A 576716-nucleotide genomic window follows, 5' to 3' on the forward strand; every position below is an offset into this window, starting at 1 on the left:
ACTTGTGGTGGTGTTACAATTTGATGATAGAACTTTTTTAATAATTGTACTTTATTTTATTTTATTTTCACTTTTAAAATTAATTTATTTTTTATTTCTGATACATAACCACATGCAAACACAAGCATTCTTATCATATGCTCATTTCATTCTTGTTATATAATCAATAACCCACACTATCATCACATAGTTGCATATTCATCATCAAGATCATTTCTTAGAACATTTGCATCAATTCAGAAAAAGAAATAAAAAGACAGCAGAAAAAGAAAAAAATTGTACTTTATTTTAACAGTGGCTTCATTTGTTACAAATGAAGAAAGATCATTAAAATAGCATTATTAACTAATGTCCATAGTTTACACTAGGTGTATTTTCCCCCATTTACATCCTATTATTACTACCTTTTATTAGTGTTGTACATTTGTTATAATTCATGAAAAAACATTCTTAAATTTGTTCAATTAACTACAGTCCTTTGTCTACAGTAGGGTTCACCGTGTTTTACGGTCCTATGCCTTATCCCTCAACTTTTATTCTAGTAACATATGCATCCTGGAGTTTCCCCTTTTAACCACATTCACCTGTACAGCCCAGTGTGGTTGATTACACTCACGATAATGGGCTGCCCTTACCACCATCCATTCCAAACCTTTACCATCATGCTGTATAGAAAATCTGTTACAAGTTAAGCATCAACTCCTCATTTCCTAACCCCAATCTATCACTTGGTGACCTGTTTTCTAGACTTTAACTCCATAAGTTTGCCTATGATAATTAGTTCATAACAGTGAAATCATGCAATATTTGTCCTGTGGTGCCTGGCTTATTTTACTCAGCATAATATCCTCAAGGTTCAACCATGTTGTCACATGCTTCAGGATTTTGTTCCTTTTTATGACTAAATACTGTTCCATTGTATGCCTATACCACATTTTGTTTATCCATTCATTGGCTGATTGGCTCTTGGGTTGCTTCCATCTTTTTACAGGTGTGAATAATGCCACCATGTTTGAGTCCCTGCTTTCAGTTCTTCTGGATATATCCATAGTAGTGGGATTGCCAGAATCATATGGTAATTCTGTACTTAGCTTCTTGAGGAATGGCCAAACTGTCTCCCACAGCAGCTGCACAATTCTACATCCCCACAGCAATGAATGAGTGTTCCTATTTCTAGAGAGGGAGGTCTGTTTGACGTCTCCTTCTATTAAAGAGTTCTGAGCCCTCAAAGAATTCGAAAACTGCTTGTGGTGGTGAAACGAAATGGGAATAAAAAATGTTGACTGTTGGGTACATACTCAGAAATTATTATTCCTTTCACCTCATCTTTATTTATGTCAGTGGTTTCAGCTGTAGGTCAGCTGAGGGTAGGAACAGTGAGCATATGCTCTAGAATATCTAAGATAGACTTGATTTCACATGTTCTACTCAGTGGAACCCCCAAATACTCTCAAATTTGTTAGAATTTCTGCACCAAAACTCCACTGACCATAAGGCCTCATGTTCAGAAAGGTTCTTAATTATAGCTTTGTTGCAATGGGATTAGAACAGGGAGCTGTTCTTAGTTTGTTCTAAGTTTATAGCTAATCAGTGGTGACATCCAGGTCAGGGTCTTCTGTTGGAATTGCTTGCATGACAGACACCATGGCTTATGTTCTCAGTTTTCCAGAAAAAGGGGGGAAAGTCTCTCAACAGCATCCAGGGTAATTTTTTTTTTTTTATTGCAAGCCTGAACAGCTTTGCCTCATACAATGAATTTTATTCCAGAATTGGCAGTGACTGTCATATGTTGGCAAATGTCTTATTTGCAGGAAATGATCTACAGCTCATACATTTTGCCAAAACTTGAATACAACTAAAATATCCTAAAGTGAACTTCAAAGTCATTCTGGAACAGCAAAGCTCCCTGGTGAGATGAGACTTGCTTTTTCTTTTTTTTTTTTTTTAAGTTCAACTTAAAAAAATGGTTTTACTTCTTTTCCTTTTCCATTTTCTTGATAACATTTTCAGCAGTTCAGCTGAAGAGTTCTTCCGCTGTTGGTTCCAGTGGAGGAATGTAGCAGTTTTAACAATTTAAAGAGCTGGGATCTGGGTCTTGAGCTTTCCTCCTGCACTCTGCATCCCCGTCCAAGGCAGCTTCTCTGAGCCGCTGACTCCCGGCTGCAGAATGACATCTGCTGGGGATGCGCCACAGCACAGCTGACATGCATTTGAAAAGTGAAGTGCTGGAGTCATTTAGGCAGCCGGGCAATTTCCTCCACCAGAGATGAACACTTGGATTAAGAGAGAGTGCTTTGTTCCCATGGAAGTTAGCGTGACCCTGAAGTTGAGGCTAACCACTCCCAAGCAGGGTCAGAAGCTTTAAAAAAATATGCTGTTAAGAGTTTAATGAAGTGAGGGCTATTTCCAAAGGAGAGTCCAAGAAAGCCCTTCAATCTGCAATTAGCACTTATTGTTTGCTTTCTTAAACAAAAACTTCGCCCAGTCACAACCATTGGTCTTTATTTTTTTTATATCTCCTTATTAGAGATGTTGAAGCATTCTTATTAAAATATTCAATGTTTATCTTTATTCTTTGCTTTTCCTGCCCCAGCCATACCAAACCACTTAAACTTCTCTGAACAAGTTTATGCCTTTTTATTGTTAGCTTTTAAACAAGCAGTTTTCTCTTTCAGGGAAATTCCATTCTTTTGCTTGCCTTTCTTTGCATGGCTAATTCCTACTCTTCCTTCAAGTCTTGTGCTAGTTGTCCTGACAACCAAAGCTGGGTGGGGTGTCACTCCATTTGAAAGGATGTATGTCCCCTAGAAAAGCCATGTTTTAATCCTTATCCCATTTTGTAATGGCAACCATTTCTTCTAATCCCTATTCAGTACTGTATGTTGGAACTGTAAGTAGATCATCTCCCTGGAGATGTGACTTACAGAGTCACATCTTAAAGTGATCTTGAGTGATCAAGAGTGGTTGTTAAAATGGATTAGGTGGAGACACGTCCATTCGGGTGAGTCTTGATTAGTTTACTGGACTCCTATAAAGAAGGAAACATTTTGGAGAAAGAGAGATTCAGAGAGAGCAGAGAAGAACGACATAGCCATGAGAAGCAGAGTCCACAAGCCAGTGACCTTTGGAGATGAAGAAGAAAAATGCCTCCCAGGGAGCTTCATGAAGCAGGAAGCCAGGAGAGAAAGCTAGCAGACGATGCTGTGTTCACCATGTGCCTTTCCAGATGAGAGAGAAACCCTCACCGTGTTCACCTGTGCCTTTCCAGATGAAAGAGAAACCCTGAACTCCATTGGCCTTCCTGAACTAAGGGATTTCTCCCTGGATGTCTTAGATTGGACATTTCTATAGACTTGCTTTAATTGGGACATTTTCTTGGTCTTAGAACCGTAAACTAGCAACTTGTTAAATTCCCCTTTTTCAAGGCCATTCTATTTCTGGCATATTGCATTCAGGCAGCTAGCAAACCCTCTAGCACTTGCCACACATCAGCTTGTCTGACCACCTGCTTCCACCACTGCACCATAAGCTGTTCTGTCCAGTGATTGGCACATACTAGGTACTTAATTAATGCTGATTGGATGAACAAAGCAGTGAAGAAATGAGAAATTAAAGAATGAACAGATAAGTTAATCATTTTCCAATTAGAAGAATAGTGGCTTTGAAATGTTCTTATACATGAAGATCACTTGGGGGCTACTTGATAAAAATACACCTTCTCAGTTTCTAACTGCAAGGATTTTGCACAAAACCTAATGGTGTATGTGGTAAGCTACAAATGATTTATTACTGCTGGAGTGTAGAACGTGAGAAAGAAAGTGGGGAGAGACGAGGCTGGAGGAATGGGCAGGAAGCGAGATTACGAGGAACATGAAAATTTGTGGTACAGTTTATAGGGAGCCAGCAAAGCTTTTTTCTATGGTTGGTCAGATTTTTGATGCAGATTGCTATGTAGAAATTAGATTCGGCACTGAGTCTCAACCTTGGCTGTGCATGGAATTATCAGCAGAACTTTAACAAATAATGATGCCTGAGTCCACCTCTGTAGATTCAGATTTAAGTGGTCTGGGTTGGGACTTGGGCTTTGGTATATTGTCAAGGCTTCCCAGATGATTCTAATATAAAACCAAGATTGAGAGCTACCAGATTAGGAGAGAAAAATTGTCTCTACAATTTGGCAATCAATAATGAACTCTTATTACATCTCTTAAATTATAGCTAAATATTGGGGAAATGCAAATTAAAGCCATAATGAGATATCACCACATACCTATCAGAGTGGCTAAAATAAAAAATAATGGTAGCATCAAAGTCTGGAAAGAGTGCAGAGAAATTTCGTTTCTTATCCATAGCTGGTAGGAATGTATGGCAGTGTCTTATAACACTAACCATGCAACAACCATATGATCCAGCAGTTGTACTTCTAGGCATTTACCCCAGAGAAATGAAAACTTATATTGACAAAAATCTTGTTTGCAAATATTCATGACAGCTTGCTTTGTAAGAGCCTAAAATGGGAAACAGGTCAAATCTCCTTTAATGGTTGAATGGTTAAGCAGACTCTGGCATGTCCATGCTATGGACAACTATTAAGATTTAACAAATGATTGACACATGCAACCACTTGAATGGCTCCCAAGGGCATTATGTTTAGTGAAAAAAAAAAACAAAACCAATCTCAAAAGGTTACATAACCATGTGATTCTACTACAGGACATTCTGGAAATGACAAAACTTTAGAGATGGAAGACATATTAGTGGTTGGCAGGAAACAGGGATGCAGGTAGGTATGGCAATAAAAGTGTAGCACGAGGGAGTTTCTTTGTGGTGATGGAACATTCTGTGTGTTGATTGTGGTAGTGGTTACATGACTCTATACAGGGCTTAACTGGCATAGCGCTACACACACACACACACACATACACAAATGTCAAGTTCCTCATTTTAATATTGTACTACATACTCTATACAGATACCGTGGAAGCTGGATGAAGGGGTCATGGGACATTCTGTGCTATTTTGCAACTTTCTGTGCAAAGTTATTTCGAATTTCAAAAATTGTATTGGGTATTGTAAGTCATTAATTGTATTATTTAACATTTTGTTCATTTTCCCTTTATTCCTTAGGTGAGTAGGCATTTAAGTATGGTGATGATGTCTCATAATTATCCTAACTCAAGTCAATTAGTTTGATTCAGTTATTTAAACTCAATTCTTTTCAATAAATATTTGAGGTTCTGATAGACACAAAATGAATGAACTCAGTCTACACACCTTTTATTTTATATTGTCCATCTAGCCCAGCACAGTGACCTAAACACAAGACCTCAAAAATTAACATCATTAGACCAGTCAACTGCCTTATTATTTTTTATGGTGATGTGTGATAAGGACCTTTAGTGCCTTACATGCTGCATTTTCTTTTCGTTGTTGTCTTTCTCTGAAAAGATTAAACACGTAAATATGGAAAACACATTTTCCCAATTAACTTCTCTTATCTAGACTTAAACCACAGAAGTATTGATGAAAATAGTCCTAACATCTGTTTATTTATTCCAGGTTTTTAAGGGGCTAGCATGTTTTAATATATTGTTTTCCATTAAAAGGTATAATATGTGTTTCTTTCTTTCCTTGAAAGTGGGCTAACACAGTTTAGGCTACCAAATGACATTCTTGGCTTTTTTTGTTGTTGTTTTTTGCTTTTTAATTATCACCAAGCTTAAATTTGTGGGGAGGAAGGCAATTTCCTTAATGCTTTCTACTTGGCTCAACATTCCCAGATAGCAATTACAAGGCAAATATCATTTTGGTAAATGAGGAATTCTTGTTTTCATGTACTGATTGACTCTATTACACAGTAAGGTTAATTGGGCTTCTCTGGATAATGATGAACAGCTGCAATTGATTGCACTTCCCCCATATCATTTTGACAAAGCAGCACCCAATCAAAACCTCACTGGATGGGAGCACTGTATACCCTGGTTGCAATTGTATCTAGGATAGCATCACAGGAAGCTGAAGGGAAATGTCCAAGTTAGCAGCAGTGGCAACTCCATACCCCTGCAGCTCTAGAATTTGATTCTAAGAGGCCCAACGTATTGAATTCAACTAGATAGTTCTCTATCCTTCATGAATAAGTGGTGCTACTCGCAACAAAAAGGCAAAAACATTTGTGTCCCTCCTGTAAGAATAACATTGCTGATATAGTAACAAAGTGAGAAAGACTGCCTCTGACTGCTTTGAAGTTCTTAAGTGCTTTGCCTGTCTTATAATGTCTTTATTAACAATGGCTAATATGCTTGAGCACTCGCTATGGGACAAGCCCCGTACTGTTTCCCTCTATCATTTTAGATAATCCTCTCCATAACTCTAGGGTAGAACTATCATGCATATTATGGAGATGCCCAGAGCTCTTCCCAGCGGAGCTTGTCCAGAGTAACAGAGCTGGTAGGTGGAAGTCCAGGTAAGTCTTTCCCCCAAGCACTTACCGTTATCCCAATGGATGGGTCGACAGCGAATGCTGTAGAGGGAACTTGATGGAAGGTTGTCTGGTAGAATGATAATTAGGTCAGCAGATATTTTCCAGTTCAGTGACTAATTGGCCAAGTCTTCATGCATTGAGGATGACTGGCTTTCTACTGCGCTGTATTGTGACATTGCTGTGTTTCTCTAGGGAGCTGAAGTCTTGAGATAAAACAACTTGTTTGGTGATAAGCGAAGAGTCTGCCACTAGTGCTTTAGATGGAAGATGGGTGTGTGCCATGGTGCCCTTCTTTCAAGCTGCTTCTCCTCCGAAGGCCCCCCTTCCCCATCCCCACCTCTTCGGCTGCTTAGCCACAGCTTAGGTTAGGCCATGATCTGCATTTGGGGTTTTAAGAGGGCTTTTCTCAGACCGTCTGTTTTCCTAATAGTCCTTTCACCTCTCTCACCCTCCCTAATACACAAGAGGAAGGAAATGCAGCAAGAGTTTAATAAGGCAGGTTTGTAGTCAGGCAGATGCAAGTTTAAATCCCCGTTCAGGCATTTGCTGACACTGAGACACATTTTGGTATATTTCGGTCCCTCAACCTCAATTTCCTCATCTGAAAAATGTAAATAATGATAACACCACTTTAGCCCATCATAGTGAGAATTAAGTGAGATAATTCGTGTGAAGTCCCATTCCAGGCACAAAGAAAGTACTCAAAGGTTAGTCATAAATAACGGTCAACAACAATGGTAATTCATTTCTAATCCATTTTACCTGCTCTCCCCATACTTTGGAATTCCCTTTTTCTTCATTAATCTCAGTTTCCTTACCCTCGATATACTATTTGGCACTTGTGATATCTTTCAAAACTTACATTGCTCTGTATTCTAGTTGTCAAGTGCCATAATCACCTCTACTTTATTTATTTTTTCTCTGATATGTTATTTTAGCACCTGTGTAAACTTGTGCAGCTGTGCTCAGCTATGTATAAATGTTTGCTCATGTACTTTGATTACAATTACATGATTCTGTGTCTAGCCAATTGCTCTATTAAATTATAAGCTCCTTGGGGCCAAGGACCATGCTATTTTCTTCTGCCATGGGTTCACATGGCCTTCCAAACACGGATTTCAGGAAGGCTGAACTGTAAGCAGACAGTACTGCTCTAACAAGGTATTAATGACCAGTTTTCGAACATTGTGTTCTCAAGTAGGGCATTATTTCTTAAAGCACTTAAAATAGCCAGCATTCTATCCAGATGTTCACCTTGGGAGCCTTCAGATGGCAACTCGGAACATTTTCAAAATTAAAAGAATAATCTACAATATGAAAACAATTTCTTGCTACTAACCCATCAATGACTACAAATTCAGTAATTGTTACTTTCAAGAAAACGTTGGACCATATTTAGTTTCATCAGTTAAGTGATTGGAATGTCAGATTAAGAAAATACCAAATTGTGCATGAGTGATAGTAATAACCGCTCTTCTAGAGCGCATCAAAAGCACCAGGCAACTTGCTAGGAGCCTGGTTTACCTAATCTCATTCGATTTTACCAGTATTCCAATGAGGTATTTGTTATTTTGTTGACAAGGAAACCGAAGCTAAGAAAGGTTTACCTGCTGTCCAGGACACAGCTAAAAAGTGCTGGAGCCAGGCAGGCCAAATTCCCCATATTAATCACCAGGCTCTCCTACCTCCCATAAAAGAGAAGGGCGTTTAATAGATAATTCCTATACTCCTCTTTTTCCTCTATAATGCTCCCCCAACCTCCCAAAAAAGCAAAGGATATTCTATCAATACATTCTCTAGCAACTTGTTTAGTGTCGGTAAAGTATGGTAACTGATGGGGTTTGGGATGGTTTGCAAGAAAAATTAAAAAGAAAACGAAAAATCTCCTCTGGGTTGCTTGCCCTTATCTGCTCCTGCTCTCCCAAGGCCTGGCCTGGCGTTCACCACTATGGCAAAGTTCTTTAGGGAGTGTTGTGGCCAGCAGAGAGAAGCCTCAGGGACAATGCCCCACGGCCTCTCAAGAGGACAGGCAGGAAATAGCTTTTGCTTGCCTTCTCCCTACCCGGATCCTCTTCGTTTTCTCCCTTCAGCTATATATATTTTTTGCAATAAATAAAACACTAGCTTCACCCAAGAGTTCGGTAACTTGAGCCCTGTCTGAGAAAGTTGGCTCCAAACACAAACACCACATGCAGCTGCTTGGGGCCTCTGTTACTTGGCAGCCTCACAAATCCCGTCTGCTCCTCCGGATCTCAGGACCCAGCAATTACAGAGCTGGCCTCTGGGCCTGCACGTCAAGCATGTTTTAATAATAAAAACATCGAGTTGGTCTCTTCCAACTTGGAGCTTTCTGTGGGTCTCTCAGCCTTGAGTTGTCAGGGATCCAAGGACCCCTCAGTGGAGTTAGGACTATGCTGTAGATAATTTGTAGAAGAATTCTGTGTTTGTTCTGTTTTACAGAGACACTGAGAGACCTTCCATGTCACAGAAACATGGTGTATTCTATAACGTGATGATGGAAGTAGGGGACATACGCAATGATGCTGATGTTGTCTAAGCTTCAGGCTCCCCAGATGCTCGGGTTTTGGCAAGGGCCCTATTGCAGTCATCATTCATAATTTTGTATTCTGTTTCTTAAATCTGGCCTCCCAAATTGCATATTCTCAAAGCCAGATCTGCCTGCCCCTGGTTGAATAACTTTTTGAGCAGTAGTGCAATCTATACCATGTCTGACTATCCTGTGCCTATTTATAAGAAATTCAAACCTTTGCACATTAAATTTGTGAAAGCAAATAATATGAAAAGCTAACATTTTTTGAGACTTTTCCTGTATCAGGCACAGTTTTAAGCATTTTTTTAACTAACTCATTTAATCTTCACAACAGCTGTAAGCAGTAAGGTCTGTTCTTAGCTCCATTTCTAGTATGACTGCCCCAGTGCTCCACTAGTAAATGACAAAGGCTGAGCTGTTAACTCAGGCAGTGGGACCACAGAGCCACTGTACTACAGACTATGTACCATGTCTGTGTGAACTGGAAATTTCTGTTTTATTCCAGCTCCTTAGAGATGTATGCTCTTTGTCGTCAATAGGTCAATGAACTTCTTTTTGCCTTCATCTGCTCACCAGAAGTTTTGACCTCTCTGCTTCCCAGAGATAAGAATGGATTAACACATACTTAGGACAGGGGCTTAGAATAAAATAATCCTCAAAATGTATTTCCATCAGAGATTGTGAATGATTTGACATTTGGCAACAGAACTGGGTTTGGTCGGGATTCAAGGCTTCTGAGCCATGGGCCAGCATTTCCCACCTTCACCATGGGAACCTTATAATATTTTCTACACAGTGGCATTGTCCTATGTATGGAGTGGAATTTCCACCTGTATTCAGTGAAAGTTTGATTTAAAGCAGTGGTTTTATCTTTGTGTTTTTAAAAACTTTTCTTTATATTTTACCTATAAATAATTGTAAGTTTATTCACATCAAAAGACATTTCACATTGTACTACAAAAGGGGGCAGTAAACTTCTGTGACTCAGATTATTTTTTTAAACCCATTCAATAAATAAACGATCCATATTTCAGCTCAGTGTTGTTTATGCCTTCAGTACATTCTTCCATAAAATGTAGCATAAACAAATAGAAGTTGAAGTCGTTTGTTCAGACGGGTCTAAAACATTTCGTCCCGCATGAGGAATGCAATGTAGATTTTTCTTTTGATCCTTAAATGTTTCTCCCAGTAGTTATGGTGGCTGAGTGTATTCCATCCATATTCAAGGCCATTGCATATCTCAAGCCTCAGGAAACACATTATTACTCTTGAACTGTGACAGCATTAGAGGTTGACTAACTTCAAAAACAATTTTGTAGGTGAAAAGAGCAATGTTGTGTTATGATTTTTTCCCAAACACTCAAATACTTTTGGGTTTTTTAACTGCAACTTTAACTGCTTAACAGCTCCTCCAAGAATCTAGTGTTTTAAGTAAATGACCGTCTTTATTGTTTCCTCTTGCTTTCCTCATATGTGCAAGACCTACAACATTTTCTGTCGGTTCTGCTGTCATCCTGCCCTCACTGAGAATTTCCACTTTCTACACATTTCTCAGAAATTCCTCACTAAACCTTTGGGCTATATAGGTAATTTAAAGGGCAAGAGACCCAGTTGGGCAGCCTTCATTCTCATCTCCAACCATTTTGTCTGTCAGTGTCACTGGCCTAATAAGGAAAGAAAGAAAGGAAATAATACCTTTCTTCCAACTGAAATTCTCAAGATACCGTACTATGTTTCTGCTTATTTTCACCTTATATTCTTGGAAGGAGAGTTGACATGTGAGCCTCAGTGTTCTGACCTCTTTCAGTCCTTGGAAACCTCCTTACCTTTTGGGACTGCAGTCCTGACATTGTTGATTACACCATTCTCTGAGCTTTCTTCTCCTTTTAGTTTCTAGATGTTATTCACCCCAATCTTCTTTCCAGTGCTAGGACCACTTTTTTTTTTTTAATCTCCTATGTCTGCTTTACTGGTTCTTCTCCCCCTACCCATGCCTTAAATATTATCTAATATCCAACTGTATTTTGTTGTTCTGAGCTTTACAAATCACCCTGAATGATCTTACCCAATCACTTACTGTGAACTTTGGCATTTTTCTCCACATATTATGCCTCTGCCTTGACCCTCTTATTGAACACCAGGCTTGAACTTCTAACTGGTCATCAAATAGCATAGCTGGAAAACCTGAAGCACCTCTAAAAATAAAGCTATTATGTTCTCCTTATAACCTCTCCTTGATCTCAGGTTCCATACAGACATTGTATGGAATTGGTAAATGTCATTACTGTGGACAGATCTATTCAATCTTAAAATACCAGAGGTTTTTACAACTCCTTCTATGCCGAGAATCTTCTTGACCAAAAGGGGGAAGAGTGAAATGAGACTAAGTTTCAATGGCCGAGAGATTCCAAACAGAGTCGAGAGGTTATCCTGGATGTTATTCTTACACATCAAATAGATATCACCTTGTTATTCAAGATGTAACAGAGAGGCTGGAGGGAACTGTCTGAAAATGTAGAGCTGTGTTCCAGTAGCCATGTTTCTTGAAGATGATTGTATAATGATACAGTTTTCACAATGTGACTGTGTGATTGTGAAAACCTTGTGTCTGATGCTCCTTTTATCTACCTTGTCAACAGACGAGTAGAACATATGGAATAAAAATAAATAATAAGGGGAACAAGTGTTAAAATAAATTTAGTTTGAAATACTAGTGATCAATGAAAGGGAGGGGTAAGGGGTATGGTATGTATAATTTTTTTTCTGTTTTCATTTTATATCTTTTTCTGAATTGATGCAAATGTTCCAAGAAATGATCATGATGATGAATATGCAACTATGTGATGATATTGTGAATTACTGATTATATATGTAGAATGGAATGATCAAAATAAGAGTGTTTGCATTTGTTTGGAATTTAAAAAAATAAAATTAAAAGATAAATAAAACTCCCTCTATCATATTTCAATATCTGATCTTTCACCAAATTCTTGCCAATTTTGTCTTGAAATGCTGCTTGAATCCATCCATGCTCACCCATTCCACTGTAACTACTACTTTGTGTATTACTTTTTCTTTTTTTCCCTTTTGTGTCTGGTTTATTTCACTCATATCAGTGTCTTCAAGGTTCATTCATATTGTAGCATGTATCAGAGCATCAATCCTTTTCATGGTTGAACAATATTCTATCATATATATATATCGATATATATATATCGATATATATATATATATATATATCATATTTTGTTTATTGATTCACCCGCCATTGGACACTGAGTTGCTTCTATCTTTTGGCTATTGTGAATATTGCTGCAGTGAACATTGTTGTACACATATCTGTTCAGTCCTAGCTTTTCATTCTTTGGTACATTCTTGTTTTCACTTTGGCTTAGAAATGTTTCAAATACACAGAAAGATAGAATAGTCCAAAAACATCTACATTACGTTTGCCAAAATTTCATTCTGCCACTTGTTTCATTCATTTTTTTAATTGTGAAAAATAACATTTGTACAAAAAAGTAATAAATTTCAAAGCACACTGCAATAATCAGATCTGAAATCAGAACAGATTTCAGGTCTGGTATGGTTATGGGTTATAGCTCCATAATTTTAAGTTTTTCATTCTAGCTGCTCCAAGACACCGGAGACTAAAAGAAATATCCATATAATGATTCAGCAGTCCTACTCATTTGTTAAATCCTATCTTCTCTGTGATAACTCCACCTTCTCCTTTGATCTTTCTCCCAATATTTGAGGATATTTAGGCTATGCCTATTTTAACTTTTTTCACATTGGAAAGGACTCTCAATATTGTGGTATAGGGGGATGGAACTAGTTGATATTCTTGAAAGGCTGGCCTCTCTGGGTTTCAGGGCTTATCTGGCCTAGGAACTCATTTGGAGGTTGTAAGTTTCTTGAAAGTAATCGTAGTACATGGAACCTATGTAGAATCTCAGCTAGAGCCCTAGGTCTTCTTTAGGGTTGGCAGGAATGGTTTTGGTGGGAGTTTGGCAAACATGTGTGTCGGTTTGAATCTGCAGCAGACCCCAGAAAAATCATGTCCTTTAATCCTCATTCAATATTGCTGGCTGGGAGCTTTTTGACTGTTCCCATGGAGATGTGACCCATCCAATTGTGGGTGGCAACTTTTGATTAGATGATTTCCATGGAGTTGTGACACCACCCATTCCAGGTAGGCTTTGATTAGTTTACTGGAATCCATTAAAAGGGGAAGCATTTTGGAGAGAGTCTCTTTTTAGAGCCATGGGAGAGCTATGAGGTGGAGAGCCCATGCAGCCAGAGACCTTTGAAGATGAAGAAGGAAAACGCCCCTGGGGGAGCTTCATGAAACAAGGAGCCTGGAGAGAAAGCAAGCAAACATCTCCGTGTTTGTCATGTGCCTTTCCAGTTGAGAGAAAAATCCCTGAATTTCATTGGCCTTTCTTCTTGGTGCCTTAATTAGAACATTTTTTATAGATTTGCTTTAATTGTACAATTTCATGACCTTAAGGCTGTAAACTTGCAATGTAACTAATTTCCCTTTTTAAAAGCCATTCCATTTCTGGTATATTGCATTCCAGCAGCTTGCAAACTACAGCACCATAATAAATAGCAATGTCTACCTGAAGTTTACATAACAGAAGCCTCCAGAGTAGCTTCTTGACTCTATCTGAACTCTCTCAACCACTGCTACCTTATTTGTTATAACTCTCTACCCCCTCTTGGTTGGGAAGGCATTGCTGATCCCACAGTGCCAGGGCCAGGCTCATCCTTGGAAGTCATATCCTGCTTCGTAGGGAGAATTTCATCCCTGGATGTCATGTCCCATTCTTGATTTTCAGGCTTGCCTTTATGAAACTTTTTTTTTTATAGTGGAGAAGCTAAGGCTACCCATAAGAAGGCCTAAGAGTTGCTTCCAGGAACACTTTTTTGTTGCTAAGAAGCGGCCCCTCTCTCTCTAAGCACAACTCTGCAAGAAAAACCATTACCCTCTCCCCTACATGAGACGTGACATTCAGGGGTGAAAATTTCCCTGACAATGAGTGTCGTGACTCCTGGAGTTGATTCTGGCCCTGGCCCTGGCCCTGTGGGATTGACAATGACTTCCTGAGCAAAAGGGAGGAAAGTGTAATAAAATAAGGCATCAGTGCCTAAGAGCGATAAAACAGAGTCAAGAGGCTATTCTGGAGGCCACTCTTATGCAAGCTTCAGTTAGATGGTGCTGATTGCCAGGGTTTGCTAACCCCCAACTGTATTAGTCAGGGTTCTCTAGAGAAACAGAATCAGCCAGAGAGATCTATAATACAAGATTTATAAAGGTGTCTCAACAACTGTGGGAATGGAAGAGTTAAAAATCTGCAGTACCGGCCAGTATTGCTTCTGATTTGCTATTTTGCCAGGTAGGGACAGTTGTTGTGATTTCCACTTGGCCTTACCTACCATAATAGCCCTCACTTCATGAGTCAGAGAACCAATGTGGGGATTTCTGCCAGTTACTGAGTATGTTGATTCCAATTATGCATTCTAGAACTGGGAAAATGACCACAGAATGGGTCTGGGGACCCAATGGACCCACTGAGAGACAGACCTGAGCTAAAACTCCACTGATCACCTGACCTCCATTAGCCCCTATTCTGACTGGTGGACCAGCGTGACATTTTGGGTCCCCTGGAATTAGTCTTACTTGTGAGCCAATGCCTAATAATCCCCAAAATGTTTGATCATTTCCTTTTCCCCAGTGCACAGTCACATTGGTGAAAAGCTGTCTCCCCATCACCATCATTAACAAGCTATATATCTCCATGTTTCAGGATCCCATTCTTTTCCAATAAGAGCCCTCACTTTAACAGCAGACACCCTGCAAGTTTGAGATCTTAGTTTACGTTGTAAATCTTCTACTTGCACAAAAAGTCTCTGTGTCTGCAACCACAGGAAATAAGATTTTCTTTCAGGGCACACATGGAAACTTTGACATCATTCATATGATGCTTAAGTTGCAAATTGGAAGCCTTCAGCTCATCCCTTTCCTCATCACTGTATCTAGTGTATCTAATAAGAACCAGCCAACATCATTATACCTCTTAATTCCATACATCCCCCTATCCTTCAGTGTGGCCACTGCTTCTCAACCTGAATAAGTCAGGACTGGCATCGCCTATAGATCCCTATAGATTAGGAGAAGGATCAAAGGAGAAGGAGGAGTTGTAACAGAGAAAAGAGGATTTAACAAATGAGTATGACTGCTAAATCACTATATTGATATTTCTTCTAGTCTCCAGTATTTGGAGCAGCTAGAAGGAAAAATGTGAAAAAGTGGAATGGCCACCCCTAACAAACTCTGAAATCTGTACTAGTTGAAGTGTACTTTGAAAATCATTACTTTTTCTTTCTTTTGTTTGTATATATGTTATATTTCACAATAAGAAAGCATTTAAGAGCAAATAAAAAACCCTAAGTACAAAACAGAACTACACATAAACACTGTACACTAGCTGGTAAATGTAAAAATCCATAGGGCATGCTGTGAAGCTGGTGGCTCCAATGAAGGGTTTGGAGAAACTCCACAGGAGAGGCTTGTTGGTGGAAGAAACAATGAAAAAGTCTCTCTTCTTCCTTAAAAGCCTTCAACTGATTGGATTATCTCATTGTGGGAGGCATGCCTTAGTTGATTGCAAATGTAATCAGCCACAGATGCAAATGTCTTTCTCACAGGGTGTGGGTTAGCAATCCTGCAACTACTTTACATGTATATTAGAGTTAAGAAAATATATAAATTGTCGATGATGAGGCCAGGTTTCTCACTGTCAGAGAAAGAAGTTATAAATAAGCAAGTGGAGAAGGCTAGCATAAGTCCTCTGGTGCTGGATTAGAGCTGAAGACATCAATGTAAACTTGTGTTTAGCTGGGGTGGGGGGAGAGAGAGAGATACAGAATAATTATAGATACGTATGTATATGTGGGTTTATACACATACAGATATTTCCTTACTGTGTCAGCTGAGAGAGCTTAGAAGCAGTGACATCCCAGTAGCCAAGAATAATTCTCTAGTAAAAAGAATCAAGGCACTTTGAAGAAACAGCCGATTCTAGGGCTGGGTCAGGAAAACACAAGATGAGCCTGGAGCGTTTTATACTGCTAGGAAGTAAGAGAATGCTGAAAGAAAGAAGGAAAGACAAAGGAAAAAAAGAAGGTAGGAAGGAAGAAAGAAAGAAAAAGAAAGGGGCATGTCAAAAGCACACAGGAGCCAACCTGATAGAGCTTGAAATGCCAAAGCTGGAATAATTGGAGCAATAAAATAAATAATGGTAGTGCTGGATTATAATCCAAAGATTAAATAACTGTTCCTTATTATGTTATTTATGTAATATAAATAATGATTGAATCAATAAATGTGGGAGAAGAGACAAATATTCTATAACAAGGAATTCCAAATAATATATGTAGATACTCCCCTGCCCCCACTCTTAATGCTCCTCCCCTTTAGTGTGGGTTATACTTGCGAGTCTATTCTAATGATTTGCAGTTAGAAGGGAAGAGCTGTCCCTTTGCAGAGAAGAAACCTGGCTGACGCCACCTTAACCAAGCGATCAAGGTTAAAGTCGCCAGCGATAAATCATTTTGACATCATGTCCCCCTGGTACGATGCCATGAGAACCACTTCACCTCCGGTATTCATCCCCAACATTCACAATCCTAGTCTAGTCATGAGAAAACATCAGACAAACCGAAATTTGTGGGTGTTCTACAAAATTCCTGATTACTGCTCTTCCAAAGGTCGAAGCCATGAAAACAGGAAAGACAAAGAAAAGGTCACAGATTGGAGGAGACTAAAGACACAGGTTGACTAAATGCAGTGTGATGTCCCAGGACAGAAAAGGACATTAGAGAAAAAAACTGTGAAATCCAAACGAAGTCTGTGTTTTAGTTAGTGGCAATGTACCTGTGTTAATTTCCTACTTTTGACGAATCTTCCAGGATAGGAAAATTGCATAAAGGGTACATGGGACCTCTCTGTGCTAACCTAGCAACTTTTCTGTCAATCAAATTTATTCCAAAAATAGACACTAAAAGAAGCAAATCCAAAACTACTGCTTCCTTCTGCTTGTGCAGTCCTTCTCAACCTATGTTGAAAAACTCATGTGGAAGTTTTTGGAAATACATTTTCCTGGGTCTCGTCTACAAGGTTCTGATTCAATAGGACTATGAGCAGTCCAGGAAACTGTTATTGTAAAGTGCCACAGGAGACTTTAATACAATCCAGGTGTTACAAACCATCTGTCCACAGGATAAACAGAGCTAGCATATGACAAATTCCCCAGATGGCCTTTTAAATGTTTTATGGTAGATAATTGCTCTGAGACCATAGCTGGTTAGAATTGTCTTTTAAATGATAATTAAAAATATATTAATTAATAAGACATAAATGATTCTCTGAGTATGAGGAATATAATTATATCAAGTATCTTTTCACATGAAAAATTGAAAAACTTAGTGTTCCAGTTTGCTAGCTGCCGGAATGCAATATACCAGAAATGGCATGGTTTTTAAAAAAGGGGATTTAATAAGTTGCTAGTTTATAGCTCTAAGGCCAAGAAAATGTCCCAATTAAAACAAGCCTATAGAAATGTCCAATCAAAGGCATCCATCCAGGGAAAGATACTTTGGTTCAAGAAGGCGAATGAAGTTCAGGGTTTCTCTCTCAAGTGAGAAGGCACATGGCGAACAGAGTCAGGGCTCCTCTCTCAGTTGGAAAAGCACATGGAGAACACAGCGTCATCTGCTAGTTTTCTCTCCTGGCTTCTGGTTTCATGAAGCTCCCCGGGAGGCGTTTTCCTTCTTCATCTCCAAAGGTCACTGGCTCGTGGACTCTCTGCTTCATGGTGCTGCAGCATTCTCTGCTCTCTCCGAATCTCCTTCATTCTCCAAAATGTTTCTTCTTTTATAGGACTTCAGAAACTTGTCAAGACCCATCCAAATGGGTGGAGACATATCATCACCTAATCCGGTTTAACAACCACTCTTGATTAAATCACATCTCCAGGGAGATGATCTGATTACAGTTTCAAACATACAGTATTGAATAGGGATTATTCTGCCTTTACGAAATGGGATTTAGATTAAAACATGGCTTTTCTAGGGAACATACGTCCTTTCAAACCAGCACACTTAGGTATTTTATTTCTGAAGTCAGTATATTATAAGTTTGCCATTTGACTACTATAAACTCAAAGCTTATTAAGTAGTGATGGGCCAGGGAATTATTTCCACATCTTCATATTTTGCATTCCATTTGCTCTGGGTAAAAATTCACACTTATTATATTTCCAGCAGGATTTTCATATGGCCATCCTGTTCTTGCAAACTTCTTTTGAAACGGAAACACTACAGTTATTTCAACAAGCAGGGGGAAAAAATAAACAGCTTGGTAAGATGGTGGGGAGAGTCTTAAAAGGTCTACTGGTAGCAAAAGATTGAAATCAGAGAGGTCCCGTAGCATAAATTCCAAATGTGTTCATACATCTCTGTGAGCATATGTGTGCCTGAAACTTCTGGCTGAGATCCATTCCTAGAGATTCATGAGGAAGCATCTGGGGCCCCTCATGCTTTCTGAAATTGAAAGAAAATGTATATATGTACATTTTTCTAGTGATTCTCAATTAGGACAGTGAGCCAAAAGTATGAAGAAACACTGACCATGGGGAGTTTTCTGAGAAGCAAAATTATACTTGTAAATCAAACAACTCAAAAACAGATGCACTGTGATCTCAATCAATTAAGACCTGTTGCTAATAGAGAACTCACAAAACAGGCTTGGGAAATGTCTTGGAATGCAATGAGTATTCCCTGAAACCAGTCTCAGTTTCCTGGTCATTAAGACATATACTACACAATGGGTTGGCTTAAACAGCAGGGATTCACTGTCTCACAGTCTCAGAGGCTGGAAGGCTTGCTTTCTCCCAGGGTCAGTAGCATTCGGGCAGACTGGCAATCTTTGGGTTCCCTTCTATGGTCAGGTCCTCTCTTTTCTCTTACTGGTCCCTACTGACTTCTGGCCTTCAGCTCATCCCCTGGGTTTCTCTTAACATGGCCTCCAGTAAGACCCATCCCTGATTCAGTTGGTCACACCGTAACTAGAAATAACCTCTTCACAAGGTCCTATTTACAATGGGGCCACACCCACAGCAATGGATTAAGATTAAGAACATATATATATATATTTTTGGAGCATCCTGCCTTTCCAAATAAATTTGATTAATGTTTGTTTTATTTCTGAAAAGATGGCTGTTGGGATTTTAATTTGCATTATATTGAATCTATAAATCAATTTGGCTAGAATTCACATTATAACTAAAATTAGTCTTCCAATCCTTGAACATGGTATGCCCTGTTCAAGGATTAACATAAGGATTAATCTTATTAAAATAAGATTAAGAACATATATTCTTAATGGAGTATATAACTCAATCTCCCACAATGACCCAGACTGAAGTTTCGGTCTCAATACAGTTCATTCACTCATCATACATATGCAAAGCCCTTACATCTGCCAGGCACAGTTCCAGTTTTTGGGAAGCATTGGTGAACAAATCAGACAAACTTCTATCTCTCCTGGAGCTCACATTCAAATAGAAAAGACAGAGGGAAAAATGATCACAATAAATTCATTATATAGTATGTTAGAGAGTGATAAAAATGCTATGGAGAAGAGAAAAATACAGCAAGTAAGAGGGGGTGAAACTGCCAGTTGGATGGGGTGGGCAGTTGCATACTAAATAGGGTGAAAAGGTGAGATTTGAGCAAAAATGAGAAGGAAGTGAGGGAGTTAGCCGAGCGGATCCTGGGGAAGAGCCTTCCAGGCACAGGACGCAGGTTGAGCAATGGTCATATCTGAGCAGCAGTGAGGGGGGTCTGTGGCAGAAGCCCAGTGAGCAGTGAGGGGGGAGGAGAGGAGGAACGAGGCAGGAAGAGTCAGTGAGGTGGCTAGGCTCCGGCCACTGTAAAGACCACGTGCAACCGGGAGCCATGGCAGGGTTTTGCTGTTGTTACAAATCCACAAGTATAAACTTTAATATATCTGTGTTAGAAATTGGCAAAAATCAAAGTCAACACTAGCTATATAAAGACAGAGGGGATCTGAAAATCAAGACTAGCATATTAACCTGCCCTGAAAGTGGAGAATACATTTGCTTTTCAAACAAACAAGAAACAGTCAAGAACATCGTCTAGGTAGTAGGCCACAAATAAAATCTCAATAAGTTCAAGAAAGAAGGAACAATATAGCGCATTATCTCATAACGGTGCAACAAAAGAAGACATTAACCAGAAAATAATTGTTTTTAAACAGTATGTGCAAGTATACTGATCAAAGGGTTAAATGGTGGGGTGGGGGTAAGCCCTGTATCTTAATAGAAATGTATTAGTCCTAGATCTGTAAGGGCTCAAGTTTGCTCTCTGTAATGTTTATTGAGATCTACCTCCATGCCAGGCATTGCGCTAAGAGCTTTACTAGCTTTGCTCATTTAAATAAGTGGAATTAAATAACTTCCTCCAGGACCATGACATCCTGAGCCTTGATCCTTCTAGGGCTAAAGTGCTACTTCTGAGTCCGTGAATCATTCTGTCCATCAAAGATATAACTACAAGACAGAAAGGTTCCTAATATAATACCTAGCACATACCTGGCATGCTTAATAAAGGGTCATTTTCTTTAAAAAAGGGTCATTTTCATTAAAAAAAGAAAAGTAATGCAAGTACTCTTTTAAACAACTCTTAGTTGAACAAAAATATCAAAACCAATGTTACAAACGGTGGAAAAATTAATGACAAGAAATATGCTGCTTAGCAAAACCTATGTGATACAGTCAATATTGTATCCAGAAGTGGTAAAAAAGAATATTTGTAGCTTAAAAGCATTTGTTAAAAGTAAGGAAGTTTGGAGATACTTAAAATTTTAACTCTAGAAGCAAGAAGAAAGTGATAAGTTCAGACAAATTGAAAGGAATGAATTAATAAACACAAAGGCATATATTAATTGAATAAAAAACAAAAATAAGAGCATAACAATAAAAACAAAAGTAGATTTCTTTTGAAAAGCTGATAAAATACCCAAATCTTGGCAGTTTAATTAGAGAAAGAGAAGATAGAAATACAACATTAAGAATAAAAATGGGATTATAACTATGGATTTAGAAGTTTTTTTTTTAATTATAGGAATGCAAATACTATGCGTACATTTACTCAGAGTTTTAAAGAAATCTAATTGAAATAGATGATGTTCTTTGAAAATGTAAATTATCCAAAATGTGTCAAGAACAGGTAGAAAAACCTATTAGGTAGATCCTGTGGCAATTTGTACTGTGCCAATTTGTTTAAACTGGAGCTGCATTTCCCAGATTCTTCATTCCTATTTTGTTCGAGGTCAGAGTTTGCCAAAGAGGAATTTGGGAGATTTGAAAGGTAGATGTGAAGTTGCAGCCATTTCTCCCTAAAGCTCACTAGGGCTAGATCCAGTAAGACACAGACACAGACATGCTGGAGGCTTCCAGCTTGTCCTTACCCTCTCCTACCTGGGGTTCAGTTCCACTGCCTGGAAGATGGCCCTGTGACCATAGCACCCAGAGGACCTATACCAGGCACAGTAGTAAAAGTCTTCCACGCACTTCTCCACCAGCATCCTGCATGGTTCCACTCCAGCAGCTGGATATGTCTGGCTTCCCACATTCCCTTGTAAACTCCAAATTGTCCACTTATGTCAATGCTTCAGGAGAACAAGATAGTATCTCTTCTCTAATCCTCCAACTACGCTGGTGGAACCTTACTTCCCTAGCTCCTTTGCAACTGTGTAAAGTCTGATTCCTATAATAAATTCCATAAGAATCACAGTGGTTACTTCTCTGACTAAATCCTGACTGATGCAGTTATTGGCAAGCAAGTATAGTACCTAGGAAACAGAGTCCAGGGATGGGAATCTGGTATAGGTTGACTGATTAGAACAGATTTAATGGCATTTATTACTCTGTAGTGGCAAAACAGTTGTTTAAGTTATCATCTGTAGACATTGGCTTTGGGTGAGCAAGCAACTGCTGCCTTAGAGCATTTTCGTGAAAATTAGCAGCATGAGACAGCTGGCAGTTTGCTTCTGTGTATGCTGGAGATGGTATGGGAAAAAAATTATGATTTTGGGGCTTTAAATTCCCAGGTCATGGACTGGGTAAGGAACCAGAAAATGTCTATGGCCGCCCTTACAGAAACTTTTTATCTCCTCTAGCAGCAAGGTCAAGATCACTGAACACCAAACCCAATTTATTTAAATTCCAAGGTAAATTGAATTCGAAACCTCTCAGGATCTCTTAAATTGAAGTTAAGACATTGGTTGGGAATGAGTTGAGATGGTGACATACAGGTGAATTCCAATGAAGCTAAAGAACTTGAACCACTAATTTCCACTTCCTTTAACAGTAGAAGCAGTCTTTTCTCTCCTGACTGAGGAACCTAGTCTCCCCTTGCCTGAAAAACCTGCAGTAGGTTCCCCTTTGGCAACTGCCTAGCAGAGGATCTAGACCACTGCAGGGTTTTGAATAAAGGAATGACATAAAACAGCTTAGGTCTCAAGTGAATTACTTTGGTGTTGTATGGGAAAAGACACTAGGGGGCAATGGTAGATGTTAAGAGACTATGTAGAAGGCTCTAACAGTAATCCAGATGAGACAGAACTATGACAGGGACATCTTGGGAGCAGTGGGGGTGGGGAAAAGTGGTTAGAGTCTTGATATATTCTGAAAGTAAAGCCAGCATGATCTCCTGATAGGTTGCATGTGGAGTGTGGGAGAAAGAGAGATGTCAAGGATGACTCCAAGGTTTTTTTATGAGTTGTCTCCAACCGAGATGGAAAAGGGGGAAATCATGAGTCCCATTTTGGAACTAAGTTTGAGAGGTTAGGCATCCACATGGAGATATAGAGTAGGTAGTTGGGTAAATGAGTCTAGAATTTGGGGGAGAGATCAGTATTGGAGATGTAAATTTGGGAGTCATCCACATATAAATGATGAGTAAGGCCTCAAGACTTGATGAGATCACTAAGGGAGTGTGGATAGACAGTGAAGAGGTGAAGGACTGAACCTAGGGGCTGTCTAACATTAAGTCATCAGGGAAAAGTAGAAGGCCCAATCAAGGAGTCATCAGGAAGTAAGAAGGAAAACCAAGAGTGCACTGTCCTGGAACCCACATAAAGAAACTGTATAAAGAAGAGTGAGTGATCAACAATGTCACCTACTGAACTGATAGATCAAATAAGATGATCAGTGAGAATTTACCATCGGATTTAGTCTCATGGACATAATTGGTGATTTTGTCAAGAGCAGTGTCAGTGGAGTGACAAGCAAAAGAGCATTTAAGACAGAGTAGGAGGGAAGGAACTAAAGACAGCCAGTTGACTAGCTGCAAAAGGGAGAGAAGAAATGGGGCAGTATTTGGTAGTAGAAGTAGGGACAAAAAAAGTTTTTTTCTTTTGTCTTGTTTTAAGATGGAACAAATAATGGCTTGTTTGAATCCCGATAGAAATGATCGAGCAGACAGCAAGAAAAATGTAATGACATAGAAGATATAAAGGAAAATTGGTGGATGGATATCTTGCTTAGACAAGAGGGATGGAATCTAGTACAGGAGTGGAAAAGCTGACTTATACAGGAGAATGGAAATTTCATCTAGGGAAGATATGAGAAAGCAAAGAATGTTGTTAGATACTTTGGTAGAAGCCTGCTGAAATACTCTTCTAATTGCTTCTATTTTCTCAGTGAAGTGAAAATTCAGTCCATCAGCTGAGAGTAAGATAGCTCTGAAATCCTGTGAAGATATAAATATTCTACTAAACAGAATTTATTTGCTAGAGTTTCACTAGAATAGACACAATGGAGGAAAGACCTCCATTTGAGAACTAACATAAGAGGAATGTGCTAAGTTATGGTACAAATAACAGCTAGCCTGTGCTGCTCATGCCTATCTGTTTGAAATAGAGGTCAAAAGGAACTTGGTCTACGTGGAAGCAAATTTGAAGGCTTCAGTCCCTTGGAGAGCGTAACCCATAGCAACTGCACAAACTGCTCCCATATGACTCATCAGAAAAAAAGCTTGCACTTTTTCCTAAGTGGAAATCCAGTGGAAATGATGCAGACAGATTCATCTTGATCCCTGAGGTCTGACTCCACCCAAGTTTTAAATTTCTTTCCTCTTTTGCACCCTGTGAGTTTCCTGAAGCAAATATTCATGTTTCTTTCCATTTAGCTGTCAGGTCCATTTAGGTATGCAAAGTCACTCAGTTCTCACTGCTTTTAAAATTTTTATGATTTTTCCCTGGCAGTCTCCTGAGATTCTTCACAATAGCGTGCCTTCATGCGTGCCTTGTCTGGAGGGGGCAGCACCAGCACAGGGGGGATTTCTGAGAGACTGAAGCAGCACTTTACAAATGGAGACACACATTAGAAAGTGACTGCACTCATTCATTTAAGCATTCATTTATCTGTTTATAAATTTGGAATTTACAAAGTGTTTCTTACTTATAAAGGCATTTTTGAGAAAGGAGGGGAATATTAAAAAATAGTAAAGAAAAAAAATAGCCACGGATCTGAAATTTTTTTCTCTGTCTTGGTTAACCTACAGAAAAAATTAAATTTAGTTTGTCTCCATATTGTGCTTATTTGCGTGTGTGCATTCATGGGTGTGTATAAATTTGGGCAGGTCTCATGCTCTTTCTCTCACTCTTGTGTAATAGACAGTTTTAGATCCTCTTAAGTCACAAACACAGATCTGAGCTCTATAAATGCTTTGTCCAAGGTATTAATCAACACTCCAATCTCCATTCAAGGTTGAGTTTCTTCTCATCCTCTTCCCTCATTGAGGACCTACAGATCCGGGTTAGGCTTCTGCTCTTTCCTTCCATCCACCTTCTCCCCGCAGGCTGCCTGATATCCTGCTGGATATAAGGGAAGGGCTGGGGGAAGATGTGCTGGAGCACTGGTTCAGGAGAGCTAATTGTTAAATATCAGGAATAGTACCAGCTGGTTGTTGGTAGCTTGAAATCAATCATGGTGGGAATAGTTAGACTACAGAAATTGTCGAATGCTTCATTCAAATCAGGGCTTTTTCTCACTTTCTGTAGAGTCAGTTTACCAGTAAACCACAAAGTTAGGGAATAGGAAATTCTTACTGGCCTTTGGTGATTTGGAGCTCTGGGTTTAGCAGACAGTTAATCTAACTCCTCCCCTGACTTGTGAGTTTTTTGAGGTGAGCTCTTGTGAGTTCTTTGGAACTTCCATCATCAGGTGTCTCAGGTTCTGCATGTTATCCTTTGGCTGACCATCAGTCAGCTTCTGGTTATAGATGGCCAGCCCCACACAGGCTCCTGTTTTAAGGATCCCCTTGTGCTCTGGACAGGATCCTTCTAAAATGACCCCAGAGCAACATTTCTACTGTACTAGTACCTAGTGCTGCATAACAAAGGACCACAAACTTGGTGGCTTAAACATCACTCATTTATTATCTTAGTTTCTGTGGGTCAGAAGTATGGGCATAGTTTAGTTTCTTCATTCAGAGTTTCACAACTCTGCAATCACGATGTCAGGTGGGCTTCATTATTTCTAGAACTCAGGGTCTTCTTCCAAACTCATGAAGTTATAGGCAGATTCATTTCCACATAGTATAGGACTGAGGTCCCCATTTCTTTGCCCATCAGCTCCTAAAGGCCACTCACATATCCTTGCCACATGGCCTTCTTATCGTCCCTCTGACAACATGGAAATTATTCTTTCAAAAAAAGAAGAGACTCAACACAGTCTGCCAGAATGAAGTCTTATTAATATAATGCAATCAGTGGACTGGCTAACTCATCACCTTTGCCACATAATGCAACCTAACCAAGGGCCTGACATCCCACCACTTTGTCACACAATGTAACTTAATCAAGTGAGGATAAATGATCACTTTGCCATATTCCATTGCCTAGAAGCAAGCAGAGGTTTTGGCCCCACCCGCTGGGAAGGGATTATACAAGGATCTGACTTACTGATGATCACCTTAGAGTGTGTCCACCCACCTACCATCAAGTCTATAGCTAGTCTCTGAGTTTCACAAACCTTTAATTCCCTGTTAGAGATGAGCATAGCATAGTTTCTTATCAATACAGCTTCAGTTTTCTCTCTGCTTTGCCACAAAGCAGTCATTTGGCCTCTCTCTCTCTCCTTCCAGATTTTCTGGACAGGAGTTAGAAATGCCTCTATGTGTTCTCACTGCAGGGACTCTATGAGCCTTTTTGATGGTCACTTTGAAGCCCATTGTCTTTTGACTTGAGGGGAAGGAAGTTGAAATCACACTGCATCCTTTCCCTTTGTGTGGGAAAAGGGCTGGTTATCACAGCAGCAATTTCTCCAAAGAATTACCTGCAAGTTTTCTTTCCTCTCTGTATTCTGACCTCTGTGTAAATTTGATCTTGTTAATGGGCTTGAGTCAGATAAAACCTTCAATGTCAGTAATTGGAAGCCACTAGATTACTATGTAAAAAATTCATAAACTAATAGCAGAATGCATATATTATTTTTAAATGTGGAGGTAAATGTTAGAAGAAAGAGTTGAAGGAATTGGTAATGGGTGCCACCGGAGAGTAAGACTAGGTGTGGGCAAGGGAGAGGCAGGTCACTGTTATTTTTTTATGCCTTTTTTTTGTCATGGGCAGATTCCAGGAATTGAATCTGGGTTTCCAGCATGGCAGGCGCAAATTCTACCACTGAGTCACCATTGCCCACCTTGCTATTTTTATTTATAATCCTTTTAGCACTTTAATTTTTTAGAACACCTATCCATATATGATGGTTAGGTTCTGGTGTCATCTTAGCCAAGTAATGGTGCCCAGCTTGTCTGGTCAGACAAGTGCTGGCCTAATCATTACTGCAGGCATATTTTGTGGCTGGTTGATAAACCAGGGAGCTGGTTTATTAAATCATGAGTCAATTGATTGCATCTGTGACTGATTAGATCTATGATCAACTAAGGGTGTGTCTTCCATAAATGAGAGAATCCAATCAGCTAAAGACTTTTCAAGGAGAAAAGAGAATTTTCACTGCTTCTTCAGCCAGGGAGCCTGTCCTGTGGAGTTCATTGAGACCATTCATCAGAGTTGCCAGCTTCACAATCTCCTTTATGGATTTTGGACTCTTGTGTTCCCATGATTGCATGAGACACTTTTATAAATCTTATTTTTATAGATATCTCCTCTTGGTTCTGTTTCCCCAGAGAATCCTGACTAATACACCATATAATTTGGATTCTAAAAAAAAGAGATAAGCTCAAAGAGCTCATTATTAGCATTTGGTCTTTGCCCTTTCATACACTATTGGAGGATGTACTGGTTTGAAAGGAAGTATGCCCCTTAAGAAAAGCCATGTTTTAATATAAATCCCATTTCATAAAGGTAGAATAATCTATTCAATACTGTGTGTTTGAAACTGTGATGATATTATCTCCCTGGATGATGTAATTTAGTCAAGAGTCGTTGTTAAACTGGGTTAGGGGATGATATGTCTCCACCCATTTGCGTGGGTCTTGGTTAGTTTCTGAAGTCCTATAAAGGAGGAAACATTTTGGAGAATGAGAGATTCAGAGAGATTCAGAGAGATTCAGAGAGAGCAGCACTACAAAGCAGAGAGTCCACCAGTCAGCGACCTTTGGAGATGAAGAAGGAAGACGCCTCCCGGGGAGCTTCATGAAATAGGAAGCCAGGAGAGAAAGCTAGCAGATGATGCCGTGTTCGCCATGTGCCTTTCCGGCTGAGAGAGAAACCCTGAACTTTGTTGGCCTTCTTGAACCAAGGTATCTTTCTCTGGATGCCTTAAATTGGACATTTCTATAGGCTTGTTTTGATTGGGACATTTTCTTGGTCTTAGAACTGTAAACTAGAAACTCATTAAATTTCCCTTGTTAAAAGCTGCTCCATTTCTGGTATATTGCATTCCAGCGGCTAGCAAACTAGAACAGAGGACTATACATAGACATTTTTGTTCTTCAGTTTATGCATCTATTCAGTGTTCACATCAACACTTTAAAAATTAAGAAGTGAAAATTCTTGGTAAAACATTTTGAGAGTCTCCAAGGAAATATACTTAAAAATGTTAATTGTGATGAACTGATATGCAATCATCAAACCTTGTGATAGTTACAATTTAGGTTCAGCTGACTGACAAAGTATTTATTGAATACAAGCTATATCGATGCCTTATATTTAATGTGTGTGACCTGGCTTAATGCTTTTATTTAATTAGTGCATTTATAGGCTTACTGAAAAATCATATAGAAAATCCAGAGTTCTCTCATAACCACCACCCCCTTAACACACATAGTTTTCTCTATTATTAACATTTGGCATTAGTGTGGTAGTTTTGTCACAATTGATGAAACAATTTTAATATAATTATGCTATTAACTTTAGTTTATAATAGGGTTCACACTTTGTGTTCTACAGTTCTGTTTGTGGATAGGTGTGGTGACTTACATACAACCTAAAATTTCCCTTTTCATCTCTTTTCAAATATACAGTGCCATTATGTCAATTACAGTCACAAAATTTTGCCTCTATCTCTGTCATCCATTGCCAAAACTTTTCCATCACCCCAAACAGAAACTCCATACCAATTAAACACTAACTTCCATACCGCTCTCCACCATGTCTCTGGTAACCTGTACTCTATTTTCCAACTTTGTGAATTTGTCTAAGCTTCTTGTTTTGTATAAGTGATATTGTGCAGTTTTGTGTTCTTTTGGGTCTGGCTTATTTACTCAATATAGTATCTTCAAGTTTCGTCCATGTTATAGTATCCATCAGAACTTCATTCCTTTTTATGGCCAAATAATTCCATTGTATGTATATACCACATTTAATTTATTCATTCATTTATTGATGGACATTTGGGTTGCTTCTATCTTTTGGCAATTTTTAATAATGCCACTATGAACATCAGGGTGAAAATATCTATTCGACTCCCTGCTCTTAATCCTTTTGGGTATATATCTAGAAGTAGGATTGCCAGATTATGTGAAAATATTATACTTAACTTTCTGAGAATTGCCAAACCATTTTTTACAGAGTCTGTACCATTTTACATTACTACCAGCAATGTTCAGGTGTTCCTGTTTCTCCACACCTATTCCAGCACTTGCTCATCTCTCTTTTTTTCAATGGTAGCCATACTAATGGGTGTGAGATTGTATCTCATTGTAGTTTTGACTTAGTATCTTTTCATATATTTATTGTCCATTTGCATATCTCCTTTGGAGAAATGTCTATTCTCATTTTTTATTCATTTTTTAATTGGATTGTTTGTTTATTTATTGTTGAGTTGCAGAAGTTCTTTATATATTCTAGATATTAAACCCTTCTGAGATATACGGATTGCAAATATTTTCTCCCATTCTGCAGGTTATCTTGTTAGTCTCTTGATAAAGTCCTTTGATGTACAACAGTTTTTAATTTTGAGTAAGTGCCATTTATTTTTCTTTTGTTGCTTGTGCTTTTGGTTTAAAGTCTAAGAAACCACTGCCTAACACAGGGTCCTGGAGCTGTTTCCCTACGTTTTTTTTCTAGGAATTTTATAGTATTCGTTCTTATATTTAGTCCTTTGATCTATTTTGTGCTACATGATGTGAGGTAAGGGTTCACCTTCATTGGCTTTGCTTATGGCTATCCAATTCTATCATCACCATATGTGGAAGATACTATTCTTTTCCTTCTGAATGGATTTTATAGCTTTATCAAAGATCAGCCGGCAAAAGGTGTGAGGGTTTATTTCTGAAATCTCAATTTGATGCAGTTGGTCTATATGTCTGGCCCTGTGCCAGTACCACATTGTTCTGATGACTGTAGTTTTGTATTAAGTTTTAAAATGAGTCCTCTAAATACTAGTAGTCAATGAGAGGGAGGGTTAAGGGGTATGGTATGTATGAATTTTTTTTTTTTCTTTTTATCTCTTTTTCTGAGGTGATGCAAATGTGATCATGGTGATGAATATACTACTATGTGATGATATTGTGAGCCATTGATTGTATACCATACATGGAACTTTTTTATGTTAAGAATGTTCGTGTTTGTATGTTGTTTTGATTTGATAATAAAAATAAATAAATGCAAAATGAGTCCTCTAACTTTGTTCTTCCTTTTCAAGATGATTTTGGTTATTCAGGGTCATTTACTCTTCCATATGAATCAGATGATTGGTTTTTCCATATCTATGAAGTTTTTTGGAATTTTGATTGACATTGCATTGAATCTGTAAATTGCTTTGAATATAACTGACATCCGTACTGGTTTGCTAAATGCTGTTAGAATGCAATATACCAGAAATGGAATGGCTTTTATAAAAGGAATTTATTGAATTATAAACTTACAGTTCTAAGGCCATAAAAACTACAAACTAAGGCATCCAGAGAAAGTTACCTTGACTTAAGGAAGGCCAATGTCTGTCACATGGAATGGCACATAGCTAGCATTTGCTGGTCCTTGCTCTCAATTCCATTGCTTCCAGTGTCTGATGCCAGTGGTTTCTTCTCTAAGTGTCTGTCAGCCTTCATTTAGCTCCTTGGGGACACAACTCTGGGATCCGGCTTTAATATCTCATGAAAAGACACATGGTGACATCTGCTGGGCTCTGCATCTCCAAAAGTCTGTATCGAGGCATCTGAGCTCTCTGTTGGCACTCTAAGGATCTCTGAATGTTTGTATGTCTGTTGGCTCTGAAGTAACTGTTCTCCAAGCGTTTGCATCTGAGGTTTCTCCAAAATGTTTCCCCTTTAAAGGACTCCAATAAACCCACCTGGAATGGGCAGAGTCATATCTCCCTGTAATCAAAAAGTCACATCCAAAATTGAGTGTGTCACCTCTCCATGGAAGTAATACAGCAAAAACTTCATGCCACAATTGAGTGGGTCAACCTCCATGGAAACAGTCTAATCAAAAGTTCTACCCTGAACAATAGAGATCTGTCCCCACAAGATTGTATAAGGAAAAGGATATGGCTTTTCTGGGGTGCATAACAGCTTCAAACTGGCACAACATCTTAACAAAATTTTGTCTTCCAATTTATGAACCTGGAATGTCCTTCTATTTATTTAGGTCTTCTTTAATTTCTTTCAGCAATGTTTTAGAATTTTCCATGTAGAAGGCCTTTACATTCTTGGTTAAATTTATTCCTAGATATTTGATTCCCCTGCTCTTGTAAATGTATTTTTTTCTTGATTTCCTTTCTTGATTGTTCATTACTAGTGTATAGAAACATGACTGATTTTGGCATATTGAGCTTGCACCCTGCCACTTTGCTGAACTTGTTTATTAACTCAAGTATCTTTGTTCGGGATTTTCCAGGATTCTCTGTGTGTAAGACCACGTTATCTGCAAATAGGGAGTTTTACTTCTTCTTTTCCTATTTGGATGACTTTTACTTGGTTTTCCTGCCTAATTGCTCTGGCAAGAACTTTCAGTATGATTTTGAATAACGGTGGTGATAATGGTCATTTTTGCCTTATTCCTGATTTTAAGGGGAAAGCTTTCAGTCTTTCTACACTGAATGTGATGTTAGCTATGAATTTTTCATACATGCCCTATATCATGTTATTTTTAGTTTTCTTGCTTTTATTAGGAAGGAGTGCTGAATTTTGTCAAATGCCTTTTCTGCATCAATTGAGATGATCGTGTGGATTTTTCCTTTGTTCTATTAATGGGATGTGATACATTAATTGATTTTCTTATGTTGAATCACTCTTGCATACCTGGGATAAGTCCCTATTGATCATGATGTATATATATATTTTTAATGTGCATCTGGTTTAATGTTAAGTTTCTAACTCCATGTTTGACATTCCTAGAAGTCAATGTTCATCTTACAGGAAAAATTTTGTTTAACTGCACACTAATATCCCTTGGTATATTAACATTCCAGATTAATATCTTATGCATATTAATAAGTAGACTTATTGTGCATAAAAAATGCAGAATAGTAAACCAAAGCAAATGTCAAAAAACTGAAAACAGAATTCATTGCAGCAATCATGAGAATCAGGCCAAAATTACAAGCAGGGGTAGTCTTTGTAATTAGCAGCTAGAATTGTCAACCAAATTCCAGGCTTGATGGGGCTAATGTCCAAGGAATAGTCTTTTGAGCTGTGCTTTTCAACATTTGAAAGGCAAATTGGAAAGCAACGGCAGCTCTACCTATTAAACTTAATTACTTATCTATTGCAAAGTGACCCAGGCCATTTGAGGAATGCACAACTCATTTTTGGTAGATAATAGGAGCAGCCAATAACTTTGAGGTGGATGAGGTTAGGTACTTTCTTAGTACCTCACCTTCAGGTCATGATTAAAGAAATTCTCAGATAAAATTCTGAGTCACATACAGACATTTGTTAACATTTATTACCGAGCAGGGCCAGGCTGGTTCATACCACCTGCTCTTTAAGCCTGAGGAGGTCCTAGCTCTCCTGTCTTTAGAAAATTCAACCATATGTTCCATGCAAGGTCTATCCGCGGCAAAGACACTGATTTCCCAGGTGCAGAATTCTATTACTCTGGGAGTTAACATTAGGGTAAACTTTTGACCTCCAAACTGGGTATGGGACCACTCCAGGAGGTACAGGTCACAGGCCTTTTTAAATTCCTGTTCCAGGGTAGAGAGTGTCTTGAAACTATTTTTTTTTTAGCTCATCAACATAACACGAGTGCATTTAATCTTATCAGAGGGAGCTAATTTTCAATATTCTTTATGCTTATTTCATAAGCCTCTGGTGCAGCTGAAGTAAGCTCCTCTGGATATGGTCTTCCCAATTAACTACTAACTAGCTAGCTAACCACTCCTCAGATTGGGCTTTTGCTTAGGACAATAATAGACAATACCTGAAGTTTTGCTTTAACACACAGTCTATGCTGAAGAATCTTAAGGCAAAACACAGATATTATAATATATAATATATATTATATATTATATAAGATATATATAATATATAATACACATAAGTTGGATTGTATACAGTTGCATTTTCTAATAAATACCCATTTTCCTGGAGCAGAGAAACACGGATTTGAAAACAAAACATTTGAGGGGAATGATATTACATTACTCTCTCACACTGGAGCTTCGTGTTTCAGCTGGGGACTAAGGAGGAACATAAGTTTTGTTGCTTTACTTCATTATTTTTTCATTTCTGAAATAAACCTGGCAAAATAGACTGCAGGCTTCCCATCATCACTGAGCTGCCTCAGACAGTAGGAAGCTCTTCATCGTTCCTCAGCAGCATTAGCAGAAAATTGATGTTTTATACGTGACTTTAGTTTGAGCGTAATGGCATCTCCTGTGCGGAGGCATTCTTCCCTCCTCTCCATCTTCCTCTCTATTCATTGCCATTTTTCCTTCCCTCTGTTTCTTGTACCTTATTATTTTTTTGACCTCTTCTAATAAGAAGATGGATTTGTTTAGTGTATGCTAAACAGGTCTGAACTCCTTCTGTAAAGGAAGCTGGATTTCTGTATTCTGGATCATCATAAAGATTTTATTATTAACAGAAATTTCTATTGTTTCTACCACATCTTCTAAATATTCTAAATCTGCAGGTTACCCTTTGGTCAACAGCATCTTGTTTGGAGAGCTTTACCCTCCTGCCAAGTGCCCTGGAGTTTTTTCATGGGGCTTTTGTTTCCTTTCACCAAGTGTCATGGATCATTAGCTCCTGTGAGCAGGCACTTAAACACTCAGGCTGAGGTTGCCTTTGGACAATTTCTATCCTTTCATTCATCCATTAAATATTTACTGATCACTTCTGGTGAAGGAGAAAAGGATACACACATAAACGAGGAAAGTGTATCATCTGACCACATGAGGTGCTCACTAATGGCTCTTTAATGAAATGCTTGAGCGTTTCTCTGGGGCGCCATCCCCTGCAAAACTGAGCATCTGGAGAATAGCCTGTTAATTCCTTTTTAAAAAGTCATGCTAAGACTGTAAAGCTAGGAGCTAAAATTAACCTTAGTCCTTCCTCCTTCACTCTTTCTCTCTCCCTCCCATGCTCCCTCCATCCCTCCCCTTGCCTCCTTTCTCTCACATGTACTCTCTCTTTCTTTCATCTGGTTTTGTGACTGGACTAACAGCTCAGTCAAGTGAAGCATGCAAAGATTTCCAGCTGGTGCCAACTCAAGATGACTTACATCCAGAGAGGGAAAGCATCTGGAAAGCACTTGGACCTCGGCAGCGTGGATTAGTGCAGGATCCAGGATGGACGAGGCAGCTAGTATAGGGCCAAGCCGCCATTATCTCTCCATTCTGCCTTTAGAAAAAAATAAAAAAGGGAAATGTGCCTTTGACTCACAGAGAAGTTCCACTGTGTAATGAAGAATAAAGCCTGTGTAGTGCTGGGCACAGAGCAGGTGCTTTGTAAATACTTATTCGCTGAGGTCGCATTTGACTTGAATCACCTCTAAAGCACCTTTGATCCAGAGATATTTATGGACTTCCTGGGCACAGCTCTGCACCAACTTTCTCCAAGTAGTGTCTCCACACAGGCAGGCTTTCTAATAACCGGTGAAATAAAAGTCTGCTTAAATATTCAGTAACTTGAAGATTTAAGTATATGCTCAGCGCCCTACCTCTTACCCATGTCTGCCAATGATCTGTCTTGGTTTGTTCTTTGGGAGAAGAACCAAGTGCTTTAGCTAATGATGGAATATTCTCCCTTTGCTTGGATAGATCTGGCCTAACTTAAAAATAGATGTTTAGTTTAGATGATCTATAGCATGACCTTTCAGAAGGCACAGGAAGCTGGCTTCAGTGTAGCTCTCCGTGGCTGTAGGTTGGAATGTCTTGATGTAGTTGACACAGTGTTCCCAAGGAAAGCCCCTCCCTTTTAGTATTTGCCCCAGAATTCAGGAAGTGAAAATCTGTGGGGAAATAAATACATTAGATAATGGGGAGTGGATTTGACTTTCACTCTTAGACCAACACAACACTTTGGGGGCTTGTAGCTGATGTGAGTTAGGCTCAGCCTTTGGCACTCTTGATTTAATCATGCCAGTTTGTAAAAGGCAGACGGGAGTGTTCACTGGGATAGACTGATGGCCGTACTTACGAGTTGTGGCTGTTCTTTTCATTTTCTGGAGTCCTCTACCACCTATCTACATCCATCTTATATTAGTTTCAAAGCTCTCTGTAAATCAGCTTATCAAGAACCAGTAGGAAGATCACGGTTTTGGCATTTAATACCCACCTCTTGTTTCTTATGTAAATTGGGAAAACCTCTTCTCTTCTCTGAGAACTAATTTCTTAATCTTTTAACAGCTTGCTATCAGAGGCCGAGTGGGATTGCCTTTGGTGTTTCAGAATTATCAGGAAAGCCCCAAACTGAGGATGTGCCCCCGATTCTAAGTCTTGAGCCCAGTAGCTTCCGGAGCCTGCTATCTCCTTGTAGGGCTTGCTGAGAAGCATTATCCCTGCAGAACTTGCATTGTCCCTCCACTGTCCGCCACCCTCTGCTGATATAAGAAAATTGAGAAGAGAAACCTAAGACCAATCAACCGTAGCTTGCTAGTTCCAGTTCAGCTTTGTGTGTCCCAGCCCCTCTGGCCTGGCATTAGCCATGTAAGGATAATACTGTGATACAGCCAACATGGAGCCATTTGTACTGCTAGCTTTCTTGTTGGTTGTTTAAGCCTGTCTCTCTAAATCCTAACCGTTCTACCACCCTTTGGAGCTCCCTCCCACTTTCTGGTTTGGATGCTGCATGATTCATGAATAGTTCAATAAAGCTGTGAGATTCTAAAAAAATTTTTAAAAAAAGGAGACCTGAGAAGAGGAGGCTCTTGGGGTAGTGTTCATTTCCTCTTTCTCTCCTCTGCAGAAGGCAAGAGAGGGAAGTTCAAGAGAATCATTTGTAAATTTGGGGGTGGCTGAAGAAGGGGAGACTGACACTTGATTCTCTCGTTGAATGCGTGCAGAGTTAGCCCAGTCTCTGGGCTGCTGGATGAGGGAAAAACACAATTGGGATTAGTTAATGATGGCGATGGTGTGTGTGTGTGTATTCACAAGTACACATGTGCATGTACTTCCAAGTTGTGGAGGAGACTGTCAGGTGAAGAGGTTACCAGGACTTCTTACCCCCACCCCCACCCCATCAATTCACGCCCTTTACAAGACCTGCTGAAATGGCTCCCACATGTATTACTGCAGGCCTAGGAATCAGCCAGGGGGATTACATGGGATTGGAGGCAACTGTCTCTAGAGGAATTCCCCCAGTGAGGGAGAAAGGAAAATATGACACAGTAAGGACAGCTAGGGTCAGCCAGAAGGTGTAGCCAAATTTCATAACTGCCTGTAGGAGCTGCTTGTGGGGAGCATGTTGGAGAAGGCACAGCGTGTTGGAACCATAGACAAGGAGTGTGAGCAGTGAAGGAGCAGGCAGTGACCCCGCTGTGTCCTGCTGCAACACTAGAGGAGATAGCTCAGGGAAAAGGAAGGAAGGAGAAGGTGTTTGATAAAGATTCTGTCCCGATCCAAGTCTCCAGACCTTGGTTCAACCTGCTCTGAGTAAAGGGAGAAGAACTTTTGAATTAGATAAAACACTACATCTTTCTAAAAACGCAAGTGACTGAACAGCTAAGATGTTGGTAGGGGGCTTGTTCAGCATAGTCAGGGACAGTTACTAAAAGAAAATAAAATGGTTTCACATTCATGCCTCAATAAGTTGAGACTCTTCAGTAACCCCCTACTAAATGGAGCCCATGACCATTTCTAATGGTCACTGGCAGAGTCACATAGAACGTAGGTGTGTGCCTTCTAGCCATGTTTTTCCTGCATGGGGTGCAGTGTGCTGTCCTTCTCTAAACACTTGTCTCTTGCATAATCCAATACTGTTCATAGCATCTCCAATATTTGATCCTCCCTTCCCCCATACCAAATTTTGACCAGCCCCTTGGGATTTGCGTCAAAATTTACCTCTTTCAAGAAGTTTCCCTTAACAACCCCAGCTCCTCATTTCTGCCCTATCTTTATCACATTGGCCTCCATGTCCTGACATTTTCTGGAATCTATCATCTCCTTTCATTCCAATAGCCTACACCCAAGTTCAGGACCTCATTTAATGTCACCTCCACAGGGTGCCGCATGTTCAAGGACAACTGGTTGAGCTCCTGCTGGACTTGGCAAGCCATGTACACCACCACAGGGCAGCACGTGCCTAGAGAAAGAAGCACCTGTTATTTCACCAGGTGTGTACCTGTGGGCCCATGTCTGCTTAGGGGGATTATCTTTTCCTAACTTGCCCGAAGGTGACCTTGCACCTCTTAATTATGCACCCTCCTCCCCCAGCTGTAGTCCCTTGTGACTTCAAATTATTCTATACATAATTGACAGATCAACTTTTATTTTAACTCTGGCAAATCTCTTTTTGCACACAAAAGCTCACATCAAGGGTATTGTCAGTGTTATGTATTTATTGGGCAGTATAGGAAGGTTGAGAACAGACACTTAACTCAGCCTAGGAATGGAAAGAAATGAAAGCTTCCTAGCACAATGCTTCTCAAATTTCCTGTGCACAGAAATCACTAGGGTATCTTATTAAATACAGATTCAATTCAATAGGTCTGGGTGGAGCCTGAGTTTCTATAGTTCTCACAAGTGCCCAGGTGATGCCAATGTGTTAAACCACATTTTGAATAGCAAGCAAATGTCATTTAATCCTCATAAAGATCCCTATAAAGTTGGTATTATTTTTAATTCACTTTATGGATGAGGAAATTGATGACCAACCTAATTAAATAATTTGCTCAAGGTTATGCATCTTGTAAGTAGTGGAGCAGGAACTCAAAATTCAGATCTGTCTGATTTAAAACCTCTTTGTAACCACTCTAGAATATTCCCTCTGGAAGGGTTGGAGGAAAGATAATGCATTTAAGAAATACTCAAGAAATAAAACCTGTGAACTTGGCACTGGGTTGGCCTCAGTCTTAAGTTGGTGGGGAGCTCACCTGCCTGGGAGGATGGAGCCACAGAAAATGGGGCTGAGAAAACATAAGACTTAAGGCAAATCGGGAGGGTGTGAAGTAGCTGGCTGGAGTAGGCAGTGTGCTGGGAAATAAGTAAGAGGAATAGAAGGGCTGTCTGCAGAGGGGAAGGCCCAGTCCAAAGTTGGCTGGATTGGATTTGCCAAAGTACTAAATCAGTGATTGTCAAACTAGTCTGCACATTAGAATCCCCTAGAGGTCTTTCAATAATTTTGAAGCTCAGGCTATATTCTCTACCTGTGAAATAGATGCAGGTTTGGACACGGTATTTTTTGAAGTTACCCAGGTAAGTCCAAAGTAAAGATAATTTTTGGAACCACTGCCTTTAATTAGATATAAAGAACTCAAGGAGTATTAAATAATGGTATAATCGTAGGAGTTGGCAAACTTTTTCTGTTTATAGCCTGATGTAAATATTTAGGTTTTGTGGGCCAAGAGGCAAAATTGAGGATATTATGTAAGTACTTATATGACAAGAGAGAAAACAAAATTCAACACATTGTTTATTTACAAAATTCAAGTTTAATGGACCCAGAATTTGATTTTTTTCATATATATGTTAATGTTATAAAGTATTCTTCTTTTAATTTTTTCCTCCATCCACTTAAAAATGTAAAAATCATTCTTAGCTTGTGGGCTGTACCAAAACAGGCTTTCGGCCAAATTTTTGCTGACTCCGATGTAATTAAGTGACTTATCTTGATGACTCGAAAGAAGCCATCAGAGATATGCATCTAAATAAAAATTTAAAAGGTCGGTATTCTGAATGACTGCCCTACTCCACCAGCTTTAAATCTAGTCTTTGAAAGTCATTTTACCTTCTAAGAACATTGTGCAAATTGAATCACAATATTTTGAGTCAAAGCTTACTGAGTTTTACCTATATTTTTTCTAAAGAATCCAAAATGGCTGGCTGTAAAATGGATAACCTATATAAAGTATGCTCCATAGAGGAATGGAATCTGTAAATGATTCTAAACACTTAACTTTTAAATTTTCTTTTAAAATAAATAAAGATCCGGATTCTTTTAAAACATCTTGGAGTTTAGCCAGATGTCAGTTTTCCCAGGCCCCCAATTGTTAGAGGTTCCTGGTTGCAGAGTGCAGTCCTTTTGTGTTTCTATTTTGTACCTTTGGAACACAGGGATCACACATCAAAAGTTGCAATTTTATGGAAATATTATCTGTGTGTCATGCAGTGGATAGTTTTAAATACTTTAGAGAAGTTATAAAAATTATTCTAGCATTTTATACCTAGACTACCCCAAATTATAGCATTAATTCAAATAGTTTCTCATTAGCAAAAAAGCAAACTGGAAAAAATAAATATTTGAAGAAAGGAGACTGAGAGCCTGAAGGCTTAAATAATTTGTAACTTATTTCCCCCCCCCCCCCCACACTTATGTATGGAATTTTTAAATTGTTACCAGAAGTTACCAAAAAGTAAAAAGCCCCATCCTTTGGAGTTTCTTTGCCTGGAGGATTTGCCAGGAATTGAAGGGAGCCCTCTGCTGTTCGTTTTATTTATTACAATAAAATTTGATTATATTGTTAATGTACCCTTCCCTGAACCTACCAGGTTTTTGATGTTTCTGTTATGATTGTACATTTCACATAACAAAGAAAACATAAATTCTGCAATGCCAGCTGGCATGGTTAATAATCCGTCAATTCTGCCCTTTGTGAACTATCCTGGAGCACTGGAACATCTGGCAGTTTCCAATTTCCATGTGAGAGTGGGGTTTTGACCTCTATTTCACTTTCAAATGGGTCTCTTTAGTGGAATAACTGCTCTCTCGATTGACTTTACCTTTCACACCCTCTACAGTGAATATGAGGCTTTAAACCTAATGCTTTAGGAGGTAATGGTGCAGTTTTCTCAGGAAACGCCTCTCCTCTGCTCCTTAATCACCCCTGTTAGATTCTCCTCTCCTTTAACTGTGAACGCTCCTTGAATTGTACTCCTTGGACCTTGAGTTTTCGTTTAATTTCGGTATTTGCTGTATCTGAGGGCTCATCTATTTTTCACAATCCTAATTATCGCGTCTAAACCAATAACCTCTTAAGTTGTGTCATCTCCAACTGTGACCTCTGACCCACACTACCTGACGGTTCAGGGTCGCAGAGGGGGAGCCAACAAGCATTTTTCAGGTACTTGCTACATGCAGGCGCAGTGGTGGGTATGGGTTTCATCTGTGCCTCTCCTCCATCTTTACCCAAGCAGTAGATGTTCGCAGGGTTGCCTCCTTCTTAATGATGAATTGAACTCTCTCTCTTTACTGATATTCCCTCACTGGCCCTGGAGTGTTTCCACCTCTAAGAAGTTTCCTCCAGCATCTCTGAAGGTGAACTTAGCCTTGTGCTTTTCCATCCCCACTACCATCACAGGGCTTTATTCACTTTGCATCTGGATGGCTGCGTTAGCCTTTTAACTATTTTTTTTTCCAGCTTCCAGCATCTTTTCCTTCCATCTACTCTGCTTGTCTCCACTCTTCTTAAAGAACATGCCTTTCACCATTAACTTACCCCTTGAAAATAAGGGCAATGCTTCTCCATCATGCCAAGGCTTGGTTTCACTATTATTATTATTTTTTAATGCATGGGCAGGCACCGGGAATCAAACCTGGGTCTCCAGCATGGCAGGTGAAAACGCTGCCTGCTGAGCCACTGTGGCCCACCCTGGTTTTGCATTTTTTTAGCCTGAGATTCTAGGTCCTTCAATTCTGACTCTACCTCTCCAGCCCAATATCCTGCTCTTGACAATGCTTATTGCCATCAGGCCAACTTCCTCGTGACCTCTGCCACTACTTTCTTCCTCACATCCCCACCTAAATGCTTTTTCACTCTGTTTCTGTCTGAAAGGTCTTCTTTCTCTCTACTTGCCAAAATCTAACTTCCATTGAAATACTAACTTCCCCAGCACCTCTCCTCTAATAGTTTAGGTGGTGTTAATGGGCCCTTTCTCAGCTTCCCATCATGCTTCATTCCTAGCACCAGCCATTGTACAATTGCATTGTATTTAATTTGACACTGGTCTGTGTTCTCTTCTGTACTCCCAACTGTTCTTTTTATGAATATCTTGTCTTACACACAAGACTATGTGCTTCTGAGGAAAAGAACCTAGCACAATATTTCATACTGGGGTCCTGTGCTGACCTTAGTCAATTACTCCACTTTTTCTCTTTTGTAGAGGGAGTTAATGATATCTCTCTATTTATCGCATTTTGATGCTTGAAGCTAAAATGAAATAACGTGGAAAATACTTCAAAAGCTTTCAAACTCATTGATTACCATTATTGTGATGATGCACGATCTCCATTTTTTTTTTTTTCTGAGATATCACCTGATCTGGGTCATGGAATTCCTTTTTGAGGATGGACTGAATTACCAAAGATTGTCACTGCCACAATGAGGAAAGATAATGGTCTCTCTGAAGGCATATCATATCTGGCAGCGTGAAAGACTGAAGTTAATATCCTCAGCTCAGCTCTTTATTCCTTTTACCCATAGACTTTGATCATGTCTATTTCCAATCAGGGCGGGTCACGGTGGCTCAGCAGGCAGACTTCTTGCCTGCTATGCCAGAGACCCGGGTTCAATTCCCGGTGCTTGCACATGCAAAAAAAAAAAAAAAAAAACAACACAAAAACCCCGCATTATTTCCATTCATAGAGTCTCTTGAAATATTAGTCTGTACTTATTGTTATACTCTAGAAATCTGGGGTCAAAGCTCACAAGTCCACAGAAATAGCTCCCAGAAAGTGATAGAAGACATACTAATAGTTTAGTCCAATGTCTACTCTTCAATCTTCATCCTCCTGAATCTCTCTGTAGCATTAGATGCTTTTTAGTAAGAATTATCTAAATAACATTTGAAAGGAGAGGTTTTTCAATGAAAGGGATCATAAAGAAAAGACAGATATCACTGTATTATAATGGAGGACATCTGTACTTCAGCAAAGTTCATAAACAAAACTAAAAGGCAAAAAAAAGCCCTCAGAAAGTATTCGTTATATATTTGACAAGCATATTAATATTCCTAATATTTAAAACTCTAAATAACCTGCAAAAAGATAAACATCATAATAGAAAAATGGACAAGTGTCACCAATATACAAATCACCAAAGATTAAGTACAAATAATTCACATATAAAATAATGTTCAACTTCTCTAGTAATCAAAGAAAGTCTATGGTCAGTTTTTGTTCCTACTTTTTACTGTTTGAAATGTTTTGTAAGCATATTAAACTTCTTTCAAACAAGTTCCGTGAGGAGTTCTGATTAACCTGCTAGCAGTTCTTTGTGTTGAACCCAAAGTGGTGGGCTGTCCTCAATATGTTTGCTTGAGGGTATCAGTTGGGTTAAAGTTTCTATTTTCCAGGAATGTAATGGAATCTGTGCACCCTGACACCAATCCTGAAGATAACATCATCTTGCAAGGGCATGTTTCCATTGTTATGCAGTAATAATGTTTATCCTGCCATTTCTTATGCAATAAGGAACATAATCTGGGAAAGAGTGGCAATGCCAGTTCTTGTTGAAAGAATAGATGATGGATTGTTTTGGGAAAGAGAAAAACAAAATAGAATGCATTTCCATCTAAACATTGCTTCATTTCAGTATCATAGGTTCATATCCTTAGTTCAAGGACGCATTTCTCCCCAGGGATGCCATCGAGTCATATGCCATGTTGCCAAGGACATTTTTATTACCCCAAACCATCTCTTTTTTCCCACTGTGTTAAAATATGCCCTTTGATCCATGGATCTAAAATAGTCTCCCTTCTTTAGAGCTAATCCTTTCGAAAAGAACTAGAATGAAAAAGATCCTTACAACAGGGCACCATTTATAGAGTCTGATTCGCCAGACACTTTACACGCACAATCCACTTACCTTGGTGACATATCTGAAAGAGAGGATATGTATTGTTTGCACACTTTTCAGAGGAGAAACTGTGCTTCAGATAAAATAAACTACTTACTTAAGTTCATACTACCTTAATTCAAACTCAGGTTTTGTTAACTTCTGAACCCACGTTTTTCTTCCTTACTATTCTATGCCTCATTTTATTATGTATTTTTCTTTCCAACGCTGTAATTTCCATACCACGGGAAAATCAGCACAAGGCTGACCATGTTCCCTCAGTGACATGGGTTCTATTTTATGTAATGTGTCTCTGGAGGCTATAGATGTGCGCAGCATTTCTGACAGTTTCCATTGACCCCGTAGGATGACCATCCTGCTGCCTCTGGAAGTTCTTATCAATCCTGAGAAAGTTAAAGTTCCATCCTGAGATGGAGAACAAATTTCAGAGCATCTGTTGGACCTCGGAGGCCAGAGTAAAATTATAATAATTGATGACCACAATAAGATGACCTGCCAAATGGGAAATTTATATATATGCAGGGTTCTCAGAGGACTTCACGGCGAAGTCCTGGGGAAGACTCCTGAATGGTCATCCACGCAATTTATTTTGAATGCTCTGGCTTGACTCTCTCTTGGAGAGTCTTTAGTGTAGAAATTCTAGTGCCATTTGATTTAGCAACATTTGGAAACTTTCGATTTATGATTAAGAGATCAGTGTCCTCACCAACCCATGAGTTATCTAGTAAGGACCAGGTGGGATACAAAGAAAAATGAATTTCTTCCTTTCCCAGAACTCATAGTTATGGCAGGGGTGGTCCCTCTGTGAGGTTCAGTTTTTGGCTTTGTTACCTGGTAGCTGAGTGACCTGGGTCAGTCACTTGCCCTCAGTTCTCTTATCTGGTATAAAAATGATAATAATACACATAGCATTGGCTTGTGCAAGATATTTGAAATAAAATACATTCAAATATTTTTAAACAGATACAAAGCCAAATAACCCAGTTATGAATGGGCAAATGATCTGAATAGGCATTTCTTCAAAGAAGATAAGCAAATGGCCAATAAGCACATAATAAGATGCTGAACATCATTAGTCATCAGGAATATGCAAATTAAAACCTGAGACACCATTCACACCCACTAGGCAGGCTATAATCAAAAAGTCAGATAATGAATGTTGTAGAGAAATTAGAACCCTCGTAAACTGCTGGTGGGAATGTAAATGGTACAGCTGCTACGGCAAATAGTCTGGCAGTTTCTCAAAAGGTTAAATATAGAGTTACCTTATGACCAAGCAATTTTACTCTGTAGGTATATACCCAAGAGGAATGAAAACATATGTCTGCACACAAAAAAGTTCATGTGAATTGTCCAAAATGGGTAAGCCATGGAGACAGAAAGTAGATTGGTGATTGTTTAAGGCTCAGGGAGGGTTGGTGGGTGGGAGGATGGAGAGTGACTGAAAATGGGTATGGAGTATCCTTTTGGGGTGATGAAAACACTCTAAAACTGATTTTGGTGATGATTGTACAGCTCTGTGAATATAGAAACCACTGAATTCCATGATTTAAATGGGGGAATTGTATATTGATATGCAAGGTATATTTCAATAAAGCTGTTATTTTAAAAACTGAAGTCATCATAAAAATGTGTTCTATGATTTTAATTTATGTCCTTCACCACAACCATTATATCACACTTACATTCCTCAGCTTCAAGCTCTAAGCAAGAAATAAAAGCATCCTATAAATTTCTTGTGAACGCTCTCTCATAACAAAGTATTTTCTTAGAAAAGGCAGTTTATGGAGGAATCTCATGAGCTTAGTTTTTGTGATTTGCAACAAATCGCAGGAACTTATGCACAGAGCTACACCTGGCTGCGAGGACACTGCAACATCTTCTCACCTGGAGCATGTCCTGGCACTGGACCAAACTGGGTTACCTGCTGACACGTGATTACTCCAAACGTGTTCTCATTTGATGGAATTTATTCAATCAGTAGTGAATCAGTAGTAAATGACATCAAGGTGAATCTCTCCCAAGTCTCAATTTCTCCAAAATAATTTATGATTCCAGGGGGAATAAAAATAAATCTGCTTTATGCCCAGCTTTTTTTTTTTTTCTCTTAAGCTCTTAACTTTTAAACAAACAAACAAAACTAAAACAAACAAAAAAAGAACTCTCCTAAAAAACAAACCCAAACGATTCTGGCCCATAGCAATTTGTTCACCGGATTGTAATATCTATTTTTAATCTTCCCTCAGTACACTGCATAGTTTTCAAGGATAAGGGGTTGTATTTTGTTCAATTTTGTATGCGGGCATAGTCATGGCTCAGTGAGTACTTGTTAAATGATGAGTATTTAACAAATAGCAGAATCTGACATTTACCTGATAAACTGGGCCACAAAGAAGGCCCTCTGACTTGAGTCATCATTATTCAGGGTCTTGGCAGATCAAACACTGAGGTTCTCCAAATTCACAAGTTACCTTTGAGGGCACATGGCGCACCAATTTGTACTCAATTTGAATTTCATGGGCTTTGACAAAGGCAGGTCTGTGTGAGCAAATCTCTCAGCGAATGAGTGGGTCTAATTGGCCACTTGTCGACCACATTTAACTTCGGAGTGCAAGTATCACTTAGTCTCTCATGGAGGAAGGAGAGGAAAAATAATGACTTGTAATTATATTCTGGAACTTGGAGATGCTGGAAGGCCTCCAGGGGCACCATTTGAGAAATAACGACCTAACTATCAAAAGTGATTTAGGAAAAAAAAAAAAAGATTAATGAAAGACAAATATAAAGCAGGGCCTGTGACAGGATTAAGTGGATTAGGCCCAAACCACTGAGCCACACTGCTATGCGACAGTGGCAGACCCCGCCCCCTTAGCCAACCTGTAGTGTGTGTTGTGGGGCCTCATTGGAAGACAGGACAGCCAGGTCACCCTCAGTACTTCTTCTCACGCCTCCAGCTGCAGCATATACCCTAGGGCCGCACGGATCTCGCCATCTCCTGTCCCCCACCACCGCCCCAGAGGGTGTGGGGGAACCTTGGTCCCAATAAGAGAGTTGAAAAGGGCTAAGTCTCAAAGACTCACCCATCTGGAAGACCAAAGGAAAATTCGTGGCCTATCTGTAAGATGTCACAGTTTACAGTCCAGCGACTCCGGCCTCTCTCCTGGGTTTTCACACCTCAGACAACAGGACAATGTAGGACTTTATTTTTAATCTCCTCCTTCAGAAAGAGTAAAACTCTACCTTTCATTCTTTATTATCTGCCTAGCTGATTACAGGCAAGTCCCCTTTCTACATTTGCAGAGCTGACCCTGACTGAGGCCTAGAAGCTTCTCCTTTCTAAAGCATATGCCCTCATTTACACAGGGAAGCCATATTGTTTTCTGCTAACTTATCCTGTATCATATTGTACATGTTGAACTAGTAACATTAGCATTTTGGTGGATTGAGGAGTTTGATTTCTTATATTGTAAGAGTATGTCCCAGGGAGCCTACTTCTTTTATAATTCCTTTATTCAAACATCTTCTGCTTGGATGGGAAAGCCCAAGGAACTGGAGAGAAATAAGGAAATGCTGGATGGAAAAGAAGGAGAGGGTGCCTCATGCTTGGATTTAAGGACAACTAAATTCAATCAGCTGAAGTGTGCATTAGCTAATCAAGAGCTTAAGCTGAGGGTTCTGCAGGATTGAAGCCCAAAGCAAGGCTGGGGTGGAGACCTTGTCTTCTTTCTTCACTGCTCAATGAACACTTTTTGTCTGTACCAATAGCAATACCAGTAGAATACCAATGTGCATGGAATCAGGTGTTTCTGCCTTTGAGGTGTTCACAACGTATTGAAGAAGATAGACAAAAATGAACAACTACTCCGGGTGCTATGAGAAAGGCAAGCTGTGAGCCTGGAGCCCAGCTGTTGGCATCACATGGGGTAGGAGACACCTCACACTCCAGATCCAAGAGCTGAGAGAAAAGCAGACAAATTCAGGGAGGCTTTGAGGGCACATGGCGTGTACCAATTTGTACTCAATTTGAATTTCATGGTGGTTAAAAGCAAATGAGCTACGGTGTGACGGTGGCTCAGTGGCCGAGTTCTCGCCTGCCATGCCATAGACCCAGTTAGCATCCCAGTGCCTGCCCGTGCAAAAAAAAAAAAGAAAGAAAGAAAAGAAATAAATGCAAATGAGATACCTTTAACATAAACCTTGGCAGTTGTTCTCGAGGTGGACAGTCTCAAAGGTAAAGAATGTGAATTTTTCCCTGATGATTCAGAGGCAGCTCTGAGCCCAGCCCAGGGTCTTTTGAACTGGGAAGCAATCACTGTTTATTCTTCCATTGTCACAGAAATTTAAGCAAAGCATTTTAGTAACAACAGTAACAGTAACAGCCACTCTTTTTCTTTTTTTTTTTTTTCATTTTTTAAAACTTTTTCAATTGTATGATATAACATAGATACAAAGCAAAGAAAGAAAAAAGCAGTAGACTTCAAAGCACTCTTCAACAGGTAGTTACAGGCAGCTCCCAGAGTTGTCATGGGAAATCATCTTAGATTTTCCCTTCTAGCTGCTCCAGAACATTGGAGGCTAGAAGGAATATGTATATTTTTTATCATCGCTTTTTCTTCTTTTTGGTGAAAAATAACATAGATACAAGAAAGCAATAAATTTCAATGCACAGTGCAACAATTAGTTGTAGAAGAGATTTCAGAATTTGGCATGGGTTACAATTCCACAATTTTAGGTTTTTACTTCTAGCTGCTCTAAGCTACTGAAGACCAAAAGAATTTTCAATATAATAATTCAGTACTCATCCTTCTCGTATAATTCCACCATCACCTTTGATCTTTCTCCCACTCTTTAGGGGTATTTGGGCTGTGCCCATTCTAACTTTTTCATGTTAGAAGGGGCTGTCGATAATATGAGGTAGAGAGATGGAACTAGCTGATGCTCTGGAGAGGCTGGCGCCTCTAGGTTTCAGGATTTATCTGGTCCAGGGACCCATCTTGAGGTTGTAGGTTTCTGGAAAGTTACTCTAGTGCATGAAACCTTTGTAGAATTTTATATATTGCTCTAGGTGTTTTTTAGGAATGGCTGGAATGATTTTCGTTGGAAATAATAGCCATTCTTTTTAATACTCTTTACATTTCAAATTCTGTGTAAGTACTCTGCATATAATTTTCGCAAAAACCCCTGTAAAATAGCATTATTGAACCTATTTTGCAGGAAAGAAAATAGAGATGCTGAGAGGTTGACTTAATAATTCAATTATACAGGTTGTAAGTTTTGGAGTAAGGGTTTTAGTCCAGCCCGTACTACCACTTTATAAATTCCTGCTTTTAGTTATATTAAAATTTTCAAGAATTACTATTTATTACAATACAAAACCCAGTCCGATTTATGAGAGTGACTGCAAATATTTCCTGAACGAAGTCTCTAAGTGGCTTTTAACTGCTTTACTCTGCCTATTTAAGAATGTTTAAGATTAAGATTCATATCAACAAATTTAAAGAAAGAAACCCCCAAATATGTAAAGTTCTGACTTGAGAGATAGCAGGGTACAAGAGCAGAATTAGATTCTAATCCTGAATTCTGCTACAAAATGCATTACTTTCTTGGACTGCAATTTCCTACTCTGGGTATTAAAAAAATGTGGTTTAATTAATCTTTCACCTCTTTTCCTGTTCTAAGGTTCTTTTATTTTGGCAAGGAAGAGTATTGTTTCTGTCACTGATTTCTAAACTAACCACATTTTTGACTGAAATATAGATGATGGAGTGGGGGATGAGGGGAGGGGGAGGGGAGGGGGGAGAGGGGAGAGAGAGAGAGGGAGGGGAGAGGGAGGGGGGAGGGGAGGCATTCTTTCTGAGGACCATACCATAAATATTTATTTATTTATTACCATAAATATTTATTTTGAATTTAGAACATACCTATCCATACATTTTCTCCATGTGATATACAGAGGTTAGTACACATTTCTTGGTTTCTGATGTTATCTTATAAGGATCTGATTTAAAATTTCATTTTCTCACATGCCAGGAGCAAATGCTTGTAGGTCAAGATCCAACACTGCAAAACCCTTGAATTCTGTAGGAAATATTCTGGGCATATGATTTAACTTTGGCCAGACATGGTCTGGAACTGGGGCTCTGGAAGAAATGTAGCAGGCAGAAATGAACCTCACCAACAACTGGTAGGAGGACTTCCTTTTATCTCTGGTCTGAAGGGTGTAGTTGAGAATCTTATCTTCCTTCTTGGCTATTTTCCTTCCTGGTTATCTTCCTTTTTGGTTATCTCATTCTTTCACTGCCTCTGGCCAGCAAACCTGGCTCCACCTTCCCCCTCCACTCCCGCATTCAGGAGAAAATCACTCTGGAGGAAAAGCCACTCTAACTGGCAAACCAGGCCCTCTGCAAACCATTGATCTCCAGCCTCAGCTGGTCCCTCAGAAGTTCCTGTCAAGGCTTCTACCCGTTCATTGCCATTGCCCTCTCCAATTCCCTCAAAGACATTCCACACTCTCACCACACTTCCCTCACTCCCTTTCCTCTGTCTCAGCAGACACCGTTGCTGCTCCTTCACCGAGGACATTTGGGCCCAGATAAGCCCTCCCTCAGCTACCAGTACCTACCTGCTCCCCTTGTGCCTGCACCCACACTGGTCGCCATGACCTGTCTTCCAGGCTCAGAGGATAGCTTGCTCCTTTCTTCAGACCAAATCCTTTGGAGCACTAACCTAAACCACTGACCTAGGCCCCTCATTCCTGCAGTCGTGGTCTCTCTCCTGAGTCTCCAATCTCCCTTTCCATAGGCTCCTGAAATTGTTAACTTGCTTTGATGCTTCTTCCGCCTGCCAAATTTGTTGCATGAATAATCTTATTTAATCCTCATGATAGCTCTATGATATTATTCCATAAATAAGGAAACCCTTAAAAAGGTAGTAATTCATCCATAGTCGTATACATGGTATGTGGCAAAACGAGTCTTCCAATCTAGGTCTTATTCCTAAATTTCATGTTTTACTGCCTCTCTAACGCCTTCTCCGGTCCGGTTGCATTCCCCTTCTCCCGCCCCCCCCCCCCACCCCAGTAGGTTAAGTCCCCCTTTCTCTGAGCTCCTACAATACTCACCCAGTGCACTAAATTACTTTTCTTTTTTTTAATCACAAATGAAATCTCACTTAAAATCTGCTGCTACTGCAGACAGATAATTTTCTACATCAAAACACACACATTCCATTTGGAGTGCTGAAACAAGCTTCCATGTACTCAACTCCCACTTAACATTGCTTGCAGTCCATCATCCTTGTTATTTTTATATAAAGATGTGTTAAAAGAAAATGAGTCACCAATAATGATCAATAATCCATAATGTGAATTTATCGAAAGGAACTGTTCGAAAAAGGAGATCTCAAACTGAAATAAGAGTTTCAAATGGTTAGTTAGATACAATGGCTTATAAAGGCAAATAGAACCTTATCTCCTCTACCTCCCAGCAATGCAACTTTGCTAGGAAACCATTTTGCTTTTCTCGGCTTCAGTTTCCTTATTTGCTAAATAAATGGGTAGGGTTAAAAAAAATGCTTTATCTCTTTCCAGTTTAATGTTACTCTTTTTGCTACTGGGAGAGAGGAAAAGGCATAATACTTTGCCACAACCAAATCCACTCACCCCTACCCACACCCCAGAAATTTTAGCTTGCTTTCAGTCATATGACTATGTTATTAGAAAAAAGTTAAAAAAAAAATCTTTAATTTTTTGGATGAGCTCACTGAGTTGGCATCTGTGTTCAATGGCATTGTATCTGCCTGCAAGCATTTTAGGACTACTTTGCACATAAACTGTGGAAATGAATGTCATCTGTCTCTTGGAATCTTGGACAGTCTGATGAACCACCTCCACTGAGAAATTAACATATATTAAACTTTGGCACTAAAAATACAGATCAACAGTACCTGCCATGGATGCTATTCAAGACTTCTGAGAAGGGATTTTTCTGATTTGGCCTGCAAAACAATGCTTAGCCTAAGGCAGTGTTTGAGGTATTTGCATATAAATAGGAAGGCAGAGAAATTGTGTTCTTTTAGTAATTGACTTTCCTATTTTTAATGAACAGTTACAATCCATGGACAAACAAAAATCGATGTCTTAAAAAAGGATTCCTTTCTATCAGGAGAAAAAAATTCTAAAATCATCTATGCTAGTTTATCTTAAATGGTATCCAAATGATTGGCTAAGTACTTAAACTATTATGGATTTTTCATTTCAAAAAGAAACTTTAATCATTATGAGTTAATTTTTATGAAGAAAAGCAATCCAAAATGAAATAGTCTCTGATTTTCAGTTTTACAATAGCTGCACACCATCATGCATTAGGCTTTATCACTTGTTATGGTTCTAGCAACTATTTGAAAAATGAAAGAAAGGTTCATTTCTGAATTTGTCACGATAGAGCCAATTAGAATTTTTAGCAATCAAGGTATAGCTTAGTAGGATTTTAGAGCATCTAACACTATTTTTAAATAACTGCTATCTAGCTTTATTGACTGTCAGAGATTTTTTTTAATGAAGGTGATATAACCAAAAAAAAGATTCCCAAGAGAATTTGTATGTATGGGGCCACTCACACAATCTTTGCTAAACTTGTCCTTAAAATTAAAGCAAGTCATTATTAGATTTAAAAAATAGGTAAGTGCTACCCTTCTGATAAATTAATACAATTTTCAGAGATTGGCTGATACATACGGATATTATAATATGTACCTGAACCAAATTAGGTTGATTTCAAATTTATGTTGGAGGCCATCATAGCATAATGCACATCACCACCAAAATGTTCATAAAAATTGCAATGTATGACTAGCAGAAAAATCTTAGAGTTTTGGCTTGACATTTTTTTCTATTTCCTGTATGATTATTCTTGAAAATCAAAAACCTACGCCAACATTTCAGATTTCTGATGCATACTTTATCCCCAAATCCCAACTTAACTATTTTTACATAAAACCTATTTAAATGAGACGTTTACAGATTTCTGAAGATAAGTTAATCTTTTGGAACATTAAGAGATTATTTAGGAAATTATTTTGCTCACTAAATAGTGAGTATTTTGGGTTCTGTAAATTCTTTGATCTGAATATCAACAATTTAATGTATCAGTGTGAAATGAAAGAATCAAAATCACAAATGACAACTTTACTATTAATGTGATACCAATAAAGGATATGTAAATTTATCAGTCTGTATGTAATATATATATAAATGTATAAATACACATATAATACTGCCTTCATATATAATCAGCTATCATGATCCAATTATTTATTTGTTATCTACATAAAGACAATATTATATACAAGAACTGCTGATAGAGCACTGAATTGTCTACCAATCATTTCTGGGACTTGCTTGAGACCAACTGCTCTAGCTCAAAACTTTTTATGAAGGCTAACATTTATGGAATGCATACAATTCACAAATCACTGACCTCAACACAACAAGTCAATGAGGTAAGTACTATTATTAACCCCATCTTGTAGAAGAAGAAATCGAAGTAGAGAGAGGTTAAATAATTTGTCCAAGGCCGCACAACTAGTAAGTGGTGAGCCAGCATTTAAACCAAAGTCATCTGGCTCCAGAGACCGCGCTCTTGGCCCTAAGTGAACTGCTTTTTTATCTCTCTGAATCCTGGTAACAAACTCATGGAGTAGGTGCCCTTTAGGTGGGCCCTTAGGAAATTGATGATATTCACCAATTTTGATCTACAAAAACCAGCAATTTAATATGGTTTGAACTTATATTATTCCCATTTTAATAGGTAGAAACAGAGGTTTAATTTGTCAAATAAAGTATAAAGTCAAGTTACGTGTAATGGAGCCAGGATTTAAATCCAGGGGCATCTGTTCCATGTTTTAGGTGCTGTGCACATTTTAGGCTTGTTAGGGTAACAAATTGCCCTGTTTTAGCACTCAAAGTCCCTTGTCATGGGAAAATCCCTCTGTCCCAGGCATAGTGGGACAACTGGTTATCCTAGGTTTGGCCAAATACACTATATGGCTTTACCAAAATTTTCTCCTTGCTTCAAACAAAAACACGTCTGTGCTTTCAATTCATGTGCTCTTATATGGAACTAGTCAATGAGGGCAATTTCACGTTGCGAGCAGCCAAGCCAGGTTTATTCACATGCTTTATTTCATGGTTTTTTTTCTTTTCTTACAATCCGAAGCTGAATGTTGGAAGTAAACATTCTCAGCTCAGAAATGGATTCCTTTGGTTCTACTTGTGGAACGTCAGATGTCTGACTAGAATCCATGTCTGTATCAGGAGCACTTTCATCTTTAAGGTCTGATTGGTACTTGGGTACGAGGCTTACAATTACAAACTGTGAGCATCTTTGCACCTGGTACTGTAGGACCATATCAATAGGAGGGTAGACCCAACTATTTGCTCTTTATGGGAAGATTTTTCACATTTTAATACATTCCCCTTTCAGGGCACTGACCCACCGAAAGGTGGACCTTTTACTCCCCCTGTGGGAGGAGATGGAAAACTACATCAATTTCTATGAAATCTCACATCAGAGAGACAAAATGAAAACTGGCAGCAAGTGGCAGAGTCGTAAGTGACTTCTCCCTTGGTCATCTCTGCTTCGTGGAGAAATTTAAGGTGGGTGAATGGTTCATTTCAGGCTCTGGTCCAGCTAATTGGACCTGGGGAAAATCATTCTCACACCCATGGCTTGATGCATACACACATTCCAAACTCTCTTTCCTGCCCTGGAGCCTCCCAAATGAAATCCTTATAATCTAAAGCAGTGGATCCTTTCATTGCTGTCTCTGGGCTACAAGAATCAAAGAGCAAATGGATGTTTTCCTCTGAGAACTGGCACTGAACAGAAGGAAGGAAATGACTACTCCAATTCAAGCATGTTTTAATCTCTGGAGAAGTGGGTCCTGGGGAGGGGCAAAATTGGCTGAGGATTCAGTGGGAGAGTCATAAATTTTGTCTCTTATCCCAGCAACTAAGATTCTTCCTTTAGAGTGCTGCCCACTCCTTTTACTCTTTTAAAAGGTTTTGGATAATGAACAACCACTTTCTAAATTCTCAAGTTCAAAAATCTCAGCAGAGGAAGAAATGGAAGTTTTAAAGTAAATCTCTAAAGGCTGGGTGAATCATTTAAAAACATGCCAGAAATTTCAAGATGCACACACACCTCATGAATAGACCATTCTAATCTAACCTAAAGTCTCTGGTACCAGAACAAATCAACAATGTTTTACCTCTTCTCTTTGATAGTTTCTAATACCTAAAACACCTAAATCATATATATTTTTAATTTTTTATAAGCATTCAAAGATACAGCTGAACAGTAAACACAAATGTATGTCACTTTAAAAATTTCTGGCCAAGATTGATCTTAACCTAATCATGAGATGCAACCAGACAAATCCATGGTGGGAACATTCTACAAGTCAACTGGCTTAGAATGATCTAAATGTCAATGTCCTGGAATCTAAAACAAAAACAGCAGCAGCAGCAGCAGCAGCAGCAGCAGCAGCAGCAGCAGCAGCAAAAAAGAGTGGTGATGGGATGTTCTATAATAAAGGAAACTTGAAAGGCATAACAAGCAAAGAGAATGGAGATCCTCGTAGTTTGGTTCTTGGACAATGATATTTATGTGTTCTGATGGAGAATGCCACTGTTCTTAGGAGTCAAATGCTAAAGTGTTTAGAGATGCTTTAGATATATTTAGATGCTAAATATATTACATCCTAAATAAACATATTTTTAGATATATTTAAAAGTATTTGGAAGTGTTTTGATGTCAGCAGCTTATTTAAAATTTATTTGCAGAGAGATAGAACAAAGGAAGCAAAATGTTAAGTAAACAAACAAACTCTGGCCTAAAGACTGATTTGCAGCTCAGGTTGGAAAAATACCATTGCTTGTTGTTTATGTCCAGGCAAGTTCACAAGTTCGCCGACTGGCTTCAAAGTGTAAATCCAATGTGTCCTAAAGATCTGCTTTCATTCGAGTTTTAGCTAATAGGAGGAGTTTTACTCTCTGAAGAAATGTGCCAGTGCAGAAGGATTTCTTTTTACAGAGATCCATCACAGAAATATTCCAAATTTGCTTCTCTCAATTAATTCTTCAATCAATCTCCACACCCACTTCATTATATTTTAAATTTAATTTGCAAATAAAATGGAATTTGCATTTTCTTGAGTAACTTTGTCCCACCCATTCCCTCCCATTTCCATCTCTAGAATCTCAATTATGTTATGATATGCACCACAATAATTGCATCGTAAAATGTCATGAACCATGATAATAGGGAGGCTATTCATAAAAAATTCCCTCACTGTCAATGCACACTGAGAGCTTCATTCATAAGTTTGAAAGAAAAATTCCATGATTATGTGAACTAGCAGGGAATTTTTGTGTTTTAATAGGTCAAATAGCCCAGGGCACTGAGCATGTTCACATGAGATTTTTAGGCGTCTTTGGGGCTCTTTTTAAAATATCAAAAGTACTTTAATAGAAATTCACAGTTTTTTAAAGAAGCCTCAATCATAAATTCAACCGTTCTATTCTTTTGTTCTGTCATCATTTTTGAGCATCTGGCAGTCAGCACATGGGTCAATAAAGACCAAATTTCAGCAGTTCTTAGGCAAGATGAATAACTTCAAAGTTTTGCCGCAGTTCTTTGAAAGATGTGCCTCCCTGTCCACTACTCATTCTTTCAATTGTACTTGATGTATCAATATTTTTTTCCCCGAAGCATTCTATAATGCAAGTCACTTCCATTTAAACTTTAATTATGCTATTGGGAGCTGTGCTGCGCAATGTGGGGGAGAGAAGGAAGAGTTAACGTGCTCTCCTGCTTTGTTAGGAGAATGTGCTCCAGCAGGGAAGAGAAGATATATTACTCTCATGTTTGTCAGAGTATGGTGGATTCCATGGGCATTATAATCAAAGGGTTATCCTGGCTTCCGTGCCCATAACTCTGGCAGAAGTAGACTCCTTCTTCACTATTCAAATGTTTCCCCCCCCTCACTGAGGATAGGGCAACCACATATAACACTGTGGTCTGTTGGGTTACCAACTTAGACTGTGAGTTTCATGAACCAAGGACAATGATTTATTTCATTTGCACTTTTAGCGCTTAACAAGGTGTGTGATATATAGCAGGGCCTTGCAAATTGTTGCATAAAATGAATGGATGGATGAATGATAAATGGTCCTCATGAAAGCTGACCATGTTCTACCATGTCAGACTGATGCTAACTTCAGGGCTTGGAGGGTCTTGGTTTTGGTTTCTTACTGATGTTGCTTTGTGAACCCAGGGATAAGATCAGTATGGTGAAGATGATGAAAGGGAATTCAATATTTATTTGTCTCTCATTTTTGTCTTTTACTGCTACTTTTCCTTTGTGATAAATTGAAAAAAAACAATACCAGGGCAAATCCGCACTCCCACCATCATGATCTTAGCCCTTGTAATTTCACTCAGTACCTGCTCAACTTCTGGCCCAGTTTCATAGTTTTCTACCAAATCCCCCAAAGGCAAGCCTTAACTAAGGCCATTCATTAATAAATGGGGATGATTTGAGCAGTGGGCAACTATATGCCAGAATAGTAGGTGCTTTATATACCTTTAATTATCACAGCAGCAGAAGTTTTATTTTATTATCCTTAGTTTACAGGTAAGGAAAGTGAATCTCAGCAGATTGGATAACTGTCCTGGTTCACACAGTTAGGAAGAAACACCTGGGGGAAAAACAAAACCCAGAGCTGTCTCACTCTCTGAACAAAATACCTACATGAAGTTAAGAAATTAATAAATCCTAATACTGATCTAATCAAGGAATTTAGTGTTAGAATGTGCTTGACGTGTGGTCATGTAGCTTTCATGTAAACCTAGGGAGTAAGTGAAGTCTGACGTCAGTACTGCCAGCCTTTCCTTTCAACAATACTCAGTACAGGATTAGAGTCACCTCAATAAGTCTTCTCTTAATTCGTCTCATTATATCAGCTCTGTATACTTGAGTGTCTGTTCTAGTTTGCTAGCTGCCAGAATGCAACATACCAGAAATGGAATGGCTTATAACAAGGGGAATTTAATAAGTTGATAGTTTACAGTTCTTAGGCCGAGAAAATGTCCCAATGAAAACAAGTCTATAGAAATGTCCAATTTAAGGCATCTGGGGAAAGATACCTTGGTTCAAAAGGGCCGACAACATTCAACATTTCTCTCTCAGTTGGAAGGGCGCATGGCGAACATGGCGGCATCTGCTGGCTTTCTCGTGGCTCTACCAAAAAGGGACTCTCTCCAAAATGTTTCCTCTTTTAAGGGATTCCAGCAAGCAACTCCACCTTCAGTGGGTGGAGACACACCTCCATGGAAATCATCTAATCAAAAGTTACCACCCACAATTGGGTGGGTCACATCTCCAGGGAAACAATTAAAATGCTCCCACCCAGCTATATTGAATGAGGATCAAAGGACATGGCTTTTCTGGGGTCCACCACAGATTCAGACAGGGACAGTGTCCTTTAGTTTTGTTACTTCTCTCATGGAGAATGGCAGTTGTAGCTTCTCCGTAAGTGTTAATAAAATGCTATGACTATGCTATGAGAATCACAGTGGGGCAGAACTTCTCATTGCATGTGAAATGTATGGTAATATAACTTTTGTAAGATTGTCTGCAAAGTCACCTGTGTGTTAATTGTGCTGTATAGAATTATTCACTTATTCAAGATATATTTATTGACATCTTCAGTGGGTCAAGCATTATGCTAGATGCAGGATGGGATACATAATTTGCAGAGCCCTGTGCAAAAAAAAATGTGTGGCTCCATGTTAAAAAACTTGCTAAGAATTTCAAGATGGTAACAGCAGAGCATTGCTGGAACTCTTGTAATTATGGGTCCTTTGTGACCCCACAGGTCACATGTCCATGAAGCCAGCCCTGGCCAGGTTTTTGACATATAAAGGGGAGCAGCAACTGTTCTTGCCCTCATGAAACTCATGATCTGCAAGGACAGACAGACTATAAACCAACAGTCACATCAAACAATTTGATTATTTGATAATAATAAAAAACAATGGTAATAATTAAAGGACAAGAATGATTTTTATGAGACAGTTTATCAAAGGCATGAGACCTTGACTAGGGCTGAGGGAAAGATTCTCAGAAGAAATAATGTTTAAAAGATGGAGAGACGTAAACCATGCAATGAAGGGAGTGGGGTGCCTTCCCAGCCAAAAGAGCCTCCCATCAGCTCATGCTCAGGCATGGGGAGGAGGACCATCATGGGACTGAAAGCAGGACTGTATTTTCAGAATAAAATTGGAGAGTGGTGGAAGATAAAATTTAAAAAGTAGACCGTGCCTAGACACTGGTAATACATGGCTTTGTAGGTCTGGGTAAGGAATTTGGTCTTTGTCTTAGGGACTATGGGAATGCAGTGAAGAGTTTTAATGAAGGGGCAGGGAGTGGCAGGTTTGAGTAACCAAAACACTGGAAGGGGAATAGAGTGGATGCCAGCTAACCAGTTAGGAGGCTGTATTAGTTTGCTAGCTGCCAGAATGTGATGTACCAGAATTGGAACGGCATTTTAAAAGGAAAATTTAATAAGTTACAAGTTTATAACTCTAAGCCTATAAAAATGTCCAAACTAAGGCATCCAGGTAAAGATACCTTAACTCAAGGAAGGTCAATGGGTCAGGAATACCTCTGTCAGCTGGGCAGTCACGTGGATGGCATCTACTGGTCCCTTGCTCCTGGCCTCCATTACTTTCAGCCTCTGTTCCTGTGGGGGTTCCTTACTTTACTTCTCCAGGGCTGGCTTTCATCTCTTGGCTTCCCTTGGCTCTCTCCAGGTTCTGGCTTGCTTAACATCTCATGACAATGCCTGCTGGGCTCCAAGCATCTCCAAATATCCATGCCTCTGCTCTCCAAGTCTCAGTATCTATGTCAGCTTTGCTCTGAAGTTTCTGTGGGCTCTGTCATTAAAGGGTTCCAGTAAACTAATCAAGACCCACCACTTGGAGTGGGTAGAGTCACACCTCCATCTAATTAAAGGTCACACCCACAGTTGGGTGCATCACATCTCTGTGGAGGTAATTTAATCAAAAGCTTCTGCCCTACAGTATTGAATTAGGATTAAAAGAAACCACTGCCCACCCCCCAAAGTTGAATCAAGTCAAAACATGGCTTTTCTGGGGTACATGATTCTTTCAATCAGCACAGAGCCTGTAGGGGTAGTTGGGACCAGAGATAGTGCTGGTTGAGTATGGGATGGTGGCTGAAGTGGTGGAGAGACATGTATGGTCAGGAGAGGTGAGAATTTAGATAAGGACATCCAGAGAGAAAGAAGAGGGAGAAGGCCTGGGAGTTCCTGGCTGAACTTATATAAGCATGACTCAGGCAGAGGATGTTGACAACTAGGGGCACCAGATGGCATTTTGTTTGGCCGTGCTCTTTCTAGGTGGAAAGATGAGACAAATGCATTTTTGGAGCATAAGAAGTGATGATGGAAAAATGCCTCTGCTACTAACCCATCTCACTTTGGAGGAGAGAGAAATCGGTGGTTTTGTTCAATCCCTTGTGTAGTGAAAACTGTGGGTGGTCAAAGAGGTTTGAAGGCTCCTGTAACTCTATAGGGGCTGGGCTGTTATGAAATTCCGCATCAGGCTCTCATGGGGGAAATGAAAGCCTAGAACAGCTGAGTTGTTACCTCAGGGACAACTGTGCCTTTGCAACTGTTGGTTTTTCTTGAACAGAGAGCTCAGATATCCTCTGAAAGAGCCACAGAGATCTGGAGACTTAAAGGCAAGCCTTTCTTGCGAAAGTTCTTTAAAGAAAAACTGGCTTCCAAAAACCAAAACAAAATAATACCATCTTTTCTCTTGGTATAATCAATTAAAATGTCGTAATGGAGTTTTTGGACTGAGAAACAGGGTAAGATCCAACACTGCACAAAATACCACAACAGAAGGAACAGCTTTGGGACTCTCCCCCACCCCCACCCCATTTTCCTCCCCTCCCCACATCCTCCCCCATTGTGCTGCTCAGCATCCTGTTTCTCTTCAGATGCTTCTGTTTTACTTACCTGCTCAAGTCGTACTTACCTGCTCAAGGTATCATCTGAAGTTGCTACTCTCCCTAGAGTAATTTTCACAAAACCACACCTATCATACTAGGAGAAAATGTATTTGGGATTGTGGCGTTTCAAGCTGGGTGTGAGCCAGTCAATTCTTCACCAAGCCGGTCTCACCAGGAGGCACTGGTATTAGATACTAATTGTGTGTCAGCCATTTGCTAGGCACCTACCTATTTAATTGAAACCTATCCAGAACTCAGTCATTAATGGCATTAGAGATTAGGCATAGTCTTTGGAATTAAATCAATAAGAAAATCTTATTTGAGTTTCAAAATATCTCCTCCCACCGACTTATCAAATTTGCTAACGAAGGGAGCTGACGAGCCTATGTGCGGTGGTTCAATGCATCTCCTTTCCTTTGGCCTTATTGCAGGGAAATGGCTGCAAGTCAGGTACCAAGATTAAAACCGGAAGGAATGGACCAAGGGCAGTCTGTTCATCTTGGAACCACCGCCTGATACACTAGCGGAGCAAACAGAAAAGCTTACATGAATATTTTCTTTCCTTTCACATGGGCGTAATTTATTCATCTCAGAGTTGTCTACTTTGGGATTTGATCAAAAAAACCAGAATGGCTTTTTGTCTGTTCTCTGTGATGCCAAGAGAAGTGCTTACAAATTTTATAAACTGATTTCCCCTCTGTGGGAAAACTTCCTGTCTAATTTTACTCCATGGTTCCTAAACTCATCATTCTATGGATCTCAATGAATTGAACTGTATAAGCGCATGCCTCTCATTTGCATTCTTTCGAACAGTCATAAAACCTCCCACAAGCCAAAGGAAATTGAGGCTCATGGGTTGGTTGCAGCAAGTTCTAGGATCATCAATGATGAAGTCCCGGGCTCCAGTTCCCCTGGAGGCACAGTAGATGGCAGTGTGCTACACAGATTCCGCCGGCCTCTGCCTGCCAGGTGGCCACTGCTTGGGATCGGATTGACTGTCCAGGTCCGGATGCCGTTTTCCTCCCAGCCCAGCCAGAGGAAGAGGTGGTCCTCCTGGGAAATAGTATCTCTACCACAAACTTGGGTCTCCTGAATCAGCAAACTGCAATAGTTTGATCTACTTTGATAGCAGAGTATCATCTAAGCCTGGAAAATCTGTATTTCAAAATCCTTCTTCAGTGCATGGTGTAATCGTTCAGTTATAAGATGTGCTGACCTTTTTTATGCTTCATATTTTATTAATCTCTAAATCAAGATCACCGTAAAAAACCTACAGGTGAAAATTCTGGACATTGCACAAGCACCTACTAAGCAAAGAAGGACTTTGGGGTTTGGCTTTTCAGCATCATGGCCAGACTAACTGGAGCATCAGTGTATACTCCCAAAGACCACATTTAAGTAGGAGACTGTATTCTTTGGTTATTCTGAAGCAATTTTATAGAACTCTCTATTTTTGCATAAAACATCATGCAAAAACTTAGGAAACATTCAATAGCCCTAAAAGATACATAAGTTAAATATTTTTATTATAGAAGACACAGGCTGAAGATTTTAAAGCTGTGATGACTTCCTTACAAAGCAAACAAATCAGTTCTAATAAGATGGCCATTATTAAACACTAGCAAAGTAAACCTTTGCCAGCCCTAGGAACAGGTATTTTTAAACGGAGAATTTCATTAAAATAGAAATTCCTAGAGGAAAGGAGCGATATCTTACGTAAATTATGTATAGCCCTAATTTCATAGAGATTTAATAATTTAAATAGACCCACAATCACACTTTCGGAAACCTTCCTGCCTGTCTGGATTTGTATCCTTGCATTTGGGGCTTTGCTTTGAGCTCGGGTTTGCAGCGTGTGTGGTCTGTTCGGCCTTTCTCACTTGGACGAGTATGCTACATCATATTTATTTTCCCTGACCTCTTTGTCTATTTAGATTTCATACCTTTGTCCAATTCTGTAATCCCCTGGAAGTCTGATTCTTGGCCTTTCCTGGCCTGACTCATTTCGTCAGCACTCGAGTCCCAGTTATGCAAAACCACCAGACCCCCTCAGAGTTGCCTCCTTTGGACTGGGGGTGTTTAAGCTCACACATTGTGTTGTTGGCTTCAGGGGTCTCTTTCCTCGGTATCTGCAACACAATCTCTTTTAAGGATCGTTTTTCCCCCTTTCTGTAAATATTGCTGCTTCTCAGAGTCCAGAGAAAAGCCCTCCTTTCTCACTCTACTCAGCTTTCATAGGCAACTCAGCCACCTCCCGGGTCCCCAGTTACGATTTACATGCTGCTCATGTCCACATGCATGTCTGTAGCCCAGATGTCTCTCCGGAGCTTCAGAACTGGAGACGCCTCACTTCTCAGAGCCTCACTGACACCCTAAAAGACCCTACGGCCAAAATTTCACCCATTTCCCCACTTGCTTGTTCTTCTGCTTTAATGACTGATACCAGCAGACATATCTGTGTCAAGGTCAGGAATCTCATACTCATTCTTCCTCCAAACAATAACCAAGTCCTGTTGGCTTTGGCTCCTAAATACTTTGGAAAACCATTATTTATTTTTCACCATTTCTGTTGTTGTCACCCTATATCTGACCACCATCATCTCTTACTTGGATTTCTACAGCACTTTCTAACTGATCTCCTTGTCTTCAGCTTTGCTTCTTTTTGGTGCATCTCCCATGCTGTAGTATGATGCTAGTCCTCAAATGCTCATTTGATAATGTTTTTTTTCCTGCTTAAAACTGTTCTACAGCTCACTGGTATCCTTGGGGAAAAGCCAAGACGCATTCGTGGCTGAGGGGTCATTGCACATCCTGGGCCTTCCTCTATGCTTCCTCACTAACTCCCCAGGATTCTTTCTTCTCACCCACTGGTCTTGTGCTGAGAGGCCACTTTCTCTGGAACCCCCACCCTGACCCTCTCAAACTTACACAAATACCCTCTCATGCTCCTGTAGGACCTTATGCTTTTCCTACCATAGCATTTCTAGAATATATTGCATTTTCCTGTTTTCAGATTCCATAAAGGCTGGGACTATGTCTAACTCGCTCATCTATTTTATCTCTATTACTTAGGTCATTGCCTTCCATATGGTAATGCATAGATTGCCTGGGTATAGGAACGCATTATTTGTGGAAGGAATACATGAATGAATAATAAATCCATTGCAAATTCTCATTCTAGGACACTTGCTGGACACTTCCTGTGGCATAGCCAAGGTGATAGGTAACTGTTCTTTGTTATCTATATGCAGATGTGGTTAAAAAGATACACGTGTAACCAGCAGTCCATTACATACCGCAGGCTGACTTGTCAGCTCCATGGCATTATTTACCTTGTCATGCATTTTTCTTACCTACCCTTAATTTTATGATAAAGGGAATGGGTTGTGTCATTCCTTTTTTGGGGCATAGTGGAGGTCCCCTCAGTAGTTAACAGGGAACCTCAAAGATAGAGGACACATACTAGATAGCTTTGTATATGGCTGGGAGGTTTTGCTGGCTCTTCTGGCAACTTCTGAAGGAGGACAGCTATTTTTGTTGTTGTTGTTTTTGTTTTGCATGGGCAGGCACTGGGAATCAAACCCAGGTCTCTGGCATAGCAGGTGCGAACTCTTCCTGCTGAGCCACCGTGGCCCACCCGAGGATAACTATTTTTATCAGCTGATTTTGACCTACCACATGACAACTGGCAGCATGCTGCTAAGATGGTGCATTTAGATGATAGTTAATTGAAATATTTGACTGCAAAAGGCATCCTCTGTTGAGTTCAGAGGACTGTGCTGACTCTGATAATTAGTTCATTATTGTTTTTTTGTTTTGCATTGAACTGTGCTAACAGATTCACTAAAAGAATTTTTAAAAAACTGAAAAACTAATGTCTTGGTGGACAAGTATTGACAAAGATATTTAGAAGTATAGCAGATACAGTGAACCTCTCTTGTACCTTTAGTTGGGAGATAAACTATTGATAAAATAAAAAACAAATGGTAGAAAATAAAGATCATTTCCAGAGCCCTGGATGCTTGACAAGTTACTGAGATTGTCGTGATGGCATGGGTTCATAGTTCTAGAAGCTAAAAAGATTAGATTATTACCTGTTTTAATTGGATTAAATTGGATGTATAAAATAGAAAAATTCTAAAATGTAGTTTTGATGGTTTGAAGTTGCATGGATATGAGAAAAGTATGTCTTAAAGTTAATTGGTTCCTGTGGGCGTGGACCTATTCTAAGTAGGGTCTTTTGATTAGGTTACTTCAGTCAAGGCATGGCCCATAGTGGGTCTTGAGTCTCTTATTGGACCCCTTTATAAACAGATGACTTTATATATAGAGAGAAAGCCATGGAAGCAAGAAGCTGAAATCAACGAAACCTGAACGAGAAGGGAAAGACCGCAGATGTCACCGTATGCCTTACCATATAACAGAGCAGTCCAGGATCTCCAGCAATTGATCTTTGGGAAGAAAGATCACCTGATAATGCACATTTTTCTCAGCCTCAAAACTTTAAGTTTGTAGCTAATAAATTCCCATTTATAAAGCCAATGCATTTCATGGTATCTGCTTGAGCTGCCTAGCAAACTACAACAATACTGGTTTAAAAGACAAGCAAGGTAGGCAATGCAGAGATGAAATTGTGGTTAGAGGGTGTCATTCTTCTAGTTTCCAGTCTTTCAATTCTACTTTTCTAATGTCTGGCTTTTAAAGTCAGCATCATTTCATAGTCCAAATGGCTGCTGGTGCACCAGCCATTAAGTCTGACTTGTAGGCCAGTAGAAGGAGCAAAATCAGAAGTGAAAAAAAGAGACTCTCTTGCTGAATCATCTCTTCAAGCAGCCTTACCAGAAGTCCCACACTACAATTCTAATTATATGTTATTTGCTAAATTTTAGGTACTTGGACACAATTATTGCAATTGAGGCCAAGAAATATAGGCTCTTATTCTGGATGGCCAAGTGCCTACTTAAAATTTGGATTCCTATTACTGGGAAGATAAAGGGATTGAGTATTGTAGTAGGTGATTGGTAATCTCTGCCACAGTCCTTCATCTACCCTCTCAGAAAAAATGTGGGAGGAAAGGAAAGAATTTCTTGAAGTGACAAGAGTCTAAAACATAAAGGCATCATAATTACAATATTTGTCAGCATCAGTAAACAGTGGGAAATTGTTTTGTGAAGCAAACATTTTCTATTGTGTCAACTGTATTTCTCGGGGTACACCATTCCAGAGGGTCACAACCAAGTTGATTTCCACATGGGAGTCACTGATAGACCCCTGCCTCCCCAATTCTGCCTGTCCTGTTTGCAGAGCACCAGGGAATATTTCTTCAGAGAGACTATGACAAGCTTCATTTTCATTGCCACGAGGATAATCTGTGTTTAAAAGTATAGAAATGCATCAGGCCTTGATGAGGTCCCAAATTCTTGGTTCTTTGCAGCTCCTCTAGTGACAATGCACTCAGAGAATAAAATAGGCCTCTTGCTCTTTCAGTTCATAACAGCCCCTCTTTCCCTAACAACTTGCTCCTGGTACTTTCAAGGGTTGAGTTAGAAGATGTTGTAAAGCAACTCAAATTGGCCTTTCTTCCATGATATCTGACCAGCATTTGCAGCCCGAGCAGACCTACCCCTAGTTTATTCCTCAGGTGGATCCTGCACAGGATGTAAAGGGAGATTCTCTTCCTTTCTTCTGTGGACTTGTCCAAGGCAGAAGAACAACGAGATCCACATGGCCTGACCCATCACTGCAGACCAATCGTCGTCCTTGGACTTGGTCTTGTGCATGACCTCTCACCCCAGACTGACCCTTCCTGACTTTGACTTTCCTAGGACTTCTGACTGGTTCTGTCCCCCACTGGATCCAGGGACCCTGGGATTTACTCTCTATCTCCAGGCTTTTGCAGGTGTGAGTGGCAGGAGCAAGTTTCAGTTTCTGGGGAGGAAGCGCACATGGCTGAGCGTCTGTTAAGCTTGTGAAGAGAACTTAAGATAACCAAGGCACAGAGGGGATCTCCTGCAGGCCAAAAAGAAAATGAATGCACCCCAAAACAATTCCTGAATTATCGATTATTGCAACACATTTTTAATGAGTACCTACTCTTTCCAGGGACTGAGGATACAATGCTAAGCAAGACAGCCAGTGTGCCTGATTCTAGTGCTGTGGTGAGGAGTGTGAGCTCTGGAATTAAGCTGATCGAGTTTGAATACTGGTTCCTCAATTTTCCAATTCTGTGACCTCCTGAGTTGCTAGATCTCTTGGGCCTTAAATCCATCATCTGAGAGGCTAATATGATAGCAGTACCTATTTCATAGATCTATGAAGATTCAATTATATAAATCGTGACATACTTAGAAAACTGCTGGCACACAACAAGTGCTCAGTAAATATTATTCATTAATGTGTGTAGCCACAGATTAATCAAATGACCACATTAATGAATGTATAATCACCATTGTGTCAGCTCACATGGAGGAAGAGAGTGGACTGCAACTTTACCGTGAGAGGATATAATTAAGGTTTCTGACTTAATTGGAGCAGCAGAGAAGTTCCCCTGAGTACTTGACACCAGAGCTGCTCCTGAAAGATGAGCAGATGGCAGAGAGAACCAGCTCATTCTGAACCAGGAGGCAGCATGGAGAAGGAAGGAGAGCAAGCTTTGTGTCTGATTTCAGAGGAGGAGGCTGGAGAGGGAAGCAGGGGCCAGGAGGACATGTCAGGTGTTTCCGTGTTTAACTGAAGAGCCTGAGCAGCCACTGAAGAGGACAAAACAGTGGAGGGGGGTTTACCATGGTGGGAGCTCCCCTTGCCTACCTGAGCTTTGCTGTTTGGGACATCAGGAGGCTAATGAGCGTACCCGGAACCGCGGGCAGCTTCCCTTCACCCAGTGCCCAAAGTTGGGGTAGGGCTCCAGCGGTTTTAAAAGACTTGCAGTCTGCATTCAGCAATCCATTGAATGTCAGATAATGGGGTGGAAAGGAAATTTATTTTGACTCAGACTTCCTCATCAGCACAAAAATAATTTGACAGCCCTAAGTCCCTAGAGTAGAAGACATATGGATAATCTGAAAGCACTTTTATTTGGCTCAGAAACCACAGCAATCAGTGTGCCCGTGGGGTGGGTCACGCATGTGACCTGGCTCCTGCACCCTCATGTGTCCTGGCTCCCGCACCCTCGTGAGACCTGGCGCCCGCATCCTCTTGTGACCTGGCTCCCACATCCTTGTGTGACCTGGCTCTTGCACCCTCATGTGACCTGGCTCCTGCACCCTCGTGTGACCTGACTCCCGCACCCTCGTGAGACCTGGCGCCCGCATCCTCTTGTGACCTGGCTCCCGCATCCTTGTGTGACCTGGTTCTTGCACCCTCATGCCACCTGGCTCCTGCACCCTCGTGTGACCTGGCTCCCACACCCTCGTGTGTCCTGGCTCCCGCACCCTTGCCCCGCGCTCAGTTATATGGTGCCCCTTTGACCTCGGCTTGGGGTCTGGAACTCCCAGGGTGGAAGAAGGGTGACCCACTTGGGGTGACTGGGCGGGGTTTAAATTCATTGAAACTTATTGGAGATTCAGATTGCAGCTTATTTTCACAGATAATTTGTTTCAGAAAAGGAAATCTTTTGCCAGTTCTTTCTTTGGGGTGCATGGTCCTGGAAATGATGCGAGTTCCTATATTTGAACAAACCTTGTGTATAAAATATGACATTTATTCAATGTTTTCTTCCCCCAATATTTTTGACAAAATCCAATTCCAAGGAATAGGACCGAAGGAGGGAGATTCATTACAAGGGATTATACTATTGCACGGGTTACAGGTTATCAGGTACATAACTATGGAGACTAATTGTCCATGAGTTTTATGCAGAGTCGGCCCTCTAAAATAAGTGTATTAAAAGTGGAACATTCTACACCTTCTGAATTCCAATAATATTATTTTCATGGAACTCACCAGGTCTTCCTAACACAGCTCCTTTTGAAGTGGAGTGACTGGGAGCTCCATTAGCCAGCTTTGATGGTGATAATTCCAAGAAGGGCCCTTTGTTTTCTCCCCAGCTACACAGAAGAGTCTGCCTTAATGTATAAATAACAGGGCAGCAGAGAGGCGGAGAGGACGCTGGGTGAAGAGGAGAGGTTGCCAGTCAGCACCGGAGATGGAAGCTAATTGTGGAAAGCTGCCCCACTACAGCTGCTGCCTTTTAAAAAATGCAAACTGTGTTTTGAGCAAACACATCATCCTCTTGTAGCGCTCTTAGATGTCTGACGGGGTGGATTATCAACTCCCCCCCACCCCCATCTTATCTAACTAGCATGTGTGAAAGGCCATTCCCTTTTTAGCCAGGAAGCTATGGAAACACGCATAATCCCTTAAGATTTAATCTTAACTTGTGAAAGCACGAATGAGAATTAAAAATTATCCTAAAAATTAAATAAAAATTATCATGTATATATTGTCATTTGATATTAAGATATTCCAGATGAATGACTTCAGATATTTCCAGTTCTTAAAAAAAAAGATGTTTCTCCCTGAACTCAGCTTTACCATAGTAATAGAGAATCTGGGAATCAAATTGAGGTTTTCTGGGGAAGAAACATTTCTCCTGGCAGACAAAAGCTCAGCAGCAGTGAGTCAGCATATGTTCAAGCCACTATCAGAGCTAGGTGAAAAATATAAAATCAATGAGAAAATGATGCTTTTTTTAAAAAAAATCATTTTCAAACATCTGTTGAGGGCCTCTGAGGTTCTAGACAGGTCTTAATAGAGAGCAACCTGATTTGGCATCAACACTGTAGTTAAATCAATGGAAAAAAGTGAAAAGAATTTATCCATGTTGGGAAAAGGAAGGGCAGTGCTCCGTATTTTCTCCCATCTTATGAGTTGGATATGAGATGGTAGAGGCCCTACGAAAAGCTGGCCAGGGCTGTCACTAAGGGCCTTTTGGTGCCAAAGAGCTAAGATTTGCTGTTTCCATTGGAATCTGGCATTTGTTACAGAGCAGTGCTGCTCAGAAGCAATGGGCCCTCAAATCATTCTAGGTTCCTCTTTTTCCCAACTTTTATTTATGGGAAGCCAAATTTTCTTCACATATTGTAACCAAGACAACATATTGCAACAAATTCAGCAGAAGCACATATGAGAATCCAGTTGTCCTGTCTGAAGCCATGAATTAGAGGTTTACAAACATGTGAAACGCTAGAACTCTTCTCACTAGCTGGTTTTGGTTTTGGAAAATAAAGTGATTTTTCATTAAAAACTATGTTTTTATGTTATACCTAATAACTATTATTTAAGTGATTTATTAGATAAATATTTCAATATTTTATTTTAATTTCTAATATGGAGAGGGATCATTCATATAAGAAAGAAGCTTTAGGGTCCTCATTTTTTTGGGGGGGGTGCATGGTCTGGAATTGAACTCTCGTCTCCTACATGAAAGGCGGACATTCTAACCACTGAACCACCGGTGCACCCCAGGGTCCTCATTTTTAAGAGTGCAAAGGGTCCTGAGACTAAAATAAAAATGCTTGAAATCTGCTGCTGCAAGGATTTAACTCTGGAAATGGAGACAGCCACCAGGTAAAAACACAGGAAAAGGCGGGCCGCGGTGGCTCAGCGGGCAAAGTGCTTGCCTGCTATGCCGGAGGACCTCGGTTCGATTCCCGGCCCCAGCCCATGTAACAAAAACGGAGAAACAGAATACAATAAAACAAGAAAATGTTTAAAAATGTTTCCCTTTCTTCCTTCCTTCCTTCCTTCTATCCTTCCTTCCTTCTCTCTGTCTTTCCTTAAAAAAAAAAAAAAACACAGGAAAAGCTCTGTGATTAGAACAGGAGCTCTGGTCCTAGCCTGTTGAAGACGTTTTTCAAGAAAAGAGTATTTCTCGGGGGAGGGGCGTGGGGGAGGGGAAGGGTTTATTCTACTTCAGCAATAGGAGATCTTTGACTTCCCAACAGCAGCTGGGAGAGGGGAGCGGGGAGGGGGGAGGCGAAAATGGTGAAAGGGGGAGGGGGAGGGGGAGGGGGGGAGCCCTTTTTAAAAATTTAGTTCTTGGGCTGCGTGACGGTGGCTCAGTGGCAGAGTCCTCGCCTGCCATGCCGGAGACCCGGGTTCGATTTCCGCAGTCTGACCATGCAAAAAAAAAAGAAAAAAAAAGAAATCAGCCTTTTATTCAAGGGTATTCAACTTAATAGTTACATTTGTGCCCAGACTCACTGCTGTAATAGTAACCTTGCAGCTCCCAGTTTCTTTTTTCTCTTTTTAACCCCAGTCCTCTTATAGCCGAGTCAATACATAACGTGGTGGCCGTGGTCGTCGTCGTCGTCGTCGATCACGAATGTGGCCAATGAGGCTGTTTACAGATCATCCACCACCTTCCCCGCGCTCGTGCTCCTGAGACACAGAACAAAATCGGTATCTGTGGTCTCCGTGGACCCCAGGCCTCCGGGTGCGAGTTCCCCAAGAGGACGATCCAAGGGTCCCCTTCCCCTGAGCACGTCCCCCTCTCACCATGCCTCTCCTTCTGATCCAGGGTCCCTGGGAGCTCGCCCACCCCCACCGCGGACCCTGAAACCCGCCCGACCCTGCCAGGCAGGCCCGAGGGTGCGTCCATCCGCCTTCGCCGGGCCCTCCCTCCACCTCGCTGCACCCCAGGGGCCGGCAGACAGCTTTCCCATCTATCAATAATCATAAACTGACATTCCTATTTCTTTAGGATTCAGCTGTAGAGATGTCCACATTCCTAGGAGCATTTATAGACCTTCATCTGGTATCTCTTCAATAGTACAAATGGTGCTAAATTAGTATGTAGACCCCCTTTTCTGATAACTGTTTTAGTCCTCCTTGCTTATTACTTCTAATGCAGATACTATAAAATTTAGTGTTCAAACTGGGGCACTTTTGAGTATAAAAGCAGGGGATTAGTGTTTACACCAGGACCACAGGTGAACTAGTCAACATTTTTTTATGCTGTCCAGTAATTACCTCAAAGAGTAGAATCGCTGAGTCAAAGGATTTGGAGGGCTTGAGATTCTGTTTACTCCTGATTACATCTGAGATATCACACCGGTGATTCCATCAGCTAAGATTTGATTAGGTTTCAACAGTGCATTTCTGTATTTGCATGGTAAAACATTTTGCTCTTTAGAGTTGAGTTCTAAGATTAGAGAAGCTCATTCACGTGAGTTCTAAGATTAGAGAAATTTAGCTTAACTCAAAGGGAAAAACTATGTTATGAAAATTTACATCAGAGATATCACACCGGTGATTCCATCAGTTAAGATTTGATTAGGTTTTAACAGTGTGTTTCCGTAATTGCACGGTAAAACATTTTGTTCTTTATGGTTGAGTTCTATGATTAGAGAAGCTCATTCACATGAGTTCTAAGATTAGAGAAGTTTAGCTTAAACTCAAAGGGAAAAAACTATGTTATGAAAATTTGAGCTTGCTTTAATATTACCATCATGCTGTAAGAGTCGGGTTGATTGTATTTACGTGATCAGATTTTGCTGCTTGTTTGAATAGATTTAGTTAACACAATGCCTCGGGTGGAGTTTGTGGCCTCGCTTGGGGGTGGAATCTGCATCCCAGGCCCTTATAAAGGCCAGTGTACCAGCCTCAAGTTCATTGCTGAGAGGAGCAGAGACCTGGAGGGGTAGAGGTAGAGACTTCGGACCTTCAGGAACTCAACTCAAAGTCTCCAGCTCAAGGTAAGCGGGCCCTTCAGTCTTGAATATTTCCACTCTCTCATTTCTCTCTCTGTGGTGACAGCTTCTTTTTGCAAATGCCTTCACTTTTGAATTTAAGGTAGAGCATTATCTCTGCTGTCACCCAACCAGACCTCATTAGACTGAAATGTTGAGGAACGGGAAAGCTTCCAAAGACTCCAAGTTCCATGTGGGCAGATATATTGACTATTATACACACGTTTGCATCTCCAGAGTTTATTTGGAGTCTGCAGCTTGGGAGGCTCTTAATTTTTTATTGGATGGAGATGGCTGAATGTGTTCCAGGATGCAGGATACCCAATTTTTTTGGTCTGGTTGCAGCAGTATCTTTCCGTAATAATGTTGGGGTTCTGTGTCTCATTTGATCACTGTGTCTCTCGTCACAGTATATGTGATTTGTGAATTCTTAGTACAGAGAAGGTCTGCTAGTTATTACTCAGAGACCTTAGTTCCCTCCACCTTGTGGGCACTGACCAGCCTTAGATGGCTGTCTTTGGTTCATGGGTGCAGCCTGATGTAGTCAGACATGCTCAGCAGGCCAGGGGTGGCGCACCCAAAGTAAGGCATCCTTTTGAGGAAGGTCCAGAAGGAGGCTGTCAGGGTACCAGAGCTTCCCAAACTTTGAGAGCAGTTGGGGAAAGCACAGGCATCTTCCTTGTCATGAACACCTTTTTTTGGGCTTCTATTCAGATAGGATTATTTCGGAGTAGCTGAATCTGGTAACTGATACATTTTTTGGGTCACACTCGCTCAAGCCTTGATTTTTTTTTTCTTTAAGTGTTTTAAGGCATTTAAACTGAATGACATTTGTCTTTAAAATTCAGTCTACAATGGACATCTCATTTTGCAGGGGATTTTGCTAGTTTGACTCACATATTGTAATTTTCTCTGAAATTCTGTGGGTTCCTTAAAGTCACTTTATGTGAAAATTGGAGCAGGATTGACTTTATTCTTCTGATTGAATTTAGACATGGAAATTGTGTGATCCCTGAGCGGTAGGCAACATATAAAAGAAGGGGCGTAGGCTGTGTTCCCGACTCCTGCTAAAGACGCAGCTCAGCTCAGTGTCCACAGAGAGAAGCGGCGGTCAGCACAGGCGAGACCTCCCTGGGCAGTCTCCAGACAAGGTAAGCTACGCTGTCTGAAAAAGATAGTTTCCACTGTCCTATTTCTCTTGTGACCACTTTCACCTCTGCAAGAACTGGCATTGCCTGCTCCGTGTGTCAGGGAACTTAATGATTCCCCTTTAATGCAACAATTGGAGTTTTCATATTAATTTAGGTCTTTTGACATATGTACAAATATTTTTAAATGCTATCAATTTAGAAGTCCAGGAAGTTTTAATATGTCAATTTTCATTTTTTTAAAACTTAACATTACTTATTAAGAACGCTTCTAGGTTTTGTGTAGTTTTTATATTTAAAACTTGCTTAATATTGTATCAGATTGATATATTTTTATTTACTTAATCATATTCCTATTTTGTGCATAGATATTTCCTCATTTATGTTTTGACCAGGGATAATTTTGAGAGGAACAAATTTCTTCATTTATAAAACATTTTTCTGTTGAATTATTATACTGAGTCAAGATTATGCACAAATGTAATATGTTAATACTGTTAAGAGTAGGTGACAGCAATGATTACATTATAGCTTTGTTCATACCTCTCAAGTTTTAATGAGTCTTTGAAGAATGTTGTACTTCATTTCATCTGGAAGACATTTTGTCTATGCAATTGGCTTTTGCAATAAGGAAATCTGCCATTTTTCATAGGATTTTGATACATTTCTCTCAGATGGTGACTTTACTATGAATCTCTGATGGTTTGGTTTCACTTTCATGCATAAGCTGCAGAAAGATCTAATTATTTAATTTTTGTATTGGATTTAGATGTGTTCTGATTATTGAAGAGCAGAAGGCTCCCAATCACTTCCAGAAGCTAATAAAAGGGCAGATTTTCAGCTCGGTTCTGTCTACTGCTGAAGAGTGACCTTCAGAAGCAATGGCTAAAAGTTTGCGAGAGGAAGCAACATGCCCTGTTTGTCTGGAGCTTTTCTCCAATCCAATTTCTCTCTCCTGTGCGCACACTTTCTGTTTTAATTGCATTCAAAATTGGATCCTAGAAAACAACGAGTCCAAGTTGATCTGCCCCCTGTGCCGAGAAGTAAATAATAAATCTCCTTTGGAAGAGTGGCAGATTCGAGCCTTGACTCTTCTCATCAAACAACATGGTCCCCTACTGGAGCAAAACCTGCATGTAAGTGATGAGATTCTGCAGTTCCGAGTGGATATGACCCTGGATGCCGCCACCGCCAACCCCTTCCTTGTCCTCTCTGATGACCTGAAGAGCGTTCAGTGTGGGAACATCTGTCACAACCCAATGGAAGATCTTGAGCGATTCACCCAAATAGCCTGTGTCCTGGGCACCCCCCGCTTCTCCTTTGGCCGCCATTATTGGGAGGTAGAAGTGGGGAGGGGGAAGGAGTGGACTTTAGGTGTCTGTAAGGAATCTGTGAACAGAAAGGAGAAGAGCCATTTATCCTCTGAGCTTGGCTTCTGGGTCATCAGCCTGAAGGAAAATGTTCTCAGACCTAGCTCCTTCCCACAGACTGCAATTTCGGCAAGCCCTGACCTTGACCGCGTGGGAATTTTCCTAGATGTCGAGATGGAAGAAGTCAAGTTTTTTGATGTTAGAAATGATGTCCTCATCTATACAAATAGTCAGCTCTCCTCTTTGGAGGCTTTGCGTCCATTCTTCTGTCCTGAGCTGCCTGGGGAATGTGACAGCGGTGCCCCCTTGAGCCTCTGTCCATGAGAGCACCAGAGGATGTAAAGTTTTCATAATGGCAAAATATTCTGAAGACTGAGTCCCTGGCCTGTCCACTAAATGTAGTTTGGAGTACAAAACTCCAGCACATTCTGTGATACATAAGGACAGCAAGCTCAGGCTGCAGATTCCTGTGGAGCTTTTTTTTTTTTTTTTTTTTTTTTAACATGGACAAGCACTGGGAACCAAACACAGATTTGCGGCATGGCAGGTGAGAACTCTGCCACTGAGCCACTGTGGTCCATCCTTTTTTTTTTTTTTAAGAATTATCAGCCATTTTAACTACTTAACTTGCATCCAGCAAAAACAATTTTCGAGGTTGGGATTTTTTGCAAATTGCTTTTGAATTTGTTACTTTTTAATAGAGAGAATGTTACATTTTCTTGCGCTTAAGTCAATAAAATGTTTACTTTTACCCACGCTTAATTTATTCTGTTTCCTGGCATTCAACCTGATGTACATTTCCCCTCCCTCACAAGCCTGGCTCCTGCCCCCAACACATCCCTAATGTCCCAGATTGCAATTTCCCATACCTATTTGTCTTTTTTTTTTTAAGATTTTAAATTCTTTATTCTTTGATGCAGTGCATAATTCATTTATTTTTTTCATCATATAGTTATGCAATTATCACAATTGACTTCTTGTTCCTTTTTGTGAAAAAATAACACATATACAAAAAAAGCAATAAAATTTCAATGCACAGTGCAATAATTAGTTGTAGAACAGATTTCAGAGTTTGGTATGGGTTACAATTCCACAATTTTAGGCTTTTCCTTCTAGCTGCTTTAAGATACTGGAGATTAAAAGAAATAGCAATATAATGATTCAGTAATCATACTCATTTGTTAAACCCTACCCTCTCTGTATAACTCCACCATCATCTTTGATCGAACCCACTCTTTAGGGGTATTTTGGCTATGTCCATTCTAACTTTTTCATGTTGGAAGGTGCTGTTGATAATATGGGACAGAGGGATGAAACTTGTTGATGTTCTGGAGAGGCTGGCTCCTCTGGGTTTCAGGACTTATCTGGTCCAGGAACCCATCTGGAGGTTGTAGGTTTCTGAAAAGCCACCTCAGCAGGTCTTTGTAATGTTAAATATTGAGAAATGTCTGCAATATTAGTTCCTTTCAACCTGAAATGGCTACTTAATTTTTGATCTTGAACTCAAGTAAAATATATTTTACATTGCCATCCAATACATAATGTGTGCATATGAAGCAAAGTTTCCCAAAACAGTACTTATGCTTATGAGGAGTAAAGTACTATAATTTTTCTTTTATTACATTTTATTAGAAAAAAATACTGTCTCACACACTAATTTGATTTCATAACTCACCAGTAGGTTGTTTACCAACAGGTTGAGAAGTGCAGTTTGAAAAACTGGAAAAGACCCGAACCTTCCACATTCCTTTTCAGATTTTTGAATTCTAAAGAGAGAGACATTGCCAATTTCCCTGCATATTTAAACTTTTCTCCCAAGTTCTCTTTGCTTCAAAGGACTTCTATTCCATAGAAATTTAAATCCCAAGTTTCCTTTCTCCTGACTGAGGGACCCGAGATTTCTTTCCTTATACACTAGGGGGAAATGCCAATGGCCAATGATTGGCCTGTTCCTTTCCGTGCCCAAGGAGACGGTGATGGGACAGGAGCCCCGGCCTCTGCTCACCAGTTGGTATTTATCCTCAGCAAAATAATTCCCACAAACAACCAAATCCATAACTTCTCCATTGCTGCCAACCTACTCCAAGCCACTCTCATGGCCACCTGGACAAGTGCCTCAGCCTCCTAACTCCACCCTTCTCCACTCCCACCTTCCCACAGTCCGTTGTTCACCCAGCAACCAGAATGATTCTTTTAAATCCCCAGATCCATCAGTCAGGGCCTTCCTGTCTCAATCTTGCAAAGACTGAACAGGACAAGAAGAGTAAGTGCTCTCAGGCAGCATGTCCTACACTGTCCCCCACTCTCCACATCGCTCCTCTCCAGACACACCAAGTTTCTTTCTGTCTTTCTGGGACCCCAATCTGATTCCTGTCACTTTTAGTTATATGACTACGGGCAAGTTATCTAACTTCTATACTCCAGTTTCCTAATCAGTAAAGAAGGATTAATAGGATTACTAACAAGCCTTACTTTTTAAGATTGTCATGAGGACTAAATGAGATCATTCACGTTGACTTTTTTTAGCTCTAGCTCAGAGAATGTGCCAAATATTTGCTTTCACTTATAATATCATCATGTATTATTATTAGATAATTATTATTGCTTTTTGGTTAAGTGTGAGGTTGGCTATTAATTTAACATACTCTTTATCATATCAGAAATATCTCTTCTCATCCTAGTTTTTAAAATGCTTTACACATATTTATGAGGAGACATTGCATTTGGGCCAGTTTTTTGGTAACAAAATGGTTGCTTGGGGTTACTTATGGACTGATGGAAGAAAACATCATTGTATTCCCACCCTCTATCCATCCATGCTAGTTACATCCTTTTCTATCTTCCTTCCTCCCCTCCGAGTTATAGTGGATGAGTACAGAGACGTATAATTGGTGGTACACGTGGACTTAGTTTGGGGGACAGAACTCTGGACGCCTCAAAAAATAATAGTAGAGTGGGAATAAATTACCATTCGTTATTACAGCACCCTCTATTTCCCCTCATTCACTCTCCTCAGATTTCAGCTTTCCAGCCTTTCCATCCTCTTTGCTCTTATGGGATGTCCTGACAAAACTCTCCTCCATAAACACTGTGCTGTCATCATATTCCATCTACCTCTGCCAAAATATTCCTCTTATGAATACTTTCTTTATATACATTCCTTCTACCATGGAACTCCAGAATCTCTTCAGATTTTGGAAGGCATATCTACTAGCTCCCCATTACTCCTGCAAGGCGTTCAGTCTGAGTGCCTTTCTCTGACCACAGAGTCCAACATGACCTACAGCCACAGCAATGCTCCTCAAACATGGCTGAGCATTGGAATAACCTGGGAATTTAAAAAAACTCCCCAAACCAGTCAAATCAGAATCTCATAATTTTCAGAATTTTCTAGGTGATTCCACTGTGTAGCCAGGAGTGAAAATCATTCAACCAGACCAGAGAACCTCAAACTGTATCATCAGAATCCCCTGGAGGGATAAGAATCTCCTAGATGAATTCTGTAGGTCTGGGGTGGAACCCAAGAATTTGCATTTGTAACAAGTTCCAAGTGCCGCTGGTGGGAACTACTCTTAGAGAACCCCTGAACTAGAGGACACAATGTACCCCCAGTGCTGAAGTTTAGATTTATAGGAGAAGAATTATTATAAAAATTAGAAGCTTCAAACTGAATGTTCAAAAATAAGAACAACTTTCTCTTGAAAGATCCTTTGAAATAACTGAAAAATTGAAGAGAAAAGGGAGGGAGGCATGAGGGAAGTAAGTGGCTTTAGCTGGGCTTAGATAACGTGTCAACAAAACTCTTGATTAGCTCATTCTTGCCTACTAAACCCACCCCCATAACAGATCACAAGATTCCATTATCCATTCTGATACCCTAATAATACCCCAAAGTGTATATAAAACATTTGTTCACTATAATGACCCATGTCTGCCTTCTCCTTAATGTTGGGGTTTAGAATTTTCTGCAAGAAAAAAGCCTTGCTAGGTCAGCTTTTTCAAAGGAAACAATAAGGGAAAAAACGATGAAATCTTCTTCTTCTTGTACATTGTACAACCTTATAAATGTTGGCTAAGAGTTTGGTCGAATGCAGCTTCCCCCCCACCCCCCGTAGGTACTAGTTTCCTTTGTGGCTCTAAAATGTGTATATTGGAAGGAAAAAGCTGGTGCCACCATGTGTGGCCAGGTCACAGCCTTCAGTGTGGTGGCTCCTAAGAACCTTTCTTAAGGGAGAGCAACTTCCCCCTCCTGCCTACATTTGATCTCTTGCCCCTTCCTGCTGCCTGGGATGCAGACCCCACTTTCCTGAACCATGAGGAGGAGGGCTTGGCAGAGCATGCCTACATTCCAGAATCCTGGAACCATTGATTTCTCTATCAAGTTCTCTAACCTTAAAACAGGCAGGCACTTTTTTCCAACTTTCTTTTAGGTGAACCAATCAACCAAGGCTTTCCTCACCTCCCACCTCCAGCCCTTGTGTCCCCTTAAAGCCTGCATGGGGCACCTGGGCATACCACCACAGCTGCTAACAGGTAGCTTGCTTTAAGGGCACTCACGACCTGAAAGTCCCATCTTGTAGATTTCTATCTGCCTAAGATATTTTTCATATTCTAATATTTGTTACTTAAGCAATATCTCACTCTTCATTAGGAGCTGCAGTAGCATTGCCTAAAGATTAATTCCATTTTTTTGGTAATTGTTTCTTTGGTAACTGGGGAGCAATTTCTGGGCTTAGTGGCCAGATCTACTCTTTCAAAGATTTTAACAGAGAAAGTTTTATATAAAGAATTATTAATTTTAACAGGGTATTGTAGTAATGGGGGAATGGCCAGTCAAAGGTAAAGAGAAATCGAAAGCATGTGAGAATAGGAGCCACAGGTAGCAGTCACTATCCCCATGGCTAGTGGACCTACAGAAGGGACCGTATCCCAGTTCCCTGGAGATCTAGGCCTCACTGGGGGCAGGGCATGCTTGGAGCTCACTGGATGACTGAGATGCTCATCAAGGTGCTTTGCCAGCAAGACTCACTAGAATCTTCCACCTGAAGTGCCAAGGAAAAGAGTTCTCCAAGGATGTGTCATGCCTAAGAAGTCATTGCAAGACCTTCCAAGAGGATGATGGGGAGGTGCTGTGTGCCGCTGACAGCCAGGTCTTGCTGGCTAGCATGCTTTTCTTTAAAAAAATTAATTTATAAACTTCAAAAAAAAAATAACAACGAACAAGCACAAACATTCTTAACTTATGATCATTCCATTCTACATATATAATCAATAACTCACAATATCATCACATAGTTGCATATTCATCATCACGATCATTTCTTAGAACATTTGCATCAATTCAGAAAAAGAAATAAAAAGACAAAAGAAAAAAATTCATATATACTATACCCCTTACCCCTCCCTTTCATTAATCACTAGCATTTCAATCTAAATTTATTTTAACATTTGTTCCCGCTATTATTTATTTTTATTCCATATGTTTTACGCATCTGTTGACAAGGCAGATAAAAGGAACATCAGCCACAAGGTTTTCACAATCACACAGTCACATTATGAAAGCTTTATCATTATACAATCATCTTCAAGAAACATGGCTTACTGGAACACAACTCTACATTTTCAGGCAGTTCCCTCCAGCCTTTCTGGCTAGCATGCTTTGTAAGAGGAGGGTGCTGGAGAGAGGAGCACACTAGAACCTGGAAGAAAAAAATTTCCCTCATCTTCCAGCATCACTCCAGGCTCTACTGCTGACATAGGGTAGTACCAAATCAACTGGCAGAGGAGAAATGTTTATAAGATCCGTCTTCATTATCACAGAGCAGGCAATGAAAGGTGCGTTTGGAACAGAGAAACGATGTATGGATAACTGACATACATATTGTTTATCTTTTGTCTTCTTCTACTCTCTGAGTATCTTATAACTCTTATTGAATTTATTTCAGTTATTATATATGTACCTGTGTGACTATGTGTGTCTATGTCTATGTTTGTGTGTATATATGCATATGCGTATATATGAATTTTTAAGATTTCCTTCTTGTTTTGTGCTATTATAATCTTCTTTCTCCTTTTTTTTTTTTACAGCTACAATATTTAAGATTATATTATCAAACAGTTTCTCTTCTAAAGTTTTATTTTGTCCCCTGCCTTATTTTCTTCAGGTGTTTTCCTTTCCTGTTTGTTCATTTGTTTAAGATTTCCTCTCTCATTTTGGAAGCTTTACTGAAATGTCAGTTGATATTTCACTGCCTGCTGTTCTTCTGGGAATACGAAATTGATTTGAAGTTTCATGTTCACAGGAAGGGCTTGTCACCAGACTTTACCATCAGAGCGAAGGGGTAGGGAGTCACTAAATTCATTTAATGAGCACGATAACAATATCCTAAGGTCTGTGTTTTTGAGTCATCCAATTTTCCTCCATTCTTCTGCCTTTGGTCTCTGCACCACTGCTGTGTGGCTGATGAGAACTCAGGAGTAGAGTGACGCTCTGCTTCTTTGTGCATAGATGTTCAGTCAATCCCCCAATTTTCATAATCCTCTGTTATATCTGTGGCCCTATATTTTGGCTTCTAAGACAAATGGCTTGTGTTTCCCTCAGCAGGTACTTACTTTATAGGTTGCTTCTCTTTGTTAAATTTTTAATTTCTAAAACTTGTTGAAGTCTCTCATGTATTATCCTTTCCTCTTCCATTCTCTTGGTTCTTGTGGGTTTATGATTTTCTTATTCCTTTACTCTCACTAGAGAGATGCATTAGGAACAGGAAAGATCAATATACGCTCTTATTGTATTTCACTTTCTAATTTATCATTCGTGCTTGAAGTCATTTATTAAAGCAAACATTTTTCTTAGAAATCATATGGTCACAAACAATACGCATTTTAAAAACTCATGTTGGAGAAATATGTAAGAGAGGGAGAAAGAAAGAAATTGGATGAGCAAATGAGGAAAAATGAAACACTAAATCAATGATTATCACATCTGCAGAAACTAAGGTGTGGTGGAAAAGCCTGAATTTTTTGCCAGATCTGAATTCTGAGTTTGTGCTTCCTTGCCATGAGGCACTGCCAGCCCGCTCTGAAATCTGATCCTTATCTGCATAGTGGGGGATGGAAGAACAATTTTAGAACTAGAAATACGAAGGATTCTTTCAAGACTTCTAGGCAGGCCAAATCTACTCTTCATTGAAATTTTGGGCTTTCAGTCTGGGAAGATCAGCCAAGGTCAGGCCTTCTCCCTCAGGGGTGAAACCATCTTCTTTTTAAGAAACTGCATCTGGGAACATAGGTTTTGTAAATGCAAATATATACAAATTTTCCCTAGTGCAAAAAGTAAAGAGATCCATTCCCTACTCTCCCACCTTCCCTTTTTTAAAAGAGCATCCTTTAGAAATTCTGTAATTGTAATATTTTTTCCTATCCCTTTAAAAATTGTGCACATCTTTTTAAAAGCTAACTATGCCTTTGCCAGTTTAGCAACCTAGGAATATCTTTCCCAGGGATCTGAATGCCCTCTCTTTGCAAATGCAAACACCAAAGAACTAGCACCTTTACCTCTCCATCTCCATGGGAGTTTAACTTAGATGTCTGGCTCTATATTGTAACTATATTCCTGTTGTAGAGTTCTGAGAAGTTTTCTTCCTTTAGATAGAGGCAGTTAACAAGACTACCGCAATTGCCAGGGGAATTTAAGCTGAACTATATGTGAAAATGCTGCCAAGTCCTTTTACTTGAGGACTACTTATCATTTATCTTGAAAACAAATATGTAATGGGTTGTATCTGCGTGGCTATATAAAAGGGTGAGCTTTCTTTCTTTGCAATCTCCTTAGCAGATTACCTATGATGCCTCATATTCTGGTTGGATGCTTGTTCAATAATAAAATTGTTTTTCCTTTTCTTCTACATTTGTGGAGACTTTTTCTGGGTTGGGAGAAGATTTTGTGTTTAGTTCTCTATTTCCCCAACACTTTCCAAATCCATCCTCACCTCAAGTTCTTAAAATCATCAACCCAAAGTGCGTGAGACCCACTCTCCATAGCATGAAGGTTGCAGTTGGTTTTGATAAAGTCTCAAGTAGAGTGGGTTTCCCTATCATTAGCAATCATGATGTAAGTTGATATTTAGCCCCATTTAATATTCTTTCAGGAATTTGGTACTGGTCTTAGATAATGCTAAAGGATCAAGAGGGATCCTCTTAGTTCTAGTGTAGGGTTTTCCCAAGTTCATATTGCAAATAGATTCATTGTTTAACCTTATCTCAGACAGGTTCCCAAAATTTAACGGTGGCAGTGTGTCCCGGATCACAGGGACTTTACCTATTGTTTTGATTCAGTTCCACCTTAATCAGAGGCTGGCAGCCTCCCTCAGGCTGTCCCCCTGTTCAGGGAGGCTTATAAAAGACTGCTGAGTAGTTAAGGGTTCCCAGGTGATGGGGTAGTATGACTGTGTTTGGAACCCTCTGAGTCACTCTCTTTTTGTCCCAGGTCCTCCTGGCCTTGTCCCCACAACTGCCCTCTCAATTATTTTTTAGTTCCTACTCTGTCTTCTCTCTGTTTTCCAGATCTAAGCTTCTCTAGTTTCTTCAAGAAAAACTTCCCTAGTTTCTTCAAGAAAATTCAAGCCAGCTTCTTCTGGCATATAGGTCAGTAGCCTCTTAATCTTTGTGTGTTGGTGTGGCCTGGGGAAGGGAAAACACTCAGGGTAAGAATGCCCTGTTTCTCTCTGTCCCTCCCTCTCTCCCCCTTTTCTCTTTCTGAGGATGGATGAGATGATGAACTAGAGACCACTGATCTTCACAAACTATGGCAGTTTAAAAAATGAAGTGACTTATGCCTTTTGTTTGGATTATTACCTAACTCCCGTATTCCCTCCTGCTGGCACAGTTTTGCTTTAAAACCATCATGGAATAGAAGTGGGAGAAAGGAAAAGATGGGATCTTCATACTTAGTAAGTCAGGATGAAACCAGGAGACTAATGCGGACAAATTCAGAGCTCAGAAAGTGGCATTTTTATCACATGTCTCAGTACTCTGCTTGAGGGGAATATGAATATGTTTGATCAACTCTAGAATTTCCGAGTGATGTGACCCCAATGCTGCACTGCCAACTCCCTCCTTCTTCTCTCCAATGGCCTAAGGAGGGTCCGGTGTGGCAAGAGCTGTCATTTCTAATCTCTTGATGACCCCAAGAGATTCAACCACATATTCTGTGCCTGGTCACCCCCACCCTGGCCACCCTGGGAGAGAGGAGGAGCTTGGGGGACTGTGCTGGGTGTCCTTTTACAGAAAGGAACAGCACGGCTAGTCTGTTAAGAATGCCAGCTCCTCTCCATAGGTCAGAATTCCTGCCAGCCCTTAGTTCACCGTGTGGGGAATTTTTGTAGATGTGGAGGTGGAGGAAATGAAGTATTTGGAGGCTAGTGGTGGTCCCCTCATTCTATAGTCAGCTCTTCTGCCTGGGGCTTGTGAACTGTTCTGTCTCATGAACCAGGAGAAGGCAACATTGGGACCCCATGGAGCATCTGCCTTTCTCTTACTAGAGTATTCTAAACATATTGCTTTAAGCATAGCAGATTCAATAATATTATTAAGACAATGAAGTAGGCATTGTTTATCATCTAGCCAAAAGCCTGAATAGTGAATATTCAGATTTTGTATAAACCTCAAGCTTTCTAATGGATCATGATCCCAGAAAGAATCCAGCCCAAAGCCATTGCTCTCTGCCACCTCCAGACAGCCGCCTTTCCTCCTGGGGTACTGCAGAAAACTCAAGGTCCTCCTAGAAAACCAAAGTTCTTATTTTTTATGCAGAGCAAATTAAGCCTTTTTTGTCTATACTTTCTGGGGAGGGAGAAGCTTCTGTAGTCAGCTATGGCTTTAAATAATACCCCTCCCTCCCTCCTGTAGCACAATATTCTAAGGGCTTAAGTTTTTGTTTTTCTTTTCTTTCCTCCATCATAAGCTGAGGCAGACTGCTTTGATCAAGGCATTTTGTGTTGGCTGAAAGGGACTTCAGTGGACGTTTGGTGGGAGGGGTTGTAAGTGCGGTCATGGAGGAGAGGTCAGGAAATGAACTGATGATCGTGGGTGGGGAGTGGGTGTTCTATGGGAGAATGAGGGTGGGCCTGGAAGAAGGTCAGGGCTTGGGGGGAAACGGGACTTGAGGCACAAAGGCGAAGGCGGTAACTTATTGGCTTACACTGATTAACTAAATGATCTTCTTTTATAGATCCATAAGAAAAACTGGACAACAGACCCTGAAAAGGCAAAGGACAAAATTTAACAACAACTCCTTATTTTTCAAAAGGAACTTAGAAAACAAGGACTAGAAGGATATTTTGGAAACATAATGAAGACCATGTTAGACCAATAGTTAAAATAGTGTTTAATACCGTGAGTCAGTGACTATATACTTCAGATGGTTTGTATGGTGTGTGAATATATCTCAATGAAACTTCATTAAAAACAGTACTTAAGAGAAAAGACAAATAATTATAACAGATATTGAAACATATTAATCAATATTGTGTGCTAGACACAATCCACTGTACAACATGAATTGTTTCATCTAGGTCTCATAAAAGTCATATGAGATATATATTCTAATAATCCCATGTTAGAATAATTAAGAAATTGAAGCAAATGGAGGTTAAATAAGTTTCCTATTAAGATATAGCTAAGAAAAAAAGGACAAAATAAGATTCTGGGTCCAAATAGTTGGGTTTAGAGATCATATTCTCAATTGATAGATGTGGGATACCCCTCCACCCAGTCCTTGGCCAACATTTCTATTTGACAATGAAACTCCCTCTTTCTAAATCCAGACACAGAGCTCCAAGGGCCACTAACATTTAATCAAATGTAGCACTCAGGATACAAGCTTTTTGCCCCTGGATGCTATAGCATCAGGATCAAAAATAGGATGCTTGCTGCTATCATTGCTATTTAATATTGCTATCCAAATAGTGCCAAAGAAATGAACTGTAAGCAGTGCTATGTGGGATCTGGCTTGCATTGGCTCATGATAGTCCATTGTGGGCATCTCTGCACAACTCCATCTTCAGTGACATCAAGTTGGTAGCTTCAAATTGGCCATGGTTGAAATATTTACACTGGGAGACTGGCAAAAATGCTACAATTCAAGTCTTCCTTCTTTCCTTCTTTCTTTCTTTCTTTTTATCTTTCCTTCCTTCTTTCTCTCTCTTTCTTTCTTTCTTCCCTCCCTTCCTTCCAGAACACTACTGATGTATAACATAGCAATAAAGTTAACTCATGAGAAGAGATAAAATTATTATTACTTTAGAAAATGTATTTCACACTTTGAAAACTTTAGTGAGGTGGGGGGAATGTCTCAGAATTAAAAAGACTTTTGTAAAATCCATGGCAGACTGGTGACCCAGCCCTTCAGATGGACCTTGGCTACTTTGGTGTTGGCTGCATCTGTAAGTTTTAAACCTTGAGGATTTTGGCACCAAGGATTTCCATCATGCGGAGAAGTCTGATCAGCAGCAAGGGAGAAAAATGAAGTCAACATTAATGAGAGTCAGAGGTGGCAGACAGATGGTTTCAAGTCCCAGAGGCCCTGAGGCCCAGCTGCCTCCTGGCATTGCTTGCTCCTTGGTTCTGCCACAACACTCTGCAGGGTCCTCCTTCCTATCATCTCCACTTCTCATTAAAGCATTCGATTTGGGGTTTCTTTCATCTCAGCCAGATTAACTCATAAAATCATTGACTTATTTTTACTGAATCAATAAAGGAAAAACATTGGCCTTTCTCCTGCCTCTGTATCATCTTGACTGTCATGTTTTGACATGCAAGTTGTGCATGAGGGGACTTTATCTCTCCAGATCTATAAGCCTTTGCTCATCACGCCCTTGGTATAAAGTATGTATTTTGCCACTTTTCTGGAACAGAGCATCTAAATGCCACATAAAAAGAGTCACTGGTTAGTGCATGGTAGGTGCAATCAGCTAGGTTGGGGAACAACACTCAGGTGTTATAAAAATCCTAATCTCCGCAGTGATGATAGATGATTGGCCGATGTTCATTCTTCTTGTAATCAGTGTTGTGTTAAAAGTTATGAGGTTCCTTCTTTCTGGTCCTTATTTTGTTATTGGTAATTATTCATCCCTGTCCTCATCTCCCATGTGCACAGGAGGAAGTCCAAAAGGATTTCCACCCCCAGACCTTGTTTCATGATAATGTATCTTCAGGTGTCTACAACGGCATCTGGCTCAGGTTCATGGGTCAAGAGCATATGTTACCTTCTCATGGAATTACAAGAAAGAAGAACCAAAATGTTGAATGTCTAAGAATTCTGAGAATGGAGAGTAGGACATATATGTTTTATACAGATTTTTTGGAATTTAGAAAAGTATTTGGGCTGTTTTTTGAATAATTCAACTATTAATTGTAAGAAGCATCTTACTCTAGAACTTTGAAAGAACAACTGCCACACACACACAAGTGACAAAACATTGCTACAATTTTAAATGACTCTTGACATTCATAGATGGATGGGGTTTTTATTTTGCCTCTTTTTTTTTTTTAAAAGAGTTTTATTCCCACACCGTACATTCCATCCTCACTGTACAATCAATGGATCATAGTTATGCATTCGCCAACACAAACTATATCAGAAAATTCCCATTTCTTCCAAAAAGAAAGAAAAAAAATCCCATACCTCTGACAATGTTACTGTTTACTATAGATCTTAGTTTGCATTAATTGTATTTTTTCCCATAAACCACTCCATTGTTAACACCTTGTAATAGTGACATACGTTTGTTCTAAGTTCTTGTATAAACTTTCTTATAGTCATACAATTAGCCACCATCATTGTTCACTTTAGTAATACTGTTTTTATCCTCTGGCTTTCCCTCTGGTGACATAAATGACCCTAATCTTTCTCTTACAGCCATACTAGCACTCACTTTTGTTAATCACACTTACAATATTGTGCTACCATCACACAGAACAATTGTTCTATCCATTTCCCAACCTTTGTAATCCACCTTATTAAACATTCCGTACTCCTTAAGCATCAATAGCCTAATGTCTGCCCTCTATCTCCTGATAACCTATGCTCCCGAATTTAACTCTCAGCTTGTCACAGTTAGTTCATCTTAGTAAAACCATACAGCACTTGTCCTTTAGTTTCTGCCTTATTTTGCTTAACAAAACATCCTCGAAATTCAGTCATGTTTTTGTATGCATCCAACTTCATTCTTTTCAACCCAACAATATTGTATTTTTACACCTCAGTTCGCCCTCTGCTCATCAGTTCATGGACCCTTGGGCCACCTCCATCCTTTGGCAATCATGAATAATGCCACCATAAATATAGGTGTGAAAACGTTTGTTTGTATCCCAGCTTTCTGTATATATCTAGTAACCTGATTGCCGGATCTTACAGCAATTCTGTACTTAGTTTCCTGAGAAACTGCCATGCTGCCCTCCACTTAGGCTGTTTTTGTTTTTTTTACTCCTTGTTGACACTTACATTAAAGATCCCGAAGTAAGGGAATTTCTCTTCAATGCAACTGAAGCAATGTCTTGTGTAAAGAAGGCAGACTGGGCCTTGATTTAGGCTGTTTTCGACAATAAAAAAAGTCTAACAGAGGAAGCCTCAGACCAGAAAACACAGAAAAATGTGCAATGGCATTTTTTTTCTCACAGAACTTCAGAGATGCTCCAAGCTTGGAGAAAGCCAGTTCTGAGGAGAGTGGTATAAAGTTCATAAATTAGAGTACTTAATTAAAAGGGTTTTCATATGTTGACTATAATACAAAGTCATTTCTATCACCTAGGGTAAAACTCAATAATTTCTCTTTAAATAAAGTATGGGGGTGGGGCTCCTACAATGGACCTGGAACTGGAGAGGAGCAAAGTAAATCTTGTGGTTATTCTTGATGACCACAGCAGATGTGTGAGCAGGGAAAATTAAGCAATGGTCATTTTTTTTCACAGGAGAGAAATATGCTAAAGCAAACACCTCTTCATTTGACTTATTTTTATATGCAGCCTGCCTGTTGCCCCACTTTATCCATTTACATAGAGCCTATAGCTATTTTCTCTAATCAAAGAAGACTTTTAGATTAACATATCTACCAAAGGCAGATGAAATTCATGTCCTATACCTATAATTATCAATTTAGTCTTTCATTCGTAATATAAGCAAACAACTAAGGGTTACTAGACATCTTGGAAAAGGAGAACAAAGTTTACCAAACAAAAAACTTGACCCATCAATGAATAGAGGTAATTCAAAAGCTAAGAATAACACAAAAAAGTAACACTGCCTCATAGACTATAAAGGATCAAACATATACATAATGGGGTACGCAGTGAACCCAATGAACCTATTAGCCAAGTTAAATGATTGTCAATATGTGGTCTCTAGCTTATTTTGAAGAAAACCCCAGACATCATATCATTTCATCCACAAATATTTCAGTGTATATATCTCTAAAAGAGAAGAACCCATTAGAAAATAACTACGATACCGTATGACACCTAATAAAAATTCCTCCACAACATCAAATATCTAATATTCACAATTTTGATCATCTTATGTATTATTTTTTTTTCAGTTTGGATGATTGAATTGAGATCCAAAGGTGTCCCAAACATTGGTATTGGTTGACAGATCTTTAGAGTTGCCTTTTAAGCTTTACGTTCCTCTTCTATCTTTTTCTTCCAATAGTTTTGTTGAAGAAACTAGGTTGAATAAATCTCAGTGACAGTATTTTACTGAGTACAATCTTGTGGTCCAAAAGTTTTAAAAAAGGTTATAAGGTTATCTCAGCATCTCTGGTGTTTATCAGCTTGCTGCCTTCTCCTCATCAAGCTTTGCCATTCGTAGGGCATGCTGGGGAAGAAAACTCCTTCTCAGGGGCTTTCTTTGTGCAGATTGGGTTGGCACCCTCATGCTATGGTGGAGTTCGGAAGTTCATTATTGTAGCTTCCAGTCTCTATTGTAAAGGCAAGAGAAAAAGTTGTTCGAATGTTTAATCCCAGTATTCACAGCAGCAAAATCTGTAATGTATCTTGGACTTAAATTAAATGCATCACACCTTTATGAATAAAGCACATTAAAGAAAACCTGAAAATTTAGAGCTAAACCATGTTCATGGATAGAAAATATTAATAGTTTAAATATTTAAAGCAATTGAGTTAAAATCCTACAATTAATTTTTTTGCACATGCATCTCCACAAACTAATCCCCAAATTTATATGGAAGAATGAAAGTTTATAAATACTAAGCTAATTTAGAAAATGAGATGCAGTAAGGTGGCACAAATCTTATTTGGTTTAAGACATTATTTAAAGCAATAGAAATAAAACAATAAACACATAAATAAACTTCGCATTTGATCTTTGGATAAAGGATAAAATAAAAAAATAAATAGTGTTGGGAACATTAAATCACTAAGGATAGAAAAATCAAGTGATTACAGATAGATTAAAACAATTACATGTGATAGGTAAAGCTCTAAAGTTAACAGAAATGTAGGAGACTTTGTTACTTGGAATTTAGAAAAAATTAAAAATGAATTATTCAAGGCATAAACTATAAAGGGAAAAATAATGTATTTATGACATCAAAATTAATGGTTATTTGTTCTTGCTGTAGTGGATTCTGGGAAGGTGTGTATTTAGCTTTCCAATCGGTGCTTAATAATGGGCAAGAAAGAAAGACACCATAGACAAAATTTAGGGATAGGTGGTAGTCTTGGAAAAGAGCTATACATTTAGTACCAATTAAGAATTAATAACTAGAATAACAAAGTAAATCCCTGAAAATAAGTAAAAAAAAGGAAACACAATTGAAAAATAAGCAAGTGTTATGGTTAGAAGATATTCTAATATACAAAGAGATTTAATTATATCTTAATAAAAACACAAATTAAAATTCTGAGATACTGTTTCTAAAGTGCAAAAATATAGAAAGTTGGATATCAGTGCGGTGGGGATGTGGGGAGGCAGGAAAACTCTCATGCTGCTGGTAGGGGAATGAACTAGAAAGCAATAAAGCAGTGCTTAGTGGAATTAAGTCATTACTATATAGATCTCAGACACTGGAGAAATTCTCACACATGCACCAGGAGGTATTTATGAGGGTGTTTATCACAGCAGTATTTTTTTGGGGCGAAGAACTGGGGAATGATTACGTTAGTACAGACTACACAGCCATCAGAGAAAATAAACAATGAAGACATTTAGCTAATTGGATAGATCTCTAAAACATACTTTTTGAAGTCCAACACTATTTATGTAAATTAAACATAAACAACTATCATGTCCTTATTTCGAAAAAACACAAAAGAAATACACTGAGGGTGGATTGAAAGTAAAAATATTAAATTCTTACGTTTGGGAGCCTATAGAAGTGGAGAGAAATTAGACTGTATAGGATGAAAGGAATAAAAATCAGTAACATAAAAACGAAGCACAAAAGGCGGGTCTTATACAGACAAGTGAAATTATGTGTCATGAGCTGACAGCATGATCAGTCCCATTCTGCACATCTGACATCACCACAATAAACAAACTTGCAAATAAACCAGATGCCTTTGAGGACTAGGAAGCTCCGGCAGAGTTCTATCTGACGTGGGGGGAAACAGGAAGTGGGGCAGATGTGTGCTGGTGGGGAGGGGTCCAGGCAGCTTTAACCATTTCTACTGCTGCCTGGTCTCGGCAAGCATTTGTATTAAGACCCCTGCTCTACAGGGTTCTAGAACTTCGTTCCAGATGAGAGTCTCAGGAACAGCTGACCTGGTAGGTCCTATGCAATCCAATCCTAAGCACAACACTAGTCAGTTTATCCTAAACGTTATTGCTGTGCCCGTGGATTTTCTTGGTTGAGAACCCCAAAGGAAAAGCAGTTCAGAAGATTTTACAGGCGCTGAAGTCAACATTCAACCTAGGCCAGATTCCTCACAATATCTAGATAGATGGAGAAAAATAATTTAAGATGAAGTCCATAAGGAAACTTTATGTGTAATATCTTCTCCTATCATTAATAACTCAGTGAAGAAACTATGAAGAGCACAGCTGAAGCTAACCTCTTTTCACCTTTGACTTCTCCACTTTTTTCAGAATACTCAGACATGAAAACTAAGGTTTTCAATTTACCCCACTGAAAAATGTGCCAATGAAATCAGACTCCCGTAGACTTGTCAGAAAATAGCTGTTTTTCCAGTTATGACCTTTCTTGATTAAAATGCCAAGAATGTTTTATTTTAGTATAGGTAATTACTGGAGACTGCCTTCAAAAATTAAGACTCCTTGCTACAAAGTAATAGAAATAACTCAAACAAGCTTAATTTATGGGAAGAAGGTGTTTGCTCAGCCTATGGGTGAAATAACATATGTAACCAATGCCATTGCCACTGATACGTAATGGATAAAAAGATAAGGGAAAATCAAAGAATATCTGGGACCCCTTCTCCAAATCGATCACCTGTGCAGAACATATACTTCATGCTGTAGGGACGGACTAGTAAGATCAATGCAACTAATGGACTTTATTTTATTGAATCCCTTTTTTGTTAACTGAGACTGAGAGCAAAGGGACATTTTGGCAGAGTGGGCTAATTGAATTTTGTTTTGTACTTGATAATATAGGTGAAATTATCCAGAAATTGATCTCTTATGGGCTATGTGTAGATATTGACATATTATGGCTTTCTGCCATTTTATGGGACTCATTTCTAGAATTGTAACCCACTTTACTACAATTTAGGGAGTACCTACTCTGGAGATCAACATGCCATGTAGTAAAAACCCATTGTTATAAAAATCTTGCAGCAAAACCCCTAGAATGAGCTGAGACTCATCAGCATCAGGGGATTGAGCAAACCTTCTCGACCAAAAGTGGGAAGAGAGAAATGAGACAAAATAAAGTGTCAGTGGCTGAGAGATTCCAAGCAGAGTTGAGAGATTATCCTGGAGGTTATTCTTACGCATTAAGTAGATATCACCTTGTTAGTCAAGATGTAATGGAGGGGCTGGAGGGAACTGCCTGGAAATGTGGAGCTGTGTTCCAGTAGTCAGTTTTCTTGAAGATGATTATATAATGATAGAGTTTTCACAATGTGACTGTGTGATTGTGAAAACCTTGTGTCTGATGCTCCTTTTATCTACCTTATCAACAGACGAGTAAAACCTATGGAATAAAAATGAATAATAGGGGGAACAAATGTTAAAATAAATTTAGAGTGAAATGCCGGTGACTGGTGAGGGGAACGGGTGGGGATATGGTATGTATGAATTTTTTTCTGTTTTCTTTTTCTGAAATGATGCAAATGTTCCAAGAAATGATCATGATGATGAATATGCAACTATATGATGATATTGTGAATTACTGATCACATATGTAGAAAAGAACTATAAAAAATTGTGAATGTTTGTGTTTGTGTTTTTTGTTATTTAAAAAAAAAGATTAATAAAAAAATCTTGCAGCATATCAATTCTCTAAACTACTGATTTTGGATGTCTCCTCCTGTGTTACTGAAATCACTTATACCTCATCATTATTAGGCAATTTATTGCAGTGGCGATATGAAGAATATAAAATGCAGGCAAGGATCCAGATTTCAGAATTTTGCAGTATCTTCTTTCCAGAATGAACACATTTTTCGTTAAGGGTAGCTGTTGCTGAGTTTGGAACAGGTAAAGCAAAATAGCCTGGGATATCTTAGTTAATAGTGAGCAAGTGATGCTTTCAGAGATTTTTGGGGTCGACTTGATAGGTTTAAAAGAGGCCAGCCCATAAAGGTGAACAAGCAATGACAATGCAACCAATTAATGCCATAAAGTGAAACAGTTTGAGTTTGTACAGGAGCTTATAAAAATACACACACATATTTTTTAACAGGTTACATGGAGTATGTTCACAGACTATGGCAAGGCATTGGTATTACATGCATAAACTTTTAGTTGACGAACAGCTAATACATAGATTGAACAAGATTGTGAGCCTTATACTAAAATTAATATTGTGAAAAGACCAATTGTGTTTTCTTAGTAATTAATATCAATGGTTTCAGTTGTTGGGCCCTGGAGTTTGGCCGTCCCCAGCTCTCTTTACCAAAGATCACCAAGTCACTGGCAAGCTGATCTCCTGACATTAAAGCCTCGGTCAGGGTGGACATAGGGTCTGGATCCCAAAACACAACAGTTAATAGCCTACCCTACTGCATATGGAGAAAGAACCATGTTATGATACATAGGAGCAGAGAGACTGATGGACTAGGGCCAACGTAAAAAGGGCTGAATTTCTGGGATCAAACTGGGCTATTGTGGTTGTCCTATCTGTCCTATTTGGGTACCGCTCTGAGATTCATTTCTAGTCTTCCAATTTTTCCCCAAGAATCTTGCCAGCGTGGGGATTGTGTGTGTGTGTGTGTGTGTGTGTGTGTGTGTGTGTGTGTGTGTGTGCAGGCAGCACAGATAAATCATGGTGCGTACAGAGCCAGCCACTCAACCCTGAGGTTGAGGGTTCCCAGGTTAAGAAATCAGCATGCTCTTGACCTAATGGTAGGAAGTTACTGTTCTTTCTTTTTTTTTATTTTGGTTCACTAGACCCATTAAATATGACTTTTCTAAAAATCTCTGATATTGAGTACTTAATTTAGGTGGAACATTTGGGAAAGGAGGGCTGGAAGGGACTGCCTTGGAAGTCATCCTTTCCAACGAACTGGAAAGAAATCGCACACCCTGGTGGACGTTTGAAGAAGTGCAAAGACTTCGATGTGTAGAGCAGGTGGGAATTAGGGCAGTTTATGGGTGGCAACGTGTGACCCACCTGGCTCCCTTTAATCCGAGGCATCCAGGTAAGTGTTTTTGTGGTTAAGCCAAGAGTCTGGAAGACTAACCGCAGGACTGGAATACGGCAGGAGCTGATAGAGGGGTGTACGCAGGCAGCACGTGGTGGAGTTCTGGCTGCTTCATCTACTGCCCTCTGTAGGATGTTAGAGGAAAACGGAGGGGCTGAGGGAGAGTATCTACTTTCAGAACAGGGTTGGAGGGTTACGGCACTGAAATATAAGAAGACGAGAACTGTCATTGTGAACTTCCAGAGAGCATTTTAATTCTCATTAGACTCAAGTCACCTGGCACGTAGAGCGTTGGTGAGGTTCCGGAAAGCAAGCAGGAATTTTGCTGTTGAATGCTGTGATTCTGTCTCCACTGACCTCAATCTCAATTAAATTCCAGAAGACTGTGAAATGAGAGAACGTTTCTATGAAATGAGGTGGGAAATGCAATCGATAAAAGTGACAGTGACCTGTCACTGTAGTAAAAGTGACCTTAAAAGCCAGCATTAGCAGACATTGGTTCCTTTTTATTTATTAAATTTTTAATAGTGAATATCCTTTTGAAAATGTACCTGTGTCACATTTCCCTTTTCTCAGCTGGAAGGGTTGATATATATGGATTAATGGAAATGAATTGGGAGAAAAAAATCAGGGTTCCAGGGATTTCGGAACGAATATCGATTGTTAGAAATGATACTTATAACATAATAATTTAATTACTTTATTTGGAATTTTTTTTTGATTTATATTTTGAGATTAGGGAAGGCCATTTTTCTTTGGGTTTACTTAATATTTCTGATGGGTCTGCAAGCAATTTTGTTATTTTTGAAATCATGGAATGCATGATTACTTGTTCCAAGCCTCCAAACCAAGATTAATGTGAGTTGGGCTAATCAGGAAAAATTTCGGCTCTGTCTTATAATTTATTTAGCTTGTTCTTAAAGCAAGATGTAAGAGTAAAAAGAATTTTGTGCTTTAAGATTACCTTATTATATACCCATACTATTATAAGTAGATTATAATTCAAAACTATACCGAGTTTTTTGATAAATCAGATGTAATAATTTTTAAAGGAACTTTTGTGTTAGAATCATTTTCCACGACCTCACCCCATTTGTACTTGCAGTGTGCAGTAGAGAGAGGGACAATGAAAAGGCGGTGAGGTCAGAAATGGAGGTGATTGGAGCTTCTTTTTAATCAAGTTAGATAGAAGCTCAGCAACAGCCCCAGAGACATCGAGAAGTGGAACACCTTGTTAGACTGTGTTGAAAACTGGCCCAAATCCTCTCTTTAGGTTACGGGGAGAAATACATGGAGAGTTGCAAATGGGATTTGAAAAATTTTCCTGTTGAAATTAAGATGACAAGTTGGATCATGTATTTTGCTTTTGTTTGGACATTTCCATACTGATTGCTTGCTTTTCAGTTCAATGGGATGTTTTTGGATGAATTTGAACATTACTGTGAAATTTTATATACTTGCTGGCAAGCCGCACTTCCCCAGCTACAGAAAACTAAGGGAAGCAGGCCTGGAGGTTGGGCCCAGTGAGTCTTGGCCCTACGTGCAGAAGTTTGGTTCAGTAGTTCTAAGAAGGGGATGGGGCTGTAGCACTTTAAGCAAGAACCCTCAGTGTCTCTGAAGCAAGTTGTTTAGGGATTATCATTTGGAGAAATACCAGTGGAGCCTAGGCAAATAATGTGAATATTTGCAGCCATTTATAACTGAATTTACTGAGAAAAATTAAGGGCTGTTTATAATTGTGGTGTGTGTGTTGGAAATGTTGGGAGGTGAACCAAAGACAACTTGGCTGTAATTTCACTGGTATTAAGAAAATCTGATAACTGGGGCCCAGGGTGGAATTCCTCAAACCTGCTCTGCATTCTCACCAGGGCCTCCATCCTTGCTCTTTTCCTTGCATGGCTGAGTCCCTCTCATCATTCAGACTCGGCTGTCACCTCACCTCCTCAGGTACTCCCTGACAAGAAGAGACTTCCCTCCCGGCAGTCATTCCCCTTCCCCTGCATTTTCCAAAAATGTATTTATTTGTTTGCTTTTTTGAGTCTCCTCTCCTCCAAAATGTAATCTACAGGAGGGCAGGGGTTTTGCCTATTTTATTCGTAGCTGTATTCCCAGCTCCTAGGACTTGGTAATCAATAAATATTTGTTGAATAAATGAACCTTCTTTCTTTGACTTTGTCTTCTCAGGTATCAGCCAGTCAAAATTTTACTGGTGTGTGACCTGTTTTCCTGGGAAAGATGCCCCAGTGTGAAAGAATACACTGATTCCTGAAAGTGCCCACCTTGCACTGAGGGCGGGATTGCAATGTTAGGCCCATTTGTCCTGATGATTGAAAAACTTGATTTGATACCCCCTGCTATTCTTGATGGCTATCGTTGTTCCTTGGAAAAATAGAGATTGGTAATGGAAACGAGGAATCAGTATATTTCTCACAGTCTCTCAAAACTTAATAGTTAGGTTAACTATTAGTGAATGACTGTGGAATGCCTTGAAATACTGTGTGTGTGTGTGTGTGTGTGTGTGTGTGTGTGCTTATTTGCTATTAGTCTGACTCAAGCTCTCCGAGTGTCTCCCCAAAGTGGGAAGATGGATGGGATTTGGCTGCATATTAGTCATTGTTTAATCAGGAAAACAGAGCCCGCATCCAATAGTTCAATAAAAGGGATTCAGTATGGGGAACTAGTTACAAAGGTGGTGAACAAACTGAAATGGTAAAAAAGGGAAAAAGAGGCAAACCCGTTATAAGACACAGCAGGAATTTCCTAAGAGGCCCAGGATGGAATAACAAGGGTAGAAGGTGTAGCCTGAAGAAACTGGGACTATGGAGGAGGCACGGAGGGGACACGGAGGAAGTAGCTGACCAGAGGAAGTTAGAAGCCCTGGAGGAGATGCAGCCACGGTGGGATGCCCCCAAAGCAGAGAGGGAAGTGAGGCGACGCCCTGGTTTCTCTTTTCCTCCACCCTCCCACTGACTGAACCCAACTGGAAGGCAGTTGGCAGGTACCTGAGAAATGCGATTTGCAGGGGTCACCCTGACCCCTACACAGCAGGGTGGGAGAAGGGCTGGAATGGGGCTGAGAGCACATAGACAAGGGAGGGGGCAAAAGCAATGAAGGGAAATTCATCTTGCAGAATCTTTGTGGATCAAGTTTGAGGCTGGATATTAATTATTGTATCAGTTTGGAGAGAGCAAGATTCTAAGAGTCTGCCACAGTGCTGTCTGTGTCTTATCAGCATTAATCCAGAGACTGGAGGATGTACGTATTGGAATGGTGATTGGAAGCAGTTAAATAATCATTTAAATAAATTTTGAAATGCCTTGTTTCTTGATGATGATTATATAATGATATAGCTTTCACAATGTGACTGTGTGATTGTGAAACCTTGTGTTTGATGCTCCTTTTATCTACCTTATCAACAGACGAGTAGAACATATGGAATAAAAATAAATAGTAGGGGGAACAAATGCTAAAATAAATTTAGTTTGAACTGCTAGTGATCAATGAAAGGGAGGGGTAAGGGGTATGGTATGTATAATCTTTTTTTTTTCTGTTTTCAATTTATTTCTTTTTCTGTTGTCTTTTTATTTCTTTTTCTGAATTGATGCAAATTTTCTAAGAAATGATCATGATGATGAATAGGCAACTATGTGATGATATTGTGATTATATATGTAGAACGGAATGATCATATATTAAGAATGTTTTTGTTCATTTGTTGTTGGTTTTTTTTTACTTTTTTACATGGGCAGGCACCGGGAATCGAACCCGGGTCCTCAGGCATGGCAGGCAAGCATTCTTACCTGCTGAGCCACCATGGCCCACCCTTTGTTGTTTTTTTAAATGAATAAAAAATTGAAAAAAAAATTTGAAATGTCTGTATGAGGCTGTTTGATTGAGGCATCTCAGATTTGTTATTATTACTATCATTATTATTTCTATTGACTATTGACTGCCTCCACTGTATCTATCAACCCTAATGTTCCTGTTGGGTCTCTGGTTCCTTTAATGACACTTCAGGATATTTCTATGTTTTTTTCAAATGCTTTCAGTTGTTAAGACAGTTGGATTTCAAATATTAAGATAGCCTTGTGCATTCCCTCTCCCATTCTCTGATCCTCTTTCTCTCAGTGCAGAATGGACTTGTAGTCCTAGCAGCCTGGAGTTGGGGGCACTGGGGTATCTGCTTTCTCCATTTCATCCTTACTCTTGCATTCCTAGAATTGAGAGGAAAAGGGGTGAGAGAGAGGAAAACTGTCTACAAGTCCATGGTCTTCTTTCTCTGTTGCACATCGCTGAATCCAGATGGTCTCCTTGGCATGGCAGGCACTGAAATGCCAGCTGTCCAGGGTGGTGGGGTGTATGCTAAGTTGTTTGGAGGGGTTTCCCCTTCAGAGAGGCCCTGGTGAGGGAACAGCTTTTGAGGCTTCTATTTCCTCATCACTCAGACCCTATAACAAGTCAGCCAGATCAGCTTCTTGCTGCTAGGGTCCCCTGATCCAAAGGCGGCTGCTCTTTTGTAGGCAGAATGGCTGAATCCCTACCACCTCCTATACCAGACAAAGGCAGTGGGTTCTCTGCCTGATGTGCTCAAATGGCCAATTCCTAAGATATTGGGTTTCAAAGATAGGAAGAATTCATTGCTAGGAGTGAAACAAGAGAGCAGTTGGCCTATTGGACTAAAATTCTGTCTCTCCAAACTGCAGTCATTATGATAGCTTTATAATATCAAAAGATGGGCAGGTTTTAGGATGATGGTTCAAAATGATATAATTCGAGGTGATGTAATTATTGAGCATGCACAGATTGGTTACATGCTTAGTCACAGAATGCATATATGAAAATGGCAGCCTTATGAAGAGAGACATGATTATAATGAGGTATAGGTCACTCAGGGGTTAAAGTCTAAGCTACTGGGCACCTTAGGCAGGCTCATTTTGGCTAGATCTAGTCTCGGTTATCAAGATGACTTTGGAATTGGAGGAGGTTAGTTCTGGTCTCACCCAAGACCCTTCATTAATAAACATTAGGGGCTGTCTTTAGCGATCACAAGACTCTAAATTTAAAATAAAAATGGATAAAATGGGTACAAATGAAAGGCTTTTACAATCACAAGGCACAAGGTAAAGCCTGTACAATCGTTATCTGAGATCAAGGCAGCTGCGTTGCAGTCAGAGATTTCAGGTGTTTCCCTCTGTCTACTCTAATATACCAGAAAGTAAAAGGAGGAATAGCTGCATAATGACTCACTCATCATAATCATCCCTTAAATTCTAACTTCTTGGTTACAGAAGGGTGCACTTTTATCTGTGGCGAACCCACAGATGCTTACTCAGCAAATGGAGGCGAGCAGGCCAAACCTGTCCTCTCTCTGTCCTGGGGTCTCTGCTCTGAACTGTACCTTATGTCCCTCACATCAGGCCTTGGGAAGCCGGCACTAAGTGAGGTCAGCAGTTCAGCATTTTTCTCAGGAGAGGCAATTGTCAGTCCTCCACCTAATGATTTGTAGGAACGTGGGGGACTAATTGAATGGCCCCATCTCCCCACAGGGGGAAGAGGCAGGAAGGGGTTGCTATTTCACAGATTCTGCATATTCATTTCTTATTCCATCCAGTCAAACTTTCCTCTCCTGTCTAGCCCTGGGGTGGGGGTGGAGGTGCAGCATTTTAGTGCAGGTTCTGATAACATGGTCCCTTGCAGAAAACCCTGTAGTTTGAAGATAGGTCTCAGAGCAGATGATTGTCCGCGTTTAGTATGTGAGCACTTTGGTTTCCATCTGTGCGCTCTGGTAGAGAATTCCAGGAAAACAGGAAAGTTCACCTAGCATTTCAAGACCAATCAGGTAATGCTAAAAAAAAAGTAATACTTTTCAGCTATTAAAATAATATTTTTAAAAATAATTATTTAATTCATTAATTAACTTATTGATTTAACAACTATTTGTTGAGAACTTACTATTTCCAGGAATTCTATCAGTCTTTAAGGATAAAACTAAACAATGCCTGGTATCTGCTTTGAGAAGCTTCCACTCTAGTGAATAAATATTTTACTCAATGCCAGATGCTTTGCCAATTTAATTTACATTCTCACAGCTACACTGAAAGGTAGGTGTCATCATCACCAATTCATCAGTGAGGAAACGGGATGAAATGAATAGATGAAATGATATAGTTTAGATTACTTGAACTGGTCTGCTCGGGCTTAAAGAGCGGTGGTTAGCCTGTGGTCCTGGGTCCACCCATGTACTTCATTTCCTCAGACTCTCTGCTTTCCTCAGAGCCAAACGTCTTTCTTGCCTTTCAGAAAGTTCCAGAAATCTTAATGATAATCAAGGTTTGTGACTTAGTTTCATTACTTTTGGGAAAGTGTATGGAACCGAGATAATCAAAGGAATGAACACTTCAACAGAAAATGAATAATGGCTAAATTGTTGTGGACAGGGAAAAGCAAATTCATAGCTAGGAATTCTGGATGTGAAAAATCTAAGGCCAGGGTTAAATTTTCTCAAATCTGAAAATACTATGAACTTTAAAAATGTATTTGCTTTCTGAGTTGGAGACCCGGGTTCGATTCCCAGAGCCTGCCCATGCCAAAAAAAGAAAAAAAAGTGTATTTGATTTTATAAACTCATGCCCTAAAATGACTTTATGCTCTCAATTGCAAATGAAGTCAATTGGAGGTTGAGAACTGATGAAGCAGAATGTAAAAACAAAACAAAACAGGTTAAGCCTCCAATATGTTAGCGTTCTAACTCTGAAGATAAAAGGAAGGCAGATAAAAATAGTTAAATATTTGATTCACTTGAATTAGCCATATGAAAATGAGTATGATGGCCCTCTTGTGGCTTTTGCTGAGACCCACACAAAGACAACTCCCCATCCAAACACATACACACAAACACACGTATCTTCATGTTTTAAAAAAGATAGTGAGTGTTATATAATTTGACTTTGCAAAGTGTTAAAATATTCTGCTAAGAATATAGACCCTTTCCAGGTGGCAGTTTTTTTTTGTATTTTAATGTTTAATTTGAAATCTACAGAGAGAAAGCCACAGGAAGCAAGACCTGAAGTTCAATGGATTCCAGAAGAAAAGGGAGAGGCCACCATGTGCATTGCCATGTGACAGAGGAGCCAAGGACCAAGGATTGCCGGCAGCCAGCCCCAGAGGGCCAGTCTTCGATATGAAGCTAGCATCAGAAGTCAGGAATCTTGGCTCCAGGATGAAGTTTGCATCATGTGAGCCCTGATCAACACAGTGAGACAAGCTGGTTAAAGTAGGAAAAAGAGCATAGTCCTCAATGGCTGATCAACCCCTTAACTCATCCTAAATGTCCAACAGAAGACATACAGCAATAAGTGAGAGGGAGCATTTGACAAGCATCTCTTATGTTCCAGGCATTTGCTAAGCATATTAGATTATTTCACTAGATATTCATAATGACCCTGTGAAGCTAAAACGGCCCTAGTGACAGCTCCCACTGTAGTCATGGTCTTAAATCCATGGACATTGTTGTCACTGCTGCCATAACCACAACCCATGGAGCCCACATGCATGGTGCTGCCTGAGTATGAGTGATTGCTGTGCCCGAGCACTGGCCCAGATGGCACAGAGAGTCTCGACCACCAGGGAGAAGGGTGATATGTCCTGTGAATGGCAGCCAGATTTCTTCCTGTTCAGCTCAATGCTGGCATAAGGGGCCATGGATGGGGCTGTACAGCCATGGAGGCAGGGTTAGAGGCTCTTCATGGTGTAAGAACATGCATACCCTCTCACCAAGGTTGATTCAGTTTCTGCCACTGTTGAATGGCCAAGCTGCCAGCAACAGAGAGTACTGTCGAGCCCTTAAGATGGCATGTCTCTTGGGGAGTCCCCATGAGAGGTTGAATATATCAGGTACCCCGTCTACTTTGAAGGGGACAGCTATTCATACTTATTAGCATTGACACCTACTCTGAAAATGAGTTTTCTTTCTCTGCTTGAAGCTCTTCTGTCAGCACCAATGTGGAGGGCTTATAGAAGGTCAAACACGTCAACCTGGCTCCCACAATATATTACCTCACACCAAAGGACTCAGTTTAGAAATATATATATGATCTTTTTATTGATATATATTATATATTCACATACCATGTAATCATCCAGCCTGTCCAATCGATGGTCCACAATATCATCATATAGTTTTGCATTTGTCATCGCAATCTACTTTTTTTCTTTTTTGTGAAAAATAACATGTATACAAAAAAGCAATAAATTTCAAAGCACATCACAACAATTAGTTGTGAACAGATTTCAGAATTTGGTATGGGTTACAATTCCACAATTTTAGGTTTTTACTTCTAGCTGCTCTAAAATACTGGAGACTAAAAGAAATATCAATATAATGATTCAGCAGTCATACTCATTAGTTAAACCCTATCTTCTCTGTATGACTCCACCATCACCTTTAATACTTTCTCCCACTCTTTAGGGGTATTTTTGCTATGTCCACTCTAACTTTCTCAGGTTGGAAGGGGCTGTGAATAATATGGGATAGGTGGATGAAACTAGTTGATGTTCTGGAGAGGCTCGCCCCTATGCATGGAGGTTGTAGGTTTCTGGAAAGTTACCCTAATGCAAGGAATCTTTGTAGAATCTCATATAATGCCCTAAGTTTTCTTCAGGATTGGCAGGAATGGTTTTGGTTAGGGGTTTGCAAACTATGATAGGTAGCAATGTTTAAGTGAAGCTCATATAAGAGTGATTTCCAGAGTAGCCTCTCAAGTCAATTTGAACTCTCTCAGTCACTGATACCTTATTTGTTATTGGTGAGGATGGCATTGTTGATCCCATGGTGCCAAGACCAGGCTCATCCCTGGGAGTCATCTTCTATGTCACCAGGAGACATTCACCCCGGCTGTAATGTTCCATGTAGCGGGGAGGGCAATGATTTCACTTGCATAATTGGACCTAGAGAAAGAGGGGCCACATCTGAGCAACAAAAGCAGTCAAAGGACTCATTTTTTGGCAATGAGTTGACAGTGGACTTGCTGGTCCTATCATCTACCACATTACCCAGAAGTGGTCAACCTAATAGGATGGTGGAATGGCCTACTGAAGGCTTGGCCAAGATGATAATTCTGAGAAAATACCCTGTGGGGTTGGTAACGATTCTCCAAGATGTGGTGAATATGCTGAATCAATTACTGATATGCTATTCAGTGTTCCCATATAGCTGGAATATCCAGATCTAGGAAACAAGGGATAGAAGTAGCATTGACCCTTTCTATTTTCACCCCCAGTGACTGTGGAATTTGTCCTTCTTGTTCCTGCAGGTTAAAGTTTTGCCTGCTTAAAAGTCTGAGTTTCCAAGAAGAAAATGCTTTCACCAATACATTGGAAGTTGTGAGTATCACTGGTCACATTGGACTGCTCATGCCAGTGGACTGGCTGGCAAAAAAAAGTTACTATACTGGGTTGGGTAACAGACACTGATTACATGAGAAGCTAGTTTTACTGCTATACAATAGATGCAAGAAAGTATATGTTTGGAACCCAAGGGGTTCACTGGGGGCATACCTTATATTTTTGTGCTCAAGAATAATTGTAAATGGATAATTGTAGTAATCAAAGCCTGTTAAATGCAAGGCAACTAAAGTCTCAGATCCCTCAAGGGTGGAAGTCACCCCCAACTATGCAACCCAGCCCAATTGATGTGCCAACCAAGGATGAGGGAAATCTACAATGGATGAGATGATAAATAGCAATTATGACCCAAGATCCTGCTGCAGTAGTGAAGTAGTCTGGTTTGTCACCCCTTAGTAGGTTTTTTCAGGATTCTGCAATTGGTCGTCACATGGAAGGTTTGGATCTGTCTCTTCCCTCTCATGGAAGAATGATGGGCTTCTTCATGAAAGATCCAGATACCATAAAAAGGTAAAAGGGAGGGCTGAATCAGGACCAGTTTTTCCACTATCTTTGATCAGCTCAATCAACCTCATTTTCTGGCTCATACCATTCCCATGGCCATAAATATCTGGCCACCATCACCTTTGCCAAAGAACAGGGAACCCCCATGTATGGTGCCAATAGACAATGAGAGACCTTCATGCCAACAAACTGGCTTGACGGAGTCTAGGGAGCTTCAGCATAAAATCTCTAGTACATTTCTGGATAGACTGAATGATATGACCTGGAAGTGCAGGGATGTTGACATTCCCCATGGAGCAAATGTTGACCAATGGAAAGACTAATCATGGGTATTTATACTAATCTTGGCTGTTTGATATATGGTGCAGAATCCCCAGTAGCTAGACAGGGGGCTTAGAGGCAGAATAGAAAGAAAGTAAAAAATTGTTATTAATCTCATCCTTGAGATAACTATCATACTTATTTTCATGTAATTACTTCGAATTTTCCTTGCACATATATAAATATATCATTATAATATTGAGATTCTACTCTATGGAGATTTTTTTATATTACTCTTTTAAAAATGTACATTATATTGAATTTTCTCTCATTGTTAAATACTTTTGAAAACAAATTTTCAATGAAGTGAAAATCATCAATCATAAAAAATTGCAATCTAACATGCATACAGAAAAGCACTTAAATTATAAGTGTAAAGTTTGGTGAATTCTTTTCAAAATGAACATACCCATGTAAACTAACACCCCAATCAAGAAACAATCAAGAACTCGATATACATGAAATGAGTATTTACTCTTTTGTATCTGGCTTCTTTCACTTGAAATTACATTTGTGAAATTTGTCTATTAGTTGTGAATAGCTGTGGTTGCTTCCGAAGAGTATCATTGAAGAGTTAAACTGAATAGGGTTCTATTATGTGACTATACCACTACTTATTTTTCATTCCATTCTTGATGGACACTTGGGCCATTCCCAGTTTTAGGCTATTGTGTGTACACACATCTTTTGGATGTATACTTAAAAGTGGAATTGTGGAGTCATAGGGTAGACATGTGTTCAACCTTAATCTATACTGTCAGATAGTTTTCCAAAGTGTGTGTCCTCATTTATACTTCCATGATCAGTGTATGAGAATTTGGGTACTTCACGTCCTTGCCAACACTGAATATTTCTTCTTTTTGAAGGTAGGTAGTAGTACTGCATTGTGCTTTTAATTTGCATTATCATGATGCAATAATCAAGTTCACTTTTTCATATGTGTTAGCTTCTTTTGTGAAGTGCCTGTTTTAGTCATTTTCTCCAATCACCTTGTCTTTTTTTGTATTGATTTATATTTCTTTATGTATTTTGAATACAAGTGGATACAAGTTCTTTATTGGATGTATGTATCAAATATATCATCTCCCATTATGTGGGTTGCATCTTTACTTAATAGTGTCTTAAAAGTGTTATTTTGATGAACAAAAGTTCTCAATTTTAATATAGTTCAATTTATGTACATATATATTTTATTGTTAGTTTTCTTTGAAAATCATGAAGGTATCTTCTTATGTTTTCTTTTAAATATTTTATTATCTTGAGGTTTTTTTTTTTTTTTTTTTTTTTTTAATGGCAGGCTCTGGGAAATGAACCCGGGTCTCCAGCACAGCAGGCAAGAACTCTGCCATTGAGCCACTGGTGCACCACCCGCCCTATTTTAAGTTTTATATTTATATTTAAGGTCAATCTAGAACTTATTTTTTATGGTTTGAGGTAGGTACATTTTGTTTTCCATTTAACCATACCCGGTAGAATGACTTATAAAATGATTCAATGCTGTTTAACCTGAATAATGGTGCTATGGTTATATGGAATATATTATATCAAATTATTCTGCAAGTAATTTTGAGTAGTTAAATTTAATAATAAAGAGTCTTTATATTATATCATCTAAGCATTTCTTTATAATTGGCTTTCATATGATCAAATCCTATCAAAGAAACTGAGCCTTGGGTGATAATGGCATTTGAACTAGTACCTCACACCCACTACTAACATTCTTATTAATTTATTTGGGTCAATATACTTACGTGCTGAAGGTTTCTCAATTTAATAAATTAATAAATGCCCACCATATTCTGTATCATTCAATAGGAATATACAGAAACTAGACAAGGCAGTTTGAAAAAAATACTATGTATATTGGGGGAAAAAACCTCCAGGAAATCCAGGTTCAGCATATTACGTGTGTTTTAATTTAAAACTAGGCAGAAGGGACATAGCCACAAGCATTGAATGGAAAGCATCTTCAGGAACACACGGTTTTGAAAAATTCTTATTCGGCAATGAAACTTTGCATTTCTGCTGGCACCCTACCTGTTGCCAGTGTTCATCTGGAATGATAAAACCTGCAGGCCTAGCACTCAGATTATGGTCCTTTACATGAGCTTTCACTAAAAGCAGAAAGGGTTCCCTGGAGTAAAGTTATTCAGTATTGAGTCTTGAGTCAAGGAAAGCAGGACAGTCTTGTCTGTCTCATGGTGGAGAGCCAACGATGATGTTTTTGGAGACATCTAGGGTGGTGTTGAGATGAGGCCGGCCCCAGAACAGGGTGTTGCTCAACTGTAAAAATCTTGAACTATAGTTATAAGTCAACAACCAAGTTGCTTCACTATTGGACTCAGAAGGCAGTCTGTTCTTTAGAGAGGCTTCTGCAGAGAGGGACTCTAGTAAGGCAGATTTTGCCGAGTGGGAAGTTACTCTGCAATTCAAGTTTTCCTTTATGTAAGGCTGACCATAGGCTTTATCTCTATTTTCCTAGTAAGAATTAGGCATCACATTTGGATTATTTCTTTGATTATTTAAGAACAGGTGACTGAGTCAGGGTCTCTAAATGAAGAATGATGGGAAAGGGTTCCTCAAGAGATTTAACAGGCCTATTAGCATACTTTTTGCCCAGCAGAAACTATGAACTTTTGATTTCAGAGATGCAAATTGTTGAGATACTTTTAATCCTCAGCCTTCTTTGAGTTCTTTGGTTAGAGATTATTTTGAACATTTAAAGATTATTAATACAACTATAATGAAATTCCCCTCATGTCTGCATTGGAAAGGTACAAAGTATAGATTAGGAAGAACAAGTCAACATTGGAAGCTTCCAAAATAATATTTTATTTTAAATAAGAGTAAAGTAAGGGTCAAAATAAATTTATTTGGGTTTGACTATTGAGTATATTTTGGTTTACAATTTTCTGCCTTGAGTTAGTAAAGATAATTTTGTATTGCTCAATATGACTGAGCCATAATATTTTAAATTCTAGTGCTAAAGTAGACTTTAATCTGTATTTCTCTCAGTAAGATAAAGCTCTTAGAACAATGGATAAGCCAAGGAAAAGTTCTAAGACATTTAGAGCATGGAATACTGAATAGAGAAGGCTGAGTTGTAAGGGATGGGGAGAGGGGAGCTGAGTACTCTCCTGAGTCCTGGCCACAAGGTGCTCTTAAGAGAAATGGTGCTCTTAACCTCGTATAATTTGTGGAGTTCAGTCCAAAAGGAATATATAAGGCCCCTGTTCAAAAAGCAGGGAAAAGTGCTATTAAAGGTACTAAAATATAACATTTTCTTCTTTATCCCATGCTTTCTTGATTTCTTTTAAAATCATGGTGTTTTTAAAATTTCTTTATTTAATGTCATTGTCAGTTAAAGAGAATTTTTAAATTGTTAGCATGAACTTTGCTATTTATCTTAACATTGTACATTGTCAATTTTACATGCAAATAAAAGGCCATAAACTTGGGCACGGAATCACTGAAATTATATGATTCATATTTTATAGCTCACACATGCATCTGTATTTGGACTCTTTGGGTTGTAACTGGCCATAATATCCATGGAGGAACTGAACAACCAAGCTTCAGAGAAGTAGCTGGTCCCTAGAAGAAGCTGGGTCTAGGGATCTGGATGCCACTCATCTCTGATGATTGGCATGTCACCACCATCAATTCTAATTTACTCCACAGGGAGTTAGATATGGGGCATTAATAGTTCATAGGTTTTTCCATACTATATCTTTCATCAGTATAAAAGCCTGACCTATTTTCTTCATCCAAAATGATCCAGGGAAAAGCTTTACTTGTGCTATCATGAATCAGGTTTATTCCTGGGCCAATCACCTGGTGAGAAGGGGTGGGGTCAGGTAAGAAAATATCATGTCATAAGGTAACCATCCAGATGGGAAAAAGAGAGGGTGCTGGCAAGACAATGCCATAGCTCTTCATCAATTCAAATTGACATCAGCTTTGGAGCATTTTTCTCTTTTAGTTCCCAAAACATGTAATGTTATGCTTCTTACACACATCAACTTCAAGTCCAGCTGTCAGAGGCAAAGAGAACATATTTCCCATGATCATTTCAAACCTTTCACTCTTTTTCAATCTGAAATAACCACCTTATAGCAACAAGGCCTATAGTTCACTTTCTTTAAAGAACAGAAATCTGGCAGCACTTATGGACTTTGACAATTTTCAGAAGGAAAACTCTCCTATACTGTTGGCCACCAAAATCATAAGCAAGAGACTAAAGAATATTGGAATGAAAGAAACTTTTAACATAATAGACTCACATAAATATTTTGGATATTGGTGGTAGTGAAAGGTCTAACCTGAAGTTGGAGTCACTTTGAAGCATGACAGATGGATGTCAATGTCAAATAGGGCACTGGAGGGATTTTTGACAATCTGATTGGTACATATAGACAAAACAATTTAATAAAGTTACCTGAATTGAAAGGGAAGAGTGTCATCATTTTGGTTCAGTGTGTACAGTTTATCAGAACTAGTCACTGATGCTTTTGAAAGGACTTGACACAAAGTTGAATTTGAATTCCTTTGGTTGATTTGATGGCACTCAATGACTTTTATATTCTGATTATTTAAAAATACAAGTATTACAATTTATACTTGAGGGCTTGTCTTAATTAAAATCTCAAGACCTGTTTATACTGTTGCTGCAGTCTGAATATGAGACTGAATTATTTACTTTATGTATCTATACAGATACATGGACCTGATTTATTGCTGGTAATGATATTCAATGCACACATTAGCAGTCTGAGTATTCAAAATTTAAAACATATCTTAATAGTCATTAAAGTATCCTGAGAACTAATACCTGATTTTATAATGTAAGAAAACATACTTCGGGTTGATAAATGCAGATTTCAAAAACATGAATGTTGAATAGTCAGAAGTATCCCCTGCTATTACAATTTTTTTGCTTCAAGATTTCAGAAACTTTCTGACCCCAAATATAGAGTGTCTGATGATTTCAGATAAAGTGTGATAGATTACTGCAGATTTAGCTACATTATTCTAAAATATCTCTTTTGAGATATTCTCTTTAATATGAAACATTAGCATGCCCTTTTAAAAGACTGTATGCATGTTTATGTAGATTGGATTGTATACTTGTCTAATATAAATGGAGATGATAGAGTCATTAAGATCTTATTCATTTCAACTCACATTCAAATCACTGAAATAAAAAACATCCAGGGACTAGATAGAAGGTGAGTGTGAGAATAGAGACGCATGAAGATGAACCTTTCCCCTTACCTGCTGCAGTGCCTAAGAAATGGAAGGAGAGATTAAAAGAGGTGCAGTGAGCCAAGCATACTGCACTTTGCCTTCACAAGTGAACTGTGAACTGTGTTAAAGCTAAGATATATAACATAAAATCACAATACACCAGACTGTAGAGGGAGCATTCTGGAGGCACTGGCTTGCAAGCCAAAAATAACTTGAGTTTCTATAGTAAATAATTATTTATAACTATTTTCAGAGTCTCTATGCATCCCTGATAGTGAAGGTGCAGGAGAAACTAGACCAAATGAGCTGTGTGTAGACTAGCCTAGGCTTAGCACCTACACAAAAATGTACCATTGCACTGTGGCACAAGTGCAGCACGTCCTTGACTATTTGACAGAAAGAAGGCGGTTTTCAGATTTAAGTTTTAGAAGGAGCAAATCTCATCAGATATTTAACATCAATGGGTGTAGAAGACATGATGTCTTAGGATATTTCCTGTGCCTAACCTTGTGGCTGACAGAGAGGATGACTGGGGATATGGAAGATTGGAAATGATAGTGAACCTTAACTGTGTGTTTGTACTTGGAACAGCTTTGAAGGAGCCCAAGGAATCCCTTCTTAAGGAGCTAAACATCCAAATGCCAGTGAAATATATGAGTTGAATATCAGGGTGGCTAAGCACTCATCTGAAGATTTCTGCCCTCACTGTGGCCTATTCCTACTAAAATTCAGGGGATTGCAACAATATTAGAGTACAGTAAGTAATAGAAGTGGATTGTAAATAACTGTTCAAATTTCCAAGCTTCTCTCTAACTTAACCCAAAGTTTTCAATTTTGGGAAAGGATCCGTGCTGCAGGACTGATGCTCTGGGCAGCCCCAGACACTGAAGGGGGCAAAGGTCCACCATTCAGGAGACTTAATGTCTACTCAGTGAGTTAGCCGTAAGACTTTGCCTGGTGTAACACATCTCCAGCTGGGAAGGTGAGCAGCTGTGAGGCAATTGCAGAGTGTTCCTGGTTGATTCAGAGCTTTTACCAGAGGGCAAGATGGATGACTTGGGTCTAATGCTCCACTCCATCCCATCATGCACTCAGGAATATTCAGCATGCTTCCTCTTTGACTATCTTCAGTTCACTGTGACTTCACTGATGGTGCCTTGGGTCTTTGCCTGGATAGGAATGGGAGGTCTATATCCCACCTCTCTCAAGTAAACTGAGGATTATTATTGGGCCACCTCATTAATAAGACTGATTTAACTCACTCCTTCCCTCACTATCTCCTCTTTACTCCCTGCACCCAACTCAAAGAAAGCAAAGAAAGAAAGAAACAAAGCAAGAGACTTGCATACTTCCACATGAATGCATAGAGAAAGGTATTTTAATAAAATATTCTGCCCTCCACACAGAAGACTAGAACTGCCAAAATCTATTGTTAGGTTCTGTAAAGAATATTACCCATGAAACCAATGAAACTAGAAGCAGAAAACAATCAGTAATTTACGTAAAATGAGATGCTGAGCAAACTTTTCGGACTGAAATAAATTAGGATGATCTTTATTGCATCATTCATTGTCCAAACTCTGATCCAGAAACTCAGTTCTATGTAAAAGCTGGGTGTCCTCTCTGTATTTGGGAGCAATTTGCACCAACATTTGGGCTTAGTTGACTATGAAAATAAAAAGTAGCATGATGGGAACGTGATAACACAATTAAGCAACATAATCCTATAAACATGCTACAAACCTGATCAATCCTCTGCAACCTCAGCCCTTGAAATCCTATTCACGCATGCTCCCCGCCATCATTTCCATTCTTGCATCAACCTTTTCTCAATCCCTACACTCACCAACCCCCCCACCCAAATGTAAGATTACTGGTCTTTTGCGATTGCTATTATTTCACTGTCGATGGGAAGGTGGAAGCCATTCAAAACATAGAGTAAGTGTACATTTAGGATATGTGCTTATAAGAACATCAGGCTATCTTGAACAGAATGGAGATTTATCATGGGGTTATATGTGTGATGGTAAGGCAAGGAGCAAGACCAGCTTGGTCATAAAAGGAAATGGAAGCCATGCTTCAGCCACGACTGACAGACTTCACTAGTAGGAAGAGACATTCAGGATTCAAGGCAGGTCTGAGGAAAAAGATATTTCATGGGCCCCTTTTGTAGTTCTTTAATACTCTCTGATTTTCTTACATTTGCTTAATTACTATCCTCTCTATACTATTTAGCTTTACTCTATGGTCTATTTGCTGCTTTCTTAAAGTTTCTGCTTGATTATAATTTGGCTCCTTTATGGTTCCTTTATAGTTTCTCTGCTTATGTTTGCTTTTGGTGTTTTTAAATCTTCTCCTGCTACTAATTACAGCTCTTTCTGCATTTTGCCTTAAAGTTCCTGTCCACTTTTTTCTTTGCTGGGGACAGCTATTCAAAATGGTCCAGCATTTGACATAGTATCAAGCGATCCTACAATATTATTCCAAACAAAATGAGGCTGCCCCTACCCCTGGGCAGAACTGTTTATCTTTGTACCCAGAAGTTTGGAAAAGCACCAAAATCTGCATGTGTTGTGGGCCCAAGTGGAATCCAAAGGGTTAATGCTGTAAGACCTAAAGTTCTTATGAGGTTATCTAAAACAGACCAAAAAAAAGACGTGTTGTGTTTGGTTCCATGTGTGATAAACATGTCTGTAACAGGATCAAGAGTGCTTTCCTGACTGAGTAGTAGAAAATCAATGGGAAAGTGTTGAAGGCAAAAGTAGAGTCAAAAAACTAAATTAGAGAAAATTAGGCTTTTTTGAATAATAAAAATCAAGAGGCTTGTTTTATTATTTTTTTCAAACATATCATACCCCTTCACCCCCCCTTCACTGATCACCAGCATTTCAATCTACTAAATTTATTTTAACAATTGTTCCCCCTATAATTTATTTTTAATCCATATGTTTTGCTTGTCCATCGATAAGGTAGACAAAAGGAGCATCAGACACAAGGCCCTCACAACTACACAGTCACACTGAGACAGCCATATCATCATACAATTATCTTCAAGAAACATGGCCACCAGAGCACAGCTCCACATTTTCTGGTAGTTCCCTCCAGCCTCTCCATTACAACTTCACTGACAAGGTGGTATCTATTTAATGTGTAAGAGAAACCTCCAGGATAACCTCTCAACTCTGTTTGGAATCTCTCAGCCACTGACACTTTATTTTGTCTCATTTCTCTCTTCCCCCTTTTGGTCAAGAAGATTTTCTCAATCCCTTGATGCTGAGTTTCAGGTCATTCTAGGATTTTTGTCCCATGTTGCCAGGAAGGTCCACACCCCTGGGAGTCATCTCCCATGTAGAGAGCGGGAGGGCAGTGAGTTTTCTTACTGTGTTATCCAAGAGAGAGAGGCCACATCTGAGCAACAGAAGAGGTTCTCTTGGGGATGACTCTTAGGCCTAATTTTAAGTAGGCTTAGCCTATCCTTTGCAGGATTAAGTTTCATTATGAACAAACCCCAAGATTGGCTCGACCTATTACTTAGGCTGTCCCCATTGCCTGTGAGAATATCAAGAATTTTCTACTTGGGGAAGTTGAATTTTCCCCCTTTCTCACCATTCCCCCTAGGGGACTCTGCAAATACTTCCCTATTCACTGTTCAAATCACTCTGGGATTTATCTGGGCATCACTCTGGACAAACCTACAAAATCTCATGTCTTACCCAAGGTCCAAGTACTGTAGTGTTCAATTAAGCTGTCCACATAAGTTATATTAGGAAATGTAGTAGTCAAAGTATAAATTTTGTACCAAATAAACATTTTTTGCTTGTCTCACATATACGTTAAAGTTTTAAAATATGAATTACCATCTATTTTCAACACCCTGCATTATTGATATTCCTTTGCTCTTCCTCATGCAGAAACATTTTTAAATTCGCACATTTAGTCACTATCATTATCCTGCCACACTAAAATTCCCAAGGTGAATTAAATAATCACCTTTAATTCCTGTTTGGCAGAGCTTGTGAATAGATCAGTCTATAGTGAGGTGCTGTGCTAGTTTGAAACTGTTATGCACCCCAGAAAAGCAATGTTCTTCTAATCCAGTATTGTGGGGCAGACCTACTGCTGGGTGGGACCTTTTCATTAGGTGGTTTCCATGGAGATGTGACCCACCCAACTGTGGGTGGGGCCTTTTGGTTAGGTTGTTTCATTGGAGATATGATGCTGCCTATTCAGCTTGGTCTTAACTCACTCACTGGAGTCCTTTAAGACCAGGGATATTTTGAAGAGAGCACAGATGTTTGGAGATGAGAAAGAGAAAGTCTCAGGAGATGCCAAAAGTTGCTGAGAGAGCCGTTTGAATCTAGAAGCCAGGAGAGAAGGACAGCAGATGTCATCATGTGCCTTCCCATGTGGCAGAGGAACCTGAATGCCAGCTGCCTTTCCTCCGAGAAGTATCTTCTTGTTGGTGCTTTTACTTGGACATTTTCAGGGCCTTAGAATTGTAACTTGTAACTTAATAAATTTCCTTTATCAATTTCTGGTATATTGCATTCTGTTGTCTTTAGAAAACTGAAATAGGTGCCAATTCTGGTCCAAACAGCTGTAGGTGAGCACAGGATTACTGAGACAGAGAACAGGTTCAGGGACAGGTGAGGACTCCCCACAGGCTGCTGTCTCAGGGCTGATGCATGATGATTTCCTTTCTAAAAGGATGAGTGGCATCAGGGGTGCAGTTACTGATCTACATGAGAGGAAGTCATATTTTAATTAGAAGTTTTTATAAGTCAAATTCCCTTATATGCTGGTTTGAAAGTGTTGTGCATTCCAGAAAAGCCATGTCCTTTTATCCTGATTCAATATTGTAGGGTAGAAACCTTTGATTAGATTGTTTCCTTGGAGATTGACCCATCCAATTGTGTGTGTGGGGGTGGTCTTTTGATTAGATTACACCATGGAGATGTGACACACCTGATTGTGGGTATGGCCTTCTGATTAGATGGAGATGTGACTCCACCCATTCAAGGTGGGTCTTGATTAGCTTACAAGAATCCTTTAAAAAGAGAAACATTTTGGAAAAACCTCAGATGCAGACACGTGGATATCAGTTGCTTCAGAGCTGACAGGTGCAGACATTTGGAGATGTTGGAGTGCTGACAGAGAGAGCAGATACCTAGACAGGGACATATGAAGTCCAGCAGACGTCACCATGTGCCTTCCCATGAGATGCTAAGCAAGTCTGAACCCAGAGTTGTGTCCCAGAAGAGCTAATTGAAGGCCCACAGATGCTTAGAGAGAGGACACCACTGGCATCAGAAGCTGGAAGCCATGGAACTGGTAACAAGGACCAGAAGATGCCAGCCACGTGCCTTCCCATGTGACAGACATCAACTTTTCTTGAGTCAAGGTATCTTTCTGTGGATGCCTTAGTTTGGACATTTTTATGGCCTTAGAATGATAAACTTGTAGCTTTATTAATTTCCTTTTTAAAAGCCATTCCATTTCTGGTATATTATATTCTGGCAGCATTGAACAAACCAATACACCTTACAACAAAAATCTTCATATGAATTATCTCAGACAAGAAAGATTGCAATGATTTGATTGAATAATTGATTTAATAAAATTTGATTTGGTTTGCTGTAGATTTGAGTTCTTTTCCCCCTCCCCATCCCTTCTTCCTTTCATTCCTCCTTCCCTCTGTTCCTTCCTTCTTGTCTCCGGAGTCTTCCTTAGAATTTACTTCATAGTATATTTTCTATAGATTTCGAATTGCTTGGTCATGGTGCATAATAGTGAGGCTTTTCTTCATCCTTAAAATCATTCATTGCAACTATGAACTTGCAAAATAGAACCACCTGATTTCTATTATCAATTTCCTAAACAAGGCTCCCACAGTTTGTTGATTGCCAGCTGTTAAATGATGGTTTTCTGGAGGGTCCTGTTCAATTATAAGGTCTCCACGCTGTGTCTAGAAGGCTTCTTCTCTATTTGCCATTGCTTTAGTATAAAAAAACATTCAAACAACATATTTTAAGACTTGTTTTAAAGAAAAAAAGGAAAATGTTTTTAAACTGTGAAATTATAAAATTTTTGGTTACATATACAACTGTCTGTTTATTTAGCTATATATCACTTACAAACCCTACATGTGTTTTATTTTTTTGCATTTTTTTTTTGAATCAGTCAGACCTAGGTTGATATCACAAATCTTCTGATTAGTAAATCTATGACTCAGACAAAGTACTAGGCTAGCCTGTTCCATATCTTCATTTGTAAAATCAGGAGTATAATATTCTCTCATAGAGTTGTTTTAAATACCAAATCAGGTTGAATTACATGTTAAATATGAAAACCATCACGTCATCTTCTCTTTCATTGCAAGTACTTAAGAAATATGAGGCCTCCTTCTTCCTTCCACTGTAACACAACTGTTTTTATTTTTGAATGCACTTGGCACGGGCTGTCCTTTCCACACTAGGGTGAGTATATAACATAGTATTTTGAGAGTGAAAGTGGGCACTGTAAATTTTTAGTCCAGGAGAATGTGTGTCAAATAGGATTCACTCCAGGAAACTGGGAGTGTGGTTATCCTGTCCATGGCCAGGTTCCTTTGGGTTTGGGGCCCTGGCAATGATGTAGGGATTGTGAAATGACAGGCCCATGTTTCTAAGGCTTTAAATTTTCTGGCAACACAGTTTCTTGCCTCTTCTTGAACCTCCTCTTGTTCTCATCTTCTGGTTTTCACAGTCCCTCACTATGATATTCCCTGGCATATACTCAACCCCCTTTGCACACCACCTTGACAAATCCCATCTCTAAGAACTCAGGGATTTGGATGAAGCTGGAGGAAAATACAAAACATGCTGACCCTTAGCACACATCTCATTTGGGTCTTCTGTTTTGCCCAACAACAGTTCCCTTCCATTTTGTTCTCCCACTCTCTGAGGGACTATTTCATACACTTTTTCTGTCCTCTAACATTACCTCCCCATTATTCCACATTATGGGACGAGCTTGCTTCTTAGTTCACTAAGAAAATGAAAGCAATCAGAAAAGGCTCCACATTTTCTCACCACCAAACCTATAAACCTACTTGGACCCAAACCCATATACTCTAGTACAACCAGTGCTGCACACAGCTCCAGGGGACATGCTTAGAATTGTATTCTATATGAATAATATCTTCTAGAACACATCTCAAAAGAAAGTCTTTTAGTGTCTACATTTTCACCTCAAATTTTTTCTTTAATCAATTCTTATCAGCTTTTTGTACCTCTTTTCTGCTCTTGTGGAGCCCACTTGTGACTTTCATCTTACAAATGTATCCTACTCTCCATCTTTATCTTACTAGACCTTGGAACTTTGAATATAGCTGATCACTTTATCCTTCTTAAAACATTTCTTCACTTGACTTCTGGCACACCTTTCTTTCTTACTTAAGTGACTGAGTTTCCTTTCCTCAAGACTTCTTGATTCAAAGAGTCAGGCTGCCTACATTCAAATCCCAGTTTTTTCACTTCCTAGTTATGCAAGTTTCTTAGCCTGTTTTTGCTTCACTTACCTCATTTGTCAAATAAAGAGAAAGTTTTTATGTCATAGGATTTTTAGATAAATTAATTTAGGTCAAGTCCTTAGAAAAGCGTCAATGAATTATAGGATTAAATATTGTTCTGTTCATTTTTATTACATGTTAGAGCATCCCAGAGTTTTATACTTGACATTTTTCTCTTTTCCAATTACACTATCTACTTACATGCAGCCCTCTAGTCGTTTGACTATAAATCTCATCATATTGAAGCTTCCCAAATTTCTATTACTGTAACCTCCCCTCTGAGGTTCAGAGTAATATATCTAATTGTTTATTTAGAATCTCCACTTGGACATCTAACATCTATTGAAATCTTAACATGTCCAAAGCAGAATAATTGCTTTGTGTACGCCACTCTTCTCCACCCTCCCCCAAACTGCTCCTTCCCCAGCTTCTCCCACCTTGGTTAATAGCATTATTGTTCACCTGATTGCTTAGATAAAAAACCCAGGAGTTACCCTTGGTTTTCCTTTCATACCAAACATCCACACTACCAGAGGACCTACTGGTTCTAATTTGAATACAGATCCTGAGCTTTATCAACTCCCACCAGCTCCACTACTTCTGCTTTGTCCAAGTCACCACCATCTCTTTCTCTTCTACAGTTAATTCTCCAGCCATCACATCTCATCATTCTCCTGCTGCAAATTGTCTATTGGTTTCCAATTGCTCTAAGAATAAAAGTCCCAAATCTAACATCATACAAGGGCTCAGTTGAGTTCCAGCCTCTTCTATGATGTCGCTTTCTCCCTCACTTCCTTTCACCCAAGGCACAGTACATTAAATGTTACTTAAACCCCAAAGTTCTTCCTTCCTACAGGATTCTACACTTTTCTTTTTTCCAGGAACACTCATTTTCTACATTTTCTTATATCAGGCTTTTCTCAGTATCTAAGTTCCTTTCAAATGTCATTCTTCAAAGATGCCTCCCCCAACCACCTTATATAAACTTGCCTCCATGCTCCTATTAAACTTCTTTATTTTAGCTCATAATATACCACTATTTATTTATTTGCTTAAATATTTAGTGTCTAACTCCCCACTAGACTATAAACTACCTGATACCAGGGATTTTATCTTTTGTATTTATCACACTTTTCCCAATGATTATCATATACCTGGCACATGGCAGGTATTCAGTGAATATTTCTTGCATGGATGGATGAATGAATGAATGAAGACATTCCCTCTTTTATGGTGCTCTCAATGGAGTCTATAGGGTAAAGGCCTGGGCAGACAAAATTCATCAAAGTTTAAAGGGGTAAAAGATTCACCTCATTCATTTTAACAAAAAGAACTATTATTGTCTCACTGTTATTTTATTTATTGAAAAAAAATTTTTTAGGTTATTCTTTTTTTAGCATTTTAATTGATATATATTCACTTACTTGTAATCATCCAAAGTATACAATCAATGGTTCACAGTATCATCATACAGCAATGCATTTATCATGACAATCGATTTTTTTTTCCTTTTTGTGAAAAATAACATATATACAAGAAAGCAATAAATTTCAAAGCATACCACAACAATTAGTTGTAGAACAGATTTCAGAGTTTGGTACGGGTTACAATTCCACAATTTTAGGTTTTTACTACTAGTTGCTCTAAGACACTGGAGACTAAAAGAAATATCAATATAATGATTCAGCAATCATACTCATTTGTTAAAACTCCACCATCACCTGTGATCTTTCTCCCACTCTTTGGGGGTATTTGGACTGTGCCCATTCTAACTTTTTCACTTGAGTGGGGGCAGGTTTGGTTTTGCAAGGGGCTGGCCACATCATGGGGGAAGGGGTTCTGCCTAACAGGAACCTTGTGGAATTTCATATAAGGTCCTAGGTGCTTTTTGGGTTAACAGGAATAGTTTTGGTTTGGCAGTTGGCAATGTCTAACTGAAGCTTGCATAAGAGTGACATCCAGAGTAGCCTCTCTACTCTATTTGAACTCTCTCAGCCACTGATACTTATTTGTTACATTTTTTCCCCCCGGTTTGGTCAATATGGCATTGTCAGTCCCACAGTGCCAGGGCCAGCCTCGTCCGTGGGAGTCATCTCCCATTCCACCAGGCAGACTTGCACCTCTGGGTGTCATGTAGAGTGAAGGACAATGATTTCATTTGCAGATATTGAAAGAATTTTGATTCTTTTGTTTTTCTGTTCATTTCCTTTGCTTAAATAATTTTTAGTGCTGCTTCACAGACCACTGCAGTAAGCTACTCTTGAATGAGGCATCATTATTTTAAAGAAGTTTAGTACAGTCTGTAGCTTTTTCAGAAGAAAAGGGTGACCCACACATGTAAATAATGTGAGGCTGTTTTTAACTTATAAGGTACTAGCAAATATAAGTGTTAAGGGCTGTGATTCTAGCTTCCATTTTCTTGTGTCATGTTCTGTATTATGACTTCATCAAAAGGCATGTTCATTTTTTCCCTTTTCTTTTTTTTTTTTTTCCTTTTCTTCTTCATGCTAACTGATTCCTGTTTTTCTAGTGCTGCTTCATGGTCAATGAACATCAGAAGAGCACTCTGATCTGTCATCATTGAAAAAGCACTACATTTCCAAATTGGATAAAAATATTGCCCAACATAGTATGAACAAGTTAGAATTTGTCAATAATTTGTTTTGTTTTGTTTCTAACCAATGAACTAGATAAAAGAAAACTCAAGAGCAATAGGCTTTGGAGTTGGCAATCTTGGGTCCAACTCTTAGCTTTGGTATTTATGTCTGTAACATTGAACAAGTTATTTCACTTACATGAGCCTCAGTTTCTCCCTGTCAAATGGCTAACATAGGGCATGGGCTTGTTATTGCAAACATGAGCAATTATGCATGTAAAGCCCCTGGACGACTAAGTGGTAGGAATGCACCAGATAAATGAAGTTGTGTTAACTATAAAAATTCTTGAAGGCTTAATTTTACAACCATATTCTCCACACAAGGACAGACAATTCTAGCCATTAATATTTTCTTTTGTAAACTAACACTCCTTACATTTTTAAACTAAGGCATAATTTGTTTGGCTGCATTTCCCTTATTACCTCTGAAATCGCCTAGACCCTTAAAAGTTTAAAACAAAAAAGAGAAAAAAAATTATATTTCTACAGTTTGAAGATGTGCTTTTGTGATATAAGAGCCAGTTACTATTGATCTAGGCAGATGAGAGAGAAGGAACAAATGCATGAGATAAGACTGAGCATGTAAGTTGGCGTAGCTAGAGCTCAAGCTGCCTTGGGAATGTGGCCACAAGGTATGTGAGGGACAGATCTCATTGGGCTTTTCAGCCATGCCAAAGAGTTTGGACTTGCATCTGAAAACTATGGCCAAGAATGAAAAAATTTTACAATGGATAACAGAAGGATAATACTGATTTTTAAATTACTACAACAACAAAGTGGAGATTTGAGATAGAGAAATCAGTTGGCCACATTATTTTTTTCCATTATTTTGGATGATATTTAATTGGGTACAGTATTTAACGCTGACAATTATTTCCACACAGCACTTTGAAGATAGTATTACACTGAGATTTTATATTTTTGCTAATAATATCTTTCCTTTTGTTGGTGATCTCTTGCTTTTTTTATTGTGAAAAATAACACATACAAAAAAAGCAATAAATTTCAAAGCACACTGCAACAATTAGTTGGAGAACAGATTTCGGAGTTTGGTATGGTTCACAATTCCACAAGTTTCGATTTTTACTTCTAGCTGTTCTAAGACATTGGAGACTAAAAGAAATAACAATATGATAATTCAGCAATCATATTCATTTGTTAAACCCTATCGTTATATAACTCCACATTCTTCTTTGATCTTTCTCCCACTCGTTAGGGTTATTTGGGCTATGCCCATTCTAACTTTATCATGTTGGAAGGGGCTTTTGATAACATGAAATAGGGGAATGGAATTGCTTGATGTTCTGGAGAGGCAGGTTTACATTTCAGGACTTATCTGGCCTAGGGACCCATCTGGAGGTTGTAGTGCATGGAACCTTTGTAGAATCTCAGATAAAGCCCTAGGTGTTCTTTAGGGTTGGCAGGAATGGTTTTGGTTGGGGTTTGGCAAATCATGATAGGAAGTGCCTCCAGAGTAGTCTCTTGACTCTATTTGAACTCTCTCAGCCACTTATTACACTCCTTTCCCCTCCTTTTGGTCAAGATGGCATTGTCAATCCCATGGTGCCAAGGCCAGGCTCATCTCTGGGACAGTTGACCCTTTTTGAGACAGAGGAACCTTTCTGTAGGAGATGTTGTGGTATGCTATCCAGATTGCCCCTTCAAGACACATTCCCCCAGCTTCCTGGAGAGCTGTCTCTGAAAGCTCAATGTTGCATCCAACTCAGGAATTATCTTGGCTTGAAAGATTCAGCTCTCGTTTTGGAGAGCCCATTTCCAATGGCTAATTCTTTCATTATAGCCAGCTCCCTTGACTCAATCTGGAACACTCCAAAGGGCAGCCCAGCTTCAGAGTTTCCATGGATCAGATGTGGGCTTTGTTGTATCTACATCACAGATCAACTTCTGCTTCTTTCCAACCCTGTTTCCCTCACTTCCTTACAGATATTGTTCTCAGTGCATTCCCTAATGATCTTTCTGTACAGAAACCTCTATTTCAGTGTCTGTTTCCAGAGAACCCAACCTAAGAGAAGCTATTGCAAAAGTTCAAGTAAGAAATGATGAGGGCTTAAAACAAGAGAATGGCATATGAGGATAGAAAGGAAATGATAAATTCCAGAAATACTCAAGAGGTAGAGTCAATAGAACTTGGCACTGACAGATTGCATGTAAATGGGTGAGGGGGTAGGCAGTGTGAAGTTGGTGAGCAGTGAAGGAGAGGATGGAATCTAAAATAACTTCCTAGCTTATGGTTTAAACAACTGGATGGTCCTCCTCCTTTTGGTGTATGAGACTCCTGAGCCCCTTTCTCAGCTGTACTTCCCATATCTGCTGAATGTTAGGGCTGGGAGTGGGACTGTCTCTCGGTCTATGGGGCCAAATCTTGAGAAATAGAAAGACTGTATCCATGGCCAAAGCAAGAGTGAAACCAAGCAGAAAGCGCACCTAAAGCATCAAACCAAAAACTGGTTACAGAAAGAAAACCTAAGACATATGATTAGAGAAGATTCCTTGTGGGGAAGGAGCTGTTGAAGGTTTGTGCTCTTTGAATAATTTAATATTGGTGAGTTTAATTGAAGTAGAAAACCCAGGAGCAGGAGCAGGTTTGCAGGAGAGGATGGAGAGTTTATTATTCAAAATGGCAACTTTTGTAAACTACAAAGACTTACATAATACAAGATGCTTTTAATGCTCTTATTCTAGGGAATTTGGTCTCATATTTTTTTTGTAATCAGCTTCACACTGAAAGCAAATGTCCAAAAAGCAAGAGACAAAAAGAAAGGAAGTTTATATAAACATAAATACTATCTATATAAATTATGTGGCTCTGATTTCACAATTAATATAAAATACCAAAGAAAAAATAAGATAACTTTGAGGTATGTTTTTAAAAAGAAAAATAGAAAAGAAAAGAAAAAGTGAGAAGCAAGGTATATTGTAGACATTTAAAAACTTTTCATAAATGGCACACAGTATTTTGTCAAATTAATCAAAAGAAAAGGGGGATATAAATGTTTAACTTTCATCTGATGATTCCTTGAGACCATTGGAGAAATTACAAAGTTACAGAATCATTTAATACTGCACCAAATATATACCAAGATCACATCAATGGTGATTACAACTAGATGCTTAGTGGGTTCATAAAAGCACATAAAATGCAATTGAAAATGAAACAGGAAGTCACCATTGCTTTGAAACATTCAACCAGACTTTGCAAGAGAAAAGTAAATGGAACTGAAATGTATTTAATAGGCTGTTGGTGACAGTTCATTTTAATTCTTTGGTGAGAGAGATTTTTTCTTGTTAGGAATATTGTTGTGAATACCGTAACTAAAGACAAAAATGATTATCTGAGAGGCAGAAAATAAATATATTAAATATTAGCAGTGGCTATCACTGGGTAGCAGGATTCTGAGAGTGATTTTTAGTTTTCTTTCTACTTCTCTAAATTTTCCAAACATTCTACAATGATATATATATTACTTTAATGATCAGAAAAGTATCAATAAGCAAAATTAAAGAAGAGACCACATTTTATTTTACATTGAGAAAGTTGGGGAACTAGTCAATCTTCTAATTTTTTAGGGTATAGGAAAGAGCTAAACCCTTATAAAAAATCAGACACAGTGTTTGTAACCTGGGGATGCACAACATTTTTGTCTTAAAGTGGGCTCCTTTCGGACATATGCTGGGGGTGGGGGTGGGGAGCAGAGCAACCAGGGAAATATGCTTCTCTGTCCTTGGGCTAAGGGGTCACTTCTGTCACTGCAACTTGTGTGTCCCTCTGTTGTGACTCTGCCTTGTAATCTGTACAGTGGGAGAGGAACAGGAACTGATGCCCATCCAAGCCCATCTTTCCTGCAGCTTACAGAGCGACTGTTCCGTTCTTTCCCTGAGTTTCTCCTGCCTTCTGAGGAACTAGTTTCGCAGAGACCAAACACATGCATCTCATTGAGCTCTAGCACAGTCTCTCCTGCAGTAGTCAGAGGTTTCAACAGAGCATAGAGGGGTATAGGTTTAACCTTAGACAAAGTTACTGATTCTCTTGGAAGAGAGTATGGGACTCTGGATCTCTGAATGGATTTTGTTCCATAAAGTCACCGACTCCTCCCATGCCTATTTCTATCCTCTACTTGACCTCACGGGAGGAGATGGATTCACCTCTCCAGTTTGGTCTTGTGAATTGAAGATGGAAGCACTTCAGGCTTTGACCAGATAATAAAAGATGCTTCTGTACTTATTAATAGCTGATTTTAGAGGCAAAAGGATGAGTAAATGTAATATCGTGGACTTCATGATCAACACAAGCAGGGGTTGTAGGTGATTCATTAGTTAGCTAAAAAGAAAGCACATCTCACCAAAGAAATAGGGCTTTTTTTTTTTTTTTTCTCCAAACATCTGTCTGGTCTTAAATGAGGCCAGGGTGTTTCTTCTACTGGCATGTCATAATCTCTTCCTTGTGAAACTGTACCCCTAGAATGGTGGTGCTAGGAACGAGAGGCTTCCTTAAGCTTGGCTTGCTTTGTTGAGGTCTCAGCATTTGCTGTGAGTGGCCGTGTTTACCCATTTAGCATGGGTAACCCCTGTTGTAGCTGAGTTCTTTCTGAAACCCCAGGGAGTGGGCTCTTTCCATTCATTTAGCACTGTGTGAATTTTCCATGACTGCTGTAACAAATTACCACATATCTAGTGGCTTATAACAAGACAACTTTCTTATCTTATGGTTCTGTAGTTTGGAGGTTCAGCATGCGCCTGACTGCACTGAAATCAGCGTGCCTTCTGGAGGCTGCAGCAGAGAATCCATTTGCTCGCCTCTTCTAGCGTCTAGAAATCTTCATTCCCTGGTTTGGAGACCCCATCTTCAAAGCCAGCAATGGTGATTTGTGTCTTTCTCACATTGTTTTTCTTTGACAGAGATTCTCCTGCCTCCCTCTTTAAGCATCCTTTAATGGTACTGCCACCCAGATACCACAATAATAGTCTCTCTAACCTAAAGCCAGCTGGTTCGCAGCCTTATCCAGCTGAGGGATGGAGAACTTTGGAGCTAAGGAAATACCTCATAAATAATATTCTAGGAAAGACAAGAAGCCCATCTACCAGTTTTGATCTTTTTCATAAATACTTACAATAGTTGTTAAATAGCTGATACGTTCTGACTATAAAACTGATGGGAAGAAGGAATGAACAAAGCATTCTCATCAAAAAGAGCTTATCATCATACATTCAAAATTGATCTTCACTTTATAAGTGGAACATTGGGTAGAATGCTGAGGCACAAGCTATCTGAAATTAGATACGTGGTGTATGTTGTCTAAGGACACTTAGGTCATCTCTGAAAGATATTTTATGAATTACTTTAAAGGAAGGAATCCTGTTTTCATATATTTGTAAGGGTAGACAAATATTGAAATGCATAATAAATTGGGATCTTTCCAGCTGACACAAGTTCCAAGCTACTGAACAACAGCTCCTTGTATTTAAAGATGACATGATCAAGTCACAATCAGCACAAAAGATTCTAAGCTAATAACAACCCTGCCCCCTCCTCCTGATGTTTTATGGGAACTAAAGGTCATTAAGTCAATCAGACAACATTGCTGAGGATGGTCCATGAGCTAGCTGCTGTGATTAATTCAGCAGTGCAAACAAAAACCAGTCTTTTAAAAGGAGGCATGCCAAAATAATTCTGTGCCATGTATTGAATGACATGTATGTGTGGATATACTCTCTCCTGGTTAAAGTTAATAGTTACCCCAGGCATGCCCCCCAAAACCAAATTGGGATATTCATGAATTTCTTACTTTGGGTTATTGGGGTCAACAAAAGGTGACATGGAGGTGATGTTGTAAAGATGATAGCCTGTAGCCTAATATCTGCGGAAGAAGGGAAATGAGTCAGATTTCAAATTCTAACCAACGTGTGCCTTAATATCTCTTAGATTTGACATGTAAATGTGCATGCTAATTTGCTTAACTAATTCACACACTGTGAAAAGAAGCCAAATGCATAGAAATACTCTATTAAACACTGATACTTAAAACCCCCAATTGCCTCATTTCTAAAAGTACCTGCTGACATTCATTTCAAGTGTGATTATTATTATTCAATTGAAAACCCTCTTAAGTTTTTATGGCTTGATTTATGATGGAAAATGATTTATCAGCCTTCTCTATGGGTTGCCCAGATGTTGCTTTCCAGACTATAATTTTTATGAGCCTATTTCATAGGGCAAAGAGCTGGGAGTCAGAGTGACTAGTTATAGCCTCAAGTCTGGAGAGGTGATACTTATTTATAAAGGGGTAGGAAAGCAATGAAGAGACTGTTTGAATTTTTGCATTTTTAATAATTGCGTGAGATTTAAATATAGGTAAATACAGGCCCAGGTCACCTATGAAATGGCAATACAGCCTTAAGATTTTTTCACCTCTCCTTACTCTAAAAATACAAAAACCCCTAAACTCCATGGAGGTGTAGGCAGCATCTTGTGACCAAACCTCAACTGAAGGCCCCATGGTGTCTTCTTATTGCCTGCCTCTTTCCTAGAAGTCTGCTTGTACCCTGACACTTTGGGGTTCCAGGGAAAGAGAGGAGCATTAGGATGCTAGAGAGAAGTTCTTCATTTAAAAAACATAAATAAAGCAGGCTCCGACATCCTGTTTGAATCAAGTCATTTGTTCATTCATCCGACTTGAATAGGTCGCTCACAGGGCACTGTTGGCCGGCAGCGATGCCTGGGACACAGCCCCTGTCCTCCAAAAAGTACCTTTACATGGAGCAAGGAAGAAAGTGGCCAGGACCATAATGTAGGTGAAAACAAAACAAAACAAAACATAGCAGGACACACTAAATAGAGGGGCAAGCAGGGCTGGTGAAAGACCCTTTAGATGACTGGACAGCTGGATAGAGTAGAAGTTAAAAACATGGAATTTGTCTCAGGTAGACCTACCTAGGTTTTAATTCTGTTTCTGCAGCTCCCCATGGCTGGGACCTGTGCAGGTCACTTAGCCTCCCTAAGCCTTAATTTCTAGCCATAATGACAAAGGCTCCATAGAGTTCTCATGGGGATCAATAATGCTATTGTAAAGGATTTCAAAGCCTGGAACATAACAAGTGGTTACCAAGAGGCAGCTATTATTTTATTATTGTTATTGTTACATAAGAGTGTTCAGAGGCCTGGAATACCTCTTGTGTCGCACAGAGAAGGTGACTCACGGAGGCTTCCCCCACTGGTGCGTGCTGGATCCAGCCCCCACCCCAGCTGGTGAGAGCCCATTGTGAAATTGTCTGGAACTTTGGAAGCCAATTGTTAAACACAGCCATCCTTGAAATCGGCATGGTGGGAGTATCTGCACCAGGAAACCCGGCAAACACAGCAAATCACAGCTTCCCTGACATCCACTTGATTTACCAGCACATCTTTGCAAGCTAATTTCAATCCTAGTGAACCTATGGGACTCTTGGGGCCTGACCACACAATTCACGTTTTTAAGTCCTATCCTGAGGGAACACAACCAGGGTCGAAGGTGATGCCATAAGGGGAGGAAAGAACGTGGGAGAATAAACTCTCTCAATTTAAACATTTTCTTCTGAGGCTTTGAAAGCACAGTTTCACTGGCATATTTATTGGTATGTTATGGAGTTGAAAATCACAGCCCCAGAACGGCCCAAATGTTTGTTCTTTGAGAGCAGCTGTTTTTAATGTAATTGAAAGAGATGGAACACACATGTAGTAATAATATTTAGAAACACTCCCTCTTTGCTAGCCAGGTCTCTTGAAGTGAATAATAGTGGTCAGGAGCCCCAAGCAGCACCCTGGTCCCATCTCCTTCCTGACTGTTCTCTGAACCATAACAGAAGACTCCTCAGTGGTTGTCAGATGTTTCTAATCCAGCCTAGTCCTCATACTGGAGAAGGCATTTCTTAGACCCAACCAGATCATTTTTGCTCGAATTCCTTCTTTCTCATCCATCATTAGAGTTGAGGAATAGCTTGTCAATATTATACTTGTTCATTCCAGCCCTGAAGTTCGTGAGGCTGTATTTAAGCTCCCTCGAGTCCAGGATACTTTTAGTCTTTTAAAACATCCCTTGCTCTCCACATCTACCTCTAGACAGCCCATGCCCATTTCTGAAAGAACTGCACATGTTTCTAGGTTAGGAGTTAGGCAGTGTATGTATAGCTCCTTTGTTTAATTGGCCTGCTCAGTTTGCAGCTGACAGCTATTGAAGTTCCACACCTTAGGGACCAATGATGTGTAGAGTCATCAAAGGTCTGTTGTCTCCCTGGGTGAACCTGGCTGGCCCTTGAAAATTTAGAGCTATTAATGGTTTTCTTAGAAGCTACAGAACTGAACTTACTTGGCACAGAGGACTTTTTGGGAGAGGACAGTTAACATTTCAGGGATTGGGTTTTCTACCAGCTGAGAGCTGAGTGGGAACGGGATTGGCGTGAAGGTGGAAAATCTCAAAGGCAGTTTTTCTAAACCTACAGGGCCCAGAACAACTTCCTGCTCTGCATAACAAAATAGACAGAACATGAGTTTTAGTGCTAGGGAGACTGGGCTAATCCTGACCCTGGATTTGCCCTGACTCTGACAAAGTACTTAATACCACCTAATGTTCAGTTTCCTTATTTATAAATGTAGATCATATTTTTTATTTCATAGGATCGTATGAGGAATAATGTAATAATATAGAGAATACACATGGATGACAGGAGCATTATCATCCAAACCAAGACGCTTTTGATAGAGACGGAGCTATTAATAACTATGCCAGGAAAGGAGTTGTAAATTGGGGCTGTCCTAGGCAAACTAGGATGTCCATTTCGGTAAGAATAATTTCCTTAAATGCTGAGTCTGTAATACATTTAACTGACTTCAGGTTTAGAATAGGAACTGAATAAATATTTTGCAATATTAACAGAGGTTTTTTTTTTTTTTTTATCCCATCCCCCCCCAATTTCCTTTTATCTCATAACTCTTCCTTGGTACACGGTATTTTTAGGAAAATCATGAACAGTGTATATTGGAGAAAAATGACAGAGTGTCATTTGAGAAAGGGCCCTGTGCCTTCCGAACCACAGTCTGTTTGGAAGTGTGGTTGAGGGCAGCAAATTATAAAACTCCTAGTGGGTTTAGGGAACTCAAGAGCAGAGAGTCCCAGCAAAGCCAGGTAACTAAAGAAGGCAGGAAGAGCCAAGGGGACTCCGGTTCCTAGGTCTGCACTTTACAGGTGGTTTTTGAGCACCTGAGACATGGCCGGTCCACACTGACATGTGCTGCAAATTTATCATACACACTGGATTTGGAAGACTCAGTACAAAAAAAGTAAAGTATCTCATTAATGTAATTTTGAAATGACAGCATTTTGGATATTTCAGATTAAATAAAATACGTTATTAAATTAATTTCAGGGGAATGCAAGGGGAGTTCAGTGGCAGACTTCTCACCTGCCATATGGGAGACATGGGTTTGATTTCCCACCCATGCACTTCCCAAACAAATGAAGCAAACAAGCAAAAATTAAACAAAATGATGCATCCTTAAGGGGATACTCACATGGAAAAAGAATGAAATGTGACCCCGCCATACAGCATACAAAAAAAATTAATTTCAACTATTTCTTTTTACCATTTTAATATGTATACTGGGATATTTAAAATTAGGTCTGTGCCATGCAGTAATAGGTCGCCAACTTCTGTTTCTACTGGACAGCACTGGTGTCCTAGATCAATGGGATGAGACAGGAGTCATCCACTCACACACACCGGCCTTGCCTAGGAGCAGCAGAATCTTTCTGTGTTCCCAAGAGTAGCTCACAAGAGGCCCCACGAGCCAGCAGACAATGAGAGAAGAGAGGCTGTACTCATTCTTTCCCTTACAGCCCATCGGCTAGAACTTAGTCACATGGCGATGTCTAGTTACATGGGAGGCTGGGAAAATATAGTCCTTACCTGGGCTAAGGGTAAGACTCCTGTATCTGGATAAGACTCAGGAAGTTCTAGGTCCTGGGTGGTGCTGACTGGGGGGCAATTGGCCGTCTCAGCCACATTCACCACCAACACAGACCATTGCTGCTGTAGAGGCATACAATGCGGTACATCATCTCGCAAGTGAAATAGTGTCTTTAAATTAGCTATCTTTTCAGAATGTCCTAATAAATATTCGTTTCATACTGATCCTTACCTATTTACATAGTTTTCCTTAAATGTAACTACTAAACGTGGTCACCTCCCATAAAACTTCCAAAATTCAAAGTTAAAAAAGCCATTTTTGTCTTTGTTCTCTGGCGTTCTATACTCTATTTACATGATCGTTTCTTCAAACGTATGTCTGTGTGACTTTAATCAGCTATTAATAACTTGTCTCTTTCTCTCTCTTTCGTCTCAGATTCTGCTCCTTCTTATACTTCCCCTTGTCTCAGATTGTGCTGCCCATCCCCCTGCCTCCTGTTTAATTACTCATATTGATCTCTTGAATAGTGACTTTGTACCCTCCTCCTTAGCATAATGACCCAATGTATTATCCTCTTCCTTTTTCCTTCTAAGGATCCAAGGTAGAATCTTCAGCTTTTGAACAGCAAACGCTTTTTAGTTTTGTTAACAGGAACATTTTCCTTCTCCATTTTTAGAAGCACCGGTCTACCCTTACCTACTTCTTAATTTCTTTCCATCTCTCCCTTTCTGAAAGACTTCAAATCCATTATCTTTATTCAGCATTCTCCTGACGTTCTGTGGTTTCCGTTTAGTGCTTTGGTTCCTTTTGTATTATTGCAGGGATGTGCTACGTATTTCTGATAAGATTGTGGAGCCTAAAACTAACACGTTAAAATCGCTGACGACCTCTGCTTTACTTCAGACTGGAGTATTTGACCAACTTACAGGATTGTAAGCAGGTCCCATTTCACACTGCCACAGCTGGTCCTTGAGGTATGCTCACCAGTGGAACCAGCTGGCTGTCGTTACTGTTACACTGTCCAGTAGACACTACTGGGACCACACTATTCATTGGTAGCTATGTCCTATTTCCTGACCGTTTCCAGTACTTGCATCTTGGGTTTCATCCTATTTTAAGAGTTCTATTCCACATGAATCTCATTGAAGCCTCTTTCAAGTCACTACTGGTACGAGATGGGAAATAAAAACCAAGTAGGAGGAATACCAGAGAGACTAACTTCCTTCCTCAGAAATTCAGTCTGTTAACAAATGCTTAAAATGTTTAATATCAGAAACATTGTAAACCTTTCCTTCTCAATGTACAACCAACTCTTATCTTGTTTCTTACTATCTGTGAATCTTAGCATCCTCATCTGTAAAATAAGTTTGACTGCATTTTGTGTTACAGCCTGAGATAGAGTTCATGATGAAGCCATCTGTTAGGTCACTTGTTGAACTAAATTGAACTAAGGTTAACAAATAAGGTTTTATCTGATGATAAATAGAGTCAGCACTAGTGTTTTAGTTTGCTAGCTGCTGGAATGCAATATATCAGAAACAGAATGGCTTTTAAAAAGGGGAATTTAATAAATTGCTAGTTTATAGTTTTAAGGCTGAGAAAGTGTCCCAATTAAAACAAATCTATAGAAATGTCCAATCTAAGGCATCCAGGTAAAGATACCTTGGTTCAAGAAGACTGACGAAGTTTAGGGTTTCTCTCTCAAGTGGAAAGGCACATGGTGAACACAGTCAGGGTTCCTTCTCATCTGAAAGGGCACATGGCAAACACAGTGTCATCTGCTAGCTTCTTCTCCTGGCTTCCTGTTTCATGAAGCTCCCTGGGAGGTGCTTTCCTTCTTCAACTCCAAAGCGCTCACTGACGGACACTCTGCTTCATGGTGCTGCAGCATTCTCTGCTCTCTCTGAATCTCTCATTCTCCAAAATGTTTCCTCTTTTATAGGACTCCAGTGAACCAATCAAGGCCCACCCAAATGGGTGGAGACATGTTGTCACCTAATCCAGTTTAACAACCACTCTTGATTAAATCACATCATCAGGGAGATGATATGATTAGTTTCAAACATACAGTATTGAATAGGGATTATTTTGCCTTTATGAAATGGGATTTAGATTAAACATGGCTTTTCTAGGGGGACATACATCCTTTCAAACCAGCACATTCCACCTCTGGACCCTAAAAAAGACATGTTTTCCCCATATACAAAATACATACATTCCATAACAATATCAGAGAAACTTAAGCCATTTAAGTAGAATATACATGAAATAAAAAGTTAGAAATGTGCAAATTCCAATCAAAGTTAGTTATAGGCATGGCCTGTACTAAGGCAAAATTATCCTCTGGCTTCAGACTTTGAAAACTCTTGTTATTTGCTGCTAATATATAAAGGAGGAACAGTCATAGGATACATATACACATTTTCATAGGGAGGAAGGAACCCAGGGGTCACCGGACCCACACAGGTTTGAAAACCCACAGGGCAAAGTCCATTAGATTTCAAAGTCTGAGAGTCATTTATCCTCAGGGCATCTGAAAGCAGCAGTCCCACCCTTCCAAGGGCCTACATAAAGGCCTGCCTCTCTCCAAATGCAGCCTTAGGGGGCTGTTCTAGTTTGCTAGCTACCAGAATGCAACACACCAGAGACGGATTGGCTTTTAATAAAGGGGAATTTATTTTGTTAGTTCTTCAGAGGAAAGGCAGCGAACTTTCCACGATCTTTCTTAAGTGGGAAGGCACAGGATGGTCTCTGCTGGCCTTCTTTCCAGGCCCCTGGGTTCCAACAACTTTCCCCAGGGTGACTTCTTTCTGCATCTCCAAAGGCCTGGGCTGAACTGTGAGTGCTGAGATGAGAAATGCTGAGCTGCTTAGGCTGTGCTATGTTGTGCTCTCTCATTTAAGCACCAACCAATTAAGTCAAACATCACTCATTGCAGCAGGCAGCCTCCTCACCAACTGCAGATGTAATTAGCAACAGATGAGGTTCACGTACCATTGGCTCAAGTCCGCAGCAACAAAACCAGGTACGTTCACCTGGCCAAGTTGACAACTGAATCTAGCTACCACAGGGGCATTCTAGTTTGCTAGCTGCTGGAATGCAACACATCAGAGATGGATTGGCTTTTAATAAAAGGGGATTTATTTCATTAGTTCTTCAGAGGAAAGGCAGCTAACTTTCAGTTGAGGTTCTTTCTTATGTGGGAAGGCACAGGGTGATCTCTGCTGGCCTTCTCTCCAGGCCTCTGGGTTCTAACAACTTTTCCTAGGGTGATTTCTTTCTGCATCTCCAATGGCCTGGGCTGAGCTGTGAGTGCTGAGATGAGATATCCTGAGTTGCTTGGGCTGTGCTATGTTGAGCTCTCTCATTTAAGCACTAGCCAATTAAATCAAGCATCATACATTGCAGCAGGCACACCTCCTAGCTGACTGCAGATGTAATGAGCAACAGATGAGGTTCACACGTCATTGGCTCATTTCCACAGCAACAGAACTAGGCACCTTCATCTGGCCAAGTTGACACCTGAACCTAACTACCACAGCTAGATAAGAAAGGCACATTTCAGAATATCAGTTCCAATATATCAATCTCTGTTTGACCTTTTGAGGCAGATCCCCAAGTCAGTTGTAAATTTAGTAAATAAAATGCAACTTCTGTTAGGGGAAGTGCTTTCTTAAGAAATGTGCCATTAGAAACCGAATAGAATCAAGTACAGCCAATGCCATAATGTTTTATATCATCTGATACCCGTGACCTTGATTTGAGACAAGAGTTATGTCAACTAAGTACAATGAAAACTCCTTCATTGAAAAGTATTTCCAACCTAGAGGGTTTAAAAACTTGGGAGGGAGAGAACAGAAATGACATATAAAAGGTAAGGAAAGAAGAGACCTCTGAGCATCTTTAAAAGCTGAGGTATATTCCAGGGTATGGAAAGAGGTTCCAGATTCTATTTCAGAATTAACATTTATCAATGTGCAGAAATCATGACAAACAGAAAAAGTATAAGACATATATCATTCTAAAAGGGAAAACATGCCAGGGCTTGATGTTGATCCCTAGGAAATTTACAGAATGATTTACCAAATATGTGGTTTGTGATGACTTAGAATACTTTCCATGACTTCTGGATCAAGAGAGCTAACTGCACATGCATTTATTTCTCCCACTCACCCAAATCATACTTAAATGACCAAAAAAAAAAAAAAAGTTTCTGAGAGTGCTGGAGAAACAGAGATTAGGAAATACCAAGCAAAAAATGTTACAGAGAAGGATAGTATAGTGGTAAGAATTACCTTCCTCAGTGAAATTTTTAGAGAAATTTAAACTTGAAGTCAGCAAGGGTGGGGACAAGAGGTAGGCTGCAGGACAACCAGTAGGGTAATTACTTGAAGGATTCTAAAACAGCTGTGCCAGTTGCTGGGCATTGAATCAGATCCCCATAAAGACATGTTCAAATCCTAGCCCTTGGTCTTATGGGTGTGTCCTAGTCTGCCGAAGCTGCCAGAATGCAACACACCAGAGATGGATTGCCTTTTAAGAAAAGTGGATTTAGTTAAAAATATATAACATAGTTCTTCAGAGGAAAGGCAGCGAACTTTCATCTGAGGTTCTCCCTTACACAGGAAGGCACAGGGCGAGCTCTACTGGCCTTCTCTCCAGGCTTCTGAGTTCCAACAACTTCCCCTGGGGTGATACCTTCTGCATCTCCAAAGGCCTGGGCTGAGCTGTGAGTGCTGAGATGAGATATGCTGAGCTGCTGAGGCTGTGCTGCATTGACCTCTCTCATTTAGGCATCCAGCCAATTATATCAACATGATTCATTGCGGCAGGCACTCCCTCTAGCCAACTGCAGATATAATCAGCAACAGATGAGGTTCACATGTCTTTGGCTCATGTTCACAGCAACAGAACTAGCACCTTCACCTGGCCAAGTTGACACCTGAACCTAACTACTGCAGGGTATGAATACACTTGCATTTAGGACTCTAAAGATGTTATTTTTAGTTAAGATGTGCACTCATTTGTGAATAAGATTTATAAATATCCTGTTCAGATGAGGCTAAATTGGATTAGGGTGAATTTTAATTGAAATGACTGGAATCCTTGTAAGCAAAGAAAATTAGAATGCGGTTAGTCAGTAGAATCTAGGAGTCAGTGGAAATCAGAGCAGAAGACACAAAAAGAGAGAGAGACTGATCCCATGAGATGGGGGATTGCTAGGACACCACAGACTCCACAAGAAAGCAAGCCCTCCTGATGCCTTGATATTGGACTTCTAGCCCCAAAACCCTGAAACAATAAATTTCTGTTGTTTAACCAACCAGTGTGTGGTATTTGTCATAGAAGCCCTGACAAACTAAGATATTAGTTATTTGCTCTGTGTATACAAAAGGACTGACTCTGATGTTTCCTCCCTGATGAAGCAAGAGAGATTAACCCCCTAAGAAAGTGGGTGTATGTTTGGTGTGTGTGTGTGTGTGTGTGTGTGTGTGTGTGTGTGTGTGTGTGTGTAGGTGGATGTCTTAACATAAGCATTGGAGTCACTCAGAAGAGGGGATAGCATATCCGCTATAGATAGGTAGGAGAAAAAAGAACAAAAGGAAAGCAGCTTATATGGCACTGAAATATCCTGAAGTGCCCCATCCATCCCTGGAATAAATTCTTCCTTATGTTCTCCCTATAAGTCTTGATGGAAGCCCTGCTTTTGGTGCATTTCTGCTCATTTATCTGCGTACCTACAGAGTTAGGCCTGTTATTGAGGGAGAGGCCACAATACCATTGCAAATAAACTTCAAAACCCATGAAGAGACCTGGAGGTGGGACAAGATGGTGGTGTAGGGAGGTGTGGAGTTCAGCTTGTCCCCTAGGGAAGTAAGTAAATGGCCAGAAGCTGTTTGGAACAACTGTTTGGGGGACTTCTGTGACCAGACACACATTGTACATCATTCTAGAACAGGTGAAAGGGCCAAGATCACAGCACAGAACTATAAGTAAAGTCTCCCAGACTATAAGTAAAGTTCCCCAAACTGTGGGGGTGCACCTCCCCCACTGGTACTGTTTTGGGGCCACTTCCCTGTGGGAAAAAGAAGCAGTCTCTACTAGAAGTATGGCAAGGAGAGCTCAATCAAGCTCCAGTTGCGGGTTTAATTAACAAATTTGGGCTACTAAATATAAGTTCTGAGCACTGCTAAACCCAGAGCAGACAGAAAGGGAAGACAGAGGTCTTTCCCAGCAGAGAGGAGGTGGGCTGATGGAAAAATCAAAAAACAAAAAACACAGAGGCTTTTGGAGTTGGCTGATTGCAGAACACTGTAAAAGGGCTGTGTCCCAAGAAAAGGGGCACATAGAGCTGGGTACAAACTCTGGCTCTTGATTGGTCAACCCAGGGGACTGGGGACAGACTCTGAAAAGGATTTTTTCTCTTTCTTTCTTTCTTTCTTTCTTTCTTTCTTTCTTTCTTTCTTTCTTTCTTTCTTTTTTTTTTTTTTAACTTTTAAAGTAAGTTAAAGAAATCCCTAGATATTTTCAATTGTCAGTACAACCCCAGGGAAGGGCAGAGTTAAGGGACATCTGAGAGACAAAATAACTTCTTAGGTGAAGGAGATAATTCCCTAAAGGTATATCTTCCCCAAGTATTGGGGGAGCAGAGCCAGAACAAGTGGCGCCTATCATTCAAGAATTCAGACCTCAGGGGTTGGAAAACAGAAACAGCTTAAGCCTGCATTCACCCACCATCTCATCAATGTTCCTGGCAGGGACAGGGTCCACTAAGAATTAAAGGCACCACATCACTTTATGCCTGTGGGGAGCTACTAGCTGACAAGCACCATCTGCTGAGCAGGATAGGAAAAGCACAGAATAAAGAGGTTTCACAGAAAAGACTGGCACCCTGCTGGGTTTCATCATCAGCAAAACTTGATACTGACTACATCCTCTTCCTAAGACCTGACCTGTCTTGTCTTGGAAAATCTGATTGAGATCAAGCATATCTGGGGAGACTATGCTCCTCAAAAAGCTTTTATATAGGCATGACAAGCAATGACCAGGAAGACAAGAGCTGAAAATTTTGATCAGTTAAACAGAGGCTATGCTAGATATTTAGAATTAGTTAAACTGAATGTCATAGCACATATAAAGAACAAAACTAGCCAGCAAGAAAACCCTAAGTAAAAGAGAGAAAATGGCCTCCAGAATAAACTAATCAAGGAAACAAGATGCCTAGACACCAGCAAAAAATATCAGTCATACTAGAAATCATGAAGATATGGCCCAAAGAAATGAACTAACACTCAGATGAGATACAGGAATTGCAACAACTAATTAAAGGTGTTCAAACAAATCTTTGAAATCAAAGTCAAAGTTTTGAAGGAAAATATGGCAAAAGAGATGAAGAACATCAAAAAGACATTGGGTGACCATATAGAGGAACTCGAAAGCTTGAAAAAACAAATGACAGAACTTATGGAAATGAAAGGACAATAGGAAAGGTGAAAAACACAATGGAGATGGGTAACAGCAAATTTGAAGAAGCAAAAGAAAAGACTAGTGAATTAAAAGACAGGACATCTGAAATCCTGCACACAAAAGAATGGAGAGGGAAAAGAATGGAAAAATATGAGCAGAGTCTCAGAAATTGAACAACAACATGAATGCATGAATATATGTGTTATGGGTCACCCAGAAGGAGAATAGAAGGGAAAAGGGGAAGAAAGAATGATGGAAGAATTAATCACTGAAAATTTCTCCACTCTTATAAAAGACACAAAGTTATAGATCCATGAAGCACAGCATACCCCAAACAGAATAGATACAAATAGAACTATCCTAAAACGCTTATTAATATGAATGTCAAATGTCAAAAATGAGAGAATTCTGAAAGCAGCAAGAGAAAAATGATTCATTACATTCAAGAGAAGGTTGATAAGACTATGTGTAGATTGCTCACTAGAAACCATGGAGGCAAGAAGGCAGTGGTATGATATATGTAACATACTAAAATAAAAAAAACCCTGCCAACCAATAATTCTATATCCTCGAAAACTGTCTTTCAAAATGAGAGAGAGCTTCAGATAAACAGACAGAGAAAGTTTGTGAACAAGAGACCTGCTGTACAAGAAATACTAAAGGGAATGCTACAGGCAGATAGGAAAGATTTGGAGAAGAGATTTGGAGAAGAGTATGAGTCTGTTTGAAAGAGGACATCTAGGGGCATGTATGACACTGGAAGGAACGAGAGAGGATAAAAACTGGGACTGTATAACTTAGCAAAACTTAGAGTGGACAATGATGGTGGTTAAATATACGAATATAAGAACATTTTTACATGAGGGAGAACAAATGAATGTCACAATTGCAAGGTGTTGAAAATGGGATGGTATATGGAAAAATACAATAAATGAAAACTAGGGTCTATAGTTAATATAGTAACATTGTAACATTCTTCCATTAATTGTTAACAAAGGCAATATATCAAAGACAAATGTCAATAAGAGGGGATATAAGGGGGGGGATATGGGATTCTTGTTGTTGTTTCTCCTTTTTATTTTAAAATTTTTTTCCTCTTCTTCCTTTGCAGAAGAAATGGAAATATTCTCATAGATTTTGGTGGTGAATGCATAAATGATTATACTGGGCCATTTTTTATTTGTTTAGGATGAATTGTATGGTGTGTGAATAAATCTGTTTCAGAAATAAACAGAAAAATACAAGTGCTGGAGAAGATGTAGAGACAGACATACTAATTCACTGTTTGTAGAGAAGTAGAATGGTGTAGCCCTTCTGGAGGGCAGTGTGGTGTTTCCACAGAAGGCTGAGTATAGGGTTGCTATATGATTCTGCAACCCTGTTATTGGGTGTGTAGTTGGAAGAACTGAGAGCAGGAACAAGAATGGTCACTTGCACACTGGTGTTCGTGATGGTATTATTCATGGTTTGCAATGGAAGGTGATAGCCTAAGGGTACACCGACTGATAAACCGAAGGGCAAACTGTGGTGTACACATACAAGGGAATACTGAGTGGCTGCAGGAAGGAATGAAGTCATGTGGCATGCAACTAGGTGAATGAACCTTGAGGACATTTTGTTGAGTGAAATAAGACAGAAACAAAAGGACAAATATTGTAAGGCCTCATTAACATGGATGAACTATAATTAACAAACACTGAGAATTGAATTTGAGAGCATAGGTGACCAGGGGATAGAACATGGGCAGAGATTGGGCACTCAACAATTAAGGACTACAGAATGTTCAATAAAGCTTATTGTAAAGGTTCCTAGAGTGTAAGCTCTTACAGCAGTCACATCTATTCCTGAATTTTAACTGTTATTTCTAAATTCTGAGATGCTGAGCTCTTTGTGTACAATCCCTGGAATTCTGGGTATCTGTGTTACACCTGAGACTCATAGTTAGAATTCTGTGGTTCTGAAAGTCAACATTATTCCATACAGCAACTGTTAAAGAAGCTGCAAAAGAGACCAGACTTCAATTACAGATATGAATCAAATGGACTTGGTTAGGACTAAGGTAAAGCAGAATACAGGACAAAGAATAATATTGACCATATTTTAAAACTTCAACTTCTATTTGAGACCAAAAGAAGAGATATTTATTTGGCACAAAATTTATATTTTCCATAGCCCACTATCTAATTTAACCTGTGTGATCAGTTTATTTAAACAACATAATGACATGGAACCTAGAATAGGGAATAATACCTGTAATTCTGTACAGGTTAATGTAATACCCCACTGCATCCCAGAGTATTTTGGAAAAAAATAAAAAAAGTATTTGTAATGTCGCCTTGAGGGACTGGGGAGAATGTAGAAATATTAAACTTCCCTACTTGGGAAATTCCTGATATTCTCTCAAGCATTAAGGACTCCCAATTTAATATTCCATGTTCTTGATCTTGGGGCTTGTCTTTATGAAACTTATTCCTGCAAAGAAGTAGATAAGCATATTTATAATTATTCCTATGCATTGCCTCCAAAAAACCTCTTTTGTTATCAGATATGGCTTCTCTGTCCAAGCCAATTCTGTAAATGAACTCATTACACTCCATTCTATGTGGGGTAAGACTCCCAGGGGTGTAAATCTCCCTGGCAACATGCGACGTGACTTCCAGGGATGAGCCTGGACCTGGTCTCTGGTATCAAGAAATTGAAAAAGTCTTCTTGACTAAAAGAGGGAAAAGAAATAGAACAAAATAAAGTTTCGGTGGCCAGAGATTTCAAATAGAGTTGAGAGGTCATTCTAGAGGTTATTCTTATGCATTATATAGATAGTCCTTTTTTGTTTCTAGTGTATTAGAATAGCTAGAAGGAAAAACTTGGAACTGCTGAACTGTAAACCAGTAGCCTTGAGTATTGATGATGACTGTACAACTATAGAGCTTTTATGGTGTGACCGTGTGATTGTGAAAACCTTTACACAACACCATGTCTGATGTACAAATCATATGTGGCAAACTTTGGTCCACAGGTTGAATGTGGTCTACAAATGTACTTTGTGTGCATGAGGTTTAAACATTTTCAAATTTGAATGACCTTAGACATGACATATACTCTCCAGTTCACCACAGTCCTCACTGTTACTTTCCTCCAAAAAAGTTTCACTCATTTGTGAAATTTTGCATTTTTATCTTTGCAGTAGAGTGATCTCATTTATGAATATGGTTGCAAATTCTAAATAAAATGTTATTATAGACCATACAAGTCCAAACTGAAAGACTAATAAATTACATTAACAAGGTATACATAGAAATGGACCTGACATATAATTAATATTCAAGAATGTTTGTTGAATGAATGAAGTTACTTCTCTAAGATTGTACAAATAATTGGTGGGAGAATGAGGCCTAAAACTCAATTCTTATTCACTGTTCTTATGATGGTCTCTATGTTAGAGGCAAAAATATCTTACTGGTAGATTTTCTGTGCCATGAAACTGCCCAGTAAACTTTTGAACTTAATATTGTCAATAATTGAGGCCCAGTTAGTTTTACACGAAAGTTATAATCCAGGCAAATTTAGTTGTTATTTTTAGTAAGTTCAAATGTGGGGCAGAGCTACACAGTGGTAGAATATTCAGTAAGAGATTAATAAAAAATTAGCAATTAAATAATTAAATACAATAAAAAAGAAAAAAGATGGGACAATTATTAATTTTTAAAAAGTTAAATATTTTACCTTTAAAAAGGTATGAGATTGCTAAGATTGTTTTATTAAAACAAAGTCTCAGCTGTATCACCAACATTGCTTGCTCATGGTGTATTCAAAGGCAAGAAGCTAAAATTCTTCATGTATAAAACGGAGATAACACTAGTTCTTACCTATGGCAGAAGCAGCTGGCTGCCTAACCAATGTCCATCCTCCTATTCATTCTTTTTAAAAGAACTGTAAATTTGATGACCCTGGCAATGTGTCCAGCTATATAAACATTTCCCAGGAACATTACAGAAGGGTATGTCAGATGTAAGTGGAAGTTGTAGAACAGGGCTTTGCAGGTATATACTTAGCTGGCTTGTGCCTTTTTGCTTTTGCTCCCTTCCCTTCCTCCTATTCTAGTCTAGAAGGTGGCTGCAATGGTTGGTGCTGCAAGTCATCTGGTGTGCATGAGGCTGTGGACCACATGTGCAGCTGGAAAGAGTTGGGTTCACTATGGCATTGTGGAGCTTCTATACTAGCCTGAAGCGACTTCTTGTTCCATGAAAGAAGCACACGTTTATGTAGTTAAGTCGACATTATTTAGGTTTTCTGTTAAATGCAATAAAATACAATTTCTCATTTATACACTATTTAATAGAGTTATGAATTGAATTGGATAATACTTGCAAAGTGCTTAGTAGCATTCTTAGTGCTCAAAAATGCTTGTTGTTAAGCAAACTCACCACCCTCCCCCTGTCTACATGGGACATGACTCCCAGGGGTGCGGACCTTCCTGGCAATGTTGGACAGAGGTCCTAGGGTGAGCTGAGACTCAGCATCCAGGGATTGAGAAAAAACCCTAGAATGAGCTGAGACCCAGCCCCAGGGGATTGAGAAAACCTTCTCGACCAAAAGGGGGAAGAGTGAAATGAGACAAAGTGTCAATGACTGAGAGATTCCAAACAGAGTCGAGAGGTTATCCTGGAGGTTATTCTTACACCTTAAGTAGATATCACCTTGTTTTCAAAATGTAATGGAAAGGCTGGAGGGAACTGTCTGAAAATGTAGAGCTGTGTTCCAGTAGCCATGTTTCTCAATGATGATTGAATAGTGATGTAGCTTTCACAGTATGGCTGTGTGATTGTGAAAGCCTTGTGTCTGATGCTCCTTTTATCTACCTTGTCAACAGAAGAGTAGAACATATGGAATAAAAATGAACAATAAGGGGAACAAATGTTAAAATAAATTTAGTTTGAAATGCTAGTGATCAATGAAAGGGAGGGGTAAAGGGTATGATATGTATAAATTTTTCTTCTGTTTTTGTTTTATTTCTTTTTCTGAATAGATGCAAATGTTCCAAGAAATGATTATGAAGATGAATATGCAACTACATGATGATATTGTGAATTACTGATTATATATGTAGAATGGAATGATGAAAATAGGAATGTTTGAATTTTCTTTGTGTTTTTTGGCATTTAAAAAAAAAGATTAAAAAAATGCTTGTTGTTATTTAGATACTCTTATAGCAATATAGTACATAGGAATATTGTTTCCCAATGACCTAGAAAGAGAATGAATGGTTTCCTCTTTTTCAAAATTTCCTTTTCAAATATTCTTTTTCAACTCAGAAAATACATTCAAATTCAGAGTTCTTCAAATACGTCATCTATTTGGGCATAATTCCTTACAATGATTATCATAATCAGTCCCATTTTTGAAATGAAAATAGTAGATAGGTTTCTTTAACTAATATAACCAAGATGTGTGGTGAATAATCACTGTTCTACAGGTTAGACAATTTTTAAAGGTATACAAGTGATTTTCTATCAAGTATGCTAGATGAATTCTAAATATGTAAAAGTATTTTGTGTACGTGTGGCCTCAGCAAATCAAAAAAGTACAAATGGGTGGCTGCATTTGCAAAATCTGAGTGAACTGGTCGAACAAATAATATGACATAGAAAGGAGCAATTTTGTAGATTTCTTTTGTTATTAAATGCTAAATCAGTGTACATATGCTTAACTGGATTTGAAATAAAACGTGTCTAGCATGTTTAGATTCCCAAGCCAGAATATTCTTTTTAAAAACTGATTTTTTTATCATAAGGAATAGCTGCAGTTTCCCTTTCAACTCATGATCTGTAGCAAGATGTTATCAATGTCCGGATACCATAGATCTACTAGAGTGACTTTTCTTTTTTAATGCTCCTGTTCAGAGACGGCCTGGGAATACACACACACACACACACTGGGGTGTTGTGTGACTAGAGAACAAAATGCCTACCTGGTAGCAAAGTAGGATTCATCTTGTGTCTCCGACACTTATTTTTCAAATCTTTGTAACACAGGGATATCACAACAATTTTTAATCCTTGGAATCTGACAATCTATTTCATAGAATAAAGCACACTCACTTTTGAGTATAATGAAAATTTGTGATTGAACCAAATAATTGTAAGATGAACAAACACTTACTGAATGCTAAGGGAGTGCCTAGCTATCTGAGCAAGAGAAAGCGATGCTGATTTTTATTACTAAATATGAAGATCCTGCATAAAGCTTAGTGCTTAAGATACAAACTTGGGCTTGGGCTGCCTGGTTTATCTTTTTACTCTTTGCAATAATCCTATGAGGTGGGTTTGGTGATTTCCATTTTTATGGGCTAGGCTAACTGTATGAGTCAGGGTGTTAACACTCAGAAGATAGTACCATCAAATTAGGATAGTCGAGAATGGTTTTAAAAAGGAGCTCTTCACCAAGGTGTCTTCAGGGTAAGAACCCATAGAGGATAGTGTGTTCTCCCAGGGCTAGTCATGGCAGAGTTGTTACCACAGCCAGGCTCAAAGGACAAGGTGGGGAATTAAGAATGTCCACTGGACCTCAGAGGGGTAAAATTGGTAGGACAGAATGCCTTGAGAGATGTTGTGACCTTTTATCGAGACACAAGGGAAGACACAGGTGATGCTGCAAGGAGAATGTGAAGAAATAAATACCTCAATTTCTCTTCCCTCCTTATAATCTCCTGCCAGTCTCCTTATAGCTGAACCTGAAGGAAAGCCAGGGGGCAAGGGACATCTGATGATACAATCCTTGAAGGTCATCCTCTTCTAACAGAGTAGACAAGGGTGGAGAGTGCACCTGAGGGGACAAATAGAAGGTATCCAGCACAGGAACTGATGTTCAGAGGGATTAGTTTTTTTGTTAGAAGTCACATGGCTGGGAAGCTGCAAAACCTGACATGGAACCCAGGTGTGACCCTCAGAACGTCTTATTCTTTCCACTAAAACAAGTTATGGTTCATATCATTTTAGAGACTAGGAGTATAATTATCTTTACAGAGGCATCTCTAAATATATTTTTCAATAGAAACTGATTTAGAGATTTAATATATCTATATGGACACATCAATTTATTTAATAAAAATATGACAAGAAGAAAATAATATAAAAGACCCATGGTTTGTACTGCTTATATAGACACATAACTTTTATACACATACAGGGAGCAGATGAATTTTCTGTAGACATAGTAGAATAGTTTCAGGTAATTGAAAAGTAGAGCAATAACTTCATTCTTTCGATAGTTTATTTGGTTTTCCTTTACTGGCTCACAAGTCACTAGAATCATTAAAATCCAGACAGGGTTGGAAACCATCTTCTCCAGAAGAATTTCATCATAATTAGATTGCTAATGTACTAACGAATAATAGGAAATGGTCTTAAATTGTCCAAGAGAAAAGCCTATTTTTTTTAAAAATAATTAAATTGCAAATTAGAAGATTCTTTTCTCTTTGTGTAAACATCATTCATTGTCACTGATAACTGTGCAATAAAACTGAACTGAAATGCTGGCCATAAGTAGGAATGGTTGAAAAACGAATCCTAGTTTTATAAGCTTCCATTAGACCTAAAGGACTTTTCCTTAAATCAGCATCGTTCCAATCTGGAAACATCAGAATATAATCATGGTTATGTGCTTCTAGGACATCGTGGGTTTTTAATTAATAGTATGACTGAGGGTATAGAGAAAATGTTTGTTTGGGTCATTCCTTAACTGAATCATTTGACCTCTAAAGGTTAAACTTACATTTTTTTTTTGGCAGGGAGGAGGTACAAGTTCCCAAATATTATAATCATAATTGATTCTTTTCAGTGAGTTGGCTAATACAATGATAGGATTTAAAAATAATAATTGCTCCAAATGTGAAAGCCAATTATTTAGGATGAAATTTCCATCAGGCTAACGTTAAATTCTGTATGTTAATCACTAGAATGACCCAGAGTCAGTAAAGGATGAGAACAACTTTTGAAAATGGCTGTGTTAAGCTAACACCAGGGAACTGCTGATATCTCTGCACACTTTTCTATTTTTTTCAGGGAATTCAGCTAATGTTGACCAGAGCTGTGGTTCAAGGTCAAATTTCAATTTATGCATCCATTTGATAGACTTTGAGTAGGGATTCAGAAAGAATCTCATCTATAATGTTTCATATTTTTATCTTGGTAGCATTTTTGGTTGGATGAAAAGAGAAAAAATGTGCTTGTTTCTCTGAGTAAGAGAAACTGATGCCTACTTTTATTGCCAAGTTTTAAGACCCTGCATAAAACATAGAGTTTAAGATAAAAACTTGAGCCTGGACTTGCCTGGGCTCAAATCCCAGGTCGACCACTAGTGATGGAATGTGAACTGATGATGATGTTAGGCATCTACTCCCAGGATTGTATGATGAGTGAGCCGATCAGTGTAAGGGAATCCCTTAGAACAACACCTGTGATATAGCAAGCGGTAGGTATTGATGGTGTCCCTCATGAAGACATGCTCAAGTCTTGAACTGTATTTCTATGGGTATGAACCCATTTGTAAACAGGACCTTTGAAGATGTTATATTAGTTAAAGTGTGGACTCATTTATGAGTAGGATCTTTGAGGATCCTAAGTAGATGAGGCCAAATTGAATCAGAGTGAGCTGTAATCCAATTGACTGGAGTCCTTTTAAAGAGAGGGAATTCACAGACACAGAATGAGCAGAAGCAGGGGCCCTGTGATGAAGGGAGAGATAAAAGCGAAGGGTCCCCAAGGATTATGGCAGCCAGTAACAGAACTCCACAATCTCTGGGAGAAAGCATGGCCCCCTCGAATTTGGACTTCAAGCCTCCAAAACCATGAGAAAATAAATTCCTAGCATTTACGCCAACCCACTGTGTGGTATTTGTCATAGCAATCCTGGCAAACTGTGACTGTAAGCCTTTAATAACTTTCCTAATTATATGTTTTGTGGATAAAGGCACTCCACTGCCCACACTTGGGTATGAATCATATTTACCTTTTCCCATGCTGAAACTTTAAATAATTGTTTATATCCTATTTAGAGTGAGAATTTTTAAAAAGCTCATATACAGAATCATTACAAGGAAATTATGGTGATTTTAAAGCTTCATACTGATAATGTTTTCAGAATTAGGGAATATGGAAACTGGAAGAATTTTTAAAGATAATGTAGAGGGAATAAGATAAAAGAATGCAGGTTTTATTCTGAGCCTGGTACATCAGTGGTGTATCTTTGGGGAAATCACTTGCTATTTCAGGTCTCAGCATACTTACCTGTGAAATGGGTAGTATACTTGACAAAACGGCTGTTTTCATACTTAATTGCGCTCTTGGCATTGAAGACCATTTACATTCACATTATGCATCTCCAGTTACCTGGAAATTTTTCATTCCTTTCCTGGACTAAAAGATATCTAGAGAGCAGCCAAGTTCATATTAAATTCCCCTCTTTGGATCATCTGAATTGACTAGAAAAGGGGCCGAGGGCAGGGGGCCTGGAGAATCCCATTCCCGGGACCCGAGAGGCGCTGGATTCTTTAGCTGGGCCGCAGTGTCTGTCCGGGGTGGAACCGCTCTGCTAGCCTCTTTGGCCCGTCATTTCTCAGGCCAGCAGCCCAGTGCTCACTCTGCTGCGGGAACCCCACGCCGGGCACACGGGTCAGCCCAGCTCCAATGCCAAACACCTGGACGCCTATGGCCAGCGACCACATCGTGGGGTCTGGGCCTGGCCTCGGCCTTCACCGCCACACAAACCCATCATGCGGAGAGATGAATTTTAGTGGCGCAAGACCAAGGAAAACAAACCTGACTGAGAAGGTAAAAACCTATTAGTGGAGACAATGGGAAGCCACCATTAGCCCTAAAGTTAGAAATGAGCCTCATTAGAGAAGCAAGAGGTGTTGGAAGCAGCATGCCACTGCAGGACCCTCTGCAGGGGTGACGTGGTCACCATAAAAGCATTGCCAGTGCCCAGCTGAACAAAGAAAACCACCCATTTTGCTTCCACGTGGACACCCGGCTTTTGAGACCCAGCCTGTTACTAGGCCGAGGAGTGGGCAGCGCTGTGCTGGGAGCTTCGGGGGCATCTGGAGGCTGTGGGAGGCCTGTGCGGATTTAACTTGATGAAGACATACACAGTGAAAGGGAGGGAGTGCCAAGGCAATTTGTTGGTCCCAGTAAGCGTTAAAACTGGGACATCTGCCTTCAGGGGTTGCGATGCGCATTTTCCTTGTGGGGCCATATGATGATTTTCTAGTTTGTGCCTCTGTTAGCTCATCCCTGAGCTCCTCATCACAGCTCTTTTCTGCCCTTCTCTCTTTCCAGGGTTTCTTGGCACCCCACTTTTAACAGGGAGAAACAGCAGGAACAGGAGAGGGCAATCCATTAAGTGTCTTTGTGCTACCGGGATTCAATCACAAGTTCACTTCAGTTCCACAGGCCTTTTTGCAGGTGGCCCCTCAGCTGGGCTTGGTGCTGCTCATGCAGAGATAAACAGACCTTCATCTCCACAGGACCAAATCCAAGCACCTCCCTCACAGTTTGGGGTTGGCCAACCCGCTTGTCCTAGCCTCTCTGCCTCTCACATAAAGATGCCAGTGCTTCTTTCCTGGCCAACGGCTGAAAGCTTAAAACACTTGCATAATTCTTTTCCCTTCACACCGAGCTTACCCCGAGGCTCCATGTAATTATTTTTTAGTAGTTCTGATGATAGATAGAGAGGAAGAAAATGACTCTGCTCTGCTTTCTGTAGCATGGGTAATAGACTTGATAAAAATCTACAACTGCTAGTGATATTTCTGTCAGAAAGAAATTAGACTGCTTTCCACGAGGACATGATTCTCCTGGATTAGAGATAGGATAAGCCAAAATTTTGAGTCTAAGATACAGAACAATTACTGAAAGAAGTACAAGAGAAATGGAATTTAAAATATACTTATATAGGGAAAGAAATAAATGTGTATGATGCGCCTATCAAGTTTTAGGTACAGGGGTTGGCATTGGTGTTCTCTGCATGCAGTTGTGGGTCAGGATGTAGTAGTGGCTAAAATATAATTCTGGATCAGTCGGACATAACTGCTGCCCTGAGCCTGTTGAGTCTAAACCCCCATTTAGTCTCTTAAGCACTATACCCCCAACTTCCCGTGATCCTTGGACAGAAGGCCACTGCCTGGCTCAGCGTGTGCTCTCTGTCCCCGTCCCAGCACCGAAGTTAGCATCCCTTGTGACTGATCCATGCCTGGGCAATACTGGATGGTCCTTATTTTGAATATCAACCTGATCATCTCATTGGATATATGGAGGAAGCAAACCTTAGAGTATTATAGTGATTTGCTGAGGGGACGGTGGTGATATTTAGTGGCAGAATTGACTTTTAAGCCTACATCTGACCCCAAATCTTTCTCACCAAGCCACATTGTGTCTCAGGGGCATGGTACCGGGCCTCAGGAATTCAGGGCAGATCGGAGAGCCCTGACTTCACCTCGGTGGGATCCACTAAGTGGCATGTTAGCCATTGACTCTGAGCATTTAACCGGAGCTTCTTTATTTTGCTTTTCCCACTGGGAAAGTAAGAACAGAGAGAGAGAAATGCAGCAACAGGACCGAGGACAAGCAGGCAGTGCTTTTAAACAGGGATTGACATAGAAGTGAAGGCACGTGAACAAGGTTTGCATAATAGCAAAAATCTGGAAATGATTGTAATGCCCATCCACAGAGAGCAGTTAAATCCATTTAAACACCCCCATGCAGTGAAATATTATGCAGCTCTTTAAAAAGGTTGGGCAGATCTGTATGTGCTGATATGGAAGTGCGCCTAAGAAAAATTCAAGTAAAGAACATTTTCCCATTTGGAAGACAGAAAACGCAGGTGAGAGAAAAGGAGCAGCAGCTGAGCCATAGGGACGAGCATGTTGTGAGAAGGGAGAAGCCTGTAGGGGGCTTTCAGCAGAGGAACAATTTCCCTGAGGGCACCATGTATGTCTGAAAGCTCAAAACCTTGGCAAGATGATGTCTCCCAATTCAAATGATGGCACAAATGCAGGGCTGCTGACAGATGCTAGTCACCCTCCAGCATAATCAGACACCAGTACATACATATTGGAATGCTAAAATGAAAAAAATGTGGAGGGGCCGAAACTCCCGTACACTCCTGGTGGGAATGTAAAAAGGATACAATCTCTTTGGTAAACAGCTTGCCAGTCTCTTGAAAATCTAAACAGATACCCATCATATGATTCAGTCATTCCGCTTCTAGATATTTACTCAAGAGAAATGGAAACATACGCTCTTACCAAGGCTTATACATAAGTGTTTGTAGCAGCTTTATTTCAAATAGTCACAAACTGGAAAAACTCTAAATGTCCAGAAATAGGTGAATGGATAAGCAAATTGTGATATATCTGTATGATATATCACTCAACAGTAAAAACGAGTCAACTCTTAATACACATAGCATGAGTGAATCGCAGAATAATCATGCTGTGTGAAAGAAGCCAGACAAAAATAGATGACTTGCTGTATGATACCATTTCTATACAAAATTCTAGAGACTACAAACTAATCTATACTGACAGAAAGTAGAGCAGTGGCCTCATGGGGAGGGAGAGGGATAGACTAAGGAGAAAGGGAGGGATTAGAGAGAGATGTGGAAAAATGTTGTGGCGTGATGCATATGTTTCTTATGCTGATTTTGGTGATGGTTTTATTACTGCATGTATATGTGAAAATTTATCAAATTGTGTATTTTAAATATGTGCAGTTTATTGCATGCAAGTATATATGAATAGATCTGTTTGAAAAGTAAAAAGAAAAAGAGCAGAATTTATGAAGTCTCTTGATCCTTTTTTTGCCTTGTAAGGGTTCACTATATACTTTTGTGTAAAGTTATAAATGCAAAGTCGGGGCAAAAGCTGGGGGTAGGGAGGGTAGAGATGATTTCCAAAGTCCTTTAAAGATCCACATTTGTAAACATTAATGAAACAGAACTAGAAACAGAATAGACTCTAAATGGATATTAAAAAACTCATTGTTTTATTAAAATCATGTCTCTGCTCTTACTGCTATCCCCTTGGGTAAATGCCCGAGAGTGTTCTGCTTGTTATTGGATAATGAAAAGCACAAACTCTGAGTTTGTATTTGAGGAAGAATGTGTTTGGTGGTTAGTGGTGAGGTTGGCAATTGGATCTCTGTGGAACATTTTAAAGGTTATTTATGATTTGATTCTTCTAATTTTCATAAATAGGGAAAACAAGAGTTTCTGCAGCCCACTTTCCTCTTCATAGGATTAAATTTTATTGAACTCACCTCTTTTTTTGTGGCATTCTTTAATGTCTTACCACCAACTGAGCCAGATGGTGTCTTAAAGCTTTGGTTGAGATAATTGGGTCATTTGTTTTTCTTTAACATAATATTTAGGAGCTTTTCTCAAAGAAGAGCCCTTCAACACGTTAGCCTGCCAAAAAACACCATCAGCAGAAAACAGTGCTCTGCTTTTAATTTTATGTTTCCAACAAAATTTAGAAAGAAGAAGATCTGTTTCTTTTCTGTGTCAGAAGTGCTTGAATTTATTTCTACCTGTCATTGTAGGAATGAGACCTGAAGCAGATGCTGATGTCAGTTGTGATGATTTCACCCATCACATGTTGACTACAGGCTTGGAAGATACCAGAAGCCGTTAGTGACCCCAGCAGCGGGACCCTGTGCTCACTCCCTGGTTCCAGTCCCCTTTGTTACTGTGTCTGGGCATTTCCTTAATGGGGGCGCATACAGAAACATGACGCAGAATTCAGGGTCATGGGGCCAGACTTGTTTGTACAAGATGCAGGGTTGATAGATCCTAGAGTTAAGCCTTGTGCTTTTATCCTAGGAGATTCTATCCCCACTAATGTAAAACATGATATAGTTCTCATTAAAATGGAGTCTCAGAGGGTAGCCAGTAGCTATCAGTCTAAGTCAGTGTTACAGTTGTAACCGAGCGCAGTGGCTGGTTAATGCTCTAGGTTAAGGAGCTCAGCCCTCATTGGGGGGAAATGCTTGCATCCCAGCCCACACCTTGGAGCAGTATAGAGTTTCCTCAGTGACCTTGTAACCAGTGCAAATAGGAAAGTGTCTTTGGATGGAATTTCCAAGGAAGAAGAAATTCTTTGATGTGCAAAAACAACTTTTATAAAGAATACTTTGACAAAGAGCTCTTTGTCACAGTTCTATTTTCTCAAAAATAATTGTGTTCCTGCTTCCCTAAGAGACTTTCTGGCACATTAACTGGGCAAGCAGCTTAACACTAAGGCTTCCACAGGTTCTGGCTCAGAGGCTGCCATCGATGCCATCTGAGGGGCTATCAGGATGGAGGGGTGAGTAGACAGCGGGCATAGTGCAACTTCAGGAGGGAAGGAAGCAAATAAGAGCGAAAGAAGAAAGTGCCTATCTGGCTTCTGGGGAGAACTATAAGAAGGCAAGGATCCTTGTCCCTCCTTGGGGTTGGACCCAGTGCCATTGTAACTAAAGATAGTTTCTCCCCAAAGAGTTTTGTACCATATGTCAAGTGCTAGAAAGTAACTTAGACTGATGTTTTACAACTTACAAAGTCCATAGTTAAATGCATTTACTTTATTGTAAATGCATTTAACTTTATTGAACTAGGCTGAGATAGATGCTATTGTCCTGGTTTGCACAAGAGGAACCTGTGAGGTTGTTGAGCTTGCTCAGGGGCATGTGGCTGGAGAGTGGAAGGGCATAAACTTCTTGGATACCAATCCCAGGTATTCTGCTGGTTGTTTGGTTTACCATTATATCATCCTGGAGAAACAGATTTACTTTTAGAATATATTATAGCAACCTGATACCAAGTAATGTTGCTTATGCTAAGAAGAGGTTTAGCAAGATGGTGACGTGAATAGGCTCCGGAATCAAAATGCTAGAGGTCAAATCCAAGTTCTGTCACTCACAGCTGTGTGACCTTGGGCAATAGCCTTAACCTGTCTGTTTATAGTGTTATCTCATAGAGTTGTTGTGCACGTTAATGAGTTAATATGCATAAAACCTTTTGAACACTGCCTGGCATCTTTTAAAGGGTACATATTAGTTCTCACCACAGCAGCAGACCATTGTTAGCCTAATTGATGCTCATTATCATTGTAACAGAAAGCATTTATTACATTTCTTCTAGCTCTGTGGGAATAAAAATTAGTTTTGAATGATTTGCTTTTAATGTTGATTTGAATCCTGCCAGGAATATATTAGGCATTGTAGAGCTGCATTACTCTAGTAAATTCTTGTTTCCATTCCCAGTCAATTCCTTAAGGATCAGAAAATGCTTAATTTTTGAGGTATCTTATTTATACTTCCCTCCAACCCTGTACCTAGAGGTTATTTAACTCCTTTTGAGTTCCATATCATTTGGGGTATCTGGAAGTAGGGGCAAACACTCAAGTCCAGGAATACACATATGTATCTTCCTTACTAGTATTTTTCTTTTGCCTTTCCCAGGGTTCAATCCTTGAACGTCTTCCTTAACCTTACCACATCGATTTCCTTCAAGTTTTCATTCAGTCACATGGCTTATACTAACACTAGGCTAATAATTCCCAAATTTATTTCCAGGCTGGACTTCTCTTCTGAACTCCAGACTTGCATGTCCAAATGCCTACTCCACATCAGCTCTTGGAAGTCTGATAGGCGTCTCAAAAGCAACCTAAACAAAGCTGTTCCTGATTGTATTTCAGATGGCAGTGGCTCCTTCCTTCCCATTGTTTAGTCCCCAAATCTTGGAGTTGCCTGTGACTCCTTCCTCTTACCTCCCACATCTAATTTGTTAAGAAATCCTGTTTGCATCTATCTTCAAAATACATTCAGAATATGACTACTTTTAACTTTCCCCACTACCACTGCCTTGGTCTGAGCCACCATCATTCTCACGTAGATTATTGAAGGACCATCTTCATAGGACACAGTTCTTCCCTTACTTGCCTATTGTATATTTTCAACCCAGCAGTCAGAAGGATGCCTTTAAAAGAGAGTCAGATCATGTCACTCTTCTACTCAAAACCCTGCAGTGGCTTAGAGATTCTGTATGATTTCACCCTTTTCCATTTCCCTGGCCTTCCTTCCTGTTTTCCTTCTCCACATTTACTCATCTGCAGCCACACAGGCCTTTCTACAGGTTTTCAAGTGGACCTGGTATCCTCTGGCTTTCCTGCCTTTGCTGTCATATCTCTGCTACCTGAAACACTTTTGGCTTGGATATCTGTTTGTTGAAGCCCTTCTGTAAGCAAAGGTGATTAGATCTCATATTCCCAGAGAGACCTAGCCTGGTCACTCCATTTAATACTGCACCAGGGCTCCTCTTTGCCACTGTGGGTTCCTGATTTTCCTCACCTTGCTCCATTTTTCTTTTTCACATAGCATTGTCCCTTCCTTAAACAAAAACCTTAGAGGCCAGGGTGGGCAAGAATGCTTGCCTGCCATGGACCCAGTTTCGATTCCCGGTGCCTGCCCATGCGAAAAAAAAAAGACCTTGGAGGCCAGATTTGTTTCAGAATTTAGCCTTTTTCAGATTTTAGTAAAGAATATAATGCGTATATCATATGTTGGAGATTGAATCATGTCCCCCACAAAAGACATGCTCAAGTCTTCTCCTCATTCCCATAGATGTGAATCGATTTGTAAATAGGACCTCTGAACATGCTAGTATTTGTTTGTATGAACTCACTTATGAGTAAGATATCAGAAGATCTTATTTAGATGAGGCCAGATTGAATCAGGGTAGATTTAGTCCATATAATTAGAGTCCTTATAAGGCAAAAATATTTGGATACAGTCAGTAGAAACCAAAGAATGGTGCCAGAAGATGCCAAAGAATGAAGCAAATAGCTACGTGACAGAGGAAGAGATTCAGGCCAATGAACCCCAAGGGTTGCTGCCAACTAACACTAGAAACTATAGACTCTAGGAAAAACCTTGGCCTGTTGAGACCTTGACTGTGGACTTTTGATCTCCAAAACTATTGTTGTTTAAACCAGCCCATTGTGTGGTACTTGTCATAGCAGTCTTGGCCAACTAAGACACCATATACATTACATCTCATCTCTAGCAAAGTCCTATAAACAAACACACTAATATTTCTGAAATGAAACACAGAAATATGTATATTAACTGGAATAAAGACTATACATAGTCTAATGTTAGTTCAGTTCAGATTAGTTTTTTAAATATTAATAATTTCCATTTATTGAGTCTTATACACGAGGCATTGGGTTAGGAGTTTTACATCCATTATTCCTTTCAGATTTCAAAGAAAATCTATAATATGATCAATTATTTTTACCGAAGAGAAATTGAAGCCAAGAGAGGAATTCTCAGATTCCACAGTTTCCAAAGACTGCACTCCTAGCCAGTAATCTATAGGTGATTGGTCATTAAGAAGTAAAAGTAATAGGAATCTGGGCTCTGGGAGTTCAGCTATAGGGCAGATCTTAACTACTTTCTTGATAATCAGCTTTGGGCATTCACTTAAAATACTAGGACAAAGAGGCAGCATCCAGATGCTAACATGCCCAAGAGGGGAGGATTGGTCAAGGAAGAAGGACATGTACTATTTATTCACGTTTTAGCCAAATCTGGCTAAAATACACTGATCAAAGCCGAGGAATAGAAGATTCATTGAAAAGGTCAAGAAAAGAAACATTAGTTAAGGAGGAAGTAGTGATTAATGAAATGGTCACTCAGAGATGTAATTACAAGTTCCGTTTTAAGAATAGTTGGATTTGATTAAAATACATACTCACGATTAACCATTTGCTCTTTTAACGAAGTTTAAATAACTAACTAGGAATCAGAGGGAAGCTAACCATGCTAAAATTGGGAAGGATTGGCTATGAAACACTAACAATGACTATGCAGCATACAAATATAGAAAAGACAAACTAATAGTGGGGGATAACGAAATGTTGGTGGCTAGAACTAGACATTTTGGAAGTTTAAGGTCCATCTGTTCAGTTCAATATGTGTATGGTATTTTATGACCCAAAGGAGCTACATATTTATTTTAATAATAATGGTATTAGTATTTAAAGAGTAAAATATCTTACATATCATGCATGTAATGTGCATATAATAATTCAGTCACAACTAGCAGTATAAACTTGGAGAAAATAACAAGTTAAAGAATTGTGTTTTCCCTTCAATATCACTTTCTACCTATTTCTCATGGTAATTTCTCACAGAACTACCTATTGCTTAGTGAGTCAAATAATCTCTCCTAAAATTCAAGACCAATCCCTAAAGTTAAATATCAGGTTTATCAAGACTTACAAAGTGAAAAGAAGCACATCAATTGTGAGGAAACTATCAGTTCAAAAATTCTTATTTCATGGCAGGCAGTTTCCTGACGTTATCTCATTTTGTCACAGCTCAATATAATAACTGACATTCGAGAATAAACTTGGAATATGTCATTGGTAACAGAGACCAACAGGACTTAGAAACAGGGTAAGATAATGGGTAATTGGAGCTGAAGGGATACAGACTGTGCAACAGGACTAGATACAAAAACTCAAAAATGGACAGCACAATAATACCTAATTGTAAAGTAATCATGTTAAAACACTGAATGAAGCTGCATCTGAGCTACAGGTTTTTTTTTTGTTTGTTTGTGTTTTTTTTTTTACTATTATTATTATTTTTATTTTTTCTCTATATTAACATTCTATATCTTTTTCTGTTGTTTTGCTAGTTCTTTTTCTAAATTGATGCAAATGTACTAAGAAATGATGATCATGCATCTATGTGATGATGTTAAGAATTACTGATTGTATATGTAGAATGGAATGATTTCTAAATGTTGTGTTAATTTCTTTTTTTCTTTAATTAATAAAAAAAAAATAAGATTAGTCTCATTTGCAAAGGTGGAAACTTATAGTCAGCAAAATGATGTAATTTTCCCAGTAGACATTAGTACAAAAATTTAACCCAGGTCCCAGACCATAAGTCCAAACCTCTTAACAGTATTTCACACCAGTGAGTAGAGGGGAAGATGGTTTCTGGGTGCTTTTGGGTCTACTCTTGGCAGCGAAACACTTCTCCCACTGGATGATGGTTATACAGAAGGCAGTTTCTGGTTAATTTTATCCAGGTGGCTATTTCTGAGATCTCTCACTTCACATAAACTTGGGGTAAATGCATTTCAGGGATTGGCTGGGGATATGGCATCTGAATGGTAAACCATTTTATGGTATAATCCATCCGGAGGTTTACACTGTCTTTAAAAGAACATTTAGAGCAATATCTAATTATTTAACTTATTGATTAACTCTAATGAAATGATATGTCTGTTGAGCAGGCACTGGTCTCCTCTTGTCTTTTTTTGCCATATAAATCAGAATAGCTAAGTAAAGATCTGAAAATGAGCAAAGAAGTTATTGAATTTTCTACCACATTGCATAATTTATATGCAAAACATGAACATGTAGAAATGTCTGCCAGTGCACTTACATGCTCCCTGTAATTTATTATTTTTTTATATACCTTCATTTATAAAAAGACAATAACTAAAATCACTGCGTTTTAAAGGTAGAGATTTGAAATCCTTCATCCAATCCCTTCATTTTTTTATTTGAGAAGTTGTGGGGTTACAGAAAATCATGCAAAAAATATAGGATTCCCATGTATCATTCTATTATTAACAACTTGCATTTGTTAAAGTTGATGAAAGCACATTTTTATAATTGCACTATTAACTGTAGTTTAACATAAGGTTCACACTGTTTGTGTTGTGAGGTTCTATGGAATTAAAAAAAATTTATTACAGTACCATATATACAACCTAAAATTCCTCCATAACCACATCCAATTCTATAATTTACTACTTTCAATTACATTCACCATGTTGTGCTATCATTAGCACCATCCATTACCAAAACTTTCTATCATCCCAAATGGAAACTGCATATTTAAGCCTTAATTCTCTTTTCCTTTCCCCTACTCCATACCTGGTACCTATATTCTAGATTCCTTTACTTTATGAGTTTGCTTATTCTAATTATTTCATATTAGTGAGATCATATAATACTCATCCTCTTATGTTTGGCTTATTTCACTTAACATGATCTCTTCAAAGTTCATCCATGTTGTTGCATGTATCAAAACATCAGTCCTTCAATGGCTGGATGACATTCCATTGTGTATATGTACCACTTTTTGTTTATCCATTCATCAGTTGGTGGCCAGTTGAGTTGCTTCCATGTTTTTGCACTTGTGAATATGCAACTATGAACATTTGTGTGCAAATATCTGTTTGAGTCCCTGCTTTCAATTCTTTGGAGTATATACCTAGAAGTGTTATTTCCAGGTCATATGGTAATTTTATACTTAACTTTCTGAGTAACTGTCAAACTGTCTTCTACAGTGGCTGCATCATTTTACATTCCCACCAGCAATGAAAGATTCTTTATATTTCTCTGTATTCTCTTCAACACCTGTTTGTTTTTTTTTTTTACTAGAAGCCATTCTAATGGGTTTGAAATGGAATCTCTTTGTGCTTTTGACTTGCATTTCCCTAATACCTAATGATATTGAGCATCTATTCATGTGCTTTTTGGCCATTTATATATTTTTGGAGAAATGTCTATTCCAGTCTTTTGCCCATTTAAAAAATTGGGTTGTCTGTCTTTTTGTTGGATTGAAGGATGTCTTTATATATTCTAGATATTAAACCCTTATTGGCTATGTTGTTTCCAAATATTTTCTCCCATTGAGTATGTTGTCATTTTATCTTCATGAAAAATGCCTTTGAGAGGCACAAAAGTTTTAAATTTTGATGAGGTTCCATTTATCCATTTTTTTCTTTTGCTGCTTGTGCTTTGGGTGTAAATTGTAAGAAAATATGGCCTAATACAAGTTCCTGAAGATGCTTTTCTACTTTTTCTTCTAGGAGATTTATAGATCTGGCCTTTATATTTAGGCCCTTGATCCATTTTGAACTGATTTTTGTATATGGGGTGTGGTAAGCAGGCCACCTTCATTCATTTGAAATTGAGATCCAGTTTTCCCAGCACCATTCATTGAAGAGACTGTTCTTTCCCAATTGAATGGTCTTTGCTCCTTGTCAAAAATTGTTGGTCATCAATGTAATTGTTGATTTCTGAACTCTCAATTCTGTTCCAGTGGTCTATATGTCTGTCCTTGTGCCAGTACCATACTGTTTTGATTACTGTGCTATGTAAAAAGTTTTAAGATAGGGAAGTGTGGTGAGTTCTCCAACTTTGTTCTTTTTTGAGATGGCTTTTGCTAAATGGTACTCCTTACTCTTCCACATAAATTTGATGATTGGCTTTTCCATTTCTGCAAAGAAGGTTGTTGGAATTTTGATTGTGATTTTGTTGAATCTGTAAATCACTTTTGGTAAATTGATATCTTGACAATATTTAGTCTTCCAATTCACAGACACTGAATATCCTTCTATTTACTTTGGTCTTCTTTATTTTAGCTGTTGTTTTGTAGATTTCTGTATGAAAATCTTTTGCATTCTTAGTTAGATTTATTCCTAGATATTGGATTCTTTTAGTTGCTATTGCAAATGAAAATTTTCTTGATTTCCTCTTCCAATTGTTCATTAGTAGTGTATAGGAAAACTACCGATTTGGGGAAAACAAAACAATGCATCTTGCCACATTGTTTAATTCATTTATTAACTCTAGGAGATTTGTTGTGGGTTTTGCAGGATTTTATATTTATAGGATCATGCCTATCTGAAGATCAGGAAAGTTTTAGTTCTTCCTTTAGAATTTTGATGCATTTTATCACTTTTACTTGCCTAACAGCTCTGGCAGTTTTTACTGGAGCTTCTAGTAATGTTGAATAACCAGGTGACATTGGGCATCCTTGTCTTGATTGTAGAGGGAAGGCTTTCAGTCTTTCACAATTAAGTATAATGTTAACTGTGGGTTTTTCACATATGCCCTTCATTAAGTTGAGAAAATTTCCTTCTATTCCTAGTGTACTAAGTGTTTTTATCAAGAAGGAGTGTTGGATTTTATCAGATGCCTTTTCTGGTTCAATTGAGTGGTCATGTGCTTTTTCCCCCTTCATTCTTTTAAGGTGCTACATTACATTAATTTATTTTCTTATGTTGAGTCACCCTTGCACACCTGGGGTAAATCCCATTTGATCATGGTGCATAATTTAATGTGCTATAAATTTGATAACTAGTATTTTGTTAAGGACTTTTCCATCTATATGTATAAGAGATATTGGCCTGAATTTTCTGTTCTTGTAGTATATTTATCTGGCTTTGGTACGAGGGTGATGCTGGCTTCATAGAAGCAAATTAGGGAGTATGCCCGTCTCTTCAATTTTTTGGAAGAGTTTGAACAGAATTGGTGTTAATTCTTCTAGGAAGAAATTCACCAATGAATGTATCTGGTACTGGGCTTTTCTTTGTTGGGAGGTTTTGTTTTTTTATAATACAAAACATATGATGTACGGTTTATTCATATATAAAAACATTTTGCTTACAGAACTTTAATAATGTCATCTATAGTGTGATATGACTTTTTCATATAACATGTTATTGCAGGTATTTTAACAATTTAAATGTGTTTTGAAATTGAAATTTTAAAATGGCAGAATGTCATTATAAGGATATATCATAACTTTTATAATTATTTCGCTATTTTTGGACATCTGGGATAGTTTTCAATTTTTTTGCCTGTATAAATAACAAGGTGAAACAAGGACAGCCACTCTTACCATTTGCTGAATGTCTTGAACAATACCACAAGATATTTAAAAAATGAGAACATAATTGGAAAGAAAGAACCAAAACTTTCTTTCCTTTTTTACAGATGCTAATTAACTAAATAGAAAATCCAAGAGAAAGTATAAACAATGTAGTAGAACTAATTAGAGAGTTAAAGTTGCTGAATCCAAGATAAACATTTAAAAAACCAGAGGAATACTTCTACATTAGCAGCAATCAATTAGAAAATTAGAGTGTATAATTTCAATTTATTTTAAAAAAATTTTGTAACCTCTTAATTTTAATAAAATTACAACCATGCAAAAAAGCTTCAAGAAAGTACCCTTTATCTAGATTTAAGAATTTTTAAATTTTACCCTACTTGCTTTACCGTTCTCTCTTTATATATACATACAGTGAAAAATAACATTGCAAAAAAGCAATAAACTTCAAAGCATACTGCAACAACACGTAGAACAGATTTCAGAGTTTGGTATAGATTACAATTCTACAATTTTATGTTTTCTGACTGTTCTAAGACACTGGAGACTAAAAGAAACATCAATATGATTCAGCAATCATGCTCATTTGTTAAACCCTATCTTCTCTGTATAACTCCACCTTCTCCTTTGATCTTTCTTCCATTCTTTAGGGGTATGTAGGCTATGCCCATTCTAACTTTTTCGTGTTGGAAAGAGCTGTCAATAATATGGAATAGGGGGATGGAACTAGATGCTTTGGAGAGGCTTGCCCCTCTGTGTTTCCAGACTTTTCTGGTCCAGGGACCCATCTGGAGGTTGTAGGCTTCTGGAAAGTGATCATAGTGCATGGAGCCTTTGTAGAATTTCAGGTAGAGCCCTCGGTGTTCTTTAGGATTGGAAGGAATGGTTTTGGTTGGGGTTTGGCAGACTAAGATAGGTAGCAATGTCTAGCTGAAGCTTCCTTAAGAGTAGCCTCCAGAGTAGCTGCTCAAATTGATTTGAACTGTCTCAGCCACTGTTACCTTATTTGTTACATTTCTTTTCCCCATTTTGGTCAGGATGGCATTGTTAATCCCATGGTGCATCCTTGGGAGTTATATCCCACGTTGCCAGGGAGACCTTTAGTTGGGAGTTGTTGTTTTTTTTTGTCTGTTGGGAGGTTTTTGATTACTGATTAAATCTCTTTTTTAGCAGTTGGTTTGTTGAGATCTATTTCTTCTTGAGTCAGTGACGTAGTTTGTGTTTCTATGAATTTGTCCATTTCATCTAATTTTTGTTGGCATACAGTTGTTTATAATATCAGTGGATGATAGTAATACACTTTTCATTTCTGATTTTAGTTATTTGTGTTCTCTTTCTTTTTTTTCCTTGCTAATCTAGCTAAGGATTTGCCAATTTTCATTGATCTTTTCCAAGAAACCAACTTTTAGCTTTGTTGATTCTATTGGTTTTCTTTTCTCTATTTCATTTATCTCTGCTCTAATTGTTTTTATTTCCTTTCTTCTGCTGATTTTGGATTTAGTTTGCTCTTCTTTTTCTAGTTCTTCCCATTTTGAGTTTAGGTCTCTAATTTGAAATCTTTCTTCTTCTTTTTTTTACTTGGGCGGGCACTGGGAATCAAACCTGGGTCTCCAGCATGGCAGGCAGAGAATTCTGCTCTTCTTTTTTAATGTAAGCATTTAGAGCACTTCACAGCAAATGAAGTGCGGGAACGGGCACATGCTCATGGAATTCTCTGGTCTTACCATGTTCCCCATCATCCAGAAGCAGCTGTATTGATAGAATGGTGGAATGGCCTTATCAACCTGATCCTATTCTATTGTTTTGTCTTTGATTTCACCGATTCTTTCTTCTGCCAGCTGTGATAAGCTCTTGAAACCCTCCTGGGAATTTTTCATTTCAGTCATTGTGGTCATCAACTCCAGTAGTTCTGTGTCTTTCTTGAGATTCTCATAATGTGTACTCATTGTTTTCTTGATATCCTTTCTTTCTTTCTCTATCTTTTAGTTCATCTTCTTGAGCATTTTGAAGTTCATTAAAAAAAATTCTTTGTCTGGTATGTCCATAATCTGTCTTTTTTATTGATGTTTTCTGGATTTTTATCCTTTTCCATTGGATGGACCATTATTTCCTGTGTTTATTTTTTGTATTTTAATCTTTTATTTTTTACACACTGTACATTATAATATTTTAAAATGTTATCTCTGGGATTTATTCCCTGAGATGCCTGTTTCTTGAGTTTGTAACCAGCTGGTGATATGAGAGATTTTCTTGAGTGTCAGGAGCTAACAATACCTAACAAATCTAAGCTTTGCATTAGTTTGGGTTCTCTGTTGGGTTTCAACCCTCTTATCAGGAAGGCCAGCCCAACGTGAATGCAAAGTACAGGGTGCTGCCTATTTTCACTCAGCCTGTGTCTTGTTCTGGGCTGGTGCTTGCTAGTGGCTTTAGGAGTTTCCCTGCTTACAGGAGTTTGAATGTTCCCACCATTCCCCAGGAAACAGACCTTCTCCCTCTCTCAGGTGCTCCACCACCATACTTTAAGCTGATAACCCATCCACTTTAATTCTCTTTCTTTCTTTCTTTCTTTCTTTCTTTCTTTCTTTCTTTCTTTCTTTCTTTCTTTCTTTCTTTCTTTCTTTCTTTCTTTCTTTCTTTCTTTCTTTTTCTTTCTTTCTTTCTTTCTCTTTTTCTTTCTTTCTCTCTCTCTCTCTCTCTCTCTCTCTCTCTCTCTCTCTCTCTCTCTCTCTCTCTCTCTCTCTTTCCTTCCTTCCTTCTTTCTTTCTTTCTTTTTTAATTTTTAAACAGTTTTATTTGCACATCATAGAATCCAACCTAAGTAGATAGACATGCCTTCACCACCATAACCTATTTAAGGACATTTCATTTTCTTCCCCAAAGAATCCATAGCCCTCACGTATGCCCCCTGTCTGTTGACATTTAGTTTTGGCATAATGCTTTAGTACCATTCAGTGGAAGCATATTACAAAGTTACTGATGACTATAGACCCTAGCTTGTATTGTTTGTACTTTTTCCTGTATACCATCCATAATTATTTCTTACAAAGCTTTTGCCTGGAGGACAAGTTGGGGGGTATAGAAGGGGGGACACACTGGAGAGGAATTTCCCAAGTCATTCTTTCCCAGCAAGCACAACGTCAAGAACCTGCCAAGGGAATGCTAGCTAGCTCCAAATTGCCCTGGAGAGGGAATGAAGGAGGGGCCAGAAAGGATCTTCCACTGCTTCCCAAAGCTGTGTTTTCAGGACTTGGCCCTCGCCTAGCAAATGCAGCCCTTCAACTCTCCTCCACAGCTCTGAGGCAGTGTACCATTTTTAAACCTCCTGTGCTGCCTTTGTTGGGGTGGGTTGGAATAATGGTTGCCCTCAGAGCTGGGCTCTAAGTCATCTTAAGTAGCATCAAAATCAGTGATTAATGATTAGCCCATGCTCACCTCCTAAACCTTGGGCAAGTGGATTTTTATATTCCTTTCTGGCACCAGGCTACACCAGAGGCCAGACCCCACTGATGTCTACCACAACAGTAGGGGAGGGGTGACTGCAACCACTGCCCAGAGAAATCAGTATACTGGTACTTACTGTAATTACCAGCTTCTTCCTTCCACTCTGCCCTTCCACATGACAAAAGCTCAATATATGCTGCTTGAATTAATGAATTCTCCCAGAGAACTCTTCTTTTCCTTTTTTCTAGATTTAACAAGCCAACCATTGCTTGTTAAGCATGCATGCTTTTAAATCTGGACAATTTCTTCCTTTGATCCTTCAGTTCTGTCTTGTTCTCTTCCTATTACAATACTCCAGATATTCACACTTTAGGTATAGTCTCAGAAGATACAATATGCAGATGGTAATGCTGTTTTCATACTAACTCCTACAGAATTTTTTTCTGCTCACAAAGCATTTGGGTTCAACATGCATGTATTATGTTTCTTTTATTAATTGTTCTAGTTGCTAGCTGCCGAATGCGACATACCAGAGATGGCTTGGCTTTTAATAAAAGGGGATTTATTTAGTGAAAAACGTATAGTTCTTCAGAGGAAAGGCAGCTAACTTTCAACTGAGGTTCTTTCTTACATGGGAAGGCACACAGTCATCTCTGCTGGCCTTCTCTCCAGGCCTCTGGGTTCCAACAACTTTCCCTGGGTGATTTCTTTCTGCATCTCCAAAGGCCTGGGCTGAGCTGCAAGTGCTGAGATGAGGTATGCTGAGCTGCTTGGGCCGTGCTACATTGAATTCTCTCATTTTTCAGCTTCCAGCTAGTTACATAAAAAATCATTCATTGCAGCAGGCACACCTCCTAGCTGACTGCAGATGTAATCAGTGACAGATGAGGTTCACATGCCATTGGCTCATGTCCACAGGAATAGAACTAGGCATCTTCACCTTGCCAAGTTGACACCTGAACCTAACTACCATATTAATGCTTCTTTTTCCAGGTAAATTATCATCTCTCCAATAAATTTCAGGCTCCTGGAAGATGTGGACTATGTGCCCATCACCACTAGTAGGGCTTTTAGTTAAGCTCTCATTTTTCAGGGTAGGCTTGCCATTTTTGCATGGGGCATTGTACTAGATGCTGAGAATATAATGATCCATTAGAGTCACTCTTTGTCCTGAAGAAGTTTACTTACTGGCTAATGAGGATACAAAGAAAAGAAAACTGGCCATTGTAATTGAGTTGATTGGTGCTGTGTAGGGAAAGTAGTACAGGTTAAGTGCACTTAGCCCAGTTTTGAAGGATCAAGATCCTTTTCAAGGCATTGGCAGCTAAGATGAGGCAGAAGAGAATAGGGATCACTGAAAAGAGGAGGAGCAAGGCAGAGGAATGTTGAAGGCACCTGCAAAAGTGTGTAAGTGAGAGATGCAGGGAGTGTGTGATTATGTAATGCACATTAGGTGAAACAATGACATTTTGGTATGGTTGATGTACAGGCTGCAAGAGAGGTAGGTAGCACATTGAAAGGCAAAATCTCAGAGGTAGGTAGAAGCCAGATCATAAAGGTCTTCCACAGCATCACTCTAAGGAGTTTAGGCTTATTGGGAGGAATGGGGATTTCTTCAAGGATTTGAGCAGTGGTCTATGATGTGACCAGATTTGCATTTTTGAAAGATGATTCTACCGGCAGTGAGAAGACTGGACTGCAGAGGGCAAAGCTGGAAATAGAGAGGCCAGCCCTTTAATTTTTCCAGTATTTGTGGCAATGCTTTCTTTCTTTCTTTCTTTTTTACATCAGCAGGCATCAGGAATCGAACCCGGGTCCTCTGGCATGGCAGGCAAGCATTCTTGCCTGCTGAGCCACCGTGACCTGCCAGGCAATGCTTTCTTGAGGAGTTTGTTAAATGGAGAAGCTTGATGTTTAGCTCCCATAGGATGGAAAATAAAACTTAATAATTACACTGATGGTATATGTACTGAAGGATATGGTAACACATTTATTGATTAATAGGTATTGGCTTTTACTTTATGATCTTTGGAAAATGAATTTCCCTTAAATAAAAGAAAACTGCATCCATGAAATATCTGAGTGGCAGGTATATGGGTTCTGCAAGGCAGGATGTGACACAGGCTGAGATATCCCTCTGAGAGAAGAGAAAGGGCCTGCAAAGGACAGGGAAAGGACAGGTCAGACATGCCATGGGAAGACTGACAATGGCAAATGTGGCCATTGTGACAATGGCATTGTGAACTCTGGGAGAATGAAGAGCGCAGGGCAGCCTACACGCTTCCCTAATGAAAGCTACCTTCACAGGCCCTTAAACAAATGAATCTATTAAACAGATGCCTTCAATATGTCATTTGCAGAGAAAACTTCTGGGCCCAAATCCCCCTCTGAGAGGTTTGATAATGAGGAAGTCTGGTGAGGGGGATAATTTTTCAGACTAATTTATTCTAGTCCAAGGAGGTCTCTGAATAACATGAGACCCTGGAGACGAGGAGGCGGTCTTCCTGGTGAGTGTCAGTCATTCCGCAGCTCAGGGATGGGGGCCTCTGCTTGTTTATTTGTTTTTTGGTTGTGTTACATGAACAAGGCACACACTGTCCGAGTTCTTTGACTCTCTTAATAGTAGCCCATTCTTTGTTCATTGTGAAAATGAGAAAATGTGAGCACACGTGTGGGAAGGCTGAGTTTCAAACTAGATTGACCCAGGAAAACTGGATCTAAGAGTTCAAGCTATCACTAAAGCAGGAAATGGATCAGCCTGCTGCTGCTTTGCTGCTGGGACATGAATTTGTGGGACTTGCAGGGAAAAGGCCATCAAAATGGGACTTCTCAGGCAGTGGCTTGTACCGTGTGCTCTCTGCAAGGAGCTCACAGCCCAAACCCAAACCACGGAGCCCGATGGGAGAAACTTTCATTCTGCCTTTATAAAATAAAAAAGAACAATCATCCAAATGACACCCCCATGGAATGTAGCTATAACTAAATGAGAACATTATCACATTTTTGATGGAAATGGTCCTATTTCAAGAGAAAGTGTTAAAATTCCTATGTCTGGTGTAATGGGTGTCAGGCTGCATAAATCTGTAAGGTTTATTTTCCCTTGTCATGGTAAATCATTGTGTTTTTCAAACGACTACAAAGAAAAACAGAAAAAAGGAAGAAAGGAAATAAGAAAGAAAGGGAAAAAGAAAGGAAGTCTGCATATAGAACTTAGTCTGCTGAAGAGGGGCAACTGCTTATTTTGTTGGCACAAGTCTGAAGCCCTGGCTCCTACTGGGCGTAGCTTTCAGGCCCAGGACGAGCCACAGCAAATCTCATCAGCCCTCAGCCCCCTTTCTTTGGAGGGTTGCTGTTGGTGGTGCAGGGTCCGGTAACTGAACCATGGTCTCCTGCATTAAGGCGAGCGTTCTACCGCTCATCCACCTGTGCCCCCCTCCTCAGCCTCTTCTAACAGCTCCAGTTTTCTTCCTGCATCTTGTGCTCTCAATATTAGCATTTTAGTATTAAAAAAAATAAATGTCCCACAAACCCACAAAAGGCATTGCTAAAGTATTTTGCAACTTTGGAAATTAATAGAAAACCTAAACTAAAATGCTCCCTAATCATCAAGGGTAAGAAACACTATGACAATGATTATGAAGGAAAGCTTCACTGTGGCAGAAAGATGTAGTTGATTGTGCTACTCATTCGGGGTGCAATAGTTAAAAAAAATTCCATTTCCTATCACAGTTTCTTACTTGGTCAAATTTTTGGAGAAGATGATATCTTTGACTTTTGTCAGATCTAAATTTCTATACCTTAAATGGACACATATTTAAATCCAGACAGTAAATATTTAATTGTCAGGTTTGGGGGATCCCAGGATGAAGAGAATACGGTCTCTACATTATACTATGCACTGTTCTCACTTTTGTGCAAAATGAGTAGCATTTTGCCCATTTTTTTCTGAACCATTAATGCAAAGGTCATTCAGTGAAGTACAGTAGATGTGAATTAATCTGGTCCACTGCTGATTTGTTCATGGGTATGAATTTATAAGTGTTCATGTAGCATTGCTCTTATGGAGTGGAGGGGGATTTTTTAAGTAACTTAGGAGGCTTTAGTTTGTGGAGGCTTGTTTGTACATGCTTATAGAAACAGGTACACATTCACTCTCTAAAATTTGGTGCTAGCTCTTTCAATGCTGAACTGTTTTCTTAACCATTCCTTCTACCCACATGCATATCATTCATAGAATCACTGACTTCAACCCCGGATGATCAAGTGCCTGGCCAGATAATTTCAGTAAGAGGAACTTTTTGGGTTTTCCTCCTAGTGCCCAAGAAACACTTTCTCATTCTACATCTGACAGCGTTAGTACACGGTGCTATCGTCAGTACATCTGAGCAAGTTCACGGTCTGGATCTGTCAGCCATGGCTGTCACTGGGTAATATGACTCTAAATTTAACTCCCCTTGGTGGCACATTGCAGTGACCATGCCACAAATAAATTCATGATCCCACATCAATGTATTTTACTTCACCCTTCCATTTTTAGGATTTTCTGACTTTTATGAGATGACACAGGACATTTTCTCTGAAAATCCATTTCTGGGCAGTTGCTTAATAGTCCATGTTACTTTTCTTCAAAAAATCCACTTCAGATGATACACTAGACCTTTTTGGGACTTTCAACATTCCTTCGCCAGATGTTCAACAGCAAATATTTTCTCAGCTGGGAAAAAGAAGAAAAAAGCAGTGAAACTTGTCAGCAGTGGTGGGAATTATCAGTATCAATGAACAGTTATTTTTTTGCTTTTGGCAGAAATATTTGAAATATGACTCTCAGTCCTTTTCCTAATATACTTAATAAATTCCAGCTCTGGAGTAGCAAATGAAAACTGATACTGGAGACTACAGAGCGTGCAAAAATATGGAACACATTCAGAAGTTATTACTATTCATTCTATTTCTAATCATACATTCACTCAACCTCTATGTGACAAATGAACCTTCAGAGTATGTTTGCGTTGACATTTATGAGTTTCAAGAATAAATGACCTGATATTTTGGAGGGATGTTCCCCAGAGGGCTTAAAGGTAACTGAAATATCTTTGGCCCAGATTGTTTCTTAAGTAGCTTTGAAGCCAGAGAATTTAATTGAATTTGAAAACCCATTTAGGAATAAAAAATCTGAAGGCACTTTGGGCATTGCATTCTGGGCCTAAGCCAAATATTAAAAAAAAATATTTTACTTCAAATGAAATTCCCATTTATTTGGCTGGTTAATTAAATATGACATTTTTTTCCTGAATTTCCCTGAGAAGGAAAGCCCTCTTTGAATATATGGCATTAGAAGAATACTAAATAAATTGGAAGACAAGAAGCCTTTAGTTTAGGGCAACTTTGAGAAGTAACAGCTTTTTATTAAGGAAAGAAACACACTATTTCTTTTGATTGGGTCCTTTCCTTCTTTGTCTTGAAGCAATTGAGGTCCTTTTTTTTTTGGTCTCTCTCAGCCTATAGCATCACTTATTCTTCAGTTAAAATGATTTGGAAAGAAATTACACTTCATTCCTGTTGCTTTTTCCTAAGTCCTCAGACCCAAAAGCGTTCTCGAGATTTAGCAAAGCCATGTCCTTTTAAGTCAGAATACTTTTAGATTCAGACTTGGGTTGTTTTTCTTTTTCTTTTTTTTTCTTTCAATTATTGACTAGGGATCTCTCCACATTTGGCTTATCATATATATGGACAAGGCTCCTTCCTAATGGCATGATAAATTATCTTGTAACTTAAAAAACCTAAACTTTTAGCCTCTAACCTAAATAGAGCAATCAAAACTAGCATACCAGAGCACTACTGATCATTATTCGTTTTTCCTCAAATAAATCTTTCATTTGGAATTTTGGCATTTTAACTTTGAGTATGCGGCTTTGGAGTATATACTTATGGGTTTCTTGCAAGGTTGAAGGTTAAAATTTAAATCTTTGAAATTTTTTGGCTTAGTTAAAGAACAGTCCTAGCCTATAAAATGATGATATGGCCATGAACTTCTTTTTGGCATATGATCAAATCCTTCAAGCTATCTTAAGTTTAATGAACATGAATTTTTCTAATATGAAGATTGGAAACAAATACTCTTTACCACTTGCTTTACTAGGATGATGAGGCCCAGTTCCAAGGTGTGGGCAGATGCGTTCCAGAAAGCTTCCCTGCTTGGGCAACTCGTTCTGCAGTGAAAGCCAAGAGTAGGCAACTACCTCTGTGCAGTTCCAACACAGTGAAAAAAATATGTTTTCATTCTTATTTTATATTTATTCCCCAAGCCACATGAAATTTACAGGATCTCAGTTAGGTAAGGTAGAAAAATCAGAAGAATTATTCACTTGAAAGAGACTTGCAAAATATTTGGGAATTTTCCATTATTATATTGTCCCTTCTTTAAATAATACTGGTGTCTGGGTGTGCCATGGTGACTCAGCAGGCAGAGTTCTCACCTGCCATGCTGGAGACCCAGGTTCAAGTTCCAGTGCCTGCCCATGCAAAAAATAAAAAGGTAAAAAAGAAATTGGAGAAAAATAATACTGGTGTGTACAAGTTGATTGAGAGGAAAATTTTCAGCCAAAATGGAGGTACCTGAAATTAATGAAGTTGGATCCAAGCATAAATACTTTATAACACTTCAATGTAATAGTTGGGATGGAAGGGTAGCAAAACCATTCATATACAAATAATGGAACATTCGCTTGGTGTTCACAACATTAGAATTAGAATACTAATGCCTTATTGGACAACTCCTTTCTACTTCTCAAACCTTTTTCCAAACATCTTTCAATTTCAGAATTGCCCCAAATGCAAGAAACCAGACATATGGCATGTTCTGATAGAAAATTTCTTTGTATTTCTAGTGTTATTGGAAACCAGTTCACTTAAAAAAAAATAGAAAAGAAATGTTCTAAGGGAAACTGTTAAAGATTTACATTCAAATATTGGACCAAGTAAATTAACTTTAAATAAACATTTTGAATAAAACTTATTTTGCTGAACAGTAATTATGAACATTCTTAGCCACTCATGGTGATTAGAACTGATAATATTAATATATCAGTTATATAGAACAGATATAGATGCAGTATATATATGTTAGCATATAATATAACATATGTGAAATAAAATGGCACTACATTCCAATTATTAAATCTCAGGTTGACACTTTCTCTTGACATTGCCTGGTCCCAAACTGGCTACTTCGCTGTTTAGAAAACTGCCCAACTACTAGCATCACTGGGGTGGAACAGGTATCTCCTTACTCCTTACTTCCTTCATGAGAGTTTCTGATTCAATACGGTTGCTGTGGGTCCCAAGAAATAATGTATCAAAAAAGATCTGAGTGGTTCTAAAGATAAATCATGTTTCAGATCTCTTCAATTAGGCTGTCTGTTAGCCTGGTTCCTCAGCAACTTTATAAACAGAATGAATAAAATGAATACTCTGCTTGTATACCAAATATTAGCATGAGTTGCTTTCAGACTAGTCTCTAGGATTTGCAATTACATTTGTAGGTGTATCTAATGAATTAATGTTGATGAATGAGGAACCCAAAACAGTTATAGTTCCACTAAATGGAAAATCTAATCCTGGAACTGTTGGGAACAGGCTTCAATTTTGAAGTACCTGGAAATTTCTTCTTAGAGACATCAATCTCAGACATACAAATTAAAAGTTGTGCCTTGATTAGTGACAGGCAAAGATATATAAGAATGTAGCCTGTTAAAGAGGGAAGGAATTGGGGGGCACAAGGGTAGTTAATGGTCTTGGATGATTTTAGACACACAAAGGTAGAACTCTCACCTGCCATGCAAGAGACCTGGGTTCAATTCCCGGTCCATGCGCTTCCCAAAAAACAAACAAACAAACAAAAATTCAACAAATGCTGCAATAACAGGATACTCACATGGAAAAATAATGAAATGTGACCCCACCATACAGTATACAAAAAAAAAAAGAGGCAAGGAATGAAGACATCCTGGAGGATATAAGTTATCAAATGTTAGAACTTTAATTTTTGATGATCTTTTAATTTCTTATAAAATTTCTCTTTTCTAATTACAAAAGTAAATTTTGGAAATAGAAAAAAATGAAAAAAAAGAGAAAATACTAAAAAGAAAATACAACCACCATACCTAAAGTTGATCCACAAAGTTGATATTTTGTGACATTTCTGTTTTAAAATGTGTTTATTTATTTCTATTTAGAAATGTATACAGATATTTAGAAAAATTTATGCCCAGCAATTGTGTGAATCTCACTAACTGACACCATGGTTGTCAAAATGTTGTTTTAGATGGAATAATGACTCAATTAAATTAAATGATAAAGACTTCTATGTTGCTTATCATTGGCACGGTTCTAATTGTTTTACACACGTTAAGTTTTTTTTTCCTTAGAATGAGGCAGGTAATACATAATTTCCTATTTTACTGAAAAGGTAATGGAGGTACAGAGAGTCTGAGGGATTTCTGGGGCCGGATTTTAGCCCTGGCTGAAGAGTTGGTGTTCTCAAGTCACAGAGCATCTGCTGGGAGATGAAGGATAGGATGCAGATATGGAATTGAGGTTCCTTGAAACTCCCCTTTGTTCCTGCATTTATGGTTTAACAAAAACATCCAAGTAATGGAAAATTAACTAGAAAATCTTTAATTTCATTAGATGCACAATGTGGTGCTGTTCTAAGAACAGCTTAGAACAATTGATCTTGATGTTTCTACCAGGCTGTTATTCTGTGAACGCGAGAGAAGAGACAAAAGAAAATTTCAAAAATAACTACAAACTTTTCTGAGGCAAATTTCACTTTTCTTTGTCTTGGTAAAATGGTTCCACTTCCCCTTCCCTCAACCCCAATCAGAAAATCCACTCGAAACAACCCCTATAAAATCTAGCAAGGCAAATGTCTAAATTCATGCAAGTAACCCAAGTAAATATCTTGCTTTTTCTTTAAAGAACAGTTTAACAACTGGGTACCTGGTTCTGATAAACAGTAAGCTTTAATTTAGGCTGTGAATTAAGACAAGAGGATCTCAGCTCGTACAACAGGGCTTGTATTTTAGGAGTCGCCTAAGCCTTTGTACTCAGTAGTGTTTAGCTAACACAAAGCTCCCTCCCTGGGAAATCAGCAATCTTAACTTAAGCTCAAGCTTCTACTGAAGGATGTATAAATAACCAGAGTCAGAGGAGTAGAGTCATAATGAAGAATGTTTATTGCTATTCTTATGCCTTCATCATTCAGTGACACAAGGAAGCATCTCTGTTTTTTGGGATCACGTTATCAGTATAGATTATTTTCTCCAGATATCTCAACCCTATTTCTAATCAATCACATGAACACTGTTAAATGATTTACAAGCTCCCCTGCTTTGATTCCTCCTTGACATCTCTCTATTGATTGCATTTCCATTTTATAACAACACACTTCCCATAGATCAAAGAAAGCATCGTCTCAAGGAGGTCAAATTCCCTTTTATTTCATATTCAATTTACTGAAACTGGGTAGAAAATCACTGTGTCTGAAGCATCACTGCAGCACTTGCTAATATGGCATGGGTGATGGAAACCTCTAGGCTGACGTCTGGTCTTGGATTATTTTAGACACACAAAGGAAATCTACTTGTTCTGAGGCTGCTGTGGAGGCAGCTGGCCTGCAGTGTTAAATAACCCCATAAAGATCATCCTTGCCTGACTTCTGAATTAAAAAAGAAAGAAAGAAAGAAAAAGGCATCTGTTTGGCATATGTTGTTTCTTTTGAACCTCAAACTTTCTGCTGCTAGGAATGTCAGTTTCTCAGGTGATATTGTTAAGACCATGTAGCGATTGTGGAGCAAGTTGCTTACCGGTGCATGTGGGCACACAGGCTCAGGGACCTCAGGGACTTCCAGCAAATGACTACTCTATGCAGCACAAAGGGTCCAAAAGAGCAGGGAAAGAGCTCCCATCATGGCCGGCCTCCTGGGGAGGGCAAACTGCTCGCGAGAGCCAGGGGCAGTGGTTGGCAAGCTCCATATGCCTATTGGAGCGCAGAGAAAATCTTTGCTGAGGGCAGGGTATTTATAAAACTCAGAGGGAGGGGCTCTACCAATGAGAGTTCCTGCCCAGAGAAGCAGTTGGGGCTGCTTGCTCCTGGTTTCTGGGTTGAAGGTATGGCCAGGCCTTCTCTTTAAGCCTAACCATCTCCCTGGGGCTGCAGAATGGAAACAAGACCAAAACATCTGCACACAAAAAAGGAATGGGGGTGGGGGGTAGGAGTGATCTGGGGTTGGTAGATTGCCCCTAGGTGTGTCCCTGACTTTTCTAGCACAGATAATGTGGGAAAATAAAATAATAACAATTAGACTCTTAAGATACAGAATCTAGGGTTTTTTTTTTTGGGGGGGGGGCGGTGGAAACCCATTACATATCAAGATGTCTAGCCTAATAAGCCTTGAACTGACTCAAGTTTAGCAGTCTCTTCTGCGTCCACAATACATAGTTTTCCCTATTCCTAATGCCTTTCCCTGTTCCTCAGACATGGCTGATACTCAATAAATAGTTTTTGAAAGACATCTTCTTCATTAAAATTTGTCAGGTAATTTAGAAAAGCTTTGGTGCTCTCTTAGGTCTCTTTCCTTTTTCATTCCTCATGGGAAATTCCTAACAAACTGTAGTTTATATTGTATTTGGAAAAAAATGCTTTTATTTACATTTACATATTTTCTTATGAAATATTTTTAACATTAGAAAACAATATGATGAACATCCATGTACTCATATGCAAGTTAAAAAAAAGCATTTTGCAATGCTTTAGGTATATTTTTAAAAGAAGCAAAAACATTACAGATGCAGTTGAAGCCCTCAACCCTCAGGCATCTGTTTTCAATCTCTCCTCCCTTCCTCAGAGGGTACTTCTGAGCAAAGTTTGGTGTATATCATCCTTATGCATAAATCATAACAAATCATCTTTTTACTATATGCTTAGTATGCATATTACTGTATATATCTTACTACACACATATTTTTAAGGATAAAAATCACACTGTGCATCTAATTTGCAAATTATCTCTTTTCACTCAATGCTGTATTTTTAAGATTTATTCGTGCCTACTTATCTGGTTAAAGAGCAATGCTTCTCCAACTCTGTGGTGAAGACTTTTTCTTTTCTTATTGGTTTTCAATCTATCTTGACCAGATATGTCTTATTAAAATACAATAATAGTAAAATATTAGATAAATGAATAAACCAAAGAGATATAAAGCATGAGCCCATTGAATATAGTTACATTAACAAACATAATATGACTCTGTCAAATTGCTATAAGTGTTTCTAAATGTTTGCTCTCAATTTCTGAACTCATCCTGACCCACATTGGTAACCAATATTTTGCCAACTGGCACTAGTCCACAGAGCACACTTTGGTTAACATGGGTCTGAATCGTTTACTCTTTACACTATAATTATTTTATTGTTTGAAACAGTACACTTTATTATCCGTCAGTCTTTTGGTAAGTGTTTGCTTCCAGATCTTTGCTATCAGACACAGCGCTGCTATGAAAATCCTGATTGGTACATTTGTCATTGTACACGAGGGAATGCACCAGAATGCAATTGTTTGGCCACAGTATATGCTCAATTCTTCCTCAGTGGTCTTCACACATTTGGGAGAACTAAATAACACTCCATACATCTTAAACTGATATTTACAGTCTTTTTCCACAAGTTCAAGTAGTGGTCAAAGATATGAATTCTGGTATCTTGTAAAACCTGATATTAAAATAAAGGTCATAGCAATAGTCTTTAAAATGTATTAAATGGATTGCGAACATCAGCAATTATCCATTATTGTCTGAAAAGCAGTACAATCAGGCTCTTCTTCAACCACTGGAAAGTTATGTTGTTATTTTTACTTTGTAACTTTATATTTCCATTCCATTTTCCCCAAGGACTCTTATGCTAATGAAATATATTCTTAAGCTTAGAATGCTTTTTCATTCTATCATAGTTTTCCACTACATGTATATACCACACTTGTTTATCCATTCACCAGTTGATGGACATATAGATTTTTCTCAATTTTTTTTGGCTTTATGAATAATACTGCTATAGCATTCACATATGAGTCTATGAGAACATATGTTTTCATTTCTACTGGGTAGATACGTAGGAATGGAATTGTTGGTTGTATGGTAACTATATGATGAAGTTTCTAAGAAATTTCCAAAGTGTTTATTAAAGTAATGGTAACATTTTGCATCTCTACTAGTAGAGCATGAGTTCCAGTTATTCCACATCCTTGTGAGCACTTGGCTTTACCAGCCTTTTCAGGTACAGCTGCTCTAGTGGCACACAGAAATATTTCATTGTTGCTTTACTTTTGCATCTGCCTAATGACTATGATGGTGAGAATATTTCATTTACCTATTAGACATTCATATACCTTTTTTGGTAAAATTTCTATCCAAATCTTTTACTTGTATTTTAATTGTGTTGATACCCAAATTAGTGATTTGAAAGAATTTCTATATCGGATTCATAATTTGAAAATGTTTTATCCCAGTTTGTGACTTGTCTTCATTTTCTTGAGAACAGCAAAAGATTTTTATTTGAAGGAAGTCCAGTATATCAAATTAAAAAAAAATGATTAAGCAGTTGCTCTCATACGAAAGAAATATTTGCCTGTCCCAAGGTGATATAGATTTAGCTTATGTTTTCTTATGGGAGTTTTATAGTTTTAGCTCTTAGATTTATGTCTATTACACATGTTGACTTAATTTTTGTAATGGTGAGAGGTAAGACTCTAAGTTCATTTTTTCTTTTTGCATATGGATATCTAATTGTTGCAGCACCATTTGTTGAAAAGATGCATTTCCCCATTGAATCGTTTTGTTACTCTTGTTAAAAATCAACTGACCATTACAGATAAGCAAGGCAGAAGGCCAGAATGAACCCTGTGTTATTCAATTAGAAATGGAGACATGAGTATAAACTCATGGTTAGCTTAATATAGTTACTGATGGATGATAAATACTTAGTACATATTTTACTATTTCATTTTACTGTATATACCTTACCATATATTTACTTTTACTTTACATATACTTTGTTACATATATAGCTATAAAATTGAAAATTATTCGCAACACACTATCTAATTTTCAAATTTTCTCTTTTCTATCAATATTTTTGAGATTTATTCCTGCCTACTCACCTAACAGGGATAGATACTGATGGAGCTCACTCTCCTTAGCCATCTGGTTCATTGGTTCTCTCCAGCAAAGTAGCTGGTTTATGGTTTAGCCTATTGGTCTCATAGAGGTACTAGCTTTCTCTTAAATGATTACCACCTGAATCACCATGGTTTCTGAGAGCAGAGCATGGTTTCTTAGATTGAAACGTTCTCTTGTTCTGTTTCAAATAAAGTCAGTTTCTCTGGGGAGAACACTGGTGCGATATGTCCTTATGGACTGGGTGATGGTTAGTCTTATATAGCAATGTGGCTACGCTGTATTACCCAGTTAATTAATCAAACACTAATTTAGGTGTTACTATGAAAGTGTTCTGTAAATGTGGTTAAATTTTGCTAGTTTACTTTATGTAAAGGAGATTGCCCCCAAAATATGGGTGGGCCTCGTACAATCAATGGAAGATCTTAATGTAAGAGCCAAAACTGAGATTTCCCAAAGATGAAGAAAAGATTTTGCCTCAAGGCTATAACATCAACTCTAGTCTGAGTATCTAGCCTGCTGGCCTACCGTACATACAAACTTTGAGCTTGCAAGCCCCTACAATCTTGAGTTCATTCCTTAAAGTCTCTCTGCACACACACATACACACATTTACATGCCTGCTTATCTATCTAATCTGTCTATCTATCTGTCTGTCTGTCTTATCTATCTATGTATCTATCTATGTATCTATCTATGTATCTATGTATCTATCTACCTATCTATCTATCTACCTACCTATCTATCTATCTATCTATCTATCTATCTATCTACCTACCTACCTATCCATCCATCCTTCTTTCTTTCTATCTATCTATCTATCTATCTATCTATCTATCTATCTATCTATCTATCTATCTATCTATCTATCTATCTATCATCTATCTATCTATCTTTATCATCTATTTATCTATTTAGGTTCCGTTTCTGCAGAGAACTCTGGCAGGTACAGACTGCCTCTCCTCTGGGAAAATCTCAGCCCACTCACTGCTTTGGATGCTAGGCAGGAGTGGTAATCTCTGGTATTCTCAGCTTGCCTCTGTGGCATAAAATCTCCTCCTGGCAGCGAACTGGGCCGAGGGTAATCAGAGCCCCTGTAATTTCAGCCTGCAAGGCCTGGGCCTGTGAGTGGAAGATAGGCGGAGGAAATAAGCCTGTGACCTCTCAGCTTCCATCCATTAAGAATTTTTTTTTCTACTTATCAGTATAATAAATTTATTTGACCTTGATAAAAGTGTTAGAAATTTACACCTAAAAACTTTTCCTCACGTGAAACACTTAAATAAAATAGGACCAACTTAAGGTGTTTCATATTAGTCACATTCAAACAATTCAATGGAGAAACCTATTTCCTAACCTAGGATCTTGGTTTCATGGGTTAAGGTGACAATCAGTATGCTTTGGATTTATGCTTTTAATTTTAATTACCAGTCTATAAATTTTATTTCTTATCGTGAAATCTGTATTCTGTTCAAATTCCTTGACACTTTTAGGAAAAATACTTCCTCTTAACATAGCTAATTTTAGGACAGATGATTGTGGGAGGATGGAGGAGTAGGGTCTCCAGAGATAAGTCCCCAAACCTAAACAACCATTGAACAGGCAGGAGCTGTCTGAATCAATTGTTTTTAAACTCCAGGGTCCAGGGGCGCATTATGTGGCAACCAGGGAAGATTGAGAGAAAGAGGCTGATAAATTAGCCCATTAAGAATTTAACCTTGCAAATCCTAGTTGTGGGGATGTAATACTGGAAGGCTGCTATTTCTAGTGAGATACATATGACTTGGGTGGGAGCTGAGGTGAGGGAGAGCCCATCTTTTTCAACACATTTGTCCAAAATGGAGAGTCTGTCATGTTGAGCTGAGGACACAGGGAGACGGGGAAGAGAACAGGGCATGACTCAAGTGTCACAGATTCTTTCTGTTTTTCTCAAGTTAGATTTTCTTGACTAAATGTTTCTTCATTTGCTATATGCCCTAAGGAAAATTTATCATTTCCAGAGACTTTAAATTAAAAAAATATTTTTCACTTATTATACTTGTTTTGCTGCAGAGTGGGTCTGTAGAACTCTTCATGCTACCATTTCAGAAATGGAACTGGGACTCTCCTCTCTCTCTTTCTAAACTCTATAATAGAGTTCTTTTCTTAATGGTTGCCCTAGAGATACATTACACATCTTAACTATCACAATCTAGGTCAAGTTAATACTGAATTATAATAAAATCTCTTTGCTCCTGACTTCATGCTATCATTGCTAAATGCATTATAACTACACATATTATAAACATGACCATACAGTGCTGAATTTTATTGCAATTTTATACAGTCTAGTGACTTGGTCATTTTTAGGGACTTCTTTCAAGCTCAGGTTAGTAGAGCATCAGGTTTTCCTGATTCATTCATTTTCTAATGTGTTTGCCTTTTTTGCCGACAACCCTGACATCCATAAGTTGTCACCCTTTACTTCAGCATGTCCACCCCTCTGGTCACAAAGCTACTTGCTTTCATGGCCAGCCCCACCCTCACAAAGTTACCAGGCCAACCGAGTTCACTGGATGTGGAGGCAGCAGGACCAGGCGCGAAGGGTCCAGTGTCCCTCTGCTTTTACACAGCACAGTAGTAATTTTTCATGCATAAGTTCTTCTCAATTTGTGGTTTGCCACTGGTTCACGGTTTACAGCCCTGGAATGTTTGCTTTTGACAATTTCGTCCAGTTTTAGAAATTTTTTGGAGGGGCGGGGGTGGGTATTCTCAAATATTTTCAGGCTACTACAACTAGAAATTCAGACTTTCTATTTTACAAAAAGAATGCTCCCCCTTGTAAAAAATTTAAATACGGCATAGAGGAACACGGAATAAAAAATCAATTCCTCTGTATTTCAACACCCAGCTACAATCACTGTTCACCTCAATGTGAATATACTTTGGGACCTTCTCAATGTATTTTATCATACAATTTTTAATTGAGGTCACGTACTACAGAATATTTTACAGCCTGCCTTTTTCTATTTAACAATATAGTGCATAAATCTTTTGAGTTAATATGACTAGATTTACATCATCCATTTTAATGCCTGAACAGGATTGCATTGCATGAGATTGTTGTTCTAAAATTTATCATCCAGTCCCTTATTTAGAAATGTTACAATGGATCCCCCCTCCTTTTTTTTTTTTTTCATTTATAAAAAACAATGTAATAAATGTTCATCTTAACAAATTTGTCTAGATATCTCTTCAGGATAAATTTCTATAGGAAATATTACCAGTTTTCAGGGTATGATCATTTTGACTTTGGGAATATTTTGTCAAATCGCCTTTAATTTGTACCTCCTCCACGGAGGCAAATGTGTATCCATTTCCCCTTATTTTTATAAGCACTGGGCATTGTTCATTTCTTTTATGTTTCCCAGGCTAATAATTGGCACTGATAATTTATTCCTATTTTTGTTTGCATTTATTTGACCACTACTGCTGTTAAACATGTTTTCTGATATTTATTGAATGTTTACATGTCTTTTCTTATGTCAATTTCCCATTTCTGTTCTTTGTCCATTTTTTTTTCTCTTTAGGTTTTTCTTATTTGTTAGCACCCTTTGTCATTTGTCACATTAATCTGATCTGTTATTTCTATTATAAATTCCTTTCCCTTTTTAAAATGTCTTCAAATTTACTGTGTGCTTTTCTTTTTCGGCCTATTTTTCATTTACTTTTATGGCAGAGGACAGTCTACGGAATGAGGATGTTGGGGTTCCAGTCCTGGTTTGTTCACTAATAAGCTGTTTGACTATAGACAATAAGCAACTTTATATTTCAGCTTCCTCAGATGTGGATTGCGAATAATAATAGCACCTATCTCATAGAAATTGTGTGAAGGTTAAATGTTATAATATATGTAAAACATTTATGGATTGCTTATACGTTCTTGATGAATATTAGCTATTGTTATTTCTATGTGATAAAATCTATGTTTTTTTTTGTTTCTGATTTTCACAGCCCCTCTTACCCTAAGATTTTGTGATAGCTAAATGGGCTTGGTAGCGATAAGATTTTAAAAATATTTGCTCATACCTTATTCTACAACTTCTATGGTTTTAATATTTATATTTAATATTTATACAATTATATATTATATATTATGATTATATAATTATGTCTTCAATCTATTTGGATTTCCAATTGGTGTGCGAGATGTGTATGAAATGCTTATTTTTTCTCCAAGTAGCTAACTCATCGGTTTATAACTCATTTAGTTAAATAACTGCCAAATAATTTGCTACATTAGTACATTTTTCTCTTGGTAATCTGAAATGCCTGCTTTAGTTATTAGGTTGAAATGCCTTCTATAGTTGGGATTAACTCTGGATTCTATTTTATACAAATTCTGTCTGTCTACTCTTACATCAGGATCATACTATTTAATTATTGAAGCAGTTAACACATTGTTCTAATGCTGTGTGATCTTGTTTCCTCACATGTAAAATTATGAAAATAATAATACTTCTCAGAGGTTTGTCTGAAAAGAAATACTTGTTAATATTTGGAAAAATTGCATAACATACAAATTTCTCAATAAATATTAACAATTGTTATAGTCAATACTCTGAAAAATTAGTTTTATATCTAGACTGTGGTTTGATTGTTACACTAAAAGCCTCTGGTGAATCATATCTCCCTGTATCCAGGCCCCTTTGCAATGAAATTGCTGCATCTCCTATCAAGAGTTAGAGCCTTGGGCAGGCCACGGTGGCTCAGCAGGCAAGAATGGTTGCCTGCTATGCCACAGGACCCGGGTTCGCTTCCTGCCCATGTAAAAAAAAAATGTAAAATAAATAAATAAATAAATAAATAAATAAAAATAAAAAAAGTTAGAGCCTATTTTCTCACTTCTTGAATTTGGGTGGCCCTTGTAGCTGCTCTGACCCTTGCAATGGTGGAAGTGTCCTTATGGGATTTACAAGCCTGGGCATGGAGAGCCAGCCCTCACCCTACAGGAAGTTGGGACAGCTTGCTGTATGGGATAAAGGAGACAGCCTGGGTTACTGTTCCAGATAACCATAAAACAAATGAATAAAGCCATTTTTGACTATCTTTCCTCAGAAGAGTTCTCAGGGGATTGGAATTTAAAGTAGTTTCCAAAACAGAGACAGCCAGCAAATCTAACAAAGAAAAAAAAATCTAAGAAACAAGTAAAATTAGCAATAATAAAGTTGTTTGGCAATAGCTACAGAAGAGATGGTCAAATATTTCAAAAGCAGGGATATGGTATTTTAAGCTTTTGTTTTGGCTATAAAAGAAAATAAGTTGGCTGGAATTAAATCCCCCAAATTGAAAATTTCACATTTTTCCATTTTGCATAGTTCTCATGTATAGATAAGTATTATTTAAAATAATAGTGAATATATGATTGTTCTTGATGATGATTTTTCATATTCCTTAATATTTTTCTAGATGGCAATCATGAGAAAGCTATAGTTAATTGTTTTTATAAAGAATGGAAAATACTATCCCATACTCTTCTAAACAGGGATAAGATGGTAATGTTTTTCCTGTCTCACAAAGCAAAATCTTTAGGAGACCAGGTGTGCTGGTTTGAAAGGATGCATGTACCCTAGAAAAGCCATGTTTTAATCAAAATCCCATTTCATAAAGGTAGAATAATCCCTATTCAATACTGTATGCTTGAAACTGTAATCAGATCATCTCCCTGGAGATGTGATTTAATCAAGAGTGTTAAACTGGATTAGGTGATGACATGTCTCCACCCATTTGGGTGGGTCTTGATAACTTTCTGGAGTCCTATAAAAGAAGAAACATTTTGGAGAATGAAGGAGATTCAGAGAGAGCAGAGAATGCTGCAGCACCATGAAGCAGAGAGTCCATCAGCCAGCACTTTGGAGATGAAGGAGGAAAATGCCTCCCAGGGAGCTTCATGAAACAGGAAGCTAGAAGAGAAAGCTAGCAGATGATGCTGTGCTTGCCATGTGCCCTTCCAGATGAGAGAGAAACCCTGACTGTTTTCACCATGCGCCTTCTCACTTGAGAGAGAAACCCTGAACTTCATCTGCCTTCTTGAACCAAAGTATCTTTACCTGGATGCCTAGATTGGACATTTCTGTAGACTTGCTTTAACTGGGACATTTTCTTGGCCTTAGAACTGTAAACTAGCAACTTATTAAACTTCCCTTTTTAAAAGCCATTCTGATTCTGGTATATTGCATTCCAGCAGCTAGCAAACTAGAATACCAGGATGCAACTTGATGAACTGGTTTGATTTTCTGCCACAAATATCTACCCTGCAGCGAATAGCATGCCATTCTACCTTTTATCTCTACTTGTTCAACTTACCAAGAGAGCTTGCCAGTAAAGATAGCCTGGTTCTCATTCTAGTCTCTCAGACTGATGGGTCTTCCTTCCCACTCTTCCAGCATCCCTCATGAGCCACACCGAAAACCAAACAAAAGTGCTCAGTGGGCATCACATATATGATATGACTCTTAGTGCTCAAGCCTTGGGTGTATGTGAGTGCGTATATGAATGTACCTATAGCATATGTTTATTTATATATAGTCCAGCAAACAGCAACTGAGAAGAGTTTTTATGATAACTTCAATGTGTACAGCAGTTACATTTTGTAAGGTATTTAAGATCTACCATCTCTCTCTTTTTTTTTTTTTCATGTGGGCAGGCACCGGGAAGTGAACCTGGGTCTCTGGCATGGCAGGCAAGAACTCTGCCATGGAGCCACCATCACACCACCCATATCTACCATCTCATTTTTTAAAATAAATTTATTTTATTTATTAAACATATCAACATACAAACACAAACATTCTAACCATATGATCATTCCTTTCTACGTATATAATCTAATTCACAATATCATCACATAGTTGTATATTCATCATCATGATCATTTCTTAGAACATTTGCATCAATTCAGAAAATGAAATAAAAAGACAACAGAAAAAATTCATACATACTATACCCCTTACCCCTCCCTTTCATAGATCACTAGCATTTCAATCTACTAAATTTATTTTAACATTTGTTCCCCTATTATTTATTTATTTTTAATCCATATGTTTTACTCATCTGTTGATAAGGTGGATAAAAGGAGCATCAGACACAAGGTTTTCACAATCACACAGTCACATTGCAAAAGCTGTATCTTTCTACAATCATATTTAAGAAATATGGCTACTGGACCACAGCTCTACATTTTCAGGCAGTTCCCTCTAGTTTCTCCATTAAACCTTAATTAAAAAGGTAGTATCAATATTATGCGTAAGAATAACCTCCAGGATAACCACTCGACTCTGTTTGGAATCTCTCAGCCACTGACACTTATTTTTGTCTCATTTCACTCTTCTCACTTTTGGTTGAGAAGGTTTTCTCAATCCCTTGCTGTTGAGTCCCAGTTCATTCTAGGATTTCTGTCCCATGTTGCCAGAAAGGTCCTGATTCATGGGAGTCATGTCCCACGTAGAGAGGAAGGGCAGTGGGCTTGCTTGTGTTGGTTGATAGAGAGAGGCCACATCTGAGCAACTAAAGAGGTTCTTTTGGGGTTGACTCTTAGGCCTAATTTTTTTTTCTTTTTTTCGCATGGGCAGGCACCGGGAATCGAACCCAGGTCTCCGGCATGGCAGGCAAGAACTCTGCTTGCTGAGCCCTTGTGGCTCGCCCATTAGGCCTAATTTTAAATAAGCTTAGCTTATCCTTGTGGGGTTAAGTTTCATATGAACAAACCCCAAGACTGGGGGTTCGCCTATTGCTTTGGCTGTCCCCACTACTTGTGAGAATATCAAGAATTCTCCACTTGGGGAAGTTGAATTTTTCCCCTTTCTCCCCATTCCCCCAAGGGGACTTTTAGATACTTCTTAATTCACTGTTCAAATCACTCTGGGATTTGTTGGGGCATCACTCTGGACAAACCTACAAAATCTCATGCCCTACTCAAGATTCCATGTACTATGGTGTTCAGTTAAGCTGTCCACATAAGTTATATTAAGAAATGCACTAGTCAAAAATCTACCATCTAATTTTAAACCCACATTTATTTGGAGTAAGAAAAGCAGGAAGTAAATGTCCTACATTATAGAGAAGCAGCCATTTATTTGGAGTAAGAAAAGCAGGAAGTAAATGTCCTACATTATAGAGAAACAGCTGTGAATAAGACGTTAAGTGGCATTTCTGAGGTTTCTGAGCAAAGGAACACAGATGGGACACAAATTCCAGACTAATGCTCTTTAGCCAATGCCATGCTAGCCTTGAATGGACATAAAAAATATTTTCATGATGCCTAAAGAATGCGACTGAAGAATGATATTCCTCTGTGTGTGTGTGCATGTTACATTTTCTTGAGATACATGTCCAGTATAAACTGTGTAGCATTTTACAGGAATATATAATAATTAAATGTCATTAGAATATAGCATTTGTCTTATAATTCTGGATACATTTATCTTATAATTCTGTAAAAAAATGGGGTTCTAGAATGCTATGGGTGTATATAATTCCAAAAGAGTTCTGGAATAGCATGCTGCACTCTACCCTGTGGCTCACACAAACACCTTACATAGTGTAGCAGAACGTCATTGATCAATTAATAATTTAAGCCAGCCCTTTGTGGCTTACACCAAATACTTCTGTAATTCAATCTAAAGTAAAAATGCCAGAATTCATATTGTCCTTGTACATCACACGTTGTTTATAAATGGGTGTTCCTATCCTCTTAGCCAGCCACTACTGACCAGAGGGTTCCAGGTGACTAAAGAGACAGTAGAAAAGTGCACTTAAAAGTATAACTAAAAAATAAGTGATTATATAAGCAAGAGTGATTTTCCCTTCAATAAGTGCATCAGAAAGAAGACACCTATTTAATTTTAACCATCATTTTTGTGAGACAGTTTTATGGCAGAGAAAGCCATCTCCTCCAAAGGAGGGATTATGAATGACATATAACGAAACATCATTCTGCCATCCTTGACCAGGGCAGGATGGCACAGTGGTCAATAAATAGAGCTTGGATCAGGAAACCTGGGTTTAAATAAGGACTCTCCCACTCTTCACCACTGAGACCCGACAATTGCTTAACTTCTTTAAGTCTTTGCTCTTTCTTTTCAAAATTGAAGACACTAGTATTGACTTCATCATGTGAGAATTAAATAAGAAAGTGCATGTATAGCACTGAGCCTGGCACATGATAAGCATTCAGTAAGTGGTTGTTATTCAAACAAGAGATGGCATTTGACAACAATTTCATAAACATGATTTCCTACTAATTCAAGAGCTCATAGTTATTTTTAAAACATTCCTGAGACTTTTGCTCTTTGCTATAAAAGCTAATACAAACACTAATAATGGGAATATTTCCAAAGAGCCTGTCTGTTATAACATGTTACCACAGAGGCTTTGCAGAGCCTTCTAAACTTACATTTCTTACCTTTTTCCAAGTTCAAGCTTCTGTATGTCCCACCAAATACCCTCAAATCCTCATTATTTCACTCTGAGAATAGCTGTATACCCTACTCTTCTGCTCAGTGTCTTGGGTCCCTGAACTTGCAAACTTGGTTTTCTAGATCCCCTTTGTCAATTGGTTTCGGTATAGATGTGGCCAGAGGGGACAGCTGGGAATTCGAAAGGCTGAAGGAGAACAGCCAGGGTACTTCTTGCTTACTCTCTTGTCTTCTCTGTTTCTAGCAGAAGCGAGTCTCCTCCATGATTTCAGTTCTCTTTCCACATTTTCTCTCTGGGGTTCCAATTCCTGTTAGGCAGGTCACTCTCATGATTTCGGTTCTCAACTGGACCTGGCTCCCATGGTTACTCCTCTGTGGTTCCAGCAGCTGCTGGATGCTCCAGATTTTGGCCCTTAGTAGCTTCACCTCCTTTTTTCTATAGCATTAGGTGTAGTTTTAGATGATGAGAATCTCTGGATGTCCTGATCATTTCCTGATTATCTTTTTAGCTCATTCCATTCCTTTGTAACTAATTCCCTATGTTAATTTCCTCTATAGAACTACTTGTTCTTGTTCTTCTTCTGAGTAGACCCTGACTTATCCAATTATGATTTCACAGCTGTTTTATGGGCAATGGATCTAGTAAAGATATTTGATTTTTAGTGAGTTCTGGATTTCAGCGGACATTTTACAAAGCCAAATATTGAACTATAAAATAATCTTTCCTTTTTTTTCTTCAAGAAAGTTAGAAAATATTCTTCTTTGCTCTGGACTTTGATTAATTTCATCAGTGAGTAGCTATATGTAGTAGAAATTCCATGCCCAATCCTTATAGGTGAAAAAAAATGGAAGAAAGGACAAGACATGACCTCATTCCCAAAGGATGGAGAAAAGATACTTTATTTTCCTAGCTTCTTTCTTTTTTATTTTTTTATTAATTAAAAAAAGAATTAACAAAACAATTAGAAATCATTCCAATCTACATGTACAATCAGTAATTCTTAATAACATCACATAGTTGCATATTCATCATTTCTTAGTACATTTGCATCGATTTAGAAAAAGAAATAAAAAGACAACAAAATAAGAATTAAAACAATAATAGAAAAAGAAAAAAAAACAAAAAAAACAAAAACAAAAAACCTATACCTCACATGCAGCTTCATTCAGTGTTTTAACATAATTGCATTACAATTGGGTAGTATTGTGCTGTCCATTTCTGAGTTTTTATATCCAGTCCCGTTGTACAGTCTGTATCCCTTCATCTCCAATTATCCCTTCTCTTTTTTTTTTTTTTTAATTAACGGAAAAAAAGAAATTAACCCAACATTTAGAGATCATACCATTCTACACATGCAATCATTAATTCTTAACATCATCACATAGATGCATGATCATCATTTCTTAGTACATTTGCATTGGTTTAGAATAACTAGCAACATAACCGAAAAAGATATAGAATGTTAATATAGAGAAAAAAATAAAAGTAATAATAGTAAAATCAAAACAAAACAAAACAAAACAAAACAAAAACCTATAGCTCAGATGCAGCTTCATTCAGTGTTTTAACATGATTACTTTACAATTAGGTATTATTGTGCTGTCCATTTTTGAGTTTTTGTATCTAGTCCTGTTGCACAGTCTGTATCCCTTCAGCTTCAATTACCCATTGTCTTACCCTGTTTCTAACTCCTGCTGAACTCTGTTACCAATGACATATTTCAAGTTTATTCTCGAATGTCCGTTCACATCAGTGGGACCATACAGTATTTGTCCTTTAGTTTTTGGCTGGATTCACTCAGCATAATATTCTCTAGGTCCATCCATGTTATTACATGGTTCATAAGTTTATCTTGTCTTAAAGCTGCATAATATTCCATCGTATGTATATACCACAGTTTGTTTAGCCACTCTTCTGTTGATGGACATTTTGGCTGTTTCCATCTCCTTGCAATTGTAAATAATGCTGCTATAAACATTGGTGTGCAAATGTCCGTTTGCGTCTTTGCCCTTAAGTCCTTTGAGTAGATACCTAGCAATGGTATTGCTGGGTCGTATGGCAATTCTATATTCAGCTTTTTGAGGAACCGCCAAACTGCCTTCCACAGTGGTTGCACCCTTTGACATTCCCACCAACAGTGGATAAGTGTGCCTCTTTCTCCGCATCCTCTCCAGCACTTGTCATTTTCTGTTTTGTTGATAATGGCCATTCTGGTGGGTGTGAGATGATATCTCATTGTGGTTTTGATTTGCATTTCTCTAATGGCCAGGGACATTGAGCATCTCTTCATGTGCCTCTTGGCCATCCGTATTTCCTCTTCTGAGAGGTGTCTGTTCAAGTCTTTTTCCCATTTTGTAATTGGGTTGGCTGTCTTTTTGTTGTTGAGTTGAACAATCTCTTTATAAATTCTGGATACTAGACCTTTATCTGATATGTCATTTCCAAATATTGTCTCCCATTGTGAAGGCTGTCTTTCTACTTTCTTGATGAAGTTCTTTGATGCACAAAAGTGTTTAATTTTGAGGAGTTCCCATTTATTTATTTCCTTCTTCAGTGCTCTTGCTTTAGGTTTAAGGTCCATAAAACCGCCTCCAGTTGTAAGATCCATAAGATATCTCCCAACATTTTCCTCTAACTGTTTTATGGTCTTAGACCTAATGTTTAGATCTTTGATCCATTTTGAGTTAACTTTTGTATAGGGTGTGAGAGATGGGTCTTCTTTCATTCTTTTGCATATGGATATCCAGTTCTCTAGGCACCATTTATTGAAGAGACTGCTCTGTCCCAGGTGAGTTGGCTTGACTGCCTTATCAAAGATCAAATGTCCATAGATGAGAGGGTCTATATCTGAGCACTCTGTTCGATTCCATTGGTCGATATATCTATCTTTATGCCAATACCATGCTGTTTTGACCACTGTGGCTTCATAATATGCCTTAAAGTCAGGCAGCGCGAGACCTCCAGCTTCGTTTTTTTCCCTCAAGATGTTTTTAGCAATTCGGGGCACCCTGCCCTTGAGATAAATTTGCTTATTGGTTTTTCTAATTCTGAAAAATAAGTTGTTGGGATTTTGATTGGTATTGCATTGAATCTGTAAATCAATTTAGGTAGGATTGACATCTTAACTATATTTAGTCTTCCAATCCATGAACACGGTATGCCCTTCCATCTATTTAGGTCTTCTGTGATTTCTTTTAGCAGTTTTTTGTAGTTTTCTTTATATAGGTTTTTTGTCTCTTTAGTTAAATTTATTCCTAGGTATTTTATTCTTTTAGTTGCAATTGTAAATGGGATTCGTTTCTTGATTTCCCCCTCAGCTTGTTCATTACTAGTGTATAGAAATGCTACAGATTTTTGAATGTTGATCTTGTAACCTGCTACTTTGCTGTACTCATTTATTAGCTCTAGTAGTTTTGTTGTGGATTTTTCCGGGTTTTCGACGTATAGTATCATATCGTCTGCAAACAGTGATAGTTTTACTTCTTCCTTTCCAATTTTGATGCCTTGTATTTCTTTTTCTTGTCTAATTGCTAGGGCTAGAACCTCCAACACAATGTTGAATAATAGTGGTGATAGTGGACATCCTTGTCTTGTTCCTGATCTTAGGGGGAAAGTTTTCAATTTTTCCCCATTGAGGATGATATTAGCTGTGGGTTTTTCATATATTCCCTCTATCATTTTAAAGAAGTTCCCTTGTATTCCTATCTTTTGAAGTGTTTTCAACAGGAAAGGATGTTGAATCTTGTCGAATGCCTTCTCTGCATCAATTGAGATGATCATGTGATTTTTCTGCTTTGATTTGTTGATATGGTGTATTACATTAATTGATTTTCTTATGTTGAACCATCCATGCATACCTGGGATGAATCCTACTTGGTCATGATGTATAATTCTTTTAATGTGCTGTTGGATACGATTTGCTAGAATTTTATTGAGGATTTTTGCATCTGTATTCATTAGAGAGATTGGTCTGTAGTTTTCTTTTTTTGTAATATCTTTGCCTGGTTTTGGTATGAGGGTGATGTTGGCTTCATAGAATGAATTAGGTAGTTTTCCCTCCACTTTGATTTTTTTGAAGAGTTTGAAGAGAATTGGTACTAATTCTTTCTGGAACGTTTGGTAGAATTCACATGTGAAGCCATCTGGTCCTGGACTTTTCTTTTTAGGAAGCTTTTGAATGACTAATTCAATTTCTTTACTTGTGATTGGTTTGTTGAGGTCATCTATGTCTTCTTGAGTCAAAGTTGGTTGTTCATGTCTTTCCAGGAACCCGTCCATTTCCTCTAAATTGTTGTATTTATTAGCGTAAAGTTGTTCATAGTATCCTGTTATTACCTCCTTTATTTCTGTGAGGTCAGTAGTTATGTCTCCTCTTCCATTTCTGATCTTATTTATTTGCATCCTCTCTCTTCTTCTTTTTGTCAATCTTGCTAAGGGCCCATCAATCTTATTGATTTTCTCATAGAACCAACTTCTGGCCTTATTGATTTTCTCTATTGTTTTCATCTTTTCAATTTCATTTATTTGTGCTCTAATCTTTGTTATTTCTTTCCTTTTGCTTGCTTTGGGGTTAGCTTGCTGTTCTTTCTCCAGTTCTTCCAAATGGATAGTTAATTCCTGAATTTTTGCCTTTTCTTCTTTTCTGATATAGGCATTTAGAGCAATAAATTTCCCTCTTAGCACTGCCTTTGCTGCGTCCCATAAGTTTTGATATGTTGTGTTTTCATTTTCATTCGCCTCGAGGTATTTGCTAATTTCTCTTGCAATTTCTTCTTTGACCCAGTCGTTGTTTAGGAGTGTGTTGTTGAGCCTCCACGTATTTGTGAGTTTTCTGGCACTCTGCCTATTATTGATTTCCAACATCATTCCTTTATGGTCCGAGAAAGTGTTGTGTAAGATTTCAATCTTTTTAAATTTGTTAAGACTTGCTTTGTGACCCAGCATATGGTCTATCTTTGAGAATGATCCATGAGCACTTGAGAAAAAGGTGTATCCTGTTGTTGTGGGATGTAATGTCCTATAAATGTCTATTAAGTCTAGTTCATTTATAGTAATATTCAGATTCTCTATTTCTTTGTTGATCCTCTGTCTAGATGTTCTGCCCTTGATGAGAGTGGTGAGTTGAAGTCTCCAACTATTATGGTATATGAGTCTATTTCCCTTTTCAGTGTTTGCAGTATATTCCTCACGTATTTTGGGGCATTCTGATTCGGTGCGTAAATATTTATGATTGTTATGTCTTCTTGTTTAATTGTTCCTTTTATTAGTATATAGTGTCCTTCTTTGTCTCTTTTAACTGTTTTACATTTGAAGTCTAATTTGTTGGATATTAGTATAGCCACTCCTGCTCTTTTCTGGTTGTTATTTGCATGAAATATCTTTTCCCAACCTTTCACTTTCAACCTATGTTTATCTTTAGGTCTAAGATGTGTTTCCTGTAGACAGCATATAGAAGGATCCTGTTTTTTAATCCATTCTGCCAATCTATGTCTTTTGATTGGGGAATTCAGTCCATTGACATTTAGTGTTATTACTGTTTGGATAATATTTTCCTCTACCATTTTGCCTTTTGTATTATATATATCATATCTGATTTTCCTTCTTTCTACACTCTTTTCCATATCTCTCTCTTCTGTCTTTTTGTATCTGACTCTAGTGCTCCCTTTAGTATTTCTTGCAGAGCTGGTCTCTTGGTCACAAATTCTTTCAGTGACTTTTTGTCTGAGAATGTTTTAATTTCTCCCTCATTTTTGAAGGATAATTTTGCTGGATATAGGAGTCTTGGTTGGCAGTTTTTCTCTTTTAGTATTTTGAATATATCATCCCACTGTCTTCTAGCTTCCATGGTTTCTGCTGAGAAATCTACACAAAGTCTTATTGGGTTTCCCTTGTATGTAATGGATTGTTTTTCTCTTGCTGCTTTCAAGATCTTCTCTTTCTCTTTGACCTCTGACATTCTAACTAGTAAGTGTCTTGGAGAACGCCTAATGGGTCTAATCTCTTTGGGGTGCGCTGCACTTCTTGGATCTGTAATTTTAGGTCTTTCATAAGAGTTGGGAAATTTTCAGTGATAATTTCTTCCATTAGTTTTTCTCCTCCTTTTCCCTTCTCTTCTCCTTCTGGGACACCCACAACACGTATATTTGTGCGGTTCATATTGTCCTTGAGTTCCCTGATACCCTGTTCAAATTTTTCCATTCTTTTCCCTATAGTTTCTGTTTCTTTTTGGAATTCAGATGTTCCATCCTCCAAATCACTAATTCTATCTTCTGTCTCTTTAAATCTATCATTGTAGCTATCCATTATTTTTTCTATGTTTGCTACTTTATCCTTCACTTCCATAAGTTCTGCGATTTGTTTTTTCAGTTTTTCTATTTCTTCTTTATGTTCAGCCCATGTCCTCTTCATGTCCTCCCTCAATTTATCGATTTCGTTTTTGAAGAGGTTTTCCATTTCTGTTCGTATATTCAGCATTAGTTGTCTCAGCTCTTGTGTCTCATTTGAGCTATTGGTTTGTTCCTTTGACTGAGCCATATTCTCAATCTTTTGAGCGTGGACAGTTATCTTCTGCTGCTGGCGTCTGGGCATTTATTCAGATTTCTCTTGGTGTTGGACCCAGCAAGGTTGTAATATTTTTCTGTGAAATCTCTGGGTTCTGCTTTTCTTATCCTGCCCAGTAGGTGGCGCTCGTGGCACACCTTTGTCTGCGGGTCCCACCAGTAAAAGGTGCTGTGGGACCTTAAACTTTGGAAAACTCTCGCCGTCCTGGGGGTTCGCTAGCCGAAGCGGCTTGAGCCGGCCCGGGGTCCGAACGCAGGGAGGGTTGCTGGTCGCCGCAGCCAGGGAAAGAGCCCGGCCGAATTTCCTAGTCGGCCCTGGGCAACAAGCGTGGCGGGAGGGCGCCAGCGGCAGTGGCCCGCCCGAGAGAGTGCACGTTCCCCGGGAGTCATGGGGTCACCGTTCTCCGCGGCCTGGGGTTTTCCGATCCAATTCTCTCAGTTGATCCGGGGGCTGTGCGTGGTGTGGGCACCAGTCGCCTTGGTTTCAGGGGACCACCTCTTCAATTCTCCCAGCCGGCCCGGGAAGGGGGAAGGGAGTAACTCCGGCCGCTTGCCACCCCGCCCGGTAAGGCCCGCGCGCCTCAGCGATCTCACCCGAGCTGCTTCTCTCAGCCAGCCAGCCGTTCCAGGATGGGGTACGCTGTCTTTTTTATCTCTGTTGTGGCTTTGGGCGCTTTCTGTATCGTTTCTACTCCCCTAGTAGGTGTCCTGGAGAAGAAACTAAGATCCGCGCGTCTTACTAAGCCGCCATCTTCCAGGAAGTCGCTCCCTAGCTTCTTTCTTATTATTAGTGTCTTAACTCCTGATATTTAGGGTTTTGCAGCATGAATAGTTAATTAGTTTCAAATATGTCCTAAATGAGAGAGTTAGACTAAACCCCATATTATATATTAAAGTAGTTTATTTTTCCTCTGCTTTTCTTTCATTTCCAAGTAATTTTTTTTAAAAAAGGAACAAAACTGATGAAATACTAATAAAAATAAATTGATAGCTAATAGTAGCAAGTAAATCTTTTATTAATCATAGATAATTTCATAAAACAATCCTGACATTTCCAACTTGCTGATTAAATCAATGCAAAGCAATCAAATTTAGGGCTTGGACTAACTTCTACTTTGTAGGCCATGAGTATTTCAGGGAGAAATAGATGCTCAGAGGAAAAAAGTAGAAGGTTGAATTCTAAAGTTTAGGCAAATTGTATTAATCTAACATCTCAAATGAAACATAACCAGATTATCTTAGGCAATTATTTTTGTCTGGATGGGCTGCATTCAATAGAAAAGAGAGCATGGAATGGTTAGTGTGCTCTGGGACATATGTCTTTGCTTAACTGCCTAAATTTGTTCTTTTCTGTTTCCCATGATCATTGGGAAAATATCAGTCCCTCAGGGTTACAGAACTTATCTAAAGTTGGTGGAATATTTGTTCCGATGGGTTTATAAGGCCACTATATGAATACAAAGAAATGAATTTATGACGTTGACCATTTCAGCCAAATGTGCACTGAAGTAAGGCTACAAGTTGTCTGAGTCAGTGCAGTAGGTCTCAGCAGAATACTGACCTTGAAAATATACTACAATTCACTGATAGTACTGAAGATCTAGTTTCAAAAATTCCAGTTGTTCAAGAAGGAAACATACACTAATGAGAACTTTTCTTAAAGGTGCCTTTTAAACTAATATTACTCACATAACTGAGTCAGTTAGGAAAAAACGTAGTGGTTCAGTGAAATACAAAGAGTTTCTAAAAGAGTAAAGCAAGGTCTAGGACTTAACCAGTTTTGGGCTTCATCAGCTTTGGATTTCATTATAAAAATAGAATATAGTAATGGGAAAATATGTTTAAAGTTTAATGCAATTGTAATAGAAATTAGGGAACATCATATGAGATGGAGCAAACTAATAGAATACTTATTTCTTGTGTTTTTAGCTTGTATGAACATTTTTTACTGGTTTAAATTTGATCCATGCATCTCAATTAACCCTTCTCCACAGGCAGAACTTGCAACATTGCAATTGAATATACTACTGTCTTTGTTCTTGATTCTTTTGTATCTTGAAACTTTTGTTAAGATGATGATGATGATGATGATAAACAAATCCAAGTCTTAATTTTCTAATCACTAAGACTATGGGGAGGATTGAATGTGACAATTTATTTCAAGGCCCTAGTAGGAAGACAATCTAGCATATATTAGGCATTATAAAGAAATATTATTATGAATAGCAAAGCCCTATGATATAATATTTATGTTTTGTGCATACATATTATGACTGTAGCTATATAATGGCATATATAATTTATTAATTATATTATATTAATTATATATAATAAATAAGTAATGAAAGTAATGAAAGCCCCTGAAACTTAAGCCAAAAAGGGAACTTGCTGATTTATGCAACAGAAAAGCCCAGGGCGTCTCTAATTCCAAGTACAGCTGCATGTAGATTCTCATGTGGTTATAAGGAGTACATCTGATTCCTTTGTACTGCTTTGCTCTCCGTGGGTTTCATTCTCAGGTAGGCATTTTCTTTCTGGATGGTAAGATTGTCACCAACATCTTTTGATTTACCACTGAGTGAAGAACCTGAAAGAAAATAGCTCATTTTCCCAATAATTTTTTTTACAGTCTCTGCTTTATTGAATTGGCTTTTGCCATGTGCCCATCGCTGAAACAATGACAAAGTCAAGAGGATGGAATATGCTGATGGTTCAAGACTAGATACTTTCACTCCTGGACCCTGGAGAGGGACAGAAGACAGACAATTTCCTATAAGTTCAATAGGGCTCAATACCAGACAGACAAGATCATGGCAAGCAAAAAACAGGAGCTGGCCACTGCACCTAAATATTTGTAGCATGTGGATCTACCTTAATACTGTGGCAAAGATTGGGAGACTCAGAGTCAGTGAAAGCAGGCCAGCAGGTCCCTTAATTGAAGGCTGAATAACTGGTTTATTTTTCATCACGTTTTTGTCTTTCGGTAAAACAGAAATACAAAACATACTATTTTTCTGATAAAGTTTATACTCCAATTCAGGAGATAATACATAAAATAAGAATGCATTGTCAAAAGACAAAATGGGATAGCATAGAAGCTGCAGTTTGGAGTGAGGCAGAATTGAGTTAAAATGCTGCTTCTAACGTTTTCTAGCAGATTGAATTTGGGAAAATTAATCTCTGAGTCTCTGTTTACTGTCAGCGACATGGGACTTACAAACCCTGCCTCACTAGCTTATGGTAAGGCTCAAATGAAGGCTTTAAAAAGCACTTAGAAACTCTAAGGTCATACCTAAGTTTTTTCTTAATCTTTTTAAATTTTGATTTCCAAAGGTCCAATTTGCTGACCTATTAGAGGCACCATGTAAAAGTATTCCTTTAAAAAGTTATTAGCCCAATAATTAAGTACAAAGTTTTAAAAGTTAAATAGTTCTACATGACTTTTAATGAAGAACAATATTTTTTTGCTCCACTTCTTTTCCACCCCAATTTTTGCTCCCCAGTGGCTAATTGCGCTAGTTTTGTATTGCTGTGTAATAACTGTACTACAAATTTAGCAGCTTAAAACAACATATACTTTTTATTTCACAATGCCGGTGAGTAGAAGTCCAGGTTTGGCTTAGTTGAGTCCTGTATTTAGAGTCTCCCAAGGCTACATCAAGGTGTTGGCCAGGGCTGGGTTCTCATTTGCAGACTCGACCGGGGAAGAATTCACTTGTAAACTCACATGGCTGTTAGCATCATTGAGTTCCTTAGGGATTGTCGGAGGAATACTTCAGTTTCATGGTAGCTGTGAGCTGGAGACTGCCCCCTATTCCTTGCCATGTGGGCCTTCCCAGTGTGACCATTTGCTTCCTGAGAGCCAACAAGGGACAGCTGGTCATTACAATTTAGGTAACATCATCACGTACACGTTATCACATGCAGCCTGTCCCCTTTGCCACAGCCCATTGGCTGGAAGCATGTCGCAGGTCTTGCCCCTACTGTGGGGTGTGGGTTACGCAAGTGAGTGAACACCAGGAAGCAGGACTCATGGGGACCACCTTAGAGTCCACCTACCACCTAAATACTCTTGAGGCTTTTAGTGTTTTCTTCTGTTACTTATTTCCACCGGGACAAATAATATTTTCATCTTGCTATTTCTTTATTTTTTCCATTTTATATATTATCTCAACACACGCACACATAAATGCACGGACTTGCTCCCCCCTTCCTCACCTGATCCAAAGCATAATTTTTGGTTAAGTTTGTAATCAGTGTTTACATTATTAGAACAATATAAATAATCATTGAAGAATGACCATAAATCACTCAAATTTCTTTTCATGTTAAAATACCCTCCTCTGGCAATGTATTCGTCTTGGTTCTTGTTACCAGCTGCATGCTATGATCCTGGGGTCACTCTTCATCATTGCCCTAGAATTCCCTTGCCTCACTCTTGTTTCAAATCCCAATTTTTGCACGTCTTCCTCTTTCTCAGTGGACATCCTCGCTTAGGTGAAGGGTCTCCTCTCGTAACCTCCTGAATTAGAGTGCATGGACTGTAAGATGCTGCATGTCTAAAAATGTCTAATCTATACTCATAAATATTTACTATTTTAGCTAGGTATAGTATTCTAGTTTGAAATTGTTTTCCTACAGGATTCTGAAGCTATGACCCCATTTTTTCCAGTTTTGCTGTTGAAATGTCGGATTATATTATGAATACAGAGCCTTACATGGACTTTAAATTTTTATTTTGTTCTATTGTTTATCTCTCCCTGAAGCTTTAAAGAAACATTTCCTTATATTCAGTATTGTGACATTTCATAATTTTGTAATTACAACATGCTAGGCAATTTGTGGGCACATTCCATCTAGAAAATTGCACTCTTCTGTTCTGCAAAACAATTTTCTGTTATTTCTTTGGATCTGCATCTGTCTACTTTTCCATTTTCTTTTTCTGAAATTTATTGAATATTGGACCTTAGGGAAGTTGACTCCACAGTATTTTTTCTCCTTTCTTATTGATGTGGGACGCTGATCTCTATTGGGTTTTTTAATCAGTCATAAAACCCAACATTCTTTGCAGAAAGAGGTGGGCATATGAGTAAAGTCTGAAAACTGGAAGTAATTGTGGTTATTGGGTGGGAATTTTTTCCTTTGAGAAAGAAAGAGAATCAGCCAGCAAACATCTTTTGTCTGTTCTTTCCCCATCTTCCTTCCTGGAATGGGAAAAATAATGGTGGAAGCTACAGAGACTGTACTGTAACTGTAAAGTGGCCTGGAGGATGGAAGCCATGTGCTAAAGTTGATGGACTGAACGATCTAAAGACACTGGGACATGGATTCATTAAAAACTCACAACACCATCATGGAGGTCTATATCTAGATTTCTTTTATATGTGGCAAGAATAAATATCTTGTTCAAGTCACTGTTTGTTGGTACTTTACTCTCAGTCTAATAAAATTCTAACAGAAAAAAACCCTCCATACTGATTCTCTGATGTCCTTGTTTTTTCTATTTTCAATTTCCTGGGAGATTTACTTAATTTTGATGACTGAGCCTTCTACTCACTTTTTATATATTTTTTATTTATGAGTTTTTTCTTCTGAATTTTTAAAGATGGATTTTTTAATCTATCTTTATTTTTTTAATCAATTTTTAAGATTGTTTAGTGGATGAAATATTTTTGCTTATCATTCTGAGAATATTATAGAATTTTTTTTTTTTTTGCATGGGAAGGCACTAGGAAGCAAACCCAGGTCTCTGGCATGGCAGGCAAGAACTCTGCCTGCTGAGCCACTGTGGCCCACCCTAGAATTTATTTTTAATGACTTTTTTTATGTGTTGTTGTAATTTCCCCAAGTTCCTTTCTTTTCTGTTTCTATATTGTAGAAGTTTTTTTTTCACTAAAACTGATTGGGAGCTATGTGCAGGCATGGCTTTCAAAATGGTGGTCTTCACTTTAGAAAGATCTGGTTGGTTGTTTCACGGGGAACCCCTCAATGTCAGATTTTTGTTATCGTGTAACACTTGAACTTCCCAGTCCCTTTTAATTAGGTGGGGCATGTGACTACTTATAGCCAACGAAATGGAAATGGAAATGACCCTTCTAGGCAATAGCAAAGAGAAGGAAGTCCTGTTTGACTCCTCATTCTCCATCTTCCACAGTCACAAAGAGGCCTCATGTTGGAATGGCAAAGTCTCAAATGCAAGGTACCTTTGATTACTCAACTACTGCACAGGAGAATTATTTCCACCTGGTTGCAAAAAGATTAAGGATGATTGAGAAAAAAAAACCAAAACTTGCTTTGGGTTTGCCTATTAGCACAGCACAACTTGGTCTTCCCTGATTAATACAAGGAGAGAAGATTTACCCTAGAAAAAGACTGGAGTTTTTATTACTACTTTAAACTGCACATACAAATTACTGAACCAGAGCTGTTTTATGGGTTGGAGTGCCTGGAAGAATTTTGTTAGTTATAGAGCTTCTTTGGGATGACATCCAAGGGCAGGGAAAGAGCTAGCCACACAGAGAAAATATGCTGTAGCATTTGGGGAAAACAGAATACTTTGGTTAATTTTTTCTTTTTAATAGTGAACATACTGTAAGCGCCCTCAATCCCTCCCATAGCACAGGAGTTTGGCATGACTACAAGGCTATGTTCCTTGGGATGGACCCTTTCTACCATGACCTTACTCTTCCTGAACCACTCTGAAAGTTTTGTTCACACACTGGGTCCTGATGCTACTCGGTCTTCCTTTGGCACCCTCACATAAAACAACAGCAACAACAAAAAACAAAAACAAAAACAAAAACAAAACCCTCTAAATCTGGATACAGGACTCACATGGCACTGATGTAAGCAGTTCATTTACATCAGGGGTCATCAAACTATAGCCCATGGACCAATTCTAGCCCCTCATTTATATGTTTTTTCTTTATTTAGTTTATTTTTTCTTCATCTTTTAATTAGAGAAGTTGTAGATTTACAGAAAAACCATGCCTTAAGTACAGAGTTCCCTATACCTCCCTCTCATGTGCAGCTATTAACATTTGGCATTAGTGTGATACCTTTGGTACAACTGAGGAAATAATATTTTAATTATACTGTCAATTGTATTCCATAGTTTACATTAGGGTTCACTCTTTGAGTTTTACAGTTCTAAGCCTTTTAAAAATTTTATTCTGGTAACATATGCAACATAAAATGTCTTGTTTTAACCACTTTCAAACATAATTCAGTGGTGTTAATTACTTAATTAATTACAATGGGATTTTATTTAGTTAATTGCAATGTTGTGCTACCATCATACAATCCATTACCAAAGTTTTCCATCACCACCGTTATAGTTTGTTAATGCTGCCAGGATGCAATACATTAGAAATGGACTGGCTATTATAAAGGGGGTTTATTTAGTTACAGATTTATAGTTTTTTGGAAGAGAGGCAGCTGGCTTTTCTCTGGCTTTTTCTGTCGCATGGGAAGACACACGGCAACATCTGCTGGGCTTCACTCCTGGCTTCCAGGTTCAAACGGCTTTTCCCAGCATGCTTCCTGTCTACATCTCCATACATCTGGGTCTGAGCTGGTTCTGAATGCTGGGGTGAGGTGTGCTGGTCTGCTGAGTTTTGAGCTGTTTCCTCTCTTCCAACTTCACCTTTTAAACCTCACTCATTGTGGGAGGCACTCCACTTAGACCACCGCTGATGTAATCGGTCATAGATGATCTTCACATGCTGGTGATTTAAATCCACAGCAACAGAATAGCTGGATACTATCATCTGGCCAAGCTTATGTTTTAACCTAACTACTATAACCACCAAAAGAAACTCTGTATCAATTAGGCATTAGCTTCCCATTGTCTAACCCCATCAAGCCCTTGGTAACCTGTATTCTAGTTTCTGACTCTAAGGATTTACATATTCTAATTATTTCACGTAAGTGAGATCATACAATATTTGTCCTTTTGTGTCTGGCTTGTATCACTCAACATGATGTCTTCAGGGTTCATCTGCATTATAACATGCAACCAAACTTCATTCCTTCTTACAACTGAATAATATCCCATTGCATGCATATACCACATTTTGTTTATCCATTCATCTGCTGATGAATACTTGGACTGCTTTTATCTTTTGGCAATTGTCCTCAACTATTTCTGTAAATAAAGTTTTACTGGATCACAGTCATGTCAAACTGTTTTTTTTATTGGCTGTGGCTGCTTTCCTTCTATAAAGGCAGTGTTGTTACACAGACTACATGGACCACAAAGCTGAAAATATTTCCTATCTGGCACTTTAACAGGAAAAATCAGCAAACTTAGATGACTGAGGTTATTACTGAAATGAAAGCCACAAATACACAGAATTCTGCCAGAACTCTCTTGATACCAGATAATGTATTTGTGGATCCCAGATTTAGAAGTCCTCACCTATTTTTTAAAGAACTGCACTCAGTGTAGTTAAGCTTGGGATGCTCAGAGGTGACCAAGCTATGGACTACCCATTAAAGTTTCAATTTTCCAGATATCTACTGTCCATCTCCCGTGACACCTGTCAGACTGCTGCTGAGCAGTAAACCACACTCATCTACTTACTGGTAAATGAATAACACTGTCATGTAAGCTTCATGGAGTGGTGCTGAGACAATGACACTGAACTAGGAAATACCAAGGAACATGGGAGGCCTTTAGGAGAGCTACCAGGCATATGCTAACCAGTTATCTGACAGCGCATACATTGGGACCACCGGTAGCAAATGAAGGGGATCACTTTACCAGGCTTTGCTAGTTGGCACTTCAAAATTAACCACCCCGGGGGGTAGGTGCCAGCTGAGCCAGAGTTGCTGCAATGTTAGAAAGAGCTCATCAGTGGGAATTGCCTTAAGAAAGCCAGGAACTTGTGAAGGTCTCCGGCTCATCCCTTGCTGTGGATCATTTGCTGTCCTCCTCACTAAGGGGAAATCATCACGATTTGACACTATATTGCAATGTACTTAGTTGTGCATGTAATCTGAGCTGTATTTTTGGAGATAGTTATCATGCAGCTAGGATGAATGAAATGAAAATGCTACAGGAGCTAAACCTCTTACAAAAGACTATCAGGGCAGTATTTGGGCAACATGTGAACTATCCAAAAGACCCATAAGCAAAGTCTACAAATTATTTTCTTGTACATTGCTACAATCGAAGCTTCCAACATGCTTTTTGAGGTGGGTAGGCAACATTTTATTGGTTTTTTGGTGTGTAAATGAGTCATGGGACTATCTTAAGATAAATAATCAGTGAAACCAAGATTCAGAAAAAAACAAAACAAAAAACCTTGGAATTCCAAATCAAAATTGTTTTCTTCTGTTCCACATTGTATCTTTAAAAGCAAAACTACAATTTGAGAAATAAAGAGGACTTTTTCTTAAGTTTTGTTCCAAAGTCTCTGAGAAGTATAGTTGTGGGTCAGCAGGGAGAAACTACATGTGTGAAGATGCTTGTGAAACTCAACAGCTTACATGCGAACTGACTTTGAAGGAGAATTTCAGGGCAAATACATGAGATAGGCTTGCAGAAAAATCCTTTAGAATTCCCCTTTAACATTTAGCCTAACACACATTTGCAAAGAGGTTTATGCTTAACTTTTGGTAATAATATGATGAGAGTTTGGTCTGTATTTTCCAAATCTCCTCTCAACTGAAATATATATTAGTCTCTGAAAAGCTTGCTTTAAACCTTCCATTTTAGATCAAAGGGATGTTGGCATTATTTGCTGGCAAAAAGTGAAGTAACTTTTTTAAGTATCAAAACTGTTTAAAGTGTTTTGAAAGAATTAGACTATTCATCTGTTTCCCCTTTAGAACCAGTGTATAATATGTGCCAGCTATTGTACTGTGCCTTGGATGAAATGTTAAGATGCAATCTCAGTTGAAATAAATTGAAGTCCTTCATTAGATGCTGAACAGCAGCATGAAGGAAATTAGTTCCCTTTAATCTTCCACATAAGGGAGCAATCTATTTATAAGTAAGTAAAGAATTTTGCATATTGATTGTATTTTTTTGATGATTAAACTTACTCATTTAAAAGCTAAATGCCATTCTCTAAAAGGAAGGCATGTAGTAAATATAGATTTCCATAATTTCCTCTAAAGGTATCACTCCAGCATGCCGAACATGCTAACAACACAACTCATATCTTCTGTTTTCATGCTAATGGAACTATTCTACTGCATTGGTTTTATGCTTCCAAAAATGCATAAATAATTCCTAGCATTCAAATGAAATAGCAAGGAAACCACTTTCTTCCATGTCTAACATGTCTATTCAACTTGCTCTTGGGGCTGTGAAAGGGTGACCAAATCTCCTCCATTGCCTGGGACTTTTCAGCTTAGAGTGCTGAAATTTCACATCCTAGGAAATCCCTCAGTACTGGGAAAACTGATATGGTTGATGATTTGGGGATGCTGATCTTGGCACATATTTTTACTCATTTTTTAATATTTATATAATATCAAAGTTTCAGAAAAGTTGAAAGTATATACTCCTTTATATATGTGTATGCTCATTTCTCTCAATATTAGTGTATGTATATATGTATACAGGTCTGTATATACATACATATACAGATATGTATATACATATATATGCACATACACACACCTTTAACCCAAATTTGTAATGGAAATGATTCACTATCATTTGAGAATAAGTGGGAGGCACCATGCCCCCTTACCTCAAAAAATTAAGTACTTATTTCTTAAGAAAAAGAACAGTTTCTTTTATAATCAAAGCATGTTTAGTATATTTATTAAAATAAGGAAATCTAGTGTTTATAAAACACTATATTTAAACTTTGCTCAGCCTCCCAATAGATAGCATCCTTTATAGTTTTTTTTATTTTTCTCCCTGGACTAGAATCCAAATCAGGATCATATAGTGTATTTGGTTGTCATGCCTTTCTTATATTCTTCAATTTGGAACTGCTTCAATTTGGAACAGCAACCTTTTTCTGTTTCTTCTCCTTGATATTTTTAAAGTATATATGCCTATTATTGTAAAGAATGTCCCTTAATTTAGGCTTGTTTAGTTTCCTCATGATTAGATTCAGGTTATGACTTATTTGGGCAGGAATAGCCCTCAAGTGATATTGTGTCCTTCTCAGTGCATCATGTAGGTGACACATCACATTGGTTTGTCTCAATATTGGTGATGTGGAAAAATTTAGAGTTTCACACTCTAGTTTTAATATCTACAGAAAATTTTCTGACTCCCTCATTCCTTCTGTATTAATTAGCTGTCATTCTTCTAAGAAAGAGCTTGCTAGATGTGTTTTAATTTATAAGGAGACACTCAAGTCAATATGAAACTTCTTTTAGAGTTCTTCCTATGACCTAACTCTATTGTTTGATCCACCAGAGTCCCATAGAGTAACATTCCCTGTGAAGGCATTCCCCTATAAAGGAGGGAAGAAATTTACGTCCTACCTTATTGCAAAAATAAGAAGAATAAATGTGCTATCAGAGAATACCTTTGAAGATTTCAGAGAACAGACAACATATACATTCCATAGAGCACTCTTTCGTAACCTATTCCCATCAATTGATTGTTGCACACTTGCAGCATGTTTTACCCAGCACTGCTTCATATAATATTGCCTTTTATCTACAAAAGCATGGAGAACGCAGTTTGCCCCATCCCTGCACCCAAACTGTTCTTACCAGTGTTTTAAGTGCTAACCATGCTAACACATAGCTAGTAACATACATATTATAAATAAGTGTATGGATATATATATATGATAACAACATATATGTTAACTTTACATATATATGATTTCCTTTGTTGTGCCATAAATCATCAGAAGAGTTGTTTACATAGATTAGTCACTTTGAAAACAATCAGTGGTCATTTTGTGAACAAAAGAGTAGTGTTCATGACCTGATTCACTTCCCAAAGCTTCTTTTAGTGGATTGTTCTGATGTCTATAGGCATACATACTTCAGGAAGCGGCAGAGGAATTGTACTATTGCTAAATGACTCGTGTTGGAAAGTCTTAAACTCAGCCCTTAAACTTGTCCTGGTTCCCTCATCTTTAGGGTTAGATGAAAAGGAACACCCTCTTAGGCCAAGGCATTTCTCTGAGTTTGAGCTTTTGCAGGTAGTTAGGAAAAGTACAGGCAGTTGTGAAATTGGTAACTTCAGTACCAGCACTGAGAACAAGTAATTACACTTAACAATTATATCCGGGCATTTGAACAGCTTGCTTGGCTTGCCTGTGGCTTTGTATCAGGACTAACATACATCCTGGAGCTGTAGGAGACTTCAGTAACAGGCATTAGAATAGTAACTCCTCAATATCATAAAAGGGAACCACTATTTTCATGTATTTAAAATGATTGAAGAGTAGATTTTCAAGGGACTTGAGACATTTAAATAATCCGTCTATCCCTTCTCTATATTAAGATTGAAAACAGAATTCATTTCTTCATCAGTAAAATAAAGACCAATGAATGCGTTGTTGAACTGAAGAGCTCTATGTTTTCTTTCAGATCAGAAATAACAAATATGTAATTGTCAAATGTTTACGTATGTGCTTTTATGCTTAGTACTTTAGGTTTAGAACAAATTAAAGACAGTCTCATTTTTTGTGCCAGAGGCCCATTTTTATAACAGCAATCTGTAATATAATCATCAATAAATATTAAATACTTACAACCTATTTCTTAGGACTTGGAATGTAGTTTTATTTTCTAATAGTTTATAATTGTTGTATCTTCACCTTAAAGATATACTGTTGGTCATGTCTATGATTCATTTGAGACTGACTTCTTGGTTATGAGTGAAAACCCCCCAAAGTACGTTGTTCCTATGGGAAAATGCCATCTGCTTTTTTTGTGATTCACTTTATGATGCAAATTCCAAGCTGCACTGTGGTGAGAATCTGGGATTGCTTACATGTAAACACACTGAGGTTCACCCACATATGGAATTCCCATGGAAGATCCGATGGGAAAGGAGAGAGAAAACATACTTTAAAGCAGTAGTCTCCAATGTTGAGAGGAAAAAAACAGAAGAAAAGGGGAAGTGGTAAAGAAAAGAACAAAAGGCATATGAAAGCAAAGGAGAGCAGGAAGAGAAAGAATGCAGAGAAATGCAGCCAGGGATGAGTGAGAGAAAGAAGCACTTTCAGGGAAACAGCTTACATAGCATCAGGAACGTAGCTCACTCTGCTTTTTGAAAATGAGTGACCCGTGAACTTTTCTACTTTTAAAATGACCTCTATATTGCTCATAATCATTTCCTTTTACTCATACTATTTTGTCCCATAGTACCATGTACATATTTGTTTAGGCAGATGCTATAGGGGAGAAAGAGATGAAGAAATTGGGAAGGGAACAAACGCTGTGTGCTGGGCGTGGTGGAGTACACCAAAATGATAAATGTATTAGATATGTATTAATATCATACATAAGAAGAAGAAATTTTTTAAAAAGCATGAAAAACTTCTAGCTGGTTGATAAGGAATGCATCATGCAGCTCACTGAGCTTTATGGGGCTTGTTTTAGTTTCCTTGGCTGCTCAAGCAAATACCATAAAATGGGGCCGGTTATACAATGGCAATTTATTTGCTCAAGGTTTGAAGCTGGAAAAAAGTTCAAATCAAGGCTTCGTCAAAGCAATGCTTTCTTCCTGAAGACTGTGGCATTCCGGGGCTGCGGGGGGAATCACTGGTCTTTAGTTTGTCACAAGGTAAGGCACCTGGTGGCGCCCCCTGGTCTCTCCCTTCCTTTCTGGGCTCTGTTGCTGTTGAGTTTCTGGCTTCTTCCTCTGACTTTCTCTCCTGGTGTCTAATCCTTCAGCAATAGTTTTAAGGCTGTTCCAATTGATGTTGGCCACATCTCAATTGAAGTAACATCATTAAAGGTTCCTCCATACAATGGATTCACACTCACAGGAATGGATTAGGCTTCAGAACATGTTTTTCCGGGGTACATATAATTTCAAACTATCACAGGGCTTTATTGATTTTTTATTTTTGCTCTAATCCCAACAATTTATTGATATGTTTGAGAAAAATGGTCTGTCACTAGAATGAAGTCGATCTATATGTGGAAAGTTACTATTGATTACTTTCAAACAGCAAGCCTGTCAACAAATACCCAATAAAGTATTCTCTCTCAAATATGCCAAAATGGACTGACCACCACATAAAGTCCTTTATTTTTGCTTAACCTGTTTTGCATTCTCAACTGAGGACCAACTTACTTCCATTTTCTTTTCCCCCTCCCTTCAGGAAAATCCCCAATCCCTCCCTTTTTGTTTTAGTTTGTAATTTATTCCCTTTACAATGTCACTAACATTCCACAGAATGAGAATCTCATGAAAAAACTAGCATATGAAATACGGTGTGCTGACATATTGTTACAAGGCCTGTTTGAAGGATTTGCACAGAAAGTTTGGTCAATGCCCTAGTACTCAGAATATTCCTATTCTCGGACTATAAATGTTCTATCTGAGCATGTGATTCTGACATCTAAACCTGAGAGCAGGTTCCTCATTGCTTCTTGATCACTGCCATTATGGCACTGGCTGTGTTTTATTCCCAGACCTGGGCTTCCTTCCTTAGGATGTAGGAAGCAAAGGTAATATAAAACCAACTCTTCCATTATGCCTTGCAAAGGGGCCCAGCCCAGCAGGGGAATTTAAAGTCACAGATAGCCCCATAGAAAATCACAAAAACCAGTTGTGAAAACTTCCTCCCTCAACCTACTGTGCTGGGGCCTATAGACTAGACACCTGTTGTCTTCAATTTGGGGTCTGTTTTGAGCTTGAAAGTTGTCTGCATGTTTTTTTTTTGGCATGGGCAGGCTCCGGGAATCAAACCCAGGTCTCCAGCATGGCAGGTGAGAATTCTGCCACTGAGCGACTGTTGCACCACCCCGTCTGTGCTTTATATTCTCCTGGGGAAAGTCCCAGCACCAAAAGGGAGCCGTAACACATTTGTAAGGTCTGCTAGCTCCTAACCACTAGTGGGTGGGGAGCATTGAGGAGTGGTTGAAGCCAAGGGTAGAGGTCAATAAAGGCTGTTTTGATCTTTTCCATTCCCAACAACCGTGGACCATCCATGGAAAGGTTACCTTTATATTGTGATATACAGTTTTACACATTCTATGACTCATATTTTTAAATTCCTTAGAGAATGATAAGCAATATAATCCCAGCACTTTAGAGTTTACTATGTATGCTTTCACATATATTGTTTGATCTTCACAAGAACCCTATGGATTCTCTATTATTGCCTTTTGGGAAACAGGAACTAAGACTGAGGAACTGTTATATCCTGAAGGCTGTACAGCACATAAACAAACCGTTATTGTCACCTACTCTATACCAGGCATGATGCTGGTTGGTAAGGATAGAGACAAGATGGGACCTGAGGCTTTAGAATTCCAGTTCTTAGGTCCTCTCCTTGCCCCCTGGGTCTTGCTTCTGGATGACAAGCAAGACAGCTGGTAGAAATCTCCTTCCATCTTCCGCTGCATTTCTTTCTTCCTGGGCCAATTTTTCCCTCATCTTCCCTATAAAAATGTGTTTGTAGTCAAGGCTACTTTTATTTCTTCCTGTGCCATTTCACCTACTAGAATGCAAACTCCCTGAGAACAAGAACTAGCTTGGTTTTCTGGTGCTTGTTTTTTTTTTTTTAAACTTTATTTTACAGCACTTACGGCATAATTTGCTCACAGAAATTGTACAAGATAAAATCTCCGTGTTATGTAAAATTCCACAAACGTAACCCTTGGCCTGGGAGTAATCATTAAGGGAATAATGACATTTTTGAGAGGAGGGGATGAAAATTAGCTCAAGCTTCTCTTTTTTTGCACAAACTTAATTATTTAAAATGGATTGACATTCATTTCCGAAGCATAAATGAGGTGGAAGTAACAGATGTACCCAACCGTTGGTCATAATATGTGGAGTGTATATAACATTAATCATAAAAACACAGTTAAATTATTTTGAATGTTTATGCTTGTGGTTGACCTTGTAAATACACATTGTATACGTGTGTGTATATAAGGGGAAAGAATGTAACACTAATTAAATCCAGAAACAAAAACATGGGAGCTAAGGGCAAGGAGGAAACAGTATGTATTTTTTCATCTAAAGGGATCTTAATAAGTCTCCCAATGCTTATGAGATAATTCCATTTTCTCACTGAACTGATGAGCGCACGCTTCTTTTTTCTTTCCAAATAGCACAGCTGAAAAGCATTGCAAATGGAAATGTCCTGTTCATTTAGCGATCCATACACCCTGTATGATAGTTTTTGTTTCTAAACTGCCATTTTAATATTATCCCTTTGGGAAACTAAAACATGCTGTTGTAAACATGGTCCATAAATTTTCATATGTTCTCATTCAGTTGCACAAAGTTTTGGATTTATATGTAATTAGTGTACCCAAAGGGGACCCATCACAAGTTCAGGTGCTTCCTATCCACAGCTCTGCATCCAGCCTGTTACATACTGACAGCCAGGATGGCCATTCCAGGACTCTTACCAACAGAATTGGGGATTTAAGAAACCTAAAAAAAGTTGTGTTTTGTGTGTGTGTGTCGGGATGAATGGCCAGGAAAAGAGAGGAAAAAAGAATAAAGAATAAAAAATCCAAGTAGTACAAAATATTTAGCAATGATATCATTGATTTAAAGTAGAATATAATAGTAATATCAAATATTATATGTAGCTTCATGTATCTGCATTATAGTTATTTTTACATACCTGGAATTTCATATATTTGTAATATATATAACATGCATTTTTTTATATATACTGAATTCTGGTTAGTGGTGTTCTAGGGGGAGAAGTACAATTGGGGAAAGATGAATTTGGTTTTAATATTTTATTTCCTGAAGCAAAGAAAAAAGATTAGAACCACATGTGACAGCTAATAACACTTAAAAAGTATGAGTGGTGATTCCATGCTGTTTGCTCTATTATTTTCTTTCTATTTCAATATTTAATTTTTTCCAAATTAACAGGAAAAGTGAATTTATATACTTTTACATATTTTATATATTGAAAAACTGGCAGTAATAAAAATTTAGAGATTCAAGGCATACATTACAAAAGGGAGTAACTGAGCTCATTTTTAAGAGTTCTCCTAACACTTTAGTAATTTAAGGAGTAACAATATTTTCTTTAAAAATGTTCACTGCATTACTTACTCTTTGAGGCCTACTGGTTACACTCATACTTTATTTAACCATGTGTTAGCAAAGACTTTTCAGTATTCACTTTAGTGTTCAATGCTGAGACATGAACCCAACAGCGTTGTGTTCGATTTTTTTTCTCTTGAGAAAACTGATAATGCACTTCTATTTTCATATTTCATTTCACACATTATCTGTGCAATCGTGGAATCTGAAATGAATTTAGGCAGAAAAAGTGATCCTCTTTCAAATCTTTGTTTTGGGAAGGCAGGTTTGGGTTAATTCTGTCTCTTGGTCAAGCCTTGCTTTCTGGTTAAGGCTGGTGTCTGACCTTTGGGTAGACTGCACCAGGTGGGAGAGTTTGTAGTCTCATTTCTCCTTCTTTTGTGTCTTGGGTTAGATGATTAATTCCCCAAACTTAAAAAAAGTTTTTTTTTTTTTACATTTTAAACAATTTGTTCATTAAAAAACATATTTATTGCTAAAAAATGAAAATAAATGCTGGACAAACCCCAAACTGAAACTCCTCCCTTATTTCCAACTTCCTACTTCCTTCCTCGTGGTCACTGCCCATTAAAAGTTTGGCATGTGTCCTTCCTGTCCTCTTCTTTTACACATTGAACATGAAAATGCACAGACACAAATATGCAGGTTATTTTGTGGCCTATTCTGGTGGTTTGGAGCTATGTACCCCAGAAAATATGTTCTTAAACTTAACCCATTCCTGTGGGTATGAGCCTTTTCAGTGGGACCTTTCTGATGAGGTTACATCAGTTAATGTGCAGCCCAGCTGAGTCAGGACAAATCTTAATCCCATTACTGTTTCCAGAGAAGGCCCCAGAGAGAGGGAGAAAGCCAAAGGGAGTGTCAAGAAGAGGGAAGTCGACAGAAGGGGACGCCAGGAGAGGCTGCCACGTGCCTTGCCTGTGACAGAAAAGTCCAGGATCAAGGAATAACTGGCAGCCAGCCCCAGAATGTCGCAGTCTTCTGGGAAGAAGCATTGTCTTGATGACACCTTAATTTCAGACTTCCCCTAGTCTCAAAACCATGAGAAAATAAATCTCACTGTTTCATCAGACCCACTGTGTGGTATTTGCTTTAGCAGCCAAGAAACGAAAACACCTTTTAACCAAAATATCATAAAATCATACATATTGGTCTGCATTTTTAACTTAATATAGTATTTCATAGATCACCTACTATGCCTGTAGACATAATTATTGATCTAATTCTCTTTTAAAGCTATGATGGGTCTATATTAAGTTGTATTTGTTTTCCTCTTGATGGATATAAGTTGTTTACAAATTTTCATCATTACAAATTATGCTGCATTTGATATATATGTTCATGCACTTTGCCAATCTGTATAAAGAAATCTGAGGTCAGATTTCCAGAAGTGAAGTTGCTAAACAAAATTAAATACAAAACTATTTCACAGATATCGCCATATATCTCTACAAAAACACTGTACTAATTTATAGCCTTCCCCTCCCCCCCACCAAGCAGGATGTGAGGTTGCTTTGTTTCCTCACATCCTCTACAATTGTTTATATTATCTACTGTTAATTTGTATTTTCCCAATCTAAAAATGCTATTTCATTTTATCTTTTCTTTCTTTTTCTTTATCTCTTTGTTCACTTTCTTTCTCTCTTTCCCTCATTCCCTCCTTTCTTTCCTTTCTTCCAACTTTCTTTTCTTTTTCTTATTTATTTATTTTTGCTTATTATGGGGGTAATTGTTTTACTTTGTTGATATCAATTTAAATATTTAGCATTCTCCAAAATATGTTTTTCCACAAAACTTTTCCATTTCTGCTTAACTGCTAAGTCTTTCGCATCATCTGGAACTCAATTTTTCTATTAGTTTTATTCCATAAAGGTCTTCTTTGACTTATCATCTAATAGTAATAATTGCAATTACTATATTGCAATTCACCTAAGCACAACAACTCATGTTTAAAGGGAGGAGGGTGTGGTAGATTGAGTTGCCCCAGAACAAAACATTTCTTAATCTTAATCCTATTCCTGTAGGTGTAAATCCATTGTAAATACAACCTTTCGAAGAGTTATTTTTAGTTAAGGTGTGATATACTGAGTCAGAATGGGTCTATAGTAGTTAGGTTTGGGTGTTAATTTGGCCAGGTGATGGTGCCCGGTTGTTCTGTTGCTGTAGGCTTAAATCATCAGCATGTGAAATTCATATATGGCTGATTACATCTCAGTTGGCTAAGGGGCGTGCCTTCTGCAATGAGTGAGGTTTAATTTAATTATCTGGAGGCTTAAAAGAGAGAGGACACAAGAGCACTCAGCAGGCCAGCACATCTCAACTCAGACCCAGGCATTTGGAGATGCAGAAAGGAAATGCTCCTGGGAAAGTTGTTTGAACCCAGAAGCCAGGAGAGAGGACCAGTAGGAAGGCATTGAAAATTGCCAGATAAAAGGTAAAATTACCTCAGAGGGAGAACCATGGAAGCTAAGGTCTGAAGCCAAGAAACCTTGGGCCATGAGAATGGATTCCCCTGTGCCCGGGGAGAGGGTGAATTTGCCCCAGAGGCAGAGGGTGGGCTTTGTACCTGGATGCTCAGGAAGAGTTTTGATGCCCTAGGCCTTAGAGAGGGTGGAACACAGGGACTGGGGGAAGCCTGGCTGCCACCCTATTCTCCTGAAGGGGTTGAGCATGTGCCCTAGAGAAGGCAGAGAATCCAGGCATCACCCAGATGCTTGAGGAGGGTGGGGCCGAACAAAGGTGGTCTCCCAATGTTCCCCAATGTTGCATCCCTCATTCCAGTGTTTACAGAGAACAGGGCCACTGAATAGACCCTTCTAAAGGGTGGGACTGCCATTCTCTAAGACCCTGAGGATGAATGACTCTCAGACCTTGAAATCTGAAGGAGTTTGCTCTGCAGATTTGTAAACTGTTTAGGTCTGGTGACCCTTATTTTCCGTTCAATTTATCCCTATGGCAATGGGATGTTTTATCCTATGACTGTTCCTTCTTTGTATATTGGAAGCAGATAATTTGCTCTAAGTTCACAGGTTCATAGCCAGAGGAGAATTTTGCCTTAAGACAGACCGTGCTTATAACTGATTTGCTGGGATTGGGCACTGTTTTTGAGTTGGTATTGTATTTGTTTTATTTCTGAAATGGTTTAAGGCTTTTGTGATATTGTTTAAGGTTTTTGTGATATTTGCCTTTGAAATAATATTGTGAATTCTCCAAGGTAAAATGTCTTATTTTCTGACAAGACATACTGAAATCATAGCATGAACAAATATTATCAATTTGTAAGGTAAAAATTGATGTCCTTTCTTGAATATATTTTGCATATGGAACTAGTGCATTGTATTCAGGACAGATGAGTATTGTTAGGTGAAAAAAATGTTTGTTATTGTTTTCTACTTAGAGATTAAGTACGGTTTAAGGTATTGTGTATAGTTGCCAGTTGACAAGGAGTGGACAGTGGTAGTTAGGTTCAGGTGTCATTTTGGCCAGGTGATGGTACCCAGTAGTTCTTAAGTAGGACTTAAATCAACATGTGAAATTGATTTATGGCTGATTACATCTGCAACTGACTAAGGGGAGTGCTTTCCTCAATGAGTGATGCTTAATTTAATTAGCTGGGGGCTTAAAAGTGAGAGGTCAGATGAGAGCTCAGCAGCCCAGGGCACCTAAGCTCAGACCCCGACATTTGATAATGTAGAAAGGAATGCCCCTGAGAAAGCCTTTTGGACCCAGAAGCCTGGAATAAAAGCTAGTCCGTCTCTGTGATGATTTACATTCTGGCAGCATTAGCAAATTAAAACAGCATCTTAACCCTATTGTAGGTGGCCTTATAAAGGGAGACCACAGAATGAACCAGAAGGTGGAAGTTAGCAGGAACCAGGAAGAGAAAGGAGAGGACATCCCTAAGTGATAGGAAAGTCAAAGCACCCCAAGGATTGCCAGGAAGGCAGCACCAAAACGCCTTCAGGGAGAAAGCAAGCATTCAAGGTTCCGAAGTCAAGAGAAAATAAATTCTCCTTGTTTAAGCCAAATGCCATTGTATGGTATTTGTCACAGCAACCAGGACCTAAGATAGGGCTACAGAGGAAGATGCAGAGCTTTAACTGAGGAGAAAGGATGTCTAGTTGGCTGTCTAACATCCATGCCCCACTTCTGACTAACAAATAGGACACTGTCTTCCTGTAGGACAAGAAAGTGTCCAGCTACAAACTTCATATCTCTAGCCTATCTGCAGCTGGTGGCTGACATGTAACCTGGTTTTAGACAATACAATTAAATGGGATTAATTATATGCCCAGTGTTGCCTCATGAAGAGAATGTTCAGTTGCAAATCAATAGAAATTAAGTGCCTTGCCTTGGCCTTTGAATAATCTTTGCTCGTCACGAATGAAGGTGTAACTCTGAGAATGGCTCTTATTGCTGCATGGTGAGGTCACGTGAATGTTCACAGGATGGAAACTTGACTTTCTTGAGGCTCTTCATTTCTACTGCTGAAAAATTTTTACTGCTACACATGTCAGATTTTAATGATTACATCCATCATCGTATATTATTATTTTTTTTTTTTACAGGATTAGGCCTCTTATCAACTACAATTATCTTTATGTTCCAATTAAGATTTTTCAGCTTATAAGAAAAGCGAAATGGATTTTCTTTACTGTTCACGGTATTGTAGTTTCTCCTTTTTCATGTAAACTGTTTTGACTTCTCAAGAGTTTGTTTCTCACTCTCTGTCTCTCTAGGGTCTTTCCTGAAATTTTGTTTATCATTTCTTTGTCTATACTTGGAAAATCCCTCATGTTATCACAAATGACATTTTTTAAGTAGGTGAAGATTTTCTTTGCTTCTTTCCATTTGAGTCCCATCTCTCCTTTTCCCCTTTGGCTTCTTGCCCCTTCTAAGCAAAAAGTCTTATTCTTCTTTGACTTTCAACATTGAACCATTGGGTAACTACATTTTCAGTAGGCTATCCTTCAAAGCAGCATATTTTTCAGAACCTAAAGGAATGATGCTACTTAAAAAAGGTAAAATGATGAACAAGAAGGTCAAATTTTTGTTCACTGGCACTACTCATAAATGGTTTAAATAATATCTTAAATGGGTTACATCTGTCTTCTTTCAGCAAAACAAAAATAAACCTACAAAAACTTTCTTTCAAGAAAGTACATCAATTTTTACCTTACAAATTGATAATATGTGTTCATGCTATGATTTCAGTATGTCTTGTCAGAAAAGAAGACATTTTACCTTGGAGAATTCACAGTATTATTTCAAAGGCAAAAGTTCTAGTGTTAATAGCATTACATCTAACACATGAACAATCTTTAATACTTTGTTGCTTGAGTTCCTTTATTTTGTGACCAATATATGAACATTTATACATGTTTTTAATTGCTCTGGTCTAAACGAACTTTTTTTTTTCTATCCAAAGTTGTTGTTCCCTAAAATCTCTTTGAAAATCTATTAGAAAATAGGGGATTTGTCAGTTAAAAAACTACTCTACATCAATCTAAAAAGTATTACATCAAATTCAACAAGCCTCTTGGCAGCTCACTTTGCCTAAGATAAATGGCCATAGACTTTTTTCCTTACAGATACTACTAATTGCTGTTCTTCAACAATTCAAACAAATATTTTTAATGGAAAGGACAACTTTTTTTTTCCTTACAATTTATGTCTGTATTAACATATATCACAGCAAAATGGAAAGAGTTAAATTTGTTAGTGAAAAAAGTCTTGATGGTTTTAAGTGCTTATACAAGAATGAAAATCTGAAAACATGAGAAAAGCTGAAAGCGAATTAACTTAGTTTTGAGGTTATACTGATGATAAATAATACATGGTTGCATGCCACTTACTTTCTCGCTCTGCAGAATTGCCACTTTCTGTGGTGGTAGTCCTATGGTGACCCCATGTGGGACAAGTCCTTATATGACAATGTTCCCCAAAAGATGCAGTACTGGATTATTTACAAGTAGAAATCATTCTTACTTGTAATTGTAGTTTACTAAACAAATTGATTACCCTTGCATTTCCCAGTGTGTGCTTTATTGAACATCAGAACTAAAAGTGACTTCAGGCCTATAAGGGTCCTGGGGTCAAAAAAATGTGGGAAATAGTCCATACCATGTCTTCTCTTGAAATTTCATAATGAATCTTAGTACAATTAAAAAAAATTGATATCTATCTGGGGTATAGAAATTTAACTTATTTCACCGCTTCCTCAAACAGTGGACTCTTTGAGGTTGTTATAGAAGTAGTGTTACATAGCCTATAATTTAGGAAGCAATGGATAAACCAGTCTTATGAATATGAGTGGATTTGGAAGTTGTTTTTGCAGTTAGCTTTCTTAACTTGCACCTCTTCCCTCATGTAACATTTTTGTAAGTTTCCTTCAATGTGGGGAAATTACTTCTAGTAAAAATATAATTTAAAACAGATACTTGAATATCAGTACTTAACAAGCATCCATGTTAAAAAATGAATCTAAGGGAAGAATCAACAATATTAGCAAAGACACAAACAAACTTTGTTAGTACATTTTAAAATTCATAAAATCTGGAAATATCAAACTTTTGTGTCAATAAATATCAGAGTACAAGAAAAAATACAAATAATATTTGGGGAAAAAAATACAAACATTATATGGTGAAGATTATAGCCCAGGAAACATTTCTAGGAAGAATGCACTGCCTATATCTCGAATTTACTAAGTCAATAACATATTATTGTGATGAAAAGGCATTACCAGGAAAGAAACAAACAGAAAATTTATTCAAAATTAAAGAATTTTATAATTCTGATTGCCATGTCTTAAAAGATAAAGATCTACTGCCTGTATTTTAGAACTTCACCTACTCTTTGAGACCAAAAGAAGAAAGGTTTATTTTTGTCCAGAACCTAAATTTTCAATTGCACATAATCTAACTCAACCTGTCTGGAACTATCATTTAAACAAACAAGCACAGACTAAGAATGAGAGCCTTTAATCTTGTATAATTTAATGTAATGCCTGGATCCATCTCAGAGTATATTAAGCAAATAATAAAGTGTTGGCAGAGTCCCTTGAGAGATGGGAGGAAAAATATGGAACTATTAAACTTTATCACTGGGGAAAGCCCGGGTACTGTGTACAACATTACCGACACCCAAATCAATAGGCCAAGCCCTAGATCTTGAGGCTTGCTCTTGTGAAGCTTATGTATGTAGGGGAGACACTTAGCCTACCTATAGGTAAGCCTAAGAGTCACCTCCAGAGGACATCTTCTGTTGCTCAGATGTGGCCTCCCTCTCTCTAAGCCCAATCCTGCAAGTGAAACCATTGCCTCCCCCCTCCCACGTGGGACATGACATTCAGGGATGAGCCTGGCCCTGGTACCGTGGGATCAACAATTCTATCCTGACCAAAAGGGGGAAAAGAAGTGTAACATAAGGTATTAGTGGCTGTCAAGAGGCTACCCTGGAGGCCACTCTTATGCCAGCTTCAGTTAAACATTGCTATGTCATAACTTGCCAATCCCCAACCTAAAACTATTCCTGCCAATCCTAAAGAACACCTAGGGCATCATATAAGAGTCTACAAATGTTCCATGTGCTAGGGTAACTTTCCAGAAACTTACAACTTCCGGATGGGTCCCTGGACCAGATAAGTCCTGAACTGTGGAGGGTCAGCCCTTCTAGAACACCAACTAGTTCCATTCCCCTATCCCATATTCCCATATTATCGACAACCCCTTCCAACATGAAAAAATTAGAATGGCCATAGCCCAAATATCCTAAAGAGTGACAGAAAGTGCAAATGTGATGGTGGAGTTATACAGAGAAGATTGGGTTTAATAAATGAGTATGAGGGCTGAATCAATGTATTGATATTTCTTTTAGTCTTGAGCAGCTAGAAGTAAAAATGTAAAATTATGGAATTGTAACCCATATCAAACTCTGAATCCTAACTGTTGCAATGTACTTTGTAATGTATTGCTTTTTTTGTATATATGTTATTTTTCACAAAAAAGAGAAAAGGAGTATAATAGAGAAGATAGGATTGAACAAATGAATATGACTGCAGAATCAATATATTGATATTCTTTTTGGTCTCCAGTGTTTTGGAGCAGCTAGAAGAAAAAATGAAAAATCATGGAACTGTAACCAATACCAAACTTTAAAATCTGTTGTATAACTACTTGTTAAGATGTACCTGGAAATTTATTGCTTTTTTTGTATATATGTTATGTTTTCACAATAAAAAACCTTTAAAAAAAGATAAAGAATAATTTGAAGTATAACAGTAGCTTGATAACATGGGTAAAGGTGTTCCACATCAGTACAAAAAGTGGAAAAATCAGGCTTAATGCAAAGAATTAAGAGGAAATATAAGAGGGAGTAAAGACCTACCTAAACTCTAGTTTCATGAGGAATAATGTGCAGGCTCCTTCTCTCATCCAATACAAAACACCTCGAATAAATGGGCTTTCTTTGAATCTTGAAAGATGAAATATTACCATTATCGGACTTCCGGAGAAGATGGCGGCTTAGTAAGACGCGCGGATCTTAGTTTCTTCTCCAGGACAGCTACTAGGGGAGTAGAAACGATACAGAACAGCTCCCAAAGCCACAACAGAGAAAAAAAAGACAGCGTACCCCATCCTGGAACGGCTGGCTGGCTGAGAGAAGCCGCTCGGGTGAGATCACCGAGGCGCGCGGGCTTCACCGGGCGGGGTGGCAAGCGGCCGGAGTCACTCCCTTCCCCCTTCCTGGGCCGGCTGGGAGAATTGGAGAGGCGGTCCCCTGAAACCGTGGCGGCTGGCGCCCACACCACGCGCGGCCCCCCGGACCAACTGAGAGAATTGGACCGGAAATTCCCAGGCCGCGGAGAATGGTGACGGGTGGGGGAGGCCCCTTCCAAACCCGTGACTCCCCGGGAACGTGCACTCTCCTGGGCGGGCCGCTGCTGCTGGCGCCCTCCCACCACGCTTGTCGCCCCGGGCTGACTAGGAAATTCGGATGGGTGCTTTCCCGGGCTGCGGTGGCCAGCAACCCTCCCCGCGTTCGGACCCCGGTCCAGCTCGCACTCTTCCAAGCCGCTTCGGCTAGCGAACCTCCCGGACGGCGAGAGTTTTCCAAAGATAAAGGTCCCACAGCACCTTTTACTGGTGGAACCCGCAGACAAACGTGTGCCACGAGCGCCACCTACCGGGCAGGATAAGAAAAACAGAACCCAGAGATTTCACAGAAAAATCTTCCAAACTTTTGGATCCAATACCCAGGGAAATCTGTCTAAATGCGCAGACGCCAACAGAAGATAACAGATCATGCTCAAATAATTGAAAATATGGCCCAGTCAAAGGAACAAACCAATAGTTCAAATGAGATACAGGAGCTGAGACAACTAATGCTGAATATACGAACAGAAATGGAAAACCTCTTCAAAAACGAAATCGATAAATTGAGGGAGGATATGAAGAAGACATGGGCTGAACATAAAGAAGAAATAGAAAAAACAAATCACAGAACTTATGGAAGTGAAGGACAAAGTAGAAAAGATAGAAAAAACAATGGATACCTACAATGATAGATTCAAAGAGACAGAAGATAGAATTAGTGATTTGGAGGATGGAACATCTGAATTCCAAAAACAAACAGAAACTATCGGGAAAAGAATGGAAAAATTTGAACAGGGTATCAGGGAACTCAAGGACAATATGAACCGCACAAATATACGTGTTGTGGGTGTCCCAGAAGGAGAAGAGAAGGGAAAAGGAGGAGAAAAACTAATGGAAGAAATTATCACTGAAAATTTCCCAACTCTTATGAAAGACCTAAAATTACAGATCCAAGAAGTGCAGCGCACCCCAAAGAGATTAGACCCAAATAGGCATTCTCCAAGACACTTACTAGTTAGAATGCCAGAGGTCAAAGAGAAAGAGAGGATCTTGAAAGCAGCAAGAGAAAAACAATCCATCACATACAAGGGAAACCCAATAAGACTATGTGTAGATTTCTCAGCAGAAACCATGGAGGCTAGAAGACAGTGGGATGATATATTTAAATTACTGAAAGAGAAAAACTGCCAACCAAGACTCCTATATCCAGCAAAATTGTCCTTCAAAAATGAGGGAGAAATTAAAACATTCTCAGACAAAAAGTCACTGAGAGAATTTGTGACCAAGAGACCAGCTCTGTAAGAAATACTAAAGGGAGCACTAGAGTCAGAACCGAAAAGACAGAAGAGAGAGGTATGGAGAAGAGTGTAGAAAGAAGGAAAGTCAGATATGATATATATAATACAAAAGGCAAAATGGTAGAGGAAAATATTATCCAAACAGTAATAACACTAAATGTTAATGGACTGAATTCCCCAATCAAAAGACATAGAATGGCAGAACGGATTAAAAAACAGGATCCTTCTATATGCTGTCTACAGGAAACACATCTTAGGCCCAAAGATAAACATAGGTTGAAAGTGAAAGGTTGGGAAAAGATATTTCATGCAAATAACAACCAGAAAAGAGCAGGAGTGGCTATACTAATATCCAACAAGTTAGACTTCAAATGTAAAACAGTTAAAAGAGACAAAGAAGGACACTATATACTAATAAAAGGAACAATTAAACAAGAAGACATAACAATCATAAATATTTATGCACCGAACCAGAATGCCCCAAAATACGTGAGGAATACACTGCAACACTGAAAAGGGAAATAGACACAAATACCATAATAGTTGGAGACTTCAATTCCCCACTCTCATCAATGGACAGAACATCTAGACAGAGGATCAATAAAGAAATAGAGAATCTGAATATTACTATAAAGGAGCTAGACTTAACAGACATTTATAGGACATTAAATCCCACAACAGCAGGATACACCTTTTTCTCAAGTGCTCATGGATCATTCTCAAAGATAGACCATATGCTGGGTCACAAAGCAAGTCTTAACAAATTTAAAAAGATTGAAATCATACACAACACTTTCTCGGATCATAAAGGAATGAAGTTGGAAATCAATAATAGGCGGAATGCCAGAAAATTCACAAATACATGGAGGCTCAACAACACACTCTCAAACAACGAGTGGGTCAAAGAAGAAATTGCAAGAGAAATTAGTAAATACCTCGAGGCAAATGAAAATGAAAACACAACATATCAAAACTTATGGGATGCAGCAAAGGCAGTGCTAAGAGGGAAATTTATTGCCCTAAATGCCTATATCAGAAAAGAAGAAAAGGCAAAAATGAAGGAATTAACTGTTCACTTGGAAGAACTGGAGAAAGAACAGCAAACTAATCCTAAAGCAAGCAAAAGGAAAGAAATAACAAAGATCAGAGCAGAAATAAATGAAATTGAAAACATGAAAACAATAGAGAAAATCAATAAGGCCAGAAGTTGGTTCTATGAGAAAATCAATAAGATTGATGGGCCCTTATCAAGATTGACAAAAAGAAGAAGAGAGAGGATGCAAATAAATAAGATCAGAAATGGAAGAGGAGACATAACTACTGACCTCACAGAAGTAAAGGAGGTAATAACAGGATACTATGAACAACTTTGCGCTAATAAATACAACAATTTAGATGAAATGGACGGGTTCCTGGAAAGACATGAACAACCAACTTTGACTCAAGAAGACATAGATGACCTCAACAAACCAATCACAAGTAAAGAAATTGAATTAGTCATTCAAAATCTTCCTAAGAAGAAAAGTCCAGGACCAGATGGCTTCACATGTGAATTCTACCAAACGTTCCAGAAAGAATTAGTACCAATTCTCCTCAAACTCTTCAAAAAAATCGAAGTGGAGGGAAAGCTACCTAATTCATTCTATGAAGCGAACATCACCCTTATACCAAAACCAGGCAAAGATATTACAAAAAAAGAAAACTACAGACCAATCTCTCTAATGACTATAGATGCAAAAATCCTCAATAAAATTCTAGCAAATCGTATCCAACAACACATTAAAAGAATTATACATCATGACCAAGTAGGATTCATCCCAGGTATGCAAGGATGGTTCAACATAAGAAAATCAATTAATGTAATACACCATATCAACAAATCAAAGCAGAAAAATCACATGATCATCTCAATTGATGCAGAGAAGGCATTTGACAAGATTCAACAAATCTTGTCAACAGGAATCTCCTTTCCTGTTGAAAACATTTCAAAGGATAGGAATACAAGGGAACTTCCTTAAAATGATAGAGGGAATATATGAAAAACCCACAGCTAATATCATCCTCAATGGGGAAAAATTGAAAACTTTCCCCCTAAGATCAGGAACAAGACAAGGATGTCCATTATCACCACTATTATTCAACATCGTGTTGGAGGTTCTAGCCAGAGCAATTAGACAAGAAAAAGAAATACAAGTCATCAAAATTGGAAATGCAGAAGTAAAACTATCACTGTTTGCAGATGATATACTATACGTCGAAAACCCAGAAAAATCCACAACAAAACTACTAGACCTAATAAATGAGTACAGCAAAGTAGCAGGTTACAAGATCAACATTCAAAAATCTGTAGCGTTTCTATACACTAGCAATGAACAAGCTGAGGGGGAAATCAAGAAACGAATTCCATTTACAATTGCAACTAAAAGAATAAAATACTTAGGAATAAATTTAACTAAAGAGACAAAAGACCTATACAAAGAAAACTACAAAAAACTGTTAAAAGAAATCACAGAAGACCTAAATAGATGGAAGGGCATACCGTGTTCATGGATTGGAAGACTAAATATAGTAAAGATGTCAATCCTACCTAAATTGATTTACAGATTCAATGCAATACCAATCAAAATCCCAACAACTTATTTTTCAGAAATAGAGAAACCAATAAGCAAATTTATCTGGAAGGGCAGGGTGCCCCGAATTGCTAAAAACATCTTGAGGAAAAAAAACGAAGCTGGAGGTCTCGCGCTGCCGGACTTTAAGGCATATTATGAAGCCACAGTGGTCAAAACAGCATGGTATTGGCATAAAGATAGATATATCAACCAATGGAATCGAATAGAGTGCTCAGATATAGACCCTTTCATCTATGGACATTTGATCTTTGATAAGGCAGTCAAGCCAACTCACCTGGGACAGAACAGTCTCTTCAATAAATGGTGCCTAGAGAACTGGATATCCATATGCAAAAGAATGAAAGAAGACCCATCTCTCACACCCTATACAAAAGTTAACTCAAAATGGATCAAAGATCTAAACATTAGGTCTAAGACCATAAAACAGTTAGAGGAAAATGTTGGGAGATATCTTATGGATCTTACAACTGGAGGCATGTGGAGAGCCGCCTCCCGGGTCGGGCCTAGTGGACACGCCGCAGCCTGCTCTAGAGTTCCCCCCGCCCATCGAGTGAGCCAAGATGGCGCCCGCATCCTGTTTCCGCGTATGACGCATGCGCCCACCAACCCTATCTTCCAATCACCTCTGTATACGTGGCACTAACCTATTGGGTTTGGGCACAGTATATAAGAGGTTACCCGGACAGGGTGGGTGGAGACGACCCACAGGGAGCCGTACCTGACGGCCGCATAGAGGTTGTTCCCCCGCGGGGTATCTTGTCCCGCGTGGAACCTGTAACAGAGAATGCAAGCTTAACTCCAGTAAAGGTCTGTGCTCACAACCGTTGCGTGCCTCGAACCCGTGTTTGTCACTTAAGTTGGTTTGCCTGCGTCTGTCTCTTTCTCCCCTCCTGTTCCCTTCGCCGGCCGGGGATCAGAAGCCGAACGAGACGGCGCCGGACAAGTGGTGGCCCGTACGGGGACCCTCCTCTCTCGACACCTCTTCTGCAAGGAGAGCCGTACTGTCTCTTCTTGAACTGAGAAGGACGTGCATCCTGAGCTCGCAGCGGACTTCCCGCGCCTGATCACCGCGAGAAGGTGAGTACTTCTTATTACGTGAGAGTTAAGGCCCGCGGGCTTTCAGGTAGCCCCGGGGACTCGGAAGAGCTCTCCGAGTGATTAAAGTACAGTGCCGACTGCAAGCATGGGGCAGTCAGAAAGTTCACCTTTATTACCTCCCTTAAAAACCCTTTTGAAGCAGCGGGGTATCTCGGTTAAGGAGAGTTCCCTCCTGCGGTTCCTTGACGATATTGCTGCTTTTGCCCCTTGGTTCGCCCATTCCGGTAGCCTCAGTTTGCCTTCTTGGATAAAACTCGGTAATGACATAGATAAGGCACGCCGGACAGGCCTATGCATGGACCCGATCCTAGTCCCTATCTGGGAGATCGTCCGTGCTTGTCCGGAGGCAGAAACTGCTACAGGCCTCGGTCCGTCCCCTGCCCTGCTACAGGCACGGCACGCGCTTCAAGAAACTCAGTCAGCTTCGTCCGCGGACGGCTCCTGTAGGGGCAAGCCGCTAGAGTCAAGCGCTAGTTCAGATAACTCTGATTCAGAGTCAGATGGTGATGAGACCGAGGGTGCAGACGCGCCCCCGCTGATCGATTGGGAGAGGCTCCCTGTCTCACCCACGCGGCCTTCCGCCCCGCCAGCGCCTGCTGCTGCGCCCCCAGGGACGCAACAGTTTCCGGTGGACGGTTTTGGTGATTCCACCAAAGGCCCTCACCGAGGGCTCCCTCCAGTGGCCGCTTCGAGTAGTTACGTTGGTCCTCCTTTGCGAGACCCGGAACCCCCAGCAGGCTGGTCGGGGGAGAGGCAGTTACAGCTGTGCCCCCCGCCCGTGTACACGGGCCCTCAGAGTCTTTCGTCGTCAGGTAACAGAGGGAGACATTTCTGGAGGTGGACCCCTTTTTCAACTTTTTCACCTTTTGGCATGCTGGGTGGTTGCCAACCACTTAAGCCAGAACCAGCCTCAGAAATGTACCCAGTTATTATCAATCTCAGGAGCATATTATATGGAAGGGGATACTCCCAAAACAGTATTATTCCAATCGAAAAGACCTCAGTGGGTAGAATTACAAGTCATTATTACAGTCCTGAGAGAATTTGCCGGCCCCCTGAATATTGTTTCTGATTCCTTGTACGTCGTAAATTCTGTAAAAGTTTTAGAGACAGTAGGCATTATAAAGTACTCCTCCTCAGTAAGACCATTTTTTCTCAAACTTCAAGAGACAATACTTGCTAGACAACACCCCTTTTACATAACTCATATTAGGGCCCATACAGGCCTGCCTGGCCCCATGGCACAGGGAAATCACATAGTAGATGTGGCCACTCGACAGCCGCACATCTTCCCTGTGCTGACACCATATCAGCAAGCCCAAGAGTTCCATGCCAGATTTCACGTCAATGCAAACACCCTAGCTAAGCGGTTTAGCATACCGCGTGCAGCTGCCAGAGATATAGTCCGAACCTGCAGAGATTGTGCAGAACAGAGGGCGGTCCCTTCGGTTGGAGTTAACCCTAAGGGCCTCATCCCGGGAGACATTTGGCAAATGGATGTCACCCATCACTCAGAGTATGGTAAAGTTAAATACCTGCATGTGTCAGTGGATACTTGTTCTCAAGTTTTATTTGCCTCTGCCGAATCAGGAGAAAGAGTCCACCAAGTAATTGCACACTGCCTTGCCGCTTGGGCAGCTTGGGGTAAGCCGAAAATATTAAAAACAGACAACGGTCCCGCTTACACCAGCAAAGCCTTCCAAAGATTTTGTGAAAATATGGAAGTGCAATTAAAACATGGTATCCCCTACAACCCTCAAGGGCAAGGAATCATTGAAAGAGCACACAGGTCTCTTAAAGACTTGCTCAAAAAACAGAAAGGGGGAATAGGCCACGGCCTGTCCCCGAAGGCTCAACTGTCTGTAGCCTTATTTACATATAATTTTTTAAATGAAAATTCACTAGGAATGACACCTGCTCTTCAGCACACTACTCCGAGTCCTCCACATAGAGGTCTAGTCCGTTGGAAGGATGTCCTGTCAGGACAATGGCAAGGCCCTGACCCAGTGCTCAGCTGGGCCAGAGGCTCTGTTTGTGTTTTTCCCCAGGAACCAGGACGTCAACCTGTGTGGGTTCCGGAAAGACTGGTGAGAACCGTGACGTCGCCCGAGGACGCCAAGGAACTGTTGCCCAGAAAATTGATAAGCCTCCAACCAGAGCCACCAGATCCGGTCTCCAACTCTGCTGATGATGGCGACGAACGACAAGATGACAACAGGAGCGCTAGTCACCCTTCTATCGTATAGAAAGGGGACCAGCTTTAAAACCTCCCTACCTTTACTAACCTCTCCCAACAGGTGGATTCAGACCTTCGAGTGCTTGGGGATATCAAGTTGACCCCCGTTGACTTCGACCTTTCCAAACTGGGCGAGACTGTACAAAGTCTGTGGAACCGAGTCACCTCATGGTTCTCTTGGCCCAATTTGACTACTTGGATCCTCGTGGCAGTGGGACTATTAGTGGGCGTAGTCACTGTTAAATGTTTGTTAGAACGCTTGTTCCAGACACAGCAGCAATTACGTGTCACTACCATGTTGGCTATGTCACTCGCCCCTGATGCTCCTGGCAACGACCGTCCCGCTACCCAGTCCTTCCCCTCACCGTATGACCCGTCCCGGCCACTCAGGGCGGGGCGCTCGAAAACAGGATCTGCTGCAAAGCCCATGGCCGTGTCCCGGGTGTAAAAGGCGGCACCAGAAGTCATAATTTTTGTCTAAAGGATGATCTCTACGGCGGAGTCACGGTCCTGGCCAGACTAGACTCCGGCCATTGCACAGAGACACCTAATGACGCTCTCGGCTCTGGTTGCCGCTCTCCTGCCCCCCTACATAACCCAGTTGCGAGGCGAAGCACTGCAGGGAGAGTCACGTTGCTTCCAGTTCACGGGCTCTCCGGTCTCTATATGAGGAGGCATTCTGGTTGGTGCCTAGCAAGCCTAGTCCAGACTCCCCAAAGCACCAAAACATGTAGTGGGCCTGAGTGGCCCACGGGAGCTCACTCATCAATGGAGACACTGGGTCAAAATAAAAAAGGGGGAGATGTGGAGAGCCGCCTCCCGGGTCGGGCCTAGTGGACACGCCGCAGCCTGCTCTAGAGTTCCCCCCGCCCATCGAGTGAGCCAAGATGGCGCCCGCATCCTGTTTCCGCGTATGACGCACGCGCCCACCAACCCTATCTTCCAATCACCTCTGTATACGTGGCACTAACCTATTGGGTTTGGGCACAGTATATAAGAGGTTACCCGGACAGGGTGGGTGGAGACGACCCACAGGGAGCCGTACCTGACGGCCGCATAGAGGTTGTTCCCCCGCGGGGTATCTTGTCCCGCGTGGAACCTGTAACAGAGAATGCAAGCTTAACTCCAGTAAAGGTCTGTGCTCACAACCGTTGCGTGCCTCGAACCCGTGTTTGTCACTTAAGTTGGTTTGCCTGCGTCTGTCTCTTTCTCCCCTCCTGTTCCCTTCGCCGGCCGGGGATCAGAAGCCGAACGAGACGGCTGTGGACAGAGGCGGTTTTATGGACCTTAAACCTAAAGCAAGAACACTGAAGAAGGAAATAAATAAATGGGAGCTCCTCAAAATTAAACACTTTTGTGCATCAAAGAACTTCATCAAGAAAGTAGAAAGACAGCCTTCACAATGGGAGACAATATTTGGAAATGATATATCAGATAAAGGTCTAGTATCCAGAATTTATAAAGAGATTGTTCATCTCAACAACAAAAAGACAGCCAACCCAATTACAAAATGGGAAAAAGACTTGAACAGACACCTATCAGAAGAGGAAATACAAATGGCCAAAAGGCACATGAAGAGATGCTCAATGTCCCTGGCCATTAGAGAAATGGAAATCAAAACCACAATGAGATATCATCTCACACCCACCAGAATGGCCATTATCAACAAAACAGAAAATGACAAGTGCTGGAGAGGATGCGGAGAAAGAGGCACACTTATCCACTGTTGGTGGGAATGTCAAATGGTGCAACCACTGTGGAAGGCAGTTTGGCGGTTCCTCAAAAAGCTGAATATAGAATTGCCATATGACCCAGCAATACCATTGCTGGGTATCTACTCAGAGGACTTAAGGGCAAAGACACAAACGGACATTTGCACACCAATGTTTATAGCAGTGTTATTTACAATTGCAAAGAGATGGAAACAGCTGAAATCTCCATCAACAGACGAGTGGCTAAACAAACTGTGGTATATACATACGATGGAATACTATGCAGCTTTAAGGCAGGATAAACTTATGAAGCATGTAATAACATGGATGGACCTACAGAACATTATGCTGAGTGAATCTAGCCAAAAACTAAAGGACAAATACTGTATGGTCCCACTGATGTGAACAGACATTCAAGAATAAATTTGGAATATGTCATTGGTAACCGAGTCCAGCAGGAGGTAGAAACAGGGTAAGATAATGGGCAATTGGAGTTGAAGGGATACAGACTGTGCAACAGGACTAGATACAAAAACTCAAAAATGGACAGCACAATAATACCTAATTGTAAAGTAATCATGTTAAAACACTGAATGAAGCTGCATCTGAGCTATAGGTTTTTGTTTTGTTTTGTTTTGATTTTACTATTATTACTTTTATTTTTTTCTCTATATTAACATTCTATATCTTTTTCGGTTATGTTGCTAGTTCTTCTAAACCGATGTAAATGTACTAAGAAATGATGATCATGCATCTATGTGAGGATGTTAAGAATTACTGATTGCATATGTAGAATGGTATGATTTCTAAATGTTGGGTTAATTTCTTTTTTTCCGTTAATTAAAAAAAAAAAAAGAAGGGGTAATTGGAGCTGAAGGGATACAGACTGTACAACGGGACTGGATATAAAAACTCAGAAATGGACAGCACAATACTACCCAATTGTAATGCAATTATGTTAAAAAAACTGAATGAAGCTGCATGTGAGGTATAGGTTTTTTGGTTTTTTTTTTCTTTTTTTCTTTCTATTATTGTTTTAATTCTTATTCTGTTGTCTTTTTATTTCTTTTTCTAAATTGATGCAAATGTACTAAGAAATGATGAATATGCAACTATGTGATGTTATTAAGAATTACTGATTGTACATGTAGAATGGAATGATTTCTAATTGTTTTGTTAATTCTTTTTTTAATTAAAAAAAAAAACTTTTCTCTGACTTGAAGATAAAACTGAACCAACAACAACAACAAAAAAATATTACCATTATCAAAAGAGATATTTTACATAAAAATCACTACAGGCTAAAAAGGTAAATGAGCTCAAGAAAGGTTTTAAAATATCCCGGGCTAAACAATTTTTTTTTTTTTAACATTGTAAGCCATCTCAAGCTATTGGAAATAATGTTTAAATAAGTAAGAATCCTGATTTTCTGAGGCAATACAATAAAGTATTTAAGAGTATAGTATTTGGATTATAACTGTCTGGTTTGTCATCACAACTTCTCCAGTCGTGTGATGTTTTAAAGTTACTTAACTTCTAAATCTCATTTTTTTTTCCCACCCATAAAATGGAGAGATAACAGAACCTGTCTCAGTAGGTTGTGATAAAGATCTTAGCATGGTGCAAGTAAATAAAAATGCCAGCTATTATTATTGTATTATAAAAAAGTACATACTTGGTAACAGTTCACTGAACTTTTGAGAACCAAGAATCCCCCAACTCTTCTCAGAGCTGTTCTAAAAGGCCAAATATTGAGTATGGAGGGAACTGATGAGATCCACCATATTTTTAACTTATGTAATATTCGTGGTAAAACTTTGAAATTAAATGACTATTTAGAAGTTTATCATATGTCCAAATTTACTATCAATTGTTACTGATGATATTCTTTGGATATAATTTTATCAACCCAAGTATTTGTTATAAAAAGCGTCCCTTAATATTTAAATTTCTTCTTTATTACTTATTTGCAAATGTTTACCTCTCTCTGGACTGAAAGAGAATATGTGACTGTGTCCTAGTGATCAAATTCTTTCATTTAAAATTTTTTTTGTCATGATGGTAAAAGAAAAAAGTTGCTTTTCTTTAGCTGTTGAGCTTTTCTAAGTGTATTTACTCTAAGTAACGATCTTTAATTACTTTTGAAATTATGGCTTATTTGATGGAATTTAACACTGCTCAAAACATCTTTCCTACTGGGATCATGCATAGTCTCTGAACTGGGTACAATATGCTATTAAAATACAGTAACATCTGCAGTCCATTAATTTCTAAAGCAGAAAGAAAGCCCATTAATTTCTAAAGCAGAAAGTTGGGCTTCCAAAAAGGGTTCAGCCAGATTTATACTTGGGAATTCTGGTTTTTGTTTTCCATCTAAATGGACTAAGGCAACCCATCTTTCCTGCCTTGGTTTTTTACTTAGTGTTTAATGAAAGAACATAAACAATTAGCATAGTATTTGACTTGATGTTCCATTTTATTCTGAGCACATTAACTTTCTGCAGAGATAATAAAAATAATAATGGTGAAATGTATTTCATTATAATTTTATTGGCATTAGTATGCTGTTAATGGACTGCTAAACGATATGAATATACTTTGTGATGATAGCACATTTATGTGGACCTCTTTGAAGACTAAGTCTAAGGGTGCCTGAAAGGGGGGAAACAGATTTCAAATAGTACAAGAGAGTTTTTAATTATGTCTGAACGTATGAGAGCTATCGTTATCATTGTTCTTGTTTCTTGTTCCTCAGATTCTCTGCCTGAAGTTTAGAATGCTCCTCTAGTATAAAGGAAGTCTAGAGATCATTTTCTGAACCTTTATGCTTCAGAGCAAGCAAGTGAGGCATCCCAAAATCAGAGAGGGAATAATGCAGCCACCAGTGAAAAGCATGCTTTTCTCATGTGGGTTTTGGAGACACTGTATCATTTCTCAAAGTTTAGTTTGTGTTTCTCAATCAATTAGCAATGGTGATTCCAATTTTCCAAAATAAAAGTCCATCGAAATCTCTATTAGAAAATTGCGATTATAGAAGACATTCATCCTTACCTATGTTTTCCAGGCGTCCTTGTTGTGAGGTTGGATCTTGAGACTGGTTTCTGGATGCTGAGATATAATGAAAGCCATTTCATTGGCCATTCAGTCTCCCCTCTTCCTCTTCCAGGGCATCCTTGGAGGTCAAGTGCTCTGGATGGCAAAGCTATAAGATATGATACCGTTTTATCCACATCAGGCAGGGCCACCAGGAGTAATAAACAGTTTCTGGTGTGAAACTTCTGAGATTTAGGTCTGTTGCAGCACCTATAATAAATTATCTTACCATTATTATGAAATGGCTTATGCCCACCACATATAACCCTAGTTAGATACCATTGTTCCTATGAGAGAGAAGGAATTACTTTAAGGGGATTAACCACGAATCTTTGGCACTTCCTAAACTAAATATTATGTCTGTTACTCAGTTTAATTATAACAGTAATATTCATCTTTATATTAAAATATATTTATTTTGGAAAATAGCTTATTGAACTCCCAACTAAACAGACCAGTGACAAAAATAGCACACCTATTTTTGTGAGGGAGATGATTCTAGGAGTAGGCTCAGGAAGCCCCAAAGAAGGATGACTGTAAGTGGATAGAGAACATATTGCGGGCATGCCACTGTCACTTTGGGACCTGCCCAGAACAAACTGCCAGATTCATATTGAACGTTTTTTTCCTCCTTCCTTAACACAAATATGGTTGAAAACACAATGATGGGAAGGGTGGAGAGTTGAGGTAATCTGTGGCATTTTCTCTACCACTTATGCACATCTTAAATGGGTTTTAAACATCCTAAAATGTCTACATGTGTTCATTTCCTGTGGTGGATTTACAGTGTGTGACAGGAAATCCATTTTTCCCCCTGTAGATGCTAAATTCATTACCTTGCCACAGAATTCAGACTCATTCTTTATACTTAACTTGCTGCCATAGCAACCTGTGTCAGGAACTTTTTTCTTTCTATTTTTCCTTCTACTGGAAGCAGGATAGTCACATGTAGCAGAAAGAACTGTACTCCATTAAAAAATAAAACAAAACTATAATAAAACAACACAAAACACACAAAAACTTTCTTTAAAGTTACCTAATAGCTAACACTGCTATGCCAAAGGTCTCTTCATACAACTGTCTCTGTAGACTACTTACTCCATAAAACTATAATCACATTGCACATCACAGTATTCAAAACTAGCCAATATGGCATTCCTTAAGATCTTGTTAGGGGAGGATTTTCACTTTCCTTTTTGAAACTTATTCACAGCAATGAGAGTCATTTGAAATAATGGATGTAACAAATTTTTTCTCTACCCAACAAAGTGTTCTGAAGAGCAGTGATTATTTTTATTTTTTTAAATACCAAAAAACACATAACAAATGCAAACATTACTATTTTGATCATTCTGTTCTACATATATAATCAGTTATTCACAATATCATCACATAGTTGCATATTCACATCATCATGATCATTTCTTGGAACATTTGCATCTATTCAGAAAAAGAAAATTAAAACAGAAAAAAAATTCATACATACAGTACCCCTTACCCCTCCCTTTCATTGATCACTAGCATTTCAAACTAGCAGTGATTGTTTTGAAGGCAAGTGCTGGACAGGTACTAAACTTAAATGGCTCAAATGCTGTCATGGCTATGAATTATGTTACATTAAAATTCCCCATGGGCTGGAGGGGAAAAGGGAAGAACATCACAAACTCATCATGACAACAAATTGTGATGAAACACATTTTTACATTTCCCCTAATACCACTGTGACCAGGTAATTAAAGCACGTCCTTGGTGATGAATATACTCACCCACATCCTAAGGGCAGGGTGGGATATATTTAGGGTGAGTCATTGCTGGGTTGGTTAATAATAGCAACAATCATCTGAGAATTGTACATACTAAGGGTTCTAACCATCAAGCCCATATGGCTTAATTTACTTCTATTATTTAACCTTTATTTTAAATGTAGTGTCCAGAAACAACTATGAGGTGGGAAAGTGTTAATTAAGTTACACAGCTCCAAGCAAATACATCACAGAGACTGAAAAAGGGATGATATTTTATAATTTTTTTCCAGTCTTCCTCATGTCTACTCTTATCTTCTTCACAACAGAGAGATTTTCCATCTAGTGATTCTCTCATTTCCTTTCATGGTCTTGGGTCTGAAATAAATTCAGATCTATACAGTAAGGATTCCTATCACATATTTCCATTTCTTCAAATTATTTGTATTAAGCATTATTCTGCTTACTCAGGACATTAGGGTTGAAACATCTTAGTAATGTATTGTGGTTAAGAAAGACACACATTTCAGATAAATGTTATTTAAAATTAAAGCATTCATTTGAAGCTTTGTACTGGAATTAGGTGGAGCTATCCAGTGCATAGCTAGTCACTGCACTGAATAGGGGATATTTCATTGAAAGTACATGATGGACATTTTGATCAATATGACTGAAACAGACAACGCAGATATAAAACCTGAAAGGTTTAGGAGGCGAAAGGGTAAGAAAGAAGGATGGTAGGCTGGGAAATTTAAAGCGGGCGGGTTTATTTCTGCACTCCTGGGCTGAGCTCACCAAACCCAAGATGGACGGAGGTGAGTCAGCGCCGGCTTCCTAGTGGGCAGCGTTTAAGGACGGAGGTCAGGTGACAACCGGAAGGGGCGGTTCATCAGTTCCGGAAGTCATGTCAGGAGGGGTGACACGGCCTGCGCAGCTCCAGTTGCAGTGCCTTCCTCTGTTCCCCGACCTAACAAAACTTAAAAAAGGTATGAGGAGAGTAAACTTGGAATCAAGAAAGTTCTTGAAAAGCTTTAGATCAGGCAGAAATTGTAAAAGATACAGAAATGAATAAACTATGGCATTATTTCTCGGGCAGCCATTTTAATACACAAGAATTTCAATAGGAAAGATTTATACAGTGTGTCACAAATTGTAAGTGCTAACAAACTATTAGGTGCTAATTAAATGGAAAGGCTTCACAGGGGAGGGGGATGCGATAGGCTTAACTAAAGGAAGGGTTTGGGGTGAAGGCGAGAGATTCTGAGAAAAGAATGCAAAAACGGTAACAGTTATCAAAAAGAGATATTGGCAGGATTGATTTGGTAGGGCAGAGTTTTTGTGAAAATGGCAGTTTAAGAAATTGATCCAAGAAGGTTCTGAATGCATAGCCTTCTGGGGAAACCTGAATGGATGAATCATTTGAGGCACTGTATCAGGGCAAGGGCCCCGCAATGGTAAGGAAAGCAAGATTAGCTACTTTAAAGAAGAAAAAAATATGATGAGACTGAGTGATTAATTGAATATAAGACACAGAAATGAAAATTAATTTCCAAGTCAATATTTTTTTATTACCTGTAGTTGATACTTATTTCTGTTTTTCTTTGAAAAGCACTGTTTTCCTCCATTCTTCTGGAAATAGCTCCCGTCTCCCCTTGCGGCTCTTCTCCTTGATACCAACCACATGGTTATGGTGGTTGCTCTAATCTCCTCAACGCCTCCTCCTGTTGGAAAGGTGGTCACATGACCTGGGCTTGTCCAATCAGGTTTCCTCACCTGCTAGCTACGGTTTGGTTTAAGGGATGGCCACATGACCCAAGATGGACCAATCAGAGTCCTTACCAAATATATATATTTTAATAGAGCTTATGAGAAGTTCTTTTCTCTAGGTTTTTGGAATTGTAAGGGTGGAATCGCAGAGCTGCTGATGGCCATGTCCCCTGTTAATGATGAAGCCTAGGGAGAATGAAGCTGACGAGCAGAGAGCTGTCAAGTGAGGCGCACCCAAAAAGACAGAGAAGAGAGAGAAAGAGGCTGATTAAGTGCTCCTACCATTTGGGCCCTCGATTCAGTCCCCAAAGTCCTTAAAACTATCTTGAATTCCATATTTCTTCCTCAATTCCAGGAGTCAGGCTTGTATCTACCCAATGAATAATATTGTTTTCCTAAGCTAGTTTGAGTCAGGTTTCTGTAATTTGTAACCGGAATTCTCATTCTCTTAACTTTCCCGTTAGGTTGCAAGATCATTATTAGAAAAACTGATTTTTAAAAAATTGTTAATCAGAAGTGATGCACCTGCAGATATGTCAATCTAACCTGAAAACTGTGAAGAGTTTACATTTGGGGTGAAAGCAAAGAGCCAGACTTTAACACTTGTATTTTAAAAAAATGCCTTGGTGTGGTGATAGCACAGAAGGTGATTGCCAGGAGAAATACATCAGAAATTATTAAATATTTCATAAGATTTGACAGAGCTACAACTAAAAAGACTGTGTTTTTGTTTGTGATTACTTCTATTGAATTGTGTTTATGGCAATTAAGTAGTTATATATTGTAGTCTATTGCAAGAATATTGAAACTGTATGATGTTAATGTACAACTTTGCAGTAATAAGAAATAGCAATATAAAATAATATTTCAATTGAGTGGTAGAAAAACCTTTAAGATTTGGTTTTGATAAGTGAAAATACAATAGGAAAAGATTTAAGAAATTTTGGTAATAAATGTACGAATAATACAATACAATCCCAAAATATCATCTCTTGGCTACTTGGGGTCATTTTATCAAAATTTTTAATCATTTTGTCCTACTTTTCTCTTTTGAAAGTTTTTTATGGGCCCTAACTTAACATCTGTTCCAGTCAACTTTGCATTTTCTAAGCACATATGCTGAAAGTAGTGTCCAAGCGTGCTATTCGTTGGCCAGAAAGTATTTCATAGATTGCTTACAGATTTTATTAATTTATGTTATTGCCCATATTTGGATGATCAAAGAAGAACAATGCTATATACAATGTTGGAAATCAAAACAGAAGATGACAAATCATTGCTTTATTTTCAGCTTTCAGGTTTTCTAAAATTCCATCCCCACCAACATAAAAAGTCTTTCTCAAGTCTTGTCTTCTTAGTCTGAGGAGCTTGGCATAGTCAAGTCTCTCTTTATTCAAAAATATTATAATTTGTAATGTCAGTCGTAACTTAAATTTTTCCTAGGGATATGGCAAGGATCTAAGAGGAAATGTCTATTAGGTAGCAGATCTCAAAATGTGATCTTGGAATCTCTGGGGGTCACTGAAACCATTTCACAGGGCCTGTAGGGCCAAAGCTACTTCTAATAATAATATGAAAATGTGATTTGCCTGGGTTTATTATGGCTATATTTTAAGTGAATTGGTAAATAGATATTTAAAAATTTTTCAGTTTCTATTTGAAATATGGTAAAAATTGATAGTACAATCCACTTAAGAAAAGCTCTTTGGAGTTCTCAATAATTTTTAAGAGAGAAATGGGGTTCTGAGACCAATAAATGTGGGAGCTGTCAGTGTTTTGTAAAATATTAGTGCAGCCCAACCCATCACTGGTGAAAAAACTGAGTTAAGCACTTTGATCAATGAATTATAAACTGAGAGTAATCATAGCCATGAAAATGAACCATGTGAGGAAGTTCTCACTCCCCAGCATTCACCCATATTAAATACACCCATTTTCCATTGCATGAGTTATATAACATTTAACAGTGGCTCTTCCTTCTTCCCTTTTCCTTTCCCGTTACAGTCAGTGTTTAGAATGGCCATTGAAAAAAGAGCTCGTTTGACAATTGTGTATACAGGTAACCACAACTGCCCTACATTTTGCTTTGATCATCTGGGCTAATAACCTGATCTTGGCAAATAACTATTTGTAAGTTTATATTACGAACATGGAGGCACTGCATATTATACCTATATCACCTTAGATTTGGCATTTATGGCTTCTGATCACATTCATAACAGATTACTCAGGAGAATGAAATATTTCTCCAATTCATTAGAAACCTTTTCCTGAGAAGGAAGTTCTGGAGCGGTCCTAGAGGGAGCCATGATTTCCGTCACTGCAATGTTGCTATCCACAGTGTCTCCTTGGAAGGCCAGGGCTGTGTCCTGTCACATCCAGGGTTGATTTGTATCCATGTTGCATCTTTGTGTGATGCTAGAAGGACTTCCCACTGATGAGAGTCCAGTTTTCCCAGTCTCAGAATTATTTTGGATACTCAAATTGACAGTTGACAGAATAATGGGGTCAAAGTGTCGTGAAAGCCAAAGAAAAGGCTGAAGAACTGTTTCATATTGAAGGAGACTCAGGAGAATGACAACTGAAGGTAGTGGGTGGTCTGCGACTGGGTTCTGAACCAGAGAAAATTATATTCATGTGATGGTTGGCAGAATTTGACTAAGGCTTTAGATTAGATAATACTAATATTAATTTCGTGAATTTGATCATTGTACTCTGGGTGAAAGCATAAGATGTTATATATACTATTTTTGTAGCTTTTTTATGGTCCGAAATTAGTTTGAAATCAAAACTAAATAAATATATATATTTTGGATAAAAACATTGCAACTGTGGAGGCATTTACTATGAACCTATACCTCATTATGGGGTGGTGGTTGAAATTGCAGGTTGTGGCATCAGAATTCCTCGGTTTGAATCCCAGCTCTATTACCTGTATAACTTTCAAATTAGTTAATCTCTAGGGCTTCAGTTTCCTCATCGGTAAAATGGAGAAAACAATGCTTCTTATCTTTTGTAGAGTATGAAGGAAATCCTAAATGAATTTATGTAAGTATTTAGAAAAGTACCTGACTCAATAAATGTTTGTTAGAAACATGAAATTTATTTGTGCACTGACAATTATTAGGCAGGGAATATCAGAATGAAATGCAATATCATTGATTTTCTAGGTAAGAAGCTATGTATACAGCTCTCTAATTACCGGCTGTGTAGGAACTTAGACACAGTACTGGTCAAGGAACAAGCAGATAGATGTCATGATGGAATTTCTGACATTGCTTCAAGGAAATACAGGGATCGAGGGGTTAGGAGGTCAGGGGAGACTGTTAATGAGACCTTTCTAGAGTAATTGAACTTTTGACAAAGCAATTCACTAATAGTTTGAGACAGAGATCATTTCTGAGAAATAATGTGATGTGCAAGAAATGAATTCCCATTCAGTACATAGGTACAAGAAAAGTTTGAGTTTTATTTCTTAAACATTTTATTTTTTTAACTTGTGCATATGTATTGAACCATCCCAGTGCAACACACAGAGGAGAGAATGTGGTGAAGATTAGCCTTAGAAACCTTAACATTCCGACACACCAAGGCCTGAAGGAATGGGGGAAGAGTTCCAAATAATGTCAGCCATTAACTGTGAGATGATATGCTGTGGGAAACCTGGACCTGGGCTCATAAAATCCAGTTGGTTTGGCACAGGGTAGCTCAGTACATACAAATTACACTCTTGTGGTTTTGCTATTAAGACCAGCTGTGGCGCTCTGGACTCACCAAATTTTATATCCTCCAGTTTTTCTCATTCTAGAGACTCAGCACTTCCCAAAACTTTGAAACCAAACATTAGACCATGAAATTGGCATAATGGACGTTTACATTTAACTAAGTAGTTTGATAATTAAGATCACTGAAACTGAATAGGGAGTTTCATGGGTTACAAGGCTCACGCCTTTTCTTTCAGGCTATAATCCTTACCAGTCCTGTAAAGGTAGCTGACACTAATTATGGCTGTGACATCCTGGGTCCAACCAGCAAGAAGGAATCACTAAGTATTTTAAATGAAGCAAGAAATCCAGCAGGTCACAAAGAGGAGATGGTATTAGCAGAACCCAGAAATAAGGGCTGAGTATTGTGATCAAGGTCTCAGTACCATTAAGATAGGGGCTGTCTGGCAGGGAGCTCGAATCATGCAGATACTGCCTGAGGCCAAGAAAGAGATGAAGTACTGCACTCCTCCTCTCCTACCATTAGTCTCCCACCAGTACTTCTGACTGAGCACACATGCCAGAAAGCCAGGTGGCAAGGGAGCCTGGAAAATGTAGTTTGCAGAGGCAAGGATGGATCAGCGAGCCCACAGGCAGCGAACACCCAAATGCCTCTTCTCATGCCTGATACGACAAAGGCAAATAGAATTCAGGATACAAAAGCACTGTCCAGGAAGAGGCTGCCCCACCCAGGTGCCGAAGCTTTCATTTTCATTTCAGTTCTTTGAAGTGGTCATTATCATCTTAGGATAGATGAGGAAATTGAGTCTTGGAAAGGTTCAGGTCTGTGATTGAGGCTGCAGAGCCAGAAAGGAACGCAGGTCTCCTGGCTGTACACATCTTTGTGTTCCTCTTCTTTGTATCTTTTCAACACTTAAAAGCTCATTTTATGTTATTGTGCAGGAACTGTATAGTCTTGAAAATGCTGCACTTAAAAAAGATAAAATAATTCATCAAGTTTGCTTTTAAAGCTGAGAAAAATAGGAACATTTACTTAAAGTCACATATTTTTCACTAGAATGGGAACTATAACTGGAAGTTTCCTTAAGACTTTAATTAATTACTTTAAGTAATTGCATCAATATTTAATCCAAATGTCATCTTTCCTCTTGCTCTCCATGTTGAACTTTCCCAAAGTCCATTTGATGCAAGCATTAATGACTGATTCAGAGTTTCTGAAGAAGAAAAAAGGGTTGCAGTGCACATCATATAACCAACAATCTAAAAAATAATCCATTAGATATTTCTATTCTTTGCCCATAGCTTCTCTTCTTGCATTCTTAAGAACTCATTGTTGTCTTTTCCTTAGAACACTCGGTCCCACTGGTTCCTCTTTTCTCTACTAAAGCAATTCCACCCTACCCTCAAACTTGCATACTGCACTCATCTCAGCAATAAGCAAAATGAAAGAAAAAATTATAAAGCACTCCTCTCCAAATGAAAAGAACTGCTCTCCTTAAAAAGCAGTGTAATGACAGCTACAGTTTTGACATACTGTGGGGACCTGCCTCATTCATGAAATCGTTGATGAACATCTCTTCTAAAGAGATATTTAACTATCATGCTAAAAATAATTTTTGTCCCAGCTGCCAAGAGATAAGAACATTTTTACCATATCATTACATCCAGCAAAATGGCAGTATTGACAATGCACTAGCAAAGTGGTTCAGACCTGCACATCCTGTCCAGCAGCCACAGACACATGGGGTAAGTGAATGCTCAGAAAGTGTTACTCCAAATTCAGATGTGCTGTAAGTGCAAAATAGTCACTGAACAAAATAGTCTTAGATTTCTAACACTTAGGAGAAAAAAATAATTGAAATTTGTACTGAATATTTTAAAATTCCTTATATGTTGAAATGATACTATTTTGGATATGTTTAAGTAAGATACATGCTTAAATTGATTTTACCTGTTTATTTTGATTTTTTAATGTGACTGTTAGAAGAGTTAAAATTACATATGTGACTCCTACTTGTAGTTTGCTTCATATTCTTTTGGGCAGCATGGGTTTAGATCTTGGGCTCTAAAGTTAAAAGAGTTTGGGGCTTGCATCCTAGAGCAACCACTTAATTAACTGTGTGCCTTTGAAATTATTCAGCTTTTTTCAAATCTTTGACCTTTACATTAATATTGAAAATTAATATCTATCTCATAAATGTATTAAGAGATTATGTAAGGTAATGCATGTAAAATACTCAAAACATTCCTTAGCATATACTAGGTGACTGATAAAGGTTAGCTGTTATGTTAGCTAATAGAGAACCAAACAGGGAAATGGAACAGAAGATAACACCCAACGTTTTTATTATGAAGTAAATGCTTATGTTGCAAGTTATTTCTATGGTTTGGCATAAACAAAGGTGAATATTTAACTTGACTTATTAAGGTCTACTATAGCTCATTTTAGGTTTCTGTTAATGCTTTGTAATGAATTTTAACTTTCCCTCTTTTTCCAAACACTTCCTTTTCCATAGCAACTACTATATTTTCAAGGAATTAGAGCTGTTCTTTAAAAATCCATGGGTTAGCTGTATTTTTCCTGTTATTTTTCTTCTTGTTGATCACTAACACTTCTCCAAGATCCCTGATAATGAATTTCTTCCAAACATAAAAGAATTTAAAAATTTTGTCCTCAGTAACTTGCGCGATTCTGTACTGTGCTTCGTGAAACTATGTCACACCTGTACCTGCCCTATTAACTAATAGAAAGCAGGATAGGCACAGGATGTAAACGGATTGATACATCATTTTAAAATTCATTCACTCAGGGCAGACACCATAAAAAACTTGCTACATAAAAGCATCAGGGTGTCTGTCAATAGAATCTTTAACTCATTATACTGCCATCTTGGCTTGTTCCTTCGTTACAATTAATTTTTGATAAGTTGTTTTATAGTTCTTAGTTGATATCACATATGAATATTTATTGGCCCAAAATCCACTGCAAGTTAAAAAAAAAACATTAGCTTTCTGATTCTTTTTTTATTTTAATTAGAGAAGTTGTAGGTGTACATAAAAATCATGCAGAAAATATAAAGTACCCATACATCTTCCTACTGTTAATACCATGCATTCGTGTGGTACATTGTTACAATTGATGAGAAAATATTATTATAATTGTATATTAACTGGAATCTATGGTTTCATTTTTTGTGTTGTACAGTCCTGTGGTTTTTACAGAAATTTTACTTGAGTAACATATATACAACCTAAAATTTCTCCTTTTAACCACATTCAATAAAATATTTTAGTGCAAATTATGTTCAAACGTACTGCAAATTTTTGAGCTTAGATATTATGTCTTCTCTTTCTGTCAGTGTACATGTCTAGTAAAATGGTTTGTTGGTACTCTTATTTTTATATCATTTTAAAAACACAGCTGGAAACAAGCAAATAACCAAATGAAAAGCACAGAGTAGACACTCATGTGTTAGTATAACTGAATGTTTCTCAAAATTTCCATACTGTGGCCCATGAATTCTCTTTACTCCCATACCATTATTAATTCATCAATGCTCTTTCAGTAGGGAATTACCACTATCATATCATTTTGATGATGAAGAACAACGATACTCATACTTAATTGATACTTTCAAAGAACTTAAGCCAGGGAAATGGAAACCACTTAATTTGCATTTGTTTTTATGAGAGGCAATGGAAACCAGAATGTGAGTAAACTATGCACTATTTATAATTGATACCTCCCAATTAAAAATCTGGCATTATTTTCCCACACAGTTGACACTTTTTATCCACAAAATCATTTTGGGGCAGCTGTCTCTGTGGGAGAAGTGTCCTTAATTCTGCAGAGACATGAGAGTTAAAGGGTCCCTGAAGAGAGCTTTACATTTTATGCAAAAGTTACTGCTTCCAGCATTAGGTGAAAGTCATGCTAAAAAAGAGAGAACTAACCTAGCTGGATTTATTAATAAATGGAAAGTAATTATTTTATTCTATTAAGCCAGAGAAAATTTTAATTTTACATTGTTAAACTTTGCACAGATGAACCGTGTTGGATTTATTATTTCACACACATGCGAATCGTTTCATTGAACAAACAGGTGCCAGAGTTAATTCAAGAAGACAGTCCCTATTCTGATACAGAACCATTCTGAAACAAGAACAGTAGTGGGGTAGGTAGTAAAGGGGATGGGGAAGGAATAATTAAAGGGATCTACAAGTATTGAATTTTTTATCTTCAGTGTGGCTCACATCCTGTCAAGTTAGGCATTTTGTTATTGTATTGGCAATCTATATTTGCATACAGAATTATCCCCAAACTTGGTAAAAACAAGATCTAAAAGCAATAAATACATATTACCCCTCAGTGTTGGAGAGAATTTGGGGAGCAGCTTGGTTGGGTGGTTCGGGCTCCAGCTCTCACACATATATTGTTCCTTAAAAACGAGTCATCAAGTACAATTCATATTCAAGAACAGACAATTGGGCTCCATCTTTTAAAGAAAGGAGTGTCCAATAATTTGTAGACATTTTAATATTACCCCTGTTATTGAAAAAATATTTGTGTTCTGTTTTGTGCATGCCTCAAGGTTTTCAGTAAGGTTTAAATACAAAAAGTGATATGAGAATTTGAATTTTCAAATTCTAAATGGTTATAGGAATATAGAACTATATTACTATTGTTACTTTATTATCAAAGTAATATAGTGACAGAAAATGGCAAGTGCTGGGGTTTCATAGTGCTGGGAAATTTGGAAAGCAAGGAGGTGTACTGATGGAGCCGAGGGAGGACTAATTTCACCTTCCTGATTACTAGTGAGAAGAAAGTGAAAATTGCTGATGGGGAGGGGAAGCATTATTTTTAGACAGATTCTTAAAGGCCTAAACTGAAATGGAACAGAAGTCTGAAGGGCTGAAAAGATCCATCAACAAAAGCTATCATGCCAACACACACACACACATGCGCACGCACACACACACACACGCACACACACCATGAAAGTGCAAAGAAATAGGCAGCATCAGAGTGTCTGGCCCATGCCTTTCTAGGCCAACAATTCTCAAAGCATCATTCCTGAACCTGCCACATTAGCATCGCCTTGAAACTTGTTAGAAATGAAAATCCTTGGTCTTTACCTGAAATTTCTACTGAAATCAGAAACTCTGAGCTGAGGCCTGGCAATCTGTATTTTAACAAGTCTTAAAGTTTGAGAAAAGCTGCTCTAGGGAATGGGAACAATAGATCATTTAAAAAAGGATATAATATGATTAGAAAGATAACCTAGCAACATTGCAGAAGATTGCAGTAGGGAAAGACTAGTTAGGGAGAGACTACCTTAGTCCAGGCAGAGATGTTGGGAAGAGGAGCTCTGGGGATGAAGAATAGAAAATGAATTTAAAAACTGATGAGGATGAGGATGGTGATGCAGCAGTGGTAACTGGTTGGATTGATGTAGCACTACTTGGTAACTAGTCGGATAGCTGCAGCACTACTTGGTAACTAGTGAGAGAGAGCATCCATGCATAACTCGGAGCTGGAGTGACTAGAAGGAATATGATATTTTCTGAGATGAGAAAGACAAAAAAGAGAAAGTTTAGGGTGGGGTGGGAAGAAGATGAGTGCACTTTTACCTGTTGAGTCTTGTTTCTGAGGGCTCTCCTGCTGGAAATGGCTGAAGGCTTATGGTAAACCAGTTGCTCAAGAAAGATTCTAGTGCCTGAGACACAGATTTCAGAGAACTTGACTTGTGGGGAAACCATGTTCGAGGATGAGGTACTTCAGGGTTTGTATTACGTCAGTGAGACAGAGAAAAGAACAATGAAAACCAATTAAGTGGCGGCTGATGGAAAAGCTGCTGGGAAGATTGAGACGGAGTCTCAGAGAAAGATACTTGAAAGCCGTCATAGGAGAGACGTTTCCTGGTGTCACATGGGGATGAGCGGTCAAGTAGAACGAGGGCCAACAGGCAATACTGACCGGTACTTCTGTCATTATCTTTTTCAGCAGAAATGTATGTGTGTGTGGGGGGGAGCACTGACTGCAGTGGTTGTAGAATAAATGGAAGATGAGGAAGTTAAATTGAGTATAGACCACCCTTTTGGTAGAGTTTTTTGTTTTTTTTTGATTAAGGTTGAAGCATGTGAGTGAGTGTGTTGGTTGGTTATGGAAATAATTGGTTAGCTATGTAAAGATACATAAAATACTAAAACCCTTAGTCTGTGTATGGGCTGGGGGATGAGTGAAAGATTATACCTGTATGTTTAAGCCTAAACCAGAGTGGTTGAGGAATCTTGGAGGGGATGTGATGAAGAGCTCAGGTGAAGGAGATTAGCCTTGAAGAGGCAAAGGGACACTTGTTGTTCCATCCCGTCACCTCTTTCCTCTGCAGGAAGGAGTTAGACCATTAATGTTGAGGTCCGAGGGGACGGATGGGATGTTAGGAGAGTGATACGAGTTTGGCTTTTCTGCTGAGGGAATGGAAAGTGGATTTGGGCAGGAGTGTACGCAGTTCCTTTAATTTGTAATGGAGCTTCGAGGACCGAGCTGAGGGCGAAAAAGATACAATTTGACAAGCCTCCATGAGCATGGCTCTGCGCCTTGCTTAGTACTGTTCACAGCTGTGCAGAAATAGAGAGGCCAGTGCTTCCGCCGTTCCAGGGTTCCGGAACGGACTGGCAGGTGAGGCACACTAAATTAGAGAGCAAGGACACCAAGCGCTGTCATAACAGAATATGCAGAATTAGGTCAGATGGAATTGATGGACCCTGAGAAAAAGGTGGCAACAAAGGATAGACGTTTCCATGCGGTATAAATTCAGATTTAACAAGGGAAAAATATTGGAAGTAGTGAAGGTTAAATCAGATGATTTTTAAGAGCATTTTAAGATCAGAGAAGTTTAATATTTTAAGACTGCCCTAATCACATGTAGTAACCCTGGATTGAGATGTGCTGGAAGTATAAAATGAGTACCATATTTCAAAGATTTAGCATAAAAAGAATGTAAACTATCTCAATATTTTAAATATTAATCACATAAAAATGATATTTTGAACATATATTTGCTTATATGATGTTTAAATATTATTAAATATATGCAATTAAGTATTCAGTTATATTAATGGATGTTATATTCTTACATTATTAAATATATTATTAAAATTAATTTTGCCTGTTTCTTTTTACTTTTTTAACATGGCCACTAGAACAATTAAAATTACATATGTGGCTTTGCATTATATTTCTCTCAGATGGTACTGTTCTAACGGTTGTATACTTTGAAGCTCAAGACAGTTTTTTATTTTTTATTTTTTATTTTTTTTACTTTTTTTTTTATTAATTAAAAAAAGAATTAACAAAACAATTAGAAATCATTCCAATCTACATGTACAATCAGTAATTCTTAATAACATCACATAGTTGCATATTCATCATTTCTTAGTACATTTGCACCGATTTAGAAAAAGAAATAAAAAGACAACAGAATAAGAATTAAAACAATAATAGAAAGAAAAAAAACAAAAAAAACAAAAACAAAAAACCTATACCTCACATGCAGCTTCATTCAGTGTTTTAACATAATTGCATTACAATTGGGTAGTATTGTGCTGTCCATTTCTGAGTTTTTATATCCAGTCCCGTTGTACAGTCTGTATCCCTTCATCTCCAATTATCCCTTCTCTTTTTTTTTTTTTTTTTTAATTAACGGAAAAAAAGAAATTAACCCAACATTTAGAGATCATACCATTCTACACATGCAATCATTAATTCTTAACATCATCACATAGATGCATGATCATCATTTCTTAGTACATTTGCATTGGTTTAGAAGAACTAGCAACATAACCGAAAAAGATATAGAATGTTAATATAGAGAAAAAAATAAAAGTAATAATAGTAAAATCAAAACAAAACAACACAAAACAAAACAAAAACCTATAGCTCAGATGCAGCTTCATTCAGTGTTTTAACATGATTACTTTACAATTAGGTATTATTGTGCTGTCCATTTTTGAGTTTTTGTATCTAGTCCTGTTGCACAGTCTGTATCCCTTCAGCTTCAATTACCCATTGTCTTACCCTGTTTCTAACTCCTACTGAACTCTGTTACCAATGACATATTTCAAGTTTATTCTCGAATGTCCGTTCACATCAGTGGGACCATACAGTATTTGTCCTTTAGTTTTTGGCTGGATTCACTCAGCATAATATTCTCTAGGTCCATCCATGTTATTACATGGTTCATAAGTTTATCTTGTCTTAAGGCTGCATAATATTCCATCGTATGTATATACCACAGTTTGTTTAGCCACTCTTCTGTTGATGGAGATTTTGGCTGTTTCCATCTCTTTGCAATTGTAAATAATGCTGCTATAAACATTGGTGTGCAAATGTCCGTTTGTGTCTTTGCCCTTAAGTCCTTTGAGTAGATACCTAGCAATGGTATTGCTGGGTCGTATGGCAATTCTATATTCAGCTTTTTGAGGAACCGCCAAACTGCCTTCCACAGTGGTTGCACCCTTTGACATTCCCACCAACAGTGGATAAGTGTGCCTCTTTCTCCGCATCCTCTCCAGCACTTGTCATTTTCTGTTTTGTTGATAATGGCCATTCTGGTGGGTGTGAGATGATATCTCATTGTGGTTTTGGTTTGCATTTCTCTAATGGCCAGGGACATTGAGCATCTCTTCATGTGCCTCTTGGCCATCCGTATTTCCTTTTCTGAGAGGTGTCTGTTCAAGTCTTTTTCCCATTTTGTAATTGGGTTGGCTGTCTTTTTGTTGTTGAGATGAACAATCTCTTTATAAATTCTGGATACTAGACCTTTATCTGATATATCATTTCCAAATATTGTCTCCCATTGTGAAGGCTGTCTTTCTACTTTCTTGATGAAGTTCTTTGATGCACAAAAGTGTTTAATTTTGAGGAGTTCCCATTTATTTATTTCCTTCTTCAGTGCTCTTGCTTTAGGTTTAAGGTCCATAAAACCGCCTCCAGTTGTAAGATCCATAAGATATCTCCCAACATTTTCCTCTAACTGTTTTATGGTCTTAGACCTAATGTTTAGATCTTTGATCCATTTTGAGTTAACTTTTGTATAGGGTGTGAGAGATGGGTCTTCTTTCATTCTTTTGCATATGGATATCCAGTTCTCTAGGCACCATTTATTGAAGAGACTGCTCTGTCCCAGGTGAGTTGGCTTGACTGCCTTATCAAAGATCAAATGTCCATAGATGAGAGGGTCTATATCTGAGCACTCTATTCGATTCCATTGGTCGATATATCTATCTTTATGCCAATACCATGCTGTTTTGACCACTGTGGCTTCATAATATGCCTTAAAGTCAGGCAGCGCGAGACCTCCAGCTTCGTTTTTTTTTCCTCAAGATGTTTTTAGCAATTCGGGGCACCCTGCCCTTCCAGATAAATTTGCTTATTGGTTTTTCTATTTCCGAAAAATAAGTTGTTGGGATTTTGATTGGTATTGCATTGAATCTGTAAATCAATTTAGGTAGGATTGACATCTTAACTATATTTAGTCTTCCAATCCATGAACACGGTATGCCCTTCCATCTATTTAGGTCTTCTGTGATTTCTTTTAACAGTTTTTTGTAGTTTTCTTTGTATAGGTTTTTTGTCTCTTTAGTTAAATTTATTCCTAGGTATTTCATTCTTTTAGTTGCAATTGTAAATGGGATTCGTTTCTTGATTTCCCCCTCAGCTTGTTCATTACTAGTGTATAGAAATGCTACCGATTTTTGAATGTTGATCTTGTAACCTGCTACTTTGCTGTACTCATTTATTAGCTCTAGTAGTTTTGTTGTGGATTTTTCCGGGTTTTCGACGTATAGTATCATATCGTCTGCAAACAGTGATAGTTTTACTTCTTCCTTTCCAATTTTGATGCCTTGTATTTCTTTTTCTTGTCTAATTGCTCTGGCTAGAACCTCCAACACAATGTTGAATAATAGTGGTGATAGTGGACATCCTTGTCTTGTTCCTGATCTTAGGGGGAAAGTTTTCAATTTTTCCCCATTGAGGATGATATTAGCTGTGGGTTTTTCATATATTCCCTCTATCATTTTAAGGAAGTTCCCTTGTATTCCTATCTTTTGAAGTGTTTTCAACAGGAAAGGATGTTGAATCTTGTCGAATGCCTTCTCTGCATCAATTGAGATGATCATGTGATTTTTCTGCTTTGATTTGTTGATATGGTGTATTACATTAATTGATTTTCTTATGTTGAACCATCCTTGCATACCTGGGATGAATCCTACTTGGTCATGATGTATAATTCTTTTAATGTGCTGTTGGATACGATTTGCTAGAATTTTATTGAGGATTTTTGCATCTGTATTCATTAGAGAGATTGGTCTGTAGTTTTCTTTTTTTGTAATATCTTTGCCTGGTTTTGGTATGAGGGTGATGTTGGCTTCATAGAATGAATTAGGTAGTTTTCCCTCCACTTCGATTTTTTTGAAGAGTTTGAAGAGAATTGGTACTAATTCTTTCTGGAACGTTTGGTAGAATTCACATGTGAAGCCATCTGGTCCTGGACTTTTCTTTTTAGGAAGCTTTTGAATGACTAATTCAATTTCTTTACTTGTGATTGGTTTGTTGAGGTCATCTATGTCTTCTTGAGTCAAAGTTGGTTGTTCATGTCTTTCCAGGAACCCGTCCATTTCCTCTAAATTGTTGTATTTATTAGCGTAAAGTTGTTCATAGTATCCTGTTATTACCTCCTTTATTTCTGTGAGGTCAGTAGTTATGTCTCCTCTTCCATTTCTGATCTTATTTATTTGCATCCTCTCTCTTCTTCTTTTTGTCAATCTTGCTAAGGGCCCATCAATCTTATTGATTTTCTCATAGAACCAACTTCTGGCCTTATTGATATTCTCTATTGTTTTCATGTTTTCAATTTCATTTATTTGTGCTCTAATCTTTGTTATTTCTTTCCTTTTGCTTGCTTTGGGGTTAGCTTGCTGTTCTTTCTCCAGTTCTTCCAAATGGATAGTTAATTCCTGAATTTTTGCCTTTTCTTCTTTTCTGATATAGGCATTTAGAGCAATAAATTTCCCTCTTAGCACTGCCTTTGCTGCGTCCCATAAATTTTGATATGTTGTGTTTTCATTTTCATTCGCCTCGAGGTATTTGCTAATTTCCCTTGCAATTTCTTCTTTGACCCACTCATTGTTTAGGAGTGTGTTGTTGAGCCTCCACGTATTTGTGAATTTTCTGGCACTCTGCCTATTATTGATTTCCAACATCATTCCTTTATGGTCCGAGAAAGTGTTGTGTAAGATTTCAATCTTTTTAAATTTGTTAAGACTTGCTTTGTGACCCAGCATATGGTCTATCTTTGAGAATGATCCATGAGCACTTGAGAAAAAGGTGTATCCTGCTGTTGTGGGATGTAATGTCCTATAAATGTCTATTAAGTCTAGTTCATTTATAGTAATATTCAGATTCTCTATTTCTTTGTTGATCCTCTGTCTAGATGTTCTGTCCCTTGATGAGAGTGGTGAGTTGAAGTCTCCAACTATTATGGTATATGAGTCTATTTCCCTTTTCAATGTTTGCAGTATATTCCTCACGTATTTTGGGGCATTCTGATTCGGTGCGTAAATATTTATGATTGTTATGTCTTCTTGTTTAATTGTTCCTTTTATTAGTATATAGTGTCCTTCTTTGTCTCTTTTAACTGTTTTACATTTGAAGTCTAATTTGTTGGATATTAGTATAGCCACTCCTGCTCTTTTCTGGTTGTTATTTGCATGAAATATCTTTTCCCAACCTTTCACTTTCAACCTATGTTTATCTTTAGGTCTAAGATGTGTTTCCTGTAGACAGCATATAGAAGGATCCTGTTTTTTAATCCATTCTGCCAATCTATGTCTTTTGATTGGGGAATTCAGTCCATTGACATTTAGTGTTATTACTGTTTGGATAATATTTTCCTCTACCATTTTGCCTTTTGTATTATATATATCATATCTGATTTTCCTTCTTTCTACACTCTTTTCCATATCTCTCTCTTCTGTCTTTTTGTATCTGACTCTAGTGCTCCCTTTAGTATTTCTTGCAGAGCTGGTCTCTTGGTCACAAATTCTTTCAGTGACTTTTTGTCTGAGAATGTTTTAATTTCTCCCTCATTTTTGAAGGATAATTTTGCTGGATATAGGAGTCTTGGTTGGCAGTTTTTCTCTTTTAGTAATTTAAATATATCATCCCACTGTCTTCTAGCTTCCATGGTTTCTGCTGAGAAATCTACACAAAATCTTATTGGGTTTCCCTTGTATGTAATGGATTGTTTTTCTCTTGCTGCTTTCAAGATCTTCTCTTTCTCTTTGACCTCTGACATTCTAACTAGTAAGTGTCTTGGAGAACGCCTATTTGGGTCTAATCTCTTTGGGGTGCGCTGCACTTCTTGGATCTGTAATTTTAGGTCTTTCATAAGAGTTGGGAAATTTTCAGTGATAATTTCTTCCATTAGTTTTTCTCCTCCTTTTCCCTTCTCTTCTCCTTCTGGGACACCCACAACACGTATATTTGTGCGGTTCATATTGTCCTTGAGTTCCCTGATACCCTGTTCAAATTTTTCCATTCTTTTCCAGATAGTTTCTGTTTCTTTTTGGAATTCAGATGTTCCATCCTCCAAATCACTAATTCTATCTTCTGTCTCTTTAAATCTATCATTGTAGCTATCCATTATTTTTTCTATGTTTGCTACTTTATCCTTCACTTCCATAAGTTCTGCGATTTGTTTTTTCAGTTTTTCTATTTCTTCTTTATGTTCAGCCCATGTCCTCTTCATGTCCTCCCTCAATTTATCGATTTCATTTTTGAAGAGGTTTTCCATTTCTGTTCGTATATTCAGCATTAGTTGTCTCAGCTCTTGTGTCTCATTTGAGCTATTGGTTTGTTCCTTTGACTGAGCCATATTCTCAATCTTTTGAGCGTGGACAGTTATCTTCTGCTGCTGGCGTCTGGGCATTTATTCAGATTTCTCTTGGTGTTGGACCCAGCAAGGTTGTAATATTTTTCTGTGAAATCTCTGGGTTCTGTTTTTCTTATCCTGCCCTCGTGGCACACGTTTGTCTGCAGGTCCCACCAGTAAAAGGTGCTGTGGGACCTTAAACTTTGGAAAACTCTCGCCGTCCTGGGGGTTCGCTAGCTGAAACGGCTTGAGCCGGCCCGGGGTCCGAACGCAGGGAGGGTTGCTGGTCGCCGCAGCCAGGGAAAGAGCCCGTCCGAATTTCCTAGTCGGCCCTGGGCAACAAGCGTGGCGGGAGGGCGCCAGCGGCAGCGGCCCGCCCGAGAGAGTGCACGTTCCCCGGGAGTCACGGGTTTGGAAGGGGCCTCCCCCACCCGTCACCGTTCTCCGCGGCCTGGGGGTTTCCGATCCAATTCTCTCAGTTGGTCCGGGGGCTGCGCGTGGTGTGGGCGCCAGTCGCCTTGGTTTCAGGGGACCGCCTCTCCGATTCTCCCAGCCGGCCCGGGAAGGGGGAAGGGAGTGACTCCGGCCGCTTGCCACCCGGCCCGGTAAGGCCCGCGCGCCTCGGCGATCTCACCCGAGCTGCTTCTCTCAGCCAGCCAGCCGTTCCAGGATGGGGTACGCTGTCTTTTTTATCTCTGTTGTGGCTTTGGGCGCTTTCTGTATCGTTTCTACTCCCCTAGTAGGTGTCCTGGAGAAGAAACTAAGATCCGCGCGTCTTACTAAGCCGCCATCTTCCAGGAAGTCCCCAAGACAGTTTTTTAAAATGTGGACTCTTGCAGATCACTTAACAGATATTTGCGGTATACATATACAAATATTTTGAAATAAACAGAAAATTATCACAGTATACAAAAAAACAGTATTTTAATATGAGCTTTTAATAACGGTCATTGTCTATCATGAGTGTGGTGAATTATCCCAACTTTGCTCCAAAATTTCAGTTGTGGAATCATACTTGATAGTTGTCTATTCTTATTCTTTATTTGTAGTAAATTAGTCTTTACTTATAGTCATTGGTTGGCCATGGAAAGAATTACTTGGTGCTGGATATTCAGATTAAATACATGACTGGAAATACAGAGAGATTTCTCACTGAAACTACTTCCAATGCACAAGCATTTCCCACTCGTGGCAGAAATTGAGAGATCAATGCAAATAAATTTCTAATTTATTCTTTAGTTGCATTAATCTCTGCAAATTATATTTTCCTTTCCTCAGCTTTGGAACTTGGTTTAAAATAAGCTTGATAGTGTAGTATCAATTTCTCCATTCAATGGAGAATCATGAAGGGTGAGGGAAGCGTGAAATTGCTGCACCTAACCACAACTCAGGCCTTGTAAGAAATCATGTTAATTTTTCTAATGATTCCCAACATGAAAATGTGTTGTTTTGATGTTTTAGTGATAAATGCAGGTTGTTCAAGGTACAGTGTTTGAGAAAGCCACTTGAAGTAGTTAGGTGAAGTATCAGTGTTATTAGGAAGTATTTATATCTTATCCCCTATTTCCAAAATGGATGCACATTTCCCTTCAATAGCAAGTGACTTTCTTATAATCACTGCTCTACTGATTGGTCCCTAAAGTATTAAAAGTCACATACCCAGTGATTCTATATAATTATGTTCACAAAGTTTATTGTTTCTTTTAATACCAAATCTACACCAGATACAGTATTCACTTCCAAAGCTGTCTGTAAATAAAGATGTGTATTGGTTGATATTAAGGTGCAATTAGTTTTATTTGTGGGTCAACATATTCTGCTGATGAACACATAGTTGGAAATTAGGTCAGCAGTGATGTAAATGAACTTTGCCAGAGTGTAACTGATTTGCAAAATAATCAGTATGTACCAAAAATCACATCCCTGTCAGTGTAGACTTCCATGATCAACAGAAGAGTCACCCAGCCCTTTTGCCTCAAATACCCAACCCACACATACTAGGAACTAATTCATACTCCACACATCCCTGACTTTTGCAGAACTCTAAAGCAAAATATCTGTTAGCACACAAACCTAACAGCAATTGTTATTCTAAATCGTATGTCATTCCTACTAAGCAAAATTCACTTATTTTGTGTGTGAGTAATTTTGCTTTCTCCCCACAGTGTACACACACATATTTTAAATGAACTTTGAGTGTTTTATAAACCTCTCAGCAAAAGTATGTCTTCTGCCTATTTATGTTACAAGGCAGGTGATTCTGATTGCTGTCTCTGTTGTTACTTGCCTGCCTTTGATAAGCAAACTCATCAGTTTTATACTGGAAAGCATTTGATTCTTATTCTGGAAATACTCACTTTGTTTACCAAAGAAGTCACTTGGCTTTTTTTTTTGACCATTACAAAAGCTTTTATGGTTTTGCATTATTATTTGATATACATTCAATACACAGTTCACTGAGGCTAATCAATCACTGTTTCAATAAATTTCCGTTTTCAGATACTGATTAGGATATTGCCCATTCACACTTCCTCCTCATCTGTGGATAAGTAATGATCACACTTGCAGGTGCATTTGCCCTGTGTGCAGAGGGTCACATCATATGTCACCTTGGTCACATGACTTTACTGGTCATAGTGATTCAGTGATTATTTTTGCCACTTTTATGTTTCAATAAGTAGCTTTTGGGTAATCCATTTTTTAAATTGGAAATATAAAATGATAACAACTGAAAACAAAAACAGAGAAATGAAGAGAGTATTTTAGTGAAGATGACTTCAAGCTGACCATTTCAGTTTTGTTGTGTGTTAAGTGTGCTTACTTTAAGTATGTGCTGATTGTTAAAAACATAGCAGAATTTCTGACACTTTTCATTCTTCAATTTTCAAGTCGCATTTCTTTTGAAGGGCCTTTCTCCACCAGCATCTTTACTCTGTGCCTCTCAACCCTCAAACCTAATTATACTTCTATCACAATATTGTGTGTTATTTTTTCATGCACAGCATGCTCTGAAATCAATTTATTGATTTATTGATTATTCCTCTAAAAAAGAAATCTCCAAGAGAATAGGGATGTTGATCAGCTATTTTGGGGGAAACACACACACACACACACACACACAGCCTTTTCAGAAGATGCAAAGCCCCAGGTTTATTCACCTTCATTGCTAAGAAAGCTTTTATTTCAGGGAGCTCCCAGCTGAACATAAGAGCAGCAACTCTTATAAAGAGAGGCAGGAACAGATAATGATTATATGAACACCTGGATCTTTTGATCCCAGACAACTTGGCAAGGTTAAAGAACCAGTTCTTGAAACATATGGAAGCCAAGTTCATGGACTCACTGTCACCCAAACAACTTTTGCTGTAGTGATGAGGTCATACGATAGATTTCATACCATTATCTTTTCCAGGGGTGACTAGTTCTCTGACTTCAACATTATCTGGTCACTGCTACATTTCCACTGCTTACAGTTGTGACTGATGCAGAGGAGGAGCTCAAGAAATATTTGTTGAATAAATGATTATTTCATTTGACTCCTTGACATTTCCTTCTTTCTTTTTTTTGTATTTTGACTCTCACCTCCCTCTCCTGCAAGATTATGAGCCACATGAGAGCAGAATCTTGTCTGTCTTATTCACTGATGTGTCCTCTGAGTCCAGGAGAGTGGCATTGAATTGATGTGTAATGAATATTTATGGACTAAAAGAATGATATTTGTGAGATGAATGTAAACAAAAGTTGTTTCATTGCCTTTTGTTTTAAAATGCCATGTCTGCTAGCATCACTGGAGACCTTCAAAGGTCTCTAGGTTACACTGTGAGAAACTTGTTAGGGTATGGCCATGAAAGCAGGGTTGCTGAAATATAGGGAAAGATTATTGGATTGGAGGTCATGGATATACTAAGATGCCTGCTTTCGGTGGACATTGGCATGCTCCAAGTTATTGACAGAGGAGAGGGACAATATGAGTCAAGTGTAAGACTCTTCAGCGAATGTGAGGAGTTACGTGGAAATGGATAAACGAGATGGCAGAAATGAGGATGGAAAGAGTCAGCGTAGTCAGATAGAGAGTGTCTGAGTTAGCTGAGCCTGCTATGACAGTATCACACACAGGTTGGTTTAAACAAGAGGAAGGTGTTGTCTCAGTTTTGGAAGCTAGAAGTCCAAAATCAAGGTATCGAAAGGCTATGCTTTCTCCAAAGCTGTAGTGTTCTGGTGAGAGCTTCTTGAGAGTCAATCTGTCTGCCACATGGCATTCCATCTCTTCTCTCCTCCTCTGACTTCTACATCTGGGCCCAGCTTTCCTTTGCTTGTGAGATCTCTGCTCACACTGGATTAAAGCCCACAGTGATTGAATTTGGCTCATCTTATTGGATCTTTGAAGATCCTATTTATAAGTGTATACCTACAGGACTGGAGGTTAGGACTCGGACATATCTCTGTGGTAGACGTGGTGCATCCACAACAGAGATCACATTTTAGGATTTCAAATTCCCAAGCCACTTCAAAACCTAGGTAAGTTATTGCTTTCTGGGGGGTTATATGGAGATAAAAACCACTTCTTCATGTAATTGATGTTAGAATTGTGAGAAATGAAACAATTCCCTTAGACATTACCTGCCATATTATTATTTATTCATAATAAATGGGCATATAAACAAAAGTACCTTCCACCTTTTTGATTAAGAGTGAAAACAATATGTTGAAAGTATTGGTGGGGATTTAGGAGAGTTAGGACCCTTGAAATAGAAGGAGAAGGAAAAGGAACAGCTTCTATTTCAGATAAAGGAGAAGAATATGAAGTAGTGGAGGCATTATTCTGTAGAGCGACTGAGTTTATCCTAAAATATACTGGCAATGTAATGGAGATTCCACTGGTTCACTGGAATTGATTTTCAAAAGGAGGCAGAGGGAAGATGAGGAAGGGAGGTGGTGAGAAGATCTAAGTGAACCCTTGTCAGTCTAGAAGGGCTTATATCTTGGGCAGAGACTGAATTACAGCACATGGAAGGAAGGATTTAGTAGAAATGTTGGCTGGACTTAGGAACTTTAGGATTCCATTAGAATGTAGGAACACAAGTATTTTTACTCCAATAGAGTTTGAATCCCAGTTATTTGTGAAGAATTAAGTTATATAATGGTTAATTAACCTTGAATTTCAGGGTCTGGCCTCCACTGGCTTCCAAAGAGTAGGACTGAGGGAGAGCTAAAGCATTATTCCCCAGACATGTGGCTTTTTTTTTTTTTGGCATGGGCAGGCATTGGGAATCGAACCCGGGTCTCTGGCATGGCAGGTGAGAACTCTCCCTGCTGAGCCACCGTGGCCCACCCAAACCCAGCTTTTTACATGGTGTACGTTTGGAAATATACTTAGCCTCATGGGGATACTCTTTTCTTATTTGTCAAATGGGGATGATTGCTACTTTTTATAGGTATTGATGAGTATTAGGATAACATGCACTTGCTATCTATTATAGATGGTGAATGAACTCAGTTAATTTCATTTCTGTGTATTGATAAATTGTCACAATTTAAAAAAATGGTTTTTCTCATACTTTTAACAGTCAAAACTATTTATTGATCATCTACTATAAGCAAGCTATGTGCTGGGAGCTGGGAAGACTATGTGGAAAATGTCAATATAGCCACTGATCTCATAGAGTTTATGGACTTTGATATTATGGTCCAGGCTTTTGATTATAAAAACCCAATCATGTAAGTTGAACTCCTGAGTAAACACACTTACATTTCATCAGGCCACTTCTAACCAATGCTAATTTGCAATATAATCTGACCTTTAATTAAAGGGGTTTTCTTGGTGGCAATATGTTTACTTCAAGGGCATTGAGGAGGAGAGTTTACACTCCATCTGTCATCTTTTCTTGGGGGCATTATTATTTTAACCTTTACATTGAATCATTTATAATGGGATGAACATATTAATATTGCAATTTTAATCAGATGGATAACGTTAGCTTCTATACAACCCTCCTCCTAAGGTATAGTTTACTTGCCTTGTGACACTTGAACCTGTTGTTTAGGCTTGCGAATCAGAGGTTCGCAGTCTGAAGGCTGAGACCTCCACGTTTGTCTGCATTGAAATCAAATTAAAGGGATTTTTAAAATATAAAATAGATTCTGAGGAAAATGCATGCAAAGTTATAGTCTAGTCACCTCATGTAAATATATTCTTTGTGAAGGCAGAAGACAATGTACGCACCAAGATGAATTTAGTATCTCTATATGCTCCAACTGGAAATTTGTACGACAGACATATATTCCCAGGAAATGTGATCTTTAATCACTGAAGCAGCTCATTTCATTTCAAGAGGATCTCAGATCCCTCAGAATATACACTCTGCTATGGATCACGTCACAGCTTTACACAAAACACTTATTCAGCATAAACTGGCCTTTCAGAAGCTGCGCCTGCCCTGCCCCAGCCCCCCACTTCCACTTTTCATGCTCCCTTTCTCCCTTGGGAAGAAGCAGGCTTGTTCCATTTGTGCTCAGCACCAGCGTTGCCATGGAAACTCGCCTCCTTTTCTGCCCCCTCCCTTTACCAAGTACAGCTTTTGGTCTCAGTGCCAAGACCTCCTCTGTACAACCTCAATATTCTTGCAATGTTTAGGCAAATCTGTTGAAAAATGTTGTTTACATTTTTTTCGCAGAGCTATAGCTCATGTTTTGTGCAATCCATTTCCCATGGATCCACCCATCTTCTGAAAGAGATCCCTTTTCCTCTGTTCACCATAGCTTTAAAAACCATCGTATTATTTGGTCTGGTTTTTAATAGGGCATATAAGGTAGCTCAAGATCAGACAGATTCCACCTCCTTGTAGTTGGTTTCATTAGGTCTGAAGTTTAATAATTCATGTACATGATTTCTGTATTTGTGGGGGATGAATTCTGTTTTCAAAAATTTTTGTAGCATTAATGCCTGATAAAATCCTGAGCAGTTTTATGTAAATCAGCTCTCATATCCTAAAAGTAGATTCAAGTATATCTGTGGACCATAGGTTATTCTAACCATTATTATTCAGATGTTTAAAATATACTGTCATTCCCCGTTATTTAAACATATATACAGATCCTTTAGGTAGTCTATTTTATGTAGACGTGTAAACTATTGTTCTTGGTTTAATTGGTCATTCTAATACACATTTATGTGGGCACAAAAAGTTATACTGGTAAAATAACTTTTTGTCCCTCCCCCATCTTTAAAATGTCAATTTACCTTAATAATTTCTCAAACATCAAAACATAGGCTCAGCAAAGCATTCATTTATATACGATTTTCATCATAAATAAATGACATAAGTGATTTAGCCTTCCCACCATACTGACACTGCCATTTTCTCATGATAAATATTTATATTTAAACATTTATATTTAAAAAAACTTAAGATTTATCATCTGACTCTGGAAAAAATCCCTCTGATAAACAGAAGAGGGAGCAATATTTCCTCCTAGCGGTGTTGTTTTTTGCTTCATTCCTATTTCATCTTCTTTTCTAAGCATGAACCTCCTCTGTCATGATCTGTGCTATGGATTTTCTTTTCTGATGGGGGGAGGGGTGTCCAGTGGTGCTGGGAGTGAGACCACCCATTTAGACCAAGGAAAGAAAGGTTAAATTCTTTCTGGCTTGCTACTTTCTCTTAGGATATAGTTAAATATTAGAAATCTTTGTCTTCTACTGTATATTTTTACTTATAACAATCCTTAAAAAAAAAATCGACTGCACCACTTTACAAAGAAGCTGGTGCATTGTGCCGTCGGCGGGAGTGAATGTGGGCATCGTCCGCGTCTGCCCCTGTGAGAGCGTGTCTCCCCGTTGTTCTCACTCTGAGCCGAGCAGGAGCCCTGCACATCTGAATAACAGAGTCTTTACTGCCTGGTGCAATCCTGGACTGTTACAGTGCAGAGGCCTGCCATGCTGTCACCGGCACAAATTGATTTAACCATCAATTGCTGTGGTCATTAAAGCTGCTAAAAGTCCTTGCCAAGCTGATGAATTGCAACTGAATGTGAAATGCGTCTCTAAGTCCGTTTCCCACCATCTCATATCAAAGGCTATTGTATCACTGCAATGTAAAGGGTCGGAGGTTCAGGCTGGGGTTCAACAATGGGCTCTGTCCAAGGATAGAGCTCCATTCACTCTAGCACTCCCAATTACAGTTTGCTCTCCATACCTTATTGTATAAAATTTGCATCCAGCTAATACATTGAATTATTGGCATACTTTGGTGTCAAAGGAGTCATTGAATGATTTGTCTTTAAAATACATGGAATTCTAAGCATCTGGTGGCTACTGGGCTGTGACAATGAAATGATTCCCTGCTTTTTCACTGCTTGCGAAAGGACTAATTTTCTCTCAGCTCGGATTTAACACTTCTAAACACTATGTGCGACTTCTTTCACATTCACAGGCAGGAACCCATTTCTGGATTTTATTGAGGAGAACTGTAGGGGAGAAATGATACTGTTCCTGCCTAACAATGACATAATTAAAAATTTGAAATGATTCACCATAATCTTCTTGAATCAAAATAACTGGGAAGAACTGAAACCGCACTTTAATGATTTTTTTTAACCGAAGAAAAGCTATGAGTTAAAAAACAGTGATTCACAATTAAAATTGCACTTTGCTATAGATTTCAATACCCAAAACAACTTTGGCCAAGTCTTGTAGGAAAAAAAAATAGGCTTGTTTTAGGTTCTCGTGGTTAATCCAAAGAGCTATGAATCAATTAAACAAGAAATACTTATATTGTTTATTTAATGATATGTATTAAACAAGAAGTACTTATGTTGTTTATTTAATATGTATTTATTTTATTTAATTAATGATAACTACTCTAAGTACAGGGAAATGAAAGATAACGGAAAATTAAATTTTCTAAGCTCTGGTACTGTGATAAGAAGAGGGAATTTCAAGAGATGATTTTGAGTTTTGTACCAACATTAACACACCTCTACTCTGGTGATAGCATTTTTCTTTTTCCTATCAGATAATCAGCTGCTCTGTACCTTTATTTTAACTCAAGTTAAATGTAAGTCTCATAATTTTATTTAGACAAGCACTTGCATAAGTAATTTGCAGAATTCCACATGAGAATGTTGCATTAACTTTAAACAAATATTTAGATCAATATTTAAGGGCTAAGGAATGAATCCTTATCTTTAATTCTATTTTTATTCATCTGTTCTTTTTCCTTTCCTTTTCCCAAAGTTCACAGTCATGCTACTTCAGCCTCTAACAGTTTTTAGGATGTGTAGAGGAAGCTCTCTAGGAGAAATACGACATTGGAGATCAGAGGAGAGTCGCAGGTTTCTCCTGCAACCCCGCACTCTCTGGATCTTTTCTTTCCTGAGCTCATCAATAGGGCTGAGAAGAACTGATGTGGAAAAAGAAAATAAATTTGGCTTCAGGTTGTAATGGGGGTTACATGAATACAAAGTATAGAAGAAAGTAAGCAGAGCCAACAGCTACCACAATGCCATAGAGAAGGGGAGGAAGGAGGGAAGTTTTACTCAAAAATGCAGGATGTGGGTCAGGGGTTCAGGCCATTTAGATGTATTAATAATGAGCTGGCAGACGGTTTCAGGTTTGTGTTTCCCAAGACTCTATTTACCATAGAGTGTGTCTCCAGTCTCCAGTAAGTGCTGGAAAACTATCAGTAAGAACTGTTACATTTTGCCTGAGGATCTAAATGACCCTTGAAGGTCATTGGATTCTTGGTTTTAAAAGATCTATTGTTCAAAAAGGAGGGGAAAAGCACAAATTCCCTTGGTTAAAAAAAAAAAAAAGGAGAAAAATCTGACTCCTAATTGCTTAAGCATTGTAAACCAAATGGAATGTCTACATTTTATGACCCAAAGAACTATGGTATATTTTAAATGGAATTTGATATGGAATCAATGCATTTTATAATCTTTACTCACAGAACAGCATTAGAAATACTATACTCATTTGCAAGATGAAATGTAAGGTAATTCAATATCCCAAATTCTCTTAAAGATAATTTGCCTCTAGCGATCTATTCTGGAACGACAGTTTAGAATTGTTTTTAACATTACTGTGGTAGACAAATCTCTACATTTACTATAATTACTGTATTAATTTATATCCCAATTTAGTGAAAAGTTTTTAAACTAGGTTGATATGAGAAAGAGTCCTATTTTAGTGCCATGACTTAGGTTGTCTTGTACCCATAGAAGTATAAACACGTGTTCTTACTGAAAATGTACTTACAGGGATAGCACGGGACAAGGACTTTGCAAAGCCTCTAATTAGCATACATTTTTCACAACTTCAATTTAATAATAATATTTTAGTTGTATACATTTTAAGACAGTTTAAGAGGACTTAAATGAGAATTTTTCCCTTTCCATTGGACTCAGGAAAGCAACAAGCCTATCTGCTTTGTTTGTGTACACTCAAATGCAATGCATGTAGTGGGGCCTTGATAAATATGTGCTAATGGATGCTGCCTCATCACACATCTGTGGGACTGAGATTTCTGCTTATGTTAAAGCTGGGGAAATTGAGAGTCAGAATTTTGCTCAATTTCCTAAGATCAAATGATTGAGAAAATGCAGATTAGAATTTTGGTCTTCTGTGTGGCAAGCCCATCCATTATACTGTGCTGCTTCTATAATAATTTAAGGTTGGAAGCATGATAGAGATCATTTCTAGTCTTTCTGGGAAAATAAAAGGTGAACTATTTTCTTAACAAATTAGTGGTCATTATTTCTTAGCACTTTAGGCACATTTTCACATAGAACTCATAATTTATGTTGGGTATAATCTTATTTAAAATATTACATATCATATATTCCTTTGTACATGAGTTATATATTGCATAATATCTTTGTTTTAAATTTTATTTGAAGATTTAAAGATTATTTATTTATCTTTTCCAACCAAAAATTTCAATTTTTGAAGTTCATAGATTTTGTGAATACTCTACTTACTGCTTCCTTTAAGAGGACACTTATATAAACATTTATTAGTTAATAAATTATTTTTGATGCCTAATGTTCTGATGAGGTGGGTATGGAAGGGATAGACAGGAATTTTGCTGCTTCTATTTAAATAGCATGAAAATGTCCAGCATTTTGGATATTATGTTCCAAACAAGACTTTAAAAATAGATCACGCAGGGCCACAGTGCTCAGTGGCAGAGGTCTCACCTGCCATGCTAGAGACCCGGGTTCAATCCCCAGTGCCTATCCATGCAAACAAAAAAAGAGAGACCATGCATTTGCTAGGCTCTTTCACTTTGAAGACTCATGTCTTTCTGCACATCATGGAATTTTTCTTCTATTATTTCTTTTGTTAATTTCCTTCACTGTTTTTTTTTTTCCCCCCTCTATTTTCCATATTTGGAAAACTAAGAGTCGCATGTTGGGTATTCTGAATTGGCTCTCATGGCTTTCATTTTTTAAAAAATTTCTGCATCAGTTCTCTATTGCTTTTATTTTTTTATCTCACGTTTTCATTCTTATTGCCTTTTTGGTCTCCATTCTGGAAGACTGTCTTGACTTTGTTCCCCAGCTTCTAGAAGAGGAATTATTATTATTTTTTGTTTTGTTTTCTTTTTCTTAAAAAAAGAATTGGGTCCCTAAATAGTAACATTAACTACTTTAATTTTTCCCAGATAACACATCTAGGCATTAACCTCCTAAGAATAAATGCATATGTATTTTTGCCTAGGGTAAATTCTCAAGAAACTCTGCTTTTAGTGTGAAGACTGGTGAAAGATATCTAGTTAAAATACCTTAGATTAACTCTTGGTTTAAGCCCTTACTTCTCAATCCATCCACCATCCCAGCTAACACTGCGTCTGGAGAATCACTAGATTCCTGCTGGAAAGACCTCCATTCTCAGCTGTTGTCACTCAATATGTTTTAAAGGTTGCAGCTTTCTCTGCCTTGCTCATTTATCAAATTTTCCACAGCTTTCTACCTCAATTAAAAACATTTTTTTCAGTCTGGAGGTGGCCTTTCTCCTACTTTCCTCAATTTTAGGATTTATGCCTTTAAATATATACATTAAAAAATTACTCTCATTTCAGGAAGAGTTCTTCATCTGGTATCTGGAATTAGGCTATTTATTCTAGGTTTTAAAGCATTGTTTATTGAATGATTGAGGGGAATTGGCTACATTTTAATTTTACTTCAAAGTCTTTTATTATTACAGAAGGTTTATAAGTACATTGCAGAAAATTCTAAAGTACAGACAAGCACAAGTTTAAAAAAATGACATCCCAGAAATCATCACTGTGCCTGTCCCTCCAAATCTGCTTTCCTAACTACCTACACAGACACACACAGGTATTTTTTTTTTTAACAAAAATGAGACTATACATGCTGTTTTGTAACCTCCTTTTTTCAATGAACATCATCTTCCTGTTTTATTAAAGTTTCACCGCATCTCATACCCAGATCTTATCCAAATTCCACAGCTGATGAACAAAATATTCTTTACTTTGCATCTGGTCACAATGTTCCTTGCATCTTTTTAAATTAAGCACAGTTTCTCTTTCATAACACATCTTTATTGTAGAAACCTGACCAGTTTCCCTGAAGTGTTCCACCTATGGGTATGTCTCGTAGTGTCTCCATGTCCTTCCTTTCCTCTCTCCATTACAGTCCCTCTCTCCTTTCCTTTCTGCCATTCTTCCTTCCTCCCACTTTCTTAACTATATTCCCCTAATCCCTCTAGATCCTGAAAATAGGAATTAGATTCTCAAAGCTTGATGGGTTCAATTTAAATGTTTTTTTTATTAGTATCCATTGTAGGTGATTTTGTGGGTTTCTGGTTGCATCATATCCAAGGGCACATAGTATCTAGTTGATCTTCAGTACTAACTATACTAATGGACCTATTCTTCCATTACCAGGGATGCTTTTCCCTGAGTGACCAGGAAGTGATACGTCATGTCTCATTGATTTTCATTTAATGATCTTAAAACCACTTGATGATACTTATCTGGATCAATAATTTCATTATGGTTTGGAAAATGATGGTTTTAGAAGTCTATAATTCCTTCTATATATACTTATGTATTCTGTAATCTTCTATACTTTGTATTCCTCATCAAGTGGGATTCTGGTTACCTTGAAAGGTTGGACAAGTGCTAAATTCCTTTCTTTTAATACTGTAAAATCATGGCTTTCAATAGTTAGGCCATCTATCCAGTGCTAAACAGAGAAATGAGACTTTGGTGAGAAGGTGAGGATTTTTTACAGGTGCACATGTAAGAGACTGGAAGAAAAATTTGTTTTTAACTTTTTTTATTGTATAGTATAATAAATATACAAAGCAAAGAAATAGAAAAGCAATAGTTTTCAAAGCACTCTTCAACAAATGGTTACAAGACAGATCCCTGAGTTTGTCATGGGCTATCATACGATCCTCTCATATTTTTCCTTCTAGCTGCTGCAGATTATAGGAGGCTACAGGGCTTAAATACTTTTTTATCATCACAATTGACTTTTTTTTCCTTCTTTTTTGTGAACGGTAATATATATGCAAAAAAAGCTATAAATTTCACAGCACAGCACCACAATTAGTTTTAGAACATATTTCAGACTTTGACATGGGTTACAATTTCACAACTTTTGGTTTACTTCTAGTTGTTCTAAAATACTGGGGATTAAAAGAGATATCAATTTAATGATTCGGCATTCATATTCATTTGTTAAGTCCTATCTTCTATATATAATTCCACCATCACCTTAGATCTCTCCATACCTCTCTTTGGAGTTGTTTGTGGCTATGGCAATTCTACATTTTTGATATTGGAAGGGTCTGTCACTAATATGGTAGGGAGATGGAACTATCTGATGTTCTGGAGAGGTTGCGCCAGGTTTCAGGACTTATCTGGACCAGGGACCCATCTGGAGGTTGTAGGTTTCTGGGAAGTTATTGTAGTGCCTGGAACCCTTGTGGAATCTTATATATTACCCTAGATGTTCTTTAGGATTGGCTGGAATGGTCCTGGTTAGGGGTTGCAGGTTATGATAGGTAGCAAGGTCTACCTGAAGCTTGTCTAAGAGGAACCTCCAGAGTAGCCTCTTGACTCTATTTGAACTCTCTCTGCCACTGATACTTTATGTATTATCTGCAAGAAAATTTCGAAGACCAGTTTGCAGTAAGAAAAGGGAGATTGGGTCTGATAGCCCACGGAGTCAAAGAAATGGCAAAGGCCCAGAGAAAAACTGAAAATAGGAAGGTGCCTGCTTCATCCTTGTTTTGTTAGCACATTGTTTTTCCAGCTACGGGGATTTATCAGCTGTGTCCCTAACCACAGTGCAGGTTCTGGCAGCTCCTATGTATAGACCTGATCCTCCTTTCTTTTTCAGACTATTATGGCTTCTTGAGATCTTTTGTTCTTCAAGGATGCAAGGCGCTGAGTTCCTGGGTTGCATGGTTTTTCTGGCACCATTCCATTCTGCTTAGGATGTTACTGCATTCCTGCAAGTAAAACTGAGAACGTCTGATTAGTGTAACTAGGAACAGAGAGTAAACTTTTGAGATTAGATCAACAGCAAGCTATTCCATCTTGAATTTGAATCAAAGCTGCCTGTGCTTTGAATCAAAGCTGCTTGAGTGACGAGATTACAATTAATATCTTCTAACCATGAAAGGCTTTACCAGCTAAAGGAGTACACTGAGCATCTGTCATAGTTTTCATTTTTAATTACCAACTTTCAAAATAAGTTGATTAACTAGCTACTACTAACAGTTACAAATGTGATTTTTCTATCTTTCTCTTTTTTGGTATTGACATCAGCCTATGGATTTTCTTATATTCACAGTATTTATATCTGTAAAATTGTTAAATCACTGTATTTTGCTGGTTCCTTTACCTTCTCACTCTCCTAAAGTTCTGCTATGGTTCTTCTGCCTTCAGACCTCTGGTGCCTCAGTCCCACCTCGTTCTCAGATGATGGCCTTCTTATTTCATTGAGAAAGGAAGCACCATGGAGCTAGTGGGAGCCCTTTCATACTGGTTCCTGGATCTTTTGACATCACCCCATTTCATTCAATAGCTCCTTGCACTCCTGAATAAGATATCCTAGGCTCACCTTGTACCTTCTCTGTCTGAGATACTGAGTTGACAGTTTTCAAGGAATTAGAGACCACAGTCTGCATGCTAGGTTTGAATACTTTAAATATTAATTGAACATTGAATACTAAACTGCATTCATTAAGACATGCTGAATTTGAAAGGAAAAACTAATCAAAAGAAAGCTGGGGTAGCAATACAAATTTCAGACAAAGCAAATTCAGAAGAAAGAAAATGATTGGGAATAAAGAGGGGTATTACATAATGCAAAAGGTGTCAGTTATCCACAAGGACATAACCATCCTTCATTTGTGTGCACCTAGCAACAGAGCGGCAAATCACCTAAAGCAAATACTGATAGAAATGCAAGGAGAAATGGCAAAGCCCCCACCTAAGGTGCCGATGTCAACACACCTGTCAGTAGCTGGCAAGTCAGCAGGCACACACACACAAAAGGAATGACGTACTGATATATGCTACAATGTGGATGAACCTTGAGAATATTATGCTAAGAACAAGAAGCCAGTAACAAAAGGCCACATATTATATGATTCCATTTATAACAGCTTTCCAGAACAGGCAAATCCATAGAGACGGGCAGGTGGGAAAGGGATGGGAGGAAAGTAGGAGCGACTGTTAATGGGGATAGGGAGTCTTTGCGGTGTGATAAAAATGTTCTAAAATTAGGTAATGATGGTGGTTTCGCAATTCTGTGAATATTGTAAAAATGATTGAATCCTACACTTTAGATGGGTGAATTGTATGGTATGTAAACTATAAGTTGATAAAACAGTCATATAAAAATAAAGGTTCACATTTTTTTTTTTTTGAGAAAAGATAAGGTGAAGTTTTTTTCAGCCTCTCTCAGCAATTCAGAATTGAAACTATGAAGATCACGTATTTGCACCTTATTTTAGTACTGGGATATCCTTTTGGTTAGTTTGTCCTGATGCTTAAAGAATCAAAAGTTTTCCCACTTTCTCATTTATTAGATTTAGACATTTTATTTTTCTTGCCACTTCACCTAAATCTAACAGCCACCTTGCTTTTTTTTTTTTTTGTATTAGTTTGGGTTCGGTTTGATTAATTCCCCCTAAGTAAAATATATGTCTTTATTGTTTTAAAAATATTAAGGTGGGATGACAAAATCTGTTCCAGTTACTTAGTTCTTGGTTGCTTCCAAGCAAAGTATGCTGCTAAGTGATCCTGGGGTAGTGTAGTGACTGAATAAATTACATGTGGCCTCCTCACACCTTTCTTATGAGGACCCCAGTGGATAGAGAGCAGTGAAAGTAAATCTACCAGGGTTAGGCCAGAAGAGGAGAGAGAGGCACCCATACTCCCCAGTACTAGGACGTTTCTTTCAAACTTGTACTCATTTAAAAAATTAATATAGCTGTTATATTTTGATAATGAATCAATGGATCATTAATCCATGGACATGTATTGCAAGGCACTTTCGTTTTAGGCACTAGGCAAAGGCAGTGTAAAAAACTACCCCAAATTGCACCCTTCATGAAGCTCAAATTCTAGAGGGGAAAGTCATGTAATAAACAATAAATAAGTAATGGAACAAGAACTGTGTAAAGCTAAAAGCTTAGTGTTAGCGGGTCAGGAGTGCGAAGCAGAGGAAGGCATGGAAGGGAGAAAGGCATTTCCATGAGGAAGATGAAGAAAGCAGGCCTCACTGAGAAGATGGCATTTAGTGGGATGAAGGAGGTGAGGGACCAAGGTCTTCTCTTTGTCTTTGTCTTTTTCTCTGAGTAGGCTCCTCTAGTGTCTTGAGTAGAAGAGACTAGTATCTTATTTAGGTTTTAAAAGCATCACTCTGGTTGCCAAAAAAGAACTAGACAGTAAGAGGAAAGGGAAGAATTATCTTAACCAGTTAGGTGGCTGTTGCATTAATTGTAAGATGATGGTGGTTTAGGTTGCAGTGGAACATTGGAACTTGGAGGCAGTGCTTATTGTCTGAATATTTTGAAGCTTGAGTTGGCATGATTTGCTGATGGATTGGGATGTATAATAGGAGAGAATGAGAGAAATTAAGATTTTCAATTTGAACAACTGGAAAAATTCAGATGCTAGTTACTGTAATAAGGCAAACAAAAGGAGGATCAGAAATGCTGGGGGGAAATAGGGGCCTAGTTTTAGAAAGCTTGTTACCCAAGAGGTGACATTGAGGAGCCATTTACCTTCATTTAGAATATGAGCCTAGCTGAAAATCAATAGTCCTAAAATTGAGCCCAGTGGCACATCACCTCCTTTGTAAGTGGAGGAGAGCAGAAAATTTAGGTCCAAAGACAGGTTGGTGGGTAGATGTGGTGGTGGGAACTAGGGAAAGCTCTTTTCTGAACTTTCTGTTTTCTCAGTGAAATAGGAAAATCACCATTATCTGAGAAAGAGGATGGGGGTGGAAGTGTGGGAGGTTTCAGGAGAGAGGAGATGTAGAGAAGAGCCCTTTACAGGGATGAGAAGGTGAAGGGCCTGGAATAGCACAGCCATGAATTCAATGTGGGGCCATTCAGTGGGACTCTCTCTTTTACCACAGCAATGTTCAGCTGTGTGCATGACAGCACCAAGTACTTGGAGATTTCACGTCAACCAGGATCGGACTTGTGACAGATGAGAATAGTGAAGGGAGGGAAGGACAGGGAGTTGGGAGAATGCAAAGGAGTGGCTGTAATGGAAAAACAGATAATTGAAGCTGGGTTAAAGATGAATGATATTTCAAAGTAGTAATGGTGCAAAAATAGTTGCATCATTGGATTTCAGGTTCCAGTGGGGTTGGGAAATTGTGGAAATACTCTGGATAGAAAGACGGTCATATTCCATGAGTGTTGTTTGCAACTGAATTATGTAGGTTACCTCTTGGGTAATGAGCTTAAACTCAAGCCATCACTACCTATTGGTAGTGAAATGGTCCAAAACAGAATGATAGAAGTTTGTGGCTGGTATATGTGAAGGGTAAGATCTCTGGAGAGGATATGGTCAAGAAACTGAGAGGATAGGTTATGAGATACTGGCATGTTCAAGAAACAGCAGGGAGATTTGGGAATCAAAGGGAAAGAGAAAAAGTGAGCCAAGAGTGAATACTTCAGTCATGAAATAGTGATTTGGAGCTCTGAGGATGAGTGGTGACTGCTCCAGTCTAATGATATAGAATTCAGAATTAGGGAATTTTAGATGGGAGGGAATGGGATTTTTGGTCTGAAAGCTGCAATGAGGTACAAGAGTTGTGGGAGTGAAAAGAGCCACCTCCTAATAAATTGCAGGAGAAGAAGTGCCATGATTTCAGTTAGAGCAAGAACAAACATGAAGAAGTTGATGATAAAAGAAATGTTGCAGATAACTCATCAGAAGTTCCATAAGGCATAATGATCAAGTTTCAGAAGTTGGGTAAAAGTGAGGGATGCAGTTGGATATAAGAATGAAAGCTTTGGGACTAAAGAATGATCTGCAAGTATCAGACTTCCTGGAAAACTGTTAAAAACAGAGATGTAGGGCACAATGAGATTAATCTTCAAAGGGCCAAGGCAGATGGTGATGTTGAGACTGTGAGTGCTGGGTGGACAGCGCTGGGGTGGGGCTTGTTAGGAGCACGTAGGATGCTGAGGTCTTTCTTTCATTCCTACCAATAATAGTGTGAAGGCACAGGAAACATCATTTTGATGGAGCATGAGTTGTTCAGGGCCTTCCTCTTTACTTCTTTTACTGAATGGGGGAATTAGAACAGTAGTTTGGCTTATAGTTGGCAGAGTGCTACAGCTTCTCCTCCATTCCTGTGCAAAGTAGAAAATTAGTAAAAAAATATAATACTTATAAAATATGTAGTAAGAATGACCATTACATGAAAATTTACTATAATAATATGTACTATTTTCTTTCCTGTGGCTTTAAGTGCTGCTAGGGTTATAAATACCCTTTGTTTGAAGCATGGCCTCAGTAGTGAAGCATGACAGGGCCACTTCACACACACAATTTAATTTAATGTACACAAAAACACCACGGGGAGGTTCTTTTCCTACATTACAGAAATTCATAAAGGACTGGAATTCGTAAGTTTTTTCTTAACTCATTTGGCAGCAAAATCTCACCTGACATGAACTCATTTGGTGGCAAGCAGTATATAATCTTTATTTGTTTGACTTACTGTGAATGGTCATACTCGTGAAACATTAACGTGTTTGATTACCTGGAAATGCTTGAGAGTCCGGCTGGGTGTTGCATAATATATGGTATGTGTTCCCTATTAATTTTCTAAAGATCTGAGAAACTCTTAATTTTAGTACATATTTGCCCCCAAGGATGTTGGATAAGGGAATGCAATCTTGTATTCACATCCTACGGGAGAGAAAACTAATGTTTAGAGACTTAAATAATTTGACCAAGTCTACGGTAGTAAGTCGGAGATTGAGTTTGCCTGCATGAGTCTATTCCATTGACTGTGGGATCAGCCTTAACAAGTTACTTCAGTGGTTATGGACCTGTTCACACAGCTGGTTAACAGTCTGCACACCCAGGTACCTCAATGCAGAGGACACAGAAAATCCCATGAGAATTTGTATAATCTTATCTTGGATAAACTTGAAGAATCTGGGTTCACATTAATAGAAAGTGTGCCTGTCTGTCTGTCTTAAGTAGAGAGATGGGTCACTCAGAAGGAACAAACTTTTTCATGTGAAGCAGGTAGCTCAGAAGCAAAACCTTCCCTTTGAAATGAGGTTGATCCATTTAGTCAGCACCTGCCTTTACAAAAATTACCCAGCTGGATGGTTGTATGCACAAAAAATATAAAGTCTCCATCAAAAAGGAATTTATTTCCTAAAATCCACTCGTTCTACACCACAACCACTGCTGGTGATAGCGACTATTGACAGAATGCTTGCAATTTTCCAAGCTCTGTGGTGAGCGCTCTATATACATTACCTGATTCAGTGCTTAAAACAACCTTTTGAGATTGCAGTATTTATTATCCTCCTTTTATGGGAGAAGAAATCAAAGATTACAGAGGCTTAGCAAATTGTTCAAGATCACACAGCTAGTAAAATGGGAAAATGGGAAAGTTAGGCTTCCAACCTCTGCTGCCAGAACTGGAAGTAGCTGTTTAAAACAATAAGTGCATTGTCTTTCTAAAGTAAATAATGATAGCAATAATAATAACTATTAATTTTGCAAGCCTCTATGGGTCATATACTTTATATGCATTATCTTGTTTTATCCTGACAGTAATTCTGAAAGGTTACAACTACAGTTTCCATGTTTTAGCTGGTAGCACTAAGATTCAGAGAGTTAAGTCCTTTGCCTGTGGCTCTACAGTGAGTTCTTACTCCTTCCTCTTAGTAAGTAAAGGTGTTGAAATCTGAGAAGAAAGGGGTTTCTGTTTATCATCCTGTTTACCTTTCCATCTACCATGTTAGCAATTGGGGTGTATTTTTCAAAATAAGGTCAGTGTAAGAAGCAATGAGAATGATGACTTCTTACCCCTTTAGCCTTCGGGCTTATCATTATACAGGGTTTTCTTACCTCCTCATCTCTTTCTTCCCTTCTTTCCTTTTCTCTCCCTGAAGGACACTTTTTTTGGTGAAAGAGGGAAAAAAGATGGTAGCTGCTGCCTTGAGTCATGATTCTGTTGGAAGCCTTTGATAACAGCAAGAGCAGGTGTGCTTTGTAGGGAAGTTTATCTCTGAAGAAACCAAGGGGCCTAAAGCCACCTCTAGGGAGATGGAAAACTCAATAGATCTGCTCCTCTACCCCCGCTTCCTTGAGGCTTGAAGAAAGGTAGATGTAAGCTGAGGGGACAGTGAGAGGGCAAGAGTGAGGAGACTTGGGAGAGAATGATTCCCAAATGCCTATCTGAAATGTGTCTTCTAAAGACTGAGAGCCGACTCAACAGGCAAAATAGATAGATGTTTGCCACACCCCCTAGGTTGTGATACACATGAAAATCTGATGCTAAGACTTCCTTCCTGGTCCTGGGGTATAGTTTCCTGACCTTCCTGACATGGGCACAACTGAGAGGTTACACTTGCGCCATTAGTGTGAAAATGAGGGGATCCCTGTAGCCCATTTCACTGTATTGACACCAAGAGCAGGGGTTCAATAAGAATGCAGGTAAATGTAGAGGAAGTTTTTTGTCTTTGGAAATATTTGAACATGAATGGCGGAAGGCTTGGATGGATGGAGATGGTTAAAGTGACTAAGGTGAGTGGTTTGTTAGCTTGCAAAGGGGTCAGTCACCATAGAAGAAGGCCAAATTTAATTTGTGCGTGCTTAAGTGAAAATTGAATCGTAAGGGATTTGAGTGGAGAAAATAACATTAGATGATGATTTGAGAACCGAATCACTAAGCATTACTTCTTAGGAAAGAATCACAAGGCCACTCAGGAGTAATAGGAACTTTCTCAGGTTTCATTATAGCACAGGGTTAGCAACATTATAGCAACAAACAGTATTTTGTGGGGTGTCTCAGAAAACTGCCTTCCCATTTCCTAGCCTCTTCCTATTTAGCTTCTTGGCTGCTGAGGGATGGTGGAAGCACTGCATCCTCCCTTCCCACTGGTGATGTGTTTTGATGTTGCTGTCATGTTTGGGTCCTGACTATTGTCAAAGACAGGCAGCCTGTAACAAGGGCAGGAACTTGTGGCAGCTCTCTGCTCTTCATCCCATACAGGGTGCCTCTTCCCTCCCACTTTCCTTTCCCTTCTTCCTTCAGTCCTCAAGGAAAGAAATCCAATGAACTCTAACCCACTGTCCATTGCCTACCAGAAACAGATTTTTCTGCTAATTTTTAACAGTCCACACTCTGTCGGTGATCATTGAGCTTCGAGACCTCATCTTGTATTCCTGTTTAGGACTTCTTGGTCCTCTGTCCTTAGGGAAATGGTTAGGAGAAAAAACTCTTTATGAAGTTTGGAGTTTTGCATGGTTTCATGTACTGGGACTGCTCTGGACTGACACTGAAATTCTATGCATGGCTAGGAAGTTTGGAGCTCTGTCTCTTAAAAAAAGCTAATCAAGCTGGGTGTACTGTAGCCATATCAATTTTGAAGATGGCGAGAACCATGCCCACTTGCATTAGCTTCACCTTGGGCTTTTGTTGATAAGAAAAAGGAATTGAAAAAATTGTACTCATTGAAAATCCATCACAAACATAAATTGATGGAATATTGATCTCTAATGTCTTTTTTAAAAGCAGTTAATTGTAAGAAATATTCTGATATCCTTCTTAAGTTAACTCTGATGATATCTCCAATAAAAATATTTTATAGGATGTTGTGGGATTCTTTTTTTTTTTTTTTTTTTTTTTGGAGGAAGGGAAGGAAAGACAGAGAGAAGGAAGGAAGGATAGAAGGAAGGAAAGGAAACATCTTTAAACATTTTCTTGTTTTATTGTATTTTGTTTGTTTGTTTGTTTTTTTTTTTTTACATGGGCTGGGGCCGGGAATCGAACCGAGGTCCTCCGGCATGGCAGGCAAGCACTTTGCCCGCTGAGCCACCGCGGCCCGCCCTGGGATTCTTATTTTAGGTATGATTAAACCTGGGGAGGTGAGTCTCTGGAGGGTCTTTAATTGGAGTATATTCTAACCCTTTCTGTACAAATTATGGGCTAACCACTTAGTTTGCTTATGTAGGGGAAGATACCAAATCAAAATTTCAGCAGCTTTTCTAAGCTATATTGGGGTATAAGAGTTTTTGCTGTTTTGGAGAAAGATTTTAGTCTGAAGCCCTACTGAATTCCCAGGAGCAGGGGTTTAGGGATGAGGCTCCACAGGACCGTCCTTAGGAGTCTGAGATGATCTGAGTTGAGTGGGTGACCTGCTAGGGGAGTGCAGCTGGAGGGCAAAGGCTTGTGGAAAGGAGCCTTCTCTCTTGTAGGCTTGTTAACAGGACTCAAGCCCATTAGCAGACTTTTTACCCATTGGTGAAAAATGTAAATGAAAGAGAAGAAATGAAACATTGAAAAAAAAGTATAGAATCTAACCCGGAAAATGCAGCAAAGCATTATTTTTATTTTATTTAGCAGTACTCCAGGAGTCTGGTTCACTGTGGGTGCCTTAAAATTTAGAAACAGTTAGCAGAAGCTGTAGGCTCGCCTGTGCTCACAAACCTAGAACTCCTAGCAAGAAAATCTTTCTATAGGGACACTGAGATCCTTTAGGGAACCCCTGGTTAGGGGATCATAGTCAACTGAGATGCTTCCCTAATACTTATTTCTGAGGTTGAGGCAGGTATATTATCTCTGAAGGAAAGGGACCAAGTACAGTCAAGAAAAAGCAGAGTTAGCTAATCCATCAGCCAAGTGAGCCTGGTGGGAAACCCCAGTGCACACGTGAGGTAAGGAGCACATCTCTTCGTTTAAAAGGCAGCTTGAGACTAACCAAGGATGACTAATGCTAGGGTAGAAAGGATTATGTACATATTGTTAGAAGGTACAGGATTGTTGTCTGCAAAAGCGATTAGCTTTTGTTACTAGCCAAACAAAACAAGACAGAACAAAAATGTCAGCTGTTAATCAAGAGAGTGGGAATTAGATGAGAAGGGAGAGAAATGGTATATAATTGAGTTCACAATTACTTGATTTATTTAAACCAATTTATATCTCCCTTGGCTTAAAGGTTTTTTTACTGTACTTAAAAATGGAAATGTAATTATTATCAAAATTAATATACACTCCTTTTAAAAATTCAGGTTATATGGAAAATATGTAAAGAAGACAATACAAATCTTTAACCTTATTCTTAGAAATAAAGTTTATTGACAAAATATTTATATAAAATGTGAGTTTAAACAGGAACATATTTTAAATGCCCCTTTGTAGGTTTTTTTTAAAATTGATATATATCCTGGATTTCTTATAGATCAACAGATGTAGATAGATATGCATCATCATATTTAATGGTTGCCTTTTATTTCATCATATGTCTGTATCATAATGCTTTTTGACTAATGCTGTTCTTAAATTGATTAATCTCTGTAATTCCAATCAATCTTATTTTTGGCTTCTACCCTCTACCCATAGATACTTGTGTTGTTATTCAAACTTGCTGTTGTCTTAGTCCAATGTAAATATTTATCATAGTTCATTTCTGAAAAATGGAAATAGAGTTATTTCTAGCTACATTGCTTGAAAGATGATTTCTTCCTGATTTAAACAGGTATGAAGACAATAGCTGATTGCTTAGCTATTTTTATTAGCAACCTCTCTAAATGAGAAAGCTCGATACAAGGTGAGGAGTTTCACTTAAAGAGAATAAAACAATGGACTTACATAAATTCTTGAAAGAATGCATGAATAGGAAAAGAAATGTTTTGGGAAAGCTTATAAAACCACTCAAACATAGGGAAAACAAGGTTTAAAGTAATCAATGACTTCTTACATTTAAGGATTGGTTAAGAAAGAAAAAAGAAGCAATCAACAGGCATTTCCCTAAAGGGCTCTATTTGTGGAGTCTGTTGGAATATAGTATTTAGAATTATTGGTTAATATTTTATTTTAGTTATATTAATAAATAAATATATTTTTGATTTGTGTAAAGGTATTATATAAAAGAGAGAATAAGTATGGAGGAAAAAATAAATTCACAGCATTTTACTCTCCAGTGTTAATGTGTGTAGGGAACTCGATGATTAGATCGCATCAGTTCTTACACCAAAGATTCACCTCGGGGTAATGCCTAATCTTATACCAAATACCTAAGAGAAAAGAAACAGTCTTCTGTCGTAGCCAACTCGAACCATTCAGTGACAATAAATTTTGTTGAGGTCTTATCTTGAATGTCTTATTTCAGCATCCATGAACATAAACAAAAGACAGGGAAGCTTTCTTTTAATTTAAAGAATGTTTTCCCTAGAATCACAGTGGGGACATTTTAAATTAGCAGTAAGTATCACACAGATATGACACTAGAAAGTCTCTTGCAGCATAAGGTTGCCACATATTAACCTTCAGTGAGTTATTAAAATTTGCCTGAATTGTTAAGAAACAACAGTTCTTGAATGGTGCTTTCTATCTAGTTAAGTTCGGTGTTATCACAACCAAGGAAAGGTTTTTATGTTATAAATAAATAATAGCCTTACTCAGGAAAACATCAAATGATCTTCCTAAACCTTTTCATTCCTCATTCATCAAGGAGAAAGGCAGAAGGCAAAATGATCCCATTGCATCTTAGTTCTAATGCATGACGCAATTGCTTTGGGATGTACAGAAATGTAAGAGCTATGGAGAACGAACTTGTCCACAGGGGGATTTTATCCAATGATGCAGAATATCCAAGGAGCCAAACATATTGCCAGGATGCCGAATGTCTCTGTTCTCTTTAGGTGGAAAATATCAGTAGGTATTGCTGTAGATTGAGAGATTTTCTATAGTGGATTTTTGCTGCCTGCTGATCATTTATCTATTCCCTCTTCCCCCTTCATTACAATATTTTGGTTTTCATTCAGGAGTTTAATCCTTGCCATACAGCACAGAAATTTCAATTTCAATTTTCTATCCCTTTACTAAATTTGTGGACAGATCTAATTGGCTAACGGGCAATCACACATTACTTTTCTCAGTGAGTAATTCAGCGAGTGAAATGGTGTTTCACTACCGCACGCTTCTCAAGTTTGTACCTGTGCTTACTTTATATTAGAGGTTTCTAGGCCTGCTTAATTTAAGTCCCTGATTCATGACCAAGCCTGAAGGCTCCTGTTTGGCTGGTGGAGATGGATGGAATACTCTAACAAGCCTGAGCAGGTCGGAGATTGATCTCTTCAGCTACCCAATGTCTACAGAAATTATGGAGGATGGGAAGACAATCAGACAAACAAAACTCCAGTTTGCAGTTCCTCTGGGAAGTTTCTATAGATTTACTCCACTTAGTAAACACACACCATTGCCTAAGTTTGGTTCCCTGGCAAGTCCTACAATTCTGAAGTGTTCCTTCAGAATTGTAATCCCAATAGTACTGTCATCTCTATGATGTTTCTCTGGATTTCTAATATTATTCTAATAGTCATTATGGCTGGGGCTTACCTGGCCCCCACACTTTTGTAACATCATCCCAACAATTTGTTAGTCATGTAAAAATGAACTCTTGCACAGTCTTATAACTTAATCTTCTTACTGGAGTTCTTTATAAGAGTTCTTTATAAGAAATTCAGAGAAAGACAGAGAAAGATATAGAAGCTGAGCAAGAAAGCCACAGAAACAGACAGGAAACCACGGAAGCCAGAAGCTGGAAGCAATGAAACTAAGAAAATAAGGGAGGGGCCAGCAGATGCTGCCATGTGCCTTGCCATCTGACAGAGGAGTGTAGGGTCGCTGGCAGCCTGTCTTCGTGAAGAAGGTATTACCTTGATGAGGCCTTGATTTTGACATTTGCATGGCCTTAGAACTGTAATCCTGTAAGCGGATAAATTCCCATTGTTAAAAGCCAGCCCATTCTGGAATATTGCATTTTGGCAGCTTGGAATATAGAATTCTTGGGGAGAATTTTTTTGACCAGAATTCTCCAACTTTCTATAAGTTTCTGTTTCTTCTATGCTATACACAGTTTCAGAGCATCACATTTTATCCCTGAGCATTTTCCATGGAATGTATGAAAACCGCTCACTCAAAAAGCCTCTAATTCACTTCCTCCACTAGGAGTGGTAACTAAAGGAGCCTCTAGGAGGTTTTGTTAAGCTGCATTCTGTGGAAAAACAAGAACGAAATTATGGTATACACCAAAGCAATGGGAAAAAGCAACATAAGATCTTAATAGTTTTGGAGAGTATATTTGCACAACCAAGGAACAAATTGTGAATACCTGCATTTAGGTTAGGTTTTTCCAGATTTATGGAAAAAAAAAACCATATAAAATGCCCAGTTAAATTAAGATTATCAATGAATATTTTTAATATAAATATATCCTATGAAATATTTGGGACGTATTTATACTAAAATTATTTGTTGTTTATCTAAAATTCAGATTTAAATGAACATCCTGTATTTTATTTGGTTACTCTCAATTTTAGGTAAGTTACCTTAATTCCATCCTGAAAGATTTATTTCAATATTTATGTAGGGTTTATATTCTTTGAAGGCTCTAATGTTAATGTTAGGATTCAACAAGACTACGGACTCTCTTTGTCATTGGTTCTCAAATTGTAGTCCCTGGGAACTTACTAGAAATGCAACTTCTCAGGCAACACCTGGACTTAGCAAATCAGAATCTCTGATTCAGCAATTTTTGTGTCAGTAAACCCTCCAGGTAATTCTGAGGGATGCTCAAATTTGTAAAACCACTGATCTGTCTCAATCCAGGTTGCCTTTCTACAAATCTTCAAGTCTAAAAGAAGTCAATTTAAAATAAAATAGAATGAGCGTGAAATTCTAGCAACTTGGACAAACGGGTTGTGCTGATAAATGATTTAACAGGATCAACTTCAAATTATTAAAAAATCGATCTTTTTATAGCTCTTATCATAAAATTGGCACCTTGTCTCTGACTGGAGCTGCTATGTTATAACCATCTTTCTCATTCTACGAAAGTATGAATATTATTTGCATTCTTTGGGGATGCTGTGAAATCACCCAGATCATGGACTTGCGAACCATAGAAATCAATATTTTCCTCTACCACATGCCTTGAATGAGTTGATGATAGCCTTTAGGTCCAGGACTCTAAGTACTTGAATTCCAAAGAGAAACAGCACCCCAACCCCTTATTATCATGGTTTCTTTTTCACATGGAAAACATAATGAAATTGAACATGATAGTTAAATAAAATGCTAATAGAGTGAGGGGAGTTTTTCATAAAAGTTTATCAAATGATATAACAAGATACTGGTTTTGTTTTGTGTACAAGACAAGTACTCTGTGAAGCTCAATGACTTATTATGTATTGTGTTTGGGCATGCGGTATGAGGGGAGAGTGTAATTGGGGTCAATTTTTAATTGCATTTAAAAAAAAAACTGATCTCCTTTTGTGGAGACATACCAGGGCCTGGAATAATGTGTTATGAATGAGACTAAAAGTCAGATTCCTTTTGGGAGGTATTAAGGTTTTGAGAAAGGCTATTAGAATTTGTTCTATACAGTTTAGATGGTAAGAGTAGGCAAATTTTAAAATTAGTATCTCCATTTAAAAAAATGAACAGCATAATGTATTTACTACATACTCCAAAAGTAAATTGTAAGGATAAATGATATATTTGCAGTAAGATGTCAACTGCTCTTTCAGTTGCCAGTGTACTTTTAGAAGCCTTGTGATAGAAAAGGATCAGTTCTTGGATAAAATATGAATATGGGCTGTTCAATCCTGGATGTTTGGTAAACCTGATGTGGTTTTAGACTCATGTGGTGTGCAAGACTTCTAAGAGTTTCAGAATTCTAAAGCAGAAGTAGTAGGCTCACTGAGGGGACAAGAATGAACTGAAGAGAGACTGGTTTGGGAATGGTGTCAGCATTTGGAATTTTCATTGTCAATCTGAACTTCATGAAATTGCTTTCAACTAATTCATCATCCTTACTCACTCTCCCCCTGTATGCTATAAACCAAGAACAAAGGCATCTTTTGATTTGCACTTCTGCAAATGTACAAGCCATTCTTAGGAAGTGCAATGGCCAGGTGGACTCCTCCTACCAAAATGCAGGTTTGTCTCTAAATTCTTGGTATTGCTTTAAATATATATTTGAGGTCATTAGAGTTTACTTTTTGCCTGCATGTGGACTCTTCTATCCATAATTACTCTCACATTACAAAATAGAGTCCAGATCTAAGTGAGTGTTACAGCCCTTCTCTCTACCTGGAATCCCAGACAGGGAAAGGCTTACAGCTTTCAGATGAGCAGTGATGTTATGCCATATAAATAGAGATTGGGCTCTTCAATATTGAATTAAAGAACTCCTTTCTCCATCTATGCAGTCAGAGGTTTTCCCAAAGTTACATTCTTGGAACTACAAATAGGTAATGTGGTTATGGTTTAAAAATAATTAAATTAAAATCAAAACAGAGTTAATGCAGTTTCCTTAATTAATTCCTAAGGCTATATATTTTGGAGCGATTTTTCTAACTAGAAGTAAAATGATTACTAATGCACAGGTTTAGTACCAAGAGAAGAAAGTGTACACCTGTGTTGTTGTATCTTGATGTTCTGGAATTTAGGAGTCAGATTACTTAAAGACAAAAATCAGTTAAATCCAAATTGGATTAAAAAGTACTTATTATTGTAACAAAGGGATTTAATGAGAAAGCCATACCGTGATTGTAATGTTGGCTTGTTATTTATTTATTTAGTTTCACCAATTCTTTCACCAATCTAATATATTTTTCATATTGGGAAGATAAAAGTGCTAATCTTTGTCATCTATGGAGCTTTGCTCATCTTTCAAACAAAGCCTAAAGGAATAAGTAACTTTTATTGGAGCCCAACATGTGCGTGTAATTTGGGAACACTTTATCTAATGTAAAAGTTTTATGTAACATCACTATTAGTCTGAAAACGGGAGTAGATGCTGATTTCTGGACTTAAGTATCATCATGATTAGGCTCTTTATAAATGCTATTTTCTCTGGATTTGCTGAAATTAAACTAACACTTTGTATATTCCATTGTTTTAGAATTCCTTCCTTGTATTAGAACATATGTTGTGATTTACATATATTAAAAGAAGTATCCAGTGGTTTTATGGTGTGTTTCCAATACAGATGTCTAGGCCTGATTTTGTAATGAGGTGAACATCTGGTATACATCTACGCCCCCTCCTTGGACAGAGAGAGGGATGCCTGGCCACAGGTTCTTATAAAGTCTGGCAGTACCTTAAGGAATGTGGGACAAAACCTTGCATTCATTATATGAATTGATGTCTCTGGTTTTCAATTTTCCTGTGAATTTAGGATTCTTATGCAGTAAATCCATATTCATCTTTCAAAATTAAGAGAAGATTCTTGGGACTCCTCCAGGCCACATTTCCATAGAGGCTTCAATAGCTCTCTATATTGGGCATATTCATTTTATATATCAGGTTCCCCAGTACTGACTGGGCTGTAAATTCAATGAAATGTTAAAGAATATTCTTTATCTTGCCATTCGTTTTTTGGGGGACTACTGCCTGCCTCTGAATATTACTGAAAATAGTTTAACTCCATGCAAACATTTCTTAAAAAGGCTCCAAGCTCTGAATATAAAAAAGCACACTTTACTTTTGATTTATATCCATTCAGTTAATTTAATCAAACACAAAGTTTAGTCACTAATTATCTTAGAAGATGTTCATTTAATTACCTGTCACAGAATATGCTTGAGCTATTTAAAGTAAAATGAAGAATTTATTGTTAGGATCTGAAACTATTTCTTAGATTTATATTTTGTAAATGCAAGATTTTGTCATACGTTTGTTAAGGTACTGCCAGAAGTACTATCAAGACTCAGGGATGGAAGGAACTAGAAACCATAGAGTTGTGAGCATCTATAGCATTCACTGTACCTGGATTTCTCTGTTAAGCTAGCTCATTCTCTAGTCTGCCTCATGTGGAATTCCTCTCTGTGCTTTTTCATGTGGATATGGCCAGACACATCCAGCTGTGTGTCTTCACAGGTCAGTAAAACCTCTATAAGTTCACAATTATAAGAAAAATGTATTAATATACATAATTTAAATTAGAAACTTTAAAATCAACTTTATCGTTGATTTTTATTGTAAGTTATACTGAAGAGGTTTTTAAGCTTAAAGAAGGGGAAATTTGTGATGAAAATGTCTAAACTAGTGGTGAATGCGATCAAATCGGACATAAGCCTTCAGAGAGATGGGAGGGCTAAAGGAATAAACTGGTCTGAATTTTCTTTATTGTTGTAAAACATGAATCTGCAAGTAAAAAATTTGATAAGCATGATAAAAATGTTCTGAAATGGGAATGTTTCTTAGCTGGAAATAGAGTGAATATTTTCCATTTTGTTTGGAAACATTCTCAAATTCTAGTAAATTCAAACTCAAGTGTAATTTTGAAGCACACAATAATTATGAGGGAAAATTGATAGACTTTTTCTCAACAAGAAGAACAAAAATCTCAAATTTCCTGATCAATTATGTATGGTATGACCAGTATGAAAATACAAAGCCTATAATAATCTCATTTAAAGTGTCATAAAAAAGCAAAGATAAGTGGGACTGGCTCTGATTAGACTGTAAAGCCAAGGAAAAATGGAAAAAAAAAAAACCCCAACTCTGCTCTGTCATAGGTTTTATGGGGGTAGAAGCACTGTTGATTATACCAAGCTAGCATAAAGTTAAGTTAAAACTGCTGCTTGATCTGCATTTGCAAAAAATATGTTGGTGAGATATTTATCAAAACTTTTAGAAAAATAAATGCTGGGAAAGATCTGGTAAACTTATCAGTTAATGTGGACTGTGGTAGCTTTACAATCATGGCCAAACATAAAAAGTATTTATGAACTTTTATGCCACAAAGTCGCTGTAAACTACTGAATCCGCTTATATTGTGTACTTAGCTAAATATATTTTTTCTTAAATTCAAGCTGCAAAAAGAGCATCCATTGAGAGATGCACTTTTACTGAACTTGGCAGTTCATGCAACTGAAGAAAAGGGTTTAAACCCAATGACAAATTGATGACAAACTACAAAGTAGGATGTAGGTTGTGAGTCACTTAAGTCTTCTGGTGAGACAGAGTTTCTATGGATTTACATGGATATATGTGAAACAAATTCTACGTGCTATTGCATACAAAAGGGAGCTCACCCCTTTGGGATATTTGCGAGATTAGTTAGTGAGGATATTGAACTCATTAGTTTAATGTAGGCTTATGCATTCTAAACTTTTTCTTCAAAGTAAAATAACTATGGTTAGTATTTTCTCAGAAAGTCCTCTCTCATCTATCCAAGTGGTCTAAGGGCTTCAGATTTTTCTGGGGGAAGATTTATGTAAGATCACATGATATCAATGTCTTGCTTTGCAAATTATAACACTTGCTCATTTGAACAATCAAGCTATATTTTCATAAGATGAGATTATATTAATATTCATCATGGAAGATGTGATAGCAATGAGCACATAATTGTTCAGCGGAATTGTACTTTGATCAAGATGAGCAAGAAGTCAGTGGAATGATATGTTTAAAGTGCTGAAAGGAAAAAAAAATGCCAACCAAGTAGTCTAGTAAAACTGTCCTTCAAAAGTGAAGGAGATTTGAAGATGGCGGCTTAGTAAGGTACGTGCATCTTAGTTCCTCCTCCAAAGCAACTACTAGGTGAACTGAAACAGTGCAGAACAGCTCCCGGGGCTACGGCAGGGAATGGACACACAGTGTACCCCAGTCTGGACTGGCTAGTCTGACTGCGAGACTCGGCTGCGGTGAGATCCCCGAACGGCGCGCGATTTCCTGAGCAGCGGCAGCTGCGGCGGCCGGAGCTACTCCCTCCCTCCTTCCCGGGCCGGCTGAGAGCTACTCCCTCCCTCCTTCCCGGGCCGGCTGAGAGTCTCGGAGAGGCAAGTTTCCCAAGCTGAGGCGGCCGGCGCCCCTCTTTTGCGGGCGGCTTCGAGTCTCGGCTTTGAGTCCGCGGCTATGAGTCTCGTATCAGAGGGCTATCCAAACCGCGGTGGCCCTTCCCCGCGGGCGGCTTCCTGGCCCGGTGGGGAATTCTCCAGGCCGCGGCGGCTGGTGACCGACACCCCTCCCCTGCGGGCAACTACCTGGTCCGGTGGCGAATTCCCCGGGCCCGCTGCAGCCGGCGACCAGCCACAGGGTCCCCTCAAGCCGCGGCAGCTAATGCCCCCACCACGCGCGGCCCCCTGAACCAACGGAGAGAATTGGATCAGAAATCCCCAGGCCACGGAGATCGGTGACTGGGGGGATCCATTCCAAACACGTGAGACAAACGTGTGCCAGGAGCGCCACCTACTGGACAGGATAAGAAAAACAGAACCCAGAGATTTCACAGAAAAATCTTACAACCTTGTTGGTTCCGACACCCAGGGAAATCTGACTAAATGCCCAGACGCCAGCAGCAGAAGATAACGGTCCACGCTCAGAAGATTGAGAATATGGCCCAGTCAAAGGAACAAACCAATAGTTCAAATGAGATGCAAGAGCTGAGACAACTAATGCTGAATATACGAACAGAAATGGAAAACCTCTTCAAAAATGAAATCGATAAATTGAGGGAGGACATGAAGAGGACATGGGATGAACATAAAGAAGAAATAGAAAAACTGAAAAAACAAATCACAGAACTTATGGAAGTGAAGGATAAAGTAGAAAAGATGGAAAAAACAATGGATATCTACAATGATAGATTTAAAGAGACAGAAGATAGAATTAGTGATTTGGAGGATGGAACATCTGAATTCCAAAAAGGAACAGAAACTATTGGGAAAAGAATGGAAAAATTTGAACAGGGTATCAGGGAACTCAAGGACAATATGAACCGCACAAATATACGTGTTGTGGGTGTCCCAGAAGGAGAAGAGAAGGGAAAAGGAGGAGAAAAACTAATGGAAGAAATTATCAATGAAAATTTCCCAACTCTTATGAAAGACCTAAAATTACAGATCCAAGAAGTGCAGTGCACCCCAAAGAGATTAGACCCAAATAGGCATTCTCCAAAATACTTACTAGTTAGAATGTCAGAGGTCAAAGAGAAAGAGAGGATCTTGAAAGCAGCAAGAGAAAAACAATCCATCACATACAAGGGAAACCCAATAAGACTATGTGTAGATTTCTCAGCAGAAACCATCGAAGCTAGAAGACAGTGGGATGATATATTTAAATTACTAAAAGAGAAAAACTGCCAACCAAGACTTCTATATCCAGCAAAATTGTCCTTCAAAAATGAGGGAGAAATTAAAACATTCTCAGACAAAAAGTCACTGAGAGAATTTGTGACCAAGAGACCAGCTCTGCAAGAAATACTAAAGGGAGCACTAGAGTCAGATACAAAAAGACAGAAGAGAGAGGTATGGAGAAGAGTGTAGAAAGAAGGAAAGTCAGATATGATATATATAATACAAAAGGCAAAATGTTAGAGGAAAATATTATCCAAACAGTAATAACACTAAATGTCAATGGACTGAATTCCCCAATCAAATGACATAGATTGGCAGAGTGGATTAAAAAACAGGATCCTTCTATATGCTGTCTACAGGAAACACATCTTAGACCCAAAGATAAACATAGGTTGAAAGTGAAAGGTTGGGAAAAGATATTTCATGCAAATAACAACCAGACAAGAGCAGGAGTGGCTATACTAATATCCAACAAATTAGACTTCAAATGTAAAACAGTTAAAAGAGACAAAGAAGGACACTGTATACTAATAAAAGGAACAATTAAAGAAGAAGACATAACAATCATAAATATTTATGCACCGAATCAGAATGCCCCAAAATACGTGAGGAATATACTGCAAACACTGAAAAGGGAAATAGACTCATATACCATAATAGTTGGAGACTTCAATTCACCACTCTCATCAATAGACAGAACATCTAGACAGAGGATCAATAAAGAAATAGAGAATCTGAATATTACAATAAATGAGCTAGACTTAACAGACAATTATAGGACATTACATCCCACAACAACAGGATTCACCTTTTTCTCAAGTGCTCATGGATCATTCTCAAAGATAACCATATGCTGGGTCACAAAGCAAGTCTTAACAAATTTAAAAAGGTTGAAATCATACACAACACTTTCTCGGATCATAAAGGAATGAAGTTGGAAATCAATAATAGGCAGAATGCCAGAAAATTCACAAATACATGGCGGCTCAACAACACACTCCTAAACAATGAGTGGGTCAAAGAAGAAATTGCTAGAGAAATTACCAAATACCTCGAGGCGAATGAAAATGAAAACACAACATATCAAAACTTATGGGATGCAGCAAAGGCAGTGGTAAGAGGGAAATTTATTGCCCTAAATGCCTATATCAGAAAAGAAGAAAAGGCAAAAATGCAGGAATTAACTGTCCACTTGTAAGAACTGGAGAAGGAACAGCAAACTAACCCCAAAGCAAGCAAAAGGAAAGAAATAACAAAGATTAGAGCAGAAATAAATGAAATTGAAAACATGAAAACAATAGAGAAAATCAATAAGGCCAGAAGTTGGTTCTATGAGAAAATCAATAAGATTGATGGGCCCTTAGCAAGATTGACAAAAAGAAGAAGAGAGAGGATGCAAATAAATAAGATCAGAAATGGAAGAGGAGACATAACCACTGACCTCACAGAAATAAAGGAGGTAATAACAGGATACTATGAACAACTTTATGCTAATAAATACAACAATTTAGAGGAAATGGACGGGCTCCTGGAAAGACATGAACACCCAACTTTGACTCAAGAAGACATAGATGATCTCAACAAACCAATCACAAGTAAAGAAATTGAATCAGTCATTCAAAAGCTTCCTAAAAAGAAAGGTCCAGGACCAGACGGCTTCACATCTGAATTCTATCAAACATTCCAGAAAGAATTAGTACCAACTCTCCTCAAACTCTTCAAAAAAATTGAAGTGGAGGGAAAACTACCTAATTCATTCTATGAAGCCAACATCACCCTCATACCAAAACCAGGCAAAGATATTACAAAAAAAGAAAACTACAGGCCAATCTCTCTAATGAATATAGATGCAAAAATCCTCAATAAAATTCTAGCAATTCGTATCCAACAACACATTAAAAGAATTATACATCATGACCAAGTAGGATTCATCCCAGGTATGCAAGGATGGTTCAACATAAGAAAATCAATTAATGTAATACACCATATCAACAAATCAAAGCAGAAAAATCACATGATCACCTCAATTGATGCAGAGAAGGCATTTGACAAGATTCAACATCCTTTCCTGATGAAAACACTTCAAAGGATAGGAATACAAGGGAACTTTCTTAAAATGATAGAGGGAATATATGAAAAACCCACAGCTAATATCATCCTCAATGGGGAAAAATTGAAAACTTTCCCCCTAAGATCAGGAACAAGACAAAGATGTCTACTATCACCACTATTATTCAACATCGTGTTGGAGGTTCTAGCCAGAGCAATTAGACAAGAAAAAGAAATACAAGGCATCAAAATTGGAAAGGAAGAAGTAAAACTATCACTGTTTGCAGACGATATGATACTATACGTCGAAAACCCAGAAAAATCCACAACAAAACTACTAGAGCTAATAAATGAGTACAGCAAAGTAGCAGGTTACAAGATCAACATTCAAAAATCTGTAGCATTTCTATACACTAGCAATGAACAAGCGGAGGGGGAAATCAAGAAACGAATCCCATTTACAATTGCAACTAAAAGAATAAAATACCTAGGAATAAATTTAACTAAAGAGACTAAAAGCCTATATAAAGAAAACTACAAAAAACTGCTAAAAGAAATCACAGAAGACTTAAATAGATGTGTTCATGGATTGGAAGACTAAATATAGTTAAGATGTCAATCCTACCTAAATTGATTTACAGATTCAATGCAATACCAATCAAAATCCCAACAACTTATTTTTCAGAAATAGAAAAACCAATAAGGAAATTTATCTGGAAGGGCAGGGTTGCCCCGAATTGCTAAAAACATCTTGAGGAAAAAAAACTAAGCTGGAGGTCTCACACTGCCTGACTTTAAGGCATATTATGAAGCCACAGTGGTCAAAACAGCATGGTATTGGCATAAAGATAGATATATCGACCAATGGAATTGAATAGAGTGCTCAGATATAGACCCTCTCATCTATGGACATTTGATCTTTGATAAGGCAGTCAAGCCAACTCACCTGGGACAGAACAGTCTCTTCAATAAATGGTGCCTAGAGAACTGGATATCCATATGCAAAAGAATGAAAGAGTACCCTATACATCCTATACAAAAGTTAACTCAAAATGGATCAAAGATCTAAACATTAGGTCTAAGACCATAAAACAGTTAGAGGAAAATGTAGGGAGATATCTTATGAATCTTACAACTGGAGGCGGTTTTATGGACCTTAAACCTAAAGCAAGAGCACTGAAGAAGGAAATAAATAAATGGGAACTCCTCAAAATTAAACACTTTTGTGCATCAAAGAACTTCATCAAGAAAGTAGAAAGACAGCCTACACAATGGGAATCAATATTTGGAAACGACATATCAGATAAAGGTCTAGTATCCAGAATTTATAATGAGATGGTTCAACTCAACAACAAAAAGACAGCCAACCCAATTACAAAATGGGAAAAAGACTTGAATAGACACCTCTCAGAGGAGGAATTACAAATGGCCAAAAGGCACATGAAGAGATGCTCAATGTCCCTGGCCATTAGAGAAATGCAAATCAAAACCACAATGAGATATCATCTCACACCCACCAGAATGGCCATTATCAACAAAACAGAAAATGACAAGTGCTGGAGAGGATGCGGTGAAAGAGGCACACTTATCCACTGTTGGTGTGAATGTCAAATGGTGCAACCACTGTGGAAGGCAGTTTGGCGGTTCCTCAAAAAGCTGAATATAGAATTGCCATACGACCCAGCAATACCATTGCTGGGAATCTACTCAAAGGAATTAAGGGCAAAAACTCAAACGGACATTTGCCCACCAATGTTTATAGCAGCATTATTTACAATTGCAAAGAGATGGAAACAGCCAAAACATCCATCAACAGACGAGTGGCTAAACAAACTGTGGTATATACATACGATGGAATATTATGCAGCTTTAAGGCAGGATAAACTTATGAAGCATGTAATAACATGGATGGACCTTGAGAACATTATGCTGAGTGAGTCTAGCCAAAAACTAAAAGACAAATACTGTATGGTCCCAATGATGTGAATCTACACTCGAGAATAAACTTGGAATATGTCATTGGTAACAGAGTTCAGCAGGAGTTAGAAACAGGGTAAGATAATGGGTAATTGGTGCTGATGGTATACAGACTGTGCAACAGGAGTAGATACAAAAACTCAAAAATGGACAGCACAATAATACCTAATTGTAAAGTAATCATATTAAAACATTGAATGAAGCTGCATTCGAGCTATAGGTTTTTGTTTTGTTTTGTTTTGTTCTTACTGTTATTACTTTTATTTTTTTTCTCTATATTAACATTCTGTATCTTTTTCGGTTGTATTGCTAGTTCTTCTAAACCGATGCAAATGTACTAAGAAACGATGATCATGCATCTATGTGATGATGTTAAGAATTACTGATTACATATGTAGAATGGTATGATTTCTAAAAAAAAAAATGGACAGCACAATACTACCTAATTGTAATGTAATTATGTTAAAACACTGAATGAAGCTGCACCTGAGCTATAGTTTTTTTAAAATTTTTTTTCTTATATATTTTTGTATTTTTTATTTTTATTTTTTCTCTATATTGTCATTTTATTTCTTTTTCTGTTGTCTTGCTATTTCTTTTTCTAAATCGATGCATATGTACTAAGAAATGATGATCATACATCTATGTGATATTAAGAATCACTGATTGCATATGTAGAAGGGAATGATTTCTAAATGTTGTGTTAGTTAATTTTTTTTAATTAATAAAAATGAAGGAGATTTGAAAATTAAAAAAAAAAGATGAAAGGAGATTTGGAAATGGATGGTGATGATGGTAACACATTATTGTGAATGTAATTAAAAGTACTGAATTATGTTAAAAAAAGAGCTGGTTTCATAACTTGGTTATGAAGTTATCTAAAGAATGCACAAAGCATATTTTGAACATGATTATGAGGTGTTAAGAAACTCGTGATAAAGAAACTTCCTAACCTAATCATTTTCCCTAACAAGACCACATCCATTATGGATAAGAAGTAGTGGGTTTTTTTCCCCTATTGCTTTTATGTTCAACCAAAACATTACACATTCAGAAGAATAGATTCAGAAGATTGTTTCAGTTTGTTGAACAACAGTCACATCATTTTGGATAGGAATTATTTTTCAGTATCTAATCCCATTGGAAAACGCAGTTGAATACCTTCTACTCTTTTAGAGTGCACCCGTGAGATGAAAATTTTCAATCATTCATAACCACAAAACTCAAAGATGTAATTGCCTTATTGTTGTAAAACTTTCTTTTCATGAGCTTAAACTGAGTTATAGCAAGCTGAATATCCTTTCTTTGCAGATTAAGCTTAAATTTTTAGTTCTCATTGAGAAACTCTTAATTCTGCATTTAAGAAATAATTAGATCAGGACAATGCAACCGTGGCTCAGTGGTAGAATTCTCACCTGCCATGCTGGACAGCCAGATTCGATTCCCGGAGCCTGCCCATGCCAAAAATAAATAAATAAATAAATAATAGTAATAATTAGATCAGTATTACATGCATTTTAAATTTGATTCTATAATTTAAATGAATTACTATTTGATAACATTATTTTATTTTTAGTTATCTTCTACATATAATGACAATTATTTTTCAGTTACATAGAGATGGCGTTTCTATTCTAAAATAAATATATTGAAAGTAATTTCATTTAAAGGAAAGTATAAGCAAATTACACTCAAATGCCAATATAGAAAGAGTTGGGGAGGTTGAGATATAAATTACTGAAACTAAGCAAACACTGATGTAGCTTCATAATTCATGAATGTTTCCTAATTACTGGGTTCATCTGGTATAGCAGTTTAGAAGAAGGGACTGAAACTTTGGAATTAGGCAAACAGAGATTCAAATCCCAGAAAAATCACAAACAAGCAGTGTTTATCATGGCACCTTACCTGGTTATAAGTAGTCTCAGTTTCTCTGCTTGTAAAGTTAGTGTAATGATAATTGTATTTAGAGAGTGGTTGTGAGAATTAGAATGAACATTTATTAACGTACTTGTTCTAATAAATGCTCGCTGTTATTCAGGCAATTAAGAATCTTTTATTTGAAAAGTATATTTTAAAAGTCAACTTTAATATATTTGACATCTGTATATGAACTTTTTAACATAAGAATTATAAAAATAAAAGATTGGCCACAAAACCTCTTAGGATTTTAGAAACGCTGTAGAATGAGATAGATGGTTAGAATAAGGAGTCTAAAATAAAAATGCCAGAATACTTAAAAGTGAATGCAATATAATCGTTTTCCTCCATAAAACTTGAACTGTGATGTAATCCTTTGGTGAGCTGTGAAATCAATTGTAGATCAGCTTGCATCTTGGATTCAACTGGGAAATGGAAGCCAAGAGCTTTGACATTCAATCCCAGTTTTGAAACTGAAGGCTGACTCTCAATGCTGAAGTGAGTTCAATAATGCTCTTTGTTCCGATGTTTGGAGTAGGTACTAATTCACAGGATGGATGCGATGCTTCAAAGAGTCCCTTCTCTTCTTTTCTAGTACTAACCATGCCTCCCATTTTCAGATATTGTATAAATGGAGAAAACTCAACAGTCATTTTAGAATTTTTGTAGCAGCAGCAATAATGCCTTTAACCTAGAATCTATGAAACTCAGAGAAACACATATTTATTCTGTATGTATATTTAACATGAAATAGTTAAGTTTTATAAACCTATTAAAAGTTTTATAAACCCTTATAAAAGGGGTCCAGGTGGCTATTCCTATGCTGAGGCTTTTATAATTCTAAAAATTACTGAAATCCCCTTCTCCATGAAGTGGGCCTGATATTGCCAATGACAGGAACCATGCCAGGTTGAATGTTATTCATTCAACAAATATTTATTTGTGCTGAACACTTGGATGGCATAGTTCCTGCATTCAAGCTGCTTAGGATATACTGCTGAGAGCTAATTAGACCAATAACCATAGGAGGGGTGGTCCGTGTGGGCAGCCTCTGCTCTGCTCTGTCTTCATCTTGTTTCTGGACCAGCCATTTGTCCTGGGGCTTGTGAGGCACCAAGGCTTCTTGCAGATCTTACCTATGACTAGCCTTCCTCACTAGAAGCAAAACAGGGGGCATCACCCATCTCAGAACATGCTTATCTCATCTCATGAGGCCTTGATTAGTAGAAATCTGACATAAAGGGGCTGTGACAGTTAATTTTATGTATCAACTTGGATGGCTTATTATATCCAGTTGTTTGATCAAGCAAGCACTGAGCTGATTATTAAATATGTGATAGAATTTCATAGATGGTTTGCATCTATAGTCAGTTGATTACATCTGTGGCTAATTGCATCTGCAATCAACAAGGAAGACTGCCCTCAGCAATATGGGGAGTCTCTTCATCCAGTTAGTCAGAGGTCTTATAAGCCAGAACCGAGGATTCTGAAGTCAGAAAGAAGACTTTCTGTCTCTATTTCAGTTAGCTAGCTTCTCCTGGGGAATTCAACTTCGTTGAGTTACCAGTTTGTGGCTTGCCTTACAGAATTCAGACTTGCCAATTCCAAAAGTCACATGAGCCAACTCCTATAATACATTTCTTTAACTATCTATTACATGTTTGTGTGTGTGTGTGTGTGTGTGTGTGTGTGTGCGCGCGCGCGCGCGCATGCGCTCGCGCTCGTGCGTATACATTGTATTGATTCTGGTCCTTTGGTGAACCACTACCACTACAGATTTTGGTATCAGGAGTAGGATACTGCTATAACAAATACTTAAAAATGTGTTTGGAATTGGGTAATTGGCAGAAGCTGTAAGAATTTTGAAGTACATAGTAGAAAAACCCAGATAACTTAAAGGGACTTGGTAGAGATATGGATATTAAAGGTATTTTTGGTGATGGCTCAGAAATAATGAGAGCCACAGAGAAAGTTTCTAATGTCTTGGAGAATATATAATTTTCCCTGAAAAATGCTGGTAGAAATATGCACCTTAAAGGTACTTCTGGTGAGGCCTTAGAAGGAAATGATGAATGTGTTGTTGGAAACTGAAAGAAAGGTGATTCTCTCTGTAAAGTAGTAGAGAACTTGGCAAAAGCGTGTTCTGATGTCAGATGGAAGGAAGAAATTGAATATTTTCAAATAATGAACTTGAATACTTCACTGAGATTTCCAAGCAAAATGTGGAAGGCAAATTGTGGTTTTTCCTTGCTGCCTACAGTAAAATGTGAGAAAAAAAGATAAACTGAGGACTGAGTTTATGAGCACAGAGAAACCAGCAATTTATGATTTGGAAAATTCTCAGCTTATCCAGATAGCATGTTTTGAGATTAGTATAAGAAGTGACTCTATAAGGGCACTCCCTGAGCTTCTGGGAATTCAGTCCCAAAAAAGCTTCATGGAGAAGTTTGGCCAAATGACCCTTTACTAAAAAGATTAGGGTACATGAATTCAGTCAGCCATCTCAGAGGAAGTCAGGAATGGAAATGCATTTTTCTAGGAAGAATCTGTGGAATATCTTTTTGTCTGATGGTTCAGACTCCCTTGAATTACAGGCAAAACTGATGAAGATTTTTGTGAATTTTGTGTGTGAAGATGCACTGCCAGCCTAGACTGAAAGAGTGAAAAATCTGAATGGGAATCATGAAAACCTTCTATACCAAGTCAGGCAGTGCATAATGAGTTGAATAGTGATCTCTGAAAAGATATTCAATTCCTAAACCCCAGTACCCATGAATGTGGACTTATTTGGAAATAGGGTCTTTGAAGATGTGATTAAGGATCTTGAGGTGAGATCATCCTGGCTTTAGGGTGCATCTTAAATCAAATGCCTGGTGTCCTTATAAAAGTAAGGAGAGGGAGATTTGAGACACAGAGGTAAGTACATGTGAAGATGGAGGCAGGAATTAGAGGGATGGAGTCTACCAGCCAAGGGGTAGCAAGAATTGCCCAAAGCCATGAGAATCAAGGGAGAGATGTGAAAAGGCTCTCCCTCAGAGCCTGCAGAATGAACCAACCCTACCTACCTTGATTTCAGCTTCTGGCCTCTAGAACTGTGAGAGAATACATTTTTATTGTTTAAAGCCACCAAGTTCATGATAATTTCTTATGGCAGCCCTAAGAAGTTATATGTGATGTGAACTTTATCTTCAAAGATTTAGAAAACCATTAAAGAATTGAAGGAAAGACTTGGCCCATAATCAGGTTTGGATTTTAGAAAGCTCAATTGGCTATGGTTGTGAGAATGGATTGGATTTTTGTGATGCAAACCCAGACACCAATGACAGTGGGGAGGCAGTGGCAGTAATCCAAGTGAGAAATGGCTAGTATGTGACTTAAGATGCTGAAAGTAGGGATAGAGAAAGAAGGACAGGCAGGGAAGACACTAAAACGTAAGTGTGTTTTGGTTTTTGGGTCTGTGGGACTTAGGAGGTGTAAGTGAGGGGAAGGCATCTGGAATGGCCTGAGTTGGGCAGAGGGTAGATAAGGATTTATGCAAGACAGAGGAGAAGAAGCAGCTTGAGGGAGGAGATGATGAATTTAGTCAATAATTTTATTTTAATAGTATTTGATACCCAATTCGTTTTTTAGTACCAGATTCATGAGTGAGAAGGAAGAGTCCATAAGGATTTTGCTATTAGAATTCACTGATTCTGTGGAGCAATTTAATTATAACATAGACTCATTCTGTGAACAGATTCTTGCCTTTTACCTATTCAGCCAAAAATATTACTGCAGGAATATTATTTCTTTTAAACTAAAAATTATTCTCTGGAGAATTCAGAAAACTCTTATAATTCTACTGATCAGTGACAATACAGAAAAGATAAAAGCATCTTTCTCTGACCTTTATGTTTTCAAATAACCTTATGCAATAAGGTTTTAGGTGTGATAACATGGGAAGAGTTTCTTTTGGTCCAATTTAATTTAGCAAAATAAAAACAATCAGGAAAGTTCACATATTCTTTAGATTTGAATGTTTTTTTTTTTACTCAGTGTTTGAACAAGAAGATAAGTCTTAATACATTTTAGTAGGTTTCTTATGTCCCCCCCCACATAGTGGGGATAAAAAAAAAGGTTTTTGCTTTTGCATTTATTTTCATTTTCACATGCTACAATTCCTTATGAACATATTTTTAAAAGGGAATGTGAGGGAATAGTAGAGTTAATCCTGAGTAAAAATATGATAAGGTTTGTGGATATTTTTAATCATTCATTCAACAAATATTTCTGAAGTGCCTATCAAGGCTGCTGGCACTGTCCTAAGTGCTGGGAATATAGCAATGAATAAAACCAAATTCTGGCCCTCAGAAATTCACATTCTTGGAGATGATAAGCAAGTAAAAATATTATATGCCAGATAATGACAGCTCTAGGAGAAAATAAGGTAGAAAGGTGGAATTAGACAAGGAAAGCCAAAGGTTGGACGGGTGGGGGGTGGGCTCTCAGAACAATGTAAAGAGAATCTTTTGTTTCTAAGGAGATATTTATTGAAGTTTGGAATTACTTAAGTTTTATGCTTGAACCAGGGTGCATCTGGACATCTGCAACACCTCAAAGAAAATAATGAACCATGAGACCCAGTCAGTAAGAAGCCACTCTGAACTTCTCCGTAGTCCCACATTGTACTAGCGTTGCATTTTGGACTAGCTTCAGGCCAGACTCACAGCTTGGCCCAGGTGCCACACTCTGGAATGGACTTTGATTCTTTGGTATCAAAAAATTTTTTACTGGATCATCTTGAACTTGAGATAAAACCATGTGGTCCGTCTTTCATTATCTAACCTGATTTTGCTCCCAACTTCTACCTGCAATTCTCTTTGAAAAGGAAGAGCTAATAGAGTTAGTGAAAACATCAGCTGAGAAATGAATTCAAAACAAATTTAAAGCTGTAAATTCCACATTGCAATGTGATGGCACAGCATCAACTTTAACTGGAAGATATCTAGTAACACTTTTATAATATTCTCTTGACACATTTTTTGCTCTTAGGATTAATTCAAACTAAATTCATTTCCATGAATTTCCCTCCTCTCCATTTTTACTGCCACTTTCAGAGTCTAGGACCTCATTAGTGTTTGGTTAGACAATTGTAGCTGTTTTCTAAAGGGTTTTAGGGACTCCTCTTCCCCAAGGCACTAAGCCAGATTCATCTTATATATTTTCCATCATGTTAAGTAAGTGCTCAAAAAATCTTTATTGGCTTGCTGCCTGTCAAAAAAAAATCCATATACCCCCCCAAAACCTTATATTTTAGTTTAATACAAAGACAGTGTGGCATGGTGGAAAGCAGATAGCCTGTGAGGTTAGATATCCCAGGATTATATTACGGGCTGTACTATTTATTAGTCATATGATTTGGGACAAATTACTCAGCCTTTCCAAGCCTTAATTTCTTCTTCTATGAAAATAGTGTTAATAATAATTCCATTCATAATTTTTGGAAGGATTGCTAGTAATAGCTGCTGCTGCTGAATGTTTACAAAATTTACAATGGGCTCATTTTAGTACTTTTTAGTACTACGTACATTTAGTACTTAGTACATTTTAGTACTAAGCTATGTTGCTAAGTATGTTACCTATACTATTTAATTGAATTCAATATCAACTTTACTTGTACTCGTAAAGTAGATGCATAATAACTAGTCTTTTCTTCTTCAAGTTACAGCCTGGCAAGGTTTTAACTCTTTAGGATTATTTCCTACTCTTAAATGGAGCTTAGAATCCTTTAAATTTGCCTTATTTGTCATTCTTAAAATATCCCTTGCGTTTTTCCTCCTCTACATCTTTGCCATGTCATTCCACTTCCCTGGAAAGCTGTTTCCATATTCATCTGTGAATATCTTAAAACAACCTTCTACACTCAGGCTGATCTGCAGGGACTACATTAATGGACTCTCTTGTCTTCAGGCTTTTGGCCAACAGAGACGCAAGCAAATAATCAGAAAAAGGGAGAAGCATGAAGTCAAGGTATTTGTTCTCCCATCTTCTTCCCTCTGGAGTGTCCCTTGTTTAGCTTCATCCTGGGTTGAAGTTCTCAACTCCTTGTAAGATGATCCTTTTCACACTACTCCCTCTTCTAAGTTCTAGTAATTGTGTCTTTATAGGCCGAGGTGAGGAATAACAGTCCTGAGAGTCCCTGTCCTTTGTAACAATCCCTTTATTTAAAAATTCTCCAATTATCCTAATTTAGGTATACTGACTTTTCCTGCTTGGACCATGACTGATGCACGCAGTCAAAATAGCTCTAATAAACCCACCAGGAAATGATGGCCAGCCTTATTTAAATCTACTAACCCTCCTTTCGACATCAAATATTTATTGAGCATTTTGGGTAGATCATTCTTGCAGCTTTATGATCAAATCAGTAACCAGCACTCTGCCAATTTTGCCATCATAATATTTCTTAAAGTCATTCTTCTCTGTCCATGCCACTGCTGGCCTAGTGCAGAATATTCCCATTTGCTTGCTGCAGTAAATTGCTTCCTAATCAGCCTTTGGGGCTTGGGTCCATCTCCTTTAAGATCATCCCTTCTGAGTCTGAATCAATGGCCAACCTAATGCCTTCTCCAGTGGCAGGTTTCTGTTTTAACCTCACACACTTTGCCAAGGCTGTCACTTGCACAGCTCCAGCAGCGTGATTCAGAGGTTAAATGTGAATGGTGCCATCTGGAGCTATGCAAATCTCTAACATTGAACTCTAACATTGAACAGGAAGGTCTGGGGTAGGAAAGGAAGAGGAAAAAGGTATCTTGATTCTCCCCTGCTGCTTCCTAACTATTTCTCCTCCTTTAAGGATTCTACCATCTTCTAATACTGTTTATTAACAACTGATAATTGGTTCATCCTCTGATCTCTCAGTCACTACTCCAATACCCATCAACGACCTTGGAGGTTTTCACATCTGTGTGCATCACATTTTCTCAACTAGTGCTCCTCAGCACACTGGTGTTCCCAAAGTTACTTACAAGTCTGCCAACATATTGACCTTGTCAACCCTCTGGCCACTGGAGCAGGCCTGGTGTGAGAAGCATGCCTCGGCAGTTGTCTCTGACCATGAGCACTGTTTCCTCGGCAGGCTGTACAAATACTGTCATCTTCTATTTTGTCATGACATGGAAAAGGTTTAGAAGCATAGAACAGATGACTTTTACAATACCATAACCTCAAAATTTCTTAACTCCTGTTAACTCCATTGACTTTTACTTGTTTTTACTTCTACTAATTATGTCCAGGCTTGATCCTGGAACTTTTTATCATCCATGAGTGCTCTAAGAAATTCTAAATTCAAATATACTACTTTCTCGATAATCTCCATCTTTTCAACAATCATACTCTCATTCTTGTTCCTTGCCCTTTAACTTCATAAACATCTCCAGACCTGTGATTTGCAATAGGGTAGCCATTGGTTACCTGTAGCAATTAAAATGTAAATTAATTCATTTAAATATATTTAAAAAGTTAAGCCAAAGTAGATTGCTTTCCTCATGACCTCTCTTTTATCCTCCCACCAGCCTCCATATTACAATTTTTCATTCATAATCAATATATTACTTCTATTAACCAGCAAATTTAATTCACTTTACTGCTTAGCATAGCTTAATAAATAAATTTTCCACCGATGGGGGAAAATATTTTGAAACAAGAGCGGGGGTTAATATGCATGCAGTGTGTGGCACATCTGAGTGCTGTGTATTATTATTGTTGTTGTTGTGTCTCCTTATCTGTATCTGCCAGGTGTTGAAACCTCCAGCCCTGGGTCAGTGTCATTTTCTCTATTGAAAACTTCTGAGAAAACGACATAAGCCTGCAGAATGGTGTCCCTATCATCATGGCCTCGACATCAGCTGGATCCCCAATCCTGCCCACCAACATTTTCATGGATCCATTTTCAACTTCTTCCATTCCCCTTCATGTCTATTTCAAATTTCCACCATTTTCCTCCTAGTTACCATAATTTGCCCTGAAGCTGACTTGCCCACATAACAAACATAACCCAGAAAATTGAGCAAATTTAGCAAAGTCCTTTCTCATCCTTGATGCTTTCTGTCCAGGCTCCATTGATTATGCGTCTAGTCTTCTGTTGAAAGCCAGCATCTCCATCTGTGTTCTTGATACTATCTATGTGTGCTGTCTCTGTAGCTGATCATTTATCCCCCATTTTCTCCTTTGTTGTCAACCTTTCTTTTATTCTATTGCTTCCTAAGAATTCACTAATCTTGTTCTAAACATGCAGTTTGTTTATACACCCATTATAATACTTAACATGTTTTAGAGTTTGGTATTTACATATAATTTTTACATTTTCTTTTAATAAGTGTTCTTGAAGGATTGTTGAACCATGTCTCATTCATCCTTGTATCCCATGTTGCATAACAGAGTAGTGTACAGATTTGCCAAGTGTTTCATGCATAATGGCTGGATGAAAATACACTAAGCCCGAGAGGTCTCCAGTAGACAGCAGTGCATTCTCAGGGTCAAGCTACTTCCTGCTAGCCCTCTCTCTGCCCTTATATTCTGTACTTGAGGCTGACATTGTGAATGGCTGTAGTTTGACTTGTTATTGATAAAACATTTGATGCTTAGGTAGTAGTTTCTACTAGACAGATATCATTCTAAATACTTTAATTTGATTTATAAATTTAAACTTTAGAATAACTCTATGAAATAGGTATTGTTATTATCCCTAGCTTATACTTGAGGAAACGGGACACAGAGGAATTATTTAATAAATACAAGTACCATGCCATTTTTAGTATGAATATGGAGAGAAATAAAATATGGAGAGATGTAGAAATAAATATAATCTGGTTCTAGCCAGTAAAAGATTTAAGCCACAGGGCCCTGCCTGTTTTTTTTTTTTTTTTTTCAACCTCATAGTAATTGGTGAAGTTCATAAATAAGTAGCCCAAAGGAATCAAAACAGTAGCAGATATCATCACTTAGCAGGTGTGTGTATCAGAATACACATGAAATACCCCTCCCCCTCATGCTTGTCAGCTCCTGATGAAGCTTAAGCATTTAACTTTCATGTTGCTTTACTCATCCTGCTGTTGCCACAGCAACTGGAGAAAACTGTTCATTGTTCTCGCAGGTACATTACAAAGGCAGGTTTTTTTTTTTTTGGACAAAAGACAATAAATCACATTTATTTTTTTAAAAAACAGGTGGCCAACATGGAAAGCTACCATTTATGGGTTTGTAAAACTCAAGGAATAGTTCTCAATTTTTTTCTTAGCAAATTTCTGTGCATTTTAAACATAAATCATTTCCTATATAATATTAGAAGCTGAAAATCAGAATTTTATTAATCTAGAATTAAACCAAATACAGACCCTCCCCAAATGAACTTTCTTATGATGTTTCTATAGTTATGTGTTGGAAAGAGTAGAACCTTCTCTGAAAGTTTGTTTTTACATCCCATATTCAAAGTTTAGAAAAAGCATATATATTTCTTCTGCCATTTTGGCACATAGCCATTTGAAAATATATTTTCTAGTGTATTAGCAGGTTCTAGATTTGAGACAGATAGCTGAAAAGCAGTTGTTTTAATTAGGATGCTTTTGTTTGCAAGTGACATAAACACATCTCAAACTTGCTTAGGTAAAAGGGAAATGAAGGCATACTGGGTAAGTCATGGATCCCAAGTTTAAAATGTGGCAGAATAAATAGAGCAAATCTAACAAGGATCTCAAACATGCCTGATGCTCTCTATTCCTCATCTCCTTTATCTCTGTCCTTTGGCTTCATTCCTCCTTCTCCTTGTAGACTGGCTGTAACCATGTAGTGGAAACATGGAGAGTGACAGTACTGGAATTGTATCTCTTATGGGATAAGCCAGGAGTAAGACGCTGGGCTAATTCTTTTTCTCCAATCTAAGACAAACAAACAAAAGCAAACTCAGGGGAAGGAACCAGCTTGGGTCAGATGCCCATCTATAGAGCAATTGATACTGTCTGAGAAGCATGACCACAAGTAACTTACTTGATTTATTGATGGCAGAGTTGACCATTTATACCTTTTGAAACTCATCCTTCATTTGACCCCTTGAACACCATTCTCCCTCCAATCTCTCTTTTATCTTTTTGGCTGCTTCTGGGCATTTTTCACACTTGTTTCTACATATCTTTCTGACTTTTTAACACAGGAGTGCCTCCGGGCTCAGTGCTACACTCACTTCCATCATGGTTTTAAGTACTACTGTATGCTAATTTTCCAAATAGTTTTTCTTTACCCTAGATCTCTTCCTTCCCTATACTTCTCAGAATTTGCTATCTTCAGTTGCATATCTAATAAATATCTCTAACACAGCTAATAACTGAATTCTCAACCACTCTTCCCTTCCATACTTACCTCTCATACTTCACTCTTTCCACAGTATTTTCTATCTTACTTAAACTAAGGCCATTACATTCTTCCAATTCTTCAGGTAAAAAATCTTGGTTTTTCTTTTCCTCTCACGCTCCTTATCCACTCCAGAAGCAAATCCTTTGTCCTAATCTTCAATATATCAGAATCTAACTGCCTTTTCTCTTCTACACTGATACCACTCTAAAGCAAGAGAAATAAAACATATTTAAAAAAAATTTTAGGGAAGACAAAGGAGTCAAGTTACACAGGAATAACTATTGGACTGACTTAAGACCATTTACACCCACAGGGCAGTACAGACAATGGAATGATACCTCTAAGACTGAATTAAAAATCATTTTCCATCTGGAATCCTAAATTAGCCATTTTATCATTAAAGTGTGACAGCAGAGTATGGCTATTATTTAATTAAGAAACAATATGCCAAATGCACTTTGGTAGGAAATTTCTTGAAAGGTACACCTCAAAAAAATAATTGTGTCAAACAAGAAAAAGAATGATTCCGAAACAATTTCTACACTGGAGAGCAGTAAAAGGAAAGAATTGCCATTATACCAGCAGTTGGGATTGGAGGAGAAGGATGGACCCTGAGGCAGAAAGGTCTCTGAGAAAAAAAAAAAAAAGGGTCTCTGTAGAATAAACAGTAGGGTGGAGAGCTTGGGGATATAAAAAAGCAGGCATAGAATTTTTTACCCACTCCACTTTCGAGTATTAAATAATTAGGGACAGACACTAAGCAATAAGGGAAAGAGATCTTGAAGGGGCTGTAATTAGAACTTTAAGTGCTAGTTTACATGGTCGTACAAGACCATTAGCAAAACTGACTTAATGTTGAATTTAACCTATCAGTTTCTGAGAAATGGTTATCAGTTTCATGCCACAATGGATTGCACAAGCGTATTTATGGACTCCTTCCCTGAGGAAATTACAAATCCAATAAAGAATTGTGATACCAATGAGATACTGTTCTTCTGCCACAGTAATTTAGAGAAGAGAGACCCCTTGTCGAGCAGGGTTTTGCGTTTGGACCCCATGTGCAAGGCTGCACTTTCAGAGCTTGTTGGAATTTGCTGTGCCAGGCCAGTCCTGATGAAATAGGCATCCCTCTCTTGGCCATCCCATCCCTCATTTAACACAGGAGAGGCACTGAATAAAGGTTTGATGCATGTCTTGGAAGTAGCAGCTTTCATGTTAATAGGTCTCATTTTCCTTTAAATGCCAGGTTAATCAACTCTAGCTACGACTACTGCATTTCCTCTGCCAGGGTTTCGTCAAACTAGTCTCTGGGGAAGACCGATGTTTTAGGGTCTGAGTCCTCCACTTCGGCTTTTAGGCCATCAGTTTGATGCTCTGAGGAGCTAAGGTCTTCTGACACGTCAGACTCTGCCTTGTCCTAGCCCAGTGCCTCTCTAGTTCTAAGTTTTAGGGAAATTTTGTATCCCTGTTGTCCCTGTTCTTTTGTTTTCAATATAGATGGGGTCACCTTTAACGTGCATCATCACATTACTTGCTCTTTCTATGTTTTCTTGTCCCCATCCAGTTCTCCAGACGTAACAAACCTCTGTCTGTAGGATCATTTCAGTTAGCTGTTTGTTCCTCCTTCTTTTTTCCCATTTCTTTAGCTTTATTTTCCTGGTCCTTTTCTGCCTCTGCCTTGTTTTTAATTATCCATCCATCCAGCCATCCATCCATCCATCCAGCCAGCAATTATTGAACATCTGTAACATGTTAGGCACTGTACCAGTGCTGGGGATAAAAGGTGAATAAAAAACAGTCCCTGTTCTCACTATCTCATAATCTGATGGGTGTGGGGTGCTGCTGTTCAAGCAAAAGTTAGAATAGTTGCTGCAAGGGCTGCAACTGAGGTATGCTAAAAATGTTTTGGGAATGCAGATGCCTTAATACAGGGCTAGGGGAAACAACTTCTGCCTAAAATGGCCGGGTAAAGCTTTATAGAGGAAGTACAAAGTGAGCTGGGTTTTGAAGGAGAGTAAGTTTATAAGGCACAGGAATTAGGAGAAGTAGAGTATATATTCCAGGAGAAGGGAATCAAAAGATATAAATTTACAGTATGAGCTAAATTAACATTTGTGAGCTTCTAAATACATAGTTACTTGTAGATACATTTCTTTCTTCTCTTCCTAGGGGTCACTATCAACAGCTCCATTGGTACATGGTGGAATAGTAAAAACAATTCTTCCAAATGATGTTTATACTGCCCCTGAGTGGCTTACATCAACCTCAATTCAACTCCCCAATCTGTGCCCTCTTCTTCTAGGATTTCTCAGGGGTACCCTATCATTCGCAGAGACAGGCAGCAGTGAGATTTACTAACAAACTCCATCCACTGCAAATGTTCAGCAGTTCATTTGGAATGGTAAAGATATTAGGGAGATTTTTAAGTGAGATGCTCAAACAATAGCCTTTGAGGGCAACTTTCCAAACGCTTTAGAGGAAGTCATTTGGAAACTTCTTTCCTGCTTTCAGAAACATGAGAATTGGATTTCTCTTTTGCAGCCAATTCTCTTCAGCCACACACACACACAAATGAAGGTTCCCCAACACTTATTCTCCTGGGAACACTATCTACTGTGAGCAGTGCCAACAGCTGAAAGCCTGCCGTCGCACTGGGAGAACACAGTTCTCTCCCAGGGTCTGCCCAGATGCTCATTAAAATCCAGAGTACCCTGCAAGGATGTGTTGTTTAGCCCAACATCATGGCTTTCAGAAAGAAAAGATTTTCAACTTGGTGTGGGAAGATGGACAAAGTCAAACACCATGGCAACGACTAGGTCAGGTCAGCTCTTTAAGCAGAAGCTGCGGGCAAATGAGTGGACACTGACTATGTATAACTGTTTTAAGGCATTACCCTTTACGGTGCTTCTGGCCTGTGTATCCTCTGCAACTCCCAAACCTCAACAGCATTTGTTTTTCCTCCTTGCACTTCCTCCATCTTCGTGCCTTGATGACCCACTCCCTCCCTCTTCCCTTTCCCTTCCCCTTCCTATCTCTGAAACCTACTGGCATTCTTCTCCTATCAGTGTGGCCTCTCTAGAATATCTCACAGACCTATCCTACATGTTCACTCGTTTCATAACCATGTGATCCATAAACTTACGCATTTCCGTGTTTACACCGTGCATGGGAAAAATCCAGTTGCATAATGTTCTTGTCAAACAACACTTCTTAGCATGGTAATAGTCTCTTCGGAAGGCCTGTAGAAGTCAGGGGGCGATGGGGAGAAAAGAGGGTACTAAAAATAGGCCCCATTTTTAAGGAGCTTAAAAACCATTTGTCTGTCACGAAGAATGCTTTTATTAAGCTTCGCTGTGTGAGGAAAATGTTTATTTCTCCTAAGAATTGGTATGTTTTCTTTTGTCAGATATTGAAAATTATAGTATTTACAGTCTTTCTCTTGTTTGCTCTTGCTGCCAGAATGCTTAGCACCAAATGTTACACCCAAAGACAGTAATTACATGAGTCCTAATTGCTTCCTTTTCTTTGTACAGCCTTGACTTTATATGCTTATTACATATGGATGGGTATTATTGTTAAGCTTAAACTCTCCTTAAGCTTATTTTTTGGAGTGACATAAGATTTAAATAACTAGGCAAAGATTTTTAGGTCTGATTTGGGTAAAGATATAAAAGACAAACTTATTAGATTTGTGTATGAGAGGAGGTTAGAAAAGAACATTGCTGTGTTTTCTCTGATGCTTTATAGATGATTTATTCCCGCAGAAATCTGGGAAACTGTCCTGTGAGAAAAGCAGGCAACCTGGGATGAAGAGCGGGTTACATTATAGGTGATGGGCCTTGTAGAGAGGTCAGTGGGTAAGTAAGTTTGTGGAGGGGGTGGGGATCTGCATGAAGTGAAGCATAGAGCTCTGTGGGGTCTGGAGTGAATTCTTTTTTTTTCATAAATATTTTTATTGACAAATATTCACGCACATACAGTCCATAGATAGTGTACAATCAGTGGTTCACAATATCATCACATAGTTGTATATTCATTACCGTGATCATTTTTAGAACATTTGCATCACTCCAGAAAAAGAAGTAAAAAGAAAGAAGAAAAAACTCATACATCCCTTACCCTTACCTCTCCTTCTCATTGACTACTACTATTTCAATCTACCCAATTTATTTTACCCCTTATCCTCCTTATTATTTATTTATTTTGTATCCAGATTTTTTTACTCATCTGTCCATACCCTGGATAAAAGGAGCAACAGACACAAGGTTTTCACAACCACACAGCCACATTGCAAAAGCTATTTGGTTATACAATCATCCTCAACAATCATAGCTACAGGAACACAGCTCTACAGTTTCAGCCACTCCAATCAGGAGTGAATTCTTAAGGGATAGAGGAGGGGATTTTTAGTAGTGGCCATGAGTGTATTACTTTGAAGAAAGGCAGATATTTCATAAAATGACTTTAAAAAAGTATTCTTGTATAATGAACATTTTCCTTCAAAGCTTTTGGGTTCATACAGCTGTTTATTTGAATTTGCCAGTACATTCATATGGGAAGAATGCTACTTGGCTTTGTGACATTCACAGGTGTAGACTCAATGTAGAGCTGCTTAAGAGGCTAACAGGACAAGTTAAGGCCAATGCTAACAAGAAAAACAACTCATTGTTTGGAACTCGGGTTCAAAAGCCGACTGTACAATTATGGGTTGTGAAAGAAATACAAAGGAACTGGAGGTTTTCATGAACAGGTTGTTTCCACAAGTCAAAAGTGTGATGTGGTTTCCAAAGAACAGGGGCTCTGAGTCAGCATGCTCAGAGGCCCCCATGGAGGACAAAAGATCATGCCTGGCATATTTGCCATGATACAATAGTTATCTAGTGTGTATCTACTATGGGTTCTCAATCTATTTTAAAGTAGTGAGCAGATGAGTCAATGAACAAATGGCAGTGACAGCAAGAGGGAGGAGAGAGAGCTAAGACACAGGAACTACATGGCTTCCAGGAATCATTTCTGGAAATGATTTTTCCAGAAATGTTTAATGGATTGAAAGGTCGAATAGTTGTGATTGCCCAACTGCATGTGAGTCCTGGTGGTGGCAGAGAACTCAATGGCACTGGAGTTGCTAGTACTTTGGCCACATTTTGAAAAATGCATCACATGGACCTTGCCCCTGTTTTTACCACTTGCACATTACCTTTATGTGTAACAGTAAATCAGCAATGCAATTGTGTCTGATTCCGGCAATGATTAAACTGTACAATAAAAACCTGGGATTTACATTCTAATGTGGGAGAAAAAGGATCAGAAAATAAGCATGTAAATAAATGAGAAAATAAAAGCACATAACCAAGAAAATACAAGTTAGTACTACTCAATGGAATTTCAGTGGAATCAGATGACAACCTTATCTTCACATGAATAAAATTTTAAGAGTTATTAAAGTGACACTGCAATAAAACTTTCTTTTGAGGATGGCTCGCTGGCAGAATTCTGGTTAAGTGTGGATTCTGATAATCTTGAACCAGCATCAAAACCCTGAAGTTATTAATGCCATTTTATAAAGCATGCTAATGTGAACAGGCATTCAATCTCTATTAGGATAATTGAAGTGAAAACACAAAAATAGATTAAATATAGAAGCAGACCTGAGGCTTCATTTCTCTATATTAATTCCAACTTCTGCTATTAGCAAAACAGCATTATCTGTCACATCGAATTCGTGTTTTAATTGTATTGGATTTTTAGATAGTTTATATTTAATTTGTAAATTTGATTTTCATTTCATAATAAAAGAGCTCTAAGCATGAGATGCTTATCTTTTCCTATATTTAGTAAAGAACATAATTTGTATCAAAATTGAGGTTGCTGATTTTTTTTCTTTAATGAGTATTAATAAAAACATTGGTAACATTCAGTATTGTTAGGAGTGTGGGAAAGCACTTTCATATATTCATGAAAGAAGGAATTGCTATAATGTTTTGGGAAAGTAATTTTGCAGGATCTATTGAAAAACTTATGTCATTCTGTCCATTTTGGAGAACTTTTTCTTCAGAAATGAAAGTATCTATATGTGTAGATTTATGTATAAAGATAGTCATTGCAGCATTTCTGGAAATGTCAGGAAAAAAACTGGATGCAGCTAGAATTTCCATCAAAGTACGCTCTATCCAAATCATAGACTGTCATGAAACTTTTAAAGATAATGTGCTGGGCTATGATTCCAGTGTACATGGAGATCAGAAGTCTGAAATGAGTCTTTCTGAGCTAGCATTAAGGTGTTGGCAGTGCTGCATTCCTCTTGGAGGCACTAGGGAAAATCTTTCCCTTGCCTTTTCCAGCTTCTGGAAGCTGCCGGCATTCCTTGGCTTGTTGTAGCATCACAGTGACCTCGTGATTTGTTGTTAGAAATCCTTCTCTGACTCTGATCCTCCTGACTCCCTCTTACAATTGCACTGGAACCACCCAATTAATCTGAGATAATCTCATCTCAAAATTCTTAATCTGATCACATCTCAAGACCCCTAAAGTGGACTTCCGGAGAAGACGGTGGCATAGTAAGACACTCGGGTCTTAGTTCCTCCTCCAGAACAGCTACTAGGGAAGTGGAAACGGTACAGAACAGCTCCCGGAGCCACGACAGAGACCAAGAAGACAGCATACCCCATTCTGGAATGGCTGACTGGCTGGGAGAACCCGCTGCGGTGAGATCACCGAGGGGTGCGCACTTCCCCGGGGCGGCAGGTGGCCAGAGTCCCTCCCTCCCTCCTTCCCGGGCCAGCTGGGAGAATTGGACAGACGATCCCCACAAGCTGCGGCGGCTGGCATCCCCCCGCAACGCGCGGCCCCCCGGACCAGCTGGGAGAATTGGATCGGAGATCCCCCAAGCCGCGGAGACCGGCGACAGGGGTCCCTTCCAAACACGTGGCTTCCCGGTCCGGCTGGGAACAGTAGATAGGCACTCCCCCAAGCCGTGGCGGCTGGCGCCCCCCCCACCATGCTTGGCGCCCCGGGCCGGTTGGGAAATTTGGACAGGCGCTCCCACAAGCCGTGGCAGCTGGCGCCTCCCCGCCACGCTTGGCGCCCCGGGCCGGCTGGGAAATTTGGACAGGCACTCCCCCAAGCCGCGGAGGCTGGTGACCCTCCCCACGCGCGGATTCCCAGGCCGGCTGGGAGATTCGGATTGGCACTCCCCCAAGCTGCTTTGGCTGGCGACCCTCCCCCACAATGAGAGTTTTCCAAAGTTAAAGGAGCCACAGCATCTTTTACTGGTGGAACCCACAGACAGACGAGCACCATGAGCGCCACCTACTGGGCAGGATAAGAAAAACAGAGCCCAGAGATTTCACAGAAATATCTTTCAACCTGCTGGGTCCTACACCCAGGGAAATATGATTAAATGCCCAGACGCCAGCAGAAAATAACGTATCACACTCGGAAAATTGAAGATATGGCCCAGTCAAAGGAACAAACCAATAGTTGAAATGAGATACAGGAGCTGAGACAACTAATGCTGAATATACGAACAGAAATGGAAAACCTCTTCAAAAACCAAATCAATAAATTGAGGGAGGACATGAAGAAGACATGGGCTGAACAAAAAGAAGAAATAGAAAAACTGAAAAAACAAATCACAGAACTTATGGGAGTGAAGGACAAAGTAGAAAAGATGGAAAAAACAATGGATACCTACAATGATAGATTTAAAGAGACAGAAGATAGAATTAGTGAATTGGAGGATGGAACATCTGAATTCCAAAAAGAAACAGAAACTAAAGGGAAAAGAATGGAAAAATTTGAGCAGGGGATCAGGGAACTGAATGACAATATGAAGCGCACAAATATACGTGTTGTGGGTGTCCAAGAAGGAGAAGAGAAGGGAAAAGGAGGAGAAAAACTAATGGAAGAAATTATCACTGAAAATTTCCCAACTCTTATGAAAGACCTCAAATTACAGATCCAAGAAGTACAGCGCACCCGAAAGAGAATAGACCCAAACAGGCGTTCTCCAGTACACTTACTAGTTAGAATGTCAGAGGTCAAAGAGAAAGAGAGGATCTTGAAAGCAGCAAGAGAAAAACAACCCATCACATACAAGGGAAATCCAATAAGACTGTGTAGATTTCTCAGCAGAAACCATGGAAGCTAGAGGACAGTGGGATGATATATTTAAATTACTAAAAGAGAAAAACTGCCAACCAAGACTTCTATATCCAGCAAAATTGTCCTTCAAAAATGAGGGAGAAATTAAAACATTCTCAGACAAAAAGTTACTGAGAGAATTTGTGACCAAGAGACCAGCTCTGCAAGAAATACTAAAGGGAGCACTAGAGTCAGATACGAAAAGACAGAAGAGAGAGGTATGGAGAAGAGTGTAGAAAGAAGGAAAATCAGATATGATATATATAATACAAAAGGCAAAATGGTAGAGGAAAATATTATCCAAACAGTAATAACACTAAATGTTAATGGACTGAATTCCCCAATTAAAAGACATAGATTGGCAGAATGGATTAAAAAACAGTATCCTTCTATATGCTGTCTACAGGAAACACATCTTAGACCCAAAGATAAACATAGATTGAAAGTGAAAGGTTGGGAAAAGATATTTCATGCAAACAACAACCAGAAAAGAGCAGGAGTAGCTATACTAATATCCAACAAATTAGACTTCAAATGTAAAACAGTTAAAAGAGACAAAGAAGGATACTATCTTCTAATAAAAGGAACAATTAAACAAGAAGACATAACAATCATAAATATTTATGCACCGAATCAGAATGCCCCAAAATACGTGAGGAATACACTGCAATCACTGAAAAGGGAAATAGACACATATACCATAATAGTTGGAGACTTCAATTCACCACTCTCATCAATTGACAGAACATCTAGACGGAGGATCAATAAAGAAAGAGAGAATTTGAATATTACAATAAATGAGCTAGACTTAACAGACATTTATAGGACATTACATCCCACAACAACAGGATACACCTTTTTCTCAAGTGTTCATGGATCATTCTCAAAGATAGACCATATGCTGGGTCACAAAGCAAGTCTCAACAAATTTAAAAAGATTGAAATCATACACAACACTTTCTCGGATCATAAAGGAATGAAGTTGGAAATCAATAATAGGCAGAGTGCCAGAAAATTCACAAATACGTGGAGGCTCAACAACATACTCTTAAACGAGTGGGTCAAGGAAGAAATTGCAAGAGAAATTAGTAAATATCTTGAAGCGAATGAAAACAAAAACACAACATATCAAAACCTATGGGACGCAGCAAAGGCAGTGCTAAGAGGGAAATTTATTGCCCTAAATGCCTATATCAGAAAAGAAGAAAAGGCAAAAATTCAGGAATTAACTGTCCACTTGGAAGAACTGGAGAAAGAACAGCAAACTAACCCCAAAGCAAGCAAAAGGAAAGAAATAACAAAGATTAGAGCAGAAATAAATGAAATTGAAAACATGAAAACAATAGAGAAAATCAATGAGACCTGAAGTTGGTTCTATGAGAAAATCAATAAGATTGATGGGCCCTTAGCAAGATTGACAAAAAGAAGAAGAGAGAGGATGCAAATAAATAAGATCAGAAATGGAAGAGGAGACATAACTACTGACCTCACAGAAATAAAGGAGGTAATAACAGGATACTATGAACAACTTTACGCTAATAAGTACAACAATTTAGATGAAATGGACGGGTTCCTGGAAACACATGAAGAACCAACATTGACTCAAGAAGAAATAGATGACCTCAACAAACCAATCACAAGTAAAGAAATTGAATCAGTCATTCAAAAGCTTCCTAAAGAGAAAAGTCCAGGACCAGACGGCTTCACATGTGAATTCTACCAAACATCCCAGAAAGAATTAGTACCAACTCTGCTCAAACTCTTCAAAAAAATTGAAGTGGAGGGAAAGCTACCTAATTCATTCTATGAAGCCAACATCACCCTCATACCAAAACTAGGCAAAGATATTACAAAAAAAGAAAACTACAGACCAATCTCTCTAATGAATATAGATGCAAAAATCCTCAACAAAATTCTAGCAAATCGAATCCAACAACGCATTAAAATAATTATACATCATGACCAAGTAGGATTCATCCCAGGTATGCAAGGATGGTTCAACATAAGAAAATCAATTAATGTAATACACCATATCAACAAATCAAAGCAGAAAAATCACATGATCATCTCAATTGATGCAGAGAACTCATTTGGCAAGATTCAACATCCTTTCCTATTGAAAACACATCTAAGGATAGGAATACAAGGGAACTTCCTTAAAATGATAGAGGGAATATATGAAAAACCCACAGCTAATATCATCCTCAATGGGGAAAAATTGAAAACTTTCCCCCTAAGATCAGGAACAAGACAAGGATGTCCATTATCACCACTATTATTCAACATCGTGTTGGAGGTTCTGGCCAGAGCAATTAGACAAGAAAAAGAAATACAAGGCATCAAAATTGGAAAGGAAGAAGTAAAACTATCACTGTTTGCAGACGATATGATATTATATGTCGAAAACCCAGAAAAATCCCCAACAAAACTACTAGAGCTAATAAATGAGTACAGCAAAGTAGCAGGTTACAAGATCAACATTCAAAAATCTGTAGCGTTTCTATACAGTAGCAATGAATAAGCTGAGGGGGAAATCAAGAAACGAATTCCATTTACAATTGCGGCTAAAAGAATAAAATACCTAGGAATAAATTTAACTAAAGAGACTAAAAACCTATACAAAGAAAACTACAAAAACTGTTAAAAGAAATCACAGAAGACCTAAATCGATGGAAGGGCATACCGTGTTCATGGATTGGAAGACTAAGATGCTAAGATGTCAATCCTACCTAAATTGATTTACAGATTCAATGCAATACCAATCAAAATCCCAACAACTTATTTTTCAGAAATAGAGAAACCAATAAGCAAATTTATCTGGAAGGGCAGGGTGCCCCGAATTGCTAAAAGTATCTTGAGGAAAAAAAACGAAGCTGGAGGTCTCACGCTGCCAGACTTTAAGGCATATTATGAAGCCACAGTGGTCAAAACAGCATGGTATTGGCATAAAGATAGATATATCAACCAATGGAATCGAATAGAGTGCTCAGATATAGACCCTCTCATCTATGGACATTTGATCTTTGATAAAGCCGTCAAGCCAACTCACCTGGGACAGGACAGTCTCTTCAATAAATGGTGCCTAGAGAACTGGATATCCATATGCAAAAGAATGAAAGAGGACCCGTATCTCACACCTTATACAAAAGTTAACTCAAAATGGATCAAAGATCTAAACATTAGGTCTAAGATCATAAAACAGTTAGAGGAAAATGTAGGGAGATATCTTATGAAACTTACAATTGGAGGCGGTTTTATGGACCTTAAACCTAAAGCAAGAGCACTGAAGAAAGAAATAAATCAATGGGGGCTCCTCAAAATTAAACACTTTTGTGCATCAAAGAACTTCATCAAGAAAGTAGAAAGACAGCCTACACAATGGGAGATAATATTTGGAAACGACATATCAGATAAAGGTCTAGTATCCAGAATTTATAAAGAGATTGTTCAACTCAACAACAGAAAGACAGCCAACCCAATTACAAAATGGGAAAAAGACTTGAACAGACACCTCTCAGAAGAGGAATTACAAATGGCCAAAAGGCACATGAAGAGATGCTCAATGTCCCTGGCCATTAGAGAAATGCAAATCAAAACCACAATGAGATATCATCTCACACCCACCAGAATGGCCATTATCAACAAAACAGAAAATGACAAGTGCTGGAGAGGATGCGGAGAAAGAGGCACACTTATCCACTGTTGGTGGGAATGTCAAATGGTGCAACCACTGTGGAAGGCAGTTTGGCGGTTCCTCAAAAAGCTGAATATAGAATTGCCATATGACCCAGCAATACCATTGCTAGGTATCTACTCAGAGGACTTAAGGGCAAAGACACAAAGGGACATTTGCACACCAATGTTTATAGCAGCATTATTTACAATTGCAAAGAGATGGAAACAGCCAAAATGTCCATCAACAGAAGAGTGGCTAAACAAACTGTGGTATATACATACGATGGAATATTATGCAGTTTTAAGACAGAATAAACTTATGAAGCATGTAATAACATGGATGGACCTAGAGAACATTATGCTGAGTGTGACTAGCCAAAAACTAAAGGAGAAATACTGTATGGTCCCACTGATGTGAACCGACATTCGAGAATAAACTTGGAATATGTCACTGGTAACAGAGACCAGCAGAAGTTAGAAACAGGGTAAGATAATAGGTAATTGGAGCTGAAGGGATACAGACTGTGCAACAGGACTAGATGCAAAAACTCAAAAATGGACAGCACAATAATACCTAATTGTAATGTAATTATGTTAAAACACTGAATGAAGCTGCATCTGAGCTATAGTTTTTTTTTGTTTATTTGTTTGTCTTTTGTTTTTTTCTTTTTCCTTTTCTTTTTTTATTATTATTATTTTTATTTTTTCTCTATATTAGCATTCTATATCTTTTTCTGTTGTTTTGCTAGTTCTTTTCCTAAATCGATGCAAATGTACTAAGAAATGATGATCATACATCTATGTGATGATGTTAAGAATTACTGATTGCATATGTAGAATGGAATGATTTCTAAAAAAAAAAGACCCCTAAAGTGGTATACAACATGTTCTAGGGATTAGGAAATAGAAAACTCTAGGAAGGGGAGGGGTGCTTTGATTTTTTCTATCATACCAATAAATTTCAATATATCCATAACATCAGAAACTATTTTGTAACTATGATACAATTAAAGAAAGCAACACCAAAAACAAAATATCCTCTACCTCCTGCAGAAAATTCGAACTTTTGAGCCAAAGAAGTAATAACAAAAGTTATAGTGTCTAAAAAATAGCATCAAAGAAAGCATTGTATATTGTAATTGGTAGGATGTAAAGTCATGCTCAAGGAAAATGCATCTTTAAATACTTACATCAGCAGTAAAAAAGAATGAAAAAAATGTATTAAGCATACAACATAAAACAAAAAAAATAACTAAAAAACAAGAAAAAGAAAAGTGTTTTAGTTTGTAAAACTGCTGGAATACAATATAGCAGAAATGGAATGGCTTTTAGAAAGGGGAATTTATTAAATTGCAAGTTTACAATTCTAAGGCCATGTAAATGTCCTGTGTCACCTTGTGGGAGGGTTATCATCTTACCCGGTTGACTTTATTTGACCAATGGAATGTGAACAGACTGACGGAGACCACTTCTGAGCAGGGACTTTAAGATCCACCGCTTAAAGTTCTTCAATTGCCCTTTTCCCTCTGCTGTAATCCTAGCATGACCCAGGAAGAGCTGCTCCTTTAGTCTTAGTCCCACTCCACAGCGGACATGAACACAAGCAAGAAATTAAATTCTGCTATAGAAACTCACTAAGATGACGGATTTATTTGCTATTGTAGCATAATTTAATTTAAACCTCCATTCTCCAAGCATACTTCAGAGACAACCAGAGGTACTTGAAGAATTATCAGGGACTTGCAAGGTCAAAAGGATTTTCATACGATTACTAAGCCATTATTTGCTTTTCACTTTCATTCTCTCAGGAGGGTGCAACGGAGTTTTCCAGAGTTTACTTGATATGTGATGACCCAGTAGTTCCTAAGACTAATGGGAGATGTGCTTGTGTGTTCTTCTGTTTTAAAAATCTTTGAGGTTTAATTTTCAATATGGTAAATGCTGATAGATATAACTCATATGAATATTTTTTACAGTAAAACATTATTGGATTTTATTTAAAAAATAACACTTAGCCAGAATTTTCTAACAATTTTTATTGCTAATATCTGTGAATATAAGAGTTCTATTTTCTTTCAGTCAACTGACCTTTAGTAAATTTAGCTCTATTTTGGAAACTTCTGATAAAAACTCGTCTTTAAAATTTTTTTTGCAGATATTTCAAATATATTTACAAGTAAAGAGAATAATATAACAAAGGGGATTGTACCAACAACTCAGTTCTAATAAATATCTTCCACATTTGCTGCAGCTCTTTTTATAATAGACTTTACTTTTTAGAAAAGTTTTTGATTTTTAGAAAAGTCAAGGAGGTAGGACAGAATTCCCACACACCCCATACCCAGTTTCTCCTATTTCAAACATCTTCCATTATTAATATGGTACATTGTAACAAATCCACATTAAAACATTTTTATTCACTAAAATCAATACTTTAATCAGATTTCCTTAGTTTTACCTAATGCCCTTATGTTTCAGAATCCTGTCCAGGAAACTGCACTGCATTTAGTTGTCATGTCTCCTTGTGCTCCTCTTGGCTGTGACAGTTTCTCAGACTTTCCTGGTTTTTATAGCCTTGATAGTTTTGAGGAGAACTGGGCAAGTATCTTGTAGGCTGCTGCTCAACTGGATGTGTTGGATTTTTTTAATGTTTAGACTGGAGTTATGGATCTGGGGGAAGGAAGACCCCAGAAGCAAAGTGCCTTTCTCATGCTGTTGGGTTAAGAGAACATACTATCAACATGGATTATTGCCACTGATGTTCACCTTGACCATTTTTGATGTGATATTTGTCAAGTATCTCCCCTGTGAAGTTATTTTTTTCCTTACTGTCTTCTTTGGAAGGCAACAACTACGTGGATCCCGTACCTAAGGGGTGGGGAGTTATGATTCACATCCTTTAAGGGGAGTAGTTACATTAATTATTTGGAAATCTTTTACGTGGCAGATTTACCTATTCTTTCCTAATTATTTATTTAATGAATCATTTATTCATATCAGTATGGATTCACGGATATTTATTTTGTACACTGGATTATAATCCAAGTCTACATGCTAATTTTTTGCTTAAATAGTCCTAGCTTTGGCCATTGTGAGCGCTTTCAGTTGGCTCCTTTGTCCCTTTAATGAGGATTGGTTTTTGTTTTTCAGAACCCACTTTCTGGCACTGCAAGGTATTCCGATCTCATCTTTTGTTTCCTGTCCCAGTCATAGAATTAGCCATTTCTCCAATGAGCAATGGTTCCTTTTGTTGGAGAATGACATTAGAGACCAAGATCTGGGCACCAGATGTTCAATAATTTTTAAGAGTTTAAAAGAGCCACATGACAAAAGTTTTGAATTGCTAGTATATGCTGACTGACACAACACTGTTTAAGAATTATGGAAATTTATCCCCCACAAGGGTGGAAATAGTATACTCAGAAGAGTACAGACAGTCTTGAAACTGAGTCAAAACTTTATATAATAAGGACAGTGTGACCTTGTATAATTTACCTTGACAAATGACCTTTAACTTTGTTAATTCAGCAACCCATAGGAAAATCTGTTGCTAAATATCAATCAGCAAATATATATATATGTATATATATATATAATACTTCTACCTTAATAACATTTTATGATCTAGAGTGATTATTTACTTGGGCACTGTAAGTATTTTACATACTTAGAGCAACACTATGAGATTTATAGTATTCTTATCTGCATTTTAGAGATAAGGAAACCAAGGCTTACTTGGGTAAACACATGCAAAATCCCTGTGTGGCAGGAGCATATCAGGTTCTGATTAACATTATTTCTCTTGCCTTCTCCCTAATATTTGAACAAACAATTATTAAAGAGTAAACACTTGTCCTATTTTATAGTCCAGGAGGTTTTTCACCATGTCACACTTAGATCAGGATGTCCCAGAGTCAAGCCTGCTGGTTTGGCTTTTGTGATGACTCTTCTGGCTAGAAGCCATTCTCTTCCTGCAAAAAGAGAAAAGTGGTCAACACAAACACTCTTCCAGAGCTGGTACAACAAAGGTATAAGTAACAGCAACAACAGCTATCAAAATAACGATAGTATTTGACAGCTCTTGAGATTTTTACTCTGTGCCTGGCACTATGCTAAGTATTTGATATTCACCATCTTAATTCTTTGCCATAGCAATTAATGACTCTGTTCTTGGTGAGAAAGTTGATGCTCAGGCTGATTAATTTTATTTCCCAAAGTGATGCAAATTGTAAGGGGAAGAGCCAGTGTTTGATGCCAAGAGTGTGTGATTCCAAGCCATTTATCTTAACCATTATACAAGGAAAAACAGCAGTTTCTAGTAAGTGGGGACTACCGTGGGATTTTTCAGAGCTCAGTAACAGCAAACAGCTCTCTTTTAGTTCTAGAAGGGCAAAAATATGAGCAGTTCAAAATAGGAGTATGGTTGTTACGGGTTCTAGAAAGATGGGTTATGGAGGCTTTATGCTCAAAATTTGAACACTGAACAACTGTAGACAGACCTGCTGAGAATTTTCAGCAATAGGCACAGAAGTTCTGACAGTAGAAAGCAGAGATCAAACTGGTTGAGGAAAGGGGACCAGTGTACAAGATAGAGGCAGAATAAAGGAAGATGATTTGGGAAGGACCAGGGCAAAGATAGGCCCCTTAATCATTCGTAGCAAAGCGCATCATCATATTCAAAATGAGGAGAAATTGGATATTAACATTTGGATCATTATCTCTTTTATTTGTAGTTTGGCTTTATGCGTTGTGGTATATTGCATTTTTCGAAAAAGACTCCAACAATTTTCAACCCCAGATGCTCTTCCAGAACTTTGCCATTCCTCTCATACCAGGTTGGGCTTAGGATTAATAGAGGACTTCAGAAATGATGCAATGTGACTTCCAAGGTAGGTTATGAAGGCAATACAAATTCCACTGGCCCCTCTCTCTCTTGAGACATGTGCCTTGGAAATTCTGAGCTGTCTGTAAAAGCTCTGGCTATATTGAAGCCTTCATGCTGAAGAGATCACATAGAGACATCACATAATGTTAGAGAGATGTTCCCATGGGACCCAGCTGTTTTAGCCTCAGGCTGTTAAAGTCTATCCAGCCTGGGTCCCAGAATTTTTGAGTATATGAGTGAGAAGTCTTCAGTTGATTTCAGCATCAGTCACCCATGCAAGATATTCTAAGTTTAAACTGCCTAGTTGAGGCCAGTCAAACCCCAGTATGATGAGACATAGATAATAATAATTATAGGCAATTCTAGCTGAGGGAGAGATGATTTAAGTTTCAATAATTTGAAGTTTTGATTATTAAATAAGATTAGATATTTTACAGTTTCTGAGTTAAACTGCATTTCAACACATATACAACCAATAATTTTTGAGCACCTATTATGTGACAGACACTACTATAGGTTCTGGGGGTAAAATTGTGGACAAAACAGAGAAAATGCTGCCCTATGGAATCTGCATTTTAATGGAGAGATGCAGACCAATACATAAATGAAGTCTAACTTATGGCATATCAGATGGTGATATGTGCTGTGGGAAATATACAGCAGGGAAGGGGGTAGGTGTGCCAGTTTGGGGTGAATAGGTGATCAATGAAAGCTCACCTGAGAAGATGACACCACTAATTCTTTCTGTTGATTTTATAAAGAAAAAATAGCTTCTGTTATTTGTAATAATTTTATTAGTTATGGTACTTAATATTAATTATTTTTCAGGCAACCTTTGTGATCTCATTCTCTTAACACACATTCTCTTAAGGTTTACTTCTGGCTATGTCACAGTCTAGTATGGGTAGTGATTCAGGTAAACAAGGTATTTTCATCCAGTGACTGACTCCTCCATCCCCAGAAGCCTTTTGAGCTCTCCACTGATTCCTACTCATCCAGCTAGCAGATGAGGTGAGAGGTGAGGGAGCACATGTGGATAAAGCACAGTCTTGCTTTATTGCCTTGGCCCAGAGGAGATATTCATCACTCCTGTCCACATCCATTGAGCAAGAATGAATCATCTGGCCTTGCTTATATGCAAGAGGGTTTAGCAATGAGACCAGGAAAGAAAAGAAGTAATGGCTTTTGGTGAACACTGTGAATTGTGGGTCCTAAGTTAGCTTCTTAGATTGAGTGGAAGCCAAGAGACAAAAGCCATACTGAGTTACTAGCTTGGGAAAGCTAGGCAGGCAACTTGCCTTAAGCAGTGGGCCCACATAGTCCTGTTTCTGATTATGTCTGCAACATCAAGGTGAGCCTTAAACCATATGACTGGAGGCCTTATCAAGAGAAGGAATTAGGATATAGTAAATCAGAGTAAGTCATAAGAAGAAGCCAGAAGTAAGAAGAAACCAGAGAGGAGAGAGAGAGAGAGAGATTGTCATATGACAGAGGACTGTCATTGTCAGAACTCTGCCTATGGGAGAAAGCATGGTTTTGCTGACATCTTGATTTTGGACTTCTAGATTTTCAAAACAATAAATGCTCGTTGCCTCATTATGTGGCACTTGTTGCAGCAGCTATGGCAAACTAAGACAGTATCCTTTTACTTTTTGTTGTACCGTCTGAATGAGGTAGACTCTATTTGAGAGAATAATTTTAGTTCATACAGCTATTAAAAACTGTCCAAAATATACTGATGTTGGCCATCAGTGCTTGATGTGGATGAAAGGACAGATGAGTGTCTTCCAATAAAGTCAAAATTACAATCTCTCAGTTCATATTTAGTAAAGCTAAGTTTGTTTTAGTAGACTAGGGAAAACTTAATGCTCCAATCCTAATGAAGATGAGACTTCAACTTTTGGTATAGGTAATTGCAATTTTTAGCAAAGTAAGATGGAAAACAAAAAACAAAGACTTTTGCTAAAGCAGAAATGTTAAGAGTGAGTTACCTCCAGTTTTGCCACTCTAGTCATCAGAATCTTCAGTTCAATTGCCATGTAAATATTTATCCAATTATGATTTTCCTAATAATACTTAATAGTGTTTTTTAAAATTTGAAATTTATGAAGGAAAGTTTATTTGAGATTAAAGTAACCACACTCTGGATGTTTTTACTTGTCCATATAATATATAAAATTATAAATATATATATATATAAATTTTATACATATATAAAATATATAAAAAATTATAATCAAGATTCTATGTTTCCTGGTACCTGCCCATGTGAAAAAAAATTAAAGAAAAGATACTATGGGATTCTGATTTTAACATTCAATCTTATCCTCATTGGGGTATGTTGGGAGGAAAACATTAGTTTGATGAGGAGTAGCTTTCTCTAATCATTAGCTGTCCTAGTTCTACTGGTACTTTTGTGCATTATATTTCCTTTTCTTCAGAAAGATTCATTGGGCAAACTAACTCATGCTATGGAATGAGAAACATATAAATCTGTGTTTAAGGATTTTGATAATCTCAGTTGCTTGTTCCTGGCCCATTTTCTCTCGAAGGAGACAAGTTTTCTCTGACACCTGCTGTGTAGAGTGGTGATGGAAATTTCTGGAAGAGTAATTCCAGATAACTGGCCTATTGGACAAAAATATAGATGCCAGCATCTGCCCTCTGTTAAACTTAATCTGGCTGCTGACAGTTAAGGAATGATGGTTTTTTTGCGGGGGTGTGCATGGTCTGGGAATCGAACCCAGGTCTCCCACATGGAAGGCAGGCATTCTAACCACTGAACTACAAGGAATGGTGGTGTTAGTGATTCACTTCTCATATAATGTCAGCAATGTGGTAGAACTTGGATTTCTGAGTTTCTGCCATTGTTCCCATAGTCATTAAAATCTTTTAATGCAATTTTATTGCGATATAGTCACATACCATATACTCATCTAAAGTATATAATCAATGACTCACAGTGTCATATAGTTGTGTATTCCTCCTTATCATCAATTTTTAACATTACTCCAAAAGCAATAAGAATAAGAATAAAAATAGAAATAAAAGTAAAAAAGCACCCAAAATATCCATCTCCCCATCCCCCCATTTATTTATTTTTGTCTTTATTTTCTGATTCATCTGTCCATACACTGGATAGAGTGTCAGCCACAAGGTTTTCACAATCACACAGACACACCATAAAAGGTATATAGTTATACAGTCCTCTTTAAGCATTAAGGCTACTGGATTACAGTTTAACAGTTTCAAGCATTCCCCTCTAGTTACTCCAATACATCAAAACCTGAAAAGCGAGATCTATATAATGCATCATGGTTCAATTCTACTTGAAATCTCTCAGCCACTGAAATTTTATTTTGTTTCCTCCTCTTGGTCAAGAAGCCTTTCTTAATCCCACAAAATCAGGGCCAAGCTCATCCCCAGAAATCAGATCCCACATTGCCAAACTGGGAATCATGTTTCACATGGTGGGGGGTGGGTGCAGTGAATTTACCTGCAGAGTTGGCTTAGAGAAAGTGACCACATCTGAGCAACAAAAGAGGTTCTCTGGGGGGTGATTCTTAGGCATAAGTATAAGTAGGCTTAGCTTCTCCTTTGCAGGAATGAGTTTCATAAGGACAAGTCCTAAAACTGAGGGCTTGGCCTACTAAATTGGTAGTACCCCGTGCTTGCAAGAATATCAGGTTTTAGGGCGGGCCGCGGTGGCTCAGCGGGCAAAGTGCTTGCCTGCTATGCCGGAGGACCTCGGTTCGATTCCCGGCCCCAGCCCATGTAACAAAAACGGAGAAACAGAATACAATAAAACAAGAAAATGTTTAAAAAATGTTTCCCTTTCTTCCTTCCTTCCTTCCTTCTCTCTGTCTTTCCTTTAAAAAAAAAAAAAAAAAAAAAAAAGAATATCAGGTTTTCCCCAGGTGGGGAGTTTAATATTTCCAAATTATTCCCCAGTCCCTTGTAGGGATTTTGCAAATACTTTTTCATCTTCTGCCCAGATTAATCTAGGATGTATCAGGGCATCATACTAACGTGTACAAACCAACAAGACCTCACTTCCTATTCAAGGTTCCATGTAATTATGGTGTTCAAATAAACTAACCATACAAATTAAATTAGATAGTTTACTACAGAAAATATAAATTTTGCATCAAATAAACATATCTTCCTTTGGTCTCAAACAGAAGTTGAAGTTTTAAAATACAGTCAATATCATCCTTTACCCTTCAGTCTGATTTACTTTAGTCCTAACCATATCAGCTTCATTTGTTTCTGTAACTGAAGTCTGATATCTTTTTTCAGGTTTTTAAACAGTTTCTGTATGGGTTAATACTGACTTTTATAGCAGCAGCAGAAGTCTAGCTCTGAGTTTCAGGTGTTGCACATATACCCAAAGTTCCAGGGAATCATCAGTTTATACACAAAGAGCTCCACATCTCAGAATTTGGAAAAAAAACAGTTACAGTTCAGAAATAGATGTGGCTGCTATAATCTAAGATTACAGTTGTAATCTTAGCTTACAATCTAAGAGTCTTTACAATAAGCCTTCCTCTAATAACCTATACACTTGAATTCAATTCTCAGAGTTTGCACATTATATTAGTCCATATAAGTAAGGCATTGCGATGGCATTATAATATATATTTGTTTCTGGTTTATTTCACTCAGCATACTGTCCTCAAAGTTCATTCATCTATCTGCATACCACACAACTTCCTTCCTTCTTGCAATGGGTCAATATTCCATTGTATGTATACACCACAGTTCGCCTTCTAAGTCGCTGTACCCTTTGACTACCTCTATCTATCACAAATCGTGAATACTGCCATGATAAACACCTGTGTTCAAATGTCCAATCATGTCTCTGCTTTCAGTTCTTCCAAGTACATACAAAATAATGGGGTTGCAGGATCATACAGCAACATTATGCTTAGATTTCTGTGGAACCACCACACTGCCCTCCAGAGCAGCTGCACCTCTCTACTTCCCTATCAACAGTGAATAGGTGTATCTTTCTCCCTACATCTTTTCCAGCACTTGTATCTTTCTGCTTATTTTTAAACAGTTTTATTCACACACCATACAGTCCATCCTAAGTAAACAATCAATGATTCCTGGTAAAATCATGTAGTTATGCACTCAACACCACAATCTGTATGATGGCATTTTCATTTCTTCCACAAAGAAAGAAGAAGGAAAAAAAAGAAAAATAAAAAAAATAAAAAAAAAAAATAAACAACACCACTGCCAAGAATCTAATATCCCTCCTTCATATGATCCTCTTATTGACATTTAGTTTTGGTATATTGCTTTTGTAATATTTAATGGAATATATTTCAATGTTGCTGTTACCTAAGAACCCTAGTTTGCGTTGATTGTATTTTTTCATATATCATCCCATATTCAATACCTTACAGTGTTGACATTAATTTGTTCTCCCTCATGTAAAAAAAATTCTACTTGTACATTTAACCACCATCATTGTCCACTCCAGGTATCACTATGATATACAGTCCCAGTTTTTATCTTTTATCTCCTTTTCTTTCCTTCTGGTATCATACAAGTCCCTAGCCTTCCTCTTTCAACCATACTCACACTCAACTTTATTCCAACGTATTTACAATATTGTGCTACTGTCAGAGAATATTGTGCTATAGATTTCTGGATCTTTATAATCAATCATGTTGAATATTCTGTACCCCTCCAGCATAAGATGCCCAAATTCCACCTTCTTTTACCTCCTGATAATCTGTGTTCTCTATTGTAACTCTCAAAGTTCACTCATTAATGTTAGTTCATATTAATGAGACTATATAGTATTTGTCCTTTTGTTTCTGGCTAATTTCACTCAACATAATGTCCTCAAGGTTCATCCACATTTGTTCTGTGTGTCATGACTTTATTCTGATTTATCATTATATTATTTTTCCTCTATCTTTTTATTCTTGCAGATAGTTTTCATTTCTATACCCTTCTCTAGATGTCTCTCTCCTGTCTTTTCCTATCTGCCTATAGTGATCCCTTCAGTATTCTTGGTAGGGCAGGTCTCTTGTTCACAAACTCTCTCAGTGTCTGTCTGAAAATATTTTAAACTCCCCCTCATTTTTTTTTTTTTTTTTTTTTTTTTTACAGAGAGAAGGAAGGAAGGATAGAAGGAAGGAAGGAAGGAAGAAAGGGAAACATTTTTAAACATTTTCTTGTTTTATTGTATTCTGTTTCTCCGTTTTTGTTACATGGGCTGGGGCCGGGAATCGAACCGAGGTCCTCCGGCATAGCAGGCAAGCACTTTGCCCGCTGAGCCACCGCGGCCCGCCCTCCCCCTCATTTTTGAAGGACAGTTTCATTGGATATAAAATTCCTGGTTGACAGTTTTTCTCTTTCAGCATTTTATATATATCATACCACTACCTTCTTGTCTCTATGGTTTCTGCAGATAAATCCTTACATAGTCTTATTGAGCTTAGTTGGATATAATGGATTGCTTTATTCTTGCTGTTTTCAGAATTCTCTCTGTTTTGACATTTGACAATCAGATTAATTAATGCCTTGGAGTAGGTCTATTTAGATCTATTCTATTTGGGGTATGCTGCACTTCATAGGCTTGTAACTTTATGTCTTTCATAAGATTTGGGAAATTTTCAGTGATTATTTCCTCCATTATTCCTTCTGCCCCCTTTCCCTTTTCTTCTTCTGAAAAACTCATATCATGTACATTCATACACTTCATATTATCATCCAATTCCCTGAGACCCTGCTCATATTTTTCCATTTTTTCCCTATATTTTCTTTTGTATATTGGATTTCAGATGTCCTGTCCTCTAGTTTACTAATCCTTTCTTCTTCTGACTCTTCAAATCTGCTCTTGTAAGTCTCCATTGTTTTTGTTTTTGTTTTTCATCTCTTCTATTGTGCCTTTCATTCTCATAAGTTCTGCCATTTGTTTTTTCAAGCTTTGGAGTTCTTTATGGTCCCCCAATCTCTTCTTTATATCCTTCATCTCTTTTGCCATATATTCCTTCAACTCACTGATTTAATTTTTAAATTGTTTCAGCATGCTTCTTTGAACACCTTTAATTAGTTGTTTCAACTCCTGTATCTTATTTAAGGTGTTAGTTTGTTCCTTTGACTGGGCCATATCTTCATTATTCCTAGTATGACTTGTAATTTTTTGCTGGTGTCTAGGCACTTGATTTCCTTAATTAGTTTATTCTGGAGTTTGGTTTCTCTCTTTTACCTAGGCTTTTCTTGTTAGTTGGCTTTATTCTCTATCTATTCTTTGGCATTCAGTTCAACTTATTCTAGCCCTCCAGAATAGCTTAACTGATCAGAATTATTCAGCTCTTGCTTTTCTGGTACTTGCCCTGCCCACATAGGACTTTTTTTGAGGAGGATTTTCCTAGATAGGATTGATCCCAATCAGATTTTCCCAGACAAGGCAGGCCCAAGTCTCAGGAGGAGGGTGTAATCAGTATCAAGTTTCTCTGAGGATGAGACCCAGCAGATTGTCTGACTTTCCTATGCAGCCTCTAGACTCTGTGCTTTTCCTATTTTGCCTAGTGGGTGGGATTTGTCAGCTCTCAGCTCCCGCTGACATAAAGTCACGTGGAATCTTTAATTCTCAGACTTCCAGGGGTGTAGCTTTTAAGTTTAAGTTGTTTCTGATTCCCAGCCCCTGGGATCTGAATTCTCTAAAGGAGGGCTGCCATTTTGGTATGTCCTGTCCTCCCTTTCTTGGGGAAGATAAGCCTTTTAGGGAATTATCTCCTTCACTTGATTTATTGCTTTGTCTCTCAGACCTATGGTAACTTTGCCCTTGCCTGGGTCAGCACTGACAATTGAAAATGCCTGAGGCTTTCTCTAATGAGCTACTTAGAGTACTTAAAAAAACAAAAGAGAAAGAGCATTGCTGGGCACCAAGGTTTTCCAGTCAAGAGCCAGAGTTGGTACCTGACTGTATGGACCCCTTTTCTCGGGACACAGCCCTTTTCCAGTATTCTGTGCTTGGCCACCTCCAAAGGCCTCTTTGTTTTTTCTTTGTCAGCCCCATTTCCTCTCTGCCAGAAGAGACCTCTGGGTTTCTTTCCAGATTTCTCAGGGTTTATCTGTGCTCAGAGCTCATATTTAACAGTTCAAAATTTGTTAATTAAAATTGCAGTTGTAGCTTTGTTGAGCTACCTTCCCTTGCTTCCAACAGAGAACTGCCTCTTTTTCTCCAACAGCCTGCTGTGCTAGTGGGGGTGGGGCACCAGACTGCATTTGGGGGGCTTTACTAAGGTTCCCTGCTGTGATCTCAGCTCTTCCACCCACTTCAGGCAGGTGTATGATGTGTGTCTGATCTCAGATGTCCCCCAAATAGTTGTTCCAGACATATTATGCTATTTACTGGCTGCTCTAGAGGACTAACTAAATTCCACACCTCCCTATGCTGCTATCTTGCTCAACTTGGTCACCTTATTCATCTTGAGCAAATCAGAGAACTATGAAGGAGAAGCAGACTTCAAGCAACTGATCTATCTTCTACAAAACCTGAGAAATACAATATTTGAATACTTCTTCCTCCAACATGGAACTTTCTAGAGTAGCAGTTTGATATAGTAGAAAAAGTATCAAAACAAAATTTATAAGTTATGCTTGGTTTCTTCCCCCAGCGGTCATTTAATCATGGGCAAGCCATTCACTTTTCCTAACCCTTGATGTTCTTTTCTGTAAAATTAATATAATTATTCCTTTGCTGTCACCCACAGCTTTGTGTGGGGGGCAAAGGAACTGTACATGTCAGTGTGCTTTAAAACTGTAATGATTTTTAAATGTTATTCTTTATGCCGATTAATAATAAAAGCTTCTCTTTGGAAAGGAGGAGCCTTTGAGAAGCATATACGCTAACATCAGAATTGACAGATGCCAGTCTGACAGCTGAGATTATCTGGAAACCAAAGCACAACAGTGACAATTGCAATGACAACAAAATCATCAATGGAAACATGATTATATTTAGAATACAGTTTTTAAAGGCACACAAACATGCAGAACAATTTAGATAGTGTTTTTAGTGATTAAATTTTCTATATTTTTGAACTCTAAAGAGGTGAGATTCAGCTGTTCAGAAAATGGAATTGTGTAGATCATATTGCTTTCCAAATGTCTTATGCCACTGGCCTAGTTTATGTACTAGGAAAAGGTGAAAATCAGCCTTTCAAACTCTTGAATTAGTCATAAAATTTTTTCTTCTTTTTTTTGCATGGGTAAGCACTGGGTATCGAACCCAGGTCTCCAGCATGGCAGGCAAAAGTTCTGCCACTAAGCCACTGTCACACCACCTGTCATGAGTTTTTAACTAAATATTTTTCCCAGAGCTTTTTCATAATTTGTGCACCAAATTGTTTGGACTCTTCTGACTTCCTCTTGACTGTTGTTTCCCATTGACTTCCACCTCCATTCCTCTTTTCACTGACCCTCTGCACAGCTATTCCCCCTATTATGTAGTAGTCCAGCATTATCTGTGTGATGTATACTCCAGTGGATCCTCTGGTGATCTGAAAACATCTTTGCAAATTCTTTGACATTCTTCCCATCAAAAGGGAGTATCCAATTGTCTCACCTTTTCATCTTAGGTGAAAAACTGAAGAGTTTAACCTACTTTTAGCCTAACAAGTTAGCTTGCCACAGTTTCATAGATGTTGGCAAATGTCTTGAGCGGTTTGGGGCAACAACGGATTTTACAACCGACAACAATAACATTAGATACAATATCATCATTTATGGTTCTTCAATTCCTCAAGTACTAAGTTGCACAGAGAAATACAAAGATGAACAGGTGGCATTTACAAAAATAGTGGGTTGGATTATAGGGGAGGAATCCTGAGCTTAGGAAACCCAAGTCTTTTACAATGGTCAGTTAAGCATGCCTTTTTCCTCTGGAGAGATACATTATCTTTAATATACTGAAAAATAAGTGTGCTTGCCCATTTCTCAGGAGGGTGACAGTATCTCTAGCATCCAATGCTGTTGGTTATATAAACATTCAGGAAAAGATAGTCTGGAAAAAGGCAGTCAGTGTCTCTGTTTGTAAAACTCACAGAAACACACGGGACCTGTAGAAAATTATCTCTTAATGCTCCCATAAAAGATATTGGGTGAGTTCGGAGACTAGGTATTCTTGTCACAGCCCTAGTGGAGGTCCCAGCTGAATCCAGCATCAACCACTAGACATGTAAATGAAACTTCTGGTGATTCCAGTCCCTGACTTCAAGCTATACCAATTAACAAGTAGAGCAGAGAGGAGCAGTTCTCACAAATCTGTGCTCAAATTATAGATTTATGAGCAACACAAAAGTTATCAGTGTTTAAGCAATTATGTTTTAGGGTTGTTTATTATGTAGCAATAGTGAGTCAGAGCAAGCCCTTTAACTCACTGCAACTCGGTAAGAGCAAATCTTCTACTAGAGTACCTAAGCCTTGAGGGTAGAATTCCCATTCCAAAATTTTGGATAAATCAGAGGTTATTGTATGTGCATCAAGAAGTCAGTGGGGGGATTTGAACTCTTGTGGGAACAATACATTTATGTAAGAATGCAAAGTTGTTGTTGTAAGTGGGACCTCATCTCTTAGTCTTTCCCTCACTGATTTCTCCTCCTCTAAAGGATGATAACCATGAATTTTCTAATGAACTTTCCTCATGCTATCATTTTATACAATCTATGTCTCCTTGCAGAACCAAAACAACTGCAGAGATGTATACCCTTTGAAGAATCCTATGTAGCCTTGGATTTCTTCCTGAAATTATTGACCAGATGTTTGGGTCTACCTAAAATATAAATTGTAACAATGACCCCTTGGTAACCAGTCTTGCCTGGCATATAGAAAATAAAGTAGAAACATCACCAGCTCAGACCTAGTTAGCTTTGAGGAACCTTTGGGATAGGAAACATCTATACCCTTGAGGCTTGTTTGTCAAGAAGTCAACTTGAGGGGATTGTTTTATACCTGCCTCACCTTTAGTTTCCCAAGTTTTAACCAGTGCTATCATTCTTATAATGATGTTCAGTCTTCCTCCCTCTGCACCCATCTTAAAGTGTTCTTATTAAAGTAGCTTCAGTTAGAGAAGAGAGAGGAGTAAATTTGTTCTATTTTCTTAGCTGAAGGACTTGATCCAGCCCTTCCTGATTCTCCAGATCCTATACAACACCATCTTAGTTTGCTATATAAAAATCTATAAAACACATATAGATTATGTCTTTTTTGCTACCTTGTAGTAATTAACTCAACATAAATGCTCTGTTGATCTCGACTTCATTGTGTTTTTACTTGAGGGCTATTTGGAGCTTTCAATATAATACAATTCCAAATAAAGTAGTATGAAACCAGGCAATTACTCTCCAGTGCTTCTTGGTCTCTGAGTCCTCCCACCACTTTAAAATTCTGGGGATTTATTAAATTATAATTCAAAGGTTGGGACCAATACATCAACGAATATCTGTTACAGTTGTCCTCCGCCCTTCCATGGAAAATTTCCAAAGTCTTAAGAAAGCGTATGACTTTGGAGTCTGGATTAAATTCCAATTTTCTGCTTGCAATTTCACTAAGGAGTTATTTATGGACATTTTTACTCTGGGGAGCTTATATCAAGCTGTACATTACTGATTATCTGAACACCTAGCTTCAGAGAGAGTATCTCCAACCTCATCTCCTAACAACTTTATAAGTCCTATCTCAGAGGGATGTCTACTATTTTCTTCTGACCTAAGGTCATCACACACCCTGAATTTCTGCATTTATTCCCTTAGACCATAAACCCACAGTTTGGCAGTCCTATTGAGACTGCACACTTGATTGAGATCTAGATTTATCTAATCTGAGGTGCAGGTAAGAGCTCCAAGTTAAAACCTCAGATGATAGTTTCTTCAAAGGTAATGTACATATATGTACCTGCACTTTGGGCAGGCAGGTTGTGGGCTTACTCACCAAATATCTTCGAGTCAGACTCACAAGGTCTTGCATCTACATGCAACAAATCCAACTCAAAAGTTCTGGTGATTAATGAGGATTCTTATAAGAATTCATTGATGATAGAGAAGGTAGTTTCATATGATAAAATCTCCTAGATAAATCTTTTAAATATTTTTCTATTTCTTCAATAATTCTCCTTTTCATACACAGTCCACATACCTACTCCACCTCCCCTTTTCCCCTGTTCTTGTCTTCTCCTACCCTTTTCCCACCTCACTCCATCACCATTCTCATCCTGATATCTATCTATCACATTCTCCTTAAGCTTTTTGTCATTTCTGCAGGGGCTTTTTCAGATTTTTCTTTGTCTCTTTGTTCTTCCTTCTGATGTCCCTCTTGACTTATTCTCGTTGCTAGGTAGTTTAGCCCTCATTCTGACTCTGTAGGGTGTTCCACTTCATGGGCTTTCATTATCCTTTTAAAAATCATTCCATTTATCCTTTCTATTCATTTTTTATTTATGTATTATTTTACATTTTTTAAATTATTGCACAAGAGATTATGGCATGTGTATTAGGGTTCTCCAGAGAAACATAAAGAACCAACAGGATATAATATATATATGTGAAATATTGAGATCGATTATTGGAATTGGCTCATGTTACCATGGGGATTAAAAGGCTGAATTCCATAGGGCAGGCTACAAGTGGAAACCCTGATGAACATTATGTTGAATTCTGAAGGAAAAGCTTACTGGCTGAAGTAGAGATAGAAATTCTTACTTCTGAAATCCTCAGTTCTGGCTTTAAGACTTCCAATTCATTGGATGAAGAGAATCTCCTCATTGCTGATTGTAATAAACTGTGGATGCAATTAACTGACTATGTGAAAATTCACCTATAAAACACCCCCCAGTAACAATCAGGCTAGAGCTTGCTTGACCAAACAACTGGACACCATAACCTAGAGAAGTTGACACATGAACTTAACCACCACAGCATGTATCTTTGGTTGATTAGCATTAAATATAAAAAAATTTTTATCACTGAACAATAAAAAAATAGAACCTATTAACTCCTTTTGTGCCTCCAAAATTTTGTGTCGTTTCATGTTGTTTTCTTGTGTTAAGATTTTCATGTTGTGTTTCTACATGTAATCATCACAATAAATCATTACAGTTTTACACTGTCAATTTTCATATAGATTTATACACATATTTAACCTATATCTCTATGAAATTTTCATCCTTCCGTTTGTGAACATTACCTGCTGCTTGAAGAGTTCTCTTTAGTATTTATTTCTTTTACTTTTCATGTGTTGGTGATGTTCTTCAGATTTTGTTTGTTTGGAAATGTTTCCTGCCTTTGGCTTTGGTGGATATTTTTGATGGCTGTCTAATTCTAGGCTTGGAATTAGTCTCTAGTAGCAAGTTTAAAGATCACATTCCTTGTCTTCTGGTTTCCACTGTTTCAATTGTAAAAGCAGCTCAGCAGTATTGTTGCTCCATTAAAGGTGCTTTTTAAAATGCCTGCTTTCCAGCTTTTCTCATTGTTTTTAGTTTATCACCTTTCCTGTGGTGAGCCTTCATATGGTTTGTGGGGATTACTGAATCTGTGGTGTGATGTCTTTTGCTGATTTCGGAAATTTCTCATTTAATGTTTCTCCGAAGATTGCTTCTTTCCCATTTTATGTATCCTCTCCTTCAGGAAATTGAACTGTATGTGTATCAGATTTTTCCACTGTGTTCCATATCTGGGGTCACCAAATTATGACTCAAGAGCCAAATTAACCCCACCACCAGTTTTTGTAAATAAAATTCATTGGAACACACCCGCATTCATGATTTATGTATTGTCTGTGCTGCTTTTGTGCTCTGATTGCAGAGTGAGTAGTTGGGACAGAGACCAGAAGGCCCACATGCCCAAAATATTAACTGTATAGTGCTTGACGGAAAAAAAATGGACGACCCAAGTCCTATTTGGCTGTTACACTTCTTGTGTACATTTTTATCCTTTTTTTTGCTCTCTTTCTTTCAGCCTGCCTATTGTCTATTGGCTTCTTTTTTCAGTATACCAATCCGATTTTAACTGCTTCTTTAATGCTGTATCTAATCTGCTAAATCTATCTGTTAAGTTTTCAAATTCATCTATTGTATTTTTCAGGTCTAAAATTCTTTTTTTAATAGATTTTGGATTTCTGGTGAAATTCTCTATCTTGACATCTGTACACTGAATATATTCATCACAGTTATTGTAAAGACCTCTTTAGTACAAACTCTGTGTGTTCTATGCTTGAATTTTTGTCTGTCCAGTCCCACATTTTTTTTGCAGTAGCACTGCTAAGTTTCTCGTTTCTTCTCAGCTATTCTGTTTAGCTATTTACAAATCAAGACTGAAAAAGTAAGGCATAATATTAGGATTTCTCCAATGACCATTCTTTCTCTCCAGGGTCCTTGTCCCTCAAGTCCTAGCTGATTGAATAGCTTGCTATGCTTATCAACAGATGTGTATGTGTATACATGTGTGTATGTGTGCATTTTTGAATAGCTTTTCTAGGCATTCCAGGGGAAAGGGGAAGTAGAATGTAATAAAGTACTCAACTATTACTCTCAATAAACAAATTCCTGTTATTTTTTAATACATTATTTTCCCTTGTTTATTTCAGTGGATTTTAGGACTCTAAGTTTCCATCTTTGGAAAATCAACCATGGTTATTATTCTGTGTAACTTGGTTTTATATTGGTTGCTGTGAGGGATCTCTGCTCTGGAAGGAAGCCACACCACACAGGTTGTTGATTTGTTTTAGCCTGTAAGAAATCCCTGCTGCACTGAATTTGTTTGTTTTGGCTACCTGCCCCACTGCTTGCATTTAACTTGTCAAATTGCAGATGTGATGTAGGGTTCTTCTGAGATATCTCCATTTATTTCCCCAACATTCTTATTTTCACAAGCAGAGGAGTTGTGAGTCAGCTCCATGTACCTGCTTCTACCCTGAACCATACACCCTACTGAATGAAGAAATTCCTTAAAGGTCCTGGCATGGATATAATGTTTTTTCTCTACTTCAATTTTTGGTGCTGCTTTTATCAGATACCTGCACAGCTTTCTCCTCGACAACTTATGTATCTGTGCTCAAATGTTACCTATGCAATGCATTTCTTATCACCTCATCTAAAATAGTAAGCCCCCTCCCAAAAGACAACCAATCCCTTATCCTGTTTATTAAGTACTTATTGCCTTCTGATATATTATACATTTTACTTATTATCTATCTACCTCCCATTCCATCACTAGTGTCATATTACTAGTTCCTAGAAAATTGTTAGGTACATAGTGGATAATCTGTGGAATGAATAAAAGGTAATGACTAAAAACACTGAATGTGTCTATCTCAAATCAGTAGAGGGAAAAATCTAATGAGAAAAAAATTCTGATCTAATAGATGATAAGGAAGTAGAAAATAAAGAAATAGAAAAAGTACCCAGTTGGAAAACAGAAAATACTCTGGTGGAAACATGCCAATTTATTGGTAAGCATAATAAATAAAATAGGCTAATTAAAAGGCAGAGCGTGTTACACTGCATAAAATGATGTACATATATATGCCATATACAAGTGACATAAAACACAATTTAAAAGAAAGATTGGAAATTGTGCTAAAAGGCAATAGGCAAATAATAAATAAATGAAGCTCAATTTTAACATCAGACAAAACAAACTAAGGAAAAGAGGTACACTATATAATGATACAGGTTTCAAATCACAAGAATGAATATAAGTATGTATATTCATAGTAAAACACCTAAAAAAATAAAAATTGATATTTCAGCCTATTACCTGGTTATCTTATCATACCTCTCTCAATAGTTGTTAATGAATAAGACAAAAATTTTTGGTGTATTGAGTCTTTGAGCAAGGTTGCTATAGCATGCTGCACCCGGCAAGTGGAGGCTGCCCATTCTTTCTGAGCACAAAGCATGGATGACTAGAATGTCAGATGTTTGAAACCAATTTATTATAAAGAGGAAATTCCATGCACTTAGAAATTAAAAACACATCTATAACCCGCAGTTCAAAAAATCTGCATTAGAAAACGCTTAAAGCTGAGTGATGATTAAGGTAATCACTGTGGAAACTTGAGGATACGCTAGAACGCTTGGATAAATATTTGTGGCTTTGATTTTATATAATCAGAAAAGATAGACTGAAAATTAAGAAGCAAAGCTTTTCACCTACAAAATTAGAATAACACTATAATGAATGCAGATAAAGATGAATAATGGGAATAATATACGTAAGAACAGAAAAATAGTGAATGATTTAGGGGATTAACAAAGCCGAATTTGGGATTTTTGAAGTTAAAAACATCTCTAGTGAGACTGAGCAAGCAAAAAGAGGAAGGCGAAAGTAAAACTATTAGAGTCAAAAGCAGGAATAACTAATTCAGCAGGGATAAAAATTAAAAACTTACGGATATCTTTATGCTAGTAAATTGAGAAAATTAATGGAATGAACAAATATTTATAAAATATGATTTATATAAATGAAATCAAGAAGAAACAGAAAAGTTAATTCTGTAATTTAGAAATTTTATCAGTAACTAAAAATCTTTCTACCAAAAAAAATCCCCATAGCTTGACAGTGTTATAGCTCCATTCCATCAAATAAACAAGGACTGAATAATTCCAATCTTGTTCAAACCCTTTGACAGATTTGAAGAAGAGAGAAAAGAAAGCTCCGAATCATTCTACAAATTGAACATATTCTTAATAAACAAATCAGATGAGCATTATCTGAGAGAATATTACAGATAAATCCCACTAATGAATACAATTACAAAAAAAAAAAAAACCCAACAACCCTTAGGCTAAATATTGACAGACAAAATCCACTGTTGTCTAAAATGAAAATGTCATGATCAAATTGAATGTATTCCAGGAATACAAATGTGTTTTAACAGAAAAACTTGATAAATATTTCAGTTAGATTAACAAATTAGAGGAGAAAAAAAACCCCATAGTTTCTAAATAAGTGCAGAAAAAAATTTGATGAAACAACAGACATGCATGCAAAAATGCTTGATAAATTGACAATAGAAAAAACACTAACTGATGAGAGGCATCAACAAATGATTTTTATCAACCACCATTTTAATGGAAAAATGGTATATTTTCTTCAAGATACTTGTGCTCAGGGTTTGTTGAACTTGGATGTTGTTTTCATCTCAAGAATTTCAGCCTGATTCTTTTATATTTTCCATCTTTATTTACCTTTGTGAGCATATGCAATGCAGTTATAATAACTATTTAAATGCCCTTGTTTGCTAATTCTGGCATGTGTTTCAGTTTTGTGTTGCTTTCAATTGATTTATTAATATCTCTATTATAGGTCTCATTTTTGCACTTCTTTGCATGACTGATATTTTTGTTGGATTGCAGATATTGTGAACTTTACCTTTTTTGGGTGCTGGATATTTTTCTATTCCTGTATCTGTTTGTGATTTTTATTGTGAGACATAGTTATGTGGAGATTATTTGATCCTTTTGTGTCTTGTTTTTAAGATTTGTTTGCTAGGACTAGACCAGTGCTCTGTCTAGGACTAATCATTGCCTACCACTGGGTCAAGACTTCCGTGTACTCTACCCTGTGCCCCACTGGATCATGAGGGTGTGGCTAGTTAGAATAGACATGATTCTTGGACCTAAGTGAGCACTGGGTATTGTTAGCTCTAATTATTTTTGGATGGGTCTTTCACCAGCTGCAGGTAACATTCTTCCGTGCATGTGCTGATTGATCAGTATGTATATAAATATTTGAGGGTACCCTCTAATATTCCTTGGGTTTTTTAACTGAGCAATCCTCTACTCTCTGTTATCTCTAGCAAATACAAGCTACTTTGGTCTCCCTGGATTCCAGGATTCATCTCTTCAACTCCGAGGGTCAGCCAACCTCCACCTGGTTTTCCCCTCCTGCACCTGTGGCCTGGAAACTCTTTCAGAGCAGTCACCTGAGGCACTTATAGTATGCAATTCATTTGTTTTCCCTTTCTCAGTGGTCACTGTCTTCCGTTGTTTGGTGTTCAGTGTCTTGAAGAAGGTTGTTTTATAGAGTTTCTCTATTTTCTGACTGTTTCATGTGGAAGGATAAATTGAACCCCAATTATTTCATCTTGTCATGTCCATACTCTATCATTTTTTTTTGCATGGGCAGGCACCGGGAATTGAACCCTGGTCTCCAGCATGGCAGGCAAGAACTTGAGCCACCATGGCCCACCCCATACTCTATTATTAAAAAAAAATTTGTCTAGAATATCTATTTTCCTCCAATGAGTGTGAGCTCCATGGAGTTGAGGGATTTCTCTGTTTTATTTAATGCTGATTCTTTAGGACCTAAAACAGTGCTGGCGCATAGCATGGCTCAATGAATATGTAAAGGATGAATAAACATATTTTTTCTTATGCTTCTTTTTTCTGAAAATTATGGGGCAATATTTAGTATATTTTCTATTATATCCATATAAGACATTTTATGTTTGTTCTAGATTCTTAGTCTTCCATTAAGAGCTGCCACAATGACTTGTTTGCCTTCAATATTGACTGTAACCTATTTTTGTGTAGTGTCCAGTTATCTGTCCACCAGGAAGATTTTTCTTTAGTGCAGCCTAGAGCATATGCTCTGAATCTAATTTACGTTTGAATATATTAATCTTACATGACAGAAATGACTTTAATCCTAGAACTCTCTTTCTCCTGGGCTAGGTGATTAGAAAGGGAATTAAGAAGACTTTATTTCCATCCTATTGGCAGGGTTTAAATTGAACAGGACATGTCAGTGTCTTAGAGCATTCAGTATCTAATCTTTGCATAGGAAGATTTGTGCTGAAAATATGATACATCTGGAATGGGAGAGAGATCTCTTACTTTGTTACTGAAAATACATCTAAATCCTTTTTTGCTGCTGGCTACTTACTTGATACAGCTGGACATGAAGTACAAAATGAAAGAAATAATCACCTCATTTGGATAACTCACAAGAGTGGGTTGTAATCTCCTGATTTGGAAAGCTCATGAACATGACTTTTGCATGTCAGTGGAAGTCCATTTAGATAGCACTATTATGTCCATCTTCTGCAGTTGTGCTAGAGGGGTAAATGGCTCTCTAGTTGTCAAAGGGTGAGTGTGATTGCTAGAAACAATATAAACAGAAAACTAAGAATCAGGAAACCATCATTTACACACACTAAACTTGAAGATATTTTCTGAATGTTGATTTGGAAAAAAATCCCAACAGACATAATAATTCATCAACCAGCTACCTACACATAGGAACTATGTGGGATCACAGGAATGTGAAATAGAATGTGGACTGAATCACCTGGAATCAGACCTCTTTGCTTCTAGCATTAGATATATGCTTCGGGGTTTGGGAGACACAAAGCTTGTCAAACCACTCTGTAACCTAGGCCTGGAGCTGGTGCTTGAAATGCATAGCTAGTCTCTGTTTTCAGAGGACATATTGCTCATTAGTATTTCCCCAGGTCCTAACTCCCTGTTCCCTCCTTCTTTGGGTGTGGGGCTCTACATTTGGTGGTACCTATTATGGAAGGGATGACTTTAATAGTGTCCTGCATGTTGCTTGGGCCAGAATGCCAGCCAGACAACCGGAAGGTCATGGCCGCCCAGTGGGGACAGTGATAGAAAATTGGAAACTTGGACGCTGGCCAATGCAAGAGAGGACGCAGGCTGCAGAAACTGACTGAGAATGACACCTGCGAGGGACAGCTTGTCTGCAGTCTGAAGCCTCTCGGTGGGAAGCTGACACTCACACTGCAGTATTGACTATTGTGCCCTGTCTTACTGATTCATTTAACTCTGCTTAAATAAATGATGATGAACTCTTAGTCATTTGATGACAATATATTAGCCAATTTCTGCAGTTTAAATTATTTCTGGATAATAAAATAATGAAATCTATACATTTAAAGACAATAGGATCTTAAAAGTTGTCTGGTGAATGTCCATGCTTTACACAAGAATGAGAAAGAAAATAAATTGCCTCAGGCCATAGAGAGTTCATTTATGGGCATTATATCACTTAATCTTTATTGCCTCTCTGTGGGGTAATCAGGGAAATTTCTGAAGAGGCTATTGGGTTTTCAGATGTTTCAATGTCCAGGGTGAGAATATAATGAGGGTAAAACAAGGTGTTGAGCCCAGAGTTTTTAACTCTTTCCATGTTCTGTAGCCTCTGGATGGTACTGAGAATGTGGATGTTAATAAACACTGGCCTTTCCAAGCTTTCTAATGTTGCTACGAAACCTCATGATACTTGTTACATTAGCTCACACAGTCCCTTTGTCCTGTCCCATATCTTTCTTGTTACTGTTACTCAACAAATCTACTGTTATCAAGAAACCAATCCAGAAAATAATTCATGGAGAATTGCTGTCTTTTTTTCCTCCATCCTAATTACTGAGATTATCCTGTGCAAATTTAGTGTCACACAGATGACAATACCTTCACCTCTCTTGTCTTTGATTTTCAACTCCCTGAATGTTTACCCTATTCTCCTGATGACATATTGGATATTGATCGATAATAGGAAATATACCATCATTGCAATATTAAACATCAGAGCAATGCTAGGTAAGGCTGGAAGCATTGACCAGGGGAAAATAATCAAGTTTGGTGCTGGACATATTGCCAATTTTGGGTTTTGTTTTTATGCAAATAGAAAACTTATAAAATGTTTTTAATAGGAAAGTTACAAAACCAGATTTGCATAAACAAACAAACCTTACACTGCTGTCTGGAGAACAAATCAGAGTGGGGAAAGAATGAATTCAAAAGACAAGTAGAGGTGCATGGGTGGTTCAGTGGTAGAACACTTGCCTTCCATGCAGGAGACCTGGGGTTTGATTCCTAGACCATTGACCTTCCCTCCCAAAAAAGACAAATTAAGAGGTTACTAAAGAGATGATAGTGGTTTGGAATAGGTCTATGGAATGGAGAGATTTTTGGATGGTTGAATCAATAGGACATGATAAAAGATTAAATATAGGGCTTGAAGAAGAGAAAGCAACTAAAAGAATGTAAGTATTAGAGCTCAAACAATTAAGGTTGTTTGTTGAACTAGTTACGGATATTGTTAGAGAAATAGTAGTGTGGTGGAGGTGAAGAGCAGATGGGAAAGATGGTGAATTTAGGGTTTGATATGTTATGGTAATTTGGAGACATCTGAGTCATTAAGGGAGTAGTATGGTGGAGCTGGAGTTAAGAAGAAAGGTTAAAGAGGAAGAGAGCCAAGATGCTACAGCATCACAGATGTTAAAGATGGAAGATGCTCTAAATAATGGATGTGGTTGCTGAAGATGAGAGTGCACTGGATTTAGCAATAACAAAGCCAGAGGTGTTTTAGCATGAATTATTTCAGTGGACTGGAGGAAGGGTTCTGAATTAAGTGGGTTAAAAAATGAGGGCAAAATGAGGAAATACAGGCAGTAATTGTAAATAACTCTTTTAAGAAATCCAGAATTCAAGTACAAAGTATGGATGCCACCTAAAATAGCTCCTCTCTCTCACTGTACAGATGAAACCAGTCACCCAAAACAGGCTGTTTTATCCATTCTTTTAAATCCATTCCCCCTGTTTTGGTTTGAAACTGTTGTGTACCCTAGAAACACCATGCTCTATAATCCTGATTCAATGTTGTTTGGTGAAACCTTTTCATTAGTTTGTTTCCATGGAGATGTGACACACCCAATTATGGGTGTGACCTTTTGATTAGATGGAAATTTGACTCTGCCCATTCATGGTGGGTCTTGATTACTTTATTGGAGTCCTTTAAAAGGGGAAACATTTTGGAGAGAGCTCAGAAGCGACATAGATGCAGACATTTTGAGAGCTGGCAGAGATGCAGACGTTTGGAAATGCAGAAGCCCTGGGAGAAGCCAGGAGCTGAGTGAGCCGACAGAAGCTAGTCAGGAATCAGAGCCCAGCAGGTATCACCATGTGCCTTTCTATGAGATGCGAAGCAAGCCAGAACTTGCTGAGAGTCAAGGGAAGCTAAGAGGAGAAATCCAAAGTTGCCCCAGAGAAGCTAAGAAATGACCAGGAAACAACAGTCCTGTGCCTTCCTAGGTGACAGAGGAAACCTGGATGCCATTCAGCCTTTTTTTGGAATCGAGGTATCCTTCTCTGAATGACTTAGTTTGGACATTTTTAAGGCCTTAGAGCTGTAAACATTAGCTTAATGAAACCCCTTTATAAAAGGCAATCTGCTGCTGGGATATTGCATTCTGGAAGCATTAGGAAACTAAGACACCATCGACCCTCAAGTGGATGACATTCCCTTGGTTCGGGCCCTCTTAATTTCTACATAGTAGCGTCTCCTCACTTTCAGTCCCCTTTTAATCCACTCTACACACAGCCACCAGAATGATCTTCCTAAAACTCACACACTACTCAGAACCCTTCCAAGTCTCTCTTAACCATGACTGACAGATCTTTCTCCAGCCTGATCCCCTGCCACCCCCTGTACAACCATGGTCCAGGCACAAGTCACAACCTGAACTTCCTCAAAGTGTCCCCTTTGCCTGGCACATGCTATTTATTTGCAAAGAATGCCTTTAATCTGTCCCCCAGCCCGCTGGCTTCTCCTGGAAGATTTTTCCTTCTCCGTCCAAATTCGAGTCAGATTTCATCTCTTAAGCAAGCCTTCTGACCTCTCCACCACTTTCTGCATTAGATGTTCCCACAGAACATGGCATGTATTCTATTTTAGCATTAATGATATTTGTCTGTATGTCATTGCTTTATCCCCCAAAATTTGGTACAGAATCTGACATTCAATTAATATGCTGAAATAATGAACACATGCTTTGGAGACAAAGGGAAAAAGATGCAGATATCATGTTTTCCCTCTTTATTTAAATTTTAATTCAGGTGGATCGAAAGGCAGGGTAATTGGTCTTTATGTTTCAGGGAAATATTTTTATATTTTCAGAAATACTGACACACACACAACAAATTAATTTTAGGAAGAGTCAAAGCACAGGCTTTAGCTTATGCAGAGTACATAAACCCATTCAAACAAGGCCCCAAAAGAATTCTTAGGACTGTCACTTTTTGTGATTGTCTTTTTCATAAATGTTGAAGATTTTTATAGGCATATGCATTTTAAAATCTTATGACAGTAAAAAGGTTTGGCAGTTAATTGCAGGCAGGATTAAATCTAATATATAGACATAATGCTGACACACACACACATTAACAGTTCCTATGTAAATAAGTAGGTTATGCAGGCCATATGAGGACTTGTGAATATATCTCCAGCCGTTACCCTGGCAACGCAGTTTTTAGAGTTGCTCTGCAGAGTGGTGTGATGTTGATTAAAGAGTTCAAAGATTTCATTTTAAAATTAGTCAGAAGAGCAGGCTAGGAAGAAGCTGCATGTTGCAGGCTGGTTTGGTGCTAGTTGCTGCTGGGTTGGTCTGCTCATGCCAGGCTGTTGTGGCCAGTAGCTCTTCTTTGAAACCAGCTTGCTATAAGGAGGTGGGGAGGTCATTTACAACATGGCAGCTCCAGCTATCCTTGCTAAAAGGTTAATAGTTATAAGCTTAGCAGTTAAGAGATGTAATCATGTAGTGATGCACAATCATGAGTACCTGAGTACCGTGCCCAAAAACACTAGATGAGGACAATAACCTGACATTTTACATTCTAACGTGAACTTCATAACGACTAAAAAAAAAAACACCAAAAGCTTGGGAAACTAATGGCTGTTAAGTCTTTATTAACTTGCAGTGAATTACAGTATAGCTTTCATTAAAATATATTGCTGGGAAATGATGGTGAGAAGAATGTAATCTGAATGACGGTGAAGCTGTGAGAGCCTTGGGCTGTTTATTTGATTACTATGGCAACTGTGATAAAAACACACAGACGACCAATATTTTTTGGTTTAGAAAATTCTAAAGCATAAATCTACTTGCTAACTAATTTCAAATTCCTACTTTTTAAAGCAGGGTGTTATTTTTAACCTTGCCTCTAAAACTGAAATTTGGGTTTCTTTTATTATACAAACAGATGCAAAATGACTGCAGGACCGTATTGTAATTCAAAATAGTCTAACTATGCAATAAACTTTTTGGAGGCTGATTTTTTTCTGTGCCTCTCTAAACCTTTATCAGCCTTTTCTCCATTAACATTTAAAGAATACAATTTGTAATATATAAAAAATTCAATATTTGTTGCTATGAATCAGAGTAGTGACATTTGGACAAACCATTTAAAGAGAAGTTAATTCTTCATAGTTAACGCTACATAGTGTTAGAGTATATCACGTGGTACCCATTATGTAGTTGGAAAGGCTGAGTCAATCAGGAGTCTTTTCTGTTTGTTGTTTTACGACTCAAAACGTGCTCTGTCAAAAAAAGATACTGATATAGATATCTATAAGCATTTATAGACAGATATAGACAAAGAACACATTTATGCCAGCCACTTTCCATCAGTAAAGTGGGCAGCTTGAATAACACTCTTCTGAAAACATACTTAAATTGAAGTGAAATTCATTAATTTATTCACAAACTGTTTATTGATACCTCTACTAGTTCTTGTAACATGGAAGGGACACTGAGTTGATTCAGCCAGCATACATAAACCATTTTTCTCACACATACTCCTTGCTTTCCTATCCCATTGATCTTAGTATTGGAAACATTGTCATTCCTGTGTTGAGATGAAAGATTTGTGGTTCTAAGGTCTTACACACTCTATGGTTAGTTGATGAATTTTAATGATGACAAAAATGAAAGAATCTTTGGGTTTTTTTTTTTTTTTTGCTTCTACTCAAGTGCATTGCTTTCCAGTTAGAGGTCAATAAAAACACTATTTTTAGATATTGTTTGGATAAATGAAAAGTAGCAATTCCTTTTTTGGCCCTCCCCTGAGTCTATGTCTTTGTAACAAACGTTCATTTGGCAAATCTTCCATTGTACAGCGCTATGTGTTTCAAGGTTCCCTATCAATCCCATCAAAAGTAATATCATATCATTTCAGATGTCAAGGTGGGTCTTGCTCCCAGCAGGTATCTCTGGCCACACGTTATGCAGTCTTATCTCTCTTCTCAGAGTTGGGTAGATTCCCATTATCTTTGCAGCAAGTTCATGTTTATGAATATGTACTTCATGCCGGTCAACCGGTCCAGCCAACCTAGACTGAACCAGGCTGGATTCCAAGATTGTTGATTGTGGCTTTTGTCAAAAAATGTATTTGAGCTCCAGTTTTATCATTTAAAACTTACAGATGATAAGAATACTTACTAAACTGAGCTGCCGAGAAGATTGAATAAAATAACACATACGCCTAGCTAAATAAATCCTTATTTCTCTCTTCATTTCTCTTTCTTTTTTTCTCTTTATTCTTGAAAATCAAACAATAGAGGTGTATTTTCCACCCAGGAGAAGAACTCAGGAAAAAGTCATCAGGAGAGGCTCAGCATGGCAGCTCAAATCTGATAGCCCCTCCATTTTTATGCACTGCCATGTATGGTAGAGTTTGTATTTTGTCTCAAAGTATGAGGTCACAGCTCCCACTCTAGATATTCTTATACTTTGATAGCAGAAAGGCAGTGAAAAAAGGCAAAATCTAATTGCAGCTGTGCGATTTATTTACTTATTTTTATATTTAATTTTGAAACACTCTTATGCCCACAGAAAAGTTGCAAGTATAGTACAAAGCTAGGAAATGTACATATGCATGTGTACTTTATGCATAGACATTTATATAAAGATGCATACAACTTTGTCTATTGAAAACCATGTATTCATGCCAAGACCTGCAGTGCTAATCTGAAGTCACAAAGTTTATTTTAGTTTTCTCTTTTTCCATATTTACAATTCCCTTCTCCAACAGTGAGAAGCCAGGCTCTAGCATCCTTTTATGTTGATCAATCCCTCTGCACGTAACTGATCTTAGGCCACATACAACATATTCATTACAGAGCATCTCTTCACTCTGCTCAGATGCTGACTCCCCATCTTGGGCCATCTCCTATTTTGATGTTCTCCTTATGCTCCTGGGTTCTGACACCAGTGCTGACCTGAGCTGAGATTCTGGACAAAATTGATTAGAAGGGGAAGGGAAGGAAAAGAAGGGTATGGAAGGGAAGGAAGAAAAGAAGAAGGGAGAAAGGGAAGGGGAAAAAGAAGAAGTTTAACTGTCTCTGCTTTTTTATTTCCCTGTTTCAGCACCCACGAGTACTCCCTGCTTCTATATTCACTGCCAATTTCACTTACATCTTTCACCTTCATTTAATCTTGTGTTTTTGCAATAATAGAGGCCTCTGTTTTTCCGTCTTTGTTTCTGCAATAGTGAATTTATTTCTAAAGAGTGAATGCCAGCTGTATAATGGTGACTGAATAGGATGAAACCCATTCTATTTTATCAGTAAAATTCAGTTGAATCACATCAGGCACAAGAGAAAATAGCTGGGATATAAAATGAGCTAAAATAGCTGTTTAAGTAATTATTAAGAAAATAGTTCAAGAGTACAATTCAGTTCACATTGACCAGTTTGAGGTAATAACAAGTTGTTCTCTAATTGAGTAAGGTTTAATCAATAATGTTCCTCAAAGTTAATTAAATTAACCATCTTCAATTTTTTTAACTGTTTTGTAGGCATTTAAAATATCTAAGATGTTCTCTATATGATACATTGCAGGTCATTCTTTCAATATCTGAATCTTTTATGCTCCATTCAAGGCCCTTGGGATACAGTGTGAATTAGGAAGAATATGTTACCCTCAGAGAGCAAAGTCTAGTGTCTAAAGTAGAGAAGAGGACGCCATGAAACTAATGGGATGAGTGCTAAAATATTGCAAAATAAAGAGTGCTTAGGAAATACATTGGAAGGACATGAAAGGTCACAAACACTTCTTTGAGAATAAGGAAGTCTAAGATGTCTAAACTTGCAGGCAGACTAGGAGTTAGTTACACAGGAAAATTGGTGACAGAAACCAATGATTCAAATGTGCAAAAAGGGAGGTGAAAGATTCCAAGGTCAATTAGAGAAGTTAAGGGACATTCATTTTGTTTTATTTTCCAAGGCTGTCTAAACAGATACCATGAAATGGTTTGGCTTCAACAACTGGAATTTATTAGCTTAGTTAGAGATCAAGAATATGTCCAAATCAAGACATCATCAAGGCAATGCTTTCTTCCTGAAGATCAGTTGCTAGTGATGTTTGGTTCCTCTGCCACATGGCAAAGCACATGGTGGCATCTGCTGGTCTCTCCCTTCTCTTCTAGGTTTTGTGGCTTTAAACTTCTTGCTTCCGTGGTATTCTCTTTGTCTGAATTTCATTCTGTTTATAAAGGACTCTAGTAAGAGATTAAGACCCATTCAGATTGAGGTGGATCACACCTTAACTAAAGTAATGCCATGAAAATGTCCTACTTAAAATGGGTCCACATCCACAAGAATGGATTAAATCCAAGAACATGTCTTTCTGGGTACATACAGCTTCAAACCAATGCATGTATATTTTTGCAACAGAGCATGAGAGAAATACAACGAGCAAACCCATGCATTCAAATGATTGTGCTGGTTCTCCTTTAAAAACTTCTTTCGTTAGGGAAAATAATTTTGGACATCATTTTGTTTACCAAGGGTTAGTGAATTTATGGCCTTTCTTAACTAATGGAAAATAAATTCCAAGTATGCCACATGACCTGCAGAGAAAGACAAAAATGCATTAATTTCAGAAAGTTGTAGTTTCTCAAAAATGTAGGTGCATGGGAAGGTGGTGGAGTAAGGAGCTCCAGGACTCAGTTCTACCACCTAAACAACTATTAAGTGGGCAGAAATTATTTCCAGAGGCCAGAAGAACACTCTACAGAATCCAGGGAAGAACAGGATAAATTAAGGTAAAGAACAGTAAACTACTCACTCTGTGCAGTGGCTACTGGTGCAGTGCCCCTACTCTTACAGCAGGCTACCATGGAGTCTAGCACCTCGCTAGCTGCTGGTGACAGAAAGGGATATGAAAATCCTCTTCCCCAAGAACAAGGGTGGGGAATCCCACCACTGTTGGATCACTGATATTGGCATTTGATTAGCAAGTTCAGATTGCCAGAGGTCCAGCTCTGAGGGTGCCTATTGTTTCACCATGCCTGGGAAAGTTTAAAGATGCTGTGCTTCCTCATGGCTGTGAGAGACAGTTAGCTAGAGGCTGCATTTATGGGGCAGAGGGCAGGCCAAGAAAGCTCAGCTTTGAGGAGCTGTCACAGAAGATGTTGGCACCTTCCTGATCCCCTCCCCAAGATACCTCGGAACTGGTCTGCACCCCTTTGTGGGTCCCCGGTCCTATTTTGGCTAGTGAAGACTGACTTAGGAAAGTCCTTTCTGTTGTGCCCTCCTCCTAGGATTTGCCCTCTAGGCAAAAGCACTTGAAATGACAAAAGGAGTGTAAAAGGAGTGTAGAGATGGACATCTTGGACAAAGGCCTAGTGGCTTCAAACACCTGGGAAAGAATCTTGTCTCTTGGGATAGAGAAGGGACAACGAAACTCCTGTAAACAGGGGAACTCCAAAACTAATTAAAGCAAAAGCCCAGGACAAAGTGTTCCAGAAAGACAAGAAAACCCTGAACAATGCATTCATTTTGGGAAGACATTCTCCATAGGCAGGCTGAAGCTTAAAAAAATCTGTCTTATTACCAGATGGTTACAAAGCCAAGAAATAGACATCTCAGGGAACAAACCCAGAGTTAATATTCAAAAATATTAAAATATACAATGTGCAACAAAAGAGCAGAAGACAGAAAAAGAAATAGGAAATGATGGTCTAATGAAAGAAAGAAGATAAATTCCAGAAAAAGCCAATGAAGACCAGAATTTGGACATACCAAGCAACGCCTTTAAAAATATCATCTTAAAAATGCTCAAAGAGATGAAGGAAAATACAGTTAAAGAACTAAAGGGTCTGAGGAAAACAATGAATGATCAATATGAGAGTCTCAGTAAAGAGACAGAATTTTTAAAGAGAAGTCAAAGGAAACTACTGGAGTTGAAGACCACAATAACTGAAATGAAAAATGCCCAGGAGGGATTCAAAAGCATATTGGACCTGGTAGAAGAATTAATGAACTTGAGCAGAAAACATTTGAAATTAGTCAGGCTAAGGAGTAAAAAGAAAAAATAAATATTAAATGCAAAAACAACATAAGGCTCATTTAGGACACCGTGAAATGCACAATACACACATTATGGAGTCATGGAAGGAAAAGAAAGAGATAAAGGGGCAGAAGTAGTATTTGAAGAAATAATAACAGAGAACTTCCAAATGTGGCAAAAGATGTGAATATCCACATTCAAGAATCCCAGAGAACACCAAACAAGATAAACATGAAGAAAAATACACCCCATCACATACTGATCACACTAGCAAATGCCAGGCACAAGAAGAGAGTTCTGAAAGCTGCTAGAGAAAAACAATGTGGTATGTACAAGGGAATCCCAATTAGATTTAGTGCTGATTTCTCATCAGAAACCATGGAGGCAAGAAGGCAGTGGGTTGTTTTCCAGTGCTGAAAGAAAACAACTTCTGGGCAAGAATTTTATACTCTGTGAGACTTTCTTTCAAAAATGAGGACAAGATTAAGATATTCTAGGATAAAAAAAGCTGAGGGGGTTCATCACACTAGATTTACCCTACAAGCAATGCTAAAGGGAGTTCTTTAGACTAAAAAGGAAAGGACACTAAACAGTTGGGTTCAAAGCAGCATAAGGAAATAAAGACCTGTGATAAAGGTAGCCATCTGACAGTTACAAATTCCAGTATTATTGTAGTGTATTGTTTGGTTTGTACCTCCACTTCTCCTTTCCTATAGGTGCTAAATTGCAACTACATAAAACGCAATGATAAATCTAGATTTGGGGACACGCAATGTACAAAGATATAAGTGGTAACAAGTACAAAAGAAATGGTGGGGAGAGGTCAGTGAGGTAAAGGAAAAGTATATGCACCTGCTATTGAAGTTAAGTTGGTATCAAATAAATATGATTGTTAAATATTTAGGGTGTTAATTTTAACCCCATGGTAACCACTAAAAAAATAGATGGAAATATATCCAGAATAGAAATGAGAAGGAACTCAATATAGTACAACACAGAAAAACAAACATAAAATTAGGCTTAAAGGAAGTGAGAGACAATGGAAGGGATAATTCTTGCAAAGGCTAAGTAACAAAATTACAGAAGAAAGGCCTGTATTATCAGTAGTGACTTTAAATGTAAACAGATTAAACTCTCCAGTCAAAAAGAAGAGATTGGCAGAATGGATAACAAAGCATGACCCAACTATACTCTGGCTACAAGAGACTCACCTTCTTTGACAATTTAATGAAACAAGTAGGATGAGGGTAATAGTATGGGAAAAAAAAATTACGATGCAAATAGTAATAAAAAAGATAGCTGGGGTAGCTATTATGATATCGGATAAAATAAAATTTAAGTACAAAGCAGTTATGAGAGACAAAGATGTTCATGAGATATAAAGGTGACAATTCAATAGAAAGATATAACAGTTATAAATATATATGCACCTAACAGCAGAGCCCTAAAATATATGAAGCAAATACTGACAGATTTGAAGAAAGAAATTGATGGCGCTACATTAATAGTAGGAGACTTTAATAAATTATTTTCAATAATGAATAGAGCAATCAGAAGATCATAAGGAAGCACAAAACTTGAGTAATAATCTAAACCAACTAGACATATATAGAACAGTTCACCCAGCAAAAAACAGATACACATCCTTCTCAAGTGCCCATGCATCATTCTCCAGGATACACTGCATGTTCTGTCACAAAACTTGCCCCAATAAACTAAAAAATGCATATTCTCTGACCAAAATAGAATGAAGCTAGAAATCAATAACAGAGGGAGAAATGGAAAAATGTACTGTTATATGGAAATTAAACAACATACTCTTATACAATTGATGTGTTAAAGAAGAAACAGAAGCAGAATTAGAAAATATCTTGAAGTAAATGATAATGAAAATACAACATACCAAATCTTATGGGATGCAGCGAAGGCAGTGAAGAGAGGGAGATTTATAACCTCAAATTCTTACTTTCAAAATGAAGAAAGGATTCAAATCAGAGTCCTATCCTCAAAAACTGGAAGAAGTAGAAATAGAAGAGCACATTAAACCCAAAGGGAACAGAAGGATGGAAATAACAAAGATTAGTGTGGAAATAATTGAAATAGAAAAGAAAAATAACAACAATAGAGAGAATCAATCAAGACACTTTTTCTTTGAAAAGGCCAATAAAATTGATAAATTTTTAGCTAAACAGACGAAAAATGGAAAGGATACAAATAAAAATCAGAAATGAAAATGGGAGCATTACAACCAACCCTGCTGAAATAAAAAGGACTAAAAGAGGATACTAAGAACACCCATATGCTAATAAAGTAGATAACCTAGACGAAATGGACAAATTCTTAGAAACACACAAACTACCTACATGTACTAAAGAGAAATAGAAGATCTCAACAAACCAAGTTCTAGTAAAGAGATTGAATCAGTTATCAAAAGCTTCCCACAAAGAAAAGTCCAGAACCAGATGGTTTCACAGGGGAATTAAACCAGACATTCTAGGAAGAAACTTAACTTCAATTCTGCTCACACTCTTCCAAAAAATTGAAGAAAATTGAAGGGAATACTCTCTAGTTCATTTTACATGGCCATCATCACCCTCATACAAAAGGCAGATAAAGATATCACAAGAAAAAAAATTACAGACCTATATCCCTTATTAATATAGATGCAACAATCTTCAACAAAGTACTAGGTAACTGAATCCAACAGCATATTAAAGAATTATACAGCATGATTTAGGGGGATTTTTATTCCTGGTATGCAAGGTTGGTTCAACATAAGAAATCAATGAATTTTAATATACTGTGTTAACAGAATGAAGGAAAAAACACAGGATTATCTCAATTGATACAAAAAAGGCATTTGAAAAAATCCAGCATGGCTTCATGACAAAAGCACTTAGAACACTAGGAATAGAAGAAAAGTTCCTTGACATGACAAAGGGCATATATGAAAAGCCCACAGATAACATCCTACTTAAGGTGAAAGACTGATTCTCTCTAATAATTGAGGGAATTTCTTGCCAGAGCAATTAAGCAAGAAAAATAAATAAAAGGTATTAAAACTGAAGAGGAAGAAATAAAACTTTCCCTATTTACAGATGATGTAATCTTATATACAGAAAGTCCTGAAAAATCCACACAAAGCTCCTAGAGTTAATAAATGAATTCAACAAAATGGTGGCACACAAGATCAACACCCTGAATCAGTATTGTTTCTATACACAAGCAATGAACAATTGGAAGAAGAAATCAAGAAAAGAATTGTATTCACAGTAGAAACTAAAGGAATAAAATATCTAGGAATAAAAATAACTATATGTAAATGATTTTTACACAGACAACTGCAAAACATTGCTAAAAAAATCACAGAGGATATAAATGAAAGGAAGGACATTCCATGTTTATGGATTGGAAGACTAAATATCATTAAGTTGTCAATACAACCCAAAGCAATTTATAGATTGAATGCAACCACAATCAAAATTCTACCAAACTTCTTTGCAGAAATGGAAAAGCCAACCATTACATTTATATGGTAGGCTAAGGGACTCCAAACAGCTAAAGCTATCCTGAAAGGAGGAATAAAGTTGTAGGATTCATATTTTCCAATATTATAACTTATTACAGTGCCACGGTAATCAAAATAGCATATTACTGGCACAAGGACAGACATATATACCAATCAAACAGAATTGAGAGCTCAGAAATCAACTTTCTCATTTATGGCCACCTGATTTTTAACAAGTGGGAAAAGACCACTTAATTGGGAACGAATAGTACCTTCAACAAATGGTACTGGAAAACCTGGATCTCCATTTGCAAAAAAATAAGAGAACCCTTACCTCACATCATAATCAAACATCAACTTAAAAGTTGTATTTGTAGTATGAAAGACCTAAATATAAGAGCTAGAACCATCAAACTCTTAGAATAAAGTATAGGGAAGCATTTTAAGAATCTTGTGTTAGGCAATGTTTCTTAGAATTTACACCCAAGCACAAGCAGCAAAGGAAAAAAAATAGATAAATGGGACCTTATCACAATAAAAAAACTTTTGCTCTTTAAAGGATGAAAGTAAAATGACAATATCATTAAGTTGGAGAAGATATTTGTAAACTTACATATCTGATATATGTTTAATATCCAGAGTATATAAAGAAATCCTTCAACTTAGCAACAAAAAGACAAGCAACCAAATTAAAAAAAAAGTAGGCAAAAGATTTGAATAGACATTTCTCCAAAGAATATATAAGGGGCCAGAGAGCACATATACTGAACATCATTAGCCACCAGGGATATGCAAGTCAAAACCACAATAAGATGTCATTTCACATGCATATGGATGGCTGCTTTTTAAAAAAATGGAAAATAAGTTTTGGAGAGGATATGGAGAAATGGAAACACTCATTCGTTGGTGGGAATGTAGAATGGTGCAACTGCTAGGGAAGACAGTTTGGCGATTCCTCAGAAAGCTAAATATAGAACTATCATATGACCCAGCAAACCCATTACTGGGTGTATACCCAAAAGAATCTAATGCAGAGACTCAGATACATATTTTCACACTAATGTACATAGTGGCATTATTCACAATTGCCAAAAGATGGACGCAACCTGGAGTGTCTATCAACTGATCAACAGATAAAATATTTTGCTGCTTTTATTCAGTTGTGAAAAGGAATGAAGTCCTGATACACACGACAATGTGGGTGAACCTTGAAGAAATCAGGTTGAATAAATTAAGCCAGATGCAAAAGGGCAAATGTTGCATGAGCTCACTGATTTTAAGTAATTAGAACAAGCAAATTTGAAGAGTCAGAATCTAGAATATTGGTTACCAGGGGATGGGGTGGGAGTAGAGAATGGGAACTTAAGGCTTAAAATGTACAGGATTCCTATTTAGGAATGATGGAAATGTTTAGGTAATGGGTGGTGCTGATGACTGTACAACACTGTGAATGTAATTAAAAGCACTGAAATGTATATCTGAATATTATCAAAAGAGCAAATTTTAGATCGTATATATGGTAACAGAATAAAAATTAAAAAAAAAATCCATGGAGATACACCCCACAAATAGGGAACCCTAAGTTCATCTGTGAGATTTAATTAATGCAATCATCAACAGTAACAAATGTTCCACACCATTTCAAGGTGTTGGTAGTGATTTGGTATATGGGAATCCTGTATTTTATGCATGATTGTTCTGTACACCTACAACTTCTTTAATAAAAATATATATGTATATTTTAAAGTAGTTGATTTAGAAAAAGCTCATAATTTTAAGAATCTTCTCATCTTGTTCATTGTGTATTGAGTGTCTATTCTCTGCCAAGCACTGTGATTGATGCTGAATATAGGGTAGAGCAAATCAGAGAGAATGTGCACTTTTCTGGATTTAAAGATGGTGACATTGAATGTGTTTCAGGCAAGGCTCTGATATGAGAGGGACTGTGAGCAGTGGCAGTCGTGAAGTTTCTCCAAGTGACTTTGTGGGTAATCAATAGCAAAAAGGAAACTAGCAGAACAGATACTGTAGATGCTAAATGACTGTGGGACATGTGAATCCCCTTTAGGGTTTCTCAGAAATACTCCACTGTTGGAAGTGACATCATAGTGGAGAAAGCTGAGGTTCTTTTTGGTAGAAACAATAATGGTTGTTTTACTGAGAATTGAGTATTAATGTTCATGTGACTTCATTCCTATCCAAAGAATAACTTTGGATTATTCTTTTTTTTTTTAATGTAATTTTATTAAGATATATTCACATATCATAAAATCAACCAAAGTATACAATCGGTGGCTCACAGTATCCTCATATAGTTGTGCATTTACTACAATGAATTTTATAACATTTTCATTATTCTAAAAAATAAAAATAAAAATAGAAAAGACCATCCAAACCATTCCATACTCCTTATCCCCCCCCATTATTTATTTATTTTTTGTCTTTATTTTCTTACTTATCTGCCTATACACTGGATAAAGGGAGTGTCAATCATAAGGTTTTCACTATCATATGGTCACACTGTAAAAGCCATACAGTTATGCAATCATCATCAAGAATCATGGCTACTGGATTACCATTTCAATGGTTTCAGGTATTCCCTTCTAGCTATTCTAATGCCCCAGAAACTAAAAAGGAGTATCTGCATAATGCATAAGAATAACCTCCAGAATGACCTCTTGACTTTACTTGAAATCTCTTAGACACTGAAACTTGATTTTGTTTCATATCTTTTTCCACTTGTGGTCAAATAGGCCTTCTCAATTCCATGATGCCAGATCCAGGCTCATTCCTGGTATATTGTTCTTGTGATCAGGTTGCAATGAAGCACCCATGTGGCATGAAACTATGGGTAAAAATAGTGTCCATGTCATTCTTTCAGCCATATGCTCCATCTTGGGGCATGACACTGGTGCAATATTTTTATCTGGCAGAGTTGAGCTCATCTTCTCTGGAGTTACAGAAGGCAGACATCTTCTCTCCCCAGTAGCAATGAAACTGAAGCCCACCTTTCTTACACAGTTTTGTGGGTTTTTTTTTAATGTTTTGTCAACAGTTCAATGAAAAAAATCAATGGAACAAAGGAACAATGAACAAGTTATTTGTAAAACTCACATGAGTTGATGATATCAGTGTTTCCCTTACTCTTGAAAGCCATCGAAGGATAGAATGTTTTAGATCAAGGTTAGATCTTGGAAACCTGTTGGGGAGTGCTGGAGCCATCTAAGAGAGTGCCTTTCAAATTTAACCTATGATTTATACATTTAATAAAAATTAGATGGCATATAGGATAAAGAACTTCTGAAGAGATAGTGAAAGAAGGCTTTTAACTTTATTTTATTTGATTATTTTAAATTAAAATAGTTTACTTAGAGCTCTGTTCTTTTTATATTTTATGCCTGTTGGTTTGTGCTTACTTGCCATTTATCTGTCTCCCTCTTTTGCTGAAAAGCTCATTGAAAATAACTTAATTCACTTTAACAAATGCATTGTGATTTTAGGAGTAAAAAACCCCACACTCTCATTAAATGAAAATACTTTTATTATTACACCTATAATCATATCTGTCACGAAAAAATAGTGTTTCTCTAATCCCCTAATGGGATCTGTACAGGTGTTTGTATATTGCCATAAATCTGTGCCCACACGTAGTTCATTCTGTTGCATAAAAATAAATCATCTCATTTAGGGAGAATGTGCTTTGACTCAAGAATATTTCTCACTTTCTCTTTTCAAAATAAAAGCAACACTTACATGTCTGGTGGCAATATGCTATCTTCCTCAGCTGTTGGATTGCTTATTATTTAGGTTGAGTTCTTTTCTTCTGTCATCTCAGGAAGACATGATAAAGACTGGTTGCCATAGAAAGCTAGGGGAAGAGTCTTAGTTCTGAAGTTATTTTGAGTTACCACACCCAGGTTTCTGGCAGACTTTGCCATCATGTAGCATTTGCATTTAGGTAAGCTGAGGTTTTCCTTTTACGATGTTTATAATCATTTCAAGTTTTTAAATTGGTAAGTTCCCCAGTAAAAATGCATATACATGGTCTTTTCTGGCATGTTGAGTGCTTTAGGGATGTAGTACTCGCTTTTCCAATATGGTGGAGGTAAAGTCAGTGTGTGGATGTTATGATTATTTCCTGTGGCTCCAAATACCTGTATTTCAATATGGGTGACCTAGATTCGGTTTCTAGTTGGCTACTTACTTGCCATACAACCTTGAGGAAGTCACTTGACTGCTATGGAATTCTCAGTCCCATTCAACAAAGTAATGGAGCTGGAATCATACTAAATCACTTAGGGAGTTATTTTCATATATCTGAAAGCTTGGCACTGTAGAGACTGAGAACCTATATGGAGTGGAATCATTAGCTAAACACCTAGAGGGTTAAGACTATAAAGACAGAGCAGCAACATCCATTTTCAGCTTCCTCATGAAAGGAACTTCCCCACCTCAAGTGGGGGTGGTTTGTACACGGCCACTCTTTCTTCTTGAAAATGGCATACTCTTCTTTAACTAGGAAGTTCAAGAAAAACCCCATGTGGCTGGGTTGATGGCAGCGTGGTGACAAAAATGTTGACATTTTGATATTGAACATACTGTCAATATTTTTAAAAAGATTGTTGATTATAAAATATAATATATATACAAAACAAAGAATGAAAAAGCAATAATTTTCAAAGCATACTTCAGCAAGTAGTTATAGAACAGAGCCCAGAGTTTGTTAGGTGCTACCATTCCACCACCTCAGATTTTTCCTTCTAACTGCTCCTAAACACGAAAACTAGAAGGAATATTAATATAGTGATTGAGCACATACACATTTTTTAAATCCTATTTTATCTGTTATACCTCCTCAATCTCCTATGATACCTCTCCCAGTTTATAGGGATCTTTAGGCATTGCCTGTTCTGACATTTTCATGTTGAGAAGGAGTGTTGACACGAAGGGATAGGGGAATGTAATTGACTGATAATCTCATAGAGGCTGGTCCCTTTAGGTTTCAGGATTTATCTAACGTAGGAACTCTTTGGGAATTATATGTCCCAGGAAAGCAAATGTAGTGCATGAAACCTTTACAGAGTCAGTTTGAGCCCTAGGTGTTCTTAAGAGTCAACAGGAGTGATGTTGGTTGGGGTTTGGCAAACCATGGAAATTGGCACTAGTGAAGTTTGCCTAAGAGTAGCCTCCAGAATAGTCTCTTGACTCTATTTAATCTCTCTTGGCCACTGGTACCTTATTTTATTACACTTCTTTTCCCCATTTTGGTCTGAAAGCATTGTTGATCCCACAGTGCCAGGGCCAGACTCATCCCTGGAAGTCACACCCCATGTTGTCAGGGAGATTTTTGCCCCTGAATGTAAGGGAGGGTAATAATTTTCTTTGCACAGTTGGGCTTACAGAGAGAGAGAGAGGCCACATCTAAGCAGTCAAAGAGATTTCCTGAAAGCAACTCTTAGGCTTTATTATGGGTAGGTTTAGCTTCTCCCCTACAAATAAGTTTCATTCTTATGAAGTCTCAAAATCAAGGGCTTCACCTATTATTTTGGGAGTCCCCAGTGGCTGTGAGGATACCCAGGGATTCCTAAATGACTAAGTTTAATAGTTATATATATATGGAACTTTGGACCCTCAAGGGACTCTATCAATATTTTTCAATTATCAGCCCACCATAGTTTGAGATGTGTCCTGGTATTATATTAAGCTATACAGAATTACAAGTCTTGTTCGCTTTCTGGACTCCAGGAGTTTGGGTTGTTTAAATGAAATATCCAGACAGGTTGATTTAGATTATGTGCTATTGAAAATTTAGATTCTAGGCATAATAAACCTCTCTGCCTTTGGTTTCATTTAGTAAGTGAAGGTCTAGAGTATATACACTATCATCTTTTACCCTGTATTATTCTGATTTAAATTAGACCCAGTCAGATCGGCTTCATTTTTAACTCTAAATGAGACCTGATCTCTTGTAGCTATGCTAACTTTCAGGGCTGTACTGCTCCATTTCTGGGTCTTAGCTGTCCAGAGTTATTCAAACTTCCAGGGAAATACCAGCTGATACATATATAGAATCTAATGTCTTAGAATCTAGAAACACACAACTTCAGACTAAGCGTGGCTTCTATATGAGCTTACAATCTAGGCTCCAATTTTCTTCTAAGTATTTTCTGAAAGAGGCATTAGCATATCTGCTCTTTTGTTTCTGACTTATTTTGCACAACACATTGTCTCCAAGGTTTATTCAGTTCATTGTGTGCTTCCCAACATCCTTCCTTTTTCGTAGCCACACTGTATTCCATCATATAAATATATCACCGTTTGCCCTTCTGCTTCTCAGTCCTTGTAACCTTTGGCTCCCTCAATCTATTGGGCATCAGGATAATGTCTAAAACAAACCATGTCTTACGGTATCCTCATTTTGTTGTACAAACAACAGCACTCTCAAGTTTAGACAATTTTCATTGGTCCATAGCAAAAAAGAACCAACAAACACAGAGTCACCAACTATCAAATCAACACTTTCCTTTATTACTTGTCCCTAACCCCCACTCACACCCCCAATTAGTTGCCCCTGGTAGTGCTGTGGTACAGTTGATGTCTTCCTGTCACCTATTGACCATAACATGCATTTTTAGTTTTCCCCCACACCCCATTACTATTGACATTTTTGTCCACTAGTGAACCTTTGAAATAGTTCATACAAGAACTTATTTATAACTGTAGATTTAATCAGTGGTATACATGGCTCTATGCATCCCCTTTCAATCATATTTACCTTCAATATGACGATGTTACTTATAACCCCACTAATTAGTTACCATCACTTCTATCCATTCCCTTGCATTTAGGTTCAACCTCATTGGGTATCCTTTTGTCTTATTAATTTTCTTATGGATTTTCAAGCAATGCTTTTATTGAAAGCTAAACACATCTGATATCTGAACACATTTCAAATACTAAAAATATGTTGAGGAAATCCTGAAGTTAGCCTCCCTGGCAGAGTGAACATCATATAAATAGAGGATGAAAGCTTTGGAAATTATTTTAAAAATCCTTCTTCTGCAATAAATATATACAGTCTTTGACAACAAAAATGAAGACGTATGATTAATTTGGAAATATGCTCAGTTGTTCTTAGGCCTGGCAAAGTGACTCCATACTGCATTCAGTACAGAATGTATAATTGCAGAGGTCATTTTCCTAGTTTCCTACTTTTTATTCATATTCAGGGGAGTGAGGCTGTCTAGCATTTTGTGACTTCACAGGTATCAAGCATTTTCTATGAAAAAAAGTGACTAGCTCAGCTCTCAATTCACACAAGCGCTCAGGGATTCTCCTCAAAGCAACCTTGTATTTTCATTGCAACAGAGTGCTGAATGCTTACTTCCCATTTCCTCAAAAAGAATCTTACAAAAACTGTAGCAAAGGGTCAAACTTTAATAAAATTAATATTTTTTACTGCTTCACCAAAGACATTGTTAAATGAAACTGGTTTATTCCTTTTCTTTTTTTTAATGCAAACGTGTGACTTGAAGAATACTCCTAGTTTGGTGCCACTGCCCTGTTTTAACTGTAAAGTATATTCTGTAATTTTAATTTTAATTTTTATTCTGACACCAGAGTTGTTTAAGAAAAGTTTTTTTGCCTGTGGTTACATGAGTAGGAGAGAATGATGATAGTAAAGGTTTCAGGTAGTAGGTTTTGATGGTTGTTGTTGCTTGTTTTCATTTTTAAATTATTGTTTTTATATACTTATATTCAATTTATTGTTGATTTTGTGTAACCTAATATAAATCAGCATTTTTTGTGAATTTTCCATGTAATTTCTAAAAGGTTATTATTATTATTAAAAAAGATGTAGGTTAATAGAAAAATCATCCAAAAAATAAAGAGTTCCACTACACCTATCATAGTTTCCCCTATTATTAATATTTTCCATTAGTGTGGTATTTTTGTTACAACTGATTGAACAATACTGTTATAATTATACTGTTAAATATAGTCCATAGTTTACATTAGGTTTCACTGTTTGAGTTCTAAAGTCCCATGGTTTATTAAAAATTTTTATTCTAGTAACATATACACAACCTAAAATTTCCCCTTTTAACTGCAGTCATATATGTCATTCAGTGGTTTTAATTACATGCACCAATTAAATGGTTCTACCATCACCATCATCCATTATCAAAACTTTTCCATCACCCCAGACAGAGGCTCTGTACCACTTAAGCATTCACTCCCCATTCCCTGCCCCCACCATGCCCCCCCCCCCCCGTAACCTATATTCTAGCTTCTAACTATGAATGTGCTTGTTTTAATCATGTATTTCAGTGAGATCATTGACTCTTTGTCCTTTTTTGACTGGTTTATTTCACTCAACACGATGTCTTCAAGGTTCATCCATGATATTGCATGCATCATGACTTCATTGTTTTTTGTGGCCATTTTATGTATATACCACATTTGGTTTATCCATTCACCAGCTGATGGCCACTTTAGTTGCTTCCATCTTTGTGTAGTTGTGAATAATCCACTAAGAACATTAGTGTAAAAAATATCTGTAATTCTTTTGGGTATATATGTAGAAATAGGATTGCCCGGTCATAAGGTAATTTTATACTCAATTTTCTGAGGTGCTACCAAACTGTTTTTCACTTTGGCTGTACCATTTACCAGCAGTGAATGGTCTTTCTATTTCTCCATATCTTCTCCAATTTTATAATTTTCTGTTTTTTTTTTTTTTAAATAGTAGCTACCCTAGTGGGTTGAAATGGTATCTCATTGTGGTTTTGACTTGCATTCTGCTAAAGGCTTTTGATGTTGAAAATATTTTCATGTGCTTTTTTTGACATTTCTATATCTTCTTTTTTTTTTTTTTTTAAAGGAAAGACAGAAAGAAGGAAGGAAGGATAGAAGGAAGGAAGGAAGGAAGAAAGGGAAACATTTCCAAACATTTTCTTGCTTTATTGTATTTTGTTTTTCCGTTTTTGTTACATGGGCTGGGGCCGGGAATCGAACCGAGGTCCTCCGGCATAGCAGGCAAGCACTTTGCCCGCTGAGCCACCGCGGCCCACCCTCTATATCTTCTTTGAGAAATACCTATTGAAGAATTTTGCCCGGTTTTTAATAGGGTTGTTTGCTTTTTTTGTTGTTGTTGAGTTGTAGGATTTCTTTATTTATTATTGGTTTTAAACATTTATCACATGTGATTTCCAAATATTTTTCCCTATTCTGTAGGTTTTTGTGTTAGTTTGGAAGTTGCTGGAATGTGATATACCAGAACTGAAACAACTTTTTAAAAGGGGAATTTAATAAGTTGTTTCAAGTTTACAGTTCTAAACAGTTCTACGGAAATGAAAGTGTCCAAATTAAAATACTAACAAGAGGTTACCATCACTCAAGAAAGTATCAACTGTTTGGAACAGCTCTGTCAGCTGGGAAGTCATGTGGCTGGCATCTGCTGGTCCCTTGCTCCTGGGCTCTGTTGCTTTCAGCCTCTACTCTTGTGGGAATGCCTCACTTTACTTCTCCAGGGCTGGGTTTCATGTCTTGGTTTCCTTTGGCTCTCTCCAGGTTCTGTCTTGCTTAACATCTCATGGCGATGTCTGCTGGACTCTAAGTAACTCCAAACATCCATGTTTGTGTTCTCTGCCTGTTATCTCTGCTCTGAAGTTTCTGTCTGCTCTGTGGTTTCTGACTCTCTCCAAAGTTTACTCTTTTAAAGGACTCCAGCAAAATAATCAAGACCTGCCAAGACTGGATAAAGTCACATCTCCATGCAATCAAAAGATTACACCCACAATTGGGCATGTCACATCTCTGTGGAGATAATTTAATCAATAATTTCCAATGCATGGTTTTGAATCGAGAGTAAAAGAAATTGCTGCCTCCACAAGATTAAGTCAGGATTAAAACATGGCTTTTCTGGGGTACATGATATTTTCAAACTGGCATAGTTTTCTTTTTATTTTCATAATACAGTCCTTTGATGCAAAAAGTTTCATTACGCAAAGTCCCATTTATCATTTTTTTTTCTTTTGTGACTTATGCTTTTAGAGTAAAGTCTAAGAAGCCATTGCCTATCAGAAGGTCCTAAATATGATGTTTTCTTCTAGTACTTTTATAGTTTTCCTTCTTTATTTAAATTTTTGATCCACTCTTAATTTTTGTATATGCTGTGAGTTAGAGATCCATCTACATTCTTTAGCAAATTGATATCCAATTTTTCCAGCACCATTTGCTGAAAACACTATTTAAATTTTGCTGCTGATTTATCAACTAAGCATATGTAATATTCTAAATATGTTATTGTTATTTCAGCAATATTCATAGCATCTTGAGAATTTGAGAAAGAGCAGCAAAGTAATCTGAAAGCAAATAGAAGAGGAGAAATAAAGACTAAAGTAGAGTTAAATGAACAGGAGAATAAAAGAATAATAGAAAGAATCAATAAAACCAAAAGTTGGTTCTTTGAAAAAATCAATAAAATCAATGGTCCACTAGCAAGGCCGATGAAGAAGAAAAGAGAGATGATGCAAATAAAGAAAATCAGAAATGAGAGGAGCTCATTACTACAGACTCAGAAGAAATAAAAAAAAGTCATAAGAGAATACTATGAGCAACTATACACCAAGGAACTAGACAAATTAGATGAAATGGACAAATTCCTGGAAACATGCAAAAAGTTACACTGACTCAAGAAGAAATAGACCTCAACAAACCAATCATAAGTAAAGAGATTCAGACAGTCATCAAAAATCTTCCTATAAAGAAAAGCCCAAGGCCAGATGGCTTCACAGGGGAATCTTATCAAATATTTCAAAAAGAACTAACACCAATCCTGCTCAAAATTTTTCAAAAAATTGAGGAAAATGGACACTATCTAACTCATTTTATGAGGCTAACATCTCTTTAATACAAAAACCAGATAAAGATACTACAAGAAAGAAAAATACAGACCAATATCCTTAATGAAAGTAGATGCAAAAATTCTCAACAAAATATTAGCAAGTCAAATCCAACAGCACATTTAAAGAATTATACACCACAACCAAGTGGGGTTTATGCTAGGAATGCAAGGATGGTTCAACACAAGAAAATCAATTAATGTAATATAACACATTAACAAATCGAAAGGGAAAATCATATGATCATCTTGATTGATGCAGAAAAAGCATTAGACAAAATTCAACATCCTTTTCTGATTAAAAAAACTTAAAAAGGTAAGAATAAAAGGTAACTTACTCAAATGATAAAAGACATATATGAAAAACCCATAGACAGCATCAAACTCAATAATAAGAGGCTGAAAGCTTTTTTCCTATGACAGGGAATGAGACAACGATGCCCTCTGTCACCACTATTATTCAACATTGTACTAGAAGTTCTAGTGAGAGCAGTCAGGCAAGAAAAAGAAATAGAAGGCATCCAAATTGAAAAGGAAGAAGTAAAACTTTCATTATTTTCAGATGACATGATGCTATACTTTGAAAATCCTGAGAAATCAACAACAAAGTTACTTGGGCTAAAGAACAAATTAAGCAAGGTGACAGGTTATAAAATTAATGTGCAAAAATCAGTAATATTTCTATACACTAGCAATGACCTAGCCAAGGAGTCAATTAAGAAAAAAAAGTCCATTCAAAATAGCAACTAAAAGAATCAAGTATCTAGGAATGAACATGACTAGAGATTTAAAGGACTGTACAGATAGAACTACAGAGCATTATTAAAAGAAATCAAAGAAGATCTAAATTAGGTGGAGAGACATTCCATGCTCATGGATAGGAAGGTTAAATGTAGTTAAGATGCCAATTCTACCCAAATTGATCTGCAGATTCAATGTAGTACCAATAAAAATTCCATCAACCTACTTTGAAGACTTGGGAAAGCTAGTTACCAAATTCTTCTAGAAGGGAAAGAGACCCTAAATAGCTAAAAGCATCCTAAAAAAGAAGGATGAAGTGGGAGGATTAGCTCTCTCTGATTTTAAGACTTATAAAGCCACACTGGTCAAAACAGCATGATACTGGCACAAAGATGAAAGTGTTGACCAATGGAGTTGAATAGAAAGTACAGAAATAGGCCACCAGGCCTCCAAATCCACTGAACTGGAATAAAATAGTTTTTTCAATAAATGGGCATGGGAGACTGGATATCAATAACCAGAAGAATGAAAAAGGACCCTTACCTACACCCTATACAAAAATTAACTCAAATTGGATCAAACACCTAAACATAAGAACCATACCACAAAGCTCCTAGAGGAAAATGTAAGGAGACATCTTCAAGACCTAGTGTCATGGTCAGGTTCATGTGTCAACTTGGCTAGGTAGTGGTACCTGGTCATCTGGTCAGGCAAGTATTGGCCTGTCTGTTGCTATAAGGACATTTCATGGACTTAAATAATGATTATGTTGGCTGCATCCAAAGCTGATTGCATTTGTGATCAGCCAAGGGGAGTGTCTTCTGCAATGAGTGACACTTAATCTAATCACTGGAAGGCTTTTAAGGAGGATTCAGAAGAGACAGTGTCTCTTCCTGCTTCAGCTATCAAGCTTCATCCAGACCCTTTATTGGAGTCATCAGCTTCACAGCCTGCCCAACAGACCTTGAACTCGACATTCACACAGTTATGTGAGACACTTTCATAAATTTTATATCTATGGATATTTCCTGCTGATTCTGTTTCTTAAGAACCTCACTAATACATCTTAGTAATAGGAGGTAGCTTCCTAAATTTTGCACCCAAAGCACAAGCAACAAAATGTTTGATATCCTGTATACATAAGGAAATCACACAACTCAACAAGAGAAGAACAAGCAACCCAAATATAAAGTGGGCTAAAGATATTAGTAAACATTTTTCTGAAAAGCATATACAGATGGCTAAAAAGCACATGAAGAGATGTTCATTCTCATTAGCCATAAGCGAAATGTAGATCAAGACTACAATGAGATACCACTTCACACCTTTCAGAATGGCTACTATTAAACAAACAGGAAACTACAAATGTTGGAGAGGATGTGGAGAAATTGGGACCCTTATGCACTACTGGTGGGAATGTATAATGGTGCAGCCACTGTGGAAAACAGTCTGATGGTTCCTCAGAAAACCAAATATCAAATTGCCCTATGACCTGGCAATACCATTACTTGGTATATACCCAGAAGAGCTGAAAGCAGTGACACAAACAGACATCTGTATACAGATGTTCATAGCAGCACTATTCAGTCACTGAAAGATGGAAACAATCCAAGTGCCCATCAACAGATGAATGGATTAACAAAATGTGGTATATACATAAGATGGAATATTATGGCTCAGTCAGATGAAATGGTGTCCTGAAGCACATGACAAGACGGATGAGCCTTGGGGACATAATGCTGAGTGAAATAAGCTAGACACAAGGACAGATACTGTGTGATTCCACTTTTATGACCTTCAAAAATGCAAAAATCACACATTTATGATACAGAATATAGGGGACCTAGACACACACAGAAGCTTGAGATGGGTGAACAGTTTGATAATGAGGTTGACCTTAATGGTAAGGGAATAGACAGAAGTGAAGGAGGTTCACTAGTGGGTCTATAAATAATATTACTATATTGAAAGGGGTGTATAGACTCATGTGTCTCACCAATTAACACTACAAATATAAAGAAATTCTTGCATGAACTACTTCAAAGGTATGAATCTTGTATGAGGAGTGTATCATTTTTGGCTATAGGGAGGAAAATGGCATTGCGTGCTCTGGGCTATGTTTAACAGGACACCATCAGTAGTACTGCGGCAATACCTAGGGTACATAATGGGGGAGGGACAAGAGTAAGGAGGAGGTTTGGATTTTCTATTTGGTGAGGGTGTGCTTATTGGTTATCTTTCTCTTGGGAACAATGACATTATATAAAATTGAGAGTGTTGATGGATTGTTGATTTTGGGCATTATACATGAGACCTAGTAAATAGAGGTGGCCGAGAGATGCACTGACTGAGAAGCAGATCGGTGAATGATGGTGTAAACATGTGATTGAATTCAATGCTGCTACCAAAAGAAATGAAGTTGTGAGGCATGCAATGATGTGAATGAACCTGTGGGGCATTTGGTTAGGCAAATTAAGCCAGAAACAAAAGAGAAAATATTGTATGATCTCATTTACAAAATACTTTCAAGAAAACTGGGGCCTGGATTGTAAGCTCTTATAGTAGTCACATTTAGTGTGGAGTGGTAGTTGCTATTTCTGGATTTTTAGGGGTTGTTTTATATAGGTATAACCTTGTATATAGAGGTAAGAACAGAGCTGATCACATCAGGATTAAGATAATTCCGAATACATGGGTAAGGAAGACATTGTCTGTATTTTAGAACTTCATATACTCTTTGAGACCAATGGAAGAAAGTTTTATTATGTCCAGAACCTGGGCTTTTTGTAACACACAATCTAACTTAACTTGTCAGGATATATCATTTAAACAATCCAAACACAGGGTGCCCAGAATAAGAATGAAAGCCTTTAATCCCATATAGTTTAATGTAATGCCTGGATACATCCCAGAGTATATTAAGCAGATCATCAAAAAGTATTGGCAAAGTCCCTTGAAGCATGGGAGCTAAATTATGGAACTATTAAACTTTACTACTGGGAAAGCCCCAGGTGCCATGCCAAACATCAAGGACACTCAATCAACAGGCCAAGTCCTTAATCTTGAGGCTTGCTCTTGTGAAGCTTATGCGTGTAGCAGAGAAGCTTATTCTATCTATAAGTATGCCTAAGAGTCACCTCCAGAGGACCTCTTTTGTTGCTCAGATGAGGCCTTTCTCTCTCTAAGCCCAATTCTGCAAATGAAACCATTGCCCTCCTCCGCTACATGGGATATGACATCCAGGGGTGAAAGTCTCCCTGGGGGCTTGGGAGATGACCTCCAGGGATGAGGCTGGCCCTGACACCATGGGATCAACAATACCATCCTGACCAAAAGGAGAAAAGAAGTGTCACAAATAAGGTATCGTGGCTGAGAAAGTTCAAATAGAGTCAAAAGTCTACACTGGAGGTCACTCTTATGCATGCTTCTGTTAGATATTGCTACCTATCATAATTTACCAGAACCGAACCAAAATCATTCCTGCCAATCCTAAAGAATACCTAGGGCATTATATAAGATTCTACAAAGGTTCCATGCACTAAGATAACTCTCCAAAACCTACAACCTCCAGATGGGTCTTTGGACCAGATAAATCCTGAAATGCAGAGGGGCCAGCAATTCCTTAACATCAGCTAGTTCCATTAGCCTATTCCATACTATCGACAGCCCCTTCTGACATAAACAAGTTACAATGGGCATAGCCCAAATACCCCTAAAAAGTGAGAGAAAGATCAAAGGTGATGGTGGAGTTATAGAGAGAGGGTAGGATTTAACAAATGAGTATGAGTGATAAATTTTTTCATTCTACTGATATTTCTTTTAGCCTCCAGTATCTTAGAGCAGCTAGAAATAAAATCCTAAAATTGTGGAATTGTAACCCATACCAAATGCTGAAATCTGTTCTGCAACTAATTGTTGCAATGTACTTTGAAATTTATTGCTTTTATGTATATATGCTATTTAAAGAGAAGGAGTATAACTGAGAAGATAGGATTTAACAAATGAGTATGAGTATCAAATAACTATATTGATATTTCTGTTGGTCTCCTGTGTCTTGGAGCAGCTAGAAGAAAAAAACAAAAAATTGTGAAACTGTAATGCATACCAAACTTTAAAATATGTTCCATATTTGTTTGTTAGAATATACTTTGAAAATTTATTGCTTTCTTGTCTATATGTTATAGTTCACAGTAAAAAAAAACATTTAAAAAGAAGCAATCAGTAATAGGAATTACCAGTTTGAAAGAGAAGGCAATGTGGTTCTTGAAACCATTAGAACTAAAGAGATGTCTTGGATCCTTTAAATAAAATTAGGAGAACAAAGGCTGGGATGCAGGGGAATAAAAAATGCGAAAAGGTAAATGGAATGTTAAAAAGGACTTGGGATTTAAATGTCAGATGAATTCTGATGACCTTAGAGCAATTTTGGTTGAGTGGTAAAACCAGAAGTCAAAGTGTAATGAATTCAGTGGTGAGTAGGAGTTGAAGAATTAGAAATTATGACAATAGTTACTCTTTCAAGAAGTTTGGCAATGAAGAGATAGGATGTTGTCTATCTAAAAACCATGCCTAATTTTTGTTTTTCTTGTTTACATCCCACTTCAAATGTTGTGAGAGACAACAACAGGGTTTTCTTCCATGCTTTGCAGTGGTTGTTACTTAATAGTTTATATATTTTCCATTTTGAAGATCAGGAAATTGAGCCTCAGAGAAAGTTAAGTTGCAAAGTTGGTAAATAGGAGAATATGAGGAGGAAAAAAAACCTTGCTCGGTTTGCTTCTAAAGCCTTTTCATTGCCCCCCTCTTTTATAATGCCTCAGTCATGTGGCAGAAAGTCAGGGTGACAGTGAGATGAGGAGGTGCTGTCAGTGAATGTTGTGTTGTTTTTGTAGACTGAGGGAAAGGACTTGAGAGAATGTGGGGTACTGACATAGGAGCAAGTCGGATAATGAATGGAGTACAGTTAACTCAGAAAGCAGTAGGAGATAAAATCCATAGTCCCTGAGAGAGAACAGCCTTGTACAACATGAGAATCTCCTCTTTTGGGATAGAAAGGAAGAGATAAGAACTGGTATTTTGGTAAGTCTAAAAAAAATACAGAGAGAAGTGGAGAGAAATCAATTTTGATAGCTTCTTTCTCCTGGAAATCGGGCTGGGCTACTCTTTAAGAGTGGGAGTGAGGATTGGGACATGAAGTGGGAACACAAGGAGAGGAAGGAATGTTTGAAAGCAGCAGCCCTCCTGAGGGCTGGGAGGGTGATTGAGCGGAGCTGTACAGAGGACGACTGAACACAGGTGGGGCTTCTGGTGAACCTGGAGGTGAGTAACTACTTTCCACACCAAGCTTGACATAGCTTGAAATCCTATATTTGCTTTGAATCATGAACTCTCTCTATATATATGAAACCATTTTGCCACCAAATCCTGTCAGTTTTCCAAATTATTTCTCAAATATTCCCATTGTCTTTCTTTTCCATGGACCTCAAAATGAGGGACACTTTATCGGAATCGCTACCAATTATTCCAGTATTAAATAAAATTATTAAATTTCAAAATGCTGGAATATGTAACTAGAGATATATATACCAGTGAATGTAAAAATATATGTGAAAGAATAGAAAAACACTGTTAAGCAAAGGCTCAAAAATATACACTCCCAATTTCAACTGTGAGTTTCAGGCAAATCACTTAACCTCTCTAGTTAAGTAGTTCCTTACTCTATAAAAGTAATATACTCATCTCTTTCTTGTGAGGATGAACTGAGAAAATGCAATAAAATATTTAGCAAAGTGCCTGGAATGTAGTAACCTTTTGATATATATATATATATATATATATATATGTATTATCTTAAATATGGTTAGGATATATCATTCAGTCAGTTAAGAGATGAATAATCAAGGTCACTAACTCAAAAATGGGAAAATTATTGTATAACAGAATTTCAGTGAGTATTGAAACCATATAAACATAAAAAGAGTAAATAAAACTTAAATGTAACTACATGATGGAAAGCAAATTTATTTCTGAACTCACATTCCAGTCCTTTACTATAAACCTTTCATCCTTTTAGCATTCTTGTCTAAACATGCCCTTTGATTTTACCAAGATATTGATTTCATTTTCTCCCTATGCATTAACCAATACCTACCCCTATTATTTGTTCCTTCATTTGTTATGGCTTCAATAATCCATTTTTTCCAGTCACTCTTAGGAATATCTGAAACTCCCTTGTCCCACGCTCATTTCATCTTGGCCCCTTAAAAAAAACCCTTCCCTGCATAACCATAATTTTTTCCCCATGAATAGTCCAAGGAATTATAGCTAGATGTTACTGGGGAAAGTGTGCAAACATCAAGAATCATTTGGTACTTCTGTAAATGTGTCCCTAATTTAGTTCTATGCCTAGCAGATAATCTAGGTAATTTCTAGGTAATTCCCCTAGTCAATTTCCACTCCCATTCACCACAAAGAAACTTCAAATTTCCTCCTCCTCACAGCTATTGCATCAGTTCTTTCTCCTTCATTCTGATCAGCTAATTTCCCTCTTATTTTATTTGAAAAATAGAGGGGCGCATCCTCATCATTGCACCACTAAATCTACAAACTTTTTACTTCCAACATCCAATTAAATTCCCAGCTGGCTGCCCATCACCTACCTCTGTGTCTTTCCCACCTCCAGCTTCTTCCTTTCTACTGAATCGTTTTCATCCACTTAAATATACTTGTTTCCTACATCTTAAAAAAAAAGGGACATAAACAAACCCCCGCTAAGTACTTTTCTTGAAAGTCAAATTAATTACATAATTCTCTAAAGCTTATTGATTCCATTTCCCAACTTCACCCTCCTCTTACTACCCAAATAATTCTGGTCTGGCTACTGTACCCAACATTTCACCCAAACTTCTTTGTCCATGGTAACCTGTAACCCCATGTCCCTAAGCTTCAGGACTATTTTGAACATTTTCCTTATCAGATTTCTCAGTGACCTTAAACTCAGATGAACAAATCCTAATTCCTTAAATAATTTCCTCCCTTGGAATCCACGTCAGCAAATTCTGCTAATTTTGCTCCTAGTCACTCATTTTCAGTTTCTACTCATTTCCTAAATATTGCAATTTCTCAAGATGTGGTCTTGAAGGCCCTTTAAACACCTCCCGTAGATATTCTCATCCATTATCAGTGTTTCAATTATCAATTATATGTCAACTGCTCTCTTTTCTTTCTAAACCAGGCCAACTTTTGAATTCCAGAGGCACATATCTATTGGTATACTAAATCTCCATTTATTTCAGTATCAACCATCTCCTTTGTGTCATCACCTGTGATAGGCAGAATACTAAGATGGCCCCCCAAGATACTTTACCCTCTGGTGGACTACCCTATATAATACCTACGAGTTTAAATATGAAGATTTCACTCCTATGATTGTTATATGGCATAGTTGAGTTTAAGTAAGGGAGCGTATCCAGATAGGTCCACCCTAACCATAAGAGCCCATTAAAAACAGAAAATGAAGATATTCTGAGCATGGGAGGAATTTAATGCACTATAATTGGCTTGAAGATAGGCCCTATAAGAAAGGCATGTGTGTGGCGTCTAGGGGCTAAGAGTGGCATTCTGGTTGATAGCCAATGAGGAAATGGGAATCTTGGTCCCACAACCTTCATCCTCAAAGAATTGAATTCTACCAACAAGAATGAGCTTGGAAGTGAAGTTTTCAGGAAAGCTCCAGTTTAGAACTCAGGTTAACCAGCACTTTATTTCCTTGCCTTGTGAAACACTGGGAAGAGTTCTCAGTCATGTCATGACAGACTTCTAAACTACAGATCTTTGGACTAATAAACGGGTCTTATTTTAAGACTTTAAGTTCGTGGTAATTTGTTATGTAGTAGTAGGAAATGAATACAACACCTATCAACTGAGTTCAATATTCAGAGAATCTTGGAAACCATTTTGGTTTCTTTAACTTATTCCCCAATTCAAACAGTCAACGAGTCTTGCAGACTTAGGTAATATATCTGTGTCCCTCCACCTCTGTTCATCCCCTGTAACACCTGAACCTAAGTCGTTACTGTTTCTTGAATGGACCTCTGAAATAGACTCCTAATCTGTGTCTCCCAATTTTGCCCAGCCTCAATCTCATCCACTCTCTACAATGATTATCAGTTACCTTTCAAAATCAACAGCTGATCATGCGACTTTTTCTTCAATGTCTTCATCTCATGCTGGAACAACACTGTTACGTTAGTTACATTCAAAGTCTTTCACTGACATGAGAGGCTCTACATGGTATGGTCCTTATCAACTCTTCCAGCATCTCCTGTGCCCTCTCATTCCCTACACGCCAACCTCCAAGGCTTCCTTTCAACTCCTCTTATGTGCTGTGCTCTTCTCACAGCCAACCTCAACATGCCTTCTCTTCCTTCTGTGTACACTCTTCTCTCCCTTCCAGTCTTCAATGCCTAGCAAATTCATGATTCTTTTCAGATCTCAGGCTAAACCACACCTTCCCTAAAGCCCTGTGATCTTCACCAACTACACTAGCCATTATTTCCTCCTCGGGACAAAGTAAACCTTGTTTTTAATTTCTTAATTGATTTATTGGTTATCAAACCAAACCTTCAAAGAGAAAAATAAAGTTATAAGCTAAAACAAGCAAATTAATTATGTAATAGTCTAGCCTAAATTCTAACAACTATTGTGCTAGTTTGAAAGGATATATGTCCCCTAGAAAAGCCATGTATTAATCAAAATCCCATTCCCTATTCAATACTGTATGTTTGAAACTGTAATCAGATCATCTCCCTGGATGATGTTATTTAATCAAGAGTGGTTGTTAAGCTGATGTCTCCACCTATTTGGGTGGGTCTTGATGAGCTTCTGGAGTCCTATAAAAGAGGAAACATTTTGGAGAATGAAGGAGATTCAGAGGGAGCAGAGTAGAACAACATAGCCATGAGAAGCAGAGTCCACCAGCCAGTGATCTTTGGAGATGAAGAAAGAAAATGCCTCCTGGGGAGCTTCATGAAACAGGAAGCCAGGAGAAGAAGCTAGCAGATGATGATGTGTTCGCCATGTGCCCTTCCAGATGAGAGAGGAACCCCGACTGTGTTCACCATGTGCCTTTCCAGATGAGAGAGAAACTCTGTGTTCACCATGTGCCCTTCTACTTGAGAGAGAAACCCTGAACTTCATTGACCTTCTTAAACCAAGGTATCTTTCCCTGGATGCCTTAGATTGGACATTTCTATAGACTTGTTTAATTGGGACATTTTCTTGGCCTTAGAACTGTAAACTAGCAACTTATTAAATTCCTCTTTAAAAAGCCATTCTGTTTCTGGTATATTGCATTCTGGCAGCTAGCAAACTAGAACAATTATGTATCTCTCTCTGTCTCTATATGTCTATATCCATATCACTATCCGTGAAAGTGGAAAGCAGGTGGGGCAAGGTTGGGAGAGATAGAAATGCTGGTTAATGCCTCACATATAAAAATATATATTTAACTCATCTATTTTAAGTGTTATTTAAAATAAAAATATTTCAAATAAGTTGATAATCATAATTTTTTCCTCATGCAACTATTTGAGGAAATTCCTCAAATATTCCTCCCTGAATATTTGTTAATTATTTTAGGATGAGAATTGTATGACTGCCAGTGCAAACCACATAGAATTTCTTACCACAGCTTCCAAACTCATATGAATGCACTTCAACCATGTTTTAATTCATCTGTGTAATTTGTAACAAATTAATATTTAATAAAATATGATTTATTCAGTAATCTTGTTTGAGATAAAAATCCTCTGTAATTTTTTTGGAGACAATACAATGCATTTATCTCTTATTTCATGGACTCTACAATATTAGAAAAGTCTGCTGGAGGTCTTCTTTAGTTCCAATTGTGTGCTTCTTAATCCACGTGGGAAACATTCCAAATGTGAACTTAATTGTTCACCAAAAACAATAGTAAGTGGTGCCAAACTGAAACAGCAACAGGCAATACATCTTATGTCAGGAACACATGTGGAAAGGGCAAAGGGAAATTATATACTTATCAAAATTAATAACAAGCTTTATATTTTTGGAAGTAACAAGATCACTAAAAAACATATCTTAGTTCACAGAGTGCAACTGAGAAACAGATGTTTTAAGTGAACATGCCTTATAGCTAAATCCACTAAGAATACATATATTAAAACAGACCATTGCTCCCCGACTGTTTATTGCTTTTCCAGGTTCTGCACAAGCCCTGCTTTTATAGCTGCCTTTGTAACTCAGAATGTAAATATTCAAATGCCCTAATGCCCATTATGATAGCTTGTTGCTGACTCTGTGTTACTTGAAATGCATCTTGGTATGCAATTAATATAGTGTATGTAGAGATAAATTCGTCACCAAGTATAGCAGGTTTTAAATTGTTTCAGTGCATCTTCAACCATATTTAATATTATCTAGATCTTATATATTTTTTGAAAGTTACGCCTATCATTTTTACATTTTTATTTTAAGTACTATTCTCTTACATTAGTGCTGCTTTAAATGCACAGTTCTCACAGATACTTCAGGATTCTTTGAGTCTGTATACTATATTAAAATTTAATTATGCATATGAGGCCCTCTAAATTAAGTTAAGATTTTATATTATAATTCAATTTAAAAAGCACAAAGAAATTTCCAATATATTTTTCAGTCATCCTCCTTTGGTCATGCCAGAGAAAATATTTTAAGATTGGTATGAATTCATAAACAGTGCAATTAGCCAACTCTATGGAAACATTTGCTCCACTTGTTCCACTGAGTTAGGAACTGCATATCTGTACTTTTTTAAACATTTTGAATTGTGGCAGAATTTCTATGGAGTAAGATTGAACAGATTTATATTGCAAGTTTCATTAAAGAACATTGATTTTATCTGAAAAGTTTCCTAAACATAGAGTGTCTTCATTTACAGCGTTGAAGCAAGGGGGTTAAATAGAGGAGACGTTACTGTTAAAAAAAAAAAAAATCAAACAAATCAAATGTACACTTTGCTAAATATTCTTAATCGATTATGTAGGTTAACAAAGGTAAATATGGGGGTCAAGAGATTTGCTTTTATATAGGCAGGTGGAAATACTCTCTGCATTTCTTGAGAAAAGTTTTGAGAGTGGAGGGACAGGTTATTAAATATAACCAGAAGATTATAAGGAGATGACTCATCTACCTAGGACAACAAGACTCCTTGAATATGTCTCTCCAGGGGGTGCCTGGAATGTCAGGAGGCATTGACAGATGGTATCAGGGTTAGAGGAGTCTCATTCAGACAGCCAGAGCTGGTCGGCAATGGTAAATCAGATTCAGAAACTGCAAATATGCTTATCTTTGTTCTCCATGGATTATCGATGCCCTAAAAAGAGCAGCACAAGCCCTTTTTGTTACCAGCTTATGCAGTTTTACTTGTGCAGATCAGTCATGCTGACTTCTTCTATTACTTACTGATTTTTGCCATCGCACAACAAATTTGAGCTGGCTGACAAAGTTTTGAGGAAATCCTGTGATCCATTACTATCCCCGATTTTGCTGGCAAATATTTTTATGTTCTCTATATTTAACTGAAGTCGAAAGTGTAGAAAGTTGTGCTTTAACCCAAATCCTACTTACCCAATTAAAGTTAGGTAGTATATTTCTGTAGTAGTTTTCTGCAGCAGTGTTTGATTTTAAATTATCTACTTGTATTTAAATTTCTATTTTAAAGTGCTTAATAGTTTAAAAGAGTTTCCTGTTGAAATTTCAGACTAGGTGCTTACAGAAGTTTTTATGTACTATTTTCACAGCGTTATTTCTTTTCTTTTCTGTTCTTTTTTGCATACTAGCTTTACATCTATGGCGTCTTAGTAAGAGGTTACTTATACTCTACGTTCTTGCTATAACCATATTTTCCAAAAGATATGGAAACGAAAGTCTGAAATTACACGAGGATATAAAATGTCCAAATTTTCCATTCTAACAGCAACAAAATCTTTGAACTTTCACAAGACAGAAAATATCTGTTTTCATATCTGTAGGTAGAGCTGTTTTATTCCATATTAAACTTGGATTTCTGAGAATCAGACTGAATTACACCAATATTTCAAGCTATAATTTATTTCCAGTATATTTAATAGTTTTCTTATATGAATTTTAGGAATAAGATTTTAGAGACAGTGCATCACAATTAATCATTCTGGTTAAGAAAAAAATTCTGTAGTGGTAACATTTCAGGAAATTTAAAAGGGAAGTTTTGTATCTGCAGTTTCTACTCATTTCTGTTACATTTATACACAATTGACCCAACGAAAACTAGCAGTTACTAGTAATTGTTAAAAAACTGAAAATATTTAACATATAATAGCCCCTTTAAAAAAAAAAAAACATTCTTTTTTTGATTCAATTTTTTTGTACTTGAATTTAATTATTACAAAACTAAGAAATGCAGAGGAATGAAGTAACTAGCTTCAGCAATTAATAGAGGGCTACCTCTGACTTTGAGTGTTTCTAATTGGCTATACTGAAAAATTTCAGATTATAAAAAGTGGAAATGTGGCTCAACATCCCTCCAATTAGCACATGTAATAGCTTTTATACTCTATCAATTCCTTTTAAAATGGATTTTGGCATAAGATGGATTTTTAGCTAAATAATATTTTATTACTAGTTTATTATCTACTTTAGTACAATTTCTTAAAAAACAAATTGATTCCATTCTTTTTGCTTAAACCTATTATACACCCATGAGAAAAGCAACTGCTAAATTCTTTTAGTCAATGAGGAGGAAAAAATTTACACCCTGATGAATTATAAGAAAATAATTGTTTTGGGGAAATAATAGCTAGCATTATCTCTTTGAAGCCTTTACATTTCAGTCAAATTGAACAGTACCTTAGAGTATACCATTTGGATTTCCAGAATGATACTGGCACAGTAACATGTACTCTCAAGTGACATAAGCAGTTACATAGTGCAAAGGATCTAATTGATTTTTGTGTAAGTCAGGATTTGGAGGTTTAACTTATATACCATAATATTCGCTTTTTAAGGTGTGCAACTCTACTCATGTTGACAAATATTGTCATATGTCCATTGTGGCAATCAAGATACAGTCCATTTTCATAACTCTTAAGAATTCCCATATGAGTCTCTTATTGCCAGTCACCTTCCCCCATGCCCACTGGCAATTAAGAGTCTGTTTGCTCTTCCTCCAATTCCCCTTTTTGAGAATGTCATATAAAATGACACCATACAGCAAGAAGCATTTTAAGTCTGGCTATTCTCCCTAAGTATAGAGATTCATCTATGTTGCTGCATGTATTAGCAGTCTATTCCTTTTGTTTTATTTTTTAAAATATTGTATTGATAAATCTTCACACACATACAGTTAACACATGATATACAATCAGTGGCTCACAATATCAGCATTTGGTTGTGCATTCATCACCATGATCATTTTAGAACATTTGCATCACTCAAAGAAAAAGAAAAAGCTCATACATCCCATAACACTTACCCCTCCCTCTCATTGACCACTAGTATTTCAATCTACACAATTTATTTTACCACTTATTCCTCCTATTATTTATTTATTTATCATCCATAATTTTTTTACTCATCTGTCCATACCCTGGGTAAAAGGAGCATCAGATACAAGGTTTTCACAATCATACAGTGACATTGTAGAAGTACATCTTTATACAATCATTTTCAAGAATCAAGGTTACTGGAACACAGCTCAACAGTTTCAGGCACTTCCCTGACAGTCACCCCAGTGCAACATAAACTAAAAAGGGCTATCTGTATAATGCATAGGTATAACCTCCAGGAAAACTGAAAAGGGATACCTATATAATGCATAAGAACAACCTCCAGGATAACCTCTCAACTCTGTTTGAAATCTCTCAGCCGCTGAAATTTTATTTTGTCTAATTTCCCTTCTCCCTGTTTTGGTCAAGAAGACTTTCTCAATCCCTAGATGCTGGGTCCTGGCTTACCCTGGGATTTCTATCCCATGTTGCCAGGGAGATTTATACCCCTGGGACTCATGTCCCATGTAGGAGGGAGGGCAGTAAATTCGCCTGCTGAGTTGGCTTAGTGAGAGAGGCCACATCTGAGCAACAAAAGATGTTCTCTGGAAATGAACATCTCTTTAGGCATAATTTTAAGTAGGTCCAGCCTATCCTTTTCAGGAATGAGTTTTCACAGGGGCAAACCCAAATATCGAGGGCTTGGCCTATTGATTTGTTGTCCCCACTGCTTGTGAGAATATCAGAAATTCTCCAAATGGAGAAGTTGAATATTTCCTCCTTTTTCCCCAGTTCCCCAAGGGGACTTTGCAAATGCTTCTTTATTCACTGCCTGTGCTGGTTTGAATCCATTGTGTATCATAGAAAAGCCATGTCCTTTAATCCTCATTCAATATCGCTGGGTGGGAGCTTTTTGATTGTTTCCATGGAGATGTGATCCACCCAATTGTGGATGGTAACTTTTGATTAGATGGTTTCCATGGAGATGTGTTTCCGCCCATTTAAGGTGAGGTTGCTTACTGGAGCCCTTTAACAGGGAAACTTTTGGAAAAAGCTATAGAGCCCACACAGTCAGAAGCCTTCGGAGATGAAGAAGGAAAACATCCCTAGGGAGCTTCATGAAATGAGGAGGCTGGAAAGAAAGCCAGTAGACTTTGCCATGTGCCCTTCCAGAGAGAAGAGAAATCCCAAATGTCATCTTCCTTTCTTGAGTGAAGGTAACGTCACTTAATTTGGTGCCTTAATTTGAACATTTTCATGGCCATGTACTGTAAACTTGCAACTTAATCAATTTCCCTTTTTAAAAGCTGTTTTTTATTTTGAGACAACGTAAGTAGTTTGTGTCTTTCAAGGAATTTTTCCATTTCATCTAAGTTGTCAGTTTTGTTGGCATAAAGTTATTACTATTCCTTTATTATTTCTTTGCTGTCAGTAAGGTCTGCAATGAACTTCCTTCTTTATTTCTGATAATGTCTGTTTATATTTTCTCTTTTACCTGATCAGTCTGTTTGGAAGCTTATCATTTGATTAATCTTTTCAAAGAACTAGCTAATGTTTTCATTGATTTTTCCCTATTATTTTTTGTTTCCAATTTCATTGTTTTCTGCTATTATGTTTATTATTCTTTTCCTCTCCACTTGCTTAATATTTAATCTGCTTTTCTTTTTGTAGTTTTTTTAAGGTTGAAGATATGATCATTGATTTGAGACCTTTCTTTTTTTTAATATAAGCATTTAATATTAGAAATTTCCCTCAAAATATTGCTTTTAGCTGCATTTCACAGGTATTTGTGTGTTTTATTTTTATTTTCATTCAAACAAAGATATTTTGTAGTTTCCCTTGAGACTTCATATTGACTCATGAGTGACTACACGCTCAGGAGCAAATCTAGCCAAGGTCAGAAGAACTGCCTAGCAGACCCATAAAAAGTGGTAATTATTTTAAGTCACTGAAATTTTGGATGAATTATTCTTTCTTTTGCTTCTGCCTTATTTTCTCTTGCTTCTTTCACCATGAGAACATATCTAATCCATACTGAAAACATTACTGAGCTAGTTTACTGGAGAACAAGCAGATTAGATAGCAGAGCTCAGTAACCACAACCAAGGCCATCCTAGCCCAGTTGACCCGAAGATGATCTTAAATGCAGGAGTAAGTCCAGCTTGGACTAGAACTTCCCGGCTGGCCCCAACCTTGGTTGCTGATCTAAAGACCTATGAGCTAAGTAAATTACTCTTGTTTAAAAGTCATGAGATTCGGGGTGTTTTGACACAGCATTATTGTGGCAATAGATAACCCATATACACATTAGTAATCATTTGCTTCTTATTTTGAGAAGAAAATGGAATGAAGTCTATATAACTTTTTAGATAATTTTGATAGAACAGTGAAGAACAAAAGGAAACAGCAGGGTGGTCAAGTTGATCTCAGATCTTTCTCATCTCTGTTCCTCCCAAAGTGAGAGAACCTATAGTGTAGACTTTAGTGGCTTGTATGATTAGATAATGAAGCATTCACATTTTATTAAATCTTGTAGTATCTTTATTCATCATTTCTGGTATTTGTAGTTTCAGTGTTTTCAGCATTTTATTAATGATGATTGTAATTTTTCCCCAGGTTCTGTTAGATATTATTTTTACTCTCCTAGAGAAGCACATTCTTTCTTTAGAAATACATCTGCAGTTTGATAATGAGAACTACTGGAGAAACAAGCCAGGCATGAAGTGATTTACCTGTAGGCAATTATTATGGGACAGAATTGAACAGAATTTGAAAAATTCGTGCAATTCAAAATGAGTTCAATATCCCTACATTTGCATAAGAAGCAAAAGGTCCAGCTTTTCTTTTGATTAGATTCTTTGCACACAAAGTCTTTCTCCAGAAAATCTTAGCAAATGTCATAATGCAAAAAATGGTTAGGACGGAGCCACTGAGTTGTAGAGTTTAACTATGGTATCTTATTTCAATATCACAATATTATTGACGATTGTAAGAACTTTTAACTTATTCGCATAAGAGGTAAATCTTTGGGAACATGTAGATTTATTCTAAAGAATGTATAAAAACTATAATCCAGATCACATATTTGTGTGCTCTTTTTAACTATATATGACAAAAAATAAATCAGAAAAAAAATTGCAGTTTCTTGAAAGGTTGGCTTTTAGTGTCAAACAGTCATATTTTGACAGATCCAATTAATTCTAAAATTTTGTATTAGGTTGATCTTATGTCTGGCCTTTCTAAACTTTGTCCCTTATGCAAAATCATTTCTATTTTGCATATGTGAAGTTTTGGGAAACCCAAGTTTTCTTTTGCTCTGAAGAACAATAGTGTTTTGAGTTGATCATTGTGCTCAGAAATTTTGGCAGACTTATTGAGTGAGCACAGCAGTGAGTATCGGGGGTGTTGTGTTCAGTGTTAAAGGTGAGGATTATATAGTGAAACAGATTAACTTCAAAGGAAGGTGTAATTAAGATTAAGTTGCAAGACCTGGTTTTGCATCACAGCTCAGATACTTACTAGCTATATGACCTTGGGAGATTTACATAACTTTTCTAATACTTCAATGGTCTAATGTGAATATGAATATAATCATGACCCATTTTACGAGATTGTTCTCAAAGTTTAACATGGCAGCATTCAAATGCCTTTCCCGAATTCAAAGTGGGGTGGTTGGGATGGTGGTATGCTGGAACTTTAGTGTCTGGATGGGCAAGAGAATTTTCTTGTTTGGGGGGCATGGAATACCCAGGGGAATCAATTAGGGGTGGAAAATAGGAATCTGTGAGAAGTATTCGGTAGCAATAATATTAATAGAAATAGTGTCATTTATCAAGGATTGACAATATGCCAGAAACTGTTAAGTGAGTCTTATATATTTTCTCATGTAATCCTCACAAAATCTCAGGAGCTGGATGAGCTGTTCGAATGAGAAAGCTGAGCAAGAAAGATGAAGTAAGGAATCCTGAAGCTACTGTTACCAGACAAAGGCAGTGATATCTTTTGCCCGATGTGCTCAGATGACCAGTTCCTGAGACAAAGGGGTTTCAGAGAGAGAAAAAGGTTATGACTAGAAGGGTAGCAGGAGAACAGATTGCCTATTGGCCCAAAATCTATCTCTCTGAACTGCAGTAATTCTTCTGATGGTTTTATTAGAGAAAAAGATGTGCAGGGTTTAGGATGATGAGCACAGTGTCCCAGATGATATAGTTAGAGGTGATCTGATTATTGAGCATGTGCAGATCGATTACATGCTTAGAGAACATATGTAAGAAAATGGCAGAATGAGGTATAGGTGACTTGTAGGTTAAAGTCGAAGCTACTGTGCAAGTCAGATGGGCCCACTTTGGTTAGATTCAGTCTTGGTTATCACAATAACTTTGAACTTGGGATGGGTTAGTTCTGGGCTGACCCAAGACCCTTCATTAATAAACATTAGGGCCTGTCTTCAGTGATTATAAGACTCTAAATTTGAAAAACTAGATAAATGGGTACAAATGAAGATTAGTCACAAGGTTTTTGCAATCATAGGGGCAGAAGATAAAGGCTATACAAACATTATCAGAGATAGGGCGGCTGGATTATAATTTAGAGATTTTAGGTATTTCCTTCTGCCTATTCTAATATACCAGAAAGCAAAAAAGGAATATTTATATAATAATTCATAATCAAAATCATCCTTCAAATCCTAACTTCTTGGTTACACTACCAACCAAGTGGTCGATTTTAACCAGCGTTGTTCTTTCGTCTTTATACAAATCCAAAGAGGGCTAGACACAGAAGAGAAACCTGAGGCTTTAGTGATGTCAGCAACTGTAATTATCAAGCTGAACAAGAAGGTTCTGGATTTTCAGTAGAGAAAACTCCATTTGTTTATTCAAATGCTTATTCAACACATTTACTTTTGTTCTATAGGCTAGGGAAAAACTGGAGCTGGGGTGGGCAATGTTGGGAAATGTCCATGCCCTCATGGAATTTACATTCCAGTAGAGTGCTAGTTTAAAACTATTAGGTACCCCAGAAAAGTCATGTTCTTTCTCCTAATCCAATCTTGTAGGGGGCAGATCTATTGTTTAAAGTGGAAACTTTGGATGGTTTCCTTAGAGATGTGACATACCCAATTGTGAGTGAGACCTCTGATTAGTTTGTTTCCATGGAGATATAAGCCACTCAATTGTGGTTGTGACTTTTTGATTAGATGGAGATCTGACTCTGCCCATTCAAGGTGGATCTTAATTAGTTTACTGGAGTCTTTAAGAGAGCTCATGGAGAGGAAAAGAGTTCAGAGATGACATAGATGGGGACATCTGAAATTGCTTGGAGTGCTGTCAGAGATGCTTGGATAGCTAATACAGAGAAAGCTGAGACACAGATATTTGGAAAGGCAGAAGCCCCAGGAGATTGCAGAAGCCCCAGGAGATGCCAGAAGCTGGGATTGCCAACAGATGCTAATCAGAAACCAGAGTCCAGCCTATGTCACCATGAAATGCTAAGCAAACCAGAACCTGGAGAGGGCCAAGGGAAGCTAAGAGAAGAAATCCAGAGTTGCTCCAGAGAAGAAAAGAAAGGACCAGTAGATGCCAGCCATGTGCCTTCCCATGTGACAGAGGAAATCCAGACACCATTTGACCTTTCTTCAAAGTCAAGGTATCTTATTTTTGTTGATGCATTAATGTGGGTATTTTTAAGGCCTTAGAACTGTAAACTTGTAACTTAAGAAATCCCCTTTATAAAAGCCATTCCATTTCTTGTATATTACATTGGCAGCATTAGCAAATTAAAACGAAGAAGTAAGCACTAAAAATCAAATGGATAGCATTATATGAAAGAGTATTAAGTAGTAAAAATAAAATACAGCAGAGTAAGAGAATAGAGGAACTACTTCAAAAAGTGTGGTCAAGGGAGACTTCTCTGAGGAGACAGATATTTGATCTGAAACCTAAATTATAAGAGGGATCCATTTATAGAAAGAGTTGGGAGAGTCCTTTAACAGAGTGAATTGCAAGTGTAAGAACAGGCAATGCGGGTGAGGCCTGGAGATGGAGGGCAAGGTTGAGAAAGAACTTACAGGTGGAGAGTAGGCAGGGCCAGGTAATTTAGTGCTTGTTTATTCCCCAGAAAGATTCCTGGAGAAGTCTTTTTGCAGAGCCTTAGAGCCAGGATCCTTTTTATAGTGGTCATGAATGGAAGCTTCTACCATGGATAGGAAGGAGATGTTTAAATTACTGAGCTATTTGGGAAGCCTACTATAATCTAAACTCCTTTCTTGAGTCTAGCTCAAAGTATGCCATCAAAATTATCACTTCACTTCTTCTCATGCTTTCTTTATTCATTCATTCATTTATTCATTCAAACTATAGTGTTTACTTCCTTAAACCTTTATTATCCAAAGGAAAATGGGACGGGTGTCAAAGTTAGGTTCTGTTACAGATCAGGTATGAGATACTGGACAATTCATTGAACTTCTTTCATCTTAGTTTCCTGATCTTGAAAATGGAGGGGAGTAGAATTGAATTGATATCTATTATTGATATCTAAAGTTGCTTCACCCCCAAACTTTCACTTTCCATGTTTGTATGATCTAGAGAGACAACCCAATTTACCTCCTTAAGATTCACTTATACTTTTCTTTAAAAATTATTAGTTAAGAATATTTAATGTCTGAAGCTGTCAAGGTAGATATTGCCACAAATGGATACACAAATAGTGCACATAACTTGTTGACTGCAATCTTCATACACACATCATTTTTCATTTATCACATACACCTTTTCAGAAATACTTTTATGATGGAATGGAAGGTATGCATGAATGCATCTGAAAGCCTGTGTGTGATATATTAATGACTTTTGCTTCTTCCTCAATGTGAAGCAGGCTTGCTGTTGGTTCCCTCATGCATTGTTCCACTTACCTACTATTTAATTGTTGACCTGCTGTTAACAAGCTGTGGTTGATGAAGAGCCCTGCCTTCATGTGGAGACATTAAATTGAACAATTTCTATCACAGGGAATTAAACCTCTGAAACCTGCCACCTTTACTAAATCAAAGATTAAGCAGTGCTTTCAAATTGAGTTCCCATTGATTAGTTAAAGGATTTATTTTGGGTAGACTAACAGTCATCTTTGACGGAAGTGTCAGGATATTTGTTGAACAGCAGGTACACCCATCAGATACTAATCTGAAACCTGGGTTTTTAAGGAGGAGCGATTTCTTTGTTAGCAACTGAAGAAAACACACTTCCCAGCTGCCATGTCACACCCTGACCCCAGGAATGTCTCCTTTGGCGTGAAATGTATTTCTGAAAAGTTAACAGTTGTTTGAACTGATTTTGCTCCATAGGAATCCTGTTGGTACCCTGTGCAGTTGCTAGGCAGTGTGGTGTTTTGCCAGGCCTGAAACGTTAGGGAATTTTTAGTGAAAATGTACTCTGTTTTTCACGTGGCTGGAGTGTACCATCCATTCATTTCAACTTGAGCACTATTCACTCGAAGACAACAAGGTTCATAAATTTTATGTTGGTTATGCTATCATGTATTTATCACAATCGACCATATTTATCTAGCCCTCCATCAGTGAATCAGGTTGGAAGTTTCCTGGAGAAATCAAGAGAATTTGGAATTTGGATAAGTCCTGCTTGTGAATAGCTTTCCACCCTGTCCCTTTCTTCCCAAGTACTAGCCACATTGACTGATTGCACACCCACCTAACTTCAGCTTTGTTCTGGAGTGAAATAGAATTTGAAAATTTGGATTAAAAATTAAGGACTACAACTTTAAGACAGCACCATCTAAAGTTCCCTAGGCACCTTCCCTCTCTCCAACTGGAGCAGTGCTCTTATCTCCTATCAGGTCCTCCTAAAATAATTTTTAAAAACACTCTATGAGAGAAATAACTTAAAAGACCAATAACACATCCTCCTAAATTTAGGAATCATTTATTTTACGTAGGGTGATACTTACAAAATAAGATCCTTTTGTGGGGAAAATTACTAATTGTTTACAAAATTTACCACAGGCATCACATATTTTAAAAGATTCAAACAGGTAAATGTAAAGGTCACTAAGTGGATTGGTACCTATTTAAATGTAAAGATTTAAAAAATAGTTGCAAAAGTAGAGCATATGCATCTAAACAGTATGAAAATAAACAGCCTACCTAAAGTGGCAAGCCCCTCCTAATTTAACTCCCAGAAATAGTTACCATTAATAGTTCCATACATATTGCTTCACATTTTTCTACACATATGCTAATATTTTCCATTATTATTAATAAGTGAAAATTAAAATATTATTTGATAGAACATTTTCAAGATGAATGGAAGATATAGAAGTAATTGAAATTACCTTATGAATAACACAACTGATGAATTTAAAATGATATGAGTACAGCTTCGAAATCAATTAGATGGATATCCAAACAGTGTGACAGGTAAAAATGTAGTACAAAAGTTAAAAATCTTAAAGGTGAAAATCAAACAATAGTTGGACGTATAAAGAAATAAGGGTACAATTTTATTATTCTATGTTGGGACCCTCTGTTTTTCTATCTCATATATGTAATAGCCATTGAATACCCCTTTTAAAATACCTTTTCAAGGACTTAGAGCAGGAAACAAGAAAGGTAGTAAGAAAGTAAAAAAGAAAGAGCGGAAGAAAAACTATTCTACAATTGAAACACAAATAAATATCCTTTGATATATGTATCAATTGATTCAGAATTTATCAAGAATGAATTAATTTATTAATTTCATAATAAATTTTTGTTGCCTTGTTTCCAATATTTAAAAGCTTGTAACAAGTCTATACCTGTAAAACTTTTTTGCATTGAAACAAAAATCAAAAGCCACCTCCTGTAGTTTTAAATACGATTTGTTTCTCTCTCCTTTTTATTCTTTACATCTATCCTAGCACTTATTATATCATGTTATAATATATATATGCAATATTTTTATAGTCATAATTCCTTTTTGTGCCTATGGAATCCTGTTAGATGATATTTCTTGACGATCAGGGACTATGGACTTTTTCAAACACTAACCGGCAAATGCACTGGCGCTAATTAAGTCTTCATTAAAGGAATTAAAAAAACCTCATCTACAGATTCTGAGATCATCTAAAATGATTCTGAGAAGGATGGCAGCACCATAGCTTTGAATCTCCTTAAATCCCTTCATCAAACAAAAACGTGATAGATAAAAAGATCAAAACCCATGGACAATGTTTATGGCAAAGTTAGGTGACAAACTACTTCCCCCAAACCCCAAAACTGCCAGCAGCTGCAAGACTTGTAGTGTCTGTTCTAGACACAGGGTATCTGATGCTCCTGAGAATACCAAACTAGCCAACCAGCATTCATGGAAACACAAAGCAGACCAACTGGAGAACAGAAGCTAGGATTTTGTCCTTTCTGACAGTGATTGCGGAGGAGGGGTCTCTGGTGAAAGCAGAAGGGGCTGGGGTGGAGGGGCAGGTGCAGCCAAAGTGAATTCTGAGAAACTGTCTCTCCAGGGCCCCCTTCCAGGGTATGGGGCCACCCTGAGGAGAAACTGGTAGGAACAGAATCAAAATTGAGCAGGACATGGACAAAAGAGATAAATTAAAAAGAAGCTTCAGATATAGACCTATAGAAGAGATTAAGAAGCTGAAACATGTGCATGATGATTTTGTAACTGCTGGGTGTATATTGCAGTTTGATTGTGTCACTCAGTAAGAAAATGGTTTGTCAAAGTCTTATACAAAATTGTGTATGATATACAGTTTTAATTTTTATTTCTTCTTACTTTAGCTTACAATTTTATTACCTTTACTACTTGTCATTGTCAATACATTTTCCTGTTCTAAATAATATTAATTAATGTTAATTAATTGCCCTCATTTAAATTAAATAAAGACTACTTTTAGAAAAGTAAATCCATTTTTTTCTTAAAAATGGATTACTTGAGAGAACTTTATTATATTTGCCTTATGAGCTTTTAAACTGATGGAAAGGAAAGCAAGATTAATTTCTCAAAAGGAAAGCTAAGCTTAACTTTTTCTTTCCCCAAAAGTTTGGGGAAAAAAGGCATTTTTAATTTTAAATAGGAAAAATTTGAACAATTCCTGCCCACACTGGTCACCGCATACTGTATCTCATTACCATCCTCTACAGTAGAAATTGAGATAAGACTGTTCAGTCTACCTGGATGAGGTAAAAAGTCAGGTAGGACAAAAAAAAAAAAGAAAAATTGAAGTTTCCTCTTTCTACGTTATTGCCTTCTATTAGAGTTGAAATCCTTTATGCAGACAAGGACCTAAAGAAAATGATGAGGAGGCTAATATATCAATCAAAATGAACAGATCCCCAATAAAACTCTCTTGTATTCAAGAGAGTTTTGACACTAATTACTGAATTTTTAAATCCATAACTTACTGGTCATGCTAAATTACTGCAAACTGTGGAAAAATATATATTTTTTCCATCCATATATATATATATATATATTTTTTTTTAGTTTCATGGTCTGGAAATCAAACCTGGGTCTCCTGCATGAAAGGCAAGTATTCTACCACTGAACCACCCATGCACCCTGGATAAAATATTTTTTATGCAGGGTTTCCCTGAGCTTTGAACATTCTGTCAAGGTATCCTCCAGGGCAAAAATATTGAGAAGACTTCCCTAGATCCAGCCATCACCCAGCATTTGTAATGAAAAAATAGCATCATGACATAATGAAGAAAAGAAAACAAAACACCGATTTGGGTGTTGGATAAACAGATCTCATTTCAAATCCTACTTGTATGACCTTGAGCAAATCATTTAAGGTTCCTCAACTCTAGAATTAGGATAATCCTCTCTGCCTTAACAATATTTCTCTGAGGCTTAAATAGACTAGTGGAATGCAGAGTGAGTGCTGTGTTTGTGTGGTTGGATGGTGTCTTGTATGAACCCCTCGCTGTGTACATGTCAGAGACCCCAAGGGAAAGGCAATTGATTCTTCTCAGTGCTTCCTACAAGGTATACGTGGGACGCAAGACTTGAACTACATAAAAGCAGTTTGCTGCACTCTTACTTTCACTGGGCTTCAGTTTCCTCATACTAATATTTGTTCTACTTTTTTCAAATTTATTTGTTCGTAATGAAACCCTACTGTTTTCTGGTGGCTGTTGTTTCCTGTTTCTACATGCTATGAATCAAATTTTAATAATTCGTTTTAGGATCTATTTCAGGCAGCATGGTATTTGCCTCATTGTTTTGGTCTTGGGATAGAAATAGGGAAAATTGTGTAGTTCCTGCTCCATTATACACTTATCCTGACACTTTAACTGAATGAAAATTTTTTGATTATAAATATATTAAAGCATTTGGACCCATTGGAGGTGATATCATCTTTTGTTAGAATGTCACATGAAAATTTTCTGGAATTGCATGCTCTTTTCCTTAATGGATTCTCTATTTAATTTCTGTTTAAAATCTCCATAGGTTTGGTTGTATTTAAATAATAATATTAATGGCCACTGATTTTTGTGAGACAAATCCTAAGGAATTCTCATAATTTATTTAATCTTTATCAGCAAACCTATGAGATAAAAACTATTTCTTTTTCCTAGAAATTTTTTTAGGGTTCATTGTTTTGTAGAGTAGTTCCATGGATTAAAAAAGTATTCTGTTACCATATTTACACTCTAACATTTCCCCTTTTAATCACATTCAAATCCCCAATTTCATGCTATTAATTATGTTTACAATGTTGTGCTACCATCACCACCAGCCATGACCAAAACATTTTCATCATTCCAAATAGGAGCCCTGCATATTCATTCCCATCTTATAAAGTAGAAAATTGAGGCACAGACAGGTAAAGTAGGTTGCCCAAGGTCCTCGCAGCTTGTAAGTGATGGAGCTGGGATATGATTTCTATCTGAAGATTTGTGTTTTTGCTGTTGGTGTTTAAAGTATTGAAATATAAGTGATTAAGGAATAAGGTACAGTTAAGAATAGAAGCTGTGAGTGGCAGTGGATGAAGCCGCTATGGAGTAAATCTGCGTGGATGTCTGTTTTCATGGAAAACTAAGCTCACAAAGCTGGTTCAAGTCAGGAACTAGAGGAAGCCTGTATCCAGAAGCCATGGTCTATGCACTGGGCTCTGTAACCTGGTGAGGCAGAAGTGCTCCATCACTTCCCCTTACATCCATCCCAAAGGTGGACAGCCGACTTCTTCACACCTAGTTATAGAAGGAATTGTCCACCACCTGGCTCCTTGTAACAAGCAGGGTGTAAGATGAAGGCAGCATTAGCTCCCCATTTAGGGCACTCCTACAAAATGCAGAATCCATTTGCAGTCTTTATTTCATGAGGCAACCCAGGAACTCTTTGACATGAATCCAGTACAGTTCAAGGGTGTGTTGTTTGTTTGTGGCAGGGGCTGATGTCCTTGCAAGTGCAGTTTGAGGACTACAGCCTTCACCCAGTGGCTCATGGGTGAGATGGAGACATGCCTCGGGATAGGTGGGGTTTTCTATCTTCAGACAAAAGTCTTTGTGAACTGCAATTGCAGACATGTGATCTTATGAGCCTGGGGAGTATTCTGTAGCATATATAGTCACCTCACCTGAACAGACTCGTTTTGACTTGCAATTGGTTTTGTGATAGTTAATGTAGTTGTGCAGGCTTTGAGTTGAAGCCAATGGATTTATGATAGAGCCAAGTTGCTTGTGAATCAGATATTCTAAATAAAGGAAATCAATAAAGCAAGTGGTGGTTTGGCTTTCATTCAGTGAGGTAAGCTTCTCAGGGATTTTAAAGGCTCTTTATCTTGCTAAGCATTCCTTCCTGAGAATAGTGAATTAAATTACACCAAGAAGGGCATCTATTTCTCATGCAGATCATGTAGTCTCTCTGCCCTGGGATGCTCGTGGATTTACAAGAGGTAAATTTTTACAGTAATCGCAGTGAGAGATGCAAGATGATATTTTCCAGTTAGTAGAAATGCTGTATCCTTACTTCCTGTAACTTGATAATTTGTTAAGATAAAGGATGAAGGGATTAAGTGTTTTGAGGGGAAAACTGAGCCTTTTCCATTCAAGGTAATATATATTCCTTCTTAGTAAATAGCGTGTAATGACTCACCATCTTACAGATGTTAACGGCTTATCCTACACTTTGATGAGTGAATTAATCACTAAATATTAAATGTCATGATAGAATAAAGAAAAACATATCTCCTGCTTGGTTTGATGTGGCTAAAAGCGTCTCTTTAAATCTATTCATCCAGTGAAAAATTATAAGACCTTATAAAATTCCTTGTTGGTTTGAGGCAATTCAAAGTCAATGCTTTTGTTGTTCCCTAGTTGTAGATGCTTTATACTGTGCTTTGTGATGTAATCATGCCAAAACATTTGTATTAGAATAGGTTTATGTATTAAATATCCCCTAAGTAGGGAAATATTAAATTATGGAGATATAGAGATTCTAAATTTTAATCATAAAAAAGCTATGAAAATATATTAATTGATTACACAGTTAGTGGAAAAGGGAAAAAGAAGACAATTACTAAAGCCAATTTACGAAATAAAGCATATTAGTTGCCTTTGCACCTAGCCAGTGGTTAGCAAGATAAGCCAATCTGAAAAATGATCTCAAACAAAGGAAATAAAAACAGCTCCCTTGGAACAGCTCATTGCAAAGATTATGCTTTCTCTTTTTCCCTTTTCTCTACTGCTCTGAGGACATCACCCTTAGGCCTCTATGGACTTGCATTCTTTGACCTGTTCACCCACAGGAATGAATGATTTGACTACTTTGAATGGGGCCTCTCTATGCAAACTTCTTACATTTTAGAAGAAAAGCCATCAAAGTGGGTAATTAGTGACCATATGGAAGGTTTGGGATGAAAACTGGGGTCTGAGGAAATCTTCCTTTAAACTGAAAAGTGAGGACCCGATGGGCAATTGTTATCCAATTCCTGGTTTTGTACTTTACACTACCCTGTTCATGGGCAAACCAGAGCTGTGAGCAGCTGTGGCGTATGCACATGGCATTGGAACCAAGATCTCATGTATCCATCTGGTCTGGAAATCAAAGCCATCTACAATAACTGCAATATCATCCCATCATGTCACTGTCAGCCAAATATATTCATTCAGCACCTACTGTGTGCCTGGCGGTGTTCTAAGAGGTATAGATAAATTCTTGGTACTTGTTGATACATTCTCATAGGAGGAGATTGAAAAGCAATTTATAAAAAAGTAAAATACATGTAATGGTACCTGATGATAAATGTTAAGGTGAAAAAGAAAGCAAGGAAGGGGGATGGGATGAGGTTAGCTGGGAAACTGCCAAGAAAGGTAGCCTTTAAATGAAGAAAGAGAGGAAATGGGTGAAACAGGTAATAGCCAGAAAAGCAGTGCAGGCAGTGGGAACAACGGTGCAGAGGCGGGGAGGTGAGGGTGTGACGTGGGTCCTGGTGCTTCAGGAACAGCTAGGTGGATTCATGGCTGGAGCAAAGGGGGAAAGGGTCAGAGAATAAGGGGGTGGCGTGGGGTGGGATGTGTCAGTGTGTATGGCACTTCATGACTTGATTTCTAGTTTTTCATTTTTGTGTACTGTATGGTGGGGTCACATTTCATTCTTTTCCCATGTGACTATCCCATTATTGCAGCATCATTTGTTGAATTTTTGGTGGGGTGGGGGTGGTAAGTGCACAGGCGGGGAATCGAACCAGGGTCTCCTGCATGGCAGGTGAGGGAATTCTACCACTGAACTCCCCTTTCACCCCCTGCCCTGATTTCTATTGTAACAGAGCCTTTCTAGTTGGTAAGTAGAGAACACACTGGAGAAGGCAAGGGTTGAAGCAGGGAGATATATTTAAAACAAACCAACCAACACATTATCTCCTATAAAGCTTGTTAAGCCAAACAAATAACTTAAAAAAAAAAAGCTCCATTACAATCTCCTTTGGGATCACAGTGATCAATCCCTGTGTTTAATGGGCATAGCCTTTATTATCTACCAGTGACCCCTATTATTTTTGGCTATGCGTGATTTAAAAATTTTTTACAAGGTTTTTAGATCCCTGTGTATGATACTGTTGTATGGGTTTTGAACGACAGCTGCATAAAGTCATATATCCACCACCATGGTACCCCACGGAACAGTTCCATTACTCCCCAGCCCCCTGCACGGGCATCTGATGATCCACCGCTGTCTCCTTCATCCACCCCTAGACTGTTTTCTGGCCCTGTAGTTTTACCTTTTCCCAAATGCCGTATAAATGGAATCTTGCAATATGTAGCTTTTGGGGGCTGGTTTCTTTCACTTCAAAATGCATGTAAGATTCACTGATTTTGTGGCAGAAATCAGTAATTTGTTCTTTTTTATCACTGAATAGTTTTCCTTTGTATGTATAAACTGCAGTTTGTTTTTTCACTTACCTGTTGAAGGACGCCTCGGTATTACCATTTTTGGCAATTCTAATGAAGCTGCAATTCCAGACCGCAGCCCAGGAAGACGGAACTCAAGCAACAGGTGGTGGTCTCACTTTTTTTCTTTTTTTTCTTTCATGGTGGGCACCATAAAGGGAGTTTAGGGGTCCCTGTGTGGATTTGCTAGGGGGGTTGCACTGTGCGTGCTGTCAACTGCAACCACCAGGCTGAAAGTTGAGTGGAGATACAGACACACACGTGTTTGGATATATGCTGTGCATAGCTTGTATGAGGGAGCTGTCATCAGTCGGGTGGGGTGGCAGGAGACAAAACTATTGAATAAGTTGTACTCTGAAAGTTTACTACTAACATGGAAAAGATCACATAAAATTAGAGCATAAAAATAGTTCCTTGTGGATGCAGCCATAAATATGAAAACAAACTATTAAATTCTAAAAGAAAACAAAAAATACTATCTATATACTTAGCGTAGGGGAGAATTTCCTGATTAATATGTAAGAAATAAAACACATAGGAAAAGGTTGACCAATTTGACTAAATTCAAATAAAAATGCTGTTCACCATTAAAATGTGAAAGATATTTATATAAACTAGGATAAGATATTTACTAGACATACAACTGAAAAAATAGTATATAGAATATATAAAGAACCTTTATGAATCAGTATAAAGAAGCAAACACCCCACTTGAAATATGAAATATGAGCAGGTAATTCACATATGAATGGTGACAGGTAATCAGTTTCTCTAATAATTAAGAAAATGCATATTGAAAGCACAATAAAATATAATTTATACACATAATGCTGGAAGATATTAGAAAGTCAAAACTACTAAGTGTTATAGAGTGTGTGAATCAAGGAGAACTCATACATTACTGTAGGAGAACTTTCGGCAATAGTTAATGAGCTTTGAAGAACAATATAGCAATATTTAATGAAAGTGAAGTTATATATAACTTATGGCCAAGCAATTCCACTCCTAGGGAGAATATCTAGAAAGAGTCTGAACAGACACATGCTGGCAGCAGCACTATTTACAGTAGAAAAATTTCCAATAAACTTAATTTCTATCAACCAGAGAATAGGCAAATTGTGGTATATAATGGAGTAATATGTAGGTGATCTCAGTTCAATTTAATACACATTTATTAGGCATCTGCCATATGCCATAGTATTAGTCATCTCAGTTAAATACACACACACACACAAGCGGTGGTTCTTGGCTTCAAAGAACTTACAATTTTGACAGGGAAAAAGAGAAGATAAACAATATGCATAATAAAATGTAAATTATATTTATGTTGAGAATAATAACTTACAGGAAAAGAAGAAGAAAAATAGAGCAGATTCAGGGGTTTTCAGAAAGTTGGAGTGGCCTGATGTAATTTTAAATAAGAGAGTTTGGATAGGGTTCATTGAGGGAGGGATTCGAATAATGACTTGACATGGGTCATAGGGATGGAGGCAGTTAGCCGTATAAGGTCTAGGATGTGTGTCCCCAGGCAGAATTTAGCAGACAGCGCTATTGTTTTGGGGCAGTAACAGGCCTGCAGGTGCAGAGAAATGTAAGGTCAGCGTGGCTGGAACTGAGTTAGCCAGTGTAGACCATTAGGAGATGAGGTCAGAATTAAGTCTGTGTGTATGGTGTGCGTGTGTGTGTGTGTATCTTTTACACTGAAGAAGCTGGGGATCCACTCTGGAAGGTGTTTGATAGAGAAGTGATAAGATCTGGCTGGTGTTAAAAGGATCCCTTGGGCTACTCTCTTATGAAAAGACAGTAGTGGGGCGAAGAAGGTAGGCCAGTTCTAAGGCTATTTCAATGGCCAAAAGGGAAGTGATGGTAGCTCAGGTTAAGTTTTTAGTAGTGGAAGTGGTAAGCAATGACATAATTCTGAATATATTTTTTGAAAGGACAACCGATCGAATTTCCTGAGTATGGCAATGAGAATGAATGAACCAGGATTCCATGTATCAGTGCGAATGAATTCCACAGACAGAACATAGAGACAACAAAAGCAAGGAGCAGAAGGATGCTTCGATCTGATATAACTTATATAAAGTTTAAAATATGCAAAATAATACTCTAGTTTGCCAAGTGATGGTATTATTTTACCAAAATAATAGTATATTTTACATGTGAGGTGTAAGTTTTAAAAAAGTGCATGGCTGATGTTTAGATCCAGGATGAAGCAGAAGGGGCTTAAGGAAGTGTAGCCAAGGGTGATGATGGGTACCTGGTACTCAATTTATTATATTTAATATTATATTTGTCTACTTAATATTTAAAAATAATTATGTAATGTTACATTCTGCTATGTTATGTAATGTCATTCATATGTACATAATATATAATATATACTTATATATAATACATGAGTGAAAAACATATAACATATTTATATTAATACAGTCATCCCTTGCACATTGCAACTTTCCCCATTACAGTTTTGATATATTGTGGGTTGGCATAAGAAATTAAATGGGGATTTTTTGGGAGTTTAGCAGACGCTACTGGAGACAATACAGGAAAAGTTAAAAAAACTCAGAACTGCATAAAATATATATAGTATTGTATAATGTTAACATATTTTATCTTTTGATATCAACAAATAAGGTCCCATAAACATCTCGCAAAAGAAAAAGAAAAAATTCAGACTTCTTCTCTGGTAGGAAGGGAGGACCAAAAAATTTTACATGGATTTTCCAGATCACGGGGGGCATTGCACCCTTAAGCCCTACAATGTGAAAGGAATAATTGTCATATAGTTACACTACAGATAACAGTGTGTATGCAAATTATATATTATTCCATAATCTATAAAATGAAATTATATAATTTATAATATTATATATTATATTACATTATAGTATGGCATAGCATGACACAATCACTTTTAAAAACTTAGTAGCATTTATTAAGCTTCTACCCTGTGGAATGCGCTTCACATCAAATTTTATAAAACAAATGTTAGCATAACCTGATAAGTTAGTATTTATCTGATTAAAAAGACCACATGGTACAAATACTCATTTTAAAGATAAGGAAATGGAGATTAGAAAAGGTTAAACCCTTGCCAAATATAGAGAGCCATTGAGTGATGAAGCCAGGATGTACATGGTCGTTAGTCTGAGGATCAGCCTGTATTCAATCCTTCCATCACACCTGGCCTGACCGTGGCTGAGAAAGGTAACAGTTTGACTCTGACTATGGCTGGAGTGACTGGGAGCAGATGGCTCCAAATAGGTGAAGGTAGCATGTTACTGTTAAGACTTTACTTGAATGACAGTTACGTGCTGATTCAAGAATTGGAGTATTCCAAGTCAGAAGAAAGTTTAGACATCAATTGCTACTCATCACACTCCCCATTGAACATGAGCGAGCCCTCTGTGTTTGACCACGTTCTTGTCCTGTCTTTAAGACAGGCAACTTGAACTCCTGGCACACAGGTTCTGGGCCTGATTTTATCACAGGCTTTGGAATTCTATCATTGTTTATTTATATGAGTTTTGCATGCACATTTTGCATCATTTTTAGTAGTTCCTCTGGATTTTGCAATGTACAAAACACGTGATGTGACATCACATATGAAATGTAGAATCAACATTTTGCCACTTCAAATGAAGTTATTTCCATTTAGATTCTTCTATCTTCCCTACTTTTAAATATCATTGTCTTGGGTAGCAGATGGTGTTAATATATTTGTTTCAATCATCAAATATGATCTGAAATACTCATGAGGAGGATAGCCTATTATATATATGCCATATTTCCTCTTTTTCTGTTGTTCTCCCCCCAACTCTAATGATGCAAGATTCCTTTTCTCTCCTTTCCTTTCTGCCTAAAGGACTACCTTTGGCTGTTATTTAAGGGTACATTAGATTTCCTTTATCTGAGAATGTCCTTACTGTTCCTTCATTACTGAAGGGTAGTGTAGCAGGGTATAGAATTTATGATTGACAGTTATTCCCTTTCAGTACCTGAAAAATGTTACTTGACTTCTTTCTATCCTCTGTGGCCTCAGATGAGAAATTCCCTCTCATTCAAATAAGTGTTCCCCTTATTTTAAATATATTTATAATATGTCATCTTCTGATCCATCCTCCAGTTCACTCTGTTACTGAACCTATCCAGCAAGTTTTTTTTTTTTTTTTAAAGTATTTTGTTTATTTTATTATTTTTTGTTTGTTTGTTTGTTTTTTACATGGGCTGGGGCCGGGAATCGAACCGGGGTCCTCCGGCATGGCAGGCAAGCACTCTTGCCCGCTGAGCCACCGCGGCCCGCCCCTCCAGCAAGTTTTTATTTTTATTTCTGTTATTGTTTATTTTGGTCCTTTCCTCTCCATTTAAAAAAAGTCTATTTTCTGAGATTTTCTATTTTTTTCATCTGTTTCCTGATAATTTGTGATTGCTTGTCAAAGTGTTTTTATGATGGCTATTTAAAATTGTTATGTATTATTGTAACATCTGATTTATCTTAGTGTTGGCTTCAGCTGATTGTCTTTTCTTATTCAAATAATGGTTTTCTTGGTTCTAAGTATGATGGGTGATTTTTTTGTTATCTCCTGTACATTTTGTTTATTATTTAGGAGATCTATGTTCCAGTTTAAATCTTTTATTTTAGCAGACAGTCACCCAGTTTAGGTTTAGCTTGAAGGTCCTGACTTACTCTTATGAGCTGTGGTTCCAATGACAGTTAAATTTTCAGGGTCTTTGCAGTGTTATTTTGGTCTGCTCAGTTTATCTGATGGGACTGGGGCTCCCACTGGTTGCTACTGTGCTGCCTCACAGGGCAAAAGGAGTTTCCCCAGGCAAAGGAAAGAAAATATACAATATTGTAAGAAAAGTATTACATATTTATGTAATATATATTATATATATAATATTATTTTTTGAAGGACATAATTTTTATTTATCAATATAAAAATCAAAAGAATTTTATATAAATGTACTATAGATAAGAAAGAGTTCTAATCTTAACTATGACAAAACCTATTTTCTTATTTTTGTGTCTAATCAGGTTCCTGACACATTAGGGAAGTTTTAAGTTTGAATTGGTTTATAGTGATTCTTGTCATTTGTGCATTGAACATATTCTCTTGTGATATCATATTAAATGGGCAAAATAAGTGTAGGTATTATCAATTACTAATTTAAATAATTGTCTTAATTTTTTATTCTTCTAGTTCTATCTTAAGTCCCTCCATTCAACCCTCATTCCATAGCATAATACATATATATACTCTTGTATTATGTATGTATCATTGTAAAAAAAATTACTTGGGAGGATTCTTTTTCTTTGTATGCTGTATGGCGGGGGTCACATTTCATTCTTTTTCTATGTGAGCATCCCCTTATTGCAGCATGCTTGTTAAATTTTTGTTTGGTGTTTTGTTTGTTTGTTTGGGAAGTACATGGACTAGGAATTGAACACGGGTCTCCTGCATGGCAGGCGAAAATTCTAACACTGAACTACCCTCGCACCCCCTTGGGAAGATTTTTAAAAAGAGTAAGTTCTATTATATTTGTTTTGAAAACAAATTGAAGAGATAATGCTATTGTTAATATTTCTCACGGAATATTGAGCCTTGCTACTTATCACTTCTTATTATCAGCACCGAATGAATGTCAGAAGCATATTCAGGACTTTATGAAAAGAAAAAGTGAAAATACTAATCTGTTTCCATTGAGCTATTTTCTCCACTGTTTTCATTCAATTATGGTTGAGATTAGTCTATAACTACTCTAAACCTGTGATTATTTTCAGTGTTGCTGCGTTTGTAATTATATAATGGGAGTGTGAAATGTGGTGGCTGAGGAGGTTCTGCTTCTCAAAATCTTTGGCTTGTGGCAACTTCCCAAAATCTATGGAGTTTCTTCTTTATAAAAATAAAAATCAAATTCCAAACCAAAACACCTCTCTCTCTTTCTCCTATATCTATATCTGCATCTATTGATTGATGAATTGATCTAACGCTCTACTAATCTATGCACCAAACATACTTATGATTCCTATAATAGTTTTGTGGCAAATAATGATGTCAAATGAAGTCTAGGAAAAAGAATTTGTGGGAACCATATGCCAGTATTAAACTCATAACAACCCATAAAAGTGCAGTGATTGTATCAGATTTAGGTCATGTTTTCATAGGAGGCACTTGATACTTTCTTCCTGCTGGATAAACATTCAGGAATAACCTCAACAATATTTATAATTTGTGAAACTCATGCCAAAAAATTGTGCCACCCAGATATTTTACACATGTAATTCTTTAAAATACAGACAACTCATTTTCAAAGATATCTCAGATTGTTAAAATTCTGGAAGGACAATGGAAATGAGATGAAATAAATCTCCAAATTATATATATGTTATTTGTGATTCCCTGGAAAATAAAGTTTGTTTGAATCACCTGCCTGCATCTCAGCTTGGCAAGAGTAACTTGCCTATGTATGCCTTTTTAAAAATGAAGCAGAGCTCTATTCATATTTGTCTTAAGCATTGTTTTCTTTTTCATTGTCATCCTTCTGTAAGAGCATACACAATTTATTTTAAAAGCCCTGCTGACTGTAAATGAGTAGGAGAAATGATGATGACTTAACTGGCTTTAGAACATCTGTGTATCCCAGAAACCTTCCCAGCCAACCAAGAGGATAGGGTGTGGGAACATTAGGGAGAAACAGACAGAAAACATTTATTAGTATATGATGGCAGTTTGCAGGCCTTAGTGCTGGTCAAAGAGCCTGTTATTGAATCTCCCAGAGATATCTGACTCTTGCTCTCCTGGAATTCTCAGTTTAGGAAAGTGCAGGGCCCAGGATGTGTATTATGCTGGGGGGAGTGAGCATGATAAATGAGGACTAGTTTATCCCATGTAAACTGCACCACATCTAGCCTGTGGTTTGTAACAAGATTGATGAGCCACACCTGGCTAGGGTCCAGCCTGGCCTCTGTGCAGAATGACTACAGAATTGTAAATGTAAGCCTGGGGTTGGAGTGGGCAATGGAGCGTCCAAAAGTTCTGATGTGATCCTCGTTCAGATGTTATCGTCTACAACCATATGCCCTGGGGAGGATTGGGGTCCTGAAGTTTAAAACTTCCTTGTCTGCTTCAACTTCCTTTAGATAAGTACATCTCATGCAATTTAACAAAGTGAGGTCTCTAGTGGCTCTCTCCAAAAATCAGAGCCTTCTACTGCATCTGACAATACAGTGGTGCTGAAGGCAGTTATAATCCATAGCTCAGCAAACAGCAAAGGCCCTGCTCTTTTGTACCTATTTTATGTCACTTGACAATGGATCCAACTCTGCTCTATGTTAAGTTATAACAAGACTCAATCTAACTGATTGATAAATGCTTTCCACCAGCAATTACCAGTATAATACCCCAAAGGCTAGAACTGCAAAGTGAGACCAGGCTTTAATTAAAAGATGATTAAAATGATTATATATTCCTCTAGATAACTAATACAAGGGATAGTTCTTATTCTTAATATATTTAAATGAATAAGGTTGTTAAAATATATGGTATGCAAAGATGCCAAAATAATTACTTTTCTAGCTGTTACATATCTTTTTATTTTAATTTGATTATTTAAGAAAATTTGAATTTTACTACCCAAGTGTAAAAGTGCTTAAATGATTGAAGGGAATATCTTCAGTGTAATTTAAATGCCATTTGTATTCATTTTTATGGCAAAACCTTACAAAATTTGTTTTAAGATCTAAAAAGATGCATTTGCTTAATTGCCTCAAGAAATTCTTAAATAGATTATAACTTTTTCTCAAATTTTAGCTTTCATGCTAGTGAAATTAGTTATGACTTATACTAATTTTCTCTTTATTTTTTGCATGGGCAGGCCCCAGGAATTGAACCCAGGTCTCTGGCTTGGCAGGTGAGAATTCTTGCCACTGAGTCACCATTGCACTGCCCCAATTCACATTAATTTGATTTAAACTCTGCTGTGTGTTTATTCAAAATATCTAATTATATTTAGGAAAAACAAAAAAGCTAACTTTCCCAGAAGAGTCCATAAATCTAGGCAAGTAGTAATACTAGAGACATTGAATTTAAATGCTCTGATTGAACTTACATTTAACTTAATATAATTGGTATGTTTCATGCAGTGATCTCTTTCTAGTAGTGACAGCATATATTCTTTAAAATCTCAAGCAGAAATAGTAAATCTCATATTTTAAGGATTGTGGCTTACTTTTGTCTTTCCCAATATAAATCAGATCTTTTAGGTCTATACTTATTTAATTACCCATTAATAGCATTTAATGTTAACTTTTACCAAATATTTTTTGCATAAATCAGAAGAACTGGAAAGAATTCCAAGGATAAAATAATAATGGCTATTTGTTGGTCATTTAGAGCCCAGCACAGTTCCAAGGACTTGACATGGATTGTATGTTGTCCTGTCAATGACCCTATGGAGTAGGTATTATGATTACATTTATTTTATAGATTAGGCAACAATGAGTTGCCTAAAGTTTCAATACCTTGCCCAAGGTCAGGCAGAAAAAAAAGTAAAATTATATTTTTCCTTTTCTTTGAACAAAGGCATGTGATTTTTATTCAAAATTTGGTTATAAAATAATAGTGAATTTTTTGTTCAATGGATAAAATAGGATGGAGGTTTGTCTGGCCCTATCACTTTCTTTCAGGATCTGGCCTTGAGTCAGGAAATTCAACTGAGGAGGGAGAACTTGAGCAGAGCCAAGAGAAGTGACATAGAGATATTTAAATAGGCATAAGAAAGGGAAAACCAATCCTGTGTGCACAGTGTAAATGAGTAGAGAAGAATGGATAAGACTGGATGTGGAGTCATCCCGGCCTGGGTTAAAATCCTGACTTCACACATTAGTTACAATGCACTGAGCAAATTATCAAATCCTCAAAGTCGTACATTCTGTATCCTTAAAGTGGGGCTAATAATGTTACCATACGAAATAAAATAGCATAAGCATAGCAAGTGATGAATACATACTCATTATTATTAAACACTGGTATTGCTGATATTATTTTACTGTTATAATTGGTTTCTTGAATGGTCTGAACTCCGTAGGTTAAAAACATGATACATACTGAGTTTTCTCTGGACTCTTTACCCAGCTGTGGTATATTGAATGTCTATTTCCTGCTGAGTGGTGGACCCTTTAATGGTCTCTAACTTCCCATTTATTTCAGTTATTAAAATACCACTGATTTTAAACTTGAATCTTATATTCATTTAGATCTAATCTCTCCCTTTCCTCATTCTCAGAATTGGTTTGGCTTATGATTGAAGCTGAGATGAAGCTAGGGCTGAAGGTGCGGGTGTGGGCAAGTATAGCTCTGGGATGAGCTCTGTTCCTTTCTTTAATGGGCTAGCTTCACCAGTGCTGGGGCTGGGAAGGATAATAGGGGAAGTAGTTCATGGAGATAGAACACTTTTTGGTTGTTGTTGATACTAGGGATACTACTGAGTGTCCAATAGCACCCTAGGGCCCTCTGGGGACAGATGTCCAAATGCTGCCTCTCCCATGGGCCACATAAAGGGGTTCTTAGTGGTTATGGAGATGGAGTCTTCCCAAGGGCATGGTTTCCTGATGTAGAAAACCTCTCACAACTCTCTGTCTCAGCAACCCCTTCCTCCACCACCCCACCCCCACCTCACACAGATACACGCAATGCTGTCCTCCCCTGCCTCCCGCTAGGTTCTTTGCCCAGCAACCTGGTTTACTGCCTGATGTACCAACAAGTTGGTTCAAATCCAAACATTGGTGTTAGACAACAGGGACAGATAAGCAAATCCACTGAGTTACTAGGCATCCAACAGAGGAGGCAAATGCCAGATCCTTTTTCTTCAGGGGGCCCTCAGTCTCTCGGACTCATTCTCCTGGATTTGCCCCCTCTGTTGGCTTGAAGGTTGGAAGGGAAACCCTCCACATGTCCTGCAAGGTTTGGGACTTAGAGCTCTGACAATACCCTTTTCCTCCCCGTGCCCAGTCTCCTGCTTAAATAGATTTAGAATTGTGTTGTAGTAGAGGTGGGAGAGGGAGGTAGGGGCTAGGGTGTACAGATTATGCCTGGTAGCTCATGTCTGAGTTTCTCTCTAAAAGGTGACAGGCTTGATGCCTCTTTGTCCCCAATTATGAGCCTTAGTCACCAGTTTTATGGCAACAGGAAAAGTCTCACTCACTGTCCTGATGCACTAGTTATGGATTAATTAGCAAGCTAATGAAGAGAGATTGTGGATCTAAAAGTTTACAAGTTACATTGAGATTAGATCACAATCCAGTTTTAAAACTAGGCCAGGTGGCGTCTGTACTAGAGATGAATAGTATAACAGCATAATCTTTAATTGAATTTGTGTCTTCAGTGTTAAACTCTGAAATGGTGATGGTTGTGATGGTAATATGTTTTGCTTCTGAAGTAGATGTGGCTTTCCAAGATAATGATAGGCCTGAAAAACGTCCTTCCACACCAGTGTAATATATTTAAAGGCTACAATTTTAGAAGTTCGGATGTGCAAATAGTTTCTTGAAGGACTATCACTGACCTTAGATTGTGTGTCTCCCAAAGTTATGGAGTACATATAATTAGAGAATGCAGTCTTTAAGAGACCACTGAGTTACTGTTGAACATGATGAATCACTGTGCATTCTTATGGAGACAACACACGTTGAGATAAACTATTTGATCTCATGGGAGGGCAGGCTAAAATTTGAAGACCTCATGTTTGTTTGTTTCTAATCACATGATCCAGGTAGTTCAAAGGTGATTTTCTAGTATTACCTAAAATTAGAATGGCTGGTCCAAACTTGACTGTGTTCAAATCTTTGTTGCCGGGTAGCTGGATGGAAAAGATCAGAGGTTATATCTAAGATGAAATTTAGATTTCAAATATAAAGATCCTGCTCCTTTATAGCAGATAAAGTCTTTCAGGCTTTTTGTCTTTGTTAATCAGGATGCATTATTTCCAGCTGGGGCATGCAGCCATGGCAGAATCTCATTTACAGTCTATGAACAACTTGATTTGCATTTTTGGACTCAAAGTCATTCCGAAATAATTTCTTTGTAATTCTGTGTTCCGGTTTCCCAGCTGCTTAAAGTACAATGGGTTGGCTTAACAACAGGATTTTATTGGCATGGCTTCAGAGGTTAAAAGGCTTGCTTCCTTCCAGGGTAGGTATTTTATGGCTGGCTGGCAAACTTCGATCACATACCAATGCACACAGTGAAGTCATTTCTTTTCTCCTCTGGGTTCTGTTAACCTCCAGCTTCTGACTGCCCCTGTGGCTTCCTCTATGTCTGAATTTCATTCTGCTTGTAAAGGACTCCATTAATCTGGATTAAAATCCAAATTGATTCAGTTGGTCACATCTTAACTAAAAAAAACATCTTGAAAAGGTTGTAGTTACCAAGGTTCATACTCACAGGAATGGATTAAGATTAAGAACATGTTTTTCTGGGGTACATAAATGCAAGCTACCATACTTCGCTAGATTTTTCTTTTTTAGTTCTAGTTTATCTCTAATTCCTGTTAGTGGGAATAAATGGAATTCCTGGTTCAGTTCTTTTTAAATTTCTAACTTTGAAACTTTTAAAAAAATCAAATGTAAAGAAACATTGAGAATTATAAAGAAATATGAAAATGTCAATCTAGTCAGTTTAATGTATTCATTGTAACCAAGACAGAACTAAATTGTACTTGTACTTATAAAAATATGTTGAAGGTATAAATTACTAGTAGTTAATTTTAAATCTCATCACTTTATTATAAAGCTACAAGCGCTATCAGTGATATCCAAGTGGAAAATCTCCAGTCTTCTCTACACATCCTCCTTCAGTCTTATTCAAAGAGAAGACAATATTAGTCCAATTGGTTAAATATCAGGGCACTGAACCCCTCTGCTAATGGGCAGGCATATGGCACTCTTTGGAAGGAGAGTTTGAGCTTAAGCCTTTATTTCAAGAGAAAGTACCCCTCCCCACCCCTGCATCTCTCTCTAATACTGTCTTTCCTGCTCTCTTGCCATTTTTCTTTTGTTGTGGTTCTAAATTCTGTATAATCTCAGTTGATTTATTTACACATATCCATAGTTACAAATGTTTTGTTTAGAAACAAGTGATCAGAGTCTAACACAACACTTTATATATGGACTTAGCCACCCAAGAGGCTATATAAAAAACTATATAGTTTTTATATAGGGTTATAAAAATCCAACTAATAATTATTAAGATATGTAATCTTTTTATGTGTTGCCAAACATGGATGATTTGTGCTAACTGTGTTAAGTAAAAACCACATATCTGCTTAGCTAGTTTCCCTTCATTGTCTTTGCCTGCAATTGGGCATTTGTACCTGGATTACTTGTGTGCTATTTCTGTGATTTCTTTGCTTTTCCATTGCTTGGTAATGCATGTTCCCTTTTAATTTTCTGAAACTCTCTTCTCCTTTATGATTTCTCAATATCACTGACAGTTCCTTTGGAATAAAACCTATAAATTACTGCTTTTAGTTGAGATAGAGTTTTCCCAGAGATGGAAGTTTGGATTCATTTAATATTGTCAGGTATTCTCTGACATTCTTCTCACCTGCATGGATTTCAACTCCCTTTTTATGGTTTCAGTCCTACTCTTCAGCTTTAAGACCATTTTTGCTGGAGAAGAGATATCAACTGTGAGCAATTTTGCTATTTTCCAAATTACTTCACTTTATTCCTTTTTGTTTGTTTTTTTGTTTTATTCTTGCAATACTTTTTTGTAACTTTTAGAAGTTCTGGATTTCTGAGATTTTTTTTCCTTTATGACTCTTTTCATGCACTTATGTTATGATTTTGTATTTCTTTGTGCACCTCCATCAACATTTCTCTTTTTACTATGCAGGCAATGCAGATTTACTCTGAGGGGGAAGGGCCTCGTATGGATTCCTCAGCTGAGGGATGGGTATGATCAAAGTGATGCTCTAGCAAGATGAGTTTAACATGTAGGGGCTGGGACACCAACATATCTGTGCTGGGAGAGCAGTCTTTGGGAGAAACATGATCTGTGTCTACATTCACTCTTACTACTCTTTCAAAAGCTCTACAGGATGTTGTTTTGGTTTGCTGAAGCTGCCAGAATGCAATGTACTAGAAATGGAATGGCTTTTAAAAGGGGAAATTTATTAAGTTGCAAGTTTACAGTTCTAAGACTGTGAAATTAAGGCACCAACAAGAGGTTACCTTCACTCAAGAAAGTCTGATGCCATCCAGAACACATCTATCAGCTGGGAAGACACCTGGCTGGCATCTGCTGGTCCCTTCTCCTGGGCTCCATTTCTTTCAGCCTCTGTTTCCTGTGGGGGTTCCTCACTTGGCTTCTCCAGGGCTGGGTTTCATCTTTTGGTTTCCCTCGGCTCTCTCTAGGTTCTGGCTTGTTTAGCATCTCATGGGAAGGTACATTGCAACATATGCTGGGCTCTGCATCTCCAAATGTTTGGGTCTCACATTGGCTGTCAGCTCTGAGGCAACTGTTCTCCAAGCATCTGCTTTTGAGGTTTCTCCAAAATGTTTCCCCCTATTAAAATACTCTTATAAACTAATCAACGCCCATCTTGAATGGATGGACACATCCCCATCTAATCAAAAGGCCACATCTGCAATTGGGTATGTCATATCTCCATGGACGTAATCTAACCAAAAGATCAGACACAGAACTGGGTGTGTCATATCTTCATGTAAACCATCCAATCAAAGTTTCCCACCCTAACAATAGATCTGGTTCTACAAGATTGGAGCAGGATTAACACATGGATTTTCTGGGGTACATAATAGTTTCAAACCCAAATATATACCAGGAAGTAGGCTGGTGTTTAGAATGAAGCTTGTCATCGGGCACAGTACTCAGTACATAACAGAGCTGAATTTAATAAACACTGACTCAACTCTACTTAAAAAATGTGTGAGGAAATATAACCAATCACATTTCCAGGGAAATGGAAACCAGGAGCCCATCAAACAGCTCATCTTTAGCCTGTACCACCAGGACTCTGAATCCAGTCTATTTTAATTGTCAAGTGATCATTAAAAGAAAGAGAATTTTAAAATCAGGAGCTTTAAATCAGGCTTACTCAGAGGCATTTTTAATTGTGAGAGATATTCTAAAGCAGCATAAATTTTTTTCCTGACGAGTATACAGCTGCTTATACGTATGTGTCATCAGCATTTCTATCCATAGCTAGATTATAGCTAATAAAGTATTGAAAAGCTGTTTTAGAAAATATTTTCCTTTTTTCTTTCTCTAACAATATTATTTTTTCTCACACTGATTGTGTACCTAAAAATGATTAATAACAAATACTGACCATTCTACTAGACCAATACACTCTTTTTGACTGAGCATGACTTTTAATTTAGTATTCAGGATTATTGTGGTGTCAAGGATGCTCAAAGAGCATTCTGTTTTTGTTTAATGTCACTTTTTCTTCAATGTGTGTTGCCCATTTTAGCAGATAATTGTGATGGTGAAATTTGTATCTCAACTTGGCTGTGCTACCATGTCAGGTTGTTTGGTCAGGCAGTCCCAGGCCTGATCATTACTATGAGGATATTTTGTGGATTTAAATTACATTCACAATCAACTGAGGAGATTGCCTTCAACAATGAGAGGCATCTCATCCAATTGGCTGAAGCCTTTCAAAGCAGGAATTATGATTTCAGCAATCAGAAGGAAGAATTTCCATTTCTACCTCAGCCAGCCAGCTTCTCCTGGAGAATTCATCAAAGCCCTTCATGGGAGTGAACAGCACGTGGCCTGCCTTCTGGAATTTGAATTTTCCCATCCCCACACTCCCATTAGTCTATTCCTGTAATTAACCTAATAATGTTTGCATTATCTGTATCTATATGTTTATCTCCTATCTATCTATCTATCTATCTATCTATCTATCTATCTATCTATCTAAACTATCTTTATCTATATACTGTTGGGTCTGTTTCCCTGGAGAACCATGACTAATGCAATAATACATGACAAATGGAGCACTAAAAATTTCATTTATTCATTTATTTGTTCAACAAGTATTTATTTACTACCTACTATACATATTAGGCATTTTACTTTCTACTGGAAATAAAATGGCCAATGAATTAAATTAATTGCTTTAACATTTTGCTGTTCATAAGTATACCAGAACAAGCAGACAGGCAATTATAATAAAGAATGGTATTTTTTTATTAGAGAATTTACAAGATGCTAGATTAGCAAATCAGAAAAATAGCAAGCTCAAATGCAGGCTGTCAGGAAAAGATTTCATGAAATAAATGACACCAAGCTGCTAGCTTGAGGAGATATAAACGATAGAAAATAAAGTAAAAGATTTGATGACATATACCTCTTGTCTCTCTCCCCTCTTTTTCTCTCTTTCCCTCCCCTCCCCTCTCTTCTCTCTCCTTCCCTTCATTTCCCTTCATCAGGGGCTGAACCATATATCCCACAAAAGACATGCTCAAGTCTTAATATTCATTCCTGTGGGTGTAAGCCCATTTGTATATAGGATTTTTGAAGATATGATTATCAGTTAAGGTGTGGACTCATTTGTGAATTGGATCTTCTAGGATTCTATTTAGATGTGGCCATATTAAATCCATATGCCTCAATCCATATGTCTGAGGTCCTCATAAGGAGAAGAAATCTCAACAGAAACGTATGACTGAGCAGGAAAAATCGAAAATGGAAGGAAAAGCCATGTGACGGAGGCAAAGATACAAGCCAGGGAACCTCAAGGATCGTGGCAAGCCAGCACCAGAATGCTACAGGAGAAGGCAGAGCCTGTTGAGACCTTGATTTTGGACTTCTAACCTCTAGAACCAGGGGACAATAAATTCCTGTTTGTTCTAGTTTGCTAGCTGCCAGAAAGCGATATACCAGAAACGGAATGGCTTTTAAAAGGGGGAATTTAATAAGTTGCCAGTTTACAGTTCTAAGGCTGAGAAAATGTCCCAATTACAACAAGTCTATAGAAATGTCCACTCGAAGGCATCCAGGGAAAGATACCTTGGTTCAAGAGGACTGATGAAGTTCAGGATTTCTCTCTCAAGTGAGAGGGCACATGGCAAACAGGGTCAGGCTTTCTCTCTCATCCGGAAAGGTATGTGGTAAACACAGCATCATCTGCTAGCTTTCTCTCCTGGCTTCCTGTTTCATGAAGCTCCTCAGGAGGCGTTTTCCTTCTTCACCTTCAAAGCTCTGGCTGTTGGGCTCTGCTTTGTGGTGCTGCAGCATTCTCTGCTCTCTCTGAATCTCTCACTTTCTCCAAAATGTTTCCTTTTTTATAGGATTCTGATACACTAATCAAGACCTACCTGAATGGGTGGAGACAAGCCTCCACCTATCCAGTTTAACAACCACTCTTGATTGAATCACATCTCCAGGGAGATGATCTAATTATAGTCTCAAACATACAGTACTGAATAGGGATTAGAAGAATCAGCTACCTTTACAGAATAGTATTAGGATTAAAACATGGCTTTTCTAGGGTATATACATCCTTTTCAACCAGCATACTGTTGTTTAAGCCAACCCATTTTGTGGCATTTGTTGAAGCAGCCCTGTCAAACTAAGGCATCTTCCTTTTCTTCCCCTTTCACCCCTCCATATTCCTTTCTATTCCTCTCAGTTCTTCCCTTCCCTCTTTGGAAAGCTTGAGTCTTTAGTTTAAGATTTCCAACCCCTTGAAGTCACTATCTGCTACTAAGTCCAAAATTATTTTGACATGGAGAAGTCACTTTAACTTAGAGCTAATCCATGGATAAAAATAAATACTGCCGATTACTTTGTCTAGATATATCAAATAACCTAAACTGCTTAATCAAAGGAGGCAGAATATTGGTGCATTTAAGGACATTTGCCAAGAGTATTTCTTGACTTTATTTAAAGATTGAAGATAGAGCTGGGCATATCATCTTTGTAGAAAAATACCAAGAGAAATTATTTGCTGACATTTAAATATAAACATAATTTTATAGATTTGATCTTGAGCACTCAATTCAGAAATGAATTTTTATATTTTATAATAGCACCCAGAAAATGGGAGGACTCATATAAAATAGTGCCAATAATGAAAGTTACATCTGCTCTTAGGTGGAGCTCTATCCATAGACTAAAGTAGTATTTCTGGGTCTCCTCCCTTCCCTATTCTCCCTCCATCTCTGCTCTATTTCTTACTAGTGTTGGCTTGTTCTCTCCTACCACAGGTGGCTCACTCTAAGAGGGCAGGAGAAGGTGATGGTGACAGCTAACATCACCTCAGCTTGTGTCCAGAGAGGACGAGAGCACTCTCTGCTCGCTTTGACCATATATAAAACTCCAGAAGATTCTTATTGGTCTAGCATGGGTCATGGGACCCAACGCTTGTTTGGCAATTGTGGCCAAGGGTTCAGGAAACTATGACAACCCACCAGGCATATATGGTATAAAGCAGTTCCTCAAAAAAAGTGAGGGCTGGGAGTCTGCTGTTGGTTGATAAAAAGGATACAGAACACTGGGCAGATGAAACAGTAGAGTCCATTACGTTTCTATTGAATACATATGAAAACTTCCTCCAATTCTTACTGTGAATTACCAAACTTATCCAGCTTAATGCTAAGTCATTGACCTAAGTAAACATGAAAGGAAATTGCCCAGTAAAAATTATTAAATTATTGTATTTTATTAAGGACAATGTTTTACAGAAGGTTTTATGACTTAAAGTCTTTGCTCATAATATAAATTGAAGAACTACATATTACAGTTTTTAAGGGGTTGCCATCAACTTAAAAAATTTTGTTAGGAAAAGCAGTTTGATGCTTGAGCTTTAGCTGGATGGTGCACTTCCTCTGATGTTTCTCTGCCCATGTGAATTGCAGACAGAGACCCACAGCAGTTCCCTAAGGATGTGACTTTCATCTGTTCTCTCACATTCAGCCAGGACTAAGTTGCTATTTCCATTGCTTCTGAAAAGAATAAGTGTTCTTTCTTTTCCTTACCCGATGGTTTTTATTTGCCTATTAATGGAAAAATGAAGGTGATAGAAGAACTCAAGAAGGGAGATGTATTTTTGTGTGTGTGATGGATCCCATTTACCCTGGCAGGAATAGCAGGCACCTGGATGCCAAGAAATATAAAAATAAATCATGAATTGCTCATTACTTATTTTTATCAAGGAAGAGAGACAATGCATTTTGTATGTGTCATTTCAACATTTTCCCAGCCCCAACTCACCCAATAAGAAATATCTTTTTAAAGTTATTTTCATAATCGACGTCTGTTAATTTCAAAGTAAATCCCCTTAAATATGTATCAAATTTGTTGATGAACCTTTTGCCCATCCCAGCTAAGCCTCAGAACTGCACAAACTCTAACTGCTCTTCTATAGTAAAGCTTACTTTGGAAAAAAAATCTCACTATTAAAATAGACATAACTTGGCTAACTGGATATACACACGGTCTTATGCTTTCCTATTATGCTTTCACATTTATTTCACCAAAAGAAATAATATCAGGTCATTAAACCAAAATAATCACATTCTGACAGCCTCAATTCTATTTACACTTAGAACATTTTCTATTGGATTATTCTGGTTTTTCTTACATTTATTACTTGATAAATGGCTCCTGTGCTTGGCCAATTTGCTAGGCTACTACACATTGCCTTGGCAACTCAAGGGAAGACTTTTTTGTCACTATGGGAACAAATCAATATAAACATCTTCACAATTTATTTATAGACTAAGTAATGTAAAGGGCATGATGCATGCTTGAAGTGATTTGAAATGAAATATGGTAGATGTCTCTTGTTTTTAATTAATAGGATTAAGTTGACACTGACATAAAGCATCTTCTCATGCTAGAGGGGATAAAAGTGCATTTGTCACTTTATTTTACTTGTTTTAATTCACAGGGTTTATTTATTGTTCGGAGTTAACATCTAGACCTGTAACAGGGAACATAACAGATGACACTAGCATGAAAAGGGACACTTCAACCAGAGAAGTGCCAGGTCTTTAAAATACCTGCAAGGTGTCCTAATAGTCTTATAATTTACATCTTTTAAATTCGAAAAGAGAGAAAGAACTCACACCGTCTGAATTTTCATTGTGTAATATAAGGAACACAGGATTTGAATCAGACACTAACCAATTAAAAGATTTAGGGAAGCCACTGAATTCCCATTTATAAAATGGGTATAGTAACATGGACCTGCTAAATTGCTGTAAGAATTTTAAGTGATCTGTCAAAAATATCTAGCCCAGTCAACCTGCATTTAACAGGTGGTCAACAAATGGGAGCTACCATTGTCATCACCTGTGACTTTTAAAATATTTCGGTGATTATCGAAACTTCCCTTTCTATGCAGATCCCATTCTCTCTATTGACCTATTTTATAGGCATGCTACTGAATTTGGTGATTCAGTGGAGATGGGAGGGAAATAGTTATATTACACACCTAATTAAAAACTCTCAAATGTCAAGTCAAATGATCTCCCATAAATTAAAGGAAAACTGTTACTTTTGAAGTATTATTCCTTATTTATCTGTGTTCTTGTTCATTAATTACAGGATCCAGCAAATAATCTTCTCAATCCAAGTACGTAAGCTGCTTCAGGATAATAAAATGTGTTTGATCTCTTATTCCTTAAAGAAGGAAGAGATCTTTTATTCAAAATAAGTCAGTTGCAGGAAATATCACTCCTTATTTAAAGAATACACATGCTCACAAACACATTGGAAAGTAATTTCAGTCCTCTTGATTTTGCTAAACTCACCGGGAACAAATATTTTAAATGATAATAAGGATGACTTGAATTTTATTGCCTTGAAACCAATGACGGTCAAAGTGTGAAAAAGTTAGCTCTAAAATATCAGAAGAACCATACACTAAAGTTACACCATTTCTCATGGTAGACTTTATGGTAATTATTCCACAAGCAAACTTCTGGTTTAATTTCACCCTGCATAAAATATTTTGCTTAATTTTTAATTTAGTTTCAAAGAGTTTGGGTTTTATCTTGAGATCCTAAGCTTACGTGTCTTTGGATATTTTTTTGTTCCTCAAATATTTTTTCTGGATGGCAAATTTGAAAATACCTGTGTTTGTAAGAATGTGCTTAAGTCTCTGTCCTTTTCTTTTAAGAAATACCCTTGTCCAAAAGCCAGATAACAAAACGAAACAAAAAAGCCTGGCTGCCTGTATAGACATGGTTTTATTTATTTTTTTAAACAAGTATTTACTTTTATATTACTTATGTTTTATTTTATTTTGTAGGCTATGAATTAAGTGCCCACAAATTGTAGAAAATTTTCTTGAGAATGTCTCCACTAACGCATTTGAGATGTGAACTCTGTCTCGGAGAAAAGGATATAGTGCTAATTGGTTGTGGGAAAGGGAGCTTGATGTTAATTTGGTGAACTCCTAAGGATTTTTGAGTTTGTATGAAATTGCTCATTAAACAATTTCTCCCTAACTCCCCCAAGCATGCAAAAAAGAATTAAATGGAAACTATTCAAAGAAGTTGTCATTTTCTTTGTGCTTCCGCTTGGTGCATGTTGCTAAAACGCATACGATGATCTCCTAGAATTAAACTTGGTTTTGAATAAAGGAATTTAGCTTAAAATGAATAAAGCAGGGTGGAGAAGTAGTATGTTATTCACCAAAATTAAAACCATAAAATTTCCCAGAAATATGTATCTTTCTACACTGACCCTTTCTTCTAGAGAAATACATACTGGATTGAGAAACATTAATGTATGTGGGCCAACGAGCAGGCAACCCAGCACACTGAGGCAGCACTGGAACAGTACTAAGAAAGACACAACATGAACACACACACACACACACACACACAGTTGCCATTACTGTTTCTTTAATCCCGCCTCCAGGTTCAGACTTGCATTTATAGTCATGAGTTCCTGAGGGAAGATCTATCAGATAAAATGAAATGGTATGCCCTCTGATACAGCATTTTTGTAAACTATTTGGCAAAGTAAAGATTGTTTGACCATCATTTGCAAAGCAAATTATTAAGAATTTCAACTTACTCTGAAGTTATGTCAAAAAATCCTCCTCCTGTTTTAGAGAACTTAGGGATCTTTATATGCATTGTGGTTGATTGTTTCCTGTTCACAATTCTCCTTCCCCACCTCAGTCCTTGTTAGGATTGCACTATTCCTCAAGCATCCTTCCTCATTCCACTGACTTTGGCTTGTTCTTATGACTTGTTTTGACAAGCAGAAGGTACAGAAGTGACACTTTGCTTTCTAGGCAGGGCATTATAAGGCAGTGTACATCTGTCACTCTTCTTGCCCTCTGCCATTGAGACCATCACATCTAACATAGGGGCTACTTCTTCTGTCTAGGCTCTAGAATGAGAAGAAACATGGCACAGACCAATGCCCACCGCGCAGCCTGGAGAAGACCGACTGCAGCTAATTTCCAGACCTATGCTGCTTTGAGCCATTTTGGGCTTGTTTGTTATGCATAATTATCACAGGAAAAGCTGACTAATACAAGTGTCCATGGATAAATTCAGAGTAAAAGTTTAATAGAATTAGGGTTATAGAGCATACTTGCAGTTTACCCAGGTATAGGGGTAAGACTAACACCAAGGTTCTTAGCCACAAGAAGACCTCCTGCTAGCACACAATAGAGGCTCCCACCCCTGGGATTAGAGTAGGGGCTGGAAGCTCATTCTTGCAAGGCTGAGGATAAAGCATAGGATTGGGGGTCTACTCTTAAAAGGACTAGGCTCTTTCACAGATTATCAAGACCAGAGTTATGTCAGAAGAAATTATATCAGTAATGAGTGACCGCAATTGGAGTTGAAGCTCAGAGGCAAACTAGCAGTGAGGTTTGATCTTATTAATAAATCAGGTAGTGCCATTATTGGGATAGAATCAGTCATTTGGTGATGCTGGCATCAAACCCCAGATAACATCACACAGAATTATTCTTATTATAAGCTAATAGAACCAGAAAGGATTTTTTCAGAAAGAGGAACTGCAAGAAAACCAAGTGGTTAACTTAAAATGAAACACACATGCTGCTAGTTTTCCAAGACAGATAATAAAATGGTAGGTGGTCTCTTGGTTGTATTGGCATAAGCTTACCAAGCACGTTTTTTCTTAAAAAATGATAGTGAAAACTCATTTTTTTCCTTTTACAAAGGCTACCACTACATTTGGATTTAAGGGCTTTCAAAGAAAGGACTGTATTCTCTCTACTGGAAGATTCAAGTTTGTTTCTCCTTCTTCCTATAATCTATTGATGACTCTCTTGCTCCAAGATTGTCAGGTTTTTCCCCTGTAATATAGACTATAAATCCCTCAAATTCCCTATAATCTGACTCAAACCTTCTTCCCTTTACAAACCCATTTCACATCACTCCCTTGTTTGAAATCTACTTTAACAACTCGTGTTATTTTAATTTGATAAAGAGCCTTATAGAAGTTCCTGATTTAAATAATCTTTCTGCCACTTACTAGCCCCCTGAACTGGTCCTTAGTCTCCGAGTATCAGTTTCTCTGGTAGTGTATATATTGCTTGAAATTTCAAATTATTTAATATTAAGAAGAGGAAAATTCATAAGCAATACCAATGTGTTTTCATTTCTCTAATTCTTGATACATAGCGTATTCTGCTTTTATGATAAACCTCGAGTGTTCTACTGTTTTGTTTGCTCTGTGTATGTCTTGTGGTGCTTCAGAATTTAAGTCCAGTTCTACCTCTGCTGAGACTCTCTTCCGAATATCCCAGTTTGTGGTTACCAATTCCATCTATTCCACCCTAAATATTGTTTGTAATGGCTGCCCTGTATTATTGCTTATTTTTCAAGTTTATATTTGTGCTTCAAACAAGATACAGAGTTTATGAGGGCACAGACAGTGGCTGATATATTATTGTCTACTCACTGTGTAACACACAGCCTTCTATATAGGGGACCTTTAATACATCATAGAATCCATTGTTGTGTCTCACGTTGGAAGAAGTCTACTGTTAGCAACCAAGACTTTTCTAGTTTGCTAGCTGCCGGAATGCAACACACCAGAGATGGATTGGCTTTTAATAAAAGGGGACTTATTTTGTTAGTTCTTCAGAGGAAAGGCAGCTAACTTTCCACTGAGGTTCTTTCTTACGTGGAAGGCACAGGATGGTCTCTGCTGGTCTTCTCTCCAGGCCCCTGGGTTCCAACAACTTTCCCTGGGGTGACTGCTTTCTGCATCTCCAAAGGCCTGGGCCGAGCTGCAAGTGCTGAGATGAGAAATGCTGAGCTGCTTAGGCTGTGCTACATTGCGCTCTCTCATTTAAGCACCAGCCAATTAAGTCAAACGTCACTCACTGCAGCAGACACGCCTCCTAGCTGACTGCAGATGTAATTGGCAACAGATGAGGCTCACGTACCATTGGTTTATGTCGCAGCAACAAGATTAGGTATGCTCACCTAGCCAAGTTGACAACTGAATCTAAATAACACAAAGGCATTCAAAGCAGGAGAGCTCAAAGCTTCAGGGAAGCGAACATCCTACAAAATGTATCATTAGTTTTTTTTATATGCTGAATGGTGGGGGTCACATTTCATTCCTTTTCCATGTGAGTATCCCCTAATTGCAGCACCATTTGTTGAAATTTTTTTTTTTTTTTTTTGGTTTTTCAGTTGTTTGTTTTTGCTTGTTTGGGAAGTGCATGGGCTGGGAATCGAACCCGGGTCTCCTGCATGGCAGGCGAGAATTCTACCGCTGAACTACCCTCACACCCTATACCATTAGTTTTTATAATGACAGGAGCCATTCTTTCACTCCTTAGTTCTTGGAGTTGTTTATTCTGTTTAGGGAAAGAAAAATCATACAGATGATGCTCTTTATCCTGTAAGAATCCAACTGATGCTGTAACTAAAGTATGCTATTTCACCTTTCTGATAAGCCAGCTGTTTCTTTGCTATAAAATGAGTTCCTGGATCAGAAACGATATTATTTTTAACAAGGAGGTGGTGAAGAAGCTTTCTGACAGGTTACAGGATGGCAGTGCTTGCAGAAGCATTATGGACAGAGGAGGCATATGCATATCCAGAAGCTGCGTATATTTGGGTAATCATAAGTCTTCCTCTCTGCCACAACAGAAGAGGTCCAATGGGATCAACTTGCCACCGGTGGCCGGCTGACTCCCCTCCCCATTTGGGAAACGAAAACTAAGACCTAAAACATAATCCGAGTCATAAGGGCTCATTGGGCTTTGACTAAGAATGCAGGCTCGAGTTTAGATGCATTCCAGAACTTATCTACTGATCAAAAGTGGGGCTCCAGATTTATTGCTAGGCATTGGCAGGACTGATTTGTATCATTCTGCTGGAATGGTATGAACATAAAGCTTGAAAAAGTTCACCATTATGGGTGGATGAATTTTGGAGAAGGCAATAAATGATAGATCCCATGAAGATTTTTTTCCCTATAAAAATGTATAATTGAGTGAATGAGTGTGTGAGAAAATGTAACATTTAACACATCCGTTTAGTTTAAGGATTCTTAAAGATCATTTAAAAATATGCTTTGTTACTTACTTATTTTTATTATTTTTGAGTAGTTTATGCTTCCAGATGTTTCAAAAATTTATGTGGAAGGCATTTGATAAGAAGTAAATCCCATCCCTCCAATCCCATCATTTTCCAAGAAGAAATCACCATTACTCTGCAGCATCCCAGAAATACTTTTTGAATATATAAGCATATGCACTTGTATATAGTACTGTCCCCCATATCCAGATGATGATATCTGATGCATTACTATCAAAATGTGGGTGTGATTCTATGTCAATACACATTTTTAAATGTCTGAAGATGTGTGGATGTACAATAATTTATTTAACCTGTCCTCTATTAATGGACAGTGTGATTTCTTATCTTTTGATATTATAAACAATGCTGAAATAAATATCTTCCATATACATTACCACACATACAGTTCTGTCTGAAAGACACGTTTCTAGAAGTGGGGGCATTTTAAATATTAATAGATATTGCCAAACATTTCTATTTAGTGACCATATCAATTTATATTATTGTATCAGAGTGCCAGTTCTCTACTTTCTCTTTAGCTTTTTATTAAACTTTTGGATCTTTGCCAAGATGACAAGTGAATATATTATCTCATCGAAGTTTTAAATTATATTCCCCTTATTATGAATAATATTTTAGATTTCTTTAAATTATAGTTTGTATTCACCTTCCTGCAAAACCTCCTCAATTTTTTTTGACTATTACTTTTTGGGAGTTGTTCATTGTAAGGACCCACTATATATTTAAGGCATTTTACCCTTATCTTGAATATGAGCTCTAAGTATTCACATCGAATTTTCGTTTATTTTTTTAGAATATGAGTTTAGTGTTTTATATGTATATATATTGATGTTTTTTGGCTCCTTTCATTTTCTGACGTATACATATAGCTTTTCCTAGTCCCCAATAATAAAATCATCTTTCATTTTTATGATAGCTATTGATATTTCCATTTTTAGTTTATAACATTGATCCATTGGGATTCATTTTAATGTAAAGAGAAAACTAGGGGTCCAACTTTGCTTATTTTCCAAGGGAAACCAGCTCTCCTCATATCTTTCACTGACTAATAGATTGATTCCCCAATGATAAATTGTACCAACTTTATCATATGTTAATGTTACTATAGATTTACATCTATTTCTGGACTTATTTGTATCTAAGATTTTCTTCTTATCCTTGTACACTTATGAATTTAATTTTGGATGCTTTATTCTATGTTTAGTACTTGGCATGGCTTGTTTCTCATTATTTCTCTCAGAATATTTCTGGATATTCTGCATGTTTATTTTTCTATATAATTTTATCTTCATCTCATTATTGTGAGTTTTGATCAGGTGCCCACTTTGTGCTAGAAACAGAAAATGTCTTGACATAAATCCAAAGGAATTTTTAAAATAGTTTAATTCTAAAAAATATTGTATTGGTGTTTTAATTGTATTGAGTATATAGATTCATATCAGAAGTAGTGAGATATTAATGATATTGAATTTTCCTAATTAAAAAAATAAGGTATCTCCTTTTATATCTGTCAACAGCAATTGAAAATCTCCTTAATTTTTTCACATTTATTAATATGTGCATCCTTTATTTTTGTGCCTTTTAAAAATATAGCTTATATAATGTTTTTAACTAGTGGTTGTTGGACATAGAGTTCTTATTTTGTGTATCATATTTCTATCTATTCACCATCTGAATTTTCCTATTATTTGCAGCAGTTTTTAAATTACTTTGGGTTTTTCAGGAACACAGCTGCATGTCCTGAAAATAGTGGTCAATTCACTAATTGTTAGAATTTTTATATTATTTCTTTTTATCATCTAAATGTATACATTTAAACCTTCAGGAAATATTATATAATTGTGATAACTGACACTCCTGTCTTTTTCCTTTCTTTAGTGGGAATACTTCCAATCTATCTCCATTAAGCATTCATCGTGTTTTTAGAATAGAAACTATTACATTAAAAAATTTTTAGAAGAGGAACTATTACATTAAAGAATTCCCCACCTAGACAATTCCTCTTTAAAAACTGTTTTTTCAAAAATGGATGCTGATTTTTTTCAAGTATCTTTCCATCCTGTGTGGAAATAACCACATGAACTCTCTTGTTTGATCATTAAAATGGTGATTATAATTACTGGATTTTTAAAATATTGAGCTATTTTTGATCATTCTTGGTTAAGAATTGCATAATAATTGCAAAGTACCTTTTTATTTGCTGTTACCTAACATTTTATTTGCTGTGTACTAATATTTTATTCAGGGTTTTTGCTTTTATCTTCAATAACTGAAGCTGGCCTGTAATTTTCTTTTTTGTGTTACTTTTTACATGCTTTGATATCAATATAAATTGCTTTTCAAATATGGGGTTTACTATATGTTATACTATCAATGATTGTGATTATCTGTTACTTCAAAATTGGTGAAATTCAATGATACAATTATCTGGTCCTCACGTCTGTTTAAATTTGGTAGTTTACATTTTCTAAGAATTCATCCATTTTACACCTTTATTTGTTTAGAGCTGAAGAAAGCAGTCTCATAAATCCTTTAAATTTCTTTTGTGTCTGTTATTTTCTCCTTCCTATTTCTTATTTTGTGTATTTGAACTTCCATATTTTATTTCCATGATTAGGTTAGCTAACATCTTTCAAAATCTGTTTGAGTGATTTTCTCCCCAAATATTCAGTTCTTTGATTAATTACTTTTTACTGCTTTTCTTGATTTCTAATTAATCAATTTATGTTTTTAACCTAATTAAGTTTTCACTTTCTTCCGTAAAATTATTTTAATATATCATCATTTTTTCTTAATCAGCAATTAATAAGCAAAGAATTTTCATAAAATGACCCCTGCTTCAGGTAAATTCTGTTAGGATACTCATCATATTTTTCCAGTTGTACTGAAAATTTGCTTTGAATTTTCTCTTTGATGAGAGTGTTGACTAACAGAAGACTTTAACATTTGTAAATCAGTGAGTTGTATTTATAGGAAAATTTATTTTTTATTACATTTATTACAATTATTACATTGATTATTATTTTTAGATCTTTTATGCCCTTACTTTAAATTTCTAATTAATTTTGATGTGTTTTGGGCTGAATGATATAAATTAATTTTCCATTTTATGGACAAGAAAATTTCAGAGGTGCTATCAAATTCATAAAATATATGGTGAAAATATTTTGCAGATGTACAATATCAACATTATCACTTCACTGATAATTGTTAAATTATATAACACATATAACATTGTATATAAACTGTGTTCTTCCAGTTTACATTTAATCTTGTTATAATGTTGTCTGTCATTGAAAAATATGCATCATTACTTTTTGCATGCAAGTATTAAGATTATTAAATATACCAAAGATAGATAAATAAGCCCATTTGGCTGATTAATTCATAACATTAAAGTGTTAAGAAAAAATGTTTTTTTTTCTTTTATCCTACAGGAAACTTAAGGGTTCATTTTCTAATTCTTGAAAGCTGTTCTCCTTGATAATTATTGTGCTTCAGTATATATTAGTTCTTTATAATTAGCAGATTGATAGTTTTATAAAGAGGATAATATTGAACTTAACTTATTATAAATTTTATTTACATTATTAGGTACATTATTTTGTTCCATTGACATGATTTTTATACAAGAATTTCTCATCGAGGGAAGCAGTATATTGATTTACATTCAAATCTTAATCTAGTAGCCACAGTGGAATGTTTCCTATCACTGAAATTGTGTCTTCAGAATGTGTCCTTAATCAAAATAAAATGATACTTACTGATAATGCAAGAATTTATAGTTTTACAAAGATCAGAACTAGTTGTGTTTATTAGCAATGAACTGAATAAAATATTTTTTCATTTGCGGCACCATGTTCAGATTACCTATATGCTAAAATTTTTTGCCATTTTGGCAATATCTGTACTTGTCAAGTGGCAATGAAAAATACTGGCTAGTTATGTTGTTTCACGTGGGTTTAGCCATATCATTAATAAAGTTGTTCCTGAATATATGGAGCGATGGTTGTACATGGAAGTGGAGATAGAGCTTCCCTCCTTACCCAGATTTTCCAACACTTCCTAGCAGTTAACCAGTTCTACAGCCATTTCATATAGCTTTTTTTTTTTGGCATGGACAGGCTCTGGGAATTGAACCCGGGTCTCTGCATGGCAGGTGAGAACTCGGCCACTGAGCCACCATTGCACCGCCCTCATATGGCTTTTTAGTCTTAAAAAATTGAAGTGCTATTTTTAAAGAAGTATAAAATGGACCAATATTTACATGTGAAATATCGAACATCTGTTTTTGTCAGAATGTTAGTTCAATATTCTTTCTTTTAAGGAGTTCTTTGGCTTGAATGTATTCTTTATATTCTGCATGTAAGAATTGCATTGTTTTATTAGCCAGCACAACATTGCAAAGAATGTTGCTTTAGCACTTCATCAGCATATACATTTACAAAATTGAATTTACTATATGAGGATCATACATCTGAATAAAACAAGTACAAACACTCAGTTTGTGTTTGGAATCACTTTTATCATCATCTCGTTTGTGACTACTCTCACATTCAGAAAAGGTGTTTTTCTTAGTGAAAATGTCAAGGAAAACTTGTTTGATGCATGAGAGTTAAAACTTGATAATAAAAATATTTTCTAACTTGACTACTAATCTTAAATTACAAATTAAGAAAACAGGTCTGATTAAAAAATAAAATGATTGTAAAAAAACAAGCTATATAAATGTGTTCAAATAGGTCACTACTGTAGCCAAGTTGATATTTGTAATAACTTTTTACCTGATATGTTGAGAACGCATGCAGTTTTGATCTTTAATCAAATGCTATTTAAGATAGTGGTTAATATTTAGAGTTTAAGAAACTCTGATATCTGTATCTATAGATTTTTATCTTCCTTTAATTTTTTTTTTTTCATGGGCAGACACCGGGAATCGAACTTGGGTCTCTGGCATGGCAGGTGAGAACTCTGCCTGCTGCGCCACTGTGGGCCGCCCCTTCCTTTAATTTTAAATTGGTTCATGAAACATTGTACAAACAGGCTTTACAATGATTACTTAGATATTTTATTCAACTATGCCTATAAATAAGCTAACTAAGATATCTATTTCAGGTGGTTAAGATTTTCATATGTTAATATGTAAAAATATTTGTATCTTCGTATTTTCCTGAAATCTGCAAAATGTTTAGTAACATAGGTCTTTACCTATGGTCTTTAGCAATGCTGATATTTCTAATGACTTTCTACTTGATATTTTGAGAACATTCACAGTTTGACAGCTGATCAAATGGTATTTACGTTAGTGTTTAATATTTAGAATTTAACAGCTTTGCTCTCTGAATTTATAGACTTTTTCCTTGTTGCCTTAATTTTAATTTGGTTTATGAAACTTATTGGGCAAATGCAGGTTTTACAATGATTATGTGGATACTTTCTTTAAATATGCCTATGGTTAAGCTAACTAAGAAATCCATTTTTGGTGGTTCTAAGTGTATTGCATGTTTTAGTAAATAAAAATACTAAAAAATATAAATAATAAATGGATGTTTGCATGGAAGATGCAAACATCATTACTGCATTTTAATTTACAACTGTCTTGTTGAAACATGGTCCTATTTCTCATGACTAGCATGCAGCTAAGACACCCGAGACTCACCCCATGTCCTTGACAATAGCTGAGCTGGTCTATACCCTGTCTAAATAGATCAATCTACAAGTCACTTGTTTAGGTGTCAAAACAATCTAAATTTCTTATTCAAAAATCTGAACACTTACATTCAATGTATGTACCTTTCCAGTTGTATGATAAGCAATGGAGGATTTTGGTAATCAATACTGGTCACAGCCCATACTTTGAGTAACTGCACAGTGTCTGCTTCCCCACACTCTCACTTATAATACATTTAACAACCTTTCTCATCTTTTCTGATCACTTAGATAGAAACATATTTCATTTTAATTTGCTTTTACTTTTCTCATGTATTTCTACTTGAGAACTGGCTTTTTATTAATATCATAAGATATATTTTCTGACAGTGTTCTCTATTATGTTTCTCTTGTAACATTTTCCTCTTTTAATTTGTTCTTTCCTTTGTTTATGTGTCTCTGTCACTAGGACTTCGCTATAGCTCAGATCTGCTGCTATGAGTTCTGGGAGAATTTCTCATTCCCTGTTCATGCTTTAGGATTCTCTACCTAACTCAAAGAGTACCTTGCCTTGCAGTTCTTCTTTGAATGTATGGATGAAAGCCCACATGCCATGCCTTCCCCAGCATGCACACCAACCAATGATGCATTTCTTCTCCCTTGCTTCCAAAGATGTTCTTCTCTTCCATTAAGTGCCCTCAGACCTACTCACATCTGTCTGTACTCTTTTATTTCCTGTCCCATGGTGCACTTGGCACTCCATTCTAGGTGGATGAAGACTGAAGAGAAGATCTCAAAGGAGCAGAGAGGGATAAAGGGGAGTAGGGTTGTTCTGTAGCAGAAAAAAAAGGTCATTCCCTTTAAGCTAGAAAATTATTTTTCCTATTGCTGTACTTCATTTCTTTTGGTCAGTGTACACTATGCCCTGGAGTTAGGTGCAGAGAGGAAGATGAGTTAAAGACCTTTTTAAAATCCCTTAGAAACTAGCTGTCCACACGTGGTGTTCAAAATGTGTCTCAACATCCATCCCCATCAATGCCATCAATGAAGCCATTAATGAAAATCCATTGTATTGTTCAAAACAGTCGCACTGGTTCTTTCATCTTTAGATTGTGTGCTGCTGTCATGGAATTTTACTGTTGTTAACCCCTCCAGCCTCCAAGATTCACCCTTTCCATTAATATTTAGATAAACCAACTTGAGTCCTCCCAAAATGATTCTGGGGCTACTTTCATTTAGGTTGATGCTTATCAGTCCTTTCTCTTCATTCCAGTTCTTAGTTGTTCTTGGTCTTATCACTACTTCTGCTGTCCTTTTTTTTCCATGTTCACCCCTAGGATGACTGGAACTGGGTCATGATTAGAGCCTGGGTAGAGGCAGAGACAAGAGTGGAGGAGGGGCAGGACTGCAATGTGTGTAAAACCAAAACCTTAAAAATATTTGGTTATATTCTATTTTCAGTGAATTTGCCTGCCTCTGTTTTCTTGAGTCTTAGTTTCCTGTTCTGTATTATGAGAGAACGGAGTTATTAGCGTTCTAATGTTCAAATTGCAACATAATTGATCAAAAAATCAGATGAATTTTGTTAGGTAAAATAATAATTTTCTGATATGAAGAGTTAAAGGCTAGAATTGGATATGCAAGGACAGTGAAGCAATTCTCATTGAAAGTCTTTGAAAAGTGGATATCATCTTATTTATCCAGTATGATTTCAGATGACTCCTACCTGAAGACAGCAGGGTTTAAAAGATAAAATCCCTTATCTTAAATTTTTCCAGTTTGCCCATTGCTTTAACTTCAGGTTCACTTTGAAGGCGATTATAGCTGGTTGAATCTAGCTAAATATGCTATCATTGGGACAGTAGCACTTATTTTAATTGGTAGAAAAGCTTCAGCGTTTGTGATTGACCTGGTCTGATCAGGCTGGTAAGAAAATGCCTCTTTGGAGAACTTTAGCAATTTCATCCCAGCACGGGTCAGTTACTGTCTTAAGAGGTGAACAGAACCAATGACAGTGCTCTTGATATTAAAGGGCTTGCTCAAAGGAAAATGTTACAAGAGGTACGGTCAGCTGAAATGATTCAAAGGCAAATTGTTTAATTTTTCCTTTTGTCTTCCTTGGCTGCTGCTCCCACTACCGACTCCCTGTTCACTCGCAAGCACATCAGGTTTCCTAAAACATATCATCTTCAGTCCCTCCTCGTTTTCTAGTCATCTGAGAGGTGATGCCAAGCAAACTATAATAAAGTGGAAAAAAAAATGATCTGAAAATGAACCTCCCAAATTAAGAGTTGCTCCAGGAGATTGAGTTCACTGTGTGTTTAAACAAAGTCATGATTCATTAACTATGGCCTACAACAATCAAATAAACAATGCCATGCTCCACAAGGCATCCATTAGCGCGTTGGAGTGCATAAATCACTAACCACGTGATTTAGGGCTTAACCATTTGCCAAAACAGCTGTTTTCTCAGTTCAAATAATGAAGAGAAAAAACAGCTGAAGCCAATTAGTGGATAAGCATTCATTCCCAAATATCTGAAGCAGTTGAGTGGTTTATTCTGCAGGCCAGACGTGTTGTTATTCAGATTCAAGGAAGAAAGCTCCTTTTACCCAAAATTGAAGGTTTTACATTAACCCTTGTTTGTATTGGGCTCTCCTCCAAAGAGCAAGAAGAGAAACAAACAAACAAACAAACAAACAGCTGATTAAAATCTAGTGTCCTTGAAAGCAGTCAGTTAATTATTTATTTAGGATTGTTTGTTTCTTTGTTCATGGAATGTTTTAAGCATTCATGAGGACTAGGGAATGTGAAAACAGGATTGTAGTGCAAAGCAAAGTATCTAATTTCAAACAACAATTACGTTTATCAAACAGAAATAGACTCCAGAGAATACTGAACACTATCCATAAACTGAACAACTTTCCATTCTGAAAGATCAATTCCAACCAAGGAAAACTTTAAATACATTGCATTTTTGCACTGAAATCAACACTGTTGTTAGCAAAAACCAATTATTGGGCAAAACCCAAAAGAGTGAGGCTTCCCCTGCTACAATACAGACATAATTTGAAAGCTACATGTCTTTGATAGTCCTGATAACTAAATTAATTAAGATCAATTACTAAAGAGAATTCAATAAACATGACATTTCTCTAGGAGAAATCACAGGCAAGGTACCACGAAAATATATTTCCTATTAAGACTGTCTTGATGCAGACAGGAAATATAAAGATTGCAATCATATTGGCTGAATTATAGCTGGGCACTTAATAGCTATGCAAACTTTATAATTCTTGAAATTCTCCTAATCTCAGTTTCTTCATCAATATAACATGGGTAAGCATATTCTCCTTATAGCCTCACAAGTTTGTGTCATGAAATTTAAATAAGCCATTAATTATTTTTGTGAAGTGGAGATATTATAACACATGAGTTTTAACCAAAGCTCAATTTTTGCCAAGAGAAATGTGAAAACATACTTAAAAGTTGGTTACTGCTCTGCTTACAATAAAATGAGCATTCAAAATAAATAGTACCTATTTTCATTATTGATCATGGAGTTATGCTTTGGGGTGTCTGGGAGAGACTTGACATTTGTAATTGGGGGAAAATTGATTGATGATCTAAAAAGTTACAAGCACTTTGATTTTTTAGGGTAAAAACATAGTTTCAAGTTTTGAGAGGACAATTATGCAGGCTTAAGGCATGTAGTTGCTTACTGTTCTTGGGAAGACCAAAGCATGGTGAATTAACCAACATGCAGTTGCTTCAGAGATGTTAAATATTGTATTATCGTAATGTGTCCGGGTAAAAACTGGGAAAAGTCCAACCCCTGAGCATAGAGATGTGGGGTTTATGCCTAAAAGAATGGATGGTTTCACAGTCAATCATCAAGGAAGAAGGCAGAAAAATAAGGATTCACGGAGAAACAGGGGACAAAATTTACTCCTTTTCTGGGGTGCAGGAGATTGGGAACTGAAATCCAGGTAAGAGTACAGATACTCAAGGGCAATTCTACTTTTGGAAGATAGGCTGGATATCGTCACACAATGCTGAACTTGGGATAGGAAGAGAAAATAACTTTACCTGGGTGAGGATGTGAGGAGCCAAAGAGCTCAATGGAGAAGCTTGGGTAAACATCTTGGATTTGTGGTGCTGTGGCAACCATATCTCATTCTTTTGCAACAGTGTATGTGAGTCTCCACATCATTAAGCCAGTACTGATTACTCACACTAAAAATATAGTCTTGGTTAATTATATATGTGTAAAGAAATAGATATTGGGTGTAAATTGACAGTTACTACTGAGAAATGAATGGTATTCTGGCATTTTTCTCATAACTGCTCAAGTATTGACATGTATTTATTCTTTCTCAGGCACAGGAAAGTTATACCTGATTTATATTTGGACATTCAGAAAAGTTGAGCTATATTTACTCTAAGTTACTTAACTTTTACTCTCTGATCAATATGCTCTCCATCTTGGAGATTCCTTATTTTTTCAGCCAGATTTTCCTCTCATCTTTCTCTGATTACTACTTACCCTTCACGAGGTTTATGTAGGTTAGCTTCCACATGTTGGGAGTGGAGAGGTTCTATATGCAGTCCACCTGCATTTGGGTACTGGCTACTCGTGTCCTCGTTTCCCCTCTTGTCTCTAGTCCAGTCCAGCTGGGAGTGAGGGGAGGGGGGCAGAGAACATAGAGGGGAGGGCCAGCTGCTGTGTCCTCCCAGGTTGTGGTTGGCAACACATAAGATCTGAATCTGCTTTAACTTTGCACTTTTGGTTCTTGGTATAAATAAAAATATTTCCATTTGTTGATTTGTTGGCTTGCATTCATTTATCTTTTTGAGATTTTTTTTCCTTTGCCCTTTTACCTACTGTGCTTTTTGGGTTTTCCATTGCAGTTTGTGTGAGTAATTTGATTTACAAAGCGTGTTGATTCTTTGTCAGGCATATTTTGTGAATGCCCTTTCATTTTTTTTGTTTGCCATTTAGTTTTGCTTTGATAGGCAGAAAAATGTAATAATTCCTTTGTTTTTATTTTAAGTTTAAAAGGTCTTCTTTATTTATGAAATATATTTATACATCAAAATACATACATTTTGAATTCTCTGAATAAGGAATATTAACAAAACTAAATTAAAAATGCAGTGAACCAGGGTGCAAGGGTAGTTCAGTGGTAGAATTCTTGCCTCCCATGCGGGAGACCCGGGTTCAATTCCTAGTCAATGTACTTCACAAAAACAAACAAACAAGCAAAGAAAGAAAGAAAAACAAACAAACAAGCAAAATTTCAACAAATGGTGCTGCAATAATGGGATATTCACATGGAAAAATGATGAAATATGACCCTACCATATAGCAGACAAAAAAAAAAAAAAAAAGGCAATGAACCCTTGAAAACCAACTTAGGAAAGATATTCTCACCAAACATTTAAAATTGGATAAATACCATAATATAAAAATAGTTCATTCATATTATAAGTAATATTCAGTGCCATTAGAGAAATGGGCCCAGAACAAGAGAAAAACAATGCATAAAATGCTCCTATACTGTATTCCTCATAGCTCCAACAATATATTTATTTTATTCCTTGTTATTTGTATGATAAACACGTCTAAAAGTATGAGAGAAAAATGTTAATCTTTCTGAAAATATAAAAATCTGAAATTTTGACAGTGCATATAAAAGAAATTAATCAAATTGTTTGGGGTGCCCATAATCATTATTGAAAAGAATCTTGTGAGAGTTCTACCCTTACTAACTTTTGGTAGGGGTGTAATTGCTAAAAACTTTTAGGGAAACAATATGGACATTTGTAATAAGAAACAGTAATAAACTTCTTCATCTAGAAGTTCAAGATGGGGGTGTTCATACTAAGGAAATAATTCTAAATCAGCAAAAAATGCTATAAATATGATTGCATTTTTATAGTATTATCTATAATGAAAAAACAAGTAGAAACTGTGTTATTTGTCTTATGGGAAATTATTTAAGCACATTATTTACAACAAAAATAGAATATTACATAACTACTAAAATCTAATTGCAAAAATTGACAAAAAGTGGAGATTATTTATGCTAGTAATGCCATATGAGCATATCATTTCCAAACGATATATGCAGTCTCTGTTGAACGATGAAAACATATACACATGTAAAGGAATATATCAAATAAAAATAGTTGTTTGGATAGTTGAAAAATTCATTTTATTGCATTAGCTTCAATGTTTTCTTTAATATTATTGTATTTTCCAGATAAATTTGTAAAAGATACAGTCATGCTAGCAACATGGGTGGTAATGGCAGCATGTGTATTTTTTTGTCTATGACTAAGAACATTCCCTGACACTTGCCCTGGCATTCCCCTTAGTGATTAACATCTCTCAGCACACAGCTCCTCAGGGTTTGCAGGAAGTTCTCGATAACCAAAACATTAGGATTTAGAACTCACCCTGTCATTTAGCTTCCTTTTGTAACAATTTTTGATGGACTCCTTTCTCTTTGGTCAGGGCAACCCCATTATGTGCATTTGGTGTGTGTCTGAAGAATGGGGGATGATGTTTGGGATTGATGTTTCGGTATTCCTATTAGAGGATAAAAGCTTTACAACAGGATTCTTTGTTTGAAAATTTTCTATTGGATTTCATTTGAAAGGCATAAAATGATCAAAATGGCAACCCACAAGCATCCTTGGCAGGGTTGTGATATATGTTGAAGTTTTTTTTTTTATTCTCGGAATTGGCATTCGTTGAAGAGCTTTTCAAAGACAGTCGATGCATTTTAGAGGAAATGGGTGTAGCTTCAAACAGTATATGATTAAATTAATGAACCTGATTTTCTGACCTGCGCATTGGTATCAGGGTGATATCAATTATCTATAAAGACATTTCACATTGTCCATCATTTACACCAGTCAAGGGAAAGATTTCTTTCCCAATATAACCCCAGTGAGTTTTTTGTTGATCTTTGTGGAGCTGTATTTGAAACAAGATGATATTGGTTATTATTTTTTCCTAAAAGAAAAGAATGAAAAAATACAAGAACCTTTGGCAGGTCTGCATTTGGCTTTCCTCACTGGCTCTACTTTAAAGGCGTTTCTCCAGTTCGAGCTACTTTGATTTATGGTCACTTGAAGTGATCCCTAATGCCCCCTTTGTTCCTGTTTCCTGTTTAGTTGCCAACCCTCCCAGCACAGTCTGTTATTCTGGAAATTGGTTGAGTTGTGCTTGAAAGGAAGTTCAGTTTATTTGGTTTCAGAGCATCTGAGATCTGTTTTTGTGCATGTGATAAACATAGGAAGAGATGGAATGCATTGCAATGTAGTATTTTTCACAATCCTCTGGATTCCATATTTTCTTTATAATATTATTTCTTCTTGCTAAACGTGTAGCTAGAGTGGCAACCTTAATGGAAACTTTGTAAGCCCTTTTAAATGTATTTACGAATCTTAACTAATGACTTTTAACTAGGTTCTGAAAGCACTGTAAATGCTATTCTTATGTGGAAAAATGGCTTTGCAAGATATGAGTCCAAATTTAATTATCTCCCCTCCTAAACCTATAGGTACAGCTTCTTTATTTTTTTATTTTTATTTTTGTTTACATGGGCAGGTACTGGGAATCAAACCCGGGTCTCTGGCATAGCACTGCCACTGAGTCACTGTGGCCCGTCCTTCTTTATTTCTTTTTAATAGGTTGTGGTCCAAAAATATACCTAGAAGAATAGTATTTTAATGAGTTATAAGAAAGAAGCAAAACCCTCCCATTTCATTTTAGAGGCGCATGTGACGATCAGTCCAAGGCTTCAGACTATCATTCTTTAATTGACTCAAGGCCCCTTCTAGGAAAAACAAAACAAAACAAAAAACTGGAGAAATCATTTACCAGGATTGCCTCCTACTTGCAAGCATTCTGACCTGCATGTCCTCAAATTAACATCTGTTAAGATAGAAATAACATTTATTAAGAAGCAAAAGTATATTACTTAGTAAATACAGAATCAGGATTCTAAGTCTCATCATGTCCTTGTAGCATTTAGGGAAAATTCAGCAATTCTTATTGAAAATACCTTTCCTCCTGGAGATTTGTGCAGGACATTTTTAGTCTTGAATTTGGGATCTTCTCATGGGTCAATGCTTTGTCTCCATCTTTTACCTCCCTTTCTTCTCTGTGCCAACCTAGATTCTCAGGCAGTGCTTCTCAGACTTCAATGCGTGTACAAATCACCTGAGGATCTTGTTAAATGCAGATCTGAGTAGGGCATGAGATTGTACATTTCTAACAGCTTCCAGGTGATGCCAGTGCTATTGGAGCACACTTAGAATTAGTACCAAGCTTCTAGTCTGTCAGGGACCATTGGTAGCTCTGCCTACATGTGCCATAGTATTGCAAGTGGGCTTGAGAGTTGAGTACTATCTTTCTAACTCAATCTTTGCTCTTTTGGTCCAACTTGGTAGAGTATCTACTCTGAAACTTGGTTTCCACAACTCCTCTAGCTGGCTACAGCTTAACATCTTTAAACATGCTCAGGAAAGCACCTTTTGGTGGGGAAGGTGGGTCCTTAGCAGAATCAGTCAGGTAGAAGCTCTTTTGAGGTTATGGGCTTAGAGCTGGTATGAGAGACATGAGGGTGACAACTGGAAAGGTAGGTTGAAGATATCACTATCTATGAAGAAAACTAAGAGAAAACAGGTAGTAGATTATATACATGGTCAAGGAACAGAAAAACCACCACAGGTAAAGCTTTGGAGGCCTGCCAGGGCTGGGCCTCTGTACACATCTACCTGGATAGTACATGAACAACTCCATAGGGCATCATTCACCTAGATTGTGAAGTAGTGGTGCCCCTGGAATAGTACAAAGTCACATTTGCTCTCACCTTCTGGCTCCCAAAACAACAAACTAAGCATACATTGAGCTCTGATAACTGGAGATATAATCTCCAAGAGAAACTCTCTCACCCTCTCTCCCTTTTGCCTTAAGTCAGTTGTGTAATAAAAGGGAGATGATCGATGTAACTTCTCCCCCTGCATGAGTTAAGGTTAAAGACTAGTCTGCCTTATCAAGAGACCCAAGAATACTGTAGCTTAAAAACCTGAAAGTTTACTTTTCCCTCATGTAATTGTTTTGAACTGAAATTTTCAAGCTGGTGGGCACTGAGCTCCATATGATAATTCAGAGACCCAGATTGATTGTGGACCTGGAACCTTCAGTGCATGACTTGTACTAGCTTTGCCTTTTCATCCATTGAAGAGGAAGCTCTCAGTATCAAGTCAATCAGAAATCATACAGTTGCCTCTCCTCATATTTAATTTATCAGAGTTAGTCTTATGGCCATGTGCAGCTGCAGGGAAGCTGGAAATTAATGCCCTTGATGGGGGCTAGAGATAGGACATGTTCCAATTACAGCTATTATTATGGAAGAAGGGGAGAATGCATTTTGCCTGACAGGTATCTTCCATGTACTCTAGGCCCTTCGATGTCCTACAAGAAGTAATTCTTTATTTAACTACAAGTTACTAATTGCCTACTAATTGGGCTTATCTCTCCCAATTGCTATTGGGTGATCATACAATCCAGTGTGCCTATGTCTGTCCTAGCTGTTACCTACTTTAATGGTTACCATACCCATCATACATGAAGCAAATTATTTAGAACCACCATGACAGTCTGCTCAGGAAGCTTTCTACCCTTGTCCCGGGAGAACTAGAGTTTTAAGCCACATTCCAAACTTCCAAGATCACTGACAGAGCATAATGACACAAATATGTATCTCCTCAGTGTCCAGTATAGACTAGGAAGTGGTAGGCTTCTAAATATTTCCTGGTGTATACACACATAAAATGGATATTTCTTAAAATGTTGATTTAAATAAATTATTTGCATACTGCCATATTTTGACATTACATAAGTGATAGGTGAATGTGCATTGTTTTCACTCACATCATAGTTAAGTCTGGAGAATCTTTGTGAAGCACAGACTACTCCATAAAATTTAGTAAAAGTTAAGCTTCAAAAGCTGGGTATACGGGCAATATCTGTGGGTAATTAGCAACACCTACTGGGTAATTATCAACACCTGTATAAGGCACTAATTAAAACCAGGAGTCTTGAGGGTAGAAAATATTGACTCATTGATAAAACTGTTATGCTTTGCATTATGTACCTTGATGACTTATCATTTATTTATTACTATGAAAGTCTTTGGGAATGACCACTTTTAGCTTTTTAAAAAAATTTGGTATCTTATATGTTGAGTTTATTTCCCCCATTATTCAATGAATGGTTTTTTGTGAAGAGTGCCAAAATATCAGTTGATAGGCTTATGTTTATTTAGCATAGGAAATCAAACAGCCACACTTTTCTAAGCATGCAGTAATACCATTTATTTAAAAATTCTAATCATATAAAATGAAAGGGTGATTTAATACAAAAATAGATCTTTTGCTATAAGAATCTTCAATGATTTGAATTATAAATTGTGGTGTTTTCATATTATAGGATCAATACACGATAAAGCTCTTTCCATGTTAGAATCTGGGGGGAAAAACAATATTCTGTCATTGTTAGAAAAACTAATTGACAAGGGAGTGTTGCAATAAAGCGAAAGCTGAACTATATGTACCACTCTTAATAAACTATATCCCCAGCAGACATGTTAATATTTTCTCCCAAGTCCCAATATCACTAGCAGTCACACTTCAGAAATATGTGCCTAGAGAGAATTTATTTTCTATCACAAGGTGCCTGCTTTTCAGGAAGATGCTTCTGTTGCATCTAAATTAGTCATCTTGAAGGATGTTAGTATATTGAGACTAAGATGATTTATTCAGACTTCTGCAATTCAAACTAGGAGTGATATAAGTAAAATATCCATCACTAAGCTGTTTCTACTCAAAACTAGCAGTACAGAATTGCTTTGAATATTATTTCTGGTTTCCTGCCAGAACCAGGTGTTAGAATGCACAAGCAGAGGAGAGCAGGATTAAAGAGCATGTGGACACAAATGAATCCCAGGAACTTCAAAGTGCATTTATGCGTTAGGTTCCTGATAGCAAAATACAGATGCAGTCATCGAAAAGGTAGATATTTTCTATTTTGTCCAGGCTCCAGAAAGTTCTAAGATGCACATATTGTTGAATTTATGGATAAGCTTTACTTTTCACTTTAAACCTGAGTGTCTCAGAGTGATTGTTCTGACTCATCAAAAGAATAATTTCTATAAGTGAATTCACATGTGACTGGAGCCTTTCCCTCTCTCATCCTACAGCATGCTTCCATGTCCTCTGCCTCACCAGGGTTTGCACATTTTCACAACGTCAGAGGACATGCTTAACCATATGCTTTTTGCATAATCTCTTACCTTAGAGAAGAAGTCGGTCGGGACACCTGGTTTCTAGCATTTTAAGGTCATTTGTTTCCCTAATAGCACAACCAAAATAAATAACATCATCTTAGTAAATGAGTTTTAAAATGACTGCGAGACCTTTGGAAAAAGCCAGAAACTAAAATAAATAAACAAACAAACAAATAAATAAATAAGCTAAATAGTTGAGTAAAGTTGAGGGAGTCAAATTAAAATTTTTGCCAATTAAAATCCTATAGCAGCTTGAAGGGAACAGGTATATAATGGCAAATCAAACAGACAAGATCCCCTCCTTCCTGGACCTGCTGTTGAAGTAGAAGAAGACAATCAAGATCAGTTCAAAGTTATAAATACAATAAAGGAAAAAGAAGAAACAATGACTTGGGAAGGAGAAGTCTCTAGAAATTGCTGGGAACAAGGTGCCTTGGGAGGGATTTTGAGAAGCTGATGCCTGAATAATGAGGAACATGCAGCCAAATAAGAGCCAGGGGAATGTCCCAGCAGAGGGAACTAAATATTCAGAAGTCTTCAGAGGGGGGTACAATGTAGGAACCAAAAGTAAACTGTTGTGCTGAGGATACAGCAAGCAAGGGCAGTGGGGAGTGAAATGAGGAAAACTGGAAAGGGAGGCAGAGCCCAAATTATGTAATGGCCCCAGGTTGAATTCCCCCAGAAGTAGTCTGAAGGCAGAAATTAGAAGGCAGGGCATTCGTTGGATGTGATATTAGGATAAGCTGTGGAAGGGAGGAGACTGATATAGGCTGAAGCAGAGGGGGTTCAACTCGCTGTAGTTTCCACAAAGGTGCAGCTAACCCTACAGGAGCTCTGGAACCAGGATGATTCTTTGCAGTTGTCCCAAGACATATTTCAATGCTATTAGTCAGGGGATGAGGGTTGCCCCGAGAAGGAGGGATGGCCTTGGTAGAAGCAGTTTTCTTCAGCCAAGGCAATCCATAAAGGAGACTGATACCTGAAGGCTACCTGGGCAGCATTCCCAGCAGCTAGTCAAATAAGCCGTTTATTCCTCAAGGGAGATCTAGGCACATGGGTTTTATTTCAAGCACAATGGAGAGCCTCTGAAGAATTTCAAAGGTGTTTGTAGTCTGATTTACATTTTCATATGATTACTCTGTTCTGCAAAGAAAGGACTATGCTAAATGCAATAGTAAAACCAGAGAGCACAATTAAAGACTAGTATTTGTGCAAAAGCAAGACATCCAGTCAAATTTTCCCAATGTTATTTTATGTGGATGATTGAAAGTCATAAATTGGGCCATATCAAGGGAAATAGCTTTTATTAAGAATTAGTGATATTAGGTACAAAAGAGAGCTACTGTGATTTAATTGAATGTTGCTTCATTTAGCCTTTCTTGAGAACTGTTGAAATGAGAAATTATCCATAGCTATGGTGTAAGTGAATGTATTAGGAATGTTGGTATGCATTCCAAGGAAGGGGAATGAGGAGGGAAAGAGAAAGAGAAAGCCATTCATTTTCAATTCTATTTCTTTCTCCTTATAAGGTTAGCTTGAATTTCTGGCTTGATTCTTCCTCTTCAAATCTCTGAATTCGTATTTTTACTTAAGAAGCATGATAGGCCCTCACAATGGGTTCTTAGTTTCATCTCTTAGAACAAAACTTCCACATGTTCATCTAATGGGCAATCTCCCAGAAGTTTGTGCCAGGCTCATTTCCATCAACAGTATAATGTATTGGTTGATAAACTCATTTATAAGGGAGGGGGTGGATATAGGAAAGCACGGAGGAGATCTTTCTGGTTATGGGATAGTTGTGTATCAGGTGCTGGCATTTACCTACATGTGATCGATTGGTCTAGAAATATACACATTCATTGTACCAATGTCAATTGCCTGGTTTTGATATTGGGCTATTGTACTATTTCTACTCTTTTTTAAGCTTTCTGTGAATCTGTAATTATTTCAGAATAAGAAGTTTAATAAACCCTCTATTCTGGGTGACAGATGTGCAGACATACCACCACACACTCTTCTTAGATCATTTCACACACACCTGCAAACCTCTATTTCTTTCACATTCTTTCCCGAGCTTCAAACCACGTAACCATCTGGCTGTCCTAGGAGCACCTCAAATTTAACAGATTCAGTATTGAACTCTTCATCCTCCTGTTTCCGCTGGGGGTGTTCAACCTATATATCCCAACTGCATTGACATTCTTGAAGTTCTCCAAAAGTTTCTTCATTCTTACCTTTCTTCTCTAGCTTGTATCATTTCTCTATCTGGAGTCATTTGTGACTTTTCTCTTGTGGCAATCCCCTACTCATATTTCCATACCTTCTTAAATGCTTCCTCTTTAGTAAAAGCACAACTAATTGCTCCTCCATCTATACTGTCATAGAAGTGTGGGACATTACATAGACTCTTACAGCATTGTAACACAATTACTTGTAAGCATGCATGTGTGTCTTTCACACTAGCTAATAAACTTGTCCAAATTGTTTTCTTTATGTTGCTTATTTGTGCTTGCCACAGAGCAGAAGCTAAATAAATTTTTATTAAGTGAATGAATGAACAACTGAATGAGTCTTTTTAAACCATTGTTCTAGTGTGTATAATTGCTTTTGGTGACCATAAAGTAGATTTCATTTTAAAAATAGCATTTGTTTTACTTGCTTGAAATATTTTTAAATACTTGCCTTGTTTGATTTTCACAACATTCATCCTCGTTGTTGAGTGGAGGTATTATTCTCCTAAATTGCTGAAGAAATGGAAGAGGCATGTTAAATGACTTGATTCGGACTGTGGTTAATAAAATGGAAGCATAAAGATTAGCACCCACATCTCCTGATTTGTACCCCAGTGTTTTTTTCAACGTACTATTATTGCTATCTCAAGCTGAATACTAGTGCATCTTTGATGTATTGTAACCCATGTAGGCTCTTTAAAAGTAGTTTGTTTATGCTTTGTTTTCTAAAGCACTTGATTAAATCATTCTCAAAAGAAACCCATATAAAGTAGGTACGTATTCTGGGACATCTTGTACAAATGAAGCACTGAAAATGTAATGTTTTTGACCACTCATTCAGCCTATATTCTTCTCATGTTAGCGCTCACAACTTTGTGCTTTAATTTTAAGTGATAGGGGCACTTAATATGATAAGGAATGGCAGCTGGCTTTTGCATTCTTAGGGCTTTCTGTCCAGTGAGAGAAATTAACATTCTTGTGGAGGACAAAATGCTGAAATGCAAGATCTCTGACATCTGTTTCCTTCACTTATTTGGAACTTTTAAGATCAGCCTATCTCTCTTGGCTCTTGGAGTCTGAAATTGAAAACAGTGCATTGATTTATGTATGTTGCCTTGATTTATGCACTGTTAAAATGAACATCAGATGGTTCTATGTTTTTGTAAAGGCAATAGCCCAAACAGGTAGATTTATCCTATCATCTAAAAACTAAGATGCTGAGACATGGGTATCAAATAACACCGCCTAATTGCTTTAACTACCTTGACATTTTACAAACTCGGCCTTGACAAAAATTAATTTAAATTGAGTTGTGAGATGTACATCAACACAGAGTTATTCAGTGCCTGGCCATAGACATGGGAAGTGTGGAAAAGCCTTTCACCAAGGAAGTTAGGCAAAAATGCAGATAAATTCAGTTTTAAAGAGAAGCAGATAACTGAAGTAAAACTCACCACTAAAGAGAAGGATGAACTTGGATTGTAAGAAAAAATATGCAGTGACCTCTGTTATAGCAAGAATCCCTCAAGAGAGAAATAATAATAAAGCACATACTAAACATTAAGTAAAATATTTGAGCAACTGTTGTTGGATGGTCAATATACCTTCAGGAGAAATTTGAACCTGATGAAAATCACAATGAAGTCTACAGGGGTTGCTGATAAATCTTGACTCCCCATTTATTCATGTTTCTTTTAAGTGAATGGTTTGATGACACAAAGTCAGAAGACATCAGCCACTGCACTGTCCCTTAATCCACTGTTTCTATAGCAAATGTGTTCCTGCTTCATTTGACGAGTGAGAAGCAGATGAAAAAGAGTCCACCAACTGATATTACATTAATTTAATGAGTATCATACCTGGGGTCAGGATGCCTGTTCATGGCTGTGTATAGGGGCAGGTATCTATAAAATCATATAAGTGTATATTTTGCTGGTGCACCCATAGATGGTAAATGGCCACAGTTTTATTAAATCATATTGAGATGTTGCATTACTTGTGTTATGTTGCAAGTAAACCTAAAGGCATGAATATGAAACACTGCAGGAGTGAGTCCATTAGCTCTTCACCTCAAAAATTTGCACTTCTTTCAAGTAAACCTTGCCAGATGTTTTTTTGAATGCTATTGCATACCTGAGATGTGAGGCTTGTTGACATGGAATGTATCTCTCCCACCCAGATTGACTCTACTTAGCCTTTGTGGGACCAGTCCAGAACAATTTTTCTATGTTGGCAGCATGAAGTGGGATAAAATACAGGAGAGAGGGAAGGATATAGGAGACAGGAAGAAAAAGAGGTAGCCATGTTCTCAATCTTATGCATGTACTCAAAAACTTGCAGGGGTAGAATAGGGAGAGTGGATGGACACTCCCAGGTGAAGGCGGTTGAAAGGAAAGGAGGAGGACATGTGTCCCTTTCCCACTCCCACGCTGTTTCCTCCCCCATACGATTTGACCATGGATGTTGACTCAGTTCTAAACTGAGGGGAAGGATCTAAGGGAATTTCCTAAGTAGAGAAGCTAGAATGTGATTCTGACTTCCAAGCAGTTGTCCTGAGTAACAGACTTAGCAACAAACTAGGAACTGGATTCTGAAACGTTACTTTAAATTTCCTGATTTATGAAAAACATGGCTGTGTGCGTGTGTGTGCGTGTGTGAGTGTATTTCAATGATACAGAAAGTAAAAGAATAGACTCCTAAATCAGGGCAAATGAAGAAAAATAAACATTGCGGTAACGAACATATTTTTTACATATTTCCAGAATTTCCTATAGACGGGCAATTACTTAAGGAACTACTACTTGAAAATCTATATGGATCTTGTAATAAAAATCGAAACAAAATCATGCTTCAAATAAAAACTAGTTAGTATATACATATTGGTTAACCTTGATAATAAAATATTGATTTGAACATCACAGACTATAGAAAGATAACATTTATTGTTCTAATATCTGGATTTTATTTTTCAGGTTTGGTGAATAATAATGAACTTAAGACAATAACAAAGTTTGCAAATAATAGTAGCTTATTATTTGGCAATGAGATATTGACTTATGCACTACATAAGGTAACAAATGCAAACGCTTATGAGGAATTTATCTATAATAGCTTTAAAATAAAGCTATGACTATAGGATGACAGTAGCCAGATGAAAACAAAATTTTAAAACATTCAAATTGAAATAGGAAAATAAGGATATTTCAGCTTTTTTTTAAAAAGATTTTCTTACTATCGTGACTTATAACCCAAAAGAAAATTCAGGAGTATTCCATTTTTCAGCTTCAAAAAATGACTTTCATTTTGATTTCCATGGATTCCAAATTAATTTGATTATAAAATTAAGCTAGTACATTCACCCTCAAAGTTTTTAGTCTTGTAGTGCCAAGTACCTAAAATATAAACTCTAGAATCTACTCAAAAATAGTTCATCTAAATTGTGCCAAATATTTATATTGGAATGAACATATTAGATTGTGAACAATTTTGGCGCCAAAGTATTTGCATCTGAATCTTCTAGCTTGATATATTTCCAAGCAAAGTGCTTTGCTTGCATATCTTATGCTTCTTAACATTTTATTTAGATCTTTTGGCATAGTGTTTACATTGCTCTTTATAAAGTGCTTGGTGGTCGAATTATAATCAATTATTTGAAAAATGAGAAAGCACAATCATTTTTTTCTCATAGAGATGGATTTATCCTTTAAGTCCTGATGCTTTGTTTTCCATCAACATCAGGAGTTATTAATAGAAGAGGTTGAAAATGGGTTTTTGAACATTATTTTAAGTTACCTGAAATATGTCCTACACTTGTTTGTGATAGATGTAGTATAACCAAAGTATTAAATTTGTGACTTTACAAAATATTGTACAAAATACCAAAATATAATATACAGTCTAAAGCCATTTCCTTTATAAGGAAATAATAGACTATTTCCTGAAATAGATTTCTTTTTGAGCAATGTACAAATTGCTGAAATGTATATACAATGTTTAAAGAATGTTTTGTTTATTAAAGTACTGCATTGATTTAAAAAAGTATAGAGGGCATACATTGAAGAAAATATATTATCTTAAGATATATATTTTACTGCAATCATTTTCCAATGTATTGTGAAAAGCGAAAAGAAAAAGAATGATTGAAAGATCTCTGATTAAATCCTCCCTGAATTGTTCCATAAACATGCAGAAAACACTATTCTTCTACTGATCTCAGACAGGCCTGCCATGAATTACTGCTTCAGTATTAAATCTGTTTGAATATCATTATTTTCCAAAATATGCAGAGGTGGAGAAGGAGGAACAATTAATTTACTCTGAGCATCCTGACCATTTAATCATCTACACTGCCTGGAGACAAATAATGTTCTTGGGGGTTGGAAGATCAAAGAAATTGTTCAACTCCCTTCTCTACCCATGATTATTTAGAGACAACTAATGGGAAGAGATGTTTTACATGAGAATCTTGGGTTTTGAGAGGATTAGGGGCCATGCTGCAATTCAATAAACATTTCAATAAACATCTTAATCTTGAGAATTCAAACCAGCTTAATACTAATTCAGTCCCTTATTCACAGTTTAAATTCATCCCTTAAACTGTAACCGAGATTGATGAATTTGAATTTCATTATTTCAGAAAGGCCACCTTTCAAAAAGTGTAATTCTCACGGCAGAAAATGGATTAAAAGACGTGCCACTGTTGTTGTGATGTACGCTCCAGAAAGGGACTCAGGTAGCTCATGTTACAAAGAAATAACGCAGTGATGAAATGCACACATATATTTATCATCTCAAATAAGAAAAAAAATCCTCTATTTTTCTGAAGAAAAGGTAACAAAACCTGACTAGCTAAAAATAACAATTTTACCAGCTTATGTGCAGTGTAATGTGGTTTACCAACCACTATTCTGTTCATTATTTCATTTGATTCTCACAACTGGACTTCATAAATGCACCAATAATATCTGGGGTTACCAATCAAATTTGTTCTCTAAATAAAATGTATGAATAATATGTATGCAATATAACCTTACCTTTGATATGATTATTCCTAATTTACACTTTAGGAAACTTGAATTATGAAATGTCAGGTAATTTTTGCATCATTTATTGTAGTGACATCAGGCTGGCCCTTCTGATGTGAAGAGCTATTTTCTTACCTCCAGCCATGCTGTGTCTCCAGATGTCAATGGATAAAGCATATTTTGTTTGCACTTACGTTCCATACTCTTTCTCTGAAACATTCTCAAACCGATTCTGATGAAAATACAATTTGTTTAGAGAATTATCATGGACATGTAAATGAAAATAAACATTTAAAACTGTATGTTTATTTCATTTTTGTATAAAAACAATCATGTTACTATTAAGTGCTATAACATTAGAAGTATACCTAAAACATGGATGTAAAGAATTCTAGTAGTAGCTTAACTTTCTCTTACTTTCTCAATTATAAAGACCTGCCTATAACTGGTGATTACAAATATCCTATGAAACATTTAATCAGTAAGATGCATTAGCCATCTTTGGGTTTGATTTTATTGTCATTTCATAGTTAAGACATTTGGAAAACAGAAATAAATCGCCATAACAAAGTTATATTGGTTTTGGCATATTTTTATGTTGACCTTTATCCATATGCATATATATTTTACATAGTCACATGTATTTTTCAGGCCTTACCCATAGGGATGACATGTCTACCACATTTATTGGGATGCTATAGGAAATCAACACTCACAGTTTTTTACCACGTTTACTGGGATACTATAAGAAATCAACACTCCCAGTCTTTTCTGGGTCTTCTGCTCTGCAATTACTTTTTCTAGAAGTCAGTGGGATTGTGGGTGCCCCTCCATGTGCACATGTGTATATGTGCACATACATGCGGAAGAAGCAAGGGTGGGATCCAGACACACACTTGAAGAATCTGTCTGAAGCTTTGATCTGGTACCTGGACTTTGTTCCACTGCTGACTATGGTACTTCTGCTGCCCCACAGCTGCCTCTGCTCTTACAGCTTCTGGACAGCTGAAGTCCAGAATTCTTTTCACATCCTGGTGTCAGAACGCTATTTCTGCACCTCATAACGAGGTCTTTGCTTGGTTTTCCCAGAAGCAGTCTCCAAATCAAAGATTTGAGTCAGAGATCAGTTACTTGGAGGGTGGAGAAAGCACCAGTAAGGAAAAGAAGCAAAGCGGGAAAAGGAAGGCAGTCACCAGAGGACGCTTTATCAAGACAGCCCCAGTGTGAGCAATTTGAGTTTAATGCCCCGTGGTATTCTGAAATACAATGGAGAGCACACCCTCAGAGATACTCCAGTTAGAGACAGGAAGCTGGAATATTTACACAGAAACTCCAGTCAGTTCATAGGTTGGGGGTATTAATTCCCTGGTTTTGTAGCTTGCTGCATTCTGGAGGCAAGAGAATGTCATCAGGCCAAGAAATGCAAGTTCTGGCAATTGGAGATCAGGCCTGCGTGTATTGAAGTGGTAAGAGGAGGGGCTATAGGTGGGGCACTGACTCCTAGCTGGGATGTCCAGCTGCTGGTCACATAGTTCTTTTACTGCTCCCCTAATTTTATTACTATCAGAGTGCAAAAAGAGGTGCTCTGGGGCCAGAAAGGGGGCATGTGTACTAGGTCAGTGTATGCTTGGCCAAAGCTATTCTGCATCCCTGGAATCAGTTCCACCAGTGCTCAGTTATTTTGTCCACTCTGGTCTACTTTTTTGGTAGCAAGTCCAGAAAACAAATGTATAGATGTCTGAATACAAATAATGAACTTGGTTCCTCCAGGATGCATGGGCTACATCAAGGGATATGGTTGTGTACTGTATATTAGTTCCCTTAAACCATCTGGGACTTTAGAGTTTCTGGAACTTTTTGTGAGGATTAGGAGGACGACATCCAGGAATATCCAAAATGCTTTCTATGGCATAGCGTACGCCAATCATCATTTCCTCCTGCCTTCTCGATAGTAGAAACTTGAATGATTTGGGGTAGACATGTACCTAGCTAAAAAGATTGTGTGTCCTAGCCTCATATGCATGTAGTTATGGTCATATGGCTTATTAGATGTAAGTAGAAATATTTCTTGGGGCTTTCCAGGTGTCTCTTTAAAAGAGATGGTGTACTTTCTCTTCCCATCTTTTCCCTTCTCTCTGACAGGTGCATAGAAGAGAATGGTCAGAGCTCTAGATGTGGTCTGGGCCAGGAGTTGACCATAAGAATGGAAGGTAGGTGCAGGAATGATGAAACAAAAAGAAAGGAAACTGGGCTATTGATTACACAATGAGGACCATTTAGTAGCCTTAGACTTCTTTTATATAAGGGAGAAATTAGTGTTTGTCTTGCTAAGTTACTATTAATTTTTTCCCCTGATATATGCATCTGAACATGCTTATAATTAATATAGAAGGTGTTATCTAAACTGTCATACCATTCTTCTAAGTTCTAATGTCTATCTAGTTAAGGTGTCGTTACAAAAATTACAACACTTATTTTTGTATTATAATTCTTATTTCACTGTAGTACTATACCATAGCTAATTTTCTGTATTTTGTTCGTTTTCTTATTTATCATTTTTCATATTATATATGCAGTCCTCAAATAAGTTGGTCATATTCTAATTCACTTCACTGCCACCTATTGTTTGACACAATTGTTTCTCCTTTCTCATGATTATAGATTACACTGCAATTTGCAGCTTTCTGAGTACTAAGCTTATTTTTGTTGTGTTTTGTTGTTGATATATCTCTTTGTTCTATAATTCCTCATTTTGAGCCACACAGTTTCTGCTGTTCCATCCTCCCAATTTCAAGGGCCATGTACATTTTCCTTGGCCCATTCTGACTTTCGTTCTCAGAAAATCTTCCCTTATTACCACATCTTTTCAAAGAGATATGCTAAGGAGGATCCATTAACCATATACGTCTTTTGGTTTTAAATTATTTTGACATGTTCGATGGGCCAAATTTAAGCACCTCTGAGGAACATTCAGACCTTTCCTATTCTCAATTTCTGCCTGCATAAGGAAAATAAGGTTCTGGGCATCTTCAGTTTTCATTATGGTCACTTAGATGGCTAGAATGGAGTTGAGATGGATTACCTAGGCCAGAAGTTCCCACACTTAGCTTTTGATTATTATTAACAGTAGGGCTTTTGAAAATGACCATATCCTTGATCATATCACAAACTTATAGAATAAGATTCTGGGCAAAAGAATTGGCAGAAAGCTAAGGTTGGAAATTTGCATTATTGAAACATCTCCTTGTCATGGTCATGGGTAGCCAGATTTGGGATTCATTGGCATAGGCACAAACCAGTCACTCACAGGCTAGTTAATCTTCTTTTTGTTTATAAATAAAACAAAACAGAAGTGTATGTTTATTCTCTTTTGTTTTCTCATCCTATTGACCATGCCAAATCATGTCTTCAGTTGCCTGGACAATTAAACAAAACAACTAAAACTGGTTTCTGCTGATCTTCTTTCCACTTGGCCATTAGCTATTGTTCCCATAGCTCGGTTCTAGGTTTCCACTCTTCTCCATCTGAACTGCCTCCCTGGGGGTCACTTCCACTAAGAAAGCAGATGACACTCACATTTGTATCTCAAGTCCAAATCCCTTCCTTTAATTCCAAACCCATCTTTACCATGCGCTATTTCCTATGGAATATCTTGAAATTCAGTTTAACTGAATATGCTGTCATCATTTCTTCTCTAACCTCTTTCAAGCTCCATTTTTACTCCAAATTTCCTAATGTAAAATTTGGTCTCTTTGGCCTGGCATCCACGTGTTTACATAATCTGTCTATAAGCAGCGCTTCAAATTTTGTCTTTCATTACAAGCTTTCACCTAGCCTCTAGATACACAAAACCTTCATTCCTCCAATTATCATTCCTTCAATTCATTCACTGGCTGCTCACTCTCAATTTCTGCTGATTGCCCTGAGTGAGAAATCATTCTTCCATGTTTCCAACTGGTTTTCTGGCCTTGGAAATGTCCCTTCTAACTTTTTCTTATCTGTGTATTTGTTCACATATTTTACATATTCGAGTTTATTCTGTATACAAATTTTATATTGTATTTAAGTTTTTATTGTATTCAATATTTTGTTAATTTCTAAAGCAGCCCATACAGCATCCTATTGGTCTTAAACACCAATACTGTGAGAAACATTTCTGATATTTTTCAAATAACTGTGAAAGATTGGATACATTGTATGAAAATTTACACTGCTATGATTCAGAACCTGGAAAACTTCATTAACAACTAAAGATATTGGGAAAAGTGTACTAAGATTTGCCAGGACACCAGAATAAAGCTTCTTTAACTCTGTGGCTAAGAATTCTGATATTAATAATATGACATTCATTCAATCATCCATCCCTCCATTCATCCATCTATCTATCCATTCATCCATCCATTTATTTATTTATTCATTCTATGAAAATTCTGTCCTAGGCAGGAGGTATACAAAAGCAAGCCAGATTCACATGTTGTCTGCTATCAAGGAGCTCAGTTATGAGATGCACAGTATACAGACAAAAAGAAACAGGATAGAGTAATTTCAGATTCTGTTATTGAATACCTGTTATACTAGATACTTGAAAATAATTTTCATCACATAAAAAATGTGGTTTGATCCAGGCTACCACTTACTAGTAGGGTGATCTTTAGTTTATTACTTCACCACCCAAGTCTTAGTTTCTTCATCTGTAAAGTGGGTTTCTTAATAGGAACAAAGGATCTAATTTTCCTAACAACATTTCTGACATTTAAGAAACCACAGAAAACATGCTATCATCATCAGTAGCAGCATCAGCATCACTGTATTATTACTATTATTGTTGTTATTATTATCTTTGACAGATGTAGGTTCAGGAAGATGAGCAATCTCATTGGTGAGTAGTATATAAGTTTGCCAGGCTGCTATGACAAATACCACCCAAAAGTTTAGCTTGTGCAATAAGAATTTGTTGGCTCATGATTTCAGATGCTAGAAATCCCAACTCAAGGCACTGCAAGGCCATGCTTTCTCCCAGGGTTGTTGCATTTTGATGTAGGTTTACTGCAATTCTTGGGGCTCCTTGGTTTGCATCTCTGACTCCTGTCACCTAGTGATCTCTCTCTCTTTTTATCTGCTCTTCTGGTTTCTGCTGACCTCCTGCTGCTGGTTCTCCTCTGCAGCATTCTCTAACTTAAGAATTCCAGTTTCTTTTCTTTATAAAACCTTCAGTAATATGGATTAAGACCCACCTTGATTTAGCTGACCATACCTTAACTAATAATAACTTCTTAAAAAAAGTTCTATTTACAAATATTTTCACACCCACAGGAATGTGGATTAAGATTAAGGGCATGTTTGTGTTGGGGTACATAGTTCAGTCTACCACAAGTGACCTTCTATTCTCATAATCTCAGAACTTAGTTTCTCAAAGTGTTCTCTAGGAATGAAATAATGCATCGCTAAAATTCCTTGTGTGTACAGTGACAAATGTTGTTTCATTTGAGTCATAGGCTTCTTCTAGTACATTTATAATCATCCTGTTTTTTTTATAGATATAAGCATGGTTCAGAAAAATTTAGTGTCTTGCTTAATTAAGGTCTCATGACAAGTGCTACAAACTTTGTCCTATTTTATTCTAACTTTGACAAGTGATTTTGAACTCGATCTTTTTCCTAGGGGCCGGGTAATCCTAAATGGAAAAGAGAAGTCAGTCATTTAAAAAATGTGAATGCAAACATACTCATGAGGGTGGATCCGTGCCTTGTTACTTAAACAGCTTTCTATATTGTTAAATACACACAAAACAGGCAAGCTGAGAGTATCAAAATGCAGCAGAGTCAGTAACTTAATGTACAAATACCAAGGATATCTTATATATCCCACTATAAGTCTTTTCTTTCCTTCTTATTATATTCTGTGGGTTTTTTCCAACATCTGTGGAATGCCCATTTTGTGAAAAAAGAAAAATTAACTTAATGGATCTGAGAGCCAGTGAGAATTTATACAGAATTTCCCCAAGAAGAACTGGTCTGAGAAAGCTTCAAATGTTAGACTCCCCAAAGCATCTTTCTCAATTTCCTCTCTGAATCAGTGGTGAGCAGTTCAATTTGGCCATGCATGGTATGAGTGAATAGCGGCACAAGGGAAATTATAGGGCAGAAACTGGGGGTTTATTTACTCAGTACCCATTTTACTCCCCTTCTCCTTTTCCTTCTCTAAAATAAAAGCAAAACCTCAAATTCCCAGCCTCCCTTGCAGCCAGAAGTGGCCAGGTGATGCTGTTCTGCCCACTGTCTGCTGATCCTTCCTTTCCCTCTTTTTATCTATTTGCATAGAATGAAGAGATGATGCTGGGAAGCAGTCTTTGCTAAAAACGTGCAGCAGAAGACTAAGAAGCACCCCATGCCCTGTCTATCCTTGGACTTCTTGTATGAAATAAATAAACCCTCAATTGTTCAAGTTGCTGTTAGGCAGGCTTTCTGTTGTTTGCAGAAATGACATAGTTGGGTTAGAGATCATCTGACTCTCAAACCTCTGATCTGCAGAGGTCAAGTTTTATACTTGTCTCCAGTGGGAGAAGCATCTGATGGATATTTGAGTAAGGTTTTAAAGACAATACACAGAAACAGAAGACTCATCTTTCATAATATGTTCTCAATACAGGTTATTATTGAGATTTAATAGAAGACATATTTTTGAGAAAAAAAATGTAGGTTTGTGATGAAAGCAGCTATTCTATCAAATGGCAGTTCCAGTGAGAAGAAGCGTGATTTTTAGGAAAAATGCCTGTAGTTGTGATTGGGAAGCTGGGGGACTGGATTCTCTTTTGAGTTCCACCAATTTGCCTTTTATGCATCTGTCTTGTTTTGATAGAGTGTGCTATGATAAATGTTATACAACAGGTTGACTTAAACAATGGGAATTTATTTTATTGGCTCGCAATTTTAAGGCTAGGAGAAGTCCATAATTGAAGTGTCAGCAAGGTGATGCTTTCTCCCCAGACTCTGTAGAGTTCTGGTGCTATCTTGCCAGTGTTTCTTGGGGTTCCTTGGTTTGCATATTTGCCTCACATCACATAATGATGCCCTTTCTTTGCTTTTCCAGGCTCCATTGATTTTGGTTTCTGACTCCTCTCCCTGGCTTTTTCTTGTTGTGTTGACATTTCTTTCATTTATAAAGGACTCCAATCATCTCGATTAAGGACCAAACTCATTCAATTGGGCCACACTTTACCTAAATTAACATCTTCAAAGTCCTATTTACAATGGGTTCACAATCAGAGAGCTGTGGATTAAGGTCAAGAAGATGTTAAAACTGGGATACATAATTTAATCTACTATAGCACCTTTGTATAAATCACTTATGTTGCTTGTGCTTCCATTTCTTCACATTTAAATGTGACTAGTAGGACTTAATGTCTCTCAAATCTTGCTTCTAATAAGTTAAACATATACATGTTAAGCACTTTAAGTACCTCCAAAGGAAAATGGTATTTGAGTTTCAAGGATGTATGCAACATTAGTATCATGCTTCTGTGTATATTAGGGAAAGATAACATTCTGCCTGGTGAAACTTATTTGGTGAAAATGAGATATGTTCTTTTCAAATCTAAGCTGTGTTCAAAGGTCATTTTGCTTTGAATAATGAAAGCTCTTGGTCATTTTAGTCAGGGTTCTGCTATGACTATTGTCAATTAATCTGTCAAATAGTATTTGATATTTTGTTAATTAATTGAATTTTAGAGATGAAAGATCACTAAATATTAGGAATAGAACTGCAATATGCTTGCTGGCTTTATTTAGGGTTTATGATTTTCTACCTCCTCTCCAAAACTCAGTGTTATTCAATTCTCCCTATCTGAGAAAATGACCCCGCCATCCATTCAATCTGCGAACTAGAAAAAGCAAAAATGGTAATAATGACATTACTAACATCCATGTAGACATTTTCAGTTTGTAAGGTCTTTTAGATATATATCTGCCCATTTGATCACTAAGCATTAGGCCATCAATGAGCCTTATGATTGGGAATATAAGGTAGATGATAAAAACTCTCTCATTTTCCAACACAACATGCTAACAACCTACAGATTACTGAAAGTAAGGCTGTGTATTAGTTTCCTGGCTTCAAGGAACCAGGTTCCTTGGTTCCTGTGACATTCCCAGCCCTGATAAAAAGAACTATTAGATTGATCTAGGGCTGTGGTTTTTTGGAGGCATGTGCCAAAAAAGATAAATGGGCAAGTAAATTTAGGGTAAATGTGAGAACGTTTGTGAAATAATGGACCATGAAATCTAAGTTTTGCAATGTGTTGTCCTAAGCAAGAAGACTATATTAGCTCACAGCTTTGAGGCTAGGAGAAGTCAAGGTGATGCTTTTTCCCTGAAGACTAACATTCTGGAGCTGGCTGCCAGTGAGCCCTGGTCTTTGTCTTTCTGTCACATGGCGATACATATGGCAGCCTTTTCTGGCTTCTTGGTTCTGTTGACTTCCAGATTCTGGCTACTCCGTTGATGCCTCTCTCTTTTTTGATCTTCTCTATATGGCCCTTAGTAATTGGATTAATAAACTTCCTGATCCACCTGAGCCACACCTTAACTGAAGTAACCTCATCAAAAGGTCCTATTTACATGCACCAATACCCACAGGAATGGATTATACTTAAGAATATGTTTTTCTGGAATACATAGCTCTAAACCACTACAGGCTGGATGGCAAGAATTAGATGAAATGTGTTTGATATAACATTGTAGAAAGCCAGGTACACTACGGAGGATTTATTTTACCTTGGTCCTCATGAATTTTAGTGGAATAATTTTACTTGGTTCCTGTGACATTTCCAGCCCTGATAAAGAGAACTATTAGGTTGATCTAGGGCTGTGGTTTTTTGGAGGCATGTGTCAAAAAAGATAAATGGGCAAGTAAATTTAGGGTAAATGTGAGAACATTTATGAAATAATGGACCATGAAATCCAAGTTTGATATAATATAGGAGTGAAGAGAGGCAAGGGCTGATTGAGAAATAGTTTAGCACTCTCTGGAAAGGAATTTACCTTGTGGTCAAAAAACAAAGCAAGAGCCATCAACCCACAATGTTGGAAGGAGGCTGCAGTCAGAAGATTGGTTATTTGAATTGGTGCTTTTGAAAAATGAATGGTTAAAGTTATGTCTTCAGGAATATAACATGGTAGGCCATGATTCTGGAATGATTGGTCATTTGGAAACTAAAGTCAGCTAACATGGCAAGAGACTATGATCTCACTGACAAATTATCAATTGCATCAGGGGGGATTTCTTGAGACCTTCTGGTGAATTGCAGGATGCAAGGGAAGAGAATATTATGGCTGATTAATGATAATAATAAGAATATCTAATATGTTGGGAGCACTTATGTTAAGTGCTGCTTTAAATTTTTCTCATATATTATTTTTTTATTTTTTATTTTTGTTATTATTTTTTATACATGGGCAGGCACCGGGAAGCGAACCCGTGTCCTCTGGCACAACAGACAAGCGTTCTTGCCTGCTGAGCCACTGTGGCCCGCCCTCTCATATATTATTTTATTATTAGTCTCAGTGATCCCAAGAGTTCAGTCATATTGTTTTCCCATTTTACAAGTGAAGTCACTGAGGCACAGAGAGATTCAACTACTTGATGAAGTACTCAGAGGCATAATGGACAGAGAGCTTGGATCTGAACCCAGAGGGTTAAAACGCTAATGTGCTTATCCATTAAGCTCACTATGCTATAATCCACAAATTTTCCAATGAGGTAGGAGTTAGGCTTTTTATTTAAAGAGCAGGAAGGCGTAATAATATGGTGGCAGCAATGGGAGTCCTGGCTCTCTAACACGTGGCTGTGAGAACATGACCAGGCATGACTTGTGAGGACCACAGGAGAGCGATGCCAACAGAGGGGAAAGCCATGTTTTATGTTAAAAAACAAGAATGGAGAGTGAGAGAGATAGAAAGAGAGAGCCTCAAAATAAAGGGTCTATGGGCATTTTATGGTTCCTGGGGACACGTGGGAAGGATGTGTGGAGAGGGTAGGTCATGGATCAGGGTCTGGAGAGGGCACCAGTGAGCAGCTGCTGCAAGGCCAAGGTGGTGAGGGATGATACCCAGCCCCTCGTGGGCTGTACCTACCTGCGGGAGCACCTTTCTCTAATTCACACAAAGGTGCTGTAGACGTAAGCAAGGGCTCTGGGGGAGTTTATACTTTGTGCATTTCATGATGAAAGCAAGGCAAGTAGCTTAGTAGGTTCAAATTCAGAGGCCCCATAAGGAGGGCAGGCACTGGGCTCGGTAGCCAGGGATGTGTCTTCTGGAATGAGGTGCTGATGGGCCCAGGCCCCTCACTCTCCCCACACTGTTCTGTCAGGCTGATGGCAGACCAACTACTCTGTCAAAATTCACCAGAGCCACACAAGTCAGAGACACAGAACTCATCCTGGACAGCGCCCTCTTCCTACTCTGTATCTGATGTTTTACCGGCTCCTCAAAGTTCTCAAATATATTCACTTATTCAATCTTCTCCTATTGCACTATTCCAAGCTACCACAATGGTCCCTGTCCAATCTCTCCTTCATAGCCCCAAAGTTAACACTTCCTCCTCTATACGGGTCCTGAACAGTTTGATCTTTTTCCTGCTGTGACCTTCATTTTCCACCAGCTGTGCCCTTCATGCTTTCTACCTTAGCCACTCTGTACCTCTTAGTTCCTCACACTTACCATGCTTCTCCCTGCCAGAGTTCCTTTGCACATTCTTTTGCAGATAGTAGAATTGCCTTCCCTCTGCTTTTCACCTAGGTGATTCCTACTCTTCATCAGATGTCAGTTTCAACTTTACTCCCTCTAGAAAATGTCCCCCTGAGTGCTGACCAGTTCAAACGTCCTTTTGTAGACCCTCATGACCTCTGTACATCACCCTCATAGCACTGGTCATAGTGGACATCTGTTTCATGTTTGTCTCCCCCACTAATACTGCTAGAAGCTCTAGGGGAAGACCATATGTTATTGCTGCCCATGTTATGACTAGAAGTCCAAATCAGTGCCTGGCAAACAGTGGGCATGCTTATAACACATAAGAAAACATTACAAGGTTATTCCATTCCATTGGACTCCAATTCTTTGGGGGAAATTGAACTGTCATTTGAAGAAAAGGTTCTGGCCACCAGAATCTTGTCATCCTTCACTCTTAGACTCATGCATCCCACTCCTGAGTTGTGCAGATCACTAGGATTCAGCCTCCCTAGGAGAACTTGCAGCATGCATGGAGCTAACAAGAGTGTGTGTCAAATAAGGCCAACATTCCACCAAGAAGCACGAATGAGAAAATAAATAAAATGCAACCAGTCTACTGTGTTTGTGAGGGTCAAGCCATGCAGTATTGTCTCACATCCCACATCTTGCACAGATGAACTCACAAGGCTGTGGCAGAGCAAACCTGACTGTGATGTGACATAAGCCCTGATTGAATGTTATGTGCATTTCCATTTAGCTGATTTTGTGAATGGAAAACAGATCAACAGTGTGGACATAGCTTTTGGTCTTGGAGTCAAGAAATATGGGTTTCATTTGATTGTGAAAACTTTGGGGCTGATGCTTCCATTATCCAGAGTATGGACAAATGAGTAAAAAATTAAGGACAATAAATAAATAAATAAACAATAGCTGGGGATAAAGGGTAAAAAAAAAAAGCTGAGTAGATTGAAATACTAGTGGTCAATGAAAGGGAGGGGTCGGGGTATAGGATGTATGAATTCTTTTTATTTCTTTTTCTGGAGTGGTGCAAATGTTCTAAAAATGATCATGTTGATGAGTACACAACTATGTGATGATATTGTGAGTCATTGATTGTATACTTCGGAGGGACTATATGTGTGTGAAGATATCTCAATAAAATACTAAAAAAAGAAATCCTGGTTTCAGTCATAACTCTGGCACTTACTGTTTGTGCAATCTTGGTCAAGGAATAGGAAAGTCATGTTATTCGGCATCTGTTATGTGATAGGCACTTTGAGAGGTCAATTATTAGTTTATCTAGTCCTCTCTTATTAACTAAGTTAATCTTCTAGCTGTATAAGTTAGAGATGATCATTATCCTCATTTTACCTATGAGGAATGAAAGAGAAAAATGAATTGTGAAAAGTCACACAGTTCAGAGAATGAAGGACAGGTCCAGGACTAGGACTTAAAATCCAAGCTGTTTCCTACATCTGTCTCCTAAGACATTTGACATCTTAGAATCTGTATTTCACTGTGTGCAAAATCGGTATGATAATATTGCCTTTTTTGAGAGGATTGTTGTGGTACTAAATTAGAAAATGAGGCAAAACAATTAGCAGAGTGCCTGAAGTATAGTAATTGCTCAATACATTTTAACTGGATTAAATTAACAAATAGAGTTAAATGAGGATATGTAGAGTTAAAATTCAATTACAAAGTACTATTTGCCAAAAATTGTTTAAAGTTGGGTGCTATTTGTTCCATTACCAAAATATTATGTGTATTAGTGAATTTTAAAAAACACCATAAAACAATTAAAAATAGCCAAAGTTCTTGGAAGTTATACGTTTTGGAGTTTCTACTTAATGCTGGTCATAGAGTAAAAATTTAAGCTTAAAAATAAGACTATTTTTGGTCATTTTTAAGGTTTTGGGTTTGGAACCTGTTTTATTTCTACTTTTTATCATCAATCTTAATCCTAAATTATGTAGTAATTAATTTATCAAGTGGGGACTTGTTAAGAATTTATTTCTTAGACCAATGGGCAGTCTTCCAATTTTGAAAAAGTGCTTGAATTAAATTAGTTGACAAAAAACTAATAGGTGGGAGAGAAACTAATGACTTCTTGATTGTGAAAATGCCAATGATCTGAAATGTTAATCATTAAATTACTAAAATTCTCATTCATATTAGATAATTTTTTTTCTTTTTATTTGTATTAGGGGCTTTTAAATGCTTAAGTTTTTAAATAGCATCAATTGTCCAATTTAACAGTATAGAAACAACAAACTAATTTATTATTGTACATTGCTAATAACAATGGAACACTGACACATTTGCAAATATCACAGTTCTGTCTATATGCCATAATACTGCAAATGAAGTAGAACACTCATGCTGATTGCAAACTTAATGTAGACTGGTGGAAAAGAAACTGCAAATGAAGGGTCTAAGCTATTAAATCTTTTGAAAGAATCAGAATTGTCATATTTTCAAATTCATATTTTGCAAGTCCATCCAGGATCTTGAGAAAACAAATGAGACACCAGTATCCTAGTCTCCTAATGTTCCTTGAGGGGTTTTGATATTATCATGGTTCAAATATATAATCAAGTTATTCTTCAAAACGAAATATTTGCAACACATGTACTTCTAAGAGTTTGTAGAGACTGGCTTTTGTATTGGTTGACTCAAATAGATTATCTGAGATGAAATTATAATAAAAATAGAATGCGAAAATAGCATCCAGAGCAGAATGTAACATGAATTACTGAAGTCTCCCTCAGTGGCCGCACATTGCCTCTACCACCTAAAGTAATTTGGTGTCAGCCTTAAGTCAAGCAAACACACAAAATGAAAACAAAATAATGATATGCCAAATGGTAAGTAAATCCAAGGTAAGGATTAGAAAACATTATCTCTTGAAGGTTAAAACTGAATTGTGTAAATTTTAAAACACGGTAACAAAATATTACTCATAACAGGTAAGTCTACTTGTAAACCTTCTCTCAAAATTCTCTAAGTTTTTATGGCTTTTCCTTATGAAATGTTAAGTTTATCAATTGATGGGACATTTGCCTCTTATTATAGCAACTATTCCTAGGAAATTGATGGTGGGTGCTGGGATCTCCATACATTTTCTCTATTCCATTTTTCTTTTTTCAGTTTCAGTATTCAGACTGAAAATAGCTTTCTCTGATTTATTCAACTTTTATTAAATTAAATTTTTTCAAAAACTGCCTAGCAATACAGAGATTATCCAGAGAGAATATGATCACGTGATATAAACATCTGAAATTGGGTATATTATTCTAATAAATCTAAAGTTTCTAGAATTTCTTGTTTTAAATCACCCTCAGTTCATAAACATCTCTTTTATAACTCAATTACAACATAGAAATAAGTATTTTGAAAGCAAGATTAATAGACTATTGCAAAAATAACTGCTCAATTTCTGTTCTTAAATTTCTTTTATGTGGTAAGGCAAATTCCAGTCTCTTTTAATGGCTCCTGCTATATAATAAATACATAGGTATTTATTTTATCGACCTTGCCACATCCCAGATTGTTGTTATCATTCATTATTGGTGCTCCTGCTCTGTAATATATTTACATCATTTCTCCTATGGGAGAAATTTTACATCATCTAGGTTATTGCCCAGCTACTAGATTTTGTTTAAACATCATCTAACCTATAAGCTACATGGAACTGCCATAAAACAATTTATAATAAAATATAAACACAATAATTATAGACCATGTTTCAGCCTGAGTCCAATGAGGAGACAGAAACCATGTAGCAATTTAAACAGGGGAGATTTAACAAAGAATTATTGAGCAATGATAAAGGAATAACTACAAAAATGGAAAGTAAATGCTGGAGCTGAGACAGAGAAATCAAGGGGGGGGGCAAACTTAGAAGGAGGTTTCAGGCAATATTAAGGAATGTGTCTCTAGGGTACTCTGTCTCAAGCTGTTCTCAGTCACCAAGCAAGAAATAATTACTCTTTGAGACACAGAGAAGCTGAGACTAAGGGGCAGGAGCACAGAGGAGAGGGAAATGTCCTACAATGCTGCTCCATAAATCCCCTAATCACTTCTGACAGGAATAGAGAAAATCCTAGGAGACTCACTACAGCATGATGTTTAAAGGGTCAACAGATATGCAGAAGTAATTCACTTCTGACTGACTGTAGTTAACTTTAGCAAAAACAGTAAACTCATTGGAAGATTGTCCAAGGCTAATGGAGGTAACACAAGACTGAATTATGGGTTGGAAATCTCAGGATATTAAGGCATAGAAAGCACACCAACCATCTCCATCAGGAGAAACATGGCTAGGATGGCTTCACCCTGGCCATGAGCCCCTCTCTTACTGTTATAAATTAAATGGAAATTTCCATTTGTCTTTGCTTCCACTACTTAAGATACAGAGAATTATATGAGAGCATATGACCAGTTGAGACTACACCACATGCTCTTTTCTCTGGTTGTTTTCTGGAATCGAAGTGGGGCAATTTCTCCTTTGTAGGCTGCACACATTGGAGATGCCCCAAAAACTCAGAAGGGAAGTAGGAGGGTGAATAGATAAAAAAAGAAAAAGGAAAAGGCAAATGTTTACTACATATTCAGGCAAATGCTCTCCTATCTGTTTCTCCAGTCAGTGCTGACCTGGCTCCAAAATCTACCTTTTACGGCTCCTTTGGGTTTAGTCAATCATGTCTTACGGTTAAATTCAGAGATCTCTTCTCTTGTCCTAGACACACTTGATAATAATGGCCTGTTCTTCCTTCTTGAAACAGCCACCCTCATCTCTTAGGACGCTAGTTTCTCCTGATTTCACTCTCTCTTCTCTGATTGTCTTCTTTGAGACTTGCACTTATTTCTCTAACTACTTGTTAGTGATGTTCTCCATGGATTCAGTTTTTGTTTTTCTGCCCTTCTCACCTCCATCCTTTGATTAACGCTAATCGCTGCCTTCGGTTCACTTGTAGCACTGTGAGTGAATCCCATTTAGGCATACCTTCTGTCTGGCCTCTCAAGAATCAGATGGACATTTACTACAGCACCAAGAATTTGACATGTCTGCAATTAAACTAGATAAATCGCTCAAAAGTGTTCCTTCCTCCGGATTCCTATGTTGACTTAAAACATCACTGTTCTTTTCTTCATGCAAACAATTACCGTTGTATTTTTTCTCTTTCTCTTCTTCAGTTCTACCAGCCCAGTGGATTTCTATTTGGCTGTCAAGAGTAATGATTCTATTCTTGCTTATTTCTGTCTGTTCTTCTGTATCCTCATTCTCCCTGGCTTGGCTCAGGCCTTACATAGTTTACTTTAGGATTAGATGATGAAGCACCTGTGCATTAATTATATCACATGACATTTGTCTTCTTGGTGTATATCTCAGTGCTTGGAATATAGTGTAGTTTTTAATTAAATATTTTAAATTTTCATTGGAAAGAGGAAATGGTGTTGAATAAATGTATGCATGCATATGTCTGTATTTAGTATAATCAGTATGATATAATTAAGATGGATCATTTCTGCTGTTTCATCTCTGATCTTGTAAATCAGAATTTGATGCCTAAAATAAAAATTTGAGCTCTATGTGGAATATTATACAAAAATATCATTTGAAGAATTGCATGCAAATTAAATTGTGAAATGAAAAGCTTAGAATTATCTATTATTTTACTTGTAAGTTTTAAGAAGGGCAAAAGAATAAGCAATGACACATTTTAAAATCTAGATTGATGAGTTTTTATATATGTATATACCCATGAAACCATCACCACAATCAAGGAAATGAACATGTCATGCCCTTTTGTAATCTTTTCTTCCCTTACCCCCCACCATGTCCTCAAGATTTGTTTTCTGCCATTGTAGATAAGTTAGCATTTTCTGGAATTTTCTATAAATGAAATATATAGTCTTCTTTCACTCAGCATAATTACTTTGAGAATTATCCTTGTTTAAACATATTAACAATTTGTTCTTTTTATTACTGAATAGTATAATTTCTTTAGGCATTCACCTGTTAACAGACATTTTGGTTGTTTCTAATTTTTTTGCTACCACCACAAATAAAGCTATTATAAGCATTCATTCACAAATCTTTGTGTGGAAATATGCTTTCATTCCTCTTGGGTAAATGACTAAATCATATAATAGGTACATATATAAACTGCCAAATTGTTTTCTAAAGTGGATGTACCATTTTACATTCCCACCAGAAGTATATGAGAGTTCAAGCTCTTTCACACCCTAACTGATATTTGGAATGGTCAGTCTTTTTAACTTTAGCTATTGTGGTGAGTGTATCATATTTTTTTGCATTGTGGTTTTAATTTACATTTCCCATACTGAACATTGTTCAAGTACTTATTTCCCATTCACATATCTTCTCTGCTGAAATATCTGTTCAAACATTGTGCACACTTTTAGTGGACTCTTTGTTTTCTTATTACTGAGTTTAAGAGTTTTTTATATATTCTAAATACAAATCTTTTTGTATATATGTTTTTCTAATATTTTCTCCTAGTAGTGTGCCTTTTTCTTTTCTTTTTTTTTTTGCATTGGCAGGCACCGGGAATCGAACCCTGGACTCCAGCATGGTAGGCGAGAACTCTACCTGCCGAGTCACCGTGGCCCGCCTCCTTTTTATTTTCTTAACGGTGTACTTTGATGAGCAAACATTTTTATTCTGATGAAATGCAGATTGTTGATTTTTTCTTTTATAGTTTGTGCTTTATTCTGTCTAAACATTATTGCCAAATCTAAAGTCATTGAAGTGGTATCTTGTTTGATGCCAGAAGCTTGAAGGTTTTAAACCTCATATTTAGGTCTATAATACATTCTGTACTAAATTTTGTTATGGTGTTAGGCAGAGGTTTTTGTCACTGTTGTTTGTTTTGTTTTGCACTTGGTTACTGGAATGTTCCAGTATCATTTGTTGAAAATAGTACTCCATCCACATTGAATTGTCTGGGCACCTTTGTCAATTGCTTATATATATATACATATATATATATATATATATGTATATATATATGTGGGTCTATTTCTGTAGTTTTCCATCCATCTATTTGTTGAGGTAGTGTCGTTCTAGGGTTTTGAGAAAGTTTTTTAATCATTCATGGATATTGATTTTGAACAAATTTCTAGGTAATATATAGAACAAATCTATATGTAAAGCTGTATCAGTTAGTTTTTCTTCATCTTTATATTGTGAATTATAGTCATTGTTTTTCAGATATTAAATTTGCATTTCCGAATCAGTCACAATGAAGTATTCTTTTTGTATTGCTGGATTAAATTTGCTAAAAATTTGCTTAAAAATGTTTGCCTGTGCATTAGTAAGGGATATTGGTGTGCAGTTTTCTTTTTTTGTAATATCTGTATGGAGTTTTGGTATTAGGGTAATACAGGCCTCGATAAAAAGTTGGTAAGTACTCACTCCTTCAGTTTTCTGGAAGAGTTTGAGTTCAATTGATCCTGTTTCTTCCCTTTTTTGGTTGAATTCTGCAGTGAAGCCATATTCTATAGACTAGAGTTTTCTTTGTGAAACTTTACAAATTGGAGCTATTCAGGTTTTCTGTTTTGTTTTCTGGATGAGCTTTGGCAGTTTGGTAGTTTGTGTCTTTAAGAGATTTGACCATTTCATCTGTTTTTGAATTTATTAGGATAAAGTTATTCATAATATTTTCTTAGTATCTTTTCAATGTATGGAAGATCTAATATCCCTGTCTTTTCAGATAGTGATAGCTTGTGCCTTCTATTTTATTTTCTTTATCACTTTGAATAGAGATTTATCAATTCAATTAACAATCTTAAATATTGACTGTATTTCTTTCCTTCATAGCTGCTTTTATTTTGTTATTACCTTTCTTCTTTTTCATTGTATCTCATTTATTTTTAATGCTTTTTTAAGTGAAAGTTAAGATTATTGATTTAAGTCCTTTCTGTTTTTCTTAATTAAGTGTCCCAGCTTTAAAGTTATTTCTAAGCACAATTTTTGTGTTTTCATTTGCACTCAATTCAAAGTGCTTCTTAATTTCCTTTGTGATTTCTTTTTTTTTTTTTTTTTTTTTTTTAAAGAGAGAGGGAGGAGAGGAAGGAAAGACAGAGAAGGAAGGAAGAGAGGAAGAAAGGGAAACATTTTTAAACATTTTCTTGTTTTATTATATTTTGTTTGTTTGTTTGTTTGTTACATGGGCTGGGGCCGGGAATCGAACCGGGGTCCTCCGGCACGGCAGGCAAGCACTCTTGCCCGCTGAGCCACCGCGGCCCGCCTGTGATTTCTTTTTTGACTCATGTTATTTAGAGATGTGCTATTTAGTTTCCAAAAATTTAAGAATTTTTATGCTATTACTCTGTTGTTGATTACTATTTTAATTCCATTTTCATCAGGGAATACACTTCATATGACTCATTTTAAATTTATTGAGACCTGTTTTATGGCCAGAATATGATTTGTCTTAAAAAATTCTCCATTTTCACTTGAAAATAATTATTGGTCTACTGTTTCATACTGGAGTGTGTTGTATAAATGCCAATTAGTTCAAGTGACTGACAGTGTTGTTAAAATCTATATTCTTATCGATTTTCTTCGACTTGGGGTGTTAAAAGATCTGACCGTAATTGTGAATTTATCTGTCTTACCTCTCATTTCTATCAAGTTTTGCATCATATATTTTAAAGCTGTGTTGTTATGCATAAACATTTAGGCTCAGTATAGTTTTCGATAAATTAAACCCTTGATTATTAAGAAATTATTCTCTTTCTTTCAAATAATATTCTTGCTGTGAAATCTACATTTTCTTTCTTTCTTTTTTTTTTTTTTTTTGTGCTACACTGGCCCATTTACTGAGTGATCCAAAAAGCTGCTATTTTTGAGTGGAGGCCGGATACATTTTCTGATATGAATATTGTCATAAAGTTTTCTAATCAGAGTAAGCATGAAATACCTTTTTCCAAACTTTTAACATATTTCTTTTATTTAAATAAATATCCACGTTCAAGAGGACACCCGGGATGTGAACTCTTCTATCAGCAGCCAATAAACCTTTCTTCTAAAGCTGGCTTAAGAAGTAGCTCTGTTGAATAGTGCCCTTATTCAACATGGGATCATGGGAACACAGTAACTTTCACCCAGCTTGGAAGGGTCTCCAAGGAACTTCAAATGAGAAGGCTTTCAGCTGCAAGTGATTGGCCATAGGTCTTGGCTTCTCTAAGGCTTATCTGACTGCTCCACAGGGTGAGAATTTAACAGTATCCCTATAACCATGTCATGAAACACCAGTAGGTGTGGCCCATTGCCTAGAAGCTTTGAGTACAGACTCCTTATAAAAGAGAACATGCCTTACATTTTCCTCGTTCTCTCATGAGGTCTAATGCAGCACTTTGACCAAGCTGGTATTTAATCGACACTTATTTATTACTTTATTTTACTTGGGAGCTTAAACGTGAGAAATTAAAATTATAATTTTCTCCTTTCCCTCCAACATGCCAACTCTCCTCCTGTTTGGGGGTAGAGGTCTTAGAGGTCAGGGAGGAGTAATTGTGAATGTCTTGGAATGAGACTGAAATCACTCTTTTCTTACTAAAATTAAATGTAGCTTGAAAGATAATCCATGCCCTAAGGAATACTTTCTTTCCATTTCCCCTTTAATAGTTGTTCTTTGATTATTAAAATACTTGTTTGATTCTTACAATGAAATATGGAAATATTTTCTCTAAATCATGTAACAATTTTCTAGAGGTCATTAAAATTTTTGTTTACTTGAAAAAACCTCTTCCTTCAACATGTATTTTGTGTCAGTGTCTGCTGCTCTGAGTTAAATAACGTTATGACTCTAAGACATTTACTATGACATTAAACAATGGCCAAATACCATGGTGATTTACTTGTTTTGCACCTTTCATCGGGCTGGTTTTCATATCACAAATATTGTGCTTTTATTTCAGAATTAATTTCACTTAATGCAACTCAGGCAAGTATACTTTGACCCTTCATAATCGCCACCAAATAGGTCTTTAGTTCATTATCTTGCAAACTCTTTTGTATCGCAGGTTACAGGAATGGGTGACATACCTTTAGTGACCTTCACATTAGAGCTTAATTTAGAAAGGTGTGTAAATGGTGCATAGTCAATTTAAAATACATATATAATATATATACCTATATGTAAAATGTGTTTTAATATATTAAAAATTCTTTAGAAAACTAAAGACTGAATTATGTTTAAGAAATGTTCAATAAATAAATAGCCCTTCCTTTTTAGCCCTTAAATCTATCCCCAGGAAATCCTGTTACAAGATTTTAGTGGAAAATCACATCTTAAAAGTTTGAGTTTACACTACACTACACTACAAACACACACACATACACACTCATATATATTTAGGATAAAAACACAACCTCAGAAGTTTCCTATTTAAAAAACAACTCCTCAACTGACTGCTATTGCTCCTTCCCTCTAGAACCCACCTCCCAGGTTGGGAAAACAAAGCTTGGGAAGACGTCCAAATAATCTACAATAAATTAAATCCTTACATATCTGAGGAAGCAGCTTGAGGTCAGGGAGTAAATTAACATATAACTTCATCTCCGGATGTGCTCTTTCTTGGATTTTAAGCCCGCACTGGAACAGCTATTTGATTGTAAAAGGTTATTTACAAAAAGACCTGCTAAATAATTATATTTTCATGAAGCACTTCATAAATCAAAAGTTTGTGGTTTCTTTTTAACAACCAAGCTCAGTGACATTTATCACTGATCCGGTTAAATTACAATTGGAATCCTCACCAATGTTTTTAACATTTAGACCAACTAATTACCAGCAGCAGCAGGCACCAATAATTCTTAGAATCCCCAAAAACGACCGGAGCAGTTTCCATGTTGTGTTTCTCTTGGTCTAGGGAAACAAGTGGCAAAAGTAGTTGAAAGCAAATGAGCTGTTCTTTCATTTTAATTCAAGATGTTTTCAGTACCCTAAATAAGAGACTTTAGAAACTGTTTTTCTTTCCCTTTTGATCTTTATTATGCCCCTTGAATTAAAAGCTAAACTAGCGCTTTAATTGTGGGCAGGCCAAAGCAGTGTATTCACAGACTAGAATGAATACTAATTTATCAGCCAGACTAAATTATGCATGTTCTTCTATCTTTCAGTTTCCCATGACTGTTCACAGTTGGATGGTGCTTTGCTACCCCTGGTTTCGCTGCCTTCTCTGGAAACCTTTCCAAGAGAATCACTGAGATGCTTCCTGTTAACACTCTCTCCACCTCCATTTCTTTCTCTTTCTCCTACTTCCCTCTTTCTCTCTTCCCTTTTTCCCACCCTGTTTTTTTTTTTAATCACTTATTGATTTATTTTGTCTCTACTAAGCATATTAGTGCCTTGAAGCTTTTACCTCTTTGAACCAGCTTTCAAGTTTCAGCTCTTAAGGAGTTAATTTTCTACTATATCCTCCTCTTCCATTATGGCTTTTGGCCCAGGAGAGAATGATAGCTCTGGTTGTACATATGCATGGACTTCACTGTAATAAGAACTAGAACTTTCTCTTCCTAGCCACGAATTTAGTAAAAAAAAAACCTGTTTATTAATGTACCATACAGATGATTTAAAAAATCATATTCATAATTGCACATATTCAGGGCATCATAAAATAAAAAGAATTTCACACAATGCTTCACCTAGTTGCATTTTTAAGAGAGTGCAAGTATTGATAAACTTTCACCTGTATGTTTTTTTGTTTTCCTTATATACACATTCTCTGTGTTGGCTCATGTTAACTCTTTGTTCTCTCATTTGAAAAAAGAAACTCAAGGAGAGAGTGTGAATATCAGGTTCATGTTATTTTGGTGGGGGCTGGTCATAGACTCAGAGCTGGGATTTAATGATATACTCTCGATCAATCCTGGGGCAGCTTATCTTTTTCTGCTTCTTCCTTTTTGGAAAAAGTAAAACATTTTCTCTCTTCTTTTCCCCGTTTTGTAGCCCTTAACAACAGTTTGCCAATCTCTCAGTAAGCTTGAAGAAACTTTAGAGAAAAAGTACATCAATTTAACAGGGATTGAAGAAATCCCTTAGGCCTAACGCTGCAAATAAAATCATATCCTCCCCCCTGTGTTAGGACATGACTTCCAAGGGTGAAAGTCTCCCTGACAATGCGGGACATGACTCCTAGGGATGACCTAGTCCTGGCACCGTGGGCTTGGCAATGCCTGCCTGACCGAAAGGGGGAAAAGAAATGTAACAAAATAAGGTATCAGCAGCGAAGACAATTCAAACAGTGTCAAAAGGCTATTCTGGAGGCTATTCTAATGCAAGATTCAGCCAAATATTGCTAATTGCCCTGGTTTTCCAAACCCCAACCAACACCATTGCTGTTAATCCTAGAGAATACCTAGGGCTCTGTCTCAGATAGACAGCAAAAGTTTCACACAAGAAGATTGTTTTCCAGAAACCTACAATCTCCAGATGGGTTCCTAGGCCAGATAAGTCCTGAAACCCAGAAGGGTCAGCCTTTCCAGAACATCAACTACTTCCATTTTTCTATTCATATTGTTGATACCCCTTTCCAGCATGAAAAAGTTACAATGGGCATAACCCAAATGCCCCTAAAGATTGGGAGAAGGATCAGAAGAGAAGAAGGAGTTTTAACAGAGAAGATAGGATTTAACAAATGAGTATGACTGCTGAATCATTATATTGATATTTCTTTTAGTCTTCAGTGTCTTGGAACAGAGAGAAGGAAAAACCTAAAATTGTGGAATTATAACCCATGTGAAACTTTGAAATTTATTCTATAATTACTTGTTATAATGTACTTTGAAATTTATTTCTCTTTTATATATATATTATATTTCACAATGAAAAATGTGAAAAAAAAAACATAAAAAAGAAATCCCTTAGTATGCATAGTGGCCCATTCCTTTTGTGTGTTGTGTGATTTAAGATATAGTACTGTCATTTGACCTAGGCCTATTTACTAACCTATGATTATCTAGCAGGCATTTTAGAGATATGATTCCTTATCACCAGATACTGCCTGTCCTAGAGTAATGCTTGATTAAAAGGAAACTTGGATCCTGATGCAATCAGCATGGCATAGTGACTTTACTATTTGTAGACTCCTTTAGAATTTATCTATAGCACAGTAAAGCTATGGAAGAAGAAGCAATATGGCTGCACTCTCGAGCATCCTACTTAGGTGTTTCATCCATGGGAACAGCTTTGGAGCTGTGAAAACACCTCTGTAAGTGTTTTGAATTTAAATTTGTGCAATGTGTTAATTACTATTTTATTTATAGAATGTTTCTTAGCTTGCACACATTTGAGGGAAAAAGATCAATTCATTGTATGGTATTTTGTTTTTTATATATTGCATTCTTCATAAATGCCAGATAGTGGATCAATTTTTACAGGGCAGCAAGCACCTACTGTTTTCCTTAAATGTGTTGATATCCTTACACTTTGAAAATGTAGCTTTCATTCCTCTTCCTCTTTAAAAGTATTTTTATTTAGAACTCAATGTGCATCGCAAGTAAAGATTTGTAGAGGGTAAAGGATTAATTACTAAAGTGCTTCCTAGCACTCTTCACCACTGACTGCATAACTTGTTTTTCCTGTTTGTTGTCCTTCTCCCTCATTAGAATGTAAGCCCCAGGAACAGGTTCTTCATCTTGTTTGCCACTATATTCCTGTTATCTTGAAGCTGGCTGATGCACAGTGGGAGACCACTAAATATTTATTGAATGAGGGAATGAATAACCATGAGGCATTATGCAATCTGCAAGGGCTGGAATAGAAAAATTAGCATATAATTGACGATATGAGTCCTCAGCAGAAATCACTTCAGGGGTCCTCATAATTCGGAGTTGATAAAAGGATAAGAGATTCTAAGTCCATTTTGACTTAAGAAGAGTATGTAGCCTTATCAGTAATATTAACATCTGTAGAATGCATATGCTTGCATGGAAGCCAGAAAAGCGGAGTCTATCCAGTAAGTTTTTGCTTCAGTGTTTTACTTCTTCTTAGAGGAGGCATTCTCTGATCTGGGAATTTTTATAAGCGGATTTTTTCCTCTTCTGTTCAAACCCAAAAGCAGGTACATCTTCTGCAGCCATTGAGACCATGTACCCTATACTTTGATTTTATGGCTCTTAAACAAAGTTTTTTTTATGATTTAGCTTCCTCTTAAATGAAGGCACAAGTCTTATCACTGGACTTGGAATTGATTGGATAGTCTGACACATCTATAAAGAAAACAAAAAAAATATCAACCACTAATGAGTTTGGTCAGGTTATCCTAACACCGACCATCTCTGGGTACTCACATTTAATATCTAAGTGTGATATATTGATTGTTGTGAATTTGCTAAGCTGCAAGAGCCTGCTTAATAGACTAACCAGTTTTCTCAGGTGACAGCTCTGCCCTGTCACTCTTTAATCTCCTAGAAGTAAGAGATATAATCTTCATAGTACCAGAGTTTAGTATGTTATTGGTACCATACTTATAAGATTAAAACTAGATAAGGCTGGGGTAACTACAAAATAAAACAAAACAGCAACAAATCACTTCAGTGGCTTAACACAATGGGTTTATCTCCCATTTAAGCATCGTCTATTGCAGGTTCATATAACTCTACATAACTGATCTCCAAGTGGCACTTATTGATCCAGGCCTAGGGAAGTTTCACCCTCATTTAACTGCAAAATCTCCCATATAATGTAGTGAGGCAGGAGGAGAGAAATTGCAAACTACTTAAGAAGTTTAAGAAATGTTTCTATAACTAAGTGACATTTTTACTTCAACTCACATTTCATTGGCCAAAGCAAGCCACATTGGCCATAGCTAAAAATGGTGGGGAAGAGCAATCTTTTAATGGAAGGAGGAGAAATGGAAATACTGATGAGCAACACTAATGTCTACTACATTTGAAAGAAAGAAATAATGAATTTAAAAGTGTGTAATTTAAAATGTCAGCGTCTGAGGTATTTAATACGCTAACCACTGTTTTGAAAAACATACATTATTTTTATTGTGTATATACATGTAGATATGTATGCATGAAACATTATATTAATTTTATTGCTAATTTCTCTATGATTTATTTTCCATAGTACTCATACTAGAACTTGGTAGAAGTTGTTAACTAGTTCAACCAAATACTATTCCAAATATTTGGAAATGTTTCTTTTTATACTTTTACAAAATACACTTAAACTCTGTTTAAATTTTGATTCATTTGTATGTGACAGGTGATTATAATTCTTCCCTATATTTTCTTCACCAAAATTGGAGCATTTTCACTTCCTACCAGCAAAAGGATAAAGCAGGGAAACTTCCTAAAATCCAAAGCTTTCCTTATTCCAGTAAATAACGATGATACTTCCGTTTTCCTTGCTTTTACAGCAAAATAGATGGACTGCTCCAGAGAGGGAAAGGTGTGTCTCAACAATGATGACAAGGGATTGCATTTTAACCCTGAGCATTGTAGTCCTGGGAACCGTTCCAACATTCTCTCGGCTGAGTTGGACAGGAAAGAGTGGATGCCAAGAGTAGCAGAACACCATACCCTACAATGAGCATTGTGGACTTAAGCGAGGACCACCACGCATCAACCAAGCCCAAGACGGACTGAAGACCAGGGTCCTTTTCTTTACTTTTCATGCAAAGTGTAAGCCTCCTAAAAATGTTGTGGTGGAGACCCCTGTAATGTCTTCTATTACCCAACCATGATGAATATGGACTCAAAAATTATATTTGATATAGAAAAAGTAGTTGGATAGTTATTGCAATAAAGTGTAGAGGAGCAAATCAATACTATTTTAAAATAAGCAAACTTTGTTATTTTTATGAATATAGTTTTACAGAGCATTCTTCTGTGCATATAAATGTGAACAAGGTTTTTAAATAATGTTACTGACCTTTGCTCTGCTGACACTATTGAGAGACTCCTGAAGAGCTGAGAAGCAAATTTCTTTGAATTGATTTGTAATATATTTTTTTCTAAATAGCAACTGTATATGAGATTATTTTCAAATTTGTATCTTTCCTTCCCATATGCCAATGATTTAGAGAAGCATCTTCAGCACTTGCAGATAATGAGGTTTTAACAGGTGTACTAAAGGGAAACATTTAAGGCTAAGGGAAGTGAGGGCAATAGACTAGATGACCAATTACCTCTGATGATGATGGACCAGTGGTGTTCCATAATGACTGACTTAGGGTAAATAAAACCTGGACTTAGGTTTGATTGATGGTGCTAGCTTCCATTAGTTTTCTCTCAGATTCTTCACTGGTGAAATTACATGATTCAAGTACAGAATTTATTCATTATTTTATTAAATGGGATGTGAATTTGGTTCATGGGCTTTCATTTCTAATGGGATTGATTCTAGTACTGAATGATTGGGTTTCACAAAGACCGACCCAGTGTTGATGGATCCCAAACTCTAGAAGAGATTTCATTCTTCCTCTATACTTGAATACCTTCCTGAAGGGTAGATCATAGACAGTCTTCCTGAAAAAATGCGAACACCAGGAAGGCTTAATTTAAATAGTTTATTCAATCAAAGCAGACTTTTTCAGAATATATTTATGAGCCTAGAACTGTGGACATGCTGAGAGATAGTAATAAGTCATCAGCTCCTGCCTGATAGAGATTACATTCTAGTTACAATGGGAGGTGGCAGACAGTAAAATTTTACAGATTGATAAGTTTCATGAGGACTTGATTGTCAAGAATCTTTTACTATCAATGTGTAAGAATAAAATTAAGTTTAGCTTTCATACAAAATGGCATAGTATGAGAGAAACAGAACTCACTAAACAAAATGCTGCAAGACACCTCAAACTGGTCTTACAGGCAGGGATAAGAGAGGACCTCTGACACAAGCCTAAAATTGGCACCGGATCCTTATATGGGTGAAAACAAATTTAAATAAATAATGACCAGGGTCTCTGAAATGTAAAGCATAATCAAAAGCAGGGATCCTTGGTGGGAAATTTGAAATAGTTAATCTGCTCGGATAGGCTGTAACCTCTGGAGCATCCAATCAGTGGAAAAATGGGTAGGAAAAACCTACCTGCTGCTAGGTTTAGGGAATAAATACTTGCGCTTTTGGTTGCTTGGTGTGCCAGCCACCACATTTCAGTTGTGCATCTGTTCTCGAAAGATTGTGAATGAATTATTTTCTTCTCCACAATCAGGTAAGTGTTTATTCTCTTTCTAACAAATGTAGTCTAGGCTACATGATCTGTGAAGTTTACATGCTCTTCCCCCACTAAGACTTTGTGTATTGTGTATTGTGCAACTGAAATTAATATATGTAAAGTTCTTGGAACAGAGCTCATCATAACATGAACGCAAGTTTTAGTTTTGATTATAAACATGATTATGACTTGACCTTTAATTTCTGTTCTTTCCCTAGCCTTCACTGCTTTAATGTAGTGTAAGTCATTCTTCCTGAGACTTTCAAAGATGTTATCTGTCAGATAAAATAGAATATGATTATCTTATTGGGCATGTTGAAATTAGCTAAGATCTTTAAGAAAATCATTGAAAGAAGATTCTTTAAGTTTTGGGATAATTCCCATCTCAATTATATCTGAATTTGCAAATATATAAATGATCAGATTTTAGGTTGGAAATAATACTCTCATTTCATTTTTGCATGCTTTATTTCTAATATGCACAACAGTTCAAATGTTAATATACTAAGTCTTTAATATCTCAGATATTATTGTACCTTATATGGTAATATATCATTTATTCAGATGGAAGTATCACATAAAACTCATAAGTGCTTTGTTGATGGATGTCTGAAAGTAAGTCCTTTTAATATCTTACAAATGTTTCATTCCGTATAGAAAATTTCCTAAAATGAATTATGCTTTTCCTTAACTTATTTTTTTATTTAGAAATATGTATCATGATAAATATTAAACTTCCTTCTACTGCAATTTAAAAAAATGGCTAGTGAATTTATTTAATGGCTCCATTATTCTGGGAGAAGATCCATTGTCTCAGATTCAACATAGGTCAGGCTTTTATGGTGGTTAGAGGGTGGGTTCAAAGTGAGAGTGCTTGTATTCAGGCACTGGTTTGCATGGCCTGAACTTCCTGTGGATAACAAAGGAGGAAGCATCTGGGCTTTCTTATCAGTTTCCCCAAATATGAAAGGGCAAGGCTTAAAATCTGTCACTAGTCAAACGTCAAAAATGGAGTCAACTCTCTATATCAATGTTGAATAGGCATAATAGAGGATATACTTGCTTTATTTCTGATCTTTGGTGGTGTTTTAGTTTCCTTGGATGCATGGTACCATGCAATGGGTTGACTTAATCAATGGGAATTTACTAGCTCATGGCTTTGGGGCTAGGAGATGTCCAAAACAAGGCACCATCCTTACTATAGACTAAAATTCTGGGGCAGGCTGCCTGTGATCCTTGGTCCTTGGTTCTTCTGTCACATGGTGTTCTAGTTTGAAAGCTGCTGGAATGAGCCGTATAACAGAAACAGAATGGCTTTTTAAAAGGGGAATTTATTAAGTTGCAAGTTTACAGTTCTAAGGCTATGAAAATGTCCAAATTAAGGCAAGGCTATAAAAATGTCCAATCTAAGGCATCCAGGGAAGGATACCTTTGTTCAAGAAGACTGATGATGTTCAGGATTTCTCTCTTGGGTGGAAAGGCACATGGAGAGATCTACTAACTTTCTCTTCAATGGGTTCCCCGGAGTCTGTCCATTCTGGTGGCTCTAGTGGCTTTAAAGTTTTTTCCAAAATGGGTCCCTCTTAAAGGGCTCCAATAAGCTGCTTCACCTTGAATGGATGGAGACACATCTCTGTGTAAACTATTTAATCAGAAGTTACCACTGACAATTAGGTAGATTACATCTCCATGGAAACAATAAAAAGATACAACCCAGCAATATTGAATGAGGATTAAAGGACACAGCTTTTCTGGGGTCCACAACAGATTCAAACTGGCACACATGGCAATACAAATGCAGCTCTCCTGGCTTCTTCCTTCTCTTCCTGTTTCTTGCTTCCCATGGCTTTCTCTCTATCTGTCTTAATTTCATTCCTATAAAGTTATCCAATAATAGGATCAAGACCCACCCTAATTCAGTTGGGCCATACCTTAACTGAAATAAAATTATCCAAAGGTCCCACTTACAGTGGGTTCACACCCACAGGAATGGATAAGTTGAAGAATATATTTTTCTAGGGTACATAGCTCTAAACTGCTGCAGGTGGAGAATATTCCCCCAGGCTTTTCATAATACCTTTTATTGGTTGAGAGTTCTTTTATTTTCTAGTTTTGTGAAAGGACATAATGTAAATGGGTATTGAATTTTGTTAAATGCTTTTTTTCTGAAGCCATTGATATGGTGAAATGTTTTTTTTCTCATTCAATCTGTTCATGTAATGAATTCCATTAATGATTTATGAATGTTGAACCAGCCTTGAATTTCTGAAATGAACCCCAATTGATCATGGTATATTATCTTATTTATATATTGCTGGGTTTGATTTGCTAATATTTTGTTGAGTTGTTTGTGTCTATGCTCACAAAAGATATTTTGGTGTTAGGATAATGCTGGCTTCATATAATGAGTTTGGAAATGTTAACTCTGCTTCTGTTTTCTGAAAGAGATTGTGAATGGTATGCTTTATTTCTTCCTTAGCTGTTTGAATTCATTGAAACTATCTATGTCTGGTACTATCTTTTTTGGAAGGTTCTGATAATGTCAATTTATGTAATAGATATGGGGCTATTCAGAATATTTTTCCTTGAACGAGTTCTTGTAGTTGGTGTCTTTCAAGAAAATTGTCTATTTTGTCTAACAGACCATTGGTGGGCATAGAACTGTTCACAGTATACACTTATTATTTTTAGTTTTCAAAAGATCAGCTCTAGCCTGGCTAGAGGTTTATCAACTTTGTTTATCTTTTCAAAAAAAACTGCTTTCAGTTTTTTGTTGATTTTCTCTATTGCTTCCCATTTCTACTCTGATTTTATTTCATTTTTTTCTGCTTGCATTAGGTTTAATTGTACCTTTGTTTTCTAGTTTCCTAAGGTGGAAGCTTAGGTTTTTTATTTTAGAACTTTCTTCTTTTCTAATATATGCATTTAATACTATAAATTTCCCTCTAAGTCTGCTTCCACTACATCCCACAAATTTTGTTAAGTTGTACTTTCTTTTAATTCAAAATATTTTCAAATCTTTCTTGAGACATCTTCAACCCACAGATTATTTAAATGTATGACATTTAATTTCCAAATATTTAGAGGGTGTTCCAACTATTTTCTTCTGTTATCAGTATCTAGTTTAATTTCATTGGAAATATTTATGTGATTTATTTTCTTTTAAATTTATGGCCTGGAATGTGGCTTGTAAAGGTGAATGTTCCATGCGAATTTGAGAAAAGTGTGTATTTTGTTGCCATTATGTGTATTATTCTATAAATATCAATTAGATAATGTAGACAAGACTGTTCTTGCCATCTACACCGTTACTGATATTCTGTCTGCTTGGCTTATCAATTACTGAGATTTTAGTGGATTTTTTTACTTCTTTCAGTTCTATCAAATTTTGCCTTCTGTTCTGATGCTCTGTTGTTAAGGTAATACCTGTTTAGGGTTGTTATTTTTGTTGAAAAAATTAGACCTTTTTACATTATATAATAGCCCTCTTTAGCTCTGATAATTTCCTTGTTCTGAAGTATGCTGAATATGAAATTAATATAGACTTCAGGTTCCTTTTGATTATTTCTTTCTCCATCTCTTTACTTTTAACCTATGTAAGTGTATATTTTTAAAGAATTTTTCTTCTGGATAAAAATGTAATTGGGTCTTGCTTAGTTGGGTATCCTGTAGGTATGAATCCATTGTATAGGACTTATTAAAGATGCCGATTTTAATTAAGGATTCGCCAGATTGAATGAAGATGGGTCTTAATCCGAATTACTGGAGGTGTTATAAAGAGAACTAGACTGTCACAGAAGTAAGGAAAGGAGATGACATTACCATGTTTACAGGAGGCAGAAATACAGGTTGAAGAACCCCAAGGATTGCCAGCAGCAAGCACCAGAACCTACAGATGCCAGAAGAAAGCAATTCTTGCTGCTATCTCAATTTGGTTTTTCATTTAAATTCAAAATCACTAGTCAATATTCCCATTGTTTAATCCAATCCAGTGTGTGGTATTTGTGACAGCAGCTCTGGCAAGCTAAAACAGCTTCTTTCTCCTGGATACATTCAGGTAAGAAAAAAGAAGTTATGGAGAACTTCTTAGCATTCTCCAGATAGTTGATCTTTGAAACAAAAGATTTAATTGAGTTATCTTTCTGTTCTTTTTCTTTTCCTTTTTTTTTTTTTTTGTCACTTATGGAGACAATGAGTGGGATTTCATAAAAAGTGAGGGCAATTTGTAATTCCCATTTTATTAACATGTAAAATTTTATTTCTATGCAATTTTTCTCAATGTAACAGCTACTGTCTTGAATTTCTGATTTATAGAGCATGTCTTTTATGTTCTTTAGAGAGCTTACTCCAAATGACCAGCTGATGAAATGGTCTATTATAAAATAATCTATTATTAAGGCCTGAAATGGTATCTTCCCACCATCTAAGAGCCAGGTGGTCTTATATATGCCATCTCCTCCAGTAAGTTTTGAGTACCATTGGGTCAAATTTTCCTACATCTTCCACCATGTCCCCTATGTTTGTGCTTTCATATCAGCTTCAGACTATACCATGGCCCTCAAAGATGACTTTAGATATTTAAACAATTATAAATGAAAAAAAAAAACTTTATACTTTTGGGGTTTCCATCATTTAAATATAAAATATTTCTGCTTTAGGTCAGTTATGTATGATTTATCTGATAAGTAGAAAACAACCTTCTGGTGGTTTGCCCAGGAAAAAGTTCTTAAATTTAATCCTTCCCTGTGGGTGTAAACCCATTATAAGTAGGACCTTTTGATGAGGTGACTTCAATTAAGGTGTGTCTCATCTCAATCAGGATGGGTTTTAATTGATTACTATAGCTCTTTATAAGATAATGAAATTTAAACGAGAGAAAAAGCCCCAGGAAGCAAGAAGCTGCGTCAATGGAACCTGGAAGAGAAGGTATATTCTAGGAGAGCCTGCCATGTGCCTTGCCATGTGACAGAGGACCGAAGGATTGCCAGCAGCCAGCCCGAGAACACCACATCTTCAAGGAGAAAGCTTGATGGTGCCTTGATCTGGATGTTTCCCTGGCCTCAAACTCATGAGCAAATACATTCCCATTGCCTAAGCGGAACCATTTCACGGTATTTGCTTAACCAGCCTAGCAAATGAAAACAAAACTTACGAATTTTTTTTTAAGCAAAAATTTCTGGTAATATTGTACCTTTAATTTTAAGAATTAACTTGGTTTTATTTTATTTTTGGTTTTATTGATTCTTTGTATTGTTCTCCTATTCATTTAACTCGGCTTTAATCTTTGTTATTTTTCTTCTTCTATTTGTTTTGAGGTTAGTTTGCTGTTCTTTCTCAAGTTCCTCCGGGTGAGCAGTTAAGACCTCAATTTTTGCTCTTCCTTGTTTTTTAATATAGGCATTTAGGATAATAAATTTACCTCTCAGCACAACCTTTGACACATCCCATAAGTTCTGATACACTGTGTTCTTGTTTTCATTTGTCTCCAGATAGCTACTTATTTCTCTAGCAATTTCTTCTTTGATGCACCAGTTGTTTAAATTAATCTCCATGTATTTGTGAAATATATTCTTTGACTCATTGGTTGTGTTAATCTTCACATTTGTGAAAGTTCTTGTTCTTTGGTGGTTATTGACATCCAGCTTCATTCCATTGTGATCAGAGAAAGTGCTTTGAATAATTTCAGTGTTTTCAAATTTATAAAGATCTGTTTTGTGCCCCGCATGTGCTCTATCCTGGAGAACACTCCATGAGCACTAAAGAAGAATGTATATCCTGGTATTTTGGGATATAAAGACCTACATATGTCTGTTATGTCTAATTCACTCATCAAGTTGTTTAACTTCTCTATTTCCTTGTTGATGTCTGGTTGTTCTATCTATAGAGGAGAGTGGTATATCGAAGTCTCTCTATTATTGTTGAAACATCTGTCACTCCTTTAGGTTTTGCAAATGTCTGTCTCATGTACTTTGGAGTTCCTTGATTGGAAGGATAAACATTTATGATTGTTATTTCTTCTTGGTGAATTGTCCCTTTTATTAACATATAGTGTCCTTTTTTGTCTCTTATGATGTCTTTGCATTTAAAGTCTATTTGTCTGATGTTAGTACAACTACTCCTGCTTTCTTTCTTTCTTTTTTTTTTACATAGGCAGGCACTGGAAATTGAACCCAGGTCCTCTGGCATCACAGGCAAGCATTCCTGCCTGCTGAGCCACCGTGGCCTGCCCCTCCTGATTTCTTTTGATTACTACTTGTGTGGAACATCTTTTTCCACCCTTTCACTATCAATCTATTTGTATCCTTGTGTCTAAGATGAGTCTCTTGTAAGCAGCATATACCTGGATTATATTTCTTAATCCATTCTGCCAATCTGTATCTTTTAATCAGTAAATTTTGTCCATTAGTATTCAAAGTTATTACTGAAAAGACATTTCTTGAATCCAGTATCTTATCTTTTGGACTTTGTTTGTCAAATCTATATAATCTTTTCCCTCTTTTTTATCCTTTAAGTTACCGTTACTGGTACTCTTCAATTCTGAGTCCTCCTCTAGACCTCCCTCTCCTGTCTTTTTTTTCAACTGGCAGAATTCCCTTTAGTATTTTTGTAGGGCTGGTCTCTTGTTGAGGAATTCTTTCAGGATTTGTTTGTCTGTGAAAGTTTTAATCTCTCCCCCAGTTTTGAAGGACCATTTAGCTGGGTATGGAATTCTTGACTGGAAGTCTTTTCTCTTTCAAGATCTTAAATATATTATACCACTGCCTTCTCACCTCCATAGTGCCAGTTGAGTAGTCTGAACTCAGTCTTATGTGGTTTCCCTTGTATGTAGTAGATTGTTTTTCTCTTGCTGCTTTCAGGATTTTCTGCTTCTCTTCAATATTTGACAGACTGATTAGTATGTGTCTTGGGGAACACCTATTTGGATTTATTCTATTTGGAGTTCATTGAGCTAGTTTGACTTGCATATTTATGTCCTTTATAAGTGTTGAAAGGTTTTCCCTCATCATACCCTGAACTAATCTTCCTAGCCCTTAACTCTTTTCTTATCCTCCTGGGACACCAACGATTCTTATATTTGTGTGCTTTGTTTTACCTATCATTTCCCTGCGATACAATTCAAATGTTTCCATCTTTTTTGCCATTTGCTGTTTTGAGTGTTCAAAATCAGTTGTCCTGTCCTCTAGTTCACTTATTCTTTCTTCTGCCTCTTCAAATCTGATGCTGTGTGTCTCTAGTATGTTTTTTATTTGGTGTACAGCATCTTTAATCTCTGTGATATCTGCTATTTTTCTATTTATTCTTTCAAATTCCTCTTTATAGTTGTTTTGTGTCTTGCTGATCTCCTTTATGTCATTAGCTATCCCATTTATTTTATTTAGTAGAGTTATATTAACATCTTTGATTTGTTGTTCCAATGTCTTGTCTCCTCTGGTGTTTTGATTTGGACATTAGGCTGGGCTATATCTGTCTGAATCATGATATATTTAGTGATCTTCTGCTGTCTTCATGGAATGTAAATATCTTGACTGGTTTACTTTGGAAGTTGGTTTCCTTCAGTAGTCTATAGCCTTGTGTTTGTGGGATGGATGTGTAGCAGGATACTGGGTGAGGCGCAGGACACAACAGTGAAGTGATGCATTGCAGCACAAGTATAGGCTCAGGTTGGGGTTGCTATTTTGGTGGCTGTGAGCTTTGATGCCTAGTGGGAGGGAAGATATGGCTGTGCAGGTGCACAGGTCTGGGGGCTAGGGCCCTGGTGTGTGTTGGTCCAGAGCATGAGGCTATTTGTGCACACATGCAGAGCTCAGGGCTGCAGGTCTACATTGCACCTGCATGGGCTGGGGGAGGATGTGGCCCCAGCTGTGCAAGTCAGTGCTTGCCCAGAGCTGGGGGCCGTGATGGGGGCCACATGCATGCGTGGATCTGGGAGAGGCATAACTGATGCACATGTGTGTAGAGCTCAGGAGCAGTGAGGTGGGTTTGCACAACTGTATGGGCTGGGTTGGGTGAAGCCTGGGTATGGAGGTAAGCACCTTCAGTCTTTACATGCTGCCTGCAGGGAACAGGGACAGGGAAGTAAGGCTCGGGAGGGGTAAGGCGAGACTGTGCTGGTGCTGGAGAGGTGAGTTGTGTTGTGTTTGGGGTGGGGTGGGGTGGTGGGGCAGGTATAGGCATGGTGGGTTGGCAGGGTGGAGGCACTTGGAGTTCAGGAAGTGGGGGTGGGTGAAGGGGTTCAGGTGTGTGGGTGTAGGGTGGGATGCGGGTGATGAGGTTGTGCCGCTGAAGGTAAAACATTCAAAGAACAAGGCTTGACTTACTTCCTAGTCTCTGTCTCCCCACCGTGCACTCATGAGGGCTCCAGACTTCGGATTTTGGATGTTTGCACTAGCCGGACAGTCTCCAGTTCTCTACTTCTCAGTTCCTCAGCTTTTGCAACAAGGGTCTCCTTTTGTGGTGCAGAAAATTCTTCCAGGTCACCTATACCCTGAAAATGTCATCTCAGTCGCCTTCCAGTCCCTTCTGTAGCTATTCCTTGGAGCAGGAGTGACCTCGACGTATCCTATTCTGCCATCTTCTGGGAATTGATCTGCTAGTTTTTAATAATTGTTCAAGGATTCTCTGTAGCAATAACATCTGGGAACATTTTATGCCATCTTCTTGGTTGGTCAGAGCCACTCTATTCTTTTTTCTGGAACTTCATTTTTAATTGTTTCTATTTCTATGAATTCAAATCTACTGATCTTTTCTTCTGCTCTATTTAATCTGTGGTTAATCCTATTCATTGTAATTTTCATTCCAGGTAATATATGTTTCACTGCTACTAGTTTTATTATTTTCTTTTTTGTTTTCTGTCTCTCTCTTCATTGGATTTTAAGTTTTCCTTTATACTCCTGTGCATATTATGACATTATATTTTCTTCTTTATTGTCTATTGCTTACAATCCCACCATTCTGTTATTTTTAGGTTTGTTTTTATTGATTGATAATTTTCCTTCTTGTGGGCCATATTTTCCTGCCTCTTTGCATGGATTGAAATTTTTGTTAAATATTCTATATAGTAAATTTCATGTAGTTGGTGCTGAATTTGTTTTATTCATTTAAAGAGTGTTGAACTTTGTTTTGGGGCATGTTGTTGAGTTTGGGGGCTCAATTTGATTCTTTCACAGTTTGCTTTTATGCATTGTTAAGGCTGATCAAGAGAAGCTTTCAATCCCAGAATACCTTTGTCCATTACTAAGGCATTATATTTCTCTGATTCTACCCAATGTTCTATCCAATTTATGAGATTTTGCCATTCTGATTGGTGGCAAGGTAGAATGTTCCCACCCCTGTGTGAGTCAGTAATTGTTCACTCTGATTCCTGGGGTTTCTTTCTCTCACTCTTGGTGAGTTTTATTTCATGTACGTACAGATACGCAGGGCAATACTATAAGGGAGCTCTCTGCAGACATCCATAACCCCATTTCTGTGCAATTCCCTGTCCTCTTGTACATTGTCCCACAATTTCCAGTCACCTTAGTTCCCCAACTTCCACCTTTGGGTTTCCTTACCTGCTCTGAGGTCTGAAAACTGCTTCCATGAAGTAAGCTGCAGCAATTGTAGTGCTCATCGCATTTGTTTCCCTTTTACAGGTGATCATAACCCTTCATTGCCTGTTTGAAACATCTGAAAATTTTTTATTTATATATGCTTTGTAAGTATTTGGTTGTTGCTTTTCAGTATTATTTCTCTTTTGTAGGAATTTCCATTTTTTAATGATGTGAGGGCAATTTTTATAAGAGCTAAATCTTCATAGACAAAAATGGAAGTCCTCTAGACCGGTTTTAAATTGCTAACTGATGAATGGATTCCATCGTTTTTTATAAATTTTTTTTTTTTAACATGGGCAGGGACCAGGAATTGAACCCGGGTCCTCTGGCATCACAGGTAAGCATTCCTACCTGCTAAGCCACTGTGGCCCACCCTGGATTCCATCTTTGATTTAAGACAATGTTTCTCAAAGCTTGGCCATAGAGCACTTGAGTGATTATAGTCTGATTGTTAAGAATGTACATTCCTGGGTCCCATACTTAATCAACTGATATTGTCCCAGGATATGATTTTTAATAACAGCCCAAGTGATTGTTTGTTATAAGAATATTTAGACAATGATCTAAAGGGATTTTAAATTAAACACTGCGCAGTGTTTGTGTTGAGCTCTGCATATGCGTTGTGTGTTTGTAACTATTTTTGCACTTGTTTTCTGGAATTGTTTCAATTGTGTACTTTTTTGGTCATCAATGACCTTGTGCCCTAAGCATCACGTAACATGTTATAAAACTATACCTTAGACTTTTTTTCATATTCTGGTATCAAAGAGAGTCCTTTTTAAACTACATAAATTCACCTAAGGAAAATAACTGTCCTAATTTATTGAATTATCTGGGATCAATCCACTAATACTAAGATGTACTCACTAGATTTTAATTCCAGGATGTCAAAAACTCATTCTGTTTTTTTTTAATAGATTTTTTTGTGGATTAGGGCTGGAACATGTAGGCTTTCATTAAATATTTATGAATGAATGAACAAATAATAGGACTATGTAATATATATTGTTTCTTTTAAAAATACTTGAGTCCATAGAAACTTAAGTATGTAACCTAACAACTTACATCTTCATAAGTTTCATAGAGTATTAATGATCTCAAGTTTATAAATCCTTAATTATTATACGTTTTCATATTGTACTTGAGAATTAGTAATATTTCCTAGAATGTCTGAGATACTACAAAAATCTGATTATTTTCTCATTTGTAAGTTACTGACAAGATCTAATTGCGTGTGTGTGTGTGTGTGTGCGTTTGTGCACGCATTGTATGAACACATGTATATTCTTTCATTCCCTTATGAACTATTTGGCAACAGAAAGCAATATTGCAATAAAATAAAGGGAAATTACTCACCTTTAGAGACAACACTTTGCACCTCAGTTTCTATTTTAAATGTTAATCTAAAATATGTTAAAACATGAAATAGCATACAAAGAATTCAGATGGAAAAAGAATTTTACCATACTTCCTGTCCTATAACTTTATTGATACACAGAGTAGAGTAAAGGCAGAGATGTATCTAGTGTGCATAGCGTGTAGTTGAATAATAGGTTTTCAAGTGCAATCTGTTATTCTCCTGGTGAATCTCCTAACAGGAGGGTGAGTTGGCCTTAAATCACAGTTCTCAGGAGGTAAGGATCATTGCCTGTGGGATTTCTTTTTACCTTTGAATACAGCATCAGCTTATATATTTTGACAGGCACCTACATGCATTTCAAAATATTGAAAGGTGTCAATCTCAGACAAACCAGAATTGACCTAATTGCTCTTACTAGCCGCCTGTGGGAATTTAGACAGTAACAACATGTGAGTAAGTAGTATCAAGCTTTCCTAACAAGCTCTACAGCTTAATGGCCCTGCTGACAGATGACCTTTCAACACTCTACTGTCAAATCCCTAAATAGAAAGTTTTTCCCTCAGCACAAAATGTTAGGATCCTTAGAATTTGTGGAAATCTCTAATAAGATTTTGAATTTTCAACAAAATAAATTACCACTTAGTGAACTATCACTTCCTCTCATACCCCATCTCTACCGCTTTAACATTTTTTTGTTTTTAAACATGGGCAGGCACCAGGAACCGAACCCGGGTTTCTGGCATGGCAGGCGAGGGCTCTGCCACTGAGCCACTGTGGCCCACCCATCTCCACTGCTTTAATTGTAATTTTTTCTAAAATGACAGCAATCAAGGCAACACCTCCTGAACAAGAGCTTTTCCTCTTGAGAGTTAATTTATATGAAATAGCTCATCACCTCATAAGCTACCCAAGATGAGGGGAGCTGAAACAAGCAAAGGGTCCTTTTAAAGCAAAATAAGATACTTTCAAAATAACTGAAAGTTACTCCCTGAAGAGGAAAACAATGGACTTCATTGTTTCAATCATAAACAGCTTCCTAGTACACAATTTTTTTTCAACCTGACATACAAATAAGACTGTAATAACCGTGGCATTTTGCAGATGTGGAAAGGTATCTCTCTGTCTCATGCTCTCTTTCTCTTTCTCTCTCTCTCTCTATCTCACACACACACAATAAAATTTCACTAATTCTTTCTTAGTGCAGGAAAAGCCAGGATGAGTTCATGAAAAGTTAGAAGTACAGAAAATTCTCAAAATAAAATTGCATTTGCTAATTTATTTCCATTACACAAATCCAAATTAGCTTAACCATGAGACTAAATCTCACAGAGTAGATCTCTAAAGACTCAATAAGAATAGTTTTGTTTTATTTGCTGTTTTCAAATGATTACAATAAGGCTCTATATTCTCTTATGTAAGTTAATGCTTTTCTAACACTACTATTGATGCCATCAATTTGTTTAACATGTCTTCTTTTAATAAACTTATTCTGATATTGTGAATGGCTCTTGCTTAAAGGAGTTATCTCTGATATTCCCATAGTAACACATGTCCGTCTTAAAAACTCTTACTGCTGTTTTTCACTAAACTAATTTACTTTGCCAAGAACTGGACAGGTTTAGTGAAAAGGAGAAAACTGGGCCCTGGTGGCTCAGCAGGCAGAGTTCTCGCCTGCTATGCCGAGACCCGGGTTCGTTTTCCAGTACCCGCTCATGCCAAAAAAAAAAAAAAAAGGAGAAAACTAATACCCTGTTCAATAGTTAGGGGGCGGGGGAAGGAAGAAAAGAAGAAACATCAGTAATTTCGTATTTTATAGGTAGGTAGATATAGTGACGTGAACATGGAAAATACTCAAATACTGATTAAATATATAAATATCTAAAGGATATATATAGAATTGTTGCTCTTTTCATGCACAATAGTGTTTATTGTATATGCTTCCAGAGGGTAACTGTAAAGTACACACAAACATAAACACACGTATACATATATACAGATACATGTATATATATATATATATATATATACAGAGAAATACATAACATATAAGACATACACAATATCCTGCTATTGGTTCAGTTATCCATTCATCATAAGAAGCAAGAAGGTCATTTTATTGTAAGATATTGTAGATAACGAAGTTATGGTTAAGATTGGTCTCTCTTGAGGATTCTCTTTCAATACTGAGATGAAATACTAAATCTGATTTTATCATCACTGACGTATAAAAATGTGCCCAGCAATACATGAAGTCCTTCTACTTCTTTATCTTCTGCTTTATTTTCTAAGCATCCTCCTGTTGATTTGGACTAAGCAATGCGATCAGTACAACAGAAAATTTTTCTTCCATGAAGAAGCTGTTTATTGCTCATTTACTCCTTCATCTCTTTACAGCATTAAAAAATACTCTGGCCACTGAGTTGCCTTATTGACAATCTACTACAACAACAACTTTATAGTTGATTGGGATTGGAAAGTATAATCAAATTGATATGATGTTGGACTAGTTTAGTCTATTTATAAGGATTTCTGTTACATGGCAACTCTACCCTTCGTTAAAAAGTTTCCCACATTTGGATATTTTTTTTCTCCTATTTGATTCAAAAGAGATTTCTAAATTCAGGTGTAGAAATGCAACCCAAATCCAAAAATAGAGAAGACTAGATTTACCAAATAAAATATAAGATTTCTAGCTAAATTTGTATTTCTGATAGGCAATGACTATGTTTTAGCATAAGTGTGTTCCAAGTGTTGCATGGTATATATTTATAAACAAATTTTATAGGAAATTCAAATTTAATTGGGCACCTTTTTTTTATTTGCCACATGTGACAATATTATAAAACTGATCTTTGGCATCATTGAAAGACCAAGAATTGTCTGTGTAGATTTCCACCTTCAGAACAAAGTCAATGAGGAGTGACACTACCCCTAAAATGTTAGGACACATTTCTCATTTAATTATCTCAGAGGCTGGTTGCTTTCATTAAAAATGACCAGAATCCTCATTAATTGAATTATTACTTTCAGTTAGGGGAAAGGTATGTAGGCAGGAGTGATATATAAAATAGAAAATTCTAGCCCTAACGTCAAGTTAAAAGGTTTCTTTTTCCCTTTTCTCTGGTTTTGCTCTACTCAGTTGTAGGTGAAGTCTTCGTCGCAGGCTGGAGGCTGGGGCCGAGAACGTGAGAGGGGCCACATTTATCACAATGACAGGTGCTTTGGCAGCCATGGCAGCTTGACACCATTTCACTGCACTCTGGGACTAGGGCACAGGCTTGACTCTGAACCGGCAGAAAACCCTTGGAACGAGCCCCCGGCCCCCTGGCAATCTTGGAGCAAGGTGCTGCAAGTAGTTTCCATGGTGACATTTTCTGGGTCCGGAAAAGATGAAGTCAAATAAATTGCCGATCTCTCTATTGACTTAATAATGAATATTCATACCTAGGTGAAATAACTGCCAAGCAGCCTTCCTGGTGAGTAGGGATCTAAGAAAGGACATTTTCTATAGCAGCTTTTAATTTTTAGTTTGGAAATTAAAAGTCCCAGTGAAGAGAGCATTCCCTTTTCACTTAGAACCGTGTACAGCGCTCATGAGATAAAGCTCAGAATTAAGATTCATATCAGTGTTGGCTGAGAGTTGAAAAGTCAAACACTATCAAGTCAGCACCTTGGTATTCCTTTCCATGTGAGCACAACTATGCCTCCATTTTCCGATTTTATTCCAGGGGAAGAGAGAAGATTCAAGTCCCACTTAAGAGGACAAATGACTCTATTTTTTCCCCTGAATTTTTCGAATAACTAGTGAGCTGTATTTACATTGAGAAATGCAGCCTGCTATTAATTACTGTGATCCATTAATTAATAAAAGGAACTCCTTTAATGACTTGAATAGCAATACCTCTGTAGAACAAATTAGGACAATATTTAAAACTCAAATGCCACCTTGTGACATTTCCTTTTATATAATATAGCCCATTTGTAGACAAGGTAGTATTCACAAACAATATAGAAAGAGAGTGCTTTTTACTCTACTTTGTCAATTATAAACAGAGAAGATCTTTCTAGGTATGAAATAGTTTCTATTGCATCTTATCCATGGTTTTATAGAATATATATATGTTGAATGAATGTATACAATGCATAGTCTCCCAATCCTCTCTCCCCAAAATTCAACCCACCACTCATGCTTGTGTGCTCATACATACTCATTTATTATGACTCTTGAGCATGCTTCCACATTTTGAATTACCATAAACACTCCATCAAATAGTTTTTGCCATTGTCATTTCCTTTTTTTTTTTTTTTTTTTTTTAGGGAGGAAGGGAAGGAAAGACAGAGAGAAGGAAGGAAGGATGGAAGGAAGGAAGGAAGAAAGGGAAACATCTTTAAACATTTTCTTGTTTTATTGTATTTTGTTTGTTTGTTTGTTTTTTACATGGGCTGGGGCCGGGAATCGAACCGAGGTCCTCCGGCATGGCAGGCAAGCACTTTGCCCGCTGAGCCACCGCGGCCCGCCCTGTCATTTCCTTTTGTGGAAGTTTTGTCCTCTCCTTCCATATTAACCTTTAATAAATTAAACTCCAGATTGTAGGATACAATGGTGAAAAAATAATGCTCCATTCCATTTTGAAAACAGACCCTCCTACATCTTATCTCATTGTTTGTTTGTCAGCCAGACAAATTCATTATTATAATTCACATATAGAGCAAAAGGAGTTTCTGGAGGTCCTTTGAATTTTGTAATAAACTTTGGTGCTTTATGGTTGTGAAGTAAAGCTAATTAACATAGTCCAGCAACTCCTTGGAGAACTAAAGGGTATCCTTTTGAAAAATAGTGCTACCTTCTGAAAGGAATGAGAATGAAAACAGGGCCAGAAGAAACCATAATTCACCTTAACTAAGAAGAAATTAAGAAATTGTGAATGTGGTTGGCTAAACATTGCTTCAAGTTCTTTGCTATTCACTGAGAAGTGGAATCTAATTGCTCTTTCTTGACTCTGGGCTGCATTAGTGACTTCTTTGACGAATACTATGCAGCAAAAATAAAAGTTGGGAACTTCTGTACCAATGCTAAAGAAGACCTGACTCTTCCACCTTGACCTTGAATTGTTCTTTCTGGGAACCCGAGTCTACACATATGAAGTCCAGCTACACTGAAACCACCTTGTGGAGGAGGCCCTGTGCTCCAGTCTATAGCCTCAGCTGAGCCCCCCAGTCAACTCCACTGCAATGCCAGGTCAGTGAGTGCAACCACAGTGGACCCTCCAGAGTAATCTACCGACCAGGTGAATACTACCAAGGAATGGTTATGAATACCACAAGGAACTGAAGAGCCACTCAGTCAAACCCTGTCCAGTTCCTAACCCACAAAAGTCATAAGATATAATAAAATAGTTGTTTGAAGACACTAAATTGCGGGGGTCTTTGTTATGCAACAAGAGGTAACTAACTGGAACAGAGATTCCTCTTCTCCCTAGAGCAGGGTAGATCTCTTTACATGGATGATACCATAACTTTTCATCCTGTGGGTGTGGCTAGACTTATTTCCCATGATTGGAAATACTAGGTTCCAGATATAATAACTAGAATGCCAGATTAAAAAGGTAAGAGCTAGAATGGGCTGTCAATTCCTTTTGTAAAATAATGTTACTGTTTGTTCTGCTATTTGTTTTAAGATCTGGCCCTCTCATGTCCTTATCGATTCTCCTGTAAATTAGAGCCCAGCCTCTTCCTCAAACCAGTCGGTGTCTGGGTCTTCTTACTTGCTCAAAGACCTCATTGTTAATTTGGCTGAAATCCCACTTACTATCCACTGCCTAATGACCTTCCTTCTTGCTCAACTTCTCTGATGGAAATGCACTGGAATCAAGTACACTGCTGTAAGTATTGAAACTTGAAGAATCAGCTAATCAACTTTGGTGTGCAGAAAAGAGTTAATGTGGTAGGACGGAGGTTGCTATCCTTAGGAAGTCCTCTCCTCCATCTCCAGCAGTATGTCTTCTGCACCATGCCTCAGAAAATGTCTGTTTCTTTAGCTCTCCCTTCACTATTCCCCTATTTTTCTTCTTAATAACCTGAGGGTGGTTTCATTCTCAAATGTGCTGATTAAGCCTTAGTCTCAGGTAGTTGCTGTGTCCCTGAGTCTCAGGGATATCAGGATATCTGCCTTCACAAATGCCCCTGTCCTTCCCCCAGTGGTAATTCTGAGACCAGCAGGTACTCTTGGCCCACTACCCAGGTTTAGAGGGCTTTTTCCTTCCCTTTCTCCTGCTACAGTAGGTTTTCATCAATGTCCTAAGAGCAGAAGTGTTTTTGTTTTCATACTTCCCCCAAAGGTTGTGACTTTTGTCCCACAGGAGACAGTCTTTCTCAGCAACCATGCATAGCCTACCCCAGACCTCAATTAGCAATGAATCTTTCTCAGACTCTCCCAAACTTTCCCTGTGAACTTCTGGTGGGTTTTGTGGAGAAAAAGCCTATAGGAGTGTACAAACCGCCTTTATCTACAGCTTTCATGGGCTTCTCACTCTCCAATTTGCCCGCATTTGGCGTGCACCAATGTGTCAACCTTTCTGGTTGAGTTCTTCATAACTGGCCATTTCTGCCCCCAGATAAGGGAGTGGAAGCTTCCTGTGTCTCCCAACACACACCAGTCTCTCCCCAAATTTCTACTTAGCTGCTATCTTGTGACCTTAGCTTTCTGATGAGTTTTAAGAAACTTATGAACATGTAGACTATCTGGTTTTCCCTTGTTGCTATCTAACACGAACCTGAAGTCTTTTATTAAATTCTCACATTCTTTCGTTTGATGTTTCTAATGGATGAATTATAGTGTGTCTCTCTGTGTGTGTTTCCAATCAATTATTAAAAACTAAAATACTAAAGTGTTCTACTGTGGGCACTTTATACAAAAAAATCTGGGCATATTTCTTTAAGGAAAGTATACAGAGAAACTCAATTTTTAACAAAATAACAACCACATAAGGACTAGAACTTGGTGAATTATTCCATTTGTACTGTAAATATTCAATGCAAATGGACTTCTAAGCCCAAGTGACTGAAACTTGCCTGATGATATTAACCAGCCCAAGCACAATTATGCTGGAAGCAATATTAAAATAAAATTCAAATCACTAGAACAAATGCCTAAGAGCAGTAATTCATTTCATCTGCATTTACTAGGTCATGGATATTAGAATAATAAGTTTGTCAGTGGGAGGGTAGAAAATGCTAAGGGAAAATGAATTGTTTTTTCTCTTTGCAGAATATTTAAGGTTCCTATATTCAGGTTGTTTCTTATATTCAAGGTTTTAGAGTTGAATTCTTAAGAAAAACAGCCTTAAAAACAGCTTATGTCATTTTGGGGAAATAGCCGTATATTGCCACATAACAGGTCAAAAATCAAGAATCCATATTTTTGTATAAATGGTTATAACTTTTGAAATGAATTTCTGTGTTCTAAACTGCTGTCATGTTCTTAAAAACTGCAGAAATAATCATTAGGCATTCTTTCTTATTTAACATGAGCTCCTAATATAAGTACTAAGAAGAATGGAGTAAGTTGCAGCTTGATTCCTGAAAGGGAGATGGAGTTACAACAAGAACAGGGAAAATGAAATCCTGTTGTATCATTTGCTAGTTTGAGTAAATTATCTAATCCATTAAGTTAGGGATTATTGTTTAAAAGAAAATCACACACTTCCCCACATCACCGTCTCCCACCCATCCTGACATGCTATGAACAATGGGATGTTAATAGTTTTGAGGTAAGTAAAAACTTGCAATGGAACTGCAGGATGGGATTATATCTCCATGTGTCTGCCATGACAGTGAGACGTACATATTCTTAGGATGATGAGAGGCAATTAGAGTACACAATATGCAACTTAGAGCCTTCAGCCAAACCCAGTCTAGAATAGCCAAATCTTAACCAACCACAGATATATGAAAAAGCCTAGATGATCAACAGATGTTTGGCATTTCTTGTAGTCATGAATTTTCTGTTTTTGTCTATTTGAAAATGTCTTAATTTCTTCTTTTTATAAGGATAATTTTTTTTTTTTGCTCATTTCTATGGGAAGTTTGTGCTGTTAAATGACAGCATTTTTTTTAATTAATTAAAAAAATTAACTAACACAACATTTAGAAATCATTCCATTCTACATATGCAATCAGTAATTCTTAATATCATCACATAGATGTATGATCATCATTTCTTAGTACATTTGCATCGATTTAGAAAAAGAATTATAAGGATAATTTTTTGGATATGCAATTATTGGTTGACAGAATTTTTCTTTCAGCACTTTGAATATGTCACCCTTATACCTCTGACCTCCATGGTTTCTTATGAGAAATCAACTATTAATCTTATTGAATATTCCTGGTATATGATGAGTCACTTCTTGCTTTGTGCTCTCAAGATTCTCTCTTCATCTTTGGCTTTTCACATGCATAAATATCATGCATTTAGGTGTGGATATCTTTGGATTTATCCTATTTGGAATTTATTGGTCCTCTTGGATTAATGTTTTCATCAAATTTAGGAAGTTTTCATGCATTACTTCTAGTATTCTTTCTGTCCTATTTTCTCCTGTCCTTCTGGGGCTCCCATTTTGCTTATACAGGTATGGCATCCCAAAATTCCAGAGGGTATATTCATATTTCTTTATTTCTTTTTACCTTCTATTTCTCAGACTAGATGATCTCAATGCACATATTTACAAATTCACAGATTCTTTCATTCTATCAGTCAAAATATGCGATTGAGCTACTCATGACTTTCATTTCAATTTTTGTACTTTTCAACCCTAGAATTTCTAGTTTTCTTTTTTCTAAAATTTCTATCTCTTTATTAACATTATTGGTTTTATGAAACACCATTCTTATATTTTCCTTTAGTTCTTTAACCATAGTTTCCTTTAAGTTATTTGAACCTATATAAAATAGATCATTTAATATCTTTATCTAGTAAGCCAAATGTCTGATCTTCCTCAGGGACGGTTTCTATTAACTACCTTTCTTTTCTGTGTTTTGGCCATATTTTCTTATATTTTTGCACGTCTCATAATTTTTTGTTAAAAACTAGACATTTTGAGTAATGGAATAGGATAAATCTAGAAATCAGTCCCGACCCCAGTTTTTGCTCTCTCTGCTGTTTTTTCTTGTTTTGTTAGTGACTTTCAGGAGCTGATTGTGTAAAATCTGTATTCCTTCTCACCTATGCCCACTGAAGTCTCTGCTTGTGAATTTAGTGGCCACCTGATGGTTGGACAGAGAATGTCATGTTTGTTGAGCTTCCTTTGAATGTTCAGGTGGGCAGTTTACACCTCTGCCTTAGTCTTTCTTCTTGCTTGCATAGGGACTCAAGATCAGAGAGATCTGAGAATTTAGGACCTTTTCATGTGTTTTTCTGAGCACAAACGTGTGCACGGTCTTTTGCATTTCTAGGAATGTACTGGAGTTTTGCAAAGTCCCCTAGGGACATTTTATTCCCCAATGTTTCTTCTTAAGTTTTTGTTTGTTTGTTTGCTTTTGTGAGGGGGGAATCAGTTTCCTGTTTGCCCTAACAAGGTATGTAAAATATTGAACAATAGTTGCTGATTGTTTTTGATAAATTCCCTGAAGAAAAGATCATTTTCACCAAGCGAAATCTGAGTCAGGTTAAATAAATAAAATCCCCTCAAATGGGGGCTTTCAGGAAACTGAGATATAGGCCAAATAATGACAGTTCTCTGGGGATGGGGTTTATGGGGAGCACTAAACCCCATCTTCCCCTCCAGGGAGTACAGGAGGCTGGCTTTGACCACCACGATTTTGACGCTATAGGTTTTAAAAGCTGTTGTGTCATTTGTGAGGAGGAGAATGAGAATAGGGAATGTTAAAGTGTCAGAAAGGTCACAGTTCTTATTAAGATTGAACAATTTTTCTTGAATAAATACTCTATGGACTATTGTAAACATTTGGTAAATTCACAGAATTCTGAAAAGTTGATTTTTGACAATTTTGCGAGTGTTCTCACTGCATTTCTATAGTAGAAGATATTTGGATGTGCTTAGTCAGTCATTCCTGTTGATGTCACTCAAAACATATTATATTTAAAAACAGAAATAGTACAAACTACATTTCTGGATCATAACAGAAATAAACTAGGAATACAAAGACATCTTAAAATTTTCATATATCTGAAATTTTTGATTTTTTAAATATTACATGCAGATAATAGAGTTATGTAATTGACTGTCTTATAAATCAACTTATTAGCCTGCAAATCTTTTAGAAAATCTTTGGTTTGTAAATGGTTATGATTTCAAAAGTAAATTATTCTTATTAATATAAAACTTCATGAAATAGAAAATAAAAAACAGATAATTTAAATGGAGGCAAGAGAGGATGGTCATATTGTTACTACCCCCAAACCCTCTGATAAATTTTTTTTTTAAATATATGTTTTTATTTTTTTATTTATTTTTTACATGGGCAGGCACCGGGAATTGAACCCCAGTCCTCTTGCATGGCAGGCAAGCGTTCTTGCCTACTGAGCCACCGTGGCCTGCCCCCTCTGATAAAATTTTAAATGATTTTGTAATCTTGTTTATATTACTTGAAATTTTTTCAGTTCATAGTTTTATTTCTACTGAATTATGAAACTTGATTATGTAAAATTTTATATTTTAACTTTTCAGTTAAGAATAGGTTCTAGTCTTTATTCTGGGATGTGGAATAATCTTCATATCAATTTTTTTAGGTTGTTGTATAGTATTTTATAATGAGATGTTCTATGAAATATTATGCCAAGATATCATTGGACATTTTGCTTCCTTATTTTGCAATTCCTCTTGCCCTTGAAATATTAAGTAAGGTAAGTAGAAGAAAAAGTCAAACACAACTTGTTCTGTAAGGGGAAGAAAAAGTCAAACACAACTTGTTCTGTTCTGAGTTTTGGTTTCAGAGGGGTTCCTGCCTGGAGCTCTGTCACCTGCATGTCCTTCAACCTGGACAAAGCTATCTTCCTTCCCTGCCCACTCAAATATTTTCTTCAGCTCCTGGGTATGCCCAGTTTTTTAATTCTATCTTTTCACGCCTTTACTGAAACTTTAGCAGTATTTAAAGCTACCCCAAACCAAATCTTTCTCATCTGGTCCCCCACATCTGGTCCCCAAGAAGGCAAACCTCTGAGTCACTGTCAATCTGAGAACAGTTACTTCTTTCTACCTACACCATTGCTACAGGTCTTTCACCAGGTTCTCATTTAGATATCTCAGGTGTATCAGACCCTTCTCTACAGGGTCACCTTTTTACCTCCCAGGGCCCCCAACTCAGGGAAATCACACCAAGATTTTTGAGTGGCCTCTTTGAATTGCCTGTTACTAGGATTGAGGCAAGAAAAAGCATCTCCATGAGACCACAGCACCTCCATGGCTCTCTAAATAAATCCTCTCTTAAGCCTACAATTTCCCTAATCAAATTCTTGACTCTTGTTTATATCACCTGGAGATAGATGATGGGGTTGAGTTACTGTGCTGTTTGGACACATTATTTGCACGTCCAACAGGTGGTTTAGTACTTCACCATGAAATGGGGATCAGTTATCACTACTGCCTTGGGACACCAGCCAAAATTGAGAAAACAGGATCCCATTTCACATCCTGTTATGTAAGTATTGCCACATTCTTTCCAAAATGAGTATTTACCCTTGTCACCAACAGTGTTTAAAAATGTGCCTGTTCAACAGCAGTAGGTGCTTTGGTTTATAAAACCTGTGCTTCATTAATAGATAAAAATCTAATAATAACATCCCACCTCTTTTATTATATATGTGTGCATCCTAAATTAAGTGATCTTTTCATATACCGTGTGTAGTGTTTATTTTCATACAATCTAAAAGTGCACCTACTGATGAGCTTGGGCTAACTTTCATTCCTTTCATCACTAGATAATTTACATTTTTTCTTCTTTTGTTAAGAGCTGTATGTCTATGTGCTATATCCAGTCATTCATGCTAGTCTTAGTGTTCTTGTTTATTTGTATGAAATACTTATCAACAAGAAATTTTGTCAAATTTCTTGAAAATAATGTCCAAGATTTTATTTTTTTGTTATCTTACTTTTTTTAATGTTCAGAGGTTTCAGTTTTTATCATACACAAAGCCGCTAATCTTTAATTTGTTTTTTCCCATCACCTCTAATGTGAGAAATCATGCCATTCCTAACATTTAATGTTTTAAAATTTCTCTCCTTCCCATTTCGCTACAGTTTTTACATTTACCTCTTTAATAAATTTATATTTTGTTGATAACATTGAGAAGAGGATCTAAATGGATTTTTTCCCAAAAGGATAAGCAGTGTTTCCAACATCATTTATTGAATAATTCTGTATTTCCATACTTGCCAATTCCTCCTAATATATGACTTTTCTGTAAGTGAGGCTCTTCCTAGACTATTTATTCTGCTCCATTGATTTGTCTGTTCAATTATTCACATTTATTTACATTTATCAGCATTTAAAAATTATTGCTGCCCCGTAAAATTTGAAAACTCTTTGCCATTGATTCTTGGAACTATAGAAAAGTAAAGGATTATGTGTGTGTGTGTGTCTGTGTGTCTCAGTGGGAAGAAATGGAAACAAAGTGATGTGAAAAAGTATCGAACTGGGGGAGTCAATTTAGGAACTTGACATCATACTGTGTTTCAAACACCGATTAGGTCCTAGGATCCTGTTTGTCTTCATTGGATTAAAACTCTCAACAGAGAAATCTTTTCTGTGCATTTTCGATTATCTGTGAACTTGAATGGAAAATCAGTAGATGAATGAACTCAGAAATACTTTTTATTCAGTTAGTGTTCTTTCTGACCCCCAATTAAAACACTTGCAGATTTAGTTTCATAGAAGCAAGATCTTTTATGCTATGGGTAAAGCTGGAAATTAAAGCCATGCTCTTCTTTCAATACATCTGGAATCATTTATAGAATAGTTAATTGAATCCTTTCAAGGTGGACTTGGAAAGTAGATTGAGCATGTTATTTCTGACTTAGAAGTAAAAGTGGCAGACTTGTTTTCCCATTTCTCTTATCTCCTGATAGTTAAGAGTTACAAATAAACTCAGAGTTCAAAATAAGAATATTTAAAAAGGAGAACAAGAACCAGGCAATGCAAATGAGCAAATTGTTTAATTTGGATTTGGTGTACTATTGTTTTTTTAAAAGTAATCATCTCTCCTTTTAAGTTAACACTTCTAAATAGTTGGTTTTAGTTTTGGTCCAGGAAATGTTGGCTCAGTCTGAGCTTCTCCACTGAAAAAAATGTATAAAATTCAAAGCTTTGCTAATTTGAACACATTTTCACTGGGTCATCATCACTAATCATTTGGGGATCCTAGGCAGCTTGAGCTTTAAAAGTGTTGATAAAATTTAAAGAGTTATAATTAACTCCCAGATATTTGGGCCAATACTCTTGGGTCCTGGAAAGTGATGTGATCCAAGGGCTTCAGGTCATCGATAACCAGTGTAAGGGGGGTGGTTATGGGGCAGTTTCTTTACTTCTTCACCCAAATTTTACCGAAGCATTACTTTTAAAGGGCCTGGAAGTGGACAAATGGTCTTCTAAGGCCCACTTCAAGAGAAAAACTGTGTTTGATATACTGATGCATCTCGGTAATGCTAAGAGATGTAATGCATGTTAGCAAAGCCAAAGGCTTACCTCGTGTTACCACTTGGAAGCATACAATGCATCAGAGCATGACAGGATTGCATTTGCTGATATAGTGACTAGCATTTCAGTGGCAATGATGTCTATATATGTGTGTTGTGTGCATGAGAGAGGAGGAGAGAGGAGAAGGTGTCATAAAAGAACAGAAAGAAGATTGTAATAGCAGAGACATTTGGGTTGCCCATGAGCACCTTGACATAACAGAAAGATTATATAGTGGGAAAAATAAGAAATATTTGTACCATTCTCTGGATTCCAGCAATATTCCTAATCCTCTGAATAAGAATGGATCCTTTCTGTGAAAGCATTAAGCTTGTGTAGCTTTCTTGCCTTTTCAGGGACTAAAGCACAATTACTTTTAATACATATTCTACTTCCTTAAGAGGTAGGCCTGAACAGGCAGAGAGAGGCATCAGTAAGTTTGGCTTAGAGAAACTTAAAATATACCAGGTCATAGTAGCTGACAAATTGAATTTAAAAATTTTACCCCTCAATGAAAAAGTTAAGTCAAATTAGTCATTTGTCAATTGGTATAAATCATGTCAATTGATCAAAGTTTTCTTATTTTAAAGTGAAAACTACACATGTAAAGAAATAGTTTCAACTTTTTTCCATGGGCTATGTCTTCCCAGGTAATGATGATGGCAGATAGTTCAAAGAACTCAACCTGTAGCTTTGGTCCAAGCGACCCGAACTTTATATGTGGAGGTTTAACAGAAATAATCTGTATTCTCAAACATTGCTGAGTAGATTAACCACAGAAGATCACAATTTGTTTGACATTTTATTATTACGCCATGAAATTATTCTGCCATTACATCTCTCAGCTGGTTTTTAAGACCCTGTATGTCTGTTTCATTTTTGATAAGAACAATGCTGATTTGGTTATATTTTGTCTATCTTCTTGGATAAGGTAAACCTCAGACACTTATCTTGAAATTTTTTTTTTGCAAACAGATAAACTTCTAATTTGAAAGATAACCTCCTCTCCATACAATAAAGAATATTCTTATTTCTTACATTTATATAAACATGTTTCTCTTAAAAACTACAACTTCAGCATGGTCATTAGAAATTTTTTTTATTTTTTAACATGGGCAGGCACCGGGAATCGAACCTGGGGCCTCTGGCATCGCAGGCAAGCATTCCTGCCTGCTAAGCCACCGTGGCCCACCCTCATTAGAAATTTTTAACACACACATGAAAGGGTTTAGTTCTAGTATCACCACTAATCCTGTTATGTCTATCTACCATGAAAGATAAAAGCTGACTTCAAAATAGCAAAATAAAATATGATACTTCTACAGTATACCTGTTTATGTATACTTATATATTTAAAACTGAATATGCTATGAAATGCTGTGAAAGTAAAATATTTGCTTTGTTAATGATTTTATGCTATATTCTGCAAAATGGAGACAAAACAGTACCGTACAAAGGACTGGCTTAACAACAGGAAATTACTGGTTTGTGATTTCAGAGGCTAGAAGGCTTGCTTCATCCCAAGATTGATATCTTTTGGTTGTTCAGCAATCTTTAAGGTTCACTGGCTTTTCATGGTAATGTACATGCTGATGTACATGGTGATATCTTCTGTCTCTTTTGGTTCCACTGATTCCAGCTTCTGGCTGTTCCCCATGGCTTGTCCTTCCATATCCAATTTCCTTTGTTTATAAGGACTTTAGCCTTATTAGATTAAGGCCCACCCTCATTCAGTTTGCACACATCTTAACTAGTAATACCTTCTAAGGTCCTATTTACAAGTGAGTTCACTCCCATAAGGCCAGGGGTTGGAACCTGGACATGCCTTTGGACATATTCAATCCTTAACAATGATAGAGAAATAATTTTTATGTATTGGGTCAAGAAGATTTTGGAGCTTATTACTGCATCATGACATAAGCCATTCTAACCAACACAGTGGTTAGACAAAGTAGCATTTGGCATATTATTATGCATCAGGACTTTCAGATCTACTTTTGCATATTGTGTAGATTTGACAGAAGTCTTCTTAAAATGTGTCCAAGAACTCACAATTTGTAGAATAGCACTGGGATTTAACCTGTTCCAAAGATTAAAGTTCACCTCTGTTAAGTATCTATCATATGTCAGAGAGCATTCTTGGTCTTTACACATTTGTCACTCAATATGCAAATTGGCTATTGAGGTAGGTGTTGTTATTGCAATCATCATCATCATCATCATCATCATCACAACCTTATATCAGATAGAAAAACTGAGATTCAGAGAGGATCAATAATTCTCCAAATTCACCCATTAATAGATACCATAGTCAAGACTGATGCTCAGTCCCTAGACATGCTGCCTTTAGTCTTTGGACTGTATCTTACTTAGACTGACATAAATAAAACAGAATCTTCTTTTTAATAGAAAATGATTTGTTATTCTGTAAATAAGAACTCCTCCTGTTCCTGCTTATTTAAAGCAATTTATAGCTCAGCATGTTTACAGGGAGATATTTGGAAATCCATTTTTAGAGGAATGAATCAACAAAAATATATTCTACTAAAATAACACTCACCTGTGGATTTTAAAAATCTGTCTTAAAGAAGAGACCCAGAAAAAGGATTGAAGCTTACTTATCTTTATTACGATTCATTTTGTAGGCTAAGATGCTAAATGAGAGTAAAGATCCCCATGTATTAGGTCAAAAATTTAACAGCATTTTCTTTTTGCTTTGAGCAGTGTTCCAGAACTTATGTTTTAACTCCCAGTATATACCAGGTCATGTATCAACTCGGCAACTTAGTCTCTATGAACTTTGTTAAGATTATTTGAAAAATGCAATTTGATCCCTAGCAAAGACTGAATGGATACTTCATTTGTATTCATTTTCCTCTTGATTTATGCTTCCTTTGCAAAAGAGATTTTATTTTTTCGAATCATAGACTCTTTTAGTCTGTTCATTTATTTACAAGTAGGATCATGCAAAAACACTTATGATATATAGAAATGTAAATAAAATTTATATACATGGATGTTGTATGTTCTCACTTCATATGCATTAGCTGATGATCTAAACCCTTAAATTGATCTAAAATAGAGAGAGAAAGAAACGACTGCTTGTATATTGCAAGGTTATATAAAGATAAGACTATATAATATGAGACATTCTACATTAAATTCCTACTATAAGCTGTATTAAAGTTATATAAGCAATTTTTCTATTAAAGTTATATAAGCAATTTTTCTTGATAAGGAGATAGTTTCATTCAATGATGAAATTGTGGGTTTACAGAAAGTCATACATAAAATATGGAATTCCCATGTACCGCCCTATTGTTAGCACCTTGCATTTGTTTGGTATATTCCTTATAATTGATGAAAGCAGATTTAAAATTTTTTTTAATTTAGGGCATTCATTAAATTTGAGAAAGACTTAATTGTGTACGAATAAACCAAAACAAACAAAATGCACATAAAGATAGGCTTTAATCTCTCAAACAGATCTGACGGTCGGCATGCACTATTTTAGCATACTAGAACAGAGAAAGGACAAGATTTTACCCAGCACCTTTAAGACTGTATAATTCTATGACAATAGTTAATTTCTTTTCATTATTTTCATAATACTATCCCCAACAGTTTTTATTCTATCACAGCCAGTATGCCACTTTCAGGCTATAAATAGTTGCAAATCCCTCTTTTATGAGAATTACTTTACCTTTTTGTAGGAAGTACCCTATGACTAAATTTTAATATGCTATGTTAATCCTAACAGAGACAACTAATATTATTGAAAAATAAGTTTATTTAAGCTATTTAATTGTACAGCCCAGTCAGCTTAGTTGATTATTACGCACTGCCACCTCTATTCTCTCTGTGATTGCGCTTGAGAGAGAGAGAGAGAGAGAATGAGTAATAAAGCAATAAAGAGGGTAAAGGAAAGGGGAAAGAAGGGGGCAAATTCTGCCATTAGTTATGCATTTCCTTGAAGCTGGAATAAAGGTCATTATTTTGAACTAATAATTGTCCCTTGGCCTCTCAAACTCCATTAAGCTTAATGATCTTATTTAATTTGCTTGACTAGTCTTCATATACAAAATACATTCTGCTCCTCCTACTTTTCCTTCCCTAATGGGAAAAGGTAAGGCTTGGTTTTAATCCAGGCTTCATAAAGTTACCAAAAGGAGACAATGGACATTCTACTAATATAACAGATTTATGGTGATACTCTTTATTACTTCATAAAAGTAATAAAAGCGTGTGATTACATTGTGTCTAAATTGTGGGCACACAGAAATAGTGATGATAATTGCCAATGCTTGCTTCTTCACCTGGCCTTCAGGAGTTGAATTTTTCTATTTATTTCCACAAAAGGTAAGTGGTGAATTTTTGAATGTTGACTTTCCCTCACTAAACAATTACATGCTTCCTTTTCTCTGCCTCTTCCTCTTCCTCTTTCGCCACTTCCTCTCCTCCTCCTCCTCCCCCCCTCCCCTCCCATCAAGAGACATCATAAACCAACTTGCTACAAACCTGGCTTTGACTCTTGCTGGTTGTCACAGATAAGGTTTTATGCTGATGTGTCTGAATACCAGTTTTCCACCAGTAATGCACACATGAGTAATGAAGGTGCCCAGGGGACAAGACTATGAACTTGTTATCTTTTATCTTTCCAAAAGTCATCAATTTGAATTTTAATCCTAAAAAGTTCTGACTTTTGTAAAAAACAGAAAGAAGATCATCAATTGAATAAATCTGATTTTTGAAGAGAATGGCTAAAGGAAAGCAAAAGTATCTTTCATTTTGTTCTTTACAGTTCAGTAGATACAATTTTATACGGATTTTTAAAAATTTAGTAATACTCAACCTTTGTATTCATTTCTTTTCAATAGATTTTCTTTTTAAATAAAGGTATGGCCTTCTTATTTTTAAGATGCAGTTTTCTTTGTTAACAAGATCCAGATTTTTATAATTTTTTTTTTCTTAGAGCAGTGGAAGTTTACACAAAAATGATGTAGAAAGCATACTTGCCATTACCATCCCCACCCCACATTCATGGCCTTCCATATTATTAACAATTTTCCTTTGCATGGTGCCTTTGCTATATTATTATAGAAGTAGTAGTATTATAATTATAGTATTAACTAGTCCATAGATTACAAAAATCCAGATTTTTGAAACTAATACTTTTTTACAGAGTTGGAAATGAAAAAAGGCCTTAGTTCATACCTGAAAGACATATGATAGAATATAAATGTTTCCTTTGGGTTTTTATTGCTTGTTTATTTTGTGCATATTTGTACAATTCTTTTTATTGCATGCATTTAAACCTTGCTTGGAGTGGTTTCATCAAGTAGTGCTATGCATAAGGAGCCCTGTAGGTGGCGCTGCAATTCTTCAAGAATAGTGGTAGGAGCCACCAAGAGGCTTCCATTATAGTTTGCCTAGATATCGATATTGGACCCCGAAGCAACGGGTGATTTATTCAATATATGATAAAAAATAATGTTGAACACACTTGGAAATAAATATAAACATACAATACCTTTTAAACAATAACACCCAAACTCCCTCAACCTCCAACAGTCCCAACTCACCCTCCCCAGAATCTTAGCCAACTCAATTTACACACAGTGAAGAAGTCAGTGGGATAAAAAAAGGTTGTCACGGCTCCCTCAACCGAGTTTTTAAAAACACGGAAAGATATTTTTGGACAGTTATCTAACAAATTAAGCTTTTCTGGAAAAAAGTCAATTAACTGGCTGCGTAATGAAATTATTGTATTTGCTAAAAAGCAGAAGTAACTCCCCAAGTTAGCTATATTTAAGGATTTTCAGCCTTTATATTTGAGACTGATAGAATGCAACAGAAAAAACGAAAAGAAAGAAAAGTTACACTTGTTGAATAAAAAGGTTTTAGCTCATGATTTGTAAGGAGAAGAGATGGAGAAAGTTATTCTTTAACTTTTTTGATAGACCTGACACAGAAGGGAATGGAAACTTGTGCTTTCAGTTTACAAGGTTTCTCAGTCTCGATACTTTTGACGTCTGGAGTCCAAACATTCTTTGTTGTATGGGACTGTCATACAATATGGACTATTTAGCACCATCCCAGGCCCCTATATATTACATGCCAGTAGCATGCCTATCATACATCCCCACTTTCAGTTTGTGAGAACCAAAAATATCCTTAGACGTTGCCAATGTCTCTTGAGAAGCAAAACCTCAGGCTGAGAACCACTGAACTACAGTAATATACCTTTTTTTTTTTGCATGGGCAGGCACCAGGAATCGAACCAGGGTTTCTTGCACAGCAGGCGAGAATTCTGCCTGCTGAGCCACTGTGGCCCGCCCAATATACTTTTTTTCTTTTTACAGTAATATATTTTCATACACAGAGGAGGGGAAAATTTTGAGAAGTCTCTGCCTAATCAGCTGTTCCTAAAAATAGTAGGAAGCGTTTGTCTGGCAATAAATTAACGTCCCAGAGGACTTAGAAACCTTGTGATTTTGTCAACTTAGAAATGGTAGCTCATCTTCACCACTTGCATTCTCTCATGTCCACACATACATATGTCTCCACCCAATTTATATGAGTGATGTGGCTCTGAAACATGTGACTAGCTTTGAAAGTCTTATCAGAAAATTAAATGATTAATGAAATTCCTGCTATATTAAAATATCTAAGATGAAACATGGTCTCTCATATGGTCTCTTAGAAGATTACTATTACCTAGGCCTCAAATTATAGTGATTAATTAATTTGCTTGTGCACCTTCTTTTTGGAATTTTATCTAGGATAACTATGTAATTAATCACCTTATTCTTCATTTGAAGATACAGAATTCGCTTTTGGAATGTAGCAAAAGTACTTTATTCATAGTGTTTAGATTTTTTTTGTGAACTAAAAATATAATACATGAATTTACCCTGGATGCCTAAAGCATTTCTTTTTAACATAAAATGTTTGAATTGCACTGACCTTAGCAATAATCATAGGTCTTGTAATTTTAGTGGTGTATGAACTGAGGCAAGTTAATAGGAAGGCGAATTAATGCAGTCAAAATAATAGAATAAAGAAAAATATCAGAACTAGACCCCAGGTCTCTTAAATGCCATTCCAGAGGCCTCCTCACCACAACATGCTAATTGTAAAAAGATGGCATCGCAGCTCCTGTTCTACATTTATTTCTATAATTCGAGTTTAATAACAAAGGATTCTAGCTGGCTTGCTTTCATATGTTTCAAAAAACTGTTAAAAAATTTAAGGCCTTGTTTACTAGTTCAGGACAATTAGATCTCACTTAAATAAAACTGAGAAGGAGCAATTCTTACTTATTTTATTTTTTTATTTTTTTGCATGGGCAGGCACCGGGAATCGAAGCCGGGTCTCTGGCATAGCAAGCAAGAATTCTGTCACTGAGCCACTGTTGCACTGCCCAAGAGGGAACAATTCTTGAACGTCCGTTAATTGAACTGTCACTTGATAATTCTGTAAAGCCATCCTGTTCACTCGAATGGTATATCATTATTGAGGTTTGTATTAAATGAATGTCTGCTGCTGGTTTTCTTAAAATTTGTTGTATATTTATGATTAATAAACTGTCACTAACTGTTAATCGAAACACAGGAGCAGTGTACAGAGTCCCTCGAACCTGAAACTACCCTGTCCACAATAGCACATGTTCTGTTGTGGCTGTAGTTCATCTTTACCATGTCCTGGGTAATAGCTCAATTCCCAAGTCTATTGAAAAATGCTTCCTCCTTCAGAGTTCTGGGACTCTATTCATTCTTTACTTTGTAATTTCTCAATTAGAAGCAGAAATAAATGCAGGTACTGAAGTCTTCATACAGAATTTGCTTACAGGTTGGATGCCCAGTTAATCAGAGTATGAATAAGTTATTTGTTAGATGATTAACAAAATAAAAACCAATGAAAAAAATATTCTTGTAGAGACAATGCAGACCTCGGAAGGTGTTCTCAAACCTCAGTTTGAGATGAATTGCTCTAACAGCAATACCTGTCATTTATTACAAATAAGATCACTAGATCTGACCATTGAAATCATTCTTTAAAATCTTCTATTAAGGCCATTTCCACCCTATTCAAAATGCCTCAATTGAAAGTGTCTTGACTGTCCTTATATGAAGTTGATGCAAACTCAACCTCAAATGTCATGTACTTATATGTAATGAGCCTCATTGGATTACAGAAAATGGGAACGATGAAAACAAGGTGTGTATTATTTTGAAATGGGCAGGGGGGGATTTGAAGATTTTTAAAAGATGGACAGACTCTGTAGAAACCTTCACATACTATTGCTAATTCTAATAGTGTAATTCTGGTTTCAATTTGAAAACCCTTGATACAATCACAATATCGATTTTTCAAATCAGATCTAAATAAGCCATGTCCTGCACCTACCTTGGAACTGTACGTAATGATGCTGGAGCTGGGACACGGACTCTAATATTATCACAACTGCAATCAGCAGAAGCTGAAAAAGGTGACACTTAAGAGTAGTCGCTTTTGAAGTGCTAACTTGAAGTCACTTCTGTTCGTTTTGAGAATAATCCTAAAATGTCTCTGTAGCTGAACAAATGAAATGGAAATATCCACTGATTTTCTTGGAGAAAACTCTGAGGCCATCTGAGAAGAAAATAAGGTGTTTGTAAATTATTGCATATGGCTGGAACCACAGTTGTGACTCAGGAGAGATTTTCTCCATTAATTTATATTTGGTGGGCATTTTCTTTGGACCCTGTGATTTCACTTTATTGCCTCAGCATGTTGGTGACCCTGTTTACTCCCATTCCAAGAAGAAAGCAATTTCAGAACTACTTCTCTAGCCTGGACATTGAAAAGAAGGTTTTGTGTAAAGTGCAGTGTTATGAAGATATTGCAACAGAGAATGGACAGTTGTGTCTCTTTCCACTGAGTTGTTGCAGTGTGAAGCTGGGCATTTGCTTTTTTTTTTTTCAAATGTAATTTTATTGAGATATATTCATTTACTTTACAAGCTATCCAAGTATACAATCAATGATTCAAAGTATCATCACATGGTTGTGCATTTATCACCACGATCAATCTTAGAACATTTGCATTATTCCAGAAAAATAAATTTATAAAGAAAAAAGAAAACTGTAAACATCCCATACCCCTTATCCAATGTTTGATTGTTCTGGCCAATGTTAGAGTCAGTTCGTTTCTTACATAAAAACAGGGAGAAGTCCTTTTCTTTCCCTTTCCTAATTTTAAAATTGCTGGTTATCATTGCTTTCTTCATGCACAGAGAAAGAGAAGATTTCTTTGAAGTCTTTTTGAATAAGAAGAGTTTGCTTCTCATCTGTTTTTGACTTAATACTTCAATAAGAATTAATCCTTATCAGTAGTAGCTCATATTTGTATATTATTTACCATGATGACAAGTTCTAAAGTTCACTTGTAGTACCTTGATTAATATTCACCATGAGCCACTGAACTAGATGGAGTATTTTCTCCATTTTGAAGATTAGGAAACTTTTGCACAGATGTGATGTTAACACATATATTTTCTTCAAGAAATTTTATACACATCTTATAGTGATATGACTTTAATATTGTTTTATTTAATAGTCTATTGCAAGCATTCTCCCATGTCATTAAAAATTCTTCAAAAATTTAATTTGGGTGGAATAGTGTATATGAATATTTAATCATTAAAAAAAGAGCAAATGAAACAAGAAAATTGAACGACCATTATATTAGTTGTTCTATATTACAAGTGATAATTCATAATTTTAAATTTTTGCTTTTTTTTCTTTAAAGTTTATCTGTGTATATCTTTGATTATCTTTCTATTAGTTTTTATCGTTTCTGTATATTAAATTTCCTGAATAGGACATAAATATGACAACTTATTCTCTCATATTCATGGCAAGTATTTTCTGAATTTTTACTGACTTTTTAACATTGCTTACATTGTTTTATATTCAGAAATGATGTTTTTATTTTAACACTAAAACTTATCAATCAAGAATCAGATGAGATTATGTACTTCCTCATGGAAACATGGTTGTAATTTTCACAATCCCTCATAGTTTACATTCTTTCCATTGCTTATTAATTGATCTCAAATTCAATAACATATTCATATACACCTTCATAAGTTTATATTTAAAATATGAGGTCTTTGATGAAACTAATTCCCTTGCCTAGGCAGACTATATAGACACACACACATATTAAAGGAGAGAGTATATTCATGAGCCCTTAAACTTTTCTACTGAAAATATTTTCTGGCTGATCTAAAAAATATCATTAAATTATAAAAATTAAATTATGATGAATTATTTAACTTCGCTTATAGTCTCTTTCATCTTAAGCCGCATTTTAGTTTTGTGATATTACATTTGTTTTCTCCTATCACAATATAAGAGAGTTTATGAGATAAAATTATATTTGTATACAAATATATAAACATTTGTATGGCACATTTGCAAAGTGATTGGAAAGAAAATATCTTGGGCCATTCTGAAGGCTGAATGTGGCAAATATTTTGACAATTTGACTGGATTTTACACTGTGAAACTATTCCTTATACTATAAGTCAACTGTTATCTGTTTTTAAAGGAAGTGTGAGCACAATAGGATGGAAATCATTTGTCATTAAGTCAGAGAAGAGAAACAGACTTCAAGACCAGACAGCCTAAGATCCCATCTCAATGACGAAAGAAAAGGAGGAAATCATGTTTTGATAAACCTATCAGAACTTAAATATATGTACCAGGATTCCATATCTGTTTCAGTTTAAATAAAGAATTTTTCGCTGCAAAAGTCTGACAAGATTTGAGGAAACAAAACCGAAATGATCTGGATCTTGTCTGCCTTATATAAAGCATGGTCTGGTTACGTCACTCAGGAATGTTTTATTCCAACTTAGAACAGAACAGAAAGTTGATTAATGTTGACATTGCTTTCCTATGTCTCTGTACTATATTTACCTGAAATATAAACCTCAATTTCAATAACGTGTTTGTTGGATAGGCACAGAAAATTATATTTATTTTAGAAATTTGAATAAAATGTAAGTAGTCTGGTTGAAGTCCTTTATTATAAGAAAAAAAGAAATGTACAAAAGGAAATACCATACCTTAAAAAAGTAATTTAGAAGAAATTACTAATAGCTTATAAAATAAAGAACAAGCATAGTCTTTACAGTAAAAAAACATTTTCTCCTGTTACTTAACTCCAACTAATATTCAATTTAGAAAAGTTTTTCCTTCTCTCCACAGAAAGCTTTGATTCCATGTTTCCCTGATTTAAAAGTATTGGATATTTAGAACAGACATAACTCTATGAACCCTTCCTCTACTTTGTTAAGTGTAATGCTTGAGTTCTGGTGAAGCTATTTACATCCACATCATTAATTCTCAGCTTGCACTTTGTACACTGCCAGTTGCCTTGCTTTTCTTGAGGCCCCTTATAATGAGGTTGTTTTGGAATTTCAGTAACTAGAACTCCTTTGGATGAGCACCAAACCACTTTTGACTTATACTTCTAAAACTAATCTGAAGTTTCAGTAAAAAAAAAAAAAAAAAAATCCCTCTGGTTTCCTATGAGCCAAAGCCAAAAAATCTGCTTATGCTTTATGAGTGAGTTCCGCGCAAACAAAATGATCTTAATGGAATACCTGTGACAGACATTTATTTAAAATCACTCCCAAGAGCTATCAGAAATCCAGCAGAACAAGTGTATAAATCCAAAGAATCAAAATGTGCATACTATACCCATTTGATTTTCTGTGACATGAAATTTGCCCTGTCAATAGTCCTATAAGCCAGGTCTCTCCATTGCTGTGGCCTAAGGAAGAGCAGGATGGTCAGAGGTCCAGAGTTACAGCCTGGACAGTGTTGACTCCAGGCAGATGAAAATGTCCTTCTGGGCAGTGTATGTAGTAAAGGACGACAAATGCCATTTTCGGTAAGTTTTTTCACTGATGTGTACATCTCTTCATTAATTACATTTTACTCTGAGAAAACATATCTGTGACTCTACTGAAGCTGGAGCCAAAAGTTTTTTCATGATATGAATTCTATTTTTAAACCGTTTTATAAGTCAAAATTATGGGACATATCATGGATTAAATTGGGATTTGCAATAAGATTGAGAATGAAAGTATATGTGAAATGCTGTTTGTTCTGCCTTGCAATTGACAAAGCATACACCTTGTGATTATATTTGACAAAAATGGCTCCTTAAGAGGTTCTGTAAGTGGTATGAAAGCTAAGGGTGTAACTGATGAACAGTTTTATTTATGCTAAATTTTTTTCATTGGCTTTCTGTCTACATTTTCTTCTTTATCCTCTTTTTTTGTTGTCTATCAATTAAATTGCTTTTAATTTCCTTCCTGTTTCATTTGTCAAATTGATTTAACATAGCATCTGCTGTGTGCCGGGCCCCAGCTCTCAGGCTGGGCATAGAGTGATGACTGAAATTGTCTCTGGTACTGTCAGTTGTTACGGTTGTCATACATGACAATGGGTGGTGGTTTCTGCTTCTGGACATAGTGGTGAGCTAATGCAGCTTCCTGTCTTCCCCCAAGGAACCAACCCTAGGACAGACAGAAAGGGTGATGAGTTCAGAAACGAGTCCCTCACTGCAAAATTCTGGTGGGTGCCATACATGTTACATTGTCAATGACTGACACCTCACTGGAGCACAAAATGCAACAGGAGTAGTGCTCCTTGGAAATTGTTAAGCACCAGCCATAGGGAATTCTTCTCAATTACTAACAAATGCAAAAACAAACCTCTGAAAAACTTTGAAGAGACCAAAGAAAGATCTTGATGGAACAAGGGTAGTGTCATAGGAGGTGGTGAGCTTTGGAAATTAAGGAGCAGCATGATCCTCAAATGTGACACAGGCTAAGCTAGACTTCCTGTTTGTTCCCTTAGTTTTTCCAAGACTTCATGTCCTTGGGGCAGGAATATAGCACCATAGACTCAACCCTCAACTAGCATGATTAAGTAACAAGGAGGAGAACTGGAGTCCCGCTGTAGTGGGGGAGGGAGAAGGAAACTTTATAAGTGTGTGCACACAACCTGGGGAGCCCTTGAAGGTTCCTGAACCTCCATGCTCACCCCCAGCTCCATGGGCTAATTAGAATAGAGGGTCAGGTGGTAGGATAAATGCAACAACAGGGGCAAAGTAACACGAAGTTTCCTAGAAATGGGGCAGGGCTGGACAGGTGTGAGTCTAGGCTGCAATGCAAAAATTACCACCCAGGAGCCAAAGGGGGCACAAGTCAGGGCCCAGGTGTTTGTAACTCCTCTTTAGTAATAAACATTCATCAAAGCAACGGTTAAATTTCAAAATAGGAATTTGGAAGAAAAAGTGCAAGTATTGGAGATCAAAAAGCTTAAATGAGGAAAGAAAAAACAAGGGATGGTTTGTATGACAATATGTATACAATTTGTAAGAGAACAAATTAGTGAGCTGGAAACTGGGAAGAGGACACAGAAAGGGAATAACTTAGGGGTGGGATGGAGGAGGGTGAGAGAAAAACATGAGGAAAGTGGAGGAGAGAGGTAGAATTGTCAATATGTAGATAATAGGATTCACCAAAAATAAAGAAAATACTATTTTTGTGATTTTTTTTTGAATTAGAAAGTATACTTAAACAAGACACCCAAAAGCACATTTACCAAGGAATAAAAAAAATTCCTGAAGGTAATGACTTTGTCAAAATGGAAGATTTCTGTTTCATGAGACACCAAAGGGAAAGTGGAAATAAAAGTGACAGAATGGAGATACTATCTGTAATGTCCAAAGCTGAGCAGGGATTTTAACATGGAAAAACAAAGACCCTTGTGAGCTGTTGCTGGAAATGTAAACTGGAGGAGGAATTCTGGAGAGGAATCAGGAAATATTCAGTGAAATAAAGTGGGTATACTCCCAGGACCTAGCAATTCCACCCAATGTACCCCATTTTAAGCTTTACACTGAGAAACTCGTAAGAAGACATTCTAGTTTTTATTTGGAGTAGAAGAGTTGAAAGTAATCTATGAGCATCACTGGCAGAATGGAGCAATTAAAATGTGGTGTATTAGTCTCTCACTTCTTGCATATAATTCAATACCACGCCATTGTCCTGCAAAGAAATAATTGAAATCTGTTATTAGAGAAAGGCAATGAGGAGTGAGACTAAGCAGAAGTGAGAGGCCAAGGAAGCAGAATTTATACAAATAAGTACATGTCTGGGAAATGGAAAAAGAACCTCAGACAATGTCTAGATTTCTGATTTCAGTTGTGCCGATGGTTGAGGTAGGAAAACTAAGAGGAGGTGCAGTTAGGGTATGGGGTACATGTTGACTTGGAACTTCCTAAGAGTAAAGAAGTGTTCAGCAATGCTGTTCAGTAAGGCCTTGAACATGCAGGCATGGAATTCCATGGCAAGGTCAGGGCTGAAAATTGAGACCCGGTATGCTGGTTTTAACGTATTGTTATGTGCTCTAGAAAAACCATCCTTAATCCTGATCCAACCTTGTGGAGCAACTGTTTCCTTTCATCCTGATTCAATACTATGGGTTGGAGTCTTTTGATTAGATTATCTCCGTGGAGATGTGACACACCCGATTGTGGGTATTAACCTTTGATTAGATAGAGATGTGACTCCACCTATTCCAGGTGGGTCTTGATTCTTTAAAAGAGGAAACATTTTGGAGAAATCTCAGTACAGACAGAGCGTACAGAAATGATAGAACAACAGAAGTCTCAGAGCCAACAGAAATTTCACAGCAGAGCTGACACAGATGCAGACACTGGAAAACAGAGACGCAGATGTTTAGAGATGTTTGGAGCCCAGCAGACATCATTGTGGGAAGTTAAGCAAGCCACAACCTGGAGTGAGCCAAAGGAAGCCAAGAGATGAAAGCCAGCCCTGGAGAAGCAAAGTGAGGAACCCTCATAGTCACAGAGGCTGAAAGCAACAGAGCCCAGGAGCAAGGAGCCAGGAGATGCCAGCTGTGTGACTTCCCAGCTGACAGAAGTATTCCAGACCAATCAGTGTTTCTTAAATGAAGTTGATGCCTTAATTTGGACACTTTCACTTCCTTAGAGCTATAAACTTGCAACTTATTAAATTCCTCTTTTGCAAAAGCCATTCCAGTTCTCATATTTTGCATTATGGCAGCTTGCAAACATACTTGGTATCATCAATGAATGACATGGGTGTGAATGAGATTTCTTCAGGATGATATCTGGAGTATGCAGCAAAAGTGACAGAGAATGAAATCCAAGGGGACATTTAAGAATTAGACAGAAGGAAAGAAGTCATGATGACAGTTACCTTAGTATGTTTCCTTCATTAAATTAAGTAGGTTTTTATTTGAGAAAGATTTTTTAAAAAACTTTTTAAATGTCAGGTGCTCTTGAAGTTTAAATTAAAAAGTCTTCCATCAAACATAATTTTATATATTCTTCCAAAAATGACTTCAATCTGAGCCTCTATTTCATTTAGTGGTAGAAAACCAAATATCATCAGTTCATAAACCCTGTCATTTCCAGATTTACTATGGAACATTGAGTCAAATTAAACTCATTTATTCTCCTTTCCCTTCCTCTTCATTTTCTCCACTTCTTCCTGAAAGTGATCCAGTTGTAATTTAGAGGGGGAACTTTACATATCATTCTGATATCAGGGGAATATTGACCTCTCTCTGCTGAGTACCATCCCCTGTTTCTACAGGTTTCCACAGAAGTGTAGCTGTGGTTACCTGGTCCTTGCCATTGGCCTTTATTCTCACTAGCTCAGATTTGGCCTTTAGTAGAACATGCTTACACAGGCTGTGGGTTTCTCGTCCTAAGCTAAGCCTCTACAGATTTGTCAGCCCATTCGATGCTTTGGAGAATACTCTGGAACTCTCAGGTGCTTTTCCCACAGTGAGCCAGGATGCATACAACTAAGCACCACCTGGAGATCCTTCACCTTCTCATCGTTTGCTGCAAAAGAGCCTTCTCTGTGTAGCTTGCAGCTCCCTCAGAGACCTGGGTCTTTCCATCTCTTCTCAGAAACCTCAGCAATATCTGCTCACATCCCCTGGCTACTCCTCCCTCCTTCAGACAATTTTGCTTTTTCTCCTTTAGGCAAAAAAATCGATTGTGTTTGTTTTTCATTACTCTATTATGGGTGGTATAATCTCTATTATTTGTACTTGATATGCAAAGGCCAAGTTTTTGAATTCCAAGAGAAAACTTTGCTTTCTCAATAAATCCAGCATATCACACATCAAAAGCATCTTAGTTTCGAAACTGATGTCTGTGTGTGGATTTACAGAATCTACTCAGTTGCTCAAAACCGAGCATTTTGCTTAAGGCCACCATACATAGAAAGTGATAAATGCTACTTGGGATTATTAGAGAAAGGAAGGACTACAAAAAACATGGAAAACAGCAGGATTTTAATATATCACAATATTATTATTTGATGTCAATTTCTGTATCAGCCAGAATAGGTTAACTTCTTCTCCAAAACTCAATAAGCATTTGTTTCTTGCTCACTCCCCAGGGGGTAATGCAAGAAGGTAGGGGATGAAAGAGTAGATGGAAAGAGAAAAGTAGAATTCTACTAATTCAGTAGCCTATGCCTTACCTCTCCTTACCCATGAGTCCCCCAGTGTCTGTCTGCCTCTAGCTGGCAGACAGGAAAGAAATGGTGAGTGAGTAGAATGTTCCATGAGATGTTGCATGAGTTAGCCAGTATGGTAGGCAGAATTCTAAGTTGGTCTCCAGGATTCTCTGTCCCTGGTATGCACGCTCTCTGAATATGAGGGAGTTCACTCTGCTGGTTAGGTTATGTTAAATGCCATAGTGGGTTATTAAGAAGATTGATTACTTGATAACAAGGGAATGAATTTCCTTTGAATGAATAATGATTGGGAGCCCCAGATGAGAACCGTAACCCACCCAACATCCAGTGAGACATTGAGCAGAGAATCTAGTTACGCAAACTGAGACTGCTGAACTACAAAAACTATAAGATAATATAGTTGTGATGTTTTAAACTGCTAAGTTTGTAGGAATTTGTTATGCACCCATAGGAAACCAATACAGCTTAGAAATAACGTGTATCACTTTTATCCCCAATTCCTTGGCCAAAATTCAAGAATATTTCCCATTTTACTGCAGGATAGACTGGGAAATATAGATTAGTTTGTCCCTAGTAGGAAAAGGAAATGAGTTGGTGAACATGCAGCAGTTACTATTTTTATCTATTTTAGCCAAAGCTAATCAAACCTTATTCTCTGGGGACTTTAAAATATACATCTTGGTATTCACTTAATATTTTAATCTGATTATTTATTTCATTTTCTCACAAGAAGATAAATGTAAAAACTGTAACAGTTGATCAGTGGAGAACAATGTCAATCACATTCAATTTTTATGTCTGTTTTTCTTCTGCATATATTAGGTGAGATTCAACAAGTTATTTAACAACCCTTCTTCATGTCTTTTTCTATAAATGGATAAAAATAGTAGCTGGGTACTACAAATCATACCTGAAAAAATAACAATAAACCTTTCGTAAGGCACCTGGGTAGGAGAGCTTACTTCTACTCTTGACAAATACAGACATGAAAACCAGTCCCTTTTGTTAGCAACTATGCCAATGCACTCTGATATCCTAAATTTGAAAATCAATCTGAATAATATTTGGGCTAATCACTCTCTCTCTACCTTTCTTGTAAGAAATGTTTTGAGAATAAGTTTAATATGTGAGAATGTAGTAAGATAGTAGCCTCCTGATCACTCTATTCTGAACACTCTCCCAAAAACCTTTTTATCCATCTCCCAAGGTCTCTCTCCAGTCTGGATTTGAATCTCAATGTCTATACCCATAGTTCCACTCGCCTAAATGAAATTTTTACCTAGTTTTATCAAACTTCTTGAGGCCCAACCACGTGCCAAAAATTGTACTCACTATATTTCGCTCTAACTCCCCTTTGTCACTGAATTTCTTATCTTCTTGAAGGGCACCACACCAATTCAGTTGGCAAGTCACAGTCCTGAGGGAAACCCTAAACTCTGCTTTTTCCCTTTCTTATGACACCCAATTAATCAACAAAAGCCTTGCCTTCTCTATTTTCTAAATACCCTTCAAATGTACCTTCTGCCTCTCATTCCAAATAGATTAGCTCAGGGCTTGTTTCATTTTTTACATAGAATACCAGAACCACTCTAAAATTTATTTCCCTCATCCAAAACATCAAATAACCCACTACAGAACAGCCAGAGTGATTTTTCTAAAATATAAGCCTTATTAACACCAGCTTAAAATCATTCAATGCCTCCATTTTTTTTTTCCTGCATTCAGGTAAAAGCTCAAACATTTCAAATGTGTTTAGAAGGATCCTCGTGATCTGCCACCTTTATATATTTCCATCTTATTGTCTTCTACAATCTCACCAGTAACTTCTTATCCAGCTCTATAGAAATTCTTACAGTTTCCTGAATGTGGCATGTTCTCTTGAGCCTCTGAGTAATTTAAGATGTGTTTTTTTTCCCTGGAACACTCTTGCTTACCTTGCCAGCCTTGTTAAAAGATGCTTGTCTTTAGATACTCATTTTAAATGTCTTTCCTTTGAAGATTTTCTTGGATGAAGTTAGGTGTTCCTCAGAAAATTTTGTAACTGTGTTCCTCTACCAAGGACAGTTTTCTAATTGTGAAGTCATTGGCAAGTTCTCGATGTCTCCGAGAGTTGCTAGAAGTTCTCTGGAGGTGAAGGCTATAATTTGTTTTAATCTCTGAGTCCCCAGAAAATAGCTTACCACCCAAAACTTGGGGAAACTCAAACAAAGTGTTCTATGGATGGACAAATATATAAATTTAGGGAGGAAATTACTTGGAAAGGAAATTACAGGGTAGAATTCAAAATCCACGGAAAGTACATATTGAAGAAAAAGAATCGTGGGAGTTTGTTTGACTTTATATTTTGTTATTGATGAGCAGAGTCCACAATTCTATCCTGAGAGAAAGTTTGTCATCAGTCATGCTATTTTAAAAAATAATCAAAAAACAACATTATTATATTCCTTCTAAAGTAGAACTTGTTATTCACAATGCAAAAATAACAGATTAAAACTTGAATGAATTATGTAATGTTTACTTAGAGTAATTCATAAAAAGAGAGAGTAAGAAAACACCTTGCCATAGGTAATTTTTAAACAATAAATAGATCAAAGTATTTTGAGAAAAATTTTAAAATAAATCATCAACATCTTTCTTCTAAAATTCTTTCAAAACTGAAGTAAGTTTTTCAAGATGTGCTTTTTCTTTCCTATATACGCTTATGCTCAGGAACATAACTGCAAATTATTGTCATGCCTTTTTAAATTTTGTAACTTCCCTTTTGTGGGTAGATAGATATGAGAGGGAGCTTGTATTTCTTCCTTGATTCTGAATATTGAAACATTCAAGCAGTTTATAACAGTAATGCTTTATCTCATGCTCATATGTCTACCAAATTCAAACCTCTATTACATGGCAGCCCAAACCAACAACGGAAGAAAAAAAGTGCATGAGCAACTGAAATAAGCATTCCTGGTTTGCGGCAATAAAAAACATTGCACTTGAATCTATTTGCCTGAAAGCTATTTTTCAAATATGTCCAACATTCATCATGTAGCTGATAGAGACTATATATGTGCTTGTATATATGTGTTTGCGCATTATGTTACTTTTTGCATGAATAAGCAACAAAGTCACCTTATTATCAGTGAGAGTTCTTCACTTATACAGAATGCATATTAAATAAAAATTTAGCTGTGTCTCTTTTTTCCCCTTTCTGTATTCTAGTTAGAATTTTAGCTGCATAGTAGTGAAATTTGACTCAAGAATTAGCAAATTAAATATTTACCTTCTCCATTAGAACTGATTAATATGCCAGAATTGGGAGAAGGTTGAGAAGCCCTTGGTGACTTTCATTTCTGTTTTAGGATATTTGATTTTTATAGACTCTGGATTTTTAGCTTAAGTTTGAATAAAAAGGAGAAACTTTGCCTCATACTCTCCCATGTGAAATACCATATGTGTTTTCCTTCCCTCTGCTTCATTTTCCTGCATTCTTAGTGTATGATGAATTCTAGTCTCAGTTTACAGGTATGTGGACTATTTTGAGCCATTTCCAAGGATTTAGCATTTTAGAAAAAGCAGCAGTGTTCTAAAGGGGCTCTTCATCTGAAAACCACAAAGATTTTAGAACCATACAAAAATGAAAGTTACTTTCACTCAAAGTAAATTCATTCATTAAACTTCTTATTCGTCTGGAGTTTACATTCATCTCTAATATTAATACTTTTTTACTTTGTTCTTTCATTGAATGGAGAAAAATATACTTTGTATTGTCTTGGCCAAAAAATAAATATGTTTAAGTAAGTATCTATATTATATATGTGCGCACATGTGAACAAAATTTTAATATTTATTGAGATTGCTATTTTTGTTTAGTTAATCCCGTATTATATGACTATTTGTAATTATCAGCGATAGATTGCTTCTAGTTCTCTGTTGAAATTTTCCAACCATAGAGTAATGGCTTGGATACTTTTTCATAATATGAAGACACAATCTTGGCGTTTGTTTTAAACCACGTCTCCCTATGTGTTAATTGGGACTTGTTTGGAGAAGTGTGTTTAGAGAACTGTGAAAAATTTACCTGATTGATTATTAATTCTATGATCCAGGTATGCTAAAGATGGGTGAAAGTGTTATCACTAATTATGCATTACCTACAAATAGAGAAAGGGTCTAAACCTACAAAGGCAGAGAAATTTACTTTAATGAAGCAAACATATTTCAAATTTACTAAGCTATTTCATGCCAAATGACTGGGTAGTTGACAAACCATTAAATGTCCTTGACAGCATGGTTGGGAAAATGAAGTTATGATACAAGGGAGAGTTAAGGGACACATACGTACATCAAAGTGATGTAAGGGGTGTAGAATTCACTATATAACTAACATTCTCTGCCCGCATTGGAGTTGTAGTGTCATGGAAGGCAAGACATACACATATGGGAATATGATTATGTATGGCATCTATCTGATACACAAATATAAAAACTTTCTCATTTTTAGATCACTACTTAAAGTGATGCATGTAGTATGATTACAGCAAAGCAGGCACAAAAAGGGTATTTTCATCATTGTCAGAGGAGTAAATTGTGGAGGAGTGCCAATAAACCTTGGGTTTTCAAATAGCTCTGCCTGAGAAATACCATGTCCATTTTGGTGCTAAACCACAGGAAATTGAAAAAATGAGTGTGAGGAACTTTACACTTGGCTGTAATTTATCAACAGCATTATGCCTCAGTCTTCACCTTTAAAAGGTAGATCATGATACCTACACTCCAAATTATTCTCAGGATTAATGTGGTAACATATTGAAGGCTTCTAATAAAATACCTGGTAAAAGCTACCACCCAATAAATGGTGACTTTTATTATTATTTTTGATATAATTTTGAAAATGAGATGGAATAAATCTGAGTGACCCTAACTTCTTAAGTGTTTAGAAACCTTTCAAGATAAAATGTATTATGGTTTGGTGGTAAGTATGGATTATTTACACGATTCTATCATATTTTTTATTTCATCCAAGATCTTACTTGGATATGTTTTAAGTCTCTCTAAAATAATGCAGAAATAAGAAAGACTAATACTGATATGACTATATATACACATGTGAGTGTAGATTTGTACATTTTTATCTATATCTACATGCACTTACTCAATTTCTCCCTTCATCTTGAAGCAGCAGGTTCTGCTTTAAAACAAGTTACTTCTATTCAGGCTCATGAACAAAACCTCTTTTAATTAGTCACATTGTCTCATTGTCTGTAATGTTAAAATGATTTCTTAGTCTTGCCATATAAATCACAAGAGAAATTTGTCTTTTTTGCTTTGTAATTGGAGAAATAAAGGTGGGTTACGTACAGTCTAAATAGACATGCTAAACATGATAATTTCAATGCACTGAAATATAATGATTTTGTAAACTGAAAACACTTTATAGAGTGAAACATTCCAGGTACTTAAGGATCATTCTAGGCAAATAGACTGTGTCAGAAGCTTCATAGTGTCAGAAGCTTCAGGTCTAACTATCAGCATACTAAGATGGTGAAAACAAGTTTGCCTAGAGTGATAACAGGTGTTGACTTATCTTTCAAGAATGATAAAGCAGGCCAACATTCATTTACTGGTCTCTTTAATAAAAACATTTCCATAATTGTGAAAGCAACTGATACCAGCGAATCCTTTCCAATTGTTAGCACATCTTTTAAATAAATTTAAAATGGCAGGGTGCATGGGTGGTTCAGTGGTAGAATGCTCATCTTCCATGTGGGAGACCCGGGTTCAATTCTTGGACCATGCACTCATGGCTCCTCCGCCAAAAAAAAAATGAGAAAAAAAAAAGACATGCATTTTTTCTGCAAGTCTTTCGTGAGTAGAAAGATTGAATAGCTATCCTCTCTCCCTCTATCTCTCCCTTCTTTCTTTCCACGTGCCTAGTAATGCTTATTATATATCAACTGTTTTATGAACATTAACTTACCCAATCCTCATAAAAAGCCCGTGATAGAGACACTATTATTCTTATTTTAAAAATTGCTAAGTCTTCATTTTTGTTTTGATTACTTTGAGTAAAACGTAGTGACCAAATTTGAAAGAGAATAGAAATTGCTCATAATTCTGAGAAGTTCCTTAAAGTTCTTCCATCAGGTTCTTGTATTGATTTCCTTTTTTGCCTAAAAGTAATAGATGTAATCACAAAACAACTTTCCCTTTTTTTTTCCTTTTGGTTTTAGAAAGTCAGTTTTTTTTTTAATTTTTAAAATTTAGGTTAGGGTGATATAAGGCGCAACCACACAGAATTGCAATTTTGTTTTCTAATTACATAAATTATGGTCTGTCTACTCAAAATATATTTGTAGCCACTAAATATTACATTTATGCAATTTTTTTTATAGTCCATAGCAACCATATAGCTTTCATATCAGCCTATTTGAAAAAAAGTATGCCTAGTTAATAAAAAACATCACTCATGAAAACATTTTTCCTTGGGGTTGATTTCCAAGTTTTAGTACACAAAACATTTTGTATGGAATTCATTTCTTACAATTAACATGCATTACTTTATTGCAAAAATTATAATAGATGCTTCTGAACATTACATATTTAAAACAATTTTAATAACAGTATCAAATATTTTTCATGATAAAATATAAACTTACAAGGCTTAAAACAAGACTATCACTAATCAACATTATGTAAAAAAATGCAAAGAAACATTAAAGAAAAAAATCATTGACTTATTCTGTCAGTTCCTTCCCCTAAACTACCTCCAACCTCCCTCCAGTTTTCTCCATATTCACTGCCACACGTTTATCCAAGCCACTCTCTTTGCTTTCCTGGATAATAACAACAGATTCTACTGACCAATAAATATTTCTGGATTTTTCTTGCTTCACTTCATTCCAAAATGATCTTTGAAGAATACATATCATATCACCCCTTTAATTAAATCCTTTAGTAGTTTTCCATTGCACTGAAGATAAAGTTCAAATTTATAGCACAGCCTACAAAATCTTCCATCATCCAGCCTCACATTATTCTCTAGTAATCCTCCTTGAAAGTCTCCCCTTTGCTCTTTAGTGGAATAATAATAGGTTTTCCTTTATTTTCCTGCCTCTGAGCTGGAAAGTCAATATAGCACAATGCTCTGTTTCTCAGACAATCTTGACACTAAAAAATGAGAAGTATATTTTACATTATAACCAATTTACCCTCACACACATATTTCACTGAATAAAAATTTTACCCAGCAATATTCATCCTTTTGAGCTAACAAGTACTCTAATATTTTATTCATTGTAGTTGTTTTTACAAAAAATACTGTTCAATTATGGATTAAATTGATTTCAAGGAACTCTAATAGTATTAACTTTCTATTTGTGGTATAAAGATTGAGTGATATAATGTATATAAAGTCTTAGAATTGTGCCTGATATAATTATCATCAGTTTTTGTATATGCAATGCTTTTTTTAATAAGAATTTTCTTTTCCACTCCACAGCCATAATCTATGGCTAATTCTATTTTCTTCTTCAAATCTTACATCTGTATGCCTAGATCTGGAGTTCCAAGTCAGCTGCTTTTGCAGGTCAAGCAGGCAATTTAAATGCATGAAGGCATTCCATGTAATATCATAGAATAATCAAACTTTGGTCAAAATAGCAAAGTAAGTCCTGCCTAAAACAAAAGTACACACACACACGAACACGTACACACACAACTCTGAAAGGGTTTGCAGACTTTGCCTGACATTAAATTAGGTGCCCTTTCTGGAACCACACATAGTAACCTGTGCCTTGTTTTTTAGTACACCTATTACAGTTGCAATGTGTGCTTAGCAACTGTCTTTTTTAATAGAATGTAATCTCCCTGTGGTTAGAGTTATATATGATTTATACACTTTGGCATGTCTAGCTTCAAACCATGTGGTATTTCCATGTGAAATAAAATGAAATGAAGAGAAATATACCTATATTAGTGTCCCAGCATGGGGTAAACAATGTGCACTTATTTGAGGGGTCCAATAGCCTAGTGTCTAATAAAAGCCCACCTGACATCACATTGACCAAATGGCAAAGGCGAGGATCAAGGAAAATGGGTCAAGCTGGAGGCAGCACGTGCTTCTGCGTATAGACCAGATGAAGACACGTACCACAATTACCGGTATCGTCACCAACATTATTATCTTCTCGTACCTTCTTCAGGAATTTATGCTTAGACATTGAAAGAAGGATCTAGAATTCCAGATAGATGCAAGTCTGCCCAAGAGAGCACAAGTTAGCATGAATGGATGCAGCAAAGTTGGTGCCAGAAACTTGAACAACAAAAGAAGGTGGCATTGTCACCTAAACAAAGTTATAGTTCCTTTCTGTGTCAGCTAAGGGCAGCCTCAAGGCAGTGAGATCCAGCTTACATGTGAAAACCCTGGGGAGAGAGCGGGCTCCTCAACGGAGCTCCTCTAACACCAACCAGAGCAGGAGCTGCCGGTTCTCTGGGATCCTTCCCGTTCACCGGGAGAACCAAGGTTCTGAATCTGAGAATATTTGTGAGACTTCCTGAATAGCGTCAGAGATAAATTGTGCAGGCTTTGGGAACTGAAGTGGGGCTGAGATTCTAGAAAATATCCATAAGGGCAGAACATAATATATACAGTTTGGAAACATATTGCGATCCACCTTTTATTCTCTTTGCTAGAGAAATAATAAAATGATAATTGCAGTTAATGGTTGAAATCATAGGTATTTTTCTTTATCTTTCCTGAAGTTTTTGTAATGTGGTTTATTATTTCTGAAATGGAAAATACTAAAAGCATGCTAGTAATAATATAAGTCCAGACTGTTTGAATCATCTATGTATCTTTTAAGTGAAGCTATATGCATATGTGGAGGTATATATTTCATGAATTTGTAACAGAGTTCAAGGTATATCATTAAACTAAGTGTTGCTAAAATCATTTTGTGGAGGAGGGAATTTGAATCTTGTTATTTGCCCTTATTTTCTCATTTAAAGTAAGAATCAGGTGAGAATGAGAATCATTTTACAGACAACTATTGTTTAGTCCCCAATAATCAGATCTCTCAAATTAAGTGGAAAAAGAAAATGAAATTCTCCACTTGGAAAGAGGCTAGGATGTTATTTTTCTGTGATAATGAGAAGCTGAAACTAATTGTTGAGCTTGTTAGAAGCAGAAAGGAAATACTAGAAAAATAACAGCTAAAATAACAACAGGGCATACAGTAACCTTTACTTCCCCTTCCCTAAAAAAGTATTAAAGTGTGTTTTATAATTAGCTTGATTTTTATCTTCTTCTAAAATTATTACTTAGTGACAAGCAAACACTATCAGCCTGATTTCATGCAGCAATAAATGTTAGAAAAAGAGATTTATACGTAGCCTGGAAGTCTTAGGGAGTTGAAGAAGATAATGCCCACAGAGGTGTCAAACTAGCTTAGCAAATGCTTTCCCAGTTAAAATGGAATTGAAGTGCTTATTTACGTTAGCGCAGTTAAGCCTACAAATCTGGTAATAGTAATTTTGTGAGTTGCTAAAACTGTGTCCAATTTTGTAAAAACAGCGCTTTAACAAATCCTCCTTCCTCCATTCTCAATATTGAACTCACGTGTGTCTTCTCACATGCGCCAGAAAAGGAAGCTCCATTGTAAGAAAGAAAATCAACTAATGGTATTTAAATTCAGTAGCAAAAATTTTGCTCTGTTCCTGAGATTGAAAACTATTAGTGTTGCTTAAATATTTTGGAACGGGTAGAAATAGAATCTGAAAATGGTTAATCTCTCTATTTTCTTGGTCTGTGTATGTGTGGGTGATTTTATACGTATATGCAATTACCTGCAATAGTTTTCTGTCCGATACACTCAGAGGAATTGTAAAGCAAATGACATGCCAATAAAGCTAGTTACAATAATTCCGATCTGAAATAACACAGTAATTATCATTTCTACAGATGGACATGATATGTCTTCTAAAGAATAGCCTCCAAACCCAGGTGGCCAACTGTTGAAAAATCACTGTCATGCTCCACAAGACATGAGACATTAAGTCTGCTCATGTGCCATTTTGCCATTTCTTTGGGGTATTCAGTGCAGTAATGCTGAGTATCTCTTTTATTCCAGCTCTTTAAATACTGCTTGCTGTAAACTCTTCACACTTCTGGATGACTGAAAACTAGCAGCCAGGTTGGTGGTGAGAAGGAAGTTGCCTAAGTGCTTCTAAACTCAAAGAATGTGCTAACTCATGCTGTAGCATTGCAAAAAACCTGGGTGTTATTGGAGTATTAAAAAAATAATAAAGGCAACAAACAAATAGCAAGCTGTTATAAAGGCTGAGTTCTAAACCACTCAGTCCTTCCACTTACAATCAATAAGAGAAGAGCTATCAAGTACATAACATGTTTATTTTGTTTTTTTGCATGGGCAGGCATCAGGAATCGAACCCGGGTCTCCAGCCTGGCAGGTGAGAACTCCACCACTGAGCCACCATGGCCTGCCCTGTTTTTGATTTATGTCGGAAACAAAGACAAATGTTATGTTACATATAAAAGAAGTCTCGAATACAAAGATTTCAGTATCTTACCTCTTCATTTGCTTGACAAAATATCCCAATGAAGTGACACATAAGGGCACATAGTTTTTTATTACTGCAGTGCTTGATGGTCAGTTGAAAATCAAAAATTGCTTTGATGTATAATTTAAATAACACCAGTTGTTAGGTCTTACATAGTTAACAGCATTAAGTGGTGCTTACACATAGATTTGATGCTCCCACTAACTCTGTCCTGTAGGCATTTCTCTTGTTTTCAGCTAAGGGAGCCCTTGCTCATCGCTATGACTGCCATCTGTGAGGACGGTGACACATGGCCCACCACTACCCATGGCAGAGCATTTGGCCCCTCCTGTCCCAGTTAACCACATGTCTTTGCAGGGAATGGAGGGAAGAAAATAATTTCGGGGCCCTCTCGCTTGCGGACTCCTGGTCAGAAGCCAGAAGAATGAATAAATGAATATGGATATGCTAGATGAATGGGAAATTGATGCAAAAAGTTATGTAGAAATGCAGCAGCCTGAAGAAACGTTAAGGTAGAGGGGGGATGGTTTAGAATGTGTTACGTGAACACTGTGTGTGCACCGCGGCAATAGAGTTAAATACATTTTAGTCAGGTTTACTAAGTTTCAGGCAGATTCATTATTCTTTTGAAATATACGGGTGCAACGGTAGGCAAGGAAGGTCTGAGTGCTAAGAAATAACCCATAGATTAAAAATGAAAAAAGTTCATAATTTTTAGAATCAGCTAATATGAAAATGTAATGGGTAAAAGCAATTATCAAAGTAATTAAATGGAATAATATTCAGGCATATTTTCTATTTCCATGGATTCCCATTGCAATTTTTATGTAAAGAAGATAAAAATACAGACTGGCAGTTATTGATACTGGGTATAAATGTGCTCCAATATATTTGAATTCCACATCCTCAGATTTGTAATAAAAGCAATTCAGACACAATCAATATATATTGCATGGGCAGGCACCAGGAACCGAATCCAGCTCTCCGGCATGGCAGGTGAGAACTCTACCACCGAGCCACCATTGCCCTAACCAACCAATATTTTTATGTGCATCACTGCATTAAACAATTGAGTTTTAACCAAAGTTAAAAATATCTATATTTTTGTAATGAGATATATAGAGAACCAAATTTGACTATGTACTTTCTTTGTAATCTGACAAGTAGACATTAACTACATCTTTTGGTGTGAACACAAATAATAATAATTATTATTTTTAACAATAATGACTTGTGTTCACACAAATAATAATAAATAAAAATATGAAAAAATGATAGGAGGAATGGAGAAGTCTAAATGACTTTTATATTTAGATGTATTACAGATGCAATATAGTATACCCTTGCAAAGTAGCTAAGAGGGAATATAAGACCTAATGTGACAGAAATTCTGCCCATCTCCAGCCTTACCTCATATGGATCTTCCCTTTATCAGTAATTTTAGTAATGTTGATCTGGTTTTCTGTGGTTTCCTTGAATACAGCATGTTCTGCCTTCCTTAGAGCTGTGAACTTGCTATTCTTCTGCTAAGGATTCTCTACTCTACTCCTGATTCATCCTTTCCCTGATTATCCTTTCTAAAGTAGGACCCTCTAATTATTCACCGAGATGATATCTAGTCCCCTCTAGTTATTCTCTAAGACAGGATCCTTTTAATTTTCTTCTTATTTCTCTTATTACCAACTGTAATTATTTCAAGTATTTGTTATATTATGTATTGTCTATTGTCTGCAAGTACCATAAGGACAGGAGCTGGTATGTCTTATTCACTGTACAGCCCATTTACTTAATACGGTGCCTGGAATTCAGCATTTTTTTTAAATGAATGAATTGAAGAGCACACTTATTTCCACAATTATAGTTTTCTCTTTTTTCTTGTATTATTGGAAAGATGAGTACAATTTTCCCAAACCCTTCAAGTTCTAAACTTCAAGGATGTACCCATAAAATCATAAGCCTAGAAATACAGCTTAGCTCCGTTCTTCTGTGAGCCCTTATTTGCATTTATGGTATACCATTTCAAGCATATTTTAGGTATTTTCTAATTAATACTTTTTTAAATATCAAAAATACTGTTGACAATATTTGTATTTATGACTAACATAGTTATGTTAGATTGGTAGTTTTAAAAATTGTGGAAATCTGTAGGTTATATCATAAAACTAAATCTATACTATAAAAATATCTATAATCTGTACAACTATGTAAAATGCCATAAATATAGATACAGGAAAAAAGTTTAGAAAGAAATGTGTAAAATGTCGAAAATGTTTTTGTAAGTTGTAGAGGTTAATTTTACGTATCAACTTGGTTAGGCTGTGGTGTCCGGTTGTTTAGCCAAACATATCCTAGATGTTGCTGTGAAGTTATTTTGCAGGTGTGATTAACAACTACAGTCAGTCGACTTTAAGTAAAGGAGATGGTTCTTGATAATGTGAGTGGGCATCATCCAATCAGTTGAAGACCTAAGAGCAAAGCCCTGAGGTTTTTAGGGGAAGAAGAAATTCTGCCTCAAGACTTTACATTAACTCCTCTCAGAATTTCTAGCCTATTGACCTACCCTATAGATTTTGGTCTCTACAATAGCAAATCTTAGAGGAATTTCCAGCTTATCACCTGCCCTGTAGATTTCGGATGTGCCAGTGCCAGCCCCCACAATTGAACAAGTCGATTGCTTTAATTAATCTCCCATATATACAGGATAATGGACTATACAGGATAATCAGATAGCAGACAATTTTAATTTTCTTCTTTATATTTTTTAATCTGTATAAAGCATGCATGCATTGTTTTTTTCTGATAAAAAATCAAACATTCAGAAAACCACTGATCAACTAGGGAAATAAATTGGCTTTAAGGATAAGATACAGCTACAGAGGTTAGAATGATTAATGTCTTTCATTTTTTAAATAACTGTTTATTTAGAGTTTTACACATTGTTGGTACAGTTCTGGGATGTGTCAAGTTTTTCAGAGTAAATGAAATGTAGTTCCTACACTTAACTATGTAAGAGATGGTCACAGTGAGGTATAATTAAAAAAAAATGGAATGAAGCATATAAGATACAGAAATGGGAAAAAATGTTTCTTGGGACTCAATTCGAGAGAGCTTTACGGGACTGGCCATAAGCCAAGCATGGGTGCTGACTGTAGCAGGAAATCCCAGGTCACATGACAAACATCAAGGAAGGGGGCTAGACATGCAGACACAGAGTGGTTGGAAAAAGGGAAAAGTAGACTATTTATGTGCAATAGAAAGTGTTTAAAAAGTATTTTAAAAAGGTTTTAATGGGAGGGCCACAGTAGCTCAGCAGGCAGAGTTCCTGACTGGGGTTCGATTCCTGGTGCCTGCCCATGCAAAAAAACAAAAACAGTTTTAAAAAATGCAAATCATGGAAAGATTTGTTGGCTCAGCTTTTGAAGTCATGAAAGGGCTATTCTAAGGAATTTCAATTCTTTTGGAGTAACACAAGGGTAACTGACAAATTTTGGGCATGGTAGAAGAGGAGCAGGTTGACAGGGTGTTAAGGTAGAGGGAGAGGTAATATACGTAGATTTGAACAAGCTGAGTGTATGAAGCTCAGGCAAGAGACTTGAGCTGGAAATAGAAATGTGTCAATTACATTTGTAAAGGTGGTGATTGAAATGACTGGCATGGCTGAGGGCCCTTCTAGAGACAATTTGGTATAAGGACTGAAGACTCTGTAACTTGGTTTTTTTGATTGCCATGTAGAAAAAAGGACAACAGTGAGGAAGGAAACTCCTCAGAGTTAGGACAATGCCAGTGAAGGCCAGATGTACAGCAGTAGAAAGGGGAGGAAACAGTAAGACATAGGGGTCCCCTCTGTTTCTGTTTTAGCCTTCTGTTTTTGGAACAAATAAGGTCAGCCAGTATGGGTAGTGTTAGTTTATATAAATGTCGATACAGGTCAGAATTATTTGCAGAGTTATCTAATATACAGATTAAACATTAGTTGAGTGAATGAAGAAATGCTTAACATATGCTTTGAATTATTATTATTAATACACTTTTTGTTTTTATTGACTTGTGGTTTTAGAAGTGTTAGAGGGCAAAATAATTAATAAGGCCTAAGAAAATTCATTGTGCTTTGTGGTATGTGATTAATAAGTATATTTGTGTGATTCAGCCATTCATCATGACTAAAACATTTCTTAGATCATTAGTGGCCAGAAAGATTGAAAATATGCAAAGTTTATACAATTAAAGGTTTATAGTGTCATTTATCTGGCATTCACCTTTCTTGTACTGGCAAAGTGACTTTGTATCAGCAGTTGTGGAAAGAATCTAATATTCTCATGAGTTCATAATCAATTAGTTGTTGAATTGAATTTACCACTATTCATATTTCTCCAATTTTATACCTAGCTTTAGGTATTTTCATTGTACAAATCACAAAGCAATATAATGACTCCTTGTCATTCTAAATAAAGATACTGGCAACAAAGTTAGCTCCTATTTATTTGTTTTGGCCACTAAAATTCATTGAAAACTCTTTTCATTACTTCATTCTGAATTTAAAAACTAATGTTTACTTTAAAGATAACATGTAATGGTTCATAAAAAGCTGTTCCCAGGGAACAATTCTTAATAAATATTCTTTCAAAATAAATTTAAAAATGATTTTTTTGAAATTAAACTGAAAAGTTAATAAAAAATTTTAAAAAGTTAATAAAAAATCATCAAGCTCAACATCTCTACATGCTTCCATGAGCATAATCATTCTTAAATCGGTATAAGGAAACTGTCAGATGGCTAATTCCAAAACGAGAAATATTAAATTCGCATGTTCTTACTTTTTACCACAATATAAATACACCCTGGTAAATAATTTGGGAGGGCTAGAATTAGATTTCTCCATATCTGTTGTCAGTTTCTGATTATAATCTCACCCCCCCCCACACTATAAACCCTAATACTATAATAATAATAATATAATAATATAAACCTTACTGGAATTTTATGATATATTCATTATTACAATGGTATTCTGCTCTCAAAAGGTATATGTTTTAATATTATAGAATTGCCATAAAAGTCTTAGGAGAAGAGCTTGAAATTGGGAAAGAGATACTCAAAGAGAGAGTTTCTAAAGGAAGAGTTTTAAAGTCGGGCCACCTCTTCCATCATGTTTTATCTTTCCTATACTTATCATGTTACTCTTTCCGTATCACCTCATTCTGTATGGTTTCATTTTAAAGAATCCCAGAATTTCAGAATTGGAATGGACTTCAGAGAGTGTTTAAATCCTGTCCTTTAGTTTATTGATACATAATTCGCTTTTACAAAATTGCTACAGATGATGACTGAGTTTCCTCTCTGAAATCCTTTAGAGAGGGATTTAAATTATGATAACATCTTCTAGAAGCACATTTCATTTGTGCCTGTTTGAATTGTTAGGAAATATCTCCTCATACACAGGCGAAATCTGCCCTCACCTCTAATCCTGTATCTTCCTATCACTGGTTTTAATTATTCCTTCTGAAGTCATATGACATGAGATGAAATAAGTCTGATTTGATATATCTTGCCTTCTTTGCCGAAATTCAAAGGGCACAACAAAGAAATTATGAGGATCAGTGTGTCTTGGGCTCATTTATGTTTTCCTAGTTGTTTTACACTGCTACGAACTTTTGAAGTATTTAGCTTAATTCTTTGGATTTTGGCATGTAAAAAAATATATCCTCTAACTCAGTATATAAATTCATTTCAGAAGTTGAGTATGTGTGTAGAACTATGTCACTAAAATTTTCTGTTTATTCAAAGTGATATTGTGAAAGCGTTGGGTTTTGTGAGAATAACATAAAGGGACATTATCTAGAGGGTTGTTGAATTCCATCTAAGAAGTTGGGGCTTGGAGCCAGGTTAGAGCAAACTTTCTATGTGTTGAGGTTTCTTCAGTGAAAAAGAAAATGGAACTGCAGCCAGAAAGTTGATATTGAAACTAGACTAGACTGTCACCATTTACCTGACCAAAATTCAGCTAGTTAAACTACTTGCATTACATCTGTAAGGTAGGGAGACTACTGCAGTCCGTGTAGGACCGCTGGGAGGAAAGAAATGAGGTAATGGCACATGTGCAGGGTGGCACAATGATTACAGCCACAGTCTTTGAAGAAAGTCATGACATAACAGCGTTTGAATGGTTCTTCTGTCTCTACGGTTTCTCATATGGCATCTTGAAGTACTCTTCCTTTTCCTACCCCAAATAAGGGTATCACTGTTAGTCTTTCTTTTCTCTGTTTTCTGTATCCTTTGCATATTTGGAAATATGTCTATTTCCAAAATTTCAAAATGTGTTTTAAACAGATGACTCTCAAATGTGTCCACTCAAGCTCCTTTCCATAATCCCTAAGGTCAACCAGACCACGCCAACCTGTAAATTCCAGTGGTACTGCATTTGAATTCCATAATTCCCAATGACACTTTCTTGTAACCCTACTATCCACATAATATTTCCCTATTTCTGTTAACACAACTCCCATTTCCTCAGTAACTGAAGCTTTTTTTATTTTACATGGGCAGGCACCAGGAATCGAACCTGGGTCCTCTGGCATGGCAGGTGAGCATTCTTGCATGCTGAGCCACCGTGGCCCGCCCTAACTGAAGCTTTTTAATCACCTTTTAACATTAATCCATTGTTATGCCCCATCAATTCCTCCTTCTCAAAATCTCTCATGAGCTTTTATTTTACATTTCCATTGTACTATTACCTCATGTTCAAAGACTGTTACAATCATTTACCTGTTTTGTCTCCAGTGTTCATTTCACCATAAAACTGCCAAAGCTACCTTTAACAGCACCACTTTGAATATGTCAAAATCATACTCAACATTTTATAATAACTCCTGAAAAATGTTCATAGTCTGAATACAAAACCCTCCATGGCTTAGATTTGGTTTACCTTTTCATCACAATCTTTCTGTTTCACACACATGTTTTTCTGCAAAACAAAATAACTTTGTCATTTACATATAGTAGTCAACTTGTTTTCCTGCTTCATTTTGTAGTCAGTCTTACATCTGCTGGGAGAAGGGAACTAATATTTGGTTAGTATTCCATAACGGTCAAACACTGGGATGGACACTCTCTATCTATCTATGCTGGTTTGAATCTGTTGCATACCACAGAAAAGCCAAGTTCTTTAATCCTCATTCAATTTTGCTGGATGGGGTCATTTTTATTGTTTCCATGGAGTTGTGACCCACCCAATCGTGTTTAAATGTTTCCATGGAGATGTGGAAACATGAAATGCTTCCATTCAAGGTGGGGTGGCTTACTGGAGCCCTTTAAGAATGAACAATTTTGGAAAAGCTACAGAGTCTATAGAACTCCCACAGTCAGAAACTTTTGGGGATGCATGATGAAAACACCCCAAGGGAGTTATTGAAGAAGGCTGGAGAGAGAGCTAGCAGAATCCCCATTTGTCTTTCTAGCTAAGGAGAAACTCCAAACATTATTGGCCTTCTTAAAATAAGGTATTCTTCCTGGATGCCTTAGATTGGACATTTTTATAGTCTTGTCTTAATATGGGCAATTTCACAGGCTTAGAATTGTAAACTTGCAACTTCATAAATTCCCTTTTTAAAACCATTCTGTTTCTGATATATTGCATTGTGGCAGTGAAACTAAAATACTATATCTATCTATTTATCTATCTATCTATGGATCTATCATTATCTAGCCATCTAATTTAACCTATGAGTTATTTGTTAGAGATTAGGAGAATGGGAAAGTTTCTTAACTGATTTCATTTCCTAGATGAGGAAACTGTAACTTGCCTCAGGTACAGTGGTGGGCTCAGGATTTGAGTTTAGAGCTGTCACATTATAAAGCAAATGTTTCACTACACCATGTTTCCATTTCTTTACCTTCATTGATTAAAATCCCAGTCATCAATTCAAATAGTATCTTTACCAAAAACGTCTTCTTTGATAATCTTAGAAGTCTTCTTTATTAATCCCGATTGGAAGTTCTCGCTGCCTTTTGACACTTGGATTTTAATTGTTTATAAGTCAAAATTGTCATTGTCATTAAATGCCAGCCAAAAAAGAAATTGCACAAGACCAGAATCTGCTTTTCCTCTCTGTATTCCTCATTTTAAGTGGCTAAGCAATACTAATTGCCTAATAAGAAAATGTGTAGTGAATTTAAGTTAGTAATACAATTAACATTCCCCTTTATCTAAGTGAGAGAAGATATGAATTTGTTTTTCTGAGGTAACATTTTGCATATGTTTTTACTGAATTTAATCTTTGTTTATTATCCTGTTTCTCCTTATTCTACAGTTAGTTGCTGATGAGTCAAGCAAAACAACATGGTTAAGAAACTCTAATTTTAAAGTAAATTTTGAAGAAAGCTTCGTCATCATTATTTTAATTTTGAATTAATTTCTGACAAAGTATTTTGACCAGCATGATCATAATATATCCACATAGCCATTATAAATTATCCGTATTTCTTTCCAACTTTAACTCATCGTTAAAAGAAAATTTATATTTGTGTTTAAAACACTATATAGAAAACTTAGTCCTAATTTTGTAGAGGTGGATTGGAAGGTTTCAAACTGTGCTTTTATCATTTTAATCCAGAAACTTATTTCTGTTTAAACTTATTTTATTCCAAAAACAGAATATCATAAATATAATGATGTGACATAGGAAACTTAGCAGTTCATTGCTTCTTAATGAAAACATATCTTTTAATGAGGCTATCATTTGACAAATAATTTTATGGACATTTAAATTAAACATTTCAGCAGGAAATAATTGAATTTGACTCTATTAAAGTAAATCATGACAGAGTAAGAATTTTCCAGGGTGAGCAGTGTCCCTTGCAGCTCATGACAATATGGAACTTGACACACCTATTTGCCACTCATGCAGATCAATCCAAGATCATTAGAACAAGTAGTGCAACCAGCCAGGAGAAGATGTCATGTGCTGTTAATAAGGTGCTGATGGGAAAGGAGTCTGGCGAGGGAGGAAGGATGAGTGCAATGTACCACCACTCTCTGAAATGCCCCTTGGCAAAGGAGACTGGTGGAAAAGAAAAGAGATGATTGGGGAGGTGGTAGTGATAGAGGAGGTGGTGAGTGTGGAAAGGGTGGCTGAGTGGTTGGAGGAGGGCCAGTTGGGGGAGGGTGTAGAGACAGAAATTGTGGAGGCTGCAAGAGGAGGTTTCCAATGAATGGAAACATTAAGGGCAAGAGGGGAACTTGTTGGAAGAGGAAGTCATAGAGCTATGTATGGAGGAGTGGTGGTAGATAAGAAGGTATTAAAAACTACAACAGTTAGGATGGGCTTTGGCTGCTCAGCAGGCAAAAGTTCTCGCCTGCCATGGCAGCGACCCAGGTTTGATTCCCCGGTGCCTACCTGTGCAAAAAACAAAACTCAAGCAACTACAAAAAATAGATAATAGTACATATATTTTTTGATAGTTATAGTCTAAATAACATGCAAGAATATCATCCTTGAAGTAGTCACCGTGCTAGAACTCTCTGATGGTATCGTTCTTGAATTGGTTGTCATGTTAGGGCATTGCTTTATGCTGCCATTTGATCTCTTAGAAAAAGTAATGTTTTTTCCATATTCCATGTGTTCTGGAGCATGTTTCATCTTTTCCAAAAGGAAAACTAATTTTAAAAACTAAATATTTATTGCAATCAGCTACAAATATAAATATTTTTACCATTGGTAAAAAGAAGGTGGTTAGATTTTTTAATGCAGATTTCAAATTTATTAATCATAGTAAATGTTAGATATAGGGATGAATAAATTAGTACTTTCCTTTTTCTTTAGTGAATTTTAATCTAATGAATTTAATCAATCAATAATTATAATTTATAATAACATAATCCTGAAATGTAACATATAAAATAGTTTTATGTCTTGAAATTCACCTTGCAAATATGAATTCTAGACCTAATATTTTAACTGACTCCTAACCAGGAAGCGGACTATTGGAAATTTTGTGTGTGTGTGTGTATGTGTGTGTGTGTGTGTGTGTGTGTGTACTTTATCTTTCCAGGACAGAAGAAGCTTAGTTTGGGGGTCTTTTTGTGTTAGGGTTGTCAGATTCAGCAACTAAAAAGAGGACACTTCTTTACTTTTTAATTTCAGATGAAGGACACCTTTCTATTTTTAGTGTAAGTATACACCCATTATTTCACAGGACCTACTTATACTAAAAGAGTATCAATTGTTTATCTGAAATTCAAAATTTCCTCAGTGTCCTGTGTTTTATCTGGCAACCTTATCTTGGGCAAGCCACTTAATTTATATTTCATAAGCGTGGTATGGAATGTTCTATTAATTGGTTAAAAGCATGGTATATATTTTCTTCTGTGAAAATAAAAAAATAGAAACAATGAAAGGCACTTATTTAGGAATTTCAGCTCAAAAAGACTATTGCTCAGGGGCTCTCAGGCTCATGGCTTGACCTTGAGCATTCCAAGATATTAGTTTATTTTCATAAGTCATGCACTATGAGTTTAGAAACACAGATTTTGTGTTCTCGTGATAGATGTTATAGTATATGTTACATTGATTCAATTTTGGAATATTTGAATTTAATAATAAAAATAACTTATAAAATAATAAAATTAAAAAAAATGGCATTTGTTGAAAATTGGCTTTATAACTAAGTACTTTTAAGTACATTCTGTAATTTAGGCCTCCCAACAATCCTTATATTAAGTACTATCATTTTGAGAACACAGAATCTGTGTACTATCATTTTATCCCTCATTTTTAGGCAGATAGTTACATTCTAAATAACACGAGGGACAGAAGAATTGAGTAACTTGCCAATGGGATTTGAGCTAGCTGGAATTTGAACTGTCTGATTTAAGAGTTTATTCTTTCAACCACTATTCTATTTCACTTCTGAACATTAGATAAAAATCTCATGGGTGTAAAGGCTGGCTCCCATAATTTGAAATGAGTTATAGGGATTTTCTTATCTGACCAGAAAAACAATAGCCAGGGTGTAATCAAAGAGGCAAGATAGGCCAACAGGCTATTGAGGTTCAATATTTCTCCTTGTCCTTCTTCATCCTCATGTTCCCTAATCTATAAAAACAGATAAGGAACCACAAAGCTCACACATGAGTCCTTGACTCATCTCAGGCTATGGGTTTGAAATAAGGTCTGTGAAGTTGTGGTCAAAAGCAGAAAGCACTAGATAAGTTCATCTTACATTAACTAACATTCTTAGATGGATAGAAGAGTCAGCACTTGGCTTGTCTCCTTTCTGTTCCTCTTAGACTTAGACAGTGATTTCCTGTCCCAGGCTGTTACCAGCCCAGTCAGCCTTTGGAGAATGGCATTTTTCAGCTTGTTTTTCTGCAAAACCAAATTACAAACTAGCAGAAAAAATATCTAAATAACCTTTCTCCATACATGAGACAGCAGAAGGTATTTGAATGGTTTCATTGAGCCTGGCTACTTCTTGAAAAACATAACTATTTCTCTTAATGGACCTTGATCAAAGGTAACATATACCCAGAAAACAAAGCCTTTGCTTAAGAAAATAATATATATTATCAGATAAACTTTGCGTTTGTGATTTATCCCTTTCTTGGTTAGGGTTGGTAAGAAATTGTTCATCAGCTTGCTGTTTGGTGTGAACATACAGACTTGTCCATTTGGTAACATACAAAACAAGAACTAGGCTTTTCTATTTGCATTAAAATAATATTCTAAAGAAATTTAACCTTTAATCAATCTGTTTTAAAAAGGTTTCAGGATTATTACTTTATTTTATTATGCCCTAGTGATATCTACCATATACATCTAGTAGGAATTTCATAGTTTATAAATCTCAAGTTACATGATTAAAGAGATGACTTTATTTCAATACCTTTTTCTTAAAAAAGTGATTTACTTCTGCAGTACACCCTATGATTATCCCTGCCTATTTGAATTGCTGAGTATATAGAATGATTATTTATAATACAAAAGTGAGAGAACAATTATGGAGATTACTGAAGAACTTTTTCTTGCATTAATTACCATGCTTTTTTTGTGAAAATTAGAGGAGGAAAGGAAAAGCATGAGAAATTGTTGGAAATGCCATTTTGATTAATTTTCACAGAAGTCTTCATTTCAGAAGTAAGTTTGAGCTCCTTAGAAGACTTTAGAGAAATTCTCACTTTACTGATACAGCACCAGCAAACATGGTTATTGAGTACACATATCAAAAGCTATTTATAAATTGAAGAGTCTATTTTAAAGATGTTGATATCAGAAATCAAGAGGTTTAAAATGAAGCTTGAGAACTGTAAGCATCTTAAATAGGTAGCTTCAAATAAATACATTTTAGAAGATCAACATGTTTCTTTTATATATCAGACACTGCCCTAGATGCTTTATATATACTATACCTAATCTTCACAACAGCTTTTCCAGATGGACACAATTATCTTTATTTTATATGTGGGAAAACTTAGGTTCTATACATTGCATGGTTGCACAAGGTCATATGATACAAATGGCTTAAACAGCATTTAAACTTAGACCTGCCTCATTTTAATGCAACTTTTTAAAAGGTTTATTATTATTGAAATATGAAATGAGCTTACAATTTAAGAAATCTGGATTTACATTTGGGGAATTTTGGGAAAGTACAGATTTGCAAATGGTCTCCCCAAAACTTAATGACAAATACAAAGAAAAAAATTAATAAAAATAAAGAAAATACCCTTAACATTAAGACAGAGGATCAGTGTAGCCTCATACAGCAAACTTGTATGACAATCTTTCATACTCAGTGAAACTTGGATCAAACTAGAAAAGACGTCCAGAGTTAACATATAATCTTGATCCTTAAAAGAATAGCTAAATGAAGACAATCCTGACTGAGCCTAATATGAGGGTCAGAGGGTGGGTATGACCAGGAAAACTGGGAAATACTCCTTTAGAGACCTTTAAACTACTGCTTGTCAGCACTGCAAAGCCATAGTCAGGGGACTGAAGGAAAGTGTGCATTCAAATCTCATTTTTTCTTTTATCTCAAACTTTCATAAGGTTCCGTTTATTTCTAATATTGAAAGAAATGTCTGAACCTGGACAAGTTAGACATGAGTAGTTGAAAAAAGAAGAGAGAAAATGATTAACAATTTTTTTTTGCCACTGTTTTTATTAGAAGCTACAGTAGGTACATGAAACTAAAAGCTTTCTTTTCTCCGTGGCTTTCCTTAACAGGGACTGGTTTCCCCACAAGCAGGAAGGACACCCTCTCAATTTAAAAAGGACGTTCTCCCCTCTTAAGCAGAACTACACCTTGACTCAGAGTCTGCAATGAAAAGAGAAAGAAAACACTGCAGAGACTAATTTCCCAAGTGACAGCTGCTCCAGGCCCTGGCGTGGGCCTCACCCTTCTTAGGCATCTGAAGATCACACTGATGTCACGTCTTCATGCTCGAGTTAAAGAGGAAGAAATGGAACAGTGATAGAATACAACAGGAGCAGAGATGTAGTTGTCAAGCAGAATTTGTCCACACTGTTTCAAAGCCAATTTCAAAAGGTAGATTATTATCCAAATTCTGCCCCAAAACAATGAAGAAAGTTTAGCATAAGAAGACTGTTGAAGATAAATTTTTGGAATATTTTCCCAGGAAAATAGAAACAAAACCTCTCATTTATTTATTTATTTTGTCTTCTCAAGCAATATGTACATATTTGTATTCACCCACACACACACACTCGCATACACATGTGTATGGAGGGAAGCAGGAGAAAGGGAGAATGAGGAGAGAGATGGAAAATAAATATATAGGCTGAAAGAAGGACTGAAAACAGCCTCAGCTTTCTTATAAATATTTTATTTGCAACAACACAATTTCTACAGATATTTTTAGGAGAATTGAATGTGAATCAAGTTTTCTGAACAGGGATAGAATTAACCACATTCTGATTCATTCAAAAAGTTGGCATCTTATGCAGCATTCTCAGTGTATAAGTTTCTAGATCATGGATTAATTTTGAAAACTGCCTATGGCATGAATTAGTTTAGTTGACTGGGTTATAAAATGCCTCTTTATTATTCTAAAACTATCTTAAATCAGAGAGTCTTAACTGTGTTCTTAGGTATATAATATTCACTGAAGTCATTACAGAAGTAACAATTGAGTCAACATATATTATGTTTGGTAAATAGCCAAAGAATCTAAAAATGATGTCAATAGCCTAAAAACCAAGTTTTCATTCTTGCATGGAAATGTTGACTATTACTGATTTATGCTTATTTAATAAATAAATGGAGACTTTGGGAATCTTTGTTCAGTAGCAGCTAAATCTAGGACAAATTTATAAAGTTCTTGTGAGCTGCTTTTACAAACACACTTCCAAAAAAAGAATTAGCCTCCATATGATGTCTGTATACAGAGACAGGAAATAAAAAATTTCAAGTAAAAAAAACTGAGGTTTTAAAAAGTAGAACTACTTTTTTTCCTTATACTTAACTGAATCTTTACTCTGAGCTGTTTATATTGGGTGATTAAAAAAAAAAACAACTTATTTTAGTCAAATCTAGGTAGATTTATCCACTCCAAAGTATCATCAATCATTTCAGGTTTAAATTTGCTCAACACCCGGGATAGCTTACTCCCTGAACTCTGCCATCTGGCACTGCTGCCTTAGGTTCCCTCCAAAGCTGAGGCTAAAGCAGTGTGGGGTCCTTTCTACTCAGAACCAGGGTCTTCTGATTATATGGGATTTATTCTGAGGATCAAGAAATGCCCCAGAGCAGGGACTTCTAGTCAACCAAGATGGTACTATAAGATACAACTGATGCCATTTCTCTAAAGAATCTAAACAACTAGAACAAAACTAGTAGATTTATCTTCAAAACTCCAGAAAAGTTTACAGTAACTAGAAAATTGCCAAATCAGGAAAACACAGCTTTAAAACTGGTAGTAGAAACTTGTGGCACCTTTGATGCTCTTGCCCCTCTTCCCCAGTATGGTATAGAGCCAGCCTATACTGCATTGTGGGTCCTTGAACATGTTCTGGAGGATGCAGAATGATCCCTATGCACATTCTGGGTATCTGTTTGTCAGTGTCAATCTATTAGGTTGCAGCCTGAAAAACTGAACCAGGAGACTACTGACTTGTCCTACCGTAATATGCTCTGCAGACAGATGCAGCTTTTGGATAGCTAAAGCCATATAAGAAATAATTAAGTCAAAGTGGCCTGGGTATTCTCAGCTTTAGGACATATACTAGAAAAATGGGGAAGGGAGAATTCTATTTCATAGGGAGTACAAGGAAAAATTGGATTCCTGCAAATGGGGTAATTCTTAAGGACATGGAGAACACAAACTGAAAACAAAAACAGGCTCAGAAAAGATGGAGAGGAACCTACACCTTCACCTCAGGCTGAGCTTCCTGATAGGAAGAGTAAATTCTGAAGAGATCGTAAGCTAACACAGAGACAATCTGCAAAAACTGTGAAAGGTGTTTTGTGTGTGTGTTGTTTATTTTGTTAGCTTCTGGCACTGAGGATATCTTTTCAATATGACTAACCTAGCTGGATATAAACTCAAGGAACAGGCAGCTAAGGGATAAATCTGAGAGTTGGCACATTAAAATATTAATATACACAGTGTACAATAAAAGATTACATGAAAAACAAGAAACAGAAAATGATGGCCCATCCAAAGGAACAAGATAAAAGTTCATAAACTATTAAGAAAGAAAACCAGACTTGGATATACTAAGGGTTTTAAAAAATGATGTTCAATATGCTCAAAAGATGAAGGCAAACACAGAGAAAGAAATAAATGATATCAGGAAAATAATGAACAATGCAAAAATCTCAAGAAATAAATAGAAATTTTAAAAAGGAACCAAACAGGAATACTGAGGTTGGTCACAATAAATTAAATAAAAAATTTCCTGAAGTATTTCAATGGACAATTAGAGCTGGCAGAAGAAAGAATCAGTGAAGTCGAAGATTTTGACTGAGCAATTGAAAGACTTTGGCTGAGGAGCAGAAAGAAAAGAGAGTGGCAAAAAGTCAACAGAGTCTAAGAGACCAATGGGATAGAATCAAACAAAGCAATGCATGCACTGTGGAAGTCCCAAAATGAGAATAAAGAGAGAAAGGGGCAAAAGAGATATTCAAAGAAATAATGGCAGAAAACTTCCATGAAAGACATGAATATACAACAAAGAAGCCCAATAAATCCCAAACAGGATAAACTAAAAGAAAACCAAGACACAAAGTAGTCAAACTGTTGAAGGCTAAGGTCAAAGAGAGAGTTCTGAATGTTGCAAGAGAAAAGCAGCAGGTTACAGACAATAAAGCTCCAATAAGATTAAGTGCTGATTTCTTATCAGAAATCAGGGAGGCAAGACAACTGTGGAACAAAATATTTTAAATACTTTAAATGCTGAAAGAAAACAACTGTTAACCTAGAATTTTTTTTTAATCTGGTGAGACTTTCAAATATATGGAAGAGATTAGACATTCCCAGATAAACATAAACTCAGGGAATGCGTCATCATCACTAGAATTACCCTACAGGCAATGCTAAATAATTTCTTCAGATTGAAAGGAAAGGACACTAGAAAGTGGTTTGAAGAGGCATAAGGAAATAAAGACCTTCAGTAAATGTAATCTATGTGTAATTATAAATGCCAGTAATAATGGATTGTATTTTTGGTATGTACCTCCACTTTTTATATTTCTTGCAGTTTCTAAAATGGAAATTCATAAAAAGCAAAAATGAATCTATGATTTTGGACATACAAGAAATAAAGACATAATTTGTAGGAAGTACAAAAAAAAAAGGTGCAGGGATGAGGCGTATAGGAATATTGTGCAAGCTACTGAAATTAAGTTGTAATCAAATCAGATTTAGGATGTTAAATTTTAGCCCCTTGGTGACAACAAACAAAATACTTGAAAAATGTATAAAAAAGGAAATCAGAAGGGACTTAATAAGATACAATACATAACATCAAAAAATATGAAAGTAGGTAGTGGAGGAATTGAGGGATAAAAAGGGTATAAGACTTAAGAAGAACAAATAGCAAGATGGCACAAGAAAGTCATGCATTATCAGTAGTTTCTTTAAATGCAAAGTACAGGGTAAACGGATGTAATAAAATGATTACACAATTATTTTTAGGTATAATAATAAGTTTTGTAAACAATAAAACAGGATAATACAAGAGCTTATATCAGGAGACCGTCCTGAAGAAGTGACTTTTTAACTCAACTGGATTTTTACCAAAGCAAAAAAAAAAAAAAAAAAAAAAAGAAAGAAAATTACATGCTATGGAATAAGGGTGATAAGAATGGTACTTTTAAAAGTAAGAAGAAGTCTGTGTTCCTAGAGCTCAGAGAGCAGAATAAGGTATAGACATGTAAGTGATAAAGCTTAAGAATTTGGCAATGGCTACTACAAATTTTGAGGGATTTGAGACAAAGATAGTGATTATTGATTTGGGGGCTAAGATTTAAATGCTGCAAGAGAGTTTATGAGATGGAAAAAATGAAAGATCATTTAATTGGGTCAAATTTATACATGGTAGGAGTTCCTGAAAAAGAGAATAGAGATTATAGAAGAGAGGAAATATTTAAAAAAAATAAAAAGGAAAATATTCAGAAGAAGTTCTTAATTGATATGCCAGAAGAATTTGTTAATTGATAAAAGACATGGTTTCTCAAATGAAAAAATATATTGAGTTTTGGTTAGAAAAAATGAAAATACATTCATAACTACTAGATGCTAGAATGCCATGGAATATCTTCAGAGTGATTCTGGAAAATAATTGTCAACTTAGAGATTTCTGCCTAAGAATCTCATCATTCGAGAATGAACATGAACTAAAAACTAGAATCTTACCACTTGAACACCTGAAAGAATTTAAAGAATGGATTCCAGTTGGAAGGAAATTGAACTCAGGGTGTGCAAACTAATCAATAAAATTGGTGAATGTGTTAGTAAATGTAAAAATATCACTATACAGAGACTAAATTGTGGTCCTAAACGGATAGTAAAATTAAAATAATAAATAATAAAGCAAAAGTTGATAGGAAGGTAGTTGGAACTGACATGTTGTAGAGACCTTATTTTTTTTTTTTGAGGAGAAATAACTATAAATTTTGTGTGCATTCACAAAATTCAAAAGTAATTAAGAGAATGGAAATAAAATATATATCATCTAAATTTTAGAAAACAAAATAAAGTTTTATTAATAATAGAAGATAGAAAAAGAGAGAACAATCAAATAAGAATGGGAAGGTGATAAAGTGAAATAAGCAGGTAAGTGACAGATTCTCATTTTGTAAAAGGCCACTCAGATTACACTATGGAGCATGAATTGTAGGTGGGCAAGAGTGTAAATTTGGAGAAGAGCTGGAGCTTTCTGAGATGTTAGCATCCTATGTATTAATCTATGTCCAGGAAGATAAAGAGAAACAGCAGGAGTGAGACAGACTTGCCAGAGCAGCCTATGAAGGATGAGAAAGAGGGACATGTCAAGGCTGGCTACCAAGAATTGTCTTATAAAAAGATTTCAGCAAGTCTGTGCTATATCAGAGAGCAAACTAGGGAATACATAAAATGAAAAAGCTATCATCTTACACCATGGCACCTATATTCTACGACTGTTACCAGCATAGTCCCACTTAAAACAGAATATTAATATACTTGGGATCCATGCTATGTCGTTGGCAAAGCAAAGAAAAAACCTTTTGCACCATTCAAATAATTCTGTGCTATCTTCCTTAAAATAAAATGTAACTGTGCTGGTTCACTGTTTCTTGGAGAAGTATCTGACTCAATGTTTGAATTCTCCAACATGAAGGCACTTCCAGATTGCCGAGTGAGAGTTGATTGCCAAGGTTTTGCTGTGCGCTTCGATGAGCATAAACCACTGTTTCTCACCAATCAAGACTCAGATTATGGTGCTGAAAATATGCTTAGTCACAGGATGCCAGGTGGTTCAGCCGTAGCAGTTACTGCCTATTCATGAACCACTTTATCACAGAATAGAACCATGGACGTATTGGTTCTATTCTGTCATTATGGTAGTGATGATGCTCTATAACTTCTCTCTGATGCTTTACACATTGTGTGAATCATCAGCTTTTCCTAATTTACACCCATAATTATACAGTCATTTACACGGACTTTTTTGGCTGGATGCTAATAGCTACATGCTAACTGCCAATATTGAAGAACCCTTGATTACTGCAGATTCAGAGATGATGCCACCTGCTCAATGAGACCTACCCCATCTAACCCTTTTAAAACTGCAACTCTCCCCTTTGTGCTCTGCTTTTTCTTTATTATTATTTTTCCACCGCACTTATCACTTTCTAACATAAACCACTTGTGATGGTTATTACTTATTATCTATTTCCCTCCACTAAGAGTTAAGATCACAGATCTTATTTTCGTTTACTGATGATATATCCCAAACAGCTGGCACAGAGTTGGTGCTCAATAGTATTTGTTGAATGAGTGAACTGGTTGGTAGAGATCCTCGCAAAGTTTCAGGGTTAATTCTATGAGGTATGATTATGTCATTTCTTGCATGAAGAAATACTGTGATGACTTTCTATCACCTATGGGATCAGGTCCAACCCTTTAGTTTATCATTGGGCTTCAAGCTGACTTCCAGCTCTTTTCAAGCACCCAGGGTTTAACAGCAAAGCAACATTCCTGTGCTTTCAAGTGTTGTTGCTTCAATCAAGCAAGCATTTACCTCTATATCAGTTAATTATGTGTCAGTAGTACAGCAAACAAACTACACCTTCAAGGCCAGAGTTGGCTTAGAGAAACATACATTTTTCTGTTATGTCTTGGGTGGGGAACCTCTGTTTTAAGCTAGGTTTGGAGCTGGGGTTTGCTGGGCTTGACTTCATGCTATAGGTTGGAATCAAGTCATGCCAGTATGTTACTTCATTCTCCCTGGACCAGCAACTATCCAGAATACGTTCTCCTTCTGGTAGATTACCGAATGTAAGGGAACTTGCTAAACCACACTAGCACATCTGAGGACTCTGACTGCTAATATCCACTGGCTAAAGCAAGACACATATTCATGTAATATCAATGTAATGGATGAATATGCTCCACTCAAAAGAGAGAGAGGGAAGTGAATATTTTCTTATCAACACATTTCTTTTATGGTCTCTCTTGTTGACTCATCCATCAAGACTCAGCACAAATGTTACTTATTTTATGTAGTTTTCCCCAACCCATTCAGCAAATTTTCCCAGTTTTGTGATCTCAGGATACTCTGCTCATAACATACATCTGATTCTCTTACTGGATTTTATGCTTCTAAAGACCAGAGACAGTGTCTTATTCAGATTTCTATCCCCAATTACCTCCCAAAGAATCTAGAAAATAATGCGCTTAATAGATGCTAACTGCATTAAGAAAATGGTTAGAGTGGATAATACAATAAAATAAAAACCAGCTATTCAGAGTTCATCAGTATCGGTTTCTGTCTGTCTGGGATATGAAAATCCCATTTTAAAGTTTGAAGATGTTTCATGTAATATACATTGTACTTCATGCAGCACATCTAGGAAGGGCTTCCATTTCAAACTTACTAGAAGCAGTTGACCTGAAATTAAGTCTTATTATATAAACACTGTATTTTATGCTAAGGTATTCAGTGTCATTCCCCAAGGGTTTTTCAACAGGAATTGATGAAAACATTCTTGGCCATGGATTTAAATATTATATTTAGGACCTTGACAGAAAGAAGCCCTTGACAGTCAATAGGATTGAATATTCTGTTTTCTCTCAAACTTCTACATAGTTTTAGGTTATTGTGTGTGTTGTCATATCACATGGCATATATAATGGTAATTGACAAATGTCTGTATTTACTCTGGTTGAGTCATCATTCCATCCATTTATTTATCCAAATATATATCTTCTCATTCATATAATTCTACTTCTCCTCAACCAATTAAATCTTTTTTACTAAATTTCAGTCATAACCCACTTTATAATTTATGACACATCATTTTAATTTTAATTAAATCCTTGCCAGAATCCTAAATGACTGTTCTTTTGTCTTTTCATTACGTACACATGAATAGAGACTTTGAGTGAACCCAAGTACTTATTTCCTATTTCCTTGAAGCAGCTAAATATTGTTTTTGCTAAATTGAAGAGGCAGTATGTTAAGTCCTATTAAACCTGATTCTATTGAATTTTAAGATTTTTATTTCCTATATTCAATTAGCTTTAAACCATCCTAATAGCGGTTGTAAAACATATCTGATCTGTGGAGAAAATGATTTGACCTCACTTGTGTTGACAACCAGCAGCATGCTGTTTACCTTATCAACTGCATTGCTTGACAATCATAAAATGGAAACTAATAGATGGGATTCTACAGGTAATTTCCTCTGGATAAATCAAGTTTTGCTGACTTTTATGATTATGTTTAAGTTTTCTTCCTAAATGGAGTTATCAGATTATAAATTGATGAATAAATAATTATAAGTAATTGGCAAATGCCTTGCCAATTCAAAATATATTCCCACTGATCTATAATTTGAATTTCCCACAGTTTTTACTCTTCCCTAAGTATAAGGCATGGTGTTTCCAGTTCATGCATATTCTTATCTTCCAGATTTTTTCTATCACTTCCACTCACAAATGCATTATTATTACTCGTGAACACATTAGATTATTTAAACAGAACAAACAAGCTTCACATTGGAAAGCAGTGTTGAGACTTGATGCCCTGGTTGGAGAAGGGGTTGAATGGGAGGAGAGAGGGCTTGTAAACTGGCTATCCTTTAAGGGAGCAACAGGTTGATATGTAAATTTCTAAAACAGGAATTACAAAGCTAAATGTCTTCAGGGTAAGGCAGGAATTAAGCAGGCAAGGTATTTAAAAAATAAAGCTAGGGACTGCGAAGGGCTGAAAGGTTTCTGCTCCACTTAAAAGCATTCCAGTTCAATTAAGTGCCCCCAATACCCGTTGTGAGACCTCTGGCCCCCATAATTGACCTTATGAAGGAAGGGCGCCATGAACAGTAGGAAATCTCTTGGAGGAAGTCATCAAGCATCTGGGGTAGAAGTGAAGTTCTCCAACACAGAGGTATACTTTCAGCATTGGCTTACTAGGGTCAAGATTTCTCACAATTGGAGACTGATTTATTTAAGATTTCATGTCTTATACAAATGTAAATGATACTGAAGGGCCAATTAGTCATGATACCCTGTATCACAAGTAACAGAGAACCAATTAAAATTCTCATGAACAAAATAATAAAGACATTTTTCTTGCCTCATGTAGATTCTCTAGGAATTTATAGAATAAAAAAGAGAGAGTCCTGTTGAAACCAGCCTCCAGGACTGTTATTATGGATTCCTAGTGCAGCTAGGAGATCTTTCTCTTGCTCTCTCTTCTTGGTGCTGTGACCTTGGACAACTTGTTTTAAACTTCTTAAATCTCAGTTTTCCTTTTTATACGATGAACATCACTTATACAATCTCTGTTTTTCTTTTTGTAAAATCAGAATAGTATCAGGATTCTCAGATGAGCACAGAGGTGGCACTCGATAAACATTTAATAAACAACTGAATGAATATACAAAGAATATTTACATTGTGATGGTTTGGAACTGTATGTGCCCCAGAAAAACATGTTCTTAAACTTAACCCATTCCTGTAGGTGTGAACCCATTGTAAATGGGACTTATTGATGAGGTTACTTAAGTTAAGGGGTGACACACCTCAATCAGAATGTGTCTTATCTTATGACAGGAATCTTTTATAAGTGAAATGAAATTTAGATGGAGGGAGAGAAAGCCAGAGGGAGCAGCCAGAAGCTGAAATCAATTGAACTAGAACAAAGAGGAGAGACCACAGGACATATCCATATGTTTGCCGTATGACAAGCTAAGGACTGAAGATCTCCAGCAGCCAGCCCCAGAATGCCACAGTTTTCAGGGAGAAAACATTGCCTTCAAATGCCTTAATTTGAACATTCTCTTAGCTTCAAAATTGTGAGCAAATAAATGCCCTTTGTTTAAGTGAAAGCATTGCATGGCATTTGCTCAAGCAGCCACATTAACTGAAACATACATTAAAAGATTATTTTGGAGATTGAGTGTTTTTGGTTTGCTAAAGCTGATGAAATGCAATATACTAGAAACTGACTGGCTTTTAACAATGGGGGCTTGTTAGCTTACAAGTTTACAGTTCTAAGGCCATGAAAATGTCCAAATTAAGGCAGAATAGGACGATACCTTCAATTACCAGTAAGCTTGTGTTCCTCTGTCAGATAGCAAGGCACATGGCAACATCTGCTGGTCCTTCTCTCCTGGGTTTCATAACTTCCCTCAGTTTCTCTGGGGCTTTTTCTGTGGGCTTCTCCTAACTTCTGGATGTGTTTTCTGTGGGCTTCTTTCAGCTTCTGCATGTGTTTTATCCTCTTATAAAGGACTCCAGTAAGATGATTAAGACTCATCTTGAATGAGGTGGGTCTCTTCTCAATTGAAATAACCTAATCAAAATGTCCACCCACAATAGATTTACACCGGTAGGAATGGAGTAAAAGAAAATGATCTTTCCTGGGGGTACATACAGCTTCTAAACTGCCACAGTGAGATATCTATAAAAGTGCTTGGCACAGAACTATATATGTGATATGCATTTAATAAACGTTGGCCAAAACATAATATAGCTATAATGCTCCGGTCAAGTTACGGAAAAATGAAAAGAAGATCCCACTAAGAAGAGTGTAAAGGAAATGGAAAGGCAAGGCTTGGGGATCATGGAATGGGCTCTGTGGTGGTTTTCCTTCAAAGTTGACAGTAATGGTGCTGAAATTTAGTTTTCTGTTATTCTATTATTCATTTTTGAATCGCATGCATAGCAAAGGATCGCAACATTGCAAAAGAAAAAAATATTGTCATTCAATTTTTAATTCGCGTATGTTAGCTCTGTTGATGTTATTCTAAACACGATGATGAAAGTTAAACCTATTCAGATGAAATTCTGTATATTCTTAAACATTTGGATATTTGCCATTATGAAAATAAAACATCCAAGTATTTTCATCAAAAAGATTTTAAAGTAAACAGGAATATGAATGTCTAAAAGGAGCTTTCTTTAGAAATGAAAATGAAACTGTTGAAACTACTGTATGTATAAATTAGATGAAGTATGGTCCTATGCATGTTTTCAGGGATGAAAAAGTCATGCAATGACCTAAAGAAATCCAAAAGAGTGCTCTTTTGCTGGACTCTACAAATCAGTTATAAGATAAAAAAAGTTAACCTGAAAGATTTACAGAAAGGAGGGAGGTTAGAATAGTGAAGAAACTATATGCAAGAATTTTGAGCTTATTTCTATTCTTTCAGTCTCTTTTGTATTTTCTTGAATGAATAGTAAGTGAAAGAATATCTACCTTTGTCATGTTCTACCTAAATTTACTTAATCAATGTCTTTAATCTTATTCTGCTAATTTTTCATATTGTTGACTCAACAATTGACTGATTTCTCTCTTTTAGAGATCTATTCTACTGATATTTTTATGATTTGTGAATTTATTTTTCATTAAAAATTGATTGTGGTAACATATATACAATACATTTCCCCTTTTAACACTTCAATGTGTACAATTCAGTGACATTAATTACATTCATGATGTTTTGCCACCATCACCAACACCCATTACAAAAACTTTTTATCATCCCAAGCAGAGATTCTGTACCCATTAAGCAATAACTCTTTACTTCAATCCTGCCCCCATACCCTAGTAGTTTGTAATCCATTTTATGTCTTTATGAATTTTCTTATTTTTGGTATTTTGTGTAAGTGAAATCAATCAGTATTTGTCCTTTTCTGTCTGTATTTCACACAACATGATGTCTTGAAGATTCATCCATGTTGTACCATGTGTCATATCTCCACTCCTTTTTGTGGCCGAAAAATATTTCATCATCTACATATACACACATTGAGTTTACCCATCCATCTGTTGGTGATGTGTGCTGCTTCTGTCTTTTGTCTATTTTGAATAATGTTGCTCTAAACATTGGTATATAAATATCTGTTGGAGGCCTCTTTTCAATTCTTTTGAGATTATACCTAGAAGTGAAATTGCTGAGCCTGTACAACAACTCTATATTTAACTTTCTTAGGAACTGTTGAACAGATTTCCACAGATGTAATACCATTTTACATTATAAAGCAATATGGGGATGGGTTCTAATTTCTCCAAATCCTTGCCAGCACCCATTTTAATTATTTCACCTCCATTTTAGTAGCTTTGGGGTAGTGTCTGTAGATATTTTGAAAATATTCTTCAGAATACTCCCAGCTATATTGATGCAGAGTGAACCAGGAGTTTGGGGTTCTCTGTTCAGTTCTTGGCTTTGATATGTCTTGGTTAAATTATTGATCTGCCATGAATAGCTGCTCCCAGGAAAAAGGAGACATGGATAATTCAATTACGATAGGAGGTTTGCTTAAAAGTAACCAGCCAACCAACCAACCAACACATGCACACACATACATACACAACATTTCCAAACTAGGCAATTAATAGTAGCTGATATTTAACATTAAAAAAAAAAACATGTATTTGTACTTATCTAACCTGATCAATAGAACAATTCTGAGGCGATGTTAGAGTATATACTTTTAGCTCCATTATACAGATAAGAAATTGAGGCACAGAGAGATTTCATAAGTGCTAATCTACACATGGCAAATGTGTATTTAAACCCAGGTATCAGTACTCTAAACTCTGAGCTTCTCCAACTCTGCCATATTATACATTAGAAATTAGTCCTAATGGAAGGATACCTTAGGATGCTGTAAATTTGAGAAACGCCACAAAAATCATTCAAAAATACGTTAAGGTTAATGGAGTCAGATGATCCTATAGAGCTGGTTTAATTTGGTCCTTCAGTGCTTGCTGTTCTCTATACTGTGGTCACATCTGCTTTTTCTTGAACTTTTCCCTAGTCTTTAAACTCAACTGCCTTAGATGATAACATAGTCCACTCTGGGAAAACTTTGGTTCTACAAAGTGCTTTCTTATCTTGTGTCAAATTCTGTCATTTAAATGACTATCTATTGGCCCCAGCTCCACCTTTTCAAACTAATTAAAACAAGTATTATCTTTCTTTCACATGAAAAAATATTTGCAAAGCCTAACATTCTTTGAACTGCATTTTCTCTGGGCTAAATTTGCCGGTCCCTTTATGCATTTTTTAGAGGGGTTGTTTTTTCAGTTCCCTCGTCATCCCTGGTGTTTTCCCTTGACTAGGCTTTGATTTATCCATTTATCTCCAGACCTGAGTACACTGCCCCTGGCGTGGTTGCATTAGGGAAAAGCAGGACCTTTCCTTAGCACCGTGGTATTGCTGTGTTTGTTTTATTTATCATCTCAGTTTTCTGGTGTCACATTCCATTCACATACAACTAACAGTAAGACAGGTTTCAATTTACTTTTCCCTATTTCCTGCTGTGAGTTCTTGCATCCCCTTGGCTTTTACATTAGCATGATCCTTAGAACTCAAGTCAGTTTTTATCTATCACACTTCATCTTGATAGAGCATGAATCTTGAAATCACACTTGGTGTGTCAAAGATGAATCAGTATTCACTCAAATCCATTCCCTATTTTTCCTAGACACATAGTTTGGCCACATTTCCCAGACTCCTTTGCAGTTAGGCACAGCAATATAACTGAGTTCTAGCTAACAGAATGTGTATGAAAATAATGTATAACACTTCTATAGTTGACTAATAAAAATGACTCATGCTGTCCTTTCCTTTCTGTTGGCAATGGTAAGGTGGAGTTACAAGATGAAAGAATCTTGGATCTCTGACACCCACATGGAGAAGAGCTGTCTCCTAAATAGCCTTAGATGGTTAAATTCAAACACTTATCAGCTATGTGAATGTGATCAAGTTAATGACACTTTCTAAGTTCATTTGCTGTTCATAAAAAGGAGTACAACACCTGTCATCCAGGCAGTCATTTAACACATGTTGAGTCACTAGTAGGCTTCAAGAACATGGTTCTGAGCCATGGAAATAAAAATCTTTATCCTCATGAAGCTACATTTTACTGAGGAAATAAATCTAAATATGAGAGAGTTCCGGGTCAAGATGGCGGCTTAACAACATGCACGTTTTAGTTCGTCCTCCAGAACAACTACTAAATAACCAGAAACAGTACAGAACAGCGCCTGGGGACACATCAGTGACCAGACACACAGTGTACCCCAGTCTGGACCAGGTGGACCAGCTGCGAGCACCCCCCCAAACCGTGAGTTCCCAAAGATGCGGTGGCCAGCGCCCCTCCCCCACAGGCCACTTCCCAGAAGGGAAAGGAAAGGACTTTACCAGCAGCAGGGACTGAGCATAATCAAATGCCAATTGTGGAACTAATTAACAAATTCTCACTACTAAAAATAGGCCCCCAGCTTAGGTGAACCTGATCAAAGCGGAGGTTGCTCATTTTTGCCCCGGCGCCAAGGGGGTAGGACTGACATAAAAAGGGGGAAAAAAAGAAGGAAACAGAGGTTTTTGTGGCCGTGTATCTACAAAGGCTTGACTGCCTCTGGATACAGCAGCAGGACTTTTCTGGCTGCAACTGCCCCAGGCATAGGCAGAAGTGAGCTCTTTGGGGGGCTTGTCTGGAGCCTGTGCCTTCCCCAGGGGAGGGGTGAAGCCCAACTTAGGTGGAATCCCTCCATCAAGGAATTAAAACACCAGGGCTTGGTAATTTGAAGCCATTAAAACCAGCCTATAACCTTTCCTCTGTCTCCACCATGCCCCCAGCAGGTAGAGTCTGCCAAAGTTAAAGGTACCGCATCATCTTATGCTGGTGGGACCTGCAGTCAGACAAGTGCCACACACAGGGCAGAATAAGAAAAACAGAGTCCAGAGACTTCACAGGAAAGTCTTTCAACCTGCTGAGTCTCACCCTTAGGGAAAACCGACGCAGGTGACTCTTTCCTCCTGATAGGAGGCCAGTTTGGTCTGGGAAAATCTGGCTGGGGTCTATAATATCTAAGTAGACCCTCCTAACTGTGTGTGGGGGAAAGGCACCACACAAGCAGGGCAAGAAGCAAGAAAATAAGAACTGAAAAATTCTCCTCTGTTAAACAAAACTTAAGCTAAAGGCCCAGATAAAGCTGAACAGAATGTCAAAGAACAGATAGACAACAAATTCATCCAGCAAGAAAACCCTAGATAAAAGAAGTGAAAGCAATCTCCAGAATAAACTAATTAAGGTAATTAAATGCTTAGATGACAACAAAAAATAACAAATCACACTAGGAAAATTGAAGATATGGCCCAGTCAAGGGAACAAACTAACAATTCAAATGACATACAGGAACTGAAACAATTAATTCAGAATGTACGAACAGACATGGAAAACCTCATCAAAAATCAAATCAACGAGTTGAGGGAGAATATAAAGAAGGCAAGGACAGAACAAAAAGAAGAAACTGAAAGTCTGAAAAAACAATTCACAGAGCTTATGGGAATGAAAGAAACAGTAGAAGAGATGAAAAAAACAATGGAAAACTACAATAGTAAATTTCAAGAGACAGAACATAGGATTTCAAAACAGGAGGATGAAACATCTGAAATCCAACAAGAAACAGAAACTACAGAAAAAAAAAGGAAAAATATGAGCAGGGACTCAGGGAATTGAAAAACAATATGAAGCACATGAATATACGTGTTGTGGGTGTCCCAGAAGGAGAAGAGAAGGGAAAAGGAGGAGAAAAACTAATGGAGGAAATTTACACTGAAAATTTCCCAACTCTTATGAAAGACTTAAAATTACAGATCCAAGAAGTGCAGTGTACCCTGAAGAGAATAGATCCAAATAGACATACTCCAAGACATTTAATTAACAGAATGTCAGAGGTCAGAGAGAAAGAGAGGATCTTGAAAGCAGCAAGAGAAAAGCAATCCATCACATACAAGGGAAGCCCAATAAGACTATGCACAGATCTCTCAGCAGAAACAATGGAGGCAAGAAGACATTGGGATAATATATTTAAATTATTAAAGGAGAAAAACTGCCAACCAAGAATTCTATATCCAGCAAAACTGTTCTTCAAAAATGAGGGAGAAATTAAAACATTTTTAGACAAAAAATCACTGAGAGATTTTGTGACCAAGAGACCAGCTCTGCAAGAAATACTAAAGAGAACACTAGAGACAGATATGAAGATAGAAGAGAGAGGTGTGGAGAAGAGTGTAGAAAGGAAGACTATGAGTAAAGGTAAAAAGAAGGAAAATTAGATATGACATATAAAATCCAGAAGGCAAAATAGTAGAAGAAAGTACTACCCATGCAGTAATAACACTGAATGTTAATGTATTAAACTCTCCAATCAAAAGACAAAGTCTGGCAGAGTGGATTAAAAAACAGGACCCACCTATATGCTGTCTCCACTTAAAGGACATGAGGCCAAGGACACAAATAGACATTTACACACCAATGTTTATAGCAGCATTATTAACAATTACCAAGAGATGGAAACAGCCAAAATGTCCATCAACAGACAGTTGACTAAACAAACTGTGACATTTACATAAGATGGAATATTATGCATCTGTAAGACAGAATAAAGTTATGAAATATGTAACACTATGAATGGACCTTAAGGACATTATGCTGAGTGTGATTAGCCAGAAACAAAAGGACAAATACTGTATGGTCTCACTGATATGAACTGACATTAGTGAATAAACTTGGAATATTTTGTTGGTAACAGAGACCATCAGGAGATAGAAATAGGGTGAGATATTGGGTAATTGGAGCTGAAGGGATACAGATTGTGCAACGGGACTGAATATAAAAACTCAGAAATGAACAGCACAATACTACCTAACTGTAATGTAGTTATGTTAAAACACTGAATGAAGCAGCATGTGAGAATGATAGAGGGAGGAGGGCTGGGGACATAAATGAAATAAAAAAGAAAGATAGATAGTAAAGATCGAGATGGTATAATCTAGGAATGTCTAGAGTGTATAATAATAGTGAAATGTACAATGTACAAATTTTAAAAATGTTTTTGCATGAGGAAGAACAAAGGAATGTCATTATTGCAGGGTGCTGAAAATAGATGATAATTAATACTTTAAAATGTCACTTTATGTGTGAGACTAAAGCAAAAAATGTTTATTTGTTACAAAATTTATATTTTGACTAGAGCATTTCCTAACATAACTCATGTAGATAGTTTGCTTGAATGTCATAAGTACTTGGAATCTCAGGTAGGACATGAGATTTTGTTGGTTTGTCCAGAGTGATGCCCCGATGAATCCCAGAGTGATTTGATCAGTGACTGGAATAGTATTTGCAAGCCCCCTTCAGGGAATGGTGAGAGTGGGGAGAAATTCAACTTCCCCAAGTTGAATTCTTGATATTCTCACAAGTAGTGTGGACAACTAAAGCTATAGGCTGAGCCCCCAGTCTTGGAGTTTGTTCACATGAAACTTAACCCCACAAAGGATAGGTCAAGTCTACTTAAAATTTAGGCCTAAGAATCACCCCAAAGAGAGCCTCTTTTGTTGCTCAGATGTGGCCTCTCTCTCCAGCCAACATGAAGAGCATTCTCACCACCCTCCCCCTCTCTGTGTGGGACACTACTCCCAGGGATGTGGATCTTCCTGGCAACGTGGGACAGAGATCCTGGAATGAGCTGAGACTCAGCATCAAGGGACTGAGAAAAACCCTAGAATGAGCTGAGAATTAACAACAAGGGATTGAGAGAACCTTCTCGACCAAAGGGAGAAGAGTGAATGAGACTAAGTGTCAATGGCTGAGAGATTTCAAACAGAGTCGAGAGGTTATCCTGGAGGTTATTCTTATGCATTAAGTAGATATCACCTTGTTGTTCAAGATGTAGCAGAGAGGCTGGAGGGAACTGCCTGAAAATGTAGAGCTGTGTTCCAGTAGCCATGTTTCTTGATGATGATTGAACAATGATATAGCTTTCACAATGAGACTCTGTGAATGTGAAAACCTTGTGTTTGATGTTCCTTTTAGCTACTATATCAACACAAGAGTAGAACATATGGAATAAAAATAAATAATAGGGGGAACAAATGTTAAAATAAATTTAGTTTGAAATGCTAGTGGTAAATGAAAGCGAGGGGTAAGGGGTATGGTATGTATAGTCTTTTTTTTCTCTGTTATCATTTTATTTCTTTTTCTGTTGTCTTTTTATTTCTTTTTCTAAATCGATGCAAATGTTCTAAGAAATGATGAATATGCAACTATGTGATGATATTAAGAATTACTGATTGCATATGTAGAATGGAATGATATCTTACTGTTTTGTTTGTTAATTTTTTCAAGTAATAAAAAAATTTTAAAAATTTGAAAAAATCTAAATATGAATGTAAATACAGAAATATAAATATGTGAAAGATTTATATGCTGTAAAGAAAAATAAATGACCTGGGTATATGCAGATTAACTTGAAGGGAGGCTCTTATTAGATTTAGTGGTCAGGAAGGCCACTCTGATGGACAAGGGGGTTTGAGCTGAGAAAAATGGTGAGCTTGCTGTCCATGCCATAGAAACTGCAGGCAAAGGGACTAGCATTAGCAGGTTCAAAGAACTAATGTGAAACTAGTGTGATTAGAGCAAAGGGAGTAATGTAGAGGAGAAAAATATGAGCCAAAGGCAAGTCATAGGCAGGGCCAGGCTATGTAGAGCTCATAGCTCTGTTTGAGACTTTTGATTTTTCCATGGTCATTGTGAAGCCTATTGAAGTACTTTAAGCAAGGTAGCACTATGAGCTCAGTAAGTTTTAGAAGATCACTCTGACAGCCCTGTGGTTGCTCCATTAGGAGGAAGAAGAGAGATATTTACCAGGCATTTGCAGTAATCCAGGTGAGAAGTGATAGTGACTTAGCCTAGAATGGTAACAGAGGAAATGGTGAGAAACAGATTGTTTTGTGGAACAAAAAGTTCTGTAAAACTATTAGCAAAATGCCTGCACTAATAATGATTATGATAATAATAGCAATTTAAATAATAACAATAATAATATAATTACCACTAGAATAGCATTTAATACTTCAACTATCCCTTTCAATTTCAAGCCTAAAGAAAATATGATTTGTAGTTCATTAATATCTTCTTGGGCCATTAATAAAGTTTTGCACTCCTAATTCAAGAGCAAATATTTTTATCTCTTATCCCTTGATGCCCATTAAAATAATGTTAAATGGATAAAAATGATAGAATTTTACACACACATACATAATATAAAGTGAGATGTCATCAGAGAAAAGTTTTTGCAACGTCTCTGGAAGATGAAACACAGATGAGAGGTTAATGAAACTTAATGAGGGAGTCTCAACCTACACTATGACCCAGAGAGGGCTACAGCCAAGGAGAAGACTAAGCTGTCCCTGGAAACAAGACAAGTAACATCCGATGATTCCTGTGGGTCTTAAAGAGAAGGAATGATTGAGACTCAACATATGCAGTAATCTTCCCTCATTTTTTTACCCAGCATTAGGCAGTAATTACTCACACAAATGTATTATAACAAAACAAACAACTAAAGGACAATTCTTCCCTTAATAAATGGGGTAACATTTATTTTGACATTTAGGAAATTTCTGGCACAATTATGACACTCTGCACTGTTCACCATTTGGCAAAAGTTACCAGCTAATAAGACCCATTTGTGAACAGGATGGTATCAGCCTAGCATTTTAATGTATACTTTTTTTATTAGAGAAGTTGTGAGTTACAGAAAAAGGATGTACAGAATGCGGGGTTCTCCAGTACCTTCCTATTATTAACACATTACAATAGTGTGGTGCATTTGTTACAATTGATGAAATTCATATTTTTTAATTGTACTATTAACTGCAGGGTTTAATTTAGGGTTCATTGTTTGGTTGTAAAGTCTCATGGATTTAAAAATTATTCTATATATATTTTATATAATATATATTATATATAATATATATTATATATAATATATATTATATATATTCTATATATATATTTAATATATATATTAAAATTTTCCCTGAATATATAATTCAGTGCTCTTATGTTCACAATGCTGTGCTACCACCACCATCATCCATTACCAAAACCCTTCCACCATCCCAAATAGAAACTATGTAAAATTTAAGAATTAACTCCCTATTCCCTACCTCCACTACACCTCTTGGTAATCTATATTTACCAGTATAGATTCTGACTCAAAGAGTTTGCTTATTCTAATTATTTCTTAGCAGTGAGATCATAAAATATTTCTTCTTTGGCATCTGGTTTATTTCACTCACTATGACATCTTCCAGGTTCATCCATGTTGTTACATGAATCAAAACTTGATTCCTTTTTAATTCTGAATAATATTCCATTGTGTGTATATATTACATTTTATTTATCTGTTTATTAGTTAATGGACCTTGGGTTCCTTCCATCTTTTGGCAATTGCGAACAATGCCAGTATGAACGTGGTATGCAAATATCCATTTGAGTCCCTGCAATCAATTCTTTTGGATATCTACCTAGACATGGGATTGCTGGGTCTTCTGGTAAATCTATACTCACCTTTCTGAGGAGCCACCAAATTTTTTCCGCAGCAGCTGCACCATTTCACATCCCCACCAACATTGAAAGACTGTTCCTATTTCTCCACATCCTCCCCAACACTTGCAATTTTCTGCATTTTTTTCAATAGTAGCCATTCAAATGGGTGTGAAATGATATCTCATTGTGATTTTGATTTGCATTTCCCTAATGGTTAATGATGCTGAGCATCTTTTCTTGTGCTTTTGGCTCTTTGAACATCTGGAGAAATGTCTATTCAAGTTCTCTGCTCATTTTTAAATTGGGTTTTTGTCTTTTTGTTATTGAGTTAAAGACTTTATATATTTTGGATATTAAACCCTTTTCAGATATGTGATTTGCAAAATTTTCTCCTATTGTGTACGCTATCATCTTTCTTTTGTGATAAAGTCCTTTGAGACAAAAAGTTTATTTGATCAGGTCGTATTTATCTTTCCTTTGTTGTTTGTGCTTTGGGTGTAAAGTCTAAAAAAACCGTAGCCTAATATAAGTTCCAGAAGATGCTGCTTTATGTTTTCTTCTAGAAGTTGCATAGTTCTGCCTTTTATATTTAAGTCTTTAATCAATTTTGAGTTCGTTTTGTATATGGTGTGAGGTAGGGGTTCACCTTAATTTTTTTTTGCATATGGATAACTAGATTTTCCAGCACAATTTGTTGGAGTCAATATTTCTTTTCCCAATTGAATGGTCTTCATCCCCTTGTCACAAATCATTTTGCCATAAATGTGATGGTTGATTTATGAACTCTCAGTTCAATTCCATTGGTCTGCACATCTGTTCTTGCACCATTACCTTGCTGTTTGTTTGCTGTAGTTTTGTAATAGATTTTAAGATCAGAAAGGATGAATGTGCTGATTTGAAGCTATTATGTGCCCCAGAAAATGTCACATTCTTTTAATCCATCCCTGTGGGTTTATATCTATTGTGGATGGTGAACTTTTGGTTAGGTAATTGAGATGTGACCCACTCCATTCAAGGTGACTCAATCCTTTTTACTGGAGTACTTTATGGGAGGAAAAAGTTGAGAGAGCTTAGAGAGAAAAGCCAAGGAGAAGCTAAGGGAGGACTCACAGATTCTCAGAGAGGAGGCCTCTGGAACCAGAACTGAGAGCAATGAAATTGAGGAGTTGAAGAGCCAGCAAATAGTGGTCACCTGCTTTCCCATGTGACAAAGATGTCCTGGATGCCAGCAGCCTGTTTTCAGAGTCCAAGTATCATCCTGTTGATGCCTTGAGTTGGATGTTTTCATGGCCCAAGAATTGGAATTTGTAATTTAATAAATTCCCATTCTGGAAGCCAGCCAATTTCTGGTTTATTGCATTTTGGTTTTAGCAAACCAAAACAGTGAGATCTCCAACTTTATTCTCTGTCAAGATGGCTTTGTCCATTTGGGGCCCCTTATCCTTCCATATACGTTTGATGATTGGCTTTGACATTTCTGCAAAAAATGCTGTTGGAATTTTGATTGAGAGTGCATGGAGTTTGTAAAAACTTTGGGTAGAATTGACATCTTAATATTTAGTATTCCAATACATGAACACAGAATGTTTGTCCACTTATTAGGTCTTCTTTGATTTATTTAAGCAATGTTTAGTAGTTTTCTGTGAACAAGTCCTTTACATCCCTGGTTAGATTTATTCCTAAATATTTAACTCTTTTAGCTGCTATTTTAAATGGACTTTTTTCTTGATTTCTACTTCAGATTGCTCATTAACAGTTTATAGAAACACTCTACTTGCCACTTAGCTAAGCTTATTTATTAGCTTAAGTATCTTTTTTGTGGATGTTTTGGGATCTTCTGTTTATAGGCTCCTGTCATCTGCAAGGAGGAAAAGTTTTACTTCTTCCTTTCCAATTTGCTTACCTTTTATTTCTATTCACAAATACATATACATATACATATGGGACTCATTCATGTTTATTTTACACTTCTGGCTACAATTCAGTAGTACCTCATGTATATGTTGATCAAATTGTTTTAGCTTTGACTAACAGATATTTTAGTTGGCTGCTGTATCCCTGTAACATATCACCATTAATTTTTGTTTCTTTGTTTGCCTTATGTGTATGGGCTGGAAATGGAACCCGGGTCTCCCCACATGGCAGGCAAGCATTCTACTACAAAACTGCTCATGTACCCGCCATTATTTTATTTTTTGAGCACTCCGCTACTCTGACATGATAAGGTGTTCCAAGCTTATAGTGCATATACCCTGCCCCAGCAATTTGTGCTGTGTATTCTGTGAGTTTTGACAATTGAATAGTGCCATACTATATTATATTGTATCATACAGAAGAGTCTCTGAGCCCTGAAATCTCTTATGCCCTACACTTTAGTTGAATATACTCACTTCCCAAACACCTGGCACTATTGATCTGCTTTACATCTTTACAGTTTTCCCTTTTCCAGAACTTCACATAAATGCAATCCTACAGTATGTTGGTTTATAACACTGCTTTCTTTCACTTAGGAATATTGCTCAGATTTTTTTAGAATATTTCTAAATGACATACTTCAATATATCATGTTGATGTGTAGATTAACACCCTGTTCATTTTGATCACTGACTGGCATTCCATAGAATAGATGTACCACCATTTGTTTGTCCATTCTGCTATTAAATGATGTTTTGTTTATTTCCAGTTCTTGACATCTGTCTTTTTTTTTCAAATTAGCCTCAGATGTAACACAGCATCACTTATATTCTATTCATCAGAAATGAGTCACTAATATAAACCAATATTTAAGTGAACAGGAATTCAACTCCATCTTTTGTGAGAGGATTAATACTTTGAGGTTATGATTTAAAACTACCACAAAAGACTGACAGTCTCAAGGTAAAAAAGACAAGCGATGTAAAAAACAAATCCCTTCAAATATCTTGGGAATCTTCCTGGTATTAGATGTCTCATCAGTAATAAAGAATGCTGGAAAATAATGGAGGATTATGTCAGTCAGTTTTGGCAGTCTGCTGCACTAAGCAACAACAACCACCACAAAAAAAAGACTCAGCAACTCAAAACAAAAGGTCCAATGTGGAATGGAGGGAAGAGTCTCTGTTCACTGCAGTCATCCAGGGCTTCAGTATTCTTTCTTCTAGTCGCTCTGCTGTCCCACAGGGCTGCAGAGTTCTTTACTGGGTCATCTGCAATCCAGTAAGCAATGAGGAGATGGATAGTGAGTGAGTGTGTATGCGTGTGTGTAGAAGGAACACAAATATTATCTGCCTGGGTACAGCAGGCATATACTTCACTTTTATTCTAAGGGGTTGGCAAATGCTGTCGAGCTTGTACTAAGACAGAAGAAGTAAACATGGGTATTGGTGAGAACTTACAATATCCTTCACACATGCTTTCAATTGTTTACCCAGATTTTTTATCAATCAAGTGCGAAATGGGAATCAAATATCCTCGTTCATGAAAAAAATCATAGTTTCCTTCACACCATACTTTTTGAGGATAGTGTTTGAGAATATAATCCATAAAAGCTCTAGTATAAACCAAAAATTAGAAGATAAAAATAACTAAAAACTTTAGATCAAATTCAGGAGTGAAATAAAGGGACTTCCTAGAATGAAATCACTGTAGCAAGTCGAGAAAATAAGCAGACCACATTAGAGCAGTAGTATATAAAGCTCTTAGAAGGAAGTCTTCAAAAAAGAATATTTTAATAGATTCTGTGGGATAATTGCAATATTGAAGATGTGAAAAAGGCACAAAAAAGATGGCTGGGGGTTGGGAAGCACCGAAAAAAAACTGTATTAGTTTTCTATTGCTGTGTAACAAATTATCATAAACTTAGCCACATATAACGGCACCCATTTATTAGCTCACAGTTCTGTATGTGATAATTCTGCCATGGCATGACAAGAGTCTCTGTTCAGGATATTACAAGGCTGAGATCAAGGTGTCAGCAAGATTGAGTTCTTGTCTGGAGCTCTGGGGAAGAATATCAAGTTCATTCAGGTTTTTGGCTATATTCAGTTCCTGGCATCTATAAGACTGAGATCCTTATTTATTGGTATCAGTCAGTAAGGTATTGGTCTCATTTCCTAAAGGATGTCCTCTTCAGACAGTGTACCTATATGCTATTTGCTCTCTTTTAGGTCATCGCCTCTCTGACTTCTTTCTCTGTGTCTGAAATCTCTACCCAGATTTAAAGGGCTCTTATGATGAGGTAAGACCAAACCAAGGTCATTTCCCTGTCTTAAAATCAACTGCACCAGATAAAATAACCTAACTACATATTCAAAGTCTCAAGGATTATGCAAAGCATGTGCATCAGGAGGAAGGATCTTTGGAGTCATTTAGAATTCTGCCTACCACAATAATGGCCCAAATATAAAGTAAATGATATACTTTGGAATAGCTGTTGGCATGTCATAAGGAGACTCCATTTGAGCATGCCTTCTTTTGTGGCAGAGAAATCTAATTGAAGCAAACCACTGAGGTATGCATGGAGCACTATGCACATAATCATAATAATTTGAAAACTTTTATACTCAATTTCAACCTTTAATCTCAATTCAAAGATAAAGGATGAAAGCTCAGTCATCATGACAGAGGAGAATTTAAGTGCCATCAATCTTGACATTATGAATGTCAAAGTATAGCTCATTTAAGTTGGTGGTGGAAGAAGGATAAGAGGTGAAGGAAAGTTAGTGGGTTTTGATGTACTTAGCTAGCAATAAACCATTCAATACCTTCACGCTATGGTTGAAGAACAGAGACAACAATAAAACAGAAAAGCAGACCAGGAATTAGCAATTTGTTTAAGGGGCACATAGTAAATATTTTAGACTTTTTGAGCCATTTGGTCTTTGTTGCTACTCCTCAACTTGGCCATTGTAGTCTGAAAGCAATCACAGACAATGTGTAAATGGATGAATACAGCTGTGATCTGATAAAACTATTTGCAAAAACAAGTATCAAACTGGGTTTGCCACACAGGCCACAGTGTGTCAACCTGGTTTAAAGAGCATTCTTTAAATATATGAAAAGAAAAGTAGTCATATAACTTTACTGAAAAGAGGTGGGAATGGAGAAAGTTTGTAATTGAGTAAAATTATTAAATCATAATATAATGACAACAGTACCAAAAGTCAATAAGTGAAGAAATAGTAATATATGAACAGGTCATTTGGATAAAATGGAAGTAACTAAGAGTACATCTAAGCACGGAGACCATAACTGATTGCTTCCAGGAAGTGTGAATGGGATGGGAGGAGATAGGCTAGGAACAACAGCTACTCAGTGTAAACTGCTTTGTACAATAAGATATTTAAACATTTGCATAGATTATATTGATGAAAATTTTAAAGAATAAACACAGTGAAGCAGATTTGTAATTTGGCTCTCCATGGCTAAGTTGATTAAGACTTTAATTATTATCTTTATTATTATTATTCAAATCTTACATAAGCTTTCCAAACTAGATTTCTAAAGGTATATTTCATATTATTCATAAAGCTATACCATGGGATTTTTAAAACATTCTGTACTAAAATTTATAGATAATATAAAACAATACCAGTAGAATTTCCCTGAATGACCAGCTTTACATTAGCTAAAAAAAAATTTTTTTTAAAGATTTATGGGCAAGGACATGTTCTTAGTGAATCTGTGTCGATTTCTCTTCCAAGAATTTAAAACCATCCTGTGAACACATTATTGTAGAAAATTAACTGAGGTTTATTTCACTTTCATAGTTAAAAATTCCAGGTATGTTTATGTATTTTCTACATTTATGGTGATTTTCCTGTTCTATGCTTTCCTTAGAGATTTTTAGCAGTGGTTTATCTATCTCATTCTCAAATCTCCCTGGGGACGCAGGAACCCGTGACAGCTTTCATCCTGTTCACAGATTACATCTTAGTCCAATAACCTGTTCTCTTTAATATACTTATTTTTAAGGACTTCCATTTCTTCTGAGTAATACTATTTTCCACTATTTAATATGAAGACCATTCCACTTAATAGAGGAAATGGAATAAAAATATGAGAGAAGGACTTTAAATTTCACTTTGACATTTATTAATAATATTCACTGTCGGCAATGAATTAGCACTTTCTTTGTTGCACCTCCAGACATACATGGAACAATAATTCCACACAGTTATTTCGTTTAGTTAGAGGGTATCAGATGATTTATAATCAAAAGAAAATGCAAGTGTATTTTTTGAAACATTTCAGTACTTTTTATAAAATTATGGGCTAGGAGTTAGTATTCAATGGATGATATTGTTTAAAAACCATTAGTAATAAAGTTAATTTATCATCAAATTAACAATTTTTATGAGTACCATTAATTTATTTAATACTCAAATTATACTCTCTATGACTGTATGATTATGAGAAATAAAAACATAACAGAAGTACTCATGAGAATTAGAAAACTGGTCCAAATTAACCTAATACAACTTTGTTTTTACAAGTGTTTTCACTATTCAGAGAACTATATGTCAGTTATTTTGAGCTGACTTAAATAAATGTTAATTCTCAAATGGAAACTTAAAAATGTTCTCTCTTAAGGATGCCAGTTTTAAACTTGTCTTAAGTATTATAAGCTGAAGTTTTCCTAACAAATTGACTTGAGCTGCTCAGTAGTATTAACAACAGTAATTTTAATAAAATATCAAATGTGGCATGCATAACATTTGTTAGGCACTATGCTAGGTGCTTGACATATGCTGTTTCCTCTAATCCTTTCAACATCTTATGAATTGATGTTATTATCCCTGTATCATACATTAGAAAACTTGGGTCTTAGCTATTAAATATCTTGCCATACAAGATAAATGTTTGATCAAGAAATGTTTATTGACTAAACATTTGAATCAAAAAGTTCAATTTCAGTCCTTCATTATATATATTTTCCTGTATAAAATAACAGAGAGGAAGGGCATACCTCTAGAATATATTTCTTAAGAAAAGGGGAGGGAAGGGGGAAGTCATTAAAGAAAGCTACTAAAGATTTGCATAACGAATAGAGAGGTCTGTCAGTGTTACACATAACTGAAAGTTTAAATATCATAAGAAAAGATCCATATTCTTTTTACTAATATTGTTTGATAATCAAGTAAGATGTATCAGGATAAATTTGAAATACAGGAATTTGAAGCTCTATCCTTTCGAAGAATTTAGAGATTAGATTCAGCAGCAATTAAATTGGTGATAGGGAAGGAGTATGTAAAAGCACAGAGGAATTTCTGCGTAGAGAGGATCAGAAATTTAAGAACTTTACCAAAATTAGATGGTCCTGGATTACGATGAGTGGGGGCTGTCTTAGATACAGGGGTGAAATAACGAGAGCTGGGGTGGAAATTTAGGGGTGTGTTTTATTTGAAGCTGTAAGTCTATCAAAATCATGTATACTGTAGGAGAAAAAAGAAAATGAAATTATGAAACCCATTTAACAGCAATTTAATATTGAGTCATGTATTATCTCTACACCTTCATACACAAGAACACACCGAAGCACCCACAAATGCCTCTAGATCTGCATTCCTGATCTCTGTACCCAGTTTTTTAACACTTAAATCTAGGAATCATCTCACTTCTTCCCTTTCATTTTCTATCCACATCTAAGTAATCACCAAGCCATTTCAATCCTTTTCTAAACATTTCCATCGGTTATACCCTTATAGTTACTCTCCTGGACAATTAGAATAGCTTCAATATGCCTCACACTCTCCCACCCCACGCTCCCCTGACCCACCTTCCAAACTTCCACCATGGTGATACGTCTGAAACTTACACAAACTGGATATCTTATTTCTATATTTAAAGGTCTTTAATAATTACTTATCACCTATAAGATCAATTCTTTAAAATATAAAGCTCTTTACGATCTGGTGCCATTAGCACCTTTCCCAGCCTGATTTCGTACCACCACCACCTCATCCATATTGAACTTTATAACTTCAGCAAAGTTGAACTCGTTTCAGAGCTTTTACCCCAAGACAGGTTGAGACGCTATTTTAGTTTCTTAGGCTGCTTAAGTGAATACCATGAAATGGTTTATCTTAAACAATGGGAATTTATTTGTTCGTACTTTTGAGGCTGGGAAAATGTCTAAATGAAGGCATCATCAAGGCAGTGCTTTCTCCCCAAAGACTGTGACATTCTGAGGCTGACTGCCAGTGAGCTTTGGTTCCTCTGTCACATGACAAGGCACATGAAGCATCTTCTGGTCTCTTCCTTCTTTTCTGGGGTTCCACCTGCAGGTTTTACTTTCTCTGTCTGAATTTCATTCTCTTATAAAGAACTCCAGTAATAGGATTAAGACCCATTCTGATTGATGTGAAGTGGGACACACCTTAACCGAATTAACCTCATTAGAAGGTCCCACTGCACCACTGGCATGGATAAGTTTTAAGAACATGTATTTTTGAGGTATGTACCTCTTCAAACCACCACAGATGTCCATTCTTCCTCTGTGTTCTCTCCATGTGCTCTAGATATAGCTCCACTCTTGTAGTCATACTGGGTTGTGATTTGTTTTCTTGCATATCTGCTTTTCCTACTATACCTTACTCTCAATGAAAGAAGGGCTGTTTTTAAATTTTGCAATCTCTATGTCTAGCATCTTATCTGGATCATAGTAATAGTTTTACACTCATTTGTTATGATTAGATGAATGAGAGCAATTTATTTCTAATTAAAACTTCTTTCATCTGATGATGGTCTCTAGCTCTGGCACTAGGTACTTGATACTTTGTGTGTGTGTATGCATATTTTGGAAAGAGTTAGACTATTTTACATTACAAATACATTTGAAAATATAAGTAGTGAAAGCTTTTGCATTTACATTCACCCAACACCTGAAATGAAATGGGCTTTGCAAGATTAATTTTTTATCTTGCCCCTGGCAATCACATAAAAAGCCATAAGGAAATACAAATAGAACCCGCATTTGATGCCTTGGGGAATGGAAGCCAGAATAGGTGCTGAAAGAATGATTTCTTCATACTACAGGCATTTTTTTTTAAGTAAAAATATTTAGGGCTGAAAAGAATCCACCTCCTCTTTCTGCCTAGAACAATGCTTTCATATGGGAGGAAGTGTTCCAGATACAATGCCTCTTTGGATATGTGTTTTTAAATACTGCTATTAAGCAGAGAACAAAGTCTATCACTACTTTATGACCAGTCGGTCAATAAATTGAGCTGTTTAATAAGCTTATCATGCAGCTGTTATAAGAGTATATATTCTAAAGTAATTTTATTTTATGCAGAGTACAGTTTTGGAAATAGGAAAAAATGCAGCCCAAGGATTTAGGGAAATTGAAACAATCATGACAATTTTGCTCAGTTTAAAAACTGCTGAGTGCACACTTAGGAGAAACACCATTTTCTTTAAAAAACAGTGTATCACACCCCTTTGCTGAATGCATATTATGTAAATATGTGTTATGGATGCTAACATCAGAGGAAACTGTATCAATATAAATTTAAACACATAAGTAAATGTGAAGAGGATATGAATCAAAGCAATTTTGTTTTTCACATATTATTTTAAATCTCTACATGTTAAATGCTTTCTCTCCTATGCTTGTATAACTGACACTAAAGGGAATAGAAATCTTGGTGGCCAAAAAGAGAAGATGAGTAAAATTTGAAGACTGCCCTTTGGAAGGGAGAGGGCCTTCCCACTTCTACCTGGAGAAATTTAGCTGTAGATTTCTTTTTTAATATAGCTGGTTGAGCTGACTGGGGGTGAGAGGGATATGTAGGAAATGGGTGAAAAAGAAGCCCCTAACAGCAGAAGATGAATGGTTCTTAAAAATATATTATTATTGAAATGTTTGTATGGGATTTTCCCCCATTCCTACCTAGTCTTCGAAAAGAAAACAGAGCACCTAAAAGGAATATGAGCTTGGAATTTGAAATGTATACCCATGCGGACAATCCTTTTAAGGATATTTGTGTTAACGAACTATTAATCAATGGAAACATCAATGAACTGAATAGTAAGGAGAGTTTCCAAAGGCAAGTTTTGAAGAGAAGATTGATAGGAAAAGCAAGGGACCTTTTTTAAGAAACTGGGGAAAAGTATAAAATTTAATCTACATGTTATTCATAGTCTGGTAATTTCAAAATTGTGAAATAATTTTTGTCTGTGTGTGTTTAAATCTCAAAATTAAAACCTCACTATGAATTAAATTTTCACTGTATTATTAAGATGCTGTTGAGATAATTAATCAACTTACAATCCTTCTGTAGATAACATTCACTGATTTACAAGTGCCTTTAAGATTATTTGCAGATGTTTCTAATACAAAATAATTATAATATGGTATACACAAATGCAATTGTTTGGGATCTATGTGTTTGTTTCCAGAAAAATAATTATTTATTAATCATATCATCTCAGACAAAACAAAGTTCTGATTTTCTTTAATTATTTTATAAACAACAAACAAGCAGTGAAGCTTAACTTCATTTCATTCATGGATTCCTTTCCTCATACTCCTTAACCAAATGTACATAAATTAACGTGGTATTTGATCACTAAACCTAGGTTGCACTACCAGCAATTTTCCAAGTGGGAAAAGTTATTATTATTACATTAACCATAGAGTTGAACAAAAAATCAAATACTATAAATTTATCAAAGCAGTCACAGTTAAACAAAGAACTTTCAGTTTTGCATTCCAATATATTCCACTATTGTATTATTATTATTATTTTCTGTTTTACAATTGGGGCTAACTGCTAAGGTCACAGATGCAACTCAGACTTTTCTGATCATCAGTATTAGTGGCTCCTTGGAGACATGAGTAGTTCAAAACCACTTGTTTCTCTTCCTGTATACCAAGGTTGGAGTTTGACTGAATTCATTCATTCAACAAATATTTATTGAATACCCATTATGTGCCACATACAGTTCTAGGTCTTTGGAAGGCACAGTAAAGAAATACAGCCAAAATATCTTGCCTTATGGTGCAAACTTCCAGACTCATGTCTGGTATATGGAGATAAATTTATTAATTACCAGAAATTCATTAAGCAGATATTTTTAAGCACCAAGTAATCTTCAGTTAATGCAACACATCCAGGAAGGTCCCATCTATGATATCTGAGGTAAACAAACATTGGCTTAGGAAATATAAAATTACATTCTCTGTACTCAAGGACCATGCAGTCTCTTCAGGAAAATAAGTCACATATACACACAATTTGTATAAGACTCCATTATTTACCACCTGAAATACTCTTGGCAATACCTCTTTCTGGGACTATTGCCATCTTTTGATTCCCAACAGCCACTGAGTTGACCAGCTGTGAATGGGTTCAGACCAAACCTATGTGGACAGAACCTGACAGTGCTTTCCTCATGTCTTCACTGCTCTCTCCTCACCCATCCCATTGCAGGACCTTCCTGTGGTTGCTGAAACTTAATCTGCTAGAAGACCTGCTTCAGCATAATCGAGAGAAGATGGGAAGTTAACATGCCACGGAACACAATTTTGGCAAATGCAAGACAGGAGCCAACAGATAATGATTTCTGTCTCCTCCACACTGGACAGAGTGTTCTGTACTGAAGTTGTTCCTATGAACTCTGTGATGATGAACTTTCAAGAATAACCAATTAGTTGTCAATGATTTTAAGCAGTATTCAACTCAGGAATGCACCCTATTATATTTAATTTCCCTTTTTCTGTGACTTCCTATCTTTAATCCTTCCTTCTGCTTCTCTGTGATGGCACTAATTAATTTATAACATAAATTTTTATCTCATTTTCTGTTTTCAAAGAATATTCAGTTAGTACACATGGCAGAATATGGCACAGATTACTGGAGAGCTGTGATCCATGTGATAAAGTAGAGAAAAGGAAGAGATATTTTTCTAGGTGTGGTTTCTCAGGGAAGTGACAAAGAGGAGATGGGTTTTTGGTTTTTACCCTGAAGGAGTAATGTGAAAACAAAAGTGTGAAAGCAATTAATTATGGATTACGTCCAGGAGTAGTGATCCAGGAGAGATTATTTAGGAGAAAGTACGAGATAAGGCTAAAAAATCAAGTTACTGAAAATCTTGAACACTACACAATGCTGAAGACCACACCACTCATCTTTCAGGTTGTTATACTTGATACCAATTCAACAGGAAGCCAGAACACATGGAGGAGTGCAGAGAATAAGAGCAAATCATAGTTGGGAAGTATGATTCTCTACTTTTATGCTGCATAAGAAATTGCCTGGAGAGGATTCCAGAGACCATCCTCAGAGATTCTGATTTAATAGGTCTGGAATGAGGACTGAAGTCTGCATTTCCAACAAATTCCCAGGTCCTGCTGAGGTGTCTATTGAGAGACCACACTTTGAGTGGCACTGGTTTAGAAAAGACCTGTCCTTTTTACATACACACACACCAATCCTAAATATGGACAGCTCAGACCTGTGCATTTCCAAATATGGAACATGGCCCTCTAGCCATCCTTTAACTGTTTTCTGGGTACTTGTGTATTTAAGATATAAGAAATTTATCTTAAACAATTTATGAAAACCTCTGTGGTTGATGCTGAAGGAAAAAATATTGTCAGTTAAGTCTGAGATAGCTTTTCTAATTAATTCATTGTGAATCTGCTTTCTACAGTTAAGATCAGATTCTTTGCTAGGACACAGAAAAGTAAGTTTTAATGGCCAGGAAGCTTCCAGATACACATGGAAAAGAGTGGGTGCTCTCCAGAAGTAGTAAGGATCCCCCAAATAAGGAAGATTAAGAGAATTAAGATGTAAACATGATTTTACCTTCATATTGTAATTTTCCTGTCTCTTTACCTTTGGGGATTGATTAGCCAAGGCAATAAGCAGCTTTGAATAGATTGCAAATAAAAAAGAGGCAGAGTGTAGGTGACATGATCTAGAATTCATTCACTGAACTCATAGATTCCTAACACTGAGAACAGTAAGCCAAAATTCTTCTGTATTAAACCCAACTGGATCAATTCTGGGTACCACTTCTCAAGAGAAAACAGGATGGAAGAAAGCAAAGCATGTAGAATGAGGTACCACTGAGGGAGCTGAGGATGCTTGCATTGGAGCAGAGCTTCATTAGGCTAAGGGGTGTTGGATATGATGGGTCATTTTCTAAAAGGTCATCCTATAAGACTTTAGGAAGAAAACAAAACAAAACAAAATAGAGTAATGGATGGTAATTAGAACGAAACAATCTGGATCCAACATAATGAACAGTTTTCGAATAATGAGATCGGTCCATAAGGAATGTGTCTCTTGGCGAGACAGAGCATTTTTCATTAATGGAGCTTTTTAAAATAATTAAGGTTGGCAGACTATTAGCTAGAAATATGCCTTATAAAGGTTTGTTCTATAGAAAATCTCTGATACAGCCCCCAATTCAAATATCCCTTGCTACTAATTCGAAGGTGACTTGGAGAATGAATCAATTCACACACACATATATTTTCTATCTGTGTATTTGCACAAATTTCAAGAAGACCTGTACTCATGGGCAAGAATTCATAGTTCATAGTATTAAAAGCCCCACAGATGAGTGTTCCACAAGTTAATACTGGATAAAAAAAAAAAACAACAAAAAAAACATCCTCCCAATGAGGTACTGGATCCCATTAAACACAGCAGGGCCTTAGTGACCACTTAAAGCCCTTAGTGGGAAGTGATCATTTCACTGCTCTCAGGGTTTTCTTGAAATTACCTTGTCTTTCCCGTGCTGTGTCTTGGAGTGTAAAGGGGAATTAATTGATTGTCTAATAAGTGAGAACAGAAATGGAGTCTTTCTCTGCTGTACTAAGTTCAGAATAAATACTGTTTAATTTTCTTGTAATGCTCATTATTAACTATTCAAAAAAGACACTGATACGTATATATATCAATGATAGTGGTTTATAGAGTTAATTTTTACAATTTGAACACCATAAAAGACTAGGGTTGCAAAACATTACAATAAGTAATTGTATTACAAAAGATAATTCATTCTCTGATACTTCCAGACCTCTATCTTTCAAAGATCGAAGGTCAGCATGCCCAGGACCCTAGTTTCCTCTCCTCCAGTCTTCTATGTATCACCCAGAGCACACTTACACTCTCTTTCCCACCCACATGTAAACTTACCCTGAGCATAATGTGGTAATATAAGAACTAAATGGTGGAAGTGACGTGAGACCAATTTTAACGAAAGTTCTTCCTAACCGTCAGGTCCATTCAAGGATCAAACACTAAGTTGCTTGTTGATTGTATACGCCTCCTGCTCCAAGAGTAGATTCTGAGGAACAGCTTGTCAGGGTTGTGATAGCAAATATCCAAGTATTTTCCAGGTAAGATTTGATTAAAGGACCCCTAAGATCCCTTACAACACTGAGTTCAATGGACAAATGCAAATAAAGCATATGGAGCTTAACTTTCTTTGAAGATTTTTGCCATTAAGTTTATAGGTCTTTGTGTCCATTATGATCTGTATTTTCTCCACAAAAATGTCAGTAGTTATCTGAGATAAAGGACAAATATATTACTATAGCCAAAGTTGTATTTTTGAAATGCAATCTCAGTGGATCGCTGTATTCAGTTTAAATAATTCAAAGGCTTCCCATTGTCTCTAAACAATCTTAGTAAGGCCTTTAGCTCTGCTAAAGTAAGCCCTACTTACCTCTCCAGCTTCTTATCATATGAAGTTCTTTAATCTCTGTGTTCAAATCATTCCATACCACTTTCCCACTGTGTAGATATATGACACACTTCCTCCCACTGCAGGTCCTTTGCATATGCATTTACTTCTACCTAGAACATATTTTTCTACCATCTTCCTCAAAATTATTATGACTCATCCTTCAGATCTGAATCCGATGATCACTGTTTCAATGGCAAATCCATTAATTGCATTCTCACATAGTGCCTGTAAAAACCTTGATAGTTCTTATCAAAATTGTACTGTCATGTAATAGTGGTGCAATCACTTAATAATTGCCTGACTTTCCATTGAATCATAACTTTCCCAAGGTCAAGGACAGAATCTGTTTTTATTACCCTAATTCTAATTACCTTGTATCTTATTACCTAATTCTTCTTACCTCATTACCATAACACAGGACTATATAAAAATATTGACCAAAAATTTTTGAAACAATGAATGACTAGTAAATAATTTCTAAGAAAAGACCCCACTTGAAATTCTTTAGATTGGTGTTTTCCTCTGTTACAAGAGAAATTTCATTTACCTCTGTATTAACTGGAGGTTAGTAAATAACTGTTTGCCTGGTAACATTTCAACAATGTCCTAAATATTTTTTCTCTACTCCCAGCTTGTTGCTAGAAATGTTAATCAGATAGATCCTCTTTACTTAAGCTTAAGGCTGTGATCTTCATTAGACTGAAAGTTCCTCTAAGATAAGAAGTTTAGCTGCTACTGTAGATTGATTTTAGCCAGGGACAGCCACACTGGAAGGTTTTAAATCAGTATCTTATTGTTGTTATCTTTAAACTGTTAATTTGTAGCACATATATCAGTGTTTAGAATAATCTTACTTTGTCATTTCTCTATATGTCTTACTATCCCACAAAATTTGAGATGGCTTGGGCATCTCTTGAGCTCTGAAATGCTCTTTCTGGAAATTAAGGCTGAACCACAGGGCAGAAAAGGCACTGAGCCCCTGGGCAGCCAGAGGTTGCTTGGTGTATAAGGAAAAACACAAAGACATATTTTGCCCTGTTCAAATTTTGCTAGGGGTCTTGGATCACTCATGCTTCATTAGGCAAAGTACTTGTGGAATTAGGTACCTCAATTTAGACATGGCCTTCATTATAATCTGCATTCCATGGGCGTGAACTCATTGTTAGTAAGAACTCTTGAAGATGTTCATTTCAGTTATCGTGAGACTCATCTGAATGAGAGTGGGCATTAATTTGGATTACTGGGGGCTTTATAGATAGAAACACAAGAGAAGGCCACAGAAGAAGAAGCTGAAAGCAGAAATTGGAAGGGGAGAAATGAGAGGTCATCACCATGTGGTGAGAGGTAGAAATACAAGGAATCCCAAGGATTGCCAACAGCCAGCAGCATACTACAGTCTTCAGGGAGAAAGCAAGCCTTGAAGGTATCTTGATTTTGAACTTCTTCTAGACTGAACAGTGAGCCAATAAATTCCTGTTATTTAAGCCAATCCATTGTGTAGAATTAAAACTGTTTTGATTTGTCTGGCTGCTATGACAGTACTCCTTTTTCCTTCAAAGTTGAATCTCTTCTAGAGTGAGACTAAAAGAAAGGAAAGACTTAGAAAATTCTGTGTTGGAAATTTATACATAACATCGTAGATTTCATGTGGATAGCAACTACTTTAACAAATGAACAATTGAAATAAATCATGAAATAATTGTGATAAGATTCAAATATTTAATCTATTCATATTTGCTTCCTACAATTTTATAATATTTCTTGGAACAGTTATATTTTTTAGTATAAAAGATGATAAACATGTATAGTTATTAGATATCTTCATATTTAAAAGAACTGAGGATGCAGAAGAATAAAATAAACTAGTTTCTAATGTCTTTTATTACAGTACATCATAGATTGCAGATATCAAAAATCAGTATTTGCAGAGGTATGCATTCCTTTAATCTTGAAAGTTCAAAGTAAATAATGTAGGTTATTTGCTCTATCATGTTTCTTATTTGAAGGTTAGATGGTAACATACACCTTTCTCTTCCTATGCAGTTGATGAAGGAGCTATGATGGAGTCATTTGGAAACTTGCCCTTAATGGTATATTATATATATATATGATTAATATATAATATATTATATAATAATATATATAATAATAATATATAATTAATAATATAGAATTGATCTTATATGGATGTCTGGTTCCTGACTCCTCACCTCATTTGCTGCATGTCTCTCTTGGCCAATGGCCTTTTATAGGAAGTGTGGAGATTGGGTGGCTCTTCTACCTGCATTGTAACAATCAATTTGTTTCCATCAATAATTGTAAATTAATTCTCATAAAGTAAATTCAAGGGATCACAGGCAATTAATAAAATGGATCTCTTATTAGGTTGCATTGGGTTACATATCATGGCAAAGTTATACTTTGGGACTGATTATATCTTTTTGCTGAGACATGATAGGAAATATCCTTCCCTCCCTCCAATTCAGTTTGGAGGATAACCTCTTCATTCTCAATTCTTCAAATGCTACTTGTCCGTGCCGTCAAGTTCTAAGACAAATCTAATTAAATGATATCAGATTATAGGCAAGCCCTGTTAGAAAATTTGGTGGCAATTCAACCTCATTAAGCAGAAGAACAGACATTTTTATAATCTCTTCAAGTTCTACCCTTTCAAATCTCCCACTAATAATCCATATAGTATTTATAGAGAAAAGAGAATTAAACAAAAAATCCAAATGACAGTATGCTATAAACAGTATTACACTCATTTTGCATGTACAGTTTAGTAATAATAGCTAACATTTATATGGATAGCACTCATTGTGTGCCAGGCAGTTCTTAAACTTTACCTATTTTGACACTTTTAACCCCTACAGAAACCTTGTAAGAAGGGGGATCATATGTTATTTTTCCAGTACCCCACCTGGGTAAGCATTTGCCCCAGATTTTTTTCATAATTTAATGAAGACTAATTATAACTTTCATTAAAAGAATATGGGGTGTGTTTGGAACACTTATACTCTATATTCTCAGCACCTGCTATGATCTCACCAAATAGTGAAAGCCATATTCAGGGAGCAGAGTTCTTGTCTGATTTAATGCTAGGTTAAATCTGAAATAATGCAATTTATCTTTTTTTAATGCTTTCCAGATGAAACGCAATTAACACCTTTCAAGATTTGCAAATGATGCTTGTTAAGAAAACAAAATAGGTGAAAACTGAAAAGTTTGGAACAGTTAATTCCCTTTGGGTTAGATGGTAACAGTCACTGGTCTATCACCAGTCAGGCAGACCCATTCCGTGTCCTGTCCTGCAGCCTGTGTGATGTGTGATATCCCCATGTTGCAGGTTATCAGAGTTGGTGGGGAACTCGGGAAATTACAGGTTAAATGCTCATGAAATAGGTGTGGGCAACAGTGCATGTGCAGTCCTGTTGTCACATGTGCAGTCCTGTTGTCACATGTGAAATCCTGTCGTCAAGAGTTCAGGTAGTCATCTAAGGCTTTTGGTAGCAGTTTTATAATTTAATGTATGCTGCAAACCTACAGCAATTTCTTTCTTTCTTTTCTTTTTAAACAATATTTTTGTTTGTTTCTAGAGTGTTTTTCTGATTATTTTGCAATAAACTCATTTTACAGCAACACACTAAAAAAACTTGCACTTCCAATGAAAAAATAAATAATAAATTTTCAAGAAAGTAGAAAAAACCTTGTAATTTGCACAAAATGTTTGTCAACACTTAAAGCTTGCCACGAAAGTTGTAATATCACCGAGCATACTACCAGAAAACACAAAGCTAATGAGAAAGCATCAGCATCTTCCTAAAAAATAATATTTTACGAAAGCTGTCCCTGAAGTTAATGACTAGATTTAATAAATGACTTAATTTTATTTCACTTATTTTTTAATCTAAATGTTCTTGGAGTCATAAAGAAAAAATGAAGCAATAGCTGTAAACATGGCTCCATTACCAGAAGGAGAAATTTGTAAACAGATAAATGATGCCAGTTTTCTGTTGATGACCTCAGATGTTCGAAATAAAAAATCAATTAAGTTCATTTCAATTAGGATCTGATATTTTTCATCAAAATTTTGGAATCAAAGGAAATTTTTGGAAGTTCATTCTGTTGGTGAAATAGCCAATGTGAATTATATTTGAATATCAATTCAAAAGTTCAACAATGAGCTTAAATTGATTTGTTTTGCTATGATATCACAAATACAAATTGTGGTACAGTATACTAATAAATTGCTTATTAAATTAAGAAATATATGAAGTACAATCATTCTTGGATTTGGTCATGGTGCACACGTAATTACTAATTGAGCATCTAAATAAGTTGCAACATTTTACTAACCTAAATGTAAGCTGGGGTTTTTCAAATAAATAAAGATTTTAAAATATAGAGTAACAACTATTCAATTTCATGATGAAATTTGTTGAATAAAAAATAAACCCTTTAACATAATATTACAAACTTTCTCCTTTGTTTTTCATCATCATTCAGATTTTGGAAGCATTTGAATCATATTGAAGGATTATTTTATAAATTAACCTGTGTGCTACAATAATATTGACTTTTTAATGTTATTTTTTAAAAATAAGTTGGAAATCTTTAATCAATGTATCCTATAAATGGGGTGCCAAAAATCTTCAGGTTTTGAATCTCTTAGCAAATTGCTCTTTAAACAAAGTTACATTGAGTTGTGTGTAGACAAAAACAAGGGAGAGCCTGAACAGAGTTAACAATGGGAGCTCAGATAGTGCAAAAGATTTATTTTGAAATTCTATAATTGCTTGGTATATCTTAATTTTGGGGCAGACTCTTTTGATGGAGCTCCTATTTTTAATTGGATAAGTTTATGGATGTACTGAAATGGAAAAAAAAATTAAAAGTTCTAAAAAGTATAGCATTTAAACTGGGTAAAAATACTCAAAATTTTATAAATGGAGACAATTTATCTAATGGAATTTTTTCCTCATAAAAATATTTGTTTAAGAGAGTTACTATGAATTAAGACTAAAGTCGGCAGAAATATCTGTCCTAAAAAAATTACAAACTTTGATATGAAAACAAACGCATTCTGATATCCTCAAAAAAGTATTTTAAGTGGATACAAACTGTAGCGCAGCGGGATTTTTTCGGGTAGTTCACTGGTTAGAATACCCACCTTTCATGCAGGAGATCTAGGTTCAATTCCTGGGCCACGCACCACAAAAAATATATATATATAGTATTTTGAGCTTATCCTCCATTAAACAGATTTTGCACTGAGCCTATCAGATACTTCAACATCTACAGAGAGAAAACTTTATGGATTACAGAGAAGAATGAATTGAAAGCATAAACAATTTTACACTTGCTAACCATAAATGTAGGTTTGAAAAATAGTCAATTAAAAATTAAAACAATAATACCCTGTTGAATAAATCATATCATTCAAATAATACAAGTGACACTATATTAGATAAAATGTGAATGTCCCAATACAGAATAATTATTTTGCTTATTGTAAGCATAGTGTTTAGATAATAAACGTAAAAAGGTTTTAAATTTTGATATAATAGACATGAGTAGGTGCAACCTTATATCTTTCTAGAAACAATTTTACTTTTGAACGTAATTTTGAATAAAACTATGAATCATTTTATAGGGCCCCGCAAAAATAGTGAAATAATTTTGTTTGTCAGTAACTATTTCAAAATTGTTAAATAATTTATATAATTTAGCTAACTTTTACTTTTAAAAGTATTTTAAATGGTGTTCTAATTTGCTAGCTGCTGGAATGCAATATACCAGAAATTCAACAGCTTTTAAAAAGGGGAATTTAATAAGTTGCAAGTTAACAGTTTAGGCCAAGAAAATGTCCCAATTAAAACAAGTTTATAGAAATGTCCAATTTAAGGCATTCTGAGAAAGACATTTTGATTCAAGAAGGCCAATGACGTTCAGAGTTTCTCTCTCAAGTAGAAAGGCACATGGCGAACGTGGTCAGGATTTCTCTCTCGGCTGGAAGGGCACATGGCCAACATGGCATCATCGGCTAGTTTCCGCTCCAGCTCCTTGGGAGGCATTTTTCTTCTTCATTTCCAAAGTCACTGCCCAGTGGACTCTCTGCTTCATGGTTCTACAGCATTCTGTCATCCTTCTCTGCTCTCTCTGAATCTCCGTTTACTCACAAATGTTTCCCCTTTTATAGGATTCCAGTAAAGTAATCAAGACCCACTTAGACGTGTCTCCAACTAATCTAATTTAATAGCCACTCTTGATTGAGTCTCATCTCCAGGGAAACATACAGTACTGAATAGGGATTAGAAGAAATGCCTGCCTTTACAAAATCAGATTAGGATTAAAACATGGCCTTTCTAGGGTACATATATACCTTCAAACCAGCACAAATGGTAAAAAAATAAGCTCTTTCTACCTATTAGGTAGGTAATATTATTAACACTGCTACTTTACACATGAGATGACTCAGGCACAGACACATTATTTGATTTGTCCAAAGTCAAACATCTACTCAGTGGGTAAGTGCCTTGGTACCTGGTATTCAACTACTGATCTGGTAAATGTTTTTTTCTTAATAGCTGTTAGTAAGGACCACCAGCAACATTTTGCATTCAGCTGGCAAGGCAGCAGTTTATCTTCACTGTTCTACCTCAGGGGTATATCTATTCTATAGCCCTATGTCATAATCTTGTCCTGGGGATCTTGATTATTTCTCCCTCTCAAAATATGTTGATTGGACCTAGTGAGCAAGAAGTAACAACTACTCTAGACTTATAGGTGAGGCACTTGAATGTCAGGTGAAAGGAGATAAATCCGACAAAATTAGTGTGGCCTTCCATCTCAGTGAAAATTCTAGGTGTTCAGTGGTATGGCACATGTTGAGATATCCCTTCTAAGCTGGAGGATAAGTTATTGGATCTGGCCCCTTCTATGCCAAAACAGAGGTACAATGCCTAGTTCTCCTCTCTGGAGTTTGGATACAACATATCCTCATTTGGGTGTGCTACACTGGCCCATTTACCGAGTGAGCAAGAACGCTGCTAGTTTTGAGAGGGGACCAGAACAAGAGGAGGTTCTGTGACAGGTCCAAGCTGCTATGCAAACTGCTCTGCCACTTGGGCCAACTGCTCTGCCACTTGGGCCATATGATCTAGCAGGTACAACGGTGTTGGAAGTGTCAGTGACAAATAGGGATGCTGTCTGGAGTCTTTGGCAGGCCCCTATAGGAGAATCACAAGGCAGGCCTTTAGGATTTTGGAGTAAAGCCTTACCATTCTCTGCAGATGACTACTCTTTTGAGAAACAGTTTTTGGGCCTTAGTAAAAACTGAATACTTAACTATGGGCCACCAAATTACCATAATACCTGAGATATCATGAACTGGGTGTTGACTGATCCATGAAGCCTTAAAATTGGGCATGCACAGCAGCACTCCATCATAAAATGGAAATGATATATTAGAACTAGGGCTCAAACAGTCCTGAAGGCACAATTAAGTTACATGAGGAAGTCGCCTAAATGATCATGGCCCCCACTCCTGCCACATTACCACCTCTATTCCAGCCCAGAGCTATGGCTTCTTGGGGAGTTCCTTACACTCAGTGGACTGAGGAAGAGGAAACTCAGTCCTGGTTTACAGATGGTTCTATATCATATGCAGGTACCACCCAAAAATGGAAAGTTGCTGCCCTATAGCCCCTTTCTGGGATGTCCTAGAAGGAGAGTGGTGGGGAGTAATTTTCCCAGGGGATGGTACATCAACCAATATACTGATTGTTCATTTTGCTTGGAAGCAGAACTAGCCAGAGTTGCATTTGTATACTGACTTATGGGCTGTTGCTAATAGTTTGGCTGGATAGTCAGAGACTTGGAAGTACTTGATTGAAAAATTGGTGACAAAGAGGTCTGAGGAAAAAGTATGTGGATAGACTTTTCTGAGGGGGTAAAAAGCATGTGAATGCTTCCCAGAGGGCGATCAGCAAAGGAAGGTTCTAATAATCAAGTGAATAAGATGACCCATTCTGTGAGTACAAATCATCCTCTTTCCCCAACCATTCCTGCCATTGTCAAATGGGCTCATCAACAAAGTGGGCATGGCAGTAGTAATGGAAGTTATGCATGGGCTCAGCATCATGGACTTCCACTGAGTGAGGCTAACCTGGGTATGGCCACTGCTAAGTGTTCAATCTGCCAGCAGCAGAGACCCACACTCAGTCCCTGATAAGCACTATTCCTCAAGATAATCAGCCTACTTCTTGGTGGCTGATTGGTTACATTGAACCACTTTATGGAAGGGTAGCAATTTTTGCTAACTGAAAGAGACACACACTCCAGATATGGGTTTGCCTTCTCTGCACACAAGGCTTCCACCACAACTACCATCCTTGGACTTACGGAATGGCTTATCTACCATCATGCTTTTCCACATAGCATTGCTTCTGATCGAGGAACCCACTTCACAGCAAATGAAGTGGGAATGGGCTCATGCTTATGGAATTTCCTGGTCTATCCATGCCCCCCATCATCTAGAGACACCTGGATTGATAGGACAGTGGAATGGCTTTCAAAAACCCAATTACAGTGCCAACTAGGTGGCAATCTCTTGCAGGGCTGGGGTAGTGTTCTCTAGGAGGCTGTGTATGCCCTGAATTGCATCTACTTCATGGTGCTGTTTCTCCCATAAACAGATCCATGGGTCCAGAAATCCCGAGGTGGAAATGGGAGTGGAACCACTCA

General features: G+C 37.3%; 1 protein-coding gene and 2 long non-coding RNA genes across 4 annotated transcripts; 2 read left to right on the plus strand and 1 right to left on the minus strand.

Annotated features, from left to right (window-relative positions):
• Positions 1-73812: 73812 nt before the first annotated feature.
• RFPL4B (ret finger protein like 4B) lies at positions 73813-74625 on the plus strand. Its single transcript, XM_077159448.1, has one exon. It carries the CDS (start codon positions 73813-73815, stop codon positions 74623-74625), a length of 813 nt encoding a protein of 270 aa, XP_077015563.1.
• A 92837-nt stretch (positions 74626-167462) lies between these two features.
• On the minus strand, positions 167463-234305 carry LOC143685084 (uncharacterized). 2 transcript variants are annotated; one of them, XR_013176363.1, is made up of 4 exons: positions 234127-234305; positions 233350-233530; positions 230771-230921; positions 167463-168143 (listed from the first exon to the last, which is right to left on the minus strand). It is a non-coding gene; the product is annotated as an uncharacterized LOC143685084 (long non-coding RNA). The 2 variants fall into 2 exon arrangements; XR_013176362.1 differs by lacking the exon at positions 167463-168143 and adding an exon at positions 218213-218341.
• LOC143685085 (uncharacterized) lies at positions 233458-411610 on the plus strand. Its single transcript, XR_013176364.1, has 3 exons — positions 233458-233540; positions 335693-335832; positions 411382-411610. It is a non-coding gene; the product is annotated as an uncharacterized LOC143685085 (long non-coding RNA).
• Positions 411611-576716: the final 165106 nt, after the last annotated feature.

This window comes from Tamandua tetradactyla, chromosome 5 (genome assembly GCF_023851605.1).
Source record: "Tamandua tetradactyla isolate mTamTet1 chromosome 5, mTamTet1.pri, whole genome shotgun sequence".
In the NCBI taxonomy this organism is placed as follows: domain Eukaryota; kingdom Metazoa; phylum Chordata; class Mammalia; order Pilosa; family Myrmecophagidae; genus Tamandua; species Tamandua tetradactyla.

What these genes read in the sequence shown, in the direction of transcription:
- RFPL4B (XM_077159448.1), top strand. Translation starts at nt 73,813, where the DNA reads ATGGCTAAAAGTTTGCGAGAGGAAGCAACATGCCCTGTTTGTCTGGAG.